The sequence below is a fragment of the Poecilia mexicana genome, unplaced genomic scaffold (assembly GCF_051168715.1).
Source record: "Poecilia mexicana isolate PSO_F unplaced genomic scaffold, ASM5116871v1 scaffold_6, whole genome shotgun sequence".
Classification (NCBI taxonomy): domain Eukaryota; kingdom Metazoa; phylum Chordata; class Actinopteri; order Cyprinodontiformes; family Poeciliidae; genus Poecilia; species Poecilia mexicana.
The window spans coordinates 16,554,235-17,100,089 of NW_028263375.1; the positions used below are offsets into that span (position 1 = coordinate 16,554,235).

At 39.9% G+C, this 545,855-nt stretch overlaps 27 protein-coding genes across 46 annotated transcripts; 13 read left to right on the forward strand and 14 right to left on the reverse strand.

The window, feature by feature from the left end:
- Positions 1-291: 291 nt before the first annotated feature.
- LOC106926352 (muscarinic acetylcholine receptor M2-like) lies at positions 292-5,197 on the forward strand. The gene is made up of 5 exons (XM_015001204.2): positions 292-476; positions 1,768-1,867; positions 2,653-2,879; positions 3,092-3,826; positions 4,801-5,197. Exons 3-5 carry the CDS (start codon positions 2,709-2,711, stop codon positions 5,131-5,133), a joined length of 1,239 nt encoding a protein of 412 aa, XP_014856690.2. The 5' UTR covers positions 292-476; positions 1,768-1,867; positions 2,653-2,708; the 3' UTR covers positions 5,134-5,197.
- A 1,309-nt stretch (positions 5,198-6,506) lies between these two features.
- LOC106926351 (S-adenosylhomocysteine hydrolase-like protein 1) lies at positions 6,507-16,885 on the forward strand. Of its 3 annotated transcripts, none has more exons than XM_015001199.2 (17): positions 6,509-7,045; positions 10,386-10,497; positions 10,790-10,927; positions 11,038-11,138; positions 11,376-11,478; positions 11,570-11,664; positions 12,931-13,037; positions 13,114-13,230; positions 13,304-13,367; positions 13,449-13,537; positions 13,642-13,712; positions 14,619-14,713; positions 14,794-14,892; positions 16,124-16,192; positions 16,286-16,364; positions 16,460-16,580; positions 16,654-16,885. In XM_015001199.2, the coding sequence occupies exons 1-17, from the start codon at positions 6,776-6,778 to the stop codon at positions 16,658-16,660; spliced, it is 1,737 nt and encodes a 578-aa protein (XP_014856685.2). In that variant the 5' UTR covers positions 6,509-6,775; the 3' UTR covers positions 16,661-16,885. The 3 variants fall into 3 exon arrangements, with proteins under 3 accessions (XP_014856687.2, XP_014856685.2, XP_014856688.2); XM_015001202.2 differs by lacking the exon at positions 6,509-7,045 and adding an exon at positions 8,524-8,646; XM_015001201.2 differs by lacking the exon at positions 16,654-16,885 and having other exon boundaries at positions 6,507-7,045; positions 16,460-16,584.
- Positions 16,886-29,762: 12,877 nt separating this feature from the next.
- Positions 29,763-40,761, reverse strand: LOC106926350 (ubiquitin-conjugating enzyme E2 H-like). The gene is made up of 7 exons (XM_015001198.2): positions 40,420-40,761; positions 36,240-36,316; positions 35,493-35,567; positions 35,304-35,343; positions 35,159-35,211; positions 32,529-32,657; positions 29,763-31,635 (listed from the first exon to the last, which is right to left on the reverse strand). The coding sequence occupies exons 1-7, from the start codon at positions 40,470-40,472 to the stop codon at positions 31,511-31,513; spliced, it is 552 nt and encodes a 183-aa protein (XP_014856684.1). The 5' UTR covers positions 40,473-40,761; the 3' UTR covers positions 29,763-31,510.
- Positions 40,762-44,692: 3,931 nt separating this feature from the next.
- Positions 44,693-51,916, forward strand: LOC106926349 (kelch domain-containing protein 10-like). The gene is made up of 10 exons (XM_015001197.2): positions 44,693-44,939; positions 46,131-46,223; positions 46,328-46,549; positions 47,150-47,304; positions 47,391-47,539; positions 47,636-47,720; positions 48,327-48,393; positions 48,480-48,527; positions 48,616-48,755; positions 49,634-51,916. Exons 1-10 carry the CDS (start codon positions 44,855-44,857, stop codon positions 49,841-49,843), a joined length of 1,254 nt encoding a protein of 417 aa, XP_014856683.1. The 5' UTR covers positions 44,693-44,854; the 3' UTR covers positions 49,844-51,916.
- Positions 51,917-52,058: 142 nt separating this feature from the next.
- Positions 52,059-71,046, reverse strand: LOC106926348 (uncharacterized). Of its 4 annotated transcripts, XM_015001194.2 has the most exons (21): positions 70,967-71,046; positions 62,804-62,973; positions 61,906-62,037; positions 61,707-61,813; positions 61,508-61,622; positions 60,482-60,598; positions 60,346-60,407; positions 59,287-59,439; positions 58,139-58,330; positions 57,951-58,050; positions 57,732-57,873; positions 57,461-57,644; positions 56,797-56,896; positions 56,423-56,556; positions 56,296-56,327; positions 55,351-55,463; positions 54,408-54,553; positions 54,236-54,330; positions 53,811-53,889; positions 53,622-53,730; positions 52,059-52,538 (listed from the first exon to the last, which is right to left on the reverse strand). In XM_015001194.2, exons 2-21 carry the CDS (start codon positions 62,871-62,873, stop codon positions 52,465-52,467), a joined length of 2,256 nt encoding a protein of 751 aa, XP_014856680.2. In that variant the 5' UTR covers positions 62,874-62,973; positions 70,967-71,046; the 3' UTR covers positions 52,059-52,464. The 4 variants fall into 4 exon arrangements, 3 of the variants coding, with proteins under 3 accessions (XP_014856680.2, XP_087862451.1, XP_087862452.1); XR_015763051.1 differs by lacking the exon at positions 54,236-54,330 and having other exon boundaries at positions 52,506-52,538; XM_088006325.1 differs by lacking the exons at positions 53,811-53,889; positions 54,236-54,330.
- On the forward strand, positions 66,138-82,391 carry LOC106926346 (uncharacterized). 2 transcript variants are annotated; one of them, XM_088006323.1, is made up of 8 exons: positions 66,188-68,104; positions 68,264-68,448; positions 68,541-68,638; positions 68,710-68,873; positions 68,956-69,148; positions 81,662-81,809; positions 81,891-81,969; positions 82,054-82,391. In XM_088006323.1, the coding sequence occupies exons 1-8, from the start codon at positions 66,223-66,225 to the stop codon at positions 82,179-82,181; spliced, it is 2,877 nt and encodes a 958-aa protein (XP_087862449.1). In that variant the 5' UTR covers positions 66,188-66,222; the 3' UTR covers positions 82,182-82,391. The 2 variants fall into 2 exon arrangements, with proteins under 2 accessions (XP_087862450.1, XP_087862449.1); XM_088006324.1 differs by lacking the exons at positions 81,662-81,809; positions 81,891-81,969; positions 82,054-82,391 and having other exon boundaries at positions 66,138-68,104; positions 68,956-69,152.
- A 1,262-nt stretch (positions 82,392-83,653) lies between these two features.
- On the reverse strand, positions 83,654-90,700 carry tmem263 (transmembrane protein 263). Its single transcript, XM_014984090.2, has 3 exons — positions 90,514-90,700; positions 87,589-87,655; positions 83,654-85,431 (listed from the first exon to the last, which is right to left on the reverse strand). The coding sequence occupies exons 2-3, from the start codon at positions 87,653-87,655 to the stop codon at positions 85,145-85,147; spliced, it is 354 nt and encodes a 117-aa protein (XP_014839576.1). The 5' UTR covers positions 90,514-90,700; the 3' UTR covers positions 83,654-85,144.
- Positions 90,701-91,915: 1,215 nt separating this feature from the next.
- On the forward strand, positions 91,916-102,567 carry LOC106916066 (NAD-dependent protein deacetylase sirtuin-3). 2 transcript variants are annotated; one of them, XM_014984088.2, is made up of 8 exons: positions 91,916-92,227; positions 98,714-98,936; positions 99,100-99,321; positions 99,494-99,726; positions 100,487-100,587; positions 100,666-100,827; positions 100,906-101,118; positions 102,154-102,567. In XM_014984088.2, exons 2-8 carry the CDS (start codon positions 98,722-98,724, stop codon positions 102,304-102,306), a joined length of 1,299 nt encoding a protein of 432 aa, XP_014839574.2. In that variant the 5' UTR covers positions 91,916-92,227; positions 98,714-98,721; the 3' UTR covers positions 102,307-102,567. The 2 variants fall into 2 exon arrangements, with proteins under 2 accessions (XP_014839574.2, XP_014839575.2); XM_014984089.2 differs by having other exon boundaries at positions 91,916-92,223.
- Positions 102,568-102,569: 2 nt separating this feature from the next.
- ric8b (RIC8 guanine nucleotide exchange factor B) lies at positions 102,570-112,349 on the reverse strand. Its single transcript, XM_014984087.2, has 10 exons — positions 112,110-112,349; positions 111,151-111,198; positions 110,435-111,064; positions 110,055-110,149; positions 109,735-109,885; positions 108,978-109,073; positions 108,069-108,213; positions 107,819-107,963; positions 107,619-107,738; positions 102,570-104,819 (listed from the first exon to the last, which is right to left on the reverse strand). Exons 1-10 carry the CDS (start codon positions 112,191-112,193, stop codon positions 104,711-104,713), a joined length of 1,623 nt encoding a protein of 540 aa, XP_014839573.1. The 5' UTR covers positions 112,194-112,349; the 3' UTR covers positions 102,570-104,710.
- Positions 112,350-115,208: 2,859 nt separating this feature from the next.
- rfx4 (regulatory factor X, 4) lies at positions 115,209-137,865 on the reverse strand. The gene is made up of 18 exons (XM_014984083.2): positions 136,194-137,865; positions 134,641-134,727; positions 134,432-134,492; positions 131,044-131,167; positions 127,772-127,833; positions 127,392-127,605; positions 126,861-126,938; positions 126,617-126,780; positions 124,953-125,053; positions 124,808-124,866; positions 124,554-124,698; positions 124,202-124,296; positions 123,008-123,125; positions 121,281-121,400; positions 119,592-119,753; positions 119,336-119,501; positions 119,118-119,256; positions 115,209-116,354 (listed from the first exon to the last, which is right to left on the reverse strand). The coding sequence occupies exons 1-18, from the start codon at positions 136,234-136,236 to the stop codon at positions 116,082-116,084; spliced, it is 2,211 nt and encodes a 736-aa protein (XP_014839569.1). The 5' UTR covers positions 136,237-137,865; the 3' UTR covers positions 115,209-116,081.
- Positions 137,866-139,218: 1,353 nt separating this feature from the next.
- Positions 139,219-162,139, reverse strand: polr3b (polymerase (RNA) III (DNA directed) polypeptide B). Its single transcript, XM_014984082.2, has 28 exons — positions 161,952-162,139; positions 161,749-161,781; positions 161,230-161,286; positions 161,069-161,133; positions 160,903-160,978; positions 160,259-160,359; positions 160,088-160,179; positions 159,892-160,009; positions 158,962-159,070; positions 158,254-158,376; positions 156,014-156,130; positions 155,803-155,937; positions 154,578-154,739; positions 154,004-154,204; positions 153,425-153,587; positions 152,138-152,291; positions 151,952-152,026; positions 150,829-150,927; positions 150,593-150,720; positions 147,725-147,934; positions 147,375-147,533; positions 146,654-146,771; positions 146,424-146,566; positions 142,651-142,754; positions 141,469-141,635; positions 140,921-141,034; positions 140,129-140,302; positions 139,219-139,546 (listed from the first exon to the last, which is right to left on the reverse strand). The coding sequence occupies exons 1-28, from the start codon at positions 162,021-162,023 to the stop codon at positions 139,417-139,419; spliced, it is 3,399 nt and encodes a 1,132-aa protein (XP_014839568.2). The 5' UTR covers positions 162,024-162,139; the 3' UTR covers positions 139,219-139,416.
- A 1,040-nt stretch (positions 162,140-163,179) lies between these two features.
- endouc (endonuclease, polyU-specific C) lies at positions 163,180-166,658 on the reverse strand. The gene is made up of 8 exons (XM_014984081.2): positions 166,494-166,658; positions 166,340-166,393; positions 166,159-166,258; positions 165,974-166,085; positions 165,758-165,879; positions 164,739-164,851; positions 164,489-164,648; positions 163,180-164,422 (listed from the first exon to the last, which is right to left on the reverse strand). Exons 1-8 carry the CDS (start codon positions 166,502-166,504, stop codon positions 164,147-164,149), a joined length of 948 nt encoding a protein of 315 aa, XP_014839567.1. The 5' UTR covers positions 166,505-166,658; the 3' UTR covers positions 163,180-164,146.
- A 1,643-nt stretch (positions 166,659-168,301) lies between these two features.
- Positions 168,302-190,950, reverse strand: ppfibp1b (PPFIA binding protein 1b). Of its 6 annotated transcripts, XM_014984071.2 has the most exons (28): positions 190,734-190,950; positions 183,326-183,407; positions 182,696-182,901; positions 181,928-182,017; positions 179,855-179,968; positions 179,584-179,712; positions 178,581-178,673; positions 178,046-178,138; positions 177,309-177,426; positions 177,124-177,168; positions 175,768-175,829; positions 175,604-175,688; positions 175,189-175,328; positions 174,851-174,948; positions 174,130-174,190; positions 173,875-174,049; positions 173,482-173,514; positions 172,784-172,925; positions 172,575-172,706; positions 171,838-171,988; positions 171,609-171,720; positions 171,395-171,483; positions 170,824-170,946; positions 170,144-170,269; positions 169,870-170,058; positions 169,606-169,767; positions 169,331-169,396; positions 168,302-169,240 (listed from the first exon to the last, which is right to left on the reverse strand). In XM_014984071.2, exons 2-28 carry the CDS (start codon positions 183,387-183,389, stop codon positions 169,157-169,159), a joined length of 2,982 nt encoding a protein of 993 aa, XP_014839557.2. In that variant the 5' UTR covers positions 183,390-183,407; positions 190,734-190,950; the 3' UTR covers positions 168,302-169,156. The 6 variants fall into 6 exon arrangements, with proteins under 6 accessions (XP_014839557.2, XP_014839559.2, XP_014839560.2 ...); XM_014984073.2 differs by lacking the exon at positions 173,482-173,514 and having other exon boundaries at positions 190,734-190,949; XM_014984074.2 differs by lacking the exon at positions 177,124-177,168 and having other exon boundaries at positions 190,734-190,948.
- Positions 190,951-192,755: 1,805 nt separating this feature from the next.
- Positions 192,756-210,174, reverse strand: bmal2 (basic helix-loop-helix ARNT like 2). 2 transcript variants are annotated; one of them, XM_014984079.2, is made up of 17 exons: positions 209,893-210,174; positions 202,794-202,917; positions 202,655-202,708; positions 202,511-202,552; positions 202,239-202,396; positions 201,986-202,065; positions 201,671-201,763; positions 200,360-200,477; positions 200,125-200,274; positions 199,765-200,008; positions 199,233-199,339; positions 198,873-199,023; positions 198,701-198,771; positions 197,773-197,884; positions 196,907-196,997; positions 196,462-196,561; positions 192,756-195,985 (listed from the first exon to the last, which is right to left on the reverse strand). In XM_014984079.2, exons 1-17 carry the CDS (start codon positions 209,948-209,950, stop codon positions 195,828-195,830), a joined length of 1,911 nt encoding a protein of 636 aa, XP_014839565.1. In that variant the 5' UTR covers positions 209,951-210,174; the 3' UTR covers positions 192,756-195,827. The 2 variants fall into 2 exon arrangements, with proteins under 2 accessions (XP_014839565.1, XP_014839566.1); XM_014984080.2 differs by lacking the exon at positions 201,671-201,763.
- A 12,281-nt stretch (positions 210,175-222,455) lies between these two features.
- On the forward strand, positions 222,456-234,425 carry slc17a8 (solute carrier family 17 member 8). Its single transcript, XM_014984070.2, has 12 exons — positions 222,456-222,670; positions 224,095-224,350; positions 225,899-226,017; positions 227,770-227,884; positions 228,674-228,761; positions 229,411-229,497; positions 230,634-230,776; positions 230,848-230,997; positions 231,367-231,499; positions 231,767-231,877; positions 232,021-232,148; positions 232,892-234,425. Exons 1-12 carry the CDS (start codon positions 222,573-222,575, stop codon positions 233,219-233,221), a joined length of 1,758 nt encoding a protein of 585 aa, XP_014839556.2. The 5' UTR covers positions 222,456-222,572; the 3' UTR covers positions 233,222-234,425.
- Positions 234,426-235,644: 1,219 nt separating this feature from the next.
- Positions 235,645-252,639, forward strand: nr1h4 (nuclear receptor subfamily 1, group H, member 4). 3 transcript variants are annotated; one of them, XM_014984066.2, is made up of 11 exons: positions 235,645-236,562; positions 239,918-240,006; positions 240,105-240,268; positions 243,605-243,982; positions 246,904-247,044; positions 247,751-247,893; positions 247,968-248,066; positions 248,154-248,253; positions 248,658-248,804; positions 251,604-251,717; positions 251,843-252,639. In XM_014984066.2, the coding sequence occupies exons 3-11, from the start codon at positions 240,172-240,174 to the stop codon at positions 252,079-252,081; spliced, it is 1,458 nt and encodes a 485-aa protein (XP_014839552.2). In that variant the 5' UTR covers positions 235,645-236,562; positions 239,918-240,006; positions 240,105-240,171; the 3' UTR covers positions 252,082-252,639. The 3 variants fall into 3 exon arrangements, with proteins under 3 accessions (XP_014839552.2, XP_087862455.1, XP_014839554.2); XM_088006329.1 differs by lacking the exon at positions 235,645-236,562 and having other exon boundaries at positions 236,574-240,006; XM_014984068.2 differs by lacking the exons at positions 235,645-236,562; positions 239,918-240,006 and having other exon boundaries at positions 240,013-242,092.
- Positions 252,640-253,321: 682 nt separating this feature from the next.
- Positions 253,322-257,788, reverse strand: c1qtnf13 (C1q and TNF related 13). Its single transcript, XM_014984069.2, has 2 exons — positions 257,012-257,788; positions 253,322-254,599 (listed from the first exon to the last, which is right to left on the reverse strand). Exons 1-2 carry the CDS (start codon positions 257,040-257,042, stop codon positions 253,542-253,544), a joined length of 1,089 nt encoding a protein of 362 aa, XP_014839555.2. The 5' UTR covers positions 257,043-257,788; the 3' UTR covers positions 253,322-253,541.
- Positions 257,789-258,280: 492 nt separating this feature from the next.
- Positions 258,281-265,307, forward strand: ube2na (ubiquitin-conjugating enzyme E2Na). The gene is made up of 4 exons (XM_014984065.2): positions 258,281-258,520; positions 262,390-262,636; positions 262,908-263,048; positions 264,174-265,307. Exons 1-4 carry the CDS (start codon positions 258,491-258,493, stop codon positions 264,218-264,220), a joined length of 465 nt encoding a protein of 154 aa, XP_014839551.1. The 5' UTR covers positions 258,281-258,490; the 3' UTR covers positions 264,221-265,307.
- A 1,420-nt stretch (positions 265,308-266,727) lies between these two features.
- nudt4a (nudix (nucleoside diphosphate linked moiety X)-type motif 4a) lies at positions 266,728-280,239 on the forward strand. Of its 2 annotated transcripts, none has more exons than XM_014984064.2 (5): positions 266,728-267,213; positions 273,723-273,833; positions 275,603-275,647; positions 275,847-275,934; positions 278,159-280,239. In XM_014984064.2, the coding sequence occupies exons 1-5, from the start codon at positions 267,115-267,117 to the stop codon at positions 278,359-278,361; spliced, it is 546 nt and encodes a 181-aa protein (XP_014839550.1). In that variant the 5' UTR covers positions 266,728-267,114; the 3' UTR covers positions 278,362-280,239. The 2 variants fall into 2 exon arrangements, with proteins under 2 accessions (XP_014839550.1, XP_014839549.1); XM_014984063.2 differs by having other exon boundaries at positions 266,732-267,213; positions 275,844-275,934.
- Positions 280,240-280,778: 539 nt separating this feature from the next.
- eea1 (early endosome antigen 1) lies at positions 280,779-301,818 on the forward strand. The gene is made up of 29 exons (XM_014984059.2): positions 280,779-280,936; positions 285,164-285,241; positions 285,325-285,437; positions 286,193-286,247; positions 286,342-286,407; positions 286,513-286,543; positions 286,630-286,734; positions 287,211-287,332; positions 287,443-287,598; positions 288,655-288,771; positions 290,589-290,927; positions 291,224-291,373; positions 291,498-291,617; positions 292,194-292,397; positions 293,142-293,342; positions 293,446-293,559; positions 293,746-293,901; positions 293,973-294,112; positions 294,196-294,526; positions 294,616-294,717; positions 294,794-294,988; positions 295,077-295,259; positions 295,810-295,995; positions 296,072-296,203; positions 297,072-297,257; positions 297,345-297,583; positions 298,417-298,537; positions 298,624-298,722; positions 298,829-301,818. Exons 1-29 carry the CDS (start codon positions 280,913-280,915, stop codon positions 298,949-298,951), a joined length of 4,188 nt encoding a protein of 1,395 aa, XP_014839545.2. The 5' UTR covers positions 280,779-280,912; the 3' UTR covers positions 298,952-301,818.
- Positions 301,819-302,475: 657 nt separating this feature from the next.
- Positions 302,476-317,232, reverse strand: plekhg7 (pleckstrin homology domain containing, family G (with RhoGef domain) member 7). Of its 2 annotated transcripts, XM_014984062.2 has the most exons (18): positions 316,927-317,231; positions 315,908-315,993; positions 315,218-315,820; positions 314,567-314,589; positions 311,297-311,415; positions 310,072-310,112; positions 309,600-309,701; positions 309,050-309,199; positions 308,704-308,799; positions 307,318-307,416; positions 306,743-306,856; positions 306,205-306,379; positions 304,473-304,588; positions 304,202-304,289; positions 304,026-304,105; positions 303,763-303,916; positions 303,547-303,644; positions 302,476-302,752 (listed from the first exon to the last, which is right to left on the reverse strand). In XM_014984062.2, exons 3-18 carry the CDS (start codon positions 315,728-315,730, stop codon positions 302,642-302,644), a joined length of 2,079 nt encoding a protein of 692 aa, XP_014839548.2. In that variant the 5' UTR covers positions 315,731-315,820; positions 315,908-315,993; positions 316,927-317,231; the 3' UTR covers positions 302,476-302,641. The 2 variants fall into 2 exon arrangements, with proteins under 2 accessions (XP_014839548.2, XP_014839547.2); XM_014984061.2 differs by having other exon boundaries at positions 315,218-315,993; positions 316,927-317,232.
- Positions 317,233-320,267: 3,035 nt separating this feature from the next.
- itpr2 (inositol 1,4,5-trisphosphate receptor, type 2) lies at positions 320,268-383,811 on the forward strand. The gene is made up of 57 exons (XM_014984056.2): positions 320,268-321,001; positions 325,199-325,269; positions 325,448-325,566; positions 326,628-326,714; positions 327,801-327,959; positions 328,619-328,717; positions 328,808-328,891; positions 328,990-329,136; positions 329,957-330,052; positions 331,030-331,074; positions 332,686-332,837; positions 333,682-333,781; positions 333,870-334,030; positions 334,114-334,255; positions 334,377-334,535; positions 335,649-335,821; positions 335,996-336,115; positions 336,349-336,531; positions 337,637-337,888; positions 337,968-338,115; positions 339,602-339,749; positions 340,257-340,444; positions 340,554-340,677; positions 340,762-340,819; positions 340,915-341,080; positions 342,557-342,694; positions 343,110-343,196; positions 343,281-343,406; positions 343,508-343,630; positions 343,717-343,917; positions 345,667-345,918; positions 346,040-346,165; positions 347,142-347,264; positions 347,532-347,652; positions 348,512-348,693; positions 348,912-349,054; positions 349,687-349,795; positions 360,161-360,281; positions 360,672-360,856; positions 360,941-361,121; positions 362,004-362,251; positions 362,340-362,540; positions 363,491-363,601; positions 363,791-363,886; positions 363,972-364,091; positions 365,358-365,468; positions 365,562-365,754; positions 365,861-365,986; positions 367,192-367,367; positions 367,447-367,611; positions 367,687-367,867; positions 369,677-369,763; positions 371,449-371,570; positions 371,727-371,892; positions 371,984-372,144; positions 379,560-379,721; positions 382,674-383,811. The coding sequence occupies exons 1-57, from the start codon at positions 320,910-320,912 to the stop codon at positions 382,755-382,757; spliced, it is 8,001 nt and encodes a 2,666-aa protein (XP_014839542.2). The 5' UTR covers positions 320,268-320,909; the 3' UTR covers positions 382,758-383,811.
- Positions 383,812-387,079: 3,268 nt separating this feature from the next.
- On the reverse strand, positions 387,080-397,008 carry sspn (sarcospan (Kras oncogene-associated gene)). The gene is made up of 3 exons (XM_014984054.2): positions 396,294-397,008; positions 394,196-394,282; positions 387,080-390,183 (listed from the first exon to the last, which is right to left on the reverse strand). Exons 1-3 carry the CDS (start codon positions 396,519-396,521, stop codon positions 389,824-389,826), a joined length of 675 nt encoding a protein of 224 aa, XP_014839540.2. The 5' UTR covers positions 396,522-397,008; the 3' UTR covers positions 387,080-389,823.
- A 2,621-nt stretch (positions 397,009-399,629) lies between these two features.
- bhlhe41 (basic helix-loop-helix family, member e41) lies at positions 399,630-404,830 on the forward strand. The gene is made up of 5 exons (XM_014984053.2): positions 399,630-400,156; positions 400,251-400,317; positions 400,445-400,552; positions 400,659-400,770; positions 400,959-404,830. Exons 1-5 carry the CDS (start codon positions 400,095-400,097, stop codon positions 401,873-401,875), a joined length of 1,266 nt encoding a protein of 421 aa, XP_014839539.1. The 5' UTR covers positions 399,630-400,094; the 3' UTR covers positions 401,876-404,830.
- Positions 404,831-407,282: 2,452 nt separating this feature from the next.
- On the reverse strand, positions 407,283-426,818 carry rassf8a (Ras association domain family member 8a). 2 transcript variants are annotated; one of them, XM_088006330.1, is made up of 6 exons: positions 426,627-426,818; positions 417,022-417,225; positions 412,801-413,600; positions 412,489-412,686; positions 411,089-411,233; positions 407,283-409,038 (listed from the first exon to the last, which is right to left on the reverse strand). In XM_088006330.1, exons 2-6 carry the CDS (start codon positions 417,122-417,124, stop codon positions 408,917-408,919), a joined length of 1,368 nt encoding a protein of 455 aa, XP_087862456.1. In that variant the 5' UTR covers positions 417,125-417,225; positions 426,627-426,818; the 3' UTR covers positions 407,283-408,916. The 2 variants fall into 2 exon arrangements, with proteins under 2 accessions (XP_087862456.1, XP_014839537.2); XM_014984051.2 differs by having other exon boundaries at positions 426,432-426,818.
- Positions 426,819-432,061: 5,243 nt separating this feature from the next.
- On the forward strand, positions 432,062-445,491 carry kras (KRas proto-oncogene, GTPase). Of its 2 annotated transcripts, XM_014984049.2 has the most exons (6): positions 432,062-432,356; positions 435,931-436,048; positions 436,732-436,910; positions 437,983-438,142; positions 440,556-440,680; positions 443,394-445,491. In XM_014984049.2, exons 2-5 carry the CDS (start codon positions 435,938-435,940, stop codon positions 440,673-440,675), a joined length of 570 nt encoding a protein of 189 aa, XP_014839535.1. In that variant the 5' UTR covers positions 432,062-432,356; positions 435,931-435,937; the 3' UTR covers positions 440,676-440,680; positions 443,394-445,491. The 2 variants fall into 2 exon arrangements, with proteins under 2 accessions (XP_014839535.1, XP_014839536.1); XM_014984050.2 differs by lacking the exon at positions 440,556-440,680 and having other exon boundaries at positions 432,064-432,356.
- A 23,175-nt stretch (positions 445,492-468,666) lies between these two features.
- On the reverse strand, positions 468,667-521,990 carry znf469 (zinc finger protein 469). The gene is made up of 2 exons (XM_014984047.2): positions 520,863-521,990; positions 468,667-481,304 (listed from the first exon to the last, which is right to left on the reverse strand). The coding sequence occupies exon 2, from the start codon at positions 481,113-481,115 to the stop codon at positions 469,764-469,766; it is 11,352 nt and encodes a 3,783-aa protein (XP_014839533.2). The 5' UTR covers positions 481,116-481,304; positions 520,863-521,990; the 3' UTR covers positions 468,667-469,763.
- Between the last annotated feature and the right edge of the window lie 23,865 nt (positions 521,991-545,855).

Here is a 545,855-nt window from a genome sequence, read left to right on the forward strand (position 1 = left end):
AGAGACATCTTAGCTTTAATACACGATACCACAACGACACATGGACATTATCTGACGTCTCTGATCTCTAACCTGTCATAATATAACAGGTTGAAATAGATAAGGAATAAAACTTGTCCATCTTTATAAGCTGTGTGATGTTTTGCGACTCCAGATTATTTTTCTTTGGATGAAGAAGGGTTAAACTGGCTCTTATTATAGTGAAGGTTTCAGACCCTTGCCCTTTACTCCTTGGGCACTTCTGATAGCTCCCGAGAATTGAAATTAACTAGCCAATCACGCGTAGTTGCTACGAGAAATTAGTAAATATTTGGCCAATCAGCATCGCTGAATTTAATGACTTTGGGACACTCAGAATTTTGCCACAGTTTTAGGTAGCTATGGTGATAAAGTTGATAGGGACTACGACAGAGAAGACGAAACGTGACTGAATTTTCCATCTTGCATGACATTGCAGATGATTTTACAGATGACGGGTGAGCTACAGCTTCTGTTTTATTAGTTTGAAATTCCATGTTGTTCTATTTTGTTGTTTACTTTTTCTGTTCATTAGTTGCCACCAGTTATTTTGTTTTACGTCATGCTTATTTACGGTAGCTCTGGTTAGCATTGTGCTAATGGTGCTCTGGATAAATGTATATTCTTAATTGTTAATAATAATGTTGCGCTTGTAATGCTGGACAACATGGCTGAAAAAAGTGTCAAGATATAATCGTTTCATATCAGTCGACATTAATAATTATTGATTCGTTTTTTTCTGTTTCAAATATCTGAAATATTGACAAATTAATGGCGTGACTTTCCGATTCTGTCCACAGTTTTCACTCCACCCAACAGTTTATTTTTAAGCAGCTTCTGCTCAAGTTACTCAACAGGTTGTTGCTAGGTAACCAAAGAGAGAGTGAGTAGTTTATGTCATAGACATACGTATTCATGTCTATGAGTTTATGTCACCAATTTTGCTTCGCTAGCCTTGAGAGGTTGAGCGCGGTTGAGCGGCTCAAGTCTTTCCTCTGCCTACATCCCCCAGAATGCTGTGCGGTTTGCTTAGCGCCGTGTGTTAGTTCTTTTAAGTAGGAATGCCTTTGCTGTCTGGTGTCAGAATTTAGCTTGTAGCTCCATGTTAACCGCCACACGAAAAAATACCATAACTTTATTATTTTCAAATTCTTTAAAATAGTGTTTATTCTTAAAAATCCCAAAATATCATTACAATTCACTTGATGTGCACCTATGAATTATATAAAGTACAATGTTTGCATAATATATATTCATTAAAATAAATATGTAGATGGTAAACTGACTTTACATCACTTGTGCACATGAAATTAATACATTTAAAAAAGCAAAAAAATAAATAATCGAGATTTTTTTTTCTAAGAGAAAATTAAAGATTATTTAGAACAAGTAGTGCTTTTGAAACTTTGTGTTTTTATAAATCGTACGTTATTCATAGCTTTTGCTTTTGTGCAAAAGAACTGCTAATTGTGCCTGCCAATGTGTGGGAGTCAATTACTCTGAATTGCCTTAATTCCCCAGATCTTTACCCTGCTATTATGGTTTGCCTTAATGTGACTATTTCACTCAGATAAATTGTAATGTCTGTTTGGTTTAGCTTTATTAGTTTTCAAACTTTATAACCAGCTTAGTGCATCCATAAGCAGATTATGTATGTACATGTAGAGTACAACTCTAGACTCCAAAGCACTAAATTCCCAAAACATTTCTCTGTCCTGTTATATAAACAACTAATTTTATCTGTGACAGAATCGTCCCAGAACCGATCTTTGATGAGTGAATGACGAAGTTAGAGATCCTGTAATGAAGTTTCATCTTGCTGTAAGAGCAGGAAGAAAACGTCTCTCAGGTACAGTACGATGTTCTCATGAGGCCTAATGGAGTCACTAACAGGGTTTTAGCAGCAAGCAACAACCTTGATTTTCTGATCAGCATACAAAACATAATCACATTGTTTATAGGTTGCATCTCTATTCCTGCTGCTTTTTCTAGCTCAACAACAGCTGTAGTGTTAGTTCACAGAGTAGAAGAGAGCTCATTATTTTTTGTTGATTTAAAACAGTTAAACCAGCCCTGTAGAAATGTATTAATGGAAGCGTCTCTATGTTTTATGCAGAAGCTTTTATGCATGTCATCAAACAACACCATGAGTGCCTTGATGTTACATGTGGGTCGCCCCAGTGGAAATATGTTTGTGTGCCGTATGACATAGTCTTTCATAATTCAATTAAAACAGCTTTTTTAATTATTAAAAATCTCAAAATATCATTACAATTCACTTGATGTGCACCTATGAATTATATAGGTGCACATCATATATATAGTATATAGTATATATATAGTATGCTGTTTTTTAATCCAGTATATATATAGTATGCTGTTTTTTAATCCAGTTTTATTTTGGTGTGCCTCATGTAAGTGCGGCCTAGTAAACACACCGGTTGCAGCCTTTATTCCTGTCACACCTGTGTGTTCTGCTTATGTGGGCCTTGCTTGTTGAAACACTCCCATAGCCTGCAGGTTGTTTATAACCCAAGTGCAACACATAATGATCTGTGAAAACAAACACGACAAAACATGAAGGAAAACCTAAACGCAATGATTTATTTTCCTTACAATCTCTGTCATTACCAGGGATTGTGCAGAAATGACTGAAGCCTGAAGTCTCTCTGAGCGCAACATCAGCCAGGATGGAGACTGCGAATGCGTCTTCCATCGTTAACATGATTGGTGACAGAGACACCGGCCTCTTTGCAAAGAGCCCATACAGTGTAGTGGAGATAGTGTTCATCCTGGTGGGAGCTTTACTTCTTAGTATTATCACTACCACCGGGAACCTCCTGATCATGCTCTCCATAAAGGTTGGGGTCTTCCTTTTTTAAATCTTTCATAATTAATGAGTCTGACTCAACCATTCATTCCTGCACACTTTGAAAACATAACCGGACTTAGAGATAAGAATACAGCGTGTGTTCTCCTGTGCAGGATAATCTAATAGGAACGAGAGAACATACATCATACTGCACAAAAAAGATTAGGATCTGACAGCTTGCTCCGTGTCATTGCTTTAAAGGTAAACAAGAACCTGAAGACCGTCGGCAACTACTTCCTGTTCAGTTTGGCCTGTACAGACCTCTTTACCGGGGTCTGCTCCATAAACGTTTATGCCACTTACCTTGCAATTGGCTACTGGCCTCTGGGAAAGTTGGCGTGTGACCTTTGGTTGACTGCTGATTATGCTGTCGGCCACGCCTCAATCCTGAACCTGCTCCTCATAAGCTTTGACCGGTACTTCTGTATAACCAAACCCATGACCTACCCAGCACATCGCAGCCCAAAGATGGCCAAGATGTTGATCTCTGCGGCCTGGATCCTGTCCTTCGTTCTCTGGACTCCCTTAATATTGTTCTGGGACTATGTAGGACCGAGATCTGTGCCCTCTACTCTATGTTACTGCGAGTTCATCTTCAACCCATGGGCGACGTTCGCGACTTCCATCTTATTTTTCTACCTGCCGTTGTGCATCATGGCCTACCTGTACTGGCGGATCGTGAAGACCAGCTATGATAGCTCGAGGAGGAACAGCAGGAGACCATCAGGTGGAAGTTTTTCAGATATTGTCTCCATCCCAGAGGAAGGGATCACAACCAAACAAGAGGAGGAGGATGGAGATGTGAAGGAGAAGGAAATGTTGCAGCAGCGCAGTGTAGTTTTCAGAGACTTGCAGGAAGACCAGATGGACTCTGAATCGAAGACTGTCAGTGCTTCGACTTCCAGAAGACCTAGCATATTAAGGAAGAGTTCAACTGTGAGTAAAAGTCCAACACAGACACCATCTTCACAGAATTCAGCTACTGATTTAGAGAAATCTGAGACAGGAGGTGTAGTTTAAGTGACCAACCTTAGAAGCAATCAGTTGTAATTGTAGCTAACTGAGTTCGTGAACCAGCAGAACTCAGACTCAATAATTAAATTCATAGCATCATATAGTAGCTGTCGTAACAAAACAGTCTAACTATGAAGATTGTTCTTTGCACCAGCTCCTTAAAATCTTAAACTTAAATGTTAAAACAATTTAAAATCCTTGAATTTATCTGCTGAAACCATTTAGTTGTTGTCATTCTGAATAAACAAATGTTACATTTCTAAATCAGTGCTCTGTTGTAATATTAGCATTTATGGGGCCCCTGAAGGCCAGGGGGGCCTTAAGGAGCTGCTGACTTAATTTGGATTTAACAGAAGTGCAAATAATTGATATTTTCTGATTTGTTGTTTTTAAGACTATTTTTGTGGGTTTAAATATTGTCGACAATGTCTTCTAGTAACATAACGACCCAGTAATATTTTTACATTTCCTGTCAACATCAACAAAAACACGGTGGTCTGTTGGTGGAACGCCTCGACAATCCCTGTAGCAGTACGACAACTTTATGTTAAAGTGGGTATTGAGAGTCAGACCCTAAAGAGTCTACTATAGTTGGTTTTGCTCAGTTTACACTGCCAAGTTATGACTATAAAATGATTTCTAAAATTGTAGTATGTGTTTACCTATTCAAGTTAAAATCTACAGTAAAAGAAATGAGTTAAAATCTCATACAGTAATTTACTACGTTTTGTCGTAGCCTTTAAACCTTTTTTAAACATTCTTCATTTGTAAATACTTGACATTTGTTTGTAGAGGAACAATTATTATTCATAATGCGGTAAACAAGAAACAAACACAACTTTGGAACTTAAAAATAGTCAACATGGAAACCTTCATCTTCTCCTCTCGTCCCTCAGGTTTCTTATCGTAATGTGAGCATACAAATTCTGGATAAGTGGAGAAGGAGGTACAGTACTACCAGGGAGAAAAAAGTGACCCGCACCATCATGGCCGTCATGATTGCTTTTATCGTCACATGGACGCCTTACAACGTGGTGGTCCTTGTCTTCACACTCTGCAACGCCTGCGTCCCAGATACACTGTGGGGCGCAACGTACTGGCTCTGCTACTTCAACAGCACCGTCAACCCCGCCTGCTACGCCCTCTGCAACGACACCTTCAAGATCACCTTCAAGCACCTGCTCCTGTGCCAGTACAAGAACATTCGGGGACAATGGTTGCCCGCCTAGAACTGAGCTGAAACTCACAGACTCCTTTAATGAAAATAAAGGCGAAAGCTGAAACAGCCAAAAATGGGTTCTGTTGGTTCCTGCGCACCTTCTTTTAAAGCATGGAAAATTGTTTGTGTACTTTATTATACTTTAACAAAGACCTGCTACTGTTTTTAATTCCCAAAAGATTTTTTTTAGCTCTGTGGAGTCTTATTGTGAGAGTCTTATTTTGTCCCGGTTCACCTCTGGAGTCCATTGATTGTAATGTTTAAATGTGTACACTAACTATATACATATGAGTCTTGTGACCTCTATTTTATTTAGAAATGAAAGTGAGCTGGTCTGGTTCAACATCATAAGCAGCTTCATAATCTTCCAAGTTTCAGCTCTGGAGGTAAACGGTGGAAAAAGAACTGTTGTGCCCTCTAGTGGATCTGAAGCTGCGTCATTGATACTTTTGCCCTCAGAAGCTAAATAATGGAGGCCTGAAAATTAAACTTTGGGCTGCTTTATCCTGTTGCAGCACTAAAAATAGGGGATATAAATTTGAATCAAAAAATTCCTCAACACAGATTTAGAGCTCAAGTGGAATTTGTGCTGACACAAGATCTATTAAAAAATGTGGACTTCATAGAGGAGTGGTGAGAAAAACAGCCAAAATTGAAAGAAAGTTGTTTTAGAAGTTTGTCACAAGCCACACAGGAAACACAGCAAACATCTGACTGGAGGAGCTCTGGTCAATGAAGCCACAGTTTAAATTTGTACATGCACACTTTTCACATGACGTTAATGACGTAATCCTGAAAGAAAACCTGTTAGAAGTTGGTGAAAACTTCAAACTTGGTTTATAAGATAAACAACAACCCAAAACATGCAACCGGAACCACTTCACAGATGAGCGCCACCTACTGTTGGTCAATCACCTTTCCAATAAAGCTCATGGTTGGATTAAGACTAATGTGAAGTTTAAGGGCTGTGGATACTTTTGCAAAGCTTTGCATGAGCTACAAGGCATACTTTTACTGACAAAAGCTCCGAAGTTTAATAATATCATATTAAATGTTATGTGTCAGCTTAAGGCTGCCATATTAATCAGTGCATGTTGAGCCAGCACCGTCTAATCTTCCCATCTTGGTGTGACAGTCGATCAACATGGGACCTCTATTGTTCTATTGATGCTTTTGGGGTTTATTGTAAGCAAAAGAGTCACCATACCTGTTTGTTTAAGATGCCTCCCTCTGTCCATGTGGCTCCAGTCTTAACACTCTTATTGTGTTTTGTGCCAATGTTATCAACATCAACACTGGAGCAAGAAGTAGCTCTGCAAGTCCAGAGAGAGCACAACCAAAGATCTGTCGGTTCAAATGTGAGCAGAACCATTAACGGTGGGCAGATCACTGCATATAACAGCTTAGTTTTGTTATGAGTAAGACACGATTATACTAATCAAAGTTATACTTTCCTGTAAGAGGACACAGATCAGTATTTACCCTGTACACACTGCATCAAGGACCAATTATCTGCTCTATAGTTTGTCAAAGTGACCAGACAGTGCTGCTGTTTGGAGTTAACACATGTCTCGCAGGGGGAAATATGATGTGGGTAAAGGACGGAGGGCGAGCAAACCGAAGTCACTTCATTCCAGCAGAGCACAGGGGTAATGGCGAAGGACAAGAACCAGATAGGCAGCTCCTGGGTGGACCTGGCATTACCCGAAGACTTTCCAGAACCGTACACAGAGGAGAGAGCTGAAGAGGAAGAGGAGGACACAGAAGAAGCTGCCAAAGACAGAGCAGTAAAATGCAGCCCAACTCTGCTGAGGATGCTGAAGGCAGCAGAGAGCAGGTGGACGCCTCATTTCAGAGACAAGGCAGAACCGTCCGAACTGTGGCTGAAAGCCACCGAGGCCGAGGCGCTGAAGACAAACATGGTGAGCAAAGAGCTTTTTTTAATTGCCTGCTTATAATACAGTAGCGTAGAACATAACGTGCTCCTGTAATCACACTCCGTGGATCTGCATCTACTCAGGCGGTTAATGATTTCAGACGCATGCTGCAGGCCTCTAGAATGTTTCACCACATGCGTCACTCGCTCTCTGATAAAACAGGACTCTCACTGGTGTTGAGAGTACAAATCAAATGAAAGAAATTATTTTTAATGCTTTTGTAGAAAAAAAAAGACAAAAGGGTTTGGATCTTGTCATGATGGGGCTACAGGAGTTCCTATGTTCCTATGCCAACAAAAAGATGCATAACCTTTCATTAATGTGTGATATTAAATCTGAATACTACATTCTGCAAATTTAGAGGTTTAGACACATTAAAAAAATTAGAAAATCCCAGATTATGTTGTTCTTGATCATGTCTGCTTCTTATAGATCAATTTACAATATTTTAATTGAATGGAGGTAATCCTGAGAATGTATTTTATGGCAACACCTTAAACTCAGCGCTTCCTTTTTGTATTATCATACTCAAGCGAAGTTTACGTATTACACAAACATGGGAAAATCTAACCATCGTGCAGTTCAGAAAGTAGAAGTGTTTTGTGAGCCAGAGATAAACATGATTTGGTGATTTTAAAAAAAAGCCATATAAACCCCAGAACAAAAAACAAGTGGCACATTAAAATTGCAATTTTATGTATATTCCCTTAGATTGCAATGAACAGCATGCCAGATTTTACATTAAGAAAGGCAGAAACACTATTATTTATCCCTCTGTGGGGTATTCAGACGAAACCAAATGTTTCAGACGTGATCTTCAGGAATAAGAGCGATTGTAGTCAAAGGAGAAAATGCATGTGAGCAAGATGGCCTACAAACCTGCTCTGTCAGGAGGAATGGAGCAAATCTCCATAAAATTATTGTGAGAGGCGTGTTGAAGGACATGCCTCTTACAAGAAAGGTCTTTAAAAAGTCATACAGTTTAAAGACCTTTCTGCTAAACAATAAGGAAATGAAAGTAAAATGACCTCAAAAATCTCAACAACAAAAATTCAAACCTACGTTCTTCATCAATACCATTTAAGATTCACAACAGCTTCAAACATGTGGTACAAAACAATTTAAGCTCTTCAGTCTCATTTAGAGTAAATAAATAAAGTAGCAGGTATTCTTCTCAATGCAACAACAGTTTGTAGTTTTGTTCTTCACTTTGTCCTGCTTCTCTCAGCCAGTAAGTCTGTCCACGTCCATCTCTGTCGTCTCTTTGTCCGCCGAGAGCAGAGTTCTCTCCAAGCAACATATTCTTATTCACCTTATTCACGCTAACGCTACCCCTCATCTTTTCCTGAGCCTCCTCTGCTTTGAGTCCACAAAGAGTTCATTATTTATTCCCTCTGTCACCTGTTGGGCGTGGGCGTGACGTAAAGTTTTGGCTCAGTGAAAAGTTTCACGGTGTCGGCTTGCAGCTCTGTGTGGCTGTTCAGTGTCACGGTGGGAGCGCTCGGCACAACATGAAGAAAGTGTACAACCTGGTGAACATTTCTAAAGCAAAGGAGCAGGAGACAGTGCATTCCATCTGTATCACGGTACCACAGCTTCTTCTTCTTCTTCTTCTTCTTCTTCTCATGGAGGGTCAAGGCTACAAATAGGACAGATTCATAAGCTGTTTGAGTGTTTGTTCATATAAAAACACCTCAGAGTTATTGTCTGAAATGAAATGGATTCATGTAAAATTATTGTTTCACTTTGGGTTAAATAATCTCCAGTTCTTTTACAGTAGCTGGCCTGGATTCAAGTCTTTCTTTATTTCTGGATCATTAAGTTAACTTTCAAGCTGCTCCAAGTCACAGCTTAATGTCTTTCTGTGCTAAAGATTAAGCGGTAGCTCATCAAGAGTCATCTTATTAATGGGGGAAATATTCAGGAGAACGTGTGTCTTCCTGCAGCATGTTTAAGCAACTCTCTTTAACTTTGATTTTAGCGCCGCAGCGAAGAAGTTTAATTCAGATTTTACATGCATGGGTGTGTTTTGTTTTGTTTTGTTTTTTATTTGAGGACAACATCAGAAGAGGGTAAACCATGGTTTTATATTTACAATAAATTTGACAGTGATTAAACATGTTTACAGCAGATCATCACCAGGCACATTTATTGGCAGCCCTGGTTCTTTTGCAGGGATGTTTTGGGAGTTAAAATCATCCAGTCTTGTCTGTCTTTTGCTTTGCTTCAATTGCAGACATGAGAAAATTTATTCAAACTTTGAACCATGTTTCCATGGTTTTGTCACTTCGCTATTTTAGGTTTAGATCTGATCCAAATATTTGGTGAAGCTTTTAGATGCTTCTCCAACTCTGTTTCCCAAACTGAGATGTCACAATGATAATTATTTAAAATTTAACGAGGTTTTCTCAAAAACTGACCTACCTGCAGGGCATGAAGTCAAAGATCTCAAATTTTATGAGCAGACACGGATTAATGCTCGGGGAGGAGTGTTAAGGTACAAGGAGGCAAGCTGAGAATAAAATACAGGGAAGCCAGATGATGAGATATCATAAAGAGGTTCTAAGAATCACAATTAACATACAGTAATTTGGAATAATGCAGAAGCTGGGAAGGGTTCACAAGTATCACAAAGAGAATGTGGGGGAAAAGCAAACAATACAGAGGAGTAAGAGGAGCGAGATCAGGAAAGACTTCAGACTGCACGAAACAAAACGTGAGGAAAACTCACATCATAGATTTGCACTGTAGCTGTTCAGGTCTTGTTTTTGAAGCAGGTTTTCTCTCTGCTTCAGTCTCCTCTTGGTACAGTGTGAATCCTTAACTCGTGTTACTTTCGAGTTGATTCTTTGAAGTCGAACACTGTTGTGTTTTTTTTTGTTTTTTTTTTACGTAATTTCTGACGTATTTCGCTTTGTCACCGAGAGAAAATGCAAATTCCTTCTGACTGCAGAGTTTCCAGCTGTAATCCTCTAAAACGTGACCCCGATTTAGTTTTTGAAGGTGGGTGTGTCTGTGATGAAGAGTGCATAAAAGTCTGCACAGTGAGGCGAGATGAATACTGGAACGAGGGGAAGTAAGTAGAGGAATAGTAAATGTTTGAGCTTCGGGATCAGGCAGAGAGAGGACATGGCCAGGTGGGATTCATGTGACAGCAGCTCAGCATTTGAGCATGCACAGCGGATGGTGAGCAGAAACAGCTAATGTTAATGAGGTTGTGCTAATTTACTGATTACAGTCCTTACGTGGCCTGTGGATGTTTTTATGTCTTTTTAAAGCCTAGAAATAATCTAGGGTTATTGTTGTTTGTTCTCTTGAATTGCAGAAAATTCAGTTCAATGACCAGCAAGAGGAATTCAACAAGCTTCCCACCAAGGCTGGACCTCGGCCTCTGTCTCACTCCGTCTCCCAGTCGTCTGCAGACACCTTCAGTTCAGGTCTGGCCCCACATCCTTTACTTGGAAACCAGTGCTCAGAGGATTAGCTTCTCCTTCTGATTAACTTTAAAAGAAAAGATCATTTGATAAAACGAATCCCTCCTGTTTGCCACTTATCACCGTTCTCAAACATGTCAGTCACTGCCAGGATTTGTATAGACTTCAAAGGCTTCAACAAGCTGAGGTCAGATTAAGAAGCTATAACCTAAGGGAAATCAAATCCTGAGTAAACCTTGTGTCTCGGTGTTGAGGTGACTCTCTTAGAGTGTTTTGTCTTATTTCTGCGATGCAGTGGGCAGCGTAAGCTCTGAGGATGAATCCCCTCCCCAAGAGAAGCCGCAGAAGACCTCAAAGGGCCTGACGGACTTCTGCATCAAAAACATCAAGCAGGCTCCTTTTGGGCGCAAAAAAATAGACATCGCTCAGCAAGGTGCCACAAATACATGTCATGCAGCCCTCATTCATCATTTCGGGAAAAGCTACTCAAATGGAAAGAGGGAACAGAGTTCTTTATGAGTATCTATGTGTCCCTAACTTCAGGAATGCCATCTCTGATGATCCTGAGGAAAAGAGCGGGTGGAGAGAAACCTCTGGCTGGAGCCAAAGTCGTGGGATGCACACACATCACTGCACAGACAGCGGTCAGTTCTGCACAAACTGCAACTGACTTAGTTGTTCAGCTGCGTTAGGAGATTTCATTTAGTCCAGTAAAACTTTTACATTTGCTCAGAAAATCCCACAGCAGGCTGAATTTGCAAGTATAAAAATGCCAGAGTTTATACTGACATTTTAAATTTAGGACATGTAGGGTTAAAAGAGGATTTAAATTATTGAATCCAGTAAATATGCAATAACCACGTCGGTGTGTCGTTGTGTAGGTGTTAATTGAGACTCTGGCAGCGTTGGGGGCTCAGTGTCGATGGGCCGCTTGCAACATCTTCTCCACTCAGAATGCGGTGGCTGCTGCTCTGGCTGAAGGAGGTGAACCCCAGCTGCATCAACCCCACACGGTCGTTTCCCTCTGTTTTGTCATTTCATCACCTCACCCTCTTTGTGGCTCGGTGTTCATCAGGAATCTCGGTGTTTGCCTGGAAAGGAGAATCGGAGGATGACTTCTGGTGGTGTATAGAGAGATGCGTGGCTGCTGACTCCTGGGAGCCTAACTTGGTATGTTGACTCACTGTGAAACATTTGAGCCTCATTTAGTTGAGTTTACTATCTTCTATTCTTTAAGTCAAATAAGTTTAATTTTTGAACCTAAATGTGTGAGTTTGTGAAAGATAAACGTACAGAAGTAAGTTGTGTTAACTTTTGATTAATTTTGTCAAACCTCCAAGAGTTGAATAAATGAGAGTTTTTAGGTTAACACTTAAGACAGAAGTGGGAACTGGTTCCCAGAGTGCTTAGGGGCATGTTTTGTATGTTACATTCTTTTGTATTATGAAGGCAAAAGTTTATTTTAATACAAATTTAATTTCAGATTTCAAAACTAAATGTTTTTGATCAGAATTCATTGTAATGTTTAATAAAATTCATTATCAGATCAGAAATTTTGATCATGCAACTTGAAACAAGATTTGCATTATTCTAAAGTAAAATAACTAGTTATTTTAACTTGATATTGTGAGTGGTGAGTGAAAGTAATAGAGAAATGTGTGCTCTTTAACGAGGTCAGAGCAGTATATATATATATATTTTTTGCATATTGTGAAATAATTATTTGATTTAAATCACAGCAGTAAGTTAAAACTCACAATTTAAGATTAATGAACTTATAAAACAATGTTTAGACAACTTGTCTCTTGTTGTTAAATTAACTACCTAAGCTTTAATTTCCAAAACCAAAATAATTTTCTTGTTGATTTAAATTGCATTTTTAAGGCAGCAGGTGGACTTTCATTTTCAATTTGAACCACCTTGAAATGTTTTACAGTGCTGTTGAAAATGCTTAATGGGGTTAATTTGACATTTCTGATTTTAATGAATCATACATCTTAATATTAATTGTTAAAAGAGAATATCCCGTTCATCAGTTTGTGACCTCATGGTCAACACAACCAGGTCTTTTTCTTCATAGCTCTGAAACGTACTCAAAAACTGCTGTTTGTATTTTGATCAGATCATTAGCTAGTTTGAGACATTAGAGTGTTTTCCACTATGCCAGGATGAAAAGCTCACATTCAACAGGAAATACTGGCCGAGTGCCTTGAGGTGTCATATTGTAACTCACTAAACAGACAACAATACAGAGTAATTGTCAGATCACTTAGTAGGACGTTATGATGATGTGGCAACAACTTCAGGAAATGGTTGAACTCTTCCCTCGCTTCTTTAGCGTTGAGCTTTGAACAGTCAGACTTCCCTGCATTATTATTTTTGTGGTCTTTATTAATATTTCTCCAGGCTGATAATTTTGAAAGTTTTTCCTTCCAGATTCTGGACGATGGTGGTGATTTGACCCAGTGGATCTACAAGAAGCATCCGAGCTTGTTCAAAAAGCTCAAAGGCATCGTGGAGGAGAGCGTGATGGGCATCTATCGGTTAGTTTCTCCACACACCGCAGATCAGCTAATCTGAACTCCAGTCCAGAAGCAGATGTTTCTGTGGGTGTTTCAGGTTGTACCAGCTGTCCAAAGCCGGCAAACTGTGCGTCCCTGCCATGAACGTGAACGACTCCGTGACCAAGCAGAAGTTTGACAACCTCTACTGCTGCAAGGAGTCCATACTGGACGGGTAAGGAGTTGTGTTGTGACCACAAACAGGTGGGGCGACTTGAACCGCAATGACCCCAGCTGAACTCTTCCAGGTTGAAGCGAACGATTGATGTCATGTTTGGAGGAAAGCAGGTGGTGGTGTGTGGATACGGCGAGGTCAGTGCTGGATTTTTGGATAAAAACTCGAAATCTTTCAACTGCTCAGCCAACCTCTTTTGTTGGTCTGTTTCCTCGCAGGTCGGCAAAGGCTGCTGCGCCGCTCTGAAAGGCCTGGGCGCCGTCATTTACGTGACAGAAGTGGATCCTATTTGTGCCCTTCAGGCCTGGTATGACAAGAGGAAGTTTTTATGAGCCAGGACGGGAAATCTCCCGCCCGCTTAAACGAAATGAACGAGTGTTTAAAGCGAACCTGTCGTCCTCCTCTTCCCAGCATGGATGGCCTCAGAGTGATTACACTGAGTGAAGGGATCAAACATGCAGACATGGTGATCACCTGCACAGGTATTGCTGACCTCTTAATATTTTAATGTAAAAATGGCATTAGGAGTTCATAAATGAGCATTTCCTCATTCTCGTAGGGCTGGGGTGTCGAACTCAATTTAATTTTGAGCCAAATCAAGATCATGAGTGTTCTTAAAGGGCCGGTTGTGCCAGAATCTATTGCTAAAACCCAGTTAACGAACTGTTGAAATCTTAATAAATTCTTAAAATTAAATAATATTGAACATCTTTTCAGTCACTCCAGGATTTTTCTAATTGTTTTGGGGATTTTTTATTTTTTTTTCAATAAAGTCAAGGTGTTTGTGGTACTCATTTTGAAATATTTGTACTTTTGTATGATGGAAAATAGGACTTTTTATTACTCTCTGTATCGTTATGGATTATAAATCATGTAAAGGTCAGGCAGATGTTTTACATCCAAGTTGCAGTGAACAATCACTTGGATCCAACATTTTTCACAATTTTTGCCAAAAATCCGCAATAAACTCACAGCCATGTTTTAGTGCGAAAAAATGCAGGGATTTGTTGATTTTACGTGAATTTTCCACGATAATTCACAGAAAAGTGGAGGGACTGATTGATGTAATTTTGCAGTAAACAGATAAAAACTGCTTTGATTTGACTGATAAAATAATGTTTATGCACACCTTTATCTTTTTGATGGTAATAACAAAAAAGCTTTGGCGGTTCAGATTTGGGTTTGCCTTGAGTTTGACACCTGTGTCATAGGGCTTAAATCCTGGGGATTATTTTTTATGGAGGTTGCATGTTGCCTCCAGGTACTTTCACAGTCCAAAAACATACCTGTAATACCTAATAAAATACACAAAAATGTGTGTCCGATATGAAAAAGTTAAGAAATATAAATACTTTTGCAAGACAGTGCGTCTTTCCGTTTCCTTCAAGGCAACAAGAACGTGGTAACTCGGGAACACTTTGACAGAATGAGGAGTGGCTGCATCGTCTGCAACATGGGACACTCAAACACTGAGATAGATTTGGTAAAAACTCTCTGAGTCTAAATCATGTTTGTGTTTGTGAGCATTCGAGTGTGTTTGAATGTGAGTTTTCCTCTTCTCAGACAAGTCTGCGGACCTCAGAGCTGAAGTGGCATCGAGTCAGGCCTCAAGTGGACCACATCATTTGGCCTGACGGCAAGCGGGTCGTCCTCCTGGCTGAGGTGACGAAGCTGTTTTTACCCCCCGATGACGACGATTATTCACCGCTAGCGCAGCCTGTCTGCGTGCGGTGATGGGTCTCGTATTTCTGAGTTTGACAGAGGCCCTGTTGAGCATGCGGAGACAGCTAGCCGTTTTGAATCAGGAGGGAGGAACCTGCAGTAATGAGACGGCAACCAGAGATGCTGCCCATGCGGCTGGACTCTGGTTTCATCACAGGTTCAGACAAGGATTCACCTCTGACCCCACAGTGGGAAATAGAGCTGAAGGAAATGTTGTACCTTCCATTTTCTGAGGACAGGATTTTGATAACTTGTAAACATTAACTATGGAGAATTACAGTTTTCTTTATCCATAGAGTTTATGGTACCATAAACCGTTAAACTTTAACGATGTGATCAGAAAGATGTGTTCCTTAACCCTGAAGTTCAGCTTAAACATTTTGAATGGTTTTGTTGCTGGATTTCTTCTATCAAGGAAGGTTGTCGGCTGCAATCGCAGTGAAGGAGCATGAACATGAAACAGACTGTAACCTTTACTTACGATGGATGTCGAGAATCTCCTCCCTCAGATCTTCAGATTTGTTTTTGGGGGGTTTTTTGGTCCATGTTCAGTGTTTTTTATTTTTTCTTTACATGAGAGCCACAGTCATCCATGCAAACATATACAGCTCTGAAAAATTGAAGAGCCCACTGCACTGAACCCCATTGAAAACCTCCTGGTTATTCCACCAAAAATTAATTTCTGAACTCTTCATGAGTTAGATTAGGATTGTTGTTTCTAAATGAACATGAAATTGTTTTCTTTGCATTATTTGACGTCTGAAAGCACTGCGTCTTCTTCGTTATTTTGACCATTTCTCATTTTCTGCAAATAAATACTAAATTTCTGCTTGGAATTTGGGAGACACGTTGTCAGTAGTTAATAGAATAAAAGAGCAATGTTAATTTTACTCAAACATATACAGATGAAAAGTAAAATGAGAGAAACTGATCATTTTAAGTGGTTTTTAAAAAATTTTTTCCAGAGCTGTATATAGATAAGATGACGAAAAGCTTGAAGGCACAAGACGTGGAAACACTTCTGCATAGCACTGTGTATTCAGATTTGCTTCACTTTTTTATTGTTGTTGTTGTTGTTATCATTATAACTATTATTGTTAGCATCTGACATGTTTTCTATTTCATATTTCTAATTTTTTGTGATCATTTTATTCTTTTGTTTTTCCCTCAGGGCCGACTGCTGAACCTGAGCTGCTCCACTGTGCCGTCTTTTGTCCTCTCCGTCACAGCTGCAACTCAGGTATATAACCTGCTGTTTTAATTTTAATTGTTTTTTTTTTACCTTAAGTTATTTGCCTAACTTTGCCTTCATCTTCCCGCTGGTGTGTTTCAGGCTTTGGCTCTAATAGAGCTGTACAACGCACCAGCAGGACGGTACAAACAGGACGTTTACCTGCTGCCAAAGAAGATGGGCAAGTTTTATCTTTCATGATGGACCTACATATGTCAGGTCTGCTCAACATTTAATCTGAGATCTAAATGCCAACATGGTCGTTTGTACTTCCAGATGAATATGTAGCCAGTCTGCACCTGCCGATGTTTGACGCTCATGTAACAGAGCTGACCGAGGAGCAGGCCCAGTACCTCGGCATCAGCAAACACGGACCCTTCAAACCCAATTATTACAGGTAATATTCACCCTCACACTCTGAAAATAGAAAACATAAGGTAATGTTTGACTTAGATTTTTCTTCCCAATAGATATTAATCACAGAGGAGATGATTTGGCTTGAAAACCCACTCAACACCTTCTACCGTGAGGCACTGGCGCCCCCTGCAGTCACATGCGCTGTACTGCTGTTATGGCGAGACATTTATATTTGATCTTATTTTTTAGTTTTTGTTGGGGGGGGGGGGGGGTTTAGTCACATTTCTGTGTCATTATCCACTAAATTTTGAATTAATTATTAAAATAAATAGACATTTGTTCAAACTTTTTCAAAAAGACTGGACTGTTTTCATCAACTTTTGGCCACTAGGAGGCGACAAAGTGTTGTTTTTAGTGAAATCAAAGATGCACTTCTTCATAAGATGTTTCATTGCGTTTATGTCTGTCATAATCTGCTTTTGTTGCTCACTTTCTGAAAATGTCAACTATATAAACATATATGAAAACTCTGGAGACATGAGTTGAATTTCAAGACAAAAAATCTCCTTAATATAATGTTCTAACAACCAAATAAACCAGTATAATCACCTCTAAAGTGATGGGAACCTACCTGTGTGGAGAGAGCGGGTCAGTTTGACTGATCTGCGGAGATGCAGCTTGAATACTGAGCTATGATTTATATTTTCAATTGATGAAGCACATATGAAAACAACTGACAACTGAACAAAACATAATGATAAAAACAGCAAAGATGAGAAAAATAAGAATGAATAAAGTGGAGGAATGAATAAAAAACTCCTGGCTCACTGAGCAGAGATGTAAATAAATGTAACTTAAATATGAGTGTCTGCATTACATTTGTTTTGCATCCTAAATGAATGTAAAAATCCATGTTATCCTACCACATTTATGTTCATATTAAGATCCATCCTGTCTTTTGTTTCAAAGTAAAACGAAAAGTTCAGACGATGCGTTTCGGTTTCTGGGTCATGTATTTATTTTCTCTACACCTTCACAATAAAATACAGTCAACCAGACTTTTTACATGAATATTTTGGTCCACCTTCCAACAAAACAACCTCTAATTTAGTGAGAAAAATCACTGGAAGACTGTAAGTCTCGTTAAACCCCTCTTCTTGAATTCAATAAATACTAAACAGCAGAAGTGGCTTAACATTTTCTTGAAACTCTTTGGCAGAAACATGCACACCTAAATTAAAAATTGTGAAACCATTGCAACAATCAAACATGTTTAAGTTTTTAAGCTCATGTTTATCAATTTAAAAGCTGAAATTACCAAAAAATGTGCATGATGCAACAATACCAGCAGATCTGCTCAGTTTGAATAAATTACAGTGCATGAAATATTAACACTTTTCAAATACTGTGTTCCTGCTAAATGCTGGATTTCATTCACTTCCTGCTGTTCAACAAAATGTCTGACTTTCTATTTTACAAACTCATCCTGCCCTTTAAGTGACTAAAATTTGATTTGTCTTGCTTACATCTCCCTTCCTGTGCTCTGTTTTATTTAAATCGTAGTTTTAGTAAAAGTTTTTATTTTGTTTTTAGCGCTGGAAAAAACTTTGTCAGAAGTTCTTCCTCCACAAAATGAACACTACAATCCATGCAAGAGACACAGCAAAGGTGTGAAGGCGAGATGATCTGGTCTGATGTGGAGAATGAATGAGTGCACATAGTGAAAAACACAGTGGTGGCAGTATTATACTGCGGGTATGGAGTGGGGAGGCTTTTCTGCTGCCACTGCTTGAAATGCTGCACCTTTAACTGGAGCTGAATACAAATTCAACCCAAAAGGAGGAAATTAAAACCAAATATTTACCACTTCACATGTCAGAGTTATCCCATAATTTGTTAGCATTAGCAGACATTAAAGTGTGTGGGTGTAAATGCCAATCAAATCGACTTTATGTTTACATTTATTCCCACTTTAAGGTTCTTAGAAAACAAAAAAAAGACCAGCATTTCTACAACACCTGCTTCTGATTAAAGAAACCACAGCATGACATCATTTTTTACATAAACTTTGATATATTTTTTACCCAAAATTAAATTATTTGTGCTCCAGTTGAGCCTAATATTTCTTTATCTTCATTTCCCCCCCCCTGTAACCTGTGTAAACTGAATCAGTAATTTCACTAAAAGGTTACTAATGAATTTCCAGATTTAGATGTGTTTGGAAATGCATAACAACAGATATAAGTTGGATTTGTAGCCCAGTGACTCAGATTGGGTTTCCCGTGAACTCCCAGATATTTAATCTGCCTTTGCGTCCAGAACCGGCTCTCTGCATCAGTTTGGACTCCTGCAGGTCGCAACATAATTAACTGTATTCCTGGAAAATCCAGCTGGTCATCTGACAGCTATCTGTTTTCCTTGATAGTCTGCCTCTGCTCATGAAGTCCTAAAAATACCCCCTGGATTACTGTAATCCAGGGACGGGATACGTGCGTTGGTGTGTGTGTAAACACACTGAAGCACCACCTCTAATTTGGGTGAGTTGGTTAATTTTTGGCCACAGCAAGGGTAGAGAAATAACGCATCTGCAAAAAAGCCCTTTTTGTCTTATATTTTTTCTGTCCTTTTTTGCTTTCTGATAATCCTAAAAAAAAAGGAAATCTCCAGAATCTCATCTTTCTGACTGATGCTGACAAATTGACAGCTCCGCCTTCAAACGCTTCTCCTTTATCACCTTCTTCTGCTGATTTAAAACCTATGAAACATCTGATACTTACCGTCAAGCTGAAATTAGCGTAATTGCCCTGTAATGTGACAGATACAATGCCATACAAGCCAGGAGAACGGCAGAGACAACAGCAATTAGTGTGTGAGATTAATGAGGAGCTCCATTAACCTCCACACCCAGACTAATCTAATGAAACTCCAGTGTTACCCGCATCTCGGAGAGAAAAAGCGTGATAGTGTCGGCTACTGGTAATCCGCAGGCTGGTGATGAGTCTGAGGAAGACAGATGGTCTGCGCTGTGCAGCCTGAAACGCGGCTGCACCAGTGAGCCCGGTTTGTGGGCATTTTCAGCAACCAGGAAGTATCGGGATTTGGTCGATGTCGCGTGTGTCCTTGCTTCCTCCTGTTTAGGGGGATTCTCCCTAAAGAGCTTTGATGCCTCTCCTGCATCACGGCAGGGTCTAATCACCCGTACCAGCTGTCGGCGAACAGGCCTCACCTCCTCCTTCACTCTGCTTGCCACCACTTAACCCCACATCCTCTGCAGGCGGACGTAATGGACTCTCTGAGTGTCTGCAGTGAAACATGATGAAGAGACATCAGCTGCTGGAAACCTGCATGGGGCAATAAGCTTTTGTTTCCTTTAATTTGATATCTGAATGTTTTTATTTGAAAAATGTTCTGATCAAAGGAGCTGGAGAGTCCTTTAAGTAGCAAAAATCATTTTAGGAGGGTCTTTGAGCAGAATTATTATTCCTCTTCTTAGTAGTACTTTATATTCCTTTCATCTGTTATTACTTTTCCTTACATGTATTTCTTTATTTAGTATAAATGTATTTAAGGTCCAATATTACAGGTTTCCCAAGTGGTGTTTTCTTTATATGTTTCGTTTTCGTTATCTGTGTGTCTGGTTTCATGTTATGATTGCTGTCAAGACTCTTGGAGTTGACCTGCGATAATAATTTGAGTGATCTAAGTCTCTTGTTCTAACATCCGTCTCTCAGTTGCTTTGTTTTATTTCTCTAATCAGAAATAAAATTCTCACTTTTAGCACAGCCGTTTGAAATCTACAGTGGAGTCACACTTTGCTTTAGTGAAACAAATGAGAAGAAGACACTGAATGTTTTTCACATTTTTACTGCATATGTCATTTGCTCTCAACGCTGAGCAAAGGCAACATCCAAACTTACAGTTTTTCTCCGTCACTTCAGTGCATTTTGATGTGAAATTTACAAATTAAAGATTTAATTAAAGTGTTTTCAATGTTTCTTGTGATTCTCGAGAGCTTAAATCTTTGCAGCGTTGCTTTCTTTAGACACGGGACAAAACTTTGTGTGCTACAATAAACTGTCAGCTTCACCTGAAACACTAGAGGAAGGTGTGCGAACTTCAGCTTAGAGATTGATAACTTTGAAATAATTTATCTTCTGCTCAGACCATTTTTGGCTAGAAAACAGATCAAGTTTCGCCGTTGGCCGAGCTCCTCTTGAACATTACTGATTTATTGATCAGAGAAGCGTGTGCCTAATGGCCTCTGCATGTTTTCATGTCTTATGGTTCAATAATCAAAGTCTGCCTCAGTTCATACCTCCAGTGTTTTAGGTCTAGGATTACATAAGAGCCTTGATGTCACAACCAGCAAACCGTGGCGAAGACAAACCCCCGAGGGTCGCCACACATCTTGTGAGGGGAGGAAAGCAACCCTGAGCAGCAGAATCACTGGACCGGTGATGGATTCCCATGTTTGGCTTCTTCTCCTCCACCAAACGGATCTCTGAGGTGTTCTGAGACTGCAAGAACGCTCAGGGGGGGATGGTGAGTCTGAACCCCACGCTGCTCCGCCTGCAGCCTCTCACACATGACCAGCTTCAGAGACCGCTCCCTCGTAAGCGACGACAGCAGCCGCGGTCGTGGCTTAGAACATTTATGAAATTGCTAAAGTATTTATATGTTTTTTAATTGGGATTTTATGTGATGGACAAACACAAAGTAGTGTGTAAACGTAAGCAGGAAGGAAAACAATACATTGTTAAGACATGTTTTTTCCAAATAAAAGCCTGTGGAGTGATGTGCATTTGCAGTGAGCCCAATTCACTCTGATACCCCAAAATAAAACCCAGTGCAACCTTCAGATGTTACTCTATTGGTTACCTGTGTTTAATTTAATCTCAATATTAATACAGTTGTTCTCAGAGAATTGCCAAAGAGCATTAATGATCAAACAGCAGCATGACGATCGAGGAATAACGTCCCAAGCTTGAACATGGCACAAATTTGCTCTCATCTGTGCTCAGATAATAGCAAAATTAACCTTTTTGACATTTAAAAATCAAAACTAACACAAATCCTCCTTTAAAAAAATATATCCATCCATTATTTAATATGTGAAGGACAGCACAGAGACAAACAGGACAAACAACCTTTCACACACACACCCACACCTAACGGAAATGGTGACAGTCGTGTTTTTGGCCTGTGGGAGGAAGCCGGAGTGGAAAACCCATGAATGCACAGGGAGGACTCCATACAGAGAGACGCCAGGCTGGCACTCAAACCCACAAACCTAAAAAATATCTCAACAGTAAAGTGGTTGTAGCAGCATCATGCCGTCCTTCCTCAGGAACAATGACTTGCAGGGCAATCCAGGAAGAAAACCTATGGGAAGAAACCGTCACATCTCACTGAGCTTGAACTATTTTGCAAAGAGAGTATAGACACGAAAGAGCTGGTAAAAGACGAAGCTCTGATTGCAGCAAAACATGTTTTTATAAAGTACTGACTCGGTGGTGCAGTTGGTGGCATTGTTGCCCTGCATCAAGAAGGTCCCTAGTTTGAATCCCTGCCTGCCTGCATGGAGTTTGCATGTTTGCCCCATTCTCTAATTTCCTCCCACAGTCCAAAAACATGACTGTGGTATGAGTGTGTGTTTGTTCTGTGATGGACTGGTGACCCATAAGGGCGTAGAGACGCTCCAGCTCCTCTGTAACGGGACCAGCAGGTACAGATGGACTCAGGAGGGGCTGGATATAAATGCACAAGATTATTATTATTGTTTTTTTTTTTGTCCATTACATAAAATCCAACTAAACTACACTGAAACCTATGGCTGTAACATGAACCAACGTTTAAACCTCAGGAATCACGAGTGTCTGTGTAAGGCTCTGGTCTTCTGGTAGCTCCTGATGTGCTGGTGGAGATCAGCAGGTTCAAAGCTCTCAGTCAGTTGTTGGCAAGTCTAGAACCACCGGATCCTTCCAGCCCACCAGAGTGAGTTCTACCATTGCCAAACACTGTGGGAGAGAGTCGCCGCCACCTGATCTACGTGCCAACCAACGCTCGGGTTACACGGGGCCGCATCTCTGACACCATAGCAACCTGGGACATCTGATAGGATGCCTGCAATCGATGAGATCCATAGTTCGTCCTGTCCTTACGACGAAACAGAGGAGACGCTAACATCGTCCTGGTGGAAAACACGCAGCCGAGTCTTACTCTCAGCCCATATTGGCACTACACATGATTGCTCAAACAACAAGGAACAAAGCAAAAATGTGCTAGTGCCAAAACGGGCCAGGAGGATGGGGCGTGTTTGAGTAAAAGCAGCTGACATCTGAGCAGATCGAGGCCTGCATGGTTCTGTCTCTACTCTGTTTATGGCCCTATGGTAATTCACTGATTGTGTGCTCTGACAGTGAATTCTACCAGTGCCATACACAGAACAGGAGGAGATGGAGGCGCAGTCATCCGTCACACATCCAGAGGACTTTTCCCTCTGGTGTGAGACAAAAAGGTGAAAAACTGACAAAAATAACAAAATATGGCCACAATCAAATCACCAAACTAAGAAAGCAAACTCACATATTAACATAAAATGCATAACCAAAACGTAGAAGATGAGAAATGGAGGAAACGCGACTGTGTAGTTTAGTAAGAAAACACGAGACAATAAGATTTATAAAGACACAGTAGGAGAAATAAAAACACTCAAAACATCTTTTAATCTAAAAGTAAATAATTACGTACTATGGTTTGAAATACCTACAATAGGAATAAAATAATTTGACTAAACACGTAATAATAAAACTGCTAATGGCTAAAATAGAAATAAACTGATAAAAATAAATATGAGATTTGCTTGAAATACCTAAGGCTTAATTAGAAGTTATAAGAAGGAAGCTCTTTGCCATCCATGATTTTAAATCTAAAGTACAGTTTACATGGTGATCATTTACTTTTTGTCATTTGTTGCGTCCGAACGTATTTCCGTTTACTGTGGAAGTGATTTCTGCTTGGGCCAGGTGACTGAAATATGAAAGGTCATGACAATTAATCAGGCTGACTCCCTCTGAGGGACTTTCTGCAGCAGGTTTTATTAAATGAAGTCATAAAAGCACATTTCTCCACAGACTGGGAATAGATTATGGACAATGGATATAAATCTTTGATTGTTGTATCGGGTATGAAATGCCTCCCCAGCTGCTACAAGCTGACACACGCTCCGTTTCATTCCCAAAATCAATCCGGTACGAAATAATTAAAGCTTCAAAGACACAAAATGAGTCATTTTTGGGAAACTGGACTTTATCATCAGAAACCAGTAAATAAAATACAGAATATTCCAATATATATAGAAATGTAATGTTTCTTTTTATTTTATTTTTTGTGGTAGAAAAATCTAATTATCAGTAAATTAAATTTAACTTGATTTCATTTTCATGCTTATGTAAAATACAAATATCAAATCATCAGCATAAATACATTTTGGCCGCTTTTCTCATCTTTGGTGTTTTTAAATCCATAAAGGAGTATTTGACATTCAGTTGTGAATGTGTCACAAAAACGTTTTTAAATGTATTTAATCTTTGTATGTACCTGTTTATCTTTATTAAATAGTTAAAAAAAAACTGAGGGACAAGGTACAGATCAGGTGGAACGGCGCCTCCTATTGTCAAGGTGGATGAAGACTAAAAAAGAAGTTTTTTCATCACTGACCACAAAAAAATAAAAAAAATAAAAAAAAACAGGTGGGAGGAGGGGAGCACCTGTAAGCTAACTCTGATTACTCTGGCACTTTCTCTGATGTTTTACTGCAAAGACTTTGAATCGCTGGTATTTTATGATGGGCTCCATAGCTGTTTAAACCCTTTGTGCACCTTTGTACCAGGATCCGACCCTGCACAGCGGAGACGCTTGCTAACCCCTGATGACCTCTCTTGAGTTCAGCAAAGCTTGTGCCGGAGGTCTTTGCAAGATTATGCAGAGTGGAAAGATTGCTGTCCTTTCCTCATCTCTACCTTACGGGACGAGAATAAATCCACCTGTGCCATCTGCTGCAGCCTGAAAAGGCCTGCAGCTCCGCTTATCTTACTTCGACCAAAATACAGCTCTAAATGTTACCTACAGATTTTAGTATTTGGCATTTCTTTTCCCCCCAGCCTCCTCGAGAGAAGATCTCCAACTCGAATTGATTCTGGCTGTAGGGAATGATGTGCTAAGTGATTTTTGAGATGCCCCAAATGGGTCCCAAAGCAGGGCTCATCTTCCCCTTTTTCCGGGAAAGATCAATACAGCAAAAAGCATGCGTGTAGGTGTGTGTGCGTGTGTGTGTGTGTGTGTGTGTGTGTGTGTGTGTGTATATGCGTGTGTGTGTGTGTGTGTGTGTGTGTGTGTGTGTGTGTATGCGTGTGTGTGTGTGCATGAGAGAGAGAGAGAGAGAAAGAAAGAAGGTGAGCATCCATCAAAACCTCATGAAGGTGCTTCGTTGTAGCTGAGTGTTTTTAGTTGCTCCTCATGTCTGGGCTGCTCTTATTACTGATAATGGACACATAAGTGATGACTATTAGGCCCACATCTCCAGTAAAGCTGATGGAGAGTGGAAGTCATGAAAAAGAGGGTAAATTATAATCAGATCTGGCAGCAGCAGCAGATGAATTCATTGCTGACCATGTCGCTAGCATCTACTGAAAACAAGCAGATTGCAAAGACACATACATACACATAGATACATCCTTGTTGGAGGTTTGATATCAGAAACGACTAATTCTTAGTTTCCTTTTCTGTTTTTTTTTTTATTAAGTTATGCAGGGCCGTCACTTTCTGTAGATTAGAGCCTCCTACCTTGCAGAGATAATCCAACATCCCCCAGTCAACACTTTACACCAAAGGAGCTTCTTCCCACAGTCAAAAACAAAAGTATCCAGCAGCTATACAGCACAGCCGACCAGTCTTCAAAACACACAAACAATCAGAAAATAGATAGACTTTTGCATTTCCTCAGTCCAGAGCAAATCCTCCCTCCAGATCTCCAACTGTCCTTCCCTGCCTCCCCGGCTGCGTGGCGAGGGATTTTCATGGACAGGTAATTAGTTGGTAAGCATCTTAACCCACAGGCAGGATAGTAATCCACGCCGCCCTCCTCCCGCTCCTGCTGCCACCTCCATGAGCAGGCCTGGGTGGGACAGTACATTTCCGCTGCGCCTCTTTACGCACAGGGCACGCATTCCTGAGAGATGCTGGACAGGAACTGGGGCACATCCAGAAAGTGTTTTATGTGGCAGGCGCATGGGGAGAGCAACAACAGCAGCAATACAGTCGTTTTATTTAGGCATTTGGCTGCAGTCGACATTCAGCACCAATAAAACAATCTGGAGTCTTTTCATGATTTTTCTGAACAACTTGATTTGATAAGTTAGAGCTTGCGTTTTTAGCCCGCTAAAATGTTATGTCCATGATTCTAAGCCATGAAAGTCAAAATAAGGCATATTTTTAATAAATAGAGTTTGCTCCTTATTAAAATATATTCTTTCTTGTCTGAAATCTGCACAAACTAGTAGCTAGTTAGACCATTCCTTGCCTTCAGCTCCACATTTGGGGCTTCTTTTAGAGTGATATGTCACAAGTATGAATCCCAAACTGATTGTTTAAAAACGATTCTTCCTAAACTAAAATAGCATTTTGAGCCATGCCCTCCAGAACAAAAAGGCACTGCAATGCCATTCAGACATCTATCTCAATAATGAAAGACCAAATTTTTTTCTTGCCAAAAATACATTTTCAAAGGCAGCATGTAGCATAGATGTCCGGCTGCTCGTTGTTGGGACAGAGAAAAAGGACGGAGTGAGCGGTTTTCTTTGCAACTGAGCTCTATGGAAGTAAAAAATGTCTAGGATAGATTCATGTTCAGTCTCTGCTGGAACAACTGGAACCTCAGAGACACAAACTAAATGTGATGGATAAAGAAACTACACAGTTTATGCCACAAATAGACAGGTCAGGCAGAGAGTTGATAGTCAGACCATTGGGAAGGCGAAGGCTGTTGTTTGGGAGCATAAAGTTTATCGGGTAGGAAATGCTTTCTTTCGATAAGTACCTGACTGGACGAGCTTGAATTTTGAGCCAAATTAAGGAGAAAATGTTTGCCAGCAGATGGTGTTTGAGCATTTTAACACATGTAGCATTAGCTTCAATGAACTTTTTATGGCTGAAGGACATATTTATAGCAACAAACTCCTTAAGGACTTTTAATGTTTTTTGAAATACCTCACCACCAGCCATTTCCCATGGTGATGAATTTTCTACAGACAAAATAGAGTCGCTTTTAAATCCCCCCACAGAGTGCCGGTTTGCTAGTTGTCTGCTGAATCAGATAGCATTTATCCTGACTTCCTCCACTTCACGAGATTAGCTTAAATATAAATATTCACTTAATGAAGTCAGAGTCAGGCTGGAGACTTTGCATACTTTTATCTTGGTCGGACAGTTTATCATGCAGCGATGCCCGGATTCAGCATCCAAGACAAAATCAGTAATAAAAAGAGCAAAATATTGCTCTGTTTCTTTCTTTATGTATTTTTAATTTCTCCTTTTTGGTAATGGAAATTAACAAAACCTTCGTAAACTGCGAACCTGAACAGAAATTAAAAGAGAAGGCTGTAAAAATATATATATTATACTCTTTATTTTATCTCAGTCTTCAATAGATGTGAAAAGTGACCTAATCCGGAGAAATCGAGTAAATATACAATACAACAGACACTTTTCTTGTATTTTCCAATAAAGCTCTTCAGGCTGCAGGCAAAGAATTTGACTTACCAGCATTCAGGCTGCGCAGGACCTCCCCTCTCGCGTCGATGCGTGCGCAAAAGTTTCTCCAAGCGCAGGCCTCCAGTGCGCCGCGTTTTATACCAGCATCCAAAGCTCCGCGCACTGCTCATTTACCTGCTGTCGGTGATTATTAGACAGATTGCAGGTGGAAAAAGACGCATCATCCTTTCAGCTGATGCGGATCCGCTGTTGTCGGATAGTCCGGGCTTGGGTTACGGCTCTTTCAAAGTTAAGTTTGAAATCCAGCCGTGCTCCCTTTGTCCTCTCCATACATTATGGAGGAGGCGCAGCCGGCCAGCAGAGGCTCATCGCTCTCCGCGCCCTCCGCTGCTCCTCCAGCTTCTCGGGTTACTCCGGAAAAAAAAAAAAAACTTGACGTTTATACGATCTTTTTCTTATCCGAATAAAATATTTCCACAGTTCTTCACAAAAGGGGCAATTTTTTTCTCTTTCATTTGCACTGCGTAACGCAAATATTATAACCTTTTACGATTTTAAATCCAGACCTATGAATAAGTTCGCAAATTGAAAGAGCAATCCAGCCCTTTCATATTTGCTCTTAAAGTGCATTTTTTAATCTGCATAGAGAGAGGCTGAAATAATAAAACACTCGGGGATGAGCTCTAATTACTGAGAGTGGCTGTCTAGCCAAATTAAACACTGATGTTGCAACTGGAAACCAGAATATGCGCAGAAAGGGGCAGCGTGGCCACACAACCAATTAATATTTCATTAGATCATTATACTCATGGTCTGGACTTCATCACGGCATCATTCAGTATTGCAGTAGTCTATAATCACCCTCGGATGTGCAAAGCCAAGAATGAGTTTAATGAAAAGTAAACTAATGTTTTAATCTGTTCTTAACTTGTTTCTTTGTGAGATCTTTATTGCAAAGCTGAACAAAAACAGCTGCCGGAGAAAAACTGGAGCAAAAGAAAAATATTCTGTTTCCATGATTTTGCTCTCAGAACTAGATCTTTCTAGAACAAACATACAAATAACAATGGCCTTATAAAATTATTTACTGCACTTTAAGCCCCAACTGCATAAATTAATAGAAGTTTATCAAAAAAAATCTTATTTGTCTTATTTTGTGGGTTTTTTTATTGCATTAAATGATGGTTTGAGGAAATCTAAGTTAATGTGTGTGTGTTTGGTGTTAAAGGTTTTTGTTCATTAAAACGTTTTGGTTTTGATGAAGCAAATCAATATCATTCACTTAAGTTCTCAGTAGTCCTGATAAAAATGTATCTTCAAAAGATAAATATTGCATATTTAGGTTTTTATTTACGTTTACGCCATGTCATTTTACTCTATGAAGGTTAAAATAAGCTGTGACCCTTTCAAGCGTTGAATGTTATTTTATGGAAGTGTGTTGCTCCTTACACTGCCATCTAGCGGCCACTTCCTCAAAGTTCACACTTCATGCTTTGAACCACCTTGCAAAATGTTAATTTCCCTGCTTTAATCTGAGAGCATTTAAATTAAGAAATTATTTCTGAAAACATGGGTATGACATTAAGAACCGTTTGGTGCTTGTAGAACTCATTTGGACAGAACCGTGTCTTCTGAGGCTGAAGTATACAGAATGACATTTTTTTTAATATCATTTCTCTAGAAAATGTAGCTTTTTTTTCCTCCTCTGCTTTTCAATTCAAATTAAGCCTGGAAGAGAGTCGATTTTGTGTCTTGTGAACCAGTTTTATGTTGCTTTTTCCAAATAGTGTCATGTAAATTTTTAAGAATATACACATCCTGTCCCGAACGGCTGAGTGCTGAGACCCATTTTCTGTCTTCTGATCTTCAATTGAAATCTCCAGGTATTTCAGAATCCATCAAGTTCTTTTAAACAAGGTTTCTAGTTTTTGAAAGAGAACCAGGCCCACAGCATCACTGATCCTACACCATGCTGAGCAGTTGCCATTAGATGCTTTTCTGAAGTGTTTTTATTAGTTTTCAACCAAACTCACCAGATGAAGGTGCTGAAAAGCAAATCAGAATCCCAGTGGTGCTTCGTGGGCTACACTCATCAATGGTTGTCCTGTAGGACGGGAAATTATTTTTGCCGGTGTTACACCAAAGTCTGTCAGATATAATCATTACTATTGTTGACGTCTGATTGGATTTTATGCGTTTATGAAGTCAACATCTGAGAAGCTTAATAATTTAATGTTTCTCTTACTCCTCTGATAGAAAGCTGTAAGATAAAAAAAAAAATCTGAGGTAAAAAAAATAAAAACCCTAAGAAAAACATCCAAATACTGCCATCTAGTGGACAAAACAGGGACTGGCATCATTTTTCTAACCAACGTGAAGAAAGCAGCTTTAACCCCTCCAAATTAAGTGACAAATTAACTTCTTTCCACATTAAAAAAAAGATGTAACCATGTATGTTTTTGTTGTTTATTTCTTTCTTCAAGTTACAAGGGAAGCACATTTATTGACTCCTTTTTTTTTTGCCATTTAAAAATCGGGGGATATCTTGGCTTAAAAGTTCAAAATAAAAACATTCAGACAAATTAAAGGCGTCAAACATGTGTTGCATTAATAAAAAAAGGAGAAAAAAAAAAAAAGAAACACAGCGATGAATCCTGATGGCATCCAAAGAGGCTGGACAGTGGTTCTCCATTTTTTTTGTTACTGTTGCATTTGAAGACATCATGTCCTAAGACTAACACCAACATGCAGTCTATTTGGTACAAAGGCTAACCAGAGGACAGTTTAATGAGATCTGATTAAATCACCTTCAAACAACACGGAATGGCCCTTTTTTTTTTTTTTTTTTTCTGGATCTGGACTTTCAGTCCTGCTTTCCTGTCTGATCCGCAGTGCATTAAGAGCTCGGCACATTTAACAGCAACACCTTCACCGCTCTGTCGCCCACAGATGCATAAAGCTCAGCTGCACTAAACAAAGACCTTTTAAAGTTTTTATTTTTAGAGTTTGACCTTTTAGGGGAACGTTAGATAATTACATTTTTTGGTCCCGATATTTTTGGAAAAAACATGCTGCCGACGTCATGAGACGGTAAATGTGACCAATCTGAAACAAAGGGCGCTGCGACGGGACGCGTCTCCACGAGGGACGGGTGGGGGCAACGTCTCTTTGGAGGGGTTAATTCGGCAGATGAAGATGATTTAACGCTCCACAACTTTAACAGGAAAAGCATTTGTTTGTCATTATACAAGTATTAAACCATACATCATGATAGGATTCACCACCTGCAAAGAAACTAACTATCCCTACGCATGTCAGACACCTATGACAGTTCAACACAAGCAATAGGCAGAGTTAAGTTCAACAATAATCCCCACTGACCCCTTGACTGGTACTTCTGTGTCATGCCACAACACACACAGACACTCAGAATGGCAAACACTTTCCTAAAACGGAGAGGAGAAGAAGAAAGAGGAGAAGAAGAAGGCGGGTGCTAGAAAACAGAGGATATTGATTACGGAGCTCTCTCCCTGATTCCTGCTGAGTATCATCGGAGCAACACAACGCGTCAAAAGGATGAGATTCATGCACACGCTGATGCGCTTAGAAAGTGTGTGATGTGTCTGCATCTTTCTGCAGTCCTGGAACGACTGTCTGCAGCCTGCACACCGAAAACATGAGCCCACTGTGGCCAGCTGCTGCTTTTCAATCCTGTCGTAGCGGTGATTGTGATGATTGCAGCTCCTCGTAGGCGGCAGTGGGGGGAAAAAAAACAAGTTCTTATTTTTAAATCTCTTTTTTTTTTTTAAGTCATCCAGCTCTGCCTTAAAGAGGAAATGATGGCAAAAGTAAAAAGGTGATGAAGATGTGTTGACGAGTGCCGTCCTGCGTCGGTTTTATAGTGCAGCGTGAAAATCCTGGGGTTGAGATCAGGTGAAATAAAGCAACACTTCATTCTGATCTCTCCGGATGATGAGGAAGAGCGCGGAGCTGATGGTGATGATTTCCTAAACATGACATCGTTGTTTTGTTTTTTTTGTTTTGTTTTTGTTTTCCATACTGCAAAACCTTGTGTAGCAATAAAAATCCTTGTGTTACTGTAAAAAATTGTCCCGTTTGTTTAAATACGAATATAGTACTGAGTTTCTGCTCTTTAGGAAACGATAGTCCGTTGTGAGGCGAAGGACGGTTCTGCCTTCACTACAACTCCATGTCCTGAGCCTCGTCCTCGGAAAAGTCCGACATGGAGCTCTCGGAGGAGGAGTCGCCTCCGCCCTCCTCTTGTTCCTTTAGAGCCTCCTCTGTGGCGTACTTCTGGATGTATTCTGGAAGAGACGAGCAGACAAATGAGTCCAAACCGACGTCCACAGCAGCAGCTTCACGTCTATCAGAAACATAACGACCTGGTGCGCTTCGGGCGGGAGAACGTTACGCTGCCGTGACTCAAAGAAACTCTGCTTTGCAAAAAAAAAACTCTCGTTCAAAACTTTCTGCTACTTTGTTTTGGTCCACCAGGTGTGAAGCTTTTACAAACCAAAGGTGATTAAATAAAACTCATTTAAAGGCACTAATGTTACATCACCTTTCGTGGAAAGGCGTAAAAATATTAGGACATATGTTAACATTTTGAAAGAATTGCCATTTTATTTCTGTTTTTAGGTTTTTAAAAACCATGAAACAAAAAACAACAAAAAAGGATTAAGACATTTTCTTCAATGGGATGTTGATGTTTGTGGCAAATAATTTACACACAAAAAAAAACAGCTTAAACATAATGTTGACAAAAAATGTTCCTGATACGTTAATGCAAGGTCTATTCCATACAAAAAAACTAAAACAGAACTGCTAAATCTGCATTTGTTATATCTATATTAAAATATTTAAATGTGGTTCTGCCATTGCGGACGGACCAAAAAGACACTTGCTGCAGACTCCGAAAGCAGCCGACAAAACACGATAAACTTTATTGTTGGAGCGTTAGAAAATGTGGAAATATTCAAGAGATATGAATATGTGTGTAAAAGCGTTTAGCAGGCACAACAATACAAGTTACATCTAATCCAACAACAATTAAAATACGTGGCATCCTTTAACTGCGCAGACAAAGTCACCGTCTGCATCTCAGCGATCCAGTCCACACCATTCAGTTAAAATCAGATCAATAACTTTTGCTGTATGAAACTACAATTGCAGACATATTCGGGTATTGGTGTCGTACCTTTGATCTTGTGTTTGTAGTCCTCCGGCCGGTGCAGGTACATGGCGGCGGCGTCCCCGTTCAGGGGGTCGATGGGGTTGGGGTAGGCGAGCAGCTGAGGGAGGAAGGACTCGAAGATGTTGGTGAGATCTGAGAAAAGAGTGGAGAAACGTGTGAGAGCGGCATCAAAGTCAGGCACCAGGGGTCTCTCAGTTGCAACTAGGATATTCTGATTTTTTTTGGTTTTATTAAAAACACAATCGGTTCCTTTTCTGAGCTCATTTCTGGATGGTTCTCCACTGACTTGGCAGAAATCCTCTTTCTTTGACTGGTGTTTAAGGGAAATGTTGCAGTTTAGTTTTAGCGCTGCTGTCTGTTGTGCAACAGAGCTGAGGAACTGGGGGGAAAGACCAGACAGGAAGCTAACGAGACACGCAGGATTTGCTGCATCTTCTTCACAGCAGTCAGAGGCTTCATCACCCGCAGCTATAAGGAAACCAACCAGAAGGACAAATCTCATCCTGTTGGCATCATTAGACTCTCCAAGCTAACTACAAGATATTACCTTTCAACAATGAAGTTAAGACATAAAACGCTGTTTTTATGTTGTCAGTCCCGTGCTTATGGATATAAAACTCAAACATTTAATCCCTAATATATACTTTATTTATCTTTCAGGGCCAAAGCGCTCAGACGTATTGACACGTTTCAAAGTTTTGAACAGATCCCTGCTCGGCCATTACAAATAAACATGTGCGCTACAATAACTGTAAAATCATTTTTACCAATATAAGATCCATGTAACTTTCACTCGATGCAATGTAGAAACACAGCAGCAGCCAGTGTAATTATTAACACAGCTTCTCCTGACTCTGCTGCTGTCCTGTCCTTGGATAACATTACAGAGCAGCTCTGGTGCCGTCTTATTTGAACATCCAAAGATTAATTTCAGCAGACAAAAATCAATCAAACTTTCAAAAGTCACATTTTTTTCTTGTTTGAAGTACCTAAAGTCAATGGAACCAGTAAAAACTCTCCAGGAAAAGTGGACAGATTGCACATCTGACTATGGTGTCGCCACATCCCACTCTTCCCTGAATCTATATTGGAGATGCACAGCAGGAAAATATTTCCTCACTCTGTGGCTCTTCTCGTCTTTGCTTGCTGTGTTATTCTATTTAAAGTTGGTTTTTTTACACAACAGTTAATTAGTATGGCAGATCAGCATTTATGTAAGAACTTGATATAAAAAAAACCCCAGAGTTTATGTTGTTTATGTGAAACCATCTCAGTGTGTGAATCAAGGAGAAATGGAGATCTGTTTCTTGAACATGAACTTAGCTGTCAGCTGTAAACAAAACAAGCTCCATGCACAAATGGAAGATGTAAACATTCAATAGAAAAATCTACAGATTTTGTTATTCATAAGTAAAAACCTGAAGAATCAAAATACTTTTCCAATTCAAAGTGCTGCTGCTCTGATCTTATTACGGGAAACAAGGAGAACAATGAAACTGATCGGTAGCCATCGGCCGATTTCTGTGGCTGTTTCTGAACACAACGCTGAACTCATCGAGTTTGTCTTGAGTTTATTTAAACACAGGAGCACAGAAGAGTCCAACCGAATGGGAAACCCAGAGAAAAGTCTATGTGTCCACAACAGTCATCACCCAGTCATGCAGAAACTCCTACGCACAGTCTGCTTCTCCAGGTTAAACTGTCTAACAGAGCAGCCCAGTGAACTCCCACCTGTCTGAGTCGAGCTACAAGTTTATTATATTTTGTACTTTATAGCAAAGAAATTTAAGAAAATTACTTGTTTAGCTTATAACGGTGTAGCATATTTGTAGTTTCCAAGTTAAGCCAACTTAAATAAACATGTTTTTACTATGCAACATTCTTGTGGAAACAGCAAAAAAAAAAAACAACAACTTTGCTCTCTACATTTATCTAAAAGTATCTGATCGACGACTCCTGAAATTAAGTGCTACCATCAAAACGAACTGTGAAACGTTTAATTAAACACCGATATATTTGCTTGCTCTGCAGATTTTGTCTGTCTGCTGACAGGAGTGTGTGTTCATACACACACACACACACACACGAGCGTACCTGACTCAGCGTGCTTCAGCAACGATGACAGAGTCTGAAGTTTGTGTTTTTGTCTAGCTTTTGTCAAGCTAGCTTTTGGAAGTTAACAAAATGGATGACACTGACAGTGAACACATACAGTTGCTGCGTGCTGTGATGTCTTGAGGGGACAGGCGGTCTCACTGGCCCTCACCGAGTAGGGGAAACGATGGACCGTCCCCCTAGCGGGTTATGAACTGACTCACAGTCAACGCTGGACGTTTTGGGCCAGACTTTCTTTGACTAAAATCTACAAAGACACCAGACGGCAAAGAAACAAAATGACCTAAACCCAAACATGTCTTCCTCACTTGTTCAAGACTTTCTAATCTATCAGCTCTGAATGCTTGACCCGAATACAAGCAGCAGTTATCACTGCAGTGTAAGCTGATTAAATAGAGGCACAGCGTAAAGCTCTGCAGCAGAGGTCCGGTTTGAGCGCTTCACTCTGTGGTCGTTTTTAGGCCATGACCGTTAGTTTAGCCAAGTTTGGATCTTCAGCAGATGCCCCTGTGACCTACCGTAGAGAGCCGTCCACGTCTGGTTGATAACATCTAAACACACGGTTCCTGACCTGAGGAACACACACAGCAGCAGAGTAAGTGATGAAAAGTGAAATGATTGATCAAACATCTGTCACAACAAGTAGAAGCTAGCTCAACTTACGCTTCATCGATATTGGGATGAAAGATTTTGTTCATAAAACCTGAAAAAAAAGATTTTATTAAGATTCAAACAATCGCTCATTTATTCTCTCATTTTGTGTTTCCATCATATTACTATGATTTGATCATGACAAAATAAGAACTGTCTGGCCTACTTGTCACTAAGACGCGAAGTAAAACTTATCCGTACCTATTGACGGTGATTTGAACGGATATTTATCTGGCAGGTCCACCCGAACCTTCCACACGCCTCCTTCATACGGTGCTAAAAGATTAAATCAAATAAGTGTTCATTTTCAATAATTATGTCTTGAAAAACAATTCATAGCCCTTAAACTTTTTCACCTTTTGCTTCATTCAAACCAGAAACGTTTAAGTGTGGGATTATGGTATTTCATGCTGACCAACACATACATTATGAAGCACAAAGAAAACACCGCTAGACTGAGAGAAAGGAGAGCATTAATTAGTGAAGCAGCCAAGAGGAACATGCTAACTCCAGAGGAGCTGCAGAGGTAAATAATAATAATAATAATAATTATTATTATTATGTCCAACTATTGGTCAACCATTGGGGAGGGAAATCTGGTCAGACTAGACGGAGTTGGACACTGTTAGAGACTTAAGATTAGGGTGGAGGTTCGACCCAAAACACGCAGTCAGATCTGCAATAGAACAGCTTAAAGCAAAAGAATATTAATGTGTTAGAACGGCCTAGTCAAAGTCCAGAGATTTGTTGGATTGGTCTAACACATAAAAATACATAGAAATTTAAGGTTTTAATGTAACAACATGTGAAAAAGTGGTGTGAATTTTGTTTTTTGTGAGGCACAAAATGCTTACATAAAGTCTAAAAATGTCAAAGTTTACTAGGCTTTATGCAAATCTGGTAAAATACTGTGGTATGCTACTCAAGACAAACAGTATAGACTCTTACTTCCAGGGGGTCCGTGGAACTTGACCACAAACTCATTCAGTCCACTCAGGATAGTGACCTCGTGTTTACTCTCGATGCTGATTCCTGGTTAAAGAAAAACACGCCTCCGACATCCTACAGTGATCAAGAACCTCAGGAGGAAAGTTAAAACCCCGTCAAAGCTGCTTCATAACCGTCTCATAACCCCTCCACAAACCTGGCTGGGCAGAGGTCAAACGCTGGGTCAGTCTCATCAGCTGCAACAATGAGATCAATAATTCAGAGGCCTCAATCAGATAAACTCAACCGGCAAACACAAACCTCAACAACAAAACAATTCTCATGGAAGACAAAAATCTTCAGCTGCACAGTAAAAGCAAAAACACAAAGAGGCAATAATGAGTCATTTAAGTCGACGAAAACGTTGAACCTTCTGGATGGCTAATAGTCACAGGATGTGGTGATAGCAAGAAGCATGAGGGTGAGTCAGCTGTCGAACAACAACACAGCGAGGTGGAGGTATTTAATCTCAACGGCTGGTTTGACTCTGAAGTAAGCCTTTCACCTCATTTCATCACTCTGTCAGAAAACTTTCAGTCGTTTATATTCCAACAGTCTAATCGGATCGGCGCTGGCGTGGCAGCTACAGTCGTTCAGCTTCTGGAGAGCAAACAACTCAAACTTCATATGAGCACAAAGAACCAGAATGACAAAGGTTTAAAGAAAATGGCAGCAAACCACAGACAGGAAGACTAAATGTGATCTAAGGCAACGGATCCTATAAATAAAACCTGATAGAGATGTACAACTCGTACTCTTCGCCCCTGAGGGTTACCCGTAGAAACTCAGGCAGCGCTCTTTCAGTTGGAGATGCACAAGAGGAAACCTGCTGGGTTGAAAGCTCACACTGCTCTTTAAATCCGCAAGTTAGCTCATACAATAATCTCATGTTTTTCTACTAATTATAATGACACAAGTCTGTTTCATCAGTTATCCCATTTAAAAGAAAGAAAGCAATCAAGCAGGTAAAAGGTTGTAGTTTTAGGTCTGCCTTCTTTTGTGTTTTGGTTTCTGTCAAGTGTGGGAGCGATGATGTCTAAAATCCATCAGATACCGAGAGAAAGATTCCCCTTCAGCTTATATTGCTACATTTTACTAACATTATTTTTATGCATTTCTTTTTTATTTTTACTGACACTTGCAGTAGGTCAGATTCTTTATTTTCCTAAGCACCTTAAATAAATGCATAAATAAACCTGCCTTGCCTGCAAGATGGTGTCTGTAAAAAAAAAAAAAAAAAAAAAGACAGTGGTGTTAATCTCTGTACATGTAATAAAAAAATCCGTTATTACCACTTACTAAAAATAAAAATAATAAAAGGAAAAACGAAGAAGAGGACTGTCTGGTTGTGCAATTTAAAGCAGATTCTGATTTTTCTTTTCACAGAAACAAGCAGCAGCTTCTTTGAAAGAGGTAGTAGTTTAAAAAAAATAAAAATCTGTAATATATCAAAACCTCAAAATAAAGTGCATCAAAGTACTCAAATTGTTTGAGATCTAATGATTACTTTTATGAATGTGGTGGAAAAAATATATTTCAGTCTGTAAACACTGTTAAGGGAAATTTAGCAGAATCTATTTGTAGCATCCTTGTTGTTGCATCTTTAATTAAGGTATATATATATATATATATATATATATATATATATATATATATATATATATCAAATACCATCTAAGTTTTGAGTAGTTTGTAGAAAATTCTCTTATATTATAAATTTCTAAACAGTTACAAAATAAGATGGTACAAATGAACAGAAGCTATCCAAAATAGCAGAAAATAACATAGTGGTGATATTATTATTATTATTATTATTATTATTATTATTAAACATCACAATATTAGCTGAAATAAATCCACATTTTCCTCCTTGTGTGTCCTAACTCCCCCCCCCCCCCACCCCTCTCTAAAATGAATGTTTCAGCTTCATTTGAAAATCAATCGATTTTCATTGACAGAGGTATCTGGTCATCATCCAGAGTTTTAAAACAAAACTTGCTAAGCGCACTCATCCTGCCGAGTGTGTGCAGCCCCGTCCTGTCCCTGCCCTGGACGGATTCTCCCAGCCCCCATCCCCGCATGATGCGCCCCTACAGCACGCTTGTTGTTCCCCATCAGCTGTGCGCCGAAGGCCCGCCCTCTACCGGGTTCCGGATGGTAACAAGCTGGCCAGTCAGAGAGCAGCATGAAGCTGCAGGACAAAAACAAAACAATTCAGCACACGCTTTCACCAAACCTTTAAAAGAGGAACAAATCAACTTCAGCTGATCCCCCAGAATACGTGTTAGAATAAATAAATAAATAAAAATACTCAACAGCTTATTTACAAAACATGATTATAAAAGCTACAGGGGGTTGAGGGGGGGATACAAATATTCATATATTTATGAAAACGACAGTCGTGCTCATTTTTTTTGTCATTATTATACACACTTAAAATAAAACTTTGAAGATTTTGTTTTCCTTCACTTAATTATTTAAGGTAAACACGCCAACGCTCACTTATTTAAAAATATGAATTTCTGCTTTGTTTTTAATTAAAATCTACCATATGAATCCAATCACTTTTTTTTTTTGAAAAAAAGACACATTTCTAAAGCACTGGTCATTTGTTTCGAAAAGTCAATACAGGCCCTGCAGCTGCGTAAAGATTTTAATCAAAATCGACTCTTCATCGAGTTTGATTGTTCTTTTCTTATGGTAGCACGCTACAGCTAACTGCTGCGACATAAACGTTAAAAAAAATGACGATTTAACACCCGTGTCTTCCCAAAGAAGTGTCTCTAAAATGTAGAAAATCACTCGCTCGTACTTTATAACGTGTTGTCAGTTAGTGAGAACGAAAAGATGTTGGTTAAAATGTTAACATGACGCTTTAAAGCTGAGGCTAACAATGTTAAGAGCTAATACGGATGCTGAAGTTGGCCTGCGATTCAAGTCTTTCGATTCAGCAACACAGTAAAGGGCTATTTCACAGTTTTTAAGGAGATTGAACTACTTTTGATCTAATTCAAAATCCAAAAATATTTCGGATGATGAAATCCTGTCTGAATAATCTTATACAATCTACAGATTCAGTGGAGGTCATATTATGGTTGATGGACATTTTGTTTTCTGTAAAAATACAGATAAGAGTTTTTTTTGCATGGACAGCACCTCTGATGGGTCCTGCTTCAAAACTGCAGTTTTAAAACAAGTCAAACTTTGACTGAATTATTCTACACGGTCAAAATATTCTTTAAATAGTTTATGGACTGTTTTATAATATTAACCTAACAGTACACTTAAATGTGTTTGAAAACAGACATTCTTAAACAAGTAAAACCTGTGAATAGCACATCTACCCTTTAAAACGCCGTTTGGGATTTAAGAAAGCTCTATTCTGTGAGAGAAAACAAAAGAGGATTGTTTAAACCTTTTCCCATTTCAATATTTTAGTTTGAAACAAGACAGTCTTAAAATGGGTTCAACTTGAAAGAAAAAACACTTCTACAAGTCAAACTAGGACTGAAATGTTCGACTATACCTATATGTACTGTAAAACACATCATGTGATTTGCTAATCCTTTCTCCCATATATGAAAACACAAATACAGGTAGAAATAAGAGTGTAAAGCCCAGTGTTTATATATCATAATATGCTACCAAGGTAGAACAAATTAGTTCAACTTAGACTGATATAAGTAATTTAGATTTTGAGCCATATCTGATTAAAGTGAATCCAGGTTTCCTAAAACCAGTGACTGGCTCTTTACTGAAGTGCTGAATTAGAAGCTATAAATCGGATACTAACTTCAGCGTTGTAAGCTAACAGAGTTAACAGCCATCGTTGTATTGCGACAGTTTCCGTTGCTAATTCACTGTGGAAACAAGCAGAACGACTATAGCCAACATACCAATAACATATATTCCATTGTTTCAACAAACATTGGTCTAAATTAACAGCTTATTCACCTTCCGTGGTAGTTAGCTCATGTTAGACACAGACCCTTGCCAGGGACGTCAAAGTAAAACACTTAAAAACAGAACACATAGCTGCCATCCCGAGCAAACAAATGTAAATAATCGCCACCAAACAGCTGACAATTGTCACCAAGAGACGTGTCGGCTTCATTTGACCATATTCGGTTGAAAAGGATACAGTTTCACCACGTCGGTGTCCATTCGCCTCTTGCCCGGACTTGGAGACGACATTTTTGTGTACCTCAAAGAAGAGATCTAAAAATACTACTGCGGCTCCGAGACTACCTTAACCTTTCAGCTTGACAGCACCTACAAAGCCACCGGACTGTTATCAGCAGCCTGCCCGCAGCGTCCATAAACAGGATCCTAGCTGCAACATCGCCTACTTTTTTCTTTTTCCTCCTCCCTGGCCAGCTCTACCTAGTTGTGTCCTGTCCTGAAGACTCTCTGCCTGCGACATCAACCTCCAGCGGCCAAACCGACCAGAGGAGGGGCTCGAGCACAGAAATACACCCAGGGAGTGCACACACACTTTCGGCAAACTGCTGATCAACTACAGAAACAACGCTGGTGGCTTTTCTGAAGAGACCGGAAGCGATACTTAGGATTAAAAGTGGCTTTTCTTTATTTTTTATTGAAAGGTGGCTCAAGCCGAGGCTCAAACACAAAGTGCGTGCTGTTCTAGTACACCTAGATCTGCGCTCTAACTGCCTCATTGGGAGCTGTGAATAAGCACATTAGACACAAGTTGTGTCACGTGAACGACATGAATCATAAACATGATTAGATATTGAATAATTCAGGTGTTTACAGGTGGATCTTAATAAATTAGAAGATAATTGAAAAGTTAATTTAGTTTAAAAATTCAGTTTAAAAAGTGAAAGTCCAATAGACTTTCAAGAACTCATTTCTGATTATTTTAATAATTATGAATTAAAGTCAATAAAAATACCAATAGGAGTTATTTTAAATGCAGAAATGTTTTGGTACAGTCTCTACAATCATAAGAAAGACTGCTGACTCTGTAGAAGTACAAGCTGTTACCAACACCAACCACGATGGCGGTAAGCCACAAAGGTCATTGCTAAAGAAGCTGGCTGGTTCTCTGTTGAAACTTAATGGAAAGTTCAGTAGAAGAAAAAACTGACTGGAAAAGAAGGCGTAATAGCAAATCCCAGAGTCTGGAAAAAGAGCATAATATCTCATAAAGGCACACAGCCACACGTCAGTATACCAGGAGATTTAAGAGCTTCAACTGTCTTTCAGCTGAGAAGCTTTGTGAAGAGGTTGATTTCATTTTCCAGCAGTTGTTGTCGACTTTAAACATTGTCAAAAGTACAAAGGCCTGCTATAATCATCTAATGAGCATGTTTGGTTGGTCTGTGAACTTACCTGATATAAAATCTATGGAAGATTTGTGAAATTTGTGAGTGACAGCTGTCCAGAAAAGACTTACACTTCATTAGCTGGACAATATATTATTCTGTGTCAAATTAGTTATCTTTGGAAATATACTGCAGAAACATCATCATGTGAGGAGGTGATCAGTTTATTATCTACACTCTTTCTTGCATGTATAAAATCAGCTAATCATTATTTTTGCATGCTTACAAAAAAGTATACAAAATAAAATGTTTGGTTTGTTTTTACCTGTAATTAGAATTTGTAAGTTTGTTGTATTTAATAGTGACTGAATCTCAAAGTTCATCACAATAAAGAATGCAAACAACGAGGATGAGTAGTGTGAGAAGTATAACACATTTAATTTGATTCAGATATTACTTGAAATCATTTATTAGTAAAAAAAAAAAAAGGATAAATAAAAATGGTACTTAAGGTGTAGCAATGTTTAGGAGTGAGAGTCAAAGTTGATATAATTTTGCATTAATGAACATCTCTGACAATATGTTAAAATACAGACAGAAATGAGATTTTAAAAACATGTATTTAAACGTTTCAGCTGCCTCATTGTGAGCTGAATTGTCCTCACTGAAAAAGCAACTGAACCCTCATTTAGTGATTTATTTGCAGCTTGGATCTGGACATGATAACATGATAATATCTTCAAATGACAGGCAGGAGAGCCCATAAGCCAAAGGCATCATAAGTCAAGTGATGTGTTCAGGCAGTGTCCCACAGCATGTGACTGTCAGTCTAAGCAGTCAGTGAAGGTCAGAAAACACAGAGAAGGCTTTTTACATGAACTGAAAAGCATTTCCAGCACTTTGCAGAGTTTGTTAGGAGTTTTAGTTTGAGTTTGCAAGACACGGGATGGACATGTGTGCAACATGCAGAGCGCACTAATGCCAGAGTGATACAGGCAAATCAAAACAAGCAATTTCTGAAATAAAAAAAAAAAACATTGAAACGGGCTTGAAAAATAACTTCATATAGTCATGTTATGTATTGGTTTAAATACTTATTATTGATTAAAGATCATTTCAATCTGCATTGGCCACAGAGGTACGGATTTGTCCAGAGTAGCATTGACGCAGGAACAGTGTTGTCAGAACTGGTCAATGTTTGAAGCAGAGGCTTCTTGAGCGGACTGACAAACATCTTGTTTGGTATGGTACTGTAAAGAACCTGCTGTCCAGCTGGAGAATTCAATCTTACAGATACTGACGTCTCATCCTTGGCATCCTCTGTTTCTTCTTTCTGTTTCTTCATTCACTTTTTTGTCAGACTTTTGACTCTTCCGGGAACTGCCTGCAACTCACCGCTCCTCTTGTGATGCTGCCACTCATTTCTCTCCAGATGTGCCCATTGCTTATAAACTGAATCACATCTAAATCTAACCATTCCTCCTGGATGATGAAAATGGAGCTTGCATTTTGTTGCCAGTAAGTGTAATGTCACGTTGAATATTTTGTGTAAAACATCTAAAGTATTGTTTGTCAGAGACGAGGTGATAATGTGGGTCACACAAGTTTTATTTCCTCTGTTTTAGCAGACATCCTAACACATTTAGGTTCAAGAAAAATAAATGATTCAGAAATTCCTGCTTTTTTTTTTTCCAGAACTGTTCGTTTTCCCTGCTGAAATGGAAAACAGAGAAATTTTAAAACAGTACTGAAGAAAAGCTGAAACATGACTCCATGTAATTAAGATGTCTTTGGTGTATCTTCGGCTAAAAATATGACCTCATTTCACTCTGTTGCGTGCTGTCCTTTGTGCAGAGGCTTAGTGTGCCAATTTTGACATGCTAGGAGATCAGATTTCCTCTGTTAAAACTTTGATGCATTCAGTAAAGAGATGAGAGAAACCAGATTATCATTCTGTCTGGACCCCCTGATTCTTTACTGAGTGATTTTAATCTAATCAATAAATCAGAACAATGGTGTATTAAAGGATGTGTAAATTCCCACCCAAATAGGTGTCAACAGAGTAATTTATGTCACTGTTACATTTAGTAAACCCTGAGAGCGTCTTTAAGGTAAAAAGTCTTCAGAAAACCAAATGTTCTGTTGTACTTAACCATTCTATATCCTGATTTTCACACCTGATGTGAATCAGATACTAAACATTTTGCATGGGATTGAAATGCTTTTTTTGTTTTGTGTCTCCAACTCTACTTAACAAGGTCAAAATCCAGATTACTGCATGACAGCAGAGCAGCAGCACAGGATCTGGGGGACGATTGATGCTTGGTATGCATTATGAAAAGAAGTCACTAAAACCCACTCATTGCCTCAAACTACCTGTTTTAAAGGTGGTTCATCACATATTCTAGATGTCTTGGACAAAAGTGTTTATGATGTTTGACATTAGTGCAAAAGTTACAAACCACACTTAATGTCATGAAACAGAAGTTAAAAGGGTCCAAACGCAGGGGATGAGGCTGTAAACATACTGGTTTAAAGAATAAGGATGACTTTCTTTATAAAACACAAATATTAATGTGTAAGATGGATGTGACATTAGTGTAACTTAAAAAAAACAACTAAATCAACAATCAAAAGAAAAACGGTGAAAATTTCTCTTGTAAAATCCAAAACTGTCTCTGGGTGTCATATTGAGCAGAGTGTGTTTGATTTTAGAAGAGTTTTATTAATCCTATGTTTTTAGATGCATCCACACAGTCTAGTTACTGATCAGATTTTCTTTAACAGTCACCCGCAATTACACTTAGATTACGCATCAGGGTGATGAAGCACACCAGCAAACCCACCTCTGATTGAAATAAATATTAATAAAATGAGGGTTTTGGAAAGTCCCAGTTAAAATTTGAACAGGTTAAAATGTTGAAGCATAATCTTTAAAACACAATTCATGCTCAGAAGCACTCCAGCGTGGATGACTTCAACAATTCTACAATCAATACAACTGAAATCATTTATTTGTCAAAAATAAATTATTTCAATAAAGATTAATTGCTACTGCCAACAGCGTGTGCCGTGCGGCTCTTGAACGCAACACGAACGACTCTTCGCCCTCTGATTGGTCGGTTCACATCAGCTGGTTAGCTGTGAGCTGCGCCTGTCGGTTTTATTTTGTTGGGATGCTGGTGCTCGGCTCTTGCAGTCCGATGCCTGGACTTTAGTGAGAGGGAGTCCGGTTCCGATCCAGTTCTTGGTACTGTGAACCGTCTCTGTGTTTGTGTCTCCAGTGAAATGTCGTCACTTGAACCGAACGGAACCTCCAGCCACCTCAATGAGTTTGAGAAACTGTCGTGGCGGCCCTCTGTCCGCGATTCAGGTTTGTAAACAAAACCAGTTGCTAGCAACAGCATAGCCCGTAGCACATACAGCAAGCCAAAGGGAAGTTGTTTTGTTGATTGCGTCTTTGTATGTTGTGGTTATGCACATAAAGATGACACAATGGGAGCTTTCTTTGTTCCCAATTCTGTTAGCTTTAGCCACAGGCCGGAGTTAGCCACCGCTGCTACGGAAGCATCTCAAAAGGTTTTTATTAGCACTTTCATCTTTCATCAAACGTTCATGAGCATGTGACGGTGTAATGGGAAAACGCTGAAGGAACAGATCAGGACAACGCTGCAACCAATATCGCTAAATGGCACCCATTAATTGGAAGTAATCATATTTGTAAATATGTTGGTATTTACTGCTGCTGTTATGGACCGAGCAGTAAAAAAAAAACAGGAATAGAAACGATCCCAAAGACACTTTTTAGTTCTCTTTGTTTACGAAGCTCAACATGTAGAGTTTATTATTGTCTCAATGAACCAAAAACTCTTATAAAGATCGAAATGAAACTACAATAGCGATAAACGGTACAATAATTGGCCATATTTACTTCAAACCACCCAAGACATTGTGGTCCGCCGAAACTGACAGGCCAGGCAAGGAGAGCAAACCAAGAGACTGGCAGAGATCAACAGCTCAGCTGGGGTACAGTCTGCAAACATAGGGAAGTACAATATCCAAGTATGCTCAGACAAGACCCAAATGCAACTTTCTGGTCTATAGGCTTACCACTGTGTGGTGGAAAACTAAAACTGTGAGTCACCCTAAATACTCCATCCCCACAACAAATCTTCTTTAGCAGGAAAAGATCTGTAGAACAAAATGCCATCTGACTGAGCTTGAGATGTTTTCACAAAGAAAAATGGATGAGAAAACTCACAACTCTACATGTGTAATGCAGTGGTTGACACAACACACAAAGTCTGCTGCTGTGATTAAAACAAAAAGCAATTCTACAACATAGGGCCAAGTAAAAATTGTGAATAAAGAAAAAAAATGTGAACCAGTTTCCTTTCATTTCATAATTGTGTGCTACTTTGTTTCGCCCTATTTGAAGAGGAAAAACATTGATCTTGTTCATTATTATTATCCCAGTTATTAACTTGCATTGTAGTTCATGTAGCGCTTTGGTCAGCTGAAGGTCTTTTAAGTTTGACTCTTGACTTTGTTTCTTTATTTTCAGGCTCCAAGAAGCGAGCACGATGGCTTCAGGCTCGGCGCATCTTCTCCCCAAACGGCCTCAACCTCCGGATCCCCAACAGGTTCCTGAAAGAAGGTACTGAAACTCCAGGGGGAAAAGAGATGGATGACGGATAGAATCTGTTCCCTAAGAATCCAGAGAGAGTCTGCAGCTGGTTAAGATTAAAACTTTTCCCACAGGGCATTGCATACCCTCTGCCCGCAGTGGACACCGCTGTGTTGCAGACAGCTCCAACCTGTACGTGTTCGGAGGCTACAACCCCGACTTCGAGGAGGCGGGCGGGTCAGAGAATGAGGACTACCCTCTCTTCAGGGAACTCTGGCGGTTTCATTTCGCCACAGCCACCTGGCAGCAGATCCGCACAGAGGGCTACATGCCCACTGAGCTGGCGTCCATGTCAGGTAAGGACAGACGTGGAAACAAGAGCAGGCTAGTGTGGGCACACAAATATGCTGTAAATGAAAGTCAAGCTTCTTGTACTTTCAATTTGAGTATCTTAGAATATAGGTTTGTGTGATTAGTGAGTTTTTTGAACCTCTGATTAAAGACAGTCTTAAGTGAAAACTGCAGCTGGACGCCTCTTAAATTATATTTCCATCAATCATTGTCTCTTTATTGGACTAAGATGCTGGTTTGCATGATCTTGCTTTCTCAAATCAGATTTAATGTGGAACATCTAATAAATACCGCCTACATATTTTATGATGATGTTTGACTAAATAATGACATTTCTTCCTTAATTTTGTCTTTATTTAAAGTATTTTCTTTAAGTATGTGTCTCTTATTTCCTTTGTGCCTGCTGCTGAATATGTCAGGAGAGAGGAAATGTGTGTTACATTCTGGTAATTTCCAGACTTGCAGGTTCTGGTAGCCTGCTGGATTTAAATAACCAGGCAGGCGTGTATGAATATGCAAACTCTGAGATTGTTTTTGCCCTGTGGTTTTATTTTGCGACAGCTTTATTCTGAGAGTCGGCGTTAAATCACGTTTATGTCTCTCAGCTGTATTGCACGGCAACAACTTGCTTGTGTTTGGTGGCACCGGGATTCCCTTCGGTGAAAACAACAGCAACGACGTACACGTCTGCAACGTCCAGTACAGACGGTGGAACCTGCTGAACTGCAAGGGGAAGAAACCAAATAAGATATATGGACAGGTACCGTTTCTGTCCAGACCTCAACACTGTGATGAGTGTTGGCATTTTCTTTTACCAATCCATCATTGGGTGGGCTTTATTTCCAGGCGATGGTCATTATAAACGGCTACCTGTACGTGTTTGGAGGCACGACGGGCTACCTCTACAGCACCGACCTGCACCGGTTGGATCTGAGCACCAGGGAGTGGACCCACCTCAAGCCCAAAAACGCACCATTAGATCTACCCGACGAGAGGTCAGTGAATTCATCACACTCGCTCACTGGGTTTATTCTGACCGTCATGTCCAGAGTATTACGGCGGATAGAGACGGATTGAGTTCTGTTTTTCAGGTACAGACACGAGCTGGCTCAAGACGGACAGAGGATATACATTTTAGGAGGTGGAACCTCATGGATGTCATATCCGTTAGATAAAGTAAGAAGAACAAGAGTGAAAAGCTTGGCCTGAACTCCTCACTGTCTGACATTAAAACTAGATTAAATATTTTTTTGTTTTGTTTTTTTTTTGCTTTAGAGTCAGATAGGGGTAGCAGAGTTACTCTAGTTGCTAAATGTCAGAATAATAAAGTCTTTCTTTAGTTTTTGGTAGCATTGCCTTTCAAACTGTATGACTTGGGTCAAATGATTTTGGTTTCATGCTTTGAGTTTCTCTCAATAATCTGGATAATAATCTTTCCTTCGGGCAGAACTGATGTAACCGAGTCGGGTTTGTTAACTGCTCTACTCAAACACTCCTGTTTAGCTCTGCCTCCACCTCTTCCTTCTTTAAGCCTAAACTTTCTGACCGATATATTAAGTTGTCTTCATTTTTCCATTTCCATCTCCCCCTCACAATTCACAATTTAGTCACTTCATTGTAAGTATCCATCTTTTATAAGATCCTCTGCTCCTATTCTAGTATAGTTTAGTCTGGTTTAATGTCAGACAGGAAGGTAAACATTTTGCCTTTTTTATCTTTAATGAGTAAATATTTGGATTCGACTTAAGTGTGTATTTTCATAATTTCATTTCTGCTCACCAGATTCATGCATATAACCTGGAGACTAATTACTGGGAAGAAATTGTAACCAAACCCCATGAAAAAGCAGGTGCGTTCTCATTTTCCTTCCTCTGTTTTTTAAGCCAAATGTTGGTTTTATGACCTCTGATAAGATTTTAAATCTCGTCACTACAGGTTATCCTGCTGCTCGCAGGTGTCACAGTTGTGTTCAGGTCAAAGACGGTAAGCAGGCTTTCACACAACATTAGCACGACACACACGTCTGAAATGCTGGATTTAACCTTTTGTCTTGGCCTGTTTGTGCGTTCAGACGTGTTTATATGTGGAGGTTATAACGGCGAGCTCATCCTGTCAGACTTGTGGAAGATAAACCTTCAGACCTTTCAGTGGACGAAGCTGCCCGCCGTGATGCCGGAACCGGCCTACTTTCACTCCGCTGCTGTCACTCCGGTCAGTAACGTGGCTCTGAGAGTTTTCTACATCTGAACAATTAATTAATGGATTATAGTTTTGTCAGTCAGAATTCTTGATTGACTGATTTCTGAATTCTGTGGCTGATTTTCGGCCGTTGATTTATTATAGCAGATCTTTGTAAAGTTCAGTTGCCGCTCTGCAGTGGCGTCCTTGTAGAAATCAGCGCTGAGCTTTTACAGCTAAAGATGTCATCACCATTACAAAAACAGCATTGGTATATTCTCCACACTGAGGATTCTTAACTGTGCTCTAAATTTTCCAAAAAGGTTGGATTTCCAAATCCAGCAGTTCCAGGTCAGACAGAGGTTGTAAGTTTAAAATAATATAATGGGTCACCTTCGCTTTACTTAGCCTTCTTGTTATCTGCTGATCTAATTTATGACCCATTTTGATTGAAAAAAAGGGACACATTTGCATTAGTTTCATGATTTAAAAAAAAAAGTTGAGAAATGCCAAATTTACATTAATGAAAGAGCTTTAAAGTTCAGTCAAACCAGAAGTATATAAAAAGATATTTACATGTGAAATATATGGATTACTGAAGAAACGGTCAATTATAATGAAAACAGTATTTCATTATATGGAGTATCTGTTGAAAGTCAATGGATCTACTTCAGTTAATGATTGATTACTAAATTAATTGGCAATTATTTCAAATATTGATTCAACACAATTAATCAGATTAATTGTTTAAGCCCTAAAATGGAGGAAACTGGATAGCGTTGTAATTCTTCTCCAGAGTAGCAGCTGGTCAGCTAAACCTCTAACATGTGGTTTTCATGAGGTCAGTATCTGCAGAGCTTCTGTATTGTCCATCCACTGGTTTAATGTTTTTAATGTTGTTGCTGCTTCAGGCCGGCTGCATGTACATCCACGGCGGTGTTGTCAACATGTCTGGGAACCAAAGGACTGCCTCTCTGTATAAAGTGTGGCTGGTGGTGCCCAGTCTGCTGGAAATGACCTGGGAGAAGCTGTTGAAATTGTTCCCTCACCTAACCCAGCTGTCCGCCCTTCAGCTGCTGAGCCTGGGACTGACACATTCACTAATTCAGAGGCTCAAATAGGCTGAACACACAGACCAACCAACCGGGGCAGGACGGAGACTGACACTAAAGTTGGTTGTAAGTAGGTCAAAGACAGCTTGGTGACGTTAGCTGGGAAAATACTTTGTTTTTTGCCGTCGTTCTTTTCTGTTAGAAATTGAAATGTCCATCCAAGGCAGTGAAGTGGTGCACATGTAGAACTTGACTTGTAATTTAAAACCTCTGTGCACGTTCCTTTCTGTGTCCCAGAAATGTGTAAAATATTAAGGTAAATACAAAAAAAAAAAAAACAGTTCAGACAAACTAAATATGGCTGCAGGCAGTGTGAGTGAACATTTTGCCGTTTTCTGCACCCAGCTGCATTGCTAAATCTGATGAGATTCCTCACTGTGACCACATTTTCCAGCAGATCAAATCTGCATCTGGTTTATACGTGCTTGGTTAGGAACCAATTGTCAGTAAATAATTCTCCACTGAACACAAATCTGAGATGCCTTCAAAGACGTCGAACTGGGGCGGTTATTTAAGATGCTATGATGTGTTTTGCCATTGAGCATTTCAAACTGAAAAACGATCCGTTCATTCACAACGTTTTGCTCCTGTGATCAGAGGAAAACCCAGCAGCCTCTTTTTAAAAGGCTCACTGTGAAACTTCTGGTGCCTCTACAACCATTTCCTCTAGGTTCCTACGCAGCTTCCTGTACAAAAGTCCACACATTTCCAGACTCAAATTTCCAGATTTTTCTGCTGAATGTTTTTAATTACAAAGCAAAGCTTCAGTAGTGGAGTAAAGGGCTATTCCACCACTTTTAAAGCAACCAATTTGGGACTAAATGTAGTTCTTTAAAACACAATTTGTGAACTTTTACACTTCATTCTGTTATGCCTAAACCTGACCTACTTTAAGAGTTTGTTTACTTAAACCCACAAATGGAAAATCAAAATTTTTGAGTTGCTAACGATCATTCAATTAGTGATGGGGAAAATCTAAGACAAAATAAAGATTTCAAGAAATACCTTGGCTTTTTTTTTAAAAAAAATTGTATTTTCTGATATTTTAAAAACTAGTAAAAAAAAAGTCTGGAAACTTATTTTATTTTTTTTCTGTTAGTTTTCTGTTACATTTTTCAGATGTGGAAATGGGAACCCAGGATCTTGGTCGTGAATTTGCACATGATATCCACCACATTTCTCTGTTATTTTCCTTGATGCATTTGGTGCCTTTTCATCCCTCAAACTGCAGATCATTCAAACTTTACTTGTGTTTTCAGAAAGGATATGAATTTATTTTTGAACCAAGCCTTCAGATGCTGTTCCTGGTTCCTCAGGAGGAACTCCAGCATAAACTTTTTAATTATTTATTTTAAACACTGTGCTGCTCATTTCATCAACTGGTGACGACGTGTCCTGTATCGGTTGCCTATTTTTTTTTTTTTCCTGATCCCATTTCCAGTTTTAGCATTGCTGTACTTTTTATGTTCAGTCACTCGTTAGGTGGTGTTGGTATCTTAAGCTGCTGTGTAATTCTGCAGTCCTCGTCAGTGTGTGTGACGTACTCAGGATATTAAAAACTGTAACAAGTGTGAAGTGCTCTGCAAACCAAACATAGGAAAACTTTGAGTTAATTGGGCGATACTGTGTTGATGTTTCCAGACGGGCCTTTTATTTGTCACCAAAACTGTTACTGTTGATTTTTGAATCGTTAACTTCTTTCTTTTTTTTTTTCTTTTTTTTTTTTTGAGATTTTGTGGCCTTATTTATGCTTGAAGCTCAAATGCATCAGCCTGATTAAGTTTTAATTCTGTCTGTGAAAGTGAAATGTTCTGCTTGCATATGGTCTGCATGTCGCTTTGTACAGAATCCTCTGGGGAACAAGTGAATGTTTCCTCAGAGGAAAATATGGCTGCATCGTTTTGTAACTCTTGTTCTCCGGTCTGTGCAAACCGTAAAAACAGGCAGCTGTGTTTTTTTTTGTTTTTAAGAAACCTTGTGAAGATGTGTTTTATTTCTGCTCAAGCTCAAGCGGATTCCAGTAGTACGCAGGTTCATCCTCATCAACTGTGTAATAAAACTTATTCAACTCAAATAGAAAAACTTATTCATCTTAACAATGAAAAGGAGATATTTCAAACAGTTTAAATTTGATTATTCAAAGCCCTTTTTTTGCAATTCCTGTTTTCTGGACACTTAAATTTTAACCAAATCATAAAATTTAACAAAAATAAATTGCTCTGTGTTATAATTATTGTAAATCACATAAATTAACTTTTATTGAGATTCACTTTTACAAACTTTCACAATCCTTTCTAGAAATGCTTTAAATATGTATTTTCTACCAGTTTGAAAATACTACTTCTTAGTCCTTCATATTTTTAAAAGGGAATATTTATTTAAAATAAATCAACTCAGTTAGCCTGTATATTACACATCTATCAATATTGTTCACAAGTTATAATTGTGCATTTAGTAGCACCTACCTGAGTTAATTTTGTTTGCATGGAGAAAATGCTTCAGATTTCCTTCAAGGTTTCACCCATCAACACTAAAAAACCCACAGAGATTCTGTGTAACTGATATTTGCTCATTTTGAGTCCTTCATATTTTAAAAAAAGTGCTAATTGAGATGAAACTCGGTTCTGTTCTCAGCAGCCAGACGGAGACGGAGCAAAGTAATACAAAGCCAGGAGGATGAGGTAGACGACCACCAGGGCAGTACCTGAAGAAACAAAAATGATCAGAAGTAAAAAAAATAAAAGTAACATATACTGTGAGATTTCAGAGACACAAAGGTTGCTTTCACAGTGGGAATAAACTAAAGCTGCTGAGACATTTCCTCTACAACATCGGTGTCAAACTCATTTTTGACTTGGGCCAAATCAAGAACCTGAATGCTCTTAAAGGGCCGGTTGTGCCAGAATGTCCTGATAAACACAAGCTGCTAAAATATCAACAAATTCTTAAAATTAGATACATTTTTGAAATGTTTTGAGAAAAATCTGCAATAAACTCAAAAGTGTGGGGCTTTGTTGATTTTGCGTGAATTTCCATGAAATTTCTCAAGAAACTGTAGGAAATGATTGGTATAATTTGGCAGTAAGCAGATAAAAACAGCTTTGATTTGATTAATAACAGGGCCACATAAAAACCTATGGCGGGCACGATTTGGCCCACGGGCCTTGAGTTTGATCTATAATAACTATATTATAAAGGTAATATAGTTGTATCAAAAATATCCGGTACAAACAAATGAATGCAGGATTGTTTTACACCCGAACACAGTCAGAATGTCTAAGTGTCAAGCTAACTTTAAAAAGCAATGATAAAAATGAAACTTGAGAAGCTCAATTGGGAACATTAAAGTTCTTCATGCAGCTGCAGCGCAGAACCAGATCCCCAGGTCAGAGCAACCGGCTAACTCTGAGCCCAAACTACCAACTACCAAACTACTGCATCTCACATTTGCATCTCAAATATGAGATGCAATGTGAGATGTTGCACCTCATATTTGCAACATGTGAGATGCAAATCTAAGGAATCGGTGATGATGAGGGGGGATTTTCTAACACCTGCACATGCTGCATTCAGGTACAACATCAGGCAGTGGGAATATCAAAACAACTCTAAAGTGATTTTAACATGTTTTATCTTCATATGATCTCCTGTCCTGTTTATGTAACATTTGTACTGAACCTGCAGTTTTAACACTTAAAGGCTGGAATCAGCAATCATTCAGAATAACTACCAACACCTCTCATCTGTGTTGTTTCATTTTGTAAGCATCCAGTTGGTCAGGACTCACCCTGGAAATAATCCGACTTGCCATCCATGAAGATGTAGTTGACCAGAATGACACTGAAAATGCTGGCCCACAAGTGCTGATCGCTGAAGAGCAGCACGAAGCCCACGTCCTATTGAGAAACAAAGCAAACAGGTTATCAGTTTAAATTTTTATTAACCAATTATAAGAAGAGGGAGGAATGTGACGTACACAGAAGGCATTAAAAAAGACCAGTATTGGAATCTGCAGCATGCAGACCTGCACAGCTATGCAGCTTCCAACCTCCAAACTGGGGAGGAAACACAGCAAATGTAAGGAATGGAAACCAGTTTGTAGCTTTCCATCTCTATCAATCAATCAATCAAATTTTATTTGTATAGCACATTTCAGCAGCAAGGCATTTCAAAGTGCTTCACATAATTAAAATAAAAACAGCATGAGACATTGAAAAAAACAGTGAGAAAGACATTTTGAAAAAGATTTTTAAAAAAGATAAAAACATTAAAACCCACACTCCTTTTAGGACTTCAGTTAAATATCGTTTAACTGGGGCTCTAACGCTCTGGGACTTTAGTCAAAAACACCGTTTGACAAGGACCCCAACCTCTAAGTTTTTCTAGTACAACTCAAGCGACCTTAAGCTGATGTTGTTCTGGAGTGCGAACTGGATCCCGTTAACAATCTCTGGGATCTCGGGGATCATAGCGAGAACCGTCACGCCGATGAAGTACTGCGGGAGGAAAGATGTAGGGAGGGTGAGCACAGTCAGGAGAGAGTCTGAGCATGCTCAGATGGCGGGAGGCCGACCTGAGAGACGTGGGGCTGGTTGAGAATGGGCTGGATGTGCTCGGTGGCGAGGTCGGCGCAGGCGGACGTGAGAACGGTGGCCGCGATGAGGATGAGCAGAGACCTCCAGCGGGACCAGTGGACCACCGTCCCCTGATGACCGGTCTCTGATCAGACACAAATTCTAGTGTGAAAATCAGGGTTTAGTGTAAACCGGACTGGATTTGACGTTGATTTGGGGCTTTATTTATTTTCTAGTTCTTCCCTGTGAGTTTGACCTCAGCGTTGTTAAAGTCAGGACCTTCCAGAAGCTTATCGTTAGGTTTTTGTTGTTTTTTTTTTATCCATTCCAAACCATTTTTGGGGGGAAGCTTGAGAACATCCACCTGTATCAAAGTTTCAACCATCTTATCAAAACCTGCCATCACTGACGAACAAGGAAAATGTACGAATCGCCAGAGATCAAGCCCATCTTAGTCCAAAACACACCTGAACACCAGACTGAAGAAGAAGCTTTTGCGTCAAAACTAACATTTTCCCACTGCCTACATGGACAAACCAAGCTTATTCTGGAAAAAGGTTTTAACCTCAAACGAGACAGTGACTGAACTATTTGGTCTCAATGACACAAAGTATGTCTTTCCAAACTGTCGAGCACAGAGGTGGGAGGATCATGCTGTGGGGCTGTTTTGCTCCCAGAGGTACAAACAGGAAGGGATATTAAGTAAGAAGGATGACATCCAAATTTTTCAATCTCTAAACGAGGACACAGATGAGTTTCCCTGCACGATCCCCAACAGACAGCAGAACTTTTTGTCTGGCTAACATTAAGCTTCTTTGATAGTCGGTCTAAATCCATACAAACAATTGATCAACAGTACGTCTCAAACACATTATTCAAAGCTACGCGTGTGTGTAAAGCTCTGCCCTGAACTGTAACGATGAAGTCGTGTGCGAGTCTCACCTTGCCCTTCTCCAACATGGATGTTGTAAATGTGCGAATGCGTCTTCAGAGTGAATATCAGTCCGATGATGTAGGCGGCGGGCAGGAGGGCGGACACGGTGTACACCAGAGGCCTAACAGGAACACAGCCAAACACAGAGGCTTATTTTTAACCCTGAACTCTGAGCTGGGCTCCTGTTGAATCTGGAAGAAGAGCATGAACATTTTTTCCAAACTTTGTCACCTTTTTCTATCGTCTACAAGTTATGTCTTTCTGTCAAACCTTCTTTTTCTCCTTTCTCGTCCCCTTATTCCCACCCTCCATCACTCCAAATTTCATTTCCTGTGTTCTTTTTCACTTCCTCGTGTCCTTCCTGGTTTTCTAGTGCCAATCCTTCTTTCCTTATGTTCTTACATTCCTTGTATTTTTTCTTTTCTCCTACCTTTTTTGCATCCTTTTACATCTACCTTGTGCCCTTTCTGTCTTTCTCTTCTTTCTTGTGACTTTCTGTCGTTCTTTCCTCCCTTCCTTGTGTGAATCTTCCCCTTTTCCAGTTTTTTCCAGGTTCCACGTATTTAGCCAACCATTATAGAAATAGGTGGCATAAACTCACACTGATCTTTAGTGTTTTACATTTAAAATTAACACAGAGAACTGAAAACTTTTCCTTTAGTTCATCCTCCTTTCCTCCCCCATGTCCTTCCTTATTTTTTGTGACGTTACCATTTTACGTCCTTGTCTCTTTTCTTTCTTTCTCCTGTTCCTCTTCCCTCTTCTTTCATTCAGCTTGGTGTCTTTCCACATTTTTAGCCCACCAACTATAGAATTATCTGCCACAAACTCACAGTGATCCTTACTCTTTTATATTTTATAAAGAAAATACAAAACTGAGAACTCTGGAAAGTTGAGTCTGGAAAAGTCTGAGATTTGATCACAAAAAGCCATAAGAATAAAGCAGAACTCACTGGATGTGGTCGCGAAACAGAGTGCCATTTTTCTGAGAAAACAAGACAAAAATCATTCTTAAAGGCAGCTGTGAATATAAGTGACCATGTTCGAGCAGCGGTCTGTGAGCTCCGGATGTCTGCTGACCAGATCGTAGTGACAGTTGTGGCACACAAACGGCCCGCTGGCGTTGCTCGAGCCGTTTCCTCCCGTGGCGTTGGTGCAGGCGTCACACACCAGGTTCCCGTACGCCTTGGAGAAAAGCGTGGGGGCAAAGACACCTGCAAGACACAGAAAAAAGAAGCTTATTCGACTAATTTAGACGAAAAAACAAAAATATCCAAACCCATTGCTGATCACCTACTACTTTGTTACTACATTGGAGTGAAATACAGACAATCTCAAGCTTTTCTCTGTCTTCTTTAATCTATTTACTGTTCACCTTAAGATAGCATCCAGATTTGTTGGAATGCGTCCCAAACAAAACAAAACTCGCTGCTACTTAAGTAATAAATACTCGCCTCCCACAGAGATGAAGAGCAATGCAGAGCTCACTCCCGCAGATCGGCTGTTGAATCTTTGCTCGCTGTGTTTGAGGCCCCCGATTATCATGCAGATGCCCTAAAAATCAAAACACGTTTCATTCAAGAAACACTGGAAATGTTTTAATACATTTTTATTTATCATTATTAAATTTAAGAAACATCTTTGGTTATTTCATGTTAGCTAAAACAAGCAAAAATAATTAACATATTTATTCATTTGCACAAGTTTAACACCTAACTATAAGTGCATCGCAATAAATTAGAAAATGATGGGAAAAGCTTATTTATTTGTGTCAAAGAGTCAAAAAGTTTCCAATAAATAGAGTTTCTTGTGCGCCCTTTTCTATCACATTTTTTTCCTTTCACTCAACTTTCCATCATTACGCCTGGCTACAGCACCCAGTGAACAACAGTGACTGAAAATAAAAGCTGGAAATATGTCCCTCTGTGTATTGATTGTTTCATTTTAAATAAATTAACTTTGATAATATTGTGATTTAAGGAGATGTTATGCATGTAACTGTTTCTGCAAAAGCCTGCAGGATTGTAATGAGGGATTATTTTCACATAAATACAGTTTAAAAGAGAATCTGTACATTTTCTTGCTTATTAGCTATAATTCAGGATGTTATATGCTCACAGGGATGAAGAGGATGCATCCCAGCAGCGTCCCAGTCAGCGCCGCCTTTACGACCTCCTGCAGACAGGGATTGGCCGCCCGGTGGCCTCTGAGCAGGGCGGTGATGTAAAAGGTCAGCTCTGTGATGGAGCCGAAGGTGGCGTTCACCACGGCGCCGACAGCGAAGTTACTCTGGGCGGCGATACTGCAGAAATGGAGAATGTCACCATCAGATTTGCTTTGACAGAAAACCTTTTTTTTCCCGCTGTGCAGAGGATCGTGGTCATTTTACCTTGCGATGCCCATGCCGATGTAGTAAGACAGGGGTATGATGGAGCTGATCGCTGTGGCAAACTTGACATCTGAACTGGCAAACTGGTTTTCTCTGTCAATATACCCGATTACCAGGGCAACAATAACTAGGGGGAGGAGGTCTGAGGGGTGAGTCAAAGATCTTTACAAGTTTTGCCATGACACACAAACACACAGAGAGAGAAATGCTGAAGGATACTGACAGCAAACACATTGATCCCATCAACTGTGTATTTGTAGTAGTACCAGTTTGCAGCATGGTAGCAGCACAGCAGAGCTCTGGTCTCATAGCCTTGATGCTGCAGGTCAGGTTAAAAGCACAAAGACAGAGATGCTTCTCAACACAACCTGATGTGGTCGATAATAAACGCCTCATCAGCCTTTTACCTTCCTGTGAGAGCTGGAGGACAGCAGGACGTCCTCAGGAGGCAGGAGCAGAATGACGCCCACGGTCTGAGCGCTCATCTTGGCGACCGGGATGGTGAAGACCAGGATCCAGGAGACGAAGCAGACCAGAGAATGGACGACAGCCAGGGGAGGAAAACCCAGCAGCAGCCAGATGTAGGTGGAGAGACGATGCTTGACGACAAGGAGAGCACTTTGTGTAAACAAACAGGGTCTTTAAAAAGCTCAGTGTGTGCAGGAAGTCCAACCCGTTCCAGCCTGCTGGGTAATATTTAAAGTCTCTGACAAGCAGCTCCTCTGTTCCTGCTAAAGAAAACATCCACACAGCATGATCCTGCCACCACCGACTCTGACTGTGAGGATGCCATGTTTAGGGTTCAGTGTAGTATCATGTTTCCACCACACATGGTATTTTACACCAAAGTCCACTGCATGACCCTTGAACTTCTCCACCTACAAAATACAATATATTTTATTGGGAGTTTATGTGATAAACCAAAACAAAGCAAGCCATGATTTTACAGTGGCAAAAAAAAAAAGGAGAAAAAAAATATATTCAGCTCCTTGACTTAAAAATTGTAGAACTGCAAAAGCAAAATCTTACCAAGGATTTTTGATCTATTTCCTAGTGCAAATATATTAGTACACTTGAAATAAAACGGAAATAACTTGCAAGTAACTTTTCAGCAAGCTTGTTTTAAATCAATAATTTGATTATATTGATAAAAAAAACTCTGGCAGAGTATGTAATTTATAACATTTCTCCCATGTCACAAATCATTTCCCTTGCACTTCACATCTGTGCACTACTTTGCGTTGGTTTGTCACAAAAAATCCAAATAAAACTCCATAAGGTTTGGTTTGTACGTGACAAGATAAGAAGTGCTCAAAGGAGTAGGAATACTTCTGCGAGGCCATGTAACTTAAAACGACATTATAAGAGGTTAATAATTTGTTCAGCTGCAAAATTCCAACTAAATTTCAATCACATTTTACAAAGCAATTTCAAAAACCTGAACAACTTGCACAGCAAATGACACCATCAATCTTCAGAGTAATAACAAACACTCAAAGCTATCTGCATATTTTTCTGTGCATGTTCTAAAGCCTGTGTGATTGTAAACATTTACCCAGTAAGGAGCGCGAGGAGGTCGTTCTGGCACCTCTGGAGCCACTCCCTCTGTGGCCGAAGGCAGCAGAACCGAGGAGCTGTCCTCCACCGTCTCCAGGCTGCACTCGCAGTCTGGTGCCTCCTCACAACATCTCCGCAAAGTGGTTCCTATCTGGACAACCAACCATAGGGAGGAGTTATTTCTCTGTTACTACTCATCTATAATGCACATCTGGAAACACAAACTTAAGATCTCATTTTAAAGAGTTGTTAAAACAACATGAAAGATTTCGGTAACAAAGTTGCATTAAAACTTGCATTAAAAGTCCATCAAAATTGTCAGCTTTGCATTAAAAGTGTCATTATTTACCGAATGACACTTCATGACAACAGTCGTAAACGTTCATGAAAAATCCTTCATCTTCATGACAGGTGTTACGTCATGTTTATGACAGTGTCATGTCAGTCTTATGCAGTTTGCAAAATCACACACACAAAAGATCCTTGTAAAAGCGCACACAGGGTCAGTACGATCCTGCTGGACCGCGAACAGAGTAAAAAACTTGAAGCGTCTAAATGACACCGTCTCAAATGTTGATGAACCCTAGGTGATACTGTAAATTAATATTTTCATGTTAAATCCGAGTTGAAATAAAAAAAAGCACAGAAAATTGAATAAGAGAAATAAAAGGATTTTATACAAATGCTACTTAAAAATCCAATAATGAATGAAATAATAATGAAAAAGATGAATATATCCACAGAGATCTCAAATTATTTATGAATTGATACAATGATTTTTCAAGTAAATATGCAATGCAAGAAAAGAAGCAGAAACAATTGAGCAAATACTAGATAATTTATCATTTCTTTTCTTTGAAACTCAAAGGAAGCGAAGTTTACACAACATCCGCAGTGTTGCAAAAATTATCTGCTGCAATTTTCAAAATGTGCGGTTTTAGTCAGGAAACAATTATTTCTGCTTTCAAAACTAAGCAATAATGCCGAAACAAGATTCAGCAGGACTCAGTCTTAAAACAGCAAGCAGAACAGAAAAGAGGCTGAGCAGAAGCAATACCTCATGGATCGTGTTTCCAAAGGGCCACAGGAAGTAGCAACACAACTTCCAGCAAAGCTTCCCTGAAGTCACAGAAAACGAAAATAAAAAATAAGGATGAGGCAGAGATCTTACATTTAACACATGTCCCACCTACCGTAGGGTAAGCCGATAACAGTGATGAACATCAGAATACCGACCAAAAAATACGCCAGAGAAATCCACCAACCAAACAGGAGAACATACGCAAGATTTCCACACGTGATGAAGTGACCTGAAAACAGAGCCACACAAAAACAAGGCTCAAAAACCTTTTAGCAGACTTAAAAATGTTCCCTCTTTCAGTGAGACTACCAGTTACATTTTAAAATAAATATTTGTCAGAACAATATTTCAATCAAGACCAAAACTAGGCCTGTCACGGTAACAAATTTCGCCGGATTAACAATAAACAATAATATTGTTGTTTTGAGATCATTTTAAAGAAATAAAACAGTAATGGCAAAAAGATAATACAAGAACATATTATGAAAGATCAACAAACTTTAAATTCTAATGGACATTTAATACTTGGGAGTGGAAGACATTTTAAATATCCAAGATAAATAAACAAAACAACAAATAAAATTAATGTTGAAGTCCTTCTAAACAAAACTGTCTTTCAAAAAAATGACTATTTGAGACCAAAGCACCAAACTGAAAACTTTTATCATCCCGTTTATGGTAGAAAGAGAGAGGAAAAAAGAAAAACAATAAATTATGCCTGTGGAAATGATTGAGTTTATTTTAAATTATCATGCGATTATTTGATTTATTGATTATTGTGACAGGCCTAACCAAAACATCTTAATAGAGATTTCACATCCTCATCGATATATTGTGATATTCCTTCTCTGTGTCATATTGGTGCAACTCAGTAAAGTAGTCTATAATCAACAAGACTCTTCATTCTAATTTCACAGAAAATTAGAACGCAACCATAAAAATGACCATAAACATAAAAATCTCTCTCTTTGGGTTCTGAATCTATATAATGATGAGTTTCCCTATTTGAACTGAATGATTAAAGTAAATTTACTTTTTGATAACTTTATAATTTAGCCATGTGCACCTGAAGACGTACAAGAGCAGAAATAACAACCAGCACAGCTTTAGGCAGCAGTTAAAACCAGATGATCTGTACCTGGACCTGAGTGTGGTTTGATGACGTTGAGTTCAGAGTAAAGCTCCTTCACAACATCTGACCGTTCTTCAAACGGCCGCGCCGTGACGTGGCTCTTCCACTTTCTGAAACCAAACTGATTCACAGACCACATTATATATTTCCCAGCCCTTTACACTCTGGTAGCTCTAACCTGCAAGAAAACCCCTCGCTGTCTCACCCTGTAGTTGTTGACCAGCTTGTTAGCCTCCACTTCATTCTCCACTCTGATGGTTCTCTTGCTTTGTATCTCCTCCCAGCTCTCTTCACAGACATGCCGGCTTGCACCTGCAGCAACAAGCATGACGCTGACTGGTTAACACTTGTTAACCTGCTGGGAAACGCTGCTCATGTGCAACGTTCTGGTACGCAACACTTACAAGCTGCTGCAGGACACAAGGAGTGATGTGGAGACGGAGTGTGTGAGGCATCAGGTTGTTGGGTTTCCTGCGATCCGTCATGGATCTCCTCATGATTGTAACTTGTATGAGGATCAAGAACACATGAAGGATCTGTAACAGCGAAGACCAAACAGGAGGCTCTTTTATTTTTTTCCCCATTTGTACAGAGTCAGAATGTCACTCTGACGACATTACTAGATTAGAACAAAAATCTTGACTTCCCCTTTTCTCAGGATATCACTGCTCACCATTTTAACTTAGAGCCTAGTTTTGGTTCCTATTTTTGTGTTGTTGTCTGGGCTTCAGGTGGATGAGAAAATGTGACAGCATGTTGATGATTTTAGTCAGTCAAAATGACAGTTTGAGGGTTACATCTAAAACCCTCCTTGTAATGATTTCAATTCTGTAACATATAAAAAAAAATGATAAAGGTGTGTTTTTACTTGAATCTCCTTGATAATCACTTTAACTAAGCAAATTCAAAAATATACTTTTTAATTTAACTTGCTGTTGTGATTTTTTCATTATTATTATTTTATTGTTTTTGCAATATTCGTTTTGGAAGATTTGTTTTCCCTTCACTAGCATAAGAAATGGTAATATTGAATAGTTAAGTCGGTAATTTGTCCAGCTATTTGTGTTTAATACCAACCAACGCACACAAACAGCCACACTGGGGAAAACCTACCAATTAATACAGTGTGACTGTCTGTATTAGTGCTCTGCTTCCGCAAAGTGGTAAATAACGACTGAAAAATAAGCAGTACAATGAAGATGGAGAATGCTGAAGACACCTACTGTCATTAGTGATTAAATCTGCAGATTATAATAAAGTTTTACGTTGAAGGAAGCCAAACAAGGAACATGATCCGCTCACCCTGCGACTGTTCTGCGGTCTTTCTCCTCCGGCTGGTCGAGTCTGAGCTGCGTGTGGACGACAGAGACATTTCTCCCAGTAATACCAGTCACCGTCACCACTGACCCACTCACTCTCCGCGAGCACAAGCCTTCATATTCTCTGGATCAGACGCCGCTGTCGCTCCGCTTCTGCGAAGACAGACAGGCTTATGCCGCTTAGAATTGTGGGGGATGTAGGCCAGTCGTAGTGGTCACTTCTTAAAGAAAAAGTACACAATTCAGGAGAGCTTTTGATTATGTAAATATGAAGAATATGACTTCAAATGTAACTTGTTGTAGTTCAAAGGTAACTTGTCATAGTTATGTTTTATGTTGAAGTTTGGAATTCATTCTGATTACAAAAGGCATAAGATCCGAGAAAACCGAAGGTCTGCAGAATTTAGTTTGGATCACTTCACTATGCAAACACTCTATCTGGACTGATGAAGATGTATGCTTGTAGATGACGGAATGACTCCTGGGCTAATACTCATCTGACCACTTGGGGGCGCTCGATGAACACTGAAAGGTAACACCAGCGCTCAGTGGATTGTTGAAAAACTAAGAGGCTGATTTAAGAAAAAAGTGTCAAATCGGTCCTGATTCGGTTTAACACCTTGATCCCAATTTATGCATATAGTAATAATAATAATAATAATAATAATAATAATAATAATAATAATAATTATTATTATTATTATTATTATTATTATTATTATTTATAGGTTCCAAAAATAAAAACTCAAAGCAATGTATGTTAATTGTGTAGCTGATTTCATTAGTCTATTTTAACTAATGAAAATAAATGATACACAGCGCCACTGTCTGATCAAATGGCAGTATGCAAGGTATTCTATGAGTCATGCAAAATACTGAGAAATGTTGAATAAAAATGAATAATAACCAAGGAAAGAGGTTAATTGTTAAATATTGAATATTAGTAAAGATGAGAATTAACGTGAAGTACAGTGGTGGACAGTAATGGGCTATATTTACTTGAGTACTGTATTTAAGTACCTTTTGCAATTTAATTACTGAAAAAAGCAAAAAAGTGGAAAAAAAAACAAGAAAAACATGCTAATTTAACTTATCAAGATGCACTTCCACATTTCTATGTGTCATTTTAACACCATGCCCTGCAGTTATCAACATTTGTTTATAGTAGGGAAACATCTTAGTTAAGATGCTGTGAAATATTGAAAGCAAGCCACATTTTTTTTACATCTGTATTTGTATGTTCACTATGAGAGGTTCCATCTTTTGGTTATTCCTCTCTGTATATACAGAGTGTGTTCATTTCAATTTATTGTCCTAAAATATTACTAGAATAACATTTAAGAACTTTGTTCAGGGAGTTTAGAAAAACCACATCATACAATAAGTAAAATCCAGTGCTTTCTGATTTTAGTTCATTAAAATAAAGTTTGTAAAGTTTGCACATTTGTTTTTCAAATGTGTGCAAAGTTGAAATGTCTTCCATCCTGTTTGTTTTGCTTTTTATTTTGTTCAGAACAATGCTATTTTTTTATTTTCATTTATTTATTTGTCAATTGTGGACCTTAATGTGTGGAATGCTTATGTACCCTAATTTTCACTGTGTAGTACAATTTCACTGCAAAAAATACAATGATTTAAAAAAAAAAAACAGCACAACTACACAAATACTTTCAATGGGGATCTACCTGCCTTTTCCTGAAATAACATTACAACATAATCATAATAGATGTCCTATAGAATGGCAGAAAGTGTGAGAGGTATGTGAAATATATTAGGTCAATTTGAAGATTGACTTTCATTAGGTTTTAGAAACTCAAATTCTCATTGTGTCACTGAAAATTAAATTTTCTATTGTTGCATATTTTTAACGCACTCACCAATAGTATCCAGAATAAAGGTGTGTTTAATTCTGTAGTAACAAGCTAGAAATTAGACTGAGATTTAATAAAATGTTAAAGAGCATTGCTTAAGTGGAAAATAACAGATTATTCTGATTTAGATAATACGTTGAACCCACTGCGCAACAAAAAGCTGCCTCACAATCCACAAAAAGTGGTCAGCAACACTAGTGACCTCAGTCTAATTGCCCCTTATTTAAGAGCTCTGTTTTATAAACAGGATTAGAAAAACATTAGTGGTAAATGAGTCAAGCAGACATTTAACTGGGCCAATGTGGTCATAGCATGTGCGCTAATAGCAAGTAAACATGTAATTTCAAAAATAAAAAGTCACCTTGCAAATAATACTTTTATGTCAAGCAGTCATTTAGCACCCTGTCATTTTACCCTTTTTCCTTCCAGTGTTGACTCTTAGGTTATTTTTATAAAAATCTCAGATGATGTGAAAGGCTACAGTAGCTCAAAAACATTTGTCAAAGCTATCTCTGAATGGGTTATACCTTAAACTTTGAAAATGGGCTTTAGCAGCAGAAGATCTCACCAGATAATTTTCATGTAATATGAGAAGGAAGCAGAGGCTACATGCCTAACAGTCTCACCAGAATTGGAAAATTACTGATTGGAAAAATGTCTGTGTAGGGGATATTTTCCTGATATACTTTGGGCACCAAAGCATCAATGGAGCATTATTTAAATGCTGTGACCAATCTGAGTATTGGTTATGAACAAGCCAATCCATTATTGAACAGTGTCCGTATGGTTACTTACCATGATAACTTTCCATTTCACAAAATTTAAAATCATTTTAAAACTTTGTGTGTGCTTAAGTTTTTATTTACAGTAGTCCAATGGACTCTGGAGTACCAAGATAACAATCCAATAACACCTTAACACCAGTGATTTGCACTGACTGTGTAATGCTATAATTAAATATAACAATGGTTACATATATTTAATGTTCAAAACTCACTTTTTAAAATTAACCTCAAACCATAATCCTGGTCACAAATACAAAGCAAGGCAAAGAAAATATGTAAAACCTCTACATTTAATTTCTGAGGCAATTCTATGCTAAATGTTCTTTTCTACTGGGTTTTTGACATTGTTTGTACTTATAATACAAATATAAATAATAGAAGATCTAGTAAATGTGAGAATGAAAACAACATTAGCTGAGGTACAGCTCAAATGAAGCTGGAAGTCCAGAGAAAAGATCGATGTGTTTGTGATCATGTGATAATAAAACAAACATTTGCTAAAGATAAATTTTGGGGTGCATAGACCACATAAAAGTTATTGTGACCCGTAACATAATGTCATACTGTTATCTAACTCACTGACCTGATCTGATAAGACAGAATTGCCCCCTTTTGTATGAATGTTGGAAATGATTATTTCCCCAAGGGGTGGAGTCTGTAAAGCATTATGCCTGGGAAGACATAAATGAAACAGCAGACAGAAAGTGGAGACTTGGGGAGTAACGAGACCAGACAGATGTGAGGTCATGGCAAGTCACTGGAGTGTCACTTGTTTGGCAGCACTAGCTCTGCTATGCCGCTTGGCTAGCAAGGAAGCAGAGGCACAGAAGTACCCTCAAATGCCCCAGTATCCCCAGAAACCTGAGTACCATCAGACGCCTCAGAACCCTCTGCAACCCCAGAACCCTCAGCAACCTCATAATCCTCACCCTCAGCAACCTCATAATCCTCACCCTCAGCAACCTCAGAACCCTCAGCAACCTCAGCAACCCCAGAACCCTCAGCAACCTCAGAATCCTCACCCTCAGCAACCTCAGAACCCTCAGCAACCTCAGAACCCTCAGCAACCCCAGAACCCTCAGCAACCTCATAATCCTCACCCTCAGCAACCTCAGAACCCTCAGCAACCTCAGAATCCTTACCCTCAGCAACCTCAGAATCCTTACCCTCAGCAACCTCAGAATACTTACCCTCAGCAACCTCAGAACCTCCTGCAACGTCGACTTCAGAACCCTCAGCAACCTCAGATACCTTACCCTCAGCAACCTCTGATCCCTTACCTTCAGCAACCTCAGAATCCTCACCTTCAGAAACCTCAGAACCCTCAGCAACCTCAGAATCCTCATCCTCAGCAACCTCAGAACCCTCAGCAACCTCAGAATCCTTACCCTCAGCAACCTCAGAACCTCCTGCAACGTCAACTTCAGAACCGCCACCAACCTCAGATCCCTTACCCTCAGCAACCTCAGATCCATTACCCTCAGCAACCTCAGATCCCCCAGGAACGTCAACTTCAGAGCCCCCAGCAACCTCAGATACCTTACCCTCAGCAACCTCAGAATCATTACCTTCAGCAACCTCAGATCCCTTACCCTCAGCAACCTCAGATCCCCCAGGAACGTCAACTAAAGAACCCCCAGCAACCTCAGATCCCTTACCCTCAGCAACCTCAGAACCCCCAGGAACGTCAACTTCAGAGCCCCCAGCAACCTCAGAGCCCCCAGGAACGTCAACTTCAGAGGCCCCCCCAGCAACCTCAGATCCCTTACCCTCAGCAACCTCAGAATCTTTACCGTCAGCAACCTCAGATCCCTTACCCTCAGCAACCTCAGATTCCCCAGGAACGTCAACTTCAGAGCTCCCAGCAACCTCAGATCCCTTTCCCTCTGCAACCTCAGATCCCTTTCCCTCTGCAACCTCAGATTCCTTACCCTCAGCAACTTCAGAATCTTTACCGTCAGCAACCTCAGATCCCTTACCCTCAGCAACCTCAGATTCCCCAGGAACGTCAACTTCAGAGCCCCCAGCAACCTCAGATCCCTTTCCCTCTGAAACCTCAGATCCCTTTCCCTCTGAAACCTCAGATCCCTTTCCCTCTGCAACCTCAGATCCCTTACCCTCAGAAACCTCAGAACCCTTACACTCAGCAACCACTGATCCCCCAGGATCGTCAACTTAAGAGCCCCCAGCAACCTCAGATCCCCCAGGAACGTCAACTTCAGAGCCCCCAGCAACCTCAGATCCCTTACCCTCAGCAACCTCAGAATCCTTACCCTCAGCAACCTCAGATCGCTTACCCTCAGCGACCTCAGAACCCCCAGCAACGTCGACTTCAGAACCCCCTGCTATTGCCATATGATGCTTCACAGCCTCAGTACCCTTCATACCCTAAGCCCCAAATACCTACAAAAAATCAGTATCCTCAGCCACAGACACCTGTTAAACCTCAGTATCCTGAGAGTCCACAAGACCCTGTGATTCCCAGCACTAAAGGTTGTGATGTGCCACCAGCTTCAAGAGTACCATGTGGAGCTCCAGACATCACTGCCACTGAATGTGAGGCCAGAGATTGTTGCTTTCAACAATCTCTGGCCTTTCAAGGACAGTCTTGCTACTTTGGAAAAGGAGGTTAGTATTGAACTGGCTGCTCTTGTGAGACGAAAACTGAAATACCTTAGCCTGTAAAACATTTCATTCAAAACAAAAGTGACTAATCGGAAGTTCTTACAAGTGGAATTTGGTGTGTATAGTTTAACTTACCATATCCTGTCTTTTTTTTTCCATTAGTGACAGTCCAGTGTACCAAGGATGGCCAATTTATTGTTGTTGTAGCCAAAGACGTCACCCTGCCCCACATTGACCTTGAAACAATCTCACTGTGGGGAGGAGGTCCAGGCTGCACACACGTTGACTCTAATTCCATTTTTGCTATCTATTTCTTTCCTGTTACTGCCTGTGGCACTGTTGTCATGGTAAAATCAAAATTAAAAAAACAGCTTTCATTTAGGCAATAATCCGGTTATTTTTCAATAATTAACCTTTTTGCCATTTTAACACATTGTAGGAGGAGCCTGGAGTTATAATCTATGAGAACAGTATGACATCTTCCTATGAAGTGGGTGTTGGACCTCTTGGAGCCATTACCAGGGACAGCAGCTATGAGTAGGTGAACATTAGAAAAGTATCATATTAATAAATATATAAGCCAGTTCAACACCCATTCTCTTTTCCAGATTACTCTTCCAGTGTAGGTACATTGGCACCTCAGTTGAAACTCTGGTGGTCGAAGTTCTGCTGTTGGATAATCCTCCTCTGCCAATTGCTGTTGGTCTTGGACCCATCAGAGTGGGTCTGAAGTTGGGCAATGGCCAGTGCATTACAAAGGGTTGCAACGAAGGTCAGTATATGCTGCCTGCAAAGCGATGCAGATCATTTTTCAAACTTGGCTGTCGTAATGACTTGTGCATTTGGTCTCCCAGTGGATGCGGCCTACACCTCTTACTATCAGGACTCAGACTATCCTGTTGGCAAAGTACTGAGGGATCCAGTATATGTGGAAGTTCAGCTGCTTAACAAGACAGATCCCACACTGGTTCTGACTCTTGGACGCTGTTGGGCAACTACTGGCCCCAACCCTCATAGCCTGCCCCAGTGGGACATTCTGATTAATGGGTAACTAAAACACTTTTTTCTGCTATATTAGTAATAACAAGCTGGTTCTTTACATCTATGTCAATTATGTAGAAAGATTTCTTAATGCTATTTGGATCTGACTGCGATGAGTGTTAAATTTTATTATGAACAGTGCTTAAAATTGAGGGAAAATTACCAATGATATTATAATAGACAAGTTTATCTGCAAAATAGAAGTACAAATTAACTTAAAATACATTTAAATCTCACAAAAGCAAGTACTGTGCAGAAGTCAGCAAGATGATAAGGGAATATGCTGTTGTGTAGTGAACAAATGACCTTGTAATGATGCAAGTGACATTTCTACATTTCAGCAAGAAGCTATTCATAGCCATTGCAATTTTAGGTTTGAAGCAATTTTTTTTATTTTATCAACATGTCTGACTGGGAGTATTTTCAGTAAATTGAAGTCCTAGTCTAAGTCTTCACTTGAATTTGTTAGAGAACCTGTGGAGGGCGCTAAAAATAAGGGTGATGGCATGAAGGATTTCCAACCTTCATGACTGGTGATGATGATGACTTATCATCACTGAAGATAAGTCATCAAAAATATCGGTTGAAGAAAAGGCTCAGCAATTATGGGAAGGGCTTGATTATTGAAATCGTATGACAGGGTAATCTCAGGCTCCCAGCCATTCATTTTCATCTTTTTCTCAAAAATTTCAGAGCTCAGCGCACACCATCTCTCTCTCATCGCTGCTATTACTATGAGAGAGCTAGAGATGTGAATCGTGGTACTATCGGAGACGAGAAATAGCCCTCTCATAGGCTTCAAACGTTTTTCGAATACATCTCACGGTTCCTGAACGGGAAGGAGTTGTTCGGACTGCTTTTTTCAGAAAAGCTAACTGGGTATATCAGCCTAAATGCCACGGACTTACGCTTTAGCACTTCCGCGTTTTTTTATTTATTTTTTTTGGCCACATAGACCACTTCCTGGAGCAGGCAACAGTATGTTAACAATAGCTCCACAGTCGCTGCAGGACTGTTAATGATGCTTATAGAATTATTCAGAAGTCCTGAAGCGCTCCAACAACGACAAAGGATTTAATCTGGATGTGTCAAACTTCACAATAAATTAAAAGGTAAGTTAATAAATCGTTTGTATTCACCATAATGCCTTATGTAGCTAACAGGGACAAGCTTACAAAGACGCTATGTAAACGTTAAGTGTTTTGATTTTCTGTGCGATGGTGCTATCTATCTATCTATCTATCTATCTATCTATCTATCTATCTATCTATCTATCTATCTAGATAGATATATAGCCATATATCTATGTAGTGCCCAACTAGTAGCTATCAGTCGAAGCTGAAGTTAGCTTCCGAATGTAGCTTCTAATTCGGATAATAGCTAAACGATTACACTTTTTTACTATCTTGAGCATTTTTAATGTGTTGTATTATAAAACCTACAATACCCAGACATTTCAAACCTAACTGGATTATTCTGCAGAATAAACATTTGTGAAACTTTCTAATTGATTTGTGAAATTTGTAAAATATCAATAAATTTCAGAACGTTTTTTTGCATCTGGAACGCATTAAATCTGAATTAACAAATTGGCATTTGTTATTTTTAACTTCCTGTTTTCTTTCTTTTTTATATCTTTATTATAGCTGGAGTTGGACAGGAGTTTTGTTTTGTGACTTCCTTGAGGGAGGGATCGGCTGAGCTAATGCTACCAACAGCTTTGCGGCTACTGCTATTAACTTTTTTGATTTTCTTTATATAGAAATTATTCCTACCCGTAGCTCTGTTTCCATTTTGTATATTTTCTCTATTTTTTATTTTTACCTTAATGCTTCCCTGGTCAATCGAAGTGGCAATGTACATCCTCTTGATTACCTCGCTGCAGCAAACAGAAAGGGGCGGGGACGGATCACTGGTAGCCTCATACCTTATTTGGAAATAGGACCATTGCACTCCGGAAGTGAAGGGGGCGCTATTTCCTATATTATCCGCGATTTCCCGTTTTTATTTTCTTTTGATATTTGTGATATATTTTCACCTTTAGAAAGGAGTTGTACTCTCGGCATGTAGCCTATATAACTTGTCTCTTTTATTTAATTTTGCTCAGCTCACAATTTTTTTTAAACAAATTCTGTAGTTTTCTGTGTACTTCTAAATCTCTTCTTAGTCGCATCTTTTCGGGCCTGCTACCGTCTCTAGTGGCGTGGAGGTGGTAACACAACTAATATAATTACATTAATCAGAATAGCACAAAGTCTTTATTATTTATTCATTTTTCATTTTCTTAAGGATGTAGAGCTAATTAAATGACCTAAACAAGACATCAAAGTGGTTCCAGTTTCTCTCAATGGCCAGCCTGTTGAAACTGAGGCAAATATTAAATACTTTGGGTCATTCCTGGATAGTCAGCTCAACTTTGCTAAAAACACTGACTATATATTTAAGAAATGTTTTCAGACTCAGAGACTTTATCTTTTAAGGAGACCCAGTGATCTTGGGGTCACCCAACTAGAGCTCCTGTAGAAGACAATGTTGAGTGTTTTAACTTTTCATCCCCTCGGCTGGTTTAGTCACATGAGCTGCACAATAACAGTCAAACTTTTAGGAATACTTTGAATGGCAGGTAAAACAACTCTGTCTCAACTGTTTGCTGAAAGAACATGGAAGACGGCAAAAAATTTCAGCAGAGAACATCCATCCTCTTTATTCATCAGTTTGAGCCTCTGAGCTCATGAAAGCTCAGAGGTTTCCCTCTGGTATCTAAGAACATTGATTACAAGTCATTTATTGACAGTGCAATAATCATTTTTAACCAAACTAAATGATAATATTTACCTGTTGCATGCTTAGTGTTTTACTCGATGCACAAATTGTTGATATGGTGTGTTTTATTTAACAGTTTTAGAGTCTAAGGAAAATTTCCACCTCAATAGACTAAATAGTTTCATCTTGTTTTTTCTTCTATATAAGACTCTACCAATAAAAAATCTCTCTAAATAATACATATAGCACCACATAAACAAAAATCAGAATCCGTATCTGTTTAAACAATCCTAGTTGTTACAACCAGATTTGTCATTCTTTTATTAACCTTATTCATTTGTTTGTTATTGACTTTTGCTCAATTAAGTTTCTTATGTATACATTGTAAATGGTATTTTTATCATAGTTGATCATGTTGATTTTCATGTCTCCTTATTTAATTTATTACTCCTATAACTGATGGAGATATATAGATATTATTTATAATATATAAAGATCTTGTTTATGTCATTTAATTAGCGCTACATCCTTAAGAAAATGAACAAATATGTTGTTTTATAATTTATCTTTTACGGTGCCAGTGTTGTGTGTATGTTGTGTGTGGGTGAGTAAGATGTGTGGCAGCCGTCCTCCAGCACGCACGCTCCCAAAGCATGCGTGCTGAAACCGGCATGCTTTGGGAGCGAGTGAGAGACGATATGTGTAGCAGAGTGTGTGGACCATAGACATGACATAATATATACATAGATAATATATATGACCTTATATTATGTCTATGGAGTGGACCATAGACATGAATACGGTGTGGACGACGACCGGAGCAGCGGCTACTAAAAAAAAGGTCTGTGCAGCCTTCACCTGTTCGCCGGAGCTATTAAGGTTAACCTCTAACCACCTGCGTGCCACCGCGTGGTTTATGAACAGGGCGAGTGAGGCTGTTAACCCCGAAGTCGAGGCTTCAGCCATGGAGGAAGCTTTCCCCTGTGTTTTCTGACCATCGTCCAAGGACTGAGCAGGAACGGTTAACACCAGGAATGGCGGAATTAATAGCAAATAATAAATACTTTGTGGTATTCTGATTTAGTAATGTAATTATATTAGTTGGGTTACCACCTCCACCCCAGTAGTAGTAGTAAAAAGATGCAACGAGAGAGCAAATTTAGAAGTATACAGAAAGCTACAGAATTTGTTTAAAAAAAACTGTGAGCTGCGCTGAATTAAATTAAAGAGACAAGTTATACCGAGAGTACAACTCCTTCCTAAATGTGAAGATATATCACAAATAAAGAAAATATAAACGGGAGATCGCGGATAATATAGGAAATAGCGCCCCCTTCACTTCCGGGAAGTTAGGACAATTTCAAGGGCCCCTGACCAACAGGGGGCCCTCCCACAATTTTTTTTCTTATGGACATAGAGAAAAAGATGGGGACCCTGATTATTACGAAATTAATCAAATATTGTTTTTAAAATTGTTTTAGTAGTCAAAATTAAATGTTACCACTCCCAGATCAAAAAACGCACATTTATATTTGCCCTGAACACCCCCCTGGATCTGCATGAAATGGTTCGTTCCTGCTCAGCGTGCTTGACTGTGACGGTGTTCAGCAGCAGTCAGTAGAAGACAAGATCGTGGCAGTTACTATGCTGCCAAGAAAAATAATAAAGTTAGGGTTTCAAAAAGAAAGAGAAAAAAGACAAGAGCCCAGTTTTTCTCCAAGAGAGGTGGGTAGACTGTGCAAGATTGTCAACCATTTAGCTTAGCTATAGCTATATACAGACTACTGTTTGCCTCCATTTCACTAACATTTAATGAAAGAAGGGAAGAATTTAATAACACATTCATATATTTAACTTTCCCCTGTACCTCTTACCACGCTTAACAACAGATGAGTCGGTCAGCAGCAGCTCTAACCCGGATACCAGTATAACCTTTAACTGTCCCAGTGAAAAGGTGAGCAATCTGTGTGGATTTTTCCTGTCTCTATACTCTTTTTACAGTTACACAACAAAAACAATGTATTTATTACTCACAGAAATTCAAATAATCTTTACAAAATTTTCCATAAGCACACTAAGCAGTGAGTGAATGAGGTTGATTGACAGCACTGAGACTGTCCTGGTTCTGATTGGTTGTGTTTGGTCAGAACCGTGCATTTCTTTAGACTGCAATAGCAACTCAAAGAGGAAGTGGAGGAGATTGATCTTTTCACAAATTATATGGTTTCATAGCAAACTGTCACGACATGGTGAGCTTTAACAAATGTAGAAAAAACATTTTTTATTAACAAAATACAACAACGTAGCATTTTCTGAGAAGTCTGTATTGCTTCATGTATATTTTGTGAATGTTGCTGGAGGGGAGAGGCATTTCATTGAGCTAAAACTAATAAAAAAATTAAGCAACCTATTATTAGCATGCAGTCTGTGGACTGTTGCATGTAAAATTCACTAGCAGTGAAATGTTCGCTGGAGATAGGCACCAGCACTCCTCATGACCCCACAAGGGTGTACATAAAAAATCCATCCATCCATCCATCCATCCATCCATCCATACATACATACATACATACATACATACATACATACATTTCCCTTATACAACATACATACATACTTTTCCCTTATACAACTGCCAAAAGCGATTATTGAAATAAAGGCACTTTTTGCGATTTTATTTTAAGTATAAACAGGATAACAAAATAAACAGCAGTTACTCAGACATCAGCCTTGTTTGCCTTTACTGGTGATGAAAACACGTCACTCTAGAGGAGAGGGGAAGATCTGCTCAGCTCAGTCCAGGATCACTGCAGTGTCAAGGTAGCTAATAAAGTCTGCAGGTAGATTTTTGCATATCTGGTCCTCCAGTTTCCAGATCCTAATTTAACCAAGTACTGTAAATAAAAAGTTCGTCCATGCTGTGATGATCCAGCTGTGGACTGATGGACACCATACCAGTCATCAGGTCCAAGTGCTTGGATCCAAGGGGAAGGTAATTGATAGAGCGGCTCAATCATGGCTCAGAAACGCATCACGAGGTGTAACGATGCAAACCTGAAAAATTAAAAACAAAAACAAAAAAAAACTAATATGTTCATATTTAGCCACACAACATAATCAAAACTAATAAACCCTAAGCTCTTTTTGAGAGTTTTGCTTGAAAATAAATTGACAATATCTCAGAAAATGTTTGAGTGAAACAGTTCTGGTATCACAATTAAAGAAACTGCAAAAAATATTTCAGAGATGTAACATCACTGAAGTTACTGAGTAAGAGTGAACTGAAATATTTACTACTTAGAAAGTGCATGTTAAAATCTGAATATTCTTTTGAAAGTGTGTAGCTGAAAATTAATTTAAACTACTAGAAGACGCAGTCCAGGATTTCCCTATTATATGTACCAACAGTAATATAAAAAAATTATGCATAGAAGAGGTGTTAGTTTATAAAAGTCCATGCAAACCTAAATTTACCATTTTAATAATAAAAAGCAGCGGGAGGATGTAACTTCATAGCTTCATTTTTGTAAGCAGAATCTCGGAGAGAGAAAAAAGCGAAAAAAGAGGAATTACGTCTGTGTAACGCAAGAACAGATTATAACAAACAAGTGGAAAAATTCACACTAATGTGGATTATAATTATGAAACAAACAGCAAAGGTACGATGTCATATTTTTGGGATTCGTGAAATAAGCCCTTCCTAACTGTTCGTAGGCAGATTTGTTCTGTGGGTTTTTTATGTGGAGAGGTGACACTTATACGGCTAGAAAGGGAAGGTTTGGGACTTTAATTTGACCGGCTACCTGTGTGGTTTGGATTGTGTTGCTTGGTGTTGGTAGAACAGAAAGACGGAATAATTTTCAGGCTGAAGCGTTGCTGCCCTCGGCTGTTCTTAAATTGCCGTGCTCTCCGACTGCATGTTAAGTGTATTTTATATTAATTGTCATATAAACAAAAACGAAGGAGTTGCCTAAAAATAATTTCATACTCTGTAATACACAAACGCATATCAACACACACATATTGACTGACCTTGTGTTCTCAGCCTGTTCCCAGCAGTGGATTTCCTCCCGCATTATTTTCCTCCAACAAATTCTTCCACTGAAAGAAGCGCGTACAGCTCCCTTTCAACTTCTGTCTTCCCATTTCTGACGCTGGATCTTAAATATCCTCAAGTTTGAAATACCAGGCAGCTACAAACCATGTGTTAGCTTTAGTGGCTAAATGAAAAAACTAAGCACTGGACTGTACCAGCTAATTACTGGACACAACGGCACACAACAAGTAAGATATTTTAACTTTTGCGTCTTGTTCATGGTACAGCTCTTGCAGAGACGGCTAAAAACAGTAGGAGCAAGCGATACCCGGAAACGATCTATGTGGCGAAAATGTAAACGGAAGTACGTCACCACTATTCGTGGCATATAGGCTATTGTTTGCCATCCAGAAGAAGAAAAGCCACGTTTCTCTGTTGCAGCACCCTATCCATGTCTCTGATCTTGCCTTAACAGATTTAGGCACACTGCCAAAGACTTCCTGTTTTTATGTTTGCTTTTTTCTGTCAAGTTTTCCAGGAATAGGTCACTGAGGTAAATTCTGCAGTTTTCAGTGCAAATAACTTAATTTGATGTGCATTACTTAATATTTATTTCATAAAGTGAACTGAACCAAACTGAATGTAATATAATTTAAAATGTTTGTACTTATTTAAAATTCAAAATGAAGCCATTCTTATGGGTCTAGATTGTAAATCATGTGCATGTGTTTATTAAAAGACAAATTCATAATCTGGAAAAGTGTTCAAGAAGTTTATTTTTAATATTTCTCTGCTATTTTTTTTTAAATAGATAATAATTGGTCAAGTCTCTCCTTGCTCTCCTGTACGGTGGCCGACAGGTGCAAATGCGCAGCAAAAGAGAAAACATGCAAACAAAAGAAAAGACACCCCCCCGAATCAAATGCAGCAAACAAAAAGAACACGAATTAGAAAACACCCCCGAATTAGAAAACACCCCCGAATTAGAAAACACCCCCGAATGAAATGCAGCAAACAAAAAAGAAAACACCCCCGAATTAGAAAACACCCCCGAATTAGAAAACACCCCCGAATTAGAAAACACCCCCGAATGAAATGCAGCAAACAAAAAAGAAAACACCCCCGAATTAGAAAACACCCCCGAATTAGAAAACACCCCCGAATTAGAAAACACCCCCGAATTAAATGCAGCAAACAAAAAAGAAAACACCCCCGAATTAGAAAACACCCCCGAATTAGAAAACACCCCCGAAGCAGCAATGGCGACAAAATAATTTTTGCTGTATTACACTTAAAATTACACAAATTTATTTTTTACAATGTTTTTAGGCGAGAATGTAGATGTGTAGATCTGAAATATCTGCTCGGTTCATTAATAAATCACCTACTTCCAATATTGCTCCGACGTTTTCGGAGATGTCTTCTCCCGCTGCATTAACAGCCAGCTTCACTCGCAAGCTGTCAGCTGGCCGGGCGCTCCATGTAGATATTAAGTTAGGTAGTAGTAAAATCTTTTGGTTAAGTATTTAATTTATTCCTGAGCAAATGGGTTTGACTGATTAAAGTTAAGCCTTCAAACATAGTTTATTTAACTGTAATGTCTTACTACCTGAGATCTGGAGAGTATTTGAAAATGAATAATATCCCTTGTATACATTAAACATTTTAGAATCAGACAGATTTTCTTTTTACTATGGAACAACTTTTATTACAAAAGGTGAAGAATAATACAGAAATAAAGAGTAAAAAACAACTGAGTCCGTTTTTTTTACTTCGTTGCTCTGTGCTTCACGTTGTCACGGTTGCTAAGCAACATAACGCCGAGATGGAGGCTAGGCAGCTAGCCGGAGGCTACAGCTTCTCTCTTCTGGTCGTCCATATTCGTGGCCTTCGAAGGACCCGTCTTCTGTAGATCGGGCCGTTTCTCACATAGACATAATAAAAGGACAGACGCCTAATGAACCGCTCTCGTCTTATCAATACATACTTATATAAGTATACAAACATAAATAAATAATCATTAATACTGAATAATATACATTAGGCCAGTGTTTTTCAACCTCTTTTGAGCCAAGGTACACTTTTTTAATTGAAAAAATCTCGAGGCACACCACCAACCAAAAATGTAAACAAAGATACTCTGTAGTCGCCTATGTTACATATATAGTCATTCTTATCAAAGTGTCTTGAACAGGAATCAAATAAACACAAAAATGTATTTTTATCACATTTTACATTTCTTATTTCAAATTGCAGGTAACATGTCCACTTCAAAAATACACCTGAACACCTGAACAGCCACAACACTGTGGTGTTAAATTTAAAGAAGTTGTAGAAAACTTCAAAGTGTTTTACAAACTAATCCACAAGCATTATTTTAGCCAGAATACAGAAAATAATTCTTATTCTGAAAGAAGCAATAATATTTGGGAAAGATTTCACTGTTACAATATGAAGATTTGCATACAAAATGTTAATATCTGTATATTTTACCCATCTAGTGTGAAACCTGTGCAGGTTTGGATGAAAACAGCTGATTTCCTGGCAGAAATTGAAGAAAGACAAAGCTCTTCCTCAACAGCTCTCAGTCTCTCTCTGGTTTCAGTTTTTATAGTATCCAGGCTTGAGAAGCTCACTTCACACAGACATGTTGTGGGAAATGGACCCATGTTCTTTCCAACTACTGCTGAGCTTCACTGTCTTTTCATCACTGTTGTCACAGCTAGATACGATGCTCTCACCGCTACCTGTAACATTCATGCATCACTAATTCTCTTGTTTTAATGTAAAATGCTCTGTACCTACTGCCATCTAGTGGTAAGAAAATTACATGATTACCCCGCTAGTCACTACTACAGCAGACACTCGAAGATGGCATTATTTGCAGATAATTCATTTTCAAAAAATCTTTTAAAACCAATTACTGTATTTTTCGGACAGTAATTGTCCGAAAAATACAGTAATTTTTCGATTTTTTTGGGGAAAAAAAAAACTGTAAGCTGCTCTCAGTTTTCCGTAAGGACCCAGCAGAGAGCTGCGTCCTATGAAATCTGCTGGATATATTAACTACGCAGCACTACGTCTCCAAAGTCGAACCACGGTTTTTATACCGAGCTGAAGTGCAGCGGCTTTATTTCCCTCTGTAGTGGCAGATCGACAGCCCTAACTTAAAAGCTGCATCATATGAGTTTGAAAACATTTCTCCGTCGTGCCTGCTGCTAGCATGTAGCTAATGAAAATTAGCGCGATCTTCTTTGATTTACAATTTTGACTTCTTATGATTCACTTCCTGCTAGAGAGCCCCCTGGTGGTTGAAGAAAAATACACAGGAAAGCCGTATCGGGCTACAATCCGCATGGTTCAAATCTTAGGAAAAAAGTAGCGTTGTATAGACCGGAAAATACGGTACCGTAGTTGAAATTGAATAATTTCCACGGCACACCTGACGATCACTCACGGCACACTAGTGTGCCGCGGAACAGTGGTTGAAAAACACTGCATTAGGCTATGCATGATTATGCACGCGCACACACACACACACACACACACACACATATATATATATATATATATATATATATATATATATATATATATATATATATATATATATATATATATATATATATATATATATATATATAATGTTTTCCAGCCTACGAGTTCTGGTTTAAGAGTGATTCAGCAGCTGAGATTGGGTCCAAAATCCGATACGAGATTCATCCGTGCTGTGCAGTGAATCTGTCTCTCCCTTCTTCCTCACGTCGTAGGAAACCTTCAAAACAAAAACGGGACATTTTCGAGTTATCTTACGTTGACTGAGTTAAATAATTAAATAATAGCCATTGTCATCTGTGTAAACTTTGCTGGTGAATGTTATGATTTTTATAATATTGTTTCATTTCTATAGTAGGCTCTTGTATCAGATAATCTAAATGTTGGAGAATGACTGAAACATTTTAAGATTTACGGAATCTCGGTTAGCTGTCAGAGCGGGGGCTGAACACCAAGCACTATAGCTAGCATTAGCTGGTATTTCGCCAGTGGACATAAATACAGTATAGTAATATTCTAATCACAAAAATACACAGTAATATGTCCATCTTACTTGCGAAAAGTCTGTCGAGCCCTCACGTCAGTAGTCCGTCGATCCGATCAACAATATTCCGCAGTGCTGAAGGCATCTTCTGCTGTTTTGGTTGAGCTAAGCAAAGTGTATTTGCGCCAGCAGCCAATCGTGGGGGGGAGGGTGTACTCTTTTATTATGTCTATGCTTCGAAGGATCAGTTTCTCAGGGCCCTTGAAAGGATGCAGAGCCTGAATTCGGACACAGCTATTTTTTGTTATAGACTCCCCATAGTGGTCTGGAGCACTTCCGTTTTCAACACTTTTTGTTTGCTGCATTTAATTCGGGGGGTGTTTTCTAATTCGGGGGTGTTTTCTTTTTTGTTTGCTGCATTTAATTCGGGGGTGTTTTCTAATTCGGGGGTGTTTTCTAATTCGGGGGTGTTTTCGAATTCGGGGGTGTTTTCTAATTCGGGGGTGTTTTCTAATTCGGGGGTGTTTTCTAATTCGGGGGTGTTTTCTCTTTTGGTGCGCATTTGCACCTGTCGGCCACCGTACTCCTGAGCCCTTCTGTCTTCTGCTTCTCTTTGTAATCGCATATCTTCTTTTATCAGTTCAAGAAGCTCCAAGCTTTCGCTTCGCCTCTTCTGGCCTCTTTTAATAACACCACCTTCCTCTTCCTCTTGAATTTTTGGCCCCTGTGAACAAGTGGCTGTTTTGGTCCCTGAGGGAGATGAAATTTCCCGTCTGCTCCTTGGTCCCTAAAACAAATGGGCAAATTAGGGTAAAGTGACATGTCTTGATTAACATTGATACTGTCAAGTATGTTTCTTGGCTACCAGGTTTATGTGTAGATAAGTTTATATATTTCTGTGAAAATACCAAGATATCACAAGTGTTTTGTTTTATACTGAGATTTACTTACATTTCAACGTTAACTTTTTATTGTGTTCGGTAGAGAAAGCTGTTCAAAAATAATAATAATAAATAGATATACAATATTATAAGTTGAAGGACAGTTCTACAACAAAGAATAAAGGAGGAGATTTATTCATTATCAAATACGATCTTCAGCTCTCATTAAAGACATTACAGTTATATCTTAACTAAAAATATAACGAACACGCTTTTACGGCAGTTAAGGACTTTGACATGTCAACCAAAATGATTTCGTGAGGAATAAAATCTTTCAATACAACATACATTAACCGCGCTTAATTGTATTTGTGTTTGTCTTGCATTCATCAGTGAAAAGCCAATTGGATTTTCAAAACAATGTGTCGTGAGCCATGTGTTTCCTCAATCGCGATGCCAGCTGATAACTGTCAAGCTGAGTTGGATAATAATGTAACGGTAACAGAGAGGTTAGGCTAGCATTAGCATTTTGGCAAATTTTAGCTTATACACCAGTTTTAACCTACTAAATGGATTAAGTCCATGTTAGTCAACATGCTTGAGATTCTCCACATGCCATTAATATTATCTTAGCTAAGTTTAGCATTGATGCAAATGTTCAGCATCAGAACACTGGGTTCCAATGGACGGGCACACTTTGGCAGTCCCCAGTTAAATTTCTTCTGAAATTTTCTAGTTATGCTGTGCTGTTTGTCTTAACACACCCACGTTGACCCCAGTATTACTCCGTCTCCATCCAGATGTCCATATGCGGACGATCGCTACCTCTCCACACTGGTTCCAGTGGGTCCTTCATCTGGTCTGGAATTTCCAACTCACTACCGACGTTTCATTTTCAAAAAGTTTACCTTTGTGGACACCAATTCAATGGAACCCCTAAGAGAATACGTAAGGAATCCAGCACTCTGACAAAAAAAAAAAACACTGTTATTACATATTGTTATTTCTAATAATGTTTTTCTTCTTCAGGTGTACATTCACTGTAGCACAGCTGTGTGCGTTCCAGAACATGGTGTAAGCTGTGAACCATTATGTCACACTATAGGAAGTAAGTGATTCATTTAAAAACCTACAAAAATATAATGATCAACAGACACCCAGATGTGACCACAGTTCTCATGTCGTTGTGCAGAGAGAGACACCGAGGCTGCAGAGAAGAGGAAGGTTGGCCCGAAGGTTGTGGTTTCATCTGGACAAGTGATTATGACTGCCCCTCGGGTGAGCAGAGGCAACCTCAGCAATTCAACCGGGAACATTTAGAAAAAAACACTTTAAAAATTAACGCAGTTGTTGAACAGTAAAAAAAAAAAAAAAAGTAACTGTGTATTTCTAAGTAAATGATCGCACAATATATAACCAGCAGTTGATTAAGTTTTGAAGATAGGATGATTGGTCCATGTTAGTCCATCATATAAAAGTTGTTAACTTGACAACTGTGATGTTTGCACGCTAATAAAGAAATACACTGGATTGGAGTCGATGTCGCTTTACTAGTCGAGTCATACGAAATGCTTCTCATACAGCAATACATGGTTACAATCCGTCTATGGATGTTATCCGTTCTCTACGACACACGTGTGCACTTGAATATCAGTCTTTTCTCTGGTGCGTTCACTGACAGTCTGTAACATAAATGTATAAGCACCGCTGTATACATTACAACATCTTTAAAATTGTATTTAATGGTTTCATTGTACGAATTTGAATTGTTGTATGAATTCTCCAAATATGTCAAGCATGGAAAAAGCAAACTGCATCGCAGGAGCACCCCAAGTTTAAAAAGTAATAGTTTAAAACTTTTGTTGACAAACTGCATGAATTAAAATGTAAAACAAATAAAAAAAATCACAAGCTTGTAATATTGATGAATAAAAACAGGTTAATGATATTTATGCTAAAATGTGCCTTGATAAAGATATGATTTCTATCTATCTATATGCAAAACATAATTTGTGTGTTATGGGAATCTAGATCACAAATATGTTTATGAGCTCACATGTACGACATCCAGTCATAACAAACCTGAGACTTTCACAGAAAGTTGGATTTACAGAGTTTAAATTACACACGGGTGGACTCTATTTACGGATTATGTGACTTCTAAAAGAAATGAATTGCACTGGGTTTTATTTTTGAGTATACAGTTAATCAACATGAGCCCCACACTTTTCAGACTTTAATTTGAAAACCACTCTTTTTCTTTCACTTCACAATCATGCACTACTTTGAGGTGGTCCACCCCTTAAAATCTCTGCATAATAAATCAAATTGATAAATCCAATAAAACAAAATGTAACAAAAGTTGAAGACAGAAGAATTGCTACAAAATGTTTTATATATACATTGAAAAAAACTATTTCACACATAAGTTAGAGGCAGGGGGATCAATATTCTTGCTACTGTGACTGAACAAAATAAACATTTAGGAGCAAACAAAACCCGCGGATCTGACTTTTAAAAGGTTACTGTGACCCAAAGAGTCAACAGAAGACACTGGGACAGATCAAGGACAGTCAGAGGTGGCTTTCTGCCCAGGTCAGAGGGCGCCACAAAGAGAAATAATAAATGTAACTGTTGTATACTGAAGGATTTTCAGGAACTTAATTGTATATCAAGTTAACTGAGAAGACTAATGGGTTGTTTCTGCTTCTTACAGATTTCATTTGACCCTTTTTGGTTTATAATCTTACATTTAACCTTTCAGTGCGCTGAACAAACTCTTTTAAACCCAGTTTGAGATTCAAAGAAACATTTATTTCATTTAGGAAAACATACAAAACAGCATTTCCAAAGTAATTTGGCTTGAGAACCATCTTGGGCTAAAACAGAAGTGAAAAGCACAATATACAGACCGGTCAAACAAGAGCGTAAGTGATCTACGATGATTTGGACACTTCAAATTTTCATCCACATACCCTATCCTAATTATTATCAGATTAGTTCTAAATATTTCTGAATAATTACAAATTATTATTTTTTTTTGATAGAATTGGCTACATTGGCTGGTGGTATGCATTTGATTGTGTGGTGAAGGACAACATGGCAAAGAAAGAGGAAGAAGGGTGGCGCGTGTGGTTCGTATGCAGGAGCATTAACTTTATTTTCTGCTGTTATTATCAAACTGTAAGCCTGGTAAGTGAATGGTTTTTAGCAAGCAGAAACCGAAAATGTTTTATTGTGCTGCAGGAATTTTTTTTATTTTTTATGTATTGTTAGTGTATTGTTTTTGAGGGCTTCAAAAATAGTTTATAAAAACGTACTTTCTGTATAAACATTCATTTAAAAAAATAATTCACAGTTAACCAATTCTTATGCACTAACTACCAGTGAATTGCTATAATTAATCAGCATAATGCTACCAGAGTACCAGTTTACTGCAACTAATACATGAGTTCTGAATTACTGAAGAAATTAAATCTCATTCCAAATATTAAAACATACAATTTTTCAGTGAAACTTCAATCATTTGAATTATGTTTTTTTTTTATACCTAAAATAAAGAAAATTACCTCCATAATTTAATTTGAAAAACTTTGAAGCTTTATTTTACAAGAACAAAAGGAAAGCATACAAATAAGAAAAGATGTAATTACAAAAAGTCCTTTGCACAGTAATAAAATGCATCTATTGTAATAATAATAATAAAAATAAAATGTCTAAAACAACAATCTTCTACGAAGGTGAGAAGATTACCACAAGAAAGCCATACATCTGAGAAGCATGCACATTGAAATGGAAGACACCAAAATGTTCAGGTTAAACACAATAAACCAACCCATAAAAATCTATATTAAAAAACTGGACTTTATCTACCATGTCCTTGATCAGATTTATCTGATCATTTGTCAGTACGTGTGTTTATCTGAAGAGGAATAATCAGAAAATCAGACTCGGAGTGTTTCTAATATTTACCAGCTGAAAGTGAATTATTTCCAGATGAAAGTAAAGAACTCCTTATAAGGCACAGATCATCATTGATTGTCTTGAATCAGAAGGAATGAGAACAGGTGTGCTGTATTGCTTTCTTTTTATGTACAAAATTTGAAAACATAATTAAACATTTGTGGAATTTTATCTCTAGTTACATAAAAATAACACAAAAACAACAACAACATAACTTGCAAACTGCAGCTCTAAGTCCTTAGTTGCTTTTTTCTCCCGCTTACAAATGTTAAAACATCAACAGGAGTGTGAGCTGTGTGTCCAGTCTCCTCTGCTCCATGTCAGTCTGACTTATCTTTCTTTTTGCTGCCTCCTAGAGGAACTTTGTTGACTACTGCAGACCCGACCGCGGTCACGCCGCCAGCCACGGCACACACTCCCCCCTTCACCAGCCCCACTCCCATTACAGGCACGGCAGCTACAGTGCAGACAGCTGTCTTGGTGAGGTCCAGGCTCTTTCCTCCTATCCAAGTCACGCCACCCACTGTAGCTTTGGTGGCTCCATATAACCCCCCCGCCAACCTGCCGAACATCCCCGGCTGTGTCTGTGGGTGGTCCTTGTTGGCATCTGATTTAAAACAACAAAACCAGCATATTGTGAATTGGTTTAATCAGCGACAAAAAGTTATAAATACTATTACTTTTACTTTAATGATCAATTTGTTTTTGAAAGACGGATAGTTTACTCTGTGACTACGAGAGCATCTCCGTAAATAAAAATATCAATGAATAGTTTAGTGATTTATTCAAAAGCATAAACACAGTGAAATGCTTCAAGTGTTTGCATCATTAATTTTCAAGCTAGCTAATTAAAAACTTTAAATTCTGTTTGTTAAAAAAATAAGAATAGTAGATAAATAAAATCATTATTTTTTTTAAACACAAATGTGCCTCCACAAACATATGGAAGACTGCTAATGTGTCAGTTGTCCAGCAGGCAGCCAATAATACTATGTACTATATATAAAGAAGGTGAGCCACAAACAGACTTTGGTGATTAGGCTGGCTGTTCACAAGAATAGAAGATGAGTGGAATAAAGAAGGATAGTGGAGAAAGACACAGAAGCAAAAGGGATCATTTCAGCCTTGAGACAAATGTGAATCAAAGCCCATTCAAGAGTTTGGGGAATATTCACCAAACCTGGATTGAGTCTGGAGTCAGTGCTTCAAAAGCTACCGCACAGGTACAGGGTGAAGTTCTCACAGACAACAATCATTTAGGACACCATGCCATCTGCTGGCGTTGGTGAGGTTTTTCCTCTAAACATTTAAACAGTCTGGGAAAGACCAGTTAAAGAGTTTGTGGTTTTTTTTTTGTTTTGTTTTTTTTTTTAGTTTTTGATAACTTACTTTACGACATTTTAGCAAATTGGAGGCATTTTTTGTGGCATACTTTAGAGCAACACCTCAAACTGCTTTCTTGTGTTACATCTTGTTTAAAAAAAAAAAAGCAAAATAAATCAGCAAAGGTATTAGGAAGAGAAGCGTGAACCTCCACAAGTCTGATTCATCCTTGGATACATATTCCAGACGCCTGACAGTGCCACGTTCTTCTGTTTAAACATTTATATGGATGTATAAACACCAGGGAAATATTCAGCCATTGTACCATTCAGGAAGGACGAATGTGCTTTGGTGCCAAATGTACATATCCACCCAAAGGACAAACGCAAACAACCTTTTCAGGAGGCTGAAGCTGCTGAGAGTGTCAGTATCCACAATGAAACAAGCAATTCACCAACACGGCCTGAAACGCCTGTCAGAAAAATGGCTTTTGGTCTAAAAGCAGCAGCAACAACTAAATAAGATTACAGTTTGCAAATGCCTTCAGGGTTGAAGACATGCACTGCATTTCTACTCTGTTCTACTCTCGTCCATGGGTGTCCAGTTCCTTTACTCAAGGCCTGGTATCCTGAAAGTTTAGATGAGCCTCTGATCCAACTACCTCAACACGATGTCAAAGTTCTGGAGAGGCTCGCAAATTAACCATTATTTGATCCAGGTGTGTTGAACCAAAGAAAAAAAATTCAAACTGATTTTGAACACCTCTGCTATTACATTTGAGGGAAAGAGAGGGAAACTTGCAAACCCTGCTGTGAAGTATTTTGTTGTGAAGTGCAATGAATGAACGTTCTAGCAAACTACTGGTGACGCTTGTACAAGGAAATCCTGGACAACTGACCAAAAACACACTTAAAATGCACTGGTAAAAAATATTTCACTGTATGCTAAATTCTGGCTTGGAGGAGTATTGTTCATGAAAAACGTTTCTCTCGCATTATTTTAGAAAAGATAAATAATTTTGCTCATTCAAACTGAATCAAAGCAGAAAAGTTTAGTTTTATTTCATGCCTGACACGGTAAAGGAACACAGTTTCTGAAACATGATGGAGCTTTTACTTGGAGAACAGCGATAGAAAGTATGTTTCCATAACAGAAACAAGTCCTGTAGCGTTTGCATATTTTTTCAATGCTATTCATGCCTCTCCGTATATGACTCCTTACATATGTCAGAGAAGTTCATTAGGTTTAGGTGATTCTCAAGGCTGCATTCCTGCATTGTAATTTAGACTCAGCATGCCTTCACATTAATTTAACCAAATCCAGCCTGATTATTTTTTCCTTCATTAAATATTAAAAAAGTCAGTTTAAGTCAAAACTTCAACCGTGTTCTTGCCCTTGAGTGTCTTATGAGATGACAAAGGAGATTTAGAGCTCAGCTTACCTGTAGCTTCTGGCTCATCTGTGTGGCATGCAGGCATGTCCTCAGGCACCTGCTCGGCCTGACTCATCTGAGAACAAAAATAACAAAATTACCAAGGTGACTCAAGTAGTTACACGTATGCAGTGACGATTACAGCTGGAGGGATTTTTTTTATCTTCTTCAATATACAGGTTTTACTTTAAAAATGGGACTTTGTCAGAGTGCTGATTAAAGTCATGGTATAAAATAATTCAAGTGTTTTACATATTTACCCGTAAAACAAGCAAATACAACTTATTCCTCAAAAACCTTAGAGGTAAAACATTTGGAACGGGCTATAAGGTCATTAGAAAACAAATTATGTTTATCCATTTAAAGAAAAGTGATTTTATGTTTTTTATTTTTTTTTTTTACAATTAGGAGCTTTCAGACTTTTCCAGGAGTTAACATCCCACTATAATCCCCCCCAAAGATTAGACAATGTTCACAGAAATTTCATAAAAACAGACGTTAGTATTTTGACTTTGATTTTGCTCAATAAAGTAATCAAAGTTAATAATTTAAGTATTGTCTATTCTGAGTTTGTGCTAATTATGTCAGGTTTTTACAATAACATAAAACATTAAGAGTTTGAAGAGGTTGTTCTTTCATGACTATATGCAGTCAAAAGCCTTCACCAGAACAGACTAAATGTCCAATGTGACACCCGTATATAAGTATATAAAATAAAGTGAAGCTGAATGTCAGCACTACACAACAGGCTGCTTTGAGCACACAATGTGTCAGAAAATAAAGGAGTGTGTTTTGGGTGTGCTACTAATACCAAAAACAAGGCCGACCTGTTTATAGTCTGGAACTAAGCTGAACAACATGTTCAAATGGGATGATTAAAATCAAACAGACCAAAAGCTCCTTTTGGGGGTCATTTTGCTGGGATAAAATAAATTTACTAATTAATTATGGATTTTGAAAGATGCCCAAGTTTCACTTTAGCATGATTCTATTTTTTTTTATTGAAAAGTTAGGCACTGAGAAATTCAGTTTTCATTTGTGAATCTCAACAGGATTATAAACGTCTAACAATGTGCAAGTTATTTTTGTACTACTACTCAATTACTACAGTTTACGTAGAAGAAATTGACACAATGTCAGTCTTTCACAGCATATTAATGGCAACAAAATGAATGGACATAATGATAATAAAATATTTAATATATTTAGACAATATCCATCCATCATCTTACATGCGTATCCCTATTAAGATTGTGAGGGGTATCTCTAGTGGTCAACGGGCGAGAGGCGTGGTTCACCCTGGACAGGTCACCAGTCCATTGCAGTATTTAGACTATATCTAAATATGTATTTTATCTTGACATAAACAAAAGCACATTTTTGATATATGGCTCTACTAGAATACATTCAGCCAATGTTTGATGGTAAACATTCAGTAGTTATTAAGGAAGCCCAGGTTGCTTTAACATCAGCCTTTCTGTTTAGTTGGGTCAAGTGTTGCTCATTTTCGTCCTCACAACACCACACCACAAATTCTTTATGGGTTTAGATCAGGTGAGTTTGTTGGTCAATCAAGCACGTCAAGAATGTCATACTCTAAAATTCCTGATAGGCAGCGGACATTGGACTTCATATAACAATACACTAACATTAGAGGACGAAATTGTTCCTCAATTCATCATAATCTGTGGAAGCACACTATATCACAAAGCAAGTTAGGTTTTGTGCTTTTTCACTCTTCCTGAAATGAAAAGTAAACATGGTGATTATATGCAGAGAGGATTTTGGATGACTGAACAACATTGCAGTCTACATTTTCCTGAGGCCAGGTAAGATGCTTCTGAAATGTGGCCTTATAACACCACAGGTTGGTCATCTTCGTGCTGCACTGAAGCAGTATTCCCAGATTGAGAACTGATTGCATGTAGTGTACACTACATGGACATGCTTCTCAGTAGACTGACATTTCTGTAAATTATTATTCTTTTGTAATAATATGTTTCTCTTACAAACTGAATTTCAGGTTTCCACTAACCTTCAGCCATATATATTACAAATGATCATATATTCTTCTTTGTGTAATGAATCCTTACATACTGGTGTGGCTTTATGGACTAAATAGACAGAAAAAGTCTGACAACCCTTCTGGCATTAATAACAGATAATGAAAGGAACTGCAATAATCATGCAATCTGTCTCATTAAGAGATGACATATTTTGCAAACCTGGACATATAACTTCAGGTATATGAAATCTGAAGGCAAAAATTAGCATTTTAAGAGGCTGCTCTAAATAACTGCCGCCGTATTTAAGCCCAGGTCAAAATAACACGTCCATCTAAAATCTCATAACACAACCTAAAGAGATGATTGTTGTAAAAGATGACCACAAAAGGAAACTTACTCAGGAAGTTGCGTCGTGAATTAACTGATGGGGTAATTGTACGAGTTTACCCCTCCAAATAAAGTACCAAACCCAGTCAAAACAATTTATGCTAGCTCCCTGCAACATTTTACGAACGTCAACTTCTACACATATTCTCGTAGAGTAGGATATGCGTTGTTTGACGGCTTTTAACGCAATTAATCCCATATTATAGGACTTTAAAGACACGTTATCGCTCTGCGTGTGGACGACGCCTTCAACCACTGTAATTGCTCGCGCTTTAACGTAAATGTGTAGAATCTTCTAGCTCGTACGTCACGTCGCTCGAGGATTTTTCAACGGTTTTACACGATAACGTTCGACATCCAAACCTCCGTTTACGCTGTTGAAACTGAAATAAACGTCCGAGTTCGCCCTGAATCTGTGGTTATAACGTCATGGCTCTTAGTTTTTCGAAAAAGAAAAAAAAAAAACACTGGTTGTTGTCAAGTTTTCATGGCTGACTCTCGTTAACAAAACTGATCCCTAACGGTCCAAAATAACACTTACCTTGCTGTAATGGTGGCCAGTCGAAAAAAGAAATCCAATGAGTTATAGGATGATTGTGAGACTAAGTAAATAAAATGATAAATACAAAAAAATATGTTGTAGTCCCAAATTTAGAAATAACAAAGGTGCTGCAGGGAGTGAAGCTGGCTGGTGTTGACTGTTTTTAGGAGGTTCTCAATCTCCACCCACAAAGCACACACGCAGAGGTACAGTCTGCAAACTGGATCTCTGAATCTGCTGAACTTCACAAGCATGAAATGATGACATAGATGATCATAAATGCCTTTTTAAAGTGTATTAATAAAAGTGCATTCCTTTTTATTTAACTAATGATTCTGAACACATACTGAGGGATGTTTGGGGGTTGCAAATGAGGAGATTAAATGTTTATAATCTGTAAAGACCACCCCCCGACCCTCACCCAAACTGTCACTCAATGTTGGCGGGAGGCTACAAAATAAACCATTCAAATGAACTGAATCATTCATGCGTTACCAAACTGATCAAAATACAGCAGCCCCGCCTCTTCCTCAGGGAGGAAGTGACGATTAAGGTGTTTTTGCGGCCTTCAAGTCAAGATCGTCTCTTACAAGGAGATGAGTCTCTACCATCCCTCGGTAACAATGTTTCTATGATAGGTTATTGGAACCATAGACATGAATGCTATGGTTGGCACAATGTGATCGGGTTCATTAATAATCCCCAAACGAGATATAAAATACTTTTAAATTGCCCATTAGATGTTTATTTAATTATAGGAATATAGTAAAATTATGTCTTCTAAGGTATCTAAATGATGGTAGATTATTGAAGGACTCTATATTCCTTGGACAAACCAAGGTTTTTAGATGAATCTACTTTCTTGCTATGTTTTTTTCTGTTCTTTAGTAGATCTGAATCTGAAGTTTATGTATCACATTATGTGTCTTATAAATATGTCAGTCTCATAAGATACAGAAATCACCAGTAGCAAGGTTTCCCATTGTCTTCAGAAACACTTTATGACCTTTAGCAAGCTCTACATGTCAAATTCATCTTCAAGAATGTCACATCTGGATAACCAGATGTGACATGTCCTGAATTTGTACGGGACAATGAAGGATAATTCTGTTCTATTCTATTCCAAACCAAAGTGTACACGATTATTAGGATGTTTTACATTTACATCTACCACAAAATGCATCTATTATGTATAGAAACTTAGCTTACAACATGCTGGAATTAAAAGGCAATCATTGTTTATTTATTTATTTATTAAAGATCAACAGATTAACAAAAGATTCAACAGCAGTTTATCATCAAATTAGAATGACATGCATGAACAAGTATATCCACTCTTTTAGATTTGAATAACGCAGGGAAATTGGTGTTAAAAGCGGAAACACTGCGTCATGTGACACCATTCTCGTTTCCCGCCTGTATTAGTTCTTGATGACTTATTTAGTCCACGGAATAAAACGCGGAGTGAGACCTCTGCTCCCTAAAACTTAGACTCCATGCAGATTTCCTTTTCTGCGTGTGGCTGAGAGGAAGACAGACTAATTTAAAATAAGTAAACCCGATTCTGCTGACCCGACCGCCACAGGTGACGGAGTTCCACTGTGGATTTTAGCGTCACAGCCGCTGAGCCAGCTTCCGTTTGGTTGTTAAAGCATTCAGGCTGAAGCAGCTCAGTCTGCCTGCATCTCTCGTCGAGCAATCTGGAGACAGGCAGGTAACTCCTTGTAACACCGCAGTGGGGAAAAAAACAAACAAAAAAAAACAAGCTATGATTGGTCTAGGTTTCAATCCCTGTTTACCTTTTTAAAGTATTTCAGCACCATCTTACCGAAGAATGGTGAAATATTGTATTCAATAGGATTTTTCTCCAGTTCCTTATTGTCGTTTTTTTAAGCATTAACTTAAATATACTTATTGTTTATCTGTACTGCAGTTCATAGGGGCGACCAAAAACATTTTGCTGTTACAGTTATACCCTTACAGCTAAAAGTGTTTGCTGAATCGTCAATAAATCTGTGATGTGCTCTGTGGACAGGACACGACATGTTTTTGTATAATTTAAAGTGACTCAAAGCACAGAAGGTCTGAACTGCAGCTTTCAAAAGTACTTCATTTGAAAAAAGGGTAATTATCAAACAAACTGTATGTCTCTGCACAGACAGACAAATATAAATTAATTTGTGGGGCAGGTTTATCAGAGTAGTTTGGAAAAGAATTGAAATTCCCCCCAAAATATGGAGAAAACAAAAGTATGGAAAAATATTAGTGTTTTCTCGATTTTTTTCCCCCCAATGTTTTTCTTTTGTCCTTCCTTGTATTCTTTTTTTCTCTTCCTCATGTCCTTGCTTTATGTTGGCTTACTTTCATTGTCTCTTGCCCTCTGTTTTACTATCTTTGTTGGATGCATGTTTTCTTTCTCCCTCCTATATTTTTTCTTGTGCCTGTATTCATTCACTTTTTGTCTTCTATCTTTCCTTTGTACTTCCTCTTCCTTCCTTGTGTTTACTTCCTTTTGCCTCTTCTGCCCTTTTTGTGTCTTTTCCACCCTTGCTTCCTTATATCCTTCCTTCTTGCCCCCAGCCGTCTCCACCTACAATGACCCACCGAAGAAATTTAAATAATTCAAGGCACTACAACGATAACGCTCTCTTTGGGATTAATAAAATATTTTTAAATTTAATGGTGAACATCGACCAGAATTTATCATTAGAGATGGCAAGTTAACTGATAGTTAGCAGTAAACTCACTTATGGCTAACAATCTAATACAAGCCGGCCATTGTGTGGTCAGTAAATTAATTTATGTTGTTGTTAGTTTTATTTATGTATTTGAATAAATGTTCTTCGTTTTTTTTTTTTCATGTTAGGCTTCCTCAGAATTGAACAGTTTTTATGTAATGACCTTAAACTACCAGCAGGTGTCAGTGTGGGCTTACACTGCAGACACTCGGCATGTTTTTGTTTTGGATCTAGAAAAGTTTTACACATTTATAATATTGAGACATGGTTGAATATTTGAATTGGTAATAACTCATGTACTGCTTGTTTACATTTTATTTCTAAAAAAAAAACAAAACCTCATGTTAGTTGCAGAAATGCAGCATTTTAATTCTCCAAGTGAAGATTTTTCCCTTCACATACGTTTGTAGGTAAACAGGAAAAGTGTGTAGTTTTTTTTTAAAAGAATATCATCATAAACATCACTTCTACTCTTTATCTTCTGCAACAAGATCGACTGGATAATTACTGGTCAAACGTACTTAAAGTTGGAATTTGCTAAAAAAAAAAAAAAAAAAAAAAAAAGTTTATTCTCTTGTCTTATACCTTCAGAGAATTGACATTGATTTCTGATATGTTATTAATTAAGTGCCAGTGTGTCTTTTGAGGGGCAACAAGACAAGTCATTACTTAGCCATCGACCCACTGGGCCAGTTTAACCCCGCCGCCACCCACCATCCTCTGTGTGTGAGCAAACAACATCCTAACACAAATTAGGACTCAGCGCTTTGTGTCAATAGAGAGGCCAACAAAGATGCTACACAGAGTGATATGTCATTAGTGAGCAGGTGGGGAGGGAGAACACGGAGCCGTTGCCTCTTCAGCAAAGTAATGAAGAGCTTTCCATGGCGACCAGGCTGCCGGTCGTTGTCCCCCGGGCTGGGGGTACGGGGGAGATCAAAGTTGGCCGTCCTCGACTCCTCTGTGAGTGGAGGGTTAAATGCTGGGGTTGCAGCAGAAAAGCACCTCATTAAACTTAGCCAAACCTGCTTTAAGATGCAGCTGAGCTGGGCTCACAGACTCCAGCTCCACATTTTAGCTGTTTATCTCTTTTAAACTTTCTGCAACAAGTTGCAGAAAGTGGAATCTGAGTAAAGTTACACTAAAATCATCCTTGTAATGACCTTACAAGGATGATTTTTTTTCCCCATCAAAATAATGAGGGTTCATCTGAAAATATTGAATGAGTTTATGGGGTCGGAGTTCATAAGTTTCTTTCTTCTTCCTACTCCTTTTTGAGCAAGTTAAGAGTATTGTACAAAAATATGTCTTTTGCTTTCCTTGTTCATGTGTGTAATTTTATACTTCTGTCATGTTCGAAATAAATAAATAAAAATAATCCTTAAAAAATGACATGAATGTTCAGCGCTTTACAAAGTGAAGGCCACCAGCGACGTTCTGCCAAACATACAACAGAAAGTTTAAAAAAAAAAAACAGTTGTCAAACCAGTCTTGACCATCCATCCATCATTTGCTTGCATTTACCAAAACTGAAAACAATTTTTTGTAGGTATCAACAAATGACGTATTCTTTAAATTTTGTTTTGAGTTTAATAAAAATCAGATAGCATTGAGGGATAATGGAAATTATCTTGTGATTCTTTAATTTCTGTTAAAAACTGTGGGGTTTTTCAAAGGGAAAAGAAAACGAACGGTTTAATGGCCACTAAAAGTCTGACTTGTTCATCTCCTAAATTTCATCTGCATAAAAAGATGGTATGATAAAATCAGTTGTGATGAATTGATTTATTAAAAGGATTAATCAATTTAGTAGTTGATTAATCCTTAACTGGAGGACACATACTCTAAAATGTGCCATTTCTTGAAAGAACAACACAGAGCAGGGATTTAAGTCAAACCTGTTCAAAAATATATATATTTTGCATTTAAGATAAGTCTGTAAATCTGTTCCACCCATAACTTCTCACTTGCCTAGTTTTAGCTTCATCTGCGTCAAATTCTGCAATAAAATGTTTATTTTCTCAATAGGAATTGAATTATTAGTTTTTTGCATCTTTTAATGTTTTTCTACTATTTTAATAAAAAGGTCTTAAGTGGATAAATGAAAAATCTGCAGGATGTGAAAATTTTCTCCTTTTTTCTTACCACTTCATCGTCAGAATAATAGCTAATAGTAATCAATTGGTAAAATAATTGTTTTTTCCTCTGCATGCAGTGTTAATAATTATACTACTGAATGTCTTTTAGGCAAACACATCAGTATTTGCTCATAGTGTTCTCCGGTTTCACCCTGTTAGCTGTGTCTTTGTTGCTTTAGCACCAACTTGTTGCCCACTTTTCTTGCCGGCTTCTAGCCTTTGGTCTGAGCCTCCAGCATTTTGAAAGGATTATCAGACAGCATGACGTTTTAGTGGAGGAGATGGGGTGGGGCAGTTTTGAAGGTGATCACTGAGGTGTTCCCAGTGTTGTGAGGCGCTCTTAATTAGATAACTGTATCCCCTCGTATGAGCAGCCGCTATCCTGGTGGTCCTGTTATGGGACACGCAGATTTTCGATCTGGGAGATCTGCGAGAGCAAGTAGTGTGAAAGGGCAAGCAAGGAGGGGGCGGGGGGCTTCTAAATCCGCATAATGCCCTTTGTCATTTATACAAGGATTTATTTGTCATTAAAGAATAATAACAGCGTCTACAGACATTTAGAGATTTATCTAATAAAATGGAAGCATTTCAGAGATTCTGAACAATTATATTTACAAAAAAAAATAAAAAATTACTTTTGTGCTCGTGCAAACTAAAAGAAATTCAACTTACCCAACTGCGACCATACTTGGAAAGGGTATTTGTCCTGTTAAGATGCTGTGTGATGCTAGCTCTCACCATCTGTGAGAAACCTTAATAACTGGGCCTGTGATTTATTGCCTGTACTCAGCAGTGTCTTTTTGAGAGCAGACCAGACAAAAGCAGAGACCCTCACCCTCCTACTGTTTTTAATAGTTCTGTAGGATGTGAAGGGGCTGGAGGGGGCTCTAGTAACGCAGGGGCTTCAGTCTTAAAGGAGGAAAAAGATTGAGGACCTTAAATGAAAGTAGGGAATTGGGATGGTTGTCTCTTCTATTTCTTAAACATGAGATTTATCTGTTTTAAGCTCAATAAATAACTTTCTAAAAACTGAGCTTGATATAATTAAATTAGGGTTTTCTAGTATTGAGGCTTTTATCTAGTAGACTTTTCACATCCCTTAACTTGGTCTAGATTTTCTATTCTAAAATGGCTTTATCGGCGTTGGGTTAAAATGTTAAAGCGTCTTTGGGAGCAATTCCAACCTCGAGTCTTCTTGGGTTTGTCTCTACAAGCTTTGCAAACCTGTAGATCTTCTTAAGCTGTCAGGCTAAATGGGAACAGTCAGTAGACGGCCATTTTAGCTCTTTCCAGAGAATTGTATTCAAGTCCAGGCTCTGACTGGCCCACACAACTCAAATATGTCCAGTCTGCTTTGTCACCTTTGCTCTGTGCTTGAGGTCATTATCATAACAGAAGATTAATCATCGCCTTAGTTTTCTTGACAAATCTCTGTCGTTAGCCGCTAATCACCAAAACTAATCACCAAACTCTTGGGCTGGCCGATGTTGCTGATAATCGTATCATGATATATGGTACTAGTACTAGACAGTGACTATTGTTCTCCATACATGACACCTTTTTTAGTTCATCACATCAGACAAATTTGACTTTTTAGGGTCCTTCCATTTCTATGGTGTTTAGCGACATTTCAGACAAAATATTAGTATCGGCTAAAATCAGAATCTGCTGCTCAGGCTTTTTTTAAGATTGGTAATCTGGGATCGGCCAAAAAAACCACGATCGGTACACCCCTACTCTTAATCTTTTCTGATCTTTTATGGCTTGTCTCCTTTAAGGTGGATGTAGAAGGAAGTTTGTTTCATGAAAGCTTAATTTGTTGAAACCCTTTTGGCCACTTCTTTGTCGTCTCTGCCGGATTGCTCAGCCTTTCCGACTTTCTTTAAAAGCATGGAATAGTTTTAGGTGACCCTTCTCCCTCCTCCTTGGGCTCTGTCCTTATTGAAGCTTGCCTATGTATCATTTATCTCCTCTGTCCCCGCCACCCTCAGCTGGTTTTCTCAACGTGATTGTGGGGCCGTAAGGGCGCCTTTTCCCCGCTCACCCAGCTGGGTTTGTTGACTTTTATCAACTTCTCTCTTTTTCCTCATCCCACCCCTGTTTTTAACTCTCATCCCTCCCCTTCACCTCTCGGCGCTACGCTCCGCTTTCCCTGAACAGTAAAGCTGCCACAGCTGTGGACTGTATTAGCATAGCAGCTATGGAGATAATGGGGAGCTGAGGGGGCTAAATATATTGCAGCCATTAGCTTTTGTTCGGCTGTTGACAGTTTTAAAACATTTCAGCTTCCCCTCTGTGTAAAGAGACTCGGGAGAAAAGGATGTCGGGATGATTTCAGTGTAACAGCTTTTTAAATACAAGACGAGGAAGAGGAGGGAGAGGAGGAATGGCAACTGAAAAATAAATGACTGAAAACATCTTGTATCTAATAAGCCTGTTACGTTATTAAAGTGAGTCAAAAAACCTTTTTAATTCAAGTTCGTTTGGGAAATAAAATGTCAAGTGTAATCTTTGAGTCTTGCTTTGCCTTCTGGATCAGAACTTGTGTGTTTAGCCGCATTTCTTTCCAAGACAAAAACATTGAAGTAAATTGTCCTGCCATTTTGTTTGTGTGTGCTATTGGTTTTTACTTTCCATAGAAAGTACTACTGACCTGGTGCTTATGTGTTAAGCTGCAGCAGAGCTATTGTTGCTATAAATTTGCACTTTTTTTTTTCTTGGAGGAGACTTTTTGGGGTTTTTCTCATAGAAAGCACACTTGCTTTTTGTGTTGCTTTGTCTCCTTGGTGAGATCAAGTTTATTTGTGTAGCACATTGGAGAACAGCTGTGGTTGGACAAAGTTCTTCACCCAAAAAGCAACAAATAATAATAATTCTAACATAAAACCAAATACTCAGAAAGAAGTCCAACAAATTATTCTCTGAAGAAGAACGACTCTCAGAGATATTGCTTGGATTAAATGTGTGTGATTTTGAACATTTTTTATTTATTTTTTCCTTTCATCTGAGATATATCAAGCCAACTCTTTTGTGTGAAGTTGTTTTTCTCTTCTGGACAAATCAACCAAGAGAGCTTTTGATGCCATCATTAAGTTGTACTCGTTTTCTACTAGCGCAGTGCTAATTTCTTCAGCTGGGTCTCTTTCCTGAATAAACTGTAGACTCAGATCTGAACTGGATTGAGTTCAGATTAACTGAATATTAATTGGGAATTGGGTTTCTTAAAAGTGAAAGTAGCTAGACGTAACATTGGTTGTGAATCTGTAATGTATAAAGGAACTGAATGGAAACTAGAACTGCCTGTTGTTCTTACGGTTTTACCAGGTGTTGGAATGAACAGGTCCAGGTCCAGTAGGGATAGAAAAGTTCCCCAGCCTCCGGGCACCAGGTCAACCCGCAGCTCCAGCTCCCAGGCCAGGCATCCAGGACCTGCAGAACCCCAGGACTCGTGGCAGGGTCCGTATGGAAAGCAACGAAGGAAGCAGCCTGACTCGGCTCTGGCTCAGGACCTCAGCCTGATGAGTGTGAGCAGACCGGACTCTGCAAGGTGAAAACATGCTACCTGCAGCCACATGCTTTGAAAGTAGAACTAACAGAACAGGAGTAATACTGGATTTATTCCCCTTAATTTTTGTCGTGGTACTAAAATAAGAATAAGGCCTGTCAGTGTTTTTGTAAACTACACCTGGACCTTTTTGTTTTTCCAACAGTAAAGGAACGATGTCCGCAGCTGGCAGTGTTCCCATGCAGGTCTGTCCGTCCTCTGAGTCCACATCTGACCAGATCGTTCCATCTTCATTCCCGGTGAAGTCCACTTCTTCCCGGAGCGGCCTGTTGTCGGTGGCTCGGCTTGTGAAACTGGGCCGCTGTAAAAACATACTGGTGGTTGTAGGAGCAGGAATCAGCACGCCCAGTGGCATCCCAGACTTCCGGTCCGTATCTGTCTTTTATTTTCTGTTTCTGATTAATGACTTCACTCCTCGTCAGTGTGGTCTCACTCGCTGTGGAGTTTTTTTTTTTTTTAATCTTGTTTTTTTATTTGTACTTTGTTTCTTTGGATTACTGCCATGATGTGTCTTAACGAGAGCTCTACGTTGTCTCCAGGACTCCAGGAACGGGTCTCTATGCCAACCTGGAGAAGTACAACATCCCTTACCCTGAGGCCATTTTCAACATCGACTACTTCTCCAACGACCCCCAGCCTTTCTTCTCCTTGGCCAAGGCTCTGTATCCCGGCTGCCACCGTCCCAACTACATCCACTACTTCATCCGCATGCTCCACCACAAAGGTCTGCTGCTCCGGCTGTACACCCAGAACATCGATGGGCTGGAGAAAGGCGAGTTAGGACACAGACAGACATCCAAATGTCTACCGCAGCGTTCCAACGCCGTCTCAGACTTCATTTATGCTTTTGTTGTCCATCCCACCTTCCATTCTTCTTTCCATCTTTCCTCTTTTCAATTTATTTTCACAATTGTCCTTTTGTGCTTTTATTCTTCCTTCCTTTCTACCTCATACAGTCTGTGGTTTTCCCTAATTCTATATTTCAAGCCAAAACATTTCATAACCTCATGTACCTAAACTTTAACTAGGACCTTCATCACTTCAGTAAATATATTTAATAAGGTACATAAAAATGAAAAATAACTTTAAGAAATACATAATTTACATAATGAATAAATTCCTTTTAGGTATTCAATGTTTTTATGTTTGGCATCATTTAAATATATTGAATTAATAAATGTACAACATTATTAAAGAGGTTTTTTGTTTAAAAGCTAAAATGTATACTATTAGTTTCACATTTTCTTAATCATTTCAAGTTTAAGTTGTAATTTGTCATGAATTTAATAGAAACTGTCATTAGAGACTCAGAGATCTCAGATATGGAGGTTCAGACACTGCTTTGACTTTATAAACATGGACATTTACGGAAGAAGTAGTTTTTTGAAACTACTAAGATTCGTTTATAAAACAATAACTCAGTAAAGGTGATTTAAAAAAAACAACGTATTAATTTGAACTGCTTTCTCCTGTCTCTTGACTTGATTTTCTGCCTTGGTCTCAGTAATTTAAAGTGCCGTTCCTCTCCTCAGTGTGCGGCATCCCTGAAGACAAACTCGTGGAGGCCCACGGTAGTTTTACCACAGCTTCCTGCCACCTGTGCTACACGCCGTATCCTGCCGAGGAGGCTAAAGTACGTCGAGTCCACAACCTGCCAAATGCTGTCCGCTGATTTATTCGGCCTTGTGATGTTTTCTTTTGTGTTTCGCAGGTTGCTATAATGACTGACAACATCCCCACCTGCTCCTTCTGCGCCGCTACTGTCAAACCTGACGTTGTGTTTTTTGGAGAAGACCTCCCAGAGAAATATTTTCTCCACACGAAAGACTTCCCCAAAGCAGACCTGCTCATCATTATGGGGACTTCTTTAAAGGTGAGCTTCAACTTGATTCGTAAAATCAGACTCGCATCCCTGTAGCGTCTGATCTTTAATAAAGTGTTTTGTTTTCAGATCGAGCCTTTTGCTAGCCTAGTGAATACGGTGCGCTCCACTGTGCCTCGTCTGCTCCTGAACCGGCATGCTGTGGGCCCCTTCGAGAGGGTCCCGCTGCGGAGAGGGGACCACATGGAGCTGGGGGATCTGGCAGACTCGGTCAGGAGGTTCGCAGAGATCCTTGGCTGGAGCGGTGAAATCGAAGAAATGATGAGGACTCAGGAAAAGTCGGTGAGTTGGTCAGGACACACAGCATCAGCAAAAAGTTGATTTATTTCATTAAATGAATTCAAAAGTCTTTTAAATAGATTGATTACACAGTCAGATAGACATCAAGTTTTATTTCTGTTAACTTAGATTATTATGGCCAATGAAAAACCTGGAATTCAGTTTCTAAGAAATAAGCAATGCTGAATTAAATGTCTGCTCACAGAACTCATATATGTGTTTCAATACAGCTATTTAAATGCAATGCTGATTTAAACCCTACTTCCAACCCCTCTTGGCTTTGTAAATCTTTGTTTACAAAGTCTTTGGCTGGTAGTTTGGATATTGACTGAAGGTCAATATCCAAACTCTTCTACAGTTTTTTTCTATTTGCGTTTTGCAGGATTTTGCTTTATTCTGTTGCTTCAGTTGACTTCAAACGCTTCTGCAGTTTTCACCTAAACATTCACACTGCATTTTTCTCAAGCTCTAAAGCATGCTGGACAGCGGGACCAGGTTTCAAAACCGTTGTCATAGAAAGTCTTAAGTCGTGAAGTTGAACAGCTAAAAGCCTCCCTCTGCCTACATATCCCAGAATGCTGTGCGGCTCAGCGAATACTTTACCTTCCTAAAATAATGGCCTAAAGCATCTTTTGGCAATTAAATGAGGTGATTTTTTTTTCTTTCTTCTGGTCAAAGTCACATTTGACTAAAATTGACATAACCCTTATTTTAGGAAGGTGATGATTTTGAATATTGACAATTCTGAGACATTATCTATTGATATTATTGATTTATCGTTCAGCTCCGATGCCCAACAATAAAGACCAACCAAAGGCTTAAATTAAAGCAACCTGTGTTTCCTCAAAGCAGCACCAGAGCCACTCTAATGCAAAAATTAATGGAAAATGCCAACAATTTTTTTTTTATTAGAAACCCCTTAATGATGGGCCTTTATTGTAACAAATAAATGTTATCCATAATTAATATAATTATGGATATAAGTTTCACTTTTTAATATAGTTTACGTGATTATTTGAGATGAAGTCCTTCTTGCAGGGCATCCCTCCTGTGGTAACCAATGGATCATCATCATCATCAGAGACTGAAGACATGCAGACATCCAGACCAGGCGCTGAAGGAAGCTGCAGCGAGGACACCGACTCAGAAACGGACAGCAAAAGCTCTGCGTCTTCCAGAGCAAGCAAATAACTCCTCAGCCTGTAATACGACAGTTCAGGAGAAATTCATTTCGGCTGCTCTGTAAATATGCAGGTTGTTTTGCTTCACATCTGTCATAGTCAATGTGAAGTGTTTTTGTTTATATGTAGATATAAGGTGGTTAATCTAGTTTCCATCCAGAACACTAGTAAATATTCCCCAAAGTGATTTTATATGTCCGAGGCTAATAAAGTTGTTTTATCTCAATCATGCACTGTTCAATATTTAATAAATGCTTCTCTTTGCAAAGGAGACAGTGTTGTTCTTCACTTTTATTAACTTTTCAGTGGAAAAGCCTCACAAAATAAGTAGTGCTGCCTATAGTACACACACACAAAAAAGTGCAAACAAGATATTCTTCCCACGTTCATGCAAATTTATAAAGGATCCCAGGATTTATGTGTTGGAAAAATAACATAGCATAACTTACAAGCACAAAGGAAAGTCTGAACAGTTTAAATACAAAAACATAACGGTAAGAAAATACAACAAAAATCTGACGAGGCTTAAAAGCATTTCAGTTACAGTAAAATCTTTAGGAACTGGACTTGTTGCTGTACCAACAGTTTACTATAAATTCATAAGAGCAGTCGGCCTTACACACAAAGATTTGTATAAAATTCTATATTTTCCATCAGGGGCAAAAATAACATTTGATTTATCATCATGCAGATTTGGCAAAAAAAAAAAAGTAAATAGATTAAAAACAATCATTGTAGTTTCCATATTTCATGGTCTTAAAATCCACACGAGGTGTTTCAGCAACTACATATCAAGTTGCTTTTTCTGTTCCTCTAAGCTTCTTAAAAAAAATGAATGTCTGTTGGCTAACAAGCCTGAATTTAAAAAGTTTCAGTGGTCACAACGTGCCTGTGGACAGGCGGCGACATTTCAAACCAAAGGAGGGGTTTAACTGTCCAGTGTTTAATTAAAAATGTACCAGAACATAAATGTGAGGAACCAAACAAAAGGAATGATTTTATTTTTAAGACTTTAAACCTTGGCATCTGTGTTCACTATAAAAAAAAAAAAAAAGATCCAGCAAGAATTTAAGTTTCATAACTTAAGGATGCAACAGGTAACCATAAAGGCCTCAAATGAACTCTGAGTAACAGCAGGAGCCTTCAGGACCAACTCTTCCTACTTCCATCCGTCCAACGCCTGTGTCTGCTAACGGTGAAGGCAACGGTGCATTTCACATTATAGTTAAATACTTTAATTATAATGCTCGTTTATTGTATCTTTTCTGAAAAGCCTTGATTGAATTCCAATAGTTAAAAACCTAATGTCATTTCAGGACAAGAAGAATCTGGAAAATAAGCTTAATTTGTAGTCGTGGCAGAGAAGGTCTGAAATGGAGGAGGAGGCTAAAATCTGATCTTCTCTGCAAACTTTCAGTCCCTGTCAAGTCATTCATTTAAAAGATATCACTTTAGATGTATTCCATTGAGTTTGTATCAAAGTAGACACCAATACAACACAATGTGCCTCGCAAAAGTATTTAGACCCTTGAAAGTCTATTTTTTTGTTACATCACAACACAAAATAGTGCATAACTGAGGTTTAGGGAAAAGGGTACTTTCTTTTATAAATACAAATCTGATTAAAGTGGCACTCTGCCTCCATCATTTGGAAACCCTAAGAGTTTAACATTCCCCAAACCCCAAAGAAGTGGCGATTTCATGCTGTGCAGATGCTATTCTGTTCAGTCAGAGCTGACGGTAAATCCTGTTTGAAGGCGACCAGAACTTCCCCCTCAAAGTTAGACGTCGACCCTAAACATACAGATGATGGTCAAAGCTGGTAAATACACCACAAGACTTCACAACTGTAAGTGAAGCAAAAAAAAAAGTTTTAGAAAGTATTAACCAGTTGGGGTTTGACACAAAACCACTTCAGATTTTAAGTTGCATTTTTAAATCCCATCTTTGCTTCAACTTTGGAGTTGTGCTCTACTTTGTGTCGGTCTATCACGTAAAATAGATTTAAGTTCTGACAAAAGAACAGACTTTAAGGGGTGCGAGTACTTTTGCAAGAAATCAATAACCGTGTAAGAAGCAGAAAAATGACGCCTGACAGACTTAAAGGCGTACTCCATGTTTTCCATCGTTAACATGCCTAACTATGTGCCAGAGGTTCAGTATCTTACACTTAAACTCATCACAGTCACTCTCCCAGCTCAATCCACAATGAACTACTTCCTCCTCTCTTATCACAAACATTGGTGACAAGCTGGACTTTATGGGTCATCACTGGAGGCCAGGATGTTTTTTTTTTTACATCATATCATGTACATGTAATGTGAAATGTGTAAGTGCAGCATGTCACAGTTCAGTTTCACTAGCTCTACGATTGGGACGCAGATCTGGAAACCGCGGCCCAGACGTGCGGCGCACTAGTCAGAGTCTGTATCAGAGTTTTCTTCTGGTCGACAGATGAGCGTCTCTTCCAGAGGCGCCAACGTCCCGTCCGGCCTGACGCCCATCGGCCGGATCACGTTCTGCCTGTGGAGAGGAAGAAACGAGAAGAATCAGAGGACTGAGAAATCTGAAACTCCGCTCAGGCTTCTTTGTGTCTCTGGACAGACTTAACGAGGGCCTTGAATTTGTCCTTATTCATACACAAACTGGAGGACCCTCATCCAAACCCCCTCTCCTCACCCGCTCAACGACAATCGGCCCAGTCTGACCGTCGTTCTCTCCCTCCTCCTCTTCCTCTCCCTTCCTGTGGCAGTTTAATTACAGGATCAGTGCTCAAACTAATCTCCTCAAAGCCAACACTGGCCCTTTATCCTAATCCAATTATACCTGCACTGTGTGTGTGTGTGTGTGTGTGTGTGTGTGTGCGTCACTGCTTCGTCCAAGATGATCCATCAACAGTTTAAAAAAGGATCCTCAAACGTTAATTTGACAGATTTATACACAAAAGACAGATTCCTGAAAGTAAATTTGATTTAGTGTGGGAAACACATGAGGATAGGGTCGTAAAATTAAAAATAACTAAATAAATCACCTCCAGCCTTAATAAAAACAAACATTTAACATCATTGCTCCTAATTAGACCCAAAAATATCTCCTCTCCCTCCTTCTCGGAAGTGATGGAGGGCCCGGCAGGTGTAAACGGGTCGGGGTGTGTGTCCTAATTAGACGCTGTCAGTAGAGCACATTCCTGCCGGCCGCTGAGCAATCTCCTTAGCACCTGTGCTGATGGAAGAGCACCTCTCTCTTTCCTCGGAAGGAGAAGAAAGACGATGCGGCCTCAGAGGAGGAATCTTCTCATTCTGGCTGCACGTGTCTCATTATGGCCCCGCGGCCAACAATGACGAGGTCGCCTCCCTTATGTCGCCGTTTTTATTCAGCCGTGTCTCTTCCTCTTCATCCACGTTCCACCCAAATTGCTTCGTCTAGTTTACGCCTGTGTGCCGGTTCGCTCCTCATCTGGCCAGCGCCTCCAACACGAGTTGGGACGCGTGGTAAAAAATAAAAAAAAACTACTTCAATGAGGAACATAAAGGAAGCGGAGCCAACAAGCCGACTGCGTTTGCCAATTAGGTGATAATTAATGTGGAGGTAATGATGCTGCAGCGACGCGCGGCTCCAGCTCCTATTTTCTGCCGCTGAATGTGACGGCTGCCAGTCAGAGGCTAATTGAAGACTCGCGTGGCGGAGGGAGATTCTTCCCGTGATGAACTGGTTGGCTGGGAGAAAGCTCACAGTCACCTTTTAGCAGGTAACATTAGCCTCCGCTCGCTAATGAAAAGGTCAACTCAAACGCAGCAGAAGCCTGGAGCTTTTCAAACAACTCCTCCAAAACAGACTCAGCCGATCAGCCGAGAGGAGGAACATCGGTCGTCCCTCCTCATGCGTCTCTCTCTCTCTCTCCTTTGTGTCGAAATGTTCTTTTGAATTTCAGTAGTTTAAATGTGGTTTCTGCAGAAAATGTTTACATGGAGGCTAAATTTCCCCAATTAAAAACTTGTTTTTTTTTTTCATATTTACTCAAACTATAGGCCATCGAGCAAACTGGTTAAAACTTACAGCTATTTTCATCAGAAATGAAGCTTGTTTAGGCATGAAGATGTTGAATGTTGGCACCAACATTTAACACAGGAGCACTTAGAAATCGACTGGTGATCCTCAGCACATCACGATCCTACTTGACTTCTATTGTTTCACCTCTCCTTCACAACGCTTCAGAGGTGAAACATTTTCAAGAGACAAGAGAAGAAGTCCAGCTGCCTTCACTTCAGCACCACGAATCAACCGGTGAACTGAAGTTGTTGATTTTATTTCAAAATCATGTGAACTACCTGAGCACTACCAGCTCCTGCCGACAAAACCTGAATGAACTATGTTACAGAGCTCAGGTGTAGCCATTTATAGCATTAATAATTTACGTCAGAGGAAGCAGAGGCATGAGGGAAGCTGTGCTTTGTGTGGCATGTTGAGAATGTTAAAGGTCATGGAAGAGAAACGGAGAGCAAGAGATTTAGCAGATAACAGGAAGGCCGAACATGGCACAACCTTTTAGCTTTTGCTTTTTGTCTGCTGTTTTATTAATGAGCTAATTGCTCATTTGAGCTCTTAAAGACGGTTTAAAATATCTGTATAACAGATTTGGAGCCGCTGCTCTCTCACAGCAGCATTCCTCACCTCTTCTACAGATTTAAATAACTACTGTAGTTATTTATGCTAGATTTATTATGTTTCAATTGAAGGCTTTCTGTCTTCTCATATTTAAGGGAATCCGAACGGGCTAAAATCAAAATCAGCAGGTCAAATATTTACAAAAATTATCAATATTAATTAGCATTTATGGGAAGCTTCTATTCATGGGAAAGGAGAATTTTACCTGATTACATCAGCTTACTTACTAAGCTGAAGCACTGCAAGAGAAAAATATCTCATCTAATATTGCATCTAATTCTGCTGACTCGTTTTCTCCACAGACAATGCAGGAGCTAAAGAGTTAAACTGAGTCAAACTGGTGGGAGGAGAAACAAAAACAATATTTTCTGATGTCCTGAACAATAACTGGCTCTCCAGGTAAAATATATAAAAAGCCTTAAAGTAACATAAGTTCACAATAAAAACATTTTTGAAGTAATTCTTAACATCCTGGTGCAACTTTTCATCAGTACTATGGCCTCCAGAGCTCACTAGGTCTCCATAGCAACTCTACATTTTAGGGACTTTGTACATATCTCCATCAGCCATCTGTCGTATCTTTAAAATCAAACCTTTCCTGTTTTTTAAACGAAGCTTTTAGCAGCGCTAAATCCCCGTTTTGCTTCAGAGTCTCACCTTGACAGCTTGTCAAACATGTTGGCCAGTTTCTCAGCTTCATACTCCTTCTGCTCCTCCGTCATCTCCTCGATGGGGTTCGGCATCGGCTCCTCCACATGACCAGTAATGGGGTTAATGCTGGAAATATAAACATTAAAAAGGCCTAATCTACATCTGCAAACTACTTTCTCGGTATGACGCGAGCCCGAGAAACTCACAAAGGTTTGGCGGATTTATACTCATCCGTGTCCGAGTCTTCATCTTCAGAGTACTCCGTCTCTCCTCTCCCGCCGGCCAGAAGCCCCCGAGCCACCAGGAGTCCGGCTGCGTTTCCGTATCCCGTGTACTTCAAAAGATTGTCCACTGAAAGGCGACGTCACACATACGAACTGATTAATATTTCAAAAACTGAAACCAGGCATAAATGTCACAGCCGCAGCCCGACGCATCTCGCTCGTCTTCACTCACCGCTTTCTTTGCAGAGGACAAACAGGAACTCTGCGGCCGTCTGCTTCACGCCCATGTCCACGTGCGTCATGAGGCGAACCAGCTTGTTCCTGATGGTGGTGCCCACCTCGGGCCTGTTCTTCACGTCCTTCAGCGGAGGAAGTACCTACAACACACAACAGTTTGTACGTAACATTGCCAAAGAATCCTCAGCAGATATAAAGGTCAACACTGGCTGCTTCTGATTGGTTTGCAGTAAGAGGGAAGCAATGAATTAGATTGATTATGATTAACTGATTATCGAAATAACCGTCAACTGATTTAGTTATCAAAAAAATTGTTAAATGAGCATATAGACTCTTAAAATGAAGGGCATTTTCTTAAAGAACTACACAATCAGAGCAATAATTAAGCAAAAACTGTACAAAAATATATAGATGTTGCATTTAAGATGAAAAACCATCTTTCTACCCAAAACTTCTCCAGTGGCTTAGTTTTAGCTTCACCTCCTTTAAATTTAACACAAAATAAACTCCGTTAAGCATCGTTTTCTATCCAAGTTTTAATTGGTCACTCAAAAGCATAATCATCAGATGAGCCGTAAGTTCAGCAGAAAGGGCCGAGCTTTTCACATGTTGATGTTAGAAGTATTTTTTAGCTGCAGACGGTACAAATGATCAAGTGTTCACCAAAGTAATACTATGTTATTGTATTGTAGGCAATAAAATGTTTATTTTCTTATTTAAAAAATGAACTGAAGTGTTTATTTGCATTTTATATGCGTTTTTAATATTGTATAAAATAAGTTTAAGTAATGAAAAATCTGCAGCATAAGGCCAATTTTTAAAAAATCTAATTAATTGATTGTAATCAACAGAACATTCAACTACTAGGATAATGGTTAGCTGCAGCCCCTGTTTGCAGCATTACCTGAGTTTTGATGTATCTGCGGATCTCTCTGTGGCACCTGGATCCCTCGGTTAACAGGCTGAGCACTGGAGTCAGACCCTCTTTGTAGTTGGAGCCCTTTGTGAAGCGACACGAGACGGCAAACGAGTCACATCACAGACTGAAAGAAACTGCGTGTCTTACTATCGTAACACACACAAAATAATTGAAATTTATTTTTGCCAACTGTTATAGAAACTACAGCTGGGATCATTGCAACTTTGCTGACCAAGAGATCAAATAAATGTTTTTGAACAATGTTCTTTTAATTTAAAAGTTTGGACCCTAATCCTAATCCTGCTTACTTTAGATGGAACTAAAGTTACAAAACCAGAGAGCTGTGCAGCCGTTAGCGGTCAAAGAGCAACATAATGGACGCAACCACAACAGGCTTATGAAGCAATTTAATGCAGTTAGCTGGAAATGTCTAATGTCCTCAACAAACTGCATCTGGTCAACAAGCAGCCAGATCAGAGGAATATTACTGTGTGCAGGAATAACTTCATATCTGTGTGTTTCTTTGCAGGAAGCAATTATGATTAAATATGTAACAGAATCAATGTTTTGTCACAGCTGGGAACGATTAAACAATTAACAATGCTCTGTTAATTGCACATCCAACTTACCATCTTAGATCTCATTGCAAAAAGTTAATATTAGTGAGTTTTTCAGACATATAAACTGTAAAAATGACCCTCACCAGAGCCCTCCTCTCGTTGCTCCTAAAGACCATCTTTACCTTGTCGATTCTCCTCTCCATGAAGTCCAGCAACACCTGAACTGCTTCCATGTTTTTCCCTCCGTACTCCTCCACGCCTCCCTGGACCGGCACATCGATCAGCACATCCAGGCAGGAAGCAGTCAGGTTGTTCAGCAGGTTGATGGTGTGGCTGAAGCAGGAACACGCAGCAGCATTTTTACAGCAAGATTATAAAAGTAAAATCAGACAATTATTAAGTGAATAATCTTTTCTTTTTTCTTTTTTTTTAATAAGATGATGGTGTGGGTTGGGTTTGTCCTGTTCTTAGCAGCCGTTTGGTCCATTTCACAGATTCCTACCTGTGAACTTCTTCTGTTTTCTCCTCTGTCTCTGTTTTCAGCATCAACAGATGACGCAGGATAGCAGCTAGGAGTCGGAACTGGTGGTTGTCCTCCTGTGAAAACGCAAAAAAAAAATTATTGCATAATTAAAACCTAAAAAAACTGATAATAATAAGAAGAATGTAAAAGATTCTTATTGGAAACTGAAACAAGATGCAACAAGTGGTATCAAGAAATGTTAAAATTAAAATTGGCTTCATTAAAAATGTTCTTGCCAAAACGCCACAAAAGTGAGAAATTGGAAAATGTATCTGTAGCTTTTAGTGTAGCGATTTGAACAGAAACCCAGATGTTGACCCCTGTACCGTAACTGCGAATCAAAGTCATGGCATGCTCACCTCGTTCCGACTTTCTGAGAGAGTGAGGTTGAACAAGGCTTTAAGGGCTTCCATGGCTCGCTCGTTGTTCTCTGTGGGCAGGGGCAGAGCCTGCGGGTCTGGTCGAGCCGCCTCATAGGTGCCGACCCAGCGAACGTCCAGAGTATGCTCCAGAACCTCCGACAGCAGTCTCACAGCGTGACAGTCTTTCCTGAGTATTCCCCTCAGATCAGGGCGCAGGGCGGACAGCAGGAAGAAGAGGCGCAGGACAAACAGGCCCACCTCGTGTTGCCACGTACGGGCGAAGCGCAGGCTGGCACAGAGGCCGTGAACCAGCTGGATGTCCACACACACCTGCTGAGCCGCAGCACTGTTGTACACAACGTTGCAAAGGCACTTCAGGGCCTCCACCACCACCCCCTTCTCCTCCTCAGACTGTAAAGCATCCTGAGTGGTTTCCTGTTTATCCTCGCCTTCCTGTCCGGTACGCAGCATCGCTAACCCCGTCAGAACCAGCATGCCCTCCCTGGTGGCTACAGGCCCCAGCACACACTTGTCTCTGGACAGGATGCGGAGTGTTTCCAGACACGTCTTCTGGCAGCTGGGCCGCACCTGTCTCCCAAGAACCGTCAGCACACTCTGACAGAGTTTCTGAATTACAAGATAGACAGGGAGGAAGAATGTCACCGCTGTACAAGATTATCGAGTAATAACATGCGCCGGCGGGATCTACTCACACTCCGCAGGGCTTCTTCTTTTTGGTTAAACGTGAAGGTCTGAGTGTTCTGAAATTAAAAAAGGTTTTATTTCTCTTCACTTATATTTGAGAATTCAATGACTCTGCAATATATCATCATTGCTTCTTAATTTCCCCTTTACTGTCTGTCCAAAATGCTGCTGCCGGAGTCCAGACCAAAACCAGGAAAATGGATCAAATCCCTGCTCTGGCTGCCTGATCATACCCTGATCATGCACAAATGGCATTAATTGAAGTCTTCTTGGTCTTGGGATTAAACGTATTTCTGAGTTCAGATGTGTGTTCTCAATGTTGGCACCAAAAATAAACAAGGAGTCAGACTTTGGTTTCCATCTTTTTTCAGCTCTGGATCAAACTCCCTAAAAACCTGAGCTAAGCAGAAACTGTTGGCTCCTATAAATAAAGACTGAACACTGTATTGACGACAGCAGCTTTTCCACCAAGGTTACAAAATGCTGTAAGTTTATTTCTAACCATGACTTAACTTTTTTTTTTTTTTTTTAGCTTTTTTTAGTTAGCTTTTTAGCATTTTCTTTGAATATGTCGTTTCAGTTTTTACTGTTGTTGTTGTTTTGATCTGTTACCTCTGTTGCCTTGTTATTTATGAGCTGTATTGAACGTAAACAGTACTCCTGACAGAGATTTGCATTAGAAACATAAAGTCGCTCATCTTGTCGGCGGGCAGCATATCGACTACAACTGGGTTGTTGTTGTCGTTGTTTTTTTTTTGTTTCTTCTTAGCATTTTTCTGTTCATTTTGTTCGTTCCCAAACACGATGCGGTCTGAGTAAAGATTAAAAGTCATTTGACAGACCACACGTCACATCTCTGCTCAGCTAGCAACTCAACATGTAAAGCTAACTCAAAGCTAGCTCGCCAACTAGCTTTAGCTGCTTGTTTGCTTTGGTTGAATAACATCTGACCAAGCCGCTGGCTCACCTCTTCACTGTACCGACGTAAAAGCTTCTCCGTGTCCTCTTCGTTAGCACTTTCAAGCTGGGACAGGATGCCGTTAAGATCCATGATGTGGAGACTGTGTGAAACACGGACAGCTAGCTAGGTTGGGACGTTGCCAGTGCTAGCTGTCAGGCTAAGGTGGTGTCATAGAGCCGCTGAGAGCAGGGAGACTCCCCTGACTGCCTCCACCTGCAGCCTCAGTCACACTGCTGCAAGAAACTGCACGCTGTTAAACAGTCTGCTAACTGATTTAATATTAATTTATATTTTAAAAAATGTGTATTTTTTTAAAAATTATTTTTATACATATTTTAGATTTTATTGATTTCAACGCCTTTGAGCTTTCTGGTAGTTTTTTAATGTAATTTTGAAGCTTTTGAGATACTAACCAGGTTCTCCTAGTTGTAGAAATAACACCTTGTTGCCATTGTTATGTATCATATCAACTGTCAGAAAGTGAAGAGCAAAAAACTTTGCTGCCATAAGCAACGCAATGATAGAATGGTACTTGAATATCAAGAGCAAAGTGTGAGGTGAAACACACAGGTTAATAAGACAATGGTAAATGGAAAAACTAGAGTTTTGACAATAATACAAGTCACGACTTTTGCAGATATGAAAAATAGTACATTTAAAAAAATACAAGTATTAAGAGATGAGTGTAACTGTTGTTGAAAAATAGGTAATTTACAATAAACAATATAAAATAAGCAGGAATGCTAAACTTTATGTGCTTTGATGGGAGCTGAGATAATGTTCCTTTAATGTAACAGCTCTGAAGTCACACAAATGAATGAAATAGGTGAAGATCGTCTTTCATTCTAGAAACTTTTAAGAAGTGATTGTTTATGGAAGCTACATTTTAATGTGTTTCAGTTGTTTTTACTGCACTATAATTTATTACGTTTAAAAGAAATGTTCATGTTTATTCTTTATTTTTCCCTCTGGGTGGATGATGTCATCAGCTACATCCTGCACTGGGAATTTCTGGATGCACCTTGAGAATCAGGTTCCTAGATTTCCTTATTTTTATGTCACTTCCAAGACTTTGCCTTTGGTGACAGCGTGGTTCTCACAGCTGCCAGACGAGATGGCGTAAAGATCTCAGCAGAACACGGCGGATATTGCTGTTGACATTAAGGTCAGGTGATTATATTACAATGAAGGGCCAACATCTTTATTTTCATCTTTGCAGCAAACAAGTCGTCTCGGCAGTGAGTCCTACAGGATTTCAGAGATGTAGCACAGAGGATTCACTCTGATGTATAAAGAAACGCAGTCAGGGGTAAGAGGTTAAAGGTTGTGGGACTAAGATGCAATGACCTCAGCACAGCAGGACACTTGCTCAATTGAAATGGACTTTATTCAGCAGTGTGGCTCTTCTTGCTCAGACCCATCCCCCTTTTAAGGTTCCCACTGAGTTTATGAAGATGGAAAAAATAGATTAGCTAAAATGATTCCAGAAAAAAAAAATCTACTCATTGATCCATGTCTGCTTAAGATGATGCCACTTTTTAAAAAATGTTGGTAATGTTGCTTTTACAGTTTTCTTAAGTGCTTAAAAGCTGTTTTAACAAGTATCAGACCATTTTAAACAAACAAAAAGAAGCATTAATAAGAGTGGAATAAAATGAAGTTAAATCCATTTTGCATTAGTTGGACTGATAAAAGAAGTTACAGCAAAAATGTAAACAAAATGGCACACTGTGAGATTGTTCTTATGGTTTATAATCTGTAATTTTCAGAGTTCATAGGTGGTCAAACATCTTGTTCACCGACAGAAAACTGTTTTTAGTATTTAATGATAAAGTATCAAGGACACAAGGTTCAACATTGGAACGTAGCTTCTTCATTTCTTTAATAACAGGATTTGCAAAGTATGTAGTAACTACAAAGTCTTAAAAACGAACGAATAATGGTAGGTAAAATTGTTCAGGTCAAGAAGTGATAAGCATTTGTGATAACTGGTGAGTATTTTTCTATTGCTGCAGAGGAATCTGCCCTACTCTTCTTTGCAGAATTGTTTCACATTTAATCACATTAGAAGGTTTTCCATAATGTTTCTGGTGATGCCACAGGATCTAAATCTGATTTACAGATAAAGTTTTGGGGTGCTTTGGATGATTGTCCTGCTACATAACTCTAATGAGCTTAAGGTCACAAACTTTTTCAAGATTTACTAGTTATAAAAGCGTAAATCATGGTTCCATCATGATGCTGTCCAGGATCCGGAAGCAACAAATCAGCCCCAGAAAATCACACCAGCACAACTCTGTTTAACTGATGGTGTGATATTTTTTCTGAAATCATGTTAGTTTCACATTAGGTGTAATAAGATGCACACTTTACAAAAACAAAAAAACAAAAAAAAAATAAAACACTGTTTTCTCACCAGTCCACATAATATTTTACCAAAAGTGTTGAGGATAATCAAGATGTTTCTTGGAAGGATTTTGTATGATCACTGTAACACGGATGCAGTTTCTGCCCAGTTTCTCTTTTTTACCATTTAATCATAGACGCTGCTCTTAACTGAGAAGAGTGAAGCCAGTTTTGCTTCACATATCATTTTGGGTTATTTGTGACCTTCTTGGTTTAGTTGCCAATGGACTCTTGGAGTAATTTTGCTTAGTTGGTGACTGTCCCACATTTTCTTTATTTGTGATTTCACATTGTCAGACAGGTTTTGTTTAAGTAATTTCTTATCTCTACAACTCTGACAACAATGAGGCTCTAGGTGTGGCGACTGAAATAATAATAAAAAAAAAAAATTAAACAATTTTCCAAAAGAAATGCAGTCACAGTTTTTCGTGGATTTAACAAGGGCACCATTTTGGTTTGGATTTGGCCTATTCCCTTAACAAATGCAATTATTTACTTTGGCTACACTGGTCTGATCCTAAACTTGTTTGCATCGTTTGCAGCACTTAGGTGTGGCCAAAGCCAGAACAAAACTCTGTGAAGGCCAAATACGTTATTATGTTACGTATATCTGAACAAAAAGTGGCTGTGTGTTGGGTTTTCTCAACACAAAACTCATGAAAACAATAGAGAGAGAGAGAAAAAAAAAATGACTCGCCGTTTTGAATTGTTGAATTATTTATGGGGGCAGAATATTTCCAACATAATTTAACCGTCACCACAGATGCTCTCCAGTGCTTTTTATTTACAGAAAAGTGACTTCATGTTACTGTACACTTTGATATTTCCCTTTTTAATAAATACCCATAGGGTAATAGGTCCTCTGTAGCTTTGAGTGCATTATAAAACACACAACCCTAAGTTAATGCATCCTTTACTAACCATACAAAACAGAGACAACATAGAAAATATAGCATTACACCATGTTACAAAGTTACAGAAAATACTTGTATATATATATATATATATATATATATATATATATATATATATATATTTATATATATATATATATCTTTATAGATATATAGTCACAGAAAAACAGCAGAAAAAGCTTGCGACAGGATACATTTGTTGTGTTTAAGTTAACTATCTGAGATGGAAACACGCGATGGTTGTCAGCTCATAGTCACAGACCTGGAGTCCCAGGAGGTGGTTAAGGCGGCGCAGCTCATCGCGACGAGATGCTGCAACAGTGCTGAGCAACGCCTGCAGGAAAACCCGCAGCTGCACCGGTATCCAAACACAGTGCTGAGAGCAGCAAGGGCAACTCTGGCTGAGGTGTACATTCCTTAAAACAAAGGCACAGCTTGGCAGCAGCATTGCACTCTTTATATGATTTTGCTGCAGGTTCAGACAATCAATATGATTTGTTTTCCTCCATCGAGTGTTTGATGGAGGAAATGATTAATTGGAGATCTGGTCAGGTGACGCCTCTTCAAACTTGTCTGTCCGGCCTCGATTTCTTTCACCTTACTCTTTGTCTTTGAGAGACTGCAGCTGCCGGTTTATCAGGTAAGGAGTAATCAAGCCCTATTTGGCCCAGCCTGTGGTGGCCTCTCCGTTGATGTAGGCGAAGCCTGGAAAATGCTGCGAGTGTTCGTACTCCGAGTTTCTGCGAGGGCCCAGAGGAGAGTACATGTCCCCAGAGGTGGCATAGCGAGAGGAATGCATAGGCGGGCTGGAGTAACAGCTGTTGGCAGGAGACACATCTGGCCAGCGGGGGGCGATGGGCGCAGGGTGCAACCGAGGAGTGCTGCCCATCAGGCACGGCTCCATGCGGGGCATCTGGCTGTTGAGCTGGTACTGACAGTAAGACAGTAAGGTTGATCAATGATTATTTTATAAGCAATTAAATAAGGTTTAGAACTGATCTTTGACATAAAATTAAATAAATGGGGAATTAAATTGGAATTTAAAGACTGAATTTTGTGCTCACTTGTGTTGTCCTGAAACGGTTAAGTGTGGAAAACATGCAAATAAACTGGAAATCGGGAAAGGGGGCAACAATGATCATCATAATAAAATAAAACAACAAGACCAAATATATATCTGAATCAATAACAATGGAAAAAAAAATATTCAAAATATATAAAAAAAAAACTAAATTGTTATGCGGAATACTTCTACCTGTGGTCCTTAAGTTTAGATTGATAATAAGCTTTTTTCTTACACATCAGTAAAACACCAATTGAAAACTTTAAAGGAAGCATGAAAAGCTTCCCTCCTTTCAGAGACGTCACCTCGGTGTCGTCTCATCTGTGAACCTGTTTATGTGAGCCGACCCCATCGATGGTAATTTCCTGTCGGGGGAAATTGTCTCACAAGTTGTGCCAAAAATGGTCAAAACAGAAAAATTAAGGCTCTCACAAAAAAAAAAAAAAAAAATTGTCCTTTCCTTAAAAAATGTCTTTTCTATTTGTTATTTGCGTTGCCTGTGGTGACGGCGCAACAAAGAACAATGAGTTAATCTGCCTGGCGATAAAAATACTCTGGGCAGATGTGGATCCGAATGAGGTTGCAGCTCCGTGCCCGACCTCTTGCTCTGACAAAGTGGAGTCATTGTGCTTCATTTAAGCTCAGACGGGTCTAAAAAAGAAAAGTGGAAGTAGGAGCCTTTTCCCTTTTTCTGGCTAAATATAAACACGACAGTCGATTCCATTATGAAGGATCGCGGCATGGAAAAAGATGGTCAGAGTAGAGCCGACGTCTCAGCTGCCTCTTGTTCACAGGCAAAGAAGGGGGTCGTTGCACAACAATATTTTAATAAACGCCCCTTCTGCCCCGCTCTGAGGCTGCTGGCTCAAACACATGAAGAGACCATTGAGAGCTGGAAGGAGGAGTAGCAGAGCGGGGCCCCTCTTGGCCCCTGGAAGAGCCACCTTTCACTGTCTGCTTCCGCCGAGCGGAGAGGGTTTGATTCAGAAACGTTTAGAAACACTGCGAGCTCTGAAGTCCGGCCGATTTACCACCCCCACCCACCACCACCATAAAAGCAGCGGAGGCTGGCGCTCCCTCGACAGGAAATTACCACCAAAAGAGCGAATTTACACCACAAGCTGCAAGAACGGCAACATCACGGACCAAAACCTCTTTTAAAAAAAAAAAAATTTAAATCTTTTGTTTAAAACAATAAAGATACCAAACCGATTTTGTTTATAGTTAATCAAGCTGTTGTAGATTTCAGATAAATTAACAATAAAACAGAGCAGATGGGAGATGTGTGCGTATTCACCCAGTGGACAATCCACCACCTTAGGAAAGTTTTAATATCACCTGAACCTCTGCACGTTTTATCACAAGACAACAACAAACTCCAAAGGATCTTAATGGGATTTTATGTGATAGACCAACACAAAGTAGTCCAGAATTATGAAATAAAGAACAAATGATTTCTTTTCCCCCCAGGCTCAGTCAGGCAGGATGGAGAGTGTGTTGACATCGATCCAGCCAAATTTGCAGTACCGTAAGTTCGCCACACTTTGCGCTATCTGAAAAATGCCAACGGTTTCTGAAAGGGGGGGAGACCTTGCGCTTTCCAGCCAATATCGAGTTATTACGATAATTTCACCACCGCCGTAGCAGGGAGTGAAATTATTCAGAGGCAATCTTTAAATAGATGGTAAATTGCAAAAATAACTTTATAGATACCGAAAGTTCCAGTTTTTATGGATAAACGGACAAATATATTTACTCACAAGGCATTTAAAGAACTGCATGCAGTTAAAATAAGGTGGAGATTTGAAACGTGAAACTAAAAGAGTTAAACACCAGTTGTCAAGTCTTGTCACAAATTCTCTGTTGGATTTAGACTTTAAGTGGTTCAGCCTGAACACCAGGCTTCTCACCTTTATTACCCTTTATTTAGCTCCATCCTTCTTCCCAGCCTCCCTGCCTGGGGTGAGGAGAAGGATCCCCACAGCATGATGCTGCCACCATCATGTTTCACAGTAAGGATTGTGTGTTCTAAACATTGTGCAATGTTAAGTTTTCTTCTGTACTTACCACTTTAACTTCAGGCAAAACAATTCAGATACAAGTCTTGTGACCAGAGCAGCTTGCAAACAAAAACAAGACGTTCTTGTCGCCACTTTTTCATGAACCCCATCTTTGTGAAGTGGGTTAGGATGACGGCTAGTAGTTGTCCTAAACGCTTTCCATTCTCAGAGAATTATGTGAGATGCTCACAGCTTGAGATTATGTTTTATAATCTAACCCTGCTTTAAATTTCTCTATAACTTTCTCCCTGGCCTTTCTTTTTGAAGCTGTTTGTTCTCTAATGGTGTCACATAACAGCTGGATTTAAGAAGATTACGTTAAACACTTCCTCAGGAAAGTGGTCGTTCTGGATTTTATTTAGGGGCAACAGACAAAAAGAGGGCTGAATAATGTATGCCACACTTTTCAGATTTCTCTTTAGATGAAAAGCTGTAAACATTTTCACAGTAATGCACCACTTTATGTTGGTCTGTTGCTGCAGCAACATAAAATGTGAAAAAGTGGAAATTATGTGAATAGATTTGGAAAATAAAGTAAATGTTGACCCGATCCTGCCTGTGCAGCACTGACCTGTGCAGAGGAGCGGTGGTAGGCGGAGTAGTGAAGTGGGGCGGGGATGGCCGGCTCGTGGGCCAGGCTCGGGTACTGGCTCTGGATGGAGTGGGGGTGCTGGTTGGTGTAGCTGCCATAGTTGTAGCTACCGCTGTATCTGAGACAAGACGTGCGTGATTAGCAGTGAAACCGGTTAAATCTCCTGTGGGTGCGTCTAACACCAGGGTGGTATTTACCCGTGCTCCTCCCTGTGGGCGTACACCGGCATCCTGTGTGCGGAGGACGGCGGCGGGACGGGAGCGCTGCTCCTCATGCAGGACAGCTGCTGCCCGGCCTCCGGAGCGGAGCCGCCCGCTGTGGTCACTGTGTATGTAAGGGACCAGGTATATGACTGAACAGCGCCTGGCAGACACAGAAACAAACGTTTCGGCGCGGAGTAGCTGAATAACGTGGTGGATTTCGAAAACCGCTTCGTTTTCTGTCCCGTCTCACCTGTGGAAGCGGTGACCCCTGTGTACTCTGGGGACAGGGCGGCGGTGGGGGAGCTGGCCGACGAGACGTCCACCGACTGGACGGAGCGGGCGGGAGAGTAGGACCCCGGAGACGGGGAGGTGGGGCTGGTTTCTGTCAGCGTGAATTCCTCCTCGTGCTCTGCTGGAAGAGTCAGGAGAGGACACATTCGTGGAATCGCGATTCGCTGGACGCCTCCGCGGTTTGCACACACAGAAACTCTGATTTTCCGTCATTTTTCTTTAAAAATTTGCTCAATTGCTGTCAGATTGGACAGAGAGCCTTTCTGAACATCAGCTTTCAAGTCCTGCCAATTATTCTCAATTGGATTTATTGGTAGACTTTGACTGGGCCATTCTGACACGATGATGTATTTCAACCAAAACCGCTGCAGTGGCTGCATGTTTAGGGTCATCGTGCTGCTGGAAGGAGAACCTCTGCTTTAGTCTTCAGTCCTTTGCAGCCTCTGACTGGTTTTCTTTCGGGACGGCACAAACTGCACAGCTGAACTGAAAAAAACAAAATCATCCCAACCAATCATGCTGCCACTACTGTGCTTTAACATAGGGGATGGTGTGTTCAGGGTGATGTAGCATGTTCATTTTTGCCACTCCTTCATGAAAGCTAGATTTATGGAAGCATTGAACACTTTAATTTTTAGAATATAAAATCTACATAATTATCCTCCAAGCTTCATCAGTAAGTTTTGATTCTGATGAGTGGTTTAAAATAAAACCTGGTCGATACAACATCCCAAAAGCACCTGATAAATCAAATAGAAAACAAACTCAAAAAGGTTTTTTTTAATCAAAATCAACTGTCTATTTTCATTAGATAAGCCATTAGACAAGCTATCTCACCAAAAACATTCAATATGGCCACTTAAGAATTATCTTTTTTTTGTATAAATTCCTGACCTTGCAGAGCCTGGCAGTAACAGCAGCAGCTGCTCAAAAAAAAAGATGAAGTCAGATATTTACTGTATAAAAGGTTAAGGTTAAAGCTAAGGTTTTCGCTTCCTGGCTGATATCTTGAGTTGCTGCTTCAATATTTTGGCATTATTTTCTTTCCTCTTGATGTGTCTCCAGTGCACCAGTCCCTTCTGCAGGAAAACCACCCACATCTCATATGGATATACTTCTGAGGCTTCCTCCATTTTCCTGTACGTAAAACTTCAAAATTTGGCTTCATGACTCCACAGGATACATCTTCAAAAATAAAGCCGCTTATCCCTGAGTGCATTTTCAAGCTTGAATCTTACTTTTCATATTGTTTTGACTTTGTAAGGACTTCTTTTTCTTGCCGTGGCCTTTCCACTCGTTTCGCTGTGGTTAACAGTGAGGAACAGATTCTGGTATCTAGTCTAATTTCTTCAGATTTTCCAAGATGTCACACAGGAAAGCAGCGTGTTTGAAATGTCGCCAAAATACAACAAGTTAGAGCTCTTCCTCTAATTTACTCAAATGATGTTAACCTAACCAATCCGAAGTCTACAAAGACATTACATCACCATCTGGGCATTGCCAAATAATTCAACAGCAAAATCATTTTGGTGAATGCATTCCTCTAAGTTTGAAGAAAGTAATACAGAAACAGTAAATAACATTTCTGACTCAAGCTGACTTTGTGTAGCTTTGCTCTTCACAGGTGGCTCAGCGTTTGAGGCCTCACCTGTGCTCCCCTCGCCTTTCATGGCCCTCATCAGGTCGTTGGCCCTCTCCTGGAAGTGGAGCGACTCCAGCAGGTAGAGGACGTAATCGTCAAACATGAGGTGGATCAGGTGGAAGGAACCTGCAGACACAAAAACACAACATGCTGAATCTTCCTGCTAAAACCGCGAAACGTTTTTTTACAGACGGGAAAATGAATGAAATAGACGACGACTGTCTGGGCGGTGATGACTTCACATCCTGACAGGAGAAAACGAACCAGCTCAGCCTCAGAAATATGTCGGCTGACCCCAGATGTCACAGGGAGCAGATGAGGCAGCAGCATCACAGACGTGTCATTGTGCCGCCGCCGTGCGCATAATAAAAACACTTGTGGTCGTTCAGGGGAGCGGGGCGCAATCCTGAACACTCGTAAAATGGGGGTAAAAAACAGGCAAACGCATCGGGAAAGGGGAGGGGTGGCCTTTGTTAATTAGCTGTTTGTGCACAGGGACCTGCTTTATCAAAACACCACTACCAGCTGTGTCTTTCGTATTCAAAGAAAGGGCGAGGAGAAGACGGAGAAGTCTTTTTTTTGTCCCTCTTTCACTTTTACTGCTGTGTTCCAACTTTGGCTTGTGCACGGCAGGTTGTAAAAAAAAAAAAAAAGGCAGCCATTCTTATTTCTCCAACTTTTTTTCTGAAGACTGCAGGCCTGAGCAGGAATTCAGTTTCTGATATGAGGGTAGAAACCAGCCGATTCATCTCCTTATATTTGACCAACATCTTTCTCCTGTTTGGATAAAACGTCAACATTTTGGAACGGCACAGCCAGAATCCCAAGTTAAATCTGATGCAGGATCTGGGAGGAAGCTAAAGATGAGGGTGATGGCAAGAAGGCTTTCCAACAGATTATCAGTAAAGATAAAAGTGAAAGTTAATAAGAATCATGATAAGAAGGAGTTGATTATGCCAGAAGAGATTGTTTCATTGACTATAGAGAACATCATGAACTTTAATTTTCAGTAAAATGTCAATAAAAACAGATTAAATGTTTTTTCCCAAGCTTTTATTGCCCGCCTCATTTCCTCCTAGAAACAAACTTCTCAATAAATTTACAAGGTAAACAGTAAACAGTTCAGGACCTCCATGTTCGGGTCCTATTTTCACTTAAAATGATAACACACCATGTTAATAAATGTACTGCTGTGGCTTTGCAAAGAACAAAATGCATAAAAATACATTATTATTAACTTATATTGCTAATAGCAGAGAGCCTGGTCAAAACGGTGAAGTTTGGTTTGATGTCGTTCCAAAGATTGGACAGCAGAGGTAAATAAAAGATGTTATAAGCAGAATCAGTGTCACCCTTTTTACTTGAAATAATTAATACCAAAATATTTCCTGAATCTCTCTAAAGTTGTAGCACAGTTGGAAAACCATCAGAAATCATTTCTGCTTTTCTATTTCAAATTAAACCAATTACGCTGAAGTAATGTGCTTTCCTTTTACATTTTTTTCTGCAGAGAAACAATCCTTCATACAGTGCGCGTCTCATTCTATGCCTAAAACTGACATGATGCCACTTCAACTGGGTTCCAGTGGCTTTGTAATGTTTCATAAACAGAATGGATTTTAACAGGTGGGTTTATCTGCAGAACTTTACCACAAAATCTCTAAAACTGCTCAGAATATTTGGTCTCAGACTGTGAACTTTGTTCATGTCGGCGTGAATCGCTCTGGGCTCACCAAAGCTGGGCGCGCTGTGCAGGGTCATATCCCGGATGACTCTGGTACCAAAACACGACCACATCAGCAGGAACTGTTGGGCCACCTTCTTCAGCGAGCCGGGCCTCTTCCCCGCCACCTAGAGAGAGAACATTTCCATGAGAAAAAGATGGAGGTGGGGGGGAGGGAGCGCCAGAATTAACCCCTGGGTCCATATTGGGGCTTAACCCTCAGGAACGAAAAACATGTCAACAAGTCAACTATTTAATTTGCCCCCGGGGACACGCCTTCCTATTGAACTATTGTCTGGGCGGTGGAGGACGTTGCCAGGGCGACCAAATTTTACAAGCCCATATCTGGCACATAATGGGTGCAAATGGGGAGCTTGAAGACATCATTAACTGGGAGGATTGGGAGCTAAGTGCCTCTGAGTGAGAAAGGCATGCAGAGGTGAGCGGATTTTAGGACTTTGCTGCACAAACAGGTTTATTAAACTGAACTGATCATAATTTTTACAGGTGCAGCTAGAAAAATGATTTCAGTTTGGTTTGTGTGTTTAAAATTTTATACATTTTTATTATTTATTTTGTTTTTTTATTCTTTATAGCAGCCAAACCTAAAGTAACAGTTCTGTTTTTTAAAATATATTTTTTCTAATTATTATCATTTTTAAATAAAAAAATGTTATTGCTTTCATTTATCATCAGTTTTTTTTTTTTTCAAAATTATTTTTTAGACTCTAAAACCAGAAACCAGATGATTATATTCTTGTGAAAACTCTGGCATATTGGTCATATTTTACAAAGGTTTTTTTTGTAAATTGTTTTTAAAATTTATTTAAAATTTCTGCTGTTTTGTCTGACCATTTAAAAAATATATAGTTTTGATACTCGGTTAATATTTAAATTTTTATTTTGCTGCAGCGGTATGTGAACTTGACCAAGCAGCAGTCACTGACCATGGAATGAAAATCTCACCAACATCCATAAATAAAACGACGATTTTATTCGTTAACTTCTTGATACTGAAGGACATATTCTAAAAGGCTTCTCGAATTAAATTTTATTTATTTTAGGTGCTATTTTTAGACCTTCTGTTAGGAGCAAAAAGCTTCAAAAGTGTGAAACAGATGCTCTGTTCTTGCCTTGCAGCTATTCACATGTCTGATGCTGAATCATTCATAAATCTTCGTTCATCTTCGTCGCCGTCTCTCACCTTGACGACGCAGCGGTCCACCATGGAGTCCAGCCACTCGATGTAGGCCTCGATCGGAGACTGCTCTTCCAACAGGCGGTCAAATTCCTGATACACTGAGACAGGAGAGGAAAAAAAAAACACAAAAAAAACTTGAACAACAGCCTCGTAACGCAGCATCGTCCACACATCAGCGACCTCTGCTCCTCTCAGGAGCTGAATGGCGGCGGCTCGGCTCGGCGGGGCGGATGAACTTGTTTAACCTTTTGCTCTCCGTCCTCGGTGCTTTGACTCCGCCGGTCGTGGGAACGATCGTCACTGAGTGTGTTGTTTACGCGGCGGCGAGAGATTGAGCTCTAAATGTGACACTTACAGTGCATAATAAGCTGCCTGTGCTCCTCCTGCGAGTCCTCCATGGTGTAAAGTGTCTGCTTGGTGATGCTGTTCAGGTCCACGTTCCTCCAGTCCTCCAGCATTTGGAAGGTGATGTCGGCGCTGTTTATCACAGTCCGAGACGCCTGGGGGCCGCATGGAACGACAACATGACGCCTGTGTGTCGCTTATCTGATTTGCTTCTTTGTTTTTCATATGGATTTTAATAAAAACATTCAGAAACACGACATTCACCTGACAGAGATGGTTTAATGACGTTTGCCGCTTCAAAATCTGGGAGAATCTCCTCGACACTGGAAATGAAATCATAGGAAAACGGTCAATATCGAGGACGGGGCTTGCCACATGAGAACATAGAAATCATTTGTGGTTGACTTGCGTTCAAATTTGATGTTCCTCAGGTTTTCAGGAAGGTCGTGAAGTGCTATTTTAAGCCACTCGTCAAGCTGTTTGGCAAATTTCCGAATAACCTGAGTCAAGCTGTGCAGAAGAGAGACAACAGAGTGGGTTTGCAAGAGCCGCAGCTAATGAGATTTTATCCTGAGGTTTCATCTGGAGGGCATCTCGTAAAAAACAATCCAAAGCTTAAGTTGGAGTAACATTCTCAAGAGGAAATGCTTTCAAAACATTAATCAAAACAACTCATTAAATCTTTTTCGCTGCTGTTTGCAAGGTAAGCTAAAGCCACAGATGCACTCTATATTTAGCAGCAAGTGAAGACTACTGTGGGCTATAATAAGACATTCTTAATAAGAAAAATGTCTATAATTGGTGACGGTAAAGGTTTAACTCGTCGATTGGCAGCGTTTGCATAAACAGCTCCAACTAGAGAGACATAGAGAAATCAGTTCTTAACAGGAATTGGATGATTTTCAGCTCTTTAATCCCCATTTATTATTTATGAATTAAAAAACAAATGTTTAAAACATGCTGTATTTGCATTTTGTAACTAAAACAAAGGTTGAGAGGCTAAACACCACCAGAAACTGTCCATTAAACACACCACAGTTAGGTGGTGCTTAAAGAGACAGAAGGTCAAATTAGGTACCGCAAAGTTGATATTTTTTTATTCTTATATTTCCACCTTTGTTGTTTGCAGAATATGCTGGATTTGGAGATGCTTGTAACATTTTGCAGGTCTTCAAGTTCAGGTAACATTCTCAATCGAACCATGTTAGTCTGTGATATAAGTTACTAAAAATAACAACTCTGAACATGAAACGACAACAACGACGACACACAGCAGGAAGATTAGGAAAAAATATCTTGAATTCAGCCTGTCGTCTAGGTAGAACCATCTTTTTGTAAACTACAGATCAAAAATTGGCTCCAAGAATGATCAACACATCTCTAAACTGACCCCACGCTCTCAAAGCTGAGGAGGTCGAAACATTTCTACAGCTGAACATAACGTTTTCCACACCACACAAACATTTTTCTTACTGTCTGACATTAAATCAGACGAATCTTTTTCTGTTTTAGGCGACTTAAGATTACCAAAATGTTTCCTAGATGCCAGAATGCTGAAAGGTCATTCAGGAAATGACCCCAAAATCAACGTACAGAAGGGAGATTATAGTTTTCTAATATACACAGCAACAACTTCACTAAATAGGTGAGGAAAAAATATTGAAGCAATATCTTCAAAATGAACAATGACTCTAAGCAAATTAGTTGACATGAAGACAATGAAGTCATTGTTGGGAGTGGGCATTATAAGGTCTGATCTCTGTCTGATCTCAGTCTTTTAGAAAATGTGTGTGGAGCGCTTATGAGCTGTGTGTGAGCGAGACATCAGGAGGAATGGGCCAAACCTCCAGCAAACTGCCGTGAGAAGCTTGTGGGAAGCAGTTCAACCACATACAGAGAAAACGGAGGCCAACTTCTGACTTTGAAGACAAACAGAAATCATTTTCCTAACGCAGCCAAACATGAGCCGCCGAGACTGATTTAGTCTCAGACGGTGAGAAATAAAGGGCTTGTGTCTGCGTGTGAGCATCCAGCTGTAATCCCATCAGACTGAAGGCGGAAACAGATGCTCACCTGTCAGGTAGTGCTTGCAGGACGGTGGGCATCAGCACCCCGGAGATGGCTTTGTAGAGGATGGAGTCACAAACGCCGACGATGTTGACCACGGTGGGGGAGCCGAGGACGGGCAGCATGTGGGGCGGCATGCCCTGCCAGAAGTGCAGCAGGAAGCTTTGGACCTGCAGGCGCCAAGCAGGCGACGTTACAAGAAGAGGTTTATGCTCATGTTTCATAAAGAGGGTGGAGTTCAAAACCTCACCTCGTCAAAATTGGCTCTGATAACCGTGTCCAGTATCCTCTGACAGTGCGTTCTGTACATCATGATGAACGTCGACACCTGAAAGCAACGACAGAGTATTAATCTGTTCGCAGCAGAAAGTTTTACAGCCTTTTTTTTCCCTTCCCCCCTCTTTTGAGGTGAAACTAAAAAAAAAAAAAAAAGCGTTGCAAAAACAAGAAAATAAATCTGCCTGTGAACCAATAAATACATGTTACAGGTCCAGGCTGGAGCAGAGCGATATAAAACGAGCTTTAGAGATCAGCAAAACACAAACCATTTAAAATCATGGCCCCCCTTTTAAGAGCCGGACAGCTAGTGCCCGTCTTTTGTCCACTGCTAGATCTTATTATCTGCCCCCCGAAGATTAAGAGTTAGTGAGGAGCCAGCACATAAATCCTTAAGGTCCCTCTCGCAACGCAAAGCCAGATAAAAGAGTCAAAGAGGGGGAGCAGAGATGGTGAGATGGGAGGGAGGGGAGCTGTAAGTAAGGACTTAAAAACCGTCGTTTACCCTCTCCTCTGGCAGGCTGGCAGGCAAATTTAGGTCTTTGACATTTGGAAACTCTGGCAGGAGCGTCCCCAGCTTGGAGCGCGGTGAATACGCCACTGTCTGCTTCGTGACCTCTTTCTTCCCCGTCTCGTTCACCCACGCCGCCCCCTTTTTGGAGTACATCACATCGTAGTACGGCGACGTCTCCTTCACCGCGATCCCGTAGTAGTGGTACCTGAGGAGGACAGGATGTCTTCTAAAATCATGATAATCTACCACTATGAACAGCTGCTGAGTGAATTTGCTACATTTTAAATGAAAAGGTTTCCGTTTTAAGTTCAGCGTGTCCATGTCTGCTTGTCGTTTGTGATGCGAACAGAAGGTCAAAAGTCCAAACTCACTTGGACTGTCCTCTTGTCCCCAGTCGTCTGGTTGTCAGTGCTGGGAACTGCTGCCTTATGATCTATTTACAGAAAGGAGATCAGAGCCGTCAGTGCAAACATGTTCAGTCATGAACGTTTATATGTCAGGAGAACTAAAGGTGCCCCATTTTGTATTTTATTCACTACTTCAACTAGATGGGGCCCTAAAAAGAGTGAGTTCAGGTGAAACATATAAATAAATCAATTTTCTTTCCTCCATTTATATAAATAACCTTGATATACGTCAGCATGGGATAGCTCTGGATCCAGCTGTGGCTCACCTCCGTGCAAAACGTGCAAATATTCAAATACTTGCAAAGTAGCAATAGATCCTTATTCATTTGGATACATTTTTTTTAAAGTTTAAAGTACTTAATGCCAAAAAAGCACCTAAATAATGTTTGTTTTTACATGTTGCAGGCCATTACTTCTTAATGTCAGACATTAGGTGGCACTTCATCACATAACCAAGTACCTTCATTGGAAGAAAGAATCTGTTCAACACTCATTTATTCTCAGTTTGTTCCAGGAAACAGTTTTCAATATTAGACAAAGTTAGCACAACTACACACAAAAAGCAGTTCTTAGCTTTTCAAACCAACCTGACTCTATTTTCATAAGTAAATGCCTCTCTTGTGAAATCATTCATTGGCCAGATGAGCCCAATTTTTCCACATCCAGGCCTAGAATCAAGAAATGACCCAACAGAACCTGTTTGACAGCAGGAAGTAGGATAAAAGTAAAAAAAACAAAAAAACTAACATATGGCATTTAAAAAGGACGGGGAAGTCATTTCTAAGGTATTGAGACTCTATTGATTAACAAATTGATGGGGAATCTTCCTACGACTGCTTCAATGACCCAAACAGGAGACGACAAAAAACCCAGAGCAGCATCTAAAGAACTGAATTCTTCACTTTCCTCAGTTACAGTCAGTGTTAAAGTCTCAACAATAAGAAATAATCTAAACTGGTGTTAAAGTGAGAGTTCAAATGAGAAAAGAACACAAAGGCTTTTCTCACATTTCTGGAAATGCGACTTCATGATAAATATGATTTCTCTGGCGATAAAAGTGCAACTTTCTGGACGGTTTGTGTCCCGTATCATCTTTTACAAAACTAACAACGCATCTCAGAAAAACGACATCACAGCAAAGGTAAGGCATGGTGGTAGCACTGCGACTTGATGGACCTGCAGATCCTGCAGGAGAACGTCGTCAGCTGTAACCTGGAGCTTATTTAAACTGTGCATCAAGACAACGACTTAAAGGAAACCTGCAAGGACCTAAATATGACTGAGATGCTCCAGTGTGAGCAGAGCGTCTTGTTTCATGTGTAAAAAGTATCGATCTCTGCAGCGTACTTGATGCGGATTCACTGTTCTCTTTTAGCAATTCTTAGTCATTTTAAAAGCAGCTTTCCTTCTAATTCTTGTAATTTGAATTTTAGGTAAGAGTATGGAATATTTATCATTTTTTAAATTTGTTTAACCCTTTCATACAAAGCAGTTACTGCACTGGACAGCTACCTAAAAGCCATTTTGTTGTGGATTTTTATGTTTTAAATGCATCATACAATACACTATTAACTACTGGCTATACACTGCAAACATTTTTGTTAAATCCAATTTGGCAGACAGGCAAAAAAGCAACTCATGAATATCCAGTCCCTCCTTCTACTGTAGACGACTCAAGTGATGTGACATCAAAAAATGCCTAAACACTAAAACTACTGGTGTATTTTCCAAATAACTTTGTATTTGGAGAAAATTACAACTGATCACCTAGAGAAAAAAATCCTAGAATGCCTTAAGAAAATTAAAAAAACACTTTAGAAATAAATCCTGACCTAAAGGATCATAGTTTGTGCATGAAAGGATGAAGTTGCTGTCATTTCTTTTATAGCATTGTTGATTTAATTAGGCTAGTGACTTTCCAAGTCTGCATTTCTGCATGAAACTCCCCTGCTGCTGAAGCGACTGCGTTTCAGCAAGACATTAAATACAAGTAAAATAAATTCTGTCACTTCTATGACGTCCAGTCATTTGACTCGTTCCTTTCTTCATCAGCCTCTCCGATCCTCGCTCCTTGTCCTTTTCATCTCCCCTCCTTCTTTCTTTCCTCTCTCTCTCTCTCTCTCTCTTTTTTTTGTCTGCAGAGATTGGCTCCTCGGTCCGGCTCCCGGTGCAGAAACTTTAGCAAACAGTGTAGCTCTCCATTGTGTGGGATGAAAAAAGGGGCCAAGCTGTGAAGTTTCTGTCAGGCCCCGCTTGATAAATGAGCAGACAGGGAGGCAGCCCGGGCCCTCTCTCGTTTTTTTGTCCCGAATCAATGAAGCCTTCCTAAAGGACACCCCACACTGCTCCAGCCACTGATCTAACATTCCGCAACATCTCACCCTTCCAAATTTCCTTTAATTACACATTAATCCAGGCCCCTTCTCTTTTTCAATATCTTCCGACAGGAGCTGGCGGAGGGGCGGGGCGGGGTGGGGGGGCCGGAGCCCGGGGTACAGGGGACGGCTGGGGGGCAGGAAGGCTGAGGAACTTGTTGGGGTTGTGGGAACAGACGAAAGCACATCTCCTTTGGCTCTAGATTAAATGTTCACACTGAGCTGCGGTCGACGCCGCTTCAGGAGCTGCAGCCCAAAACCGAACCGTGCAGGAAAAACTGCACTCAAGAAAGAGTAGCGCTACTTCAGCACATTTAGACTAAAAAGGCAACTCAAGTGCAGAGTAACTAATCAAAACATCAGTCATTAAATATTTAAAAATTACATCATCAGATGGACCGAAATGTGAAGTTATGTGGAAATGATTGTGATTTTTTTAATGACTGAATGAAAACAATTCATTTAAATAACATAACTGCAAAATAACAAATTCTTTCAATATTGTGTAAACTTTAACAAGTGATTTTTTGTTTGTTTGTTTAAAACAAGCTGGCTCTTCAGTCAGTGAAGTTACTCACAGAGGGAGAGCATCCAGAAATCTTACTTAAGAGTAGTAATACTTCATGATAAAACTACTGGGGTAAAAAGTAGAACTTAGTAAAAAATACTCCAACCAAAATGTTCAGTAAATGTAACTGAACAAATGTAACTCTGGACCGTGACTGAGATTACAGCCTTTATTTGACCTCACACACAATCTGTGAAACCACTTTAGGAGAATCGATTAAAATACCTGAGGACCATGAATTTAGCGCAGCATGATGGGAAGCACTGGGAATGATGGTGAAATCCAGAGCTCACCTTTCCAAAGCTCGCCGCGTTCACAGGCTGCGTGTCGTGCTTCTCGCTGAAGTCAAGGTAGTGCATGTAGAGCGCACTTCTGGGGATGCACACACCTTCTGCTATTTCGTAGTTTTCCTCTAACCTGTGGCACAACACATGTGAGGGGGCTGCAACCTCTGAACGAGCTTTAAGCAACAATGTCAGGCAAAATACGCGCTGGAGATTTTTTACTGAAATGTGTGAGATTCGACACTGGAAAATTATGTGGGGAGAAAATGTCAATAAGAGTAACCTAATAGTGGAGGATTTGGTTTAAAAGTATTTTTATCGGCTTGCAGCTGCTTCATCACGACAGCAGTTTTACTCATTCAGACCAAACAGTGAAAGTTTTCAATCACATACAGCAAACAGTGAAAGTTGCTCAGTCAGCATGTTGTGGTACCATTCACAACGAGGAGCCCTGACGCTATAAAGTAAAATAATGGATTTGAAGCAGCAGCTGCATGTTTTTGCTAACTTTTGTCAACATTCAGAAGAATCTTCGCTATTATTACTATTATTTTCAGAGTTTTGTCTGCATTAAGCCGTTCAGAACCACAGTAAATTGTTTGGATGTACATTATTTTATAGCTCATCAAAAACTTTGTGCAAAGCAAATTAAAACACCCTTTCAAAATAAAATGCTTATTATGATTATATAGGATGGCTAGTTAAAATTCCACCTGCTTGATTTTAGGACAGTTGTGGATGTAACTGTAATTTGTGGTTTATTTTTGTTGCTATGACTACAATCACTGCCATTAAGCATAATTTTCCTTCTCTCCTCATTATTCTTGGTCTGATTTAAGCCAAATTAATCTAAATCAGGTGTGCAGTGAGAATCCATCTAAATATATTTGACATGCGGAGCAGCAATTGGTGTCAAAGGAAATAAACAGTGCCTACCAAACATTAGTTCCCAGCACTGGGTTGCAGTTTTGATATTTCAAATGTTGATGAAAGTTTGTAACTTGTTAAATTGTACAGAGATACTGTGCAAAGCTTCGATTATCTGCTTAAATGCAAAGCAAGTTTTTTTCCCCTCCTCCTAAATTGTCGTAGCTCTCTTGATTACAAAAAGAAGAAAAGAAAAATGTATCCAATACTGAACCCTGAGGAACACCATGTGCACAGCCGTCTAAGAATTTAATAGTAAAAATAAAAAATAAAATAAGCAGAGACTTTTCTTGACATGAACAGTTTCTATATTTTTGTAGGTGGAGGATGTATTTGTTAAAATTAATATTTTATGAATAAACACTTTACATTTCTATTAACATTGCACAATGTCTGCAATTTTGCTTGCTAACATTTCTGTGATCATCTTAACGGATCATGTTGAGTCATTGTGAAAAGAAAGTAGAAGCGTTTTCGTCAACTTTTATTTAAATGCTTAAAACTAAATCCATGTGATCTGTAGTGTGTTGTTTTATACAGGAAGTTTAAGATTTTAGTCATTTCAGAACCAGATCGCTAATTTGCTAAAAGTAAAACCCATCACTGCCACGACTGTGAAAGTACAGGATCCCTCCAGTATTTTTATGTGAACATTTTATAAACTTGTTAAATGTTAAAGACTTTTATTCATCGTTTAATTTCCACTTAGTGTTAACACAAATTCTGGACAGACCCACTGTGATTAATCTTTTTTATTCACACAACAAAAATGAACTAAACTGAAAGCTAAATAAGAGTCAACAGGAAATGATTTGGTCTAAAACTGAAAAGTGACAGATGATAACCAGCTGGTTCCCTTGAAATGCATCTCCAGTTTTTATTTACAGTAAGCTCGGTGCTTTCATTTGTTTTGTACTTTTTGCTTTTGTTGGCTAGAAAAATAGATGAGTTTCACAAAAGAATAACTTTCTTTTGTGTTTGATGTCTTTAATCAGGACATCTACCCATAAAATAATTGTTTTTTTTTTTCTGACCATTGTAGAAGTTGATACAAACCCACTGCAGATTTAGCTTTACGTTTATTTTTATTCAACCAAGTAGGAATTAAGATAGGCACTTTTTACAAGATAATAAAATATATTATATTATTCTTATTGTTTATCTAACATTTTTTTACATATTGCTTTTGACACTTAAAGAACTTTTTGTGTTAACCTTTATATTTGTTGCTGCTGATAATAAAGGCTGTTTCTATTTGTACTTTTATTTCTAAGTCAATATAAGGTGACTATCAATTTTGCTTTATATTAAGATTGTATAAGGAGAATTGCATGTTGAGAATTATTCCTAGCTTTATAATAAATGCAAGAAATCAGACCTCTTTTATCTTTTTTGAAATTGCTGATCAGTTTTTTAAATGTTTTCACTGGTTTGTTGATAATTTATCTTTGGAGCTGGAAGTGTTGGAGGGCCTCCTTGACATCACCCTAATTTTAACCCCCTTCATAGATTTCCTACAAGATTCATATCAAATAATAAGATTCATATTATTTGAAATAATATTTTGGTAAAACAAAATATAATTTCAAACCGGCCTGGGGTTCGAATAAATTAGCGCTTCCGGCTGTCACCAGTTTCCAGTGAACGAAAAAAAGAAGTGGTGACAGGAAAGCAGAGGTTCCCAATCACTTTCTGACTCTTACTGTCTAAATAAATCTAAATAAAAGGGAACTATGGCTGTTAGAGCAATTTCTGCTTAGAAATGAATAAGTTGGATATTAGGAATAAAGTCTGTAAACACAAACACTTTCATCTACTCCCCCCCCCAATACTTATCCAGCAGCTGACAAAACTAATTTCATATGTTTTCATATTTACAGGACATTGGAAAAAGCCTGCATAAATTAAAACTAGTTCACAGCTACGTACTTTATACTAATTGGTCAAAAAGACGAGCAACGACAACAGTAGTGGCACAACTTTTGGTACAATTTTTTTTTTTTACCAAAGGAAAACCAACAAACATGCAGAAAACCCAACTTTTCAAAAATAAGAAACTGTCATGTAAAGATAAAACTGAAGAGCTACGAGAAGAAAAAATACATTCAAACTCAGCAAGACTGAAAGATAAAATCAGGTCTTGTTTTTGTTTAGACATAAAAGTTTAAGATCTGATGGAAATTGAGAAAACAACGTGATAATCTGAGTGAGTTTTTAATGTACAGCAACTAAAATTCACACACATCTGATTTAAGACTGATACGAAGGGAATCTGACAGGTTGAAAAAATATGAGGGTTAAAAATGTTTTATTCTTTAAGAATTAAAAAGGACAAAACTTTATATTCCACACAGACATCCTGTGCTTGCATATTAATTGTTCCTCCCTATTATTTTTATTATATTATGATTTTTACATGCTCTTCTTCCTTTGTTATTATTATTATTATTATTATTTTGTTTTAACTCACCATTCCAGAGTAGCTGGTGTCGAATGTGGTTTAGTCGCTCTGTTATTCTCCTTTTCCTCATCTGCAGCAGTCAACAAGCATCAGAGTAAATCATGTTATTACAGGGGCAGAAAACACCCTGGTTCTGTGCAGGTAATGTGACCAAACAGCAGCAGGTGAAGGAGTCTGAAACAAACAAACAAACAAACGTCTGGAGGTTCGCTGCTTACGTTCGTCGTTGGACATGTTCCCCAGAGACGTGTGGCTGGAGTATCGCTTGCTCTCGCTCTCATTGAGGCACCTTTCGATCCAGCTCTCTATGAAGATTTAAAAAACAAACAAACAATATTTATTCTCTAAAAGTTCTTTTATTTCTTTAAGACAAGATGTAGGTAAGCTAAAGGGCTAGTTTGTTTTATTTCTCTAGACCTTCTCGGCATTGAAGGAGCATCGTCCGGCAGCAGAACAGAGCAAAAGCTGTATTTACATAAACACGGTGCAGGACACTTAAAAACGTCACTAATGTGACAAGGCCGAGGCCACAACAAGCGATTGTGTGGGGCGGCAGCGCAGCCGTGGGTCCCGTTTGAGATGTTTTCAGCAAGACGGCAGGAATCCAGCATTGTTCTCCAGAGACGACGAGATGAACACACAGAAGCTTAAAAAAAAAGAAAAGAAAGAAAGAAAAAGAAAAAGAGCCTGGGCGCATTTTCTGAAGCGGTCTGCTGGAATAGAGGCCATTGTGCTCATTTGATTTCTGCTTAGAAAAAGCCCGACTGGTGTGCTTTCTGAGAGCGAGCAGCAGCAAAAACAACAATGCTTTCATGTGGGAGCTGCATGATAAAGTGAAAATCCTTTTTAAAAAACACGGGAAAAAGTGAGTCAGCGGTCAGGAAGGAAGGAAAATGAGATTGGTTGATAATCATCTTCTCTTTCATTTTTATCAGAGTATTTTTTTATGCGTTATTAACTTTTTTTTATAGTGTAGCTGCCTTTAGAGAGGATCCAGGTCACAGCAGATAATAAAAGTTTTTAGAAAATAGCATTAAAATTTACTGAAGGTGCTTTTCAAAAGGACACGTCAAAAAGTTCTTTTTAACGCTACTGCATACGACTTGTACCGAGTATGTCTGAAATAGTTTGAGCTACATCAAGTTTCAATTATTGTCATTGTTCCCATTTATTTTGCTTTTCTTTAATCGAAGCCTCGCAGTTTGCCCAAACTGCCAGTTTGTCCTTCTTTTCACATTGAAAAGACAGAAAAGAAGCAGCTTGGAGATGCATAAGTGAATCCACTGAAGTGAAGCTAATTCTCCACAGAGACTCGGAGCTCAGGCTTCATTTGCCACAAGAACAGATAAGTTGGGGGGATCCAAATAATTGGATTAAATCCGATCAACAACCGAGATGGACGTTGGCCCGTTTATCAGCAGGAACAAGCGACACTTTCCTGCGAAAGCTGCCAAACCTCTACAAATGAAAAAAAGAAAGGAGAGTATCGACGTTTTATCCTTTGTATTTTGAACTACTAATTGTTTTAAAAATAGCCATTTTTCATAGTTTTTTTTTTTGTTTTATACTCAAAACTTTGGGAGCAGGTGCGCCTCTCTGACCGCCTTTTCTGAACAGATCCTGATGGAAAAAAAAAAAAAAATCTGATTCCCATTTACCCATAAACGAGACCAAAATGCTCCAGAGCCGGTCCAGAGAAAGTTTGAGACAAAACAAAAAAAACAGGCGCAGCTAAGAAGCGGAAGTTTGGGTCCAGTTTACCAGGACTGACCTGTGGAATCCATGTCCGGCTCCTCCAGCAGCCCGCAGTGCATCCTCTTCCCATCAACGACGCCGGCTCCTCCGAGTAAAATGGCTCAGTGCACGCTCGCTGTCCCCCTCCTCCGATGGTCTCCTCTCGGCTCGTCCTGAGGCTCCCTGACCACTGCCCGTCACGGGAGATGTTGAGGCTCTGGGGTTCGCCCGGAGAAGGGCGGTGTTGGTGGAGGAGGGAGGGAAAGAGAGAGAGAGAGAAACAGAGAGAGAGAGGGGATGGAGAGGGGGGTGGTGGGTGTAAAGAAGGGAGCAGGAGACTCCAGAAATCCAGCGGGGGGAAAGCCAGACCCGTCAAAATGTTTGCTGATGTTTCATGGGAAAGGGGCTGATTTTATAGGAGCCCTGATGGGGACATGTCATTGATAGGCTTGGAAGGCTGATGAATGGCCCCAAGTCAGATGGGGATGTGGCAGAGCTCACTGGAAGTCTTTTGTGGGGCTGTTTTGAATAAGAAAAGCTCCCTCCAAACCAGGAAAAAAAGAGGCTTAGATCTACATCCTAACACTGTGGCCTCCCCGCTCTCAGTTATGGCATTTCATACATTTTGTACACCCTGAAGCTCCAAATGAACTCACTACTCAACTTTAGTTTTTTTTTTGTTGTTTTTTTTTTGTTAAATCTGTTCTCTCCTCCATGCACACATCCCACAGCCACCTGTTGCCTCACTTGAGTCGCTCCTTCAGTAAAGCTGCTTCTCGATGTTCCTCTCCTTCCAAACATTTTGAAACTTTACAGAGGCATGTTCAAAGTTAAAGTCTTCGTCGTTCTTTTTTTTTTTTTGCTCGCTCTTTTGCCTTATTTTCTCTTTTGGTGTGCCTCTGAGAAGAGGGAACGGCCACAAAAGAAGACGGGTGGGGGGTGCGGGGGTGTTTGGAAGTAAAAGTGCAAAGCCCGAGGCTGGGAGGGCTCTGATGGAGTGCCTGAGAGCTGGAGAAGGGAAAGCTGTGATTAGAATATGAATGGAACGGCAGGAGAGGGGGGGAGAGGAGACGGGCCAAGGAGAAAGGCGGATTATGGCTGAATTACTCACCACACCACGGTAGGCGAAGGAGGACTTTCTCTTTCTCGGCTCGCAGGCTGATACTTCATGCTGCTGCAGACACCTGATGCACGGCAGGGCGACGAGGCGCGGCTGCACCGACGGACTCTTGCTCTGCGTCGCTCTCAGGCGGTAACAGGTGCAAAGCAAACAAGATCTGATTCATTTCAATCATTAAATGATGTGCATTCTTATTTCCTCGTTACCATCTAGTGGAGCAGAACAGGTGCAGCCTCTTATTTGGACACTCTCTCTTACAAACGCATACATCCTTGCTTTTGTTGCGTGTAAAAAAAAAAAAAAAAAGGCCCCAGATGAGCTGCGCAACTGTGTGTATGTGTGTGTGTGTGTGTGTGTGTGTGTGTGTGTGCACGCAAGTTCAGTGGGGTGTGGTTACGCTGCAAGCGACGTTGTTGGTGGCTACAGTTTAAAGAGGAAACCATACGACTCAAAGCAGCTTTCTCTCCCCGCTGACATCAACACGACTTCGGCGCTGGCGCTCAATGTCCGAGTGATGTCAGCGAGCGCCGCGGCGACCCGAATCCAGCTGTCTGCTCGTCACGTGGCCTTCAAAATGAGAGATGTCAGCCCTGGCTGAGGCGCTGTGATTGCCTCAGATTGTAAACAGATTGAAAACAAAATCGAAACAAAATGAGAGGGTTTCATGAGAAGCCAGTCGGTTTCTTTAAGGGAATATACCAACGTTTAAATTATATCAAAAATGTTATAATTTAGGAAACAAGTTAAAAGTGGAAAAAGAAAATTCATTAAAAACTATTTTTATTAAGTGTTTCCTGCATATGAATACTTTATGCCCTACTTACATAGTTATTTCTGTCATTATCAACTAGCAAGTATTGGGATTTAATGATTTATCTGGACTGTGTTCAATACCAATATTGAATAATTTAGCACACAGGTTTGAATTTGCTGTGAATTACATGAACTAATCTATTAAAAGCACCAAATTGAAGAAAAAAATAGAAATAGAAATATTTTTTGCAGCCATCAATTCAAAGCCTGGAATAAATCTACCTGGATATTTAATTGCTCTTCCTGGAGGTGTTGGTGAATCTCGATGTTTGGTTGAAGCTTCAACTGGCTTGTGTGATAGAAATAAAGTGTAAGAAATAATTCACCACATTGTTTCAACATTATAAATATATTCATTTGAGTTAATTCTTGGTAAATATCTTTGGAGCAAACGTCTTCAGATGGTGGTGAGATTTTAGATATTCTTAATCATTTTATCCCCCAGTTTCTTTCATCTGGACAGTTTTTAGACTTGGTTGTCTAATTAAACATGGAAAATTATTGCCACTCCTTGACATTTACTTTTACATTTTGTCACATTACAGTCACAGACTTCAGGTTAATCACAAATGTTTCCTGAATTCACCATGATGCACTACTTAGTTTCAGTCTATGGCCTAAAATTTCATCCTAATATATTGTTGTACGTTTATGTTTATCTGAGAAAATGTAAAAAAAAAAATAGTGGTACAAAGAGCAGACACACGTTTCTCTTAACTACACAGTGGTTTGAAAAATTTTTGACAATCGTTAAGGGTTAGAAAGGTTCCACATTTAATCAGAAATCCACTTTCTGAATGAATGTTGGGTCTTTCTGGTCTATAACAGTTTCAATCATCTGAAGAGCAAAGAAACACTTTGTCATCTCTAAGACAACAGCCTAAGAAATAACTTTGGGCAAAGAAAAAAAAACATTACATAGGTCATTATTTTAGGAAGGGGACAGCATTTAACAATTTAAATACTTTCAAAAATCTCTGACGTTTGAATATTAGGCGATATTATTGATTAGAAATGGCATTTACCCATTAATAGAGAGACAGGAGAAACATAAGGGATCCAGTTTATGGTGGAGTCTTAGTATTTGTAAAGAAATGCAGATTAAGTAAATTAAGCAACACACACAAGATGACTGAGAAACATTTGTTTTTGCATTTATTATGTACACAAACAACGCAGATACCGATGAGGCAATAACATAACTGAAAACGTCCAAACTGTGCATTTGAACTTCATAAACTTCAACGTCTCTTTCTCCCCTCATCAAATCTACTCCAGCGTCTGCAGCTTTCACTCACTCTGCCTGCGTTTCTGTCCCTGCCTCCGCTCACTCGTTGTAGCGCGACAGCTTGAGGCGAGGGATGATGTTCATGGACTGCAGCTCCTGGAACAGCAGCTTGCAGGCGTACGGGATCCTCAGCGACGAAACGTGGCAGGAAGACTTACAGTAGTGACACCTGGAGACCAGAAACAGACGCAGAAAAAAAAATGTTTTCACCATAAATGTCAGAATCTGCACAGAAACAAAGATAGAACCCCAATAATTAATCTAGACACTTTAATAGGAAAGAATAGTTCATTTAGGGTTTATTTCCACTTTAAGCTTCTACTGGAGGTTTATGGGTAAATCTTTCTTCTTCTGTTGCTGATTTTAGTGTAAATATTTGCTGCAGTGCGTTAGGACCCTTAATAAAGAGTCATTTTCCAAAAGCTAACTCAATGAATCTGACAGGGTGGTAGCAGATCTTAACCAGACTGACCTTTGGATAAAACTGTTTCCTGATGTCTGTCAGGATTGACCTCTGCTCGTCTGTGTCTGATCATTTTATCATCTGCAGTTTGGTCGCTGTAGCCAAGCTGGTTGCCACTGCATTTTTTTTTTCTAATGTGAACAACGTAAACACCCCTATCAGCTCAAACTCAGTCTTGTTCACACACAGCCTTCCTTGAGATCTGCCCCGAACTTCATCTCTGAAACCTTCACGAAACGACTCGCGTTTTAAGCTGTTGAAGCGCCGAGATCTGTGGCCACGACTCACCATCCAGAGTATCCCAGCAGGCCACACTGTCCGCACACGTCCACCTCGAAGGCGTCGCTGGAGATCATCAGACGCTCCAGCAGCAACATGCTCGCTCCGTAGCCAATCAAGCAATCGCGCTCCATCTCTCCCAGTCGCAGACCTCCGTCCCTGGACCGACCCTCGGTCGGCTGCCTGTTGGTGGGAGAGAAGAGATTAAAGCAAACGTGTTCAGCGAAAGATCATTCATGCAATCCTGACCAACCCTTTGTCGTCCGCTTTAGTCGAACTCTAGTTCGTTTGCCTAGAAGGTGTGAACACGCAATCGAAGTCTGGTGAAGACTAAAAAAAAAAAGAAGCAAACTCTGGTCCACCTAAAAGTCAATCTCTCGGTTCTGTTGAAGTGAACTCAAGCGGGGTTTGTGTCCGTATGGAGACTGGAGATCACTCTGAGAACAGGAAGCGAAGAATTGCGCAGGGCATTCTGGGTAAGTGCAGCCAAAACAAATGTGAGAGTCTAATGCTGGCAGGTGAAAGACGAGAGAGAGAGATCCTACAACCATAAAAAGGTGACACTACTCCGCTTTTGTTTACATTTTGTTAAGAAGGAAGTTGCGCTCCTGTCTTCTTCTAAGGTTTTCGTGTCGTTTCCTTCATGGGGGGAAAAATTAGTTTGGTTTGTTCGACACAGTGCTTTGTGAAAACAAACCGCACCAGCTGAAAATGTAACAAATATTGCAAATTTCTTCCTTACACTCGTGCATCCTTGGTATGTTATCTCAGAGATTTTAGTTTTTTTTCCCCTGTTTTCACCTGGTGAGAACAGCTCTGGGCCCTCGAGCTCTGGCGTGCATCTTGTCCAGAACCATGTGCTTCAGCTTCTGGTAGTAGACCGGTCCGAAGTAGATGTACGCCTCCAGAGGTTCTCTGAGGACAAAAGGCAGAAACACATGATTGGAGCCAAGACAGAAAAGTTTAATAGCATAAAAATATTTCTTTAGAGTGAGTCAAAAAAATTTAGATTTGTGAGTCCGTTCATGCAGCTGAATTCTTTAATAAGTAAATACATTTTTTTCAAATAATCAGAAACCTGATGATCCAATTTTGCTGGGGTGAAATTTCATCAAATATTAATGGGGGTGTTTGTATATATTTGACCCTGTGTGGTTAAGAGAAATTCTTCAACACATTCAAACTTGTGCAGTTAATTTTAGTTTTTTTATTCACTGAAGTTATGTTTTAGAGTCGTTCCACTAGAAAAGTTTAAATGACCCAAAGTAGCGATCATGAAGGGGGAACGTAAACGTCTCAGTGTTTTGTCCTGAGCAGCTTTAACGTTTGCATAAACCTCTTTAAGTTACCCGGTGATTCCTGAGGTGACGTAGTCCTTGCCCTGGTAGTTGTATCCGTATCGGATCAGATCCTCGCACACATCCTTCACTTTGCTGCCTCCGAAGGCCGTCCCGTAGTGAAACCGTCCGTCCAGGACCCCCGCCTTCCCAGCAAGCAGCTCGATCAACTTTCCAACCTGATCAAACACGGAGAGGACACAAAACTCTGATCAGAAGTTGGATATTTTTGAGGATTTATCAGCCTCTGACACAAAGTGTTGATTATTGTGGGTGAAATTAGATTACACATGTCGCCACCCCCCTCTCCGCTCAGGGAGAGGACATCCGTCCAAGGATGACCGACTCCAACAATTCCTGTGAGGCTGCACCCCGAAGACCCCTGACCCCGCCACATAAAGGCAAACACCTACCCTCGTATCACTCTCAGGCCACAGAAACATCCTCCGGAGCCAAACATTACTGAGCCTTCTCCGAGGCAACGACACCCAGCAAACACACACACACACGCGCACACACATGCAAACACACACACACAACTTCAGCAGTAAAGATCCATCGGGCTTTTACAGCAGCCAGAGAAGAGGACAAGACAAGTCTTCACGTTGTCCACAGTCTGTCCTGCTCTTCAGTTCTGATGTGCTGGGCGTGTTTGATTAAAAAAAAACTAAACAAAAACAACTTCCACACGCTGCCAGAGGCGGCGGCGTCGCTGGCACCGTTTCCGCAGCAACAAATATCTGTTTGTAAAGAGCGAGATTGCTGCTTAACGCCGTGAATGGACGTGTGCTCTGGAAGCCAACGATAAACCGGAGAGCAGAGGAGCCCAGATAATGAGGGCTTTGTCTCAGGAGAGGCAACACAGAGGTTTAAACTTCCAGGTCCGAACTACAAAAAAAATATCAACCGCGGGTCAGGAGTCAGCTGTCGAACAAACACGTTTAGTTTAACATGAGAAAGAAAACCAGCAAAAAAAAAAAAAAAAAAAAAAAAATTATTTGAGTCATTGTTTTAGAAAAAAACAATCCACTTAAAAATGCACATTAAGCATGAATCTATGCGTTAGGGATGAACCCGTTTTACTCACTGTAAAGAAAGAAAATAATCAAAATAAATGAATCCCATTGTTAAATATCAAACTAAAATAAAAACATGGAACAAAGCACACAGGTCCAGCAGCAGCAGGCGTCGTACCGTCATTCTGGACGGATATCCGTGGGGATTCATGATGATGTCCGGACAGATCCCAGTGTCACAGAACGGCATGTCCTCCTGAGGGACGATGAGGCCACACACACCTGAAACACACGCAGAGGCCGATCAACCAGCGCCAAGAAAGACAGGAAGACTCCGACTCAAACGCACTTTGAGAGGCTCTGAATTAATACTTTTGTTCAGTTTATTTTGAGTTGGCAGACAAAAATGAGCTCCTTGCTTTTATGAAGGTTTTATTTTTTCTACAATAACTTTCCACTTTTAGTTTTATGAAACTTTTAAAACTTTTTTTTTTTGAGTCAGTGATAAATTCTTATTGTTAATGTTTGTTCAGACATTCTTTTTAACTAATTTATCTATAATTGTATGTAGATGAACACATATAAAGAACAGACATAAGTCGAAGCCTTGTTTTTGGATCCCCATCCCTTCCCAAAAAAACAGTTTGTCAAAAATTATCAGTCTTTTAATCGTACTTTTTTCCCCCCATCAATCTGGATTTTATGTTTGCTTTGTTTACAATCAATAGTCTGTGTGTTGAGTTTTCATATTTTTAATAAAATAGAACAAAAATATCTAGTAGAAAGCATCTGCCAAACTTTCTGGCTGTTTTTTTTATTTAATTTTTTAGGCATTTTAACAGATCAGATCTGAATTAAAACTAATCACATTTAGCCCCGTCCTTCAGGACTAGATCATAAAAGCCTAAATGTAAATCCCCACAGTGCAGTTTGTAAGTTTGAGACCACTATTTAGTTTTTCTATCGCTGTAAGACATCATAGCGAATCTGAATAAAACTGATTTATTTTCAAGGTAAAGCCAAACTGGTTGGACATTTTATCCGCAAACTTCGATATTTTACAGAGAAAACAGTTCGGTTTGGTAAATTCGCTGCGAGGAACCCCAGCAGAGACTGACATTTCCATAGTCATGTGGACAGACAAGGTCTTCTTTTGACTCGCCTGATGTGGGGACGAGCTCCCTGGTCTCCAGGGGTTTAAGTGCAAGGGCAAATGTTTGCTGAGGGGGCCGAAGCACTCTTCCCCGGCCAGGGCAAACAGATTGTTGCCCCATTTGCAAATGAAAAACCAAAAAAAAAGAGAGATGGAGAAAGAGAAGCTGAGGCAGGAAGTGGAGAAAGGTGCTTAGCTGGACGGCGAGAGCAGGATTACACATCCATGACTTTCAGTTTAACTGGGAGGAAGTGGAGGGGATCAACTGGAGAGCAGAAACTGAGGCGATGCACGTGGGAAAAATGTGTTATTAACCGGAGCGAGTCGACTGACTGCTGATGCTGGGCAGGATGTGGCAACAGGATGTGGAGCGGGAACAAGTGCGGCAAGCTGGTGGAAAGTCGTCCAACAGCAGGAAGACGGTGAAAAGAGAGAAAATCAAAAGGAAGAAAGAAAAAAGGGACCAGGAGCAAAATAAAAAAAATAGAAAAATCAGGATCAGTGAGGAAAGATGTGAAAAAGTCTCTCACACACGGACTGGTTATAATGGCAGACATCTTTGGTGTTGTTTGTTTTGTGTGAAAGTGAATGATAAAGGAGGCATGAAATCAGTAGAGAAAAGGAAGACAACAGCAAGAGCCCGGGACCCTCCATCACGGCTCATACAGCTCCGCACTGACGCCTCGCACAATGGGCCCCCAATACCGACAACCCTGCACCTCCTCCACAGTGTCTGTGTGTGTGTGTGTGTGTGTGTGTGTGTGTGTGTGTGTGTGTGTGTGTGTGTGTGTGTGTGTGAGAGAGACTGGTAAATAATTAACCTCTTCTGCTGACCGGGATGTAGGAGTAGCAAACACTGAAAACTAAATTCACTTCCAATTAAATTAGTCTCAGAGTTTATTTAAAATCTCCTAAAAGGTTCTATTAAAATAATCGATGCACTGATCAGGGGCCGATACCAATTTTCCATTTTATTTGAGGTCTGACCTGCTCAGTTTATCTCCAATCTGACGACTGGAACAAGGAGAGAAAAATAAGTTTGCTTTAATAATTTTGAGTCAAACAGCGAATGAAGAAATTATCCCAATTTATCCATCAAGTCATATGTGTCTTTAATCAGTCGGCTGGTTTTTATTAAACTCTGCTGTTCGTTGATGCATTCAGAGATCAGTTCATTAATTTTATAATCAGGGATTTTTATTTATTTTTTAAAATAGTATTTCACCATTTGAGCTGCAATTAAAAGAAATCAGAGCAGATCCAAGGAAAAACTGTCCAGCAGATGAACTTGTGCATCTCTGGTTAAACAGTCTGTCACCTTAAAGGACCAAGACATTTAGATTTAAAAAGCTTTTTGCTCTGTAACGCAAATAAAAACAAGCTAAACCCCAGACATAAAGATGTTTTGAGGCTAAAAAGAGCTGAACATTTATTTTTCTTAAATTTTTGCCCATTTATGTTTAACTTATTAAACTATAAACATGTTAAACCTCTAGCAAATCAAAGACAAAAGCATGTAATGTAAGTAAATATCCCTCCATTTTCATTAAATACAGTTTGATAACTTAAAGTATTTTCTTTCAGACAGCCTTTTCCACTCTGGCATCCTTGATCTGTAGACAATGATCCCCTTTTACGCAACAAAACAAATACTTTTAACCTTTATTTCTATATTTTAAGCTCAAAAAGTGCACCAAAGTACAAGATTTATTGGGTTTAATTGTTATTTATGGTGCATCCGTTACACTGGGAACCATTTTTCCAGTCATTAGCGGATCGGTCGGAGCATCTCTGACCCATCGGTGTTGATATTTAGTCCAGCTGTTGGTTCACGTCAGACTCCAAAGCAGATAACGGATCTGAGTGGAGCCGCAAGTGAAGCCCAGCTGTTCGCGGTTACACATCTGGACGTTTCACCCCATTCCTCCTGCAGCTAACCCCACGGCGACCCCTGTCTTCGTCATTATGAGGGACGGAGGACATTGTCCCGCCCCGAGCTGACCGCCCAGCGCCCACCGCACTAATGAAGAGAGTAAATTATGCATGGCGCCAGTTAGCTTTCTGATTAAAACATCATACAGGCCCTCTATAGGGTAGGTGCTGCAAAACAATGACGGTTGTAAACACTCCCCCCCCCTCAAAACCAGAATACTGCAGGGTGTAATAAATTTGCATAGTCTGGCACAGGACAAAGAGCCAATTAATTGAAAAGAGCTCTTGAAAGATGAGGACGGGGGAAGTGACGGAAACGGCCACTGGGAGTTGACTCAACAAGCTCTCCTCGGCAGAGATGACCTGCAGCTTTTCTTCACCCATAAAAACATTTTTCTTAAACATTTATTACATTCATGCTCATGTCAACTGCTGAATTTATTTTTGTTTATTTTTTAAGTTTGCCAGTCTCCTAAATCTGAGTGTTCTAGATCCAGGGTTCCCAACTCCAGTCCGTGCAAGTTTGTCATGTCTGGATTCTCTAACACACGTGAATCAAACGGCTCGTCAGGATCTTCCATTCATTGGGTTCAGGTGTACAGAAGCAGGGATGCATCTAAAAACTGCAGGACATTAGATAGGCAGATTCATTGAGATTTCAGAGCATTTTTGTCTTTGTACAGCTGAACTGAAACGCCTTCCACATTTTAGTTAGAAAAACAAAGCAAAACAAAACAAAATAATGTTCTGACTTTACAGCTCAGTTGATCAATTCATGTTTCCAGATGGATGGACCCAATAATCGCTCCTGAGGAGGACGACCAACATTTGTTCTCGTCCAGGACTGAAATGTGCCGTGCGTTAACCTTTCTGCCCGTGTCGACTGCTGAATTTGTCTCCTATCTCTGGTCTCCTCGTCTGCCTCAGGAGGATCTTGATGAGGAAGGCGTCTTCGGCGTTGGACGAGATCATGACCTTCTCGATGTACGAGTCTGTTGAGCCCTTGTAGCTGCAGGCAGGCAGACAGAAGCGCCATGATTCTTCTGCTTCTCGCAGAAGCTGAACTGAAGGGCAGAAGAGCCTTGCGGGGCCTCACCTGATGGGAACGTCTCGGTACTGTGGCTGACCCGGCTGGGCGCTGCCCTCCAGTGGCGTCTGGGTGACGGTCGGCATTGATTTGTTCACCAGCACCTGCTTGTTCTCCACCTTCTCACCTGAGCGTCACAGAATAAATCAGCATCAGGTCAGCGTCCTAAGGCTGCAACAATTATTAATTACTTGTGCTAAAATATTGGCAACGATTTTGTTATCTTGAACGGTTAGTTTGATTTGTTGCACAGACACATAGCCGATGTTATGAGTCGTTACACAAAGTGTACCAACTGTATATTAATACTTAAAAACACTAAATTGACTATTTAATTATTCAAAACTGAACAGAATTGATAGAAATTTTATGTCAGTAATAACTGCATGTAAACTTCTGGACCCGTGGTTTGAGGCACTTATTTAAATAACTCAACCTTAACAGCAATTGAGTTCAGCATACAACTTTTTTATTGAATATATTTCTCTATTTAACTCAAATACATTCAAGTGGTGCTCCATACAGTGTAATTAATCTAAATTGAATTACACAAAGCCTAATTAATTTTCATTTCTTCCTCCAACGTCTCCTAAACTCTTTAAAGAAAAAATTAATTAAAACTATCATCATCTCTGCATTTCAAAGATTTGTACGTCTCTATCGTGTTGCACCATTAACTATATTTGCATAAGTAATACTGAGATACTGAGAAGAAGCGGCGGGTCCTCACCGGGGGAACAGATGCCGTCGGCGTCCAAGATGTTGTGCTTCCATATTGGTTTGCGGGTAGCAGCGTCCAGCATGGGCCCCATCACCTTGTCAAAGGTCTGGTTGGTGTAACGCCTCAGAATGCACTTTGTGTTTTTGTAGACAAGGCAGCGACCAAATCCTGAGAGGAGAAATATATATATATATATATATATATATATATATATATATATATATATATATATATATATATATATATATATATATATATATATATATATATAGTCTAAAATGTTGAGTTAACCTCAGATTGAGGAAAAGCTCTTGGACATTTGTGGATTACAAGGCAGATCAAGAGCAGCAGAGTCTCACCTCTGTCCAGCGAGGCTTTGTTGAGGACCAGAGCGTCCTCGATGTCATAGCCGCTGTAACTCATCACGGCCACGGTGGCGTTCTGACCCGCCGGCAGCTTCTCAAAGTCGATCAGCTCGATGGTTTTGGTTTTGACCATCGGCCTCTGAGGATAGGCCAGCAGGTACATCAGAGTGTCGATGCGGTTCCTCTGGTTGTAGCCAATAGTTCCTGACAGGAGGCGACAGCAGAAAACCAGATTAGAAAGCTGAATATTTACTCCAGGATCATTTAGTGCATCGTGTCTTCATGGCTGCAGAGGAGTGAGATCATTTTCGTAGCTTAATGTAATCTTCATCAGCAGTTCAGGGTTCCTGCACAGTCCTGCTTGTGTCGTCCTGAGAGGCACACGGATGTGCAACTTTCTATTGATTATCCACATAATTAGTTGATTAATCAGATAAACACATTGGAACATTTTTTATTTAAACCACATAAACCTTTTTTATGCAATATTAGAAAGACATTATAAGATGCAAGTAAACAATAATTTTTTTTTTAAAATAAAGAACCTAAACATTTCATTCAACAAAAAGCAAAAGCATAGTATTCCTTTAGTAAATTTGAACCAAGCGATGCTAAAACTAAACAACTTAATGAGTATTTACAGACAAATATTTTTGTCTTAAAATAACTTTTATACAGTTTTGGCTTTATGATTGCTTTGAATATGATGTTTTATTCAACAAATTACCATTTTAGAGTCCGTATACTCCAGTTAACGATTAATCATTTACTAAATTAGTTGATGATTATGTCAATAATTGATTAATCCAATTGTTTCAGCAGTAGTCACGTGGACAGATGCATGCACGGATGGATGAAGACATGGGTGCATAAATTAACAGCTGAACAGACGGACAGATAGACCAGGGAACGGGTGGATGGACTGATACAATGGCAGACGGATGCAGAGATGAACGTAGGAATAAATGAATGGATGCACGGACTTCCAGGTGGACGAAGAGATGGTTTGATTCCTGCCTTGAAAGACTGATGCATCGACAGGAGGATGGCTAAATGGATGGAAGTCAGGACCGATGGATGGATGGATTTGGACGAATGGATAGATGGATGTTTCCAACTTTTAGACAATGGTGTTTGCAAACATGATTATTTTTCCATCCTTAATCAGAGCTGGAAAATATCTAATTTAAAATACACATTTTTCTAGAAACAAATCTTCAAATAGCCTGAGAAATCTTAATTTGGCTCCTCGGAGTATAAAGAGGTGCAGGTATAACGCGTTTCCACAGAGTGGCGGCCCTTCGGTCCTCCTGCCTCACTCTGCGTCCAAAGAGCTCACAGGGAGAGTTATGGCGTAAAGCCTGGCCTCCCTGGAAGCCTTGACATTTGTCAGATGCTATTACTGCACAATCAGCCTACAAGCACAGAGTCTGTGATAATAGGCTCAGGCCACACAACCAGATTTGCACATGTAAAGGGCTGTCCATACAAAACAGACAACACAGAGGATATTGGGCCAAATATAGTTCCAGTCAGTGTTTTTGTAAGGATAGGGGGAAGGGCAGGGATGGATGAACGGAGGTGGAGCAGCGAGGAAGAGGAGGGATGTGACTCCGGCTCTGACGGACGCTAGCCGACCCGTTCGGGGAAGTTCTGGTTACCAAGGAGCTTTGGGTGCGCACTCTGTGGGCCTTTGCAGCTGAGCACACTGACCCCCCGAGCTCAGACTGAGCAGACACAATGAATTGCTAATGACACTCTGGGTGACTGGCAGGGAAAGGGCCTCCACACACACAGCACAATGGAGAACCTACGCAAGCGCCCCCTGTTTGATGTCCGCGTGCATACACACTCTGACCGACACACACGCGCACACATTCGACAAACACTCAATCACACATACAAATGTATTCTGACAAGAAGTGCTGCAGGAGACGAGTTTTGGGGGAGAAGAACCAGCGGGCTGCTTGTATCCACACTGCTTGTTATTCTAATGTCCTTTTTGTGCGTTTTATTTTCAACTCAGGCAAACAAAACCTAAAAATTTTCAGACGTAAGGGAATAACGTTCATGGAAAATTTAAATAACGTCATCGAGAGTCTCTGCAGCCGAACGAGACCAGCGGGGATCTTAAACATTTCTAGGTAGAAGATCCAGACGTTCCCGACCGAAACCGAGTTACAAAAGGAAGGAAAAGAAACAAGGAAGGGAGGAAAGTAGAATAGAAGGAAAGAAGGCAGGAAGGAAGGAAAGAGAGAAAGGCTGACAGAAAAATGGCAGAATGAAGAAGGGAAGGAAGCAAGGAAGGAAAGAAGGAAGAAACGACTAATGGGAGGAAGTAGAGAACACAAGGAAGGTGTAGAAAGACAGGACAAGAAAGAAAACACAACGAGGAAAAGAAGGAAAGAAAGATGGACATGTAGGCAAAAAGAGTAAGGAAGGAAGGAAAAAGAAAAGGTTGATGGATGCATGACAGAATGAATGAAGCAAGGAAGGCAGAGAAAAAGGATGGAGGGATTAGTGAGGAAGAACACGAGGAAGAAGGGAGGAATAAAATAAGGGACGTAAGAGGATAGAAGGAAAAAAGGAAATAAATTAAGGCAGCAAAGACTAAGGGATGAAGGAAGATTAAAGGAGTGAAGGACATGATGAAGGAAGGACATGATGAAGGAAGGAAGGAAGGAAGGAAGGAAGTACAGAACACAAGGAAAAAGGAATGACACAAGGAAACAAATCTATACGAGTAGGAAACGATTTTTTATGCTCTTGTTTTTTTCTCCATACTTCTCCACACCTGCAAAAAGGCTTAAATGAAATGAGGAACTTTTCTAGGCAGCCAGGTCAGCAGAGGCGTCTTCTTACCCATGGCCTGCTTGCCCATAGCGCACTGGTATGTGTTCCTGGGCGACTGGTTGTGGTGGGGGTAGGGAATGAGGCCCGCACACACTCCGAGCAACGTGAAGGGCTCGATCTCCAAGTGTGTCGTCTCTCTAGAGAGAGGAAATAAACACATGCAGCAGCGACTGATGCAACTCAGGATGGGAGTTTTGTTTTGTTTTTCTTTTTTTTAAACATTTTATCCGTTGTGTTCCACGTACTTGCTGATCATGTGCTCGTAAAGGGAGATCTGACAGTCGTTCTCCTCGTTCACGTCCAGGTACTCCACAAGGCCTTCGTGCAGAAAGTCCTCAAACGTTCTGGGTTAAAAGGTTTCAGGACTCATCAGATCAGATAAACCACTAATGTGTCAGGTTACAGCTTCATGCAGAACTGGAAAAACTTTAAAAATAAATATTAAAATGACCCGTTTTTACTCCCAGAAAGAAGAGAAGAGGAACCTGGACTGAAAAGTTCAAAACTGCAGAGAAAAAAGTCTGGAGATTAGAAGCAAAATACAACAAAATGACTGAATACTTCTAGATGAAGGCTTGAAGAAGATGTAGAGGTCAAAGAAGCAGCCCTACTACCATAACAGATAAAAAAATATATAAATAAAATATGCCAGACTGCAAAGCCATACCCATCTATAGACTTGGATATGGGACATCACAGAGTCTAGTGCTTAGACCAATTTGTGTTTTTTATAATTTCTACTTGTTGGTAAAAAAAATAAAAAAACATCAATAAAGTAAAAAAAACAAAACAAAAACATAACATTTCAGACAGCAGTGTTTTGAGCCATTCTCACAGAGTCCTGACCAAAGCTGAAACTGTAAATGTTATTTTTTCATATATAGAACAAGAAGAAATAAACAAGAAAAAAAAATTCTAACTTTCAACTAAACGTCCCCTGAAACCGAAGAACAAACTACTACATTTATTCAAAATGAGCTCTGCATACATTGTTAAAGTCGCTGCCACGTGCAGCTCTGGAAGAGAAAGAGAGCCCACTTAAAATGATCAGTTTCTTTTGTTTTACTTTTTATAAGTATATGTTTTTTGTAAAATGAACGTTGTTCTTTTATTGTATGAACTACTGACATGTTTCTGAAAAAAACAAACAAAAATGTTGTATTTATTAGCAGAAAATGAGAAATGGTCAAAATAACAAAAAAGATGCAGTGCTTTCAAACCTCAAATAACACAAAGAAGACAAGTTCATGTTCATTTAGAAACAATAGTAATGTTTTAACTTGGGAAGAGTTCAGAAATCGATATTTGGAGGAATAATCATCAGGTTTTCAAAGGGGTTCAGTGCAGCGGTCTTAATCTTTGACTCACCTGTAGCCCTGAGACAGATCCTCAATGTGTTTGTTATTTACCATCGGCTGTCCCTTCTTCACAATGATGTACGGCCTGCGGCGAGAATAAACACAACATTCACTCCTGATGTACTGTTTTATGGAAAAAAGACAACAAAACAAACTTCACAGATATACAGTTCTGATTTTTCAACAGCGCCCGCACCTGCAGAGTCGTCCTCCGTCAGACGAGATGTAGACGCAGCGGTCGGTCATGTTGGTGGAGATGGACACGAATTCATTGATGAAACCCGCCCTCCGCATCAGTCTGAAGGTGTTGACCAGTTTCCGATGGTCTCTGATGACGCCCAGGATGTTACCTGTGGAGGAAACGCGGAAAGATGAACGGACGGCAGATCTGATACTTTATGGATAAACTGATGTATTTAGCCAAGTGTCCTGCTGAATCTTCCCAACCTTCATGAATCTTAAATCCCAGTTCCTTTTCTTTGGTTTTGCAGAAATCATCCAAAATGAACTAAATATGCAGTTTGACCGGAAGACAGAACATTGTGTCTTCAGGTTTTACAACTGATTTGAGGTAATTGTCTGAGCAGCAACAGTCTCAGTCAAGTGAAAGTTCTGGAAGCTGGTGAAAGTTTAGTTTTATAGCTGTGTAATCTGACAAAATAAGTTCAGGTTGTCTTATCAGAAGCAGAGCTGCTCAATTATGGAAAAAAAAACCAAAACAATTTTGGTCAAGATTAGCAGCTTCTAACAATTATTTAGTATGTAAACAAATTACATTTATTGCATGAACTTGAACGAAATGAATTTACTGTCCTGCAACAAAACAAAGCGCTTTAATGTCTCGACTCGACAGTTTTTGCCGGGCGGTAAAACGCCACAGGAAAACAAAAAAAAAAAAAACAAAAAAAAAAAAAAAAGAAGTCAGCTTTCCTTAAAAGCAAAGCAGAAAGAAAAGAGATGACTTTCACTCAAAAACTTTAGCTGTAGAGGAAAAGTAGGAGCTTTATGGCCACATACTCCGAGGAAGCAGAGCTCTGGTCGCCTGCTGAGGTTGCTTCATATCAGTTCTGACAGACAAACGAGTGGCGAACAGAGGAGGGACTGTGCTCTGCCTCTGTGAGGAAACACAATCCGAAGGGCTTTGACACCTGCTGCTACTAACTAATTAAACAGTACGGCAGCTAATATAAGTTATCAGAGCGGAGACAAACAAATACAGTAATTAAAGGGCCAAGTTTTGACACAAGAATAACACCTACTGCTGCCGTGAAATTAAAGACTTATCAGGGTCCCTGCAAAATACAAAATTACATCCTCTGACTAAACAGGAAGGAATTCACTTAATTCATTTTAAAGGCAATGCATTTAAAACCAGCTGGATTAGAGCTTCTTTCAAAGGATCTAAAGCAGCAGCAGCAGCAGCAGCTGGAGTTTATTCAGAACCTGCTCACTGGTCCTGCAAGTTTCTCAGCAGAAGTTTTACCGTTGAGGAAAACGAGGAAGACGCTCGGGTAGGAGAGCTCCTCTCCGCACAGCAAGTTGACGTCCTCCACGCCGAGGTTGAAGGCCAGTTTGATGATGGGCCCGTCCTCCATGTCTGTGGTGATGTGCGTCATCAGAGCCAGGTTCTTCACCAGACCGCAGGCCTGCCGAGCCACAGGTCAAAGCAAGACGGAGAGAAATGAAAATTTCCAAAATGATCACCCAGAGAACAACCTAAAATGTGTGCCTGAGCTCATCTTTACAAGTCTACCTGATAACACCACCGTTTACGTGTTTGTTTACGATAGCAGGGAGAGCAGGAAGTGGTTTAGACTACGCCTCTACCACCTTTAGACATCTGAAGACTGAAATTCATTGTAGATGCCCACTTATTCTTGCAGGATCACGGGGAAAGTTATGCCTGCAGCAACATGTTTTATGCTAGAACACCCAGAGACATCCTGGGCTACAAACTAGCCGTGCTAACAATCGGTGATTAGCATTATATGTACTCCGACGAGAAAGGGGTCAGAGGTTAAGGTATGTCTGGGTTGTTTTCAGATGGATTTTTTTTTCTCACCTCTCCCTCAGGAGTGTCGGACGGACACAGCATTCCCCACTGGGACGGCTGCAGGGAACGAGGCCCGCTGACCTTCCTGGTCTTCTCGAACTGGGAGGAGATCCTGGTCATCATCCCCAGAGCCGAAATGTAGGAGAGACGGGACAGAACCTGGGTGACGCCCTGACGGTCCATCTTGAACCTCTTCAGAGACCAGTTCCCCTGATGACGAGAAACGACCACGACTCAGAGAAACCAGCTGATGAGCAGAATAAGTCGATTTTTAGCTCTGAAAAAAGCAAAATTGATTATTTTCCAATAAGAGGGAACACAGTACGAGGTGCCACCAGGTTGCACTCTTCAGTGTGGATGCTGTTACTGAGTGAATAATATGTGAAGTTAACCGTGTTCAGTAGCAGTAAGGACTTAAAAAGACAGTCACTCTTCTCACACAGAGCAACTATGAAACAAAAACAAACAGGATTTTCAGCATCGTCTAACTCATAGGAAATGTTGCTGTTCTTTGAAAATGTGAAGAAAGATCTCAGAGAATGAAACACTTTTGCCCATCCCCTCCGTTTTTGTCCAAACTCACTGTGGAGATGGCGTTGACCATGCCGTTGGTGATCTGATCCTGCCTCATGTGTTTGACCACGTCGAACTGGGCGGCTCGCTGCTTGGGGATGATCTGGTCGGCGATCTTCTTCAGTTCGGCGTTAAACTTTTTAAACAGATCCTCAAACAGCAGAGACAGCAGCTGGAGGAAGAGGAAGGGGGGAGTCGTCTTATTTGGCGTTACGGTCTTGGAACCGTTTGCAAAAATCGCTATCAGCAGTAAAAAACAATCACTTCAGACAAGCAGAGTCATTCTATCACATCAGCATCGAGGTTCCCGTCAGATTTAATAACCAGGTGTGCCGGCTGAGAAATGACCCCGACCTGGCCTCCGTCCCAGGTCCTCGTCTTCCTCCGCCAGGCGGAGGCAGCGTCTCGCCACGACCCCCCGCTCCCCCAACCACATCCTTTGCATTAGCATATATCAAAACAAACAGGCTGCTTGAAATTAATAAAGAAATTAAGCTTCCATTGCGCAGCCGGGCCAATTAGTTGAATGTCAGGGAACCATAATTGGAGAGCGAGGAGATTGCAGGCGTCGTTGATGTGTAAGCCTCCTTTTGAAAGAGGGCCCTGCCTCCTCCTCCCATCTCTGCTCCTTACACAGAGCAGGTTGGGAGAGGGGGGTGAAATTAAAGGCCTAAAGACAGCAGTAATTACATTATCAGAGCCCAGGCCGCGGATTAGCTCAATCGCTCCAGTCAAGGCAGCGGTTCTATTGTCGCGGTGCTGAAAAATCCCCATGCTTCCACAGCGTTGGGATTTCGGTGCCACTGCATATCTCCCTCCTGACAAAGCCAGGCAGAAACAAAAGGGGAGGGAGGTGCGAAAACAAAACGGGGAGAAAAACAGAGCTGAGGAAACGTAATGAAAGGCTTATTAAAGGAAGGTGGCGGGAACAAAGATGCAGGTGAAAGATCAGAGCCGGCGCGGCCCTGTGATCCATTCACACCGAAGCACAGACGCAAATCAATTACTAATAAGAGCGTTTTGTTTTCCCGGAAATCGAAAGGAACAAACACCTTTCATTTAAGAAGCGCGTAAACAACAGGGTCAACAGGGAGTCGCTGTTGTCCAAACGGAGCTGGAGAACCTTCCGGAGCTGAAGGTTTTGTCTCCGAGCATAAAACCTGGCGACCCAAACGGAGGCTTTAATGAAGCGTAATGAAACCACCTGCAGAACAGGTTTCACAGCGAGGTCTCACCTGTCCAGCCAACTCCAGACGCTTGTTCCCGTAATAATCTCTGTCGTCCACTTTGTTGTCGCCTTGAGCCAGGATCACCCTCCGGACCATCACAGCCAGGTAAATGCATTTAGCCCGAAAGTTAAACTCTTTCACCTGAAAACGAGACGCACAAAAGTTAACTTGGTCAAAACGACACGAATAACCCGACATTTTGGTCCCGTTTACATACAGGAACATGAGTGAGGATGAGAGAGGCGAGGAGCTCTCTGGCCTCCTCCATCTTGGTCTTCTTGGGGCCTCCCCACATCCGTTGCCGCCGGACTTTATTCCCAAGAAACCTCAGAGCCTGAAGCACAAAGAGGAGAAAGAGGAGCTGTCGGCTATCATATGAGGACTTTTTTTTTTATTTTTTTTATAAAGAATCAAAAACTTATTCCTCTTTTCTGAAGCCATAACTGCCACCTTGTTCTTCAGGACCCCTTGCTGGTCCCAGCAGACGGCTGCTCATACTGACCCAGATTGTGTTGAAGGTTATTCCTGATAAAAGGTGGTAGTTTCCCCCCACCGTCACCACATGTCTGCTCTACATGAGGGACGACTGCAAAATGAATGACTCAATGCAAACGGCTGCACTTCCTCTCCTAAAATACCGGTAACTAAAATCTGACTGTAATGGATTATTTTGACTGAAATTGAAAGTATTTGGATTAGGGTGGTATTTTATTAGGTGAAAATCTCGATTTTCAGTTTGGAGATAAAACACTGTCGTTTTTCCGTCCTTTACAAATTTTACTAAATGAGCCTTTGAGCTCACTGCTAATGATATTGGTCTTAATCGTCCTTTTGCACACATTAAAAAAAAATGGCAGTAATCAGGCCTGGACGTGGCGAGTCAAGTGTGGTTAGTCACAGTTAATCAGGAGTCAACTGGGGCAGATTTTTCTTTAAAAAAAAATTATTTCAAAAGAATAAAACTTGATAAATGATCTGAAACACATAAATGTGATATATATATATATATATATATATATATACTGATTTTGATTACTGTCACATCTGTAAAAAATAAATAAAAGAAAAAGTTTATATTACACTTGAATGAGTGTAAAATAAGCCTGGAATAAGCTAAAACCAAAAGAAAGTTTTTTTTCTTTTTTAGCATTTGAGTTATGCATTTTTTCCAAAGGTGAGCAGCCCTGGTTTGATCCAAAATGATGTTTTTAATTGGTTTTATTATTACTTTTTTCTTTATTAAACATTAAAAAGTGGAAAAGATGAAGGGAGACATGCAACAAATGCTCGAAGTCAGAGTGAAGTCTGCAAAGTTTGGTCTTAAATCTTGAACTCTGGAACGTGGCGGATCTGCTCACTTTAGCTCTACAGGCCTCATTAGCAGATAAATTATCTGTATGCAAATCTGACTATATTTTCTAGAAAAGATAATTGAGAATTATAAAATACATTTATCTACTCCTAGTAGAGAAAAATAAATCAAAGAATTCACAGATTTACTCACCTGAGTTACTCTCAGGAGGTTAATGAAGGCCAGAGGTCAGTAAATCCAATGCTTCTCAACTCAGTATATAATAAGTGACTTATTAAAACAAAATTCACTGTCTAATTAGAGAAATCAAACACGATGTGATAAAATCTGCTGCCCATTTTCCAGAATCTGATCTCTCAAAACAAAAACAAAAAAAAACAGATTACAGTCACATTTAGTTTAGGCAGATTACCTATAATCTGATAACGCTGTTCCTTCAGCCTTATCTGCCTTTAATTATATAGATTTAGGTCTCATTGTGCACAATACAAAGAGCCAATGAATGCCCTGAAAAGACGTGACAGAGGCTGGCAGGCACAGAAGCATGAGGGCTGAGGCGAAGGGGTTGCTAGGATCCAAACATGCCCTCATCAATGCATCTGAGGAACCGCTAACAACATAATCTTTATGAAAAACAAATTGGCCGATTGCATTCATCTCTAGCTGTTAAAGAAAAACACGTGGGGCTTCTGAAAGGATCTGAAAAGTGTTACTTAACTGGGTGAGGGGGGAGGGAAAAAGCTTTCATCAAATGAAAAACTGAATATCTTCTTTTAGCAGACAGCAGGTGTTTGTGTTTCAGAGGGAAAATATTTGGATCTTCAGATCAGGCTAATGAGAGGAACTCAGGAGTCAAAATGGATGTTTTATCGACTTAACAACAATGTTCCTCAAGTTGTGAAAAACATTTCGCCACTTTCATCAAAAATGCAATGTTTGCTCTGTTGTTGACTGTATGATGTTTTCTTTAAGACTCTGTAATTTTGTATTTTTATTATGTGAAGCACCTTGTCACTTAAATTTGCTCCACAAATACACTTGACTGAGATACAACTATGCAACATTATACTGTAAAAAAAAAAGTAAAATGGCTGCTGCACGAATGTGGGCGTGAATGCATTTGCAGGGGACCGTAGAGGAATCACCTGAGTCTGTGTGAAGATCTGAGCTTTCTGACACTCCTCCAGGCTCGGAGCGAAGCTGGCCATGACGTGCTCCTCCGTGCCGATCATCTGAACGATCTCCTGGTCGCTCTCTACGCCCATGCCCTGCAGGGAGCGCGTGCAAAGCAGGCAGGAAAGCAAGAGGGGAGAACGGTATGTGCTGATGAAGGATTTAAAAATGTAGAGTTTTACGTTTCCTCAGAAGAGAAAGACCTTGTTAATTTGAATAACATCTGAAACAAGGAGCCAGAAGGAAAGCTTTGAGAGGTGAAACTGGGGAGTCAGGAGTTTGTGTGACATTTGCTTATGGAAATGTGAGGCTGTGGGAACCGGTCCGCCTGAACCCACGGCGGACACGAGACGGAGAGCTGGAGGAAAGAGTCGCACAGGATAAACGAGCGATTCGGCAAGAGTGTGGAACGTGTCACAAGGTGACATGTTTGAGGAGGTTTTTCCCGAAGGCGGCTGGAGATCACGACACCAGCTGTCCATTGACATTTTCACAGTCAACACAAAGCCTGGAGGCTGTTTAACTACAGACTAATAACGCCAAAGGCTCGTTTGAAGCATAAAAACAACATGCTTGAAAGATAACTTGAAGTGACAACCACAGTTTGTTCAAGAAATGATTAGGCTTTATTGTAGCACCCTCTACTGGACAAGCGGTGTCATTAAAACCCTGATTTTTACCTTGAATATTATGGCGATGGGAGCGTCTTCAGACAGCGTGTTGTGTCTCAGGTAGAAGCGGCCTTGCTTCACGATCATGTTGGTTCTGCTTTTCTTCTCATGAGTGGAGCTGGAATAAAATAAAAATAAAAAATAAAAATTAGGCTTTAGAGCATTGGCGGCGCTTTTATGAATCATGCTCTCAAAGTTAAATTAATCAGACGTTCAAAAATACAGAAATTTCAAATACGCCTACGCTGTCCAAATCTCAAACTCTTAAGCAACCTTAAATGTAAAATTCCTATCACATATACACCGAATTATAACAATGTTTTCATTTTATTACCCAATACATTAAAGTGGGATTACGAATGAGGAATTTAGCTTTGAATAAATGAAAAAAACAACAAAAAAAAAACAATAACCAGAACCTCAGGACAAGGAATGATACAACTTCTACATTTAGCTTCTTCCTTTCATATCTCCAGACCTGCAGAGATGTGAAAAGACGTTGCTGACATCTTTTGTCAAAGAAGAGTAAATACAAAAGGCACCGTGAAGATTTCTTAATTTATTAGAAGAAATAAAGCTTCCCAAACCAACTTTACCCCATGTGAAAAGTAATCCCCTCTAAACCTAATAAAGTTCTTTTATTACTGAATGTGAGAAATTGTGGCCAACTCCGTTTGGCAGCTTTACTTTATTTCAACCACAGTGAAGGTTTTATTGGATTTGTGTTATATTTATTATATTTTCTGAAAATAAATACCTTTAAGGCATAATCAACCAAATTTATAGAAATAAACACTTGAAATATATCACTGTGTGTGTAATGAGATTCACTTTTCAATGATATTCAACTTTGTATTCAGACCCAGTTTTAGTTTTATTTGAATCCAAGTACTGATCTGAGGTTTTTGTTTAGCAAGATGGCACAGGTATATTTTTAACCTGGTGACTGAGGCTCCAACTGCTCCCTTCCTGTCCTGCTCCACGATGATCCGATTCTTGGACAGCTGCTCCTGGATCAAGATGACTTTCTCCTGGCCTTTTACGATGAAATAACCTCCTGCGAGGCAAAGGGAGCAAACCTACGGTCAGTTCTGTTCAGCTCGGTTCCCACCACACGGCCGCGCCGACGCCGCACCTGGATCCAAAGGACACTCGTTGAGCTTGGAGAACTCCATGGGCGTCTTTCCCGTGAGAACGCAGTTGGAGCTTCGCAGCATGATCGGCATCCTGACGAGAGCAGAATCCAACACGTCCGTGAAAACATTTCAACATGCCGAATCCGCGACAGAAAAGAGAGAGCCCACACCTCCCAATCGGAAGAGCGTTTCGGATGATCCTCTGGCTGCCGCGGGTGTACTCGATGTCCACCGTGATCGGCGCCGAGTAGGTCATGTCTCTGAGGCGACACTGACCAAACACATGGGATACGGTTTACCAGCAAGAGTTCCTTCAAACTGTTCAGCACTTTTTGTAACAATCTCACAACAGCTGCTGTTTTGGAGAAATAGTTATTACAATCTGACTCCTCTCAAACTCACTCAGCTTCTTCTGGCTTTCTCCTGCTTCCATCACATCCACTTTTACAACAAAACGCTCATCAGCTGCTTAATTTATCCCAAACACTAACAGGGACAATGACGAGGAAACAGTCAGGGTTACTGATCTCACCTGTCGGTGGTTGTATTGTTCTGCCTGATCGCTATCTCTCAATCAATTAAACATATTTTGTGGTTTATTACCATAAATCAACTCTTCAAGTGTCATTGGCAGCTTCTAAAATCCTTTTGTATTTCACACAAATTAAAGCACACCAAGATTATGACATGTCAACTTTTTAAAGATAAAACTCCACAAAAAAAAAAAAAAAAAAAAAAGGAAAAATGTTTTAAATATATCTTTATCCTACTAAAGAATTTGTCAACAAACTAGTAATTTAAATATTGTGCTAACCTCATGAGGAGAAACCGGTCTGGTTACGTTGAAGCTCTCCTCGACATCAGGCATCCCAACATAGATGTTCAGGTACCTGAGCAGAAATTATTTAGTTTAAAAATCAGATCTGAAGCTAAAAGTCGCAGCGGTTGAATCAGGAATCGTGTGGATGGACCCGGCTTACTTCAGGTACCACATTGGATCAGCATCGCTGGTTATTTTCTCATTCGCTTTCATGATTTTCTTAATCTGGAAAAGCAATACAGTCAAATTAAGCTCAGAGTGGGATAAACACAGCTGTCAATAAAATAAATACACACATAAACATTTTGTGTTTAATTTTACCTCAACATTGATGAAGTAGTTGAATGAGTCGATGTGTTGCTTCACCAAACCTTTCACCTGCAGAACAAATGGGATGATGGAGACGAGCAGAAAAATAAATCTGGTCCATTACCAATAATAAAGTATAACATAGTCAATTACTGTAAGAGGAGAAGAAAAACACAAAATGACTGATTTGACTAATTTGAGACTTTTATAATGTACTAACATTTAAACTGAATAGATCTAAGGTCATTAAGTAATGGGATAGAGAACAGGGTGCGTGTTTTTCAAGAAAAAAAGCTCAAGAAAAAACGTGTAGTACATCACAAACTGGACACTTAATTTACATTCATGTAATGGACAAATATCAAACATTATATGAAATGTAATTAAAGAAAAAAGATTCAAACTTTTATGTAGATAATAGCCTGTGTAAATATGAAGATAAATTAAATAATTAAATATTAAAATATTTAAAACGGCTGCAGATAGTCATTGCTTCCAAGTCGTATTAATACAGTTGTTGTGGTGATTTACCTTCAGGAAGGCTGGTAGCAATTTCCACTTTTCCTGTCAAATAAACCAGAAATATTAGAAAAGTATTTTCTTCAACTTCATCATGTATATTTGATTGACACCGTGTTCAGATGTGAACTAATTTGACTTCTTTCTGCCAGTAACATCACACACTCCTGCTGCTCGTGGTGGAAACCCATCTCTCCCACTGTCCTCAAACTCACCGCCACGGTGTTGACAGGAGCCGCCAGCTCCTGAGGAGTCATGTCTCCAAACTCTCCTCCCAGCAGCTCCATGAGTACCGCTGCTCTTCACCAGTAAGCACATAAAACTGGAAATAAATGCGAGCTGGAGCAAAGAATCGGAAGTCTCTGCAACATGCGTCCCGACTGTGTTACTTCTTAAAACTTCCCTTCCGAGGTGGGCGGAACTAAAGACTGCGTTCCGCTTCGAATGAACTCTTCTTCTACGTTTTAATTCCACCGGTTTTATCCTTTTATCATATTGCAATGTGCAGCCCCCCGTTGTTGCAAAAACGCAAATTCTGCCACGAGTTGTTTGAAACACGTTTCGGCAATTAGTTTCAACAATCACCGCAAAAAAGTATTTTGAGTTTACATGATTATGCATTATATCATAAAAAACACACATAGACAAACATAGACAACCATCATAGACAAAACCATAAAATACAACAACGCCTTTTCCAACTATGCCCTTTTTCTTGATAAAATAAAATAAAACCATCCACAATCACATTTTCCAAAGGAAACGCAGTGGTTTCTGTGCTTATTTACCCAGTCTGAGAAATTTTATTTAGGGGCAATCTTAATAGCAGCTCTCAAATCAAATTAGTTAAAAAAGAAAATTGAAGCAAAGAAGGATGTGTATGCAAGAGTAAAAACTGAAAACAACACGCTTTAAATTATGAGATGAGCAGCAAAAGAAAAAAAATCTGAAGATATAGACCACTGTTTAAAAACAGAAAGGTAAGAAGAGGCATTTTATTTAGAAACAAACCAACTATATACAGTGATCTAAAGCGACTGATGATAAAAGTAGTTGGATCACAAATCTACAGTCAGCAAGAGTTCAGACTTTCTGTTTATTGTAGACCCAGTAAAACATAATGATGACTGACTGAAGAAAGACGAACATTTTTACTTTCACCATCGAAAGTTGCGTTTCAGGAAAGAAAAAGGAAGAGCGCAATGAATATGTCTCAGTTGACATCACAGGAACTTATTTTATCTTTAGCCTAATGCCATTTGAATGATAGGACGGTGCAGCAGATTGTTAAAGTGAGAAGTATTAATACATTTAATCTAGAAATAAGTTCACCGCACCTTCCAGTCACCAGTGGTAAAAAAAAAAAAAAAAAGCCTTGAAATGAAAACCCCTTTCATTGCAAACGCATGAGCTCACACTGGAAAATAATTGAAAAATCCAACATTTAATTTGAATGCATTTATTTACTTTGAAACAAATCCACATTTAGAAGTAAATGTTTTCTAAAGGGGAAAAAAGAATGAAAAGATCACAATTATTTCACATAAAACAATTAACACAAAATAAATGAGCAGATATGTTTAGGTTTTAGCTCTAATGTTTATTCCTGCTTCTCTGGGCTAAGAAAAATTTCCTCTAATCCTCTTCAAAATGGGAAAGACAAGACAACATGTCATCCAAGTAAGGCAGACGTGACTTGATATTTAAAAGTTAGAAATGAAAAGTTGAACATGTGATCAGTTTAAAATATGCTCAACTTTGACTAAAAAGTTGAATGAGTTCCCAGTTTTTTTTTGTTTTTGTTTTTTTTTTACACAAAAGTGATCAGATGTAAAATAAATCACCTTGTTTAATGAGCATCTGAGTGCTTTGATTGTTGTACAGAAAGGGATAATAAATGTATTTATTTTGTTTGAAAAATCATGCTACATGATGCTACAGTACGGTAGATGACCTATGACTCTGTGGGCCGGCTTCTCTTCCAAACGTCATGGGAACTTTGTTAGGAAGGCAAAACAGAACATTTCAAATAATAAAATCTGATTGCTTCTACCAAAAAACTTCAACAGGGTGATCAAATGTCCTTAAGTACAAAGACAATAATGATTTAACACTCTTTAAAAGAACATTTTATACAGTTAACGCGTTTCTTTTTATACGAACTAATATTTTTGGATCACTACAACACTGACGATTACTTTTATTCATGGCGATGATTAATATAAGGTTCTTATATAGCTTAACACTTTACACTTTTTCAAATAAATCCTGTTCCGCCATTCACACCATTAGAATTGTTTCATTAAAAGCCTTAGATACATGTTAGAATCAGAACAGACTATGATTCTCCTGCTGGACGTAGATTTCACCACCTGTCTTTGGGTAAAGACCGCTTGAGCCGCAGCTGGAGTCAGTGCGCGTGCTGGCTGACGTGTCTGCTGTTGCTGCTGAGCAGATTGGGGTACGCCGTCCCCAGGCAGCGGCCCTTTCTGACGACCACCAGCTCCATCTGACACTGGTCGATGTTGACCAGCACCGTGGTGCTTCGCTCTGTGTTCATGAGGAAGACGACGGTGAAAATGGCCATCTCAAACTCGGGGCTGGTGCCGATGAAGGCGCTGCCGACGGGCTTCACCACACCGTGCCAGCTGAACTGGAGCTTCAGGACGTGGTCGTCCTGGTCAGGCTGTGGAGGGAGCGACAGGTCACAGCGGGCCAGACACACATTGTCTCCCACATGCAGTGAACTTACCAAGTCCTGGTCTCTGGCCGTGTAGCCCTGGTAGCCCTTGTAGTCCAAATGGCTGTTTTTCTCCTGCAGGAAGAACTGGACCCAGTTGTGAAAGCCGATTACTTCTGTTCCAGATTTGGTTTCTCCAACAAAGACGTGTTCAAATCCACAAGAGTCAGGGCTGCCGTGAAAGACAAGGAGCATTTCCAGACCGGTCTCACAGACTGAGATAAAAAATAGACTCATCTGTTGACGTTCTCTGGACCCTCACCCTGTGTTTCTCTGCCGGTGGTAAAGATGGAACCAGATCAAGTTGAGCTGATTCTTAAACTGCCTGGAGTCGGAGCTGGACTTTCCTTTGCTCACCAGGTACTGGTGAGCACGCTGTGGAGAAATCACATTCGTTAATGCAAAAGGAGGCCGTGCAGGATCCTAAAACTTCATCTGTTTGTGAGACCATAAGCATCTGACAGGTAAAAACCAACAGACCTTCATCAATATCTTATTTTCTAATGTTGTATTTGTTTTGTGACGATCAGAACTGAGACTTTTACTGACTTATTGGGGAAAACGCTGAGGGGATTCTTAATTAAATCAACTCCCCAAAAAATACGCACAGCCCTTGAACTTTTTCAGACTCTTCTTTACAGCATAGCTGAAGGTCAGAGGTGATGGGAAGATGGCTGGTGGCTGCGAAATATTTGAGACAGGGTGAAAGTTCAATGATCCTAAAGATATCGCTTAGATAAAATCTTATTTGTGTCTTATGATGGCCCAGTCAAAGTCCAGATCTAAATATAGCTGCTTGGTTTTGTTGTGTACCATTAGCTGTAAACTGACAGTGATTTGGTTCTATATTTTCTCACCCCAAATGTTTCATTTTATCAAAACATGACCATAATTGCAAACACCACATTCTTCTCTCTCTTATAGAGAAAGGGGAATCTAAACTCTCGTCAGAGCCAAAAGTTTTGCAGATTAAGTACTGAATGTCCAAATATTTCCAGCAATCCTCTTTGGGGACAGCATGGAGGCAAGTTTGCATTCCGCAGCCGCACACAGATGTTTCAGCTGTTTGTTATTTTTCACTCTAACACCATGAAGTTCAGCGTTTCGCTCCTGCAGGGACAGGAAGAGACAGCTGCAGCCTCAAACCACAAAACAGCAAAACACACAAAGAGGTTTTCTTCAATCTGTGGGAAACTTTAGGCATCTGGAAAACACAACAAACATGTACCTGTTGTAACTAATAACTTGGACGGGCTGTTAAATCCAGCTGGCTGAACACACCTTCATGACTTGTGTCTCCAAAACAGCATCCAGGAACAGATTAATCTCCGTCAGCTCCTCCGGAGTGACTCGCTCTGTGATGCCTGTCGAACGCTCATAGTTGTCCAGGAGTTTCATGAAGACTGCAAGGGCACAGAAATGTAATTCATTAAAGCAAAATGTGCTGGATCTTCACATCAGCTCAGAGATGCAGAGGGCTCTGCATGGGACACTCACGAGAGAAAGTGGTTATGTTCCTCAGTTTGTTCTCGTTAACGTTGGAGAACAGAGGCAGTGAGGCGTGATCCAGGACAACATGGCTGCCCTGGTTCACATATCCCGCTCTGCCCTGCAGGGGTGAGACACAGAGAGTTTCAAAGACAACCAGGAAAGCTTTGTGATCGTAGGAAGAAGCTCCTCACCTGAACAGAGATGGTGTAGTCTATCCCAGGTTTCATGCGGTTCACATCCAGCCTCCAGAGCTCGTTGAAAAGGTTGGATAACTCCTGGTTTACAGCTGGCCTGTCACAGAAATACATAAAAATCTGAGTCAAACTAAAACAAATGCACGAGAAATGTGCTCATGCTTTCATTGATTTTTACCTTGATGCATGAAGTCCACTGACAAGAACCGCAAGCAGGAGGAATCCACAAAGCCTGCATTTCACACAGCTTCAGTCAACACTCTTGGTTTAAAACTTAATATTTTTTGCAGCAATGAAGTTTAAAAGGAGGGAAAATACATATTTATACAGACCTTACAGCCATGGTGCCAGAAACTCTTCACTACTACAGTTCACACTACAGCAGAGCGTTCACTAATGTTTGACTGAGTCCAGCTTCCTCCCAGTATCTAACACTCCACAGGGGTTTAGAGAGGAATCTGGACGTGAACGTTATTTTTTTTCAGAGGGGTGTAATGTGTAACCACCAGGGGGCACTCAGCTTCAGGATATGGGTTTCTCTCTCTCTCTGTCTCTAAGGTTTTATTTCCACTTTCACATGAGATTGTTGGCCTACATCAGATATTATATACTCTTTTACCAAAACAGTGCCTTTGGGTCTTAATGGGACACGCTCAGATCAAATTATAACAGAACTAAACTACAACTACAACCGATCCCAGTGGTACCAGTAAGAGGGAGAGGGCTGGAGTACAAAACCCTCCCCCATCTAAGAGACAAAAGGACAAGCTTTAATGACTTGAGGCTTCATTTACACCAGCATGACTATTTTTCTGTCCTTTTAAGTGTGAATCTTCTGACCCTGTTCCTCAAATGATACGTATCAGAAAGCTGCAGCATTCTACTTCTATTTTAATCGGACCTACATTTCCAGTAGTACTACCTAAATACATCTCCTGCGGCTTCTGGTGGTTGTGTCCTCTCAGTGTGAGGCGGTGCATGTGTTTAGTTTCACAGTTTACAATGTCTATGTTGTCATGCATGCATCACGTTGGATTCCATCAATCAATTTATGTTGCGTTTTACCAAATTGGAACTAAGAATTTACACTTACAAGACAATTAAATAAACTGCATCATAGATGGCTATGAATCACCAAGGTACATTTAAAACGATTCTTAGTTTTGTTTTGTAACGTGATAGCTTATTTATGCCTTCAAATTATCCAGCAGGATTAGTTTTTGTGCCGTTTACAGCTTGGTCCCACACTACAAAAGGGAGGAATTCAACAAGATCTGCAGTTTGACCTCCACAGCTGGGCTGAGAGAACAGCTTTTAGAGCCGAGGCCAACGATTCCTCCAGCCAGCAGAGTAGACGGAGCCTGGATCTGAAACCAAAGTCGGTTCCCAGAACGTAAACAGTCAGCTGATCCAATAGTAGCAGCTATTTCTGTTCTGTCTGTCTGTAGCAGTTCTGGTTAGATTCTGACTGGTCAAAGGTGGATCGCCTTCATTTTTTTCCCCTCTTGACCCAAATTTGTCTCAGAGCTAATTCAGATATTTAAAAACTCCAGGCCATCAATAAAAACTTTAATTTCCAGAAAACAACTGATAAAACATCAAACACTTTGTTCAGCTAATAATTCTCTAAATGTCAATTTTTCTGAATTTCTATAAGTAGTTAGTTTCATGCTCTTTATGTAACATGCCGTTTTTGCATAATTTAATATCAATTAGTATAATTACCAACTGGCTCTTTCTTATTTCTGTTAGTGAACAGCTTCGGCAATTTTTAGTTTTCATGTCAGTTTTGTGATAAAAGTCTCATTTACTTCCCATTTGAGATGTGCTACAGGATAATTCCATGATTAGAAGAATTTCCTCAGATTGTTTTTGATAAACCAATCTCTGGATTCCAGAGATACTTAAATATACTAGTATCTGACAATTCGCTACACATTTTCTCTGCATCCATTTACTTATTTGCACTAGTCTGAGTGAAGAGCCCAGATAAGCATGCCTTTCTGTAGTTCACTGCTTTACAATGACAGCAAATTGATATAAATCACATTCTACAACTTGAAAGCCTTTAAAAAGTTTTTAAGATTAAAAAAAAAAAATGTAATTCGATATTTTGGTTGTCAGGAAAAATAAGCAACACTTTCAGTTTTTGGTAGTTTATTTTGTCCCTTGGAACAAAACGTAGGTCGACTTAAATTAGTTTATTGAGCTCAATAACTGAGTTTAGAAATGTATATCTTATGATATAATAAAGAATCAAATTACAATATTTAAACAGAAAAATGATATTTTCTCAGAGTACATGGTCGCAGGAACAACCCAACAAGTTTCCAAAATCCTTCCAGGATGAAGAGTAAAATACAAACGTGTTGAATTCAGACATCATGCATCATAATATGATCTTCAGACTGGGTAATTCGAATGTAATGTATGTGCAAATGCATGAGCATACAAATCTTCATAAAATAGTTAAAATACAAGACCATTATCGTTTAATCAGCAAGGTTTAGCTGTGTAGAAAAAAAAAACAAACATACATAGCAGCTGCAGTTATTGTTTTAGACCCATGTTCAGTATTACTTCTTCGGTTCAGCAAAGCCCACGTCTTTCTTTCAATTTTTAAAGTCAGAAGGCAACTAAAAGTCATATATTAAAATATATAAAATCATATTTTCATGGCCTTTTCTTGCTGGTTGACGCTCTCAGAATCAAAACAGCGTTTCTATATCAGAGTACAAAATATTTCCAGAAACCAGCTGGCAGGAAAACAGTGGTATCATCCTATGTGTTCCCTTGGACATCAGTAATTGTGACGAATGGACTGAAAGGCTCTCGCCATGACGCTCCGTATAACCGAGGAAGCTGCAACACTTTTGGCTCTTTAACACTAAAAGGAAATGTGGGTCATTAGCTGGGTTTACTGGTGCAGCGTGCAGGAGAGGAGGGTTGGCCCAGAGTTTCATTTACAGCAGGACCAGGTCTGACCCAGGCGCTCTCACGCGTTGGATTCCTCATCCGTTACGCTGGGGTTCGGAGAGTTCGACATCTCTTTAAAGAATTCATCATCTTTCAGCATGCTCTGGAAAAACACAGGGCAGATGGAGACATCACACCAGAAGCTCCTTAATGAAGGATCACTTTTGATTCCTGTGGATGTTCCTGGACTTACCGTCAGGTTCTGGATTCCCTCAGAGAAGGCCCCGATTTGTCTCACCGTCCCCTCAGAGTCCTCCATCTGCACACAGAGACGTTCAACTTACATTGAGGGAACTAAACACAGCCTGACCAAATCCCATGACATGAATACAGCGTCTTGTTTATGATGAGTCTGAGAACAGCCGTTGTTCTCAGACAGATGTTCACTTGTCTTAAATCAACTTTGAATTTAAAATTCAATTTAAAAAAAAAAAATGAAACAGAAAATCTTAAGTGTCAGGAGCTCACCTGCTCCAGCCTGTCCAGGTCGTCCTCATAGATCTGGAGCTCAAAGCCTTTCTGGAAGCTTCGACCTTTTGGCATCTCCACGTCCATTGGGCACACATACTCCTCATTTTCCTCCTGCTTCTTCTTCCTCATCCCAAAGTTACCAAATGACAGCTTCCTTGGCTGGGATGAAACAAAAATAATAAAACTGAGCAAAGTTTGAACTTATTCCAGCTCTACAAACAGAACCACGTGAACAAAACAAAAGAGGAAATATTAGTTTACCTTGACTTTAGTGGTGGCAGTGAGCAAAGTGTAGTCTGGGTTCTCCAGACACTCCTGTTTGAGCTGCTGGGCCTCTGAGCCAATCAGCAGACTGAAGTGTGTGGCCAGGTGGCGACGCAGCAGAGTCTTATTAGGGGGGATGTTCAGCAGCAGAGCCATGGTCTCCACATTGAACCGGGGCTCCAGAACCTGAACAGATGAACAGGTGTTGGGAGTGGACAGGTCAGAGGTCATTTCCTGCATCGCGCAGCGAAGGGAAGTCAGAGTTCCTCACCATCAGGCCTCCGTGGACACCGCTGCCTCTGAGGTTGGGAGCGTACTCGGCGAGGTCGACGGATCGAAGCCACTCCATCACCCTGTGGTTGGTCCACTGGGAGATCTCTGCAGGTGAAATGTTGTTCTGCAACCCACATGCAGAGACAACATAAATAAACTAGAAACCAACATAGATGTTCATTTACAGATGTGCATGAGAAGAAAAAACTCAGGAGAGAGACGACATGGAAACTGACCCAGACATTGCACAAAAAAAACAAAAAAACAAAGAATGTTGATTGCATAAATATTGCTTCAAATTCCCTTGTGCAATGTTGTACAATTTTGCACCATTTAAATATTTTTATATTTATTTTCATACATTTTATATCAAATATTCCAAATAAAAGTCCAACTCGTATCTATTGCTTTTAAATAGCAGGCAATCTCACTGCTTCAACTCTGAACACAATCATAACAATATTATACAGAAGTGATAATGTTGATGTATTTTTCAAATTAATATCAAAAACAGTTTATTCAAAACAAAAAAAGCCTATTGTTGTTTAGATGCTTCACTGCATTCTCTTTATCTTTTTCTTTTCTTTTAGTCAGAAAAGAAAAGATTCTTTTCTGACTAAAAAGAGTTTATTCAGCCCGTCTCCTCATTTATAGGTAACGTTAACCTGCGACGTGTACCTCATCTGACGGCCTGCGGCGCAAACAGTTGGGCTCGTAGTTGTTGAGTCGAAGAACCTGAATTGCTCTCTTGATGCTGAGGTGATGCAGGACGCTTCCCACCTTCAGGGAGAGCAGGTCGTCCTAACGGACAAAGAAACCAACGGATCAGTACGGTTTATAAACCTATTAGTTTGTAAGTTTGAGCTTTCAGATAAAACAACATGGAAATGCAACACCAGCTACAGAAGAATTCAACAGCAGCAGCCTCTATAAAATGTCAGGCTCTTGTAGCTGTTGCAAAATCAAATTCAAACACTCTTCATGTGTTACAAATCTACTCCCTAGATAATAAAATCGTTATGTCACTCATGCACAAAAGCACGGAAACATCAAGGCATATCAATATGACACAGCAGGAGCGCCATCTGTGGTGCATTCTTGAAATTACAGCTTTGTCTGCTGTAATTTAATCGGGTCGAATAAATTTTTTGCCACAGTTTTGATCCAGTGGAACAAATCCTCCACTGAGAGAGTTGGAGTCCTCAAAGTCCCTCATTTCAGCAAAGTAAAATCTGTCACATAAACTCACCACCGTCATGTAGTGAAGCATTCGACCATCAACTCTGGCTTCATCAAACTGGCTTTTATACTGAGGAAGACCGATGTCGTCCAACCACCCTGACAGGAAACAGACAATAAATACATTATTTATGCAACCACAGCATATAATAGAGTAAAACTTGAATGTAAAGAAGACATTTTTAAAATAAAAACCTACAATAAAAACACATAACTTGACTTACTAGTCACCCAGTTGTAGTCCAGCTTTCCCTTATTGTCCTCCTCCTCTGAGCCGAGGGCCTGCAGAGCGAGCTGCAGCTTCTTTCTGTGCAGCGGCTGTTTGATGCCCAGCTCCTAAACATCCATGAGATCACAAATGAGGAGCCGGCATCCTTGGATTTACTACAAACCAAGTTCTGTCAGATCAACATTTGATCTGACAACTCATCAAACTATTCTGCCACGTCTCACCCTCTCCAGGTCTTGCTGCGACGCCTGCAGCAGAGTCTGGCCCGAGTGGATCCACACACGGGCCATGTTGACGTAAAGGCCCAGGCCCTGCTCCTGCAGCCAGTCACAGACCTGATCCTTTGACCAGCGTGCAAACGGAGCGTCCACTTCACTACGAAGGAGGTGCAACAGATCAAACTGTGTGGGGTCTGTCAGTTCAGCAGCACTCAGAAGCTACAAGAATTTATTTTCATTTGAATACAAAATGCTTTACGTCTCTATTAAGTCAGTTACTGTACTTAATAGCTAGATTTTTATATTCTTTTCAAATTACTAATTTTTTTTTGTAATAGTCATTTATTACAAAATGGCACCAATAATACTCTGCTCAACCTGTAAGAGAGAGTTTGTGCAAGAGCCTTAGTCACAATAAGTGTGGTTTTCATAGAGGCCGAATAGTAGAACAAGTCATTATTTGTAGAAACCAGTTTATTATTCTGGGTTCACTTGGATAAAATCCAGCTGAAATGAGCAGGAGAGCAAAGACTCTTCCTGAGTGAACCATAAAACCTACGGGACATTCGTTCACTAGGAAAAGATAATGAATGAGCATCATTCCCATTGTGAAACAGGCTGCACTTATTTTCATGCCTTTGTTATTCTTCAATTCATTATGTCTGCAAGTCATCATACAATAGAGTGAAAACAAGGAAGCCACAATCTGGCTTTCTTTCTTTACGCTGAATGCACTGACTCACTTGTTGACTCGCTGGAAATCACGAGACCAACCCAGTCTGGGTCCCGCTGTGGCTCGAACTCCGCCCCGCTTGAACTCTCCCTCTGGGAGGTTGTCATCCAGGTTAAATGTGGTCGACTGACTCCGCTTAAGCCTGCAGATTATAAATTTTGTGTCTAAATACCAAAACAAAATATCAACAATGCAAGATTTTGTTCTTTTCCCACTCACTTCCCAAAGAGTTTCTTTATGCCTTTAGATTTCTTCCTGCTTTCCGGGGTTGTAGGAAGTGTGTGTGTGCTGTCGCTGTTGGATGACCTCTGTGGCACGCCGGCGAGGTCCAGATGGTCGGTGCCCTGGCGCTCCGTTTCAGCTGCACAAACAAATGCCCACACAACGCCATCGTAAGCATGTGAGAGGCACACATTGATAAAGGGGGAAATGCAGCTGTTGCACAGAGGCCGGACAGCGCCATGGAAACGGCACGATGACTCCAAGACGTGGATAAACTGAGGGGCCATGACAGGGGGCAGTAAAGATAGAGGCTCTCTAGCAGGCATGCATCAGGCATGATGATGTCCGACTGTTAACTGGAATAAAAGCTCAAGTCATTAATTGTTTCAAATTATAAGAGGGAGCACTTTTATCCAAATGAGTGTTTTTCTTTGACAAGTTTCTGGTGTTTTTGATAAAAATGAGCACTCTACTTCATGCAGACACAGAGGAGCTCAACATACACAGAGTGCATGGACTGGTTTGTGCAACGAAGGAGAAGGCTTTGGATGTTAAAACGATCAGGTGCTGGAGCATGAAAAGGTACACAATGAAGAGAAGCAAGCAGACAAAGAATGAAGGGGATGTTTCGTAGTTTCCTTAGGTTTTCTGCCAGAGAACTACCACCCTACAGGGACATGTAGACTTTACTGTACCTAGCATAGGCGCACTTGCACTCCTGCTGCGGTCTTCATGTGTTACAAAGAGCAGACGACACAGGACAGCGTCCAACAAAAAAAAAAAAAAAACACAAGACAAGAGGGCAGAAATTACGATTGGAATAATAACAGGACGGGGAGGTGGGACAAAGACACAAAACATAAAGGGACACAGACAGGACAAATGGCAAACTGTGCCAAGGAAACTGACTTCCATATTTAAATGAGGACCACAGTTGGTGTAGGCAGCAAATTATGGTCTTGGTTCATGTAATGCACTCCCAGCCAGGGTGTGGCTTTGGAAAAAGAAAATCTCACCCTGCAGTGAATATTTTCAGGTCACACATGACAACAGGACTTATATTTAGACAAAGTGGAGATTTCTCCCACCGAGGTTAGGGCTGCTGGATGTTTTCTTCCCTCCGCGGATCTTGAAGAAACCTTTCCCAAAAGACGAGCGAGCCTTTCTGGAGCCAAAGCTGTCGTCTACGACGGAGGCAGGCAAGGTGGCAGAGGGATTCATGGGCGGCTTTTCGCTCATTTTGCTGTTTTCTTCACTTGTAGACTGGGGAATAATTATATACACAAACTCATAATCAGAATTCTCCTCCATTTATAATCCATTAATAATCTCCCTTTCCTTACCATTTCATTGTTGCCGTCCTCTGACTGGACCTGGCCATCATTTTTGCTCAGTTCTTGATTACTGGAATCAACACAAAAGGGACATTTTTACTTGTTTTACTGGTAGTTGTTCTATATTTTCTTTCATACATCCAATGAAGATTGCAAAGAAAAAAGGCTGCAACTAGAACTTCATTTTAACATTTCAACTTTATACAAGTAATGAATAGTATTAAGTTTACATATTAATATGCATTAATGCATATTTAATAACATTAGATTATTAAATATGCATTTAGTTTGCTGTGATATCAAAATAAGATTTTTGTTTTGTTTTGCGTTTCCCTTCTTGTAATGAAAAAGTTTCTTTCAAAACCAAAGTGGTTTTTAGTGACGAGACTCTCTGCCACAAGTACTCAGATTTCCTCTCACTTGAGCAACTAACACAACGCCTTGCACTGATGAAAGCACCATTGTGTCCGCAGAGAACTGGAGTGTGACAGGAAACATTGTCAGAAGACAATGACTTTCTTAAATCAAACGTGTGATAACGTCACAATTTAGTGCACTGAATGTGCCAGCCAGTGTCATCAACAAGACCGGAAACATATAGAGCTTCCAGTGTTGCATTTAGTAGGTAGATGTGTGGCAATCCTACATAAACTACTAAGTATCTCCACTGAAACAACAGGACTAACTTGTGGTAGGAACACATATGAGAAGCAATCTTTAACTATTTGACCTTTGGCCTTCTGTTTGTGCGTGCTCTGATAGTCGAACCGGATCCGCTGGGCTGGGAGAGGGCGACGAGTCTTCACTCAGTCCACTGAGTCTTTCCGGCTGATTGTGAATTAAACAGAGAAAAAAAGGCAAACGTAAAAGAGACATGGTTATAACATTAGATTATTACTGAGATTTGTTTTGAATTTATTTAAATTCACAGTTGGGAAAAATAAAAAGGTGAAAGCACGCTAAACAATTTGATCTTCCCAACTAATAACACCGAGTTTCTCAAAATACACCCAGTCTTTATCCGAACAAACCAAAACACAAACGTACATTGTATTTTCTTCGACAAACCTCATCTGGCTTCTTTGTTTGCAGCTGTTCAACATCTGTAAAGTCTTGTTTTTCAGATTCCACAGAACCAGAGCTGCCAGACAAGAGCAGACAGGATCCATCGCCGGGACTCTCAAGCTGCTCGGTATCTTTTGTTTTCTCTGAAGTGAGCGACACATAGCTTCACTTAGTACGACGTATAACAAGAGAAACGTGATTAATGTTGTCAGTTACCAATCGTAACCCTCTGCCAGAACAATCGCATATTAAGAATTATTGAATAAATGAAACAAAAATGCTGCATCTGAAAAACAGAATTACATAATCCAAGAAATTGAGGGGAAAAAAAGAACCTAGCAGTCATCAAAACTGTACAATTTGGGTGAAAGGATATTTTAATTTGCTAGAACGTTCATCTGTAGGTGCAAAGTCTAACCTTTCTTCCCTTGTACCGACATCACCATGTCTTGAACTTTCTTGTACCGCAAAAGCGACTGTTTGAGCTCCTCTATCTTACGATCCTGCACAGGAAAATGCAACACTGAGAATTAAAAACAATTCTTTTTCATCAGAAGATTAGAAAATTGTTGCCAAACAGACCTTTTCTTCATTTGCTGCCATTAGTGATTCAACCGCCTTTTTCATTCTTTGCACTTCCACATCTGGTGAAGACAAGAATGATTTAAAGCGCTGCACAAGAGAGCTCTGACAAAGACACATTTTTGGGATGCATAAAAAGCCTGAAAGTAGAAAGAAGCTGGGATAACAAACACAATGAGCCCACTCAGGCTGCACAATTATAGTCACTCCAGTGACAAATCATGATTGCAATGATTTAACTTTGTGAGAACATTTCCATTTGTCAGAACACACACTCCAACACGCGGTTCTATAAGATATTTGTGATCAGCATCACCGATAATCACTATTTATCATTTTAGGCTTATTTTCAGCAAATGGGGGGAAAAAAAAAAAAAAAAAAAAAAAAGGTAATTAAAATAAAATTATCTAAAGGCAAGAAAACATCTAATAAACCTTTTGTAATTACTACCAAAACTTAAAACCCAGTTTAGATCTTAAAGGAGTAAGAGGAAGGCAACGCTGGCTGATGATAAAAACATGTTTTAAAAAGCTGATCTGGATCAAAGGCTGGCAAATCTGCACGCCAGGTGACCATAGAAGAGTCAGATTTGCTCTATACGTGCTTTGCTTGTACTTGATCTGATCTTTAGATCCACTGTGTTTTCCAAGTGTAGAACTGCTAAAAAAAATTCCTGATCTTCTATCAACAAGGCAGATTGTTTAAGGTTTGTGTATTCCTCTTCTGCATCGTGTTATTATATAAACTGTAGTATGTTTAGTGTCAGGGACTAATATCTCCCAGTTCCAGTACATTTTACGTTGATTTGTAGAGCTTTCCATAGGGAGTGTGTCTGCTGAGGAAAATGAAATTGTTCTATGCAATTTATATATTTTCTAAAACTAAATATGACTGAGAGGAACAGGAACAGATGTGACAAAGATACAGGCAGACAACATGAGATATGATAACAGAGGTTAGCAGGAGAAACATCAGCTGCTGGTGTGAGCAAGGAAGGCTTAAAAGGATTTTGAGGAGAGGCATGATGGGTAAATGGGGTGATTTTTGTTGGAGAACATAAGAGGGATGAATGTACAGCTTGAATGGTTATAACAGCACTGAATTCCTCATTCCTGGTGAAAACACAGAGCCAACCGTTCTTGCTGCTTTTTTTAGGTTGAACATTAAAAACACAGCGAGAGAGATGACGAAAACTTCAGTTTATTTAGGACACGGTGCAGCGTGGAGAGCTATTTGCACTTCAATGAGTTATAATGGACAAGCAGAGTTCAGATGGCTCATGCTCGTTCATGCAACAGGGACTGGGGTGGGTGCAGTACTGAAGTGTGGCAATAAAAAGGATGAGACCCCCTTACGCTTTTCTTTCAGCCTCTTTCTAAGCGTTTCATCTGGATGAGACACTACACAGGATGGGGGGAAAAAAATATTACAAGAACTGCGTAGAATTTAGCGCTAAATATCACCGATATCGGATATGAGAGATCTGAACTTGAAGCATGCTCAGCTTTCAGCGAGGCTCGTGATTGGTCATGTTCCCCACCTCTTTCTAGGCCATCCGGGCTACTTGTGGCAACAGGTTTGAAGACCGTGTCATCCTGTAGTCGCCTCATTTCACCATCTTTGCCCTCCAGCTGCCTCCTCAAAGACAACAACTCCTCCTGTCCAAAAGAGGACAAGAGTGAGAGTAGGTCCCCTTCCCCAACCCAACAAGACCAACAAACAACAACACAAAGGTACACAGATGCCGACGTGGCACAGGGGCACGCAAGCCACACCTGCTCAGAGGGTGATGTGTGTGTGAGGTGGGCAGCATGCACAGATATCTTGAAGAACCAAAGCACAAGATAAAACTAAAACAATGATGAAGGGAAAATCAAGCACAGAATAAATAAACCAAATTGTAAGTAACGGCCTTTCTCCTTCTACAGACAAGTGTAGAAGGAGAAAAAGAAACACTACAAAAACTTAACATTAACAGCATACCTGTGGTTTGAACAAATGTTTGCTGACACGACTGCTCTGCAGACTAGAGGAAGCTGTATTTATAGATGCACTTAACTTTCTAGGTTATTTTTATTGCACTGTTAAAGAGAATGTGTGGCACAAAAGATTAACATCATGTTACCAAAAAAAACTGAAAAAAACAGAAACCTAAAGAACTTAGGATGTTTATTTTTGCTGCTGTTAAAAAGAAAGAAAGAAAAAAAAGAGCCAAAGGGAGAGGTCAAAAACCATAATCATACAGCAAGCACCACATTCAGCCTGAGAAAAGCCAACCTTCAGAGATTGGAGTTTGTGCTCCTTCCTCTGTTTCTCATACTGCATCTGGCCCATTTTGATTTTCATGCTAGAAAGCTTAGCCATAAGGGACTAGTAGTAGAAAGACAAGTGGAACAAAGAAAAAAAAAAAAAACAGAAAAGTACAGAAACGATCAAGACAGCAGAGAAAACGAGAAAAAATAAGCACAGATATTCTAAGTACTACAGTTTCATCATCAGGATCACAGCTAACGTGGTAAGACAAGTTAAAGCCCACAAAGTAAGTCCATGACAACAGACTGGCACTGCCATGTTCTAGCTGAAAGGCTTTGACATGCGTCAAACACTAAAGAGCTGTGGCTGTAAAACGTATCGTAGGATAGTGGGTTTTGCAACGTTATGACGGATTTTAGACGATTAAACACTTCTATAGATTTGACTTAAGAGGTTATTTAAATCTGGTTGAACAAAGTTGTGGTTTTTCAAATTCATCTCAGTTTTATTTCAAAAATGATGTCGCTGATTAAAACACCAGAGTCTGACATCAACTCACCTTTGTGGACTTAAGTTTCTTTTCGTACTGCAGTTTTTCACTGTCCAGCTCCGTCAGTCTGTACCGAAGTTCATTAATTTCAAGAATTAAATCCTGCAGAGGTCAAACAATATTACGCATTAATATCTTAATAGTTTTATTTATTTTTTATTTTTTTACATACATCTTGTGCACTTGCTCAACCACAGCTGAAAATTGAGTATGCTACAAAAAAAACAAAACACAGTGATTAGACTAAAAACATCATTAGATACAAAAGAGTGAGTTTGGTCTGTTTGCTTGTTGACTTTATTTTTCATAATAAAACAAACAAAAAAAAACTTACAAAATAACGGTCAAAATAACAGCTGTAAGCTAGTACAATCTTATTATTCCTTATAAAAACTTTGAGTGAAACGATGAATTAAAAAAATAGAGCATTGTGTTTATGAGTTATCTCGCAAGTAGGAAAATTATAGAAAAAGAACCAAGCGCAATATTTGTATAATAAAGTCGAAACAAATTCTGCAAGCGACTGCAGATGCGTTTGGAAGAAATTCCTCATAGTGAAGAGTCCAAAACAGCAGCAGAGATAAACTCACAGGAAGCTGTGATTTATGAGCGGTGAGGCGGAAAACTGTCAGCAGCTTTTTGTTCCACAGTGGGGTGGAAGAGACAACCGCGATGAAACAACAACATCATGACGGGTTTGAAAGCTATCCAAGCCTTCTGCAAATTTGATCTGTTAGCAGGGATCTCCCGATCTCCAATAAACATATTTTAAATGTTTACAGAGCCGTTAGTCAAAAGGCAATAAATCCAAAAACTTAAATTTGACAGTCTCCACCATTATGCTCTGTGCAAGACTCAGTGTCACTGTAAGTATTTCTAGAATAAGATAGTAATAAAAATGCATAATGACCCCGTGAAGGTCATTATACAAAGCAAGGCAAAAATAAAAATAAAAAATGGCTTAGATTCAGAGCTAAAATCCATATTTCATCTTTAAATGTAGCTCACTAACCTCACTGTCCCTAAATCGGTCAAAGTCCAGTCTGTCCTTGTCCAAAGAGTTGAGCTTCAACTTGAGGTTGGACACTTCAGACATCAGCTCGAGTTTCTGCGTCTCCAGAGCCGTTCTGCACAGGAGCTCCTGCAATGATAAATACAGGAAAAATTCTGATTCAAAACAACATGCCTGTGCTGCACATATAAATTCAGTTCTGTTTGGTTTTTCTGTGGTTAGTTTGAGTCTGGGTTTCATTACATGGTGAAAAATAAACACAGACACACACCTGCTGCAGCATCTCCTCTGTGGCATTGAGTTTCTCCCTGTGCTCATCCAAGCAGACGTCCAGATCACGAATCTTCTCTCCCTGCGCCTCCACCTGGTCAGTCAGCACACTCACCTGCATGAAGCCAACAGAGGACTGCTTTGATGGAATATTTGACGTCCTATAAAATTTCAAGTGCAACGCAGTCCGACTTTGACCCCTAATAACACATTTGCCCAGTTTGAAGGGTTAAAAGAGAGAACCCTTCAGTTCTCTTCAGCACTGTGATTTTAATCTAACGTGAGCTTTTCAACATTTAAAAATCAAGTTCGATGTTTTCGTATTACTGGGTAAAAGTTATCGATCCTGCTCAGTACAGCACAAAGCCAGTTTAGAATAAGACTCATAAAACATGCTAAACACTGACACACTTTGCTACAACAATTAAACTCAGCTGATGCTTTTGCAAACTATGTTGTTGATTTCAAAGCACAAACTTGCAGCCAGCAATTTAACGGTTCTGATTATTTAGAAATGAATTGATAAATATGACACATTAAATGTCTCTGCATCCCTAGAAACAGAACCAAACATGGAGAAGCAGCATTCAGCTTCCACACAGCACAAATCCAGAACAAACTTCCAGAAAACTGCAAGACAGCTGAAACACTGAGCTCCTTTAAGTCTAGACTAAGCCCCCATCTGTTTAGTGTTGCTTTTGAACCACAGTAAATGGGACACTGACCAACATATTTGATGTGTGTTGATGATTTTGATGATGAGACGCGACAAACTGTAATGTTTGTTACTGGTTTCTCAATTCTTGACTCTGTTCTAGGGCTGAAATGATTCGAGTACCTCGATTACTAAAATTCCTCGAGGAAAATTTACCTGCCTCGAAGCTTCGTTAATTTATGTTTTATTAGTTAGCGCACCGTGTTCCGGCCGGGACTTCATTTGCGTTGCGCGGAGCTCTCACTTCCGCCTCTGAGTTGTTGACAAAAGCTAAGTCTCAGCGGCATAAAGTCCAATCTTCAAGATTGGCCCGTGGGGATTTTATTGATTGATGATAATGCCCGACTTTTTATCGTTTTTGGGGAACCAATAAGCATCCTTAAAATGACTGGGGGAATGCCTGGAGTACGGCAGCATTTCTCCTCCGGGGCTGCTGGTTGAAAGCGAACGGCGGGAAGAGCGCTGAGGTGAGCGGATAGACTGAACAGGGCGGGCGGCTGAGTAGCTGATGCTTACCGTGTAAATGTAGCTTTACCGACGAACCGCACAATAAATTTCATATCCCGGTCTGAAGAAACGGGTGGCGGAGCGCATCGTACATGGCTGGTAGATGAGTTTCTGAGTGTGACCAGTGAAGGTGTCGTAAATATCCCGTATTGCTTTCCCCCGTGTTCGTCCCCCGGTCTAACGGTTCGTCAGTCCGCTGGTCTATTTCCTCCCCTCCATCCATCTTACGTTCGTTCATTCGCCCTCTCCTCCCACTCCAGGCGGCATTTCCCGTATTTTCAAACCCAAAGCGTGACAGGTTAGGTGGCAAGGTGAGTTTAATTAATCTATTAAACTCACTGAAGATGAATACATAAACTAAAAGCTGGATTGTAGACATTTTTTATAAGCACATTTGTGAGCCTGCCTCTTTGTTATTAAATTCAATATAATTTCAGATTTTTCTATAACTTTTCTTCTGGTTAACTTAGAAAGTGAGCTATTATTGTTACAGGTTAGTTTTCTAAACTACAAAAAAGCAACTGTTAGGGATGCTCAAATATGAAAAATTGGACTGATATTGATATCTGATAGTAACAACGGTATTATGCCAGATTTACCAATATTTCATTTTATTTATTTTTTTTATCCGATTACTCGATTAATCGTAAGAATAATCGATAGATTACTCAATTACTAAAATATTCGTTTACAACAGCCCTACTCTGTTCTGTATTTTTTATGTTTGTGTTTTAAAGATATAGAGCACTTTGAACTGCCTTGTTGCTAAAATGTGCTATGCAGATACATTTGATTGATTCATTCATTAATATCTACATTTTGCTGATGTATGATGTGTTGTTGAAAAGATACCTGAAGCACCAGAGACTCCTTGTCGCCTTCTAATCTTGACAGCCTTTCTTGGTAGTGGTCACCCCCACCCAGAGAGATGTGCCCGTTGGACTGGAAGGGATAAGAAAAAACACACATTAGACACAAAACTCATAAACATTACCAAACCTATCAAAATAATGACCACCTGTGGTTTAAATTGTCTAAACGTTTCTGCAGACTTTTCCCCCCTAATCAAACCAGGGCTGCCTTCAAAGTCTCACCCTGCACAAACAAAACCTTACAAGGCTAAAATAAAGGAATGCACTGAGCTGTATAGTTAGTGTTACAGCATAACAGAAAAACTCCACATGGCATTTAGCCCATCACTCTTACAAACACTGCTCTGATTCCCAAGAGGTCAGCATGTTTCTTCCTGCACTCTGGCTGCGACATTAACACTACCAGCAGTAAACCATTTCCCCCCCCAAGAAAGTCAGCAAAGCTAGACAACCATGTTTGCGCCAAGCAAACAAATCACTTGTTCACAAATGAAGGCAGAAGATTTCGCTTACAACTGTTGGGCATTCGTTGGACTTCTTTAGAGCAGAATTTATTTTTATTTTGTATTAAAAAGAAAAGCAGAAAAAAAATGAGGCTTTCAAATTATTCTGTAGAAAGATCAATTAAGTGACTGTAGCAAACAAGCTTCTAGTATCTGGTATATCATCTTTAGAAATTAATAATATGAGTTCAGAGGTCTGAGTCTAAAGCAACATATACAGTCTGTCCATCATAAAAGGCTCTCACCAGGTTGCCATGAAGCCACTCGACCAGACTGTCAGCGGTGGAGTCGGGGATCTGGCAGCGGAGACTTTCCCTTTCCTCTGTGTCCATTAACTCAATCACACTCCGCAGGTCCTCCAATAGGTGGAGCGCCCGCAGGCTTCCCATGAACGGAGAGGTAGGAGACTGACAGTCAAACAGACCGTTGGAGTAGTCCAAGGCCTTCGAGCCTGAGGCAAAGAAGCACAAAGAGCACAAAACCTAATTATGCAGGCGGAGCAGACAACCAAACTTTTCTGTGGCTCATTTCTATGTAAATATTGAACAGTAGTTCACTATGACATCTTCTTCATTTGCTTAAAGTTACTCTGCTGTCACAAACTACTGTTTTATTGATATTAATGAGAAAATGCATACACAGTAAAGATGACGCTTACAAAGTGCGTGGCTTAAAACCACACAGCGAAAGCAAGCAGAGCGTAACAGCTTAAAACCACCTCACAAATAAGGAGCTTCAGACATCATATGATATCTGTGTAAAGGTCAGCTGTGCAAAAACCGTGAAGACACAGCAGAAAGTCTTTTGAAGTAGGAACAGACAATTTGCTGCTGTTATGTTCAAAAATTGCTGAAAGAGGCGCTAGTCATTTTTACCTGCTATTATCCCATCCATCTGCTCTAAGGCAGCCGCCAACATGTCGCTGGCGTCAGACATCATCTTCAGTTACTGGGGAACCTTGAAAGTACAATAATAACCGTAAGAGTGGGAAACATTAAACATCACAAATTTTGTTAAAACGACAAAGACAGCATTTATAATGCTTTGGAAGAACATTTCTAATCAAAAACATCATGGTAAACAATAATCTTAAAACTGGGGAAAAAGAGACAAGTATTCACACAGAAATGCTGCTGGATCATAATCCAGAAAGACACGGGCTCCTGTCAGCATCAGGAAGGGCTTTAATCTGCCTGTGACTTTATTGATTGGAGGAGATCAAAACTAAATTCTGCTCTACTTTTTAATCCTAAACTCTTCAAGATCTTTTAGGTGATTCACCTTACTGCATCCATCGTTGATGGTGAAGGCACCCTGAGCGGCCTTGTTTGTGCATCTAAGTAATACTGTCCCATTCAGAGAATCATTGGCTAATATATTATGCATTTTACAGGCTGATGTCACATTTATCCAGTTGAACAGTCTAACGGCAGCCGATGCTCATACTGGAAACAAACATTATGCAAATTGCTAAAAATTCATGAGGGGTGAAAACAGACGAGAGGAAATAAGGAAACAGGCACATTCCATAATAGTTAGTTATATTATTGTCATTGGGAGATTTTCTAATATTGTAAAGCAAAATCCATCAGGACAATAACCTCTAACTTACAGCCAGGACCACAATTTAATGTTTTAGAATAAAAGAACGTTCATCTGTAAGAATGGCCCAGTTAAAGTTCAGACTTGATCCCAATGATACTGTGTGGCACAACTCTCCATCCAATTTGACTAAGCTTCAGCAATTTTTGGAAAAATAAAAATGTAGTCTCTAAATTTACAGAGCTGATAGAAATGGGTAAAAAAGATGACAGCTGTTATTTAAGAAAAATGATTTGAAATTGGCTTTTGAAAACCATTCACCCTTTTACTATTACATATTACTTTGATAGTCTATCACTTACAAATCACAATAGAAAAAGCACTAACATTTACGTTTGTAATGTAAGGAAAACATCACAACAGTGGAGGAGTGTATATATATATATATATATATATATATATATATATATATATATATACATACACACTATATACATGTATATATATAAATAAACACCAAAACAAGAGCTTTTACAACTTTGTTACAATTTCCAACATAATTTTTGTTGTCATTTTTGCCAAGAAAGGCTCAACTTCTTAAAACGTACAAACATTTTTCAGGTAGAGTGATGAATAATGCATAAATCAGGCCATTTACCTAAAATTTTGGTACACAGAATGTTCAGCCAGTAAGACAGTGGACACTTTGTTTAGAGCAGCATGAAGACACATTTTACTGTCTCGGTCTTGGACATCTGCCCTGAGAACACAGCAGGCCCTTTATCTCTGGATGTGAAATCACACCACTCTCCTGCATTTTCATGCACACATAAGAAGTCCTCTTCCTTTCATCGCCGGCCTCCAAACCTGGGAGTGCCCCACCATTTTAAAACTTTATGGAAACCACCCACCGAGCAAGTGCTGTTATTTTAGCATTTCGGAGGGCACACTTTCCATTATGTGTAAAACAGGAACGCAAAGAGACGCAAGGCTCGTCACAAAACGCTGCAGGGTGGGAGGAGACGAGGGGAGCCAGCACGCCACCGGAAAACACCAAGCACTTTCCACCAAAAATGCTTCATCCAGGGCGCCTGCAGTAAAGGCTTACCCCACATTCTGGGAAAAATACGCAGACATGACATTTAAAAAAAAAAAAAAAAAAAGTCCATGCAGAAAGAAACCAAAATGTTGAAGCCTTAAAGCATGCTGCTGTGCTAGTTGTGTGATGTATTTAGAAATTATGGGAGAGACAAAAAAATCTGAATATGTTAAAAACAATAAAACTACGATTTCAAAACTGCTGCACTTTATTTCCTCGGATCCTAAGGTTTAGAGTTCTTTCAACGAGATGCCAGAGAAGATGAGAGCAACAGAGCTGCTGCACACTGCCAATCAGCAGGCTGAAGGTTAAAAGACTACCACACTTTTTCCCAAAAAATATCTCGAGCCACGAAAACAGACAATTACAGGGCATCTCGTGGCGTAGTGGGTAGACCGCGGTTGTCTCGGGTTCGACTCCCGACCTCGGTACCTTTGCCACATGTCTTTCTCCTTCTCTTTACTCCTTTTCCTGTCTATGTACTGTCGGAAAAATGGAAACAAAATGTCACTAGAACCATCCAAAAACTGAATAAAACAAAACAAACAAAAACAAAAAAACACAGTCAGTTATGCCATGGATGTTTATAAATGGATGTTTTAAAACTGGAGTTAGCTAGCTATAAGCAGCATGTGCTTTAAAGTTGTCCAGTGGAGCAAAGAGCCCAACTAATGAATCAGCTAATATCTGCTTGCTGCACTTGTGTTGGGCTATAAAAAGAACAAATAAAGGTAACAGACGTAGGAATTTGTGATTATTAATTTGTTCAGATGGAACAAAATCTTGTCATACGATATTAGATATTGCAATATTTCTTGTTGAGGTGACTGCAATCTAGGCAACTGCAGTCAACATGGCTTCGCCTGATGAAGTTGGAATAGAAGATGCTCCAACTAGTCTAAATCATTTCTTTGGCAGCATTTTGGGTTTCCAGTAGGAACGTTTGATGGCCAGAGAGCGAAAGACAAGACATAAACAACAAGCAGTGCAAGTTATTCAGATGCTGAAGGAGGCAGAAGGCATCACTATGACAACCGATGACTGGACATCTAGGGATGCGTTGAGCTGCATCACAATCACAACTCGTGCTTTCAATAGCAACTGAGGAATGATAAATGTCCTACGGTCTGAAGAAATTCAAGAAGTCATAAAAAGAAAGACATCAGTTTGTTGAGGTTGGATCCTCAAAACTGATAAAAATGCATAATTTTGGTCTTTGAAGAAATATTAAAATCTTGACCTGTCGTGTTTTGTGAGCTCAAGATCGTGTCTCGTCTTGTGGATTTAATGTACAAAATTAAATAAAAAATTAACAAAAAGGGGCAAAAATAAATGCACCTGTAAATTTATATGGCAGTGTTTGATCCAGAATATCGGGATGGCTAATGAAACAGAGTTGTTCATATATTAATTCAGCATTTAGATTCTCTAAGCTAAGCTCTTAAAGCTTACTTTATAAACAACATGAATGATGGAACTATGGCAGCATTGTTATGAGCATAGTACTTTCTTAACTGGCCATGATGCAATTAAAGTCACAGTGAAACCACAAAAGTCTAAAGCCACGATTACAATCCTGTCAGGAAACTATACCACAAAGACCAAGATAAGACTTTCATTATTTTGAAATCTTAGAAAACCTCTAGACATTCTCCTCTATCAAGCCTGCACAAAAAGACAAATCACTGTCGCTCACTGCGTTATTGCGACAGAACATGATCGAGCCAACAGAGCTGGAATGGTGGCCTGCAGGGCATACCCTTTAAATACCTGAACCAGTCAGTCTCTTCTTTGTCTTCCTCAGAGGAAGAGCAAATGTGGGTGAAGGGAACACATGGCTTTCAGCAAACACACTTCAAACGCAGCAGACCAGGTCCAGACATGCTGCTTTGGAACCTGCTGTCCATGTGCCGGGCAGCCCTGAACAAATGCAAAATACCTGTCTGAACACTTGCACACTTACATCCTCCTGGATGCATGCAGAACTAAACAACTCAGACATACGTAATTGCCTAGAGAAACACTTGTCGTTAGTCATCTAGCCTGAGTCACGTTGCAAGCAGACATGGCAACTTTACATGCATTGTCAACTGATAAGTCATCACATCTGAGCGATAACATTTGGATTTGATCTTTATCTTATCTAAAGCACATCAAGGAGGGAGCAGGTTCAGATATAAAATTTGTTGTTACACTTTAAACTGTATTTTGTCTGTGTGGTTTTGCCATCTAAGGAGACATCTCAAAAATCCCAGCACCTTTCATGTAAGCAACGCCTTACCGTCTACATTTCTCCAAGCATAACTGGAGGGAAGGGAACTCCATTATTCATCATTCCGGGTTATTTTGACTGGAAGGCTTGCAACGCTACAGTGCACAGGACGCTTACAACACAGCCTGCCTCTACACTCTATTTCTTGAACATAAAAGACCCTTAAAGCTAAACTGTAGAGACATAAAAAGCGCCACTATCAGAAAGTAGTCCTACCCTTTTGGTAAGACCAGCCTGATAACCCACAGCGACATCCAGAAGATAATGAATACAAGGGGAAGAGTGGACCATAGTAATTGCTTTGAAATCCTTCAACACTTGTCCCTTCAGGCAGAGAATACCATTACAGTCCATCCTCACTGGACAATCTTCAGAGTTCTCAAAAAAATTCCTGGTATTAAAGATAAAAGAAAAAAAAATCTCCCACAATCCCTTGTAAGCTTGGCATCTGCACATGAACAGGAAACAAGAATAGCAGCCTTGGGGTCTCATGTCTCTAAAGGGAGAAAGAGTTGGGTGAAAAATGTAACCGACTTCAACAGCCTGTCCTGCGACTGGTGGTGAAAAAGCTTGAAAGAGAGGAATTTACAAACCCGGCATAAATCGTACACTTTTTTTCCTTTTCTATTTTTACTTTGGTAGCGTAATGATTTCCAGGGACATGGCAGAGTGGATCCAAGCCTCTCCACATAATGACACCATGTTTCGACTCGTGGCTCATTTTCACCTTCATAGAAATTCCACAGGAAAATTAAAAAAAAAAAAAAAAAAAAACTCCAGCTAGGACACCTCGTCCTGCTTTACATCAGAAAACAGCCAGTCGATTCAACACAGTGTATGTTCAGAAAACACACACACACACACACACACACACACACACACACACACACACACACACACACACACACACACACACACACACAATGCTAAATGATGTGTATATATGAATGGCTCCACATAATGTCTAAGGTTTAATGTAGCAGTACAGTAAGAATGTGTCTCAGATATTTCAGCCTGTGTAAACAGGGTTAGGGCCTGCAGAACGCCGCTCCAGAATAACCTACAGCTATTTTCAAACTCTGTGTGCAGGCAGAACACATCATCACTAATTTTGTAACAGCTAATAAAGGCCTGTGTGGAAAGGTGATAAAAATGCAAAGTTAGGGCAAGACTTTAGCTTAAAAGGTGATCCAAAGTGAGCACAGGATGGAAATTAAATGTTTAAAATAATTAAGGCCTCCAGTGATAAAATCTCCAAGAATTTCCTGCCTGTGTATGCACAAGCTCTTATAAGACATCCATTTATGTTGGACAGCGGGACACATTCTTTTCACGTTACTCACAGATTGTGCCTTAACTTGATTAAAAAACGCATTCTGACCTTATTCTAAATTGTGCAAACGTGTTGCAAACTCCAGGCCTTCCATTAGGTGTTCCACTATCAGCAGGCCATCGGCTACAATTTGATTATTTTATGGTTTTTGGCGCTGCTGGTTGTGTAATCCCTTGTAAACTGTTCTTTCATTTGCTACTAAAGACTGCAGTTTTAAAATGTCAAAAATAAAAACATTTCCATGAAAACAATACCATGCTTAATTCAAACTAAATATTTCATTTAGGTGAGTTAGTATTACAAAGATTTTAATTTACTAAATGTCAGAATGTTTATTATTAATTATTATTATTATTTACTTCCATTAAGCTATGCATTTAAACCATTTGAGAGAGCACAGATGATTATTTCATAGTTTTCGAAGGTTCTGATGGGTTAATTCAGGGCACACATGTGTATTTTAAGGCAGAACTTTAAACACACTGGTTCCTTGAACCAGTGTGTTTAAAGATAGAAAAAAATAATCAAGCCAGGCAAGCAATCAGTAAGACAATTGGGGACCTTAACAACTTTAGCTCATCCTTCGCTACAGTTTTCTAATGCCTAAATGTAATCTGAACTTAACATTTTGACCTGTTTAAAGAATTATATGCCAGCATCAACACCGTGTTCAGGAAGAATACACGTTCTGCTTCACAGAGATGAACAATTTTGTGAAGATGCCAGCTTACGCTGACAAGAGAATGTCATTATCCATAGTAAACATAGTCTGAACAGAAACTCAAAGAAGAAATTGTTACTCCAAAAGGAACATAAAATGTATCTTGCAAAGGTTCTCAGGAAAAAGGATATTAATATCTGAAGACATGCCTTTGTGATCTAACAAAACTAAAATAGAAGTGTCAAAATTAGCCATTGTTGCATTTGGAGAAAGTGGGGGACAACTTAGAAACTGGAGAACACTATTCCAACAGTGAAGTACAGGGGTGGCAGCATCATGGTTTATTTTTGCTGGAGTCCAGACTTTTGCATGTCACAAACAGTTCATCAGTAGATTTTGATCGCAGTCCCATGCAAAAGTTGTGTTTAAGCAATGTGGCCTACAATCCTGACTCAATTGCACAAGCTCTTGTCAGGAGGAAATTAGATTAGAAATTTTGTTGTAATTCTAACTAATCTGAAGCAGAAAATGTTTGGTCTGATTTAAGGTCATAGTTTTAACAGCTCTTAAAACACTATAATGCAAAAATAAAATAAAAATAAAAAATCCTAGTTCCTTTCTCATTTCTGTTGTGAGATTAGCCTACAAATAATCCTGCTGTTTTGAGAAAATATAAAACAAGAACCAACGAGTTTGAAGGGTCGACTTGAGGGCAATACAACATCTGATCAGGTTTCATTGGTCTGGAAAAACAACATCCTCCGAGGTCAAACTTTTTAAGGAAACATAAAACTGCTTTGTTTGGAAAGAAATATATCCCGAGGCCAAGTGGAAATGAGTGAATTCCTCCTGGCTGTAGAGGGCAGCTTTAAATTATTTTTTGCATTATCCCATCTTACTCTATAAATCGTGAGAAATTTAGGTTTAGAAAAATGCTTGATTATATTTAGCTAGTTCATGTGTATACAATAAAATTACTTATTTATCACTTTACCATTTTTTAGCCCCGCATAATTTTGCCTGTTATCTAAAAATAACCCTATTTTCTAACCTTGAAAGTTTAGCCTACGCTCTTTCAAATGTACTAATTTGTTTTTACTTAAAGCTCACTAAAACATAATAATTAAACTTTTGTTCACCAAAAACACACCAAACAGCAGCGAAAGTTGTTGACTGTCAACAGACTTCCTGCGGCACATCACCGAGCCCCTCTTAGGTCGTTTAAATAACCGTTGAAACGGCTAAAAGTCCAACAAAATTAGCCGTTAAGCTACGAAGGACCAACATAAGGCGCGCGGGACGCCGCCGTTGAACGAAGTTTATTATGAAAGAAGAAGCAAACAAATCACAGCCAAAAGAACAACACTTCCTCTTACCTCCACTCTGGTCGAAGGAATTGGCTTTTCCGTTGATTTGATTTCCTTATGATAAAGTTAAACTCCACAGTTTCTGAACTTCTCCGTACCCACCAGAGAAACCCCCAGTTCCTCCGCATCGCTACGCCATGATGTCGATGTGACACGGCAGTGGGGGGAAAGTTGATGACGCCACAGTTGGAAAAAAGGGGGAAAAAAAATCCCTCCCAGCTCCAACCTGGATTGGTCCGGGAGCAGGGATTTTTGGGTGCGCACCATTTCTCATCCAGTGAGGCAAACGGCACACAGATCCACAGCGAACGCGCGACGGACTCCCACTTCCAGAGTGACTGATATAAATAAAATAGAGTTGCTTGGTTGCCAAGATAACGACATTGTTATAAATAATACATGTATGATTCTGCATTATGTATCCGGTGCCACCAACTCCTCTGTCAGGAAAGTATTGACTATATAAGTTGCAACTAGTATAAGTTGCTAGAAGTCTCTTAAGTGAGTCAACAAATTAGCAAAATTCATTCTGTATGCTAATGGGCACACAAGTCGTAGCAAAAGATGGACACTAAAATATTATAATTTTGGATGTTTTGTGCACTGATTTTCTAAATGTGCAATTCGTTTGTAGTCTTGATACAGAAGGGAATGACATTTTTTGCGGACTGCAGTAGGGAGATATTGCTGCATGAGGTTGCCTATGAATGTTTTGGGATGAGGCATGGACCCAAAGCAGAATGTTCTTCTTGTTAAAAAAAAAAATTAAGAACTGTTAATAATGACATAATAAACTCAGATAAGTCTAACTTGATGTCTGATCTCGATCCCCTGGGAAAAATGTATTGTCCCCTCATTTAAAAGAAAAACTCTTCTTGACGTCCACCACTTCTATCCGAGTTGTTTCCCGGCGGACTGTTAGGGAATGCGCCCTTTTTACAAGCCAGGAAGCCTGGGGCGTTCACTGTAGCATAACAGGAGCAAATGTGTGTTAGATCTCTCTGTTAGTCTGTCACTTGAACCCTGAAAACTTGCATATTTTAATTGATTTATTTGGCACAGATGATAGTAGTCAAAAACTACAGCGGTTAATAATATGACATTAATTAAAGTAGTTATTCATGTAATTTTGTGTTGGATCATTAAAGGATATTTTCTTCAAGTTTGAGAAGTGATAGTCAAAGGTTTACCACAGGCGAACTTAACTGGGAAGTATTAGTGATTTTTTTAAAAATAAGCTATGTGAAACATTAGTTTTACAAAAATAAATCATAGAATTATAACTATTGTGATTGTAAACAAAGTTCAGAATTACCCTTTAAAGCTACTAGCTACTTTTTTGCTAAGTCAATCACCAGCGCCCTCTACTGGAGATTATGAGTTACTGCAAAGTTTTATCATAAACTTCAGAGCCATTAGCCCTTCGCCATATCGCAATATGTATGCAAGTAAAATGAGTAATAGACTAATTTAATTTCACAACATTCTAGGCAACATTTGCTACAGTATTTTACTTTAGTTTTCCAATTAAAATTTATTTATTTAGATTTTTTTTTTGTAAAGCAAGCATTATCCATAAGTACTTTAGTCAAGGGCTTATTAGCCTCGTCTTTTATAGAAATGAAAAACAAATATGGAGAAAATCATTAAAAATTAGCCATTACTGAAGAGTTAAACATATGTAGTCTTTACTTAAAAATAAATTCAGCAAGATAAAAATACATAGAATAAAAAAAAGCATTGCTTCTTTCACTATTTCATTGAACTATTGTAACCTCTTATTGTGCATTTATATCGCTTTATTATTTAAAATTATGCACAAATTATTTTGCTTGTGTAGTGTTTTCATGGTCTTGTTTCATGCTCTTTGAAGCCATCACAGAAAATATTTTGTTTTCCAACTTGGTCCTGGAAAGATACAACCTTCCAACTTTTCATGCAGTGAGTCATATATCCCTGGTTAAAATAAACTATCTCTGGCACTGATTGGCTTTAGAAACCAATATCTGGACACACAAAAAGACAGATTGCTTGCTTACAAAAACTACATTTTATTTCAAATGGAGTCGAAGCAAAACTCTGTGAAAAGGTCAATCACTCTGTCACAGCAAAACAGGCTGACATGAGAGCAATATATTATCTTTCTGTGGAAACGACGACCACAACAGAGGAACAATGGAGGAAGCTGCACAGTAACAATACCAAACAGCCTCAGAAAAAGAAAAAAAAAGGACCTGCATCCATGGCATGACTCCTTAGCGCTGTGTGTTTGGTTAGGTAGTGAGTTCTGAAGCCAACATGTGCAGCTGCTGCTTCCATCTCTGCACAGGTTTCCACATCATCCATTGATGGGCACAGCATGCCATGGATGGCGCTTCAAGTTAATCCAAAGATATGCAGTTTAGCCCTCCGTTCAGTCCACAGAGGCGCCTCCAAGTAAAACAGAAAAAAAAAAAACACCACCACAGGTTTCATTATGTGTCCGAGCAGAAATGTCCAAAGGCACTTCGGACACAGGCATGGTTGGGGGGCGGGGGGGGGGTCCCTGTGAATTCAGCTGCTCTGTCGACTGGCTCCTCATAATTCAAGCTTAATAAGACAAGACAGTATTCTTCATAATTCACAACCCTTTCCATCCATGAAACAAGAGTTCTTATTGGGGATAAAAACTTAACAGTCCTCAAGAAATCATTAAATCGTGGCCCAAGATACCAAACAAGACAAACAATTCCATCTAACGCTTAGGTGCCAGTATATTAGATATTATTTATATAGGGTAAAATAGACATACACAAATTTCTGACAAAAATATTGAAAAATTGTACAATTTTCTTTCCAATGTTCAACACTTAGAATAGAAAATGTTATATCTGTGGCTATAACTTGTAAAATGAAAGTGTTAATGGCTAATGATACTTCACAGCATCTTAGACAGCATCTATAGTTTGGCATTTAATATTTCAAGAAAATGTTTTTATACAATAAAACAACCAATAAATTAGCTTTCTTTCAACGAGTTTACATATAGATACATAAATTCAGCAATATTAGCATAAAATGTGTTAATTTTGAGGGAATTTTGGTGATTACATAATAAAACTCAAACCCAATGGGACAATACAGTGTATCACCAACAAAACAGATTATCACCATTGTTATGGTGATAGCCATAACAATGTCTATCACTTTTCTCCCTAAGAGATAAAATGTGCAATTCTAGGCAACAGAAAGACAAAATTCTACATGAGGTAAATGGCAACAGGATTCAGCAAAGTTCAGGGACTCAAAAGTTGCATGCACAAACCACTATGTAGAGAGAAAACAACACGGGACAAATTTAAATGTAGAAACGTGAGGAATGATAGTTCTGCATAGCACAATCCCTTAAAGAAAGCAGTGTTCTGGTCAAAAGTTTACATACACACATCATAGAATTCATGTCGTTGATGACACATTTGAACCCTTCTTTAAGCAGGGTGAGAAGATGTTGGAACACACTACTTCAATTAGTTTTAAAGACAAGATAAAGTTCTTTCTAATTCATACAGGCTCCAATATGCAAAAACACCCTCATTGTTTTTTGGCTTAGTGTTGCTTCACAACTTGCCCCTGAACCACCAAGTATTGCTAGCAAGCAACAAGATTCTGGTCTAATATTCTTGCACTCTCCTTGCCAAAATTTGTAGGGTTCAGTAATTGTCACTTGTTTCCCAGCACAGATCTGGCTTTTTAAAAACAGACTAGAAATATTTTACGAGTTGAGGTCAGGGTGGGAATTCAGTGGTCGCAATAAATGTACAACTTGTGAACCCAATCCTCGTTACAAAAAAATCACTGAAATTGTATATTGTTTAATTATTCAACCCTGGGGGGGGGCGGGGGGGGGGAAGGAAGAACGGTTTAAGCTTTGAAACTTCAAATAATACGACATTCATGCAGACAAAGAATGTATGTAAACTTCTGACCGGAGCTTTATGAGACAACCCAACGTGCAGCCAGTAAGCACGAAAAACATTAAAACGTCTTCGGAAACAGGTCAGTGCATAAATGTACATTTAAAAAAATAAAATATTAAGAAACACGCCTAAAGCTAACCTGCAAAACTATGAAGCTGATGTTGCATAAGAACACACAGGTGAACTGGTGCAGTCAGAGAAAGGAGGGGAGTCTGGAAGTCCTTCAACTGGATAACTCCCTGAATTATCTCCTGTATCATCCCTCTGATTCAACTTTAACACAGACTGACCAAATTTAAAGTGAGTTGCTACCAAACCTCTTAGACACCACTTTTGAAATGTTTTATTTTTGTTTGGTTTTGCTTAGAACGAAGTTGATCTACTCTACTATTGTTCTAAATGTATGAGGACAAATATATAGAACCTGCTCCATGTCTGATGCTGATGTTATTAAACTGGGGCCTTCTTTGCAAACTGTCCCTTTAAGACACATGTGGTCTGAAAATGTGGTGTGTGCCCTCATTAACCCCACAAAATACAGCATTTATAGGTCAGTGTAGAAGAGAAGAGCTTTACTATGGCTGCTTTTTTTGAAATATGTTCTGATACTGACAAGATAAAACCCTCCAAGCATCCACATAAGAGTTGACTCTCAAAAGGTAGATGTTACAGAGGTTGGCCTGCCATGGTGCGCTCCAACGGTTTGGATCCTGAGGCTTTACAGAGGGACCAGGCTGTCTTCCTCATGTCCTTTTTTTTTAGTATTCAAACAGTAGCAACCTATCAGTTCATTGTGTTTCTTTTTCTTTTTTGCATTTTCATACCTAAATCTTTTTCAAACTGGGATGGAGGAATAAAAAGTTGGGAATTCAACTTTTTGTCTCAACTTGTTAAAAATTTTATCTAGTGAGAAACTGCATCCTCCGTCTGAGGAGGGAAAGTGTCCCATACGGACACCACTCCTGATCTTGGGAGAGCGGTCGTCAAGAAACTATAAAGCTTATGATGAAAGGGGTTAACTAATAATTTAAAGTCTTTACATAAAAATAAAAAAAAAAATCATAAATGCTGCTTTTTGGAGTTAGCATTCCTGTCACAAAGGAACGGATCACTCAAATGTTTCCCCACAGCAGCTGTTATACGGGTTTTATAAAGACCAGTGCATCTCTTCGAAGTCTACGGCTTCTCCCAAGTTTGTGTCGGTCTCCAGCAGGCTCATGATCACCGCCATGGCCGCTTCGTCGGTGCTGAAACTGTTCAGGCTGGGTCCAACAACACTGTCCAAATCCAGCTGGGAATTCTCCCCTGAAGGAAAGGGAAAAAAAAATATGAACACATGTTTGGGCTGAGTCACCTTGCACTCCTCTCCTCTTTCTGCCCTTAAGCCTAAGTTTTTAAGGGGATCCCAATTGTTTCTGAGAAGTACTTGGCTAACTAAGAGATTATGAATCTTAGGAAGGGAAACTTGTCAGAGGCTCACTCACTCAGAAACAGCACGATAAGTCCAATATTTCATAAGATATTATGTCTCAAGTACCAAGCAAGCACATGTTGTCTGCCAATAAAGTTTTGGAGAGCAAAGATAAACTTCTACTGCCATCTATGCTCCTACTTTATGTATGCTTAAGCTCACAGAGAAGAGTGGGACCATTGTGATTGTGGAAAAGGCAAACGAGTTTGGAAAATGTTGGTTAATTGAAATCAACATAGTTATCACAATATTCAGCAATAGTTTTATTACATGCTTTTAATAGGCTTATTAAGAGGTTCAGATAGCGTACCCATCAGTGAGTCTCCCCCTGGGAATGAAGCCCCTGGAGGTTCACCCTCTGAGCTCGACTTTCCTGGGATCTCCATGTCAGAAGTTTCTCCGTTTGGCACCTGGAGAGAAAAAGACAAGCAGATTAGAGGCAGTATGCAGGACGTTTAAAAAGAAGCAGAAGAAGAAGGGACAAAGATCAATTCTTTTGAGGTGATTTTAAAACTGAATGAATATTTTAAACAATAATGACAACATGTTAGTATTTTAAACCAAAAAGAGCTGTAAGAAATGGACCAATTGCACTTAAAACACCAACACGAAAGTAATTTGTTTTTCTCCTGTATTGGGAAACATCTTTGTTATGTAAACGGTTCATAGAAAGATTTGTAAAGCCCATCTCTACATATGAAACAATTTAAAAGCTGTTTTCTGGATAAGACAGGATTTATTGAACAGACACTTACACTGTTGGTGATCTGATTGAGTGTTTGGGGAGATTTATCCTGTGTCAGACTGAATGGACTGACGTTCCCACTGGAAGGTGATGAATTCAGCCTGAGCAGAACAACACAGACAATCAATAATGTATCAAACAGCATAGCAGGAAAAACAGAGCTGCTCAAGGAGATGGATGAAAAGAAAGATTTAGGTTATAATCAAGCTATGAGGGAAAATTAGGACATCCCATTAAATATTCAGTTCTTTTATAAGAAAAAGTTTTACATAACAAATTTCTAGTCCTTTTTTGAAATTCCCTCGTTTTAAGTCTGATGTTTATTTGAGAGAGCAAATGTTTCCTGCTTGAACACAGAGCACAAAAGTTAAGCTTTTGTGCTCTGTTTCTTCGAGTTTCTTCCTGATTGTGGAGAGTTACTTCCTCTTACTCTTACTTCCACTGCAGTAAGAGCCTGCTGCAGGCGCCAACGGGACATTTTAGGATTTTTGGAGCCTTCTTGTGGCATCCTAGAGTCTGCTTTCACGTTACAGTCATTTGCATGGCCAAAGCTGAGCATGTTGGCAGCGGTTTCTAAGGTTCTCCATTTGTAGATTAGTTTCCATAAAATCCATAATGAATTTTTGAGACCACTTTTCCAGAGGCCTCAGATCAGATCAATACGGAATATTGTCCATATCTGATTGGATTTTTTTTTTTTAAACAGTGGAAATATCTGACTCATTTTAAATTAAATATTTTAAAATATTCAGTTATATATCAACCCGATTTGAAAATTTACATAAGATATCCTTACGTCTGAACATGTTTTATAGCATAAGGTGTCTAATTTTTCCTCATCATCCTAAAAGTTAAACACTTGTTTTGATGCCGTACTTGTTGAAATCCAGCAGCTCATTAGCAATCTGCGTCCCAATGCTTCCGGCGTATATCATAGTTCCAGATGCAGAGGAGATGCCTGGTATAGCTGGAAGGGACTTCTTGCAGTCTGTAAGAATATAAGTAAGATTAGGATTCAAAAATGAGTATTTTTTTTTAATATGCAAACGCCTTTTCAGGCCAGGTTTATTTTAATAATTCTGTTTAAAGCAACAACATTTAATTTGTCAGACAAACAAATGTTTCTAACACATTATGTGTACAGACCAAACAGTTAGTAAATGGCCCTTTTGTTAAATTGTCAATGTGTGCCTCCAGTCACATTGTAGAAAAATCCTGAAAATACTAAAAGGTGAAGGGTTAAATCAACACATTATGTGGAAACTCAAATGTCAACTTCAATGTAAGAAGAAACAAAGTCTAAAATAATCTCTTTGCTTTGCTTTTTTCCTTTTGGCTTTTAGTTACGATAAAAACCAAATCCGTACTTTGTCACAACAACTGCAGTATATAGAAAAATGTGTGTGGTTTTCAGCACATCCAGCTGCAGCTACACTCCTTGAAAGACTTTGGTCTGCAGGAGCCTTTTTCTAGAAATTAACTCGAGTATTATGACAAAACTCTCAAGCACAACATATAATGCAGTTGGACCGTTAATTAATTAATAAGCAACCTTGTTTAGATTTCCACTTAAAAACTAACTAATTGAGCCCATCATTCAGTGCGCACCAGTTTCTGAAACAACACACTCAAAGTGACCTACAAACGTTTCTAGGCCAGACTTAGTTTACTGACTTCAACGGAAAAACACACGTCATTCACACAAAACAGCAGCATGCTCAGCTGCAAGGAAAATCACAGAAGATGCTGCATGCAAGTATGAAAGCTGCACACACATGCAAATCAGAGATTGTTATGCTCTGACCTTCTGAAGCCTTGGAATTGCCCGACTGTTCAGACTTGTGTCCAGACCGCGCCGTTCGACTGTTGTCGTACCTTATCAGAGGAGAGGAGAGAACAGGAAGCAGACGGTTTTCTGAGCAGCCGTGTGCAGATATGGTCAGATAAAGCACCAAATGCTGCAGGCATATACTTACGATATTACTGTGTTGGTTGACACTATGTATTCGACTTCTTTGTTCCAAGGATTGACAAAACTAAACCACTGACTTTGCAGAGTGACAAAAGAACCGTATTTTGTTTTGAATTTATAGCAGTTTGTCTCTATTTTCTCTCGACTTCGCAGGACTGTAAAGAGGTGACAAGAAGGAAAACAAAAAAAAGCAAATTAAACAATATAGTAGACAAAACATACTGTGTGCAAAATTACCAGTTTGGAACAACAAGAAATTTTGCAGCTCGATATGCATCGCAGCAATGTTGAAGCTGGCGCATTTTATGCAGCAGAGACCTTAAAATTGCTTTAAGAAGAAAACTATCCGAGACACGTAAGTTACCTTTTCGATGTCGATCAGCTAAATGTAGTAAGTCATCTTGATGGAAGTACTCGTAGCACGACGTTCCAAGCAATTCTTGGGGAAGATAACCCAGAATGGTTGTTGCTCTGTTGGAGGAAAAAAGTTCAGAGAAGCTGCAGAGTGTGTTCATAGAAATGAAAACAAATACACAACTTTTCAGTTTTTTTCTCTTTTTTTTGTCCAAACCTTTAAGTGTAATTTATAATGTTTTAAGACACAAATCCTCCATTCATGTTTCAAGTTACACATTTTTCAACCATTTTATAAACACCATGATGTTAAACAGTGCAGGTTCGTTTCGATTATTTATGAAAATTAAGTAATAAAATGTACTTGTTTCAGTAGCTTGGAATCACACAGTTCCTAATTAACTGTATAAAGCATCTCATTTAAAGAATGGTTAAAATATCTGGAATGATTTTCAAAATGTAGCCAGCTGTGGTCCTTCTTTAGACTAGCTACATCATCTTCTAGGCCACCTTACCCTCCTGTAACAGGAAATTAAATTTACCTTTGATCAACAAAGGTGAATTTTCCATCCATGGCGTAGCGTGTAACAAACTCAGTGGGTTTAACTCGGACTTCTCCGTTAACTTGCGGAGCCGAGTGTGAATGGACGCGTCCCACCGCCACCAGGCAGCTAAAGTAGGAGCTGTCCTGCTTGTCCCCCTCTCCTTCCCCCTCTGCTCCCATCTGACTGGTTGGCCAACTGCGCATGTAGCCGGTGCAGTGGACTGTGCAGTATTTCTGTGACTCTTAAAAAAATAAAAAATAAAATAAAAAGTTGCATTAAATGTCATAAACAATATGCACAAAATAAAATCCACCTCTGGGGGTCATTTGTGGAAACTGCCAAGCAATTTGGGGTCACCTTTCTTTTTAGAGATGTTTGCCTGCGTTTCCTTTTCTTCGATTTTCACAGGTATTTTGTTGTACTTCATGCGACAAAAGAAGGAGCGCCGAGCGCCTGAGCACAACCGTGACGCACCGATGGGAAGGTCAGCCTGAACCTGCAGACCAGCTGCAGATACCCAGAGTGTTAAACGCACTGCAGTAAAATTAAGTCTTTTGACCTCACACACACAGACAAAAATAAAACGCTTTACTTTTAGCATCTATTAGCCGCTCACGAGGGTGCAATTCAGAAGCAGACAGTTGCTCCTTCACTTTTCCCATGTCCTTGGGATGTATATAGTCAAACAGGCTCTGTCCAATCAGCTCCGTCTAAAGTAAAAAACACAGAACACCACATACTTAAACAAGGCTTCCATGTGGATGAAACAACCAACAAAAATACCTAATTTAAACAGAGCTAACAACTATTTTCGAAGGGTATTTTTACTGAGGACTTCTGTCCCAGGAGCACACCAGACAGGGTGTAAAGATGGAAATGAGTCAGATTCGAATCTTAAAGACACGCTATTAATGTTAAAGTAGTCATAATTCTTGAACTTTTAACATTTTGTCATATTACAATCACAAAGTCTAGTATTTTTGAATGGGATTTTATGGTAACACAAAAGTAGAGCACAATCGCAAATCGAGTAAAAGGAAGGTCGTACAAGTCTGAAAACTGAGACTGGCATCTTTATTTAAATAAATTTAAAAACCAATAAATATGGACAATTTAGTAAACAAAATCTACCTGTGTGCAATTTAAATTCATCTCTATAGGAATCAAAATACACAACCACAAAGACCAAGGGACACAGACACTCTCTGAAGATGTGGAAGAACCAAAGTGAAACTTTACAATCTCAATGCAAAAATACTACATGTGGTAGAAAACCTACATAGAAAATCCTGAAATATGAGTAGTGTAACATGGAAGAGGCAGCATAAATATTAGGGTTGCTTTCTTCTGCATGGAATGAAAGGCTGGTCGGAGTTAAAGACCTGAAATATGGGGCAAAACATGCAACAGAGGCTGCGGCTGTTCGACTTGCAGCTGTAACCGCATACCAGGGTGTTGCATTTACCTGTTACCTGATTTTTATTTCCATCTTCGCAATTATGCACCACTTTGTGTTGGTCGACCACATAAAACCCATTCACGTTTGTGGTTGTAACAGGATAAAATAGGGAAAAGTTCAGTTGGTATGAAAACACAAGATACAGCAAGTTAGCAAAAACTATGGCAGATTAAGATCTTAATATGGCCAAACGCCAAACAGAAATGTCCATTTTTAAAAGCAGTACAAACGTAACTATTAAGCACATATGTAATGAATGAATGTTTTAGTTTTAACTAGCAGTTCTACAGCAGGGAGCATGCTCTCTTTTAAAGTCACCAGCACCTCATAGATTCCCATCTATCCACTATGCAGACATCATAACAAAAACCCATCTAGCGGGTCTGGTGTTTTTACATAAAGCCACAAAAACAGCAGATTATGCGACAAATGTAAAAGTGTTACCCGACTATAATTTAATATCTTTGTGACGGACTCTGAGACAAAAACTATTTTCCCGCGATCACAGCCCACTACAAACAGGAACCCATCTGCAGCCTGTACAACAGAGACAAGGAAAGAGCGACAGTCAGGACCTGCTCAAGACAAAAAGCACAAAGCCATCAGGCTTAAGTAAAATGCTACACATTGTAAAATAAAAATAAAGAAAAGCTAATCTAGTCTACTTTATTGCTTTGTAATTGATGGAAAATTCTAATATCCTTGAAATTTTGATCATAAGGTAACACATGCAAACATGTTTTACTGTCTCATGTTTACCTTGAGGACAAGGTGTTTAAGCTCTTCATCAGGAAGAAATGACGGTTTGTAGCTCGCTTCAGAGAAGGAGCTCGCTGATCCTGAAGTTACAGACAGTTTTACCATGTAGAAGGCTTAAGATTTTAGCATAAAACAAAAATAAGTTAACGAGACGTAGGTTGTCTCTGTCAGTTAAATGTAATTTCAAAATAATTTAAACTTAACTGAGAAAAGTAGGGCTTTGATTACCACAGGCTATGGATGTAATTTGTACCTTTGAGGGATTTGAGGTGCTGCACTGCCATTCTGAGCACCGTGAGTTTGTCCAGTTTACGGGACATGGGGTTACACGTGGGGATCATGGCTGAAAGCTTGTCAATGAGATTGTTCATTTTGTCTCGTCTCCTCTTCTCAATTTGGCTGTGTGGTTCCCTGCAGAGACATTTAAAAAAACATGTCACTGACCTCTGAAAAGCAGCACGCTCTGGATTATTGAACTATAACAGACATTTGTTTAATCAGAGGTTTATTATAAGGTTTTTCTACCTGAAGCATTTAATTTTGACATGTTGGTCCTCTCCGTCCGACCTGTGGAGAGAAAAATCACCAAATTCACATGGAAAGATTACATTTATTCTAGCGAAAATTTGCACAAAAACATTTGTTTCCCTTTAAAAATGAGCAAAGCACCTGTTTTGGTCATCTTCCATATCTGCATCGTCAATCATAGCCAATTTTGAATCCCTGAGAGGAGAATAAAAACATAATTTACAAGTTTGTTTTTTTTTCGGTGTATTTTAATCAGGTCAAATGTATGAGGAGTACTAACTGGTTGTCTGTGCTTCCCTTGCGCTTCCTTGGCATGTCCATACTCGAGGACATACCAGATGTTATGGATGGGGTCATCAAGCTGGGCAGAGAATTGCTCTGTTCTTCCTCAACCAGCACGTCATCTGGAACACAGACATCGAATGCTCTGAAACAAATCCTAAAAGCTAGGATCATCATTTGTCTGCAGCAAGACATGGGCAGTTTATGGTTATTGAGGTTTGATTAAAAAAAATTCCCCCAAAAGTTTATGGTCCTTTTATTCAAAAAGCAGAGAAGGCAGCTGAGTTTTCTCAGGCTGTGAGGAACATAAACTAACTCCCTAAATAGTTGCTGCACACTGCCGGTTAGCTCCTCACACCCTGGTCACAATTTGTTCCAACTGCTGTCAGACGGCCACTGCACTTTCCTACAAGGAAGACCAGAAGCCTCCTATTCAGTGAGGTAAATGCTCAAACATTACTGCTAACATTTCTATTGGGAGCTTTAACAAATTTCTTCAAGCAAAACCAGGTGGTGACTTCGGTTTTTATTATTCCAACAAGAAATGACAAAACCAGGCTGTTCAAAAGTGGAACGAACCATCACTGATATTGGGATTTTATGGAGTTTTACAGCAGGGAAGTTTTTCCTACATCTACATTGCTGTAAAAAAAAATCTATTTTTATTATAATTAAACATTTTGGATAAAAAAAAGATTTCAGGCAAATATAACCAGACTAATTACAATGAGCTGTTTTAAAACAGTGATCAAAATTTGTAGGAGAATAAGCTTTCCAAACCAATCTGGCCCTTTATGAAAATGTGCATTTCCATAAACCTCACAACCTGTGCCAACCTTGGCAGCAACGACTGCCATCAAGTGATTGCAATAGCAAAACATTTATCTTTTACGTTGCTGCAGAGAAATTTTGGCCTAATTTTCTTTGCAGAATTATTTTAGCTCCGGGACATTGGAAGGTTATTTATAGGAGAGTAGTATAGTGGCAGGATATTTTCCTTCAAATGTTTCTTATAGAAAGCATTTTTATTCCTCGTTCCCACAGTCTGGCACGTGTCGGTGTGGTTTGGTACGCTATTTAATGGTCTGGTGTGTTCAGGATAAGGTTTCCACCTAATGTGGCATTTATATTAATGCAGCAACAAACATGTTGCACTAAGGTCTCAGGTTTGTCGCAAGAAGTGACGTTTTTTTGTCCCCAATCAAAATACTGTGTTGTATGAGGCCAGTGGCTGCATTGTGACTGTACCGTACTTTTATCCAAAGGCCTACAGCTGAGAGAAGCCCAGAAATGGGGCAGTATGGGTTGTTCAAAGCGACCATGTGTAATGAAGCATTTAAATCCCAAACTGCTGACAGTGGCTCTCAGAAATAACCTCTATTCGTCATATTTCCACATCTGTTCTGGTGTGCCACAAGCTGTAAGGCTTCTGAAAAAATATGTGGGAGAAAACCTCAGGAGAATGACTGGAAACAGACTGGTTTTTATTGATTACACCTATTTTTAACTGTGAGCCACAAACCCTGTGACCCAAATAGCCTTTAACAGATCAGCAGTGACCCAACTTCTAATCCTCCTCACTCTGCCAACTTCTGCCAGATTACAAGTTTACAATGAAGGCGAGAAGCTAAATGAAGATCAGACTGTACACACATTCTTCCAATAAATCCTACAACCTTTCTCTGAGGCTCAAGTGTTTACTTATAAGCTCATTCGATAAATGTCTGACTTGAGTACTGGCTGCACCTATACGACCCCACAGCACGACGAAATGCTGCCTGATGAAAGTCTGATTTCATCATCTAATTTAAAGCAGCAGACTCTACATTTAAATCTTCAGAGTGTCAAGATGCTTGTACATTAATATTAATATTTCAAAAACAAAAATGCAAATAAATGGGAAAAAAACAAACATTGACTGCAAATTATTATGACTGAATTTAAATAACTGCAGAAAAGAAGTTCTTAGATGCAGAACTAAAATGGCATTCTGCAGTCTTTTCTCCCCATAGAGTTTTATCCATCCCTCTTCTCAGCATCTATTATTCAGCTTAAGGCTCCACAACTCAGAAATATTTTATTTTGATTGCCTCAAATAGACCGATTGTGCCAAAGGTGGCGTGCCCGAAGGACAATCCCAATGTTTGAAAGGCTCCATGAAACAAATGCAAAGCACCCTATTCACTTGAGGACACACCTTTTTATTCATTTTGAGCAAACAGACAAGGCCAAACCTCTAACTGCTCGCTCGAGCCTTTTCATTCAGATCAATTCACACATGCCAGGACATGTGAATGCATGGCAGCTCCTCAGTGAGCTTTCTTGGGTTAAGCTAACGCTAATGTATTTGTGTCACTGTGATTTTATTCATCTGTGTGAAGCAAACCAACATTTTGCTTACTCCTGTCTTCCTGTCATGCTTGCTTTCAACAATATCTGTGACTTTTAGCATTATGGGATCTGTGTTAATGTGGGCCTCTTCTGCAAAAAGACTATCCAACAGGATAAATGTCATATTGGCATGTTAAACATGTAGACATGAAACTTGGAATATATTTGTGATAGATTACTCGATTTATATATATATATTTATATATGATGCATTGTGCAGCCATCCTGAATAGGTGCATGTCATTTCACCACTTTGCATGTCTTATACTTCTACAGTATTTTTTTGTTCAGTTTTTACATGACATTTTATAAATTTTGTTTTATAAGAGACATATTTGTACCTCTGGAGGTTTGACTGCGGTTATGGACATCCTTAGCAATAATGTTTATTGCTGGAAAAAAAAAGATCCCAATGGCTTGCTAAGTACTTTTAGTCACTTGTATTAATATTGCTATAAATACAAATTATCATAAGCTATAAAGTTTACATCATCTGCCTCTAAAATACAAAAGAAATTATTCTACTTGAGAGATAAAAATAGATTTGGTAGTTTTATGACAGTCCATGAACATAACTGTTTTATGACAGTCCATGACCAATAGAAAAATTGGTCTTACCTAAATCCTCCTGTCCCTCAAAAAAAACACACACACGCACGCACGCACGCGCACACACACACACACACACACACACACACACACACACACACACACAAAACCTCCTCTTGTTTACATACAGTGATATGATAAAGCATTGTGTGGGTTTGAAAAAATGGGTCAACTGACCCAAAGTCAACAATCTGATCTTTAAATATCATGAGAGCAGTTTTTATTTTTTTGATCTTTTAGCGATGGGTAAACAATGGCTTCTTTCAAGTATTTTTTTGGTTTACTGTTTTATTGCTTTACAGTAAAAAGCTTCTATTTTAGAGATGCACAAACTGGGCTTTTTTTCTAGTTGAGACTGATTTCTGTTTTTCTTTGGAGGTCTCCTCTGCCAGTTCTGATGCACAACAAATGAGTGTAAATGTAAAACAGGAATATTGAGGAAAATGTGTTGCAGGTTCCTTTAGTAACTCCTTTCTGTTGAAATGTGTCACTAACCTTTACTTGGTTTTCACTCAACTAAAACAAAAGTGCATCATGGAAATGCTTGATGACATTTTGGGAATTTTTTGGTTCTGATGCAGCAAAAGCAATCGTAAAATGTCCATGTTTTGCTACTTTAGGTGTTTCCACTCCAGCACAGCTGTCTCAAATGTCTGAATTATTAAAATTGAAATAAGCAATTAATATCCTAACTTGTTGCAGCATAAAAAAAAGCAAAAAATTCTGCAGATGTTTTCATTTAGTTTAAATCCAGGTCAGCTGGTCCTGATGGCTCAAACTAATGACTGGTGCAAGAGCAACCTTGACCAAAGACGAAAACAAGTCCATTCTCAAAAATGTAATTGCGGTTTTTTGTAAGGACTACTTTTTAAAATTTTAATTATGCCTTACTTTTATGTCAAACAGTTGCTCTCTAGACAGTTTTACACAGATCATTCTATGAATTATTTTACACCAGTTGCCTACATATATTATCACTGGCTTTCATGTAAATAACCTCCCAAAGCAACAAGGTCATAAAATAGCTTTTTGGATAAACATGTACAAAGTTTGTCAGTGAGTGAGCTTTAGTCTCACACACAATGTAGTCATGAGTTTCAGCCTCCAGGACCAGAACAAAATAAAAGCCTCACATCTTCAGAAATAAGATTTTTTGTTGTTGTTGTTCTCTTTTTATGTAAAAAATATAAAACAAGTTTTTTTAATGTAAAAAAATGTAAAGCATTTTTATACATGTATATATGCTCAGTTTTACAATAGATTGAAATAAATTTAAATATCATGAAATGTTAAAGTTTACTATATTTGAAAAACCAACACACCAGCACGTTTGCCGGCATAACACCGGCTCCTGCCTGTCTCGCTCTGCCATTTCAAGGTGTGCTGAGGGAAAACAAAGAGCTGATTATTATTCCAGGCTTTACTGGCTATTCACACGCTTTTATTTTGGTTTTGGACAATAAGTTACAAGTTTGAAGTAAACACATGACTCATTAACATCTTGAACATATCACTCAACCACTGCTGGTAGGAGAGCGTTAGGAAAAAAAAAAACAATACATCTTAAAGATATTAATGAACATGTCAGGACTTAATATAATAAATACTGTATAATATGTTGAATTTATTATTTTTTCAGCTTATTTGAAGAAATCTCAAGCTGATAAACCATTAGACGTGCATTTAGGCGTTTTTAATTCTACATGAACAAATCGTTTTTATCTTTCATTGCATCTATTTATTTATACAGAGTAAAATAACAATCCTAACTAAGTAGGATTTGGGGGGCTAAAACATCATTATAAATGTTAAAGAATTATATTTTTTGCTACAGAAAAGCTTCCAGTTAGCATATTCTCAACACTATAATACTACCAATCCCTAGTAGTGATAATTGTAACAACAGTGATAATAATCACATTAATAATAGGACTACACGGCGGTTCGGTTGGTAGCACTCTTGCCTTTCAGCAAGAAGGTTCTGGGCTCAAATCCCAGCCTGGGGTCTAATTGCATGGAGTTTGCATGTTCTCTCTGTGTAACCCTGGCTTCTCTCTGGGTACTCCAGCTCCCTCCAACAGTCCAAAAACATGACTCTTAGGTTAACTGCTCCATCTAAATTGCCCCCAAGCAATTTAGATGGAGCAGTTGCAGAGTCGCTTGTCCTTGTGATCCTGCAAGGACAAGCAGGTGCAGACAATAGATGGATAACAATAGTTATTGCAAACTAAACATGCATCAGTTTGTTCTAAATTTTATTTGAGGTTTCTAATAATGTACTGTTTGCGTTTGTTGAATTTCAGTTTTAGTTAGCAAAAACTTTAGCATCGAGGGCTAAGGCCTCAATACGTGGATCGTGCTTTGCCCCTGCGCCACCACAGAACCCCATGGGTTGATATTTCTAACTAATTGTTTTGGCAAGTACAACATTATCACTGATGTAAATATTGCTTGATTAGACTGTATCAGATTGACCTTTGAATTTTAAGGTTGTAAAGCTTTCTATAATCTCAATGGCATTTAAGCACAGAGCAACACAACTGACTGATGTATCCATCTTATGTCTTCATTTTTTTTCTTTCATTCGTTTACTTAGTTTGATCACTTCTGGTAAATGTCTCCATTGCTTTTTTTAAAATGTATTTTTAATTTCTGTAAAGTGCTCTGTGTTCCAGTTGACTAAATTAAAAGCACTACACTTGCTAACATTACATAACTTACTGGTCATTACAGTTACAATGACTTCATCCTAAGTGCTTATTGCAAGGAAATTATATAATTTTGCTATTCTTCTCTTCATTTAGTAACTTGTAAATAGCTGATATAAGCTGGGTAATTAGTCTAACTGGGAAAGAGGCCCTGCTATTTGTAGCTTTCCAACTACAGTTAGCAGGTAGTTTAGTTGTAACACCATCACTGTGTCATGTGAAACATTTTACGCAGCCAAATTTCTCTCTCTCTCGTAAGCATTGGAAAATTACACTACATTATATTAGGCTTTGTATTCAGCCAGTTGATAGGCAGTGTGCAGCACCAACAGGGAGCCATTCATCTCGTCCTCCAGCGTCTACTTAAAACAACTTTATATTGTAGAAATGATGTGGTGAGAAATTGTAGCAGTTTTAAAACCACAACTTCTTAAAACTGCGGTACACCTTGATATTAATAACCAGCCCGAGCCTGTTACACAGTAATAAATAAAAAGGACATTTAAAACCTTACATTTGAGACTGTCGTGCAACGGTTTGTCTGGGTGCTCACATACATTTTAGTTAATATGTTACCTAAAATAAACATGTTGCTTTTTAGACATTTTTTAAGCCTAATCAAAAAAAATCTGTTCATTTATTTTCAGTCATCTGTGTTTGTATTTTTTCTTCCTCAGTCTGAACTGACCCTAAAGCCGGTTCCAACAGTCCAGTACATCTAGTCCTGAACAGAACTGATTTATGTGACACTAAAGGAGGACTGGCTTCTACAGACAGAGAGGCTCACTGTGGCAACCTTAAAGCTTAACACAAATAACCGATTCGGCTCCTCCTCTTGTAGATAGAAGCTGTTGTAAATATAAAACGCGTAACTACACTTTGTATTAATTAAAACTGATCATATTTGAAAACGAAGTGCTAAATAAATCTACTGTAACGTAATGTAACACGCTGTTCTCAAGAATACCACCTTAAATAAACGCATCCTTCGCTAGAGAGCGATAAACAGGCCCCGCTGCCGCTGCTAAGCTAGCTTTTGTTGTGGTTTACATGTACAGGTTATCATTAATAGGAGCGAATAATTATATTTAACAGACAATAGGTTTTTAATATTTGACCCGTTTAGGTTGCGAAACGGTGGTGGTGTGACAAACAAGGTCGTACAGCGGTTACATAAATGGCGTAGCGTTAGAGGGCGAGCTTGCTCTACTGATCTACTGACCTAGTTTCGGAATAGCGCAAACTCCTCGGTTGAGCGGAGCAACAACCTGACAATAAACAGCCCTGAACCTCAGCTTGTCAGCCTAAACCTCGATGGAAGAAACCCCCTACTGCCAGCATATGCAAGCATTACCGACGGTGACAGCAATAATGTTGTGTTTCATTTACCTGCCGGTTCGCTTCCCGCTCTGTCACCGCCACCAGCCGCTGCGTTCTGTGCCGACATGGCTGAAGCCGGAGCCGGTGCGCTGGGGCCCAGGACTCCAATACATGGATGAGCCAGTCGACAACCCCCCTTTGTGTAGGACAGGGTTGTGTGGGTTCCGCTAAATGTTGTAAAGCCGTTTTAATAAACTCGCAACAGGTAGAACTAAAAAGGGAATAAATAAGGATGAAGGGTTGGAAACGTGACCAAAATTACCGGCGTGCTGTGCAATGAGAGAAGTGAGAGGGAAACGCGGAAGCAAGAGGACAGTCTCCGCCTACCGGTTCACCGCTGCTGATCCGGTTCCCTTCATGACAGTCCAGAGCTACCCCTTCTGGACTTTGATAACAGCACGTTAATTAATTAATTAGTTATGCTTGTATGTCTCTGTAAGTTGGAATAACATTCCAATTTGAATATCATTGAAATAAATAAATATGGGTGTGTAAACCTATTGCAGCGTTTGTTTATTATGTTAATATTGATAGTTATGGTGTACGTTTATTAAAAACGCTAGAATGTTGAAAAAAACATTAAAAACATATTTAGACAAAAAATGTATCATATACAGTACATACTTGGTTGGGGCCAACCAATAATTTGCTTCCAAACCCAATTGCAGTAAAAGCACAAGACATTTATTCAGCTGTAGCTTCAGGTTGCTGTCTTGTTGCTTCAGTATTTCATAGTATTCTTTCCTCAAGTACTATCAATCCTCAAGATCTATCTATCTATCTATCTATCTATCTATCTATCTATCTATCTATCTATCTATCTATCTATCTATCTATCTATCTATCTATCTATCTATCTATCTATCTATCTATCTATCTATCTATCTATCTATCTATCTATCTATCTATCTATCTACTGCAGATTTCTTTGACAACTCAATGGCGTGACGCAAACGATGTGGGCGGGTAGAGAACTGACTGCGTCATCATTTTACTAGAATATGCAAATATTTTCTTTTATGACATAATAGAGGTTCAACCCTGGACCATGACGTCTGTTTTTACTTGTATTCTACCTGTGATAAGACACAGTCCAGTTTTCCGGATTTTGGAGAGCGAACAGAGCTGTTAGATATTTGAAATTATTTTGCAAAGTAAAACTATAAGAATCATTCATCTTTTGAACAACTTTTCTTGTCTGCCAGGATTTACCCAGACATTGTAATGTCAAGAAATTTTAACATGTCTCTGTGTGCTGCAGAGAAAGAGGAAGAATCATCCAGACTGTACGTGTCGGAGCATGAAGTGTTCGAGCCATTTACCTTGGAACAGAGACCTTGTGATCATGAGAAAGAGTCTTTGACAGAAAAAGCCCAAAGTGACCATTTCAGAAACCAGTACCTTCAACCACTGGTTGAACTTTCGAAGGTGAACTCCAAGTATAAGAGCAGTATCAACACTAAAGAAAGCTCTTTTGAATTTCAAAATCTACTTACAAGTATCAATTCTAGCGGTCTTCAGACAGAATTGTTTAGAGAGACATTGGCGAAGGAACATTGGAAAAATCTATACTTTCAATCCCAAACTTGGTTGTTGAAAGTGTATTCATTGTGGAAAAGTTTAAGGAAGCAGCTTCAGGAAAACATAGATTACCTTGCAGTGGACAGCGCCTTTGATAATGACAGCAACATTGATATAAAGAGAGAGATTAATTTTCTATCTTTGGTTTTGGATGAACTTCACGTTCAAGCGGAGTTTTTGCAACAACAAGAAAACCAGGCACAAAATCAACTGAATCCAATAGATGTTTTGTCTGTTGAGCTAGAGCAAGATGGAGACAATCATTACATGTTGTCAGAGGGTGAATCTGATGATAATTATATGGCCAAAGTACAGAAACCTTCTGTCTCTTTTGAAATCAATTCTTCAGGGTCTAAGCAAAAGGGGATCTATGCTGGAAAGGCTCAAACAAGCAAGGACACAGACTATGGAGCTGCGGATAGTGAATCTGGGTCGAGTTCTCTTTCTGTGAAAGAAAGGTTTGATGAAACTTTGGAGTCTGAAGATTCAGACTATGACCGTAGGCAGATAATATCTTGGGAGCAAAACCACAACAGGCAGCAAACCTTGGACTCACAAAGATTTTTTGTACCAGAAGAAGAAGAAAAAAATCAGGCATTTCTCCTGTTGGAAAGACATTGTGATCACAGGTCGGGGTTAATAAAAGAAACAGCCAAAAAGGATTATTACAAAAGGCAATACATTAAATCACAAGGTGAGCTTTATAAGATGTTTTCAAAGTTGGAGAAATTCAATATCTGTTTTGAAAAAAACATAACTGAGTTTGAAAATGTGAGTTTAGCTTGCCTTAACCTTCAGAAGGAGATATGTAAAGTGAAGTCAGAAAAGGAGCATTATAAGAACAAACTCATTCAGTTCCATGATGAACTCTTGAGAGTGCATTCGATGTGGCAGGACTTAAAGATAGCGCTTGAAAACAAGATGTTTGAGTTTGAAAGCACAAGTCCATCTTGCAGTGCCAACAGATATTTAGGTAGCGATATTGACAGACTAAGTTCAGCCTTAGATGAGCTTCTGATTCAACTGGAAGCATCTAGGCAGAACATCGACCAGTCACAATATTCAGCAATGGCAAACAAAAAGGCAAAAGGAACATTTTCTGCTGAGTTTGAACAAAGTGAACACATGAATCGCAAATTTGTGGATTCTGAAGATAACCAATATGACGACTCTGAGGAACAGGACCTTAGTATCTCTTTCAGAAGGACTGCTTCAGATTCAGGAGTGGACAGGTTTTCAGTACAGGAGGATGTCAGTCAGAATTTTGAAGAAAACATGACTAAAAGTTCAAGTTCATCTGGAGAAGATAGCTTTGAAAAGGCAGATGAAAACATCAAATTTGTACGTAAATCTGAAGAGAAACTTCATAAGTTAGTGGTCCCAAAAGACAGGTTTTTTGAAGAGACTGACTACGAGAAGCGGAGTCTCTATTTGATTTGGGAGGACGAATATGAAGTCTCTGACACTACAGAAAGTGAGCCAGAACACATTTCTGCTTTGGAAGTTGAACTTGGTTACACTCAACGAAGCCAGGGATCTGAAATGCTGTGTGTTCCAGATGAAGTTCTCATCAATCCACTTTTGGAGAAGCAGAAAGTTTATCATCTTGAGGCAGAATTATCAAATGAAAGGAAGGAAAAGGACCATTACAAGAAGCTATACAATGAATCACAAGATGTGGCCTTGCAATTGCGAGCAGCGTTGGATAAATGCAATCTGCAGTATAAAGACAAGTCAGCAGTACCTGAAAGTTCAAGTTCATCTAGAAATGATGATGATGATGATTATGAGGATGATAATGATGATGATGATGATGACGATGATGATGATGATGAAAATGCAGAAGATAGCATAAAAGGTGTGTGGAAATCTGTAGATAAACTTAACTTTCAAGTTCAAACGATCAAACAGTTAGTTCAAAAATTTAAGAGCTTACCAGATTCAAAAGAAGTTCTTAGCATGAATTACAGTTCTTTAGAGACTGGCCTTAGAGACACATTTGATGCTTCACAACCTGCACAAGTGGAGACAACAGCTCCTGAAAGAGACCAAGAACTGACGACCAAGTTAATTTTTCTTCAACAGAGAATTTGTGATCTTGAGGCAGAGTTATCTAAAGAAAAGGATCAAAGAAATCATTACAACAAACTATACAATGAGTTGGAAGCTGAGCTCCTGAAATTGCACACAACACTGGATAAAATGAATTACAAAGAAGATAAGACAGCTGTATCTGACACTGCAAGTTCATTTGGAACTTATGGGAGTGATTTTGAGGATAAAAATGTCAAACCTGCACGGAAATCTGAATGTGCTGACAACACTGAGAAATTAGCAAAACCAAACCAAACAAATATGAAGGACACATTTCCTTTAGAGTCTGATCAGACTGTGTACAGCTCTACATTTTTGGATGCTAATCGAGGGGAACTTGATTTGCCTAACTTGCAGCACCCTAGTGACACCATGGAAGTCACGGTTCCTGAATCTGTGCCACAGGACATGACTTTTGGAACACAGAAAGAACTTGAGGATACTAACTCTGAGGACTTGACTGTGTCTGAGGACCATGGCCATCATGTGTGTGCAACAAAAGCAGAATTAACTCTTCTACTTTCCCTTCAACAAAGAAATGATAGTCTTGAGGAGGAGTTGCTTAAGGAAAAGGATGAAAAGGACTATTTCCAAAAACTATATGATGAAGCACTATCTGAGCTGTTGGAGTTGCGTGCAATGCGGGACAACTTCCTTTTGAAATCTGAAGAGACGGCAAAAACAGCCAATACATGCATGATTGTAGAAGAGCCCAAAGAAACAATTTCAAATGAAACAATTTCTTCCAAGACTGAGCACAAAGAGAACACATCTTACATGTTTATAGATCCTGACAACAATGAGCTGGTTGTGCCTACTTTACATGATTCTAGTGTTTTAGTGGAACCTGCACAACTGAAGACCTCTTCTTCTACAACTGAGGGATCTAGAGACACACGTTATATGAGCTTGGATACTCATTCTCAGCACTCTGGCACATCTTTGGACATCACATCTCTTGAATGTGATCAAGAACAGACATCCACTTCGGGCGGTGGCCTTCTGAAAGGAATGCAAGATGCAGAACGAAGCAAAGAATCTCAAATTTTGTGTCAACTAGAAGCAGAAAAAAACAAGGTACTTTCTCTCCATCAGAGAGTTTCCGCTCTTGAGACAGAGTTATCTGAAGAAAAGGACCAAAAGTACCACTACAGCAATCTATCGAATGAATTCCGTGATGAGCTCCTGAAACTGCGTGCAATACTAGAGAACAATAATCAGACATCTAAGTACAAGACAGCTGTACCTTATACTTCAAGTTCATCTGAAAGTGATGACAATGATTATGAAGACGAAAATATCAAAGAAGCGCGGAGATTTGCAGATGAACTTGAAAGTGAGGTTCAAAGCCTTTCAGAACTCAGTGAAAAAATTAAGAAATTAGCAGAACCATGTGAAGCAAATCCGAAGGGCACATTTTCTTTAGAGACGGACCAAAATCTGCGGATCTCCACAGTATTGGATGCTGAGCATGAGAACCAGGATGTGTGTACAACAGAAGCAGAAATAACTGAATTACTTTCCATTATACAACAAAATGATGATCTTGAGGAGGAGTTGCTTAAGGAGAAGGATGAAAAGGACTACTACAAAAAACTGTATGACAAAGAACATCATGAGCTGTTGGAGTTGCGTGCAATGTGGGACAACTTCCTTTTGAAATCTGAAGACATGGCAAAAACAGCCGATACGTGCATGATTGTAGAAGAGCCCAAAGAAACAATTTCAATTGAAACAATTTCTTCCGTCGTTGAGCACAAAGAGAACACATCTTACACATTTTTAGTCTCTGAAAATGATGATGTGTATTCTAGTGTTGCAGTGGAAACTCATGGTCCACAGCATGTACAACTGGAGATCTCTGCTGCTACGACTGAGGAGCCTAGAGGCACACGTTACATAAGCTTGTATCCTAATTTTCAGAACTCTGGGACATCTTTGGACATCACAGCTCCTGAATGTGATCAAGAACAGACATCCACTTTGTGCGGTGGCCCTCTGAAAGGAACACAAGATACAGAACAAAGCAAAGAATCTCAAAGTTTGTGTCGACCACCAGCTGAAGTAAGCACGGCATTTTCCCTTCACCAGATAATTTCCGAACTTAATACAGAGGTATCTAGAGAAAGGGAACAAAAGGACCACTACCACAGACTATACAATGAATCGCAAGAAGAACTCCTGAAATTGCGTGCAATACTAGACAAGACAGCTGTGCCTGACACTTCAAGTTCATCTGGAAATTATGACAGTGATTATGCAGATGAAAATATCATGGCTGCGCGGAGATTTGCAGATGAACTTGAATGTGAGGTTCAAAGCCTTTCAGAACTCACTGAAAAAATTAATAAATTAGCAGAACCATGTGAAGCAAATCTGAAGGGCACATTTTCTTTAGAGACATACCAGAGTGCACACAGCTCTACATTTTTGGATGCTAAACAAGATGATCGTGATGTACTTAATCTACAGCACCCTGATGACTCTGTGGAGACAACGGTTCCAGAGTCTGTGCCAGAGGACACCTTTTTTGCAACACCAAAGAAATTTGAGGATACTAAATCTGAGGAGTTTACTATGTACGAGGAAGAGAAATCTATAATATCTTGGGATGTTGAAGCTCCAGAATCTGACCAAGAACAGATTTCTACTTCAGAGGTTGATGTCATCCAGCAAAGACAAGATATGGAGGAAAGAATGTTTCAACATTCAACATCAGATGTAATTCAGCTTCAAATTGATTTGTCTGAACAATCTGACACAATACCATATCAAGTAATTACAACAGAAGTAATTTCTAGTGCTACACTGGTAATAAGCACTCAAGACTTTGCAGATTCTGACTTGAGTACAGCAAGTAAAAATCAAACTAAGCCTCTGGAAAAGGAAGTCTCATTTGAAATGACAACTCTAGAATGTGAGCAGGTTGAAGTGTTTATTCCTGTCAGGGAGCAACACGAGCAAAATCAAGACACAAGTTTTACAACATACAGAGATGCTGCTGTGGAAACAATAATTCTAGAAGAAGAGACAATTATCATTGAGACTGAGAATCATGATATAATAGAGTCTTCGACCTCATCTGCACAACCTGAGAACTGGGCTGAAACTGGTGAGTTAACAGAGAGTATATCGTTGGAAATCTCATTCTCAGAAACTGAGGACAACCTGTTTAACCGATTTGAGCTACACCATCGCACCTCTTCTCACTCTGATTGTTCGATTTCAGTGTGTGAGAGTGCACGTTCTTCAGACGAATTAGGACAAGATGATGAAGTTCAGGTGAACATGCAGGTCAGGCGGTGGAACACACCAGTACATCTTGGAGGTCACCAAGATGGAGGGACCGACCCTGATGAGGGTGCAGTGTCTTCTGCTGCTAGGCCTCACCTTCCAAATGTTTGGAGATCTTCAGCCTGTTTCCTGAAAAATATTTTACTGACACTTGTCTTCTCCTTTTTGGGTGCATATATATTCTATGAATATATACATGTGAGTCCCTACTTTGATGTGAGCTACAATGTCTTCTCAATATTGGAACCCTTCTGCACCTTTGAAAATGTATTACCAGTTCCTTTCTAATTTAGCCTACAAGAAAGCCAATGCATTTTACTTGGATAAACTTACAAAAGACCCCAAAGAAACTGATTTTAGACAATTACTATTCCCCAAAGAGAGACCGGGGGTCAGCCTTGCAGCCTAAGGGACGTACCAGGAGGTTTTGGAGGTCACCCAGCTGGAGAGACCCCCCAGGAGGATCTGGAGGTCATCTGGAAGGCCAGATCCAGGGTCCTGTGTTGTAAAGGTTTTTCTCCATTAGACCTCCGGGTCCTCCTGGTGGTTTTTCTCCATTAGGTAAAGTTAATTTGTCATGTCAAATGTGTATATCTGTCACAAAAGTGAGACAGATATACCCTTAAGTGCTTCATCAAAAGGGCTAATGTTCTGTACTGACTTGAATGTAGCACAGCTTGAAGGTGTCTGGTTCTGGACGGGACCTTTACTTATTAAATTGGCAAGAACCGGTTTTTCTCCAGGCACTCTGGTTTTTTCCCAAAAATCGTTCACTTTGGTTAAGTTATCCGGCCAATGTAAAATTGCCATTACTTAGGTTTAGGGTTAGGGTTTTGGGTGAAAACATAGTTGGGTTTTTCAGGATTTTCATTTTTGATGACTTTCTTTTTTATTTGTTCTCAGTTTTAGATATTTTCTATTTCTCTTGCTGCCATACTTGCTTTTCTTTAGATCAATTTTCCTTTAGCTGCTGCTTATTTAATTGTGTTTAAATCTCTCAAATGTCTTATATTTTATTTATTTTATTCAGATTCATATTGTCTGTTCTTAGTGTTTTTGATTACACTTTATTTGAAGGTGTTCATAAGACTGACAACACTGTCAAAAACATGACATAACATCTGTCATGAACATGAAGGAGTCTTTATCAATGTTTATGACAGTTGTCATGGAGTGTCATTCAGTAAATAATGAAAAAGTGACAACTTTGCCTTAAATTGTCATTATTTACAAAATCATGCAAGGTTGGCACTTTTAATGGACGTTTAATGCAACTTTTAGAGCAACTTTGCATTAAAAGTGTCATTATTTACTGAATGACACTTCATCACAACTGTCATAAAAATTCATAAAGACTCCTTCATGTTCATGACAGGTGTTATGTCATGTTTATGACAGTGTCATGTCAGTCTTATGCACAACCCTTCAAATAAAGTGTTACCGTGTTTTTTTTATCCTCCTCATGTGCTTGCTTACTTACTTACTTACTTACTTACTTAGTTCGAAAGTAACTTTACTTACTTTCTATAAGTAAAGTTTTTCACAGACATATAATCACAAAGCACTGTACAATAAAAATCAACCTTAAAACTACACAAAGCAAAAACAAACACAAGAAACACAATAAAATCATGATGTAAAAAAGCCTGAGAAAATTAAAAAACTTTTACTTGCTTTTGAAAAACCTCCACAGAGTCAGCTCCAGACAAGATGACACAAAAGCATGAACAATTTTCTCTAGGTCAATTCTGGAGACCATCCATCCATCCATCCATCCATCCATCCATCCATCCATCCATCCATCCATCCATCCATCCATCCATCCATCCATCCATCCATCCATCCATCCATCCATCCATCCATCCATCCATCCATCCATCCATCCATTTTCTTCCGCTTCATCCGGGTTTGGGTCACGGGGGCAGCAGCTTCAGAAGGGAGGCCCAGACTTCCCTCTCCCCAGCCACTTGTTCCAGCTCCTCTGTGGGAACCCCAAGGTGTTCCCAGGCCAGTTGAGAGACATATTCCCTCCAGCGTGTCCTGAGTCTTCCCTGGGGCCTCCTCCCGGTGGGATGTGCCCAGAACACCTCACCAGGGAGGCGTCCAGGAGGCATCCTGACCAGATGCCCGAGCCACCTCAACTGGCTCCTCTCGATCTGGAGGAGCAGCTGCTCTACTCTGAGTCCCTCCCGGATGACTGAGCTTCTCACCCTATCTCTAAGGGAGAGCCTAGTCACCCTGCGGAGGAAACCCATTTCGGCCGCTTGTATCTGCAATCTTGTTCTTTCGGTCATGACCCAAAGGTCAGGACCATAGATTAGGGTGGGAACGTAGATCGACCGGTAAATCGAGAGCTTCGTTTTTTGGCTCAGCTCTCTCTTCACCACGACAGACAGGTATAGCGCCCGTTTCACTTCAGATGCTGCACCAATCTGCTTGTCAATCTACCTCTCCTTTCTTCCCTCATTCGTGAACAAGATCCCGAGATATTTAAACTCCTCCACTTGGGGCAGGACAACCCCCCTGACCTGGAGAAGGCACTCTACCCTTTTCGGCTCATGATCCTCATCCCAGCCGCTTCATACTCAGCTGCGAACCGCTCCAGTGAGAGCTGTAGATCACGACCTGATGAAGCCAATAGGACCACATTATCCGCAAAAAGCAGAGATGCAATCCTAAGGCCACCAAATGGGATTCCTTCATCACCTTGGCGGAGTCCAACTCTCACCGGAAACAAGCCCAACTTACTGCCGGCAATGCGGACCAGACTCTGACACCGGTCATACAGGGCCCTGAAAGCCCGTATCAAAGGGCCCGGTACCCCGAGGGACATGGTCAAGCGCCTTCTCCAAGTCCACAAAACACATATAGACTTGTTGGGCGAACTCCCATGCCCCCTCCAGGACCCTGCTGAGGGTGTAGAGCTGGTCCAGTGTTCCACGACCAGGATGAAAACCACACTGCTCTTCCTGAATCCGAGATTCGACTATCCGACGGATCCTCCTCTCCAGGACCTGAATAGACCTTACGAGGGATGCTTAAGAGTGTGACCCCTCTGTAATTGGAGCACACCCTCTGGTCCCCCATTTTGAACAGGGGGACCACCACCCCAGTCTGCCAATCCAAGGGAACTGCCCCCGATGTCCATGCGATATTGCAGAGTCGCAACAAAACCCTGCAACATCCAGAGCCTTTAGGAACTCTGGGCGAATCTCATCCACCCCCGGGGCCCTGCCACCGAGGAGCATTTAAACCACCTCGGCAACTTCGTCCCCTGAGATTGGAGAGCCCAACCCAGAGTCCCCAGGCTCAGCTTCCTCAATGGAAGGCATGTTGGTGGGATTGAGGAGGACTTTGAAGTATTCCACCCACCAGCGCACAACGTCCCGAGTTGAGGTCAGCAGCACACCATCCCTAATATAAACAGTGTTGATGCTGCACTGCTTCCCCCTCCTGAGACGTCGGATGGTGGACCAGAATCGCCTCAAAGGCGTGGGGTAAATCTTCCTCCACGGCCTCTCCAAACTCCTCCCACGCCCGAGTTTTTGCCTCAGCGACCACCCGAGCTGCATGCCGGTTCGCCTGCCGGTAACCATCAGCTGCTTCTGGACAAAAAGGCCCGTGGGACTCCAGGCTCTGGAGACCAAATGTGTTATTTTAGCAATGTTTTTTAGGTAACACCTTATTTGAAAGGGTGTGCATAAGCAACTTTTTGTCAAAAGAGTCATTATTTACAAAAAACAGTCATAAACATTCATAAAGACTTCTCCATGTTCATAAAAAGTGCTATGTCGTATTTATGACAGTGTCATGTCAGTCTTATGCACACCACTTTAAGTAAAGTATTACCGTTTCTTAAATGAAAGAAACAAGAACGGGAAACAGTCTTAATGTGTGACTTGAAGCCAAATGATGAGCCACATGTGACAGATGTTTTTTTCGCCTTTGATTTAGCTACCGGCCAGAAGGATGCAATTATCTGGCTGATATTTTGATGCAAGTGACTCAGAGCAATAATCGTAGTTGCTGTCTTACTGGTGTTTAGAACCACAAAGTTACTGGAGAGCCAGTCACTGACACAGGACAAACAATATTTTCCTGTTATTTTCCCCAACTTCCTGTCATCCACATCAGCTCTTATTGTTATTTTGCCTTGTGCCTTTTTGTAAGTTGTATCCTTTTATTTAAGATACCATTATTATTTAATTTCGCCTGTGACATTTTGCATATTTGTTCCTTCTGCAAACATTACACCCTTGGAGGGTCACCAATTCATCATAAGGCAACAGAGACACACAGGACAAACAAAGCGCGCCAAGAATTTCCACTTCAACCACTTCTTCTTTCCAACCGCTAGAGGGCAGACACGTCGAGGTGTTTCTCTTTCAGTCCTATTGATAAACTATTTTCTGTTTGCCAAACCTAAACTATGATTGCAAATGCAGAATATAAAATAATCTCTTCTGTAAAAAGAAGAGGTTATCTAAAATCAATAATTTTAGATTATTTAATTAATAATTTAAAGATATTTATGATACAAGTGTGTTTGTGTAAAACCTTGAACATTAAATTTAAAAAGGCAGATGAAAAATATCAAATTGGTTCATGAATTATCAGAAAGAACTATTATGCTTCAGAAAAAAAGCCTTTTTTTGTATAAAGTGCTCAGTTTCCTGTTATCCAGTGGAGAAGATTACCAGCTGCACATTCAACGATTACTATGATAGATCCCACCTTTTAATGCTCAAAGCACATCATCCAGTCTGCTAATTCAATTTTAAAATTATATTTTTTGATTTTTAAAGGCTTTTTATTGAACAATCTGCAATTAAGAATATTTTTGAAGCAGGGATGGTTTTGACGTCTTTTAGTGCCCATCAGTCTAAGATGTGTTTGTGTAATATTCACAGCTTCATGTCCACTCTAATGGACTCTGTCATCTCATCATTATCAGAAAATGTGTGTGTTGAAACATTTGAAACATAAACACATTTTCATCATAAGCATTTTATAACTATTAAAAGACGGCACACACAGAGGGGTTGTCCTGGATTTTGAAGGCTCTGTCTTTGGTTCCACGCTCACCCGTTCTGCTTCACAGCAGTCCTCTCCTCTGCATGTCAGGCTTATGCATATTTCATTTGCCCGTCTTCGGGGCAGCTATCAAATGAATCAAGCTGGATGGATAGAGGTGGAGCTGCGTAGCTGATGAAGAGGATGATGTGTGAAAGCGAGGGGCTGGGTTTGGGGATAACCACTAACACCTGCCCCCTCCTCTCCAGGAATGAATGGGTTATGAGATGAGAGGAGATCTGGACGATTTATTCTCTTCAGCTGCGGAGAAGAACGGGGCCACAATGTCTCGGGACTAAAACCTGGATTCCACGCCTCTAGTTTGCTGCTCCTTTGTTCAAAATCACTCCTCAATGGATCTTTTAAGGACGCATACATTTCTGATTCTGTTGCGTTTAGGACATTGAGGCACACTTTTGACATCACACCCGTCCACTTTCCTCTTCTGCACGGATCCAAAAGTTGGAAAAGTCCTCATCATCACTTTGGGACCCTTTAGCACCACAGGTGTCAATCCCAAGTGGTACACGGTGGAGGAGGATGACAAGTGGCATCTAGTGGATACTTTTTTCTCGTTTTCTTTATAAGAACTTCTGAGCGACTAGGATTTTGTTTTCTGATAAAAGGAAAAAAACATAACAGGAAAAATGCCTTTTGATTTTGCAGGTTTGAAAAATCAGGTGCTAAAACCTGGGAAGGAGGAGGTCAAGAATACTGTGGGGGATTCTTTAGGAAAGCTGCAGAGGTGAGAGGGTTAATTTGTATGGAAACTTGCAGAAATGAAGCCTTGTGGCTGCAGAAATGGTGCTGATGAGGATCAACCTCGAGGGTGAACACGTAACATCTTCTGCTATAAGAAATCCTGGTGATAAAGAAATATCTGATTCTATTCTTTGCTGAGTGATGCCAGTGATGTAATCACAGGTTTTATTTTTAGGCAAGTAATGCATATTTTACATCTAATACATTTTTAACAGAAGAATGTGTCAGCGGCGGAGAAGCTTAGAAACATATTCAGACGACTGTCATTACTTTAAGAGATAAAGTGGAGGGTTATAAAGACAACAGAAATAGAACTACCAGAAGCACAGATACCGGAAAGAAAATAAAGGCAACATCATTATGAAAATAGAAGACATTTATGAACAATGTGATGACAGACATGTTTAGTGTGGGTGTTGGCTTAGCATTTATTCAAGACATAATTATAATAATATCGTCATAAGAAGATAATGGAAAAAAAAGAGAGGTAAAACCTAACAGAATTACTACCAACACTTATATTTCCACTACCACAATTAATAATAATACTAATAACAGTAGCAATATTTATTTATTTGTTCTCAGTTTATGATGATTATTATAATTATTAAGATTATTTTGTCATTTTTACTATACTTCTCCTAATTTCTGACTGAAATATCAGATCCTGGACCTGGAGGGAGTGACTTAATTTCAGCAAAAATGGGCACAATAAAGGCAAACCCCCCCAACAACGACAAGAAAACAGTAATTCAGATAAATAAATAGAATAGAGTAGAAATATCCTTTGTTGTCCCAGAATGTGAAAAGAAATTCTGTGCAACAGCAGCAAAGTAACAGGCAAAAAAAGCAGACAGACTAACACAAAGATATAACATACAAAATATAAAACAGAATAAAGAATATAATACTTTACACTAAGGGCAAAATTTCAACATACAGTGTAGTTATAAAAAAAAGTGAAATGGAGATGATTAATTTAAAATTATTTTTACAAAATGCGCATGTCTCTTTGAGCATTGAAGAGACAGACTATCTACAATTAATGCCAATAAAAAAAACAAACTCTGCAGCAAGAAAATTGAAGATGTGAAAAGAAATGTTACAATTCATCAAAGCTTATTCTTCCCTCTCTTAAATTTGTGCAGGAGAAAAATTGTGCAAATTTCAGGAGCCCTTTGCACAGTGGTGGTGCCTCTGGTCGCTTGGTAATATGAGAGGCAGGTTGATTCAGGTGGCGGAATAGATGCAAAGAATGAGAAACCTTACAGAAATCTGATGACAGCAGATCACTGATCTTTATCCTTGTCTTTGCTGCTGATTTTTGCTAACACACTACTATATAAATAACAGTGTGAAATGAAATGGAGCAAGCTGAACAGATTGCCATTCCCTTTTGCTCTTTAGGAAAATGGACGGTAGTAATGTTGAGGATGAGGAAAACATTGAACTGACAGAGGATGGACGGCCAGTGGCGTCTGCGCCACTTCCTGCCCCCCTGCTGGACTGCAGCTGCGGCGGTCTGCCCAAGCGCTACATCATCGCCATCCTCAGCGGCCTGGGCTTCTGCATCTCCTTTGGCATCCGATGCAACCTGGGTGTGGCCATTGTAGAGATGGTGAACAACAACACAATCTATGTCAACGGGACACGAGTGATTCAGGTAGATTGAGACCTAACAAGCTAAGTGAATACTGTTCTGTTTTTACTCTTTGGCATTAAAGGTTTTAAGATATACAAGTCTCAGTGAATTGCATCTTGAAAAAGATTATTTACTTTTGAAATTCATTTAAAAATAAATAAATAAATAAATAAACTTATGAGTATGTCCATTTCAATAAATTAGATTATCACCAAAGAATTTATTTATTACATTAATTCAATTCCAAACACGAAACCTGTATATTTAGTGACTCCCTGGATTAGGGCGTGCTTTTGCTGCTGCTGCTGCAAAGCTAATTAAAAAGCAGAAAGCCAAATGAGATAAAATGGACGACATTTCTGCATTAAACATGTACGGCAGTGTGCAGTGGCTCCAACGCCTTATTCATCACATGCAGAAAATCAAGAAAACTCTTGCTGGTGTTGGTGTACGTGAAACCAACATCTTCACTATTGCTAGACAACAAATCTAATATTTGTTGTCTAGAAACCTAAAATTAAGAAATCTAAAATTTCTCCGTCTGCAGTTAAGTTGAGTTTGGACTTAATAAAAGACAGCAGACAAACACCAGCAGATCACAGATTTTGTAAACTTCACACCAGACCTGAAGTCTCCCCACTCTTCCTTACAGACCATGGGACCTTGATTTCCAAATAAAATGCCAAAATCATTTGTGACATCTGAAAGCAGGACTTTGGAACACTGGATAACTTCCCGGTCCTTTTTGGTAACGACCTTGCACGAGGAATGTGTCAGTGGCATCCCACGACCGTATCTTGGTGTAATGGCTCTGCAATCTCTTACTCCAGCTGGAAACTCTTGGTTGGACTTTACTTCACAATTATCACACAAGCTTATGTTTATCATAGGTGCTGGTGACCCCTCTCCCCCCCTTTTCTTTTTTACCACACTTTTGTCCTTCAACTTTACTTTCCATTATGCTTGCACACAGCCAGTTTCTTTTACAAAGACATTATGTAACTTTCCCTCTTTGTGGATGGTCGTAATGACAATCTACTATGTACAGTATAACCTTAAATGGTCTTAACATAATTATTTGTGGAGAAAGCAAATTTTATGTTTTCATTAGCTGTAAGGCCTAATCATCAAGATTAACAAAAAATAATAATAACAATGATTCAATATATTCCGTAAAATTTTAGTAATTTCAAGTCAGACATTCACTTCCCACAAAGCATATTTTCAAATAAAAAGGAAATGTAATTTTTTTTTTTTTTTTTTGTTAGAAAATGTATTATTGAGTGTTCTTTTGTGCCTTGCATGGAGTCATATTAAATTCACATACAATTCATTATAAAAACAAGGGTTTTTAAATCTTATTTTGGACTACGAAATATTGCTTTTGTTTCAGGCACAGTCGTAACACACTTATAGTCAATGTTCACTTATTTTCATCATACATTCTGAAAGGAATTCAGATTAGTTACCAACATGCGATAATCAAGGGAAGGACTCTGTATTTTATTTTATTTTATTCCCCAGAATATTAACATTTTCATCTAATTTAATTTATTAATTCCATTTCAGAAAGCTCAGTTTAACTGGGACCCAGAGACCGTGGGGCTGATCCACGGATCCTTCTTTTGGGGCTACATCGTCACTCAGATCCCAGGCGGATTCATCTCCAACAAGCTGTCTGCCAACAGGTTGGGGTGCTGTCAGTGTAGCTGGTGTTACTGGAAACCCAGCGTTAGCAGTAGAGATGCACTTTTTCTCAAGGATAAACTGAGTGTCACCCTGATTATTATCAAATAAGAAGCATTAAGTAAATAAGTAAGAGAATTAGAATTAGGGAGCGCTCTTCTTCTGCTCATGCGGTTTAAAGGGTTAAAACTGTTTGGCGCGGTGAGCATCACCGATGGAGCAGATAACAATCCTGTAATAAAAGCTTCACAGGAAAAAAGGACACGCCACTGACAGAGTTAATAATGAAAGATCCTGCTTCTGATTTCCTTCTGAAACAGCAGCAGCTGGAATATTACAAGTGTCACTTACATGCTGCTTTGGAAAAAAAAAAACAAAAAGAAAAAAACAAAAAACAGAGGAAGGGGATTTTGGGTATGAGGGTGCATGGCAGCACTGTGGAAGTGAAGCAGAAACTTGTGGGCTGAATGGGATGTCTTTTTATCTCATTCAGTGAATGACAGAGGCGTCAGATATGTCAGGCTGTAAGGTTGACGGAGACACTTTGACAGACAGATTCAGAGATGTGGTGCTTTATTAGTCTACTGCAACTTACAGACACACACACACACACACACGCACACGCACACACACACACACACACACACACACACGCACACACACACACACGCACACACACACACACACATACACACTCACACACAGTGTTTGTCAAGCTTTCACCAGCTGCCTAAAGATTTGGTCAAAATTACAAATATAGGTACAGCTGAATAAATTAGAAAATTATTTAAACAATCATTTATTCCAGTAATAAAATTCCAAATATCCATCATGTGCAGCATATTAAATTTTGAGTGTCTTTTTCTAGCTGATTGTAGCTAGTTGAAACATATATGTTTCTATTTATGCTACGTTGGAGCAACAGAAAAGGATTTTTGATACAGAAATGTTATAGCAACATTATATCCTGCACAATCCTAGGGACAACATCTGACTTGCTGACAAGTCACATGTCGAACAAAGGGAATCTGAAGAAAAGATAGCTAAAGCCAATCTCCTGGAAATACCTCTGGATTCTGGCATGACTTTTAATGTTATATATATATACAACCTTTATTTAACCAGAAATGTCTCATTGAGACTAAAAATCTCTTTTTGAAAGGAAGAAAAAATATTTAAAAAAAAAACAAATACAGACATAAAAGTAGAAATAAGTCTAATATAAAGCTTGATATTAATCAAAACATTTACAAAAAACCTTATTTACTAACTGATTAAGAGTGGCCTTAAATACATTAAAGGAGACAATTTCTTTCAGCTTTCAGTCTTTCTGCAATTGACTCCTGTCTGAGGGAGCAGCAAACTGGAAAGCATTTTTTTTTTTTTGCAAAGATCAGTACAAACCGAACAATTAATAAAATGAAATCACATGAGCGCAGAAAATGAACACCTGCAAGTATTCTAAGGGACAAGAGATGCAGTCCCAAAGCAGTCCAACAGAGGCACTAAATCTGCGATGAAGTGATAAAATCTTGATTAACAAGATTTAATTTTGAAATAAGAACTTAGCTTCAGCTTCATCTTTTTTACAAGCTGTTGAAGGTTGAGAACAAAGCCCGGAGAATAATCAATTATGAAACCTAAATATTAAAAAAAAAAAAGGCTCAGTGAAGGTTTATTTCTCCATGAATTTTCATTGAAACATTTCAATGGAGTCTGTACCGATTCATTGACGACCCTTGTTTTCTTCACAGGGTGTTTGGGGCTGCCATTTTTCTAACATCGGCGCTTAACATGTTCATCCCATCAGCTGCCAGGGTGCACTACGGCTGCGTCATGTTTGTACGCATCTTGCAGGGGTTAGTGGAGGTAAGGAAGGAAAATTGTCAGCTCATAGAAAATTAGCAAATTAATTTAGGTTCCTAGAGGAAGAGAGAGAGATGAATGATAAGGCAGGTCACCCTCTACCATGCACTGATTAAGCGTGAACCTGGAAAAATAATCCTAGATTTGTGTTCGAGTGACACATCGTCTTTCCTTGTACGCCTTAGTGATGGGTGTTTTCATTTTCTAGTTTTGCTCTAAGTATACTATACTTTCGCGGACCACATCTATCGCCGCATAGCTGTTTCTGTGGTCCCTCTGAGGTTTACAGAACCACAGAAGTAGAATTTCAAGATAACATTTGTGTGCCTAAAGATTATTTTATCAGTCAAATCAAAACAGTTTTTATTTAGGGCCAAATTACATCAACATGACAAGATGTACAAGTAAAAACTACCTCTGTAAATTGTTTTATCTATACTTTCTGCCATAACCAGGCCTTCGAGGTCATTTATGATCTGTGAAAATGTGTTGGATACAATCGGCTCTAGGGCGTTGGAGTGGAATCATCTGATTGTCAAATGTTGGAGTCATTAAGAGCAACGTGACAGAAAAATGCCAGAAAAGTTGGTATTTTTTTAGTTGGTGTTAATTCCTTGGTTTCCAAAGTAGGAGAGCTAGATGTTTTACATCATCCTCAACTTTTATATCCAATTTTTGTCTTTAGCTACACCTTTTCTGAAAGAATGATCATCTACGAATAGTTGTGCTTCCCCCCAAAAATCAGTCTAACTCTAGAATGATCTTTGTCATTCTGCACCCTGCTCCCTTTAGGGGGTCACCTACCCAGCATGTCACGGGATGTGGTCCAAGTGGGCTCCGCCTCTCGAACGTAGTCGACTGGCGACCACATCATTCTGCGGTGAGTCACGTCTCTCCTTTCTTTAATCTGACAAACGCGCTGAGCTTTTTTACCTTTCCAAACATCTTTGATGCAACCTCCTCGCAAGTCACAGGGAGAACGGCAAGTAAATAGATATGAGTGAGCTTGCTTTGCTTTGCAGATGCTGACCCGTGCTGCCTCTGTTGAAATTTGAATAACAGTGTCGCACTTTAAATTGGTACCATGACAACCCGTGCATCAAAACCCTCTTGACATTGTCTGTAAATGAACACAGCTCACCTGTGTAAACTGAAGGAGCTTCCCTGTCCATTCACCTAAATGAAGTGTCACACTGCTTAATGTCCAAAAACCCTCTCAGCGTTGCTGCTCTATAGAAATCAGCCGTGCTCACGAAGGCGTCCGACTGCAGAAAACAGGCTGAAACACCCTCTCAGTAAGGGCAGCACTAATGGCTCGTTTTGACGGTGTTTGCTCAATGACTCTAATGCATGTCTTTGATTTGACTATGGTCATTAAGACACATTTGAACTCCCCAGTGTTGGTGTCTTGTATAGTAATCCTGCAAAAAAAAAAAACAACAACAAAAAAACCATAACCAAGATAAAACATGTTTTATGATGACTATCGCTAAGATGTGATGACTGACAGTGACGTTTGATGTCATCAGGTTCCTACGCCGGAGCGGTAATCGCCATGCCTTTAGCTGGAGTTCTGGTGCAGTATGTCGGCTGGTCTTCAGTCTTCTACCTTTACGGTGAGGAACAACATAACAGACACAAAATTCCCACAACCTACTTCATTTACACGTTTTAAGTCGTAGTAAAACAAGTAAAACAAAAATTTCGGTCTAATATTATTGGCACATTTTCAGTTCAGAAACATTTTCCGTGAACAGTATGTGTGGTGGGAGACCAACACAGCACACCATGCTAACCACCCTATCCAATGGTCTTACATGGTGGCGGCAGTATCATGCTTTGGGTTTTCTTCAGCAAGTCCCTCTAGGGATAAGCATGTTGGATAATGGATGGATGGATATTAACACTTGATTGTTATGGACTTCTGTTGTAGCCCAGTAAAAGTATTAATTAGATGCAAAGCATTGATTTGAAACAAAAGTATCAAGGCAGTTTGCAAAACAAACAAATCCAGTTTATGCAAATTCAGTCCAGAATTCAGATTCAAAGTCATTTACATACACATGTGGATCCTATTTATAACACAATGCCATTAAGTTTGGATTATTTTACCAATTCTTGAAAAGTCTTTACCAATAAAACTTCAAGTCATTGACTTTGCAGCAGTCTCTCATTTAAAGCAAAGCATGTAGTGTCACTGGAGAGCAGAGCGATGCCAAGAAAAAACAAACAAAACACAAAGCTGTCTCATTATTAGGCTGGGGTAATGTTTGGTTTATAAGTTTAATAGCCTCGCTAGAAAATACACAAGGCCTGTTTAGCAGAAGGAAAATATACGGCTTAATTTCACGTAAGGTCCTTTTCATAATCTGTGTGCGACACGTTGCTCCCTGCTAGTTGTACTCTGTCTGGTTTTTGCACCTGTGCTTTTATCTAAAACGCTTCGAGGTTTGATTAAAATGATTAACACTCACACGAAAGCCGTACCTTCGCCAGCGTATTTTAATAAAAAGCCACTCTGATTTCACCGCGATACGATCTCATGATTTATTGATGTAAATTAGCATTTTCCTGTCCTACCCCTGTGACTCATGCTGGGACTATTTTTAATAACGGAAATTCCTGTGATCCAGAGAGGGCGTGTGCTGGGGTTTAATTAATTTGTCCTACGCTCACTCATTCATGCTTTTATAAAGAAAAGCTCCACAGATAACCACAGCGTGGATGTAATCTGCTCTTGTCTCGTTTGAAGGGGTGTTTGGGATCCTGTGGTATATCCTGTGGCTCCTCCTGGCTTATGGGAGTCCCGCTCAACATCCCACGATCACACAGGAGGAGAAGATGTACATCGAGGCTGCCATCGGCGAAACAGCCAACCAACTGAGCGCTGCAGAGGTGTGCATACTTAATAAACTCTGGATTTCAGGCTTTGTTTTAAACCTACTCACACGTTTGACCTTCGACAGAAATTCAAGACCCCGTGGCGTCGTTTCTTTACCTCCATGCCGGTCTATGCTATCATTGTGGCAAACTTCTGCCGCAGCTGGACCTTCTACCTGCTCCTTATCAGCCAGCCAGCATACTTTGAGGAAGTGTTCGGCTTCCCCATCAGCAAGGTTAGCCTCATGGACAGAGTTGTCAGTTTTAAGAGTAAAAACTGATCCTGTAGTGGCATCAAGAAGTACTCAAATCCTTCTGAAAATTAGGTTACATGTCATTTGTCAACAAATCTGACCAAATGTTTCCCGTTTTAGTTCAAATAACCAAAATTATTTCTCTATGGTTTTCTTCAATGTCCTCTTTCCTAACTGTTTGACAAAATGTTGCTGCCCTCCTTTTTCGAATGAACATTTCTTGCTTTTGGGATGCAAGAAATGTATCAGAATCAGCACTCAGTATCACCTAAATAAACATAATTGATTTATGTATGTATGGGTGTTTTTAATCTGTTATTTAATGTGTTACTTCTTATTTTATGTGTACAGGTGGGGATCTTGTCTGCCGTCCCCCACATGGTGATGACAATCATCGTCCCTATCGGAGGGCAATTGGCGGATTTCTTACGAAGTAAAAAAATTATGTCAACAACAAATGTGAGGAAGCTCATGAACTGTGGAGGTACGCTGATGCAACCATTCCTCAAATATTATTGATTTAATACGAACCACTTATTTGGAAATTAAACGTACCTTTAAAGAATCCCTTCCAAATGATTCACATTCTCTGGTCAGAGAAAGTTCATTAATTCATTTCTCTGATTAAGCTGGATAATAATAATAATAATAATAATAATAATAATAATAATAATAATAATAATAATAATAATAATAATAATAATAATAATCCCTTTACATTGGCTAATTTTTGTTTGTTTTTTTGTTTCAGGTTTTGGTATGGAGGCCACACTTCTGCTGGTGGTTGGATTTTCTCACACGCGAGGAGTCGCCATTTCCTTCCTCGTGCTGGCTGTAGGCTTCAGCGGATTTGCCATTTCAGGTTCTTAAGACCTCAGATTTGACTTTATTCAAAAACTGGAACAGGGCGAAAATGCGCAGTGAACAGGATTTGCACGAGAACCTTTGGAATTTTCTTGTGTTTGTGTTAATTTCACTTAAAATGTATTTATGCTGTGTTCTCAGGTTTTAATGTCAACCATTTGGATATTGCTCCTCGTTATGCAAGCATCTTGATGGGCATTTCCAATGGAGTTGGAACGCTGTCTGGGATGGTGTGCCCCCTTATTGTTGGAGCTTTGACTAAAAACAAGGTAAAAAAAAAATCTCTAGATAATGCAGTGCTGTAAGAAAGTATTCAGTCTCTTACACATGACTTTTGTTTTTGTGTTTTTGTCACACTTAAATCTTTTACATTATTTAAAAGTTAATATCAGACAAAAATAAATTGAGTTTTCAAAAACAGTTTTCAAATTATTGTTATGAAAAAAAAATCTACTTCATTTTGGTTATTTGGAGCCATGCTGGTATACTTTATGGGAAAATCCAAGTGCGTTTGTATTGTGTAAAAGTTAAGAATCTATAATAATTAAAAATAATTAAAAACGATTAAAATTGCTGACTCTTTCTATTGTGGGAAGTTAGCAAGTCTGTCAAATAAGAGGGCAGTAGAAACTGCAAAAGGAAAATGAAAGTTTTAAAAAGATAATTTTATAAACTGTTCAATGTTTTTTTTCTTCAGAGATCAAATTTGGCAACATGTTTTGTGGTTTTAAAGTAATATACATTATTGCTTGAGCCCCATGTAAGTTTTATATTATGAAACAGCCACAAAATGTCCCAGAAATTGATGTTTGTGGATTTGTTTTGTAACATTTATTTGATCAATCCCTATATTATCTCTGTGTAACCTCGCAGCTATCCTAAGCTTTTATCTTTAATTTAACTTACTGTTACGTTTGTTACAATTGTTACGTGCAATTTGTGAATTTATAGCCTAATCTCAGTATTTCCTCTGTGAGAGATCAGTGAACCTTCCTCTTCCGTCTTTCCACAGACTCGTTTGGAGTGGCAGCATGTCTTCATCATCGCCTCCATGGTGCATTACACAGGAGTCATCTTCTATGCTATCTTTGCATCAGGGGAGCAGCAGGACTGGGCCAACCCCGAGAGCCTGAGCGAGGATAAATGCGGCATTATCGATGAGGACGAGCTGGCGGAGGAGTCGGAACTTGCCAACGACGGCGGCCTGACTTTCAAAAAGAGCTACGGAACGACAGACAATTCATACGGTCAAAAACAGGGATGGAAAAAGAAGAGAGGGGTCACCATGGAGGGGGAGGAGGAACACTATGGTAACGGGGACTACCAGGATGGGTACCAGTGAGACAGCATGCGGATTACAATTAAAGGACTTCCAGAACCCTCGGATGAAACTGAAGGTCTGATTTCACACCGGAGGACGAGTTCAAGGGAAACAACAGGAGCTGCAGCATCAAAAGCAGCCGAAGGCAGACTTTTTCAGCTTTCAGTGAAGAATGTGCAATAGTGTCAGACCTCCTGTAATTTCTGAATATTTTGTTTCCAGAAAGCCAGACAATATGTTAGCTGACAACAACCACAGAACAAGAGATTGTCACTTGTTGATTTATACTAACATTCACAGTCTGGCTCCTTGGAAGCAAAATATAAAGAAATGAGGGTTGACTTATGTTTTGCACAGTACTTTGGTTACCTGATATGTACTAAAATGTAAAAGCAAATATTTGACATTATTTTAAATTAGAGAGCCACTGGAAAAACAGAATGTGTCTATGACAAAAAAAAAAAAAATGCAACTAAGTTACATATTTAACATCTGTTTTGTACAATCCAGCACCATAGTGAAGACACATGAGCAACACATATCAACTTCCAAACCAATCTTTTGTTTTCCAAACCAATCTTTTGTTTTCCTGTAGGTGACGCTGATTGCAGTTTATGTTAGTCCATGTGGACAGTCCATGAGGTGTTTTGTGTCAGCTATGCAACCTGAAAAAAAAACCTGAAGGAATGTAAAGATTAGACCTCAGCCGTTATGGTGTCAGTCCTATTAGGGTTTCCAGTGTATATCTGCTGTTGGTGAATGGTTGCACTGTGTTACTGCTTTGCTTCTTTGAGCAGGTTTTAGTTCACCATATGCTCGGAAATCATCTTTAAATCAGAGTTATTATTTACGGAGCTTTAGGCTCCATATTTTAATTGGACAAAATGAATGTTGAATGTTTGTTTTTTTTCTCCCCCTTTTCGTCTACATGGAGATCCGGTTAGAAACAGTAACAGAATATTTTTGCTATAATCACAGAAGAATGTGTAAAATACTCAACAAAGAAAATGTGCTGTAAGTTTTAACTTTATAGGCCTGATTTGCACACAAACACGTCTGGTGTAAAAACAAATAACTGCATTATTGAAGATTATTGAGATGGTTTATGGATTACACCATGGAAGGCTTTAAGGTTCTGGATTAAGAGATCATGTTTATGTGAATGATGAACATTTTTTTGTTCCTTTGTGAAATCATGAAACTTAAAAAAGACTTTATAAAATGACTAATTGCTTGGTTATTGAAATGGAAACTGAATCGAAAGTTTACCTATTAATCAATATCTTCAGTTATAATTCATTGCGCTGAATTTAAGGATGGCATTCACTGCCCTTTGCATATTGTTCTCCACCTCCAAACAGGACTCTTAGAATAAAAGCCTTAAAAGTAGCAAGCTCTTGCTACTGTTATTATTAAAGTGCCTATCTGTGCAATCATAAAGAGGCTGCACAAGTGTATTTTTCATGGGATGTGTGCAAGGAGACAATCTTTAGTCTCTAAGAAAACAGCAAAGGCAGGCTGAGGTTTTCCAGAGTGAAGGCAGAAAAGAAGCAAGATTTCATGAGTGATGTTTTTTCTCTAAAAAACAGAAGAAAAAGTAAAGGCTGAAGTGGGATGAAACTGCAACATGACAAAAAAATCAAAACAAAACATGACAATAAGTCCACCAAGGATTAAAAAACGGAAAGTCCTGGGGAGAGTTAAAGAGCAGATCCTAAAATCTGTGAGATCTTGTGTGAGACGTTGAATCAGCCTGAGAGAAACTGAAACATCTTACAGCTGAAAACAAAGAGTTGAGTAAAAATACCTCAGACTGAAGTCAGAAACTCTTACAACAAGCATCTTACTAAAGTTATTTTGGACAAAAAAAGGAAAGGTTGGCTATTAGTCAGTTGTTCCTTAGTTTTAAAAACACCATTTTGATTTCGTAAAACAAAGTTGTTTTTTTTTGTTTTTACTTATAATTATCCACTTTCTTCTCCAAAGAGAGAGAAAAAAAATTAGGCACTAAATTGTGAAAAGTTTCTAGTAAATATTTGATAATTTAATTGGCATGAAGTTTGGATCTAATGATAAACATTTGGATACAACAAATCTCTGAACAGAAGCAAATGTTAAAATGAAATAGAACAACTCATGACTGGTGTTTCTTTAAATTATTAAGACGTGCTCGTAATAATGATTGTTTATGTAAAGATGGTAAAAAAATTTTCGAACACATCTGTTTCCAGTCACACTATAAACATCCTCAGTGTTATCTGTCCTTGTGCGCCTGCTTCATAATTACTAGACAGATTCTTGATTTCTACTTTTAGCTTCTTCTTTTCAAGACATTTCAGCCTGTAAAACTCTTTAAATAAGCTTTGTGTGATTTGGCTTTGGAAAACCTGATGATTATACCCTTTCACTTTGTGATAAGAAATTTCAAGGTTATGGACTTTGCTGCCTGTTGTCCTTGTAGTGCTGCTGCGTTGCACTCAGCGTGGGATCAGAGAGACAACCAGTCAGAGGGAGAAAAAGCAACTAAAATCTGAAGGTTTCCTCGAACTCAACCGTTTAAACGTGAATTAAACATGGGCTTGTTTGCGTTGTGGTATTTCATTCCTTACATGCTCTTAAATCCAGAGCAGATAGTCCACAAACAGCAGCCAATGGCAAAGGTTCTGTTTATTTCAGGGAGACCGTCTGTTGACTCAGAAGGGCCTCTTCAGATGGAGCAACAGACCATCAATGATTAAGCCGTCCAGTTTTAGGAAAAAAAAAAAGGAATTAAAAGTCAAAAGGGAATTTATTTACAGGTTTATTTCTTATTAAAATGTAAAAAGAGAGAAAAAAAGGGGCAGAGATCCATAATTCCTGACAGTGTCAAAAATCCCAAACCAATTGATTGACAGTCACTTTGCATGATGAAACGGCTTGGATCAGTTCAAGGACGCACTCAGCTTCGGAGATTTTCCATGACAAGACCAATTTTAAAAACCCCAAATATAAATGAAAAAAGGCAGGAATATCCCCTTTTTGTTTCATTTTATTGAAAATATTCCAGACTGCACATCCTAGTGATCACAGCAGTAGTTTGAGTCGTGCTAATGATGTGTATGATGTTTGTGTGTGAGAGTGGGAATTCAAGAGGAGGCCTGTTGACGTGTTCTGATAAAAAGCACTGGGGGAGTGGGATGACATGGACAGCAACAGACAGTTTAATTAATAACCACCACCCGTTTCTCTCTCTCTGACCTCAACTGGTCGCACATCCTGTCGCTGGAGTCGGACACATGCGGCTTAACGTTTGAATATCGATGGAGCTGTAAGCGCACGCAAAGACGGAAGGAAAGTTTTCCACCTCAGTTGAGCAGGAGAAGGTAAGAACTGTCAGACGAAGGACGAGCGAAGGTTTGAGAGTGTGTGTACTGTTGTGGAAAGGAGACAATACTGTACAACTGTACCGACAGTCACAGGAAAGACTAAATACAACCTATAATTCAACAGTTTTTATCACCTGAATAACTTTAGGTTGTTTTTTTGTGACGTTACAAATTTCTGACATCGCAAAGAGATTTGCTTCTCTTTTGTTTACAACATTAAGTTTCTTATCGCAATAATTATTAAGTAGACTTGATTGAAGTCACTGCACATTATTATAGTTTGAGATCTGGGCTTTGGATGGACCATCGCAACACATTGTTATCTTTTCTTAAGCCATTGGCTTGTGGATTTGCTGGAATGTTTGAGATCATTGTATTTAAACCACTTTGAGACAAACTCTAGATATTGAAAAGAAAGACATCAAACTTACATCAGATACATTTTGACCTCCACTGAATGAGTACAAGCTGTCAGGCTGCCAAACAAGCCCAAATCACCACCCCTCCACCACCATGCTTGACAATGGATTTAAGATTTTTGTTGCTCTTCTGGAACGGCTTCTGATCACTAAGGAGGAAGTTGACAGATTTAGCTAAATGGTTTGAAATAAATAACTCAAGACTAAATATGATGAATGATTTTTAAAATGAGATACTGCTTATGACCAGATTTCAGAGCTCAATAGATGATTTGTTAATTTGGAAGTTTTACATATACAATGCAAAAAATAAAACAACTGCAATATTATGTAAAACTGTTGTAGTTCATTAAAACATATACAATCTTAGAAATTGTAAATTTAATTTGAAACATATTGTGATAATTAGCAAAACATTGCATCCAGAAAGAAATATAAATTAAACTTTTTTGTCCCAATTGCCTTGCTCTATTTTCAAGTAAAACAAACTCTGAACTTAGAAAGTATAGCTCAAGGAAGTAATGCTATATAAGCAAATGTGTGGACTAGATAATGTGAAATGAAGAAAGTATAGCCAGCTGGTAAACAAATATAAATGATCTATAATGATCAGACTATAAGACTGATCATTATAGTCTTTGAATAAGTTGTCCCAATTTTGTTTATTTTTTTAGTATTATATCTGTGAAGATTTTTCTTCTTTTCAACTGTTTTGCTTTTGTTTGAAAAAACAAAAAGAAAAATAGTTTTGAAAGAAAAATGAAAAATATACATCTCTGTCAGTGATTGAAAACAAATGTAGGTGTAATGAGCTTCTGCCTGGACTTTTCAGTAAATAACAGTCACAATGAGCAATAATTTCTGCTTGTTTGTTTGTTTGTTTGTTTTTTGCACAAAAACAAAAAAAAGAAATACCATGCACTGTACCATATATCATTCAGCTTAAACATCTCTTTTTTGCTCATCTATCCATTCTGATGCAACTTTGCAAATAAAGATGATGCTGCAATATTTCTTTAAATACAGTCATCATTCTCCTGACAACTAAAACAAACTGTTCTTGTTCAATCACTTCTTAATTGTTCGGTACAGAGTCTGAGGTGTTTTTTTTTTTTTGTTTTTTTGCAAATTCTCTGTCCTGACATTGTAGTCTTGAATGTTTTCCACTTATGAATGATCTATCTCACTGTTGAATAATAGATAGGAAGAAATCACATAAAGCTTTGCAGACTGTTGAGAACCAACACGTGATTAAATTGTTATTTGTGTCCCTGAATCCGTTGCACCGGTTTGCTCCAGTACAGCAAAAACAAAACTCGTGGCACTCGTGACATTTGTTGGTGATCAATTACTGTAGTGTATTTAGTTGACAGCACCTAGAGGGGTACCTCAGGGCCCCGTTCATGGAGCTCCTCTTTTTCCTTTGTACTTGCTGCTACCTATTTGCTGCTGATATTTTCTGAAAACGTCACACTTTGTTTCATTTCCAGGTAGAGGACTGACATGTTTATCTTTTAAAATGTGTCAGTTACAAGGAGAGGCTTTCTCCAGCATCTCCTTGATTCTCTGGTTTAAATCAGCAGACAGATAAAAAATTTTTTTTAGAATTTTAATGAGATCAACATTGTTTAAGTGGACTTAAACACCCTGCCATCATTGATATCATGTTAGTTGATGTGTTAGTTGATTGTCAATTTTAAAATGAATCGCATCCAATTTTCTCGTTAGTCCACTGAATATTTTCCCCAAAGTTTTTTTTTGTGTGTTTCTTTTTGATCAGCAGTGATTTTTGCCTTGAAACCTGCAATGGATATTATTATTATTAGAATAACTTTGGTGTGAAGACTCTTCATTTAATTGCTCCAGGTTTTCTCCTTTTGTGCACAATCGCTTTCACTGTAATTTGGTAGAGTCCCTGAATTTACCAATTTCCTTTCTGGTAAACGTTGAGGACTTTGTTTCCCATCCAGACTTGAATTTCTGTTGATTTGGCTAGGAGATGTTATTTTTTGATATCTTTAAGTCTAAATCAGGGGTCATCAACTCCAGTCCTCAAGGGCTACCATCCTGCAACTTTTAGATTCACCTCTGCTCCAAAATGTCTGAATTCCCTCACCAGCATTCATTCCTCTCTGCAATAGGCTGGAAACGAGCAGTTTATTTGATCCAGGTGTGTTTGAGCAGAGACGCATCTAAAAGTTACAGGATGGTAGCCCTCGAGGACTGGAGTTGGTGACCCCTGGTCTAAATCATGCAGACAAGTTGTTTTTATGTGAATGATTGTTTCTATTTCGGGATTAAATGTGGATGATGAACTCGATCATCACAGCTAATTTCCAGTTTAACAAAGTCGTAATTTCCTACATGGCCAAGTTGATGTGAATAGTGTTTTACCTTACATGCTCTATGTTTGGAAACATTTAAGCTGAACAAAGAGCACAAAAATAAAACTGTGATAGTGTTGCACTGTATTTGTTTTTTGTGCCTGTTACTATGTAGCAATGCCTGTATCTCAATTGTTTGGTTTCATTGTGCAGTATTTCTTATTTTTCGAAAGGCATCAGCATGGTATTCTCCTGCTTAAATCTTATCAGTGTAGTACTGATTTTTCCCATGACTACGTTAACTGTGGCTGCACGTTTAGCCTTCATGTGGGACGGAGGTCATTGAATCCAGGTGGGCTGCTTTTTCATCTCGAGGGAAATTACATTGACTTAATTAAAGCAATGTGGCAGAGCCGTCGATAGTGTCCAAAGCGACCATTTTGTGACTTTGCATGAAGAATAAATTGAAGAACATCTTAATTCTCTTACAATTCTTCTCAGTTTCACTTAATTTATGCAAAGCTTTAAAAATGCATCATGAAAACAGTTTGTGCAATAAGTGAAAAGACAGAAATAATTATCTCATTTGCATGACTGGCTCTTCTCAAGGCTTTGTAGTGACCTGACCTTCACCCTCGTTCCTCCTGTTCAGAGCTGCTAAACATCTCGTCCCTAATCATCTCATCCTGACCTGTCAGGTGTGTTGATGATTTATTACACTGTAAAAATGTCCGGGATCCAAATGGTTCACTGAATGTTGTTTAAAAATGCTTCAGCATTTTAAATCTTTGTGCAGGAGCAAACAGAGACATATTCCAACCCTTGTCTGGGATTTTGAAGTCGACCACTGAAAACCTTCCTGAATGAATGAGTGGGAGGGCCCCGAGATCAATATGGTGGGACCGCTGCAAATCCCACCCAGCGATGAGTTCTCCATCTCTGAGAGCGCCCACTTCTTTGGTAAGTGTAGATGGCAGGAACCACACAGATAAAAAAAACAAAAAACTCACTCAGTAGAAAACTGAGAGTCAATTTAAGGGAAATTGGAAGTGACAGCAGGGTGAGAGTTTGGTATGATGCAAGAGCAAGGGTAGGTGTGCTCACACTTCCTATCATGAAACATAAAATCTCCTGCAACACAGACTAATGTCAAGAAGAAAATTCTCTAACTGACAGCGGCTCTCAAAAGTTAACACATCTTTGTTAACCGTTTCATGCATAGTGGTCACTACAGTGGACAGCTGTCTAAAAGCCACTTTCTTGTGCTTCTTGTGGATTTTTATGTTATTAATGTACACAGACTACAGACGTGGACACTAATGCATCATAAAATACACTATCAACTGCTGATCACCAGCTGCAAATGCAAAAAATTATTTTTGTTAAATCCAATATGGCCGACAGACCAAAAAGCATGCCAACCGACCCGGTCCCTCCTTCTACTGTAGAAGGTAAAAAAATATTGTGACATCAGATAACCCTTAAAGAACAACACTACTGATGGATTTTTCACCTACCTTTTTTATGCCTTAAGAAAATAAAAAATAATTTGGAAAAAAATCCTGACACAAAGGATCCTAATTCATGCATGAAAGGGTTAAAATATCAGGGTTTGGTGATGAGAAAATATTAATATTCGGCCAATCTACCTGATTTCCCTACATTTGATGAATGATGGGTTTATTGGCGACTGAACGCTGAAAGAAAATCAAAAGATCCTTCAACAAGGTTTTAGCTTAAAGGTGTGCAAATTTATGCCGCCATGTTATCACAGCTTTTGCCTTTATTTCTTCTCCTCCTAATAGATCTAACAGGCAATGACATTCCATGTAAAAGTGTTTTCTTTTAACAGTAGCACTGAATTGAAATCTTGAATAAATCTCAGCTTTTAAATTCTGAACAGATTTACCAACAACACACCTATTTATTCCCGTCTATATTGTTAAATTGTTTAAGGCTAAGCTAATGGATACGAACAGTGTAACCATTACCTCCTGATCCAAAGACATTTAGCTCAGGTCATATCCATAAACAAATCAAAACCATCCCAGCTTAAATTCCTCTAAGACAATCAGAAAGTTCATTCGTGGTATCAGTTGTAGGCAAATCTAAGTATTATCTACACAACTGTGAACAGAGGGTAGTATTTATTCCAGGAAAAGCCGCGTTACACAAACTCCTGAGCACACCCTTTACACAATAAACCATCAGAGCGCCTTGAGTCTAAAACCTAAAGGTGCTGAAGGGCGATCCTGCCTACAGCAATTACAGTATATGACTTTATGTACAAGGACGGGTCAGTACGCAGAAATTGACAATCTTCCCATCTTCTTTTGTTCTTATTTAGTCAAATTCAGCAGATCTGACAAATCGTTTTTCACACGACACAGCAACAAGCACATATTTTGGGATCCTTCACCTGTCCAATTGTATAAGTGACCCTGCAGATCTACAGCCATCATACAGTAGCAGTGAGTTTGTACCCAAACTCCTCAATCAACCAGCTACCTGTTATGATGTAAAGACATCTTAACTCGGTGGTTAATGAGTAGCTCCAGCAACCTTTGCTCCCCTTCAGCATTTCTCAACCGGGCAGCAAGATGTTTTCACACCTTTAGCAAGTTGTCAGATTGACAAGCATGAGTAGGAGATGATTTTTCTGTTAAAACACAAGAAAAAGGCCGAACTACAAACCAGCACTGGGGAGGTGGGACAGTAGAGACTCAGAATAGTCTGCGTCTGGTCACATGGAGACGACCATGGTCCAGACCCAGACATCCACAGGTTTGTGATTCTTCCTTCTCAACAAATATCCTGTGAGGAAATGTCTTTGTTTTGCTGATTTTCTGAAGCAGTTTCTCTGTGTTGAATAGGTTTTCCTGCACGTTAATTCGTTATGAATTAATATCCTTGTGAGCAAATTAGTGTCAGCTTGTTTGGTGTAATGCTACTGTTATTGCCTGTCTGAAAGACACAGTGTACTCGGAGCGGGTTGTTAATCATTTATGGCTTTATGGTATTTTGTGTGTCGCCTGGACAGCAAGTCTGACGGTTTTCACTGGAAAGAGGTTCTTCAGGTTGTGACATCGTCAGCTGCAATTAGACTGTAATTATAGGGAACTACTTAAGCTGTTAGCTTTAGCATTCCCTGTTTCATTGTCAGAATACGTTGGATTATTCTGAGTTGCATAATTTTCTGCTTAAAACGTTGATTTTTGTTATTTGACTCTAGCTTTTGAGGGCCCCGTGTTCTGCCATCTAATTGTTATGCACAAATCCCCGTGGTCAGATAAGGATTTATCAGATACTCATGTTTTATTGCCGTCTGTCTGAAGTAGTTTTGTTTTTGTACATTTGGTTGTATGTTTTTATCACAGAGAATTATTGTCTAAACTGACTATAAGCTGTTCATTGTTTATGTCCCAGCATTCAACTTCCATTGACACTTAAACTCCACATTTATATTCAATGTTATGGTTTCTACCACTAAAGCTGCTGTAAAAATTTATCTCTGTAACTGGCCCAAGGATTACATTTGATTCATGCACTGATGATTTACCATCTGAAACTCCTCATAGTCACGTGGAACACTTTACTGTCTCGTTTGGCTGTTTTGGTTTTATACCTTTTGATTTAGTAGTATAATTTTTTAACCACTGTAGGACACCTTCTCATCTACAAATTTGATTTTGATAAGCAGCATTAGTTGTATGCTTCTCTGAATCATAAATTCAACAAGAATAATTTATGAATTTATGAAGCAATAATAGGGCTTGACACAAGTACAAAAGTAGCCCAGCTGGGAAAGAGCTGGACTGTAAGCTGAGAAAAAAGATATTTTAAAACCCTGTTTTTGACATTCAGACTATCAACTGTCTTTTTAACATTGACCAACAAAAAAATAAATAAAATGCTTCCAAGCCCAGGATGAAATGTCAAGGTGTTTTTTGTTTTTTTTTTCATTTTGTGGTATAATGCTAAATGATAAATTATGCGGAAATAAAAGCATGCATAATAATTAACTAAAACACATAGATATTAATGAATGATATAAGTTGTTGCCAGCCTTTGTCAGATTTGAAAAATGTTGGTAGTTTGATCTCAGTTAATTCATGTGTCAATATTTTGCGGGGGGGAAAGAAATTGTAATAAAACGGGTCATATCGATAATAAGAATGACCAAGTGAAGATGTTGATGCAAAACCGAGCAGAGTGATTAATTTATTGTTGTTCTGGACCACAACATGTAATCGCCACTGAGCGTTTCTCTAAAACCTCTCTTCTTTTATTCATCAGACATACTGGCAGATCAAGGCAGTCCTCTTCTGCAGGACCCTGACATCTTACCATTCACCTCTTACCCCAGTATGCAGTATCCACCCCTGGAGCCAAACATGTCCGCCACTCCGTACTACTCCTCTCAGAACTATTACCCTCCATTCAGTGGAGACGAGTGGTACTCACACATGGGCTTATACGAACTGAGGAAAGGACCGCTGGAGGGCAGCTATGGGACTGAAATGGATGAGGCCTCTTCTGTTGTGCCGGCTGTTTGCAAGAGGAACCGGCATCTGAACCAACCTGGGAGGATCAAGGGAGAGGAACTGTGTGTGGTCTGCGGAGACAAGGCCTCTGGATACCACTACAACGCTCTCACCTGTGAAGGATGTAAAGGTGTGTGGAGTTTCCACAGGAGATACAGCACTGTGGGAAAGTCTTGTGTTATCCTTTATCTCTGTGTGGTGTAACCAGAGGTTCTCGTTTTGTTTTAAAGGCTGAGGCAGAAAGATGTTTAAACATTATTCTTTGAATTATTTAAGATTGGCTGAAGAGGGTGAGTGAACAACAAATTTAAAGTCTCGCCACAGATTCTCAGTTGGGTTTAGAGCTGAACTTTAACCTTTCTAAGATGTGAATATGCTTCAGGCAATACATTTCCCCCCAAGTACCATAAAACACTATTTTATAAAGAGTACAAAATTCACATAGATCTCAACTGCATTAGTGTCTCCACAGTAATGGCTGTCTCCATGGCAACTTACCATATGCCAGATTCGCAGAGTCCTTGGATTGAAGTTGTTCTGTCCACCTGAGCTCTGAATCTGTACAGCTCCTCCAGAGCTAACTTGAGCCTCTTGGCTGCTTGTCTTATTAATGCTCTACTGGTCCAGCCTGTCAGATTAGGCGAGGTAGATCATATTTATATCTCACCATTTCGGTTTCTGAACCCAAGCTCTGTGAGATTTACAAAGATTTCTGAAAATCTCTTTTAGACTTCTCCACAACTTTCTCCCTGATTTCTCTGCTGTGTTTCCTGGCCTTTGTGATGCTGTTTGTTCCCTAACAAACCTCTGAGATCATCACAGAGAAAATTTCATCGGTAAAAACATTGAAACACTAAAATAATTTCCCACCCGTTTTCTCAGTGATTTGCCACTTTTTGTTTTTCTATTGCCTAAAATCCAAATGAAATATTTAATATTTTGTGATTTTAAATGTTGAATAACTTCAAAAATGAGGATCTTGTCAACGCTCTGTATTACCATGTGAAGTTTGTTTAAAACTCAGTTGCATGCTCGACGACATTTGCCCTATATTGGAAATGTCCGTTCTTTGTATCTTTGACCTTTAGAGCCTATTCATGACAGCAGTGTTTTTTCTACAGTCCAAACATCTGGGTAAGAATCATATGTGTGCATGAGGCAAGAGTCGCCAGTATTACACAATATTTAGAAATCTTTGATTAAATGTCCCACCTGAAAGGACTTTTCTTTTCCCCAAAGAAAATCAGTTTAGCTTTATAAAAATGCTGCGCCCATTTCCTCAGGTGACTGCTTTTCAAGATTTTGAAACAGCACTTTAAAAGTGTTTGTATAACAAGCACTAAATGCTGTTGAGTGAATGTTTAATTACCTGCCAAGGACAGGAAATAAATCCATTCAGCCTGCGACATTGGTCAGGTTTTGGCCGACTGATGCTGATTTTATGAGGATAAAGCAACTAAATGACTGTACGGAACAGTGGGAGTGAGCACTTTACGAGTTTTCCCTCAGTTTACAAATTATTAACTGGGTGAACGCGACCTTCAGCGGCCCCTCCCTGTGTTTTTATTGCATTGTGAGTTCAGTGGGATTCCTGTCGAACGGCGGGCTGAAGGGATATGAGTGTAATTCCACACGGCCGTCCTGGACAATGCCAGGCGTGTGCTAGCTGACCTGTGCTGCCGTTTCACCGAGAATAAACTCAAGTCTTCTCGGTAATGGTGCCCCAATTGGATTCCTTCTCACCTTTCTCCTACACAATGCACGAGCAACCTGAGCTTAGTCTCATCACTGCGTGTCATTGTGCTTAATGACGTCAGAATGTCTGGTCACTGTCCTGAAGTTAATGAGTCAAAGTGTTAGTTTGTGCTGCTATATTTGATGGGTCTAACTACCGTTAAAACAAGTATTAAGGTCAGAGGTGAGGATGAGTTCAGACTGAAGAGTTGCTAAAAAAATAGCAAGGCAATGCTAGCCTTGCTAAGGATTGGTAAGCAAGGCTAAGCAGTGCTAGCCTTGCTTATTTATTTACATTTTCTTTAATGTTTGCATTTTTTAAGACTTTATAGTTGGTGTTCAGATATTAATCTTCTAATCTTCCATTAACACATAATTATCAAGTGATATTTTCAAATTTCCTGTCAACTTTAAGCATGTTTTAAGTCAAAAACACGACAAGCCGCTGAGCGCCCAACCACCGGGCTTAGCAAGTTTTCTGGGGGAAACCTTGAGGTGAAAATAAACTATTACTCAAAAAAGGAAATTTCAAAATCTTTCAAAAACAAAAGTCCAGGTGGAATCCGAAATAATAAATTACAAAATAAACACGATTGAAATAGGCTGGTAAAGAGCAAGTGAGATATTCAAGCTGGAGAGTTAATTTCTGAACAAGGAATAGGTGGTTGATTAGAAACTGGATGCAGCTGTGAGGGAAGGGAAGAAAATGGGGAAAATGACTGAATATACAGCTAAGTATGTACAAAAAATACTAAAGGACAGAGCAAAAGCACAATATAAATTAAAATTAAGAAATAAGCTGAATATAAAACTCAAATGGTGACAAACACTAAAGAAAAGCAAAACAGAAAGCCAAAGATTATGACAAATTGGCTGTCAGACATTGTGCAGTGTCTGTAAAATCTTCAGAATTAGAATTAAAGAAATGCTGAATTAAGTTTTTTTTAATTGACCGTGACTGTAATTACTTAATTTTGAAAAGCAAAGATAGACAGTGTGCAGGAGTGTAACTAAGAGTTACTTGATCCGCAACAAATGTTTTATTCAGCATTGTTCATACACTGCAAAAATTAACACATGGCCCTTTAAATAATGAGGTGATAGCAATCAGACTGCTGACTTGTAACAACTGCTCTAATAAATAAATGTAAGTATGATTATATCCCCAATGAATAATAATAATAAAAAAAAAATTGCATTGTTTTTGCAAATATAAAAAACAACACCCAGGAAACGGTGGATATCCAAACTGTTTTGAACTCAGATCAGTGCAATGCATCATGTGATGTTTTATCGTCCTCCTCTGCTTATGTTTAGGGTTCTTCAGACGAAGCATAACAAAGAACGCCGTGTACAAGTGCAAGAGTGGCGGAAACTGTGAGATGGACATGTACATGCGCAGGAAATGCCAGGAGTGCAGGCTGAGAAAATGCAAGGAGATGGGCATGCTGGCTGAGTGTGAGTACGGCTGCAGGTTTGGAGAGGCGACAGGTCTACTTTTAATTTAAATCATCAGAGAACAAATATGATACTGGAAGAGGTGAATCCTCATTCTCCATTCTGACATGGTCTACTTAGTTATCCTGGGATATAAGGTGTCGTTTATGACATATGACACAGCTTTTGTTTGGTTTTCTGGAATGAAAGCAGTCAAGCAAAAAGTTCTCCCTAGAAAAGATTGTTAATCAGCAAGTGGACACTGAAAGAGTTGCTTTAGCTTTCTGCCCGGTAACGTTAGTTTCAGAAACTAGTTGTGAGTTCTGTTAATAGTTGGCAGTACAAAAGCACTGCAGGATAAACTGGACTCCTGTTGCTCATAAATACTTCAGTGCAGCTGTGATCAATATTGCAGCATGGAAGGCCTTCATGATACTATCTGTCCCCGCGGTAAGAGCTTAACTAATTATGCAGGGAAAAAATGAAGAGGTGAATGTTTTTCTCTCTCATTACTGAACTCTTTAAAATTCCCTTTCCATATTTGAGTGTGTAAAAAAGAGTATGTGCTCACTATATAATAACTGGGATCTTGAATGAATTCATGGGTTTTGATAGATATTAGTAAGGGATCTTTAAGTGATTTTTTGTAGGTTTTTTTTAAGCTGCTCTGGACACAAATCTGTGAGGTATTTAACTCAGAAAGTGAAGCCTTCATTGATGCCTACAGGCCTGCTGACAGAGATCCAGTGTAAATCCAAAAGGCTTCGCAAGAACACCAAGACCTCCCCAGGGCGGTCAACAGGAGACGAGACAGAGGGGGCGGACAGCGCGGACAACAAGCAGGTCACCTCAACCACCAAGCTGTCAAAGGTAAACACACATCTGATCGAGTCCCGGAGAAATGTAGACGAGGCAAAATGAAATGTTTTTCTTTTCAAATTTAGGAAAAGGTGGCAATTACTAAAGAGCAAGACGCACTCATGAAGCTCATCGTGGAAGCTTACAACAAACATCAAATCCCCCAGGATGTTGCCAAAAAGCTGGTATTTGTTCAGCCTAATGTTGAATTATTCACATTATGAGGAATAACTGAGAATAAATGATCAGTTTATTCTTGCTTTTCCTTCCAGCTACAAGAACAGTACAGCACAGAGGAGAACTTTCTCCTCTTGACCGAAATCGCAACAAGTCAAGTTCAGGTGTTGGTGGAGTTTACAAAGAATATTCCAGGTAAATCAGAGAATTTTGGCGAAACACAAAAGGCCTTTGTCTTAGAAATTGTTTTGTATTCCAGCCTTGTATTTACTTATTGAGTTTCTTTGAATCTCGACGAGCTGCATTTTGGGATCTTTTTTTACCTACTTCATGTTGCTAAGCAGGTCCTTTGTAGGTGATCTCTTGACTCTACAGATCTGACAGTAACTAGGCTTAAGTACGCCTTATGAAATTTAACTCAGCAGTCCAAATACTGGGCTTAATCTAATTTATTCATGACTTAATTAGGAGAGGGCATTTACTTTTTCATTATTGGGTGAGGATTGTTTTGTATCTAATATAAAAGTGCTGAAATGTTACTAACAAAACAGCAAAACCAGATGAAATCAGTAAGGGGGCAAATACTTTGTCTTCGTTAGGGTTTCTGTCTCTGGATCATGAGGATCAGATCGCTCTGCTGAAGGGTTCGGCTGTGGAGGCCATGTTTCTGCGTTCAGCTCAAGTTTTCAGCAGGAAGATGCCAGAAGGACACAGTGAGGTTTTAGAAGAGAGGATACGGAAAAGTGGTGAGTTTACCCACTATACACAGCATTGGTGAAGTCAGATTTTATCTGGAGAAATAACTAAAACCTTCTGGATGCAACAAAGGGGGAGTTTCCAACTCGACCATGAAAAATCTTTGAAAGCACTTAATTGAAATGAAGCATTCTCCCGATCGTGATAAATTTTGAAAATTTGAATTCAATTCTAGCTTCTATGTTGAAATTTAAATTAAATGGATCAAAACAATTATAGCTGGCTAGTTCTGTTTTCCCGCTGATTATTCAGTTGTAGTCGGGAGATTCCAGGTTCTCATTACGAGCTTTAACATCTTGATTGTTTTTACATTTGAATTATTTATTTGAATCACACACATTTCGGCTTTCGTTCATTTCAATCACATCAACTGAGTGAAAATTTGAATTTCATGTGAAAAATATACATGCAGGCCAATAGATACACACACACCACCGCAATATGTTGTTGGTTGTCTTTTAGGAGGCTGCAGTTTGCAGAGAATAACATCTAAAGCTTGATCTGTTCTTGAAAGTCACCATATTTACTCTGACTCTGTTCTACCAAAACGTTTGGTCAACTATCCGGTCATAATCATATGAAAGGTCTGTTGATAGCTACAATAAGCATGTTGTCATAGTAAGGCACATGTGACAAAATATTAATCTTGCCCAATACCACAAAAATGGAAAATTGTTTGGCATATGCAATTATTCAATCATTTTGAAAACAATGCTGAAGTCCAGAATTACTTTGATATTACTTTGATATTCATGCTCATGATGGGAATATGTAAAGTTCAGGGCAAAACTGTACATCAAAGATCATCTATGAGTACAGGGTCAATCAAGCTATTTAACTGGTTGATAACTAGACAATAAACCTATTCGGGAGTTGAAGAAAATTATTGTGTCAAATAATTATACTAATTATAAAGTTATTTGCAGATAATTTGTACATTTGAACAAGCACAGTTTTAATTTAAGCTTAAAAACAAGTTCACTCAGCTGAAAAGGTTGTTTCTGATAACAAACAGAAGACTGAAAGACAATAAACCAAAGGGAAAGATGTTTCAGTCGTGACAAAAAATACAATCAGGCAGGTCATTGATTATTTTTACCCTTTGTGCCCTTTAGCAATGAACAAGTCTTTGAGGTCAGAAGGCCTCCTTACCGTCTACAGAATTAAATTCTGGCTAGGAAACTCTAAAACTTTAATATTACTTCCAGTTAGAAGGGAAATGTTAAATGACTACCTTCAGCCTAAATCTGCCAGGTTATAAATTATTGTAGGCCTAAATAAAACGTCGGTAATTGAGAAATGAGTGGGAATCTTGGTGGTAGTAACTTCTGCTGGATGTCAGCCGTCCCTCCGTCTTTTGGTCTGTCAGGTTGAGTCTGGCCAAATCTGGTCGGATCCTCGTTTAATATTTGATCTGCGTGATGCAGCGGAGAGATGCGCACCGACCTACTGATCCCGGGCTGGGTGTCGGTTGCACACGCACACGTACCCTGCGTGGGTTCAGTTTCACTCCGTTCAGGTGTGCCTGCGTCGCTCCAGGTGAAGAACAGCAAACCCGACCTCTTTCGAGCCAACAGGCTTTAGGTTATTAAAACGCACATACTGCCTCTCTGCTTACATAAATATCCCCTGGGCTGAGTCGTTTACTGACCTGCTGCTTTTAAGAATCATTGATATGCATGTGAGGTGTCATTATGTCAACCAGGCTGGACAGTTAGACAGCAGTGATGATGGCAGATGTGTGTGTGTGTGTGTGTGTGCGTGTGTGTGTGTGTGTCAGTGAGTCCCTGAGCGCTGCTCCTGGGTGAATGGTGAGGATAAGAGATAGTCACACTAAAGGCCAGTCAGGGAGAAAAAGGCAGCAAAGCTGTCTGAAGAGAGCTTTGTTTCTTATCACGACATCAAGCGTGCCAGCGTGCCATTGTGCACTTCTTTCCCTCCGAGGCCCCCTGGCATTTCTGAAAGCTCCATGATGATGATGAGGACGATGATGATGATAATGATGTCTCCGGGTGGACAGACGCCCCCGGCTAGATCGATGAGCCTCTAGAGCTCCCAAACGTTAAGCAGGAACCTGACTGAAGGACTTTGCACACTTTTTTGTTGTTGTCACAATTAAATCTTTCATTATTAACAAGTTTTAATAATGGACAAAGATACAGAACATAAAGCATTTTTCTAAAGTTTTTCTATAGTTTTTCTTTTGTTTGTTAAGATAAAGTGTGATCCAAGTTGGTTAAATTTGAGTCTAAACTTTGACTAGGCCTTTGTGTTTCTGAGCCTGTCAGTGGTGAACGTCTTGATGTGCTTCGGATCATTGTTCTCCTCTGTCACCTAACAATTCTTGAGTTTAAGGCCATGAACTGTAGGCTCAGAAGAATTTTTTTGTGTCAGAAACTGAGTTTTAAAATGGCTTGTCTGCTTTGAAAACCAGTGGAAATTCTGACGCTGATGTATTTTTAGAGTTTACTGCCCAAAAAAGTATATTTAATGCTACAATCAGCTTGTTTAAATTTGTTGTGATTTAACGATTTCAAATTAAATGCGATTCAAAATTAGGTGACATTTTACAACAGCAACAAAGAAGTAAGCGTTCAATTTACTTAATCAAAATTATGACACTTGAGTGTTTTTGGAGATCTTTTTAAAAAAATAATTTTAACAGGTTTTAGCTCACAAAATAAAAACTGGTCCTTGTTCCTCGTCACACCTCTAAAGCATGTGAATCAATCAAAACCTTCACTTGCGCTTAGCAAGCTTTATAATACAAACTGTATCTGTTTCTGCAGGTATATCAGAAGAATTCATCACGCCCTTGTTCAATTTTTACAAAAGTGTTGGTGAGCTGCACATGGTGCTGGAAGAACAGGCTCTCCTCACCGCAATAACCATCCTGACACCAGGTGAGCCATCTTTTGCCTTTATTCAGTGCTCTTCATGGCAACTATTGTTCTACGTGTTTCCATATCGATACTCATACTCCTTCAAAGCTAACAGTATAATTAGAGTGCGTCGTATTCCTCCCTAGACCGGCCTTATGTGAAGGACCAGCCGGCTGTGGAGCGACTGCAGGAGCCGATGGTGGAGCTGCTGAAGAAGCTGTGCGTTCTGCAGCATCCGCAGGAGCCGCAGTACTTTGCTCGCCTCCTGGGCCGCCTGACGGAGCTGAGGACGCTCAACCACTATCACGCAGAGATGCTCACATCATGGAGAGTGAACGACCACAAATTCACCCCGCTGCTCTGTGAGATCTGGGATGTGCAGTGACACACGGTGAGCAGTGAAGGAGCCCGGGAAGAAGAGACGGACATTCCAGCTAAAAGGCTCCAGGAGTGGAACCGAGTTCATAATGGCAGACGAACAACCAGTCTGCTTTGGTTCTGCCTGACTTTATAAATAGGTAATATTAGTGTATTATAGCAGCTTCTTCCATGTTCAAGTTTTATCATCAATATTTGGCTTAAAAAGCTGAAATTTAAAATGGATGAGTCAAAGAAGTACAAACACTGGAATTTTGTACAAAGCCAAGAAGGTGGTTGTAAGAGATTTAGATTAGTGTTTTACGATGGCCTCGTTTTTATTTTGTGCACAGAAATGTCTGTTTTATGTGTTTGCCTTGATAATTGACATTTCCAGGGAAGCATTTTCATACAACAGAGGATACATTAATTACAGCAAATATAGAAAAATGTACCACATTTCTTCTAGTGAGTGTGGAACTGTCTAAATGTTTTTGGGTGGCTGAAAAAAATGTTTTCAAATATTATTCAAGTGCCAAATTATTTATTTCTTTTATGAAATAAATTCATTATTTAATCTCACAAAGCATATTCTTTCTTATTTATGACTTCAGTTAGTCTTCTAACATCAGGAACACTTATTAAAAAGAACAATAACAAAAAATATAGCAATATAGCAAAATTATTTACCTATTCTGGATCTCTTTGGATATTTATTTTGTCAGTTTTTGCCCCTTTTTCCTTCTTACTCATATTATAATAGGCTAAGAGTTAGCAGATTGCTTTCACTATCAGTGAGGTACTTAGAAAAAAAGCTGGGCAGAGCACAGAGGTGTAGGAAACGACTCCATGCAGGTAGTGGTGTTAGCTGAGTGGCTTTGTTTCTACATTTATCAAGTATTCGGGATGCTCTGGGAAGAGAAGGAGCAAATCTAATGATTTCGTCCACTTTTATTTGAGACTTTCAGAGATTTGAAACCACCTGTCATTCTATTTCTTCTCCATGAGCGCTGGCGTGCATCTCTACACTGTCCTATCTCACATACAGGTGTCCCAGTCCTTGTTCATTTAGGATTTATTTGCACAAAACCCTGAAAAAAACCCCCAATGTGGTATGTTGTGTTTTTAAGTAAGCAGTTTTATTAAAATATAAATCATTTACATTTATATTCTGACCACACAACAATCACTTTTCTATGAATAGAAAGCACTGTTTTATTGCTTCTAAATGCAAAGGACCGAAGTAGCAAATGTTGGAAAAAAAAAAAGATTTTATTTTAAAGACTGGAGAAAATTGCATTTTCAAGTGACAGAATCTGCTGGGCAGTGTCCACGATTCTGTCTCATAGCACCATCTGGTGGATTAATCCAGAAGAAAATGCAACATGTGCAACCAAAGCAAACTCTACAAACCCAAGTTATGTTAAATTACTTCCTCTACCTACAGAACCAGCGATGTACTACAGACAGCACTAAAAGCAGAGCTGTTTATAGGCCGGTTCTGCCTGCCGTCGTTTCTGCAGACGGATAGACCAGAAAGCCGGAGAAGGTGGTGTACCTCCCTTGGTTGCTGTAAACGGCGTAGCGCTTGTCCTGCTGGCTGTACAGCCACACCGTTTCCCCCCTGTTGAGCTGCAGCATTAAGCTCTGACTCTGCATCTCTCTCCTTTTGGACGTGTCCTCGTCGAACACCATGGCCTGCACCTGCCCGCTCCCGGTCATCAGCTTCACAGAGACGGCCTTGCGAGGGTGCTTCCCCACTGTGAAAGCAAAGAAGTACACCCCGGGGAAGTGGCAGGTGAACAGGCCTGAGGTTTTGTTGAAGTGGCCCCCAATGTCGACGTACTCCACGTCAAAGGTCAGGGGAGGCTTGTTGTGGTGCCTGTCGCTCTGACCCATGAACGTGGACGTCCGAGCCACTGAGAAGGCTGACTGCGGCTGCTCTGCCACTTGACCTGCGCTCTGGGGTTCAGCCTGAGGTGGGCAATCAGGATAATACAGAGCTGGCAAGGAGAGGTGGTTGCTCAGGTAACTGGTTGGCTGGGGCTTCGGGTAGACCAGATAGCCAGAGAAGGTGATGTAAGGGCCAGCATTGCTGTACACAGCATACTGGGGATTCTGCTGCAAAAGCAGCCACACAGTGTCCATTTCCTTCAAACTGATCATCACACTCTGGCTTTGCACTTTCCTGCCTATCCTGCGGTAGTCATCATAAGCGATGGCTTGCACCTCCTCCCCATTCTTCACCAGGATGACCGAGAGCAGCTTACTGGGGAACTTCCCCACGGAAAAGGAGAAATAATAAGCCCCGGGGATGCGGCAGCGGAAGTGCCCGGTGTCTGGATTAAAGTCCCTTCCGGTGTTGACCATGAGCTTGTTGAAAGTCACTGCTTTCTGCTTGCCTCCCACCACGCTGCTGGTCTGCGCGGCAGAGAAAGCAGAACCGAGGCCCGTCGCCACAGAAGGCCCATAAAGGGATGAAACTCCTCCAGAGTACAGGATAATGATGAAAAAACATGCCAAGGGTGAATGAGACCTGCAGGAAGCTAAAAACAAAAGAAATAGCAGATAATATTGTAAAATGACACATCTGGGGACACAAGGATGTCTGAGAGGAACATTTGCATTGTCCCTGAATAAAGGAATAATCCGATTTTATGTGAACATATTTTCTAGGGAGATCATTGATTTCTATTTTGTCAGGAAAACTAATCAAGGAAAAAAGTCATGTTTATCTTTGTCTTCAGAGCCGTCCAAAATGTGGTCATCACAAGAATTTTATGTGGTTCAAAATTGGCTCAAATTTGGTCTGTCAGCATAGGTGGAGAAAAATAATACTTTCTCAGAAAAAAACTTTGGCTGCTCTCTTTCTATATTTTCTGTGAAGTACCTGACAATTTACATAGGTACATTTTTTGCCTGTTTGTTAAGCCACTTATTAAACATTAAATGATTAATAGGTCAAAGGCTCATAAAGTGAAAATTGGGCGGCTGCTCTACCGCTATGCCGTGTGTCGGTTCCTGATCCTTGTCACAAGGCAAGGGGTTCAACTCTCAACCTCTGGAGATTTACTGTCTGTCTATAAGTATGCAGATGATGCACAGCTCTACATTACAATGACAATGAGTCCATTCAAGTGCTGAGTAGATGAGGGGTGTCCAAAGTCAGTCCTCAAGGGCAGGTAGCCTCAGTCAGTATTTTGCATGTTTTATTGCTCTCCCTGGCTCAACACCCTGGTAGTAACTAACTACCTCCTGAGCATGTCAAAGTTCTGCAGAGGCCTGGTAACAAGCCGTCATTGGATTCAGGTGTGGTCAGAAAGCATGACGACTACTTTAGAAGATTACAAGAAGGAACGACTTCAAACTTTTTCAGAGTACTACCATTTTAGCACATTGGAACATCAGGAGAAGCTTCAGTTTATCTGTCAGTTATTTGTTATCAGCTAAATATTTATCTTCAACCCTTTACCCTTTTCTTCTTCCTTTGTTCTCCACTTATCCATTTTTCCTTCTTTATTTTTTTTTACCATAGTGCACAATGCTGTCATAATCAGGTACTGGACAGAAACAGTGAAAAAGTAGCCAAAAGCCCAAAAGCCCTTTAGAAAAATAGAAAAACTATCTAAAAAAATCTTTAGAAAGACTGCAAGAAAGTCAGACTGCTTAAAATTACCAGCAGTTTAGTGACAATTTAAAGTTTTTCACACTACATAAAATCTTGTTTGTTTATTCTTTACAAAACAAGCACACAGACAAGTTGCGTCTCTCTTTTTGTTGTACTATTAAGATGTTACAAGTTCATATTTTAGTTCAGCATCTGACTCTAAAGTTAAATTTTGTGACGTAAGATGTGTGATTGTGAGTGCAGAAGAAGAAGTCTACAAGAGAACTTTTTATGCTACAGCTCAAGTAGCTGCCCAGGACAAGTTTTGTCTTTCACCATGTACCATTCACTCTGATCTTATCCTGTATTTGAATTAAAAGATGATAAGGAAGTCTGGCCACATTGTTGACACAAATTCAGAGCGCTCTTTGTGATCAGCAGTGCCAGTAATGCGACTGATGTTTCTGTTCTCCTTGTGCACTGGAAAAAAAAAAGGCCTGCATTAGGCCCTGGTTCATGTGTGCCGAACAATGGAAAATTTCAAAGACTTCACTAAGTTAGGGCAGAAAATGAAAACATGAGTATTACTTTGATGTGTGAGTATGTGGTAGGTGAAAGTCATTTTTTAATCAGTGAGTGGAGAATATTTTTCTTTTTTACATTTTGAACACTAAGTTGGTTTAAATTTATTTTACTTTTCAAAATATTTGTTCAGCAATACATTTCTTTTTCTGTATTTACTTCTCTGTGTCCTTACATTTACTAAAAATATTAAATTAAAGTTGACAGTAACCCCACCAACAATTGTTAGACAATTTGAAGGTATTTAGGTCAAACTAAAGAGATTAATTACTAAAAGTTAAGATTAGTATTTTAGTAAAGACCTGAACCTGAGACCAGACCAAGACCAGACAAAACCAAAACTAAGATCAATCTTGAGTACTACAATTCTAGCTCATATGTGCATTGTGCTCTGTACTATGCATTTTAAGTGACTAGTAATGCTGTACTGGAAAATGCAAGGCAAATGTGCAAAAAAAAAACAAACAAAAAAAAAACAAGCAAAAAATAAATAAAAAATTCCTCGCCTAACAGCAAACATCTTAGGATACTCTATGGAGACTTGATTTAAATTTACATCTATGAAACAGTATTGTAAAATACAGTGCAAACACAGTCAGATGACAGAAACATGTTTGCATAACAAGACATCAATATAAGGAAACATACTGTACACTTTTTAAAACTTCTTTTTCACAGAATTGCAATCATAAATAGCAAAAAAAAAACAAAAAAAAAAAATTGTAAACGTATCACCATCTGAAGATTAAACCAAAAATAATAAACCTACCTGCTGAGGTAAATTGGCACAGAAATTGCATGCTGGACTTCGTCTTAGTCGGGTCTGTTGAAATTACTGTGCGTTTGTTGGTCTGTTAATGTAACTGACACCCAGTGGAACAAAGTTTTTGTTCAGGCAGAAATTGTGGAAGGAGGAGCTTCGATCCTCCCTCTGATCTATCGCCACTATGAAGTCTGTATATGTAAAAAAAAAAAAAAAGCAGCTGAACTCTGGATACTTGTTTGCTTCCAGAGTTGTTAAGTCTAAGTCATCATTGTTTGGTCTTCCACATGTAGAACTAATGCTAGACTCCAACTCTTATGACTTCTAGAAAAAAAAGCCATGGGTAGAATCTGCAAATAGAAAATGAATGAAAGTGCCAATATATCAGTGAAAGAATGTAGTGTTCTGTCATTGGAATGCAAAGAAAAAGTTCTTATGATGTGCTGCAATAATATTTAATAATAATAACCTTTGTGATGTATTTGCGAAAGTTTGCCTCAAAAAGCTAAAGCACTTGGACAAAAACACAAAATGAAATACGAGTTAGTAGATTATAGCAGGATGAATAACAGGAGCATTCAATGCTGCTAGAAAGTATTTGTCCCGCAAATGTCTTCTGTTTTTGCTTTTCATACGATCAAGTTTGTTTTATTTTATTTATTCAGACAAAGATAAACTGAGCAAATACAGAATGCACATTTCAACTGATGCACTGTGTTATTAAGGAAAAAAGGCTATACCACACCTCAGTGGTCCCTTAAACCTTTAACTATTGTGTCACGGTTGGAGGTAGAGCTGCCATCAAGGATTTGAAATATTTGTTTTTCTCTTTGCAGAACTGCTTTTAGTCTACATTTAGTCCACACTGTTGGGTCTAAAGCACAAACACACAGCCTACTGTCCCTATAAAAAGCATACATCACTTGGATATTGTACCCTTTTGTTGCTTTTACAAATCAGTTATGATACATAAAATTTGGTATTTTGACTAAATATTACAAAAATATCCTATAATATAAAAGTGAAAAAATATTTATACAAATTTATCAACAAATGAAGGGAAAATTAATTGAACAGGAGGTCAAGCACTACTTATTTTTAAGTAAAATAAAAGCTTTAATGTTACACATTTAGTATTTTAACAATATTGGCATTTAATATTTATTTGTTTGAATTTTTCTCCCTTACTTATCTTTCTGTTAATTCGTATTTTTCTTATATTTATAGTGAAATGTTTTAGTTCTATGGTAGCTACAGTTGTACTCCAAAAAAAGTAAAAACATACAAAAATAAATAAATAAATAAATAAATAAATACAAATTTTTAAAAAATCAGCACCTCTCCAGGCCACGCCATATTGACGCAACCAGGAGCCCTTTTGCTTATGCCGTCATCACGCAGGAACCCGGAAGTGGTCTGTTTGCTGTCAATGCCAGCTACAGAGAGAAGGAGGCACTGAGAGCTAGAAGCCCGCATTTAAGAAAAATGGCAGGACTGCCCCGCAGGATTATTAAGGTACCTATTTCTAACAGAAGATTGTTTTATTCTGTGATTAAAAATTAGAATTTATAATTTAAACTAGTTTTTCTTTGTCCGTTGCACATAATGGTGTTCCAGCGTTAGCATCGATTAAGCTAGTGTCGGTTTGAGAAAGTAACTTCCGCTTCTTTAATGTGCCCAGAAACAGCGATTTTCAGAGGCTAAGAATACAAAATTAGTAGTGGCAATTAGCCGCTTGGCTTGGCTCAAATTTTTAATTGCAATTTGTATAACTAGGTGTGGTTTCTAGTTTTCTTATTGCGCTTGCAGGATTGCTGAGCAAGCCGGCTAGCTAACTATGTTAGCTTCTTAGCGATCACTTTTAAATGATCCATGTTCATTAAACTGATTCCAGTTTATAACCGAGATAGATGTATAAACAAGCTATTACTGTAAATAAGAAATTAATTCAGTGGTATCGTGTAAATCTACTATTTGTCGTGTAGTAATTCAAATGATTTTTCATTCCCTGCTGCTGGAAGTTAATAACGCAATGAGTGCGTTTCTGTCAGATGGAAGCTTAATCATGCAATTAATAATTTCAAAATAATGAATTATCTGCTGCTCAAAACTGACCGAAGTGATAGGCATAATTTATTTGCAGACATCGCAAAATACAGAGTTTTATCATTGTCCTGGTCTGGATAATTTTGGAAAAACATTTGTATTTTCAGACTTTATCCTCTACCAGGTTTTCTCAAGTTATTTCTGCTGGAGTTTGTTTTGTTTTTGTTTTGTCTTTTTACATAGATCAGCGTTCATGAGTTTACTTACACCTTGTTAAAGTGCATTTTAACACTTTTCTTTATCTGCACTGATAAGCAGTTGGATGATGGTTCCTTCTGTCTTATTTTCTTAAATTAACTTTCAGTCTACGAATTCCGCATGATTTTACATATTTCAGGTCATGTGTACTAATAATAATAATAATGCCAAAATCCACTTTAAATGCAGACTTAACTTTAAAAATATTTTCACAATAGTCTACGAAATTTCATTGTGAAAGACTTATCTTTTTATACAAAGAATGTGTTTTTTGTTCCCAATAATACAGCGCACATGATGTTATTTACAGCCAGATTACAAACTGTGCTGTAGTGAAACTTGCATCTAAAACATTCTCACCATACATACCGCAGAGCATCACCCAGAGGTCACTAACGTTACCAAGGGTGAGATGCTGCTTCCATATAAAATCTACTTATCTGTTCCCAGTCATTAAAGACGTGGATTCAAAAATACATATTTTTGCTTGCCAGCTATTTTATTGAAATTATTACAGGTTTTGATCTTGAGTAATTAAATGTTCATAATCGGATTTTGATCTAGTTTTGACCATCCAACATCGGAGAAAAACTCTTAAAGAACTACCGAGTCCAGCCCTTTAGGAGTTTACTGAGGTCAGTCAACTCCTAAATATATTGACTGACATCAATAGATATCAATGATAATTGAATAAGTTTTGTTTTAAATATCTGAAATACTGCTAAACTGGTGACGTGACCATTCCTGTTTTATCCACAATTTCCTCTCAAGCCTGTTGTACTCATTTTCTCCTTTTTCTCTGTGCCATAATTTTTTTAATATTTAAGCATTTATGAAGCTTGGTGGTGAAACAAACTGCTGCTGCACAAACTACTCAACAGATTGTTGCTAGGTAACCAGAGTGAGTAGTTGATACCATCACCAACCTTACTTAGCTGACCCTTTAGAGGTTGAGTGGCCAAAGTCTTTCCTCTGCCTACATCCCCCAGAATGCTGTGCAGTTCTGGATCGGAGTTCAGGAAAATTATTGAGCATTTATGTTTTTTTTAAAAATTATTTATTGTTGGTTTATTGCCCAGCCCTGTCTCTCCCCCCCCTTTATTTGATTTCTTTTATTTTTTGTTTTTAAACATAAATAATTGACCTTTTTTTTAAGACTGGTTATTTTATTAATATGTCAGGCAATTGGTCTGGTATATCCAACATGCTAAAAAGCTGTTTTGAATGCAAGAATTCAGTTCAAAGTATCAATATATTGTATTTTGCATCCCGTTTTGGATTCAGCCTAACAGCAGTAAATTAACACACGACAAAGATTCAGATCCCAAGATGCCTAAAGGACACAGAGAGCGTTGGAAGCACAGAGCACAAAGGAACATTTTGATTTATTGTAACACATATAAATGACTTGACAGTATTAATCTATAAACTATAAAATAATGCTAAAATGAGGAAACACACTGGTAACCTTTGACTATGCAGCTCTTTTACAGAGTTATTTATGTTTGACACATTTATAGTATTTGTTTGTTCTCTAATACTACACTTGTTCCCACAGATAAAATGTCATATTTTATTAGTTTAGATTGATTTTAAACTAAAGAAAGCACACAGCTCTTATTCAGTGTGTTTGTTTAAATATCTCTCTGTGTTTCCAGCTATAATATGGCATTAAAAGACGTGAGTTTTATCAAAACTATCAGTCTCTGTTTTTCCAGTAGTAATTTGTACTCTTTGTAGTTTTTCAAATAAAGTTATTTTAGAAGAAGGAATGTTTCTGTGAATAGCAAAAGATTGAGATGTGTGTAAAGGAGTGCACCGACTGCCTACAGTTGGTGGGAAAAGATGGGAGGGCTGGGAACAGTACTTACTGGGCCGAGCCCTTGAGCCCCCTGAGCGTGTGACTGGGACAGGGAGCCCCTCTTCTGTCTGTGTTTTCACTGCATGGTTTTGTCTGTGGGTTATCTGAAACATTTCAGGAATCTCACTCACAGTTACACAGAGGGAAAAAGATGGCAAAAACTGCTGTAGCAAGTGTTAGCTGTGACTTTATTGGTCCATATTTCCGTAGATAATTTTTTACTCTTCCTTTGTAGTTAAACGTGTTCCATCCGGCATATAGCAAATATGCCGGATGCTTTTGTACAGTAACAGACTGGAAGTTTTATTAAGGAAGAATAAATGAACGCTTTGATGTCCCCTGCAAATCATGTTGAAAATAATTCTGATTTTGCTGCAAATATGCCTCTGAAAAGTGGAAGTACACAGCAGGTTAACCAAGAAGGGCATCTATAATAATAATAAAGAAAGTTGAAAAATGGGACTGCAGATTGGTGGTTGATGCTGCCTGATCGTTTTACAGCGTGGCGTGACAGTGGATCTGATCAAAACTTATTTTAAAACATCTATTCTCAGTTTTTATAGACTTGCTCAGTCTTAACTCGTTGGTGATCTGACCAAAGAAAAGCAATTCTATCAATTCACAAAGAAGCAGAAAGCAAGCAGGAAGTTTCTCAGATTTAGTCCCAACTTGGACTTTTATGCGAGTAATTTCAGGTTTCTCTGTAATGCATTTCTATGCTATGCAGGCTTTCTTTATTAGTCCACAAATATGCATTTAAGTTCATTCACTTTAGGGGGGATCTGAATGTAGGGATTGTCCCGTCTTTTACAGTTTTGGTTTGATGATTGCATGTCAGACATCTGAATGAACAGTTTGTTCTTCACTTCTTTAAATATGCACAATCCCATCTCTTTAAAGTTTTTCACTGCTCAATCTGTACCACATCTTAGAAATGTAGAGCTGCATAAAAATCTCAGTTGAAATGGCAGTTTGAATGTGTGCAATATTTCAGTCTCAAAGGATTACTGAGACTTTTAGTAGGCTGTAATATTTCAAGTCCCATGCATCAAAAAAACTGCTTTCCAATTATATATATTGACAGATGAATTTACTTATTTTTGACTGTTTTTTGGGGGGGGGGAAGGGTGGGTCATAACCGATGTAGGTCTTAGTCACCAAGATCAGCAGCTCAAGTATGTTAATGTGTGGTTTATTTTTTATCTTTTATCTTATCCAGGAAACCCAGCGCTTGCTTGCAGAGCCTGTGCCAGGCATCAAAGCAGAGCCAGACGAAGGCAATGCGCGCTACTTTCACGTTGTCATCGCTGGACCTCAGGACTCGCCGTTTGAGGGAGGCACATTTAAACTTGAACTCTTTTTACCAGAGGAATATCCCATGGCAGCTCCTAAAGTACGGTTCATGACCAAAATATATCATCCCAATGTGGACAAGCTGGGAAGGATATGTCTGGACATTTTGAAAGGTAGGCCAGATCTTTTTCTCTAATTTGGTACTTGCAGTTTTTTTTTGTTTTTTTTTAATACACTTTTTAAAGTCGTGCACCTTCTTGAACCTACATAAATCAATTATTTTTAAATAAAGTATTCACTAAATGATTCCTTTCTTCCCAGCAAAACATTTTAAGTAACTCAAGTTTGATCCCACCAGTACAGAGCATTACCAGTTCATCCACTGCTCCATTGCTATGTTAAGTATCTTAAATTCGTTTGTTTCACTGTTCTCTGACATTTCAGATAAATGGTCACCAGCTCTGCAGATTCGAACAGTGCTGCTATCTATCCAGGCTTTGCTAAGCGCACCCAATCCTGACGATCCCTTAGCAAATGATGTTGCAGAGAAGTGGAAGTCCAATGAAGCTGAAGCCATAGAAACAGGTGAGGCTATGAAAAAAATCAAAGCTAGACCCTGAACAAATATTGATTTCATTCATCTTAAATGTTTCTTTTCTTGCTCAGCTACAAATTGTGATTTCCAAGTCTACATCATGAATTTTGTTCACCGAGTTGTAAAATATGATGGAATAATGTTGTGTTATAGTTACAGACAGAGAGTAAAAGAAACTTATATCAGTTTACCATCTTTATCCAATTTTGACACTAGAATGTGAACAACATTTTTGGAAAAGAGATGTTTCCTCAAGCGTAAAGGTTAGACCGGTCAACAATTCTGCAATCTGGCCACTAAGAGGCGCTCTTCTTTAAGCTGCTTCTACAAACCAGGATTCAGAGCAGATCACATATGTTGTGTTCTTACATAATCAAGACTGATTGGCAGATTGGTTTTAATGCAGCGCTGCTCACCACTTCACACCTACTTGAAAACTCATGTCTGTCTAATTTTAAAGAGCTATTATAAATTCCAGAGATTTCAAATCATGCTAGTTTTACTCCTACTGGGTTTGAATTTGCTGATAATGAACACTTTGTTATAAAAGAACATGATAATAAGTGGAAAAATTAGACAAATTGGACGGATAGAGCAAACATTTTACTCACTGACTTGGTTGCTTTAAATCTCAAATTCCATAACTGCCGGGATGATTTTGTTTTTTATTTTAGCTTTTCCAAGGAAAAGGTGGAAACTTCATACCAAGCCCTTAAAAAAGAAAGGTGACAATCAAAATGAGTTTAACACAAAGATCAGATCAGTTCTCACCATCAGTCTGAGGTGCAGTTAGAGCTGCAGGTGTGCAAAGACGACACAAATCGATGTCTGGGCGATGCTTCAAACACTCTTGTCGCTGTGTGTTTGGCCTTTTACACTTAAACTTGACTTAATGCTTCTTAGGTTTCATAGTGTCTTCCAAAAGTATTCATACCTATTGAACTTTTCTCAAGTTACGACTCTGTTCAGTCTACTTTATTGGGACTTTATGTGATAGATAAGCAAAAGGTCTGAATTATATTTTGTTTATTTAATCCTATTCAACGTGTTTGGGGACAGTTTAAGGAATAATGTTGCTGAATTATAATCCAACCTTCACATTTTCCTCTCTACAGCCAAGACATGGACCAGGCTTTATGCTGGAAACAAAAATGAAGTGTAAAGCATCCTCACAGGTGGAAACACAAGTGAAAGTCAAGTGAACACAACTCATGTGCTGCCAAGACCTCCTCCTGGCTTCATTTGCATTTAAAGGACACAGTCTTTTATTTTTTATATATAAATATATATGTGAAAACAACTGCTGATATTCTGTGATTTCAATGCACACTAGTACTGAATGACTCGTCTATGTCCTAACTCACTACTACTATTCAAATGCATGGGCAGAGGTTTTAGATCTACTCACCTGGCTTTCTTTGTCCAATTGGGAGGAGAGGATTGTCTGAACGTCCCGCATATCTGGGGGAACGTGGCTTTAGTGGACTGAGTGGGGATGAGAGGTTGGCTAGATGTGAAAGTTGATGTACCTTCTTTATGTTTCTTTTAATTTAATTTTATTGTGTCGCAGTTTAATAGAAGCGTCTAACTACAACTACTAGCCCACTGTATACACTCGCGTAGAGGACTTTATCCTGTGTAGATCTCTGCTTTAGGTGCCATCTGGTTTCATTAGCTGCACTGTACTAGGACTAAAAACCAAACTGAGCCTGCCACTGACCTTTCAACCTCTCCGTGTTAACTTGGATGCCCTGTAAGCCTCTGGATGGTAAAACTGTGAGTGATGGAGATTGTGGACCTTTCTTTATTTTTCATACATACAGTGTGTTATTACAGTACTCAGATTTTTTTTTATGTTTTCTGCTCTTCCTCGACTAACTACTTTTTACTTTTTCTTCCTTTATGGGTCAACAAGGCTCAGTTGTTTCCCTGCTCCCATTAATATTTATTTCACAAAGGAGTGGTTACGCTCGAGTCATGAGATGCCTTGTGTTGTGATGGGAACAGGTGTTGGGATAGGAGCTTCCTGGGTGGCGCTGAGGCGGCGGCCTGTCCACGGATCAAACTCAAAACACATGAGTGACGGCTCTGACTCCAAACTGTTGTGATTGGTCTCTGTTCAGTTCATTGTGTAAAATAATTATAAGTCTGAAGAGGAGCGGGTTTGCTGCTCAAAATGCTATGAAACTGTTCACCTGCATACTTTTATGTTCTGTAAATAAACTGTTGATTAATAAAAATAAAAAAAAGTATGTGATTCTTAAAGGGCGATAATGTCGGATTAGTAAGTGAAATGCTGGAATTTAAACAAATGAGTGAAATTTCCATTTTGAAAACCTGAGGAGTCTTTCTAAGCTTTTATTTTTGAAAGGTATGAAAAATTATTTAACAATTTTAACATGTTTTAGTTAAAAATCAGCACTGGGTTCATTGTTAAACCGGGTGTGTAAACACTGTAATCCACCACTAGAGTGAGTCACTGAACTGTGGATCCACAAGTCTGGAACAAAGAAAGAAGCCATGGCTTTAACTAAACATGAAGAGATGCCAGCTCCTTCTCTCTGGAAGAATACAGAAATAAATAAAAATGTATTTATTTCTGTATAAATAAATAAATTAATTAATTTATTTATACATTTATTTATTTATTTATGTATATATATATACATATATATATATATATATATATATATATATATAAATAAAGAGCTTTTTAAAAAAAAAAGAAGAAGAAAGATGTCCTGTGACTACAGATGTATGAAATCTATAAAAAACAACTAAAATGCAGTTTTTCAGAAAATTACAATATCGCAAAAGGACAACGTATTTTCTATATGGGAATAATATGGCTTACACAAATGGGAATGCTGCTGAAATGATAGTTGTAAGTCACAAAAGTGCATAGCTAAAGCTTTACAGAAAGTTGTGTGGAAGGGGAAAAGTGTCAAAGTATCAAAATAAATCCCATTAAAAACAGTTTGTAGGGCATTCAAAAGGCATGGACTGAGCCACCACATGCAGTACCACCCAGAATACAGTTGATTTCCCTGTGTCATCTGAAAAATTTAGAGGCATTTTTCCTAGGTTAAGAAAAAAGTCTGAACTGTTGCTCAGTGGTCTGAAGTTCCCATTTAAGATGAAAGTAAATTTTGCACTGTGGGGTACAGAGTCCAAATTGCCTCAGGACCAGTGTAGCAAATATGTTATTGCCTTGAGAGAGGCCAATAACTCGGCTAACAATCCTGAACCAGAACTTTCAATAGGACATTTAAAACGTGATCCATGAAGTTAAAAGCAGTGAAATCAATGAGCATTTTGGATATCGTAGTTGTGCAAACTAACCAATCAGATGTTAGGGTTTATTTTACGTGCAATGGTGACAGCTTTAATGGTGGACTGTGTAAATATTCAATAATTAAATACTGAAAATATTGCTTACAGTTTCACCACATAATACAAATTTAAATACTGATTTTCATTTCCTGTATTCTTTGCACAATTTTTTCGTTTTTGCAATCAAATTGGCTGTATAAATGAATATTTTCTAAATTATTTGTTTGCTTCATTGTGACACTTAATTTGCTTCTGTAGTCCCAAGAAGTGAAGTCATAGATTAATAAATAAATAAGCCCAGATTGTATCGCTGTATCTATTTGTGGGGGCAAAAAGTGTCATCACCTTTAATCCTAACATAGGCTACTTGGTAAGGGTTAATCTTGTGGAAGACCAACATGGAGGTCCGGTGGTAGGAGGCAGCTTGTCGCTCTGTCGGGTCAGCTGGTACAGCAGCAGCAGCAGCTTCTCTCTGACAGATGTGAGCCACTTTGTTGAACCATGCGTGTTGACAGCGGCTGTAAACCCACAGAGCAGATGCAGACTGACTTCAGCCTCAGCGCAGAAATGAATGATCCGACAGTCCTGTTCGGAACTGGGACGATTTGAAGAGGAAGAACTGTTGCATCTTCGGAGTAACAATCGAGGTTTTTTTTTTTTCTCTTCCCCCAACCCCACGCTCTCTGTTATTTGTTAAAATATTGCCTGAAGAATAGAGCATATATGATGAAATGCAAGGCCAACCAGACCAGGACGTACGACGGAGATGGCTTCAAGCGAAGAGCGGCGTGTTTGTGTTTGAGAAACGAGAAGGAGGACGAGGTAAGCTGCGTGGGTTTTCCACGGCCGAATTTAGTAGTTCTCAGTGTTTACAGAGGGGGAGGGCACTTTTTGCTCTAATCTGAACTCAAACCAAACACTGGCTTTCTTTATCAACGCGCAGCCCAGTCAGCTCGGTCTGCGTGCAGAGCAGAGGTGAGCTTTAATTGGTTGAGGGGTCAAATATTTGACCTATTAAACTACATGGAGTCCGGACAACCCCAGCAGTGAAACATTATTGAGGAAATCCATGCAGCTTGTGTTTCAAAAAGACAACACATCTTCAGCCTGTTGTCGGTGTCACTCAGGCATTTATTCAATGACATTTTTATTTAACTGCTGGCAGATGCATTTCACAACCAGGCTCCACCTAATACAGTTTTGAGTTTATCTTTATTCACAGGGACTGGAGATAGATGTTGCTCTTACTCTGTAAACTGTAAAATTGACTTTTTCCTCACTGCCTCAAACTAAAGTTTTCCTTCTTTACGTAGTTTAGAATTACCAAAAATATTTATGAATGCTAATTACTAGCTAGAATATTCAGGGGTTTATTTTATTTAATTTTTCTCACTTTACAAATTGAAAAGTTAAAAACTGTGTGTATTCGGCAGAATTTGGTAGAACTGCCTCTTTATGTTTACGGTGATACATTAAGTGTCCTTCCACAAGCTTTGCAATAGTTTGCTTGAATTTTCTGTTGACTCCACGAGAACAGCAATGAATATCAATATCTTTAAAATAAAGCTAATTGTTTTGTTTGATATATTGTCTTATGTTTTCAACAGCAGTTCTTGTGTTTCTTAGGTTTTGACTGCAGTGATTTGCAGGGAAAGCCATCAATTATGTTCATCACTTTTATCGTTACCCCGAAAATGTCGTGGTCAGTTGTGAACATAGCCCATCTAGTGCAAGTCATTAACTTTTCTGTTCTTAAACAATCTAAATTGGACGCATGTGTAGGGTCATCGGCCATTTGGAAGATCTATTTCTGCCCAGGCTTCAACTTCCTGTCTTATATCTTAATATTTTTCTTCAATATTCACATAATCTTCTGTCCTCATGATGCCATCTGTTTTGTGACGTGCACCAGTCCCTCATATCGTATGAGCAGCAATATCATATGATAGGATGCTCATATCATCTGTGAATTCACAGATGGAATAGTGCAAATGCCCCCATGCCCCTCTCTTTCCTAGCCGTCACAAAAGGTCCTTATGTCCAAACATTAACGTCTCAGTTTCATCAGACCACAGAAGATGTCCTCAAGAACTGAGACTTTTGTCCCTGAGGGCTTTGGCAGACTATTATTTGGGTTTTTGGAGTAATGGGTTGTTGTTGACAGAGGACTTGTTGTAGTGTGGTTAATGACACTCGTAGAGTGAAGCCCAGTCGACGACATCGTCCTCTAGGCTTCCCCAAATAAATAGAGAGAAATTCTTGATATTAGCATGTGTAAGAAATGCATTGAAACAATTTGAAGTTATCTTCCGCTTGGTCAAAGTATGTATTATTATTTCAGTATTTTCTTTTTTCATATTTTCTGTGGAATAAATTATGAAAATATTTAAATGGCTCAGGAAGAGCAGAAAGAAAGGTATGTGTTACCTCACATAAATAGTAGCATTCAGTTAGTTAACCTGCACAGTAAATCCTCTTCAGACCAGCAGACTAGAGCAGCGGTAGACCTGTCCGCTGATGAGGAAGGCTTACTGATAAACTGAGAGTATGATGTGTTAAATCACATAAATACTGCATAATTTGATTATTATCTAAACAGTTACTCATCCTTTTTTTCTAACTAAAAACTATTTTAACAGCATTTTTGATTATTCCTTTAATATATCGTGAGTGTATTAATTATTTTGTTTGCTACTCAACTGTAGTGCTTTGTGACCTTCATAGTTGTAGCATCATTTGGTGCTAAGAGCTTGTTCTGCCACGAGGCAAAAGCCACAAACAAATAATGACGCCAAAGAAAAACGATAACACCAAATTTACTTGGTTTTATTTTATCTAAAATTAGAATTTCCACTAAATATTCCTCTAAATCCGTCATATTGGTGTAGATGTCAGCAAAGGGCTGTAAAAATCTGCATCTTAAATGCTAGGAGCAGACTTTGTAGAGTCTAGGTTAATTTGGCAATGGCTCCTGGTTATGTAATCCTGCAGTTCTGTTTTTTTTTTTTTTTTTTTTTTTTTCTGTTCAAACTCTTAAAACCTTTCCAGTTAACACATGGAGGGTGTCAGTCAGCCTGGTGACGGCAGCAGTTTAAGGAGCACATGTGATAGGCAGAGTTCGGAGCCGAGTGCCTGTTAGAGTGTGCTCAACACCAAGTGACCCCTTAGGTGCAATTTATAGAAACAAGGTGCAGGCACTGACTGTACAGACAGATCTGCCAGCTCCTTGTGCTCATACCCCCTTTTCCACTGTCTGTACTGCTTTTCATCAAGGTCTCCACTTCTCTTCTTCGACGATTTGCCGCCATAAAGCTGTCAGCAGCCTTTGGTGCTGTTCAACGTAGTGTGTTACTATTAAAACTTGGAACAGGTTGTTGGTATTAAAGACAGCACTCTGAATTGTCCATCCTGTTTGTTTTGCTTATCTGGGATTGGCTTGTGGAGGAAAGTGGTCAGTCAGACATCGCTCTCCATAGAAACACTCGCTTGGCTCAATTTAGGGAACGTAAATCCAAAGCTTTGCATTTGGGCTCTTCTCTATTATTGACCTTATTACTGCAGACGAGGCTCCTATCCATCTCTCCATTGCCTGCTTCATACTATCTGCCACTCTCAAATGACACTTTGAGATACTTGAATTCATCTTCTTTGCATGTAATTCTTTGTAATCACATTATTTAACAAGAATAGGTTTTTGTTCTCTTCCTCAGGGATGTGCTACAATTGTGGGACATAGTAATAACTAATTATGAGTCATAAAAAATATGCTTCATAAGTAGGGGAAAAAAGTCAATTGGAACATTGTTCTCCCTTTTATTATCATATTGCTGCAGTGTGTTAATGTGTCAATAGGAACACATTTGCTTTTATTGCTTCACAGATGACATTCAGGTCGAACGACGTATTAAATTTACTGGCAATATTCTGTCGTAACCTTTTATGATTACTAGGTAATAATAAAACCTGAATTAAGGTGAACTTTCTTAATGTTAAACATAAGACACATCTCCAGTCATCTTCTGCAACAATCATTCTCTTGTCATTATCTTCCTGTAAGATGGAGTATTATCTCTCTTTTGAAGATCTAGAAAGTGATTCGTTCTTTTTCATATCACATTTAGACACTTAGCAATCACCTTTATATTGGTTTACATCTTTTTTTTCCTATCCCCATTCTTTATGTAAAAGTCCTCCACAACGCTACAGCTCTTCTGTTAACTATTACACAAAAAGCAGGAACAAATACTGTCAAATAAATAAACAACATTTGCTTCTCGACAGATTGATTTCTCTCTTCTTTCTTTTTTTTTTCTTCCCTGTTGCATGTTTAAGGAATCAAATGTGTTAGATCAGGAAAAGGTGGTTTCAGATTTTATTTCATTTATTAGTGAATTAAATTTATTTAATGCTGAATCCAAACTAATGGAAAAAAGTTAAGTGCCCCCTTAACCTCGCAACTGAATGTGCAACAACAACGGCCTTAAGGTGTTTGTGAAAACGGGAAATTAATCTTTTATATTACTATGGAGGAACTTAGCCCACTGGTCAGCCTCGCTGGATGGTTTTTGAGCATTAACAGCCTTTTTATGGTCATGCCAGCACACCTTATTTGGTGAAAGCCTATAGATTGACTTGACCTCACCAAAAATCCAGTCTTATGTCTTTCTGAGCCATTCAGAGGTGGACTGAGGCAAGTCAGACCTGCAGTGGTTTAGATTCAAAAACCCACCAGATCAGAAGTTGTTTTTGGATATGTAGACTGTTGCTTTGACTGATGAAGTTCAGGTGAGGAACTATTATTTTCTAGCCACTTTCTGACACTTTTTCACTGATTTGAATAGCAAATGTTCCGTTGCATTTCCCATTTGGAAGACTGGCCGAGGGACACGGGCCTCTGTGTTGCTTCATGTCAATACGACACTGAAACAGGAAGTTGTGAGTTAATCATTAACATTTTTCTTGACACTCTTATCAACTTTAAAAAGTAAATATTGTCACCTTCCTAAAATAACGGTGTATATGTTTTTTTTTTTTTTTTTTGCCTAAAACTTGTTTTGGAAAGAAAGAGGTGGTGATTTTATTTTATTTTTTGCCAAAATCACTTTTTTGCAAAACATGACTTAGGCCAGTATTACAATAAATACTTTTTACACTTTTATGAAGGGAAACTGATGAATAAGTAGAATGCTCTGCATTTCTGGGCCTATAATGGAAATATTATCCATATTAATATTATCTGAAACTTTAAAACCTTCCCAAATTTTCCGCTGGTGCCGTACTGTAGCTCCCTGAGCTGCCAGTGATGTGTGCTGTGCCTGCTGGGGTCATTAACCTCATCTGCTAAGCTTCTTGTTGTTTTCATACCAAAAGGCAACTGCTGATCCGGTGGGTTTTTGAAAAGCCTTGTCGCCGCGTACGTGCGAGTGCCTACGTGTTCTGCATGGTGTTTCTGTGAGACTGCTTTTGAGGGTTACGTGTTTGTGTTGGAGAGCGAGCCGCTGCTGTTTCTACTGTCCCCAGAGAAGGGCTTTAATGGACTCTGGGATTCAGAGGAGAACCACCACCGCTCTCATCCTCTGCTCCGTTTAATTACCTGCAACACCACATAAACGCTGCAAACAGCACGGCTCGGGAGCTTTCAGGAAATTGGTGGAGTAAAGAACTGCTGTTTCTCTTTGATGTCTGTTGGCCTGACTGCTTCATTTTTTTAACAAGTACTACATCTGTCAGGGTTTTCATAAACGCAACGAATCACAATGGAAGACATTCCTATTGATTCTTAATCACATGAGCTAGCTTAATTAATTCATCGTAAAGGAGAACAAGTGAAAGAATAATTTCCTTAGGATTGTCAAACATGTTATATACTTTGCCTGACAAAATATGCTGTAAGTCACCTTGAAAACATCACCCCCACTGTAAAACATGAGGGAGAGCTTTACAGAGAAGGGAAGGGACAGGGAAGCCGATCAAAGTTGATTGGAAGAAAGTTCAGAGCATTGTTAAAAGAAGAGGCTGTAAAACACTGGAGAGAATGGGACGGAGGCCCGTCTGTCTGTCTTTGGGGTGTACCTATTTTTCAAGCCACAGAACTTTGCATTCAGTCTATCCTTTGTTCGTTCATCACGCTGTAGTTTGGCTCACCCACAATAGTCAAAACAGATAATCCTGTAACAAACAATGAGGTCTGCAGAGAGGATCATCAGGGCTGACCCTCTGGTGTCAGGAAGAGAGCAGCAGAGCCGACACATCCTCAGTACAAACTGTTTGGACTTTTAACCAGACGTTGAGTCTATAAAGCGCTATTTGTAAAAACCAACAGAGACGGTTTCTTTTCCCAGGCTGTCCCTCCGATGAACAATGAACAGTCAGAGTCCTCATATAGTGCCCAGCAGGTGAATTAGTAACACAATTAGATATGCAAGCACAGACTTTGTTGGAAGATGAACCTCCATCATCTGTTAAAACTAATGTTTTATTGAGTTAAAAACTTAATTCGGTGCATTAATAGAAAGCAAAACATTTTCACTTTGTACGTTTTGTTGAAGGTACACCGCAAAATCAGGTCAGCAAATCATATAAAATGATACGAACCCTAAGAAAAGCAGTGCTAGTAGTTAGATTAACAAAACAATTTCTAAATAAAGTTCTGCAACTTTTTTCTTCCTGGAGTTTTATTCCACAGTTATTTGCCATAGTATCTGATCTCAACATGATCGCAAACACCCCTGAGCAGTTTGAAACCTCACCTTGGACAGCTGAGTTTTACTGGGTGTTAAAGGGCTACTTTTTCAGAGCTGGTGTGAAGTCAGTCCCCGCCATCAAGGGAAGCTGTGCATGTTGTACGCTGGTGGCGGAGGACTTGACCGTGTACGTTTGGTTAGCTGAAGCCGGGATTACTCTTATGTGAACATTGTGTGGGTCAGTTTGATGTCGGGTACAGCTAAAGGTGGGGTGACTTATCTGTCTTAAATCAGCTGAAAATAGTTTATGTAGATGCTACGTTGATACTTTTGACTTAACCTTTCAGTGTCTTATTTTGCCAGTTGAATATAAGTTTGATTTACATTTTCAGTCATGATGAATCTGTGAGTAACTGGACCTGAAATCATGGATGCTTCAATGCAGAAATAACCAATAAACTCTGATGGGACACTACAGCAAACACAATTATTGGTTTTTAGATTCAGATTCCTCTTCATGTTAATTAAAATAATCACATAACCAGTATAAGCTGCTGGGGAAAGTCTTTCATTATGTGGCAGACTCTGGACTTGAGTGTGCTGCGTCTGGGTTGTTGTAGGCCTGATGGAGCTCCCTCTCCTCTGCAGGTGCTGCTGGTGAGCAGCAGTCGACATCCAGACCAATGGATTGTTCCTGGAGGAGGGATGGAGCCTGACGAGGAGCCCGGTGTTGCTGCCGTCAGGGAGGTGTACGAAGAGGTGAGTTTGCAACACAACAAACACTTCTCTCGTTTTTCTGGATCGTGTTGGCGCTAAACGGTTGGCCGGCTGGGGTCCATAATGATGTCTTTCTGTGCGTTTCCATAGATTTAATGGTCAGACTCTTGATTGGGACAATTGTTAGTTCTGTTGACTTGGAGGTTCTGGGTTCGAACCCTGCCTCTTTCCCAATAATATGCGCCAGCCTTTGTGAACCCTCACAGATAAGCAGGAATAGCAAATAGATAATTGTAAGAAATAAAATTTACACTTTAAATTGGTGCTAAAAAGGACTGGGAACTTTTTAGCACTTGTATTTAAATACTTCTGTATTTAAATACAGAAGTATTTAAATTTTGACAAGAGAAACGAGTGGGAACTCTGGACGTGGATACAAGTTCAAGTGGTTGATTTCTTTTTCTAGATTTATTCTGATACGGTTTTGCAGTATCAGTGATTTATTTGAATAATAGAAAAGTCAAATAAAGTTTGATGACGTCCAGCAGGAAGCCTTTTTAAACCACACTGCAATGAGTGACAGTAACTTTAATTAAAAGCGATAAACCACTGGTATGATGCTGTAACATTCCACAAAGCCAGTAAAATTAAGTACTTATTATTTTAATTTCATCAATGTCGTCATTTCTCATAGTCCGATATGGTCATATGATGACAGGAAACCCAGATGAGGGGAAGAAATATTTGACAGTGTTGTGTAAATATCCCATTAATGAGGTCTGTGGTCCACTACAGTGGAGCGCTGGTCGTTTTCCAACATGTTTCGCAGCAGAGCGAGCCGTGAACTTCTGCTGCGGCTCAGATGGTGTGCTGACAGCCTTGAAAGATGGCTGTGACATTTGGGTAGAGTTTCCAGTTACCCCAGTTACCCAGACGTTACAGATATGACGTGCGCACGGATATAGACGAGCTGCACGGTCACTGCAAGGGGAGATTTTCTTTAAAAATATTTTTTCAAGCTTATATTTAATGTTTATACTAACATTACACACATACTTAAGAGACTCTTTGAGCACAGTAGAGTAAAAAAAAAAAAAATCTAATTATTAACTGTCCTTTAAGCTTTTATTGTTCTCTGTGGAGCTACTCAATAACGACAATAATGATAATCGCAAGTATGTTGGTAAATATGTACAGGAAATCTATTCCCTGTTTATTTGAGGGGAAACTGTTCTCAATCATTTATAATCACTGAATCCTAGCAGGATTACATTCACCACTTTATTTGAGCATTGAAAACCTTACATCGTTCCGGTCCTAGCATACATTTAATTATTCAAAATATAAAGTGGCTTTCATTCAGCGTTTCCTTTTAAAACAATACATGACATATTTCTTTAGATAGCAATGAATTGTTGTATAAAGATCTGCTTATTCTGTGACGACAGAGCCATTCTTCGTCGTCGGCAAAATTATCTGTTTTTGCAATAGTGATCTCCTCAGTTATTCCAGCTGTTCTAAACACGAGAGATCTGTGCTGCTATAAGCAAACAAAATACTGGCCAGGAGCTCCTGGAGAGCATTTTTTTCTTAGTTACAAAAAGACAAATGTGTACAGTTTATACAACGTTTGAGATGAAGCAGGTGAATTTATGGCTCTTCTTCTGTGGTTGTGCTGTTCTCACTGAAACGCCTCAGTTTCTTTGTTTCTCAGATTATGGGGATGTAAATATGATTTCTACTACTGAATATTGAAAAATTTTCCCAACCTTTAATGCACTTTCTTTCCTTTTTTTTTTTTTTCATTTCAGGCTGGTGTGAAGGGAAAACTTGGCAGACTTCTTGGCATATTTGAGGTAAGGCTGTCAACTGGCTTGCATTGTTACTATAACTTTAGATTCCAACAAATCACGCTGCAGGAAATCCTGCAAAATGCCCTGTCATCATGTCTAGAAGAGAACACAAGGTAAAATGTTTCAGATAAAATCATTCACAGGTTGTGTTCACAGAGTTCCTATAAAAGCTGATAATTTATTTTCTCTTCCTATTCAGCAGCACAATCAAGACAGAAAGCACAGGACGTACGTCTACGCTCTTATTGTGACAGAAACACTGGAGGACTGGGAGGACTCTGTTAACATTGGTATACTTCAGTTTTAATTCCCTGTTTGTCACATCATGGAATACATTATAATAAAAAAAAGATTACTGACTGAACTTCTTTTTTGCATAACATTTTATAAAGTCAGGTTTCCTGTCAACTAACTATCAAATAAAGGCCACTAGAGCTGATAAAACCTTAAAAAAATAAAAATAAAAAAATTCAGTGTAAGTTCAATTTGCTCCAGAATTACTTGCAGATTTTGGGTAATTTTGCAGAGTAACAGCCAAGGACTTATTCTGAAGCTAATATTTGGAAATTATGCAGCTGCATGTTGCTTGGCTAGGCTTTGCCAAAGAAAACATCCTGACACTTGTAAAGGGATATGTAAACACTCTGATGTTGTAACAATGAGGATTAAGATTGTTTTGGGGAGTCCGGCAGGGTTTCATGTGGCATTTGCAAAAAGGAGTAGAGACAGAGAAGCATGTATGCTGACTTCTTGCTATGGCTGATATTTATATCTGCTGCCAAATTTATTTTATATCCTCTTCCAGAAAAAGAAGCATGTATTGTACATATCTCATTTATAGCAGATTGTTGCTATTGAAATTGTGGTCAGTGTTTATTGCAAAACCTTCATCAGACCAAGAACTTGTAATAATGTTTTCATTGTCAATAGAAAAAGGCTGCAAGTGTGAAAAATATTCAGATGTAAATATTGGAAATATGGTTAACGTAAGCACTAGTTTCGTTTTTAACCACGTACGTTTGGTGACAACCTGTAAAATGTGATAATTGATCTGGACAAAGACTCTGCATTATGAATATTTTTATTTTACTTTAGTCAAAGCAAATCTGACCACAAGAGATGTGGATATTAACTGGTTCACCCCATCACATTATTGCATATCTGTCACAAAAGATGACATTCACTGGTACAGAAACTGTACCTTAGTGCTCCCTTGGACCAATGTTATGTTTTTACCTTCACAGTTTTACTATAACAATGACTTAAAATTAAGGTATTGTGTTTTTAGCTGCAGGCATATTAAGATAGGATCACAGTTTTTAATCAGGTTGATCAGGGGTCTTGATACCTGCAGTTCTAGAGCAAGAAGTGTTTCTGTGGCTCTGATAATGTTTTAACTATGAGATATTTAACTCTAATACATAACTGTTTTCGTTTTACGTTCTCTGATGTTATTCTTTTATACTGTGGCCCCACGAATAAACTCTGGACCAACCCCGGCCCCTCTGGTAAAGTTGGTCTAGACCCGCCACTGACTCAGCTTATAATTATGTAACCTCTTGGTTGCATAAACTGTGTATAGATCAGCAAATGTTTAGTCCAGGATGGTCAGGAGATTATAAAGTTTGGAAAAAAATAAGGTGGCACACTCACTAGAAAAAGTAGTCGATTTTACAACATTTATCCCATTTTACGCAATATAACGCAGTAGATAGTAAAACATTTTTGGGTTGACACATTTTATTTGGTTTATTCCAAATTGCTTTGGAAACTTTCTCTTTTGTTTGGTTTTGATGAACTTTTGCTCTCTTTGGCCAAGCAAAAGTGAGCAATTTTCTCCTCTCACCACACTGTATAATTAAGGTCTCCGCCTTCTGCGTCAAATAAAATGAAAGGACCTTTTGTGTTTATTTTCTCCCACGCAGTGTTTTCTGTTTACATTCACTGTGTTTTATGCTCACCGAGCTCTAAAAACTGTAGTTGAAATATACTTTAGTCATTTTTCAAAAAGCAAAATCAGAAGTTGCGGAACTTCTGAAGGATTCACGCAGTCAGCAGAACCTGTTACAATTAGGGAACGGTGTAGAAAGGCTGGACTTACAACGCTCCACAATATCTATACGTTGAAGTTCAGCAGCTGCAGGAAGGAAAAGTTAGAGCAGCTAAACTCCGTCTGCTTTGGTTACAGTTCTCATGCAGGAGAATAGAGCCGGCTGCGGTGAGTGATAACTGGAAAACAACTGGGCACCTCAAACATTCCTGCCCCCCCATCGCTCCCTGTTAACAGGCTGAATCTATTTCTGTGGATGAATGGAGTAAACAATCACAGGCACTTTTAACAGGAGCAGTTAGAAATGATTGTTATGAGCTACTCTACTGTCGAGAGACGGGATACATTTCAAATATCAAACACCTTTAAAATAACTGCGGGTCACGGTTTTATGTAATTCACATTACAAAGTCACACTCAAACTTTTTACTCTGCTTGTTTCTCCTTCCTCTTGATTTCCACAGGTAGGAAGAGGAAGTGGTTCAAGGTGGAGGATGCCATCAGGGTGCTGCAGAGGCACAAACCTGTCCACGCAGAGTACCTCTGCAGACTCGCGGACACCTGCAGCCCCCCTTACGGGCCTGTGTGTTGCCCCCGAACGATGGACAGCAAGGCCCCTCACTATGTTGTTTGCTCAGCGCAGGACTCAGAGCTCTTCAACAGATAGGCCTTACAGCTGAGAGTTCCTCCACCGATGGACTATACTGGAGCATTGGTTGCTTTATGAACACAGGTTTTTCACTTGAACAATATTAATTTTGCAGGAAGTTAAAACAAAAACAAACAAAAAAAAAACGTAGTAGCCCTTAAAAAGTGCTGTGATGCTTTCTAGGTGTATTTTTGGATCATTAAAGCAACAGTTAGCAGCTGACAGATCAAATGCATCCCACGTTTAGGGGTTCGGTTACTGTGAAGTAAAGTTCTTACCGGGGTCTTACATGTTTGACCTCAGTGTTCCCAGTGTGTTGGTGGTTTCCAGAAGACTGAAACTGGGAAATGTTGGCCTTAAGAGGAAGCTCTGTTCCCACTCTGACTCACTGCCAAATAATTTCCTGTTGCAAGAAGAGGTAGCAGCCACAAGTGTGTGAATGTTTTAGAACAATTTTATGCATTTTCTTTCCCCTCATGACACTCTAGATTGAGTTTTCTTCTTATATGAGTTGGTTTAAAGTTAGCTTTGTTGCAATAAATGAGTCAATTGTTGCAACAAGCAGGGTTGTTACTACTCTGTTTAAAACCTGAGAGGTTGCCTTAAATAGTATTGAGATATTATTTATGTATACACACATAAATATTGTTAAAATGAGCTACTTGTGGTAAAGATGAATACAAATCCTTAAAATAATTAATCTTTTATTCTATAATAACAAAACTAAGAAAACTGACAGATTCTAGCATTTATCTTTAGATCGTTTGCTCCCTGGATAAAGTAATGTTAAGTATCACATTGCCTTAGCAAGGATCCCCAGAAGGAAAACAGGCCCACGACATTGCAGATCCCCCAATGCCTTAAGATGTTTTTCCACACATTCAACCATTGTTTTACATCATTAACTTGTGGCCAAAAATATCAATCTTACTCTAATCTGACCAAAGCACACAGATCAGGTTAAAGTCCCTGTAGCACATGGCAACCTCTGCATGTGTGATGGTAAGACGGAAAAGGCTTTTATGGCATGCTTCCCAAACACTCAGTTGCCATGTCTAAAGCATCTAATTGTTGTTATGAAGGCCGTGGTGACACCAAGATGCCATTGTTTTCTGCAGGTCTCTAACATTAAGCCTCAAATTTTTGTTTCTCCCTTACTGTACTGCTTACAGTTCATTTGTCAAAATAAATTATTATCCTTTTCCAGCCTTGTTTATTATAGTTTTAGTTGTTTAAAGCATTTTAATCATAACTCTTAACTTTGCATATCAAATATTTTCTTGTGTCTATAACATGACTTAGTAAGATCAACACACATCTGACCTGGCATGATGGCATTGTTTGTTTTCCCTATTTTGAAGGGTGTCTTAGAGAAACTGCGCTCTAGGGGAACAGAGAGTTTTGGATTAAAATTCTCTAAAATTTGATCAATGTAAAAAAAAATAAATATAAGTAAAGCATATGTTTGAGAAAACCTTCTGGTGACATTAATTTTATAGGAATTGCCTAACTGTATGCCACTGGTAGTTTTGTTAAAAACAACACTTGCTTAATATCATTACTCCCACCACCCATTTTGAGGAAATTATGCAACTACAATACACTTTTATTTTTAAACAAGGATTTATTAACATTTGACAACTGAGCCACACAGCAGTTTTATTTTTGATACCCTTGAGCTACACAAATATGTGAAATATATTTCACATATTTGTGAAATATGTGAAATATTTCCTCAAAATTTCCCATTTTGAGGAAATTATGCAACTACAATACACTTTTATTTTTAAACAAGGATTTATTAACATTTGACAACTGAGCCACACAGCAGTTTTATTTTTGATACCCTTGAGCTACACAAATATGTGAAATAAAGTCTCATAGATTTCTTTTCCACTTTGTCGTGGCCTTAATTATTTGTGCTAAAAGTGAAAATACTGTTATTGTAATAGTTGTATTGGAGCTTGGGGTTGGCCTTATGTAAACCACTGCTGATCGTGAGCATTTAGATTACACCATTACATCAACAGAACCATATTTTAATTAAAATAATCCGTTTCTTGTGTCTGAGCTCATATTTCATAATTGTGATGATGGGTTTAGCTGGTAGTGGGACTCCCAAATGGAATAAATGGAACAAACATTTCTGCTTAGGGCCTCATAAAACCTTGAGTTGCTTTGTTGTTACTATTAGCTGTATCTGTAATGAGACTAACCAGGACAGAAATTCTTTAAGCTTTTCTTATAAGGAGCGCTTAACGTGTGTTGAACATTTCTTGGCTCTTGTGTTTAAGTTTTAAAAAATGCGTATGAGTTGAATATTTATAAATACGATATGTTTGATAATTTATATTTACAGTCTTGTCAATGAACCAGAACATGACAGCTCTGTGTTGACAGTAATTATATGAGCAGCCATGGTGAATGCAGCCGCTCAACCATCCCCTTCACGACCCGCCCATCCGCCGCTTCTCCCACAGCCTGGTCAGGTGTTCGCTTGTTTCCACACGTAAACTTTGCATTTTGGTAACTGATCAGCTTCTGTGTCGTGACAAACCCAATCGAGGACATGTTCAGACGGATACTTCAAATGGTAAGTCTTTGTGAGGTTAATCAATCGGGATCGCTTTTGTTTTGAGCATAGCGGCTCGTTTTCCCTGGAAGACGCAGGCCCATCTGTGTCTGGTTTCTTGACGGGTGCGCGTGTTTAGTTAAATGACGTACCGCTGACGGGCGGGGCTTGTGTGTGTTTGTGGTTCGTGGATTCCTTGTCCGGAGTGCTTCTCCGTCTCGTCACGTTGGGGTGGAAACATCAAGCGCTCCTTTCTTTTGGATGACACAGCTAGCCATTAGCGCATGCTAACTTGATGTAGTTGAATGATTGTACTGTTGACAGTAATGAAAATAGGTTCTCCGAACAAAATACAGATTTATCTGGCTCTGCTACAGACAGTAGAAACCAGTAATATGAAAAAAGAACGGTTAATGCCAATACTAAGGCTTAGTTAGCGGTGGTTTAATTCATCAGATGCTAACGCTATCGTTAGCTACAGGCGTTAAAGAAATGCTCTATGAGCATGTAAACAGGCGTTTTAGGTAACTAGGCTTATAAATATATGCATGAACAAACTATATGGTTGGCAGTAGAGTAAGTTGCTGGACTAACGTACTAAATTGAGCTGAAAAGCTTTCGCATTGGACCACATTAACCACAATGCATTGCTACCCGCATTGTGTACACTTGGAGCACATGACTCACCGACCTAAACTGTTCAGCCATAACTTTATAACCAGTGACAGGTAAAGCGAAAAGCAGAGTATGTTATAGTGACACCCGTTAGATTGATATATGGGGCATAAATATGGCTTAATCTGTTCTCTTCGACACGGAAGTTATATTTCCTGAAGGCTCTGGCATTGTTCTGCAGGAAAATAAAACCTCTCGCTAAGCACACAAACCAGTTGGAGACTGTTTTAGTATTAGAATGTGTTTAAATAACACGTTAAAACAATGTAAACAACAAAAAAACACATAACATGCTCATTTTATTTTTATATATATAAAAAAGAAAACTGAATACTCCTGCTGCTAAAAAAGTAATAAATCATAAAGCTATACAGTTATATAAGGTTGACATTTACTCATTTGTTTTTGATGGGTACACTTAAGCTAAAACTTTGAGTAAACTAGCTGAAATTAGGTTTGCTTTTCAAGTAAGCCTGCAGAAAGTTACATGTTTTTGCCATTCTGGGTCTAATGGAGTAACACTGAGAATCTAACAAGTTTTAAACAGATTTTGCTCAAGTTCCAGCTGACCAGCAGTCTGCAGGAACAGATTTTGGAGGGAGGTTGTGTTAGATGTATCTCCACTTCAACACACCTGAGTGAGAACTTGACTGCACTTAGGAGGTGATTCAGCTGTTGGATTCAAGTGTGTTGGACCAGGGATTCAAGTGTGTTGGACCAGGGAGACATCTAAGAGTTGCAGGACACCAGCCCTCGAGGACCAGGCTTGCCCACCCCTGCTTTAGATTGTTGCTGGTAACTGGCTTGTTCCTATCCGACACTCAGACAAATCTCAGGCTTGGTTTAAAAACCATAAACACAGGTTTAAAGTATACACCTGACCTTTAAATTCTCCAGATTACATTCCAGACCAGCTTAAATAGCACGCAAGTGGGATGTGATGTGATTAAGAAGTGAATCCGGTCCATTGAGACCTAACAATGTAATTTCCTTGAATCAAGGCATCTGCTGCTGATGGCTGGGTGTCTCAGGTCATTTAGCGTTAAAGTACAGCTCTGTTTTAAAGAAGTAAGAAACTCAACATTAGGTTGTATTTTTGAGGCTGGTTGATGCGTTCTCATCATTTAGAAACAAAGTCTTCACTCCCTTGAGAAATTATTCATACCTATGTCATGTCACATGTTCATATGTAATTTTTTACCCTTCTTCAGCCCAAGTAAAATCCTCTGAGTCTGCAACAAATGTTTCATTCAGCCAGAGAAAACTAATTACTCCACCAGAAGTAATCTTAACTACAGTTTTGAAAGTCTTTTACAGCAACTCTAAACACACAACCATTGCTAAAGTTTTATGGTTTAGATCAAAGCACATCCTCTGAAAGAACGGCACAGTCAAAGGCCAGATCAAGGTCGAACTGAAAATCTGTGGCAAGACTAGAAACATTGTTGGTGAATAATAATGATCTAAATATGACTAACCTGTGTTTCCTGTTGTTTAGGATGCTGTCTGTTTTCTAAACCTCTGAGGCTATACAAGCACAGCTGGATTAATACTAAGATTAAATTACAGAAGGCACTAGTGGTGTTCTCTTAGTGAAATGATTTTTTTTTTAATATTCCCTCACTATTTCTAAACCAGTTACTTTGAACTTTTTAACTGGAACCCAACATGTCAGAACAATAATGTCTACTCAGTCTGGCAATGTCAAGTCAATTTGTCAGGCGACTAAACGATACTGCAGTTTCATTGCTGTCTCACGTCACTGCTTTCTGACCTTTGGTCACTACTTCCACCACCTATAAGTGATATTGCTCCATGTTAAATGTTTTAAGGGTGTATTAGGCTAAAAATGTTCATCAATAAATCCCAGAATCAAATTTCATTTTTTGACATTGAATTAACGGTAGATAAGCCTCAAATTTATGATAAGCAGTGTTTTTGATTTGCTGATGACGATGTCGTGAGGGTATAAACTTGCTGTTTGTTTGATCTGGATCAAAGGTTGTTCCATGACGCAAACCTTCAATCTGCCTTCAGACAAATTGCTTATTGTTTCTTCAGTCGGCTTCGAACAACGGGGCTTAAAGTGTACAATGTATATCACACAGACCTCATTCATTAATGTATTCATTTACCCAAAAAATTCTATTTTAGTACTGAAACTCAGATAGAAAATGACAATGGTCTCAAATGACCCTGATTAAAAATGCATAGTTTAATTGGAATATCTCTCACTTTTGGATTAAACTCAGTAGCATAACTTTGAATGCTTAATTTTCTTCCAAATGACCAGAAGAAATATAAATCTACTAAAATGATAAAAATGTTGTCGTCGTTTGTGGAGTTGGAAATTATCATCTTCTTGCTGAGTCCACAGTTTGTGGTTTGGACCCAAAAAACTGCTGCTGCTCTTCTTTTGCAACACTGCGAGCTGACAATGTTTGAGCAGAAATGCAGCATCAGAAAGCATTGTCCGTATTTACAGACCTCATTGTAAAAATACCTAAAGCAGACCATTGTTGCACAATAGCATTAAAAAGAGAAAATCCCATTTAAAATATTTCCTGGATCCAACATTTTACTCAGTGAAATTCCTCAAAAATTAAAATAGAAATAAAATCAAAGCAGTAGGTCTTACATGGAAGGGGTGGAGATGCCAGCTCCACTCTTATTGGTCCCTCTGGTAAAAACGTGTAAAAGCTTGAGATTTTTCAACTTTATTATCAAATCTCTCAACATGCGAGGCGACAAAATAAACTCAAGTCTCCGCCCAGCACTGTTCATCAAAGTTCCTTTTGCCTTTAAATCTCTTTAATTATGTTCTCTTGTGTTTCCTGTTTTGGGATGACTGTGGGATGAAGGGAACAATTGTCTTGCAATCAAAAAGTGGTGAGTTTGAATCCGGCTGAGCTGCTACTTGTCAAGAGACTCTTAACCTGGAGTTGCCGAGCGATCTGTGTGTCTGTGTAAGACCACTTTGACGGGTCGGTGTGAACAGAAAAAGCCTCTGACTAAATTTATCTAGCAGCATTCAATACATTTGTGTTACTTCAATGAGGCGTTCCCTTGTCTTTCCCATTTTTGAAGCAATTCGAAAGACAAATATCTTTCTGAGTCGTATCATATTTATACCCTAGAGATATGGATTACTAATTAAAAGTACTCAGGAATTCAGTTCAGTGAGAGAAGGTAAATGATTAACTATAAAAATGGCTGCTGTGAATTTATTTTAAATAAACTGCTAAGGGGTGGAGGGTCAACATTTTGGCAGCAGTGATTTTGTTGAAAACAATATATATTTTTTTAATTTGGGATGTATTTTCTGTGTAAATTATGCTACTCTAATTAAAAACAGAAAAATAACTATAGTCATTGCAGCAATAAAATACACAATGTACCCTACGGGAGATCTTTCCTGCCCACAGCTATCACCATTTACAATAAAATTTAAATTATGTGGAGCTTTATATAGAGCCTACAGACACTGCAGTGCTTCTCTGTGTCAGTCAGGTGATTAAACAAGTAGCATTTATATTTATTCACTCCAGTCAAAGTGTGTGTTGTCGTCTGCAGACTCCTGGGAAGGGAGGCTCCCAGAATGCAGAGTCGGAGAAGCCCACCACTGACCTGAACCACGACCAGACGTCCGAGGTAACGATTTCCTAACGTAACGCTGGATCTGAAACGCTCCAATGTGACGTTTTTAGCATGTGATGACGCGTTTCTGTCTCCAGGGCTTCATCTGTCCTCAGTGCATGAAGTCTCACAACTCTGCAGACGAACTCTTCAAACACTATGAGCTGTTCCACGACACTGGAGACCTCCCCGCTCATGTGGCTCCCACGCGGTGAGGCTAGTTTTAATATCTACAGTGACTTGCAAAAGTATTCATGTTTTCACTTTTGTTCCTTCTCAAAACATGTTTTATTTTGTTGGTATTTTATGTGATAGCTCAACACAAAGTAGTTTAGAAGTATGAAATGTAGGGGAAAAAAACGCAGGGTTTTTATGAAAAGTATGGCATACTTTTATTTACTCTGGTACCTCTAAATTAAAGCCAGTGCAACCAGTTCTCTTAGCACGTAATTTAATTGGTAAATTGACTTAAGATGCATATAATTTAATCTCTCTATATATGAGGGAAGCCATGTACAGTACTGTGTGTAGTATTCACACCCCTTGGACTATTTCAGATTGTCACAGAGCAGCAGCCATAGTTTTTATTCAGTGATTGAACCAAAGATGGGCACAATTGTGAAATGGAAGAAGAATTGATTCATGTTTTCCAAAATCTTTTACTTTTAAAAATGTGTGGCAGTAAATGAATACTGCACATCACTCAGAAAGTCTCCACTGTGAAACGCAGCGGTGGCATCATCATGCTGTGGGTAGCCAGTGCTACACTGGAACGGTTTGAATCAGCGCTCAGTTTTCATTCATCTCTCACATAAAATACATTCAAAGTTCGTGGACGTTATGTGACAAAATGTGGAAAAGGTCAAGAGGTCTGAACGCTTTTGCATGACACTGTAAGGTCGCGCCTGAGCAGCTGACCTCACCGTGGCAGAACATTGTGCTGATCTATCTCTTTCCTCCCTTCAGTGAAGACCTCACCATGTTGCGGCAGGAGGTCCAGGATCTCCACGCTTCTCTCAAGGTGAGGTTGAAGTTTCAAAGCTGTGAGTGTCAGAGCTGTGACAACATCTGCTGTAAGATCTGCTTTTGTCCTCTTTTTTTTTTTTTATGATCAGGAGGAGCGATGGTTCTCTGGAGAACTAAAGAAAGAATTGGACAAAGTTCAAGGACAACTGAAGCAAGTAAATCCTTTAAGATATTTAGCATAATACAGTAAAGCACCGGCCTTCTGAATATGCAACTGTGTGATCAGTAAAGATGCTTTGCTTTGTCTTTCTGCTCCACAGAACGATGAACCAATAAGCGCTGAGGACTCAGGTGGCGAAGCGTTGCGTTCAAAGAACACGTTGAGATGGAGTCTTCGGTCACTTGTCGCTAACATGCTGGGTGTTTTTCTTCCTCAGCCCTCGAAAGAAAGTTGGTGGAAGCAGAGACGGAGAAGTTCAACATTAAGCAGATGAAAGACCTGTTTGAGCAGAAGGCAGCGCAGCTGGCCACAGAGATAGTAGGTCAGTGTGGGACTGGGAGACTGTGAGGTCAGAGGCTGGGGGTCAGCTAACAAGCTGAAGTTCTGTTTTTCTCAACTGCTGTCAACCTCAAAGCTGCCTTTGTGTCGTATCCACATTTTCTTGAAAGTTGTGTGGACATTTTGCTTCTTTTAAAAAAAAAAAAAAAAAAAAAAAAAAATCTCTCTATTGAGTTTTCTTGAACACACACAAAATACAAGTCCAAGTCATACAAATAAATAAATTGAAGCATTTCCTAAAAAATAATGGTAATAAAATGTGTGGATGCAACCACTCATCTTGTTGAAATAGTCTACGAAAGATTGCCGTATCACATTTGTCTCTTTTTGTCTTTCATATCCAGTTCTACCTTTTCTACCTGTGTTTCATTGTATGCTCTAGACAGATTTTCCTACTTTTTAAAAGTTTCTTTAAGGCATTTTAATCGTTTGATTTCTGGAAAACATCGAATCCGTCAGACCTGAAGTCTCGCTACGACGAGGAGAAAAGCCTGAGGGAGGCTGCCGATCAGAGGGTTTCCAGTTTGAGCGAACAGCTGCAGAGGGAGAAGCAGGAGAATGAGACACTTCAAACAGAACTGGTAAACACACAAAACTCCTTCTTTTCAAGCTTCTGCTCCCAGCCCAGCAGCTCTGATATTCCTCTCTGTCGGCCTCCCGAGTGACCCGGTGTCTCCGCTCTGCCCCCTAGCTGCAGCGGCCGGGAGTGGAGGACGTGGAGGTTCTGCAGAAGGAGCTGGTCCAGGTGCAGACACTCATGGACCAGATGACCCGTGAGCGGGAGGAAGAGTCCGAGCGCCTCAAAAGCCACTACACAGAGCTGCAGGCTAACTACACTACCTCAGAGGTTTGGGCGCTAAAACACCACCGCTCACTGAATCTTCACTTTTCCAGGGAGAGCTTCACATTTCTATTCAGGAAGAGCTGTGAAGTTATTACATTGTATACCGCTGCCCTGCACATTTTGCAGCTCTTAATTACCGCCTTGTGAATAATTCAGGGATATTTTTCTTCTCCCCCAGCATTCTGGAGCAGAGGAATATTTATAGCTCCATCGTGGAGCTTCAGGCTCTGAATCCTTTCTTTTCTCAACTATCAGTTCTATTTTTACCCAAGAAGCATATTCTGAATAGATTTTCTCTCTGTCGTGATTAACATCACAGTCATGTTAATGGCTGCATATGGAGCCTGTTTTTAGCAGCGACTGTTGAGCACATCGAGCTGAGAAATGGCAAACGATACTTTTTACGATGCAAGATTAACAAATTGTGTCCTGTTCCTATGATGAGTTTACATACACTCACTGGCATCAATTTTAGGCTTTTATGGATGCATTCAAACAGCTAAATAACAAGTAATCTCAATGAATTTTTAAAACAAAAGGATATGAACGGTTTAATGTTAAAGAGGAATTTGTGTTTCGCATGAATCATTAAAAAGGCAAAGACAAACACACTAAACCCCTTTTGTTTCAAATACTCCCTTATTCCCATCAGTTTACAAACTGTTTGTCCTCCTGAAACTGAAGCTTGCCGTTGATGCTTTTTTCTGACTTACCTTCTGTCCTCGTGTCTCCTTCCCCTCCCTCCTGTGCCTCTCACTCACTGTATCCCTTCGATACACAAGATTCAAAAACTGGAGGTAAAACCGTTCGATTCAAGTCGGTCACCAATTTAATTGAACCTTTGGGAGTTTTCCTTTTCGAATGCAGATTTTTCTGTTGTCCAAGCAGTGTGAAACTTCTTTTCAAGCATTTTTTTTTGTGTGTGTGTGTGTGTGTGCAACCATTTGCTTTTAATTGCTTTGCATTTAATTTTTTCCATCCCTTCTTCGCTGTAGTTTATTAAATATACACGCTTAAGGGTTTTTGGCAAGACTCTAACACAGGTCTGCTGATGTACAGATGACCATATCCCAACTAAAAGCCGAGCTGGAGAAGGGCCCGCAGGAAGCCGCTGTCTACACGCAACAAATCCACGAGCTGCAGGGGAATCTCAATAATTTGCAGCAACAATGTCAGGTAATATTTACACAGCAGCGGAAGGAAACATCCATTACAGCCACGTGATCCTGAACAAATAGCCGCGGCTGGAAAATGTGTGGGATTTAACTTTTTTTTTTTTATCAGCGGCCATCTTGTTGTCTGTGAGCCTCCCTTTCTGCAACTCAATGTCGCGATGCCGCTTTTAGCAACAGACGCTTGCTGACAAATATCACGGTGAGCACTATTATCAAGCCGGCAGGGGGTGATAGTTGGTTGCCATCCTTGTCAGTCAGGGAGAAATTTAACCTCTTCCAGGTAATGTGACTGGTGCAACGGGAGGAGAAGAATGTGGCGCGGAGATTAAAGTGTCGCTCATCAGGCTCAGATGTGGCCCCACGGCAGGCGGAGGAGGTGTTTGTTTACAGATAGCAGAGCGATTACAGTGGTGGACCCTGCAGTCTGATGCCCTGTTTCTTCTGACCGTACATTGGTTTATTAGAGGCCAGTTGAGCAACCATCAGGAGGTTAATCGGTCTCTAAATCTAACATTGAGAAAAGGAGACGCACCAAAGTAGACTTTGGTGCAAGACTTCTCCGTGACTCTGTTATCGAGCTTGCTGCCAGAACCCGGGCCGTGAAAAGAGCTCTCCTCTCCGTGCAGAGGCGACGTGCCGCACTTCAGTCCGGCCTCTTGACTGTTCCTTTCCGTCGCTCCTATCGCACAGGCCGTGGGAGTTCACGAGGCGCTACATCAAACTGTTTTAGCTTGTTTGTGTAAGTATGGGGGGAAAAAAAATAGAAATGCCGTTTTTTTTTATAAATGTCCCCGTTTCATTCTTCCAAAAATATTCAAATCTGCCCTCCTCCGTTTAATGCTGCAGTGTTATCTTGTTCAGGTGTTTGTTAGTTTGTAGGTTTTTGTTTTTCATGTCGCTGTATGTGTTTGTGTGTAAAAATGTCAGAGGTTGACAAATGGGCGATGTTATCTCAGGATGCTGAAGCAAGCGAAAGCATCTCATTATCTCAGCATGTAGTGAGACACTGAAACTGTTCTCACTAAATCAAGCTCTTGTTATCCCGACATGTCAAACTCAACATCCCATTATCTTTACATAAGATGATATTTAGATAGATGGATAACTATATTCCCCGAAAAAGAGAAAACAAGCTCAGGGTCTCATTACTTTTCTGTAGTCGTTTGTTGAACTTATTTTGACAAGATGAGAGCTCATGGTTTTGTCAGTGTGATATAATAACAATTAACTGACTGTAGCAACAAGCTCATGGTCTTGTTTTCTTTATATAACAAGGTTGTGTTCAAAAAAAAAAATCAAGGTTGAGATTTAATAATGAGATAAGTGTGATGAAGTGAGCTCAAGGTCTCATTTCCCAATGTATTTGAAATTGTTTCCAGGACATCAGAGGCACGAAATTTCTTCATCCTGATGTGAAGCTATCATAAAACTCAACAAAACAAGCTCGAGATTTTGTCATCCCCTCATAAGGAGATAAATAATCTGTATAAAGACAACATAATAAGAACAAGATGAATGAAATGTTGGTTTCTGAGTTGCATTCTGAATCTTTTAATGCTTATAGAAACAATAACACTAAAAAGATTCATGATAAATACCTTTTGTTCTTACATGTCAGAAACTGGCTGACTATTGTATGAAATAGTTAAGATTTGTTGGAAAACAGGAAAATTGTAGGAATAAAAGACAAAGGTGCTGCGACATCATTCCTGTCAGGCCAACCACAAGAAACCCAGTCTTACTTATGTTTCTCCTCAGGCTCATAACAACATATTCTGTTTTTGTTGTTGTTGTTGTCGTCCCCCCTCCCCCCCCCAGAGTCTCTCTGAGAAACTCGCGCGTAAGGAGAAGGAGCTTCATGAAGTGGAGGACACTCTGGGAGCCGAGAAAGCCGCCAAGAAGGGCGTCCAGGACAGCCTGAGGGAGCGGGACTCGGAGGTGCAGGAGCTCCAGGCTCGAGCCGCGGCGGCCGAAGCGTCCCTTCAGAAGGCCCAGGCCGAGCTGGCGGAGAGGGCCGAGGAGGCGGCCAAGCTGAGGAGCGAGGTAGCAGAGCTGGAGGTGAAACACGCAGAGCTGAAGGTGGAGAGGAAGCAGCTGGAGCATCAGAGGGAGGAAAAAGAAAGCCAAGGTGCCCAGCAGCAGACGGAGATCAGTCAGGTGAGATCAGCAGCGTGCAGAACAAAAGCTGTGTGCAGACAGATTTAAAGAAACAAAACAAAAACAATAGTCATTCAGATCAAAGCTCAGCTCACACAGCACTCCTTAATCGTCATGTCCTGTATGTTGAGACAGAGTCCCCTGTATCGACTCGGACTGCATTATTGTACAAGCTCAGCGTTTGAGTCGCAGTTATGCAGAACGAAAAGGCTCAGGTTCTGGAGGTGCTAGCAAGTTCTTCTCTCCATTTCTAATCTTTCCGTCTCGTGTTTTCACACTTCCTGGCGCTCCTGCAGCTGCATGCCAAACTGCTGGAGGCCGAGCGGCAGGTAGGCGAGCTGCAGGGCCGTCTGAAGGAGCAGAGGCAGCTTTCTGGAGAGAAACTGAAGGACAGAGAGCAGCAAGCGGCCGACCTCCAGTTCAAACTCTCCCGAACTGAAGAACAGGTGGGAATGTGAAACTTTCCCGCAAGGTTTATTCTTGTTAGTAGATCAGGGGAAGACAAGTTGAACTTAAAATGGCATATTTTGGGGAGAAAAATGAACAAACATTCACTGTGTTTTACTTCAGCTAAAGGAGAGCTGCAGTAAGAACTCGGACCTGCAGCACCAGCTGGAGAAAGCCAAGCAGCAGCACCAGGAGCTGCAGGCGCTGCAGCAAAACACCAACGGCAAACTGCGGGAGGCGCAGGTACTGCACAACAACACACACTCTCATCTGAGACTGGAAGGCCAAGAGAGAACAGATTTTTATTCACAGTGCCAAAGTAATAACATAAGTTGCTCTTGTTCACATGTTGTCACTATATGAACATTATTTGGGGTTTTATGGTCGACCAACACTCTACGGTGCTTACTTTTAAAGTGGAAAGAAAAAGATGCAATGACAGGAGTGGCATCCGTTTTGTTTTTAGCCCCTTTGATTTGAAACTTTTAAAACGGCAACATGTAGAGCCTGACATTTTTACCCATTCTTCTTCGCATTTTATCCTGAGCTCAGTCTGACTGAAAATCTCTGGACATATTTGAAAAATTGTCTTCAGGGAGGCTTTCTGTCAAGTTGGATTTAGGTCTGGACTTTCATTAGGCCATTCTAATACATGAACACGCATGATATAAGAGTTTAGCTCCTGCTCTGTTTTGTGTCGCACAAAACAGAGCAGGAGGAAACTTAAACCTGTGCCTCAGGTTCAACTCTCAAATCCCCACAGCATGACACTGCAGCAGCAGAACTAAATACAAAATGTTTCCTTGCGTCGTTCTGCAGAATGACTTGGAGCAGGTGCTGCGTCAGATCGGGGACAAAGACCAGAAGATCCAGAACCTGGAGGCTCTGCTTCAGAAGAGTAAAGACACTGTGACCCAGCTGGAGGCGGAGAGAGAGGACCTGTGTGCCAAAATCCAGGCTGGGGAGGGAGAGACGGCGGTCCTCAACCAGCTGAAAGAGAAGAACCACGCACTGCATGAACAGGTGGAGACCCGCACACTCTGCACTCCTCTGTGGTCTTCGTCCTTTCCACGATTGCATCACGATGTTCTAAATGTTTCTGTGCTCATTTCATACGCGCTACATTATGTTAATGTCTGTAAATCAAAATCTTTGATTTCTAGGGCTGTAATTAATTATTTTAGTACTGTAATCGATTTATTCCATCAATTTTTCTGATGATTTGATCGGATAGAAAATTGGTAAATTATGTCGATTTTTCTTTTAACCCCTTCAAATAAAAAAAATACAAATTGTAAAATGCAACAACGTAGCAATCCTTTAGTGTACACTTGATCATTTGCAGCAAACGATGCATCTGCAGCTAAAGAAAAAAAATCCTTCTAACATCATCATGTGAAAAGCTCAACCCGTTCTGTTTGACCTAACATTGTTAGGCTGATCATTTGTTTTTGGATGAACCAATAAAACGGTACTTAAGAGATTTTTTTGACACAATTTGAACCAGATGAAGCTTAAATTGTTTCCTGTGGAGTTCTGGGTACAACATATTTATTTATTTTTTTATGTTAAATGCAAAATGTGTATATATATATTTTTTTTTGTACAGATTTGGCTTCATTACTACTCAGGGGTGTTCTTATCGCTAACTCCAGTTAACGATTAATCGATAATTAAGTCTGTTGACGATTACTTCAGTGATCTACTCATCACGATTGATCCGATCAATCGCTTCGGCCCTAATTCTTTCGTACGGGACTTTTAAAGGTTGCGCAGTTGACGGACAAGCTGAAGAACCAGTCGGAGAGCAACAAGCAGGCCCAGGACAACCTCCACAAGCAGGTCCAGGAGCAGAAGACTCAGCTGCGTTCGGCCCAGGACCGAGCGCAGACCCTGGAGACGTCCGTCACCGAGCTCACCGCCCAGCTCACTGACAGCAAGGAGAAAGTATCCCAGTTGGACGCTCAGGTGCACCTGTCACTCGAACGCGGGTGACTTTTAACTCAAAACGTCCATCGGTCCGCTGTCCCGTTGGACTAATGAGTTTTTCCATTTGTCTGTTTTCCTTTAGCTGAAGGCCAAAACAGAGTTGCTCCTGTCTGCAGAGGCGGCCAAGGCCGCGCAGAAGGCCGACCTGGAGAACAGCCTGGAGGCGTCTCAGCACGCTCTGCAGGACAAACAGCAGGCGGGTTTTTTCTTTGTGCTGATTATTTATTTATTTATTTATTTTTATTTCTATGCTAAAATCCAACTGCTTTACCCCCTTTTGTTTCCTGAAACAGTGGCCTCTTAAGTTTTCTGCGGTGTCTCCTGTCTTTCCGCTCTGGATTTCCGTATAGCCGCCTTCTAATGTCCTTGATGTGTCGTGCAGGAGCTGAGCGAAGCGCAGAAGAGGCTGGAGGATCAGGCCCAGAGGCTCAGAGACAGACAGGAGCAGAGTGCCCAGCTGGAGAGCAGCCTGAAGGAATGTAAAGACAAACTGCTGGCCTCAGAGCAGCGGGTGGAGCAGCTGGAAGGGCTCAGCAAGGTTTGTGTTAGAAACACGATCGCAACCATTGGCGGCGTGCGCTTTAAAAACCAACCATTTGATTCGAACAGAAACTGGAGTCTCAGGCGGCGGAGGTGCAGACCGCGAGAGATCAGCTGCAGCTGGAGGTGCAGAAACTGCAGAAGGAAAGTTCAGAGGTGAAACAGAAAGCAAAGGAGCTGCAGCGCTCCCTGGAAACGGAAAAGGAAGGGTGAGCTCAGAAGAAACGCATTAAATCTTCACACCTGAACGTTTGGCTTTTTTAACATCTCTGATGTGTTTTTCTACACTTAGAACGAAGAGTCTGCATGAGGAGCTGCAGAAAAAGGCTGCGGCTGCGAGTGGCGTGCAGCAGCAGCTGGAGCGCTGTGAGCAGGAAATGGCGGCTCTGAAGGTGAACCTGGACAAGGTGACCCAGGAGGGACAGAGTCAGCAAGCGGAGCTGAGCAAGAAGGCTCAGAGTCTGGCTGCAGAGCTGCAGAAGGCCCAGCAGGAGAAGGAGGCGCAGAGGAAGGAGCTCGGAGCGACTCAGGAGAGCCTGCAGAAGGCCAACAAGGCTCTGAAGGAGAGTCAGAATCAGCTGGAGGCCGACAGGAAGAACCATAAATCAGCCATGGAGGACAAGGTGGGTTCGACCTTCAACCCAGATCAAATAAATAACCAAAAAAAAAGACAAAACAGGAACTGAAAGCAGTGTTCTGCTCTAATCTTCAGGATAAGTCTATCGAAAAGACAAGAAAGGAGCTTTTGAAAACTAACGAGGCCATCACTAAGAAAATGAACGAATCGAAGGAGCAGCTGGAGCAAACGAGAGAGGTAACGCTCTGAAAAAGCAGTCAGTCGAGCTTCACCGTTTCAGGTTTTACTCATAAGGTGATTCCTCAAATGCCAGGCGGAGAAAACGTTGAAGGCGCGGCTCACGTCATTTGAGCAGCAGCACTCAAAGACTCAGGGGACGCTGAAGGCAAAGGAGGAAGAGTTGAAGAAGTTGCAGGACCAGCTGAAGACGGTTCGGGGATCCATGGAGGAGGAGGCGAAGAGGCTGAGCGGCCAAGTGGCCGACCTGCAGGAAGCGGCTGTCAAGAAGGTGAGGATCTTCTGTAATGTTGACAAGCAGCTTTGAAACGACGCACAGGGAGGATCCGAGCATACGTTTGTTTGATTCTCCTCTCCAGGCAGAGGAGGAGAGGAAACTGGCGGCTCGGGTGTCGGAGCTCGGCCAGGACCTGACCGCTGAGAGGAGCCGGGCGGCGGAGCTGCAGCAGTCCCTGCAGCAAAGCCAGGAAAACCTCTCAAAGCTTCAGTCCGACTTTTACGGCAAAGACTCTGAGGTTTCCTCTCTGCGTCAAGACCTAAAGGTGCAACAATCACCACATGCAAAACCAGGTTCACAGTGCCCAGCAGAAAAAGGAGTCCTTTTAACATTTTCAGCTATTTCTTTTTTTGTATTTCATAGGAATTTTATATGCTCAGCTAGTTTTACCACCGTACAATTGCGCTGTACAATGGCTGCTGCAAAACCCAAGTGTTTCGTTGACTTGACATCCAGTAACCATTTGTTGCATTTGCGTTGGTAGTGCGGGAGGCTCCACTTCTGCTTTTCAAACATGTACAGTTGCATAAATGCACATCTGTTTAAGTTGGGGGCGTGGCCAAGGGGAGCTTATTTGGACTGAAAGTGACAGGAGGCCCTAAAACAGTTGGTTCTGTAAGGAGCTCAAAACATGTAGAACTGAGCAGATTCTGCTATGAATGATTTTGTGATTAGACTTATCTTAAACTATTCAAGAAGGCATGATAGGTCACCTTTGAAAAGAAAAATACATTTAAGGTCCTCGTTGTGACGTGACAAAGTGTGCATACTTTTCTGAGGTCTTGCACAAACTGAGAGATGTTCTGTGTCTCCAGAGCTCAGAGGAGAAGCTGAGCATGGCTCAGGAGGAGCTGGCCGCCAATCGGACGCATCAGTCGGCTTTGGAGGCTCAGATCCAGGAGCTGAAGGCGGCCCGGTCCGCACTGGAGCAAGAACTCTCCAAACGGCACCAGACGCTCCAGCAGCAGGAACAAGCCCTGAAGGAGCTGCAAAAGCAAGAGGTCGGTCGAAGGGTTTGAACAGCAATGCTCACGATTGTGTTGTCATAATTTGCTAAGCGTGTGAGAACTGACGCAGGGCCAAGTTAAGGAGGAACTGCAGAAGGAGAGAAGCAAGGCGGAGGAGCTGAACAAAGCCAAGAGCGCGCTGGAAAAGAACAGCAGCAAACTGACCTCTGACCTGAAAACGCTGGCGGAGAAAAGTGAGAAGGTGGGTCAGCTCTTCATGACGTCAGCGACGTTTTAAACTCATCATCAGTTCAACTCAGCAGTCAGTGGGTTCAACTGGGTCTGGATTTCTTTGTTGTTGTTTTTTTTTACCAGTACACTTTTTGTGTTTCCATGCAGAGTGATGTCAGCCCACCCAGGCGGCCATTTTGCTTGACATGCATGTTTTATCACTTTGATTTCAGGTCAACGCTATGACGAAATACTTGGGCTAGTCTAAGTTCTTTTTTCTTTTTTTTTTATGACCAGAACAACAACAATAGAGTCGAAATAATACCAGAATAAAGCCATAATATTAGGAAAAGAAGGAGCAATCTCATGAGAACTTTTACACAAAAAGTAGAAAGTTAAAATAAGAAATGTCGAGCATCTTGTGACGTTATACTTTGGTGTACGTTTTACAGTTAAGGAAATGCGTCATCTTTTACCACATCAGTATCAAATCATTATCAGTAACAGGACTTTGAAATGACCATGCAAACAAATCAGTATTTTGAAGAAGGAACCACACGGACTGAGCTGCTCACACCAGACTGCGATAACTCTAAAATGACGTCTTCACTCAGCTAGTAATGATCGTGTTCTTGTAATTACCGTAAAGAAAAATTATCGTCCCTGAAGGGATGATTGAAATCAGTCACTTTTTAAAAATATTTTTGGTCTTTTGTAATGGTGTTTTTTTTTTTTAGAAAAAAATGATTAAAATCGGATATGTTATGAAAAAAAAATTACTAGTGGAAAGCCGTTTGAGTATTGATTGGGGAAACACTTTATAAATTCATTTATTGTCATAAACACATGGTGATCCTTTGTTGAAAGCACCTGAGCCTTTGTTAACAATTCCTCCTTAGGAACTAAGAGAGTTGCAGGAAGCCAAGCAGCTGCTGATCCAGCAGAAACTGGAGCTGCAGGGTCAAGTGGAGGCCGCGCAGGGGGCGCTCAAGGAGGAGCAGAAGGAGCACCAGGTCACCAAGGACAACAGGAGCAAGCGAGAGGAGCAGCTCCTCGCCCAGACAAAGGAAGTCCAGGACCAACTCGTAAGTCCCCCCGCCCCACGTGAAACTCAAGTGGAGGAAACGGATCGCGTCTTCTAGCGATCCGTTTCCTCTGCTCTCCTTCTGCAGGCGGCGGAGAGGAGAGCCAGAGAGGAGCAGGTGAAGCGCGGGGAGGAGGCTGAGGCTAAGCTGAGCGTGCAGGTCACGGCCCTGAATGAAAACGTGGCCACGCTGAAGAGGGAGTGGCAGAGCAGCCAGCGGAGAGTTGGCGAGCTGGAGAAGCAGACGGACGAGCTGAGAGGGGAGATCGCTGTGCTGGAGGCCACGGTCCAGAACAACCAGGACGAGCGGCGGGCTCTTCTGGAGAGGTCAGGGCACACATGGAGAGGAAGTTTTCAGTTCTATCTACGTGTGCCCTTTCACAGATGTAAAAATGATGAGGTGTTTCACAAAGGCTACTTTTTAAATGAGTCCAGAAGACGAGGTGGGAACAGCAGAATCGTTCCACAGAACAAGACAGAACGATTCCCTCCTGTCTTAAAGCCGCTCCTTTATTCCATCCATTCTGTTCTTTGTTTCATCCTTGTCTTCACTCTGTCCTCCTTTTTTGTTTTTTATCACTGCTCTGTGTCCATCCTACTCTTAGTTCATCTGCCCTTTCTTTCTTGTTCCTCACTCCCTTCCTTTGTTGAGTCCTTCTTTTCTTTGTTCCCTTGCCTTTCTTTCCTTCCTTCCTCTTCCCTCCGTGTTCTACTTTGCCGTCTTTCCGTCTCGTTGTCTCCTTTCTTTTTGGTGTCTACCTTCACTTGCATTCCTGTGTCCTACCTTTCCTCCTTCATTGTCTCTTTTCTTTCCCTTCTTTTGTTCAACATTTACAAGTTTGAAGGACGATCATAATTGGGACAAAATGACAAAAAGTGCAGGGTATAAACAAAGAGAAAATATTAGCCCTGATCTTATTTTTACTCTTGGACAAAGAAAGTTGTTCCAGTCAGACTTTGACAAACATGAGGGACGATCTGACTTTTGGTAAACGGCTCTGCAGAGACAACTAGTTCCACAGCACAGTCAGGTTTAAAGTCTTCATAAAAAGTGGATTTAAATCTGTCCAAATCAGGAGGAGAAATCAAAAAACAAAAAACCTCTCATCGCTCCAAGTAGCATTTACGCCCATTAGTGATCCGCGCCGTTTGCCCTGCAGGTGCGTCGCGGGTGAAGGCGAGATCGAGAAGCTCCAGGCCAAAGTGGTGGAGCTCCGGAGGAAGCTGGACGACACCACGGCGGCCATGCAGGAGCTCGGCAGAGAGAACCAGTCGCTCCAGGTGAGCCGGCCGCGCTGCGCTTGCAGCTCACAGGCGGGTTGATGGCGTTGCTCCCCGAGTCTGACTGCTGCTGTCGACGCCCACAGATCAAACAGTCGCAGAGTCTGACCAGAAAGTGGGCGGAGGACCACGAAGTCCAGAACTGCATGGCCTGTGGGAAGGGCTTCACCGTCACGGTCAGGAAGGTGAGAAACCCCCTCGTTGTTCCCGGCGAGAGACGCGTTCTGCTTCCTGTTTGTCTTTACTGAGTGCCCGTCGTCTGCCTCCCTCCCTCCTTCTCTGCGTCCGCAGCACCACTGTCGACACTGCGGGAACATCTTCTGCGGCGAGTGCTCGGCGAGGAGCGCCCTCACGCCGTCCTCCAAGAAGCCCGTCCGGGTTTGCGAGATGTGCTTTGAGGAGCTCCAGGGCTGATCCTCGGTGTTCTCCTGCCCCTCAACTCCCTCCCTTTAACCCTTTATATTCCAGCGGGCAGAAGAAGGCTCGTCTTTGTCATTTTTTAAAATGTGCACTAATGAGAGACCGCCCCAGCGCAAAAAAAAAAAAAAAAAAAAAAAAGACTCCCATTTGCATAGGCCGTCCGGCCGCGGTGCAGAGGAGACGCGGCGGAGATGCAGTGGGATCAGCTGGGACCGTCCGTATCTGTTTTTGTGCCTTTTGCTCCTCCTGTGGACTGCCAGAGAGCGGAGGCGGGGTGGATCCGCGCTCACCTCCTTTAAGTTCGTATTCAGGCCTCCATCGGTGTTCGGCATCGTCGGCAGTTGTGAGGTGGCTGCTTTGATCTTTGCTCGTGTCACGCTGCTCCGGGGCGTGAACCGACTCAGCTCAGTGCAGCCCTGCCATACAAAGATAAATGCAAGTAACTTATTATTTGCTTGTAATTATACAAGTCTATTATAGAACTCTTGAATTCATGCATTCGAGGTAAGAAAGAACTACCTATAAAAGTATCATTTAGGAAAAAAAAAAAAAAAATCCTGTTAAGCATATTTAGGTTCCGAAAACTGCAGAAAAAGCTGGACTGGTCTGTCTTTTCTAGGCCAATAACTATCTCCCACTTCTGATAGTGACATTTTTTTCCCATAAGGACAAATAATAATAGAAGAAAAGTATCCTGCAGGTACTTTGGTATCAGTAGAGGCAATTAATCCTATGGAAAGTGAAGAAATTCCAAAAATAATGGAGCAGTGCAAATGTCCCAAACTTCTGTTTGGTGCAGAAAAGCACATTGATGCATTTATTGACCAAAAATAGTGTTAGTTTTTAGTAGAATAAGAAGTTTCTGTTTTCTGGTTTTATCTGCAGATCACACCTGTCTCATTAAATAATTACAGCATATAAATTGTCACCTTAAAGTCATAAAGCTACATCTGAAGTATTATAATTTCCTCAGTGTTTTCACTGAACTAAAAATCAATTTTGGGTTCTAAAAATTGCATTTTATTTTCAGCTTATTCTATTAACTACAGTTTTGATCTATTCCATTTTTTATTTTGTTTCTAAAGATTATAACGCATAAAAAAACTGAAAATGTTCCGGATTTCCTCACAGCCGGTGCAGGAGATGATCTCTAAAACACATTTTGGTCCACTTTGTTGATGCACTTATGAACTGAAAGTGGAGAGAGTTATTAATTTTGGTGAATTCAACGGACAACAAAAGAAATAATCTGATTTCTTTGTGTTTGACTTTCTATGTTGGGAAAATTGGCTGAGTCTCATCCCTGGCCAACGGATTGGTGCATCTCTGCTTAGATGGTAAAAGCAGAAATAACTAAGCATGTCTTGGTGTCAGCTGAAGTGTTTATTTTCTATATGTAAATTTTATGAAATAAACACTCAAATTAGGCCTTTTTAAATTGTCAAACATTTACAGTGTTTATCTTTTCCAGTCATCTTGTCCAGAACCTCTCATGTCAGTTACTTCCTGTTCTCTTTGTATGGCAGCATGTTTCCTAATCTGCAGAAATGTATGTACTGAGTTCATTTCATGACCAAAGAATGTCTGCAGCAGAGTTTGTAATGTGTCAGTATTTGCCTGAAAGCGTTTGAGTTGTGACATTTTTATCGTGAGTCTTTTTTGTTGCTTTGTCACTTGATTGCGTGTGTGTTTATTATCTTCAGGTTGTGGTAATGCAGTAACTGAAGGTGCCTCCATGTTTTAATTTGGTCTGCAGTCCAACAGCACTGATTGTGTTTGAGTGTGTGTTCTCTGCTTTGAAGCAATAACTGTAGTGGTGTGTGCGTGCGTGCGTGCGTGTGTGTGTGTGTGTGTGTGCGCGGTCATGCCTGCTGCATGAATCCTGGCTGCTCAGAAGCTCGGCATCTCTCTGACTCGAGGTTCAGGAACTGCTGCCTTCAGGTACAGCAGTGACCGTCGGTTCTCTGTCCAGCTGAGAACACTGTAAAGCTAAATTCCTGCTATTTTAATTTATAATTGCTTGCGAGTTCTGATGGGATCTATTGTACTTTTTGGTTTTCTTTTTTGACTGGAGCAAGTGGAAACACTGTAAAACCGATTATGCACAGTATTCTGCAGCAAGCGGTGTGTCTCAGATTTACCAAATTAGCTCTTTTTGCTTGAATGATCATCAGACACGAATGTCCATTTCACCTTCTGAAAAATCTTTTTTTTTTTCCTTTTATGTTAAATTGGTTTCATGCCTACCTCAGTTCGACTGAGAAAAAGCACTATTTCTAGACGATGGACGTCACAAAGGTATCACTACTTGCATCCGATTCAGGATCTAGGACTGGTGAGAGGTTTTGCACCTTACCCTACCTACTCCAGGCCCGTCTTTGCGAGGCTGCAAACATAGGACAACCAACTTTATACAGGCTTCAGCATTTCCTGCTTATTTACTAATGCCGTCTTAGTTATCTTTGTAAATGTTCGTAACGAGAGAGGTTAATCGTTTCCGTGTGGCCGTAGAGATGTGCAGTGAAACAGTGTTTGGATTCATCAGTGTCTCACTCATATATTTACAAAGCGATACCACAGACTTGCTTCAGACACAGACTTTTGTGGCTTCATGCGTCGCTGTCGGTTGTCGTGCATGACGGCTTTACTTTTCACTTTGGTGGACGTACCTGGTGGTTGCTAAGGTGTGCCTGAGGCCAGGTTCCTCTGCTGCTTGCTGAGATCTTGTACAGTCTGGGCGGCTTCGTTTGACCTGCATGGAGGGATGAGGTGGTGTACTCTGTGTTCACATGCGCCATGTTGATTTTCTTTTTCATTGTCATGACAAGTGTAAATAAAAAAACCTGCAGTATGTTTCTAAAGGTCTGCGATGCGCGTTTTTCTTTAGGTTCTTCTCTGAAAATTGTGCACTTGTCTATTTTAGGTGTGTCCAGGAAATGACAAATAGTGAGCTGCTCATTGTCCACAGCATGATGCTGCCACCGCCATGTTTTTACAGTGGGGGATGTTGAATTTTTCAGCATGTTTCCCATCAGCCGAGTTCTGCTCAACACTTCGTCTCCTTCGGATTTTTCTTTCGTGAACTCGTTCATGTACTTTGGATTCCTAAATTCTGTCTGCAAATGTTTACACCTGAGCTGCTAATCTCTGCAACTCCTCCAAAGTCAATATCGGTCTTTTAATTATTTAAAGGGTTAAACGGTATTCACGGATCTTCAAATCCTTAAATATTTCATAACCTAACCTTGTAATCATTTTGATATTCAACAAATGTTATTTTGGTTTGCTTGCAAACATTTTAGTTGATCTGGAAAAAATGTCAACTTTTTTCTTCCATCATAGTCTGATTATGTATTGATGCTTCTATATCAAACTTTCATAAATTTAGTATTTGAATTTTTATTTTAAAAAGCTTCCCTTGAGTCAAATTTGGCAACAAGAAATCTAAGAAAAAACATGTAGGGAAATACAATCTGAAAATCCTCCAGCAGAAGTGAGACAAAAAAAAATGAACCAAATAAATCATAAGAATTTATTGTACACTAACGCATTAGCTGCCTTGAAAGGCACACAGAATTTACAAAATAATCCTAATGTTGGAGCAGTCATTGTGACGGACTCCTAGGGACAGTGAAGTGCACATTGATCATCGTTTCCAGTGGCTTGAAGTGCTGCTGGATGGGATCAGATCTGGGAGGACTCCAGCCACAGGGAGGAGCTCTTGACTCGCGGCTGCTGAGAGTCCAGCTTCAGCAGCGCCGCCACAGCGCCCTCTAACTTCGTCATCCATTCCCTCTGGAAAAGTTGCACAAGAAGGAGGTCAGGAGCAGAAATAACAGCAGCTATGTGTAAGAATTGAGCACAAACTCTTTGTATTATTGCTTCTGTGTGAACAAAAGGCAAAACTAAAAAAGGAAGATGCATAATTATTAAGTTACTGGTAATCAAGAATGTAAACAATTTACATTTTACAGACAAATGTAAATTCTTTTTAGATTTTTCATAGTAACACAAGGAACTACATAACTGTAAAAATAAAAATCTGAAAAGTGTGGCATGCATTTGTATCCAGCCCAAAAAATGTTCATAAAAAGGTCCATGAAGCTAATTCCACTTGCTCTGGTCGAGTGAGAGCAAAATATACGGTTGCACAGTGAGCCCGTTGTCAAAAAGAAGACCTGTGGTTTGAATCATCACTCTCCATCCAATCTGAATGAGCTCAGGCTGGATGAAAAGCTGGCAGAACCGGGATCTAACCACTGACTCCTAGACCGGTACCAGAAATGTGTAGTTACTTAAGCAGTGCAGACAAATGAATGTGTGAGTGGTTTTATTTTGAAAAACCCAGAAACATCCACGTGCTTCTTTTGATGTGCTTGAGAAACATTAGGATATGGACATTAGGATAAAACGACATAAAACCTTTTACTTCACAATTATGGATTACTTTGTCTAGGTCTGTTTTGTGGTTTTCTCAGTTTTCACATTTTGTTTGCGTAACATTGCCAAAACTATTGACATTTTCCTTCCAGTCTTTTACGTGCATGCCGTTTGAAACTTGTCATAAGTTCAGGCTTGAACTCATCTACCTTGGCAGACTCTGACGCAGCTTGAAGGATGAACGCACCGATACACTGTTGGTACCGGTTGTGGTGCATTATGATGAAAGAATGTGGCAGCCCTGATGCTGTGAACAAAGCAGAAAGTTCTGTCATCAGATACAGAAAGTAAGAGCGTGTGATGTTTTAATTGTTCAATCTTCTCTGCTAAAACATGTAGAAAAACTCTGCATCAGGTGTAGTTACTGGAGGCATTTAGCTGATCAATGTTCCTGAGCTGCAGTCGATCCAGAGAGATGGGCTGATCGAGAACCGTGAAGGTGCATCCCTCCTTCAGCAGCTGGTCCAGCTCCAGGTTCTGCTGCAGCCTCAGGTGGTTCTGCTCAGAACTGACAGACCTCTGTGCGCAAAGTCAGAGCAAAAAAATAACCGGGTACAAAGTTCAGATACATGACACTCTCCACAGAGCATCTCCCACTGGCCCAGAACAGAACAAGGTGGGTGCATACCTTCTTGCTTCTCTTTATCTTTGTGATCAGCAGGAATTCATCAAACAGGAACAGATAAACATCGATGAGCTTTGTATTCTCTAGTGATGAACCAAAGAGAGACATTCTAAGTTTCTGTACAATTTTTTTTTAAAAAAGGACATGAACAGTGTTGGGTTTGGGCCAACGGTAGACACCTGTAAGCACCAGCTTCCCTTCGTGCAGCAGACTTCTGTGGGAGATCAGATTGTCCAGAGTGACGGCCTTCAGGAGATGTTTCAGACTCTGGAAAAGAAGCAGATCACATCAGACCTGAGCTCCTGACAGGATCAGCAAAGCTAAAAGATAAACAACTTCAAACGTGGAATCAGATATTACTTATCACATTTTACACATAAGTGATGTTTGTGACAATCATGTGTGATGATCAAACATTAAGATGTTAAAATATAAGCCGATCAGACGAACCTCTGGGATGAAGGCACGTTTGTCTCTTTCCCAAACCGGCAGCCACACCAGCGCATCTCTCAGCTGTTTCACCTTCTGGTAATTATCCAGCCACTTGACCTTCCCTTCCAAATCACCTGGAAACAGAAGAGCCACAACTTAACATCTAACAAGGACGAAGATTACATTTTCAGTAAAAACAATGCTCCTTTAACAAGACTGAAATAATGTGAAATGAACCGTTTGAATGAATACCAAGAAGCACCATCCAACGTTAATGCAGCATACGAGGAGCAAAACTTCCATAACCAATAAACTTAGTTCATTCCTTAATTTAAAATAACCACAGAAACAAAACATTATGAATTTTTAAGCAAACCTCTCAATCCATTTGATTTAAGGGCAAAAGTATGCTTCAATTTGTAAAGTTTAAAATAAATTAAGGGGGAATATGGCTATAAAAGAAAGGATGCATCATCCTGAATAAATGCAACATATTAAAAACAAAAGAATCCATTGTACACATATAAGATAAATAAAAATGCTGTCTCTTAAATAATTTTGCAAAACAAGGTCGTATAAAACTGTAAATCACAAACTTGCAGAAATGTTGATGAGCCTGCAAGTCACAAATACACATCAGAACCCATGAATGAGATTGGAGAATCTAAATCTAAATCTGCTGATTTAGATTTACTGCAAAAGATAATATATAAACCAAAACTGGATTGTCTTATTTCTGGTAAGTTAAAACTAATTTTGCACATTTTTTTTTTGTGAATTTAATGTATAAAAGTTTAGTTCAGTCACTCATTGTCAACAAATTCACACCAATATAAATAAAAAAAATATTTCTGTCAGAGCTACAATAACTGCTATAACTGCTCTAAACTCTTAAATGTTTACAGGGTGTCAAATTTTTTTGTAAATATGTTTGCACTGTTTAGAGTGAATTAAAGGATTTTACAAAAACTTGGATGGCATCGCCATTTTTACCCACACTGACAAGGAAATGCAGCATCTTTTTAATCATACCTAAGGCTCATCACTGAGACAAGATTGCTAATAAATCTTATCCAACTGTACTCATTTGTGCATGGTGATGCCAAACACGGGTGTGGCTGAATTTCGTGAGAGATTACAGATTTTATGGTAAACATTCCCCACGCCCAGAGAGGACATTGGCCGACATATTTCACCCATGACCGCAAAACTCCCATCAGCTGTTCCTTTTCGTCACAGCCATTACAAAAGGTGTGCTTGCAGGAGCATGCGTCTCAGAAAAGAGGCAGTAAGCAACTCGGTATTAAGTCCATGTGGGTTTTCTGTACAAAAGAACCAAATGACATCAAAGTGAACGGCTGCTGCACATTTTCCTGTCCTGGTTGCAGAGAGAAGTGCCACAACAGGTCCGTTGGCTGCTGTCCAACACAGCTGAGTAACCTGCTCTTAAAGAAAACTGGTCTGTAACCATTCTGACACCTGCCACACATGCCATTTGTGTTCAAATAGAATTGAAAACACCTGCACAGATATGCTGATGAAACCCAAGTGAGCAACAACACTTTGATGTCTGGCGACTGAAGATGTGGCAAAAAAAGAGAAAAGATCTGATTGTTTTCTAGCAATCTAATGTACAAATCCTACAAGTGAAACAGTTTTTTTTTCAGCCAGAGACAAAGTCAAACGCTCAGAAAGGTTGATGCATATTAAAGATGAAGACATTCAGAGGAAAGGTGTACGTGCTGCTCACATATAGATGTGTCCACTTTGTCAGCTATAACCTGCAGCTCCCTGCTTTCCTCCAACACCTGACATCTCTTTGCGATGTTCCTCAGCAGCAGCGGGTATCGGGTTAGCCGCTGCAGAGGCGCCACCAGCAGGTCGCGTAGCTGCAGCCTCCGGCACTGTTCGCTCCTTTCACACCACTAAGCAGAAAGCAAGGAGACAAAGAAAGGATTCATGAGAAGAAGACGGCAGAGTGGAGACAAAGATCTCGTAGTAAATGAACCACTGTTTGGAACAATAGTGCAGAGAGCTAACTTTTAAGGAGGGAGATCCCTCTAGGAAGCACATTTCAACAATCAGGAAGGATAACAAGCTGCAAAAGGATGACATTCCTCATTGGTAGGACTGTGAAACACCGAACTAATTGTTTAAACGAAGCGTTGCTGGGTGTCCTCGCTCATACTTGGCACACACTACCTACAGTCAAAGGTACACTGCGTTCTGGCATTTGCTGACTAACACAAACAAATCAGCTTCTGCCTGAACTCAGCCGACTCCTGTACCTTTACGTATGACCCGAAGTCCTCCCTGGGCATCAGGTTGTGCAGATAAAGCAGCGCTGCTGAGTAGTTGAGGCAGTACTTCTCCAGGCAGTGACATATGCTCTCCTCAAAAACCTGTCAGCAGATTGAGAAGTTATACTCAATCTGATGTATGATGGGTGATCAGACTCCATGTAATTCATGGGCTTCACTGTTTATGTATTTAGTTATTGTTTTTAAAGATATTCAGAGGCACTTGCAGTTCACATCTTTCTTAGAGCATTTTTGAAAAACAGCAGTGAGTAAAAAATTGTTTCAGGATTGCACATAGCACCAACCTGAATTTTAGAGTAAGACAAACTAAAGCAGCTGCATTGAAATGCAGCAGGATGTGCAAAGCCATCAGTTCTACATCTTCACACACAAACAGTGCGTGTAAAAGTCTGCTGTCACAGTGTACACACACACACACACACACACACACACACACACACACACACACACACACACACACACACACACACACACACACACACACACACACACACACACACACACACACACACACACACACACACACACACACACACACTCGCCTTGCTCAGCAGCTCCAGCAGGGTCGGCCCGTCCCCTAGGGTAATACTCAACAAGTTCTTGATGACACGCAAGAGTTTGTTCAGGAAACTAAAGCTGATCTGCACAGGAAAAAGAAACGGCAAGTCAGGTGTCACTGAAAGGCCAAGAGGCTAAGTTTTCAGTCTAACATGACTGGCATTTCTGGACACATTTTTAATATGATTGTTATTTTTTGGTTTGACCTTGGTCAAAGTTCAAATCAAGTACAGGAGCGAACAGACTAATCACATTTTCTAAAATGAAAACATGCACCAACCTGACAAAAATTATAACCGCTTTTTACTTACTTACTGTTTTAATTCGACATGAAGAATCTAAATGAGAGGATCTAATCTGTTTCTGTCTGCCACATAAATATCTGATGTATACAAGTTTGAAAAACAAATATATATATATATTGCTATAAATTTGACTTCGTTATTCAGTTATTTTTTCCCACATTGTTTTTCTACATACTTTTTTGATAATTATCTAACAGAGAAATCTGGACCTTAAATCCCATTTTATGATGTTATACCACCACCACCCCCCACCCCCCTTTTGGGGTGCATTTCATGTCTCTTTGTGGATGTGGTCGTGTTATTTGGTGGGTTCAGATGGGAGGCGAAGTGCTGGACCTTCTGGTGAAACATAATGTGGAACTTGAGTTTAATATAAGAATTACAATTTAGTAAAATTACCAATAAAATTGCTGGCAAAAGGAATGCTATCAACAATAATAATTATAGTTTTAATTGCGTTTTTATTTAGCCCTTCCAACACTAAAAGGACAAAAATAGTTGTACTTTTAAATTATTTTTATTTTATGAATTATTTTTATGCATTCTTGACTATAAAATATGTACAAACAGCTTTTTTTAAAGGTTCTTTTGAAGGGATCTGCAGTGTGAAGCAAGAGACAAGGTAGAGGGATCTTTACACAACACAAAGCCATTAAAATACTTTAGCCTGAAGGGTAGGTATGCAGAAAATGATTTTAAAGCTTTTGAAAACTTTTAAAACTCTCATTACACCTTGACACAGGTAACCCAAACTCAACAATAGTGGACAACCTGAAGAAGCGCCAAACGATATTCTTATTAAGGCTGCTTATTTTTTTGGTACAGTGATCAATATTTAACACTTAAAGTAAAACAAAAAGGTTTATGAGGTAAAAACTAGGATCCAATTGTAATCCTACAGGTACTGTATCTTAAGATTTGAGATAGTCTTAAGTCTACAGTCTTAAGATTTTTTCTTTCGCAGCTTTACTAAGCTACCTCTAACAATGCTCTTTTTTTCAAAATAGTTTACATTAGAAATATAATCCAACAAGACTAATACGGCTTATTTGCATCATGTCTCACCAGGCAAAGTTCATTCAGGTTTGCAAACAGGCTCCATGAGTCAACATCCATGAGGCAGTTGTTCTGCTGCAGGTTCATGAGTGTGGCTGAAAACACCTGAAAGGAACAAAACAGGCACAAACAGAAAGAGCTAAGTGTCAAAATGTGGTTTTAAATTTCAAATCCACTATTCTGTGGGAAGGACAACCCAACAGAGGTTTCTACGTGAACCAAACACAAGAATTCAGGGAGATAATAAATAAAACACAAAGCAGCAGGAGTTGGGTTTCGTTTGGGTTTGGTCGATTTGTTTGTGGTTCTGTGTGTTTGCGTGGAGCATTGTGAGGCTTTGAATGGACAAGGTCACCTCTTTGAGAACCATGAGCTGATCCAGGAAGTAAACGCACTCGCTGGTGAAGAGTTCCCAGATGGCCTCTTGTCTCTTTCGACCCTGAGGGTCAGAGGTGACGCCCACCTGCGAGGACTGATCCTGGAGGAACTCAGCCAGAGAAAAGTCCTGAACAGACAAACGACGACAGTGAGAAACGAGGAAGCTGCGTCTCCCTCAGAGCACGTTGGCACAGAAAAAAAAGCTGCATTTTCTTTGTAAGTTTCCTGCCACCATGGTGAATCAGATGCGGGTCAGTGTTTGTTTATAGACTTTTGTAGAAAGGATCTAACTGGTTGCCGCCTAGAAATTCTGGTTCTTACACAAGCTGTGTCATTTTAACTCTGCAGGATATTCCCGCTAACTGTTGTTTGGTCATTTCTAAATCATTTAGTAAACAGTGAGTTGTGCTTAAATTAGAAATCTGAAGGTCTCTGTAGCTCAAACATGTCCTGGATGAGTGCACATACTAAACCAATCTGACGATTAACATACAAAGCAAAGAAGCTTTGCTGCTGGTGGTCCTCACCTTATACTTCTGAAAGTCAGTGTTTCTCCAGTCTTGAATCTGCACCGTTGAAAGGTATTTTTCAATATCTGATACTGTGCCCACCTGCAATTTCCCTTTAGTCTGGAAGACGGAAAACAAAACTCAGACACCAAACAGACTGTATTGGAAAACAAGAGATCATTTCTTTATTTTCTGTTTAGCTCTGGTCATTATGAGCAAAAATAACACCTTCAGAAGTGAATTAAAAAGTCTGGCTCAAGTTCTACATTTCAACCCCCTGCAAAAACTGTGTGACCTAAAGGGGATAAAAGGAAACGCACTAATCTGCTTTGAGAAGTGGGTCAGAGAACAATGTCCAAACCAACTGACCAGTTTTGTAACAAAGTACATCCAAACAAACCACAGACCACATCACTGGCAACACACACACGCGCACACGCACACACACACACACACACACACACACACACCAGACAAACGGCACACCTACCGTACTGCGCCTCAAAAAGGGCCACTTTGATTTCTTTGCATCTACAGAAATCAAACACAGAAACAAAGTGTGATTGTGTTGTGTGGCAACAGCCTGGACGCAGACATTAAAGACCTTCTGACAAAGCTTGCTCTGATTTGAGGACAACAGTTTAAAACAAAATACGAACTGTGACTCTGAATCCCCAGTGCCAATTTACAGCCCCTCATTTCATAACAACACAAAGTCCTTGTGCCATTTTATACTCCTAAAGAATCAGTTTTGTTCCCATGCACACAAACCATGATCGATGTATTTAGGCATAGCCATGAAATATGAAGATTTTTTTTTCAGTGGATTTATGAAGTTTCCAGTGTCAGTAATGGTTTGGGGTATTCTGGGGAGAACTTCCACTGAAGTTCACAGCCATCTACCAGGAAGTTTTGGAGCACTTCATGTGTCCTTCTGCTGACAAGCAATATGGTGATGGTGATTTAATTGTCTCGGTACCTTCCCACGTTGAAGATGAGAGACGCCAGACCCAACAAATATGGATGAGCAGAAAGATGGAATCAAAGCAACCTGGACTTCCATCACAACTCAGGAGAGTCACAGGCTGATTGTCTCCGTGCCATGTTGCATTGATGCAGTAATTCATGGAGAAAAAGCCCCAACCAGGAACTGACCTTTCCAAAGCCTGACACTTCTGTTTGGAATATTTTCATTGACCATTTGTAAAATGCTAATTTTCTAGAACAGTGAATTTTGCGTTCAAAATTTAAATAAAAATTTAAAAGTGAAATCTGTAAAATATACAAATTTCACTTTTTGAAATGAGAGACAAAAACACTAGAATGTTTTTCATGATATTAAATTTTTTTAACTATACTTTCGAGATGTAATATAATTTGGCATTTGGTCATAGAGAAGTAAAGTGCTTTAAAACTAATAACACAGCAAATATGTATAGCACAGATTGCTTTTAATGAGCTCTTTGTAACCTCTTTTGCCAAAGACAAAACCCAGCCAAACAAAAAATCTTAAGTCACTTGCCTCACATTAACAGTAAACATGGGTGGGTTATGGTCAAACCTTTTGGCATCAAGAAGCAATCTGTTAAAACACTGACTCATAACAGTACAAATTTAATCAGAGGGCAGATCACTTGGCTAAGGATCATATTGCAATCAAACAGAAAAAAAAAGACATAAAACTGACATATAAATGAGAGAACGTGGAATTTTACCAGCGAGATTTGAATCATTGATCATGTCCGCCGCTCCGTTGGACACAAACAGGTCTCCTGGTGAGACATCGAGTCCAGGTAAACTGACCACCACCGAGCTCCGCCTCCTCTCCTGAAGCCTGAAGCAGAAACACGAGGAACTTTAGACGCTGAACAGTTTTATCCAACATCATAAGATAAAAATGAACAGTCACTGTACTAATTTGCAGTACAGTAAAGTAGTACAGTACAGGGAAACGGCTGACTCAATATCTGAGAATCTCTTCCAACAAATCTAGTCTATGTGAAACGTAAGTAGAGTCAGACTATCCAAGCTGGAGGAGAGGGGGGATAAAATTCCCTTTGTCATTTTGTGTAGCAGAAATGCCACTGAAATACCATCCGCTTTGTGTGGAAAACCAGTCATTAATGTGAGTAGCAGATATTATGAAGGGTAAGTGTTATGCGTCTGGCTCATGCACAGACAGCTGCCGATTAATGGATCACCCTGTTTGCGTGGAAGGAGACAAGCTGTCAATGTGTGCCAGTTCTAATCCTCCCAGTTTTCTTTTCATAGTTGGTAACTGAGGCATGGCTTTGGATGGAAAAACACAGGCCTGCCTTTTAGCCTGGGGACAAAGCTCACACAGCCGCTGTTCTCAAATGTTATGGCTTATCCTCCGTCACTAAACATTTGGGATTACTGTTCAGGGCGAAAATGAACTTTCACGAGCTAAAATTAGCAGCTGACAAATGTGATTGTGTGGCGAAGGCAACATTAAAGATGGCAATGAAATGACTGTAGAGGTTAAGGGTGTGGGGTGACTCATCTGTCATAAAGGATTAAATGAGGTACACCTTGAAAAACTTGATCGGTGACAATGTCAAATGACAATCACAATCAAATCATGCCTACGCCAAGGAAACGAGAAATTACTGAATGTGGCTGCTGTCGGTTAGCAACTAGATAGGCTGGTTTTTCCTCAAAGTACAGCTAGATGTGATGGTTTCACATAACCAGGTAGACCACGCTACACTAAAGAAGTTACTTTTTTCTCTGGCTGTATGGAGAACAGAGTAACTTAGTCCCTGTCCCACCTGTTGCTGCACACTACTGGTCAGCTGACCAGAAAAAAAGAAACAAAATACACCAAACATTTTTTCTCACAAAACACTAAAAATAAAATTGCCTGTTTTTCCAGCCAAACAATTTTAGAGTGAAAACTAAAGAGCAGCACCCCTCAATCAGTGTACAGACACATGATATGTATAAGGAGTAATATTTCTCATAATAATAACTTATGTTACATTAAGAATTGTATTCCAAATTATGCTTAGCTTTAAGCATAAAGATAACAAAACAATAATGTTTTATTTTATGATTTGAAATTGACACAGCTGATGTACATTTCCCTTAATGCAGTTATAATAATCCAAATATTACACACTATTTAGCAGCAGCAGAAATATTCATTACTTTACTTGTTTAAATAAAAGTTGTTGCATCATGTTAAACATTTTGGTTTGAAAATGTTTATGCAAATACTATGAAGAAATAGGCTATTGTACCACACTGAAGTTTTACTTTTAATCCTAAAAAGCCAAGACTATTTACGATATGCATTTCAATACTTCCATCAATAACCTGATGTATTGCATAAATGTCAGTAAATGCATTTTGCACATTATAAAAATTATTTGATATCTACACGACTGCAAAGCCCTAACGATGATACAAAATGCAAAAATGAAAAAAGTAGCAAATGTTTTGAAAGCATTTGTTAAAAGAAACTAAATTAGGATTTTTTTAATATATATTTCAGTTTTGTTTCTTGCTACCTTCAATTCTTGTATCAGACTGTAGGGTTTAAATATTTAACGCTCACAGGGGGAAACAAAACCTCAACAGTAGAACAAAAGTCCAGTTTAACTAGAAAAATATTGCGGCAGAAGCAGAGTGCCCATTGTTCACCAAAAGCACATCCTCATTTCCAACTGTGTTTAATGGCATTTACTGACAAACCATTTTCAAACAATTAGCAGAAGTAGAAGTACCAACAACAGTCTTACTTCACCTTTTGTTAATGTCACCTGTTATATTCAAAAACAAACCACCAACTTGTTCCCTTTTGCAGTGCAGAGCACCAGTATTTAGTACAGTGACTGCACTTTTTCTAACTGTACATGTGTAGTTGTACAAGCAGCTTGGGACACTGAGAACAGCTATAAGCTGCATGGCTGCAGGGCCAACATGTACGCTTTACAGGATAAGCTAGTGTGCAGCTCAACTGAAAACGGGAGTAACCTGGTACGTTATTCCTTCAGCATGCTTTTGTTAGAATGTGAAAGCCTCAACTGTTCCTTCCTTTCACTGCCCTTCCTGCTAAACTATTAAACACGACCCCACCAATCCCCAACTCCAGCTAAGTGCACGTACATCACAACAGATGGCATCAGCAGCTGAACGTGGCATGGGCTGGCTGATGGGGCGCTAAGAAATAGCCGACTGCACGTCTAAACCAGGTCAATGCTTCATCGTGATTCATTCCGTGGCATCGTCACAATGAGCCCCTGTTGCCTTGTGATCATGGAGAAAGCCTCCTCTGTACCAGCCTCTCTGCCAGCAGAGAGCACTTGCTTGTTTTGTCTCTCATATTAACGAGAGAAAATAATGATGTTCCAAAACAAAACTGCCCGAACAGACTGCGAGCAGAGCCCGGACACTGTCCCAGGCACAGTTCCAGGGTGCAATTAATGGGACAAAAGCTACCTAATTATCCAGTGTGAGGAAGAGCCTCGCCGCCCATGAGGAGGGGCGTGGGTGGTGGTAAGGGAAAACAGCTTTAATGAGGGTTTGTCTAGCCCAAATGTAACCATGGGACTCTCAAAACTTAACCTACCGTGCTTATGAAGCATTAACAAAGACGTGAAGGACAATGAATGCACAAAAGGGCTCCGGAAGCTAATGGTCCAATCGGCATCCAGAGATCAGGCCCAAAGCACTTTGATGTGATGGAGCTCGACTTTCTACTTTTTTTTCCCCTTCTTGCAAATCAATTATTTGCCACGAAGCAGCGCAGCTTTACCATTTGAACACCTGACAGCTGATAGAGACAACTACAAAACAAATGTGCACTCTGTAAAAGAGTCCAAATATTTTACTACATTCCTGATAAGCAAATATGTTCCCACACATTTGAGCCTGAATATTTTTATGCTACAGTGCTCACAGTCCCAACAGACAACATGCAAACAATGATATTCACAGCATCAAAGGTACAGTGCGCCTACCTTCGATGGCACCGTTCCCTCTCCTGTAGGAAAACAGAGAAACTTTATTAGAACTGTAGGCTTTCAAAAACAGTAAACGTACAATTTCCATGCTGCACGGACACCGTAAAGACCGAGCATGCAAAGACCTCCTACTGCCAACGGCACCACTAGATCACTTTCAAAGACACCGTAATCTGAATCAGTGTTTTAAGTGGTCGCTTGGATTCAAAAGCCCTTGATATTGTGGGAGAATGTCGACACTATTGAGAATGTGCCTGCCTGGAAACCACGAGCTGATGAATAGAGCTGCCCATTATCTTTTTCCAATCGCTCACTGACCCCTCCATTATTGGGTGACTGCTGACTGTGGTGAATGGGGGCCCCGAGGAGAGCACTTCCCAGGGCCCTCCAGGCTGTGGGCTTGGTCAGAGCTGTCAATGTGTGTAACTGCTGATTCATTTGCTGTCAAAAGCTTGCATTGTGAGTGACCGCTCCAGGAGGGCTTCTGCAAGTGAGGAATGTCTACCTATTTAATTTATTAAAGGCCATGCATGGAAATACACAGGAGAAAAGGTCTTGAGGTGTTGGACTGAGGTCTGAGGCTGGCGGAGGAAATATTACCATTTATGTTTCAGTTCAATTGAAATGGAAATCAACAAAAACACTTACCTGCACTTCTACATCAGAAAACGGAGACTCTTTCATTAGAGCAGGATGAGCACTGTTGCATTCCCAGTTTGGGGAATTGACACCGTTTTCAAAAGTCTTTGATCTACGCGATCTGGTTCTCTGTCGACCAGAGGGTGAAACGGACTGAGGTTCCTGACAGTTCTCTCCATCAGAGGAGGTGGTTGTTGCTAAAGGTGATTTGACTCTCTGCACAGGGGACAGTGGGCTTGCAGGGCACGGCTCCTCCTGAGTGCTCTCCATGCGGCCCGATTCTCGAGTGTCAATCATAGGACGTCTGGTGCTCCTCATCCTCCTCAAGGTGGGAGACGTAGAGATGCGTCCAGGAGCCTGGCGGTCGAACTGGAACAAAGGTGCCAACTGTCCCTCAGTGTCCACTAGCGACAGGTGTCTCAGCTTGGAGTGCGTCCGTGTGAGATCTATGTGCATTATGACCGGGCTGCAGGTCTGACACTCCTTGTGCTCGAAAGACCCCGAGTCCGTTTGTGTCTCCATGTCCGACGATCCTGTTGTGACGACTTCATTCTCGGCCCATTCGTTGATGTAACTCCAGTCCAGTTTCTTCTCATTGTCCTGGTCTTTGTCCTGCAGAATAACGTGCTTCAGCGTAGACATTGTAACCTCAAAGGCATTATTACAGTGCAGCAGACATCTGAGAACGTGTAATCTTACAGCCTGATCGCTTCGGGTTCCTTTAAGGTGACGTCAGATGATAATCCTGTTGTACTCCACTTTCACACCATTTACTTCTCAGATTGCTGGAGGAAAAGCAGGATATTTCAAGTTATGTTCATTCAATCAAGACGTTTCCTGGTGATCAGAAATGGTAGATGTATCTCTCAAAAGATAAGACAATGTAATTTCGAAGAAAAATGTTCTGCCTTTGTTTACATTAGAAAGTTGAAATGTATTTATACATTTCTCAATAATAAATAAAAGAAAATCAACCCTTCTTATAGATGCTGATCAGCTTTTTGCGCATTTACACTTATATTTTTGATCATTTTTCTTATGTAATGAGTTTAAACAGATATTTTCCTCAAACATCTTCACTGTCAGACTCAAGTCAGGACTCTTGTTGAACCACTCTAATGCATAAATATTACTTCTACTCATAAAAAAAAACAAACATTTTTTCTCAAATTAAAAGACTACTTTGGCTCTAAATTTGCCAACCAAATAAATAATTTTGGGTTTAACATTACATTTATTTAAAATGGCAGTTTATTGAGAATTAGCAGAGAGAAAAAACTAAAAAATTTAAATATCTTCTCAATAATAAACGGGATATCTGGATCGAAAAGGCAGGTGTTGGGTTCAATGATGCTCCAGCAACGCACCTGTTACTAGAATAAATATTATTGCGTTCATTTAGTATTTAACATAATAAGAAAACAGTCTTTGTCTTCAAAGACTACTACCACTTTGTTGGTCTCACAGATATGAGCCATTTCTAAACTAAAATGTTTTTGTCGCACGTCAGGTGCATTTCATTGACAAGTCAAGCTCTTAGCTCGACAATGTCCATTTGGGAACAAAAGACAGCGTTCAGAGAGCGCAAACAAGTCACAAGTTCACAGCTTTTAAGCTGCAGACAGCCGCTCTTTTACATATTACTTCTGTGAAAGTGAAACCCGCACCTGTTTCGGAAAGAGGGTAAAAAAATTAATCAACAGCTCTAGTTTACTTACATCCCTACAGCTGCCGCACCTCGACTCCGCCGCCGTGTTGACGTGTGGCCGCAGAGAGCAGCATGTGGGCCGGGTGAACGTCTGGAAAAAGTCTCGAAGATGTTTAATTCCCAGGAGAAACTAAACAATGCAAAGAACCGTCCAGTGAAAAGGTGGGAAAGGTGCGTCTGCTGCGCCCTGCTTGCCTGGGAACATCAACTCTCTAACCCGGGCGTCCCTCCCTCCTTCCTCCGACACAAAGCAACGTCACAGGCTGCCTGGAACAATGAGGCTGGGCTGAATAACATGCAGTCACTTACTGCCGCTCCACTCGTGTCATGTGAGAGGAAAATTAAACACCACATGCGGCTGCGTTCTGAATAATGACAGACTATATAGATGTAATTTAGATTGCTGACAGTTTACAGTTATATCAGGGCAACAAAATCCTGAAAGTAGAGGTTTTTTTTTAAGAGCAACTTTCACATTTTAATTAGTCTATTCAACGTGAAACTCTATCTCCATATTCTGGGATAGAGTTGAGTGCACTGTTCTTACTCACGGTGAAATATGGTGACTTCTTCCTCATCAGGCTGGGATTACTTTTCAGATGAAGCAAGACACTTCTCAATACTAATAAACATGTAAACAGATCGAAACACCAGTCAGTTTTGACCCAAAGCCTACTGGTAGCTCCTAGAAAACTAAAGACGGAGGCAGATTTTGCATTTCAACATTGCAGTGACTCCAAGCATCTGCCAAAATCAATAACAGAATGTCTTTGTGAGGAGGAAATTAAAGGAAAATTGTAGAGTCACTTGTAGTTGACACATATTATCAATCTCAAATGTGGGATTCTGATAAACTCCAACCAAAGAAAAGCAAATGATTAAAAAGGTACATCAATAAAGTTGGATTAAGGAAGTGCACAATGATGCAGGTTATGTGTGTTTTTATTTTTATTTTACTTTTTTTTTCCTCTATGAGAGGGGAAAGTGTAAAAGCCACATTGTTTGTCACACTATTTTTCGAAGACATTTTGAAATTACTTATAAAGGTATCATTCTGCAAATTTAAGTCCATAAGTATATAAAAAATATTATAATGCATTTAATTTGTGTTTTACATTTTAAAAATACACAAGAGGATGTATTTAAACAGAATTTAGTGGGTGTGGTGCTACAGTGTGCTACAGTTTTTACTCAAAGTAGAATTTAATTACTTCAGTGGTGACTAATAATCTTTATCCTACATCTGTAATCTATAAAATTGCAGCAGTTGAACACCAATAAAATAGAAGAGTGATAGGGAAGCACTGCACTTTGTACTTCAGCTTCATTTTGAACATGAGGAGCTGTAAAGATGGCACTTACAGGAAGATGTAATCTGATCTGTGTCTCAACATTAAATCAGTTGTTATCTCTTATATGTGTTGTAAAACAATCACTTAAGTCAGTTTCCCACAAGCAGCTCTCGGAAATTAGGGAATGCTGTTTCTTTTTCTAGTTTCACATGGAAAAAATAACTGGTTTATTTTCCACATTCCTTTTTGTACATACAGACATACATGAGACAGTGGTTCACTGACAGTCCAGCTCATTGGAAACGGTGTAAAAATGTCAGTATGAGTTGTGTTTGTATTCAACACAGAGAAGCTGAAGAACTTGTTAGTGAACGCTACGGGGCGACACAGATTGTGTGTGAATGTGAACATTTTAAGGATTGGTCGGAAGCGCCCCCTGCTGGATTTAGAGGTGCGGTACACTGGAAATGACAGCTACGTGATCCATTTGTTATTTTACATCACTGTCATGAAGCAATGGGTCTTCTATTAAAATAAATTAGATCTATAAGGCTAATTTTTGTTCTTTGGAATTTTTTTTTACCTGAAAGAAGATTAACCAGGTGTACCTTACGTGTTAAAGATAGATGTAGTGTATTCACTTTGCAAACATGTATTTGGGTCTGTTGTTTAAATACTGGCAGGGCTTCCAGGTTCAGTCAGCAAATTTAGGAACTTAAATATATATATATATATATATATATACATAGTTAAGTTCTTTAAAAAAAAGAAGAAATACATTTTAATGATTAAATTAAACAATAGAAACCCATAAAATATTTGCATCCATAACAGTTATTTCTTTTATTTAGACTATTTTAATGAAGCTTAAAAAAAACAACAGCCGACTAAAAGAACGCCAATATGGGAACTTTATGCTCTGTCAGGATGAATTTCGGCTGTGTGCCATGGAGGTGATAATGGTACAGCTCTGATGAGATGTTCAGGAAGCTCCGGTGGCTTTAATAATGCCCTTCAGCATGTCTGCTTTGTGTCATCTTCCTCCTGACAATGATCCATTGATGATCTGTGGGAATTAGGTCAGAAGAATGTGTTGTTCAGTTAAGAACAGTAACACCATAGCTATTAACCCAAGTATTGGTAATGTGGTTCAGTGGGTTGGTGACCAGTTGATGACATGGTGACCTGTCCAGAATTTATATCCCCACTCCTTGCCTAATAATCTCTTGAGATAGAAAAAAAGCCCTCCTGCTGCCCTGAAAGTGGCTACAGAGAATGGATGGATAGGTCTCCACAAAACTCATCAGAAAATGTAAACATTCGGTGTTGTAGCATTTTCTGATGGATTCTTATTGTTTGACTTGATAAAACTATGACCAGCAGATGGCATGGCTGCCCAAATCATCACTGACTGCAGAAACTTCACACTAAATCTCAAGCTAATTGGTTTCTTTGCTCATCCTGAAGACATTTTCCAATTAAGAAAGCATGGATTTATTCAATCAGTGCAACATGCGTAGCCCTGATCTGTGTACACTGAGTCTTTAAATCCTCTTTTAGATGCTCTCAAGACATGAGTTATTTCTATTGTTTGTGCACCTTTATATAACATACCTTTTCCTTCCACTTAACTTTCCAATAGTTTACATGCATACCGCCGTGTGTTAGCTTCATTAGCAGTGATCTGTTGTGGCTTGCACAATGACAGGTCTGCTGGTCAGCTCACAAGTCTGCAGTTCTCCCTATTATCATATAACATTTCTAAATCAAAAATCCCTTTTTTTTAATTTAGGAGTTTCCTTAAAACTCATGTAACTGACAGAGTTTTCCTGTAAAAACACCTCTTTGTTTTTACAACATATAAACCATATTGAGCCTAAATAACAGAAGTAAACATTTGAAATAAACTACAAATGTATTTCTGTTTAATGTGTGTCATTTTTCTTACTTGAATAAGTACAATAAAGGACCTATTTTGCTATATTCTAATTTACTGAGATGCACCTCATTCCACATCTTGCTGGGGTTATGAAGCTGCTGCACACTCACAGGATCATCCTCTAGCCACATGTTGACAAACTTCTGCAATGATCTTATCACAGTCAATGTTTTAAATGTTGTAAGACCATAGTTTTTTTTTTTACTTCCCTGTGATGTCATATTGTTCTGTTTGAACATGTTTCCAACTTTCCCACTTAATTAGGGCAAAGCCAATACCTGTAGTCTACATTTAACTCAGGAATATTGCAGCACTCGCATTTCTCCTCCTCTAAAATGACACACTGTTGCAGTTACATTCATCAGGAAGTCTCCTCTGACTCAAAGACAAATAAAAAGATGTGAAACCGAAGGGAATCGGGCCCACAGCTCTGACAGCAGAAGTCTCCTCCCCCCTGAAGTAGATGTGAAGAAGAGCGTCCTGCAGGGTGAAATATACAGGAAGAAGTGGAGCAAGTCTCTTTTTAATTTACACAAGAACAGCGCGTCGTGTCGCTCGGCGGCTGTTCCTGTGCACTTTTCGCACTTTCCAAGTCGCCTCGGAGGGAAATAACTGGAGTTATGATGTTGAAAGTGGATGAAGGGGAGTGCTGTTGAACTGACGGCGGTGTAACGTGTGGGTTTCCTCAGCCGAGGAGAGCAGAGGAGTGCCTTTTGGGTCATAAATGGAAAAGCAGAGCGGAGCGGCAGCAGAGCAGTGAGAATGTCGGAGCACAAATCCAGTTTTCTTCACATCGGAGACATTGTGTCTCTGTACGCGGAAGGCTCGGTGAATGGCTTCATCAGTACTCTGGGGTATGTATGTGTCCCTCAGACGCCAGTCCTCTCTCTCTGAGGCTGTCTTCATGTGCGTTTCCCTCTTAACCTCTGACACAAGCCGCCTCTTTCTTCGCCTCACTCTGTTCGCTCTAAAGTCAAAGTTTCATGTGCGACTTGCGGTGGAGGCCTGGCAGCGCGCAAACCGCTACATCTCAGGAAATACTTAACGCGAAATGCAACAGGAATGCAAAACGGCTTGATCCCCAGGTGCACACGTGCGGAGGGTGGGTTATTTTTCTTGGCTGTAGACACCAGGGTCCAAAGAGCTACGAAAAGGAGTTTACGTGTGTTATCCGCGACAGGAGGAAGGAGAGAAACGCTTGATTTAATCGGTAATCGAAGAAGAGTTGACTATGTCAATATTCTATCTTCAAGCATCTCTATGCACTCATGTCTCACACTTTCTAGATTACAGATGCACCAATCAGTCAGGTAGAGATTGGAATAGGCCGATTTTTTCCCTTGGTTGAGTGTGATCAGAAAATGCAAACCAAGCAGAAGTTTTGTTCTTTGTTTTATTAAATGCATTCAAACTAAGAACTCCCAGTCTTTTCAGTCTACCAACACAAAAGCACAGCCTGCACTGAAATGCACTGCTGTGATTTTAATAAAAAGCTGTAATAAATCATGTGGTCCGTTTATTTTCAGTTGGACTCTATCAAGGCATATAATAATCCTTCGTGTGGAAAAAAAATCATTATGAGCAAATATTAGAACCCACAGGTCAAACCACTCACCTGTTTCACTAAGCAACAGCTCACAAAAGAGAAACTGCATTTGCAATTTACACTGGTATTGTGGGAGGTTTTGGTGACCCAATTGGAGTCTATGTTGTTGTTCACCACATTTGTGTAAAAACGATGTGTTTTTAAGTGATTCAGCTCACTTTATAGTCTCCCCATTTTGTGTAAAATCACCACATCTGGATTAGAATTAATATTTTACCTGGAGCTGAAAGATGAAATGAAGGTCAAACTCTAATGATTTAGTCTATCATCTAAAGCAATTTTCACAGCTTTTGGAGACCTGTAATGAATAATAAAATAAATCTGTAATGACATAAGTTGTAGAGAGAGCAAAAACTAATAAGGGTCCTATTTGCAGTCATTCTGGTATTTACCCACCAGTAAATCTGCCAGAGATCAAATTAAGCAAATTTCCCCTTAAATGGGGATCTAAGTGTATCCAAGTGAGACCAAGAGTAAAGGAACCTGGATTCTTCAACAAGCTTCAGATTTCATGTTCATGTGCATTTCAAGATTGTGTAGTTGTTTGGAAATAGTGCCAATATACTCAAGATCGACTTTTTGGAAAAATGAAACGGCTGCCAATATGACAGTAATAACACAGAAGCTCGTTCTCTAAGCATTGTGGTCTGTTGTGAAAAAGTGAATATTTAATATCAGTTTATACATCACAGTTTCTCAGTAGTATAAAAAATATTCAGTTTAAGTTGTTTTTAAATTCCTAAAATCAGCAAAAATGATCACCACAAATTTCTGTGTATTTTATTGAGATTTTTTTGTGGTGGACCTAAACAAGCCAATGCATGATTGTAAAGTTGAAAGCAAATGATACATAGGCTTGAAGATTTTGTTTACAAATCTCCAATCCTTCAATCCTACAAACCTTCAAAATCTTGCAGAAGATTGTTGTTGGGGTGTGGCGTGCATTTGTATGCAGCACAGCTGGTTCAATGTGAATACTTTATAGACCTGCAGCTCCAGGTTTTTTTTTAAAGCTATTTATTTATCATCTTAGCACATCATAACTCACCTTTTTTTGTTTTTGCATTCATGCCAATAAGGTAAAATCTGGTCTAGCCCAGCCTAGAGGCCCTTCTTCACAGTTCCTCTTTTTTCAATTAAGGTATAATTTCTCACACACGCAACAACACAAGAGTCATAAACTTAAACTAATGTGTTTTTGGTTTGCCAAACTTCCTCATGAGTTCAATACGTCAGTGTAAGGTGAAAAGCTGCGGTGCCGTCAGGTGCTCTGAGCCTCTCGGTCTGCAGAATGGTTGTGAGAGGCAGACTGTGAGGATCCAGTCTCTTCTCCCACAAACCCTGTTGGTAAATCTTTCTTCTGTATTCCTAAAATTCCTCCGGGGTGTAATGTCGCCCCAAAGCCAGTTTGTCCACATCTTCATTCACAGCTCACTTCTGCGAATGACAAGCAGATTATGCTGGTGTGGTCAGAGGAAAACATTTTGCTGAGAAGCTCCCTTATTTGCAAAGGCTTGTGATAATGCAAATTTAAGCTGGTGCAGCATTCTCCAGGGCTGTCAAATTGCACAGCTGTGATTTTTTTTTTTTCCACCTCCTGTTGTTGTTAAGGTGCAGATGGGGGGTAAAAACTTGGGAATTTCTCATCAGAATTCCCTTAAATCTTAAGGTCTTGGCAGTTGTACTTGGTATTTCATTAACAGTAGAAATATCTGGCGCACGGAGCACATGAGAGCCTCTCTGAGCTGCTGCCCCCAGGAACATGATGCAACCTTCAGCTGTACAAGGCTGCCCATGCTCTTATTTGCTCAAGATCACATTAAACCTTTTGGTTTCTCACAGATAAGAACAACTTATGTGACGAAAAGCAGTCGGATAAACCTTGAGTCTATAATGCGTGGATCAGCAAATGCTTAAGTGTACACTTAACAGCTCTTCTTTTTTAGTTTTATTAATCGTTTAGAGTGAAAGTGAAATAGGCAGAATTGCTCGTTGTGTGCGAGTTGATTGCATTGCTAGGCCGACTTTATCAGCAAGCTCTAACATGCTGTACCAGTCGCTGCAATCTTTCTCGCATTTCCAGCAGTTTGGTCATTCCCCAAACGTTTTCTTGTGGTTCTGTTGAGAACATTTCAGACGAGAAACGACGTCAGGCCTGCTCACTCGCTGCGTCATCCTGGATATTTTCTGTTTTGTGGCATTGCTTCTTTGACATTAGCTATTATTAGCTCGTGTGTGTCCAGCCTGGTAGTCTTATCAGTAGTTCATGTTTAACTTGATTACAGAGTGTTACAGCCTGTCAAAGCCCCTCCACAGAGTTACAGTTACTTGTTTATGAGCTCAAGAACTCTTTTCCTGAAGTCCTTCCTTTTTTAGGCACTTAGCACTTTGATAATGCTTCCTGTTAGCCTCTATTGTCTCTCATATAGATGTGAAGCTGATACGCAGCTAAAGGAAATATAATAAAGTCTGAGGACTGACGCTGATCGAGCGTCCTGACACTGAAACGGAAATGGCTCAGCTCATTTAGAGAGGGCTGCCGACTTTGAATTAGAGGAATTGTGGACTGCATTGTGTTTGTCCTGTGTAGTCTGAATGAATGGATGTGCCTGTTCGACTCAAGCTGCTTTGCACAGACGTGGTGATTAAGTACGAAGTTGTGGAGACTTTTGTGTTGGAAAATAACACAAAATATGCTCTAAAATATTTTTAGGACTACTTGCAGGCGTTCTTTGATTGCATATTGGACACTGATATTTTATCTTGAGAATGTCAGTCAGTCATTAATTGAATATTAATTGACACTTTGATGTTAATTTACACTGTAAATTTTACAACATATAAAATAGGGGCACATCATAAATGACATAAATGCAATAGGACATTACATTTCACACTCACAAAAAAAGTGTTTTTAAATCAGATTTTAGTTATGCATTTGTTTGTTTTTATTTATCTCCAGTGTACAATATTTGAAAGTTGAAACACCTTCTGCGTTTCAGTGATTTGCCCTTAAACAAACTTGCAGTAGGAGTGCGTGAAGTCAGGCTGCAGAGCACAGATCAAAGCTAAAGTGGCATCAGCTCCACCCAGAGACGTTCAAAATCGCTTCGGGTTCTGGAAAAGCCGCGGGCAAATGGATGTGACGGTGAACAGAGCCATCCACGCTCTTTTGTGGTTCCTGCGTTGCTTTTCAGCCTGCAGGTGGCCGCTATAGATGCCAATGAATGTCCCATTCAAATGAGTGGTTTTCAAGTAGCTTGCGATTCCACGGCATGTATTTGCATTTAACTGTGATGCCTCACTACAGTTTGCAGAGTGCAAATCTGTGTTTTCAAAGTGAGCGTACTGGCAGTTGGCAGGATGACGCAGAAGTAGCCACGTGAAAGACGCATTTAGAAATAATTGTCATGTTTCGATTCTCCGTTTTCCCTCTTCGCTGCAGGCTCGTCGATGACAGGTGCGTGGTCCAGCCCGACGCAGGAGACCTCGCCAATCCACCCAAGAAATTCAGAGGTATGTTTAGACACTGCACACAAATATGAGTTCATAGTATGTTAGTATGTGATTTAAGTATTTTAAGGATCTTTTCAGTGTCGATATGTGGTTTGAGCACATTTCTGCCTTTGAGTGCAACGTTACCAAGTGAAACCACACAAGTGTGGCGCCTCTGAATTCATCTCTACCTCTGCAGATTGCCTCTTCAAGGTGTGTCCCATGAACAGGTATTCGGCTCAGAAGCAGTTCTGGAAAGCAAAACAAGGAAAACAAGGGAACAACAACACTCAAGCTGAGCTTTTTAAAAAGCTGCAGGTATAAAGTTTTTGTTTTAAGACGCAAGCAACTTTCAGATCATGTTGTCAATCCACAATCTACACCTGTGATGTAGCATGGGTAGTTTAGTTACCAAAAATTGTTTCTGCTTGAAAATATTATTTATCAAGTAGAAACAAAATGTAGACTTCAAAGAATTACTGAAATGAGAGCGGAGTATTTGGTGGAAAATACTCCACTCTCGATGTGTTCTTTTGTTTTAGTGCGAATGATGGAGTCAAATAAAAATCTAGATTAACTGTAAATGCCATGCATTTGTTTTGTTATTGATTAAGTTCAAAGAACCCTAAAATGCTTCGCATTGTTATATAAAACAATCTTTGCATAAAAACAAAATAAGGCACAGAAAACAAATTTCTAAATCACACATTTTCCCATTTCAAAGCTTTTAAAACCAAAACCAATGGCTGGGAAATAAACTGATTTTATTGATTTAATCAAATTTTTTGTTTTTTGAGGATTCAGTTTTTGCAAAGTCTGGATTTTTTTTTTCTTCCACCAATGAACTCCTTGGATTTCCATAGTTCAGAGTCATGTCGGCACACCTACATTAACAATTCAAAATATGGTGAAAGCTTCTTCATTACTCGCGTTAAGGGGTGTTGTTGGCTAGTCTGCAGCTTTCATTTGCCAACTCTTCCTGTCTCACTTGAAAACAAGAGTCTCAAACTTAAAAAGGTGTTAAAAAGTATTTGCCCCATTCCAGATTTTTTGTTTTCCTCTTTAAATCATGCCTGAATGATCTTTTGTTTAGAAACAAATTATCCGAGCTAAAAGTAAAATGGATGCCTTTGTAACATCTAAATAAGCTAATAAATATTTAGCCACTTGCTGACAACGACTCTGCACAGAGCATTAGACTTTTACAATACGTTACAGATGAACAATATCACGCTTAACCACATCCATTCAGACATGACAGAGCTTGATATATGAAATGTGATTTGCTCACACTTGGACTCATTAGGCACGGTAGGAAAAACTGTGACGGCAGCTTTAACCTTCTTTAACTTTAAACTTGTGATTTTTTTATCTCTCAGCACGCTGCAGAACTGGAGCAGAAGCAGAACGAGACGGAGAACAAGAAACTCCTCGGCGATATTGTCAAGTACAGTAGTGTCATCCAGGTAGAGCCGATCTCTTCAGCACATGGCTTTGTTTGTCTTCTTTGTTTACTGAGGATTTTGCTGCCGTCAATCATGCGTTGAAACCTCAGACAGGTTGTAAATACAAGTGCTATTGCTTTCTTTGACAGATTGTTAACCATGGAAGTGTAAAGCCGCAATTTGTTGAGGAAATATTTGAACAGAATTTTTCAGCTGTTGACTGAACCGTATTTAGATTGCTGGAAAGGTTTGAGCTCTTTTTAATATTTGAAAACCATCTTTATCAAATTACAGTATAAATTAAGAAACTTTTTTTTTTGAAGCAAAGATGAGGAAAATATTTCAAAAGCTAAATCTGTCCACTGAACTTATTTAGTGATGATTCAGGAATGTCTAAATGCCAAGATTTGTGAAATGGTTTAAGAAATGTACGTGAAAAAGTCTTTTATAAATTCTCAAGTTTAACTCAAAAATATACATTGTAGACTATTAAAGCACTAATATTAATGTGATAAGAATATTAATCTAAATAAGCATATATATATATATATATATATATATATATATATATATATATACACAAATAAATTAGTTGTATACTAAACTATATTTATATATAAATTGGGAGATTATTACATAATTCATAGGATTAGGAATCAATTATGTTCAACAACATAATGAAATGTGATCTAATTTATGTTGTCAAGAATTACATAGCTTGTTATATCAAACTCAGTTCTATTTATTAATAATTGAATCAAGGTAAAGAGATGCTACTAATTCTCCCTGATGAATTATTGGGTATAAATTAATGGGGGCAGTGGATGCAAATGTTTCCCAACAGAACATCCAAGTTCTCGTCTGCGGTTCTGTTTCATTAACCTTACACTGAATTAGTTTATTCAGTAAACTAATTAAACACCCATTTGAACAAAATTTGAACAAGAAAATTTAAACCATTTTGATCAAAACTGGTTTACTGCTATAAAACTAGTTGCAAAATTTAGAAGCGTCTAAATGTGAAACAAATCCAATTTGGAGGAGTCGGTTTAAATAATTACTATGCTTTCCTTGAAGGTTCTAACCAGAGTAAATGTTTTGTTCCAGCTCCTCCACATCAAAAGTAATAAGTACCTGACGGTGAACAAACGCCTGCCCGCGCTGCTTGAGAAAAACGCCATGCGGGTTTCTTTGGACCCAGCTGGAAACGAGGGCTCCTGGTTCTACATCCAGCCCTTCTGGAAGCTTCGCAGCGAAGGAGACAATGTAGGTTTCTCTGGTTTTTGCTCACCTCATGGTGGTTCTGTAACCAAAAGAAAAAAAACAACAACAACTTATCATTTCTCTCTGTCGTCAGTGGACTGTCAGTTCGTTGTGCGTCTCCAGTAACATTTCTGAATTTTATTCTTCCCTTCTGGCTTTTAGCATCCTATGATTGAAGGTATTGCCCCTGCTTTTGCATGGTTTTTGAGCATTAATCACAGAGTAAAATGGGAAAGCATGGATGAAGAAACAATGAGACTTTCTCCTGCATTGCACAGAAAAGTTTCGGCTACTGTTTCCAGCAGCCGCAGGTTGCCTGTGTGTTTCTGTAAAAGTGTCTGACCTTAAGGTTGCAACTTGTGCTGAGTCACAGAGCATGTTATCTGGAAATAATGATGCAGTTGCATACCATTTTTCTCTTTAGAAGATAGATCCATATCTTGGCCACTGTTATGAATGCAGTTTTTTTTTCTCTGAGCATCCCAGCCACTCATCCACATGAAGCCGAGCATGTTGTGTTAGCACCCCTATAGGGAAAGAAAAAAAAACAAATGTTTGCATGGGTCCACTCTTCTTTTCTGTTTGTTTTTATCTGAGAACTCCTTAAAAAGTCCAGATCCATGTCTCTTGCCTGCATTTGACTGTGTCCAATTTGTATTGAGGTGGTGGTTGGAGACAAGGTGGTGCTGATGCCAGTGAATGCTGGACAGCCGCTTCATGCCAGCAACATCGAGCTTTTAGACAATCGTGGCTGCAAAGAGGTGGGACTGAATCACCTGCAAGAGAATCATACCAGGTTGTTGCATTTATTATTTCAATCCATCTTCAATGCTTATTTTTCACTGCTGCAGGTGAATGCCCTCAACTGTAACACCAGCTGGAAAGTGACCTTGTTCATGAAGTTCAGTGACTACAGGGAAGACGTTTTGAAGGGGGTATGTTGACTTGTCGCTGTTTGAATTTCACCGCGTTTTGACCGAAATGCAGTGCTGCTTTGTGGGCGGTGGTCTCAGCATTTGCTATCTTGCAACAGGGAGATGTGGTGAGGCTTTTCCATGCTGAGCAGGAGAAGTTCCTGACTGGGGATGAGTACAAGAAGCAGCAGCATGTCTTTCTCAGGACCACCCTGCGGCAGTCGGCCACCTCGGCCACCAGCTCCAAGGCTCTCTGGGAGATTGAGGTAAAGCACAAAATGGCACAATAGTCTTATTTTGATAGTTTAAAGGTGGAAAACAACTGAAACTGTTACAAAATAAGAAGGACACCAAAGTATATTTCATCAACACACACACACACACACACACACACACACACACTGAGTGATACAAATGAGGTTTTAAAAATATAATACTTCTTATTCTGATGCTATTGCAATTAAAAATGCTTCACTTTTTCTCACATTTGAAACAGGTTGTCGGTGTTGTTACTTTGTTAATGTTGCTTCCTGTAATGTTTTTGTTATCTCTCTAGGTAAGGATCACAGCAACCAGATGAAAAACTGAAAACATATTTTTATTACAAGCACCAGCAGAATGACCGTGTTTGGATAAATTTAACTTTAGCCTGAAATTGTCCCTTTCATGCCTTAACTCTACAGCTCCTTTACTATGTGCTGTTTTTTTTTTTTTTTTTTTTTTACTGGGTTCCATGTTTCACTTTATCAGTAGGCACATATTTGAAGTTCCTGTTATTGCACCACTGTTTGTACCAGGATGTACTTAAGTTACCATATCAGTGGCTGAAATGCCATCGTGCAGAACAATGACAGAGCCACATTTCTGTCCCACAGTGATAGGTGAAGTGACGTTTACCAAGCGCTTGAAAATAAAAAAAAAAAAGACCTTTTGTTTTTCTTATGGATTCAATTATAGTTTAACATGAAGCACTTCATTCAGCAGAATTTTGCAAAAAAAAAAAAAAGATATACCTCCCTGAAGGGTTTCTGTAAAAATGATGACTCCACACACTTAATTTTTCCCTGTTTGGTGTGTTTGTGGTAGGTTGTGCACTATGACCCCTGTAGGGGTGGAGCGGGTCAGTGGAACAGTCTCTTCCGCTTCAAACACCTGGCCACTGGGAATTACCTGGCTGCAGAGGTGAGTCCGAATCAGTTTCTGTTTTCACCTGAAAATTTCATCACGCTGAGCAAATTACAAAAAGCAGGGTATTTTTTACAAAAAGGTTTATTTACATAAGAGGTTCTATTTAAAAAGTCAAACTCCTGTTACAGATTTATTGATCAGTGATTATAGTTCAAGCATTTACTTCTGTTATTTTTGATGAGTATGGCTTGAGCTGTTGCTTGGTGATCTACTGTTTTCTTTTTGGATGTATGCATATTTTGCTTACAGTTCCAGCAGATTATCACTGGTGATTTTGAAAAAAAAATCCCCTGACTTGAAACCTATAAAAACTCTGTAATCCATCAACAAGATGAGAGACATCAGCAAACCACAGGCTGATTTCCTACACGCCATGCTACAGCGTGGCGTGCAGCATCACTGCATTAACACGCAAAATGTCTTTATACTCTTAATTTTGTAAGAAATTAAAGTTTGGGTTTTCTTAACCCCTAGAACCCGACAGACCCACCGGTGGGTCCAGCTGCCACATGACCTCGGCTTGCTCTGTAAACAAAGGCTCCACGTGCCTTTAAATTTGTTTTTATTTTTTATTATCCGCTAAAAGAGGCTTTAATCTTTCAAAAACTATTCCGCATAAAGGTTTTGCCCAAAATGTTAAGATTTAAATTTATTTATACCCCCTGAGGGTGTAAGAGGTTAAGCTGTAAGCCATAATCATCAAAATGATCCTTTTGTGTTTAATAAACCTGTTTTGCAGAAACTTCACCTTTTAACTGAATAACTGCAATAAATGAACTTTTTGATATTTTAAATTCCTTTTGTTGCAAGGATATACACTTGACTTGGTTAAAAGATGTTGGGTAACATGCTGTAGGTGGCAGTATTCCCATTGTTTTCTCTGATATCATCTGTACCTAGGTGCTGTTTTTTTTATGAAAGTAAGGTTGTTGCCAGAACTATCTGACTCTGATTGCTTAATTTCTCTGTAGATGAACCCTGAATTCAAAAACGGTACGGCAGAATCCCAAAGAGAGGTGAGTCGCTAACATAAACAGGTTTCAAAGCATGTGACCTTACAGGCATCTTATTATGAATCACTTGTAGATAATCCACCCTTATATGCACATTTTTATGGTTGGTGATATTAACTGTCCCTAATTTCCCAGTGTGTCTGAAGCTGAACGCTGATGTAAGTATTAGATTTCCAGTTCTGGTAACAATTACCACAGCAGCTTCAGAAGTCAAGGCGGCTCTCCGTCTCCTGTTATTATGCAATATCACTTGTTAAGTTCTCACTCGGCTCACCCTGCAGATTTCTACACACACACACACAAACATGCGCACACGCACTCAGAAACAAACTCTGCCGAACTCTGGATCTGCATCCAGACATTTCTCTCGGCTCGTAGCAGCTTGCCACATTTGTATTCTGCCGAGGTAAAAACGCACACAAACACAAACCCTCAGCCCTCGCACACTTTCTTATGCACATGCTGAATTTCAAACTCACAGGGGGCTTCTTACATAACGTCTGGGTTGTGGGGGTGCCCAGCAAGCAGAGAGGATGGGAGTGGGGGGGAGAAGGCAGACGTGCTGTCTGCTCTGCTTCACTCGCTTGTGCTAAACTGGTTGGGTGAGTCACCAGCAGAGGGAGGGGGTGGGAGGACAGAGAAGCCGAGGCGTGGAGCCAGCTCTGGGGAGCTTCCCATTGACATGCAGAGAACAGTGGGAGAAGTTAACCCTTACCGTCGTCTGCTGCATCTGAAGCCGCCCAGGAAAGTCGTGGCTGTGTGTCTGCTCGACTGTGTGATTCGATGCATCATTAGTGTGGGATTCAGCCAACTGTACTATGGCTCGTGTCCATCTGTTTTCAGTCAGTCAGCGGTAATTATCGGTATTTGTCAACATTTGAGCTGATTTGTCAAAATTTAAACCTGGAGAGGGAAGCCAGGTTGATGAGGGAATCTGTGCTCGGCTTTAAACAAATTTATTACTCAGTTTTTTTTTTTTAAGGTGGACTAAATTTTTGATGAGTAAATTAAATAAAACCGGTGTCCTTGAAGGTTTTTGAATCATACGCGATTCTAACTATACAATCATAAAAACACTGGAGCATTGTTTACCTTTACCTCTGAATCTGTTTTCTGCTTTAGTCTAATTTGCAGAGGTAGAAGAGTTTAATGTGGAGGATTTTTGGTCAGCTTTTTAAAAATGTTAATAGCCCTGGAAAACATTTGAATTACCATCATTGATATTTACTATCTGAATCCATCCATCTGTTCATCTTCTGATTATTCCATCCCATTCCACCTTTATTTATCAAGCACTTGAAAAACAACCCAGTAGGCAAAAGTGCTACTTTGCCTGGGGAGGAGAAAGCAGATTCCTCTGTCCTTATATAAAGTAGGAATGTCTGACCAATCCTACCGTCGCAACAAGATGTCCAAAATCCTCTGCCTAAGGCGGAGAGTAACGTCAAACCAGCAGAATCCACCTTTAATGCCTTAAATGTTGGACAGTTAAAACAAGTCATTAATATCCCAGCTGTTGTCCTAAAATGAGCTCAGTGAATTGCAGTTTGGTATCATGAGATGAAGGTAGAGATGATAAATAGTGATCATTTCAACCTTTTGCGTTTAATGCAGAATGAGACGGACGCCGGCTTCTCCAAGAGGAAGAACCAAGCCTCAGAGAGGATCGCCTTCACTCTGGTTTCTGTTCCCCATGGGAACGACATTGCATCTCTGTTTGAGCTGGATGCCACCACCCTGCAGCGGGCGGACTGCCTGGTGCCCAGGTCAGTCTCTCACCAGTTATCCACACTCTGTAGCCTGTTCATTTTCACAGACAAGTGACCTGGAGTGATGCACGTCTGCAGGTGTTAATGTTGTGGGTTGACTCATCATTTCCAGGTGTTTCAATCCTGAAACTGCTGAATTATGCAGTTATCTAAGTTTGTCATAACTGATTGAATCCAAGATCCTGTTTTTAATTCTAACTATTTTAAAAATGAAATTTGACCCATTTCACTTTAAGGCTCCAGTGGAATATTGAAAAGTCTGGAAATTAATTTGATAATTTGCACTGTTTTTTTTAAAACTACGTTTTAAAAAAACGTAGTTTTTTTTAAAACTACGTTTTAAAAAAACGTAGTTTAAAACAGGAGTTTTAAACTTCTGTTTAAAACAGAAGTTTTAAAACACTTCTGTTTTAAAAACATAAATAAATCTATAAATCTGTTTTTCTATACTGCACTAATATAATGAATATATCCTGTTTCTTCATTTATATTCAATACACAAGCACATTATGCACATTTTTAAAAAGTTATCCTACTCCTTTGCATATCCTTTGAATTGTGGAGGAAAAAAAAGAGTATGGTCTTTTTTTTTTTTTTTGGTATTTAATATATTTGCAACTTTTATCTTCAACAATAAGTCAAAGCTTGAATGTCTTTGTCCAAACCCAACCGTAGCATCACATTTCATAATTTATATAACAAACTATCTTCTTTCTTAATTGCTTGTGTCTCTAACAGTTTGGAGTTTTCAGAAGGAGAAAGCATAAAAATCCTGTTTATTTGTTCAGATGTGCGGTTTTTAATACATAGTGACATCAGATCTGTGTTAAACTTTCACCAGAAACTCCTATGTGAGACTTCGGCACCTGTGCACAAACACCTGGGTGACGAGTACAAATATCGCCATAGATACAGAGGAGGAGCGTCCGGTTATGCTCAAGGTTTGCATAATACTGCTGCACACACAGACCTACATACGAGTCAAATATAGAGTATTTTACATGTTTTTTTTTGTTTTTTTTTTGGTAGATTGGTACCTGTTCCACGAAGGAGGACAAAGAGGCGTTTGCCATTGTATCCGTTCCTTTATCTGAGGTCAGAGATTTGGACTTTGCAAACGATGCCAACCAGGTCCTGGAGTCCACTGTGAGGAAGCTTAAGTTTGCCAACATTACTCAGAACGAGAGGAGGTACAGACAGCGAAATGAAGTGATGCGGCTTACAACCGGAGGTGCTGGTTCATTTTGAACTTTAAGCTGGACTTTTCCTTCAGGTTTGTGACGACGCTTCTGGAGGACCTGATTTTCTTTGTGTGCGTGGTGCCAAACAACGGGCAGGATGTTCTCTCTGTGGTCACCTCCACGCCCAACCGCGAGAGGCAAAAACTCATGAGGGAGCAGAACATTCTTTCCCAGGTCAGCACAAATGCACTGATTGAATGAGTTTTGTGTGTAAATGTATTAGTAAATTATTACATTTGGGCCTCAAGATGTTAAAATGGGAATAAATTTTGTCCTTGATGTTTTTTTCCGGCAGATTTTTGGCATTCTGACAGCTCCGTTCAAAGACAATGGCGACGGTCCAATGTTGAGGTTGGAGGAACTGGGAGATCAGCGCTACTCTCCCTTCAAATATATGTTTAGACTCTGCTACAGAGTGCTGCGACACTCGCAGCAGGACTATCGTAAGAATCAGGTATAAAATGAGCCTTGGTATATGGTTGTAGTACGAACTCGTGTAATTATATGAGATGGTTGAAAAATGAAGTGTGTTACTGTAGAAAATAAGTATGCAGAAAGCAAGCTTTTTACTACCCAACATACACTATGCAGCAGTATTATTTTTTTTTAAGTTGTTTTAGTTTAGTTTAAATCTGTATTTAGTTTGTTTGTTTTTGTTGTGAAATTATATACCTAGCTGTAGAGGAGTGTGTTCCTCATGGGATTTAGAGCCACTTTATCACTGGACGGGTAAAAGAAATTTAACCCCCCCCTTTCTGTTTGTCCTTTAAATTTTCAATCACATAACATTCAATATGTACTGAGCAGTAAGGCAGGAGTATATTTGACTTTAATGCCACTGTTGAAAATTGTAATATTCATTATTCTTCTCATTTTTGCATTTACATTTTAAATGCTACAACCTTTGCTCATCATTGTTCAAAATCTTCATCTTTCTCTCTTTAAATTGTTAAAACAGTGCCAAAACAGTGCATGTATTTACATACATATTTAACTTTTCTCCTGTGTGTCACATTGCAACATTATGCTCTATTGTGAGGTGGCCTTTTAGCATGTAACTCTGTCAGCTTTCCTGCTTAAACTGAAATTTTAAGCAGCAAAATTTTACTTTTTGCTTAGTCAGATTGGATAGAGATCATGGGGCAGAATACATATCTTTGCCACATTTTTCTGATTTTATTTGTTTGCTATGCAAAATGGAAAAGCATAAATGCTTTATTTACTAATTTGTTTTGGTTTATCATGTCAAATCCCAGAGAAATGCATTGCAATGTGATAAATGTTCAAATCCACGTGGCCTATGAATTTTTTCAGTCGTTCTTGGCATCATTCCTGACATTTTACAAGGTACATTATTAATCAGTTATTTCCAGAAGTAGCCATTTAATGAACTTTTCATCATGATGAGAACAACCTCCCACTGTTGCCTTCACATTTCTCAAACTCTTTTATAAATTAAGGTGGCTGAAGTGGTTTTTAGTCGAGCTGCATTGCTTTTTTGCACCTATAAAATGATGTACCATACATAAGAATTGATTCTTAATGTGTAATTTCTTCTACCTCGCAGGAATATATAGCCACAAAGTTTCCCATCATGCAGTCTCAGATGGGGTATGAGATCCTGGCTGAGGACACAATCACTGCGCTGCTGCACAACAACCGCAAGTTGTTGGAAAAACACATCACAGCCAGAGAGATCGAGACCTTTGTCAGCCTGCTGCGGCGAAATCGAGAGCCGAGGTGAGACACGGACACCTCTCACAAAGCAAGTGGTCCAGTTTCAACAAGATTCAGAAATTTGGTGTAGTAGCGCCTAGACGATGCATACTGTGTCTTGGTTAACTTCCTGTCATCTAGTTGGTCCGTATCTGTTATTCTGGTTGATATTATCCATTCTTTGATCTACTCTGTCAGGTTCCTGGATTATCTGTCTGATCTCTGTGCGTCCAACAAGACGGCCATCCCCGTCACGCAGGAACTTATCATAAAATTTATGATAAATCCCGCCAACGCAGACATCCTTATTCAGACCAAGTGAGTCGAACCCTCAGATGCCTGTTTTAACTATCTTGCCTTATTTCACATATTACATTTTTGAACATATTTAAACATGCGCACAGTCTCCTCAGTCTGTGTGAACTTTCTTGCAGTGCTATGTCTGCTTTGAAATGAAGATTTTTTCCTGCAGCAGTCCTATATAAGTACTGCTACGTTTGTCCAGTGCTTCATTTTACATGTGCTTTCCTTCTACCCCCACTCTCCACTAGGCTAATCTCAAACTCGGAAAACTCCATGGACTCCTCCTTGTCCCCAGATGATGGGGACGAAGAGGAGGTTTGGCTCTACTGGATCGACATCCACAAAGAGCCTCATGGCAAATCCATCCGCCACCTGGCCCAGGATGCTAAGAACAACCATAAAATCGATGCAGACCTCCTTACCTACTACAGGTAATGGGTGTAATTCAGTGACTCTCAAAAAAAAGTGAGGCATGTCCTGAGGGGGCACATTCACATTTCCAGCCGATCAGTTGGTTGTTATACCGAATATTAAATAAGCCGGTCACATGGTGACAGCTAAATCCATTTAAGCATCTTAGAGAATGTGATGAAAACTTTCCGACGTTCAAATCGAGCCCCAGAATGGGGAAGAAAAGAGATGCAAGTGACGTTGAGATTGTAAAGGTTGTCTGTGTCAGAGTGGTTGGTCTGAATACTCCAGAAACTCCTGCACTCCTGGGATTTTCTCTCATAATCATCTTAAAGGTTTACAGAGGGTGCTAACAGTTGTGTGGACAAGTATCGCCGAAGTTGGATTATAACAGATTGGAAATACTTTACCTGTTTTGATTAGTCTAAATTTTCAGCTGCTGCAGAGGGTCAGACTTTTTCCCTAAACGCCATGGAAGCTGGCATAACACTACCTGGTAGCTGGTGGTGTTATAATGACCCCCTTTAATAATATTAATCAATTTAAACGTTTAATGCCCTACATATGACCAATTGAAACCAAACGCGTACATTCACACGCTACTGGATTGTAGCAGCAGCTGACCTGGGTCAGGCTGACAGAAGCGAGGCTGCAGGTTCCTCTGACCAACGCCAGCAGGCAATACAAGTGAAGTCTCTTACCCAGGGACAAAAACGACAGGGATAGCGCACAGGGAATTGAACCAGCGGTCCTTTGGAACCAACTGAGCGTTGATTGAACCCCACAGGCTACCTGAGTAATGTTTCTGATCATGTTTGTGTCACTGCAGTGTAAGACGCAAAGCCCACACTTTGAGTCATGCAGAGTTCAAAAGGGGTTCATCACAATATTAACAAGATTTGATTTGCTTCCACACTAAACACTTAGCGTGTTGGCGCTTCCACAACAGCAGCACAAGGTGCAACAGGGCACAAAAGTTTAAACGTATCAACTTTAATAAATATAGATGTATTTAAATTTGATCCCAAAAAAGTGTAAGAGCCACCGACTAAATCCTGCACTGACACTGAAATCAACACTTGAACGTTAAAATGTTTCCCCCGTCTCCCCTCTCGTCCTCTGCAGGTGTCAGCTGAACTTGTTTGCCAAAATGTGCCTGGATCGCCAGTATTTGGCCATCAACCAGATCAACGACAAACTACCTGTGGATCTGATCCTGCGCTGCATGTTTGACGACTGCCTGCCCTACAACCTCAGAGCGTCCTTCTGTCGCCTGATGCTGCACATGCATGTGGACTGCGAACCACAGGAGGCTGTGGTTCCGGTGCGCTATGCCCGTCTCTGGACGGAAATCCCTTCCAAGATCTCCATCAAAGAGTGAGCATCTGCACTTTGGCCGACTCGTCTTATTTTTTTTTAGGCGAATTCTCACCTGTTTGATTTATTTGTTGCACAGGTTCAAGTATGAGTCAACAGTCGACTCAAGGGAGGAGATGAAGAAGAAATTTAAAAGCACCATGGAATTTGTTGATGATTATCTTAAAGATGTGTTCAACCAGCGTTACCCGTTTGGGGACAAAGAAAAGAATGAACTCACACTAGAGGTAAATGTACTTTCTAGGCCTGTTAGTCTACGTCAGAGGTTCCCATACTGTGGGGCGGGAAGCCGTCTGGATGAAAAAAACAAAACAAAACATGAACACTGTATGCGCTGGGTTTTTACCTTAGAATGGCCAACTCTCTGTTATTCCTATGTCAATTTGATACAGTAGAGGCTTCCACACTTCCCATATCTGTGTCCTCTGTCACTTTTATCAGCAGTTAAAACTGTTTAATCCGTTGTTAACATGTTGTAACCTGTTTTTCCGAGCCGCCTTTAAACGCAACATGAGCGCTATGGGTTTACACCTGTGAAGGAGACCTGCTGCTGCTGTGCGGAGCTACGTAGGTTTGTGTTAGGATCACGGGAGCAAACCAGCAAAACGCAAAGAACTTTTCACAGTTTTTCCCTCCAAACTAACCGACTGAGTTGAGTAAAGCTGTTGGATGCAGGAAATGTTAGCTAAAAGATGACTAGCTAATATCAATACAGAACCTTAAGCTTAACAAGCACCTTGTAGGCTACCGATGTTGGTGTCTATTTTCAGCTACGTACATTCATTTTGCCCCCGAAAAAGTCGATGTCCCCCGCCCCATCACACGCGTCGTTTCAACCAGACAGCCATTTGTAATCCATAGGGAGGGCGCAGAAAATGTTTGGAAACCATTGGGGGGGCGCAGAAGAAAAAGTTTGGGAACCACTGGTTTAGGTCATGTGACATTCAGCTGATCATTAAGATTTGTACTGAAGCTAAATATGTTTTAATCTATCAATCCTGTCAAAATACGGCTCAATGAAACTAACAAAAATTACTCGTTTTAATTCTTCTTGCTTTTCTCTGAGTTGTCTTGAAAGAACAACTACAAATGACTCTCTTTAAAATTCAACCCTGCATTTTATTCAACAAGTACAGTTTAAGTAAATGCAGGTATTTCCTTGCTTTATCATAGCAGGTAGAATTAAAAATTGTATCCAAAAGGATTTCAACTTTTCCTATAAAGACAGGAAAAGATTAACGGTATTTTTATTTCCTGGCATGCTCGTTAATTTGGTTCAGTTTGACAAAATAAGCAAACATTCCCAAAACTCAAACGAGAAGGAAAGCTTTTTCAACAACCTGATTCTCAAAATCCAACAGGGCTGCCACGTGTTTTGCACCTCGAGAAGCCTGCAGTTAAAATTTATTTTCTCATTGGTTGCAATTCATTAAATCTTTCACACACGTACAACCTGTTTGAGTGATGAGGACGTAGTTTTTCATCAAGCCCCAAATCCAAAATGACACCTGTACGTTTAACTCGTAGTTAGCTGCAATAATAAACTAATTATTTGCATTTTTGTTGGATTGTATTGTATTAAATTCCTCAAATGTATGTTATTGTTTCAGCTATTTTTGTGAAAAAGTCAGTGTAGTTCTTGAATACATGAAGTGCAAACATTTCTATGGCTTTCTTTCACCATCCTGATTATGATTGTGTCCCCTCTGTTAGGTGGTCAATCTGGCTCGACACTTGGTGTACTTTGGTTTCTACAACTTCAGTGAGCTGCTGCGCCTCACACGCATTTTGCTGGCCATCCTGGACATTGTTCAGCAACCTTTCAGCTTGCTTAGCAACCTTGGGAAGACTCCAGAGGCCGGTCAGTGCACTGAAACCTCAACTATTAGGATCATTTTTGTGCCTAAATATGTACATGTGTGCCTTTAAGTAAGGTTACTTAAGAATTAAACTGACACTGGTTCATGTGTAGCAAAATAATGGGAGGTAAAAGCTAATTGTCTGGTTTTATTTCATAAATTTAGACATAACAGATCAGTGTATGCAAAACCAGAGCAGTTTATAAACGAATTAAGATTGAAATCATCGCTAAAATGTTTTATTGTGACTTTTGTAATAACAGTTATGAAGTGAGACCAAAGAATATAGTACGACAAATTTGAAAGGCTGAGATAATGTTGCCGAGTTGTTTTTGTTTATCTGTATAAGGTGTCAAGAATTAGACGTTTTCTGTTTTACTTTGTATGTCATAAACCTTTTTTTTTTTTGTATTGTTTCACCAACTGTAATCATTTAAATGTTGATGTTCCTCACACAAACGGACTAAACAAAAACAAAACAAAACAAAAAAAACACCTCTCCCTTTTAGGAAACAATGTTCTGCGCACAATCCACGGCGTTGGAGAATTGATGACTCAGATGGTAATGAGTCGAGGCGTGCCGCACAGTTTGCCCGACATGCCACCTTCCCTGCGCTACACTGTAGGACAGTTCCTCCCGGACAACGAGGACGTCGTGGTGATGGACACCAAGCTGAAGATCATTGAGATCTTGCAAGTATGAACTGCTGCTGATTATTTTATTATCCATCTCAGTTTTTTTTTCTTTTGCCCATTTCAATTTGCATGCTTTATTAATCCTTGTTTACATTTTGTGCTCATTTAAGTTCATCCTAAGTGTGAGGTTGGACTACAGGATCACCTACCTACTGTCCATTTACAAGAAGGAGTTTGGAGAAAGTACAATGCCTGAGAGCTGTTCCTCAATGGCTGACTACCCTCCGATTACATGTGAGATTTGTCTCTTGTTGTTCACATCCCCAAAGGTTTATAATATTGGATGTTAACGCTTGCCATATTTTAACCATCTGTTAGCTTCTGAGCCCAACATGGATGAGATTGCAGCGAAAGCAGAGAGCATGTTTGTAGGAAGGTTGGCGAAGCTACATTCTGATGTTATTTTCTAAAATCTTTTTTTCCCCCATACGCTGTCAAACATTCATGCAAGTCTCCTTTTGTGTTCTGTAGCTCTGCATTAAGCGTGTTGGAGCTTGATGATGAAGGTGGCCGCACATTTTTGAGGGTCCTCATTCATCTCATCATGCAAGATTATCCGCCTCTGGTCTCCGGATCGCTGCAGCTCATCTTCAAACACTTCAGTCAGAGAGCTGAGATGCTGCAGGCCTTTAAACAGGTACAACTTCTCAGCGTGTGACATTCCCAACTTGTGCTATTACGCTGTTTACAGAGTGATTATTCTTCAGTTTGATACTGAATTTGGTGCACAGCATCAGTCAAAAACAGTCTAGGCATAATCCACACATGTCAGCACAATTACCTCACTTAATAATAATCGACAGGGAATAAAACTGTTGCAACAATTGGCAAAATGTGTCAAACAGGATGCGCCGTTGAATGCCAGTTATTTTTCTTGACGTTTTTAACTAGATTGAACAGACGGTTCTTATTTTTCAAGAGCAAGTTGTCAAAGAAAGCTGTAAAACCAAAGGTTAAAACAGACTCAAAAAACAATCTTTAAATTTTTTTTTTCTTGTAAACTGCTGCAGTTTATTGGTTAAACTAGAGAGAAGTGCCTGCAATAGTTCCCAGGTACTTGTAGCTGTACACAGTCAGCTCTAGAGATCCATTGATTACAGCAAGTTGGTGAGTTTTCCCGTCTTCTGTGACCAAGTCTTTGGTTTTGCTGATATTTAACTTCAGGTAATGTTTATCACACGGCTTCATCAAGTAATCAACAGGTTTCCATCTTGCTGACAATAAAAGTGTCATTTACGTACTTGAGGATGAGGTTGTTTTCAGACGCATTTGTGTTTAAAATACACAAAAAGAGGAGAAGACGCACGCCTCAGGTGTCCGTCACCAAACTGTGGGGTTGAATTATAGTAAAAACTGATGTAAATACTGGGCCCTCAAGATGCTTGAGCAGACACTTAAACAGTGACAGTTGTGCCCCCTGCTCCTCTGTGAGCCTGGTAAGAAAACTGCAATAGGTCAAGCTGGCCATGTACTCAAAGCTTTTCATAGCAATAGAAGTCAAAACCATCAGTTCAAGATAATTGGGCCCTCTTGGAGATTAAGCTTTTTTTTTTTTTTTTCTTTTTTTTTTTGCCATGGGTACAATTATAGATTCTCTACAGAGCTTGGGAACCTTCTGCTGAATAAAAGACGGGTTAATCGGTTCTGTAAAATGTCACAGTTGTTCTGCACAGACTTTAAGGATTCTGCTGTGATCCTGTCGTGCCCTGGACTTTTCCTGATGCGACATTGGTGGAATACAGACCCGACTGAACATTGATGCCAAGACCAGAGCAGATGAAGCAATTGTTCCATGCTCTAAAAATATAATTATGCATGTTTATAAGATTCCACTCATCAATGAAACGCAGATAAAACACCTGCATAGCTTTTGCAAGCTGCACCTGATCCTTATAATCCCCCACCTGTTCCCGTCTGCCTTTTTTCATTGTTCAGTCCAATCATGGTTTCTATGGCGACCCGTACACGTTTAATTGTTGGATTTGTGAAGGGACTTCTTCTCATCTCGAATGAAAACTGGTTTTGTTTCAACCACGATGGTACTTCAATAGGGATGCATATAAACATTTTGTCTCTGATTTTCCTTTTTTTTTTTTTTCCCCTGTAATTTCAGGTTCAGCTCCTTGTTTCAGAGCAGGACGTACTCAACTACACACAGATCAAGGAAGACCTGGACAGGCTGCGTCTCACTGTAGAGAAGTCGGAGCTGTGGGTGGAGAAAAGTGGAATCTACGGCAATGACGAGCTGGGGGTGAGGCAGAGTGAAGAGCCCACCGGATAGATGCTTACCTGCTGTCCAAAAAATCACCACGTCAAATGCAAACAACAGTTTTCAAATTATGATGTAATTTATCAGGAAAAAAAAGCTGTTATGTCCTTTACAATTATGAATAAAATTAATTATCAAATAATTCAAAGATTGAGATGGAAACATAGTTACCATCTCAATTATTTAATCATAATATCATAATTATGATTAATTACAAATATTAAGAAAGCACTCACACTATGCTAAGTTTTTAAGTATTTTTTTTACAGTCTAGTTTTTATTTTTCCATACTATTTTCTAACAGTTGGCTACAGACAGTATGCGACTATATTGTCTGTATTCATTTTGGCTTAGTTGGAAAATGATCAAGCTCACAGTGTCCGCCTTCCTCATCCAGGATGCTGTTCTGAGTCCGGTGCAAGATGGGGAAAGCAAACCTCAGATGGACAGTAACCAAGAAAACAACTACGAAGTACTGAAATGTGTGAGTTTCGTGTCTTCGTTTTGCCATCCTGACTGCCCAGTTTTCGGTATTTTTCTGGAAAAGATTTCCGTCTCCCGTCATTAGATCCTGGAGCGCTTCAGTCGGCTGTGTTGCGTGAGCAAAAAGAACCGTTTGCAGCTGCAGAGGCTGCTGAAGAACATGGGAGCCCACACTGTGGTGCTGGAGCTGCTGCAGATCCCCTACGAAAAGGCGAGGACCGACACCAACGTCTCCATCAACGCGCAGTTATTCTCGGTGTTTCTGTTTGGCCCTCCAAATGTCTTTAACTTTATCTGTTTGGCTTCTTTCAGAATGACGAGAAGATGAATGAGATCATGAAGCTGGCTCACAGCTTTTTGCAAAACTTTTGCAAGGGAAATCCGGAAAATCAAGTTCTGCTGCACAAACACCTGAACCTCTTCCTCACTCCTGGGGTTTGTTCACTTCACTTTTTGCTTCACTAAGTATAAACAGTTTGAAATCACTTCTTCTTAAAGCCGTTATGTCTGCTTTTTGCTAGCTACTGGAAGCCGAGACGATGCGTCACATCTTCATGAACAACAATCAGCTGTGCAATGAGATCAGCGACCGCGTCGTCCACCATTTCGTCCACTGCATCGAGACCCACGGACGTCACGTTCAGTACCTCAAGTTTTTGCAGACGATCGTGAAGTGTGACGGGAAGTACATGAAGAAATGTCAGGACAAAGTCATGACTGAGGTAGGAATTTAAATGCGGCATGTCACATGCTCGCAAGGTGATTTGGAGCCAGTATTTATGCATGCAGAATGTTGCGAGGGTCCCACGCTTTTTTAAAAAGGTGTTAAATTTGATCAAGATATTTTCAGAATAAGCGTACAACAGGGAGTGAAGTCTGGAAATACAAACCATGACAATGTCCTTGTTGTCTCCATGAGAAATCTGTGGAGATACAAATATGGACATGGAAACAATGCAATAGAATTAAGAGTACTTCTCCTATGAGAATCTATTAGTAAAAGCTACATCACACGGACACACACACACACACACACACTACTATGTACCAGGCACACACCAATTGATCAGGAACCAAGTAAGATGAGCTGCAACAACAAAAACAAGAAGAAATCAGACAGAAAAGTCAAATTATTCTGACATGAATGAGGCAGCAAACGTTTACAGTCATATTGCATCATAACTATATAATGCCGCTGTCGCATATGGAGTCTCACTGCAGTGAGTAAGAAACTGTTATTGAACTGTGAAGTTATAGATCTGCAATATCTGCCAGAGGGTAACAGTTCAAACAGACGGTAAGACAGGTGGGAATAGTCCTTTAAGATGTTGTTGGCTCTAGAGAGAGAATGTCTGCTAGCGATGTCTTTAATGGAGGGGAGAGAACATCCAGTGGGTTTTTTTGTGGAGGCCCCCCCACCCCCGCAGCAGTGTTGGCTTACTAAATAGTGATTCAGTTTGATAAAATGTTCTCCATGGTAGCTCTGAAAAAGACACCAGCAGCAGATCATCACTCGGTTGTTTTTTTTTTTTTTTTTTTTTGAGGATTCTCAGGAAGTGCAGGTGCTGTTGAAGTCTCTGTAGGTTTTATTGCAAATTCCCAGGAATTACTCTACTCTCTTCACTGTAGAGATTGAGATAAGAGAGGTTACAGGTTCGTACTGTGTCCTGAATTTATGTATAACTTTGCAACTTTCATTTTTGTGGCGGTTAGTAAGAGATTGTTTAGCGAACACCACTCAGTCAGACTGTGCACTTTGTTTCTGTAGGCAGTCTCATCTTCTTACCAAATCAGTCCCACCACAGCCATAGCAAACTTTATAATATAATTTTCTGAAAATGCTGGAGTACAGTTGTGTATGAGCAGTGCAGGGGGCTCAGCACTCAGCCCTGTGAGACACTAATAAAGATGTGGAGGAGAAATGGGAATGGATCCTGGCAGATTGTGGTTGACCTGTCTGCCATCTGGAGGTGGGTGAGGGTAACCCCAGGGCCAGCATTGTTTTGTATTTTTTTTATTTGGTTTTCAGGGAGGATAGTATTGAAATCAGAGCTGAAATCCACAAACAACATCCTGAAATGACCGTTTCTGATTCCAGATGGCTTACAGATGTTTGAAAAGTGACGAAAATGCAATCTTCCATATATCTGTTGGACCTGCATGCATGTTGGTGCAGGTCAAAGGAGGAAGGAAGGCTTAGGCTGATGTGTATTAACACCAGTTTTTCTTAAAAAAGTTGTTGAGCTCTTCATCCAGTGAGATGCTGTCCTAGTTGTAGCACCAGTTTGTCCATCCAATATTTCACCCAGACCAGATACTGATGGCTGCACCGCTACATAATTCATTGTAAGCTTCAAGCTTTTCAAACAGTTTTGAATTGATATAGGTGGACCTATAGTTGGAAAGTTTGTAAATATGAAATGTAAAGCTCTGCGTCTTGCTTCTTGCTCTTTTTCTGTTTGTTCAACCAGTTGGTGACTGCAGGTGAGGACGTGCTGGTCTTCTACAACGACCGCTCGTCGTTCTCGGTGCTGCTGCAGATGATGGCCTCTGAGCAGGAGCGTGCAGACGAGAACGGGCCCCTGGCGTACCACAACACGCTCGTGGACCTGCTGGCCGCCTGCACCGAGGGGAAGAACGTCTACACTGAGCTGAAGTGCAACTCGCTGTTGCCACTGGATGACATTGTTAAAGTGGTCACTGATGTGAACTGTGTGCCAGAGGTAAAGGTTCATCATTGTGATTTTCTTTTCTTTGTAGATTAAGCTTTGAAACATTTTGGTCTCTTGTTTTTTTTTTTTTTTTTTTTAATCTGGAAACGCCTTAATTCTGTGTTCTCCAAAGGTTAAAACTTCATATGTGAATTTTGTGAATCACTGCTATGTGGACACTGAAGTGGAAATGAAGGAAATCTACACGTCTTCTCACATCTGGAGGCTATTTGAAAACTTCCTGGTCGACATGGCCACTGTAAGAAAACTCACACAGAAAGGTCACGCTATTTAGTTTTTCCTAATGAGGCAGTAAACATTTCTACATTTGTCAATGTTTCTTCTGCTGACGTACAGTGCCTATTCTATAAACTTTTTTTTTTTAGCATTACAACCACAAGCGTTGTAATGCTATGCTTATTATTGAAGCAGAAGGAAAATAATAGATGTTTTTTATTTTTGCACATGAAAATTTAAAAGTTTAGCCTTTAAGTAGGCCTAAACAATTATTAAGAAAACATGTGCTATACAATAATATTTCCAAATTTTGAGATAACAATATGACTTAAAGATACATACAATAACGTCTTTCTGGCTTGAGAAAAAGCAACGACTCCATATTTCCATCTCGGTAACAAAAGTTTTATTGAAAATGTTGCGTCTGTTTAACATCTGAATGCCTGCTGCTTCAAGAAGTGGCTAGCATGGGACAGTTGTCTTGCAATATCCATATTGCTTACAGTAACAGTGCACTAATGATCCATAGTAACATATTGTGTAATCATCTAATTATGCAAATCCATAATTGAATAAAGTTTAAAGTAGGATTAGTTTCTAAAACCAGTCTCCTAAGTTCTGAACATCTTGCAGAGCTCTCTTAATTTCCATCATAAAATGTAAATGGCATTAATCAGAGAAGCAGCCAAAAAACCCAGAGTAACTGTGGAGAAATTGCAAAGATCCATAGCTGATGATGAGGAATTTGTTGACAGGACAACTATTAGTTGTACCCCAAACCCTGGCCATTATTGCACAGTGGCAAGATGGAAACCATAGACGAAAGAAAGTCATTAGAGGTCCTGCTTGCAGTTTACCACAATTCTTTTTCTTCCATTGCAAAATTATGCGCAAGATCAAATGATGAGAATGCTTCTGCACAGGACTTTCCGAGAAGTGAAACATGTCTGGAAGGTGAAGATCAGACTGGTTCATATCTTTTTGCTTTTGTGTTAAAGATGTGCAACACTACGGAACGTAACCGCCCAGATCCTCTGGACAAGTACGTGACAGAGACGGTGATGGCCATCATCAGGAGTTTCTTTGAGTCGCCGTTCTCTGTGAACTACTCCATGCTGCAGGTACTCTGTTCATGTCAAACATGCCGCAGCTTTTTGCTTCTCCATGGTAGCAGTATTTCAGCCACAGGCTTCTTTTGTCCCTGCACGTTCACCTGGGATTTTCCTAGCAGAGATTTTGAATTTGGAGCACTTACTGCAGTTGTTTCATACAGTCTGTACAGATTAGTCCTGTCAATGCCAATGTTGGTGTGTTCCTGATATTCTTTTATACAGATTTGTCTGCACTTTGTAAAAGAATAGCATCTTGTGTTCTTTTGTTTTTTGCAGAATAACCAGTCTACTTTCATCAAGCTGCTTCAGTCAGCTTTCAGAATCTACAACCTTAAGGGGATTAATTCAGCTCAGAAGAGCAGCATTGAGACCTGTATCAAGGCACTGGCTGATGTCGGTGAGTCTTGATGGAGAAAAAGTTGACAAATACACTTAAGTGTCCATCAGCATCTGTCCGCCTCCTGGCCTTTCCAGGACAGATCGGATATATAGCTCCTCCAGCAAGTTCTGGGTCTTCCCTAGGGTCTGGAAACGCCTGGAAAACGTCCAAAGGGAGCCGGACTTTGGGCATCTTGATCAGATGGCTGAGCCTCCTCAATTGGTGGTTTGGGGGAGGGTTCAGACTTCAAGCAATTAAGTGATCCTGATGATATTGATGACCACATTGGGAGTTAAAGTTTTGCTTAAAAAGAGACCTCAGTAGGTCCAATGGAGCCATTGGAAAAGCATAGACTAATGTTAAACTGCAAATTTAAATTTACATTTAAAGCTTAATTTTCAGTTTAAATCCAATTTTCAGTGTCATCGATGAAGTGGTGTAAACAAAAGACATAATTTATAGGAACCAGTGGTTTTTGCACATCTTATGTTTTCAGTGAGTTCGTTCCACCACCGAGAAGCAAAGACGCTAAGTGCTGCATCACTTCATTTAGTTCTGGTTCTGGAAACAACACCAGATCTCTCATGAGCTGATGGGCAGTCTACATGGTTCATATGCGTGTGTTGGGTGAGGGTGTAACTTGTCCACTCTGTGCAGATCGAGAAAATTCACAGTGAATTTAAACCTGAGAACCCAGTTTTTATCATTTGTTGCGCTATCATTCAGCTCTGAAAACAAAAAAAAAAACTCATACGTATCATAAAATGGCCCCAAATTAACGTCACCTTCTTGCCCACGGTCTGTGAGTAAACTTCAGATGAAAAATGACCATGTGTGTCTCTTTATCTCGTTTATCTCCGTTTTGCTCTGTCCTCAGCTAAGGCCCGCTCCATACCCATCCCGGTCGATCTGGACAGTCAGGTCAACGCTCTGTCCCTTAATGTCCACACCAATGCGGTGCAGCGAGCAGCAAAAGACTGGAGGACCTCTGCCCGTTCACGACCTCGCAAAGAGCCTCTGGGCAGCCCCGACTACAAGAACATCATTGAGAAACTACAGGTGTGGTGGCTTATTTGAACTAGAAGTCTTAACACATTGGACGATGAGATCATCTATTGAGGTTGCTAAGCTTTAGCCCTCAGTTTTCAATTTTCTAACATGTTCATCAAGTTTTGAGAGTTGATTAGATGTTTGACTCGTATAAAGACTTCGTACATGTTCGCCGGCTCAGTCCAGCTGCATCTTTCTATGTCTCTGCCTCTTTTTTTTTTTTTAAGGGGGTTGTGTCGTACTTGGAGGATCAGTTCTGTCCGAGGGTTCAAGCTGAATTTTCTGTTCTGGTGGATGTTCTGCAAAGTCCTGAGCTGCTGTTTCCAGAGGCTGCTCGGTCACGCTGCGAGAGCGGAGCCTTTATGTCCAAGTAAGTAGCTGTCCAAAATAATAAATAAAACTGTCCAAAAATAATACACCTCACCTTGCTGAAAAAAATAAAAAAATAAAAAAAATACACAAACTGTTTTGAAAGACTGGTTCAATTGCTTGCAGAGGTGAGATTTCACATAATGGGATGTATAACTGTGAAAATCTAAATGAAAGCCTGGAAAGTCTGACCTGGATTTGTATTGATCCCCTTTTACTCTGATACCCAATGGTAATGTGTGATATGCACAGTACACGGTAGAAACGATAGACATTTGGCCTGTGATGGAGATCTAACCGCAGTAATGCTTGTTGATGATGTAATGTTGTTGGAAGTGTCACCTTTCAATATTTATTTGTAAGAAATATTAAAAACCTTGTATCTTTCCCTACTGCTCCACTATTAAACCCTACTTTGTGCTGAATTTCAATTTTTTTTTAAGTGAAAATGTAAATGCGCAAACTGTTTTTGCATTATTACGCGAGGATTCTCTTAACATGCTATAAAACGATCACAAATTTAAAACATGCCATCTGTGGTGATCAGGAATTGGTTTGTCTTATGGGATTTCTGCTGCACTTGTAGGAATCAATTCTAAACAAAACAACATTTCCCTGATCTCTCTTTGCCAGACTAATCAAACACACCAAGCAGCTTATGGAACAAGAGGAAAAGCTGTGTATAAAGATCCTGGAGACCATCAGAGAGATGATGGAGAAGAAGGAAAGTTTTCAGGAATCTGTAAGTGCTTCACCTGCTTGGTCTTGGTCTTTTTTTTGCAGTTTGTTCTTCCATCCTTTCAAAATGCATTAATTATCTTAAGTTCTTAAAATTTAGCCATAGGTGTGTCTTTATGTGCCAATAACGCAGTCGGTAGTGCAACGGAGTCCTTGTTTTCTCCCCCGGTTGTTTCGGCCGGGAGCCTCGATTCTCCTCATCAGTATGCTGCGGGTTTACCCGCGTTACATAAGCCAGGGAGGCACTTGAGGACACGCTCACACTGAGAAGGAGAAGAAGGAAAAGGGGGAAGCGATGGGAGGAGGACAAGGTGGGGGGGCAAGCACTGAACAAACAAATCAATACTGCAGCGAGAGGAGGGAGGACAGGACCCCGTGTCCTGCTGAACCTCCCGTTGGCCTGAGGAGTGAGCGGCGAGAGTTGGTAAACAGGGTTTAAAGAAGTGCATGGGTATGCTTCTGTGCACTCTGGTGACTATTGAAGGCTATTGAAGGCTTGTGTAATAACTCTGCATTTTGGAAAAGTGTAGAATTCAAGCAATTTTCTCATCTGGCTTATATATTACAATGCGGCTATGAATGTCTATTTATTTATCCATCGGTCTTAGGTTTTCATTCTGTCTGTACATACATCCATTCCTTCATCCATCCATCTGCCCATCCATGCATTTGTCTCTCCTTACTTGAAGGTTTTGTACTTAAAACTGAAGACTTTAAGGATATCTTCAGTAAATTAATAGTAAACTTTAATCAACTTTAATAAATATGAAGTGAAAGCTGCTCATCTAGGTTTGAAAAGTATGAACTGAGGTCATTAACACTGTATGAGAACCCTGAGAGACACTGGAGTTTTTAATTCGCAAGTCAGATTATTGTCTTAAAAACTGGGATTATTGAATTAGATGACAAAAGAATGCATTCCTGCCAGTATTGACTTTCCTTTCTCGGTTTGTGCTCTCAGTGAAGTTTTTTCCCCCAAAGCAGGCTTAGCAGTTGTGTAAAAAACAAACAAAAAAGATCAGAAGGATTCAAGATGGAAAAGGGAGTCGCTTTTTAAAAGCGGCGCGGCTCGTCTTAGACACCAGACGGTGCAGTAACAATCTGTGAAATGTCACTTTGTGTAGGTGTTCACGAGTGCGTTTGTAGCCTCTCTTTGTCGTTTCCCTTCAGCCCTGAGTGTGGAGCTGCTGCTTCACAGCACGAGAGGCTGAGAAGGAGGGAGAGGACGGCGGCTGATAGAAATAATGAGAGAGGGAGCGGCAGACAGACGAAAAAAAAAAAAAAAACAGAAGCAGAGAGACACAGAGTGACAGCTTAGGCAGCTGAGGCTGGTGGCTCCCCTGGGGTACAATGAGTGGGTGGAGAAGCGAGTGAGAGAGAGAGAGAAAGGAGAGGAGCCATGTGAGGAGCCATGTGAGAGGGAGGAGGGGGGGAGAAAGCGGGCAGCGTCTGCCGGGTGAGGCATAGGAGAGAGTCTGCTCAGTCCATGAGGAGACAGGGCAGGGGGTGCGGTTACGTAACAGCCTGCAGTGGCTGAGCCAGAATCACGTGGAGCCTCACGTTCTCCCTCTCTGCGCACTCTCTCGCTCCTCTGTTTGCTCTCTCTCTCCCCCCTCCTCCTCGTTTGATGCTTAGTCTCGGTTAGTCGCATTCTGTCCTCGCGTTCAGCTTACTCTCTCCATCTCGCTGCCGTGTCGTCCCACCCACACCGTGACCTGCGTTTGCCCAGATCGTGGCTGGGTGGACAACATGAGGGGGAACGCGGGCAGTCGCCCGGCGCGGTGCTTGTTTGAGCCGTCAGATAAGGGGTGCTGTGTAAATGTTTGTGCTCCAACTCGCCCTGAAGATATCCAGGGTGCAGGAGATTTTATTTCGGAGAAAATGTTTAAAAGAATGTTTGATAAAGTGCGCTGATGCTGGACCTGAGAAATTTCACAGCATTGGGTTAAATAAAATAGTCTTTATTCAGGTTTCTTTAAAGGATTACACTATGCTTTAGATTTGCGTCAGTCATTTGGCCGGATTAGTGAATTGGGAAGTTTCTTTTTGTTTTTTTTCTTAATCGGCTGTGATTGTTAATGCACATTTAAAAAAATATATATATATTTTTTTAATTTTCATTAAATGCACCAAATCTAGGCTCTTCTAACATTTTCACTCTATCAACACATTAACCGGTTGCATGTAGAATAAATACATTAATATTCTTTTAGATTAATACTATATCAGATTTTTTTTTCATAAATCCCTTACAGGTGCTGGTCATAAAATTAGAATATTGTGATAAAGTTCATTATTTTCCATAATGTCATGATAAAAATTAAATTGTCATATATTTTAGATTCATTGCACACCAACTGAAATATTTCAGGTCTTTTATTGTTTTAATTTTGATGATTTTGGCAAACAGCTCATGAAAACCCAAAATCCCTGTCTCAAAAAATTAGAATATTATGAAAAGGTTCTCTGAACGAGCAATAAAAATAATCATCTGAATCAACAAAGTAACTCTAAACACCTGAAAAAGATTCCTGAGGCCTTTAAAAACTCCCAGCCGGGTTCATTACTCAAAACCGCAATCATGGGTCAGACTGCTGACCTGACTGCTGTCCAGAAGGCCATCACTGACATCCTCAAGCAAGAGGGTGAGAAACGGAAAGACATTTCTGAACGAATCGGCTGTTTGCAGAGTGTTATATCAAGGCACCTCAGTGGGAAGTCAGTAGGAAGGAAAAAGTGTGGCAGAAAACGCTGCACAACGAGAAGAGGTGACCGGACCCTGAGGAAGATTGTGGAGAAGGGCCGATTCCAGACCTTGGGGGAAGCAGTGGACTGAGTCTGGAGTAGAAACATCCAGAGCCACCGTGCACAGGCGTGTGCAGGAAATGGGCTACAGGTGCCGCATTCCCCAGGTCAAAGGTCAAGCCACTTTTGAACCAGAAACAGCGGCAGAAGCGCCTGACCTGGGCTACAGAGAAGCAGCACTTTGGACCACTGTTGTTCAGTGGTCCAAAGTACTTTTTTCGGATGAAAGCAAACTTTGCATGTCATTCGGAAATCAAAGTGCCAGACTCTGGAGGAAGACTGGGGAGAAGGAAATGCCAAAATGCCAGAAGTCCAGTGTCAAGTACCCACAGTCAGTGATGGTCTGGGTGCCATGTCAGCTGCTGGTGTTGGTCCACTGGGTTTTATCAAGGGCAGGATCAATGCAGCAGCTATCAGAAGATTTTGGAGCACTTCATGCTTCCATCTGCTGAAAAGTTTTATGGAGATGAAAATTTAATTTGGTCTGGAATCGGCCCTTCTCCACAATCTTCCTCAGGGTCCGGTCACCTCTTCTCATTGTGTAGCGTTTTCTGCCACACTTTTTCCTTCCTACTGACTTCCCACTGAGGTGCCTTGATATAACACTCTGCAAACAGCCGATTCGTTCAGAAATTTCTTTCTGTTTCTCACCCTCTTGCTTGAGGATGTCAGTGATGGCCTTCTGGACAGCAGTCAGGTCAGCAGTCTGACCCATGACTGCGGTTTTGAGTAATGAACCAGGCTGGGAGTTTTTAAAGGCCTCAGGAATCTTTTTCAGGTGTTTAGAGTTACTTTGTTGATTCAGATGATTATTTTTATTGCTCGTTCAGAGAACCTTTTCATAATATTCTAATTTTTTGAGACAGGGATTTTGGGTTTTCATGAGCTGTTTGCCAAAATCATCAAAATTAAAACAATAAAAGACCTGAAATATTTCAGTTGGTGTGCAATGAATCTAAAATATATGACAATTTAATTTTTATCATGACATTATGGAAAATAATGAACTTTATCACAATATTCTAATTTTATGACCAGCACCTGTATTTACGTCAATATTTGTTAGATTCAGAACTACTACATTCATCAAAGGATGTACTCTGCGTATGATGGTGTATTGCTGAAGTGGTCTAACAATAATATTTTGAGCAATACTCAAAAAAGTTAGCGTTGACTTTGAAGAGCACATTGTGCAGCATATTATTCCAGTTTACTGTTCTGTTCTCAAAAGAGCGACACTTATTCGTTGATGTGTTTGTTCTGGTTGCTAGCCTGCAGCCAGTAGCTTAACATGAATCCTGTAACTCCTTACTCCGTACCAGACTGGTTTTATGCAAAACCAGGTGGAGGAAGGCCGTATTAAACCTTTGGGATGACGTGACCATTTTCCCCCCCATTTTGAAACAATTTTTTCCTAAAACTTTGTAATTTCTTGATACAGGCACCAGCCTCATGCTTTGGTACCAGTCGCACTAAGCTGGCTCATTTCAGATCCAGGAAGCTTTACAAAGCATTAGCTTAGCAGTTAGCCACAAGCTTTCAGAAGCAGGCAATAGACTAAAATGACTTAATCTGAAAAAGTGTCATAAACCTTGAAATTTTACTGTTTCAATGGTTTTTGTTTCTTTACACATTAATGTAAGTCAAGTTAATTTTACTAATTGTGTTTTATGTGTCCAGCTTTACATACAGCTGTGGCACGTGTTGTCTTGTGTACAGTACACATCTTCTTGTTTACAGTAGACCGAAAAAGCTGCTTATATAATATAAATCACTCTCTCAGGATTTCTTGTCCCGCCTATCTCACACTCTCCCTCCTGTCATTCACACGCTGTCCGTCTCTTTGTGTGTGCATCTGTCCCACCTCTGTGCTTGCCAGGTTTCACACCAACTCACTCAACGGCAAAGCAGATTTACAGATTACCACTGTCTTGATGCTAAGTGCATTACATGCATGCATGTAGAGGTAAAGCCTTGCTCAAGCACATGCGATCCCTGCAATGCTGGCTGCCTCGGTGTGAACTCATCCTGCAGGATTTTCCCCCTTTTGGCTGTCATGTAACGAGACGGGATGGGAGTCTCTGTGCGCTGTAGCTTGTTTTTCCAGACGGGTGTAGTAAATCAGACTGCTATACAGTTCAACCTTCACATGTATTTAGGCTGACGAAGCGTGCTGGGTTAAAATCAGAAAAAGTTTAAACTGGGACACGTCTGGGCTAAATATGGAGCCGTTATGTTGTTGAAGCCTACGAACCAGAAAGTACTCAAAAGTTGTTTAAAAATCTATTTGCTGTTAATGGCAAGATTTACTGCCTCCGTTTGATCTGAAGAGGCGATCTCCTTTCTGTCTTCATTTCCCTCAATCTATTAGTCAGGTGTCTGTTAGGCGAGGTTTATACATTGGTCTCCATGGTGATGAGGGATTAGCACATGTTGGTTGTCTGGCCTGGACGTGACTTTGCAAAAGAAGTCTACATATTGAATGTGGAAATGCTCAAAGAGCACCGAGTCTGCTTAAGCTCCTGAAACTCCTTCACAATCAGTCTGTTTAAATTAGCTAAAAATAAGTGTGAAGTTTGCCCACTATGAAGAATTAATAACTTAGTAATAAGATGTAAATACAACTTGCAACATCTGCTCTTGTCCTTTTAATCCACCTTCTTTCTATTTAACGGGTAAAAAAAATGTACTTCTCATTAACTAAACTATAAGAACTGCTTTGACACATGCCTGCCAGTTTAATTATTGTTTGTTTTTTATTAAAAGATGTTTTGTTCCATTTTGTTAGCCTGTTAAAGTCTTGGTATTTCAGATGAAAACATTATGCATCCTAGGGATTCTATGAATGAGATTAATTGTGACTGTTGAACAATGTTTGGACTCAGTTCATGGTCTGTTATTTGAATCTGATTACATGTGAGTTAGGCCAGTTGTGCTCAAAGAGGCACATGACTGACAACAGGATGGATGACATGCAGGTTTAGGTCATGTTCTTACTGGTTGGTTGTTTCAATTTTGCTAATGCGGCTTGAAGACATGAAAACACAAACACCTTTGAGTCTAACAGGTCTCTGTGGATGCTGATCTGGAAGATCCTCGGCAGGTCACGTCACATCACAAGATGATATGCTTGTGAAATTATTCAAAAAAAAAAAAATAATAATTCAAACCAACACCTACATTGTGCAAGACTTAATGAAGTCCAGAAAACACAAGTTAGCTTTAAGCAAGATCTTTTAGTTTAGAGCTGCCAGAATATTTTTGCTTTGGACGTTGTCTGCTTTTTTCCCCCCCAGACAATTTGTTGTACTCGACCGTGATAATACATCGCTCCATGTGCTCTTAAAAAAATAAAAAAATGAAAGGAGCAGACGAGTGGTGGACAAAAGAAAAAGTTTTGTCTTTGCCAATAAAAATTACCCACCAATCCCCCCCGTCCGTTGTCTAACTAGTCCATCCAACCATTAACCAACCCATTCAACCGTTTGCTCAGTCATTCACCCACCAACTCATTCCCCCCGTTGCCCAACCATTCAGAGGTCGTCCTCTTCACTTATCCATTCATTTGACTATCAAACCGCCACTTAAAACTTAAACCAACCTATCCATATATCCACCAGTCTGTCCACCCAATGACCCACCCCTTCATTTTTCACCCGTCTGCCATCAACCCACAAATGCCTATTGACTTTCCCATCCAAAGCCCTGCCCACCCATTCTTCTGCCTATTGAGCCCAGCTACTCTCCATCCCATGCTCTGATCGACCCACCAACCCAATCCACCACTTCTCTGCTCACTGACCCATCAGGTCAAGTCATGCAGCCATTGACCAACTGAGCCACAAAAAAACATTCATCTGAGGTAAAACAATACAGGTTTCAGAGGTAAACAAACTTCTTTACTTTGTCTAAATGTTTATAACGTTTAATCGAAGCACCAAGCAGCCAAACAAACTATCTTCATAATTTTCTTTCCGCTGATAAAGTCAGAACCTAACATTGTTAGAGAATAACAATTTAGCAGATGCTCAGTGGTTAACCTTGTGCTAAATACTTGTTTATGCTGTTGGTCCTGCATTTCCCTGAATCACCAATTGCTTTCACATGTGGGCTTAATTTGTTTTGCTGATGTGCTTGTTTGTTGTGTAAAATCATTTCATGTGCCGAGGGACGGCAGCTTTAAAAAGTTGTAAAACTGCAGCTCGTGATGTTTGTTTCTCTTGCAGGATTTTATCAGATGCACATTCAGTTTGTCCTTTTTGGCCATATGCACATGCAAGCAGAGCTCAATGATGGTGTCTGTAAAGTTAAAAGAAACCTTAACGAATATATTGGATGCAGAATTAATGTTGTGCTGTGTTTTAATGGATTAACATATCCGTTAGACAGAGTTTAAATTCTTCTTCTTATGCACCGAGTCATTATAGCACTGCAAGAAGGTCATAGGTCAACCAGTTGGAAAACAATGCTGTTGCTTCATTGATCTTTAAACAGCTTAGTCACTGGTAAGTATATTTCTTACATGTTTCATACTGTGTTATTCTTAAGGAGACCTTTATTAACCTTGATCTGCACCAAAACATAAATTTGGGCCCTCGTTGATATCCGATATTATTATTGCTGATAACTGACATTTACCGATTTCAGATGCACTTCCCTGCCCTTTTGACACCGTGGAAAAAAAAACCCAAAACAACCACATCACTGACGTTGTTTTTCTGCTTTAAACACTCCACAGTCCTACATTGCGTCATTGTACCACAACGTCAAGCGCCTCCCTTCCTGCTCCTGATACACATACCAAAAATGCAACAAGACGGAAATAAACGTCGGTAGTTTTCAGTCCATTTTTATGTATCTCGGCAGTATTGACCATAGTATTAGCCATCGGTGGTTCAGTGTTGGAAAGTTTATCTTGCAGAAAGTGTGGGATGCTGTTTACTGATGCTGAAATAGTTGGACTCCTATAGCTTGTTTAAAAAAAATGTCTGTATTGAAGTCCACTTAATCCCAAGACAAACACAGAGATATCGCTTCTGACAGAACCCATCACAAAAAAAAACACATTCCCCCTGGCCCTTTTCTAAATTCCTTAACCTGCTTGGAGGTTAAGGATTTTTTTTTTTCCTTCGGCTTAACTATGTAATCTCATTTGAACTGAGCGACTCTGGTACTACTGGTGCTGCCCTCTGCTACCTGCATGAGTTTCCAGACCACCCAAAGAAGTACTTATTTAATTCAGTCTTCTCTCCTGTGTGGAGAAGACTCTCAGAGCTCTGCAAGAGGAAGGAGGGAGGGGGAAACGGACTGTTGAGATGCCGACTGAAAGGAATCGGCAGCTCATCCCCAGCCTGGACAGCAGAACCGCAGTGTGGCGTGCCAGTGCACATTTTAAAACATCACGACAGTCTGCTTCCTTGCTCCGTTGTGTTTGCCCTCCCTCCAGCCTGCCTGACTTCTGTCGGCACTTTTACCTCTAACTCCGTCTTTCGCTCTCGTGGCTCTTACATCATCTGACTTGAGTTTTTCTCGTCAGTGCAGCAGCAAGCAGATGAGTCAGGCTGGACTGACTCCCCTCCGTTGTCTCTATCGTGTCTTCCCCTTTCTCTTCTCTCGTCTCTTCCTGCGGTCGTAGCCAGCAGACTGCATCGCCCAGAGGGAAGGCGAGCGAGAGAGAAATCACGCCCCCCCCCCTCTTCCCCCTTCCTCCTTTCAACTATATCCTGTTGGACCTTCGCGTCCCTGCCGAGTGCCAGCATGGACTCAGTCAGAAAGGGGGAGAAATCAAGTCCAAATATTCCTTAATTTGAAATCAATCATGTGCTATATTGTGATTCTTGAAATTGTGTTTGTAGTGCAGTGTGGAAATGAGAAACTGGCTCAATGGCTCATCCTCAACTATTCTTGCGGCTGTGTGCGTTTGTGAAGCTGCTCAGCCAGACAGTGCAGGCAGACAAGTGTCTGTGCTGACTGCAGATGAGATTGAGTGTTTACTGACACGGAGAGCATCAGCTACACAAGCTCTTCCTTATGCCCGCTCTCATTTTGTGGAAGTTTAGCTGATCTGCTTTTCTGGCTCAACTTCCTTTGTGCCTAAAACTGACAAAATACTGATGACGAAAGCTTTTTTTTTTTTTTTTTTTTCTATAGCACTCAATTATTTTAGCAGAAACTTAATGTTGTAGTTGAGCTACTTGCAACCTTTCTGGAAGTCTCTTCCATAGACTGGCTGTCATACCTGGTATTATATTAAAATTATTGCAAAGTGTAAAATCTGTTACACATCACAAACTGCAGTCTACAAGAGCTTTTCCTTAACATCTCTCTTTAACATGTTACGACGGAAACACTTGGAGGCTTCATCTTGTTCCACTTCTGTTTTTTTTTATCTGTCTATCTTCTATGTTGGTATGCCTGTGTCGATACCTGTTGCCACAGAAACCGTTATTAATCCCCCTGCAACCTCTATAGTTTGTCCTGCACAATAATTATATACGTTTACTAATTGTTTCCATAGTAGTCCGTCCAGCTTTCAGTCTCCCTCCCTCTTATCACTCAGCCACCACTGAGAGATTATCTCTATGCACAGTTTCCATCCTGTTTCTGCTCATCAGCCATAAATGTCACACGAGACAGACAGAGAAGATAACTGCAGATTGTAGGACAAAAAATGGCCTCTTGAAGCAAACCTGCTGCTTCTATGCAAGAAAATGAACAATGTGCAGTACATTGTTTCCCACACATACATCAAGTAGCCTTTATTCGTACAGATGCAATCAGAATATGACCGTATGTAGATGTGGTTGGCCTGCATTTTAGGTTTTTCACAACTTTAGTCTTTATATTAAATATTTTGTGAAGTGACATTGACAAAAGGATTTTTTAGAAGATGTGCATCTTATCATATCTGGCAACAGAAAAAGAAAATCTTACCAACAGTCGGGCATGGTAGTAGTGGTATGATTATCTGGGCCTGGTTTGCTGATTCAGGATCCGGATGACCCGCCATATGCCAGAAAATTCAGAAGGAGTATGTAAAGGCACGAGTTGCACGCTTGGATTTATGCAGACGGAGGAAGTCCACCTCTAAAACCAAAAAATGTTTCGGGGTGAGAAATATTTCAGCGTAAAGGCTGCAACAGAAGAAATTTATACGTGGGCAAACATCCTTCTTATTTCTTCTCAGACGTTGCAGACTGTTTTAGAAATGTCCCATTATTGAAACATACAGTTACCGCTGTGCTATCTCAATCTTTGATTTATTTGTTGAGAATACAGCATTGCCATGCAGCGTGACAGCATTCCCATTACAAGAGAAATGTATCGTGCAATAATTGCGATGGTTCCCAGTAGGTGGATTGGGATAAAATGTACTCGGCAATCTCAGAGATAATTGATCAGATTTCCCCCGTTGTTCTTGCTTCTTACATTAGGATTTGTTACCTTGTATTATTTTTTTTATGTTTTTGTTCAGCAACTCAAATGGCATCACTGTTACTAATATGTGAAAATGGTCCGATTCTAGTTTGAATATATGTTAATCTGACGGTTTCTGTCTCCACAGGGAAATGAGCTGAGAAAGATTCTCCTCACTCGCTACTTTGGAACTCAAAAGCTGTACTCCAAGTCGGAGGGTGGGAGTGGAAACAGTTCTTCAGGAGGCTTTGTCAAGCAGTCATCGGGAGGTACTGAAAAACCCCAAATAAACTCGGCAGACACTGAAATAACTGCTCTCTGCAGGGGGAGCAAATGCAGCTAACATGACAGCAGAGATGTGCAGTTTAGGAAATGTTGGCAGATTTTTTTTTTTTTTTTTACCAATTTAAAGTAATTTCTGAAGTATTGTATACAGTAAATTTACCTACTGTGCAAGTATGTATCATCCCTTTTATGTATGAAAATCACTTTTTCATACAGGCTTATGTAGGTTTGGATATTTCTTTTTCTCCCTTAAAGCTGAAGTTAGTAACTGTTTTTATTTTTAATAGCCCTCTTGTTAAAATTGCCACTGTGTCCCGACTGGACTGAGACAGATAACCTCTGAAAATATTTAATTCATTTATTGTCTATTGAAGGTCCTGCCTCACTGGACTCAGACAAGCCATGCAGCAGCATGGTGGAAATTCAGTGTCTCCTGGATAAGGTCGGGGCTACAGAGCTGGTGATCGACCTCATAGTCAGCACCAAGAACGACCGAGTGTTCGAACAGAGCATTTTGCTGGGCATCGCTCTTCTGAAGGGAGGAAACACTCAGATTCAGGTGGACTCCACAGATATTCCTGCCCGTTGTTCTCCATCTCTGCATTTGGATTGTGTCTTTATTATCACTCTGACTCCCACCCAGAACTCCTTCTACAACCAGTTGTTCAAGCAGAAGAACTCTGAGAAGTTCTTCAAGGTTTTCTACGACCGCCTGCGCATGGCCCAGCAGGAGATCCGGTCCACCGTGTCTGTCAACATGTTCGATTTCAGCAGCAGGAAAAGGGAAGATGACAACAGTTTTTGCAGTCCCAGGATTTGGAACGGTAAACCGAGTAATTATGCATCAAAGTATTTCATTCATTTATTTACTGAAGACTGACACTGTGAACATTTATGAACATTTTGAACAACTCAAATGTAAACGCAGCCGAGGCTTATTTCCTCTGTTTGTTCCCCTGTTTGGTTGAACAGAGGCTGAATAAAGTTAGAAAGAAAAGATTTGAGGTGAAGATGGCTGCAACAAGACAAAACTACTAGGAGGCCAACAAAATGCATTGATGTTCGTTGTTGATGCTTTACAAAATACCAACAAGTACAAGCTGTACGAAGACTTTTTCAACACTTTCATCCATCTTGTATCCCAATAAAGATGTTTGTTTTGTTGTCTTGAATAAAACTACTTTACCACCAGTCATTATCCCCAAATGTTCAAATGGATGTTAGCTACACATATTTACATGAAAAACTGAGTCACTTAAGGGTGCTACCTGAGATCAGACAGGCATTGCCATAGAAACAATTATTCTTTAGCACCGTGTGAGGTCCTGAGGTTCAGCTCGGCCTTAATTTTTTTTTCTTTTTCTTTTTTAAATAAATCAGTGTTGGATAAATCCAGAGCGATTTTGGTTGCTCTGCTGACATGCTGTTGTTCCCATTTCATGCAGTCACATGTCAAAAGCCCGTGTGACACCCTACATCACAAGATTTACAAAAGCTCATTGTATCGGGATTTGGTGGTTTCAAGCTGCCGAACCCCACTTAATTATGCCTCGTTTGTCAAAAGGATGCCTCTATATTTCTTATTTTATTATTACTGTTTCAAGGCCTAAAAGGATAAACGTTTGCTGCTCAGCTGCATCAATTTACAAAAGGTCATTTGCTCTTAAATGCTGCTAATGCCGTCCACCTTTATTATTGCTTTGCAGACTCGAGCATGTATATGAGGGAAGAGATGCGAGGACAGCTGAAGGAGGCCTCGTCGGCCACGTCGAAGGCCATCTCCTCCTACAGGAACGAACTGGATCCCGATCTTGAGTTACTTGGCCAGAACAGCGATGCAGGTGGAGCCGACGAGGTTGAAGAGGAACCCGAGATGAGCTGGTCCATCGCCATCATGAAACCTGTGCTGCGATATCTCCAGCTGCTCTGTGAAAACCACAACTCAGACCTGCAGGTGCTGAAATCCATCTGGAACAATTGACGTCCTTGTTGTTGTTAAAACAACCGATGATCTAAACTGTGACGTTTGTCTCGGACTTCAGAACTTCCTCCGCTATCAGCACAATAAGACCAACTACAATCTGGTGTGTGAGACGCTTCAGTTTCTGGACTGCATTTGCGGAAGCACCACCGGAGGCCTGGGGCTGCTGGGACTTTATATCAACGAGAACAACGTGGATCTGGTGCGCCAAACGCTAGAAACCATCACAGAGTACTGCCAGGGTCCCTGCCATGAAAACCAGGTAGGACCTTATGCCATTTGTGTTGAAAAATGGAAACTTGTTTACAATATAACATAATACAGTGATAATGTTAGTCTGCATTATGCCACATCCATACTGTGTGCAATTGAATTGAACCCAGGGGCTAATTTCATGTATGTATTCCCCTCTGCTACTGCAGTCACAACATTCACACTACATATCCCATAATACTATGCAACAGCCTGACTCCCTGCATCGTTTCCCATCTTCACCCCTGAAATGATGCCCAAACTTTGCCTCCAAGCTGCTCAAATGTGCTTTGTTGTTGGTCGCACGTAGTCCGGAGAGTTTCCACAGCACAGAATACAACAACCAAGATTGGTGAATGTGTTGCAAAGACATGAGGTCAAGCATCTCAAAGACAAAATGACTCAAAGAGCAGAGGAAACAAAACATCTTTGAAAATACATTCTTTGCACCTGTTCCAATTGAAATTTCATATTAGGCCAGGATTGTTTTACTCCAACATATAAAAATGTATTCCATTTTCCTCTGGAAGTGTAATATGTTCAGGTTTTGGCTCTCTTGGCAGCTGCAAACTTTAGCAGCTAAGATTTCTACGGAAAATGCAAAAACTATTTAACATACAAAGACTGTGGCTCATTGAACGGATGAGCCACAGTCCGTTTTTTATTTTTTCTTCTTCCACATCCAGGTAAGACATTTCAGATGTTGTATTAGATTTAGTAAGTATTTAACTCAAGGAATGCATCAGCTTTAAATAAGCATTGACATCTGTCGAGTCAACCGACTTTCCTACAACCACGTTGCCAAATAAAGACAACAATATTTCAATGATGAGAATATTTTTGTTGAGATTCACTTCAGTGCTCTTTGTGTGCTCAGTTTGTGCTCAGTTCAAATGAATGTTCTATGATAAGTTCTAGTTTGTTTTGACTGCATTAACTCCTCTTGTTCCTCTCCTGCAGACATGCATAGCAAAACATGAGTCCAATGGCATCGACATTATCATAGCGCTGATTGTGAACTCCATTAACCCCCTGGGGGAGAATCGACTGGACCTGGTGCTGGTCCTCAAGGTGAGAAGCAGATCATGAAGAGGACTCCTTCTATAAGCCACAGCTGCAAAGTGTTTGTTCTGGTTTTTAACAGAGGTTTTATTAAATTAGTAATCCGACAAAACTTCAGGCGTTCATGTCAGCAGCTTTAATCACTTAAAAGATGTATATTGGGGCCTTTTTTTTTACTTTTTTTTTTTTTTTTTCCAGAACAATGCTTCCAAGCTGCTGCTGGCCATCATGGAGAGTCGCCATGACAGTGAGAATGCAGAGAAGATTCTCTACAAGATGAGACCCACCGAGTTGGTGGGTGTTTGTTTTTGTCTGCACAAGTTAACAGTAACGTCCGCTGCGTTGCCAACAAACTTGTCCGAACTTGCCTGGTTTTTAGGTGGACGTAATGAAGGAAGCCTACACTCAGGGTTACAATGTTGAGGAGGACATGGACACCGCTGGTGAGCGGATCAAACCCAGAGACGTTGGACACAACATTTACATCCTGGCCCATCAGGTTATTAAAAAAGCAACGGCTGTTGTTTGTCTGTGACGTATCCATTGGCCTTTTTGTTTTGTTTGTTTGTTTCTGTCTGACCCTCTGCTGACCTCAGGGCTGTGCGCTCCAGCGCTTTATTAATGATTGAAGACTGCTCCACTGTGAATGAACTCTTCCGACACTAAAATTAGTTTTCATGATGTGACGCTGCGTTATGTCAATGTAAAAGGGCAGAGCAAGTCTAGCAGGTCCTTCGCTCTGCCTGTGTCCGTTTGAGTGCCAGAGGATTTAGTTTTATTAATGAAACAGCTGGTTGCCATTTACTTTAAATATTCATGCAACTTTTACTTCTTTTGTGGTCCATTTGATTTGCACTTGGATGTCAGGATTTCTGAGATGCAAGACAGAAAAATCAAACGGATGTCTAAGTTGGAAATCCCAGAGCCAGCAAGAGTTATTGAAGATGGAGAAACTGTCTTGTGCACTTTCCAGTAAAAGAAAATGTGGCACATAGAGTCCATCTTCATAAAATAAATCTTGTGGACACAAATCTCCTAAAACTTATTTTATTTTAAACACTGAGCGTTTTAAATAAGATTAACTGATTGTTAACCTTAACATTTTTAACTGCTTTGTTATTGAAATACATTTATTTATGTATTTAAGGGTAACAAGCTTTCCATTTGCTATAAGATGTTACCACTGGACTGATCAATATTACGTAATATTTAAGTTTATATATTTGTTTTCTTATTACATTCTAAACAGCTTTGACGAAGGTAGAACCTGAAAATCAATGAAAATTTTATTTTCCACTTTTCCAGTCAAATTCTTAATTTTTATGGATGGTTATGTAAACAACTATTCAAACCTCAGCAGACAAATTATTTCCAAGGGTGGTGTGGGAAGTTATTAGCTTTTAATAAGCAATTAGCTTCTTCACATTGGGTGGGGTTGGTTTAAATAGCCTCTTTTTATTTTATTTTTTTTTTAAAGGAGATTAGGAAACGAAGGGAAAGCTTTAAGCTTTATATATACATATTAAGTGATTAACTTCTAAAAACAAGGTCATACAACACACTTTTGTGTTAGTTTATTTCTTTTTTTAACGAATTTTAAAATAAGGTTACATTTTTTTTCAATAATTATGAGAAGGCAAAGTTTTCTAGTTGGTATGAATTTCTATAGCTGTTTTCTTTTTTCACACAAACCCCCTTTTTTTTAAAGGATAAGAATTTATACATTAGACATGTCTAATGTTGTTGGGTCTTTTATTTCATTTAGTTGGCCAGACACAATAAGATCTTGCAGCAGAGCTTGAGGCCTAGTCTGGGGCTGGATAACGACAAGGACGAAGCTCTTCGTTACTACGCGAAGCACACGGCACAGATAGAGGCAAGCGTTGACTTTACTCCGCCAGATTTCTGATGATGTGGAATTTATTTATTTTATTTTATTTTTTTAAAGCAAATCGGTTTCGCTTTTCAGATCGTGCGCCACGATCGCAGCATGGAGCAGATTGTGTTTCCCGTCCCAAACATCTGCGAGTACCTCACCGAGGAATCCAAGAACCGCGTGTTCACCACCACCGAGAGAGACGACCAGGGCAGCAAGGTGAACGACTTCTTCCAGCAGTTCGACAACCTCTACAACGAGATGAGGTGGCAGAAGAAGATCCGCAGTAAGTGGCTCTAAGCAGTGACTGCGGCTCCAGAATCTCTTCATGGATACTATCCATTATGTGTGAAGGAACAAGCTAAGCTTTCTTTCCGTTCTCCTTTGCACAGGAAACAAGGCTCTGTTTTGGTTCTCCCGGCACTTCTCTCTTTGGGGAAGCATCTCTTTCTACCTGGCCTGTGTGCTCAACCTCACCGTCGGGGCTTTTTACCCATTTGGAGATGATGGAGATGAGGGTAATTAAGCTGCCAGTCTGAAATTTATGTCCTCTAATCGCTGCCAGGAATGTCATTAAAGTTGTTCTTTTAATGATCCCTGTGAAGTTTTGTTTTTCCAAGGTGGAATGATCATACAACAAATATCTGCACCGATTTAAAAAAAAACAAAAAAAAAAAAACAAAAAAGAATAATTTGGTGCATCAGTTAAACTTTATTACAGACTTTCTGTAATCAAAAGGTCATTGTTAATACTCTACATATGTTTGCATATACATCACTCAGCACATGTAGTGAACACCCAGATAAGCAGCTGAATTTCTACTGATATTTCACCACTTTTTGGTAATCAGAAATGGTAGCATCCGTTTAAAATTTGTTGGTTTCCGGGCACAAAGCTAATTTTTTTAGGTATGTTGATTACATTTCCAGTAGAGTTAAAGTGGATTTCATCCCAAGTTTACAAAAATGAATCTTAATAAAAAACATGCATTATTCCTCCACACTATTAAATATATATATATTTTTTTACCTCTGTGTTCACACCTAATAAAACTTCTGCACATGAATAGGTAGTTGTGTACAGAACGTGCTCAGAGATCCTTTTACCATTTAATTGCACCTTCTGATGCAAGACAACCTGGACTTACTGACTTTATTGGCTGAGGGCTTTGTGTTACAGCATCTCTGCTCAGCTCTATTCTGAAATGTAATTAGTACTAAAAGAAAACGGCAGAGTGGAAATCCAACGGCAATTCTGCATGCGAGTGTGTGTGTGTGTGTGTACATATAGCTTTAGAAAAACCAAAGAAGGACTAGACGAAGATGTGTGAGACGACTCCACACTTACACTTCATAACCAGCTGTTCCAGCACCATTTGTGAAAAACATTTAGTCCATCGACAACACCACCACATTTACATCAAGCTGGTTTTGTGCAGTTGATCGAACAAAGCTACTTCTTTAGTGTCACTGTTCTGCGTTACTCATCCCTGCTTTGTAGTTTCCTAGAGAACCCCGAGCTTCAGTGGTTTGTTTACCCTGTAATCTGTTGTTTTGAGCAGTAATTTCCCCCCGGACTGTTGTTTGACATGTCTAAGTGTTGCTTTCACCACAGTGCGCCGAGTTAAGCTCTAAACTCTGGTGAATAATTTATCAACAAGCCGCCACGTCTCGAAGCATTGTTGATCTTTTATGTTTTATTTATTTATATTTTGTCGTCCAGGCACCTTGTCCCCGTTCTGGAATATCTTCCTGTGGGTGGCATTGGGCGTCTCCACCGCCCTGCTTCCTGTCCTGCCCAAGCAGTGGGGCATCGTGTCCTTCCTCGTCTCCCTCATTCTACGTGCCATTTACACGATGGGCCTCACACCTGCTCTGTTTCTGCTGGGCTCTATAAACGTAAGTAAGGAAAGCTTTTTGTATTGAGGCAGTGAAGTATTATGTCTTCTATTAAGTCATATTTTCCTTTCCTTCTCAGCTTTTCAACAAGTTGGTGTTCCTTGTAAGTTTTGTGGGCAACAAGGGAACATTTGCTCGAGGCTACAAAGCAGTTGTGATGGACTTGCTCTTCATCTACCATTTGGGTTATGCTTTAATCTGTGTCTTGGGCCTCTTTGTGCACGAGTTCTTCTACAGCTTTTTGGTAAGGAATTTTTTTTTTCTTTTTCCATTTTTAAAATAACCGTTATCATTCTCACTGATGTGAAGTTTCCTTTAGCTGTTTGACCTGGTGTTTCGAGAGGAGACGCTGCTGAACGTGATCAAAAGTGTGACGAGAAATGGCCGCTCCATCATCTTGACGGCAATCCTCGCTCTCTTCCTGGTCTACTTTTTCTCCATCATCGGTTACATCTTCTTTAAGAATGACTTCCGGATGGAAGTGGACCACCTGCATGCAAGTAGGTACCTTTAGTCCTCAGGTTCATGTGTTACGTTTTGTTTTTCTACCTCATTTCATGTAAATTAGAAAGATGCATTTTCAGTCCTGACTTGTATCCCAGTACTTGATCTGCACCATCTCTGATTGTGGCTTTTTTCCCTAACTGGACGGACTTGCTATAGTTTGATTGTCTTACTAACTAATGAGACAAAGCTACAGAAGGCCACACAATGTAATAATAAAGATAAAAATGTTTTACTAATGTGGTTCCATAAGTGTATCCCAGTTAAGTTTTTTTTTTCTGACATTTGCACAATTGGCATCTTTTAGCAAAGCTACAGTTTTCAAATTGCACAATATTATCCTTCTGATCCTTTTGCAGTGTTTTATTTTCTCTGTATTTATTTCTATAGAGTAGGGGTGCCAGACAGAATCCTTTTCATCAGTGCCTGTCTAAATTCAGCTGAATGAGTTAATATCTAAAACCAAACGAAAATATTTTGCCCACAATACTTAAATGTGTTTGTTTTTTTTATGTTTTCTTTTTACACATAAACAACAACAAACTGGAATACATGGTAGGAGCTAAGTTATGCTATGGAGTTATTATTCTTCACTTGAAAAAGTTTTTGTATCAAAATGGAAGAAATCATCTAAAATTTCAGTCAACAGAAAAATTAAAGCTTTGGGAGGAAAAGTTAGAAATACTTTGAATTAATCTGAAATGGGCTGCATTAAGGAGAAGTCCTCCCAGTCGCATAGATTTAATAAACCTTTGGCAGGAACTGTCTGAAAACTACTGATAGGCTTCTACTAAACCTGACTCCAAAGGTGTTTCAACAAGGCATTAGTGTAAACATGTGCAGCTACAGCTTTTTTACTCGATTTATTTTCCACCCAACATATTTTTTTTCTCTCTTAATAGTAAAGGAAGAAAACATTTGAGGAAAAAAAAAGTCATCGCATCATTTTTACGTCCCTAAAAAAACCTGGCATTTTAACGGTACTTGTGAGCTTTTTAGATTAACTTTAAATAAAACACACATGGAAATGAGTTTCATAATCGCATGCATGGCTTAACTTTCGCAATTCGCAACTTCTCAAGAGAAAGCTTCCTTTGCAAACATGTAAGCTACACCGAATATGTACAGTATGCTGTATAAAATATCCGGCGCCACATGTTTTGATAACACCGGGGATTGTGTGGGCGTGTTAATGAGCTGACGAACAGGAAGACATCCTGCTCGCACATGTGCACCTGTTGCATAACCTGGTGGCCGTGCCATCCTGTGTTTTGCTGAGCAGAGCAGACGCGGCAGAGCAGCGCTGGCTTATGTAACTCGCTGGGCTCACGCCTGTCTGTATGCTAGCTGAGGACTGAGTGGGGGAAGCAGCCAGAGAAGCTGAGGAGCGCTCCATCCCCCGTGGAGCTCTGACCCTTACAGCGGTCTCCTATCTTACTGTCCAGCCGCCTCTTCCTCCTCTGTTTTATTGTCAGGGAAAGTAGAGAGAAGGTTTTACATCAGACACCCTGGCTGAGGCGTCTCTCTCGGTCTGCCTGAGCCGATTTTCATCTCAGCCGTACACCTTTTCTGGATTCCTGATCAGGGCTCTGCACGTTAAAGCGATTTTGTTCAGGGTTTTGTTTTTTTTTGCAGCTCTTCGCCACCCACCTAACAGCTGCTGCCTCAGTTTACATAATGTCTGGCTAGATCTTTTCTTGCTGGTTTTAATGACTAGAACAAACTGCGTGTTGTCTTGATGAAACTTCTCTGGACTGTCTTAGTGGAACAGCAGAATCTAAAAATGGTTTCCTAATGGTTTTCAGAGAGGCCAGATATGTTGTGTGATGTCGAATCCGCAGATTCAACTACGAAGAACAGCTGCCCTGCGTCGCCTTCCAAATCACGTCCTGGTAAATAAAAACAATTTTTACTGTCAGGTCATTTTATTTATTTGATTTTTTTTTTCACTTCACATATTGGGAAAGTCACAGTTGACTGGCTTGTGGGTTGACATTTCCAGCCACAGAAAGGTTACTCGCATAAACACACAGTGACTCTCAGACTCACACCAAGGTCTGCACACAAAGAAACTTGATGAGGCAGTGGGGGTGACTCACACTTCTTGGATCCGTGGATCACCTGTGCTGCAGGGGCACACACGTGATCTTATCCACATCCTTCTCCATCCTGTGCTTGGCTTCACCCGTATGCAACGTCTTTGTACATTTCACACCTCATAAAAATGGCAAAATAGATTTCTTCATCATCGTTTAGTGGCAGCCGACTGGAGGGGTTAGTTGTAAGGTTGTGGTGAATGAATAGTGGTCTGTTTTTTTTATAATGTAACATAATTAGAAGCTGGGTGTATACAAATACAGTTTCTTTTGTTGATAATTAGCTGAATAAAATATAGAGTGGTTACAAGGTCTCGCTAAATTAATTATACGTCTTTAAGTTTTTATCATTTTGGCCGTTTGTGACCACAAAACTTGAGTGTTTATTACTAATATTTAACATAACAGAGGAACAGTGCACTCAAAATGAGATGGAAAATGGTTTTCTAGATTACCTACCAGAAACTGATCGAAGCCATTTTGTTATAGCTCTGGGTGTATTTTCAGAGTTGTTGGCCTGCTGGACGGGGCTTTTGGCAGAGAGATGCCCCCAGCATGTTTCACTATGAGGATGATGTATTCAGTGTTTGCCACACAAAAACATTTTGAAGGTAGACTGGTTCAGCATCTCCACTTTGGTCTCATGTGAGCGCCTTCTTCCACATGTTTGTTGTGTATTCTACATCCTGGTTCCCAAATTTCGGCATTGTAGCCCAAATAATAACAGTGGAAAAGACTTGTGACGCTGATCATTTATCATTAAGACAGGTATACAGATGGGCAGCTAATGCTTATGTATAATTGTTTTCTCAACTGCTTTTCAGCATAAATATGCTTTACTTTTATAATTTTTGTTACTTGGACTTAGATTTCTGAACAGCATCACAAAACCCTGGACTTGTTGAATTGCGACCACCAATGGGTTTCAGCTCCCAGCTTTGGGAAACGCCGCATAGCTGGTCACAAAATCATTATTTTCTTTCAGCTATTGGCTTTTTTTCCTCTCACCACTCTGACAAAGACCAGGTTCTCTGAGTGCACAAGTAATAAAGTCGACACGCCAACAAGTTCTTCCACTTGAACTGCGATTCTCTGCAGCTCCTCCAGAGTTACCGTTAGCAACATGGCTGCTTCTGTGGTTAATGACCAGCCTGTCAGTTTAGATGAAGGATGACATTTTCTTTACTGTCCTCTAACAATATGTTAGACCTCTACACAATGAATTTCTACTGAGATTGAGTTGCACACATTTTAAGAATTTTTGTCAATTTAAATCCACTGCTTTTTCTTTCACTTCACAATAATGATCTAATTTGTGTGAGACTGTCACATAAAATCCCAATAAAATATAATAGGCTGGCTGTTTTATTAAAAAGAAATGTGAAAATCACAGAGGGCCAAATTATTTTAAGTTCTGCATCATATTTCTGAATTATATTCCAGAGTCTCATTGTTTTGTTTTTAATATGTTGCTGTTGTAGATGAAGATGATGAAGTGGAGCGCGTGTGTGACACGCTGCGCATGTGCATAATCACTGTGTTGAACCAAGGATTACGCAACGGGGGAGGTGTGGGCGATATTCTCAGGAGACCATCCAAAGAGGTCAGACCATCCTAAAATTATTTTTCTCCTCTTTGTGTCCATTTGTGCCGAAATAGTCCAAACATTTCTATTTATTTTTGGTTTGATTGCTTCGGTAAACTGATGTGTTGTCTCCATTTTTTTTATTTATTATTTTTTTTACCCCTAACCTTCCAGGAGCCTCTGTTTGCCGCTCGAGTCATTTATGACCTTCTCTTCTTCTTCATCGTCATCATTATTGTGCTTAATCTGATATTTGGCGTGATCATTGACACCTTTGCCGACTTGAGGAGTGAGAAGCAGAGGAAGGAGGAGATTCTCAAAACGTCCTGTTTCATTTGTGGTAAGTGCTGCCAACTGGACGCAAAGGCTGCGTTGTAGAAAATGGCATGTTTTAGAAGAACACTTGTTGATGAGTTATTGACGTCACACAGGATTGGAAAGAGACAAATTTGACAACAAGACGGTATCGTTTGAGGAGCACATCAAATCAGAACACAACATGTGGCACTACCTTTACTTCCTGGTTCTGGTGAGGGTGAAGGATCCGACAGAGTACACCGGCCCAGAGAGCTACGTGGCCCAGATGATTGCAGTGAGTCTGAACACACGCTTTTAATGCCGATGGATGTTTTTAGTGCAATTTCATATACTGTGAAAGTTGCACCTTCGATATGTTGACACATAGATGGTACTTATTTAGATGTTGGACACTAGTTGTAGCTTTGCAAGGAAGTACAATGCAGTCTTTATCATTCCTGAGGAAAATAGCCTGATTTCCATTTTGCTGCTGAGCTTTACCAGCTTTAGAAGCACATGAGAATACAGATTTGAGTTCTACAGTCTGAAAGTTGCACCACTTTCCTGAGTCAGACCGTTTGGAGATTCTGCTACAGAACCAACTGATGAGTGTTGGTGAAAACAAGTTTGAGCCCCCAGGCCAGTGCCAGCCATCCCAATTTATTCTCCTTCACTCCTACTGCTGGAGGGAGACGGATCTCAGTGCCCAGGTACTCTTCAACTGAGGCGAGCTCCTAACCTGCTGGGACACAGTGCAGTTAAATGGTAATTAAACCTGCTCCAGCACTATTATTATCAGCGTAATAAGTAACTGCATTGAGACACGGACAACAAGCTGAAGGATGTAGGGGCAGCAAGAAGGGCTTCTCCTAATGGAGTCAGATAAAGCCGAGCTGCATAATGGCACATTTTGTGATTAACATTCGTCTGTGATGGGCATAAGAATAGCGGAGTTATAAGGAACAATTTGCATTACAAACAGGTGACAGACATTGAATTAATATGCACCGGTGGGTCTTCCAACAGGTCTGTTCTCTGATGCCTGGCCAGGGTATTTCTGGGAGGTGAGGTAATGATGAGTCAGGAATTTAAATTAACACCGTCTAACAGGCTGCAAAGCAGGAAAACACATGGGAGAGTAAAATATGGCACTAGTTTTTTTTTTGTTTTTTTTCACCATTTACTGTTTGACTTCATAAAACATTATCTTTGCAATAATATTTTAACTAGGGCAGCACAACATATTGCATACTTACTGTCATCACACAAGCAATGTGTGGAATATTCCTATCCCAAAGAGTTGTGTGAAGTAACAGCAGATAAATAAATATGTAACTCTTGTAATTTTATATTTAGCCAGTCGGAGTCTCAAAGCAGCACATGCTCACACCAGACAAAACTAGATTTCCCAAAATGCTAAAGATCACACTGGTGGAGGCATAAATGAGAGAGAGGAAAGAAGAATATCCCCACCGATACTGAAGCCTTCTGGGAGTTTTAGTCCTCTTCAGGGAAATGTACGACTCCTAAAAAAAAAATCTATATTCTTGTACTTAATATGTTGCAAAAACAGACCAAACAGCCATTTGGTTTGGCCTGGAAATCAGTGTGGATTACTGCATGGAAACATTGCTCCTTCTATACATCTTTAAAAAGAGTGATGCCGTTATGATCACTTCTGAAAAAATGCATCCCAAACACAAAATGATGGGCAGGATTCAAGTTACTGTTTTTGTAATTTTTGCTCCAGTTCTGACCAGCATTGTTACTCTGATTTGTGTCAAAGGTTTGTGATGCTCGCCTCCTTCTATACATCCTACCTGACTTTATTGCCTTAATGCTGTGAAATGTTATTATATGTGAACACCTAATGACAATAAAGAATTCTTGATTCTTAGAACGACCCACATCATTTCCCTCCCTCAAAACTCAATTCAGAGAAAGCTAGTCAACGTTATTTTTGCAACAATATTTTTAACCTCAATTGTGTTGCTGTGCACTAGAGAGTTGGAATGAGACTGTGAAGTTCTTCTAAAGTCACACAAGTAAATATCAGCACATTCCTCTCGTTTCAGCCTTGTTCTACTTGTTGCTTGCACATTTGAGCATTTGTTTTAAAATCCTTATTTGTTTTTAAAGCCACATCCTACCTCTCTGAGCTGTTCCCATCTTAAACATCCTCCTTTCCCTCAGGTCAGCTGATCAGCCGCTCCTCAGTGCGTCAAAGACGAAGCGTAGCATTTTCCCACCACTGCAAATTAGAGAGACCTCATCTTTCTCTCTAGTTCAGTGATTTCTTAAACCTTATTTACTTTGGGTTTTTGCTATATTTTGTTTTCTGCCATTTTTCTGTTTTTATTTTCTTGTCCCTGTTAATTCATCCTGGTAGCTTTTTAACATGTGTGCCACTTTAGTCCTATATGGTGTTCTTAAAGTGCTTTACTGCTAAAGCCGGATTGGAAACTGGAAAAAATAACTTTCCAGAGTGGAAACCTGATGACCTAAAACACACACAGAGAGGAGGAGCACATACTCCTGACTCAGGTTGATTGCATCTGCTTCGCAGCATAAAGTGATGCGGTGCCAAGCCGGAGAGTCGGCTCATGTTACTCAAAGTGTCTGTTCTGTCGGTGTGTTTGGATTTGAATTGGTGAGTCAGTGAGAGTGTGCGGGTGTTTGTGTGTAAAATTATGACAGCGACTACAGGCCTAGCAGGTACTGCAGCAGCAGCAGCCGTCACAACGCCGTTACATAACCCATCTCAAGTGGCCTGCTAATAGCTCAGCCCTGCAGAGCACGTGCTCTCCTGTCCTTCTCTCTTTCATCCTCCGTCTGTCTTTCTTTTTCTTACATACACGCAGACACATCGTCAGTTCATGGACTCCTCTTTTACCATGCGGCACACACTAGACACAATAGCTGTTGCAAAAGCAGAAACAAAAGTGATTGGAGGTCTAATTTTTGTAAAGGTAAATTAAGGAAGCTAAAAAATTGTCTGCTGCTATTACATTTTTATTTTATTTCTTTTAATATATAAAATGTACCTAGAGTGGCTCTACCCAGCCACAAAATCACTTGTTAGCAGTGTAACAAACTACTGTGTCACGAATAGTAACTTGATTATTTTACGATTAGACACGATGTTTCACCGCAGGTGTAAGAGACATGAACAGAAAAGATGCAATACAGAAAACGTTTTGCTTAAAAATGTTAATGAAACCATAATGCAGAACATGAACAATGTTGCCGTTTTTATTAGCAGATAGCATTGTTAGCATAGTTTACCTTGCCAACTGTTGCAATTTTTTAATTTTCTTTTTTAGATTATAAATAGTTCTACTTTGCATAAAAACTTCCAGCAAGTTGCAAATGTTTTATCCTTAATCCAGTTAACGTTTGTTAAGCAATTTTTTGCTATTCAAGTGTCATTGCAAGGAGATCTATCTTCAGTTATTACTTAAAAAAACAACAACAATATTTAACTCTGCTAATATTTTTACTAAACATATAAACCATCAAAAGCTATTGCTCAGCAGGTGCCACACAGGCCTCCTGAGCCAATGAAGAATTAGATTATTTAGAAATATTTGGTTGGATCTATCAAAACCCTTCTAAATAAAAATGCTAAAAGTAAAACTCCCTGCAGAACTACATGGCTAACTCTTGTATGTACATATAGGAAATATTTGGAAAAAATTAACCTTTTCAGTGTATAAAACGGTATTGTCAGTGATTCTGTCAAAAGAAGCTCTATATATATAGCAGAAGTCTTTTGTCAAAGAGCACAAGAAGAATATTCCTGCTTTTCACATGATTTCTGAGTAAATGATCAGATTTTTTTTAAGGATTTTCAAACTATTGTAAAAAGTAGATGTGACAGATATTAACTGTCAAAGACTCTTGGATCAAGAACATTTATTTAAAAAAAAAGTTTATTTATACGAACCTGAAGCAAACCAGTTGTTGTATACAAATGGATCAGATCCTGGAGGTGTTATTTGTGTTTTAAATGATTTCTTTTTTTACAGTTGAAAATAGAAAAACAAAGTAAACATCTGCGAGGTTGTGCCCAAGAGTGTGTTTAAAGTGATCTGCGAAAACACAATAAAGCCGTACTGTACAGCACAAACTGAATGGATGTACAGTCCAACGTTGAGCAGCAAGACATTGGTTTAAAATGTCATGTTCTGCACGGTCCCAGTCCGACTGCATTTCCTGATTTAGGCAGTGACTCCTGAACCAGCAGGAGTGATTTCATGCAAAAAGACTATTCTTGGCGTTTAAAATTATAATCCCATCAGTAATGGGTCATTTAAATCAAGCATAAGATGGCCCTCGGCTGCAGGGATGTTTCTGAGTCCACAGAGCCATCGTTGTCCTTTGGAAATTGTAAAAAAAAAAAAAAAAACTATTCTTGTTTTTAGTTCCCCTTGATGCCCAAGGCTCCAATTAGCCGAAAACATTTTAGGACAAGCTTTTTTAGACTCAATGGATTCATATTGTGGAGCCAAAAGTATATATAAAAAAAAAAAACAGGCAAGGAGAAATTTAATTAGTGAAGAACCTGTTGTTCTTTAGAAATCTGGCAGAGATACTGTACATGTCTTTATTACAAATGAAAGCTGTAAAAGGAAAAATCCTTGAATCAGTGTGAATGGGTGAATGCAACTGGACTTGTAAAAAGCGTACTATTTACTAATCTTCTGTTTGGGCTTTTTTCTTTCAAAGCGCTTTTTTTGTTTTTTTTTTGAAAGAATAATTTTATTTATTTCAAGCTAAAAGGCTATTATCCAAACCTGCCTTGCTCTGTGTGAAAATGTAATAACCCTGTTTGTTAAATCACTAATTAACTGTCATTAAGCTCAGCTTTGCAGAGCTGAGTTCAGTTTCGCCACCCACATCCAGCCCTAATTACTGTCTGACACGTAGAAACAAGAAGTCACTTGAATACAGCAGCATGGTGTGACACAGTCTTTAAAGAGTTTCAAAACCCTCTCTTAAGGTCCTTTTACTCCATAGAACCACAGAGAGAGTCTTTACCCACAATAAATCAACAGAGGGGTACTTGTTGGTTTGGTGGCCAAAGTTACTCCAGGAGCACATCAGCAGCTCACTCAGGAGGCTGCAAACGAATCCAGGACAGCATCTAAATAACAACAAGCCCCATTCAGCTCAGCTAACGTCATTCCTCAGGATTCAATAAGGAGGAGGAAAAAAAGACAAAACCCTTTTCTGACCAAAAAGAAAAATTATAACAAAGATTTTTAAGTGACTGGACGACATGATTGTCGTGACGTCGCCTGAAACTATCCAATCACGCTCAAAACCTTCCGATAGCGCTCCATTAAGATAGTTCTGCTGTGAACAGCGGGCGTTTGTTGCCCCAGGTAGCAGCAGCAGCAGCAGTTATTGGGTTAAGAGATTTATTTTTACATGAATAAAATCATTATTAGAAAACTAGTTTTGGTTTTTACTCAAGTTCCCTTGGCTAAAAACATTTTTTAAAAAAACATTAAAAAAAAGAGGATAATTGTGTCCAAATATCTCAGGGAAAACTATGTAATGTAGTACATTTCTTTAATAATTGTTCCAAATGCTCACTTCTATTGCTTGTGCATAATGTTTTTTTTTCTTAGATTATTTTTGTTCTGTTTGTAGAAATTTTGTTTAGCCCCTCTCAAAGCTTACTTTAGTCAATGACATATTTATGAGAAAAAAAGACCTTTTGCAGGGTTTTATGACTCAACAAGTAGCTTTTGGGTCAGTGTATCAAAAAGCTGCATCATCTAAGAAAAAAAGAGATGCAAGTAAAAAAACTAAATCGCATATTAAGTCATTTACATTCTGAAATGATTTTGTTTGTCCCCGTTTTTTCTTATTGTATCTTTCGTTTAATGTCATGCAATGTGGCGCACTGATTGTAACCTTTTTAAATGAACCGAACTTTCAGCTCCTTTAATACAGCAGAATAAGAATATAAGTTCTAGGAATCTTCTTTCTGCACTGATTGCTTCTAATGTTTCTAGGGCATTTTTCATGCTAATGACGAGAATCTAAAAGACATCTAACTTTCAATAAATATTTAAATAACTGCACTTTTAATAAGCTTCACATTTAAATCCTGCCACCATAGAATTTGCATGGTTTAATTAACTGTTTTCAGTTTTCTCAGCCTTGTCATTGATACTTCTTTCTATTTTGCAGTATTTATATAATTATTTCATTAAATGTTTATTCATATAGCTTTGTATATAAGTCAATAAAAATGAATGTTTTTTTTTTCAATGGAGTTTAGCGCCAATTAAAACCTCCCACTCTTAACTAAAGGTCTGCAGCCGCTGCTGAACTTTTTTCATGTCCAATCCTGACGACTTCATCTGCTACCAAAAGTTTCTAGAAACCCGGTGCTCTATTTTTCATGAGAACTTCTTTCTCCATCTTTGCTTGAGTATATTTTTCCACCATGTGGTTGTGACATGATGTTTTTAATTTATTTTAAAGCAGAAATGTTTAAACTAAACTCTGGCTCTCCTCAGCCGTCCCAATGATCACGTTAAGTTGCTCAGATTCAGGCTTCCATCAAATTATTCACTGTTTTAGTCGTTGTTCTTAGGGCAGAACTATCATTGCATCTCCATCATAAGTGAGATAAAGTTGTTAACAAGGAAAACAAATAGCCACCACATCTCCATCCACCCTCTACCTAAACTCCCCTCATGTCCTCCCTCAGCGGTTCACACCCTCATCCTTCCATCTCGGCCTGCAGTCTGTTCTTATATAAGAGGAGGTGGGAGCATACCTCACTCACTGCTCCCAGTGGACTCATTGTGGTGCCAGTCAAATCCGGCTATCGGCGCCTTGTAAACGATTTTTATCAGCCGAACCGACGGGAGAATATTGCATAACTGTCAGCTGATGGCATCTGTATCTGTGACACCTATCTCACTTTGCACAAGAGCACGCATGTCGTTAAACACATTCCTGCTCACAGTCCGCCAGGTCCGTTTCCAGCTCTGCACACACCCACACAAACACAGGCGCGTTACATAATTCTATAGGTGTATTTTACCCTCGGTCGTCCAGAAGCTTTGCTGCAGCCGGTTTGGTCTGCGCAGCACTTTTAACGGATCTAAAACATTCTGCATACGAGCGTCCAAACACACACACACACACGCACACACACACGGCATTTCTTTCTGTGCTCATTCACCTCGATCCTTATGCGAAACAGCAGTTCTTCTTATGGGGCCCATGCTGTGGGTCCTCTAAATGAACTATTTGTTAGAAAAATGGGCCCTACAAGGTGAGAAATGCTGAAACACACACACACACACACACTCTCTCCTATAAGTTGCACCGTGCTTCATGTCCTGCTGTTGATGGACGACAGTGACTCATCCCCACATCCGTGGTGTGTTTGTGGTGTGGGTGAGAATTGAAATGCCAGTTACTCTTCATTTAGTGTGTTACTGCTGTGTGCAGTAACCTGGAGACGGCAGAGCTGCTTTAAATATTCCACGCGGAGCCTCTTCCATTCTGATGAGATGATTAATGTTAAACCCTCTAACCACCACTTCTCTATTTACTTTGCTCCTGCAGGACGGCTGTGACCCTGAGACGCTCCCTGTGTAAATGCAAATCGGTTGCATCAATGCTCTTATTGTCTGGGTTTTTGTTCACCTTCGTCACGCCGGCGTTTACTTTCTGCAGGAGAAGAACTTGGATTGGTTCCCTCGCATGAGAGCCATGTCTCTGGTGAGCAACGAGGGAGACAATGAGCAGAACGAGATCCGATCCCTGCAGGAGAAACTGGAGAACACCGTCTGTCTGGTGTCGCAGCTCTCGAGCCAGCTGTACGAGCTCAAAGAACAGGTAGAGTGTCACTTCAGATTGATTCTTAGAGCCGGACCAAGTCATAAGCAAAGAAAGACACTTGTTGCAACCCTCAGGCCAGCAGGGGCCCTCGAGTTGAGAGCCCTCGAGTTCTCAACCACATTCTACTTCAACTTATTGAAAAGCCTAAAAACTCAAATAATTTGGTTTAAAAAGCGAAACTCGTGTATGCTAAATGGTTTTTACACACAGAGTGTAATGTTACGCAACGTCATTATTATAAGCGACTTTTAGTCCTTCTCAAAGGGGCTACAAGTTTGCATTACACAATCATTGGTACAACTGCTGACTTGTATGCCTTAAAATATTGTTGCTGGAAAGGCGCTGCATCCAGACATTTTGATGTAAAGTTTAGCGGAAGGAAAAAGTGTAGAAAAGGACTGTGATACAAAGTTCATTAAAGAGATATTCATGGTATTGAGTGTAGAGATGGGCATTTATCGTATGGGCTTATCATCATTATTTTCTTTACTTGATTAGGATCTGGATTTATCCTGATAACAATAAAATCTAATTAATGATGGTATTCTCGATGTGATTAATCATAAGGGTTCCAAGAGAGTATTAACAAATATCAATAAAAGGTGATATTTGCAGAGAAATAAAAAATAAAAAAAAGTAACACTGCTTTCAAACTAATTTTTCAAAGTTGCACATTTAAAACTTTGAGACCTAACAAATCTACTACTTAATCATACAACGGAAAGTTTATTTCAAACTTAGTAAAATGTAAATCCTATTTAATTCAGTAACTCTTCACTTGGTGTCTCAGCAGCGGTTACATTTTATCCATACTGTAACTGGAAATAAATTGTAATGTAAAACAGATAATTCCCCGTACTTCCCAGTCAGCTCAGGCAATTACATCTAGTCTTTGACTTTATTAAAGTCCTGCACAAAGAAGCCTGGCTTCAAAGTTTCAATGTTGCATCATGACCTGGTGAACAGATGAACTAATTCCTCCTGTTTGCTGTTTGATCATTTGTGCGGCAGCTTGTTTTGCCGCGTTCTCCCCGAATGTTACTCTTTTTTTTTTAACCTTGAAACGCCGGCAGAGGAGAAGGTCAACGTCATGTCGTCATAAATCTGCTCTGAGCCAAGTAAGGTCGACGATTCCCATCAGCCTCCGCCGGACGGAGCGTGACGAGTGACGATCATTTCGACTGCAAACACAGTCGCCAGCGAGCCTCTGGCTATTTGGATGACTAGCTGCGCTGCTGCAGTGTGACCGATCACTCCCATCACCTGCCTACCCTGCATGTGATCGCAGGCACAGGCCCGTCCTTGTTCCCCCTTCTGCCAGATGTGCAAAAACAGCTCCTGCTGTGGGAGGATCACACTCCAGCAAACAAAACAACAACCTCCGCTGACCTCGGCGGCCTGTAGAGCTGGCAGCAGCTTCCTGCCGCCCGCTGGCCCCTCGTGTAACAATAAAGTTTCTGTGCTGCCAGAGCCCCCTTGGGCAAAGACACAAATGCTTCATCTTTAAATCTTTTCTGAGGCCAGTACAGATAGTCCAATTTAAATCTAGCTGTCATGCACTCCTGACTGCTGTACTTCCAACATATATTGTCCTTCGCTGAGCACCAGGGATGAATCTATACATGTGAAAACGGGTGAGACTTTACTGTCAGATTTCTTAATGAACCTTAAAAGAAATTGGGACTTATAGCAGTAATCGTGATTTATTTATGCTAACACATTGCTATCTCCTTTTACTCTACTTATGAGAATATTCCATATTTGCCAATTCAGACATTTAGATGCACTGATTGTCGTATTAATTTAGTCTTTTCATTGAATCTGAAGCATTTTGTTCCCCCAGAGTGGGATGATCATGTAACATAAAGCCTCTGTGCTTATTTGTTTGTTTTTTTCTAAACAAAAACTGGATTAAAACAAGGTCCAGGTATATATTTGGTCACTCTTCTACACACAGTTGGTCATATTGACCTACTTTTACCATTTCAACCAATTGTGATTGGTGTTCTGAACAACTGTGGTGGTGGAACACCCAAGTGTATCCAAACTCCAATGATCTGACACAAACTGTACAAGAAGATAGCTGAACTATTTATTGTGATTCCAATAGTAAAGTTCATTAAACTGCAATCATAAAGCATTCTTTTGATGCCATAATTTATTACCTAATTTGCTGGCATGCATTCATACTCTGCATGCCAGCCGTATACTAAGTATATGGCCAGTTAGATGGAGTTGTAAAGGAGTATTCAGTTTAGTGACACAGATGTTAAATCTCACAGATAGTAGTGTGGATGTCAGGATGATATTAATTGCAACCAATATTATCATTGCAATATCTAACAGTCATATAATCATTTCACGCCTTCCTAGTCAGGATGTTACAAGTTAATTCAGGAAGCCCAAAGGCTCAACGCTGCCATAAACTAGAATATTCTGGAACACCAGCAGCAGTGTCCAAAGTGAAGCAAATTAGACATCAACACAGACCGAGAGATTACCGACGAATGAAAGTAGCTCCTTCTTCAAAAATGACTGAAATTCTCATCTTCCTACGTTGACAAGTTTACTGCCTTCTGGAGGAAAAGATCAGACGGGACAAATGTTCAGCTGCTTTGCCTTGAATGTTTGGAGAAGTCGATGTGAGGCTGTTAATCCTGAGAGCTCCCTGGTAGTGGCAATATCATGCAAAAAAAAAGTTTGACATTCTTCCTGATGATCAGTGAACGCGAGTTTCTCTTTAACTTTCCGATCGTAGCGCCGATAAATGAACAAACATCCCTCTGGAAGGTGCTAACTACACGTGAGCCGATGGGATTATTTTGTTTTGTGCATTCAAGTGGGCACTAGAACAACTACAGAGCAAACACAGGTTTGCATGTAATGTGTTTGCTCCGTGCAGAATTAAAAGCCACTCCAGCTTAATTGTGTTGTCTGTCTGCTCCACAGATGACGGAGCAGCGGAAGAACAAGCAAAGGCTCGGATTCCTGGGTCCTTCGCAGCACAACCACCATCACATCCCGACACACTAAGGAGGCGGGGCAGCCGCTCAACTGTTGCCCGTGAAATCAGATGGAGCTGCACCGACGTTAGCCTTAAGAACAAGCTGCACCTTTAGACGTGTCCACGCAACCACCAGAGTCGAACTGCAAGCAGGCAGCAGGAAGGTTTGGGCTTGATGCCTTGGTTGTGACACAAACTCTGCCTTTTTAGATACTCTTTGTGCCTTTTGTGCCCAGTCAGCTCTAAGACAGAGTCCAGATCTCCCACTATGATGCTCGTATGCCATGTAAGAGGTCTAAGGAAACCTTAGAATGAGGTCAAAGTGTCGGTGAGTGGATTTATTGGTGCACCAATCTGCACCGATATCTTACTTTCTCAGATTTTGGTGAGAGGAAGGAGCACACTCTGTTAAAGTATTCTCCTCTTTACCCTTTAGGTTCCTTTTAGTATTTACGGGAACATTTTCCGTTTGTAACTGGAATGTTATTTTTATTTTCTGAGAAGAAATCACGCTGCCATACTGTTTTTTTGTTTTTGTTTTGTTTTGTTCTTTTAATAAACCGCACACTGCAACGGCTGTAAGTGCACTTTTAAAAAAAAAAAAAAAAAGGGAAAATGTTATACTGGATGTATTGGTTTGCTCGGGATGTCACGTTTGATCGTTGCGTTCAGATATGCATTCACTGTGCCTCTTCAGTTGCTTTTTACAGATTTCTATGGTATGTAAATGTGAATAAAAATAATGATAACCTGTGGAAAACTTACTTGAATTTTCCTGAAAATCTAATTCCTGGTAAAAGATGTAGTGAGGGAGGATGAAAGCCTCATTTTTCTTTGTTACATCTCTGTCTCTATAAATATTTCATCTTTTACCAAATTTACCCGTCGTTCATTTGTGTTCTTTTGTTGTAAAAGCGTTGCCACTATTGCAGCCGATTCCTAAATCAGAACTTGTTTTAGTCTCGCACAAACTAACGGCACGACTGCATAGGTTTAATTGCGAATGTCCTGTGACACTTTCTGCTCAGTGTAGAGAAAATCTATTTTATCTGCTCAGATAGTCTAATAAATTTGTAACAGTCATGTGTAGATGCCTCTTCTCTTTTCTCATGTTTGTAGCAGGTTTGGCTTTTTTTTTTTTTCCCCAGACCACCTCTGAGTTCACTTTCTCTCATTTGCACCAAATTACCAGTGAAATAAATGTCCTCATTCACACAAATAGTGCATTTCAGCTCGTGCAGTATGTGTACTCCTCTAGTAATTGAATTATACATGCTTATGTTGTAATTGCAGTTTTGCCTCTTGCCACATCACTCTTTACAAATGTAATCGTATTACACGACAAATACACATGTATTTAACACCTGGTTAAAACACATTTATTACAGCACCATCCTCCTGACTGGATTTTTTTTTAAATCATTAATTTAAGAAAATGTAGAGTAATGTGGGGGAAAAAAAATATGTTATGAAATAAATTCATCAAAATTAGCTCAGACACAGATATTGGTACTCTTTTTTTTTTTTTTTTTTCCAAGCTGACTGTGCAGGGATATTTAGTAATCTATGACTTTCTCTCTTCCCTGACACAAAAGGTCAGCTCAGTAATTTAGAACATCAAAACTACGTTTACTTATGTAAAAAAAAAAAAAAAAAAAAGTAAAGCTAAAATAGATGCAAAACCCTATAGAAGGTTGGAAGAAAACATGATCAGATATTTCTGAGTTCTTGGAAGTAAATATTTTAAGAAAGCAAAGAATGACTCAAAGCCTTAGTTATGTAATGTGAAAAAAAAGAAGTATTTAAACTGCTGTGCACATTCACCTTGCAGCAACACGTATAATAGAGTTACAAATTTTGTTTATGAAACATATCGGGTTGGAGCTCAGCAGAAAGAGCTGAATTGCTTTGCGAGTGCCTACAGCAGGAGTTCTGGAGAGGCTTCGTCCACAGTGGAAATTCAGCTCACAAGTGGATATCTCATAACCGGGGCTGGCTGATCATCTGTATGCCTGTACTTCTGTTCCCTGTTTGAAGTGATAAACGAAGCATAGGGAGCAAACTAGTGTTTCATCCCGTCCCGTCGTTTACCCTCCGCTGAGAGGACCATCCGTCTTTGGCTCCGGGTTTGTTGTTTACGCTGGCAGGCCCGCGCTCACTCCTGCGTTCACTCCTGCTGCCGGTGACAGCCATTAAAATTAGTTCACGCAGTGCCATAATGGTGAGCAGCTGTCACTGCGTAGACATGAGGGGTAAAGTGCAGCATTACTGGAATGTGTTGCAGTTAGGGAGGGAGAGAGCGCGGGTAATATCAGGGCCGTCATTACTGCCTGGCAGAAGGATTATATTTGCCGTAGTGAGATACTACTGTCGATCTGAGAGGCTTCCCAAACAACCCGGCTCAATTTCACTGGATTTATTAATTTATTTTTAAACGTTTTTCACGTTCTCGGTGTGGACCAAGCAAACCTCAGGATTGTTTTTGAACATCTTTCTAGTCAAACCGCAGTGAGAAGTCACATGCTTGGCCTTTGTGTATTCAGTGGCGAGAGAGAGGGAAAACGGGGTGAACAAACACAAGATAACACAAACACCTCGGTGGCTGCAGGCAGTTTGACTGAGTCAGGCCTTTCACCAACAACACTCAGGTCTCCTGCACCATTCTGCAAGAATATTTATTTTATGTAAAGATCTAAAGCCATAAACACAAATTAATCAGGACGTTTTTTTGGCAGCTGTGTGACGGCCCTTCCCGTCTGCTTTGGTCAGCAGTAGTTTTGGTCTGGATACCATTTTTATCCAGCCTCTTTCCTATTGTTTGAGCACAGAGACCTGCCAGTGAAGCACTAGGCTTTTGACGTTTTAGGATCTCCTGGATGAGTCACTGATGCCGTTTTGAAATAATATTGTTAGGGTCAGCCACTCCTGAGAAAGTTCATCACTGTTCCATGTTTTCCACATTTGTGGATAATGGCTCTCACTGTGGTTTACTGATGCCCCAAATCCCTAGAAATGATGTCATAAACATTTCCGGACTAATGTCTATATCTCACTGACTTTTTTTCTTTCTCTCTTTTTGAAACTTTCTTTAGATCAAGGCATGATCTAAAATTTTGTAACCTACTTAATGTCGTCAGCCAGGTGCTATTCAAGGGACTTCTTGATTCTGATGCTGAAATTTTGAAATTCAAATCCAGGTATCTAAAATGTGCTTAAGGGCGACATTGAACAAGAGCAAAGGGCATCTGGGGGTCAAACAGGGCAAATACTTTTTGCCAGTATTGTAAATATTTACCCCTTCATCGTGTTATTGTTCTCTTTCTTCTTAGAACTCACCACGCCTAAAACTCATACTCATACAGACGTATGTATGGCTGACAGTCACTCCTCAGCTGTCAGGTTTATAAATAAACTTGCCCCCATGATGACTGGCATGTGACTTGCAGCGTCTGGCTGTAAACTTTGAGCCTTTATGGTCACATGACGCTTCGACATCACAGTGCAAAACAAGCATGTGAAACAAAGTGCTGCAAAACAGTCCGCCCTCAGTCAGGCTCTTTCTGATGGGGCAGCCTGAGCTCAGGCTGCAAAAATGCATAATAATTAAAATCACCAGGAAATCATCCTTGCTGTGAATAGGTTGGAATCATGTTTGTTTCATCGTTAGATATGCATTTAATTCTCCTGGACATGTAAAACGAGTTGGTCTCGTTTTACATGTTCATTATATGCGTTATCGCAGTTTAACACATTCCTAGAAAGCCAAATGTTGTACTTACGTTCTTATTTTTAAATATAAAAATAAAAACACAGGAGGGGAACAACATTCCCCTCCTGTGTTTAGAAATACTGAACTTTCAACCACTGTTTAAACTGATGTAACTGAAAATGTCCCATTTAGTCCAAAAGTTCAGTTTTGGTTTCATCTGACCTGCAGCCCCTACAAAGCTAAAGTGCACAATTTAAAATTGACCTCTAATGGCTTTGCTAGAACAATGACTTTCTTCTTGTCACTCTTGCATTAAGACGAGATTTGTGGAGCCCACAACTAATGGTTGTCCTGCCAACAGATTATCCCATTTAGAAAGTTATTTTCTATTTTCCCTGGAAAGACATGAAACATCCCACGGGTTTCGGTGCTGCATGCTTCATCAGATTAGCTACAAAAGAAGCAGCATGACGTTTACCATTCACAGCCCTGCATGTATGGACTCTGCTGTTTCTGAGAGATATAGTGAATGTCAGCTAATATATACTGCTCAAAAATATAAAGGGAACATTTCACTTTAATTTTGTGTGTGGCTCCAAATCCAGGCCTCCATTGGTTAATAAATTTGATTTCCATTGATGATTTTTCTGTGATTTTGTTGTCAGCACATTCAACTTTGTACAGAACAAAGTATTCAATGAGAATATTTCATTCATTCAGATCTAGGATGTGTTATTTGAGTGTTCCCTTTATTTTTTTGAGCAGCGTATTTTCTTTTGAATCGCCCTGCGTAAATGAACATAGATGTATTAAAAGAAAGGAAACTTAAGAAGTTAAGTCACTCCAGCTGCCTGTCTGAGTCTCCCTTTCCTCCCCCCAACGTGCGCCGCCCCCCTCCCTCTGCGGCTGCAGCAGTTTGCCTCCTACAGGCGGACTGAGTCACACTGGCTACTGGCTTGGCATCCACCTTCGCAAGTGAGAGAGCTCTGTTTGGCTCTGCTTCCAGTCTCATGAAGGGTTGTCTGCCCAGATTGTGTTGCTGGAGTCATGATAAGCTTTTATTGCCACAAACCATGCAAAATTGAGAGAAGTACATGCAGCGCTTCCTAAAAGGAATTTGCCCTCCTTTTGGTTTTTGATTTGTCTTGAAATCGTCGAACATTTTTTTTTGTTTAAATGACACAACAATAACCTAACTGAATAGAAAAGACAGTTCTCAAATGATGCTTTTATTATTAGTGGAAACACGCTATCCAAACTGACCTGGCTCTAAATGACCCCCGTGTTAAATCATTATTTAACTGGATGAGTACCAAAGTTAAAACCACAACAAAAAGTTTTGATTATCTACAAAAATGTTCTTTGGACTGACCGGGCAAAAGGGGAACATTTTGGAAGGCGCTCTCCAGCAGCCGATCCTGACGGAGAATATTCAGCCACCAAGTCATGACCTTAAGCTCTAGAACACCTAGATTACAGACGACGACAAGAATACAAGTCCACCACTGGACTGCTCACAAAAATGAATAGAATGAATATTTTGGATTGGCAAAGTCAAAGTCTCAGCTTAGCTCAACTGAGATGCTGTAGTAAGACTTTAAAGAGGGTAAAATTTCTTCACTCATTACCAGTTATTGCAAGTATTGTTGGCAGTCACTGCATTCAAATGGATTCTGTTTAGTTATTAGGTCTGGGATGCTTTTCACACAGGGCCAGGTTGGTTTGGGTAGCTTTTTCCTTTAATAATAGAATTATCATTTATAAAACAGGTTCTATATTTTCTATTTAACCAGATAATCTCAGTCTGATTAGACTGAAGGTTGATGATCTGAAACTTTGATGATCTGTGCTAAAAAGACAACAACAGAAGGGAACAGATACTTTTCCATTGTTCTGTACTTGTTGTTTACCACTGAAGGCTTCAATGCAGAAGGAGTCAGGAAACCTGAGTCCATGTTATGTTAATACCACGACCACAACCATTTTATTCTGTGAAAACTTTATGCAACTTTTGCAAACCCTAAACTGAGGACATAACGCATGGTGTCACCTGCGTTAGTTATGCAAATAAAAACTTGAGCGCAGATCAAAGGGACACTGGAAGCAACCAGTCCTGATCAGTAAACCCCATTTGGAGAGAAACCAAAGAAATCCTGCACAATGCCGGCGCTTTGAGCTACAAAACAAATACTGATTGTGGTGATGTGTCTGGGATTGCAGTTTGTGTACACAACAGTGGATGTTGTGTACACATTTTCTGTTATTTCGAAACAAAGCAAAACTTATGTCAAAGATTTTAGAAAAAAGAAAAAAATGTTTTCTTTCTGGGGCATAAAATCTTCATTTGGCAACACTTGGAAACTACGAGTACAAAGTTGTGTGCAAAAACGCTATAATTATAAAATCACCACAATTTTTGCAACTACAGCAGGATGACAAATTAAAGGAAGATATTACATTGAGAGAGTCTGAAGATGGGTCAGAACAAAACTGACGCTGATGTAATGCTCTGACAAAAAGAGAGACACGTCTTCCAGAAGGAATGCCTCCCCCCGTTTAAGTAAAAAGGTGGAACCAATTGATCGGGTGAACATGATAAGAGTCATATTTATAAAGTTTTTTTTTGTTTTTACTTACAGTTTAAATCAGTTATCTCAATTATTGAGATAAGAAAGGATTAAATAAAATAATGTGCTTTGTGGAAGCTGCGGTCTTTCCAGCAGAGACTTTTTCCAGGAATCAAAAAGGAGAACCCAGCCCTGCTAAGGAGGAAGTTTTCTCTACAGACTATCCTGACCTTTTTGGGTTGATACTTTCTGATTGGTCAAATACTCCATGCGTTTTAATTTGGCCTTTCTGTTTGTCATCTCATCTTATTTTCCATCACAACTTCTGCTAACGTCCGGTTGCACTGGGGGAATACTGATTGCAAACAACACTGAAACTCAGTGAATCATGCAGCTTCAATCAGCTGAGGTCACATTGCATCCCCGGTTTCCTAGAAATACGAAGGAAACAGCTCGATGTTGATGGATTTTGTAGCAGCATTGTACGGTGGCTGTATAAAAACTGCCTGGTTTTGTTACTTTTAAGCTGCCGAAAAGAAGCAGCTGCAACACTTCACCAGCACACTGTTGAAGAGGAGTAGCACATGTCAGCAGACTTGTTCATTTCTTATCTACCCTGTATCTCGGTGAAAAGTTGAAAGTTCCTGATCGTTGTTAAAAAAGTATCTCAAACTGTACTTTTTTCCTGTAATTTGTCACCTGTCTGCAATTGACAGGAAGAGAAAACACATGAAGGCACACACCCAAAAGTCCTTGAGCGCTAAGTCACAAGGGAAAAAAATATGACCTCCACTGGACTCTGACTGAGCGCCCGACACGTTAAACTTTCTGCCACTGCTGGGTGGAGGGAGATCTGATCTGTGTCCCTGCGAAGAAGACCTGGTAGCGATCCTTCCACATGATGAAGGCCCCAGCGGCACAGACCAGAGCCTGGGCAAGGTTCAGCAGGATCTGGAGCAGGAAGTAAAAGACGAGCGTGCCAGTTATCGTCTCGCAGTCGCTAACCCCCTTGTAGTCAAAGGTGCGGGCAATCGGGTCACTCCGATCCAGCACACACACGCAGTCGTCTCCTTCCTGCTGGCAGATGAAGCTGCTGGCCTGAGCGTGGTGATGTCCAGCAAACGCCACGACCAGCAGTGAGATGACCAGGCCAGTGGTGCACAGGATAAAGTACAGGAGCTGGAAGGAGGGAGGATAGAAATACTGTGAGAAAAAAAGTGTCACCCAAAGAAGTGGCTGTGGTCGTACAAAGAGTTTGGGACTGAAATTTTTGATGATATAAACTTTGCAGCCAGTTGTGAAGCAGCTTGTGAAACGGGTCCCCCTTTAATTAAACATTAATGACCGGGTTCAATCATGATTTTATTGAATCAGTTTGGTCTTTTCCTGTAGTTTGATGGTTTGGTCATTTTTCTCTGAAAGAAAGAAATTCCTTAAATCGCAAAGTTAAAAGGTTTTTAGAGCGAGAACCTCTTCTGTATCCAGCATCCATTTACTGCACATTTAATGGGTAAAATGTCATGTTGTAAAGTCTGAAAACCTGAAAACCTCAGAAATAAAACCTGCGACATCGCTGCTGTCACAGACTAAAACAGGAAAAACGCTACCATACATGGATAATGTGTTAGCGCCAATTACAGTACGGTGTATCTCTCGCTATTATCGCAGAAGGTCACAAATGACCATTTAATGGGAGTGTGTCTAATGAGGATGTGTTCGCTTATTGGTGACAGAAAAAAAAACATAGCCCATACTGTTACAAACATCATTTATGCAGGAAAGGTGGGAGAAATCTGTAGAAGCAAACGGGGAGGGCTGGTTTCTTTTAACCTAACAGTGTATAGGAAACCCTTTAACCAGAGGATAATAAAACACATTCAATCTTAGATTTAAGGAACGCACCAAACCTGAGGGATGAAGGTACAACAGAGTTTATGCCTCCACTGGGACATATTATTCAGGCAGGGAGTGAACAGCCAGACCATTGAGAATGACAAAGTTAATCAAGTAAGAAAACAGCTCTTACTTTATACAGCATGTGTCCTGTATTAGTACAACCCATCTGCAGATTTCCAGGATGACATTAAAGAAGCATAAACATTCTCTCTAAATCAATTTCCCTTTGTATTTAGCCACAATAATTAATTCCCGCTGTTTGTTTCTCTGTGTCTGGGCCAGTAAAGGGAGACAGAGTTTGACGGCAGCTGCAGTATGACACTATATCAGTATTTCAACTCGTTTGCATTCACCGCATCTGTAGAATCAGTTGGAAGTAGCTTTTTAGGGACAAACTATATGTATGTTCCAGTGGGAAAACCACCTGTGGATGGGTTTGAGTGACATGAGAGCCGACATCCCGGGAATAACATTTTAAGAGCTGTAGTGCTGTTAAACTCTCATGAGTAAAACAGATTATGTGGAGAACATTCAAACATAAAAGATGACTGCATTGCTCGCTATGATAAAGTAAAAAAAAAAAAAAATTTACACAACTACCAGGAGAAACAAGCCGGTCAGAACTGAAGCAGAAATGACGACTATCTGAATGCAGCCAGAGTATTGTTTCATTAATTTTTTTTTTTTTTTTTTTACATTTTGCCTTTAATATTTCCTCCTTTGGGTAAATTAAACATTCACTTTATGTATTTAAGTACAAGTTGGTGGCTTTGTTGCTACTACGTCGATTTTGGCTTTCCAGAGGGAATACCATCAGTGGAAACTTTCAGTAGCACTGTCAGCTATTGTCTTGTTCAAAACTGTTACACTTTTTAGAGCAATTTTCTCTCTCCTCTTTTTTTTTTCTTTTTACAACTACAACATAATTATGCCTATTAGTCAAGTGTAATGACTGCTGGGTTCATTTTGCAAAATGGCTCTTTTGCAGGCAGAGTGTCATTCTCCTCATTCCAAGGATAATTTTTCTAGTCTCCAAGTTAAGAATGGTACAACAAACAAGCTTTGTGCTGCTGTGAATGAGTGAAACTGCAGCAGGTTTTACAAATGGTGATGCCCTAATCATAATTCATCAATTTTAACAGCTGTAAATACTATAAACATCTGTTTGGCCAACATATTTTCTCTTGATATTCCAGGTAGCTTGTTATTAACATGTGCATTGTGTTCAGTTTAGTGTTTTTTTTTTTAATTTTTTATGTTTGATTGTTTCAGGATTAGAAATAAAGCAACCTGAACCTGAACCAGTGTGTTTTTATATGGTGCGCATATAATCTGCCTTTTGCTCAAGCTTGTTGTCTCATGATCACCCCAGAGTGCCAAAACCGTGGCTTAGAAACAGATTCTGGCTCAGCGCCTGCTGAAAAATTCAGTTCAAAGAGATTACCCACAATACTGCAGGGCGAGGTCTGACCCTCAGCCCAGCTTTTAGCACAGAGGAGTCGCTACAGAACGCCAGCCACCGTTAATGGATGTCCTGTGTCGGTATTCTGACCTGCAGAGATTGTCTAAAAATACATCTGTAAAATGTGACCGAGGCTTTGCTCGATCTCAATAACACTAAACCTTTCGTCTTAATCCGTCACTTATATAACAGGAGCCCTCACTCCCCAGCACGTTTCAGCCTCTGTTGGGGAATTATGCAAGTGATGAGTAAAGATTTGCTTGTAAAGGTGTTTATGTTAATTTTCCAATAGCACATACAGGTTTGAGTGGACAAGCTGCATGAATGTGACACTGTGTGAATAAGCGTTCACATCCCTTAATCCTCCTGTTATGTTGCGCGTCAAATTGACCCGTTTTAAAGTTTAAAATTTTTTTCTAAATAGTTGGAAGTATTTTTTTTTGCTTGAAACTTTTTCTACTTGTCTTCATAGGTGCACTCTACATATAAATTGAAAATTTATTCATTTTACACATTTGTAACCCCCCCTGCGTCCACTTGTTACATCGATACTGTCCGGGTCAATTTGACCCGGCAGTCAGGTTAAAGTGCAAAAGAAGATTGCCATTTACATTATTAAACACAGTGGAGACACTATCATGCTGTGTAGATGCTTTTCTCCTCGTTGGACAGGTAAGCTGGTCTTATCAGGTTCTTATTTGTCAAAGTATTTAAATACAGATACTATTTCTCCCTGCTTTTCAATGACGCATTTCTTCATGTCTTTCTATCACACTAAATCCTGTTAATATGTTGCAGTTTTTGTTTGCAATCTGAAAAAACGTGAAAGGAGGCCATGAATACTTTTGCGAGGCAGTGCAAGCATTAATGTTTTTAAACGGAGCATCAACAAGCTCTGTGTGTAACTTCATCAAATGAACATGAACTGAAACCAGAAAACAGGGACGGTGCACACTGAGTCCTTTGTTGGATCGACTCATTTCTGTGTGTTTGACAACTGAAGTGAATAAGCAAGCTGCTTGAAAAGCTATAAATTCTTAAGCAAGAATGAAGATGATGAAGCTGCCGGAGTAAACAGCATCAGTAAATTACAGCACATTTGTTTCAAAGGCCGGAGAAAGCTGCTCTGGTGTTCACATGATTACCAGTGGAGCGTTTTGTTGAGGGTACAACATCGGTTCTGGACAATAAATAGCGACAAGAGACACATTCATGTCCTGCAGAAGTATTTTGTTTGTCTGGATCCTGATGGGTAGATCTCTCATTGCAGGACCTTCCTGCTTGCCACTCTCTGCTTTACAAGATGTATAAAGAATGCAAATTAGGTTTGATCCTCACGCTTTTAGTGATTAAGGCCAAATTTGTACATTTGTGCTGAAGAGCTTTGCATCATCTTTACATCCTTGCAGTATTTACATATTTCAGCATGTTGTACGCCAGGGACACCGGCAGACACAGAAAAATTAAAGCGATCCCACTTCTTTGGAAAAACAACAGTGGACTGATTTTAATTGCTTGGAAATTCCAGCTGCATGCATTGCGTGGCTAATTAAGCTGTACAATCAAGTCAAATTAACCAAAGTGCTCCTCTACTCATGAGGGGTCCATGTGGAGCACTTTCATATAGGAATGCAGTTACAATCTTTTCTCTCTAGCAGCCTGTGTGAGCGGGTAAAAAAAAAAAAGTTCTCTGCACAGATCAGCCGCCTCAAATAACAAAGAAAACACCTGATCGGACCCTTTTTTTTTTTTCTGAATCTGACATCAACCAAAGCTGCTCCTTTTGTTGTTGCAAATTTTACTGCAATTCTAATAGGTGGACTGAAAACTCACCTTAACAATAAACTGTGTAGAAGATCTCTCATCTGGCTGGTAGGTGATGCAGTAGAGGAAGAACCCAACAAAAGAAACCAAACAAAGCTGAAACGATAAGGACATTATTTAAAATCTATTAATCAGATTCAGAAAACATCAAGAAAATACTTGCTTAGGAGCAATAAAATGGGTGTGGTTAACCCATTTCGACAATGTTACAACCTTTAATATGTTACTTTACTTGCCATTATATATTGCACTGTAGGCGCAGAAAAGAAAAACAAAAATTTGGTCTTATTTGTCTCTAAATATTGTATGATTCAGCAGTAACCAGCTCTCTGATTTCATTACTTTGCTTTTCTCCTTTCCTCTCTCTGAGACACACACGCACATGCACATGCACATACACACATGAGCACATGCATACAGACTCACACTCTATCTCCTAAGCGCAATTGGAGTCTTGTGACCAACGTGCAGCATCTTATTTGAATGTTTTTCCCAGGTTCTTAAGCACCCAGGATACTCTGGAAAGTTCTTGATGACCTCAATGTTTTTCACTCGGCTGAATCTCGTGAGGATCTAACTCGGGATGTTGGTGTCGAGGGATGTTTTCCAGAGCCGATGGCATCTGTGATAGGCTGAATTACAGGACCAAACAGGAAAAACATGTTTGTGTGACCTGAGGCCTTATGTATCTATTAAAACACTTTGAACTTTTTCACATTTTGTCACAGTACATCTGCAGACTTTAATGTGTTTCATGGGATCTTATATAATAAATCCAAACAAAGCAGCACCATAACATAAAACAATAAAATAAAAATCCTACTGCAGAACACACCGGGAGTAAGGTTGAAATGCAAAAAGAAGAACTTGGACGATTTTTGGCTTGAGTTTGGGTTACTTCCCAAGCTGAGTCTCAACTCTCCCAGCTGAAGAGGGAGAAACTGTGAATATAAATTTTCTCTCATATATTTTCAAGTGGATTTAAGCCTGGACATTGACCATTGACTGGCCATTGTAACACATCTATATCTAGATCATTGCATTGCAGCTATGCGTATGGCTGTTCTGCTGAAAGGTGAACCTTCAACCCAGTCTCAAGTCTTTTACATTATCTTCCCATCGACTTTGAGCAGCTACCCAGTCTATATTGAAGAAAACCCTCTCAGATTCTTTCACCTGAGTTGTGGCTATCTGCAGCTCCTTCAGAATCAGAATTACCTTTGACCTCCTGGTTGCTTCTCTGATTAATTTACTCATGATGGACTGAGCTGAGCTGAGCTATGTTCAAAGTTTGAACCATTGTTTTATAACCAAACTCTGCGTCAAGCTTCTCCACAGCTTCATCTTTGATGCTGTCTGTTCGCTGATGTCCTTTGACAAAGCTCTTAGGTAGCTTTTCAACGCCTTTGGTTGCAATTCATTAAGTGGTATCTGAGTGAAGGGGTCTGAAGACAAGATACATGCAACACTTTTCGGATTTTCTCATTTTATGCACAAACAATTTTTGAAAACTGTGTGTTGTTTTCCTTCCATGTCCCTCTTGTGCTATTCACACACACAAAAATGCCGATTTTAATGCTCTTAACTCTAAGAATTTATTTTTAATCATAAAATGAATCACTAAATCTAAAAAGAGATACTTGGCTCAAGGTGTTTTAGAAATGATACAAACACACTTCTGCGTGGCGTAACGGAAATGCATGATGTGTATTCATGTCCGAGTTTGCGATAAGCCAAACGAAGGGATGGAGATGTATGCACATCAAATAACTGCAGGGTTTCTGTTGCTGCTAATGTGTTCATGAGGTGAACTGGAAGACAGCACGCTGGGACTGGATGTTTTGGCGTGTCTTCCAAGACTCTTAAAGCGTCTTGAATTTCTCACTCAGACAGTAGAACATGCAGAATCATGCAACTGAGATGGATCGTGAGGCTCATATTCATTCAGAGGGACGTTTATTTGAATGCAAGCATATATGTGATCGCTGTGCCTGTGTTGGGAGACGCTGTTGTCATGCACTGTGGGTCATGCAGCAATATAAGTTATGGGAGATTCAAATTCCATGCAAACAAGTAGCTGATGGAAGAGGGGGTAGTCGGAGCTTACAATGATCCCAGCCCAGTGTGGAGTCTCCCGGGCCATGAGTGACGGGCTGATGGCCAGCATGAGGAAGGCCATGGCTGTGACAGCCACCCCTAGCAGCAGCTGCAGCAGGGCGACGAGCAGAGGGAAACGACACACTCTGCACTTATTGCCATTCTCTGGTGCTGGGCTGTCGTCTCTATTCTTCTGTCTCTGCTTCTTGTCTGAGGAACCTTTCCGGCCCTGTCCCATTTTTCCTCGTGCCTTCGCACTCCTTGCGTGTTTGTCTTCGAGACTTTTTTCAGTTCGTTTTCTTTGGGGTGGACGTGTCTCTCTGTTGCCTCCCTGTTCCCTCCCCCATCCCGTCCCCTCCCTGCCCTGGCTTTACCAAGCCCAGCTCAGCTGCTATTTGAAAACAGAGAAAAGCTCTGAACTAATATGGAAAACATTTGGACTGGATTCCTCACAGCAGCTCCGATGCCACATATAGAGCAAGCAACATGCCGAGGAGAGAAGGAAGAGGAGGAAAGGGGGAGGCAGCGAGACACAAAGGGAGCTCCCAACATACGACACAGAGGGGGTTTCTCAGGGTAACACAGGGAAAGTACAGAGGGAAATCAGTAGGTATGAGTTAATAAAAAGCCAATGGGGGGCTGGGGGGAGAGGAGGTCACACTTGGTTAGAGCAGGAGTGACTGTATCACTCTTTGTGTCAGCACTGTTACACAAGAGCCATATGCTGCCAGCCAGAAAACTGTCACATGACTAACAGGAAGAAGTAATGTGATCACCAGGCATGTGAGGGCATTACAAGGGCTCAGAAACGAGAATCTAAATGTGCAAAACAGCAGCAAGAGTCACTGGTGTGAGAGCTCCGCAGGTCAGAGTTTAAATTCCTGCCATTTAGCTCAAAATGTTTGATTTTGACGGTGTGACAAACAAGCGACTGAGAGATTAATAGAGAAGCACAAAGCGAAGCACGTGTTTGTGCACACAGCTGGGCCGCTGCCATGGTTACTGACAACGCAGCTCAGGAGAGGACAACCCTGCAGCTGCATACAGTAACAAGCTGCACACACTCCACTCTCCATTTAGAGCTCTCTGCGAATACACAGAGCAGGCATAACATTATGACCACCGACAGCTGAAGTGTGTAAAGTTTATTATTTTGTCATCATGACACCTGATAGCGGATGGGACATCTTAGGAACCAAGTAAATATTTGGTTTCAAAGTTAATGTGTGAAAAGCAAGACAAACAGGGCAAACGTAGGCATTTGATCCAGTTTGACAGGAGTGTGTTCTCTTGTAGGGTGTTCCCAGACTGGAATGATCAGTCTCTATGAAAAGTGATCCTAGTAAGGGGGAATTGTGAACTGGAGACAGGGTCATCGGCAACCATGGTGCAAATGGGAAGTAAAGTCTGGCCCGCAGGCTCCAATCCAACAGACGGGCTACTGTCTCTGGTCACACTGTGGAATAACTCAAAGCTTTGTTCTGAATGAAAGTCACAGCAAACAGTGCAACAAATAAATTATCCAATTATTAAAAAAAAAAAAATTTGGAATAGCTTTGGGAAGTTCATTTATTTTAGTCATTGAATTTCAAAAGTGAATCAAACATATTATGTGCACACAGAGAGACAAATGTCAAGCTCTTACTTCTGATTTTTCCTATTATGACTTGCAGCAAATGAAAACTGAAAATTCAGTTTCTCGCAAAATTTAAATATTATAGATTTAAATGTGAATCAATCGTTCTGCCTGGAGGGACACAGATGTTGCTTGGCTGAACAAAACAGAAGCAAAGGATCATAACTTCATAGAAGGTTTTGACTCACCCTGAGTTAGTACCCGGGTTACCCGCTTGTCAAACTAATCCTTTAACACCTCACCACACCACTCTGATGCAGTCATTCATACAAAAGAGGTCTTAAATAAGTATTTTGTACAAATGCTAGATGTACTAGTAGGCTAGCATTTCTTCTAAGAAAAAGCATTGGGGTTGGGGTGATGTTGGTGGTAGGAGATGGTCCTGTAATTATTTGGTTACTGGTTCAAATCCCCTCTCTGACTGTTTCATTTCTTGTGGCATTTCTCTCAAGGCATTTCACCCACCATGCCTGCTGGTAGTGGAGCCTCACCTCTGTTAGATCGGGGCAGCTTTAGTTACAATCCGGTAGTTCACCACCATCAGTATGTGAATACGTGAATTACTGAATGTGGTGTGAAACACTTTTTTGGTCCTCTGGACTTGATAGAGAGCTATTCAAGTTCAGGCCATTTCCCACTTTAATTGGATGGAGGCCTCAATCATCAAAATTTCATACTTGAAAACCATGTGTAATAAATCTCTCTGCAAAGAGTTATGATTTTAATTTTCTGCTTTGAATAACTGAAATGAGTTAACTTTTCAATAATATTCTAGTTTATAAAGAATCAGATATAAGAACATTTGGATATGCCAAAACGACACTGCATGAGTACAGACGATTCAGTGTCCCCATTCTGGTCATAATGTTTTGTCTGTTCAACTTTGTTGAACTTTCTATATTTTATCTTTGTTGTCCTGAAGCCGCTTCGCTCATTTTCTCCTAATATAAGGAGCTTATTTCTGTGTGAACTATAATCTGTCTTTCTATGTTATTCTTGGAGTAAAAACTTCTTCCATGCTGAGTGGCTTTAAAGTCTGTGCTGGTAAAAAAAAAAATCAAACAGTTTCACTATGTTAGCAGCATTTTTACCATGCTTTCTGCTTTTCTTCTGGGGTTATCTATGGGTGTGAACTCACACCCATAGATGTTCTGGAACACAGACCCGATCTCCTCCCAGAACATCATGGAAGCTGGATATTTACAAGCTGTTTATGCTGCTTATAATTGCTTGAAACAGATACATGTGGCCCCTTCTGAAAATTGTTAACTAAATTGATAAACTAAACTGAGAGGACCACAATTCTCTTTCTGGTTTCTGAGGTGTTGACTTACAACACATAGCTGCGCCTCCATTTAACTCAAATACTGAGATGCCTATAAAGTCATCAGACACTAACATCTGTACTTTCCCATACTCTTTAAAGACAATGTGTTTGTAATAGTTTGACTTTTATGGATATCGTGAATTAGTATATACTTATCAATGTAATTATTTAACAATATTGATATTTTCTGGGTACTACTTGTTTAATTCGGGCTTTCAAAGCAAGTTCTCAAACTAAAACATCCAAATAATCAGTTCATAAATCAGCACAGTATAAACGCGAGCTGTAAAGTTGTAGCAGACGACAGTGCTGAGCGCGAAACAAGAAAGAAAGAAAGAAACACTTGATCCACATCCAAACGCTCCCGCTCTCACCTGCATTCATGCATTTTGCGCATGAATCACGTTTCAGGAGCCAGGTCGAAGCGGCGCGCACTGAATCGCTGCAGGAAGAGCGACACAATTATCTGTTGTTGCAGTCCTCACACACGCACACACACGCACACGCACGCAGGCACGCATACACACACGCGCGCGTAGTAATTACTGGACTTTGCGCTGGTGCAGCCTACACGTGAGACGGAAGCTGTTCCCAGCCAGCGGCGCGCGTGCGCCCTGACAGCAGAGCGGAGAGGTTTTTTTTTTTTTTTTTTGCAAAGTGGCAGCTCCGGCTTCTCTCTCCAGACATCAGTCTGAAACGCAGCTCCACTGGAGGACACACTCTGCGCACCGTCTCCTTCAGCTATCCGGGTTTGAGCCGCCGAGCAACAAAACATCTCTCCCCCCCCTCCCTCCCTTCAAAACTAGAAAAGAGAAGCTCAGTGCTAGTTCAGAGGCTACGGAGAAGTGATGGATGAAAGAATACCGCACTTACAGGACAGGCAGTTCATGGAGCACGCAGATTTCCTGGGGTAAGAAAAGCTTTTGGAAAACTCAAAGTTGTTAAAAAAAAAAATAAAAATCGGTGCAACCTGTTTAATTGCTGTACTTTTCTTTATACTTCAGGATGGATTTCCCTCCGCTTTACATGTGCAAATCTAAACGAGGCATAAAGCGAGAGGACAGTGGGAAGGTGCGCGCTGTTTCATTACACCAATCATGATTCTGAAGTTACATTAAAACCCTTCGTTAATAATTAAACTTATTATGACCTAAGGAAAACTGTTACATTTTAACTTCATCGCTATGTCTGTCAGCAGGATGCGTACAAGTTACCGCACCGGCTCATAGAGAAGAAGAGGAGAGACAGAATTAACGAATGTATTGGGCAGCTGAAGGATCTACTACCCGAACATCTGAAGCTCTCGGTGAGATCCGGACACTGTATTGGAAAAAAAAAAAAAAAAAAAGAAAGAAAAGTTTTGACGCGCTCTGGAATTTGCGGACTCCACTAAAATTCTTTGTTTCTAACAGACGCTCGGTCATTTGGAGAAAGCGGTGGTGCTGGAGTTAACGCTGAAGCATCTGAACGCACTGACTGCTGTCACCGAGCAGCAGCACCAGAAGATCATCGCCTTGCAGAATGGTAAGAGACGCATGCCACTGGTTAGGTTGTAAACATTTAAAGATAAGCTAGATATTTTTGGAAAAACAATGTGCTTAATCATCCCCTTGGAGGAACTTCCCTAAGAAATTAGAAGAAAACTTCCTAAATGAAGTGACACTCTTTCAACTTGTTTCTTTCTTCTTTTTTTTTTATTTCCCCCCCCGCAGGAGACCGCTCATTGAAACCTCCCATCCACACTGATCTGGATGCGTTCCACTCAGGTTTCCAGACCTGCGCCAAAGAGGTCCTGCAGTACCTGAGCCAAGCGGAGAACTGGACCGCCAGAGAACAGAGATGCGCGCAGCTCATCAACCACCTCCACAAGGTCCTGGCGCAGTTTCAGCCGGACGCACCGCCGCTCCAGCATCAGCTGCCCGCCGGGGACGCGCAGGACGCACAGAAGTCCGACTGTCAAACCAACTGCGTCCCGGTCATCCAGAGGACCCAGGGCGGGGAGCTTAACGAGAACGACACAGACACGGACAGTGGATATGGCGGGGAGGCGGAAAAGAGTGACGGCAAAGACAAAGAGTGTGAGCGCAACAAAGCGGTGAAGATCAAGCAGGAGTTTGGAGATGACAGAGCGGCTAAAAAAACTAAAATGTGCTGGTCTGGGAACGCGGACCCGACCAGACCAGATGTGGCGTTCATGAATTCTCTGATGGGATTAAGCGGTGTGGGACAGCAGACACCGATTTGCATGCCTTTCTACTTCATCAACCCGTCAGCCGCGGCGCCCTATATGCCTTTTTTCGACAAAAGCAACATTGAAAAGTACATGTACCCCGCAGCGGCAGCCCTAGCGTCCCCGTTTCCCTGGCTGTACCCTGCACACGCGTCAGCAGCGGCGGCCGCGGCAGCAGCGGCCGCGTTCCCCGGCCTGTCTGCGCACCTCGGAGCCGCCGCTCAGCCCAAAGACTCCCAGCTTCAAGATGACAGCGGATCACGCGAGGCCGAGGCGAGCTCACCTGAGGAGCACGAGGAAACTCCCGCGAGTGACGACGGAGAGGGTGACGTAGATGACACGTCCCCCGACAGCAAGACTAGCCCACAGGAGCAGCTTTCTGCCTGTCAGACGAGCTAATAAGTCTGTGTACCTCTCTGAGTTTCTGTATTTACATTTTTTTAAAACTATTATTTAGGCTAGTTTTAAAACGGGGAAGTTCTCATGTATACAATATCTTGGGGCAGCAGGGGACATTAGTGTGGAAGCTCATCTCTGCCATTTGACAGTATGAAATGGAACACGGTATACCATAAATATGAGTTGAAACTTTATATTTATTAGATACAATATCATAAGTGGCTCTTGGTAGCGCTGCTGTCTTGCAGCAACCCGGGTTCAAATCCCAGTTTCTGCTGTTTTTGCACGGAGTTTGCATGTTCTCCCCATGGATGGGTTGGTTCTCTCTGGGTACTCCAGCTTCCCCCAGCAGCCCCAAAACATAATTGTGAAGTTTGTTGACTACTCTAACTTGCTCTTAGATATTGTCGTGATGAACTGGAGACCATGCAAGGACAGGCTTTATAATTCCAAGATTCATTATCACACACATATATATCTCCAAATTAAAGTCATTTATGAAAGAATAACATACATTTTTGACTTAATGTTAGAACTATGAAACTTAAAGTTCCGACTTTCAGTCACAAGTTTCACTTCCAAAGTTAAAATTATAAGAATAAAGTAAACAAAGCTTTGTGGGCTTTCAATATAATCTAATACAAAGTCATAATTGTAACCTGAAGTCATAATTTTAATTTGGAAGTCCTGATTTTGAGATTTCAAGTCTTAATTCTTTCATTTGAAGTTAGTATTTTGACTTTGTGTGTTATAAAGAATGAAATGCAAGTTTATTATTTCACTTTTAAATTAAACACACGAGACATAAAGTCATAATTTGGACTTTCAAAGTAAAAGTCATGACTTTTAACGTTAAAAATATGAAAGAAAGTCACAATCTGGTCTTTCAAAATTGAAATTGTGAGTTCAAGCTTTGACTTTGGAAGTCCTAATTACAAAATTTGAAATTCAAAGCTATGACAGTGTATAATTTTATTCTAAAATCTTGCCAAATAAAATATTTAAAGGCAGAATTTTAACTCTCTTAAGTCCTAATTTTTGTCAAACAATTACAACAATGTCATTTAAATCTTGATTTTGACACATTCTGGGTTTAAGTCATATTTCTTTTCCTCCCAAAAACATAGGCATGCAGTTTTACATCATACAAATGTATTCTGGAACCCATAAATATGACAATTGAGTTTTATAATTGTGACATTAAAAATTGAAATTATGACTTTGATAGTAAAGTTATGACTTGCATAGTAAAAACCGTGCCTGAAACTCACAGTTATGACATACCATATCCTATTTTTTTTTCTGAAAGTGGTGGGACTGGGCTTCCATACGGTTGTAATTTTGTGTGCCTTTTGCACTTCTGCTTGTTTCAAACAATCTGAATGACTATCGACAATGATTGACACTTCACGGCTGTGTTGTGATGCAGTTACTTTTTTCTTTCTTTTTTTTTTTTTTTTTAATCCTCTTTGACAAAATATTTTGACAGGCAGTATTGGTGTCAAAAATGTAAGTCACCAACACGCTATGTCCCAACCAATGATACTCCTCATATGTGCATGGGTGCCTCTAGAAAGTTTTGAAATGGGATGGGAGAGTGGGGTGGGGGGCTCTAATAAACTTGTGTTCACACACTAAAACCAAAAGAGAGGCTTCATAACAGCACACAAATAAAGCTGTTTGGCTTGCAAATTTGTAGCCATTACCTTTGCCTTCCCAGGGCCCCCATGGTGGCACCCCTTGCAGATGTGGGAGCTGAAACTTACCTCGGCTTATAAATAAAAAAAAGAAAAAAAAATCAGGCGAACTCTGGTTGTAAATATTAGCCTGACATGTAAATGTGAGCTACAGGGATCTGGAGAAGATGCATAGTCCTCATTACCTCACTCCAATTTTGCATGGGGCTAGTTGAGAGGAAAATTAACTGGCTCATCTTGAAAATATCTGAGTGGGTCCCAACATGCACACCATGACATATGCTACAGATCAGTTTGAATATTCAACTTTTGTTTTGGGAACAGGGCAGCAAGATGAGCCTGGTTTGCTGAACCTCATCTTAAATGTTTCTTTTGAATGCCAGTGCTGTTGGGGGACAAAAAAAGTTCACAAATCTGTCAGAATAATTGGAAGGCGAGACTCTCAAGGGTATTCTTGACCAGAATATTGTAGTAACCTCCTGTACCTCCAGGAAACATTGTAGGATAGCACCTTATAGATCTTTGATATTGAATGTACCTGTATTTTTCCCAATATTCCATGTAGGATGAGACGTTAAGTGCACTTTTTTCAGCTTTTAATCCCTTCAGTCACCTTGTCATTCAGAAAGTCGATCACTGTAGTTCTTTGTTGTGTTTAGGTTTCTCTTTCAAAAAGACCCAGGTTAGTTTGTATTCATTTCATGCTGTAAAGTGCTGGCTGATTATTTTCCCTAGTTTTTATTTCAAGCTACTTCATGGGAAAATGAAATTTGGAAAACCTGCTCTACGCTTCAGGCAATCATTACGTGAATCTGGGAGAAAAACTGTGGTCATTGCCATGTTAAGAACTTTTTCAGCTCCTCTTTTCTATTTTTACCAATTCCTGCAAGTGTAATATTGTTCTGTTTTTTTAAAAAATAAATAAATAAATAAAGGTTTCACACGTGACTGAAGAGGCACAAACCTCACTGTGCTTCACAAACATTTCAATGCTTTTGTAGGTTTTGCTTAGTTGGTTTTGCCTCAAAGCTCTTATCAACCTTACAAGTGGCATGTGTATTTGTTGTACATAGTTTTTTGCAATATACCATTAAGTATACATGTTTTGTCAATGTTGTAGAAGTCTAGATTTCTTCTTCTTCTTTTTTTTTAAAGATTTCCCTGAGCAACTGTTGCACTTTTCGTTGGCGCTTTACACGTATGCTGTTCTAAATTATTGCTGATGAGTTGTAAAATAAATATCAAAAATGAAACTTTATCAGGGTCATCTTTTTCTTGTCCTCGGACTCTTCATGGTCTTACAGGTAAAACGAGGTTGTACCAATGAACACTGAGCAGTTTTATGTTCTGTGTCGCTAATCTGCCCAAAACCAAGGACAATACTGAAAGTTCAGCAGACAAAGTGGGTTTGAACAATCATCTCCCCAATGTACAGTAAACCAAAGCTTTAAACAAAAATCATGTGATGAAAGGCTGATGAAAAAAAATCACAGTCAGTCTGTGCAGTCTGGTGGAAAAACAAGAAGCCTCCTCCCAGCTTTTCAGAATCTTCAAGCAAGGTCAAAGACCGTTCTTTAGCTCTCTCCAGTAATGAGCTCATAGTTATTCTTTTCAAAACATTTTAAGCGCTTACCTGAACCCATTTCTCATCTTCTATTTTTCCCCCAAATAAGTCAGATACAATTCATATAGTACATTTTAAATTTTCAATCTTATTGCCTTAAGGCCTTTTTTTGAGTAAATCCTTCAAGATTCCCTAAAGTTTACTTTCATTCTCCAACCCACAGTTCTCACTAAATTCCCACAAACATCAAGTTGGTGGATTTTCATTTTGTTTGGCCTTTGGTGATGTTTCCCTACATATTTCTTCGAAGTTATAAAAACTACATAAAATATAGTTTATGTAGTCTTGCGTTTCTTCAAGAAGTATCAAAACGCAGCTACAGCAAAAATACATTAACTTTGTGCACATTAATTGCAAACTTCAATGTATTTGTGCAGGATTTATATATGATAGACTAATACAAAGTAGTGGAGGAAATGACAATAAAAGCACAGGAATGGGTTTAGCAATTTCTTTTCAAATAAAAATCTGGAAAGTGTGATGAGTGTATTTTGTAGAGCCCTGCTGAGTAAAATTAAAAATTTTTGTCAGATATGGGTCCACAGGTCATGCAGCGATCTAACCTAATTAGAGCATTTTCCCACATGTTTACTGTTGATAGTTTAACCGTTGAAATGACGTAACTAAGGAAATGGTCATTCATATACTTGGCTTAGAACCAGTTCAGGTGAGATTTTTGTTTAATCACATCCTTGGAGTTGGTTCAGATGAATGACAGGAAAAAACAGAAAGGACTCATCAGTTGTTACTCAGGCAAAACAAGCCGCTATTTACAACAAAACAGTAAAGTATGGTGCTGCTACCAATAGATAAGATTTCTGATTATTTCCATTGTTATGTATTATACTTTTGAGCTTTGTATTTACTTGTATTACTTTTAGACAAATATGGTTCTTATAATTATCAAAACTTTAGACATTTATTCTGGATAGCCTCCTTTTGGTTTAATAACTGCAAACTATTATTCCTGTGGAAATGTCTCCCTCTGCTGGTGTAAAGCTTGAACTCTTGCTCTGGTCGATCAGTGAAGTAGGGAAAAGAAAGTAGATCACCTCTCATTTCTCAGGCCTCTGGTGTCTACCAGTTTCTAAAATAATTTAAACAGACAATAGATCCCATACTGTTGTTCTTCTTTTTCTAAAATATTTAAATGAAAATGGGAAAGTTATGCATGAAGATTGAAGTTCATTGTTCAAAAGTTCAAAGAACCACTTTGTACAGCAAAACATTGAAGTACCTCAGTAGTGTGGTAACCACACCCACTTCAGGTTTCTGACCAATCACGCAATAGTTATTGATCTAGAGCTAATTGTTTTGTTCTTGTAGAGGATTTATGGCATTTCAGTCAGTTTGAGGTCTAGACTTTAACTTGTCGAGGTAAACCAGTGAAAATCATCATCCTGCCACCGCCAAAATTGACAGTCAGTACGAGGTATTTGTGCTGATATGTTGCTTAGTTCCAGTCAAGGTGGTTCTGTGCATTTGAGTGAAAACCTCTCCACTGTGGTCTGAACAACTTAAAGGACATTATTCGAAAAGTATAGAGGCTCTTTCAGGTGCAACTTTTCGAACTCCAGTCTCACTCCAATGTTCTTTTTAAGAAATAATGAATTTTCTTCCTCAACTGCTTCAAGCAAGTAGTCCCTTTTCAGTGTCTTTCTCAATGGTTTTACAATTTAGTATACTATACAAGGCTTATAGAGCTTGAGATATGATTTTAGTACATTTCTATGAGCACTGTATTGTCCATCACCATATCAGCTGATATGATATATGGATTTCATTTGAGAATATTTTCCCCTTCTTTACAATGCTATACAATTGTTTGGAAAAGTCCCCATAACCCATAACCTTTCCTAGATCCACTTGGTTAGAAGTCTGGGTGGTTTAATATCTGTCACCATAGTGCTACTTTCCTTCTTAAATAATAATAAAAAAAACAGTATGTACTTCATATTACCAACACAGCTTTCCCCCTATTGGAATTCTAGTTTAATTAATAACTGTGTGGCGTCTGTGGTCGGACCACTGTTTATTATGTCCTCAGTCATAGATAGTTCCAGCAAGCACCAGTCACACAACGTGATTTTATTCAGATGGTTTATTGAACCATGCAATCCATGTCATATCTGCATTCTGTTACAGCCATACACAACTGGCCACAATCTGCAGTAGATTAAGGCAAGAAAAACGAAACAAAAGTTATTTAAAGTTGACATCTTATTAGAGCTCAAGAAGATATGAAGTTGTAAACAGTGACCACAACAATGTGAAAGTTCTGATCCAAATTACAGTACACGTGTTCCAAGTAAAAAAAAAAACAAACAAACAAAGGAAAAACGATTAGAAACTTAACTGTTGCATGTAGTATTACGGTAACGATACAGTGACAAAGTACAGATCCTTCTTATTTAATTTGACATTCCTACAAAACACTGAAAGAAAGGTTGTAGTTTCTTCTGCTCATGTTGCATACAAGCACTGAATTCTACAGTTGTCTTGATCTCAACTAATGATTTTTCCCCAACAACGCCCTCCGTAACACCTCCTCTATGCTGTATCTGGAAAACACCATTAACAATATGAGGATAAGGCACTTTGATGTGTTTAGCAGCTTATCTACAACCTAAGTGAAGCTTCATAACTTGGCTTTTCTGCACTCACACACAGGCAAATTTCTTGAATCGCTGTCACATATGCAGACAAACATTCACTTTTCGTGATTTAACAAGTGCTTCAAACCTTCAAAGTCCCACACCACGTGTGCGCGCATGCAGACAAATGCACACAAGCCATTTCAATTACATACTCACACTCTTACTTCACGTCGTAGCTGCAACTGTCCACTTTATGACTACCACTGCCAGGTCGACCGATTGGCTTTGAGAACTCTCTGCACATTCAAAGATGGCTGCCAGCACAATCATGCAACAAGCTCAATCTTTGGCCACACACAATCCATAAGATAAACAAGCATAAAATACATTCAGAAAATATATATATAAGTATATATATATATATACTTTGTTGTTGTTGAACAACAACAAAAAAATACAGCTAAAAAGGAGAATTAACACTGGTTTAATATGCAGCCTTTACTGCAGGAATGCACAACTTCAGAATAAAATGCACTCACTGAATAAAGCTAAAGAGTACAAACATCTACAGTAAGCCTTCATTTTGGTAAGTACACACAAAAACATTCAGTAACAAAAATATGAACCATTTGTGCATAGTTTTAACTTGAACCAACGGAGCACAAGGAGGGATTGTTCACAGTTCTACTACAAACAAGTGGATCCTTCACTTCAACGAGAACCAGACATTTTGCTGGAGAGAGAAACATACACGTACAAAGATTCTCATGGCCGCTTTCTAAAAGGCAAAAAGATGAATATAAATCATTCAGCAGGTAGTAAAGTGAAAGTACAATAAGTGGATATGCTGATGGAGGAGGTCCACAACAGCCAGACGTTTCAGAGCGAAATGGAAAACATGGATGCACCAGTCGGTAGGGTGCAGTGTTTTTCTTTTTTTTTTTCCTGACCATACCTGCCAACTGGCGTTTTCTTCCATTAAGTGCTCGATTATTTCCATTCAGAGATTGTATGTTTACCATATCTTTACACCTCTCACTATCGGATACCTTCATAGGTTTAAAAACAAAGAATGCATAGTCTTGAGCTGCAGAGATGTCCTGCTTGGGGTCAGACCTGGGGGTCAGACGTAGATCCCCTCTGGGTTCAGGCCAGAGCTAAGAGGGTTGGCGAGGACGCGGAGGTGGCTGGACACGGGCTGGGTGGACACAGGACGCTTCAGCGAGCCAGTCAGCGCCGCCAAATCTGACCAGGAAACAAGCAATAGAGAAAATAAGACTGCACTTCAGCTTTTAACTGAGCAGGACATTTTTTTATTCAGCAGCGAGATGGTGCACGTCAAAATTTAGCAAACGTTCACGCTACGACACACGGAAATGCATTAGAGAACTCTTAAAAGCGACAAATATTCCACTTGACAATCACAAGGTTGACAATTTGACTAGTTTGTTTTTTTAACCGCCTAACATTTCTAAACAGTTTCCTTTAAAATACACATTATCAATGCCTTATAAATTTGTCAGAAAATTTGAAAGAAGAAAATAAAAAATAAAAACACACAATGTTATGCACTTCTTTGGAGCCACCAGGGGGCAGGGCTGAGCTTTGCAAAAAGAGTGGAGTCAATTTTATGGCACAAAGAAAATTCATCATGCTCACTCTTCTGTGCAAGGTTATTAGAGGATAATCAAGCACAAATTAATTTACATGACGGAAACCATAACAGTGGGCGTGTCGTGTAGAATCCCACAGCAACAGTTTTATAAAAGTGGCAGAAAAAAAAAAATCCTGGTCCAGATTATTTTAACAGTTTTGATTTAAAGGCATCCAAAAAAGTAATGGAAACTTGTAAATCTATAAACCGATTAGACATTTACTTACTTTCTCTGTGCACTCTTACCCATTTGAAAAAAAAAAACAGTGCATCATATTCAATATAATGAATTCACCTCTATAAATGTTCACAATAAAAGTGCTATCTTTCGTAATTGCCTTTAACATGCCTGAGAATAAGTTAAGCGCATGTAAGGAACACAGTAATGATCCAAGGTGCGTTTAGAAATAAAAAGCTTAACTCGGTGTGTTTGTATGTACCGAGGAACTTATTGCTCACAAAAGCCAGTCTAGGATTTAACGAGGCATCAAGCAGGCATCCACCACAGCGCCACTCACTTTCCTTTTTTGTTGGCCAACCCCGATCATATGTGGACTGTTTACTGTTAACTGGTAAGTAGACAATTAATATATAGTTTTTCTCATTTTAAAGATTTAATTAGTGGCCTTTGTTAACCGCTACAATACAGGAAGTGGTCAGAGGAAAGGGGTGAGGAGAAGACATGCAGCAAAGGTCTCAAGGTAGGCGATCAATCCCAGGACGCTCACATCAAGGACTAAAGCCTCTACTTCTTTAAATTTAATTTCAGCTGTGATTTTACTCAGCCTTTCTGATCTATAAAAATAAACAAAAATGAGCTTAAAACAGAATGAGAATAATATGACTGGTTCAATTCACAGCCTCTTCTTCTCAGCTCAGATGGAAGCAGCAGAAACTGTTGAGTTAGCTCAGAAGGTTTTATGCAGTATGAGTATAATTAGTGCATTAGCCAATCTGGCCTGTGAGGAACATGAAACATTAGGTCTAACAAACCAGCAGGGGGCCCTAAAAAAAAACAAAAACAAAAAAAAACCACAAAGTTTGTTTCTCTACCAGGGTCGATCCTTCTCCTTGCACAAACTTTTTAAAAGCACATTTTAGCTTTTCTGCCAAGAAAGTATGATTTTCTTCAGCTTAGACGTTAAAAAAAAAAAAAAAAAAAAAAATCACAAATTACCGAGTCATGGTATGGTTTTTAAGAACCAGCCTTCGCTTCCCTCTCATGGTGCATCGCTCTCATGAGGATCATCTGCTCTCTGCAGAGCCGCTGCAGCCTTCCAGAACCACCACTTACACGGCAACAAAGAGCCGTACTGCATGTACTTTTCTTTACAGCTATTTTCTCCTTCCGCATACTGACGCACGGAGATGCAAGACGGAACCGAGTCATTTTCTCTCAGCAGGCTGTCAAGAACTGCGGCCACAGAACAAAGTGCACCTTGACGGAGGAAACGATTTTCCAACGCTCCCGCTGAACCTTGTCGTCATTTTCACATGCGACACGCATGATGTCTTTTTAAATCAAAGAGCACCGTTATTCTAAAACAAACTGCGTCAGGTCAGATCACACTGCATCTCACTGAGCGCTTCATAATTTCCTGAAAGAGGTTTTAACTAACACTTGAAGACACGTTTCATTACCTGAGCCAGAGCTGCTGTTTGCACAGTCCTCCTCCGTCGGTTCAGCGGGCAGCACTGTGACCTTGGTTCCAGTCTGCTGGATGAACTGCTGCAGGTTCACCTGCCGCAGCTCCTTGGTCAGCTGCTCCAGCTCCTGCTGCATGTCCTGAAACAGCAGCAAGGAAAATGACAACTCGCACTGCAGAGAACCGAAGACAATTTGAATCTGAGACTTCAACCCATAACTGCAAGCTCAATATCCGTGTCACTGATTCCGAATGATTTTCGCAGAATGTTTATAGCGCGTTTATTGTTCGATAGTGGTATTTAATTACCAGAAGCATATTTCATTAGCTCGAGTGCCAGAGATTTCAATTCTCTTTAAACCGATTGCATCAAGTTGTGTTTTTTTTTTTTTTTTTTTCAGCAATCCCTCCTTCGAAGCAAGCGAGTTTCAGCAGTGGAGAAGAACCCGGCTCAGTGTGAGCCATCAGGGGTTAGAGTGGTCAGAGCAGAGAAACAAAACACAGCAGCAGTGGGCCAGAGGTATTTTCTAGCTTGAAGAAAATTTTTGGAATGTCAACTTAGCAACTTGGGTAAGTAATAAAACAAAAACAAAATGAAAACTTTGTGTTTATCTTTGAGTTTTCTTTTTTTGGCTCTGGCCATATACGTTTTCAGTTGCCAAAATTTAAATCTGTTCAAGCTCAGTCTGTCTAAATGTCCACTTTCCAAGATGAAACTAATTAAACTGAAAAAGAAATGAAAAATAAAATCTATGAAAGCAGCAAAAGGGTGCAGAAATTTAAGATGTTGCAAGACGGAACTCAAGAAAAGCCTTTTGAAGGCTTCAAGAACTTAAATTGAGATAAATAAATTAAAGATTTACAACCCTTGAATGAGGAACAGGTAACTAGGATATTCTGTGGTCATTTGGAGTGACAACCTGTGGTCCTGTTTACCCAAGTCCTGAGTGATTTCACAGCCGGTGGTCTGTCTCGCCTCATCTCTCTCTTCTTGGAGTCCAGCTCCGATAATGAAAGCATTAAAACCGGTAACTTGATTTCTCTTCTCTGTTGAGCTGATATCTCTGCCGGACCTTTCTGGAATGATTCTGCTGCTCCCAAGTTTTTATATTCTTGAGCTCTCGCAGTGTGACTTACTGGAGTCCGGCAAGATTTCTGGACTAGTGCAGCATGTGTCGTGCTGAAGGGGGCTAAATGCTCATTTTAAATGTAGACGTGTTAATCAGTCAGGTTTTATGCTTTTAGTTTTCACTGGCAAAGATGCATTTCATGTTATGAAGCAAAGGAATGATTAATAGAGAGAGAAAGGGACAAAAAGATGGATGATATGAGTGAACATTTAGCAGCATTTAAAAAAACCCCACCCTAACTGGTTACTGAATTAGAAAAACTCACCTGCAGTTTCTTACTGCTTTGTCCAAGTGATCTGTCCACAGCCCTGCAGCTGCTCTCCAGCTGGATGGCCTGTCTCTCTTGGGCTTTCAGCTCCGCCTTGACCCGGAGGACCTGAGCCCGCGCCTCGGCTTCACTGACCCACTGGGTCTCCTGGCGCTCTCTCTGCAGCTTCTCCTCCTCAAGACCTGCTTCTACCCCCTGACAAGCAAAAGACACGGCAATGCAGAAAATAAAAACAAACCCACATCTGCTCTTAGACCACAATCTATTTTCTTCAAATGCACAGAGAAAATCTCCCAATAGATAATATACCTTTAACATTGTGAGCTTTTCTTTGATTTCCATTTCGCAGCCCTGCAGTCGTCCGCGCAGCTCCTGCAGTCGTTCCTCCAGCTGCCTCTCGCTCTCCATCTCAATCTGCAGCTCGGTGGCCCAAAACTCTTCCTCTTCCATTTCCACCTCATTCTTCCTGAGGTGCTTCTCAAGCCTCAGGATCTCCTCCAACAGCCCTCCACCTCTACCCAGATCTGCAGCGCACCCGGCCCCTCGCCCCCCTCGGCCCTCGGACCAGGCCTGGAGCTCGGCCTCGTACGCCTCCAGCTTCTTCTCCAGCACGTTCAGAGTCTCTCTTTGCAGACTGACCAGTCTGACCAAATCTTCCATGTGACAGGTCCAGAGGCCCGGGGGAGCCGTGCCAAAGGCCGGCCCCGCGTGGTGGTGAATCCCCACGCTTCCCAGGAGGAGCCTCCGCTTCCCCTCGGCATCCCCGATCCGGCCTCCGCTCAGGATCTCCCTCAGGCTCCGAGGCGCACCGGTGAAGGTCAGAGACTTCCGGCGCGGTTCACGGCGGTGAAGAGAGCCGTCGTTGGGGTGACGGAGCTTTGCAAGAGGAGGCAGGCTCTGACGATGGAGGCCGCGTTCAGGACCCCTGAGCGGGGGGCCCTCTGACGGGGGGCGTTCGGTGAGCGAGGGCCCCGTGCGATGAAGGATTAGCTGAACGTCGCCAGCGTACTGACCCCAGGTGTTCAGAGAGGCCACTGGGCTCTCATGAGGGGCTAAGTGGCGCTCTGTGTCCCGCCATTTCTCAACTAAAGTGTACCTCCCGGTGCGACCTGAAAACAACAAGCACATTAAAATAACGCACCGTTAAGAGACGACATCACAGTGCATTGAACACAAAGCTGAGCAGGAACGATAAAAACTGCCTTGATGAAAATGGAGAGAATAACTTCAAAACAAACACCACATATTAAAGGGGAAGGATTTTCACTCAGAAACAAACTGCTTTTTAGAAGCACTTCTGTTGCAAAAAAGCTGAGATTTAAATTCTCACCCAGTTTTTTTTTTTTGTGCTTGTGTTTCTTAAACAAAATGTACAAGAAATTAAAACCACGTTTCAAAGACACCAAAAGCAAAATGCAGAACTTGGGGAGTTTTATGTGAAAAAAACACAGTAAAATAAAACAGAGGAGGGGTGGAGTACACTGAACATGTAACATAACTGAGAATTAGAAAGCAAATTATTTACTTTTTTTTAAAAAATTTCACAAATGAAAATCGGAAAAGTGTGGTGTGCATTTCTTGTTTAGATCTCTTTTAATTTCTTACATACAAATGAAATCCAGTGCAACTCATTGCTTTCAGAAGAAAGTATGTTTTAATTTAAATCACAGCACACATACAGCTGCCGTGTGAAGACTTCAGAGAGTTACCAGAGAACAAACAGAATCATAATGACCAGAGAATACAGAACTCAATCATTCATTTGTAAACAGAGAAAGTACAGCACAACAGCAATCCCAACAACACATGGGTGTTCTAAGCCAAAAAGGGAGCAACAGTCAGAGAACTACTTCTAGATATATTGCTTGATATATGCATTCTTGGGCTGCATTGTTGCTTTACTTGGCATATTTTTATTTATTTACATATTACTGGATGCCTGTGGTGCACATTGTCCTACACGACGTGTACATTGTTCATAGCTGAAGTCTATTGACGGCCCTGACTGAAACCCCACGGCACGCCACTGAGAAGAAGTTATAGATCCACTGCATAGATCCACCTGTCAGGCGGAAGAATCAGTTGAAAGGAGCCCCGTCCCAATACTTGCACCACATCCTACGCTCCTCTATGAAGTGCGTACTCAAAGTGTACATGAGGTTGGAAATGTGCAAAAATTGGAGAATTGGGGCTGTACGGGTTACGTCAACGACCTGCACCCTCTGCGTTGTAATGGTGACATCCAAAATGGCGGAACTGGTCACTGTTTTGACATTTGTGGTGATAAAAGTGATAGTACCACTGCAACCGTACAATTTTAAATGTACAGTTTTAAATGTACAGTATTAGGGATTTTTGGGCCAATGTTGTTGATATTTGATGTGAGGTTCATCTTCCAGAAACACTGGAAGATGCAGCCAGAGTGACAACTGAATGCACTATATCACAGCACATTAATGTGTTAAAACAGATTAATCTGGTTTAGGATCTAATCCAAATAAAATCTGCAATAAAGTTGCTTTTTACAGACCCTCATCCAATCTGAAATAAAGCTTTGCAGATTTTACTTGGAAATTTTATTTTGAAAACGATGCATTAACTTCTTTCCACTTTGCCACTCTGCTCTAAGTGAAGTATGCATGACTTATTTTGAAGTTTGTGGCTTAATGGGGGTATGAATACTTTTTAAAAGTATTGCATTCAATAGAAAATTTTAAAAAATCTGTAGAGTAAAAGGGTTTCTGCAGTTTCAGCACTTCAACTGGTTTTCCCATTTGGTTCATTGATTATAACATAATCAAATCTGATTTCATAACAAATCTGATTTCTTTTCAGATTTGACAACAAAAATTACACAGAAACGCTCAATAAACGTCAACGTGCAAGATCAATATTTGCGTTTGATCCGTTAGCGTGGTGTATGCGTGGGGAACATAGAAAGGCAGAGGAGGAGGCTCAGAGAGAAGTGCTGCTTTCACAGTTTGGCAGGATACGAAGGGGATGAGTCAGACTTTCCTTCCTCCTCCTGCGCTTAGTGGGAAGTGATGTCAATACATTCTGCTCAAGTGCCCCCATTTTTGCAGCAGCCATATGGGAAAGTGGGGTGCGTAAAGCCAAGAAAGCACCAATATAGCCCCTGATTATGGCCCACCATTTCTCAGCAGGAGCCTAAAACGAAGGCTTGAGAGATGACAGCTGCTTACATCATCAGGGCCTCTTTCTCTGTCTAAAAAGCAACAGTTTGGCATTTTAGAGGAACTTACTATGATTATTGGAGAATGTTTATCAATGCAAAGAAGCACAATCGCACGAGTCGTGTGAGTGTGCACAATTCGCACACTCGACTATTACGGTCAGGGTTTTTCTGACCTCGATAGCTTTTCTTAGACAATAATGCAAATCGATTAAATTTGTGGGTTGAAAGGATCAGCAAAATGTATATGAAAGCTGGCGAATATCATGATTGAAACGCAATTTTAACGCAATTATCTCAAGATTTGTCACATTGTCTCAAAACAACAAAGGTTTTAATCTTGGATGTAATAGGAATTTATTGTTATTTTTAAATCTTATTATTTTGTGCAATAACTCAAAATTATTTTTGAAATTTCAAAAGAAATATTCTTCCTCATCAGAAATAAGTTCACTTTTTGGTGATTTCAGAATCAGGTCACATTATTCAATAAACAAGCATACTGACATTTCACAGGAAATCCTAATTTTCAACCACTAAACAAATATTTACTCATTTCAGAACTGACCCTAAATGCACCACCAGTATGTTGCTGAATCTTTGCTGACTTAAACAACAGATTGTAACGTTAACCTCGTAAACGTTAGGTGGACAGAAAATGAGACCGAATGTGCAACAAAGGTTTAGTGGTAATTAGAACGAGTTTGAAAATGTGACTATAACCAAAATTGTGCTTGGAATGTGAAGCAAAATAAGAGTTTAAAGGTCTGAAAACGAGAATTAAAGTGCAAGTGCATAAATCATGGTACAGATGCTGCTAATAAAAAGGCCGTATTGGCTGTTGCTATCCCTTGATCCTCTGTGTTTTGTGACCTGCTCTGCACACTGCCCTGAAAAACACCCTGCAGGCCAAAAAATTAGAACCGCGGGGTTCCAACATGAATGTTTGCGGAGCCTGAAATCCCATTTCGGGAATTGCAACATGATTAACAAATTGAGCTGGATCGAGTTAAGTCCTTGACAATCACAATGCCGACATGGACAGTGTACAGAAATGTGTAATGGAATAGAAATTTCTTCATTCTCCCACAACTGGGGAAATAAAAAACTTCTCTACTGATTTTAATTTCTTATTTTATAAATTATTCTAACTGCAGATCTTTCATAAGACCTCGTAAAATTCTGAAACTCAACAAAATAAAATAAACCCTCTAAGTAACTACGTAAATAGGTAAGGGAGAAAAAAGAGAAACCAATCCTCCTTCTAAGGCTGAAGAACAGATTATACCCCTGCTGAGCTTTTTGTAAAAAACAAAAAAAAAAACAGGAATATTTACCTATAGCCTGGGCCAGAGCAATCACCACTTCCTGGCAGGTGGTTGCTTCTGTGACCCCGCACACAACCCTCTGGACGCCATCCACCCAGACCTTCAGCTCCATTTTGGGGTCAGAAGTGAGCGGGGCCGTTATGGTGTGTGGCCCCCAACATTATTCAAGGCTGGAATGATGGCAGTTCGCAGGAAATCCCTCTTTCTAATGTACTGTGTAGGAAACAAAGGGGGAAAACAGGAAGCGGTGAGTCACGATGCAGTCGTACGGCCAACGTTGCAGAGCTTGTGACTGGGCCACCCGTTTGTAGCATAGCAGCAAAAGTTTTACATCAACAAAGAACACAACAGGAGAAAATTATGACATGCAAGAGAGTCCAAGCGGAGAACGGACTCCAGGCATGCCTGGCCACCTGGATTAACAGTGTTGTTTTGTTCCTTTCTATGAATAGGTACATGACTGTTGGGGGTGCAGGAAGAATCTGCCAGCAGACATTCCCAAGGCCAGTTCCTGCTTTTGTACTGGGTATTAGATTGAGGCAGGGATGACAGAAACATTACCTCAGAAGGGACAGAATGTGACGGGGATTAAAATGTGGGAAGGGTCTAAATAGAAAATCAAGACCAAAATTAAAAAAAAAAAAGAATTAAAGAATCTTTTAGCATAATCACTGCTGTTTAAATTGTTCTTCATGGATTCACAAAGCGGGTATCAAGATGTGGATAATTACTGACAGGAATTCTTCAACATGCTCTTCAAGGACAGTACGTCGGGTCAGAATGAACAGCCCATCTGTATCCCTCTCTATGAATCTAACCTACACAGCTGTGTGAAAAGGACCCTTTGTCCACCAGCCCCCCACAATTACACCTCCCCCAGCTCAGGTATTCCCTGTCCACATTCACAAAGTCATTCACTCCAGTCGGTCTGTCCTTAACCAAATGCTTTTCTACATGTATTCCAAACCCCATGCAGCCCTTCAAGGCAGCGTGAGTCTGCAGTTGGGCTAATTAGCTGAAGTCTACTTTTTGAAAAACAATGAAAATGCATCCAAAAAAAACAAAACAAAAGTCTCCAGGAAGGAAAAAACGCTTGCCTGATTGTTTGACAAATCAAAACTAAATTGTGTTTTTGTTCAGAGAATCTCATTTTTGTACAAAAACATCAAAACTCTGCTTCGTATTTGCAGGTACTGGAGTGTCGCCTGCTCGCTCTACTCTTGGCACACACACGCACACACGCGCACACACACACACACACACACCCCCCCCCACACACACACACACACACACACACACACAGCTGGTCAGAAAGGGCTTTTGTCCTTCTTTTCAGACGGCCCTTAAATGGTACTGAAGCACTGAAGGATGAGAAGGAGCTGGAAAACACTCGCAGTCAAGCAAACAGGGAAATCTTTATGTTCTGTGAATCAAACCTATTTCCGCCCCCTCTTTTTTTAAAAGCAATTTCAAAATCAGTAATAGTACTGGCTCTGAGGAAAAGAGGGCACTACAGCTCAGCTGATGAGGAGGGTATCAAAATACTAAAAGTGAGAAAACACCAAAGGTTGTTTTTTTTTTTTAATAATATGTCGGGATTTTAGGTGATACACCAACATAATTAGTAGCTCTGACCAACTTTCCTTTGCTTCAACAGATTCTCAGTTGAATTTAGGTCTGGACTTTGACTAGGCCATCTTAATGCATGTATATTTTTTTCAATCTTATCCATCTCATTTTAGGTGTGAGTGTATCTAGCTACATCCATTGTTCCCATAAGCTCTGATTGGTTTTTTTTTTTGCCCCTCTTGAGGAAAAGCATTCCCACAGCATAATGCTGTCAACTCATGTTTCACTGTGTGGTTGGTGCAATTAGGGTGATGTGCAGACTTAATTTTCTGCCACAAATAAGTCCAAAAGTTCTGTTTTGGTGTCATCTAACCAGATCACCGTCCTCTGCATGTTTGCTATGACCTCCATATGCATGTTCAACTGGGACTTCCTGTGGGGTTTTTTTTTTATTACCAAAATAACAGATTTTATCCATTGTGAGGCCAGATTTTTGGAGTATATGACTAACAGTTTACTTCTCAAAGGAATCTCCCTCCTCCTGTGGATCTCTGCAGCTTCTCCTGAGCATATAGGCTGTTTCTCAGTTTGATGTTTTTCTTGCCCAATCTGTCAGTTCAGGTGGACAGTCATGGCTTGGTTTGCATTTGTCATAGTTTTTCCATTTTAAGATGATGGATTGCACAGTTCTCAGTCAGATGTACAAAGCATAAAATATTGTTTTAGAACCTAATCCTGCCCTAAACTTCTCAACAACTTTCAGACCCATCTGATCTTTTTCTTGGTCTCCATGATGCTGTTAGTTGACTAATGTTTTCCGACAAACATCTAAGGCATTCATAGTACAGCTGGATTTAATCTAAGATAAAATTACACAAAGATGGACTTTATTCTGAAATCCGGTTCTGAAGGAACAGGTATTTATTTAGAGGCATCAGAGTAAAGTTTTGAAAGACGTGAAATAGCATCATTGTTCTTCCACTTCACAATTGTTCTGCTACTCTGGGTTGATTTATCATAAAATGTACACTGATATTTGTGGTTGCAACATGACAAAATGACAACCCTCCCACACCAAAAAAAAAAAAAAAAAAAAAAAAGACACTACATTTTGAGTTGCATAAATTAAAAAGCTGCAGTTCAGACTCAGAGCTCCCTTCGTTCATGTTGTATTTCTTGACATTAGCTCAGAAAACCCAACTAATGATACAGGCACTGCGGTGCAGGGCACAGAGCCATCCTGGGCTTTGCGAGCTCTATTCTGTTGGCCCGTCAGAGCCCCAGCCTGGGGGGATGCCCACCTCCTGATTTGTGCAGTCTGCATTTTGCCAGAAAAGCATTCCACAAGGCAGATGAGCTCTCGGATTTCTATTAAAGCTCAGCTGAGATGATAAACTTCTGCAAAACCTCAAATCCAGATGACTCGAGTGTCTGTTCTCATTTGTTACAGTCTGGTGTTGAGTAATAATGATTGGACCTGCATTCCTCACTGAGAAGAAAAGTGTGTGAGCAGCACCAAAGCAGCCTGCGTCCCCGGCTGCTGATGACAACTCTCCAGACCTGCAGGAGCATACCAGGCTGGCAGAGAAAAGGCTTCAGCTGGCTGCTGGTGTAAACATTCTACCATATGCTCCTGTGGGTGCTTCAACGCAATTAATATACCCTCGGTCACACACACACATACACAAAAAGGGAAAAAGTCTAGTTATGTAGCGCTACAGTGCATTTACTGAATTTACAAGCAGTCTAGCGTCACAGCTTCCCTGCATTGTGCAGGTTAGGACTTTGCTCTGGGTTCTTACACACAATATCAGTCCTTTTTACACTTTTTCTTTTTGCACAAACACAAAACTTTGCTATGTATTTATGGCAGATATTGTACAGTGGTCAGGTTTTAAATATTGAATCTAGAGATACCATAGAGTGGACACATGGAGGGGTGGATGGTTAGACATACAGATGAATGGAGGTACAGATGGATAACAAGATGGACGAAGAGACGACTGGATGGGTCAAGGGAATAATGGGCATGGACGAATGAATGGAGGGACTAATGGAAAGAGGGAAGGACAGATGGATGGGTGGACAGAGTTACAAATAAATGGAAGGATGGCTCTTTTGGCAGAATAAACTCGAGAAATACAAATATTCAGATTCTGAAAATGTGTTTGAAACCCGTTTGCCGGGAGTCGGCGTGTTGGACGAAAACAAAACGAGCATTCATTCGTTACATCGAATAAAATTAAAAAAAAGTCTTGAGCAAAACGATCTCACAGGAAACCACCAGCCTTCTAACACTTGCTGCCTCACAAATGCATTCTGTTCCACTTCCTGTCCACATTCGCTGACCATTGTTCCCCCAAAACAGAGGACAATACAGCCGTACAGTGTTGAAAACACTCGGTGTTGAAAATTCTTCCCTGTAATTAACTGGAACACCAAGTAGCACAGTCAGACTAATTCAGAACAAAAGGTTCCCGATTCCTAAAAGTCCCCAACACTGCTGTTAATTAGAGACAGAAGGATATTTCTCACAAACTTGAGCAACATCACAATAATGCCCGAGCCCCTCCTCTCTGTTGGTTACCAAACTTTAAGTCAAACTGTGCACCGAGTACAGCAACATGTAATTACAAGCAATTTTTACTGGGCTGTAATTGGCAGCAGCTCTGTTGTGAAATGGATCTCTGCGAGCAATCAGAGCCAGACGGCGGTTTTATTGTTTAGGCACCGGTGGCAGAAAGCTCTTCCGCTCTTCCAAATATCCAACATGTGCTGAGACTACACAAATATGTCTAATTTATGGGATTAAAAATTAAGACCAAATATTGCATAGTGTCCTGCAAATGTTTCCACACTCCTAGAACTTTTTGTAGGGGTTTTCACGAATACGACAGCCACAAACTTTATTGCACCATCACTGTCCGACTAAATCACCTGGATTTAAGAAACCAAATTGTTCATAGCCTTCTACTGGTTAATTATTGACTGATCATTATATTTCAGATGGCAGCAAGTTGCTTAAACCAAACTGATGCAGGGATTAGCATCTCAATTCTTAAACAATTACGGCAAAGAAAATATGTTGATCTGTTTCAGAAGGGTTAAATTATTGACATGCATTAAAACAAAAAATAACAATTGAGATTTATCAAGCTGCTAAAAATAGGTTAAGAACTGTCTAACCCATCATAAAAAAAGTTGTGAAATTATTAGGGAGCTAACATCTTTGCAGAAGAAATGTGGTTGGAGAAAAAAAAAAACAAACACATTTGAATGCTAGTTATTGGCGATCACTTAAAAATTTGGTCACAGAAATGATAGCAGTCAGGGCTGTGTTCAAGAATGAAAGTAAGAGCATTTCAATGTGAAGGAACCTGAAAGGATAGGGACTAAACTGCTGTGTGGCCTTTAGAAAACCACTGATCAGTGAGGATATTGTGGGGAAAGAAAAGTCTTCAGTTTGGCACATAGCTTAAAGATTGGACTCTGAAGCAAAAGAAGAAGATCATTTGGTCTCATGAGTCCAGGTTTACCTTCCTCCAGAGAGATTGGCGTATCAGGGTAAGAAGAGAAGTGCGTAAAATTATGCACAGGCCAACCTTACAAGCCATTGGGGGCGCTACTGTGAATTGGTGAGGAGGATGAGGTCAGCTGAATATACTAACCAGGTTATTCCATCAGTGTATTTCTTTTTCCCTGATGATGCATTGTGCAAGAGGAACATGAGTTATCATTTTCACAATGATTGGGCACCACAATGTCTACACCTTAGACCCACAGAGACTTTTGGAGGTGTGCTAGAAAAGAAATAGTGTGTTACCAACTCTTTCATCACACTAGAAAAAATGAACTCTGGACGGAAAAACATGTTATGACGCTGGAGAGGCTTATTGCAGTTATGCCACAGCAAAAGCCTGCGGTACTAAAAGCTGAAGGCGGGCCAAGATATTATTAGAATACTTCACTCTTTTTTTGAAGGGCAGCTTATTTTGAAGGTCTCGTGGAAGTAGTAGAGAAGATGGCTCAAATAACAAAAGTACAATCCAAGATAGTTAGGTTTTATCTTAATCGTCGTGAATTATAATCCAAATAATTGTTTCCTTAATGATGACAAACAATACGGTAATGACCCTAGTTCAAGCCTCTTTAAACTGGCACCCCCAAATAAAACCCCGTGCAACTAATTACATTCCAAAGTCGCCAAATTCGTGAACAAAATCCACCTGTGTGTAATTAAACCACCGTTTAAACATAGTTGTTAAGTACGTTATAAAGACTTCACAGGTTTGTTAGAGAACATTAGCAAACAAACAGCATCGCCACCAGAGATCACGGCAGATAGATCAGTGAGAAATTTTAAATCAGGGTTGTGCTTTAAAAAAAAACAATTTCCCAACCTCTGAACATCTAACAGCGTTGTTCCATCCATCAGCTCACAACTGAAGGAGTTTGGCACAACTGAAGACCTGAGAAAACTGAACGCAAAGGCCAGGCAGGGAGGGGATTAAACAAAGCTCAGGTAGGAGTCAAGACTCCTTGACAGGACAACTATTAGATATTAGATATCAGAACAAATCTGGCCTTTATTGACAAAGCCATTGTTGAAAGAAAGCCATAAGGAGGTTGGTGTAAAGTCTGTGACATGTCATGTATGAGCCACACTATAAGGAGGAATGTACTCTGATTACAAGAGACTAAGAGACTCTACTTGCAAATTGATATGCAAGGCAAAAATATAAACAATGAACATCACGCTGAATGTAGCATCTCTACAGTGGAACAAAGTGGTGGCAGCATCATCCTGTGTGAAGCTTTTCTTTTGTAGTGACAAGGAACTTGATCAGGGTTCATGAGAAGGTGGATTTAGTTAAACATAATGTAAATAAAACCTTAGAAAAACATCTTGGGTCAGTGCATATTTGCACGCAAGAATAGACCAAACCTAAATCCAATGCGTCTCCAGAGATATTTTCTATGTTGATGTATTTTGAAAAGAAAGAAGAGCAAAAATGTCATCGCAGAGATATCAGAAAAGATTTGCAGTTGTAATTGCATAGAAAAGCAGGTGCTGTCTGCATTACTGTGGATTTCTATTTTCCTTTGTACTTTGTGCAAAGGAAAACAGACGAAATGTTTTGGTTGCGACAAAATGTGAGCCAAAAGAATGAAGACTTTTGTCAAAACCGTGCGACACTCTGACATGGTGAAAGTTAAGCATCAAGATTCTTCCAGTTGTGACTTTGGTCAAGACGTTTCTCTCTGCAAACTATGCCAGCTTAGTGTGTGTACAATGAAACAGACAGAGCATGGTAGAGACCAGAGGAAGGCCTTGATCCTGGAGGGTGGGAACTGATAACAAACAGAGGATACATTCCTGAACTGTCAGAAGGCAACCAGCCATGACAACAAGATAAGAACGTTATGGGTTCCTTTCTGCCAACGGATCCTTAACGTTCACAAGCAATGGCAGAAATCTGTCTCGACTTTCAAGTGCTTTATTTTGAAAAATTATGAAAGATTCCTTTCGTATTTACTTGCAATGCTCTTTTATGCGAGTTGCTAAACTGCAAGATGAAACACTGAATAAAACTTTTACTCAATTATTCAGCAGAACTGACTTGCATGCAACATGTTTTTTTTTCTTGCCAAAAACTTTAAAAAGTGTTTCCAACTGAGCAATCTGCAGAACCAAAGCTACACTGAAGAAAAAAAAAAAATATATATATATATATATAAAATAAAACTAAAGGGAATAAGTAATGCCCAGCACTAGCTCAGAACTATTTAGCTCTACTTTAAAGACTGAGGAGTTTTGGGATTAAACCCACATCCAGTCACGCTACACACAACACCCACAGCTCCTCTGAGCTCTTCAACACCCCCCGCCCCACCCCCCACCCTGGAGCTGCAGACTCCTCTCTCTGCGTCCGCCTGGTTGATATTAAACTAATACGAGCTCAAGTACCCCCTCCTCCCCATTTTGGGAGGTCAGTCCTGGCAGGATCTCCAACATCTGGACGGCACGTTCAGCCAGCTATAATGCCGCCTTTGTTCCCCTGCCATATCCACTGCTCACTAGGCAGCTTTGAGGGAGCAGCAGGGGCGGGCAGGAGGCTCATGCAGCGGGGCAGAGGAGCAGCAGCAACACAGCAGGGCTGCGGGAGGCATCTGGCCAGTTTATACAAGTTACTGAGGTTCGTAAAACATCATCTGGAGCCGACTTCTTTGCGCCGCGTATTCAGAGTTAAACGGGCAGAGATGAGCAGCTGGGACGGCTGCATTTATTTACTTTTTAGTGGTTGTCACTAAAATAAGAAAAAAAAAAAACAACAACCCTGAAATCTGATCTGACCACAGACTGATTTTGTTGCAGTGTATGTATTTGTAGATTAGTAAGATAAACAATATGGAATGAACTACAGTACACTGAAAAACTGTTTCAGACTTTAAGATAAATAAAAAAATCTAAAGTGTGGTGCTCATTTGCAATCATCACCTTTTATTCCAACACCCCTAAATAGTGCAGTGAAACCCAAAAAACAAAACAAAAAAACATTATAATGTACATTTTGTTAAAGTACAAGAATCAACAAGAACAATGATCAATTTTGGCCAGAAGGAGAAGATATTCTAACCAAGAGTAATTAAGAGTGAACTTGATTTGCATCATTCCATTTCTATGTTTGTATTAAAACATGTATGCGCTTTTTAACAGTTCTGCAAATGGGTTATGTAGATTCATTCTTGCTAGTTGAGGAACTGTGTTTTCTTTTTACAAGTTTCCTTATAATTCATAATATAACACACTTAAAACAATTGTATTGGATATGTTAGTTATTGATAAGGGATCAAGTTGTGAAGAAGTCTAAAGCAGGGCTGAAAGACTGGACAAGGAGAGCGTTAAGCAGATGGCAAGGAGGAAGCCATAATTGAAATAACACCGTAAGAAGTCCTACTTAAAGCCTGGAAAGAGTAGGGGTAGCTCAGCTCGATAGTGAACTGAAAACAAACACGGCAAATCACCTGTAGCACACAAAGACCACAGTGACACATGTTGGTGGCAGCATCATGCTGTGGCCCACTGAGGCTTTTCCTCAGTGGGTTTAGGAAACTGATTTATGTTGATGGAAGCTGTTAGAGTTTGGGGCTGATGTTCACTTTCTAGCCGCACAACAGACCTAACCGATAAAATGCACTGAATCAAGGAGTTAGGATGGTCCAGTCAAAGTCTAGTTACAAAGGCACGCAAAAAAAAAAAAAAATTATTTCCCCCCAAAATTATTGTAATTATTTACAACATTTGTATTGATCTAATTATATCAAAATATGTTAAAATATGTTAAAATACATTGAAATTGTTGGTTCTAAAAAGGGACGTGAATACCTTAGCAAATAATTGTATTTACCACGCGAGCTCTTTGTCTGACTCCGTCACTATCAAAGACGGAAAAGTTCATAACATTTCCAGATGATGCTGAAAGGACTGAGAACGAGGCGTAGTGGAAAAGAGAAAAATCTTTTTAGGAGAATCTTTTGCAAAAACATTTGGCCTGTCGAGCAACAATCCAGGAGAACAAAACTCTGCATCACCTCAGATCACACATTAAGATCTTAAGTTGTACCAGTCCTGAAAGCTAAACACAAGGACAGACGAAATGCAAAGAGTATTGACTGTAGTTATGCGAAGGCTGGAGGAGCCTCTAATGGCGTTAACGGGCTGTAGTTGGATCAGAGTAGCAGAAGTATCCCACTATGGAAATGTTTCCGCTATTTTAGCCATACACTACAACAAACTGGCTCAGCTGCGGTAACAGTCTGCAGCAATCACCCCACACTAAATATCCTACCTTCAAGATACAAAAGCAGCTCCAGCTCAGTTCTCCCTCTCCGGGGGGAAGTTTGAGGAGAAAACACAGGTAAAAGAGCGGATTCCGCAAAATGTGTCCCGTTTCACCATTGCCCAATAAATCACTTCCAAGGAAATGCGACAAAATAGGAAGGGGGTGGTGAGGGGGGGGGAATAAAAATCACGTTTTACAAACAGAAGAAGGCCGTGGATGAATCCAGATGAAAACCGAGATCTGACGTTCCAGACCGCTGTCTGAAAGTTTGTGTTTGTCCTCTGCGGTCTCGGTGCTCAGCTGCGGAAAACGCTCCTCTCTCTCCTGCCTCTCCTCTCCCTGTTTCATTACTCCTGCTGGTAAAGAGCTACACCGCCTTGGAAGAACTGGGACACCGCAAGGCATTGTGGACCCTTTAAAGCTGCAATAACACGCCGACTGGGAGGATGCCTTCAACTTTTACACATACCGGACATCTAAACAGAACATTTTCTCCTGGTAAAACTCTCAGGAATCCGTAGCTCAAATATTTAGATAAGAGATTCTTCACCGAGCCTGACTACGTACAAACTGGCTTCATTTTTTTTATCAGAGTAATTTCAGAATCCGAAGAAATGAGTGCTTATTTAGCACAACGTATAAAACAGGTAACAATTTATGATTGCATTTTATTTTCAATTAATGTTCATTGAATGGGGACACTGCCACTTTAAGATCAAGGGTGATGTTCTACGTCATTATTTTTACCACCACAAAGTAAATTAAAATGGACAAAAGAATAAAAAGTTAATTTATATGTAAAAAAAAATTATGAATTTGCACGAGGATTAGATTTTTTTTTTGTTACATTGTGAAGATCTACAAAAACCCATCATTACCATATTTGGAAAGTGACGTCATGTTAGGGTCCCCTTAGGTCTCCAAGTAGAGAGAGAGAGAGAGAAAAAAACCTCCTCTTCAGCTTCCAACATAAATATGGGGGAACAATCTGTTGAGTCACATCTGCTTTTATAATCAGTTCTTTCATTATACAAGACGTTATTAACATTTCTTGGCCAAACACAATATTTTACAATAATCAAGCAGTGCAATTATCCTTGAATTGACTGCGGGTCAAATCCCCCTGTTGCCTAATCGTACCCCTTAGTCGTGCAATGATCTCTACATCTGCTCGACATGGGAGCAAGAAATACTTCAAGCCTCTATAATTGAATAAAGACTGTATACTGCCAACCTGACAAGCAACTCTTAACATTGGAAAGGTCACAGAAATTCATGTTACAAAAGGAATTAAACACATTTTCATAAGCAAGTCCTTATTTTCAGTGTTTCAAAGAGTTGCAACAGACTTGCTGACTTGACATCCATGATATAAACCATCCCTTCCACCACGTCCCAAAGAGGCTCTTTCAGACTGAGGTCTGGAGACTGTTTTGGAGTGCAGTGAGTGCATTGTCATGTTCAAGAAACCAGGTTTGAGATGATTTGGGCTTTGCGACATGCTTCATCCTCCTGCTTGATGTTGCCATTAGAAGACAGATTCACTGCAGTCATAAAGAGATGAACATGGGCAGCAGCAGCAGCACTCGGGCAGGCTAAGGTAACGTTACCTTATAATTTGGGATCAGGAAGAATGGCTCCATCCTTTCGGGCTGTTTATGGCAAATTCTGACCCTACCATCTGAATATTGGAGGTGAAATTGAGATTAATTGGAGCAGGCAACAATTTTCAAGTCTGTTAATGTTCTGTTGAGCCTGTGAAAATTATAGCCTTAGTTTCTTTGTCCTAAACGGACAGCAGTGGCACTCAGTGTGGTCTGCTTCTGCTGTGGCCCATCTGCTTCTATGTTCGACATGTTGTGCATTCAGAGATGGCACTCCCCTTGCCTTGGTTAAAACAAGTGGCTCTTTGATCTACCGTTATCTCTCCATCACCTCATATCAGTTTGCTCATTTATTCTTCTCTGACATCAATAAGGCATTTTCATCCACACAACTGCTGAAAAGTGATTAGTTTCTTTTTTTTTTTTTGATCATTCACTGTAAACTTTGGTGATGGTAACTTGTGTCTGCCTGAAAATCCCAGTGGAGCACCAGTTTCTAAAACAGTCAGATCTGCATGTCTGGCACCAAGAGTGCTACATTTAAATTCCCTTTATTTTGTGTTTTGATGTTTGTTTTGAACTTCAGCAAGTCTTGCTCTCCAAGTTTAGATAAAAAAATGCATTAAGGTGGCTGTGATGTGATTGGTTGTTGTGCTATTTGTTTGAATAGGCCAGGGGTCACCAACTCCAGTCCTCAAGGGCTACCATCCTGCAACTTTTAGATTCACCTCTGCTCCAAAATGTCTGAATTCCCTCACCAGCATTCATTTCTCTCTGCAATAAGCTGGAAACGAGCAGTTTATTTGATCCAGGTGTTTTTGAGCAGAGACGCATCTAAAAGTTACAGGATGGTAGCCCTCGAGGACTGGAGTTGGTGACCCCTGGAATAGGCCATTGAACAGGTGCACCTTATGAAGTGACACGTGGGAGTTTACATATAAAACCATAATAAATGAAACCATGCACCAACGCTTATAAGTTGTTTTTCTTTGTTGTTTCCTATTTCCATTAATTATGGGGATTCATCTTTTTTGGAGAGTTGATTCAACTGTTGATTTGCATATTTTGACCATAGTGGTCGGACCAAGATTTTGGTTTTTAATTAGTAATTTGTACCTAGAGCTGCTGCCACTTTACAATCTTCCCTTTACAGAGGATCTATAGCTAAAGCTGAGTTGCTATATTATTTATGATGCAAAACAAATAAAAATGGTCAAAGTTATCAAACATCAATAAAAATATAAAATGTCTATGAGCTTGGATTAAATCTTTTAATCACCAAGAGGCCGGGGAGGTTAGCTCTGAAATGGTTTTAGTAACCCCAAATAATCAGTTCTTCTCTCTCTTTTCTTAGATAAACCTGTAAAGGAAACAATTCATCTCTTTAAAAGTGTCTTTGAAAAGAAATTGAATATGTCATTTGATATGTTTTGAGGTATGAAAGAAGATAGCTTTAAATGTAAAAGAAAAATATAAAGGCTAAAGCTTTATTTAGACCTTTGTTTCAACTTTTAATTTCATACCGAACATTTCAGTCATAAATATAAATTGACAATTAGAAGTCCCATACTCATTGGATGTATTTGAAATGTAATAAAATCTCTTGCAAAAAAATAAATAAATAAAAAATACATTTTGTTCCTTATATTCAAGGTTCTTCAAAGACTTGTAGAAGCTGATGACAGGAAAGTCCTCCAGTAGTGGTCTGCCTAACAAACAGCAACTTACTGCCATCTTGTGACAGAAAATATTTTATCTTGTAATAAATGTAAAAAAAAAAAAAAAAAAAAAAAAAAGGCACTATTTGGGGTGTACAAAATCCAACGAGTGTTCTTACCTGGTAAGCCTCACATAATTGGAAACACTTTTTCACATGTCACTTACACAGTAAAGCTTCAAGGTTCCTTTTATTTTATCTTCTTGCATAAAGTGAGGCAATTACTATAATAACCACCATTTCTCATGACTCAGAAAACCTCCATGAAAGAAAACAATTTACTTTTTTCCATATCTGAGGTGCACAATGGCAAGTAATAATGTTAATGATGCCTTTTTCAATTACAGTGCTTTAGTGGTGAGTCACTCTAAGTGAAACATGGAGCCATTGTTAATGCGAGCAGGTTCACTGTAGTTTTCCCGCCATGAGGTGTGCAGGCACTGAGCTTAGAAGAGGTCTGCTTTTTAAAAATCAGTTCATCATCATTTTCTTGTCAAATTTGGAATCTGTCTGTAGGAAATATTTTTTTTGTCTGGGGGAGAGAGGCTGGATTTGAGGTTTAATACTGGTTGTATACAACCATGTTTTTATTGGTATTGATTTTAATTGTATCCGGTTTATCCCTTTTATGTTGTGACCACATCTAATAAAAATGCTGAATGATGTAGACCAATAAATATAAAATCCCAATATGTCATTTAAACATCCAGTGCCTCTTGTCTGCTGTAAGGAAGTCACATAAAGTCTCTATGTAATTGTTTTAAGCTTTGGTAGGGCTGCATGATGGAGCAATTGCACTGTTGCCTTGCAGCAAGAAGGTCCTGTGTTTAAATCCCAGTCCTGGGTCTTTCTGGGTGAAGTTTGCATATGTTAGGCTAACTGGTCTCTCTAAATTGCCCCCTAGCTGTGGATGTGTTTGTGCTGTGTGTCCAGTTTACCCCACCTCCTGCCAAATGACCACTAGAGATAAGCACCAGTCCCGTCATGATCCTGCAAATATAAGCCGGTATAGATGATGGATAGGTCTAGTTTTTACTGACTCAGTCCTCACAGCCCTTTTCGGCTTGTTCAGATTGACACTGAACATCTTCTCTTTGAAACAATGCTAATGCTATGGGGATGTCTTTCCTCAGCAAGTACAGGGAAACTGGTCAGAATGGTGTGAGACTGTGATGGAAGAAATAAACTGCCTCTTAACTGCCTATTTCTGATGGATGGTTCTAATTAATGTATTTAGCATGTTTATATTGGCAGGTTTTGTCTCTGGTGTTATTGCCGCTACTGATTTATTGTGGACCGAAATTCTGAGATTGATAAATACCGCCCACTAGTGGTCAGAAACCGTTAGTGTAGCAAATTGGGCACATTGGGAAGGATATTAGTAAGTGTTTAATAATTGGCTTTCAGTCCTCAAGTCTTCTGCACTCTGTTGTTAGGAGGAATCCGAAAATAACATTTTATATGTATTTTATATTTTAATCCGATTTGTATATTCTGTGTGTGTTTGTGTGTGTGTGTGTGTGTGTGTTTTTTTTTTTTTTTACAATTACGGTACTAAGGCTGTTAATAAAGTTTTGATTGATAGTACTTTTTGCAAGCTATACACGCATATTTTAAGATGAGTCCTTAAGGATGGGAGAAACAAATGTCATAAAAACATAAAAATCAACAATTTCAAAAATTATTTAGCGCGATGTCATTCCCGTCCTTTTTTTTTTTTTTTTTTTTTTTTTTTTACGTTTACAAACATCACTAAAGCGTAGATTAGTTGTCCGGGCTTTGTCACAAGCCTCGCATTTAGTTATGCATAAGTATTGCGCAGCAGCAGCTCCAGTGAATACGTAGGGAAACTGACAAGGAATTGGCAAATCACTTCCTTGCTTGGGAATGACGTTCCTCCAGCACATTCCAGTTATATTTAGAACCTATATATACTGGAGTCGCCCCCTAGGCTTTGTTGACGCTGCAGCAGCAGCAGGAGCAGCAGCAGTGAGAGTGCTAGAGGGCATGAAACTACAGCAGACTGCTCTATATATTTACATTATTCTATGTGGGTATTAAAATACAAAAGTGAAAACTGCAATTGGTTTTGATTTTATTGTTATAAGGAAAAAAACTGGTAACATTAAGCACAATTTGTTTAAATAAAAATACAGTAGCACATTTGTTGAGATTTTGACAGCAGTGTACATACAAAGGTGACAAAGCACAATATGTGGGTCACACATTGTTACAGAGACGGTTGACCGATTTGTCCCAGACCGGTTAAAAATCTCCCTGCTATGATTTCTGGGTAAAGTGCGCCCTGCTTGGTATCCGCCCATATTCTCGTAACTCGGGCCAGCCTGAGCAGCAGCAGCAGCTAGGCCGAAGGGACGCTGGATCAGATGGAAAGTTCAATCGATTGATTCCCCCACTCTTTCTTTTTTTTTTTAATTGTTTTTGGTCTGCATGGTCCCGCTTGCTTCCGATACGACGTTGAACCGACTGGAATGCGGGGGTTTTGGTGAGAAGCAGAAGTAGGAAATGCGGAGATCGAGTGAAACGGGAGGATTATCTGCTTGACTTCTTTGGTCTCTACTTCAGACGCGGAACTCCACTCGCTAAAAGGTAACAAACGGAGAAGATAGTTTCGTGTAGAGGCATTTTTATTGTTTGTTTTATTATTTTTTTCACAAATATGTGTAGGGTGGTGTACGTGTCATTAAAACAGCCAGTTGCGACGTTGTAGTAAAACTATTTTAATTTTTAGCCCAAACTACGCCCAATTGTTAACCTATCGCTTGGCCCTGCATTGCAGACCTAGCTAGCCTCTCAATGGCGGCTTTCTTTCCTTTTTGAATGAATGATATATACTGTGTCCGGCCACATTAAACAGGCAAAAGCCTTTAACGACTTTCTTTCCCAAAACACACCAGGATAATGTACATAAGCCGGGGTTAGCTAACTTTCAAGTGTTTAAGCGAGCTCCTGTGCTAGGCTAACTAGTAGGCAGGCAGTCACCGCAGGATTTAAATCAAATTCCCGTCGACTTTTAAACCCTGTAAAAGGTCTCAAAGTCTACCTGGACCCCACACAGGGCTTTTACTGAAAAATTCTGGCCCCATATTTAACAGCTCGTCTTAAAACAAGATAATGTTTATTCGGATGCTAATCAATAAGCCCTCTGATCAGGCTGTGTGAGTATTTTTCCTGTGTTTTGGGCGAGCAACTGCTGCATTATATGTATGGGCTCTGTATGAGAGTCCCACAATGTTATAACTTAGTAAAATGCTTCTGTGCAAAGACTTGAAAAGCTATAACATTGTCCAGTTGGTGAATTTTTCAATCGGCAAAACTATAATTATTCACAATGCTGCTAAGGTAACATGATTGCTGCCATAACATTTATGTATTGTTTGTGATACATAGACTTAAACGACAAATTTGGTATAAATACTGCCAGATTTATCAGTAGTTTGTGTATCTAGCATACACAAACTACTGGTCACTAGGTTCAGGTAGCCAGTTTGCTGTCAGCTGCCTATAACAGACATGTTAATAATTTGCTAGCTGTATTTTTTAAAACAGCATAAGCTTAATGATAATGATGTCTAGAGCTTCTTTTGTTTCCATACCATTACTAACCCTGTTTCTGATGACTCTTTAAATATTTGTCCTTTTTTTTTTTTTTTTTTTAAAGAGAGCAACAAATGCACTAGCTTTCAGCCAACTGTCTGGCTGTGCGGAACAACAGGTTGGGGAGGGGCAGTGTGATCTCAGTCAGTAGGTCAGTTTAAGTCCAGACTGCAGATATTGGCACATAATTTAGTTGGGAGGTCACTGCAGCTGAAATAAAGTGTCTCTTAGTTTTATTCATATTATTTTTTTGGTATTTTCTGCCAATGTTATAATAGTCTTTATTTTTTACTAAACTCAAGTTTTATTTTTTGTTTTATCATTTATCTATTTGTGATGTGATTGTTGTGAAGCACTTTTGGTCAGCTGAGGTTGTTGTAAATGTGCTATATAAATAAACTTTAACTTGGTCTTACATTCATGCACTATTTAGCTAGACACAACTGTGGTTATACTTTGGCATGTTCTCACATCTCATTTAAAGGACTTTAAATCTTAAGACTGACATGACAGAATGGGTCTGCAGCTACTTTGTAATGTCACACCCCTAATTAGCGGTCTTCAGAAACTTGCTTTCCATTTTAAATTAACTCCTAATCAATTCTTCTGTTGTTTCAGGCAGACAAATATGTAGCACAGTGGGTAACCATACTGTACTACCATTACTCTCCTTACTGAGTCTGGGTCAGTTTGTTTGCCAAATTTGTGTACTATTGTTTCAGTTTATTTCTTTTTTTTAAATCCTTGTAATGTCAATATATGTGTTGTGGTGGTTTAATTCCATTTTTTTTCTAATGCTTCCTTGTTAAAATGGTATTGCCACTTTAAGGTATGACCCTTAAATGTTTTTCACAATTACAGGTGATAACTCTTTTTTTTTTTTTATTTTTTTTTTTAGCTACAGCAAATGTAAAGCAGAAAATTGTGACAATCAGAGCAGTGCACATGTAGAATATAATTTAAAAAGCAAACTTTTTTGTATTGCATCATGAGCCCTCTCAACACACTTTTTCATTTTTTTTTTGGACCTGTTGACCTCTGGTCAAACCCGCATTGCGCCAAGTGACATCCTGCTAGTAGATGTCACTGTTGGTTCACGATGACCTGATCATTACAAGAGTCTGCCAACGGTTCCTTTTTGCACCAAAAAAAGTGAACCAAAAAAAAAAAACTCCAAATATTTAAATGGGTTGAATGACCGTCACCCTTTTTGGCCTTTTACATTCATTGGTTGTTGAATTGATGCCTCTGCTCTCTGCCTTTTACTCTCCACTTTGATCAGGTGCAAAGATGAAAGGTGATGGTGTTCATGAAGTCATACCAAGCGTGTGTCAGATGTATATCCTTGCAGTGTTTTGTCGCATTGCCAACAGTGCATTCTGAATTGTCCAAGATAAGCTTGTGCCTTATGTCATTAATCATAAGTATAAATGTCAAACATGATGCTGATAGCTTTAGAGAAAAAATATGCATATCACACATCTACCAAACTGTTTAGTGTTTTTTTTTCTTTAACGTTTGCCTGTTTAATCAGGGCTTTAACATTTAGCTGAGTTCAATCCTGTCTGCAGGCTGTCGGCTTTCTGCAGTTTACACTGTAACTTCTGTAAAGGCCATCTGCCTCTATTGATGGATGTTGCTCCACAAAGCAGCCAGACAGCAGAGTTTCCCAGTCGCTTGTCAATTTTAGAGCTTCAGTGTAATGTCATAGATTTCTGCCTGGGGTTAGTCTCTGCTTTTGGGCCTTTGTGGTCTTAAAAGCCCGACTGAATTAGCTGCTGGATTAGGATTTGAAAGCATGTGCAAGCGATGTATGTTAATTATATTTTTGAACTGAAGTCTTCATATTTTTTCTCTGGAAGTTTTTGTTTGCTATAATCTGAGTTTTCTTTTAAACCGCTGCTTATTCTCTTAATTTTTTTGTTTTGTTTTTTTGTTTTATTTATTTTTTTAGTTATGTACAAATAAAATAAAAAAACTACTTTAATCTCAAATGTCCTGATTTTAAACTAGACCCAGTTTACTTCATCTAGCTTCAGTTGAAGATTTTCAGTTTTTTGTTTAGTGAAATGAAAGAATTGCTTATCAAAACTTTTGGTGTTTTAAAAAAAAAATTCTGTGATATTAGGTTATTCAGCTCTGAGTTTCTCCTGATGTAAAAAAAAAATAGTGAAATAGCCTTTTATTGCTCTGTTGAAATGGAAGACCTGCCTCAGCATTTTTTGTTTCATGGTTTGTGAAAAACATTCACATGTCTTCAGTGTTCTTAAAAACGCATTAAATTATCTGGAAAATGTAGTTTGTAGAAGTGTAATTTAAAAATGTTCCTTAGTTTTGTTCTTAAATACTAAAATAAGGATTCAAAACGTAGTGAAGTGGAATCTTAATTTTCCAGTGATTCAGCAATGTTTTTCCCCTTTTTCTCTCCACTCATGCCTGCAGTCTCGACCTCACAGGCGTAACACACACTTAGACAAAAACAGCAAATTGCAACGGAATGAGAGTATGTTCCTGTCTGTCTTTGTGTAAATATGATTAAGTAAATGCATTTTGTTTTTCTTCCCAGGTAAATCATGACAGAATATAAGCTGGTTGTGGTGGGAGCTGGTGGCGTCGGCAAGAGCGCGCTCACGATCCAGCTCATCCAGAATCATTTTGTGGATGAATATGACCCGACGATTGAGGTAAAGTACAAAAACCAAAGTTGTATTTAAATTTATTTTTTATTTTTTGCAAAAGCACATTTAGTCAAGTTCCTAACTATCCAAGTGGCTTTGCATACATGTCGGGAATAGACGGGTGCAAAACAAGGAGAAACCCAAAGAAAACCAGGAGTCCGCAACAGGCTCAACAGGTTTTCAGCTCTGAAAGGTCACTAAACAGGTTTATAATGACTTTCCATGTCTGGCTGCCTGCCCAGTTTTTCCGAGTGCCAGCCTTTCTTGTGCGAACTCTCCTGTCATGCTTTCAGTTAATTATTGATGTGTCGTGGCAGGTTGGAGCGCGCCTATAGATTACTTAGATACAAGATAGCATCTGAGGGTATTGCTTGTCACGGGAGCAAGTTGGTAATTATTTCTGGTGCTACCGTCTGAATGTGGCCGTCGGTGCGATGAACAACGGGAGTACTGTGACGCTGCCTGGGACGTTATTGTAATTTGAGCTCTTCCAGAAAATACGGTGCAGTAATGCAGCTAGAGATGGGCCTTTGCAAAAGAAGAAATGGATTAGAAACTGTCACCAGTCATTAATATAGTTTTCCAAGGACAATCTTTGTTTTTTATTGTAAAGTCACACCTGCCTAATGCTGCTGTCTCACCGGAGTTCTGATCCGTTTCTGGGTTTTTCGTACTTGTTCGACTTTCAGGACTCCTACAGAAAGCAGGTTGTTATCGATGGAGAGACGTGTCTGCTGGACATCCTGGACACTGCAGGTCAGGAGGAGTACAGCGCCATGAGGGATCAGTACATGAGGACAGGGGAGGGATTCCTCTGTGTCTTTGCCATCAACAACACCAAGTCCTTCGAAGACATTCACCACTATAGGTGAGTTGGGAGACCAGATGGGCTGCGGACTCTGGACGTGGTGTGGAATCACTGCTGGGTGATGAAACTCAGCCAGAGTATTAGAAATTCAAGCAAATCTTTATGTCCTGTGGAAGCTTTTGGATAAAATGATGATGAAAGTTGTGGAAAAGACAAAGAATCAACAATCTGCTGTCAGGAATGCCTGAGAGAGTCCGTCCTCTTTTAACAGACTCCATCAGTTCTTTGTCTCTGTTGAAAATTGTAAATTAATAATTTCCCCAGTCAAAGAGAAGATGCTGTTGATGTAGTAAATATTATATTGCACCATGGCTTATTAATTCTTGTAATGCTTTATAAATTCATCCACGTAGCTGACACTCCATGTGACCGATCAGAATGAATTGCAAGTTTTTGAGTCTAAAAACACAGTAAAATATACTGTAACATATGTTAACTATGAACACTTTTAACTGACACTTTTAAGGCCAGAACGTGGTCAGCCTGCCACATGTAGTCTCACTGCAGTAAATAGGCAGCCTGGCAAAAGTGACGGTGTCCAACATGAAAGTCACAGAGTTGGAAGCAACATAATGAAAGGGAGGTGTGCTTGGAAGGCGTGGATTTATTTCAACTGATGTCATCGTCCAATAAACAGTCACCTGATTCATCTAATGAAACGGTTTCATTTTGAGCACAAGCTTACTTTAATTTGAAAAAGCAGAGCTGCAAAATGTATAAAATTGCAATTACCACTGCAGTATCAATGAGTGCAATATTGCAATTTGGTGGATGCAATTTTTTTTTACGATACTCACAGTTGAGGTGTCTTGTGTTTCACCTCTGCTTAAGAAAGATGCTAAAATTAGTGGTGGTGATGCTAAAATCACCACCACTAATTTTAGCATCTTTCTTGGTGGTGGTGATGCTATTAGTGGCGGTGACACATTTTCTTCTCGCTAAAGAAGAAAATGTGTCACATTTTCTAAATCCATTTAGAAAATGTGACACATTTTGACACATTTTCTGCTTTTGCCAGTGTATTATTTCATAAGCCCTAAAACTTAAAATTGTTTGCTGTGTGTTTGTCCAGAGAACAGATCAAGCGGGTGAAGGACTCTGAGGACGTCCCCATGGTGCTGGTGGGCAACAAGTGTGACCTCCCTTCCCGAACGGTGGATACGAAGCAGGCTCAGGACTTAGCACGCAGCTACGGCATTCCCTTTATCGAGACCTCAGCCAAAACACGGCAGGTAAGTGTCCCTCCCAGGGCTTCTGTAGGATTGACTTTGATGTAAAATTTAATAAATGATCAGAATCTTATCAGATGTCCTTTTAAAATGTTTGATAACTTTGGAGGGAAATGCGACTGTGGTGGTGTGGATCTGTGTCACTTCCTCTGTCTCTAATGGTCTTTTTGTAATAATGTTGCTGGGAAATTTACCAGTTAATGTTTCGAGCCTCATTAAATCCTTTTTGGTTAATTGAATTTTTTTTTATTTTTATTTATGGGTAATAATGTGATTATTGCATGCCACTTTGTCATGGATATGCTAATTATATTGTCGTTAGGACCACCTGCAAAGGGCCCCCAGTAATAATTAATCAGCAAATCAGTTAATTTGTGTCAGGGTGTCTGCATGAAAGGACAAACTGTCAGTAATTACGTGGCGGGTTAATGATTCTGCTTACTGGTCACTGTGACTGGGTGTTGGAAGATTTGCTGTCCAGGCGGTGTGTGCTGTGAGCATGGCCTTAGGAAACTGACTGGCTGATGGAGTGATCTGTAAACACATTTTTCTTGGTCTCTCATCCGACCTGAATCACGGTTCCTTCTGGTGGGGGGAAATGAATGTCGCAGTGAATAATTCCTTGCAGCTTTGGTCACCTATCTCTGCCTATATGTGTCGGTAATTTCTGTCCACATGGTGTTGTTTCTGCCTGACCAGCTACTGTCCCTTTCTCAAGGAATTTGTGAGGTTTCAGATGATGTCATTTAATTTTTCTGGATAAAATGTCATGCTTTGCACAAAAGGGAATAAGCTGCTAATGCATTCACACATTTTATGAGACTAAAAGAGATTCCAGTGCCAAACTAGGACTGCTGCTACAGACGGCTCTTGATCGGTTTCGTGAAAAACTTCCAAAAAGCATTTTTCAATTCCGTAACCAGCAATTAGACCCTCTCTCCCTTTAAATGCTCCATCCTCCTCCTGCAGTCTTGGTTTCTGTAAAAGAGGGACAATATTTAAGGCATTTCTGCAGGGTCTTAAAACATCCAAAGTTTAATCACCTCAATTTTAGGCTTTATCTATTTTTGATGAGAATTTCAAATGTCGTTTCATTGAGAGAAAATTATTCAAAAATGTCTTCAGGAAGAAATTTGCCAGGCATTTTTGCCTCTCTGTAAATAAGTGAAATAATTCTGCTCCTAAAGAGAATTAGTGATAGTTTAAGGTAATTAAATTCAAAATAAAAACAAGCCTTTTCATCATTATTAGATTACAAAGTTTTAGGTTGTGTAAGTAAGTTATTGGGTGACAAACATATTTATGTATTAACTTTAATAACAATCAGAAATGTTTTTAAATCATTCTGATCCTCCAAACAGATGTCTAACATCTCTAAAGCCTGCTTTTGCAACTCTGTGTTTGATGGCTCTTTACAATGCGGCTGGAAGCCGCTCTCTAATTGTTGCGTAGTTGTTTCTTTTCCTGTGGAATTTCTCTGAAAAGCAAACGTACTGGTTTTGCACTGGAATCATTATTTCTGCTACTACAGGCTTGGAAAGTGGAAAAACTTCATAAAAATTTAATGCACATTTAAATTGTCCAGAGTAGACTGTGATCTGTAGACCACTTAACAGGACTATAAAGAAGGGATGCACTGATTGCTCAGATGAAAGGGCTAGTTTCAGCTTGACTGGTGAGTGGTAAGATGCTTTTTTTTTTTTTTTCTTTAATTTTTGACTCCAGTTATGCATATATTTTTTTCTATTCCTACAATCATGGCCTTTTTTGTTTACTTGGGTAAGCTGTAAATTAAAGTTTTTTTGTTTTTCAACTGGACTGTGAAAAAAACCTTCCATTTGCAACATCTTAAAAATAGATGGATGGATCACCAGGGTTGATAAGAGGCTGAATCTGAAGGAAGGAATCTGTTCTCTGTTTAGCCCTGCTGCTCTCTTTATAAACAATTACTAGCTATGATTTAACAGAAAACTGTAAGTGAATATTCAAAAGTTGAAACGGTAATCTACAATGTCTTTTATTTCTTCAAAGTGTATATTTCAGTTTAAAGTTATTTGAAATATTTAAGTTATGTAATGTTTTTTTTGCATTACATAACCACAATCAGTGAATCTCTTCTTTTAAGAAGCCAGAATCATAAAGCGGAATCAGTGTTTGTTTGAGTCTAATCAGAATATAAGTGTTTTGAATAAAAATATAATTTTGCTTGAAATAATCACTGCCGTCCGAGCCTGCAGAGAGCAAATTATTCATAATCAAAGAGTGATCGACAAAACAAACGATTCCACACGCCCGACACGAAGCAGACCAAAATGTTTTTCACTCCTTTGTGTCTGTAGTCTGTAACACGTGCATCCATACAGTATTGTTGCCCTGCCTTCCTCTGCATTGAGGAAAGTTGTGTCTTGTACTGCAGAGAGTGGAAGATGCCTTTTACACTCTGGTACGGGAGATCAGGCAGTACCGCTTCAATAAGATCAGCAAGGAAGAAAAGACTCCGAAGTGTGTCAAGCTTAAAAAGTGTGTTGTGATGTGAGAGGGGTAAGTGTACGCAGCCGCGCACGAACCAGCTTTGTCTGTGTTAGTGGGGGGGACCCACGGAGGAGTCGGTGGACGGTGACGCTTCATGTGTTCTCAAAGCTTGAGCTGCTGGTTTCTGTAAGGGTTGTGGTGACGCTCTAACAGGAGGCTGAAGCGGCTGATTTCCTCTTACTTTAGTGTCTGTTTGCATTGTAGGTGATTATTATCCAAGGACATTTTCACACTGAGTTCATTTATTAAGTCTGTGCAGCTTTGAATCCACTCCAGCTGCGCTGCTTTTCAAACTAGGGACGCACCAGTATGGAAAATTTGGTCTGGTGTGGCCGCGATCAATGTCTCTTTCTCTCTCTGTGGAAAAAGTGTAGTTGTTTTTCCTACCCTTTCAACATCATGAAGCAATCACACAGCTGAGATTAATTCAGAGAGACGTCCTACATTCCTGCATCACCTCCACATGGCCAGCTCGCGTCCCTCCTGAAACACCAATGGGTAATGTACTGGAAATAAATATTGCTGTTTAAAAGTGACAAACATCGTCCGGTACCGATATCAAAGCAGATATATCATGCATCCCAAATTAAAGTAGTCTACCAGTTTAATCTTGCATCTTCCCTTCCTCATGAAGCTTCATTTGTAAAATTCTGTTCCATAATCAAGTCAAATTGACAACAGTTTGTGTGAAAAAGCCTTCAGTAAATGGTCAGGGTGAACATCCAGTGTGAAAGTGTCCAAATAGGGATGAGCAAAGTGGTTTGGGCTGGTTGGTAACGACGTTATTGTCAATGTGGGTCTAAATCATGCTGAAATGCTTGATGTGACGCAATAAACTGTCAGATCTGTTATCACCAAAGAATGTGTTTCTCACAGATAAGAGCCCCCCTTTTTTATTTTAATAGGTTTGTAATTGTCCTGGTGTTTTTTTTTTTTTTTTTTTTTTTTTTAAAGCTCTTCACTTTTCTTTTCTTTTTTTTTTTGCTGGTGATGGTCACATTTAGTGCACCATCTGTTCTGTACTTGCGGTACTATGGCATCAGCAGACACTAGCTGCATTAACAAAAGCCCACTTTTACCTCTATAATTGAGAAGGAAAGCTGAGAACTGAACTCCTTGGGTTAAACCTACTCGCCCCCATTAAGTTCAGACATGAGGGGCTTAAAGTTGATGAGCTGTTTCAACTGTTACCAAATTAAACACCAACTGGTCTGATGGAAGCTAGAAAGATTATTTGTAATGTAGAAAGAAAAACGTCTTCCATCGAATTATTAAGCTAATCACTTGACGGAGGAAAATTAGCTTGTGTGACTGCAGCTACTGTTTGTGCTGCTGACGGTGCCACCAGAGATGGTTGTATTTCAGCCCCTTTTTTTTTTTGCAACATTTGCATTGCCTAGCAGATGTATTCATATCCTCTTAAATCTTTTCACATGTTGGCCAAATTACAACAACAACCTCAAATGTATTTTAAGTTATTGACCAAAACAAATCCACATATTTGTTAAACCTGGTTACCCAGCCCAGCTGACGGGTCACGGAGAGCATTAAGGCTGTTCCACACTTCATCCGAAGCTGAACATTCAACACGCAGTCACATGTTTTTGGGATGTTCATATTCACACACACACACACACAGTGCAGACCATTTGGGGGACACCCTTCAGTACACATCGCACCCCTAATCCCCACAAAATGTCAACGCTGCTGTCCGAGCTCACTTCTGACCAATCGCACACTTCACACAAAATGGTTGTGTGAAGTGTGGTTCAAATGGTTTGAACCAGGTCTTTGTTGAGAAGGGGAGGCGAATGACTCTCTAACAAACTTTTGTCACGCGACTACGTCAATGAGAGCCAATTTTGACAGTTCTGATGAAGTATGAGAGCCCATGGTAACTCTGGAGGAGCTGCAAAGATCCTTAGTTCAGGTGGGAGGATCTGCTGACATGACAACTATCGTTTGTCCACTTTACAAATCATTTAGTCACTGAACAGTGGCAAGAAGAAAGCCAAGACTTTTGTTTGCAGTTTCCCACACTCCATGTAATGGGGGTACAGGAAACCTGTGGAACAAATACTAACTTCTAATAATAACTGGAAGAAAGTCGTGGAGAAGTTAAGAGTTGGGTTACAAAGCAATGTCCAAAGCTTTAAACATCTCTCAGAACAATGTTCAATCCATGAGAAAACGGAGAAGTAGTTATGAGATAAGGGCAGAGGTTCACCTTCCAGCAGGATGACGCTTGAAGGATGATGTTCGACTTTAGATCATGGCATATTTTTCTGCCAGAATGGCCCAATCAAAGTCCAGCCATGAATCCAATTGAGAATCTGTGACAAGATGCTGCAGATGTTCTTGGTGTCCTCAGTCTACTTGACTGAGCTTGACCTGTTTTACAAATAAGACGGGAGACTAGATAAGCAAAGCTGCTAGATAAATGATCTAAACAACCTGCAGCTTCAACAGCAGCCAAAGCTCAATCTGCAAGAAACTTTCAACAAGTTATTTGTTGAAAAAAAAAAAAAGTAAACATCATTTGTCATTTACTTTCCACTCGACATATTTGTTCCGTCTTCTGGTGTTTCAATAAACCTAAGTTTGTGGTTGTTGTGCAAACATGTGAAAAAGCTTAAGGGATGTGCACACATTTGCAAGGTTCAGTATCTCACTCTTCATTTTTTCTAAGTGTGATCAATTGTTTTGTTCTTTTTCCTTCCAGGGCGTCGATGATGCCTTTTACACATTAGTCCGAGAAATCCGAAAGCATAAGGAGAAGATGAGCAAGGAGGGCAAAAAGAAGAAAAAGAAGTCCAAGACAAAGTGTATACTCATGTGAATAACCACCATCCCTTTTTCAAGACAGACTAAAACAAAAACAAACACAAAAAAAACAAAACAACAACGTTGAACAGCTCAAAGTAATAACATTTTGTACATTACACTAAATTATTAGCCCTTTTTTGTTCGAACCTTCCTTAATAAATACTAACCCCTACTCGATTCTTCCATTCGGACATCAATAAGCTTCATTTCCAGTGTAGTGCCAGATGCTGACCTGTAAGAACCAGATGAGCCAGATTTATCTCTCTCTCTCTTTTTTTTTTTTTAAATATAGCAATTATGTTGGATTTTTCACATTGTTACCCAAACATGAGAAAACTGTATTACCAATTATATTTGACAAATTATCTATTATGACTCGGTTATTTTTTTACTGAAATGCCACCACCTTTGGTTATATGGGATGCCAAAGAATGAGAATTCATCCCGTTTTGTGTAGATAAACTGGATCGGAGGAAAGACCAGTACTGAGCCCAGTAAGGTCCAAATGTCCCAGCCACTGTGGAAATTCCCCATCTCTTACCTGTTCCTACCCCTTAGTTTTGTCACTGATAAGTATGCATGCAGACTTCTAATCTTTTTTGTTTCCCTCCCCCCCAAGTCTCTAATATCCTAGTTAGCCATTAATGAATTAATTTGAAAATTGTCATTGCTTTGTATTGTGTGGGGAGTGATTTCATGCCTAAACGAGAAAATGTGGTGTTTTTTTTTCCCTTGCATGCTTTGTGTCCTTAATGACACGGGGATTACAAACTGCCTCTGGTTGATGCATTGAGGAACTCAGACTCTAATTTTCAGGTTTTTAATAAAGAGCGTTCAGTAATTTCTTTTGTCAGAATATTTTTTTTTTTTTAAATGAAAGATTTAAAAGATGGATTTTGATTTTTACCCAATGCTGTGTTTTATGTTGCAGAGTTTAATGCCTTGTCTAATAAGATCCTTTCAGAAAAAAAAGAAAAAAAATTATTTCATTTCTACTTGTAAACCGTCTTCATGCGCCCAGCTGATGATTTTACATTTTAACTGTTTGCTCAGATGTAAAAAAAAAGTAATTTGTTTTGTAGCAGAATAGAAACTTTTTTTTTGAAAGCTGCAAGGAAAATTTGACTCTGTTCGGAGTCCCGAAGGTTGTTAACACTTTGAGGAGTAACGTGCGGAGGTGTTTGAAATTGGCCACCTCTCTATAATTGGAATGGATGTTTTTAAAATGAGGCACAAATTGCCATGAAATAGGTTTTTAGACATAAATGTCGGAGTTAATCCAAACAATTAATCCTAGTTTCTCTCAGGTCAGCCCGTGTCACCGTTGTCATCGTATCTACAGACTGAGTGTTTTGATTTGCCTTTTATCATTACCTTAGGTGCTACGTTTAGACACTTATTTTGTCCTGAGTTGTACCTAAGAAATGCACAAATTAGTTTTAGGGGTGAAATGCTTATGTCACAGAAAATTGGGATTTTTGCATTTGGGATTAATGAATTTTGACCCTGCTATATATTATTACCTCCTGTTTTTTTTTGTTTTTGTTTTCTGATGCAATTTTAACGAGATCCTCCTAATAAAAAGGATACGTTTTAAATTTAGTTTTACTGTAATGTTTAAGATGATCCTCCTTTTATTGTGTGCCAACAGCTGATTTCTGAAATGTATCATTTATATCTGGATCGTATTTTAATATCCTTTGTATAGTTGTGATACCGACAAGGTTTCATGTTTTGTAAATTGTGCTTCGTTTCGTTTGGTGTGTCTTTAATGAATGTTGCTTTAATGGAGTTGTGCTCCGCTCTGTGTTTGTGACTGGAGAGTGTGTCTGGGTCCAGGTCTGCAGAGGGGAATGAATGACCACTTTACTGTCTACCTGTTGTGGGGTGACGTAGAGTGGTGATCTGATCTCAAAAAGGTCTCTCTTTTTTTTTTTTGCCATGAATCTTACCACTCCTATTTAATGTGTAATAAAGAACAAAGTAAACAGAAACCAAGCTGCTTTGTCTGTTTTGTTTAAAAAAACCAAACTTTGATTTTGTTCACAGTTACCATCGGGGCAAAATGGCTGCCTATGTGTTCTGTGTCTTTTTTTGTGCTTCCTTCCTTCCCTCTGTTTTTCTCTGCTCTTTTCACTGCTTGCATTCTTCCATCTTCTCAATCTTTAGTTTTTCCAGACTTCATAGTTAAATCCTGCCCACTGTAGAAACATCCATTTAGTATTTATTTTAAAATTAACATAAAAGACTTAGAACTCTGGAAAGCTAATGCTGGAATAGTTAGTTGGAATAAATGTTAGAAATCTGCTCATTCACAACATGCAATTGTCACAGATTAAAATATTTTTCCCTTTAACAGAATGGATTTTTTAAAAATTTTATTTTAGCATTTTAAGTGAGTGTCACTGTTTTCATACCAATTTCAATTAGACATTTTTAGTACATATCTTTTGTAAAGAGTCAGAAAACAGACACCTCTCACTGGTCAAAGGTGATCACACTTGTTTGGAGGTTGTTAAATGCTTACCAGATGACATGATGCTATATATTTATATTAATATTTTCATATAATTCTTTTAAAACAAAAAAAAAAGAAATGCATTCATCCAGAACAAGCCCAGACTGTGGGGAAATTACATCCAAAGTTTTCTTTAGCAGCTAAACTGGTTAGACAAGCTAACAAAAATCAATCAAAATGGACATAGATGGCCAGTGTAGAGGTCAGAGGTTTAATTGCTCATTTGTTGTTGCCTTTTCTGTCAAACACAAATGGCAAAAGATTTTTTATCAGGTTGAGGTATGCTCTTAATTTCTTCCTAGGTTTCCCAGCAGGTGGTGCTGTTTAACTATAAGTTACCATTTAGAGCTACCATTCAAAGTCAGCTAGTTTTCACTTTTTGAAGTTTACATTTTCTTCACCCCGTGCTAAATATGTTTGTTGGGTGAACTTGCCATAGCACAGGAACTATGCTAAAGATTTAGTTTTTTTTTTCCCCCTCTTCCTCATTTTGTATTCTAAAGTGAAAATAGTTGCATGAAGTTCCAGGGTTAAAATCCCAGCCCTTCTGCATATATTCTCCCAATAAATGCCTTTATTTTCCTCGACACATATCCCACAGTCCAAAGCCATGTACACGTGTTTGGTTTGACCCTTCCAAACTGTCGTTGCTATCAACATGTTCATGCACGAGTGTCACACGGTAACGTGGTCTCTGATAGATTGGTGACCTGTCCGATGCCCTCGCCATTTGACCCCTGAGTTAAACCCCCAGTGCCCTGCAAGGTTTAAGCATGTATAGAAAGAGTGGGTTTTGGTAGAAATAATCTTTAGAAACTTCAAGTTGCTTAGAAGTTTCTACTGCATTTGAATGTGTTAAATTAAAAATAACAACAAAGATAATTTTATATATATATATATATATATATATATATATATATATAATTTTTTTTTTTTTTTTTTTTTTTTTGTCAAAGTCATTAAGAGTCATCACAGGGTGGCTGCAGAGACACAGGTTGAACTCTTTAGGGGAACACAGTGCTTCACTCCTCTGTCTACTTTTCTAAATCCTCTTTCGATTTATAGTTTATATGGTCTCGTTGTTCCTATCTGAAGTTTTCAGCAGGTTTTCCTCCCGTAATACCATGGATATTTTTACACCAGAGGTGCTGAAAATGCCAGTATGACACGATGGCAGCATAAATTGCAGTAAATTAATTATTTTGATATTTATAAACACAGTTTGCACAGCAAGAAACAAACATCACCGACTGTCGGGTTTGGTTCTAAAGCTCTCTACTAAAGTTTTCATGTTCTTTGAAATATTTAAAACTTTGTCACATTACAAATGTATTTTACTGGGATTTTGTGTGGCAGGCCAACCCAAAGTACCACGGGTATTTGTGAAGTGAAAAAGTTGGAATCCAGCGTCATGCTGTGGCAATGCTGTGTTCGTCAGAGACAGACACGCCAATCAAACTGGATGGGAAATTGGATACAGGGAAATCCTTGAAGGAAAACCTTTCAGAGACTACACTGACTGAGGCTAATCCACCATCAGGTCATCCATTCAGCTTCACTGAAATGCTTCTTTGTGTCAAATCCCAATAAAATACACTGAAGAGTGTGGCTGTAATGTGTCAAAATGTTCAAGGTGTATGAAAACTTTTGATATGCACTGAGACTAATTAGGCTTCCTTTCATTACATGAAACAAACTGAGTTCTCGCTCTAAACTCTGATAAGATGAAAAACATCCACACTTAGGGGGGACATGTTCGTCAAATGTTATCCCTATTAAAAGCAAAGTGTGATTTTACAATTTGCAGAAACGTTTATTTTTTTATTTTATTTTTTTTTTATACGCTGATGGCCAAGAAATCATCAAAGACAGCAGATATAGTGTTTGAAGACCCTTTTAAAAAGATTGTTTCTTTGGATTTTTTTTTTATCAGGCACATCAAAGGGCTACTCAGGGTCATCATTAAAACGTCTGATTTGGAACGACTTTAAATCAAGTATGCAAAACTTCCCAAGTTCATTTATTCATGTTTAGTTTTAAATCAATGCAATAAACAACTCTGAATATATTTAATTCAGCTGGCATGGTTAACTCATGACGTTTGCTTCCTATTGGATCAGAATGCTAATGCAAGACAGTAAACTTGAAAGAAATTCAGTTGGTTCTTAAATTAATGTGTAAATCCTTGCTTCTGCTTTTTGCATATCTGTAGGAGTTTCCCTAAGGCCTGTTTGGTTCACATAGCATTTTTTTTCCCCTTATAAAAGAAAATTAAGTTTACGCATTGTGAGCTCTCTGTCAGTGAAAACAGAACTGATCAACAAGGTTATTCCTAAGAAGCATTTATAAAAATCGAATGAGCATTGTAGAGAAAACTATCTGAACCGAAGCACAGATAAGAAAGTTTTTTTTGCCCCCTTTCCTTTTCAGTCATAGCATTTGTGTCTCATGTTGAAAATCCACCCAACAAAAATGTTTGTGGAAGAAAAACATCACAACTTGGCAGCATGCTTTTGGACATACCAAAGCCTTTAGATGCAGGGTGTAATAGAGGTCAACATGACACTGTGCAGGCATATTTTCTTAAAAAGTCTTATCCTTATTTACCACCACAGTGACAGGATTTGCCCTCCGGCTTCAACCTGCAGGATTGTATGCAGAGGGATGTGCTTGTTTAGTCATATTTTGTAAAGGGAGATGTCATGTAGCGTCAGAGAGGAGATGTTTTCCACAGCAGACTCTCAAGAAGTAAAATGCCAGCCAGATCATGACAATAGACAGCATACAAGCTTCAAAAGGACAGCAGGCACTGCTGCAGTAATTAGCTTCAAAACAGTGTTCTGAGGAGGCAGCCTCTGTTGCCACAATGTCTACGAAAAGTTTACATTGGGATTGAATCTCAAATTAAATTTGGACTTTTAATGACACATTTGCTGGTGGAATGACGGACTCAGTGGTTCCTGGCATGTTATTCAGCAATTGTGTTTCATGCGAGATTGACAGTTTGGGTTATAGGTGTTTGAAACTTTGGCAAGGATCCAGGCCTGTCACAATAAAAATGACAAATTTTGCTGGACGATAAATTGTCCCAGAAGTTATCGCGATAAACAATAATATTGTTCTCTTGAGTCAATTTTCAAGTAACATAATGGTAATAATTGCATAATTATGGCATAATAATACAAGTACTCATTCTCAAAGACCAATACACAGTAAATTCTAATGAACATTTAACACTGGAACTGGAAGACTCTTTAAATATCTAAAATAAATAAACAAAACCTGAACTGAAGCTTTTTCATGCTGCCAAAAAGCGTTTGGGTATCTGTACAACTTTTAGAGAAACATTTAAAACACATATTAGCTGATTATCAATGTCACATGCTGTTTTTATTTTAATCATGTGAAGCACTTTGAAATGCCTTGCTGCTGAAATGTGCTATACAAATAAAATTTGATTGATAGATTGATTGATTATCATTTCTATATTTCGGCCTGTATTTATAGTTTTGACTTAGCCAAACCAACCCCTTGTGCTATGCCTTTTACGGGGGCCCACTGGTTGTCAGCTATTGAAGGTTTAAATTTTACCCAATCACTAACATTTGCCCATGACATCTGTAATGCACCAGTTTCATTCTATAAAGCTTATGGAAATTGTCTGTGCTGTAAAAAAAAAAAAAAAAACATCCATCCCCCACTGCAAAAAGAGAAGTGCCAAGCCAAATGACATGGCTGCTAATGTTAATTCAATATCTGGAATCGTGAGCAACACAGGAGGCAATCCAAGTGAATAGGAGAAAGCCCAGACTATGAAGCGAGGTTTGAATTGAGCAGAAAACCACAGGAAAGCAACATGGTTAGTTTTAACCATGTGTGGATTCAAACTTGTTTCCCTAATTCTTGACATTGAATTCGTTAAAGCTGATTCTTCTCCCCTGGGAAAAACAAAAAACTGTTTCAAATGCCTCATTAAAGGCCTGAAGGTAACATGACAGTCATGCTCATGGTGAGTGCATGTAAACTTTATTTTCAGATTTTTATGAGCAATGTTTGTCGCCTTCGCTGCTCAAATCATCCTTAATGAATCCTTTTCATCTAAATAAATACATTTTTTAAGAAGCAAGCGTTTTAAGCTGCTTTGTTTCAATAGGCCATTTGTGCAGCTTGTTTTATTGGCAGTTAATTTGTTTCCAAACTGTTGCTGTGAACAATAAACTACGTTAACGCATTGTGACAAGCTCCATTACTCTGTCTTTCAAAACAATGGAGCTCCGGTGCCTGCCACACAGCAGCCAAGAGTGAAAAAGAGAGGAGATCTAATGAATTATGCAGAGAGAGCTTTCTCTCAGCCTGACAGTCTGAAACCTGCCTGGAGAAAATTGTAAGAGAAGTACGAGTCAGTGCAGCCATCACAAATCCCCCTCCCATTCCCCCAAGGGACCGTCAGGGCCAAGGCCTGTCAGTCAAGTACCCTCTTCCTAAACTGTAATCTGGGGACAGCACTTAGAAGCCTGCAGGTCCGATAAAGCAACCGAAAAGATGCTCAAGAAACTGCTGGAGCTGTGGTGGGCAGCTGACGAGGGGAAAGTTGGTGGTGGGGAAGACACGAAGCAAGTGTTACCCAAATCTGGTTGGAAGAGGAGCAGCCTTGTCCAAAACCGGGCGAAGACAGCTCGTTCATCATCACTAATTCGAAGCATGTGCAGAAGAGCCAGCTCACAATTATCAGACCGCCTCACCTCTGCCTTGTTAGTGTACTGAACAAGAGAATTTCCTTTTTACTTTAATGAAGTGTGGCTTCCCTCCCTGGCAGGCAGCTGAGCGTGGGGCAGCAAGAGCGCAGTCTGGTAATGAGAGGCCAGAAGGTTTAGGTGTCTTCAAAACCGCAACACATTGAAGGGACTTAATACAGACTTGTTTTCGCTTGCCCCTGGAGGAAAACAGAGAGCCGGATGAATATTCATGGGGCGGTGATGAATTGTGTTGCCTACAGCTTCGTGCCACTCTGAAAGCCCTCATGCTGCTTCTTTTTATCACAGGAGGTCCTTTGAGCTGAACCTCGCGGGCCGCAATGCAGCGCCTCGGCATCCAGCTACCAATTATCATCCGAGATCATTAACTTGTTATGTTGACACAAACACTGCAATTTCAGATGCCCCTCTTTATTTAAATGACCCTATTCATGAGGAGTATCTGGTTGAGTTGATTGGATTTTTCCCCCCCTCATCCTTATTCCTCTGTGTGGCTCACAATCACTCAACAAGTTATGTTTGGATACAAAATTAATGAACCGTGTGCAATACTTTGAACTGCGTGCATGTTGTATTTGAGGATGGCTAAGCAGGTCTTATGATATCGTTCAAAGGGTGCATCAGCAAAAATTGATACAGTAATGGCATGACGATCACTACCACTCTGTCCAAATCTTCACACTGCCGGAGCTTTTCCACATTTTGTCATGTCACAACAACCAACTTCAACTTTTTCTGTGTCTTTTGATGCAATTCGTGTATGAGTATGCTGCTCTGGGCAAGTGCCCTTTTGTGCTGATATTAACCACTGCTACCTGAACCGTTTTTATTATGCCTCAAACCTTTTGTTATATGTGTTCATCATCAAAAGACTGAGAATTTTGTCTTGAAGTTTTCAGCTCAAGTTCAGTCAAACTTGATGATGAGCATGTGAACATCAAAATTCAAGATCTGGCCTTTGACTGGGCCGCTCTAACACATGAACATTTTTTTGATCTCAACAACTTCATTGTGGCTCTTGCTGCATGTTTATAGTCGTTGTCCTGTCGATAAGCTACAGATATTGCTTTTAATCAGTTCAATCACCTAAAGTCATATTAATGCACAAAACAATTGTAACATGGAAAACTGGCTGAATAATTTAACAAGACGCTGTGCATTCAGGTAGAATTTTCTTCATAATGGTGGCACGGCACTGGACACAGAGATAAAAGGAACCAGGGACAGAGGATGAGTTGGGTGGCTGGGTGGATGGCCTAGGGATCGAGCAGCGTCACGTTCCCCCAGCCCCAGACGGGTGATTCATACTAGCTTCATCACTGGCAACAGACAGGACATCCAGGCCTTTATTACCTCCATCCATCACCATCACTTCATCAATCTGAGCTGCTGTGAGCTTGCTCCTCAAGCAGTCCCCAAACACCCATCGAAACATGCTGCTGGACAGAGATTTACACCCACCCACTAACATCCTCTGCCTCCGCCGCTCGCTTTAGCACACACAAAACAAGAGAGATGAGCTTATGTGTCAACTTTGGACACGCACACATTCGGGCAGAGTGAGACAGAAAGGAGAGGAGCGTGTGTGCGCGTGCGTGCGTGTGTGTGTGTGTGTGTGTAAAGGCCATTCTGCATGGTGTGAAGTTGCTCCCCTAAGGGCGTCTGGCTGACAGGCTATCCTGCATTGTGAAAGCCACTTACACTCCAGCCACATCACACCACCTGCTGCTGCTGACCACTGTGTCAGAGAGGCGAATCATGATGGATACACTAAACTGTGGGAGAATTCATTAAATCACTCCCACTGCTTGCACCATTAAAAAAAAAAATCTCTAGCACACACGCATAACACAAGACTTAATTTTCCTTTTAGCGGGACACTTTTACTGTCTAATGCGATCAATACTCGAGTCCCACAATAAATGCTTCCTTGGTGCTGTCGGAGAGGCGTTGTGGGGAAAACACTGTGCTTTGTATGTGAACAGACAACGCTGGCCTCATTCTGCATTTATTGTTTCTAAAGGGCGACACACTAATGCCCGCTTTGAAATTTTAATTTAAAGCCTCAATCTTTTATCCTGTTACACACATGTTAAAAACTTAGTAAGCGGTCTTTTAGTGATGGTAATGCAAACTTAAACATTGATTCAGTTAAATAAAATGCTTAGTGTAATTGCTGATATCCCTTAATTAATTTTACTGATTTCCACACTTCATATTGGGAGCTTTTACTTTAATGTGAGTTTGTGTTAAATTAATTTATATAGCAGTACTCTAATATGTGTGTGTGTGTGTGTGTGTGTGTGTGTGTGTGTGTGTGCGCGTGGGTGTGTGTGCGTGAGTGTGTGTGTGTGTGTGAGTGTGTCCTTTTGTTGTGAGTGGCCAGTGAATGACTCATCTGAAATCTGGTCAGATGAATTCAAACGTTACTCCAGCTTACTTTCACAGTCCCACAACAAACACATTAGGTTTAATTGTCTTGAATGTAGTAGAGAATGTGTGAATACATGGTTGTCTGTGATTTGTGTCTCTTTAATGTCTGGCAACCTATCCAGGATGTGCCTCTCACCAAATTACCGAAGACAACTCCTGATCCCCAAAGGACTCGATCGAGGCTGTTGCTTCTACCAGTTGCTTTGTATCTAAATCAAATTTCAATTTTTTTTATTCACAGTACTGTAATTGTCTCAAAATCACCGCCCCACATAGAGGGAAACAAAGAGATTAACTCATTTGAATTAAAGATGAATTGAAGCTGCAGGAAAAAAAGGAAAATGCTCTGTATCACAAGTGAAAACAGAATTAATTGCACTCGTAGGAATTTAAAAACCAGAGCTCAGTTCATTTAAGATTGGAAAAAGAAAACAATCAGCTGAACTTAAAAGCTAGAGAAACAACAGCAGGGTCAAGTGTTTTGGATATCTAGAACGTCATTAGGAAACACACAGACCCACACACATTTCCCAACTGTGATGACACTGCATATTATATCGTATTTTTACTGAATATCTCATCCGTTGCAGTTTATTTTGTTGCTGTTGTTCAGAGCTATTGACTGAACACTCTTCTGCTTATATCATCGAATGGGCTTGCACAAAATAAAACCCATTTGTTTATTCCCAGATAACCGCCTTGTCTGTCCTCCTGGCATTCTCGGCCAAACAATCATCATTAAACTTTGGGTGATGAAAACAGTAGTCCCTGAAGCCACGTTTTGGTTGAGAAGGGGATGTAAAGGACAATCACTTCTGGACGTTGTGTCATATTGATTTATGGTTGCTATTACACACTCCTACACCTGCTCCGTACACTTTCATGCGCAGACCTTTGTCATACTGTAAGATGTGACACGGAGGGCATCATTGGAGAGTATGAATATGGCTGACTTGGGAGAGATAAATAAATGTTCATGGGAACCATTTTACTCTTAACCTTGTTGAGTTATTGATTCATGCTGCACACGGCGCTCCACCACAGGGTGTGTCTTAGTCTCTTTCACAAGACGCAGTTGTAGTTTACAGAACACCTTAGAATCGACTCATTGATAATAACAGCTTTTCCACAGATGAGTTATAATGTCTTCCTGTGCCCTTTAGATCTAGTCACAACAACGTCTCACCCCCACGTATTATGAGAGTTCTTCTGGATAACTACACAGATTTATTTTATTCACTTTATTTACATTCTTCCAATAGATAGCAAATGTCAGCTCAAGGTATTTTACAAGACAAACACATAAAAGTGTTTGGCTATGATAAGTATAACCAAACACTGAAAATGAGATTAGAAGCGGAAAAGTAAAAGCCATTATGCTTTCATGACAAACCTGCATCCCACTCGAGTGAAGGTACGGATGAATACGGCTCAGCATCATCAGCAGGACAACAGAAGATTTATATAACGAGAACTAGCCCAAGTGCTTTGGTACTCCAAATATAAATCTGATGAAGATTTACCATCACATTGAACAAACTGGAATCTGTTAAAAACTGCTCCTTTATAAGAGAACAACCCCAGATATCAATGTTCTGTGTTTATAATTGACAATTTTTGCAAAAATTATAAACTCAAGCAGGTTGGAGCTAATCTATAATTAGTTAATGGTAAATATTGATTAATGTGATAAACCCCGGATGTTTTCAGATTCAACAGAATGATTTAACATTTGAAAAAGTAGAAGTTTATTTGTTTTTTTTTTGTCTCTCTTCTTAATAGAATCAAATTTTCTCGGCTATGTCACGTAATATTCTCCTTATGGTTTTGACGTTTGCCTCTCATTGATTGATCAGCCCATCAGAACAATTTCTGTAACCTCACAAGCTGCCTTTGCTCAACAGAGTTAGAGCCAGGTTTGATGCCCATGTATAGATTAAAAATCCTTTTTTGGTCAGTGGCTCCCCCATTTAGTCACACCTGTAGAGTTTGACTTTGCATATTTGCTTTTGGTTTGTGTGTCACTAAGCGGATCTTTGTATGGTCAACACTGACTGTCATTGTTTTTTGGGAACATTTCTTGAAATAGTTCCATTTTAGTTGATCCTAAATGCATCTTGAAATCACTTAATTGGATAAGTAATTCATCTTTGTGACTGAATTTTAATAGTCTATGAGCCTGATTATGAGCTTGATTTATATATATCCATTGGTTTAATTCAACACAGCTAGATAATGTTAGGAAAAATAGAGGGGAAAAAAAAACACACAGACTGTGGGAGAAACAGTCCTCCTTAGAGATGTTTACCTGCTTGGCCACAGGATGATAAGTGATGACAGAGAAGGGAGATGAAAGCGACAGGGGAAGTGGGGGGTTTAACCGAGGGAGAGAAGGGAAGACACTTAATATAAGTGTCCATCAGCGTGAGAATGTTTGGGCAGTGGTGGTTTCCTTGGTGACAAAGCGAACAGCAAATACAGCAAGAGACTAAGATGTTTTATGCTTTTTGGGGCAGAAGTTGGGAATCCGGCTCAACAAACATCACTTTGAACATTTTATATAGAAACATCCACGGTGATTTGTTCACAGTTTTAGCATGCATGCATGCGTGCGTTTGTGTGTGTGTGTGTGTGTGTGTGTCTGAAAATGTGCATTAGATCTCCCCCGTGTGCCTGTGTGTGGGTTTATGTGCACCAGGATGTAGGATATTAAATTCACACCCTCACAGGCGGATATAAATAGGCACGCCGGAATAACGGGGGAAACTGGAAAATAATTTGTTTCGCTGGCAGCTATTCAAACTTACAGTCTGTCAAACTAGTGTTATGCAGAGCAAGCAGAACACACAATCTCAGGGTAGATGAGTGGTTTGCGGTGCAATAAATCACATCTTCAGCGCACCGTTTGCTCATGCAGAAGAGATTTATTGTAGAACTGATTGGAGATCATGACACAAATCATCAAATTTTATCTGGCATCTGTTTTGTCTTTGGGATGGGTACCTGTTCTAGGGATTGCATTTACTCACTCATTTGTCACAGAAAATGAGTGAGTGTGGGTAATTTTGGTGCTGCCTTGCTTATCTGTGTCACTCTTACAGTGAATGTGTGTGTACGGGTGTACGCGTGTACGTGCATGTGTGTGTGTGTGGTAGTGCCATCTTCTTCTTCATTCAAGTCATGTCACAGGCCAGACACTTCATTGTCAGGAGAGGCTTTCATCGGCTGACTTCAGATGTGCCCGTCATCCAGTCCAATTATACAGAGAGAAATAGGTATTGTTACACTCTAGGGATTGATTCAAGACAAAATAGAAAAGTGGAAAGAAGACTACAGAGCCGTCTACAGTTATGCACCACTTGCTTGAAGTCACTTGCACACACATACACACGCACGCACGCACACACACACACACACGCACACCCTTCTTCAGAAATCACATGGCCGAGCAACTTCAATATCTCAGAGATAACAAATCCTTACAAGGTAACGCGGCCCCACTTGTGCCTGCAGTGGAAGGTGTCTGGCAGGTGGGTTACAGTAATTTGAAATGGTGAAGGATGGAGCGCGGCACCTCCGTTTCAGCCTCCCCGTCGGGGTGATAGAAGTTCTTTTTATGGAGATAACTGTGGGTTGATGGAGCAGCTGAGCAATACCGGGCTTAACGATGACTTCAAGCTGCTGTCGAGAGCGGCTCAGAGCCACTCGAGAATCAGTCAACGCCGCTGACGCCAACAGTCTTTCTTCTTCAGCACTCGCTGCCTTCTCCTTTTCTGCTTGTTTGAGTCTCCGCACCCCTCTCACACCAAATCCAGAGCGGGTGTCAAGGACCGGCACTTACCTCCAGCCGCTCACGGGGAACGGTTCCAGTTTATCTAATGCCATTCTTGGCTTCACACTCGCAGGATGCCGAGCTGCCCTGTTAATCATCATTAAAGATTCAGAAAGTGTAGGGAGAAAATAAGTAGCTGTGGAAAAAATGGGTCCTTACCCTTCTCAGGTACTCTTCTATGCCTTCCTTTTGCTGCACCAACAAAATCGTTTCACTGCAAATTTGTTCGCACTCAGTCTTTAAGCATATTTCACGAGATATCAAACACAAATAAAAGCCCGTTGGTACTGTGGAAGGAAAATACTTTTTTAATTGTACTTTTTATGTTTTACAAAGGAAACCCAGCATGCATTTATGTTCAGTTTCTCTGACTCTTTACTTTGTAAAACCACCTTTTGCTGCAGCTGCTGCTGCACGTCTTTCGCGATGTCTATACCTGCTTTGCATGTTTGAAGACAGATGGTTGAACAATCTTCCCTACGAAACAGCTACAGTTCAGTTATTCTGGATGGAGAGAATCTCTGACCATCAGCTTTCAATTCTTTGAATTTTTTTTTGAACTCGGGTCTGAACTGGACCTTTCTCACACATTGATCCATGATGTTGGCCCTCCAACAGAATGTTGGGCCTCTGCTATGGGCCTTTCAGCTGCTTCCCTGATTGATGCTCTCCTTGGCTGCGCTGTCAGTTGGGGTGGATGGCCATGACTTGGTGGCTTTACTGCTTTCTTTCCATTATCAGATGATGGATTAAATGGTGCTCTGTGAAATAATCAAAGCATGGGATACTGTTTTATAACCTAACACTGCATTCCACCTTATAGCTTTATCCTGGACCTCTTGTGCAGTTTTCATGATTTGTGTGAGACTTATCCTGAACAGCTCTATTTAAACTTCTGTTTATAAGTTGTTTAATGTCTGAATCGCTCACAGTCGGTTCGGTTAAAGGAGATTAGATTAGTGAAGGTTGAATGCAAAAGCACGCCAAACATTTCAGACATTCATTCTTAAGCCATCAGTCTGTTTTTCTTTCTTTTTACAGTTGTGCAACTTTGTGTTGGTCTATTACACAAAATCTTAAAAAGAAAAATGCATCAAAGTTTGTGATGGTAGCTTACCAAAAACGTGAATAACTTCGAGGGTTTTAAATCGTTTTTCAGGGAACTGTAAAACCTCTGTAAAATTCAACAGTGAGCAAGCCTGAAAGACAGTATTTCCTCTTCTGTTATTTAATTAAGGTTTCTCTGACATATCTTTGTTTATGCGCAAGAATTGTGACAGCTCAACATGGCAGACGTCTCAGTTTAGACAATCCCCTTATGTGTAGTCAACCCTGCGTCTCGGCAGAGCCTGCAGTGTCCTCACTCGTGAATCAGATTCACTGATGTGGAACTCAGCTGGCTGAGATGCTGGAGGGCATGGGGAGAAGGGATTTGCTCCTCGGCTTAGTCGTTTCTCTGTGCAGATTCCTACTGGGCCCAGAAAGGAGATTTAAACTTATATGCTCTTTCAAATGGGGGCGCGCACGCTTACACTCACGCACAGCTCTTCTTCTTCTTTTTGGAGGATTTACAGTGAAGCAATTCTTTCTCCAGGCCTTAGTCCTCCTCTCATACCTGGCATTATAAAATGATTTAAAAAAAAAACTGTGCAGCAAAAGCACAGCAACAACTGTTTCTCTCTGTGCTACTCTATTAAAAAATATATAATTATATGTATATTCATAGATATAATGCTTTATAATTACCCTTTACACAGACAAATTCATTGTACCTCAATACAATTATTAGAAGAAGATGCAAACTATACAAATACAAATGATCTTAGTTGTATCGGTGGATGGGAGCACAAAAATAAACTGAATTAAAAACCTTTTTTTACTCTTCTGTTAAATTCCCATCACCCACTTCAAGGTATTGTACTGGAGTTTTACAAACCAATGGAAAGAACGACTTAATTGTGAAATGCAGGACAAACATTTCAAGGCTTTAATTTCTTTTTATCATTAAAAGTCAGAAAAGTGTGCCGTTCACTGGTATTTAGTCTCCTAGTGACACAGCTTAAAAATCCTTCATACCTTCTCTGTCACAGATAATCTTTTCTTCCAAAGTACCTAAAATGCTGCCCCACAGTGACTGAGCAGAAGCAGTGTCCTTTCAATCCTTTTGTGAATAACTGACACAAAACGTACTTTCTTGTTTGCTTCAACATAGAGACGGGTTGCAAAACTTAAGTCACTCACCTTTAACATCCAGAGCCCATGATGACAAGAGGTGGAAGTTTCTTCATGAGACACACATGACTTTTGACGGGTAACGTAGTATGTTTCTTTATCCTCAGTAAGCATACCAGCAAAGGCTCTAATGAAGTAAAAAAAAAAAAAAAAACAGATATGCATACACCGCCACAACCAGGCTAAATGTGTAAAATGCGTATTTGAATTTAATCTCACCTCACACAGTCTATCTGGGATCCACAGAATCAAACCCAGAAAGAATTTCTGCACTCAAGTGAACAACTGGTCCTCACAAAGTTGGTTTGTAAGACAGAAAAGGTCCCAATAAGAGAACAAAAAAGGTGCAGAAGCACACAACACACACATCTGTTTCCCTGTCATCAATCTCCCAACTCCACCTAGGTTGTTTTGAAAGTGATAAATTCAGCCATTTAATGTCCATAATTAATAATTTATTACGCGCAGTGCACTGCAGATTAGGTAGTATTTTATCTGGTTGATAGTTGAACCCTCCAAGGTCATTCCCAATGTTTTTCATTATCAAATCCCGATGCAGCTGCTCACTGACTAACCTCTCATTAGACTGAATGACGGCGCTGGGAGGGAATAAGATATAACCTCCTGAGCAAAGCTCTGTGATGCTTGTTTACTATGTTTTTTGTCTAATTATGTCATGTGTGAGGACCGCCATATGGTTTCAGACAGAATATGTTCCCACGGTTGGTGAAGATCCAGATCCCAGAGAGGCGAAGAATCTATTTAAAATGTGTGAAAAGGTGCAGTCCCTCGTCACAAAGAGAACAGACAGAAATGAGCTCCAGCTGAATCTTTGTTCTCGAAATAAAAAGTAAAAAAAACAAAAACAACAACAAAAAAAAAAAACAAGAGCAGAAAACTGCCCGCCTCCGCAGTTGACACGTAACTGAATATGTAAATGATTAAAAGTATATATTTGGAGAAATTAGCACTTGCTATTTTTAGTGTTGCAAGCTGTTGCAAAGCCACTCAACAAAAAGTTAAGCAACTTAGTGATGATTTCTACTGAAAATAGACAGTAAAGGCTTCCCTCGGCGTAGGAAACTGACTTATGTGGACTTATTTTCCCTTTTTCTCATTTTTAGTGAATAAATGTAAGTGAACCAAGTTATCTTGCTGTCATCCCCCCACTCTTCTTTTCCTCCCCACGCCTGTCTTTTTTTTTCTCTCTCTCTCTCTGTGTGTCTCTGAAATACACACAGACTCTCTCGCACAAAGGAGGAAAAGTGTCACTATGGAAACAAGGAGGCGAGAATCTAAAAGCTACCTCTTGAGACGAGAGTTAAGACAACAAAAGGAGTCCACTGTGTGAGTGGCAGAAAAGCGGCAATGTACACAGCATCTATACTTCTCCCTCCTGTTCGGATGCTGGGTGTACCATCATCAGGCTGCCTTGTTGGCCGTTTTGCCACCAATCCAGCTGGTTTTAGCCTTTACCAGACTGAGCGTGTTCTCCTGCATTACAGTTTTATTTTCTCCCCCTGCAGCTGAATGCGTGTCGCTCTGTGGGGGGCTCTCTCTGTTTGCGTGTGTGTGTGGTTTAGGTTGGGTTGAGTGTAATATGCACCACACATTTCTTTAATAGGGCTAATCCATTTTAATCCCACCTGCCACAGTTACCTTACAATGATGAATGTAAGCCTAAATGAGTTGAGACACAGAGAAATGCCCGTGGGAGCCAGAGGAGGAGGCTGGGAGGTAGATTTGAGTCTCTATATGTGTGTGTGGTTTTTTGTCTTCAGAACGTGTGTGTGAAGTTGTGTTTTCTGTCCCCCCCACTTCCCCCTCTTACCTCCCTCCTCCTTCCCTACTCTGTTGAAGGCTATTTTCTCTGGGTCTGCAGGGTCACTGCTGTCTTTAGTGATGTCTCCTTCAGCTGTAATCAGCACCACGGACAGCAACACCAATCTCCACAGATGCAGGCATCACAGCAGGCATCCATCTCAATACACTTAAAAGTGGCTCCTTCTTCTTTTCTTTTTTTTTCTCCTTCCTACTGATCTAAAAGAATTGGATAGGTGAAAGTGGACTGCCCATTAGGCTCTGATCGGAGATGCAGAGAGGAAGTGGAGAGCAGTAATAGAAAAAACAAAAAAAAAACTCGGTGTAAAACTTCTGACAGGTATGTTTCTTCTGTAGGGCTTTATTACAAGCAGTAAAAAAGAAGAAGAAATTCAGCTGTAATTAATAGTGTAGCCCCCGTGAGACTCTTGTTACTTTGCATAAAGCCAGAGTTTTAGTGTGGGGTCATTCACCTGTGGTGGCTTTGAAAAATAGCAGCAATAATACAACCCAAAAAAAAAAAAAAAAGAAAAAAAAAAAGATAAAATAGTGGAGAAAGGGAGGGAGAGATGGGAGGAGTATAGTACTGTACGGAGTGTGAGGGTGGGAGAGATGGGGAGAGTGAAACACACACACACACACACACACACACTCACACGCACAAACACACAGAGAGGGTGCAGATAGCGGGAGGGGAAAACCTCCTCTCTGAAAGGGATGATGTCAGTCTCTGCAGCTGAGCCCCAGTTCCCGACTCTCTCTGCCTCCTGAAAACACACTGGCAGGCTGATCCACAAAGAGGGGAGGAAGGGGAAACTTCGAGGGGGAGAGCCCCAGCGACAGAAACCCCCGCAGGTACGTATGGCACATTATCACCCGCCAGTTAGTGCGGTCATTCACTGTTATTTTGTCTCCTGCTGTTATGCTTTTAACTGCTGCGAGTGGCTCACCTCTTCAGGGTGCTATCTCTGCTTTCACAATGTGTCACAGCAAACCTCCAAACAGGGGTGCGCTGAATGTAGACTTCTGCGTGTCAGTGAATGTTTGTGCCGGTTTCTGTTTGTCGGCGTGTGAATATAAAAGGGAGATGGATGGAAAGTTTTCTTTCTTTCTTTTTTTTTTACTGAAAGGAAAGGAAAACACTGGTTAAAAAAAATCAGATCCAGTCGGATTAGAAGATGAGGATTTATTGTGCACAAACAAAGCAACAAAACTGTCCATAGGGTGTTTGTTATAGAGCTTTTCCTCTGTTTTAATTACGGATTTGTTTGGTTAAAATAATGCCTTTTGAGACATCGGTGGTCCGACAGGTGACATAGCTGTGGTGAGTCATCCCATAACATCTGCCACTGACACCTCTGCTTCCCAGTTTACTTATGGGATGATGTTATAGTGTAATCTGGTAATTAAAATATCCAATCACACACTCTCAGGCAGTCCAAAGTGTGTGTTGTTTGTTGCAACAGGAAAATTGATTTCCTGTTCCTGGGATTAGTTTATGAATGTCACCATCAAGCCAGACAACAACGTCTGCCGGGTCACATTGAATGCACAGAACAACAGCAAGAGATGACATTGACAAAAAGGTGTGCATTGTTCCTTCGCTCCATCTGATGATTGCCCTTTTGGCCATCAGATTAAGAAAAAGCAGGTCCAAGCAGCCATCTATTTACACACTCGGGCTGTTGGCACGTCACTCAATTAGTCACAGTGTGGATTACACTCCACGAGGGGGGCTTGAGGAGAAAATCACAGTGGAAATCCAATTTTGTGCCACATCAAATGTCAGGTTAGCCACCTCGGATCCTCTGTGATGGATACAGACGAGTGTGGGAGAAGACGAGGCAGTGCGTCTCATGGGAGGGAGATGGGGATGAAGGTTATAGTGGGAAACCAAATCAGACTGGTGTCTGAAGAGAGTGGTCCAATGCAGATCAGTGTCCCGGGTGCCTTCCAGGACAGTGAGAAAAAAAACACACAAAAAAACATTACGTCAGCTGCCATCTCAAATTTGGTGTTGCTCAGTTGATCATCAAATCAACTGGAAGTTGGGACCGCTGTGTTGCAGCCGATGTAACTACATGTGTCCTTGCATGCTGGTTCTCTAATAACTGGAAGGTGGATCCAAAGCTAATCCATTGGTGTGTTTCAGTTGTGTTTTAAAGAAATCTGAATTGCCTTTGACTGTCTGCACAGGTAGATATCTGAAAGGCTCTGACAGTTGAATCTTTTCACAGTTAAAACAAGTTCTTGAAAACACTATTTTTTTGGTATGCGGAAACGTGAACAATGAAGACTTTCTCAAAATATTATCAAATTTGTCCTATTTTCTTTATTAGATAAAGAAATTGTTGAGGATATTTCAATTTTTTTCTTTTTTATTTCTCAATCAGTTCCAAATAGATAATTAAAAACACTATAAGAAGAGAAAGTGTGCCAGGTCCAGATCAGTGAGATCATCTTCACAGAAATAAAATAGTAAAATTAGAAATATCAAGAAGGAAAAGCTTTCTATTTATATTTGCACATAGAATCTTTTGTACTTTTAAAATACTAAAAAAAAAACAAATCATAGTAAAACAGACTAAAATGTTTGCAAATACAGCTTGTGGAAAATAAAGATATCTGCGTGGTGCAAACTTTTTCCTTCTAAAATAGTAGCATGTCCTCTGTGATGCCAGCAGCTCTCTACACACCTGCTGCTGTTTGCTGTGTTGCACTCGCACTAAAAGCCTTTCATTTGTTTGCGCAGCCCTTTGCAAAAACCACACCATTTATTTCTGTAAACCTGGAACATCGACACAGGTACTTTTAGCCATTGTGTGCAGCCTGTTCGCTCCCCTGGTGCTGACTGAAATGACAAATGGTCGAGTTGATAAAGGCTCTGTTGGCAGGAAGAGACCACGACTTCCTGGAGAGAGGCCATTCATTCGAGAATCCAGGGCCAGCTTTAGCATTACTTTAAATGTATTTTCCGAGTACTGGCATGGGGCGCCTCCAGAAAGTTTTGTATGGGGATGCCATATCAGGAGGGTGGAGGTACATTGATCGGTCTTGAAATTGAGTTCCAATCGAAAAAAGTAAAAAAAAATCCCTCTTGTTTTCAACTACCTTTTTGTCAAAAATAAACCGATTTGATGTAATTGAAGACGCATGTTTAACCTCTAATAGATTCTGCCTCTTTAATTTTAAAATACTTTATCTCTCTTCATTTTTTTTTACATGAATATGTGGAATATGATCTTTAAAGTGCCAGAGGCTCAATAGAAAACAAAAAAGGAAGTTATATAAATGCTGCTTCTTATTGAAGCCATTCGGTTTATCTCAACATTTTATGCATCAAAAAAAAAAAATTGTATGGATATAACAAGACTGTCTGGTTTGTCCTCCATGGTGGCACCCATGCTTAGAAGTCCATTTTTGTTCTTGCTATTCACACTTGTTGACTTGAATTACAATGTAAGTCCAGGGGATGTGAGAGTGTTTTAACAAAATGGCAATAGAGATCGAATAGAGATCGTAGACTAAAGCCTCCAAAAGAAACATTCACATCTTAACCAAACTTTCTGTTGCTGTTGCACATGACCACATATCTGTGGGTTGCATGTTTCAGTACATATTTCAAAGAACCTACATCCCTCCCAATAAATAGGAAAAGGTGCTGCTCCCACCCTATGTTTTCCTGATTAATTACTCATCAACATCCTTGTGCTAAGCATAAATGATTACAGACATCAATATCCGCATTTGTTGCGACTGACCTCCCTCGCCCATATGTGTGGAAAACTGGATGCTCACTCGTCCCTCCTGTTTTGGTGCAACAAATTCTTCCCCATCTTTCTATCTGGTTATCTCCCCCTGCGATTGCTAAAGCCTCAAATCCCCAGGAGAGGCGACCCGAGTGGCCTCTCAGCCCACGTGTCATTACCGCTGACCAGCAGCCCATCTCTATCTGCCCCTGATCTCGTGACCTCCCTGAGAGGCAGCCAGCAGCACGAGACAGGGGGATACAAAGTGAGGGAATGGAGATGGATGCAGAGAAATAGGCGGATGTCTGGAAAAAGAAGTGAAACACTGAAAAAAAAAAAAAAGCAGTTTCAGTGAGATAAAGGGAGGCAGAAGATAATGGGGAGAGGCACGGGGAAAAACGGGAAGAGGGAATGAGATACAGAAATGGAAATTGATGGTGAGGAGGCAAGAAAAGCGAGGGAGAAGGGAAGAGCGGGAAAATGAGGGTGGCGGCTGAGGAAAATAGATGCGGAGAGAAACGGCAGAGAGGGAGGGAGAGAGATGAGATGCTATTTCAAGACCATACTTACTGATAATGTCACTCTACTTCAAAGTGCAAAGCGCTCCTGTCATGCTCCTGCATAACTGTGCCTCTGGAGAATTTCCCTCATATATCAGATGATAAAAAGACGCCTGACAGTGGGGTGTGTGGGGCTCCCACTCACTCTGTGGGGCACATTCTGGGCTAAACTTTGACAAAACACACTGAAGTCTCTGCTTTAATTCTCTCTTCATCAACCACAGCTCCTGACCAGACGGACCGCGGTGGGCGGGGGGGATTTTCACCAGCGCACAAAGAAGAAGCAGGGGGACGAGGTTCAGGTAAAAAAAAAAAAAAAAAAAAAAAAAAAAAAACAGGTGCAGACGCAACGAATATCTATGAAAGCATAAAGGCTTTCATCTTTCTTTAATCAATAATAGAGTATGATCATTGGGAAGGTAGATGGAAAAGGTAAAAGCAACGTTTCCTTTCAGTTTCACACAGTTGACATGTTAATCACAGGCGTTCGGCTTGCACTTCCTGATGGCTGTGACGTCACTGAACTCATCAATCATGCAGCCTTCCGGGCATCGTGCTCACAAATGAGTCCTTGACTTGCCAAGATTCCTGTGCTGTGATGTATTTTAATCCCAGCCGCCGAAAAAAAAAAAAATGAACCGTGGATTCTCTGAAGAAGCAGCGAAACGTAACTTTTTTTTTTTTTTATTCAGGCGACAGGGCATACTTCTTTCTGCATATTTTTGGTCACATTTCTACCACACAGAACATGTTGATCAAGCTGTTCAGAGCACACTCATATTGATCAGGAGATCAAGCTGCTTGTGTATTTAAACGCTTTATTTGTGTAATTACGCTAAATCTAATTATAATCCACGGCTAGTTATTTATTTTCTAATTATGGTGTAAAACTGCATTCAGATGATTCACAGCAGTAGTACCAACAGACGGCTATTCATGCTTTCCCTCCATTTTCCTTCCATTCAATATTGTCAGGGATTCAAAAAGCGGTTGTACCCAAGACAGGGATTGAGAACTAAACCACTCAACATTTGATGCTTTTGTTGCAAAGCGCAGCAGTTGTCTTTCAACGCATCAGCAGATTTGCAGCAACATGTCGACTGATATCAACTGAAAGTCACTAAGGTATGTCAAAGTAATCAGGAAAGGCTCCATAAAAAGCCATTTTCAATTAGTACAGTGCCAGTCAAAGCTTGAGCGCCCAATTAGACGCATGCAGGCAGCCAGTTTTTGTCTGTGAAAAAGCAGAATAGTAATTCCCTGATTCATTACTGATTATGATATTTTTAGGCTGCAGAATGAAACGGGGCACTGTGCCTCATTTCAGGAAAAAAAAAATCCTCCTAAGACTTCTTTGGGAATTATACAGATTCTACAAGAAAAAAAAAAGTAATTATCCCTTTGTCTCTAGATTTACAGACAGCTGGGCTGAGCTTTTCCAAAAAATGCTCAAAAACAGATAATGAATCAAACTATCGCTGGCCACATTTGTTGAGAAAAAAAAACATAAAAAAAACATTATATATATATATATATATATATATATATATATATATATATATATATATATATATTAGTAGTGTTTTAGAGTTGTGTGGTGAGCATAAATGGTTGGTTTTGATTTGATCAATGACCACTAATGTTATCTTTTTGTTTTTTTAGATGAGTAAAGTTATCTTTTACATGATTGCTTTCTTGCAGACCCTGTGCGATTTCACCTCTGATGGAAATAACGGATATCAGCAGAAATTTGCCAAGAACCAAAAACCAAATATTGGAAATATTCTGATCAAATACACATAAAAAAGGATACATGCAACATTTCCATATTTAATTTAAAGAAGGTGTTAAAATCATGTGATTTCTGTGTGAGTCCTTATCTCTGAAAAAAAAAAAACCCAAAAAAACATCCTGACAGCTGCCTGAGAAGAGCGGGAGTTAATTTATATCCTTAGTATGCTGTTCATGACTTTTACTGGACCGTAGCAAAAGGTCAAAATGTAACATACCTGCCCACCGTCTGTTGAGAATTTCAATGTAACCATCCTGGAGAGACTTTGATAACATGTATAACTCTGTAGAGGAGCAGGCAGGAACCACGGCATAGGCTTGTTTTATTACCTGCTGTCACATGACCTTTGTGGCTTCTGCCAAACTGCTATTTCCACTAAAATTAATTAAAGAGTAATTTGAGCAACACTGTGTTTTCCTCACACTGACTTTGCATCAAGACTCAGATGGATGCATTAGCAGAAAACAGCAGAGTGGTAATAATGCAAATGAGATCACCAATTGGAAACGATAGCAATTACATCATTTTTTTGTATTAATGTATTTTGGTGAGTGTGACAATGGTTCTTGCACTTGCACATGTCATGTAATGCAGAACTCAATTTCTTATTAAAGCATGATTCAAAATTTGTTATCCAAAACTGAAAGTTCAATGTGAGGTCCTTATTTTAGAACTTCAACAATTTAATATGAATCTTAAAAAATATATTTTTAAAATAAGGATAAAAACTAAACAAGTAAATAAATAATTTTTTTGAGAAAGAAATGCTAAATGAAATAAAACCGAAAAACTTTCTTTTATAATTATAAAATGTAGCAATTCATTTATGAAAGTTATTTGTTAGATAAAACATAGCAAATTTGTTCATTAGTACTTTTTGTTTTTCAAAATAAACATGTTCTATACTTTTACAAGCATTAAATGACAACTTCTTTTTTATATCGTTTCTTCTTTCTTCTATTCTCCTCAGGTCTCGTGACAATTCAGGAATAGGAAGATGTGAGACTCTCCTCCTCCATGTTTGCAGTCTTTGAGTTCTACATGCAAGCCACGGTGTAATATGGCTTTTTATTCCTATGTGAGGATGAAAAATATTCATGTAGGAATAGAAGCTGTTTTACATGTGGTGAGAGAGCAGCGCGACACAAGTGAGAGCCGCTGGCCGCTCACGGAGACAGATGCACGACTGGATAAATGTATCTGTCTTCTATTAAATGCTTCCCTGTAGTAAAAAAAAAAAGGTACATTTTTGCTCATTTTTCAAATGACGAGTTAACTCATTGATGTGCTCATCTGAGAGAGGGAGAAAGAAAAAAAAATCAAGTCAGACTTTGTTTTGTGTGCACCTGTTTTTTTGCCTCCAGGCACAAGCAGCTTCCACTGCTTCGGCTGTTTGATGCATTTGGTGACAGATGCCGTCCGCGGGGAAGCAGGAAACATTTGCAAAACATTTCAAGAACAAAGGAGGAGAAGAGCGATAAGAGACCAATACAGATCTTTAATAACAAACTGTAAAACAGGCACTTAGTGAACCACTTTACAACCTGCAAGAGACGCGCAGTTTCCCTTTCTTTTCAATGTCATTCATTTTGCACATTATTAAAATAAAACTTTGTCATGAAGCATTACATCAAACAATATTCTACCTACAATACTATACAATGAAGGTACATACAGTATAAACAAGATAAAGCACCTTTGTTGTCCAAGTAAATACTATTAATAATTAAACATTTGGAGTTACGGACACAGATAAATGAGTTTGTCATTTGTGTGTGGTATTATCAGTGCATGGAAAGAACTCCAAATACAGGTCCAGGGACTGCGATGTCCTCATCAGCACCTGAGTTTACGTGTACACCAGAAGCTGTTGTAAGTTTTGAGTTTTTTCTGCCTACATATGAATGATTTGGTTTATACAGTATGTTCAATAAAGTAGAAAAAAAAAAAACAGTTGGCTGTATATGTTGTAATTACTACAGATCTCCCTTCTGAGGACATGGACGTTCACATTACATTTAAACAACATGTAGCACCAAGGTGTTTATACAAAAGCCTTATAATAATGAATGTCAACTTAGTACAGTAAAGTGTAAAAACAATACAAAATGAAAAGGTTGGAAGCATGTACTCAAGGTGCACAAATGTCCAAGTAAGGTACGGCACAATTTGGTCCTTTAGCAAAAAAAAAAAAAAAAAAAAAAAAAAAAAAGACTAAAAGAATAATGTAACTTCTGTAAAAACGGAGATGCGTTACTTAAAAAAAACATTATTTTACTTTCTTTTCAAGTATACTTTTTATTTATTTATTTTTTTTAAAGTCTCCTTTATGCAAGTGATGTTAAAGTCCCCAATGAAATATTTAGTTTCTACCTGTCATTTGTCCTCACATTTGTGTAATAAAAAAAAAACAAAAACATGTACATAAGAAGACGTAAAGTGACTACGGAAGTAATTAACGGTAGTATTTCACATAAAACAGCTGTGCAATTTCATTCACCATAATGACTTGTCTTAAACAATTATAACTGCAAAAATTTACAGACTCTTATTCACAGATCCCCATCCCGCCCCCTCAGTTTATAGATTCGGATGTGTCCTTCCTCAAAGGAATCTTAAAGCTGGTGAGTTTTTGACCAAACAGCTGACTCAAAATGTGGTTCTGCGACTCTGCTGTCCGGTAAGAATTACTCTCCACTGTCCTGACCCCCATCTTTGGCCTTGGCTTGTTTAAAGAATTGTTCATTGGAACTGAAGGCACTTTAGACACAGGAGAATGCACAGATCTCCCAAGAGGTCCCCTTTTGGCTTTGTTCTCCGCGTTTTGAGGTGTAACGGTGTCAGGCTTCTTTGGCGTGCAGCTTTCAAGCAAACCTCTTTTTGCCTGTAAGCTCAAGTTTACATTCTTGCACTTGGAAATTATTTTGTTGCTAACAACATCGTCCCGTACAGAGGAGAGCACGGGATACTCGTTGGCTCCGTCCAGCTTCCTCTGCAGCGAGGGATTTGCAGACTTGCTCTGACGAAATTTCTTCTTGGGTTTAGAGTCAACACCAAAGTTCTCTTGTGTGAAAGGCGAGGACACCCTCTGCATGTTGTTTGTGGATTTCATGTCCTTCCTTCTCTTCTGTGGTTTCACCAAGTCCTTGTCGTCGGTCGCAGCCGATGCTAGAAGGGAAACCTTGGATTGAGGGGCCACCGTTGCTTCCGTCGTCTTTGCACATCCAGCTCCAGTGCTGGTTTTAGTGTTTTCTGGCGTTGGCGCTGGAGTGGCATTATTTTTCATCTGACTGCTACTTTCTTGCTCAGCACCATGAGATAATGCCTGCTGTTTAGTGTCATTACAAGACAATGTGCAATGCCTCTGCTCATCATCCCCCTGCTGATTTAACTCATCAACAGCTAATTCTGCAGACTCAGGTGTCTGCAGAAAAATTTGATTTTCTGTTGAGCAGACAGAAGAGTTCTCAAAAACTGCTGGAGGCAAATCTGTTTTATCTATAACTACCTCCTTCTCCCCTGCCATGCTACTTTCTTTAGATGCTGCCCATGAAGTTCCTTCTGCTCTTATACAAACGGATTCATCCTCTTCTTTCACATCACACGTTTTAGTAATCGATTTCCTGTCATCCTCCTTCTCCAGGTTAGGTAGCAGAGTCACATCAAGTTCCTCTTTCTTTGGTGTCGCGGACCTGGATGGGCTCAGATGAACGCAGTTCTCCAAGTCTTCAAGCAACTGAGAGCAGTCTGCAGTAATATCCTCCGTTTTCACATTCGCGTTGCTTGAATCGTCGTGGTATTCATTCGGGACGGTCTGAGTGGAGTCATCAGTTGTGGGTGCGCAGGGCTTTGAACACTGCGTGTCAGCGTTCTGGTTTAAGTGTAGTGAGCTCAAACTAGCGATGCCGCTGTCTGAGCTGTTTTCTTGCAGACTGTCAGAGAGAAGCCTCTTCTTCTTACTGGCTGGTGAGTCGCACTCGTTTTCTTTGGAGGCGGACGCTTTGACGGGTCTGAGGACGGCTCTGAATTTGAAAACTTTATTCCCCCCCGACAGGTGCTTCTCCATGTGACGGTCAAATTGCTCTTTTTTTGAGAATGTGTAGTTGCAAGTGCTGCAAATGAACGACTTTTTAATCACATGCATGACGTCTGCACAGAGCTCACAAGTGTAAAGAGTCGTGTGCTTCGAATCCAGGTCGTCCACCTCCTCATGAGCTCTCCTCAGATGCTCTTTGAGCTCCTGGGCCTCCTGGTAAGAAACGGGGCACTTGTGGCACAGGAAGATCCTTTCCAGGTTGTGCACCACCAAATGCCTCTGGAGTTTGAAGGGTTTGGGGAACTGTTTTCCACAGTGGTGGCAGTCTCTTGAAGGATCTTTGCAGTTGGGATGCATCTCCACACTTTTCGGCGTCTCTGTTTTGTGGAGTACCTCGATTGGGGTTAAAGTGCTTTGTTTTCCGCCTCCTCCACTGCTTTTAGTTTTGTGTGCCCTAGTCTCAGCCCCCTCCAAGGTTTTTCCTTCTCCTGCCGCTGCTTTTTCCTGTTCTTTAGTGGCTTTGCTTGACTCTCTGTTGGCTTTGCTGGGTCGCTGCTGCATGATCGAGGATATAAAGTTCTTCACAGCCGTTTCCTGCATGAAGCATCCAGAAATACCAAGCATGGAGCCTTGAGACTGTCCTCTCCTGGCAAACTGAGTGGCGTGTTCTCTTAAGTGTTCATTGTACATCCAGACATCTGAAATCTCCTTCAAACACATTCCGCAGGTCCAGATTCCTGTCTTATTTTTAGCGTGCTTTTCCCTCAGGTGGTCTCTCAGCTGCTCTCTGGAGCTGAACTTGCGCTGCACGCACATGTAACAGGTGGGGGGAGGGGATGGGTTGTGGGACAGCTTATGAAAGTTTAGCTCTCCGAGAGTGAGGAACCAGGTAAAACACACTTTGCATTTGTACTGCTTGTCTTTGACTTTAATCCCTCCGTCTTGTCGCTTCCTGCCTCGCCGCTCTGTCGCTTTCCTGGATTTTTCATCCTCTTTTCCATCTGCATCTGCAGTCTCAGAAAAAGGAGCCACTTGGGCATCTTTTTCCGAGTCCAGATACTGTATCTCTGGTAGCTGAAATGTTGTTTTGATGTTTTGTGCGCCGATGGCTTGGAAGGACTGAGCACCCTCCGCAACATGCGGCTCTATCGTGCAGGGAGTTGCTGGCAGAGGCTCTTCATGTTTGCAATCGCTAGGTTCAGAGGTCACTACTGGGCAAGATTCAAAGCCAGTGAAGTCACTGGATGAGCTCCATTCTGGTGTAGATTTACTGACAGTGCTTTCAATTAGATTCAAATGATTATTTCCAACCTCACAAACATCCTGCTGATTGTTCTGATTGACATCTGGCACTGGATTGTCGTCGGCCTTTATAGTGCTGTTGTGACACATGTTCAGCATGATGGCATCGTCAATGGAAATAGTCTCATATTCGCAGCGCTTACTTTGATGGTCAGTGACGGTCTGGATGCTGTGGGGTTCCATGTATTGGTCTTTATTTTGTATGAAAGTTTCAGCAGGAAGGTAATCTGCAGCCGCGTCTGAAGGGATTGATAATTTCTGTCTCTTGTTTCTTTTGCCATACACTCTGGGACACTTTTTCCTCTTAGTTTCCTCGTCTCTGGGAAATAGCTGTGAGAATGTGGTGTCGTCGTCGAGTATGGCCCTTAAGTCTGAGCTGATGCCGGGCGGACTGGGAGGGGAGGAATTCAGACAGGAGGTGGGATTTAGATTGTTGGTAGGGCATTTCATGTCTGTTGAAACATTTCTAAGAATCTCCAAGCCAAGGCTGTCCTCGGTTCCTTTTGATTCTGTCTCATTGGAATCTCCAGTGATCTCCTTCTCTACAGATGCACTTTCCACATTACTTTCTGCATACGTCTCTATATATGCCATTTCTGTCACCTTCGTTTCTTCAAGCTGATTGTGCGCCACAGTTTCATTCATCTCATTTGGCTCTTTAGGTGGAGTTTGGTTTGTGTTGTTATAAGTGTCTGCAGCGGCATGGTGAAAGAACTCTTCGCCAAGAGCGTCTGGGGTTGCTCTTTCACCGACTTTCACCTCAGGGCATTTGCTTTGCTCCTGCAGAGCACTGCTTTTAAATTCGGGAGTTATGGCTTGAAGTATGTCTGTTTTTAATATTTTCAGGAGCTCGTCAGAGAAGGGGTCAGAATTCAGCTCACTGCTCTTGTTCTTTCTTCCTTTGTTGCTCTTCTTTGCCTTTGCCTGCAGTGGAGGGTTTTGATGGCTTATCTCATCCACTGCCACGCTGCTCATCTCAGTTGCTATTTCCTCCAGGACTGATTCAATCTCCGCCGTTTTAGAGATGAGAGAGCCGCTTAGCTCAGGCAGCCCATCTATTTTGGTTGTTGGGAAACACCTCTGTGAATCATCTTTTTGCTTTTTCACCGGCGCTTCATAAATAAGCGCAGTCCCCTGATGGCTCGGTGTCGTGCCCTGTGTGCATTTCTCAGCTCTGGCTACATGCTTCATGGCCTTGTGTCTCTTCAGACCAGGAACAGTTCGGAAACACATGAAGCAAATCTCACAGAGCACTTTGCCCTGCGGATCGCTGCCCTGTGACTTCTTGTGTGTCGTCTCTTTGTGTGTTTGCTGACCTGCTGAACACGGGGCTCTCTCTGCTGTCAGCTGCTTCTCTGGTGGGAGGGGAATTTTCTCATTTTCACAGATAACGAGCGGTTCAGCTTTTTTGGGAAGAGCGGCATCTTCGAAAGGAGCCTTGTGAGAATCTGGATTGACTGCTGCAGCTTTTGTCAGAAGATCAGCTTGGATTTGCAAATCCTCAACAGGCTGAAGTGGATCATGAAATACTGGCAGGCTTGTCTTTGTGTTACCACATGAGGACTCAGTCTTTTGGATGACAGGTGTGAGACCCAGTGAAAAACAATTGAATTTCATACTCTGCTGTAGGACTAGGGGCTCATCAGATGACTGCAGTTTAGCCTCGTGATCTGAGCCAAGTGGCATCGTTGCTTCTGTCTCAGTTTGTTTGAAAATCATTGTGGGATTAACGATCAGGTCACATGACTCACAGCTTTCTGCGGGTCTCTGCTTGGTGTCGAAATCTTCCTCCGGTTTACTGGCAGGTGATATCGGTATGTAGTCGTACTGATTCAGCTGTGGAGGCTCGTCTGAGAGGTCGTTGTAGTTCAGGGGGCTGAGCTTTAAATCATACATCAGATCACCTTTTTCAACTTCGTCTTTCACCTCTGGCGGTCTGAAAGTGACAGGAGAGGACCTGACCGTTTCAGGTGTTGGAATCATTCCGAGGTCCAGCTGAGGTGTGCTTATCAGAGAGCAGTCCATGTCAGCCGCTCTGCTTATTGAATCGCCTTTTGCTGCCCCTCCGTCGTCCGTGACGATGGGAGATTTTGCATTTTGAGAGCGTCTGCCAATAAATTCGCTGCTGCATTCATTCTTTGCATTTAAATCCCCTTTCGAGTCAAATATCTGTGTGGGTGTTTGGTGAGACATTAATAAAAGAGCACTGGCCGGCGAGGCAGATTCCAAAAAGACGCGGCTTTCTTCTGATGCCTCTCTGCATGGCGAGTTCTGCCGGCTTGCCATGAAATCAACAGGGAGATACTCTTTGATGTCCTGAACATTCAGAATCTCCTCTTGCTCGGCGAAGATGAGGCCCGCGTCAGTTTTTAACGGCTCATTAAACGGAGTCACTTTGCAGGAATCGCCGTTAATGATGCCGTCAGGCTGTGACAGGATCAACAGATTGCTTTGTCCCTCTGCAGATGGGGTGTCGCGGAGGTGTGAGCAGCACCTTTCTGGATTGGTTTTAACCAGCTCAGGACTGCAGGGCTTATCTTTGCTAACCATCTCCAGTGACATATTCGATTTACTGTATGCATTTGAAGGGCTGTGGTTTTCAGACGCAGAGATTGCTATCAAATTGTCTTGCTTTGAAGTCTCAATTACTTTGCCCACTTTCAACTCTGCAGCTTGTGGTGAGCTGAAGTCTTCAGGATTCTTGTTGTCGTTAGTGTATTGTTGCTCCAGTGCTGATTTAATCATGCCTGCCATTTTCTCGCCAATCCGCTGCGTAAGGTCAGCTGGGGCCGGTGATGAAGGATGACCCTCAGGCTGATGAGTGATTTCCTCTGCTGCCTCTGGGTTATCGTGGCCTTCTCTGCAATCACCGTTGCTTTTAATCAGCGGATTTAAATCATCTGCCTCGCTGTCGGCTGAACAGTGAGCAGACATGACATCTGGTTCAACCTTGTTTACTGCGTCGCGATCCTCATCTTGTCTGGCTTTGGGTTCACACCAGGAAACGGACCGCTTACCTCCAAGCGAAGGGTCAGAGTCCTCGTGGACAGATGACTGCGACTCGTTGTGATTGATTTTAGTTTCATCCTTCTGCTCACTGATATTTGAAAGCAGTGAAATACACTCCTTTGAGGTAATTACCTCCTTTTCGCAGCAATCTTCTCTCTCGGCTGCATCAGGGGCCTGACATTCAGCTTCTTCATGTTGTTGACTGGTGGGAGAGTTGACATTTGGCTCCTTATGTTTCGATATAATAGGTACTTTTTGGAAGATAGAGTCTGAAATTACCTCCAAGCTTTTCATGAGGTTTTCAGCATATCTTCTTTGCTCTGAAATATCGTCTTTTGTTTCTCCAGGAGTGTCGTTTTCCACTCTGTTGGTCCCCAGATTTACGTCGGGACGGAGGTGCTCATGCTTAAGTGCTGCTGCTTCACTGTGAATCTCAGGGTGGGGGCCGTGATTTTCACCCACCAGGTCAAACTGAAAGGTACCGGGCCACGGGAGTTCTGGGTTTGTGAAAGTCTCGGAGTGATGGTTTGTTTGATCTGAGCATTTGATGTTCAACCGATTGTGTTGAAGCTCAGAGTCGTCGGCAATTCGCAGTGGTGAAAATTTGCTCATTTGCAGCTGTTTCTGATCCTCATGGATCAGGAGCGGTGGGCTTTCCAGCTTAGTCGTCTGAAGCTGATTTTCAAGCTCATTTACTATTCTCTTGATCTCCAGCTCGTCCTCTGATGCACAGCTGCTGAGATTTGCGCTGTAGTCAATTATTTTCTCCGGGAGAGACAATGGGATGTGACTGTAATCGGACTTTTTCTCGTTTGATTTCTCGGAAATTCCTTTGTACTGGGATATCTCGTCCCGTAGCACAGGGTTGACCATGAGATTCCAGTCTCTTTGTTCCATGAAAGGAGAATAAGATGAGACAAATGCCTCCTTTTTGTCAGCTGTGCTCTCCACTGAATGGAAACTGTCTTTCTGAATGGGGATCTCTGAGTAAAGGCCACTGTCGAACGCTGTGAGGTCCCCGAACATGGAGGAGGTGTCGAAGGAAAGCGGGGATTTGATGAGGCCTTGCTCCTGGTCCATGGGGTAGGGCATGAGGTGGAGTGCATCTTTCTGTATCAGTGGGCTCTGGCTTCCAGTCGGGGACAGGCACACCTCATCCATCAAAGATGTGCAAAGAGATGGGGGTCTGTGTGCGTCTAGGTCATTGACCAAAATAATTGCCTCTTTCACCATGCAGACACTCTCACTCTGTTTCTCCAATGTGGCAGCGCCTGATAGCCCGGGCTGTGCAGTTTTTGGCCCCTCGCCTGTTTTGTCCTTTGTGTTTCTGTCGACATTAAAATCAGCTTCTCCTGTGATAACGGGAGGCGGTGACTTAACCTCCAGAGTTTTTTTATCTGTGCTTTTGCACTGTGTTGGTCCGTCTTTGCTGCTTGAACTGTCTGTTCTCTGCAGGGTGTCGGCAACTGAGCCGTTGTCACTTTTCTGAGGCACAACTTTGTCTCTTGATTTGGCCTGAGAGCTTCCTCTTTTTTCAGAGTTCTTGTCTGCCTCTTTTGCCTTTTGTGTAGGTGGGAGCAGATCAGGAAATTCTTGATTTGAATATTTCTCCGGGTCCTCTGCAATTCCCTTTTTGTCAGAACATTTTGTCTTGTCGATGTTGTATTTCTTGACAGATTTAGTGAATGTCAGTGCAAGTGTACTGGACTCTTTAAAAAGCTTCTGCGGGTTGGATCTGTCATGGTGTTTCTGCTCTGGAGAGTCTTTCTTTCTCTCACTGTCTGAGTCAGTGCGGTCAGTGCTTTTGGGGCTTACAGATGTGCTGAGGTCGCTGCTCGTGGACGACCGGCTGCCTCGCCTCCTGAGCCTTTGGTGTTTTTCCGGTGTTAGAGACAGCTCCTCACTTTTCTTCATCTCAAAGCACTCTTTGGACTCATGTCTCCACGCCGCCTTCTCTCTCTCACTTCTCGCTCGCCATTTACACTGCTTGGTGTATGTGTATTTGCAGCGGCTGCTTTGATTCAGCCGGCCTTGGCTCGCTATCTTCACAGGCTTGCACTCATCATCCGAATCGGATACGTAATCATATTCTCCAAAAGCGGGATTCTGCACTGTTGGAGTGAGCCGCTCCATCACCAGGGAAAACTGGAGATTTTTGGTGCCTTTAACGTGCAGCTTGTGGAGTTTATTTTTTTGCTGCACTATTTTGTGGATGAGTTCTTTGCTCCAGGTTCCCCCTCCAGTGCTTTTCCTTTTGCTTTCTTTAGCTGCTGCTCTCGAGGTTGGAGACGTGGAGGCCTGCAACGCTGCTGACCCCCGAAGTGCAGAGCTGTCCTGAAAGCTTTTTAAGCCACAATGCTCGGAAAACTTGCCGGATAGGAGAAACCTTTGTGAGCTCAAGTTTTTGTCCTCGCTTTTACACAGCTTTCTCGTCTCTTTCGCTTTGCTTTCTTGTTCTGATGCCTTATCCATGAAGTCGATTTCTGAATTTTTATGAGATCCATCTTTTTTAATGTTAACTTTTTCATCCTCCTGCAAGCTCGCAGCCATTTTCCCTTTGCTCTCAACATGAGAGTTGTAACACTTTTCCTGTGCGAAGGATCTTTCATCGGCCGCTTGTTTAATTTTGTTCTCGGGGAGTGCAGATTCTTTAGTTTTCAAACATATTTTGTTTGAGGATGTTTTGACTGTGGTGAGGTCATCATCAACAAATGCATCAATAAAACTGCTGTCTATCTCTGCATTGTCTGACTGATATCCGAGTCCATTGAGAGCTTCTGTTATTAGGCTGTCTAACTTAGCATCCTCCATCTCCAGCTCTGGCAGCGAGACATGAAGGTTACCGGGACCAGAGAACAAACCCAGCTTTAATGGGTCATCTTTGGCGTCTCCTTTTGTTTCACTGTCAGAAATCAGTTCTCCATTTTTGTTGAGGCCCAGCAATGACAGGTGAAGGTCGGATGGACACCTTGAGAGAGAAGTACTCGACACGGCTAATGCTGCTTTAACCGGTTCTGCTTGGAACTTCCTGTTGTCCTCCAACTTTGATAAATCTTTGAGCTCGTTTTGCGCAAGCGTGTTCTGAGCGCAGTACTGCTTGTGGCCTAAAAACGAAGCCAGGTTGCTGAAATTCTGATCGCACTGTTTGCACGTCAGGAGAACGTCCAGCTGATCCAGATTTGCAGTGGCCAGTGAGCTGGCTAGGAGCTGGTGTGCAGAATACGGAGGAGGAGGCTGGTGGTGCTCCACGCCGAAACTATTCACGTAGCCTTTACTGCTGTCCATTGCTGTTTTTGTATGTGTGGTGTTTTGCAGAAAGTTCATCGTTTCATCTTTGGCTCTGTCTGGCACATAGGAAAGGCTTCGTGGAGCGTCAGAATGAAACTGGTGGGAATGTGTGCTCATGTGATCTGACTGCAACTGAGTTTTGCCTTGTGGAGGTTGGTAGAACAGGTGTTGTGGGGCTGACTTTGTCATCTGACTGTCGTCTGAGCCAATATTGACGGGGCTGGTGGATGCTGGAGAGAGGGAGGAGCAGGTGCTGCTTGATGCAGGGTTATGGACTGGAGATGGCAAAGGAGACTCATATGGTGACACCTTTAAAAGCCCCAAGGGCGGGACCTGCAGTGGTGGGTAGCTGTAGTTTCTCGATGGACCTGTCGGAAGGGTCTGATTGAGTCCAAAGTACCCTGACTTATTCTTGGCCTCGCATAACTGCGTGTGGTTCATTTCCAGTTTAAAAGCTGAGACAGTGGTACTGTTGTGTTTTACACTTTCGTGTCTCTGGTTTGAAAGAACGTCGCCACTTCTGCTGCTCTGGAATGAGTTATGCTTGTGCACTTTACTCTCATCCTGCCAGTCAGACGGCGAGACCATGTAGGCGATTTTCTGATTGCTTATTTGCCTCGATGATTCTATCCTGTTGAGGTTCGGCATGGCAGAGTTTGGCCGTATCTGCTGCCAGGGCATTCTGTTGCTTTTAGATGAGTTTAGCCTGTGGTCTATCGTTGTCTGGTTCTGGAACTGGAACTTCTCGTTCATGACAGAGTACTGAATGGTGTTTTGATCTGCTGTTGAATATGTCTTATTAGGTCCCTCCCATGAGTGCGACAGCCTGTTCACGACCTTACTGCTGATGGATTTATCGAAAGGTGAGGAACCCGTGTGAATGCTGCTGGGTGCAGGGTTGTTGAACGTTCTGTTAGGAAAGTGCATCGGGGAATCTGGACTCTGTGAAATATTTCTTGCATGCACACCAGCCTGCATGAGTGTTCTCTGGCTGGCAGCTGCATCTTTGGGGTGACAGTTTCTCTTACTCCCTGATGTGAAGGCTGCATCCTGACAATCTGCCTGAGAACTCATGTCTGAGCTCTCAGGTAGAGCGGTCTTCCCCTGTTCTGACTGCTGTGAGCTGGAACCTGAGCTGTCACTGCTGGGTGAGTCTTCACTCTGAGTTCTGGAACACTGGATGGATGATGCCACCCCCTGAATAAATTGGGGCTGCTGCGGGTTGGGATAAGAGCTTCTATCTGGCTGATGGTCGGTACTGAACTGAGAGCTGTTCTGGGAAGTGCTTTGCCCATTTCCAGGTGAGAAGGAAAAAGAGTTGTGGCTGATATGTGGCTGGGGGTTCTGTTCACAGGGAAAAGATTCAGAGTTTGATTGCTCCAGTAAGTGATATCCTCCATACTGAAACTGAGCAGGCACAAATGCACTCGCCTTACTGGTTTCTGAGAGCGCAGTGGATTTTTGTGATGAAACCCCATAATTAGCACCATTATAGGTCCGTTCAGGCGACTGCCATACATTTGAGCCACTAAGTGGACACTCAGTCATCATCAGCTGACTACCAGCCTGCGTGCTGTTAGTCTCCATCGATGCCTGCTGCTGTTGCTGTGGCAGAGGTGGGTGTGAGTGTGATGATGCTCCACTTGAGGAACCCAGTGCCTGTGAGGTATAGCTTGGGGAGGTAATATTAGAGGGATTCTCCTGGAAGTAGCGGCTGTAGCTGAGCTCCTGCTGCTGCAGCTCGGCCTCTCTCTCTGGCATGGTGGGAATGTTGAATCTGTAGCTGCCTGAGACTGGGCCACGGCTGGGTTCCAGCTTCTTGGGTGGCAGAACCTTCTGTTGTGGGTAGGCTATGCCAACGGTGCGTGGATTTGCAATGCTTAGTCTGTACAGCTGCTGCGGGTTGCCACGCTCTGTCTTCCCTGACCGCTTCCCCTTCTCTCGGCTACGACCCTTTCCACTTGGTGACTGGGGACTTCCTTTCCCGGTCGACCAAGTTCTGTCAGTGACAAATTTTGATCTGTTCTGCAGTGAACTGAAGTCAATCTTCCCTGTCTGCTGTGGCCGTATAACAGCTTCACGCTGCTGAGGACAGTTCCTTTCTTTCTCTAGTTTTTTAGTCTTGGCCCCTCCGGTGCTGAGCCCGACCTCAGTGCCTGTGCTTGAAAAGTGCTCTGAAGACGCCTTTGTGGTTTTATCGCTCTGCTTTTCCAGCGCCGTCCCCTCATCCTGCTGTTTGGACTCAGCATCCAGCTCTTTGACTGTATGCATTTGCTGAGTCTCTCCTGCCATGATGCACAGTCAGTGCTGTGAAGGCCTTGTCCTCAGAATTGCTATCTGGGAGACAGGGACATCATCTTCTGGGTAATGGGATTCAGCAAATGTCCAGTGGCAGGAACTGCAGGGACAGGGCTGCTCTCTGCAAGCTCATCTCTTCACCCTCATGGTGGACTATGGATCTGGCACTGAAGCAAAGCAGACCTGGAGGTAAAAGAAAAGAGGAAAAGATTGATATCTTTCACTTCATAATGTCTTTTTTTTGTGGGTCTTTATTTTTTTTATTTAGACATTCAAACTGAAGACAAAGCAATGAATCTCTTGGCAAAACAAATACATTTGAAGAGTTAGGGTTCAACACAGGTATAGAAAAAAGCTTCTTTATTCAGATTTTGATGAGGACGACTGTGCCAAAACTGAACAAAACTAGGGAATAATCTTATAGTGAGGTATAATAATAATAATAATAATAATAATAATAATAATAATAATAATAATAGCTGTTACTTTCTTGTGAAATATTCTTCATTGTGTTTTCTATTTTTGCCAGCAGAGAGCACTATTGCATCATTACACTGCAATGTGGTTGATGCACAGGATTGAGTGTAATTACGGGGATTTTAAATAATCACCATACTCCTATTTCCACTCATACTGCTCCTATAGAACCTATTATTAAATTACCCACTTCTGAAGAAAAGAACACATTCACGAAAAAAGAAAAAAACACAGAGTAACATTACTGTTCTTTCAAAAAAGCAGAGACTGGATGGTACATCAGAGTCTGGATCCTCAATGCACACGGTCACAAAAGACTGTTTGCATTTCCTAAAAATATGAAATGCACTAGAGTACTGAATATAAGAAAATATGGTGTGCAGATCCAAAAGGTTTTGCCAGTAAATGAATCACAGGTTCCTTAAAAGCAGGGACACAATGCCACAGTGTTCTGCTGCTACAGAAGGCTTCAGGTTTAGATCATGGAGGAATATCATGGATTAGTCAGCCAGCCCTTAGAAAGTGAGAATTGTGGGCATGCTGACGTTTGTTGCCTTTCCTCAGGCATCCCAGACACAACTTCTCAGGTCTGGATTTACTTTGGCCTTATGATTCTTTTGAGGTCTGACCAGATGAAACTTGGACGTAGCACCAAAATGGGATTTCTAGGTCTGGTAATGGAACTTCCATCCAATGTTCTTGTCTGTGTCCCCTGGCCGTCAGCAATGCCGGGGGAGGCCTGCGGTCAGAGAAGCTACAACTCATCTCTGTGTCAGCTACTATCCACTCTACTGAAGAGTCAATGAACACTCATGTAGCTTTACTTTAAAAGAGTCTTCATCTGTGAGAGGGAGCGCTAATTCTAGACCGACTGTATAAAAAGATTGGCATCGGTTGCACGGAGCCTCTCACTTCAGTAATGACTATTCTGAAGACTGTCAAACACACCTACTGTGAGATGCGTTTTTTCCCCCTCCATCTACCATAAATTTTCCAACCATCTGAGGACTGGTCAAATGTGCAAAGATGAAAAGATACCATAAATACATCCATCCTCATAAATCTCTCTGGAGATTGTGTTTTTGAAGCACTCAGGGTCATTTTGGGCTCAACACCTGATTTTGTTTCCTACCTGAAAGGCTTTTTATCAGTATAGGGTCTTAGCCACTATCCTGTGTTAAAGCGGTAACTACATTACATGAACTGTTCTGAGTTCTCATGTATTTCCCCTTTAAAAGTAAGAACACTAAAAAGTTTAAAAACGTATTAAACATCCCCTTTCTCATGGAGACACTTAGGTTTACTGACTTACCTCTGTATAAAGTTCCATGCATACAATCTATTGAAAAACGTTATTCTTATTCTTGACATATTTGTTTTGCAAAAAGATATTTATGATATGTACCTAGATAAAGTAGTACATAATTTTGTAGCAGAAAGAATAGGATCCTCTGTCAGCCCATCTTTTGTAAATCACCTTTCAGCAAAGTTATTGTTGTAAGTCTGTGTGTGTTCCAGATTTAAACTATTTTTCACAAATTCCTCTTTGGTAAACCAGTCGACTGTAGCTCTTGCTCTATGTTTAGGATAACAGTTCCACGAAAAAGGGAACCTCTGTTCAAGTCTCAAGTGTCTTCTTCCTTTCAACGCTGACCAATGCTAAAAAAAGCTCCCCTCAGCATGATGAAGTTCAAAAAGTTCAATCTTGATCTCATTGGACCAGAACTTCTTCTTTCATGTGTTGGCAAAGGCCCCTTTCAAGGCTTGTGGAAAAATTCAAATTGGAACTTTTCTAGTGCTCTTTCAACAATGGCTTTCTGCTAAACACTCGTCTATAAAGTTCAAACTGCGAAAACTCATCGGTGCCCAGTCAAAAGATTCTTTCACTTGAGCTATGGATCTCTGCATTTCCTCCAGAGTTACTATGGGACTTATGAAAATCAGAATTTATCTTAACACTAAATTACACCTACGTGGAGTCTTCTGAAAGAAGACCAATAATAAGACTTCTGAAAGTAAACAGCCACACTGGATTTTACTTAGGAGTGTCTCAATAAAGGGGGCAGACAATAAATGCATGCCAAGCTTTTCAGATTTTACAGAAAACCATGTGTTATTTTCCTTCCTCTTCACATTTATGAAGTGCCCTTTGTTGGTCTAACACAAAGTGTTAGTCTAAGCCAGGGGTGTCCAAAGTCGGTCATCGAGGGCCGGCATCCTGCATGTTTTAGTTCTCTCCCTGGTTTTACACACCTGCATCAAATGATGGCTCGTTAGAAGGCCTAAGGAGAACACTGACTTGCTGAGGAAATTGTTACTATCACTAGGGAGAGAACTAAAACATGCAGAGTGCCGGCCCTCGAGGACCGACTTTGGACACCCTTGGTCTAAGCCCAATAAAATATGCATAAAGTATCTGGGATCATGTGCCAAAATGGAAAAAGGTTCAAGGGTAATGCATGCTTTTGCAGGCGCTGTAGCAATTCATAATTTGACTAATTATGTTACATGAAAAGCAAAAATTTAGTGTGATGAATCTTTTTTGTTAAAACTGTATGAAGTCAGCCACTTTCAAATTTACAATGACAAAGACAAAGTAAAGAGTTGCAGCACCCAGACAAGATAAAACCAGTAACAAGTGTTCAGATCCCACCCAGCAATACATGTGATTAACTTTTCTTCGTCTGATGTTTTTCACCCTGTCTTCTAGAGGTATTTAGGTATTTAACAGGTTATAAGGGAACCTTTAGACTGAGACCTAGTTGGGTTTTGGTCTGGTTGTGAAAAATCACATCCCCTTTACACCTCTCCACAATGTGAATGCTAGTGTCTGCTACCAACTCTACCACAGGTTGGAGAAACTGGGGTTAATGGCCCTGCCAGCATTTCCAGCGGGTAACGCTTGATCCATTACCGCAAAGTCAACAGTGCTCATAAATCACAGCTCCAATTGTGTTTGCCTAGACTGGCTGTTGCGGTTTTGGCCTTTGAATGAATGCCTCCAACAACAAAAAGAGCAGTATGAGCATCACAAGGACTTTAGAGAAGTAGCACCAAAGCCTGAGCTGTCAGCTTGCAAAGAGTGAGAGGTCATTTATTTCCTTTCAGAAACCTTGTCGACTTCCCCTGCCGCCCTGTGCGGCTTGATAAATCTTCCCTTGCACTAGCCTCCTTCGTATAAGTCAGAGTTACTTCATACAGACAGTTTTAGCTTATTAATCTGCCGCCTTCATGGCGTCTTTGGTATGGCTTATTCAGTTTTATCTTAAAAAGCATAAATTGCTCTTGGACTGTGTATAAAGAAATTGTGGTGATGACAGAATTGCAAGCTGGGCACAACCTGATGTCAAATCCTCAGCGACTAGTCTGAAATTTGTTCTATAAAATTGTGTTTTAGTGGAGTTTTTACAAGTCAATTAAGATGCATGTGCGTATGTGTGTTCTTTAGGCCTCCTGTCAGATCCCACAGTTTCTGTGGCGCCCCATATGGCTTGACCACAACACCACCCCGATGCGTGAGACTGCTGAATGCATAAGAACTGGTGTATTTGTGGTATCAGCCCATCTGTGTTTTGTGTGTGGGCAAGCAACTAACCAGACTAAAAGTGGATAAACTTCCCTTTTTTTCCCCTTTTCTTCATTACTCTCACAGGGTTGTGTGTTGATTTCTTGCAGGAATGAGGGAGTGGGTGAAAGGTGCTTGAATGAAAAGTCAATTTCCTGAGTCTTTTTCCTGTCATTTTTGTGGGGGATGCATGTGGTGTTGGCTTGGGTGAATAAATGGAGGTAGCACTGTGAAAATCTCTGTCCATTCATCACATCAGTCCCTTATGTAATTGCTTCGGGAGTTTTTAAGGCGTAAAACGTCCAATTGAACATTATTTTTCTTTGCATTCCGGGTGCTTTTGAACTTATTTTTCACAAGTGGGTGACTAGAAACAAACTCTCAGGCCTATAAATATACATCCACAGTATCTGAATGTCATTTGTGTCAGAAACTTGTACAGTAAAGACCTAACACGGGAAACTGGAAACCTGGAAGACACCCACCTGTATGACTCATACTTCAAATCTTAAGCACAGATTTTTTGTACTTAAAAAAGAAAAGATTCCCTGACAAAGTGATAAACATGCATACTTATGGCTGCTGCTAAGGATGATATATAACCAGGAGCAAAATAACATTTTGTCTTTGAAGTTGGTCTTTTAGAAGAAGGACAAAGAAAAGAATCAGCGAACTCATTAGGGAGATATTACCAAGGATATCATTGTGATGGCAAGGTGACTGGATCAGAGAAGTTCCAATCCTGCAGCTCTCATCACGTCTCCCCAGTCAAGAGGAATCTGAATGACCCAAGGAAGGAACAGTGGCGAACCACTAACAGTGCTAAATAGTGCTGAAATAATCTGGAAGTGACAGCTAGCCTGTGTCATACAATCCAGTCGTAGAGCTGCTGCAACTCAGATTGATTATATTTATAATAAAGAGGTGGCAGAATACACAGCCCTGAGCCTAAGTAGATTTCAGCTGTTTTATATGCTATTACATGGAATAATATATTTCCATACCCATTAACCCATTACTTGCATTAACCAAGACATACATAGTCACTATCTGCTAAATAGTCTAACACCTCCAGACTCCATTTTTCTAGAGGTAAATATTACTTCTTAAGTTCCTTCAGCTATGTTCAATTATCCCACCGGCAACAATTGTTGCCAGATATTTTTTCTAACTTCTGAACCTCTAAAAGAATTATTTTGACTTTTAGCAACTAATTGAAGTTTTTAAGTCAAATAATGGAGTATCTACTCTAAGCAATATCAATTTCATATATCTAGTGTGAACATCAACATCATAGTGCCAGATAAAACAGAACACCTCCAGGGGTTTATTGGAGACCCCGCCTCAACAGATCCCAATGGTTTTAAAAGCAAAAGGTTATGGCCAAAAATTTCAGCATGCGTTAAAAATAAGTGGAAAGAAGCAGCCCATTCCTATTTTACAGAATTAGATCTTCAGCAACAGCAGCCAGTTACGATGTGCAGTAATATTTTCTTACTGTGTGGACAGCGCATGCTGGCCACACCCATTTGACTAGACATGGTAAGAAGTGATATAAAAGTAATTCTGGTTCACACTGAGAATTTTTAGTTGTTTTTTTTTTTATCTACGCTGGGCCTCAACAGAATTGTGCCCTGAATGGAAATCACATCACCCACATCAAGACTTAAGAAATGTGTCACACTTTTGTTGACCAACTGCTGTCAGGGAATCAACTTAGTAATCTTTAACAAACAAACAAACAAATCAGCACTCTTCTGCAAATGGTCAATTACTCAACTGAAAATAATAGCAGCCTACGTCTGAACTACTTCTACTTCTGGATGGTCTTCAGAAAGACTAAAGAAAATAGTTTAAGACGACTTGTAAAAGTAAAGATTTGAGAGATGACTTAAGACTTTTTCTTCAAAGCTGTATGTATGACAAAAAGTTGTGGAAACAGCAACACTCCAAAAGGCACAAAGCTCTTGCAGAGCCAATAGAAAAGCAAGAGCAGGGTGAACAATCCACTCTCACAATGACTTCTTTTATAATAATGTAAACCAATAACTGGCACAAACAGAAATTTCTCAGCGTGCTCATCTTTTCCAGATGCTTGCACACTGAAATATCATCACAAAGTGGTCTCAGAGATCAGAGAGAAGGCAAAGACAGATGAAGATGAGAGATGATGAGGTTGGAGTCAATGGAGAGTAAAGGTAATGTATTACCAGGATTGCAGGGAATGCCATTAAAGAATGGGAAAATGGTACAAAGTGGTGAGTGTTAGAAACCAAACAGAGAAGGTGGGGGTAGGGGAGGCAGGCTTTCTGCGTGCGTAGTTTGGTAGGCTGTGAAATGGAAGTGATGGAGAGGGGGGCTGCATCAGGTGGCAGAATAATAAGCGTCTGACTGCTCCCCTCACACCTCATCCAGCACACGTGGTCCAGCGTTCAGGGAATGCACAGTGAGAACGGCTGGCCTAGGGCCCGTGCCGGGGCGTGCCGCCAAACCTCGGTCAGCTTGCCTGCCTACTCCTCTGTATTTTTGGAAACATCTATTATGCAAGCATTTTCGGCTTTAAGATCTCAGCATTTTTGTCTGTTTGAAAGGAGGAGAAGAGGAGGGGAGATATGCCGGAGAGTTCAAGTGGCTGTCACAACTCGACGACCACACACTTATTAAAACAGAAGCGCTTGATGTGGATGCGCCAACACTTGCTTCCTCTCAGAAGTTTGCGACTTCAATTCCTCAGTTTCTGATTAAGACAGCATAATTAATGAGTCATCTGCCAGAGGGCTGGTGACGTACTGTCAGAATCCCTCGGAGCATTTGAAAGATAGCAGCGTCTCTGCACTTCAAATGAAACAGTGAGCACAGTTATCCTTGTGCCATCAACCCAAACCCCACCCTTTGCACAATGCGGTTAGCTGCTCAGTGGGGAAGATACAGGCAGCTCTACTGTGTCTGTGCACATCTGAGTGTGTGTCTAATGGGTTTTGGCGTGTAATTCCAGAGGCTCCCCCTCACTCTCCCCTCACAAGATTTTCCTGCTTCTCAGACAAACTTTTTCTTTTCTTTTCTAACCACTGGATTCTGGACTCAGTCTGTTTCCATATTACAAACCGCAACATTCCACAAACATGATGGAATCTTTGTTTTAGAGCAGTAAAGGTTATTTTTTCCCCCCGTTATTTGACCCAATTTTCCGGATTTGCGCATGTTTATGGAATATTACGTGTGCGGCTGGAAAAGAAATAGCTTCTATGCGATAGAATGAAGAACATGACAAAGTAGATAAGGATATTAGCAAAGGGTGGCCCAGACAAAATTTCCTGGCTGAGACGCATAGTAACAGTAATTTCATCCTTAATGGACAAAATCCGGATTTCAGGTGTTATCCTTATTTAATCTGTCAATATTTGCTTGTCCTTTCTGGGCTGGAGTATTTGGTTACGTCTTTAAATTGTTACAGTTTTATTAAATGGAAAGAAACTGAGAGAAAATGAGAAGAGATTTCATTAACATGAGCTATGCAACCTCCAAAGTAACTGCCACACTCACGTCTGGGGTTGCACTGGTGCACATTCAGGGTGATTTTAATCAGAGTACAGTTAATATCATACCACACACCAAGTCGCAGGAGAAAAACATCTTAACTTGTAAAGCCTGCAAAAATACTAATTAGTAAAGGTCGACTAAATCAATACTTTATGCAGACATATTGAAAAAACAGAGACGATTAAAGATCATCTGGTTAAAATTTCCTAATTTATGCACACATTAGTGTGTCTGTATTTCCGCAGCAGACACACCTTTCACCCTCAGTGGGATGATGATTCAGAAGCAAGGGCTCGACACAGGCAGAGGTTATTGTCATATTAAACGTGAAAATAACTATCTTCCAGAACCTCTGGAGGGAGGTCCCTATCTCATCAGCAGTAGACAACGCTCTTTGCATCTTTATTTGGTGTAAATCCAGATTAATGTCTCCAAAGGCTGAAGGTAATTGGTTGTGTGAGAGTAACACTTAGAATCCTCTGTTCACACAGGAAAATCAGTTGTGGCACACTGCCAATTACCTCCGTGAAATAAATATCAGCTTATGTGTAAATGACATCCAAATGAAAATGTAGTAATATTAAACTTAATAAAAAATAAAAAATCGCACATGAACCGATATTGGATTTTTGAGACCAGAGTTTTGTTTTAAAGGGGCTGTGTTGTGTATTTTGCACATCTTGGATTAGCTATTAGCTTCAGTCTCTGGGACTAACTAATGCTCATGATTTTCTGTAATGTAAATGAAGGCCTCTATTACAGATGTTATATTTATGATCTATGTTAATGTGATAACATGACACTACAACTGACTGAAGTTCAAGATAATTATGCATAAACACTCAAGTACTCAGATTTACCTTGCTTTAGAATACACAGATAGTCAAATTTGTTCTTTACTGAGGAAATGTTGCACTAAAGTAATGCTGTGGAAAGATATATTCCAATAAAGAAACAATGTCCACCTTTTATGATCTTTTCTATTTGGAAAAAAGCACTTTTAGCTAATCTTAGTAAGAACACCATATTATCCCACCAGTCACAATTGTGACCGATCATAAAACACACTTTTTCATATATTTTTCTACAATTTTTTAAAGTATTTCCCCTTCATTAGTTCAAAGGGCTATACATGATATCTGATTTTAATATTTTCATGTCTGGGAAAAATTTGGGACTAAATGGGTTAAGCAGATAATGACTGTACCTAATACTGGGATGGTATTTGTTGTAATTTGGAACTGTGTGAGTAAAAGTGAGTTGAATCAAAAAAAGTAAAGGGTTTCATATAATCTATGTCCTATCTAAGTAAAGGCTAGTTATTTTTACATAAATAAAATCTTTCTGACGTTTATTTCTAAAAATCTTATGAAAGTTCAATGAATTTCTCGATACGAAGGATAAGATCACATAAAATGACGATTTAAAGGCACAGTGTTAATTTAAAGCACTTATCATTGCCAGCAATGGAGTTGCAGTGGATGGACCCCCCACATGTAAAAGAGAACTAAAAGGAATGAAATATGGCTACCTCGTCTACAGGCTCACACAACAAGGAAATAATAAATCAGTCGTTTTAACTCTCCTTCAAACTGCTGCAGAGAACTCAACCATCAAATAACAATAAAGATGGTAAAACTCTATTTTACATTTCTAGATTTGATTTTGAGTTATGCCAGAAAAAAAAAGTAAACTGTTTTTTATTTTAACTACTGTGTTTAACATTGTGGATTTTTTATCTGAAGGTGATGCAATATTATTGGAACGCTTGATCTGCCTGTTTATTATTACCTTTTCAGCTCTACGTGCAAACACCTTAAAGAGCTCTGGCTTTCTGTACAGTAGTAAGAACACGGTGTTTATCTATTATCTAATGCAAACATTTTTACAGTTTCATGATCGTTCAGTAATTTCTGTAAGCACACTTTAACAGTCTCCCATTGATGATTGCTGCTTCAGAAGTGCATCATGGAGGAAGCTTTTCATTTATGAAGGGAACTGCATGTTTTGCTTCATAACTTCCTGGAAGCCAGAGTTGGTAAGTGATGTGTGGGGCCACCGCTGCATAGGTGAAAGTCCAGAGATGAGACTGGGCTTGCACAGTTACAGCCCGAGTGTCAGTGGCCTCTGGGGACTTAAGCTTCTCTTACTGACCCGTCACCCTGCTGCCCATGAATCACTGAACAAACGCACCAGGGGAAAGCATGCACAGACAGGCAGGACTGGGTGTCCTCGTGCCACTGCATTTCATCCTGACGTATAATGCAGGCACTGCAAGACAATCCTCAAGCCATGCACGCTTTATTTGTACAGCGTCACAAAAGTTCAATGATGATTTTCACAGATGGCGTATCTGTGGTGCTTCACAGTAGGGGTCTGACATTTTGAGTAGTTTGGACACTTTAAATTCTTCAACCAAAAAAAACTGAACAAAACCCTCAAATAACTTCAGTGTAAAACTAAGTTCCATATACTAATTTCTTTTTTTTATTTTTTTTTTAAAGCAACTCAGCAGTGTTTCATTCTTTGATGCTTCACTTTTTCAAAATGGGTTTTATTAAAAACTTGCACTCCTGCGTGTTTGGCACTGGTGGGTACTCAATGAGAGATATAAGGAGAAAGTTTATTAACATGGATCGTCCCTCCGGGCAACAGTAGTAACCTCTAACCTTGAGCTAAGAGTTTTGCTTGTAAGACAAAGCTTTCTTCGAATTTAACAAGAGGATAGACAGTCGAGTCCCAACATGTGACAGTGGAATGGGTTTTCCCTTATACCTTGAGAGGATGGGCTATTATGAATCTACCAATGCCAAATAAAAAAGGGTTAAACTTAGTAAATTATGATCTTTCTTGTTCCACTGCAAATCTAACAGATGTACACATGAGTCTTTTGTAAATTAATCTTTGGTGTAAGTACATGAGAAGTACACGAGAGATTAGAAGACTTTGGGTTCTGTGCAACCTCAGAGTGCGTGCAACTGCTATGCCATTAAATTGTGCATAAATGGTGAAGTATGCAATTGCTTTCGCGTATAATTTAACTGTTCGTTCGGTGACTGCATTTTGCTTTAGGAGGGTTTTTTTTCCAAAGAGTTGTTTCATGTACCATTATTACCCAGCAGGTGAAGCCAAGTGTTTACATCTAAATATGGGGCAGCAGATTGGTGCATATTTTACCTTAACTTTCTCAGAATACAATCACAAAGGTCAATGTGTCTTAAAGGGATTTGATGTGATCGACAAACACAGTATTACATCTTAGGTATGTACAGAAAGGACAATAATTAACAGCTTTTAATTTATTTTATCAATAAAAGTTGCATAAATGTGAAGTCCATTGGTATTCAGACTCCATTATTAATTTCACATAAATTTTACATCCCCCCTCCCTCGCCTTTTAATGACTTGGCTATTCAGAATGAAGGCTGAGAAAAAAAAAGGAGATGAGATGAAAGATGAGAATTTACGCAATTTTTGGAAGTCCAAAAATTGCGTAAAAAGTAGCCTGAATAAACTTCCACCAAAACATCTCCATGCTTCTGCTTTTTCCTTTTGTTTTCCTTCCTGCTCGTCTTTAGTCTTTTCTGCTTTCTTCAACTGACACGAACATGAAAGAACATTTTTTCTGCGCTTGGCGTTAGGCCATGGAAACTCAAGGGCAGGTGGGGGTTGGTGCTGGGAGGAAACAAAAACATTTATAGAAGATTTAGGATGAAGTTAGTGGAGCAGGCAAATGACTGGCAGTCATGGCTTAATGCTAGAGGCAACAAAGCTAACGCAAAGTATAAGGCCATGAGCCGAGGTTATTTCGAGTTAAGTGCTGTGGGGGCGAACCTGAGAAGTTTTTCTCCACAGCTTAATTCTGGATCTTATAATAAGAAATGGGGGGAAAGGCCACATTAATATCTTTTTGGTATTTTCTTTTTTTTTTTTTTTTTTTCATTTCAGTCGACTTGACTTCTGTGCCAAAATCAGTAAAGCCACAGTCCAATGGTAAAGAATTCAAGGCAGTTTGTTTGAGTCAGAAGCATTTTCCAAATTCACTCTGCCTGCCTCTCTTTAAATAGCCCAAGGAAATGTCCAAATGACCTAATTACGACTCAGGCTTTCCTAAGTAGACTCTGTCGACGCATGACACGATTTTCAAAAATATACACAGTTGAAAAACAGCAGGATTCTGCTGGTGGATTGCTCTTTTTCTGCTGGGTTTTATTGGTGGGACAGCGAGCTGGATTATGTCAGCTTTTCATGCTTCTTTCTTTAAATCATAACTTTCAAGGCCGTCCCTGTTCAGGGGTAGACCATCAAAGGGTTGTTGGACTTAAGCGATCTGCCAGAGACATGCACTGTGGTAGATTTGACCAGACCACTTCATCATTGCGTGTGCAATACTTCACAAGCTCTGTTTCAGTGAATCTCCAAAGAGCACTCAAAGCACTACTGATCTGTGACATTGATTGGCATTTGTACTAAAAAGCTGCATTGCCTGAACAAACACTATTAAAAAGTTCTTACTATTTTGGCATCTAGATACTTTAGTCCTTTTGTTTAAAAAAAAAAAAGCATTTGGAAACAATAACAATGAATCGCTTTTGAACAAAAGCCTTATTCACATCAAGTAGAATCAGAGCTGTGCAGTGATTTAGTGGACACAGTGAAGAAGTCTAACTTTATGTTTTTACTTCAATTGCTTGTTGTTCAATATGTTGCAGATCCTGTTAAAGGATCTCACTGTTAATGTTTGTACAAGCCATGGCTGTGAAATACAAATAAAGCTGGTTTGCTGAACATAGAAAAACATGTTAATAGGTTTCATTAATCAGTCCCACCATTTCATATTTTTGGGACGAGAACATTTCGTCCACAAAGCAAAGAAAACACAAGCAGGGAAAATGGGCCAGCATAAGAATCAATTATAAATATGGCCAAGACTGCGAGGACTAGACCGTGGGGTCAGAGCATCTCCAAATCCGCAGCTGTCGTGTGGTTCCCAGTATGCAGTGTACAGTATCTGATTAAAGCAGTGCAGAGAAGAACCACACGTGAACCTGAGACAGAGTCATTGAGACACATGAGAGACAAAAGGCCTGGCCCAACAGATGAGTTACTGCAGTTCAAACTGGTGAAGAAATGTCAGTTCTGTTAGAAAGGTGTCATAATACACATGGTATAGCAGTTTATTGGGTCTGATCCGTCCATCCATCCTCTTCCACACCTGATATCAGGTCGTGGAGGTAATGAGTCCAGAAGGAAAACTTTAAGCCTGTTCTGATGAGGTTTGCCAGCCCTGCCGTTTCTTCACCACGACAGGCCATATCAGCAGCCACATTACAATAGACACGGCTTCAATCTATACAACCATTAGTAAACAAAAAACAAACAAACAAAAAAACATGGATATCTGACTTCCTCTGCTTGAGTCAGAAAGCAGTCCACATTTTTTTTGTAATTGAACTGTAGACTTCTGTATTTCTCCTTTTATAATAATACAGTCTGAGGAAAAAAAAAACAGAAATCACAATGGAGAGGATAGAGAGAGAATATGAGTGAGGAAGAAGAGAGGAAGTCAAGCAGAGAGGAGACAGATTCCCAGTCCCAGAGCTCTGAGTTCAGACTGCCAATCGTCCTGCGATCCAGGATGAGATGATACAGTAGCTTTTCTTCACCAGACAGATGTATTTTAACAGGATGCTCCTCAGTTGGAGTATGGAAAATAAATATGGCTTCCTCCTGAGAGTTAAACTCTACTTCTAACATTAACTACATTAGTGTTCCTTGCACTACAATGGACATTTTATCCAGTCTAGCTTAATCTCACCAGGATTCTGGCAAACGGCTTTTCTTATCTGAGCTTGAGAGGGTCTGTGTGGTCTCACTTAAATATTATGGGCTTCAGCATCATTTTCAAATACTTCTACCATTATTTGACTTTATTTTCAATCCTTTGCGCTCATCCTACTCTCAACATTCTTTCAGCATCCGTGTCGTATGGATGTGAACTGAGGTTTGATGGGGCTGCAGCAGGAGGACTACCTGGTGTGTCGCTGTGTTGAATATGACCAAGGGGTCCGCTGTTGAAAAGGGGCTCTATGCTGCATCTACAGGATCACCTTACAAGACCACTTCCTGCTTCCGACCCTGCTCCTCACAGGCAAGCCCTGTATGCCAGTGCCGAAAAAAGCTCACACAGAGGGGTTCAGTGCACCCAGGGGCTGAGTACAGGACCCTATTCATCCTCTTCCTGAACCTCCTCCCAGGTACTCGCTGACTAGTCTCAGGAAAGCCCTATTTTAACATTTTTACGAGTATTCCTCTGTTGAGGCCCTAAGATAAACCAACTGGCTTGTCTTTTCTTTTCACCTGACCTCAGGGGACAAAATGTGTCAACTTTTCCATAAAATCTGGCCTAACCCTACCAAGCCAGTGTCTTGTATTGCACAATCCATCTGCCTGTCTGGGTTATGTACGATTTGATGAGAAGTGAAAGAGGTGAGCATGAGGTCAAAGATACGGGACTCCATAGAGAAACAGTTGTAGGAGATGAGCCGTCCAGCTCAATGCAAAAGTGTGATCTTTATTTATTTATTTTTTTTTTTACATTTTGCCAAGATATTACAGCAAATTTCAATATATTTTAATGACAGTGATAGTGATAGTGAATACATGTATAGTGGGGGGATAATTATGAATTATTTTAAAATGTTCTATGTTAAAAATAAGATGGCTCAGAATTAACTGAGACACCTCAATTAATTATCTGTAGTACTCAGTTTTACTGTAGTAACAGCTGCAATCCTTATGGTATATAGTTTGCCAACTTAAAGCATATCCCATATTTGCAAGAGAGCTCAGGATGTGCCCGTGAAATTAAGTCATGGACTAGCCCATTTTAGCTCATGAATATGTTACCCTTGTCTGGGTAACATCAGTTTCAAGTCTCAAGTCTTTTGCAGCCTCAGATATTTTCTTCCAGGACTGCCCTTTATTTAGTTCTGACCAGCCTTACATGCTGATAAAAACACCCCATCAGCATGATGCTGCCACTACCATGTTTCACATAGGGCTTGGTGATAGTAGGGTGTAATGCAGAAACCATCTTCTTCAAGTGCTCTTGGGAGCAAAAATGGGAGTACATGGTGTTATTCTCGACTTACTGTTAAATTGTTTTTTCGCTTTATTTATTTATTTTTCTTCATGTTTGAATTCCTTTTAAGCTCACAAATGAACCTTGTGTTGGTCTGTCAAATAAAATCTAAATAAAATACACAGTTGTTTGTTTTTGTACCATTAAAAAACATGAAAACCTGAAGCGGTAGGAGCACTTTGCAAGGTACCGTATCCATGTGTGAGGGGGATGGAAGCAGGTGGAAGCTGGAGTAATGCTGCTATTCCTGGAATGCTCACTTAATCTAACCTAAACCTGGCAGCGGGGGGGAAGGACGGTGGGCTCCACCTGAGTTGGAATATTTTCACAAGAACCCTACGAAGGCCAAGGGAGCAGGGGCATGTAAGATTCTTGGGGAAATGGTAAAGTGGGCAAGTAACTCCAAAGATAAACAAAACTGAGGCATTAATGATGAGTGTCTCACTGTAGTGGATGGTTTTGCTTCCCCCTCGGCCCAATAGGAGGGCCTCAGTGAACTTGATTTCACTACTGTCCTTGTCATCTCACCTTAGCTGCTGGACACCGACTTGTTTTTCTACTTTAAATGCATTAAAACAGCACATGATATATCCATTCCTACCAGGGGGATAGAAAAACATTTAGCTTGCAGACTCCCTGGGCTTCCCCCTCGAGTGTCAGCCCTCAGATGAGGCGTGAGAAGAATAAGGCTCTGTATGGCCGCTGCAAGAAGCCATTCATTGGAGGAGCTGCTCAAACGGCAGAGCGCGCAGGACATACCCATCGTGGCTGAAACAGAACCAGTACTGATCCATTGCCCCTGCTGTCCTAGTGTCGCACAACATCGGTATTGATCTAGTCCGTTCTGAACAAGCGTAGCTCCTGTCAGGCTTCATGATCAGAGACTGAGCAGGATCACTGCTGGGTTTTAGCAGGGTGGACAATCCCACCTCTCATTCAGCCAGAAGGATGTGATGGCTGCAGGACCAAGCTCATTTTCTGAGGACTTGCATGGTTCAACAAAAACACGAAGATGCCCAATTGCCCCCTTGTGTATCCTGGTGTCAGTACTATCACTGAGAGCAGAGCCGGACACTGAAAACCTGTGTGACACGACCAATATTGGCCGACCGACAAACTCAGTCAACCCAGACTTCTGTCCATTCTCTTAAGCCCCCTCCATTGCTGAACAGGAGCCCTTATTATTTGTTGGGGACTAACTGGACACTTTGGAACAAACCAGAGTCCCTGGCAGAGCTCATGTTGTTTCCCTCAGAGCGGCTCAGGCTCACTGGAGACCGGTGCTGGAGGCTGGGGGAGAGAAAGTAGCTTCTGTGCATCTGCAATGCCCCCGCCTGGCTGCCTTCTCATGCTTGTGTGAGAAGTTGGCAGCTGGGCCAAGCCAAAGATTCACCAAAGTGAGCAGTGTGTATTTAAGACTTTTTCTTTTTTTTTTTTTTTTAAATTAAGTCCTATGAAAAACATACTGGTCAATGACCATTTAATTAAAAAATGAGTTTATGTAAAGCCGACGAAGGTAACATGGTATTTTCCTGCTTTGACGGGATGAATGAACAGGTGGTATTTTTAAGTTCTTGACTTGATCCTGAGCTACTGACCCTATAGGGCAAAAATATGTGGACTTTATGGAAGAACTGCAAGAAAAGAGCTGTTGATTAAATCATATCAAGTCCTACTTGAAGTTTTCCTCAAACCGTGCAAGAGTCAGAGCAAATATGTAGAAGGAGGCCCTCTGTTCAGAATGTACCAAAATTCCCCAAAAAGTGGAAGAAAACTATCATTGCAGATCCCCGTTAATGTCTTATCCTCACAGGAAAACATGGTAGTGGTAACATCATCCTCAGAGGGGAGGTTCACCTACTAGCAGGAAAACAACCCTACACACACGGCCAGCGGTAGAGCGGAATCAAACTCCAGACCCAAATACAACTATGAATCTTTGGCATGATGGAAAAAAATGCTGTTTACAGAAACTGTCCATCCAATCTGACTGCAACTGAGCAATTTTGTATCTGAGAATGTTCAACAATGTCAGTGTTTTCATTCGCAAATCTGTTAGAGACGTACACAAAAAAGTCTTGCAGCTGCTGTATAAGTGGTTCCACGAAGTATCAATGACTCAATATAAATATATGCCAAAACTTAAATGTAAAAAACAGTGAAAACCATACAGCATTTTGGTCTTGTTTACATTCATGAACCGCTGTGTGCTTATCATATAACCACCCCCCCTCCCACGCCCAAAAAAATGCACTAAAGGTCGTTTTAAAGTGAAAAATACCTGACAAAGTTCAATGGGTATGAATACTTTTGTGAGATAATATGCACACACTTTGCTTAACGTCTTACTATAAATGTTACTTTTTATTATCGTAGAAACTAACAATGTCAAGGTGAAGTGTAAACACTGCAAAGGAAAGTTTAGAAGAGGATACAAACATGAGATAAGATAGCACCAACTAGAAAATATCATTGTAAATAGATAACTACAGTTAAAACCAGTCCATTAATCACTATCCGCAGAAAATGTGCAAAGTTTGAACTTTGATATGCTACATCACAGTTATATATATATATAAACTACCAGGCAGTTGAGGAAGCTTCAGACCCCTTCCTATCGAATTGCACATAGAGGGACAAAGGAGTAGGATGGATGCTACATAATAGTGTTTTCAATGTGGAGTAATGTCCCCTATCTCATGAATCATACTTTCCTTCTCCTTCATATTTTTACAGCTGTGAACAACTAGATCTGCTCAAATGCTTTAATCCTTGTTGACAGGAGAGGAGGCAAGATATCCAGAAGCTCGGTTTCTCACAGTAACCCAACCAACCGGTGATTCCCTCTTGACCCTAAATACACATCAGCATTCATGTTCATGTAATGTACTGTATGTATGTGTGTTACTACTACGTATGTGAGGATAAGCAATGGCTTTTTTTTTGTCCAGACCTTTGATAAGGCTATTTTGTTTTAGAACAGAGGACAGAAAGCTACCGTGATGCATCAGACTGTCTGAACATTAACATTTGGACAGAATTAAGTGATTCACTGAAGACAAAAAATACTGTCTAGACCAGAAGTGATAATGACTAAGTTTATCTTTTCTGAGTTTATAAAGCTTATTTAAACCATTAAGACCACAGATCACAACTTTAGTCTGTTTTACAACCTAGAATCAATAACTCAAATGAAATGACTACTGCGTTGCAACACTTCTGGCTACTTTTTCTTATTGGCTTACAAGACTCATCAGATGGGAACATTTCCACTCGCACAAACCAAATCTAGGATAGCAAACTATAATTTATGTGTCAAACTGTATGCCTGAAATGTGCTAGTGTTGCACCCTGAGCAGCTCTGATGAATAAACCATTTGGCCAGGCTACCGGGATCGGAAGCCCTGTCACAGTCCATTAAAAAGGCTGAGGCAGAGCAAGGCATTAACGTCTGGATACCTGCTCCGGTGTTGCCGTCTTGATAAAGCTCCACTAGCAAATCTGTTGCTGTGGGCTTTGAACTGGCCTCTGCTCTCTGCTTTTCTGTCCCTGTCTCTGTCTGTCATCCCCAGTATCGCGTGCCCAACCATTTGTGTTGGCACAACCTCCATCTCTCTGTTCAAGGAAAGACATTAATCTTGGGCAGTCTAGACTTCAGAGGCCGCGTGAGGACTACTGGTCACTAAAACACGTCTGTCTGCTCAAACGCTTAGTCACAAGTCGAAACAATGAGTTGGCAAATATTTAGAAATTTCAATTTATATAGACATGAAATAAAAACTAAATTCAGTGTGTTTTAAAATTATAAAAAGCAGGATAATTAATTTTAAGGCAATTTCCATTTTTATTGACATTCATCACCAACCAAATCCACAGAAAAATAGCATAGAGAGAAAAAAACGGTTGCACACAAACTTGAGCTACACCTCTGTTGAAGGACATGTGTATATAGCCACATATTTCAGTATCCATACAGTACCTATAATAGTAGGCATCTGTAAGAGTGTCGCATCTCTAACAATGGCCTGCTCTACTTTGCAACAGTTCTGGAGATCCATCAGTCTGTAATGTCTGGACTCAGGTTAATAACTTTAAATGCTTTCCTGTGACGTCAGTTTTATTGATCTGAACGGACAAATAATTGTTACTGTGATGTTGAAGCATCCAATCTGTTCATTTTCAGCTGTCTGACACCTGAAGGTTTTGGGATAAAACTCGTTGATATCCAAAACTGTTTATATATCTGGAGCCGAGAAATCATGCCAACTTTCAATGTGGCAATGGTTTTCTTTTTCTGATGTCCGATTCTGTTTTTGAGCTAGACATACCTTTGTGGCCCAAAAGCTTAAGCCTGGTTAGGGGAATATTAGCTAAGCCTGCATGTTTTCTTTGAATTGTAATGCTTCTGTTTTGCAAATCAACTCCTTAGTCCAGACTTAAGGAGGATACAGGAAGCTGTCGTCATAAGAACTTTCTGGAAATTCCTGCAGCTCCTTCAGTCTTGCTGTTGCCCCTTTTTCTGGCCTCCATAAGACGTTTACATCTGTTTGTCAATTTTGGAGAAACATTTAGCTTTTCTGATGTCACTGTAGTAACATATTTTCTTCACTTTGAAATGCCTGTCTTCAGTGTCCGATGTTATAGCAATAAGATACAGATTATTTTGACCCTTCTACTAACTGGCAATTGTTTTTTTTTTATTTTTTACAGAGGTATCTTTTTGATCTTTTGTAACCTGTCTGCAAACTGACTTTAGCTAAAAGAGGCATTTTCTATGCACAGAGGTGATTTTAAACATGCTTCAATTAATTTACTGTAGCTGATGCCAAATGTGAAGTCAAGAAGACTCAAGTTGGTTCTATTCCACAGCTTATATGTCAAAGTAAGTTTAAAAAGTTGTTTGTTGACTTATTATGGTTTAATTGTTTTGTAACACCAAACACATTGAGGGTTAACCACATCTTATAATTTTTCTGTACATAGCATCACATTTTTTTATAGTAGAAATCATACATTTCTTTAGCTTTTATAGAAAGAAACAGTCAGCACTTATATAGTTAAAACTGTCTCTTGAAACAGTTCTAAGACAGATTAAAACTAAACATAACCTTATCTGTCCAGGCTACGTTCTAGAGACAGTATCCAGCAAGCATTCCTTCAAGAAGTCAAAGGAGCAAAAGGCTATTAAATTGTAATCTGAGATGTTAAACTTTAAAGACAATCTGAATCGGGCCTCGGATAACCTTCAGAGGCCTATTTGTGTTGTGGTGAATAAAAAAGATAAATAAAAACTACATTTACAGATCTGCCTTTGCTGTAAATCTGTCCAAGCGCATGTTGTTATTTCATACTGGCATACCTTTCTTTCTATGGTGAGGAAGTCGGCCGCCATTTCTTCGGCACAGCAACGAGAGGAATTACAGAGTCAGACACGTCACCAGGTTTCATACGCTTGGCAGCAATCTAGGAGGAATTTATGAATGGCTTTTGGTTTGTCTGGTCATTGGGCTCAGCTATTTCCCTCAGACTGCTGCTGCTTCAACAGTTGAATAATCTTAGTGATGTAATCTCACCACAGATGTTGAGCTGATGTTCCACTGTTAAAGAAAGCAAAAAGTAAAAAAAAAAAAAAAAAACAGAGGTCGGGTGAGGGGGTCAGTGATTTTCCTGCTGTAAGTTGGAAAATGACATCACAGTGTTACCAGAGGCACAGCTGATAAGACCTTTAACAATAGGTTCCTTATGTGGTCTTGTTATGAACTTAAGGGATCTGTATGTTGTTTATCAGGTATAGTTGTGTAGTTGCATTATTGGAATTGAGCTGCTAGTAGCCAGAACTTTACATCATCTGAATGTCTGGGATGAAACTGAAGCTTGAGAAAGAACAACAGAATGTTTTTACAAGTCCTTGTTAAAACTGGAATGTTGAAATCAACCTAGATTAGAGTCTGGTCCTCACTGAGGGTAACACACACACTCACATACATACATATATATATATATATATATATATATATATATATATATATATATATATATATATATACACATATATATATATATATATATATATAATGCTTTGAGCAGATATTTTGAATTTTATCACTTGGACCCTTGAGAAATTGGGTCTCCTCTGAAATGGGGTCCAGTGAATAAACCTTATCACATATTTAACCCTTGTGTTTACAAATGGGGTCCAACCGACCCCACACCCGTAAAACTTGTATCATTTGCCACAGTCCTCCACGTTTGCCTCAGTCCTTGAACCTAAACATGTAAAACTCATCAATGCATGTCCGGGTCCTGATCCAGAGTCTCCAGTGCTCCTCACCTGTGCACGACTAAGTCCAAACAATCCATGAGGGAAGCTCAATCAGTCACTTGTACCCAAAACCTAAGTAGGCAAAATACTTGAACTCCTCCACTTGATGCAAGAACCGATCCTCAACCTTAAAGGGGAAATCCACCATGATCTCAGACTGAGCTGGCTCTCATCATTGTTGCTTTTAATACGATGTTTCTAAAACATGGCAGTATTCCAAGAACCTACAATACAATACAGAAAACAAAATAAAACACTAAATTGAGTCTATCCTCTCTACAGTGGTTACTTTGCAGAGATTTTCCACATTCCATTTGTCCCACTTTTCCTTGACTCTGTTCCAACTTAACTTAAAATGTTAAGCAGGCAGTGGCAAAAAAATTATAGAGCATAAAAAAACCAAAGAAAAACCCAAATAAAGAACAACAAAGAAAACCCATGAGTTACAATTGTTTTGGGACAATCTCTAGAGTATGGTTGCTGTAGCAATGCTCAAGATATACTTTTGTATTATGACGTTGTCAATGCCAACACTGTTCCCACCTAACAGATGCAAGAAAACATTGCAACAGTGTCTGATCAAAATCCATTTCGTTTAACTGGTTTTTGAAAAAAATCTAAAAATAATATTTTACTATTAGCACTATCGTTTCTCTTTCATTTTTGTGACAACTGTAAGGACCTGGACCTGAAGAGAGTGATGATAGTTTGATGACAGTTTGATGTTTTCCGTTGTTGTCTTAATGTAATGGGATACATTGAGCATAAAGAAACAAACTTGGGTGTGTTGAACAAGGATCTAGGAACCGGCAGCAAAATAAAGTATTCAAGAAAGACAAGTCTCCAGTTGAGATGAATGTTAAGGTGAGCGTGTTTGTTTCTGAGGGAATGTCTGAAAATTTCAAACAGGGGTTATGTCTACTATTTCTGGATGTGCTCTCAGTCTTTGTTAAAAGCTCTTTAGTGTCTGGTCCAAATCACCAAATCCTCCCCAAAACAAACACTGTCTCGTTCCTATGATTTTCCTGTTAGTCAGTGGGGAAACAGAAACAGAACATTAACAGTTGAGAATGAGACACCAGGGTGGGTGTCTGCACTGACACAAAGGCAAGCTATGAGCTACCTGCCCCGGGACTAGAAATCGGCAATGCTTGTGAGAAATGGCTGTTTGGTATGTGAGTGAATCAGTGCATGTGGTGACCTTGTTGGAAAAGGGCCACACCAGCAGCTCTTTACAGGTTCCTCAGTTGTTCCATACTTCCAGGCATTAGGTGGTTTTATAGCTCCATCAGCACTCAAAAAAAGCCTGAGGGCCAGATGCCGGTTATGCATAATAGGACCAAACTTGTACATGCTGCCTGGATGGTGTGGTGAAAGGAAATATGTGGCACAGTACTAGACCCACCCACTCAAGATCCTCTTGGGCTTCACAAACTTATTGTCAATTTCTTGAAGAATGATCTTTTCCCAGCATTCTCCCTCCTTTGCATGTGTTGCAATTACTCAGTATGTGCCCTCCCACAAGTGCATGATTTTACATTTCAATCCCTCCCTATTGCCTTGACCCTTCTTTTTGTTTGGTCCTCAGCAGCTCTTTTGCTGCTCCCTCTTCAGAGACAGACTCTTTAACAAGCCTGCCCTGCCTGGGCAGCAGACAGAATGGGGAGGTTATTTTTAGATTACCCACAGATTAAAAGTGGAAAGTTTTTTTCTTCTTCCTTGTAAAAATAGTTCTCTTCCTCCACTTTATGATAGAGTTTAGCTTCTCTGCTGGGGATCTCTTGTTACCTCCCCCATTACAAACTCTTCCCAGACTCATCTAGCCCCCCTGAAACCCCTGCCAATTCCAAGGCCCCCCAGCCCCCAATCGCACTCATCCTCTCCAAACACTGACATCATTTGACAGACTGCACTCTTTCCTCTGTATGTGGGGGCTGCTCTTTTCCGTCTGCACACCATGAAATGGGTGAGGATAAACTCTTGACACAAATCAAGCAACAGAAGAAAAAAATAAGCTGTCAGAAAACACACATCTGCTGCAAGAAAGCATGCCTGGTGCATCATTACATCCTTAGTACAGTTCTCCTCGCATGACCTTCTTCCAGCTGCTTTAGACTCATAGCTTGCCTTTGCTAACTCCTGCATATGTGCAGGTACACACAAACACACACTGTCAAAAGAATGCTAAACGTATGAATCAGGCAGTAATTAGGTCTTTTTGTTTTTTTTAGGTCATTATATGTGGAAGTCTGGCAGGTGACGGGCGGGCTTAACTTCGACATTTACTTTTCTTGAACCCAAACCCGAGGCTGACTCTGCAAATACAAACACACATACCTAAGTTTCTCCCACCATGTGGATCACATCATCTCTGGCCTGAAATGGTAAAGTTAAAAAAAAAAAAGAGGGAGGGTGGGGGGCACGGTTCTATGGATTTTACTAGTCTTACTCTCCATGACCCATACCGAGGGTCTAAAGTAGGACATAGCTCCTGGTAGTTTCCTTGAAAATGGGCCTGTTTCTTAAAAAAAAAAAAAAAAAGTTCTGTTTTTAGACTCGCAGCTTTTCCCTCACATTTAATTTGAAGGAGTGACTTCTTAAGCAGCGGGAGATATTGCGTGGTAGTCGGCCTGGCAGGAACCGAGCAGGAAATCTTTCATTAAATCTCACTCACGGTCCGTCTGTCCTGACTTAAAGCTGTGTGTTAGATTTCAACTATAAGAGGCCCAGAACAGTTCAGATGAAGACAGTGGTGATTCCTGGATAAATGCCACCCTGGGTGAGCCCTTCCCCTTTATTTAATCAATCGTATTTTGCAGTATTTTTCACTGCTGTCTCGATATGCGGTAGTTCTAGATCAAGACGATTGTGATCACACGTCTTTAAGCTTAAAGATTTAGAATATAATTATTGTATATATATATAATTTTTTCCTCTCTTTGGGTTGTCTCTGTGCCGCCCTCTGACAGGATGGTGCGGTGGGCAGTGAGCCACATTGGCCTTTTTAAAAGCTGCCATTGGCTGAAGGGTTAGAGTCAGTTCTGCATCACAGTCTTGGTGGGAAACAACCATTATTGTAAAGTCATGCATCAAACTTTGGGATTTGAACTTTTGGATGAACAGCTGTGTTTGTGTGCATGATCAAAGACTCTCTTTTCTAATGAACTTTCAGGATATACTCACAAAACCGTCTCCTCAAAGAGCAAAGTCAAAGAGCCAGCTGTTGTAAAAGAAAAAAAGAAACTTGAGAAGAGAAAGTTATAAAGATAAACCAAAGGAGAATATAAAGTCTAATAACAGGACGCTGGTAAGTTACAGTACATCAAACCACTTTAAATTGCTCCTTCTCAAGCCTGTTTTACTGAAGCATTGGGAGCCGTAGTCAGAAAACAAGGAACACATTTGGGTTAATTGACAATTACATGTAAAAATATCTATGCTGGTTATGTTACTTTATCCAAAACATATGCTGCAAATGGGAGAAGCAGTCCTGCATCCGAAATTCTCTGCCACTCCCGCTCTCTCTCTATCTTTCATCTCACTCACTCAGAAAAACTATGGAAAACTAAATGTCAGCAATAATATTTTTTTTCTTTGATGCAGCCAAGTAGTTGAGCTCCAAGAAGATTTCCCTAAAGCCGAATGCTCACCAGTACTTTTGGAATTATGAAAGCCGCAGTTGGCAGTTCTTCGGTTCTGAGTGTGCCATTCTTGTTTTACCGGGGCGATTAGACTACAGTGTCAGTGTAGAGTTTCACAGAGACATGAGGATTTATAAGGAGCACAATAAGGTGAATCAACAGGTAACTTTCCCCTACATGGAGGGAAGCAAAGACTGGGGTGTTTATGTGTTGGGGCAAGAAAGAGGGTGCACCTTAGGTAGAAAACAGAAAGGGACTTGTTCAGAAAGAAGGGACTAAGAAGGAGGCAACATTTGTGCTCATTGTTGATAGTGAGCATAGGGGATTCCCTTACATCCACTCAGGTGTACATCTTTGGTTTATTCTTTTCATATAGAAGCGAGAAAACAAGTCTTTCTTGGTGTTGGTTTGCTCATTAAGTATTTTGCAACACAAAGAAATCTGATCGGCTTCCTCTTTTTCCGAACTATAACAGGAAAAAAAGTTTCCACCTGAGGCAATGCAGCATTTATGTTAACAGCTTGGCCTTCTGTAGGAAGTTCCTTATGCGGCTCACAGTAAATGCAAATAACATCTCCAATCTGGACATAATATTCTTACGTCATAGTATGTTTTTTTTTTTTAGAGTACATTCTTCTTTCAGCCCCAGAACAGTCTGTGGATCAGCTACAGAAAGGGACTAAGAAGGAAATAACATTAATGCTCAGCACTGCTCTAAAGGATTTTTTTTGGCTTAGCAGTAGTGGTAGTAACTGCTAAATTTTTTACTACAGATGGTTCCACAGCATAATTAGTTTCCTATGCTAAATATTAGGGTCTGTTCGAATCACAAGTTTCAGAGTTCCAAGCCAGAACATCAACTTAGATTCAAATTCAACACCAGCCAACGTCGTAATTCTGACTTGGAAAGTTTCATATCCCAGAGTCATCTCAAGTTCAACATCCACATGGCTGCCACACAAAAAAACATAATCAAACTTGCAGAAATTTCCATTTCTGTGTATTTGTATTTGGGCACACGCATACTGTAGACTGTTCATGTTTGACACTTTAGTACTTTCTTAGTTCAATATTTTTTTTTGAAAACAAAGTATTCTGTTTTTTTTTTCTTTACCAAAAAATAAAAGTTTCATAAACCACAAATACTGTCATCTCTAACCAGTACAGGAGAATCCAGTCCATGTTCACCTGTCCATGTTTTATATTATATCATTAACTCCAAAATGCAACTTCAAACTACTCCTTTTTGTGTCATTAAGAATATTAAAAGATTTCATAAATCCTAACCCTTGTTTTGTTCAATATCTGCTCAAATTGGAATCATCCAGTTTGGGTTTAATCAGCTTTGACAAGTATTTTAGATTCTGATTTAAAGATGATCAGAAGTCATTAAAACTTATGAAATATTCATTTAGTTAGCGCTAACAGGAAGCTAGCAAATGACCCAGATGCTGGGTGTGTCTAAATTCAGGGGGCTACATCCTTTGAAAACCACATTTGAAGTTTGAATAAGTCACAGTGTTGCTAAGAAGCCTGTCCAAACCCTGTCCAAACATGAAGGTCTCCTCCAAATGCAGCCCACAAATGTGTCCTGTTGATGTATGATCTGGTGTATCGTTTGCAGCCCACCCTATCTAAAGATTCACTGTGGGCTGAAAGGAAATTTCTTTGTTTTTGTAGCAATGCTGGATGATGTGGGAAGTAGAGTGGGAGACGAGTGCAGTTTAAAAAAAATAAGAATTTTAAAATTTGGTGCTACAAAAAATAAAAGCTTAAAGCGGTTGTGGTGCTAGGCTTTTATCATTTGCAGAGGCATGGTATTACAAAATATTTTGGAAGAGAAGAAATTAATTAAAGCTCCATTTTCTAAAGCTCCATTTTTTCCCAGCTTGTGTTTAGCACTGTCACTGTTGATAGGCATAATAAAGCATTAAATAAGTCCTTTATCTATCATGCAGATGACAATTACACTATCAGAGCTTTTAAAATAAAAAAATAGCCAGTATACCTTCATTTATCCTTAACATTATTATTACTATAGCAAAAAGAATGTGCAACATACTCTTATTTGTGCTAAATATGGTGCTATTACTCATAAAAGTAACAAGTTACTTCATCAATGTTATCAGCATAATCACACTTGTGTTGCTAATAGGAGGTAAAAATCAGGCTTGTGAGAATTGCTCACAAGCCTGTCCACGGTGGTTAGTCACTGGTTGTTGGTCACTGTTGATGGTGGTTAGTCACTGGTTGTTGGTCAATGTCCACAGTGGTTAGTCACTGGTATTTGGTCAAACATAAAACTTTTAGACAGAATTAACCAAAGCACACCAAGTCAAAACCATCATTTTCCCATGCAAGAAATGGAAAACAACTTAGTTGAAGATAGAAATTATGAAAAAAATGTGTTTTGTGTGTTATTCTTTAATAAATCAGTCTATATGCAAAAAAAAAAAAAAAAGAAAAAGAAAAAATAGTAGAATGACACAAATAATGCTCATACACTTGTTAAATAAAAAAAAAAATCACATCTCTTAGCCTCAAGAAGAACCTGTGGAGAATATTAATAGTGAAACAATCTAGCTAAGCATCAGAAGTCCTTCTCTTCTTCTACAGCTATCAAGGAGCTGTTAACATCTCACAGACTGTCAGTCTAATGTCTAACATTTAAGAGAAGCTGATAGAGATTGGCAGATGAAGCCACACTCTTTGACCTGCTTGCTGCTTTAACATTTCCCATCTGCACCAGCGCCCACATATGGTTCACATAGAAAAACCTCTTATTCATTCTCCCTGGCAGTTAAAGGCAACATGCAAACACGGAAATGAGATATACACTACTGTGCTGGGACCCGTTCTTGAGAGGTGGCATTGGCTTTAAGCTGCAGAAATAAAACCAATAGATAGTCATGAGAAACCACAAAGCACCATTTAAATAACAGCACATGGAAGCCAGCATGAACATAGCCGCGCACACATATGGAAACAGAGATAAGCCCCCAAACATTTCTCTGAAATGGGAACATTCTTAAATATTAAAGTAAATGGTGATCATTTAGGGGTGTGATTTTATCTGGACCGGATGAGCCCTCAATGTGCAAACACCGATCTTGTCAAGGGATAAAGAGAGGCAACATGGGAAACAGCCAGGTAGTGCGGTTGACTACATTAACAGTTTAAACTTTATGTATGTAACTTTTATAAATGGCATGTTTCTTTTTTTTAATACATTTTGTTAAAACTGTCCCTATGTCATGACAACATAACATGAGACAGATACTCTGTGAAAAAAATCAAGCTCCTCCATCTCCACCCAGTGCTTCTACTTACATCTGCAGAAATACACTGTTCCTGGTCATAAACAACCAGAGCCAGGAGGTTTTAGCAAATACTTTAACAACGTATTGTTTATAAAATAGCATACTGCAGTTTCAAATGACGTTTTCAAATCTAAATGTATTTTTTAATGGGTAATATTATTGTTCTTGGAGGCCAACTTCATTAAAAAAGTGGTGAGCTGAGACCCATGAATGCAACTTAAATCAATCTAATAAAACCACTCCAAACAAGTGCAATGTAAAACTAATCTAGACCTCTGCAGTCGAAAATAAACACACCGTCTGTAGTTTAAACTACCGAAGCTGGTAAAAGTCAAGTCTCTAAGGACCAAAACAAATGTCTAGTCTGCGTTTAACAGAGAATTACAAGATTATGAGATGAAAAATCATGTACTGTTTTATCCTTGTTAGAGTAGAACTCTAGACCCCGAGGCTTAGACAAGTTTGTAATCTCAGTATACAACTCAAAATCGGAACTTGAGATCCAGACAACAAATTTGAACATCAAAGCACAATCCTAAGCCAAGTCTGAATTCTGTTTTGTGATATAAGGTTGACATAAGTGACGGTCTTTGACTTAAGTATAAAAATCTACAGAGAGGAATCCATATGTAAAATCTAGCCCTCCAAACATGACATATAAGCACTCTGACTCCTTAATAAAGGTCAATCATTCAAGAAGTATCTTTAGCACAAAAAAATAAGTGACACAGTCAAAGTTCCTTGGAGAATTAAGCACATGATCTACAAGGTAATGTGAAGGCAGTGATGATTGGTTAAGAGGAGTCGGAGCAGCAATCCAATCAGCAGGGTGTCAAGTAGCAAGGAAGGTGACCCCAAACCAACAACCAATTGCAGTCTACAATGGAGGCAACAGGAAACCAGAGTCAGATAGGAATAGGGAAGTATGGTGGCAATAACTTGGGGTTATGACACTGGCATAGAAACAAAACAAAAGTATTTTTAAAGCACACAAGTAGAGGTAGTTTCTAAAAAAGTGGAACCCTCCCACCTCGAAATGACAATGTTTGACTCAAATTCCTTCTGGAGTTAGTTATTACTCCACCCTGTCACCTCATCAAGCCCTACCTTCAGTCTCTACAACCTTGTCACCTGTTTCATCATCAATAGGAAAGTGACTTCATTCCAGGCTGCACAACCCGTACACTTTAAATACGCTGATTATCTTCGTCAAAATTGTTTTGCGAAACAGAGGCTGTCTTTGATGGATTCAAAGAAAAGTTGCAAAATGATTGTGTCAGCTGTCACGTCAGTATCTAAATGTTTAAGTATGCGTGTGTATGTGTGTGTGAGTGTCAGAATATTAACAAGTTCACCAAGTTCAACAAGACACAGACACACACAGACAAGAAACACCTACACCACACATTTACACAGACATGCACATATTGTTTTTTGTGTTGCCATTACTCAAGAGCACATTGCATTGATTCATATGTTGGAGACTTAACCCTTACCCTAGCCCATAATCACTACCTGCCTAACTCCGACCTTAATGCTAAAGTTGGCTCAAGTCATTGCTCTGAAATGCCCCGATTTATTTTATGAGGACTGTCTGTCCACAAAAGGGAGGTGAGTCCCCAGAACAGAAGTGTGTGAATATACTGATCTCCGCATAATTCAGCATATACATAGATTCAGACGCGTACATGCACATACAAATTACTCAGTACTCCCTTTTTTCCCTGAAGCAGACTCTGCGAATGTTTGGCTGTGCCAGCTGTGTGAGCTTGAGGCAGGGTGTGGGGTATATACAACAGTCTGACAGACTGCATGATGTGTATACACACAGTCATAAACAGTATCTGGAGCGGAAGCACTGATCATCTAGATGTGCTTGACCCCGTGACCCCTGGGCTGAACTGTTATCTTTGCTCCGTCTGTAATATTCAGCCCCCAAGGCTGCAGGAAACACTGGCTGCTGCTCTGTACAATGTACTGACCGTGAGCGAGTGTGCAGGGCTTGAGAGCACACACTCACCAAACCTTGCCTGATTTCATCTCCATTGTTTACCTTAGTGTACAAAAGTAAATATAAATTATCCAAAAGTCTGTTTGCGTGTCTGTGCATGAAAATGTATAAACATGTCAGCGGCCAAGTCTTTGAAGTTGACCACAGTGGCACAGTGGTGCAGTGAACTTTGGAGCTGAGAAGGGGAGAGACCCACAGACACACATTTAGTGTGTCAAAAACATCTGGCCTTATTTATAACTCCTCTGGAAAAAAATTACAAGAATGGAACTAAATGAGCGTTTAAAAACTGGGAAGACTCAAAAAAGTGCTGCAGAGGAACTCCTTTAGTTTCTGGAATGTCACAGAAACAACCAAAAATGGCCAAACTGGGAGGGGTTTGGGGGCACATCTGAAATGTGAAACCTGTCATGCCATGCAGTAAAGCAAATGATGCTCTCAAAAACATTCAGTCAACGTTTTCATTGGATGACAGTTTTACCTTTTAACCCAACACATCTATATCTCTTAAGCGGAAAAGTGACTCAGCAATAACAGTGGCGTCTCAGAGATAAAATGACTAAACTCAACTTTCTCTGTATGTGTGTGAGCACCTGTGAGTGACTAAATGGAAAGATACCAATCATTTGCATGCATTGCATGTCATTCATTCCAGCTTTTTTGTTTTTTACTGCTGTAGGGCCAAGAAGTCACTGTGAACTCCTTCAGCAAACACTTAGAAGCAAGAAGAGGGAGCATTGAGGGATGAGGAACTGGCAAACATGCCTGTTTGACCCGGAAATATTCAGCAGGGTTAGAACTTTGAACTATTTGAAGCATGGACACTAGAGAAGGCCTGGCAAACATATGTGTTTGAAGACCAAACAGTGATGAAGGCAGAGCTCCCATGGGGAATCTGACAGTAGAGCCTGATAGTTATCTGCAGCTTACTCTCCATAATGTCGACAGTTTAAATGAGAAGCCACAATAAGCTCAGTTACCAAAGAGGAGATTGTCCATTCAAGTTTAAATACCATATTGATTTCCTGGTTCCCAAAGTTCTTTCTTCAGGAGAAACAGCGACACTGGTCAGAGTTGATGATAAGATGGATAAAGCTAACTATAGGGAACTACTTTAGGAAAAAAATGTAAGAGGCAGAAAATAAATTTAAGATCGGGGCAAAGCTTCACTCTCCAGCACGTACGCATTTGAAAACATACAGACCGACCCAGAGTGGACTGATTTAGATCAAATCTTATTCAGGTGTTAAAAGTGTCCAGTCAAAGTCCAGTCAGGAATCTATTGCAGTATTGCTGTCAACACAAACTTGCCATCCAATCTGACAGAGCTTGAGCGGCTGAGCATGCAAAGCTGATAAAGACATTCCACCAAAAACTACCAGGCTTCAACTGTAAATGAAAACCCCTCTTTTCAGATTTAATTTGTGAAGAGAAGAAAACTGTGCAGTCTTTTTCTTCCACTTTAAAATAATACAGTGCATTGTGTAGCTTGGTCATATGAAATTCTAATAAAGTACATAGAAGTCTGTGGTTGTAACTTCAAACAGTATGAATAAATTGGCAAGGCAAAGTTATTAGAGAGGAATGAAAATTAAGCAGCAAGCAGCTCACCTTACCCATATAAAAGCTGTCATGCTTCTTGATTCAGTTCAGGGCAATGTCTTCTTATCTGATTCTGTTTATGGTATCTGGTTTCTGTCCCTCATACCACCAACAGTTCTTGTTCGGACTATTGGTGGTATGACACCTAGCCTTGTATTTGTAGGAATTGCAGTTGTTACTTTTTGAAATTAAGCCTCACAGAGGTTAAATATCCAAAGCTGTAAAACTTAGGCCTCCCCCTTTTAACCTTCATAAAATGACTCGTCTGTCAGCACTTGAAATGAGTGTGGTCATCTGTCTATGACAGCCTGCTGAGCCACAGGTGACCGACATCAGTAGTCCAAGACAGGAGCTTTGAAGTCAAAGCCACACAGTGAACTCCTTTCCACGCAGTTCTCAGGGCTCTCCTTTAAATAGAGAATGACGTCAGACCCTGCTCAGGTCTACCGGCTCGAGCCCAAAATAAATGCATCCACAACAATACCACATCTGGAGAAAAGTGTTGAAGTGAAAAGGGGAAGAGGAGGAATGTTGGTGAAAGTGGGTCAAAAAGCTGTTTAGCTCTCAAACTCGGGCCTAAACATCTGGAGCTGCTTCAAACGGATTTTATTTGAGGCTGTCAAATACTTGCTAATCATTCCTCAGATGCTTCTGAACTGTAATTCGAAACTTGTTTAATCTCTAATTTGCAGCATAAATTTAGACAAGGCTGGAGCAGGAAGCAAAATCTTATTTCCTGGGATTTTCTCAGCAACGGCTCTGAAGAGGTTCGTGCAGAAGTTTTCTCAGGAAGCCTGTTCTTGTTGTTAGTGTCACAAGCAATTGGAACCTTCCTTCAGCAGAAGGAGCATAAACGCAAGGCAAGAAATTGAGACAATTTTCTGCCTGTTGGAGAAAGTGTCGTATAAACACACAATGAGTGATCCAGCAGTTATTTGTCAGCAGACACATGAGCGAACCGCCTCCAGTCTGACTCCGCAGATTGAACTCGCAGCCGTGGGTGCGTAAAAAAAAATATAATTGAATGCACACACATTCGTATATGTATGTGCATTCAAGGAAGTGAGGTTGCTGAAAGAAATAGAAAAGGCTGGAGAAGGATACCGATGAAATTATTTTTCTACAAAAGCAGATTCAGTGTCATAACACCAATTCCCAAAATCCCATTTACCACTCTAATGCTAAGAGTGAAAGGTTTGCTGGTAAAACAAAACCAACATGACTGGGTCAGAAGAGGGAGAGGAACATAAAGTAACAGATGACTCATCGTTACATCCTAAATATAAAAGATCTTGAGGCTGGAGCCAGCTAAGATAATTAAAGAGCAATAACAGACGGAAAACTGTGAGTTACTGAGCTGAGAAAAATTAGGTCAAGCAGTTCAGCTCAAGGACTGTAGATCCAGTAAAATGCCATCTGTGCTGTCAGTTTTTATACAGAAAAAGGAGATCCACTAAGGGAAGTTCTTCACTGCAACTACAAAAGGAAAAAAATAACAACCTAAGAAATTAATGTCACTGCGCATTTTTTCTAGATGCTCAAAAAACTGCCTGTACATAGACTGCATTTAGAAGAAAATAACACAAATATGATGGAATGATGCAACCCTGGGCATATATTTCCATACAAAAATACTGATGATTCTTTTGTTTTCACGTAGAGAGTTAAGGATTCCTGAAATACAAGCTGTGTTTTAAACGATCTGTAAACAGTATACAGTCATTTTGTCTGTTTGGTCAGTCTAGATCTTTCTTTTCCCTCCTAATTTCAACCTAATGTGGTCCTACATTGCTCAAAAACCAACCATTTCCTGATCAGGAAATGGTTGGTTTACAGGTCCAAAATGGAGATAGGAAGGGTCAAATGGTAGCATGAAGCTGCAAAATCAGGATACAAAAATCTACAGGGCTAAAATGCCCCAACACCCCCGTCAAGTTTAGTAACCATTCACACTTTGAGACATATGAACGAAACATCTCATATTCCGGCTTTATTAAGGAGTATCACAGAATGGATAGATGAGTTTGTGAGACCTTAATTTCCCAATTAGTGTGACTGTTTTAACAACGAGTCATGAGCATGGAACGCTTGACCCGTCAGAAATAAGAATATCCTTTGGATAATAATGGCTAAAGCAAGAAATGAAGTCCAGCTGTCACTTATCCACTTAAAATTAGAATTAGCTCTGTCCTATGAGCTATATTTCAAAATTGAAAGGAGATAATTATGTTACCAATATAATAAATAAACATGAGCACAAATATTTACACTAAAATTCAGTTGACAAACACACCAAATTTATATCTCTTCAATTACGCATTTAAATTTAGCAGGAAATTATAAGGACTCTGAAATTGAGGTTTGGCTTACTAATGGGTTGATTGAGGAAAAAAAAAAACATTGGAGGTTCTCAAAGTTTTAATCACTGGGAGCAAATCTCTGCAGCCTGTTATTTAAAATCTAAATCCGATAATTTATGATGCACCTCAGGTATAACCAAGGAAGAATGTAATCGTTCCTTCCCTTTTGCTTCCTGTGGTTGATTGGTGATGTACTTTTTCATAGCGTCATATACCATCTCTATGCTAATATTTAGGAGGCAGCAGTTTAAACTGGTCTTTTTCTAATTAAAAAGACGGCTAGAGTAGGATGGAGAGAGTGAATTCCCACAGGCCACATCATGTGACTTTAGGATTCTCGTCATGGTGATGCCACCTTTCCTTGCTATGCTTTATGGCACTTGTCAGTAAAATTTGAGGAAGAGCTCCGTGCTACAGCAGTTTTGTCACAGAAATTTATTGGATAATTTGATAGCAAGACCGAGAGTGAGCTAACGCTGTGATGTATATTTAACCAAAAAAGAAGACGACTACAAATCTGTCCTGAGAAAACACAACATTTTAGTTTCTGACAACATCAAAGGATAATGAACAAATTATAATTATAGGATTGATGTGAGAACTTTGAGTCTTTTCCTATATGTCAGCACGGCATTGTTGTTATTTAGAGCTTCACAATATACTGTCCTGCAAAGAACTCCTTGGATGTAGTGTTTGGAAGGTTTTATGTTTCATGTGCTGTGCATTCAAACTCTGCTTGCCAAAAATATGTTATGACAATTGGATGGACTTTTACTGGATTAAATCTTAGTGACTGAGATGCTAAAGCTTAGAGAGAGCAGCATCATGATGCTGGTAGAGAAAACCGGCAGTGAGGAAAAATGTTGATTAATCACCGCCGCAACACAATATTCAACAATTCTACAGCAATATTTTCCTACTATTACTTAACTCTGCTATGATTATAATGAGGTTGTATGAATAAGAGCTCAAGATACTGAGACATCATTCATTCATCCATCCATTGTCTATATCCTCTTGCGGGAAGTGGTGCCTTTCTCCAGTGGTCTGGGGGAGGTTGCATTCTGCACAGGCCACCAGTCTATCAAAGACGCACAGCTTGCACCGACACACTCTCGCCTAAATTTGAACCAAAGATCGTCTTGCTACAAGGCAACGGTGCTAACACCATTCAGTCCTCATACGAGACTTTAATCTCTTCATAATGTTGTAGCGTGGAAAATCAGTTTCACAGCTACACACAAACTGAGGAGGATGGCCTGAGGGACTCTGGGCTATAGCATTGGTGTTCACTCTAGCTTAGAGGCATTGAGTTTGAAATGGTAACAAGTTTCAAACTCTAGTCTAGTAGAACAAACAAGAATGAAATGAAATAAAATAAACGCAAGAATAACTGAGTTTTAGACATCTGCATAGATTAAAGAATAAAATACTATCAATTTAAGTTCTAACTTCAGTAAATGAACTGAAAAAGAGTGTGAGTGCTCCAATCCTAGAGAGAAATTAAGAGGTTTAACATAACAGCTGCGTCTCATATACAAACTGCTCAGTGCAATCCATTTTTTCTATGTACTCTGTTTTCAGATCTGGATTTCTACTCATGTGGGTGGAAATGATCTATAAAGCAATTTCGCCACGGTTCAAACCAATCTGTTTGCTAGCTAAGCCATTTCTCTTCATTCAGTGAACATCATGCTTCTGCAGCAAAAACTTTTGTACTTTGTTTCTTTCAATTTACACTGCAGACAAATAAGGTTTGCATCTTATTACAGTGCTTCACAAAAAATCACATTGAACCATTTCATCCTAAACCATGAACTGCAATGTGTTTCTTTGGGATTCCTTATACATGACCAACCGTGGATAGTTATGAAGTAAAAGAAAACCTTAATTTGGAAAAAAATTTCTGAAAGTTGCTGGTGTGTATGTGTTTAAATCCCTAGGCCACAGTGTTTTAGAGCTACTTTTTATTACCATTACAGCAACAAGTCTTTTGATTTTTTGCTGTTGACTTTGTACATCTAGAGACTAAAATGTTGGCCAATTCCTCTTTGCTAAACAGCTCAAGCTCAGTCAGATTAATTGATGCGTATCCTTTAAAAGTTATTTTCATGACTTAATGCAATTTAGATTAGATTAGAATTATGCTTTCAAAGTTACTAACTCTGACTGTTGGTATGTATGCTAAATGTTTTAGTCTCAAAACTTTTTCAATCAATTCTGGCCAGATTCCCTATCCCTGCAGTATTCCAAATCATGATGCGGCCATCACCATGGTGTTTCATGTGATGGTATGTTCAGAGTCATTTTCGGCACAGTCCTTTCGTTCACTCATTGGCCTGGTAGAAAATCTACTGGACACAATCCAAATTAAGGGGACAAAGCCCAAACTCTACTGGAAGCAACAATTTATTTTTTTTGAGCAAAAATGGCCAGGCTAGTATTTTGCATGTAGGCCAGAAAGCCCAATTTCAGAGCACCTTCTTCCGTGACAGGGAGTGATTAAGGGCCTACAGTTAAATTAACTTGTAGTGTCACAGGCATGAGGTGGTAATAGGGTCAGAGGTCACACTACCATGACAAACAAATGAACCACCCAGCGAGAAAGTCAACAAGAGATACTTTCCTACCAAGCCCTGGCAACAGCGACGGCTGGCAAACATGTGCGTGACAAACATGCCATCTTAACCAATGACAGAGTCTCTATCATCACCATATGGGGCTGCCACACAGGCATACCAGAGAGAGTGGGAGAGCCACAGCGGGAGGTGAGAAACAGCAGGCAAAGCAGGAAGGGTAGCACCAGACACTGTAAAAGATAACTAGGCTAATACTGATAAGACATTTTCAGAACTGTGTACATGGGTTATGGTCTTTCAGCTGCTCTGTTAGATCTGCACTGTAAGCTCTACATACTGCCTAAGTTTGTGTAAATGTTATGAGGACTCCCTGATGTGAAAATCATGGGAGAGATGCTGCTGTTAGCTAGTCTGCAATCAGGCAAAGTTTTACTGTAGGTTCTATTGTTTCTCTTCAGGGCTTTAAGACTGGTATACAGCACTCATGATGGCCCCTCTCTGCCATTATACCCCCCATAAATCCCATTTTATAAACTTTAACTGTCTTGAGAAAACACACAAAGCTAAACTCGGGGTCCTTATATAAAAGTGCTTCCTTTTCCTTCTGTGACTCGATCACAAGAAATCCGATGATTCAACTCCTTTGCCTCTAGATCCACTTTGTACCGCAGCAATGTTTTTGAGCATTCCTGTTGATTTTCCACACTTTCATTTCATAATTTTATTTGCCTCAGCTTTCTGTCCGTCCTCCATCTCTAACTCTGTTTGTATTTTTCTTTCTCCTCCTCTTCCCCTCACTAGTTCTGGAAAGTACATTCGCTCAGTTCAACAGAGTGACACAAGGACCGTCTCCTTCATGGCAGACTTGTGTTTTTTCAATTAAGCTTGGCTCCCGTACATTTGGGAAACCATAATTCTCAGGGTCCGGCAGAAAGCAGTGGAAAGTCACTTAGGTTTTTCTTTCTGGGAGAGGTATTGGAAAGATCCATTTCCTTGAAGCATGTTAAAGTAGGGAGGATGGAGAATAAAATTATAGGAAAACCATCAACAAGATTACAGGAGGTGTTGATAGAAATGGAAGGTCTCGCTGAGGCGATCGGGGTGCAACAACCCGTGGGGTGAATAGGATCAGGAAGGTGGTGAGGGAGAGAATGCACATGGATGGATTTCCCAGGGAATGTGGATGAAAGTAAGTGAGTCACAGGCCAGATCTGGATTGCCCAATGGGGAGGAGGTCAGATCCACTGAATTCACTTCAAAGCCTGTTGTCACTGGATTGCAGATGCCTCTTGTCAATTATATTTACAGAGATGAACCCCAGTAGGCTGTCTGATCCGTCTGTCCTAAGCAGCTTTCAGTAAGTAGTGCAAATAAACAAACAATAACCTCCCATATGCAGCTTAACAGCTCACGCAAAATTACAGTGTGGCTGAGTTTGATATTGGCACTTTTATCAATCATCAATTACATTGTATTTAACAAAGGTAACTTATGCAATATTAATGCTGGCCTGAAGGTGGAGCCACTCTTTATATAGAAAACAGATTTTTGAACACAAGACCTAAACAATCATGCCTTTAAAGCAGTCTTTGTTGAAATGTTACAGCCACACACTTTATGGAAGCACTTTCCCGGGGCATCAGATTTTAACCAACATTATACACATAGCTTGATTAAACAAATGAAAGGCAGGCAACTTTCAAGATAGGAATATAAATAATTAAATCACCTTAAAGCAGTTTTTAGACTCTGGGCCTTACATTGTAACGGTGTGGGAAGTTACACTGCCTTAGGTAAAAACATCTAATACTACCGCCTTTGCAGTTTCATCTAAAGTGAAACCGGACAGCCACAGATTTTTTGGGACTAAGATTTTGCAGCAGTGTCTCAATAAAAACAGTAGCTAATCTCATGCCATGCTATGCAGACACTACTTCCACACTGCTGAAGATCCACTAACTTCATAGGGCTTGAGGTGTCATCCTGACATATTTCCTTTTAATTTTTTACCACTGGAGAACTATCCGATGCTCTGTATCCAGCATAAGAACTACCATGTGGAGCTGTTCAGAAGTGGGAAAAAAAATGGTGATTTTCTAGCAAAAGTAGTGCACTGAGTCCTGATAAAATAGAAAACTATTAATACCACATCCTTTACACACACACATTACTCAAATGTGGGATGCATCAAAGATCTAGATATATATAATGGCTTATTTATCTATACGCCAGCATACACACAACAGTGCCAGAATTTGAAATGATGCTCTAATTCTTTGATTTTAAATCCAAGAGACAAAATCTAATAAATCAGTTCATACTGATCGGCATTTAGAACATGAAATAGATCTGCTTTTTGTTTAACAGCTTTCTGTTTAGCAGTAAAACCAGCATGACTGAAAGATCTATTCTAGATTATATAAATAATGCAATATCATCAGCTGACCTATTTTGTGCCAAAGGTCAGTTAGTCTGTGTCCACTAAATCTTGCTCTGGCCATATTCCCTCAGGTCAGCTGTGAACTCGCTGACCTAATTCAGCATCACAATCAATTTCAAAATCTTCTTAATGAAACATCCCATGTTGTCACCTCTGACCAGGACAATCTAAGAGAGATTCGCCACTTACTGTTATCTCTCTCACTGCTACCAAAAAAAAAAAAAATACATCTATATTTAGATAATTAAATGAAGTCTCCTTGTGTAAAAGAATAAGAATTCATCAGGATAATAAATATGTAGCACATATTGCTGGTTGAGTTTGTTTTTTTTCTGGAGCCTGATTTACATCACTAATCCAATTTACAGGAAACAAAAAATCCTAGACTAGACAACAAGTTGATTATATGCAGACATTTGCTAAAAAGGATAAAGTATGTTACTGGGGAATTACTTACTCAACCTTTAATTAGTACCAAAGTTCTCAGCATATTATCTCATCTTGACATCCCCTTTCAAGAATGTGACAGTTTCCTTCCTTCAAAGATGCAGTCAGTTCATATAGAGAGTAAATACACACAAACACATGCGTATTAAAAGTGGGAGTGACTTCTGATGTACAGCCCCCAATATACCACCACCCCTCCAGTGCCCCCCACTACAACAATCAGACTGGGCAGACAGCAACACAGTTCATAGCTATAGAGAATTGCAGGAGTAACAACTAAGGGTTTTTCTTACCTCAAGGGTTTTTCTGTAAAGCCAACACAAGCAAAAGACTCATGATTGTAGCGGTCTGTCTCAGTTTCGGCCTCTTTGTGTCATTTAGCTGCGGCAGACGGGAGCTGGGACGCATAAACGCTGCAGAGTGGAGACGCTTTCGGCACACTTCACAGACAGGGAGGGCTGTGGAGCAGCGCAGACCCCAGGCCCGTCCGCTCACACTCTGCCGTCTGAGGATGAAAAGAGAAGACTTCATTACCAACACAAGACACGCCTCCACCCCTCTGGTCTCCCTCCTCCTGAGCTACCCCTCCCCCCCGTCCCACCCCGTCTCTCCTCCTTGACTACCACCCGGTTTCCCTTCCACACTCCCAGGCAGTAGCACGCTCCAGGGCCTGCCCCAGCCAAAAAGAGGGGTAGCAGACTGCCAAAAAAAAGAAAAGAAAAACTCCCATCCCAAAGCGTACCAGTGCAAATACAGGAAAGGCAGACAAGGACAAGAAGAATCAGGACAGTGGAGTAACAGAGAGGAAGCATTTATCACTACATCAATCTTATCAAATCTTAATGTTTTACATCAATTGACCTGTCCCATATTTAGTTTTTATAGTTAAGATGAAATTGGTAGAATCACATTTAAGATGGAAAAAGTGGCTGCAGATGAGAATATAAAGCACAAATAAAGAAGGAAAACAGAATGGAGAGAACTGACTAACTTTTTTTGTGGAATAATTTGACATGACAGGCTAGACAGAAATAGAGACTCGGATCCACTCAGACCGAGACATAAGATCAGTTATGACATTTCAAGACATAAAGTTAATGGGGGAAACATGACAAATACAACCTGAGGTTGTTGTAAATGCTAATTAAGACTTTCTGTGAGAGAAATCACATCAAAAGAATGTTGCTCATGAGTGTATTTGTGTCTGTTTTAGGTTCACGGGGTGGGGATAATGTCTGTCTCTATGTACTTGTGCATCTATAAACCTAATTTTACTTTAGCTCTTTGCAAGCTGCTTCCATGGACAACACCCAGAATAAAGTTTCAAAATCTTTGTCCATTCTGTCCCCTCCTTCACATGGCAAATGAAGTCTCTCCACATTAGATGGAGAAAATAGACTTAAAAACATTAGCCTTTTACTGTCTGTAATTATGATGGGCTGGGTAGAGTCAGCTCAGACTAGTCTTGTGTTTTAACTGTGGATAGGAAGAAGCGATGCATTAGTTAAATGATGTTCCAACATTGCCTTTTCACAGATTCTCAATAATATTTATTCTCATGCGCTGTCATGCAGATTCTCTGTCTGTACTGATGAAGATTATCTTACTTCCATATAATGAATGCTGGCTTTATTCCAAATGACTGCAGCCCTACCTACTTTCTGACTGATTAAGAATAAAATAATTTATCCACTCGGATGTAAATAAAAAAAATAGTTTTAAATGATGATTTAAGCTATTCAAAGCCATCTGGTCTCATTCGAAATGGCTATTTCCCCTCTAATAACCTGTCCCACTGCCCACGTAGATAACAACGGCAATCAAGTATTAGATCAGATTTAATTCCAGAGTTTGTATGGCCACCCTAACGCTTCAGTTTTTTAGAACTTTTGTCGTTCAGAAGTGGACTCTTGGATTCATTCCATCACTCCAAAGTCTGGCACAGGACAGCCATAGGAGATCAAAAATTATCAAAAGCTTTTTGCTGCATCAAAGTATCTGGGTGTAGCCAAGCCTCAATTCTGAGAATTTGTCATAAACCATCAAGGTGAAAAACCTCCACAAGCAAGTGCCCGGTTGCATTATATTTTATGTGTGTCATAACAGACCAGACTCATAATATTCACATGGTCAATAGGTGACATAATCTTAGTTTGCAGGCATGACTGAATGGTAAATTTCAATCCCTCGTTGTTATGGTTGACTCTAAATGACAAATGCATCATCAAGTTTGCACCAAACTGGTTATGATTTGGAATTTTACTCCAGCTATAATTCCCTGATGCATCAATCTATCCGCAAAAGTTATTTTTTGTTCATCATGGCGAACTGCTACACATTTTGGTGTGATTGTTTGATCACTTAAGTCCCACCCACTCAGACAAGAAACTGGGGATTATTGAGTGACTCCTCCACTTCCCCCCATGTTTGACATACAATTAAAATTGTATTCAATAACCCTTGATAGCCATCCATGTTCAAAAGCCTGCAAGAATTCCTCAAAATTCATTCGCCACAAAACAGGAAGTGGCAGTAACTCCTCCTGTCTTAAAGGATTTTCAGCCAAACTTTTAAGACCTGCTGCTGGATGGTCAGTCGATCCTTAAAAATGTAAAATTGGATGCTGATGTCACAGTAAAAGTAACATACTCTGATTGAGGAGAACACAACTGCTAATCCATCATTGGATGGGGAAAATAGTCCTTAAAGCATTAGCTGTTTACTGCCTGTAATTATGAGGAGCCAGATAGAGTCAGCTCAGAAAACCTCTGCACCCTGCCCCCAGTGCCACCACACATAACATGCTTCTATCCCGGTTTGAAGTGGGTCATGAAACACAAAGTAGCTGTCGTAAGTGAACGAAAACAGGGACTTGGTTCAAATTTTTTTTTTAGTTAGATGATATTCTAAGGAGTTATTGGCAGGATATCTTTAAAGAATAAAAAGCCCAGAAGTTTACAGTAATTTACAGTCAAGGTTTACAAGTGCACTGCAGTTCACTGACTCGGACTGGCAAGCATTAAAGTTCAAAGTAGGGCTTTACCCAAAAATCTGGTGTATGCTCCAGATTAAACCCCAGTTTATGGCATGTGAGCTAATCCTTGATCCTGATGGAAAATGTCAAGAGACATCACCACATCACTAAATCCACCACAACTCCTAATTTAGTAAAGGAACACAGATACAGTTGTAGTTACTTAATTACTTCTTAGGAACAAGCAGAATAGTAGATGGGGGGAACCGGGGGACATTTAAAGTGTTTACAAAGAAGCTAGGAAAAAGTCAAAAGATCCAAAAGAAGCAGAGAGGGAAAAGAATGTCAGCATGAAGTAATAAAACAGCAACATTTTTCTGGGCAGTACTTAATAAAGTAAGCAGGGATTATACAGATCTCTGGCAGCCTCCCACACTAACATTAACACCTACAGAGACCTTCTCTGTGGCATAATGGTGTCAAATTTACACAGGTCCACTAAACAGTACTTAAGGTTGTGGACTGCCTTCTCTGTAGGCTGAAGGGTTGAGGTTTGAGACAGACAGCTGGAGCGGGCTGGTGGTGGAATGACAGCAAAAGAAGAGATAAACTAATTTTAGTTTGCTTTATTGCTAACATTACCGCTAATTCTCCAGAAACACAGACAACCCTCTTGTGGTGTCTTGTGTCTTTTAATCAAGGGTTTTTAGTGACAGAGAGCAGACTATTCAAACATCTGAAAGCAAGTCTTTGTTTAAGGTTTACAAGATTACCAAATATGTTAATTGCTGTAAGAACAGTAAATTATTAATTATGGCAGAAATTGACATTTAATGAGGACATTTGGAAACATAGGGATAGACCGTGAATTACATTTGGCTTCGGTGCACTGGGGATGATTCAACATCTAAATGGACTGAGATTTATGGTGGGATTTACTGAAATGAGTCAATACCACAATCGGCCACTAGGGGCTGAACAGTATAAGACATAATAGGTTACATTGAGCATCATGAAATCTGTTAATGGCATAAATATTTCTAACAAATTTAGTGCCAAACCAAATAACTTCAGAAAAACAAATAATAAACACATTTGGCAGCTTAGTAGTGTGCCATCAAATGTGCATGTAGTTGCTGTTTTAAGTATTTCATTTGAAAATAACAAAAGTAATAATTTTGTAATACATTTTTCCTCTATTTTCTAAATGGAAACCGATTCAATTTAGATGGAAAAAAGCGGGGACACAGAAGAGCTTTGTAGGAGCTATCGGTGTAAGGCTGATATTTGAGAACTGAAATTCATACTTGAAGAATGTGTAGATTACAACTACACATTAGTAGCTGTAATCTAGCAACACGAACTTGTTTAAGCAAGGTGAATTTGCTAATACAAGAGATGTGTTTTGTTCTTTTATTCCTCAAGATATGCGGACACCTTTTCAGATGCTGAATGTGCATAAATAGTCCTTCTATAACTCCAATTTGGTGAAAAATGAAGCAAAAACATCACTGCATTACCTGTAAAATCTTTTAATAGCTCTAGAATATCCCAGTGTTTCCTCAGGGACCAATAAGCTGGTAAAAAGAAAACTAATAAAACGTTGCAATTCTTGGAGTAAAATGCAGTCTGGTATTTACTGACACACTGAACTCTTACTGCATATATTTCTGTTTACTTTAGGACCTTTAGTGTCACATTCATGTGCCTTTATTGCACAGCTTTCAGGGGAAAAAAATGTAATCTATAGCAACACAGTGAGCTCAAGTCAAGTATCTTAAAACACGTTCTATGGAGCTCCTTAAAGCCACAGTAGAACTGTAGTACCTTAAGGTGTTTCATGGACAATGATAGATAACCGAATGCCTTTACTGCTAATAAAGAGATCAAGTTTCAGCTTTGTGTTTTATCCCTGTTACTGCAGCTTGGTATGCACACAGCCTTTAAGAAAAGTACAGTCTCAGCTCTGCCTTCCTTTCAAGTCATAAAATGATATCTTCAACCTGATTTTGCCACAGTTGCGGTGAGCGTTCAGAGTACCAGGGTAATTCCAGGTCAAGTTGGTGACACACCCAATACCCCAATGAAAGGCTTCTCCATCACAACCAACACAAGTGCCCCTGTAACTGTCAATTAAAACCGCTGAGTGTAGGCACTGACTACATGTGGTCACTCTATGACATGACTCATTGACTGCTAGATACCTGAAAAGGCCAATAAAACAGTTACATTAAGACTCAACAGCAGGAATAGATGGCATTTTTACTCACACAACGACTAGTTCAATGAGGGCACGACAAAAAAAGAAAAAAAAAAAAACGAGACTGCGGGTTTTAACCCAAACACAGGTGATGGTGGCAAACCAAACACATCCATTTCTTCCCTCTGTCTGTGCAGCTGTCGGCTTCTGGAGCTGCCGGGCTCGGCGGACTAACTGAGCACTGGGAATTTCACACTTTTGGCGACCCCAACCAGCAATAAGTAGAAACCATCACACCCTGGTGTTCCATTTCTGACCCAGAAAACATGCGCCTCTCCAGGGCAAACAGGGGACACCTCAACCAGTGAAGACTTAGCAGCTTGGCGATGTGTACTCGCCGTGTCATGTCGGCCAGGAGCGATTATGTTCCCAGGGTGACAACGTCTGGGCAATTTGGGTTATGAATTAGAATATTTTAGGTGAAACAAGAACTAAGAAAGGGGCTAGGGAGAGCAAACTCATGGTCTAATAATCCTTGGCTAGAGACACCTGAACAACCGTGGATATCTCAGATAGGTAGTTATTCCTTTGAGCATTTCTTGAGGACTGTTGGTAAAGTTGCATCGACAGACTGATATTCCTCTAATGTCATCAAGATAAATTCAGTTTTCCAGGGTATACACAGAAATTAAGTGTTGATACCTAAATAAGACGCCGACGTCTTCCCTGATGGCTGAGGACGGGCACCATTGCCGTGGCTGAAATACAAATATTTCTCATGCCATAATTTTTAATAATGCATTATATTTACTAACTTTTTTGTGTGATTTTAATTGCATTTCTTATTTAAGGGATGCAGTTATTGCAAAATTGTGTTTTTTTTTTGTTGGTTTTTTTGTACAGTAGCAGAATATCTAAAAAGTCTTTCCCATATTTAATACAAGCAGCTAATTTCTTATTTAAGTTTTGTGGTAAGTGTAATAATATCACAGTTATTAGGTGCAGTCATGGTGTTGTTAGGTATAGCAACTACTGGCCTCAGCTTGCAGGGCAATGTTAGAGGTTTCCAGTGATGTAGTCGTCATGGTAACATGAAACATGGAAATCGGTAATTGCTCACTGCAACGTCTTTGGATTTTTGACTAAAAGCTACTGGACTCCATATGAGACCTGATGGCATCATTCACCCCTCACCAGGACACATTTATTGTCTTTTTACAACATACATTTTTACTGTGCTTTTACCTCAGCTTACATCTTTTCATGTTCTGTATTAATTATTGCTTGAAAGTTTCTTGCTACGTAAATTTCTTCCTTTGTATTTAGCTTCTTATTTTATTCTCGCACTTTGTTCTTTGTGCATTTCTATTTTGTCTCCTCAGATTGGTGCCTTTCTTGGTTTATTGTTATGTCTCCTTTGGTTTCTTTCGTGTCATCAGTCTTTTATTCATCCTCACCAGTAATCTTCGCTCATGTCATTCACCTACCCTGCCTCATCAACCCCATGTGTTTCACCTGATCTGCCATTCATATAAGCTCTTGTTTTTTCATACCCCGATTCACATCTAATTATTTGAAACATCAATATTACTTCCAGTCCAAAGAAGGATGGATTTGTAGAAACTAAGCACAACAACTATTTGAAGAGAAGTGTATTGTATGGATCAGTTTTCAAACTATCACAGAATAATTTACACCCTGCTTGCTTGATGGCATAAGCTATGCCTATAACTGAAGGGATGCTGATAAAAAAAACAAAAAAACAACAACAACAACAAAAAATACCCATTACTATCAATAATTACAGGACTGACACTAAGTTCAATGATGCATAACTGTATTGGATTTTTGAGTCGTGCTGTCTTTCCAATATCAAACTGAAGTGTCCGGATGAAAATAGAGGAGGGTGGATAGAGCTCACATTCATCTGCAGCAGAGCCACAGCACTGCAAACACACAGATGCCCAGCCCTCATCTGCACAAATGGACCTTTCAATCCTTCGCTTCACTTTTGTCCCATCAATACCTTCTTCTTCAGTGAGACCAAAGCCACCAACTCCAACATTCCCTTTGCCCATTTCCAAACACACAGAGGGGTGAATAGAGTCTACTGTACCTTGTGCCACTCCCCTCTCTGTGGGGTAAAACACATCTTGACAGACCTGTATTTATGGCCAGCTGGATTCGTGTTGGAATGAATGATGAAAAAGACCAAAATCGTCACACAGGATGAACCATTTATATTAAACGTTGGTCAGCTGAGCGAGTCTGCTTGTGTGGCCTAAGCAGAAAGAATGCTGCGTGTGTGCGTGTTTGACATTAGGACAAGAGCATTAATGACAACTAAAGTGTGTTTTTTTTGCTAAGTGTTATCTCCATCTGTGTGGGTGAATTTGCCATTACTTTCTTTCTCAGCAATATTCAAAGGAAATCCTGATATATATCTTTATTTACCCCAACTGCAATTATATTGCAGTATGAGTTTCAGGACAGAAAAGTAAAATATATTGTATAGTTTCAAGTTTGTGCAAAACTTTTAGATTAAACAATAAATATAGTCTGAAAGAAGTAAATATATCCCTTATTTGAAGGAACTAGACACCTTATACAATGTTAAACTTATATTTAATGTCAAATAAATCCATAGTATTTGATGAAAATCCTTTCCTGAGAACAGAAATATCCCTGTTGCCCTAATAAAAAATTATATTGGAAGGAAAGACTTTGCAAAGGAAAGGACTTTGTTTTTCCTTCACACACACGTGTTGTGCATACTGTATCACTCCAGGAATCCTCCAGGACAGAAAGCCTCAGTGGGTCTGTGTTAACAATGGGAGCTGGGGTGAAGTAGGGCAAAGATCTTTAGTCCTTCCCCACATAAAACTTTTAATATGAGGCCTCCTTAGAACCGGTCGGCCATCTAAAAGCACTAAACCCTGTAATTGACCTTAAAAATACTTTCCGTGGAGGTCGCCAGTCATGTCATTGGCCTTCGGCCCAAGCGGCGGCCGCATCTCCTCAGCCCAGAAGGAGCCTGGGAAGGCCTCACAGGGTATATTTAGTGGCCCTGTCCTTTTGAGAGGAGCAGGAGATGTAGATAATGCCAGTCTGCATATAAAACCACTCCACCGCCCACGAGTGTGCCTCTGACAGCAACATTTCCCGCTCCCACGGGGACGTGTTTCCGGAGGTCACAGGTTAATTACATGAAAGTAGGACTGCAGGTGACATTTACACACATCAAATGGCAAGCTGTAGAAGAGACCAGGCACAAGACAGAAATATGTCGTTCTTCACTGCTTCTGCTGGCATTTGCCAGAAAGAGCCCAAACAAATAACTTTACTGCGGGAGCACGATCTCTAAATTAAAACAATGAGAAAAATATGAGCTTCAATGTGAGAACCAGTGGCAGGAATTAGGCCTAGCAATTTCTTTAAAACAAATGTAACTGTAGCATGTTTTGTTTTTACTTTGTTTTAGCTTATTTCATATGTATTTGTCTTTCTGTGATACACAGAGAGCAGGATGGTAAGAAAACAAAAATGGCAAATTGATATACTTGTTGGCCAAAGAAAAAATAATTAAAAAACACAATTTCTGTTTGATTTACAAACTCAATGATAAACTAAACATGCAGGTTTCTAAGGACAAAATGAAAATACTTAAATTTTGAAGAAAACAAATTTGTAAGTCATTGTAGATCGAAATCATCCTAAAGCCAAGTACTTTTTTCTTTGTTGAGGGTCAGTTATTTTATGTTTTTCTTGTCTGGATGTTTTATTTTAATAGGCCGGGTGAATCCAAGTTTGCTTTTGAGTAAAGCAAACTTTCAAAAACAAAAAAAATTATGTTACTGAAAGAGGGACACTTAGTGCTGTCCCTAACATTCTGTTTCATTTTAAAAATTTAACTGTATCTACATATTGTGTGAAAGAACTTGCATCAGTGAAAATTTGTTTTAAAAAATCTCCAAAAATACCACAAGCTGTCAACAGCGCCCTCTCCCCAATCTGCTTCTTTCCTCAAATCAATGATAAAAGATTTAAGTTATTTTTTAACTGGGAAATCAAAGGCAATAATATTTTTTTACTGCTTTGTTGTCATCTTTACTCGTGTCACCATTGGAGGATGTGTAAGTGTCCAAATATTTATGGTTGTCAGGGGAAAAAATTACATGTTTATAAGACTTAGGACTAATCGTGTTAAGGTTAAAGTCGAACTGATCATGTCAGCTGAAGTCCACATTTTCCCATCTGTTGATCCATTAAATGTGGCTGGCACAATATGTGCCGACAACAAAGAGAGGTGTAATTTCTTCCATCCATGTCAGCGCATGCCAAAGCATCCCTGTGCTTAAACTCCTTCACCTGTTGTCACTCACGTGCTATGCTGCCGATGGTTTCTCTTAAACACTTTAGTCTGACAAAACTCAAAGATAATCTTCTATATCTTCCGTGAAATATTAAAGCTGCACAGGAATCGCACTGTTTTCCGCTGTCTTGTAAATGCTTTAAAAGTGAAAACTGAAGATGATCAGAACAGACACAATCTGAACCGTCTTCTCGTGTTGACCCCTTCAGTCAGGCAGACACTCAATAAAAGGAAAATCTCCTGGCATCTCCACAAGCAAATACTGGGACACGGATGACGACAGCAGAGTGACGCTACAAAGAGGAAAACATCTGAGCATGGTTATAAAAAAACTCCATTAACGCCGACCAGCCATCGTGCCCAGCAGGTGATGTAATGAGCGCTCCTAGCAACAAGTACAGATTGACTCCTTGCAGCTGGCAGCTGATGTGTTGCAATCCTCACATCTGTCAGGGTCTTATCAATCTTACTTTGGAGAGAAATGAAAATGTTCTGTCTGTCTTGCGGGTGAGGAAAGGAGTAAACAGGATAGTATTCCTTCATGATATGTGAATCACACCTTTAATTTTTTTTTTTCCATAAGCGGCAAAAGGCTGAAGATCACTTGTTCCTGACTGTTCGTCAGCTCTGGAAACTACAAGCCTTGGCAAGCTTCAGCAAAACCCTCCTAACTATAGATTTCATGACCTCCAGCATCGTTGGTGTTTTACACAAACTTTTAGTCCTCCATAAAATTATTGACTGCTGTCAGAAAGTTTTTTTTAAACCAGATATGTCTTTTTCACCTTGGGATTATTTTTTGAAAGTCTTTCTGTCTCATAAAATAAGGCATTCAATCCACACATTAGAAGAAAAGAGCACAAAAAAAGAGAGAAAGAATCTTAAAACTTAAATTCAAGAGCCACAGTCCCCTGCACATTAAATTCTGGCCCAACAAAAACAAAGAAAGACTTTTGATCCGCTGTATGAAAGGACAACTACAGAGCTAGACAGGCCAGGGGTTCGTGTGCTTTCTGTGGTCATGGCCACAGATCTGCCGACCACTCCTTGCCCATCTGGGCTGCCGGTGGTGCTCTTCCTTTTCTGAGAGAACAGCGAGTTCAGAGCAGTAATTTAGTTCAGATGAGCTCAAGTAATATTTCCAGATTAATACGAGCCATATTCCTTCAGAACTGTCCTTTCTTTCTTCTTCGTCTGTATGTTTTTTCACATCTTACATGTCCAAGTCGTCTGGCTGAGGATGAAAGAACAAAGTAAAGGAAAGAAAAAAAAAAGAGAAAGGGAAGATGAATTCATTTTATGCTTAGTAAGAAAAAACAATTGCAGCATGGCAGCTTTAGCGTCTTCTGAAACCTTTGCTGCCACTGATTTCAGAAGATAGTTACTCATTCGTGCATACTTCTTAGGAACCATTTTTAGCTTATCTTATTGGTGATTATGGTTTATGATTTATAGCAAAAGAAAATCTGAAGTTCGCACAATCAGGGTGAAGACAGTAGTCCAGCAGACAGTTGAAGAACTTATCTGCTCCAGGAGGAGGATCTTCGCTAAAGCTGCAGGCTCCACACATAACGCTGTATCCAAGCATCCATTGTCTATATGCCCTTAACCTTATGGGATCATAGGGGGGCTGCTGCCCGTCTCTAGTCGCCATTGGGTGAGAGAGGCGGGTTATACTTTGGACAGGTCGTCTGTCCAGCACTGAGCAACACAGGGACATGCATTAAAAAGCTACCATGCACAAGATTCAAGAACCACAACGGACAGACATATCCAGAACACACAACTTTCACATTCCTTGAGTTAAGCTACCTTTGAACCAAAGTCGTTATAGAATCACTTTCCTACCAGGGCTAAGTGGAAAAAAATGACTGGACAAGAGGAAGACTGGAAAGGAACACAATCTCATTTGTGCAAAGTTTGCACCGTCATTAATGATTTGCAGTGCTATGTCATCAGCGGTTGTTGGTCCACAGTGTTTTATGAAGACCAACATTTCAGAGCTCTTTTGTCACACCTGGTAGTCCAGTAGACTCAGCTCGATGGGGAGCAAAATTGCAAAATTTGGTCCATTTTCAGCTGGTGTGGGTCACCTTCACACTGCACCGTGTCAAACAATCTAAACCATTTGAAAGACTTGTTCCCGCACCTCGCCTGTGGTGGCTCAGCACCAAGACCTCCTCAAAGAAGTGACCTGAAAACCTTCGGACACGACACAAATGCAACGTCCTCCATTGCAAAATATGAACCAAAATGGGCCAATATCAGATTTAGAGGTTGTGGGATTTCTCTTCTGTCGTTGGTAAAAGACCATGAGTCTTTTCTGCCACTAACGTTAGGCTCTCACGTTTTCTTGGTTGTTTTTACCCAGAATGCCCTGCACAATAGTCTGCTTCTTGCTTTTGGAGTGGTCTCCGGTCCGCTTGGCATACTCATATAAATTTGAACCACACCAGAGTTCATTTCAGCTGAGCCGAGACATAGTTTTGTAGTCGTACCAGAGATCGCATTTTTGGTTCACATCAAAGTTCGATTGCACATTCACACCTCCCCAAACAAACCAGACTTTCAAGGCAAACGACATAAACAGGACTTGTGTGCACCCTTAATGATGTCCTCTGTGGAGAAGTTTTATAGAGATGGTAAATTCATTTTCCAGCAAGACTTGGCACCTGCCCACACGGCAAGAAAGTACCAATATTTACTTTAATGAGCATGAAATCAAGACGCTTGATTGACTAGCAAACTACACTGACCTTACCCCCACAGAGAATCTATGGAGTGTTATCAAGAGGAACAAAAGTGAACTGCAGAGCCAACAATACAGATGAGCTGTGGGTCACAGCAATCTGGGCTTCCATGATCCTGCAGTAAATAACAGGCTGATCGGCTTCATACCGCACAGAACTGATGCAATAATTCAAACTAAAGTGTAATATTCTTCCTTTCTGTATAAATGATGCTTGACATGTATAGCTATATAACTAATTTGGGTTGCAGAAATTTTACTTACTGAAACCAAGTAACTAATAGAAATGAAATTTTCAACAATACTCAGATTTATTCAGATGCAGCTGTAGGTGTTAGGTGATTTTTGTACATGGAAAGGAATCCAAATGCACAAACGTGTTTTCATGGGTTTGATTCCAATCTCATGTCTATTAGTTAGAGACGTTTCTCTACATGCTATAAAGTTGTGCTTAACTAATACCACTACCCTTATCTTTATTTCTAAAATTATAGGAAAACAAGCATGCAAGCAAACTAATGACATTTGTACCGAAATGCTAAATGGCTAAAGACTTTTAGTCAGGATCTAAAAAGCAGCTCTGTTCTGAGTACTCATGATCATTACCCTTGTTTGTAAATACTTTAAATAAATCCCTCTTCACTGACGCACCGAGTTAGCTTGTGGTTCTGCATGTGGGTCAGAAAAATTGAACCCACTATTACAGTTTTGCTGATCATGTTTTGTTCCAGAATAAAATCCAAAGTTTAACTTGGTTTGTTGCTCCTCTGTTTCAAAATTACTTGTTTTTCTGGAGCTTTTCCCTCCATCTTTCATCCATCTGCTGTTCTGCATGCGTATGATGTCAGGACTGGGCAATCTTTTTGACTGCGTTCTCATCAGCCAGAGTTTCTGAACATTAGAATTGAACAGCGGCTTTTAAAGAAAACATGAAATTAGTGGTCACTCATCTCTGCCCGCAGTGCTATTAAATCATTTATTTACCAGAAATAATTTCAATCAATTTAAAATTCCATGAAGTCAGAACAAAAAAAAAAGATCTCAAAAATGTGAATGCGCCACAGATATGTTTTTTTTTATTTTTATTTACATTCTGCATGTCTTGTAACACAATAAAAAGACAGTGCTAAAAATATCACTTAATATTAAAGTAACAAGTTAGTAACTTTTTTTTTCTATGGAAAGCCTGTTTTGTCCTCAAGTCAATTTGTGTTCTGGTACAGCAGCTGTCATAATGAGGTGTCATGTGAGACATGACAAGGAAATGTCACAGCTACTGAGAAAGTGCAGAATAATGTGGAACTTTTGAGGTTTAACATCTGAATTTTGTTAGCTATGTGGAGAAGAATCAAATATCTTTGGAAGGGAGAACCCTTACAAGTCATTGGAGATGTGATTTTGGCCACAAGTATGCGGTGCTTACTTACAGAAGGATGAACCTAAAAGTCAAAGATGTAGATTTATCCCAACAACACACACAAGAAGAGAAACCTAAACTTTTACACTTTGAGCTACGTTATTCAATTTTAACTTCATTCATCTTCTGAAACATCTTCAATAAACGACTTTGTCTTCCAAATGTCGGGCAGCCGTTGCGGAGTCCTCTCAACATCACCGCATAGCAACCGTCGTCGCCTAACAAGGATGGTGGGAAGAATCAACTTTGCAAGTGTTCAGCTCATCCGAATGGTAAAGTTAACACCCGGTTCCTCTGAACATTCCCAGGCTTGAGCTTGCCATTAACCCCGGTGACCTGTAACAGTGTGTGTTTGTGTGAGTGTGCTCTGTGTGTTTGCATATCAACTGCTCCTTATGTAGTGGAAGGCCAAAGGGACCACACCAGAAGAACAGAGGAGCTCTTCTATTATAAACAACTTTTAAATCAGACACTGAGGAGGAGCAGGGCTTTTTTTTTTTTTTTTTTTTTTCCCCAACAGATTTCCAGCCAGTGGTGAGGAGCTGTTATTCATTAATCTACAGTGAAAGAGAATCATGTGCAATCTCTTTTGATAAATCACACATTATTTTATATAAATGCTAGCAAGTTGTTAAATGCATTAATGTCACAATCCATAACTGCAAATAATAAATTTTCCCATTCGTCGCGGATTGATGCAGTGTCTTTGCATATCACAGTGTTTCATCTGAGCCCCCTTTGATCCCGCCTAATTCCTGTGTGACCTGGGCCTGAACGAGGCATGAGTTGCACATTTCTGTTGATGTATCCAGCCAGTGCACGTTCGGCCTGGTGGAATGCAGCTTTGCATTGCTGAGTGCAGTGCAGATTTATGTTAGTGCTGTGGGGTGTGCATGTGGCTAGCAGATGGTGGCACCCTGCATGTCTTTCCTGCATTGTCTCATAACTGCTTACGCAGTCCTCCAGGCCAATCCCTGCAGGGTCTTCAGACTTGACTACAGCACAGTAAAATAAGTGGGAGTTTTTAAATGCTTTATTGCTTCAAGTGTTTGCAGGACATTTAACATCAAAATCGGTGTTAATTCCATCCATCCCACTGTCGACGAAAACACTCATAAAAATATCTTCTAACAAATAAAACCCATTCTCATACTTAAATGACAGAATGGGTTGAATACCTAAATGATTTATGTGCCAGTATAAAGCAGAATAGAGATTTTCAGCCTAAATGTGTTTTGAAAATGCAGTGATTGTGACAATGTGGTTTACCACAAGATTCTCCCTTCAGGGCCTGAGACGTAGGTTCTGCAGTTATCAATTAGTCAAATGTTTTGTCATGTATTGACAGTTTGTTATCTCTAAGTTTCCAACACAAAAATTAAAGAATTAGACTTTTGTTTTTACAGGTTACTGTTCTGTTTAACTCAATGTGAAGACAGGCTTCGCTTCTCGCCCACTGTCACACTGATGGCACAGCTTGGCCATCCAAGCTGTGCGTGGAGTTAATCTGGCTTTAATTATCAGATACAAATTGAACTTTTCTACTTCTGTCTTCCTTTTGCGTAAAACCATGAGAAACAGGGGCATACAGTATTCCTCTCCGAGTTCAGGAAAACCAGATAAAGGCGGCTGAGCAGCTTTCACATATCCATCCCCACAAGATTTAAGAGCTGTGTCAGAGTTCCAGAACCAAAATGAAAGTCATGCTGCTTCTGTGAATCCGATGTTTGACACTGCTTAGACTCTTCTTTCTCGCATCCTGCCACTGACCCTACCAGGGAAGCTGAGAAATATTATATCAATTATTTCAAAATTCATCGTCGTCAGTTGACAAAGTTTAGGTAGTTGTTCAGTCAAGTCAAGAAAACATTTGAACACCAGCTGCAGGAAATGCGTGCATGTGCCATAATTGGAGTTTATGTATGACAATTCTGACATGAAAAGGTTAAGTGGATATTGCGTAAATTAATGGCAGACCAGTCTTTATTGGCTGACTCTGAAGGTAGAAGAAAATCCCTTTTTTAACTCTTTACTTAAAAGCTAGTCATTAAGTCCAGCCATTGTAGCAGACTTATATAGGAATACATATCAGCTAGCATTAGCATGTGGCACAAATTCATTTACGCAGCCTCAAGTGCTGACATATGGGTGCTTACCATTCACACAATCCCATAAAAACACAGTCAGAGCTGAGTGTTCCTTCCCACACACCTTGAAATAGCACGAGGTGCATGGATCGCATTTATTTGCAGACGCAGATAAACACACATATGCAATCAGACAAATACACAGCCCCCCCCAGCCCCTCTTTTGCCTACATTTTCCAAGTGTTCCACTTTGCAAATCGGATCCCACTCTCAGAGTCTGGGAATGTGCAACACTGTGGTTTTGTGTCACACTTTGTGCTGCGACTTTGGGAATCACCTCGAGGTGCTCTGATTCATCTCTGTTCGAGTGGGCGTGTGTGTTGTTGTATGTGTGCGTGTATGCAATGTTTGAATGCACCAAGTAAATGAGACCACAGGGCTCATACCAGTGGGAAGTTGAGGACTCTAAGTGCTGTGACAAAGTGCATGTATGCAGGCGCACATGTCCAACCACAAATCCGCACATGTAGGCATTCACATGCAATTTGACACACAGATCATGACAAAAGCAATATTTATCACTGAAGAAAAGGTTGACACATCACTGCATGCTGCTTGTGAGTCTTCTTAATTACTTTTAGAAAAGGAGAGTTCTCCTTTCACTGAGCTCTCAGTAAGAGACTTTATCTGGAGAACCTCAGAATATAGCAAGGCAATGAAATTAGGAAGTTTTCTCCCCATTCATCATCTCTGCTTAGTAAGTATGCTTCCAGTTTGACTAAAGTGATAGGAAGTATTTTCGGCCCACTTCAAAAAAAAAAAAAAATAATTATATATATATATATATATATATATATATATATATATATATATATATATATATATATATATATATATATTTTTTTTTTTTTTTTTTTTTTTTTTAATTACAGATCAAAAATGGGGAGTGGGAAAGAGTCACAGAAACTCGAGAAAAAAACCAAAACCAACTTTTTGATCTTATACATTTGTTACTTAGTAATGATTTTGAAATAGAAGTAAATGCAACTTTAGTAATCTTGACATTTGTTATGAACATGTTTTCAGAGGTTGCAGGCGTATTTTAACAAGAAACTGACAGTCTGAGCTCCTACTACTCCTATTTACAATTCGGAATGTCCTAAAGCAAAACACACCAATTCATACATTCTCTCTGATGTGTCTGTGTAGGAAAAAATGTGTCTCACTTTTGGCAAAAAATCTGTCAGGATCAGAGGGGTAGCAGCTTCTTTTGTTTATGATTCATACCTAGATATTAAAAGTATAAAATCCAAAACTGTGTTTATGTTTCATCTTCTGCCCAACCTGTGGAAGAACATCCAAGCCTTGCTGCTTCTGAGGACACAGGTGGTAGGGGTTTATGTCTCAGTCAATATCTTCATTTAGAAAATTGTTGTTTGACCTATGCAGTAAATACTAGTGTTGTGAGTATTCTGACTAGTTCAACATCGTCTCGACCTCCTTGTGTAATCTCTCGGTTGCTATTATTTACAATCTCAGTGACATCAAAAGTTTGTTGGTGTGGCAGATAGTACAGCCCCAGTCTGCAAAGACTGAAAGCTTCAAACAGGAAATGTGTTCAGGTAGGTGTCAGAGAACAATTATCTCCACGACCATGCCTGTGTATTCATGTGTAATAATGGCCCAGTCAAAGTTTACACCTAAATTCAATTAGGAAGACTTGATAAGCAGCTGTTCACAAAGAGTTTCCACCTTATCTGACTGAGTTTGAATTATTTTGCTAAGAAAACAATTAAATCAAAACACCATGTTTTAAAAGACGCTGTATGTTATGGGTTGTATTATTTGTCCAATTTTTAATCTAAATATGTTTCCGTTTATGCAAAATTACTTATTTCTGAATATATTTATAAATAAAAAAGATGATTATTAATTACTTTACGTTAAAACTGATATTTGATGAATACACAAAACTAACTTTGAAATCATTAATCTTCCCACAGAATTGTGACATTTTGTCTGAACCAAAGCAAAAGTGTGTTTAGTAATTTCAAACAAATTTTTGTTTGAATTTTATTTTGACAAGATATTTAGTCACTTACCGAAGACAAAAATCTCCTGGGTGAATGGGCAAAAGAAAAGAGTTCAGATATTGATTTAGCTTTAAGCTTTAGCTTTGGCTTTTTTAAAGCCAATTTATAACCTTTGCACTGATTAGTCATCTCCTCTCTCATTGGATCTTTTTTATGACTTACTAGAAAATAGTAAAAACTTGTACTTCCAGTGGTTGTACATTCTTCCAATGAAGAGTTTGTGCAGCTGAAAAACATAGGTCAGATGTTTTGATGAGTGGTTCTGTGACGTTATTCTCAGTAAAAGTAGAATGTTGTTGCTGTAAGTTTACAGAAAAGTGTTGGTAAAATGTTTTGTTTTTTTGTTGTTTTTTTTTAGCTAATTTTAGAATTTTACAGAAACTCAAATTAACTTGCTCATATGTATGGGCTCTAAATGGCATCCATCCATCCATCAATCCATCCAATGGGCTATTAAATCAACAGTTTTGACTTAGCAATGTGCACAAGACTGCTTCTCTTGTGGAAAAAACACGTTGAACTTCTCTGCTTTAAATAATAGCTGACCTCTGACCTGCACAGTGCAATTCAACAACTTCCAGCTGTTGTTCAACCCTGTAGTAGTTGATATGAACTGTATACATTTTTCAAGAGAATGTTGTGAAGTTTATGGCTGTTTTTTTTTTAAAACTACACAGCTAATTCGGAAGTGTCAAATTTCCAGTGCAAGTGTTGTTTGTTAAAAATACGGTGTTAATTCAACAACATGAGTGTTAGTGAGTGTTAGTAGCCGGATGTTTCTGTTCTTCTCTTGATTTGTTGTACTTAATGTCAGATGGACATCAAAATGACATAGTCGCTTTCTGTGGTGATGAAACATGTTAGCTCCGCTGTTGCGGGCATGTCCATGTTGTAAAGTTAAATTATCATGAGCTTTATTATTTGGGCCCGGTCATTAACCCCGCCCCCCGGCCGACGCCATCTTGTTCCGCTACTGCGTCACATGTTTGCCTGAGGAGCGGAGGCAGCAGTATGGCGTCTTGTCTGGAGCTTATTATAACAAGGTAAGTTCCATGTTAAAATTATCATGTTTTTGACTATTTTTTATGAAGGCATTATTTTTCCGTTTACACAAGAGTATCGATTCATATACATAGTTCGCTTAACATACGTTTATTTGTTTAGATATCATGGTATATATGACTATTTAGTATCTTAACCAAACATTAAAACTGTCAGGAAAATCCTGGAGGCCATTTGAGTTAACATTACTTAGCTGCGGAGGTCGTTTTCTTTAAGTTTTTGGCTGTAGACTGCAAAACGGGGGAGTGGCTGTGCTGGACCACTGGCTTGATCTATGCCACAGGTGTCAAACTCCAGTCCTGGAGGGCCACTGTCCTGCAACATTTAGATGTGCTGCTGCTGCTGCACCACACCTGAATACAATAATTAGGTGATTAGCATGACTCTGGAGAACATACACAGTGAGGAGGCAATTGAGCCATTTGACCTGTAGTGTAGTGTTTTGTACCTGTGGCACATCTAAAAACTGCCAAAATGTTTTTTCTTTGTTGGTGTGTCATGTTGGTGACTGAAGCCTGTTATGACTCCAACACATTTCTTCAGACAGGTTGGCACGACTTTTAATGCTATCCAAAAAATTTTCTATAAGCTGACTAATTTCTTTAGTAATTATTTCTGACTTTTTAATGCTTTATCCTGTAAACCAGGTGGGCAAAGTAATTTGAATGAATATGATGGTGACACACAGGGGTGAGTCTGATTAGTTTTGCTCACACTACTTTTTAAAATATTTATTTATTATCCTAATGTTTCTGCTATATTTCCTGTTTTTCCTTCCAGGCTGGAAGTTTTCCTCCTTCATGTTGGCGAAAACAAGAGCAGCACCAAAGACACTTCACCATCATTGATCACAAGACCATCCATGGCCGCTTCCATTGAACTTTCAAAGCACACTTCACCTTCAGTGCAAAGTACCATGATTGTATGACCTATGTTGTATATTGCTGTCAGTGCCGTTTGATGTTCTGAAATAAAAGTAGATTACGTACTGCAACTGGTGCTGGTGTTTTTGTAGCATCTAATGTGGCATCTAATGTCTTTTAAAATGAATTTGGGGATTATTGATGGCCAATAGTTTCTGGGGAAAAAAAAGGTTTTAATTGCTCTAGTGGCTTTTATTTGGTAGTAAATTGACAAAAAGTGAGTAATGAGAGAAGGGGAAGACCGGGAAGTAAACATACAACAGCTGCATTGAAAACTGCCAGCAGTATATCAAAACCCTGTTAATATATACTTTACACTGTTCTGTGTTAGATTAACACGTTCATAGTGTTAACTTTTGACAATATACACTAGTGTTGGATAGATTAACACTGAAGTGTGTTTGATTTCAACTACTGTGAGTGTTGATTAAACTCTATCACAAATAACACTTTCAAAAGTGTAACTTCTACACCATCCAGAGTGGACCAATATACACACTTTCAAAGTGTTGAATTTAACTCTGTAGGAGTTGATGGAACACTTCCAAATTTGCTGTGTAGCAAAGTCCCGTGTTATTGTGCAAAAGCTATACTGGCTGCCATTTTTAATCTGCTTCATTAGCCATGATTCTTTAGTTTTCTTTAAGTTTGCCAAAAGTGGATACAACTTTGAGGGTTTGTGATACTCAAAGTGTAACATCACCAGAAAGACACTTATCAAGAACTCATCACTGTTTGATAATCCCAAGGAACTTATCAGCTGGTAAGGGGTTTGATAAAACCAGCAACATCCAGCAAGAGACATTTGCATATAAAGACAGACATTGCTCACTTATGAATGTGTAATGTAAATTAGAATGATACATGCAAATGGCCTGTACTTGTATGGTGCTATATCCAGGCCAAAGACTTAAAACGCGCTTCCAAGAATATTACCACATATTTTCACTCAAAAGCAAATCAGTGGAATATCCTAATGTTTGCACTTGTACATGTATTGAGGAGCAAGTGAGAGCTTGCAAGAGTTTTTTTTTTTTTTTTTTTTTCAGAAACTGAGACTGTATTTTTCTTAGTGCATACATCTCTGCCTGAGCACACAGATGCAATAAGAGGCACTTGCCAAAATATTTTCCAAAACCAACTTGCCTTTCAAGTTAAAAAAAAACCTCTTAAAATGAGTAGTTTGAATTTTTTACAGTAAATTCTCACATATAGAAGGAAACAAAGTCTATATTGTACTGCGTGGTGTTGATTATTGCACTCTTTTACGAAGGCTGTCAAAGAGAAAATGTAACTAAAATACAGACCAAATTACGTAAAACGGAAGGAGACTTCAGCATAAAAATAAGAACGAAGATTGTTGTCAGAAATGGGCCCAACAATAACAGGTTAGACGATGTAATTGACCAATGAAATCAGTCCACCACTAGTCAACTCCAATCCTTGCCATAATGCAGAGATGTATCGGACAAAAAGAAGGAAGTGGGACAAGGGGAATAATGTGGCCTAAAAAGTCTACCGATATGGTTTTAATTGAGCAGCATTTACAGGATGACTAAATGACTCTTCACCAGGCCAAAATAGCTGTCAGAAAGCAGGACAAGGAACTCTTTCACTTCTTTGCACCACTGACACATCCTTTTTACTTGGCGAAAGTTTAATGCCTTTGGCTACAAATGACACTGATTAGCTTTTCTGTTTTAGACAGCCAGTGTTTTCAGTTTCTGTCAAACTCCACATGCACATTATACTGTTCCCGGAGGATTCTGGATCTGCATCTGTACATCTGCATTCCTGATGTCCTGTTGCATCCAATCTCATAAATCAATCAATTTGCTTTTAAAAGATTTTAAAGGAATACCGGGTTAGTCCCTCTGTATTGGAAACAAGATTTTAGTCGCTGGCTCCTGGAATTGTGTCTCCTCCTCCTCCTTCCTCGTCTATGTAATTGCGCTTCCATTGTCGTTTTCAGTTGCAATAGATGGACAATAATTGGCACCACTGTAGATAACCAAAGTTTATAGTATTACTACTGCAGAGTCTGACTCACAGCAAACCCACAGACTTCCTTTTCCACTCGGAGGTGGAACGTAGTGATCTGAGCTAATTATATTGAACACTTCAAGCATTTGGCAGAAAATTGTGTGATGTGCACATGTTACGCCAATAAAAAGATCATATCAGCACATGCCACTTCTCAGTTTATATTGTGCATTGATCTAACAAAGCTCTCCACAGGCCAGGACCCACACACACACACAGTGCAACATTCTTGTCTACTGCACTCAGACAAGCCGATGGCACACCTGGCAGAATACTTTTGCTTTTACACAGAGGGGAATGCCACATTTGGCAGGAGTAAGTACGATTTTCCACCTTTTAAATGAATGTTGTAGTTAGGCTGGCAAAGGCAGCAGACTGGCATGACAGGGCAGGCTCTGGGAGGGGAAGGAAATGTGAGGAAGACAGGTTGGTCGATGGGGGCATGTAAATTGGGGGGGCAAGGTAATTTCTCTGCAGAAGCAGTGAGCCTGACTGTCTGCTCTATATACGGTCGTGCACCACACCCTGGAAGCACTTTTCTCTTTAAGGTGTCAGCAGTGGGATGAAAGCTGCAAGGGCTACAATTGCCAGATAAATATGATGATGGAAACAAAGACATAAGGGGCATGTAGAAGCCAAATGTTAACAGTAACAACAGGTATAAGCAGAGTAAGTGCTGCAGCTATGTTATAATATTTGAACGCAGATTTTAAGACGGCATGCAAAAAGTCTCTGAATTAATCTTCTATGCTTGATTTCTACGTCTTGTCTTTTTTTCTAGATGGCAACAATCTTCCTGAGTGTGACAGCAAAGCTTGCAGGCAGCCCATATTGTGTCCAGATGAGGTCCTGACTCTAAGTGGTTTGTCTGTCCTTCAGTGTGTGTCCACTGCTAATACAGCCAAGCAATTCCTCACTGCTGGAGCTTTATCAAAAGTCGAAATGAGAGCTGAATTGAAATTAATCTAATAAATGTGCAAAACCGTTTCCACCCATGTTGATGGATGTTCACTGTGTGTGTTTTAGTCCCGCTCCACACAATAAGTCATGCAGACACCAAACTGTAAAAAGCAAAGCTGTCAAACACACGCCAACACTGATCACTGACACAAGGATGGTTTGCACTATGAAATATGAATAGCAAGCGTCACTGAGTTAAATTCAAAGGAAAAATCACAAATTTGGCCTCACAGTCACCCATGCACATACAAGCAGAAAGAAAATCTGTCAAAAAGTTGTTACCCTTTGCTTGTGCAGCACGGTGATTTCTTCAAACTCCAGCACATCAGGTGTGCGGCAGTCACTCCTCTCCTTCCTCTGCCTCCCTTTCCCTCACTCACTTCTCAACCTGTAGTTATCGTGTGGCACTAGTAGCACTCAGCTGTAGTGTGTGGAGAACTAAAACAGTGGGGAAAAGGAGGAGAGATGGGAGGGATAGAAGGACAAATGAGTCCTGCCCAGACTGATGATGGAGGCTTCCAAAAAAAACGCCCTCAGGAGAGAAAAGATTAGAACACTTCACTATGGTTGAAATTCAACTTTCTCATCACTTTGCTCTTTCCACTCGCTTCTTTTACCAGCCTCATTTCTCTTCTGTTCCTTTGTCCTAGCAAGTTTTCCTAAAACCAATTTTGCCCTCCTGATGTTCTGCCAATCCATAAACCACAATGTCTGCCTGCCTTCTTGTCTGCCTCTATAACTCAAAAATCTCTCTCTCTCTCTCTCTCTCTCTCTCTCTCTTTCTCTTCCTCTTGTTTTCATCTAAATTTACCTTAATTTCCTCACTTTTTCAAACCGGCTTTCCATTTTGCACTTGCATACTATGCTTATGCTATGCATCTTTTTGTCCCGATTACTTATCACTGCTCTAATAACCTGTTGTGCAGATGTACGATAAAAGACACACCTGCTGCAAGTAACAGGAAATTACAACTACTAACTTAACAGTGCTAATGCTAAATTGCATCTAACATTATGTGTGGTGTTCCACAAGGGCTTGTGCTCAGTCCAAAATATTTTGCATAAATGATAAAAGTAGTGTATCGAATAAACTATAATTCACTTTATTTTAGGATGATATTGCAGTATGGCTCGCAGAAAAAATTGGGATCAGCATTCAAGTGCAGTTACAAAAGGAAACTGTCAGTTTTGAAGAAATAGCATGACATAAACAAATCATTCAGATCTTGTAGCTAAATATAATTGTTTAGTGGACACTAAACACTGCATGTCACCCCAAACTCACCATCTCCACTGTTAAGCATGATGGTGGCAGTATCATGCTGTGGGGATTGATCTGAGGAGCAGGTCCTGGGAGGCTAGTGAAGATAAAAGATCAAATGAATGTGGCACAAGATGGGAAAATCCTGCAGGAGAATTTGTTTCCATCTGCAAGAAACAGCTGTAGTTGGAAGCAGAGTGGGTGTTCTGGAGTGGCCTATTCAAAGTCAAATTTTGTTGATCATGATTTCTTTGTCAAAGTAAATTTAGATTTAAAATATCTAAGAGAATATATAGCTTTAATAGGCACAGTCGTTCTACCTTCTTTTTGTCTATATTTTTTCTGTTCCTCAAACCTATTTTGAACTTGCTTACATTGCTTTCACAGAGGTTATTGCTAATCAATCAAATCTTACCGTCTTCAAGAAGAGTAAAAGTTCCAGTGTGATGCACACAAACACGCCATTAACTTTACATTTTAATATCCTTGACAGTTTTTTTTTGTCCAGAACGGTAAAAATTCAGCTTGTTTTTTGGGAGGAAAGTTCATATGTCAGAGCCAAACCTACTGGGAGTTTCAACTTGGACTCTGACCCTGTTGAACTGAAGAAAAATATGAGCAAAAACAGAAAATGTAATATAAATCTATGTTTTAGTTGTTCATTGAAAAAACATGATCTGCCACTTGTCCCAACTTTGCAATACTTAATATAAATGAAAGTTTTGGAGAAAAAAATAGCGACAGGAAAAGCCGGTTTCCACTCCAGCCGTTTAGTCATCTCCCAACTTGATGTAGAGATAAACCAGAACACTTTTGACGTCTTACAGATCGTGTTAACTCACATCAGGTGTTTTAAGAGATCACAGGCCAAACAGAACAGCACCGAGCAGGTTAAGATTCTGGGTCAACAATCTTGACCAGCTTTATCAGAACACGTGGGATATTTCCCTAATCACAATCAGTCACATCTCCTGTGTTCTTATCTTTGTTCTCATGCACTTTCCCTCAGACAGAGATAACTGGTGTATGATCGCTTGTCACATTCTCTCCCCCATGTTCCCAGGGAGTACTACAAGAATCAAAGTAGAGTGGATGAGAGCAGAAAGTGATTCAGTGCTCTAGTGATGAGAAAAATCTTGTTTACA

What these genes read in the sequence shown, in the direction of transcription:
- LOC106926352 (XM_015001204.2), top strand. Translation starts at nt 2,709, where the DNA reads ATGGAGACTGCGAATGCGTCTTCCATCGTTAACATGATTGGTGACAGA. An exon ending in TGATCATGCTCTCCATAAAG is followed by an intron (nt 2,880 to 3,091) that starts GTTGGGGTCTTC and finishes ATTGCTTTAAAG; the next exon opens with GTAAACAAGAACCTGAAGAC. An exon ending in TATTAAGGAAGAGTTCAACT is followed by an intron (nt 3,827 to 4,800) that starts GTGAGTAAAAGT and finishes CTCGTCCCTCAG; the next exon opens with GTTTCTTATCGTAATGTGAG.
- LOC106926351 (XM_015001199.2), top strand. Translation starts at nt 6,776, where the DNA reads ATGGCGAAGGACAAGAACCAGATAGGCAGCTCCTGGGTGGACCTGGCA. An exon ending in ACTCCTGGGAGCCTAACTTG is followed by an intron (nt 11,665 to 12,930) that starts GTATGTTGACTC and finishes TTTTCCTTCCAG; the next exon opens with ATTCTGGACGATGGTGGTGA. An exon ending in AAGGAGTCCATACTGGACGG is followed by an intron (nt 13,231 to 13,303) that starts GTAAGGAGTTGT and finishes GAACTCTTCCAG; the next exon opens with GTTGAAGCGAACGATTGATG.
- LOC106926350 (XM_015001198.2), bottom strand. Translation starts at nt 40,472, where the DNA reads ATGTCGTCTCCAAGTCCGGGCAAGAGGCGAATGGACACCGACGTGGTG. An exon ending in GTTCAAATCACCGTCAATAG is followed by an intron (nt 35,344 to 35,492) that starts GTACGGATAAGT and finishes CTTTTTTTTCAG; the next exon opens with GTTTTATGAACAAAATCTTT. An exon ending in CTACAAACACAAGATCAAAG is followed by an intron (nt 31,636 to 32,528) that starts GTACGACACCAA and finishes CGTCTCTTCCAG; the next exon opens with AATACATCCAGAAGTACGCC.
- LOC106926349 (XM_015001197.2), top strand. Translation starts at nt 44,855, where the DNA reads ATGTCGTCACTTGAACCGAACGGAACCTCCAGCCACCTCAATGAGTTT. An exon ending in GCCCTCTGTCCGCGATTCAG is followed by an intron (nt 44,940 to 46,130) that starts GTTTGTAAACAA and finishes CTTTATTTTCAG; the next exon opens with GCTCCAAGAAGCGAGCACGA. An exon ending in CAACAGGTTCCTGAAAGAAG is followed by an intron (nt 46,224 to 46,327) that starts GTACTGAAACTC and finishes CTTTTCCCACAG; the next exon opens with GGCATTGCATACCCTCTGCC.
- LOC106926348 (XM_015001194.2), bottom strand. Translation starts at nt 62,873, where the DNA reads ATGTCTCTGTCGTCCACACGCAGCTCAGACTCGACCAGCCGGAGGAGA. An exon ending in CAAACCACACTCAGGTCCAG is followed by an intron (nt 60,599 to 61,507) that starts GTACAGATCATC and finishes CTCTGTTTTCAG; the next exon opens with GTCACTTCATCACGTGTGGA. An exon ending in TTGGAAACACGATCCATGAG is followed by an intron (nt 59,440 to 60,345) that starts GTATTGCTTCTG and finishes TTGGTTGTCCAG; the next exon opens with ATAGGAACCACTTTGCGGAG.
- LOC106926346 (XM_088006323.1), top strand. Translation starts at nt 66,223, where the DNA reads ATGGCAAGTCACTGGAGTGTCACTTGTTTGGCAGCACTAGCTCTGCTA. An exon ending in TACAAAGGGTTGCAACGAAG is followed by an intron (nt 68,874 to 68,955) that starts GTCAGTATATGC and finishes TTGGTCTCCCAG; the next exon opens with TGGATGCGGCCTACACCTCT. An exon ending in TGGGACATTCTGATTAATGG is followed by an intron (nt 69,149 to 81,661) that starts GTAACTAAAACA and finishes GTCTCCATCCAG; the next exon opens with ATGTCCATATGCGGACGATC.
- tmem263 (XM_014984090.2), bottom strand. Translation starts at nt 87,655, where the DNA reads ATGAGTCAGGCCGAGCAGGTGCCTGAGGACATGCCTGCATGCCACACA. An exon ending in AGATGAGCCAGAAGCTACAG is followed by an intron (nt 85,432 to 87,588) that starts GTAAGCTGAGCT and finishes GTTTTAAATCAG; the next exon opens with ATGCCAACAAGGACCACCCA.
- LOC106916066 (XM_014984088.2), top strand. Translation starts at nt 98,722, where the DNA reads ATGAACAGGTCCAGGTCCAGTAGGGATAGAAAAGTTCCCCAGCCTCCG. An exon ending in CATCGATGGGCTGGAGAAAG is followed by an intron (nt 99,727 to 100,486) that starts GCGAGTTAGGAC and finishes TCCTCTCCTCAG; the next exon opens with TGTGCGGCATCCCTGAAGAC. An exon ending in ATCCTGCCGAGGAGGCTAAA is followed by an intron (nt 100,588 to 100,665) that starts GTACGTCGAGTC and finishes TGTGTTTCGCAG; the next exon opens with GTTGCTATAATGACTGACAA.
- ric8b (XM_014984087.2), bottom strand. Translation starts at nt 112,193, where the DNA reads ATGGATCTTAACGGCATCCTGTCCCAGCTTGAAAGTGCTAACGAAGAG. An exon ending in TCTCAGAAAGTCGGAACGAG is followed by an intron (nt 110,150 to 110,434) that starts GTGAGCATGCCA and finishes GCGTTTTCACAG; the next exon opens with GAGGACAACCACCAGTTCCG. An exon ending in AAAACAGAAGAAGTTCACAG is followed by an intron (nt 109,886 to 110,054) that starts GTAGGAATCTGT and finishes TTCCTGCTTCAG; the next exon opens with CCACACCATCAACCTGCTGA.
- rfx4 (XM_014984083.2), bottom strand. Translation starts at nt 136,236, where the DNA reads ATGCACTGCGGGCTGCTGGAGGAGCCGGACATGGATTCCACAG. An exon ending in CCAGCCTGCCAGAGGAGAGG is followed by an intron (nt 126,939 to 127,391) that starts GTAAACGACGGT and finishes CGTTGCTTTCAG; the next exon opens with GTGTCGACGTTCATCATGAT. An exon ending in CTGCAAGCACTACCTGACAG is followed by an intron (nt 125,054 to 126,616) that starts GTGAGCATCTGT and finishes TCTTCTGCACAG; the next exon opens with CTTGACTCAGGTTATTCGGA.
- polr3b (XM_014984082.2), bottom strand. Translation starts at nt 162,023, where the DNA reads ATGGAGCTGCTGGGAGGAGAGTTTGGAGACATGACTCCTCAGGAGCTG. An exon ending in TGGTCAACGCCATCTCCACA is followed by an intron (nt 154,205 to 154,577) that starts GTGAGTTTGGAC and finishes TCTCGTCATCAG; the next exon opens with GGGAACTGGTCTCTGAAGAG. An exon ending in GACGGAGGACGACTCTGCAG is followed by an intron (nt 152,027 to 152,137) that starts GTGCGGGCGCTG and finishes TTCTCGCCGCAG; the next exon opens with GCCGTACATCATTGTGAAGA.
- endouc (XM_014984081.2), bottom strand. An exon ending in AGTGGACTTCATGCATCAAG is followed by an intron (nt 166,259 to 166,339) that starts GTAAAAATCAAT and finishes TTTCTGTGACAG; the next exon opens with GCCAGCTGTAAACCAGGAGT. An exon ending in TGGAGACACAAGTCATGAAG is followed by an intron (nt 164,852 to 165,757) that starts GTGTGTTCAGCC and finishes ATTTCTCCACAG; the next exon opens with CGTGCTCACCAGTACCTGGT.
- ppfibp1b (XM_014984071.2), bottom strand. Translation starts at nt 183,389, where the DNA reads ATGATGTCTGACGCCAGCGACATGTTGGCGGCTGCCTTAGAGCAGATG. An exon ending in ATAAAGAAACTCTTTGGGAA is followed by an intron (nt 172,707 to 172,783) that starts GTGAGTGGGAAA and finishes TATAATCTGCAG; the next exon opens with GCTTAAGCGGAGTCAGTCGA. An exon ending in GTGTCCACGGAGGCCTGATG is followed by an intron (nt 170,059 to 170,143) that starts GTGAGGAACTCT and finishes TCATCTGTTCAG; the next exon opens with GTTCTGGAGCCCCGGTTCAA.
- bmal2 (XM_014984079.2), bottom strand. Translation starts at nt 209,950, where the DNA reads ATGTCGGCACAGAACGCAGCGGCTGGTGGCGGTGACAGAGCGGGAAGC. An exon ending in GCACCTCAAATCCCTCAAAG is followed by an intron (nt 202,066 to 202,238) that starts GTACAAATTACA and finishes CTGTAACTTCAG; the next exon opens with GATCAGCGAGCTCCTTCTCT. An exon ending in TCAATCAGATCACCAACAGT is followed by an intron (nt 196,562 to 196,906) that starts GTAAGTGTCTGT and finishes TTTTCTCTCCAG; the next exon opens with GTGCCAAACGGAGAAACTTC.
- slc17a8 (XM_014984070.2), top strand. Translation starts at nt 222,573, where the DNA reads ATGCCTTTTGATTTTGCAGGTTTGAAAAATCAGGTGCTAAAACCTGGG. An exon ending in ACCAACTGAGCGCTGCAGAG is followed by an intron (nt 230,777 to 230,847) that starts GTGTGCATACTT and finishes GACCTTCGACAG; the next exon opens with AAATTCAAGACCCCGTGGCG. An exon ending in TCGGCTTCCCCATCAGCAAG is followed by an intron (nt 230,998 to 231,366) that starts GTTAGCCTCATG and finishes TTATGTGTACAG; the next exon opens with GTGGGGATCTTGTCTGCCGT.
- nr1h4 (XM_014984066.2), top strand. Translation starts at nt 240,172, where the DNA reads ATGAATGAGTGGGAGGGCCCCGAGATCAATATGGTGGGACCGCTGCAA. An exon ending in GATGGGCATGCTGGCTGAGT is followed by an intron (nt 247,045 to 247,750) that starts GTGAGTACGGCT and finishes TGATGCCTACAG; the next exon opens with GCCTGCTGACAGAGATCCAG. An exon ending in GTTTACAAAGAATATTCCAG is followed by an intron (nt 248,254 to 248,657) that starts GTAAATCAGAGA and finishes TGTCTTCGTTAG; the next exon opens with GGTTTCTGTCTCTGGATCAT.
- c1qtnf13 (XM_014984069.2), bottom strand. Translation starts at nt 257,042, where the DNA reads ATGCAATTTCTGTGCCAATTTACCTCAGCAG. An exon ending in GTGCCAATTTACCTCAGCAG is followed by an intron (nt 254,600 to 257,011) that starts GTAGGTTTATTA and finishes TTTTGTTTTTAG; the next exon opens with CTTCCTGCAGGTCTCATTCA.
- ube2na (XM_014984065.2), top strand. Translation starts at nt 258,491, where the DNA reads ATGGCAGGACTGCCCCGCAGGATTATTAAG. An exon ending in TGCCCCGCAGGATTATTAAG is followed by an intron (nt 258,521 to 262,389) that starts GTACCTATTTCT and finishes TATCTTATCCAG; the next exon opens with GAAACCCAGCGCTTGCTTGC. An exon ending in AGCTGAAGCCATAGAAACAG is followed by an intron (nt 263,049 to 264,173) that starts GTGAGGCTATGA and finishes TCCTCTCTACAG; the next exon opens with CCAAGACATGGACCAGGCTT.
- nudt4a (XM_014984063.2), top strand. Translation starts at nt 267,115, where the DNA reads ATGATGAAATGCAAGGCCAACCAGACCAGGACGTACGACGGAGATGGC. An exon ending in GACTTCTTGGCATATTTGAG is followed by an intron (nt 275,648 to 275,843) that starts GTAAGGCTGTCA and finishes CTTCCTATTCAG; the next exon opens with CAGCACAATCAAGACAGAAA. An exon ending in GGAGGACTCTGTTAACATTG is followed by an intron (nt 275,935 to 278,158) that starts GTATACTTCAGT and finishes TGATTTCCACAG; the next exon opens with GTAGGAAGAGGAAGTGGTTC.
- eea1 (XM_014984059.2), top strand. Translation starts at nt 280,913, where the DNA reads ATGTTCAGACGGATACTTCAAATG. An exon ending in TTCAAGGACAACTGAAGCAA is followed by an intron (nt 286,408 to 286,512) that starts GTAAATCCTTTA and finishes TCTGCTCCACAG; the next exon opens with AACGATGAACCAATAAGCGC. An exon ending in AGCTGGAGCAAACGAGAGAG is followed by an intron (nt 294,718 to 294,793) that starts GTAACGCTCTGA and finishes CTCAAATGCCAG; the next exon opens with GCGGAGAAAACGTTGAAGGC.
- plekhg7 (XM_014984061.2), bottom strand. Translation starts at nt 315,850, where the DNA reads ATGTCTACGCTGAAGCACGTTATTCTGCAGGACAAAGACCAGGACAAT. An exon ending in ACCTGAATGAACTTTGCCTG is followed by an intron (nt 307,417 to 308,703) that starts GTGAGACATGAT and finishes TTTCCTGTGCAG; the next exon opens with ATCAGCTTTAGTTTCCTGAA. An exon ending in AGGGAAGCTGGTGCTTACAG is followed by an intron (nt 304,106 to 304,201) that starts GTGTCTACCGTT and finishes GTTCATCACTAG; the next exon opens with AGAATACAAAGCTCATCGAT.
- itpr2 (XM_014984056.2), top strand. Translation starts at nt 320,910, where the DNA reads ATGTCGGAGCACAAATCCAGTTTTCTTCACATCGGAGACATTGTGTCT. An exon ending in TGGGAAGACTCCAGAGGCCG is followed by an intron (nt 339,750 to 340,256) that starts GTCAGTGCACTG and finishes TCTCCCTTTTAG; the next exon opens with GAAACAATGTTCTGCGCACA. An exon ending in AACGTCCTGTTTCATTTGTG is followed by an intron (nt 371,893 to 371,983) that starts GTAAGTGCTGCC and finishes GACGTCACACAG; the next exon opens with GATTGGAAAGAGACAAATTT.
- sspn (XM_014984054.2), bottom strand. Translation starts at nt 396,521, where the DNA reads ATGGGACAGGGCCGGAAAGGTTCCTCAGACAAGAAGCAGAGACAGAAG. An exon ending in CACACTGGGCTGGGATCATT is followed by an intron (nt 394,283 to 396,293) that starts GTAAGCTCCGAC and finishes TTATCGTTTCAG; the next exon opens with CTTTGTTTGGTTTCTTTTGT. An exon ending in CTACACAGTTTATTGTTAAG is followed by an intron (nt 390,184 to 394,195) that starts GTGAGTTTTCAG and finishes CCCTCCTTCCAG; the next exon opens with CTCCTGTACTTTATCCTGTG.
- bhlhe41 (XM_014984053.2), top strand. Translation starts at nt 400,095, where the DNA reads ATGGATGAAAGAATACCGCACTTACAGGACAGGCAGTTCATGGAGCAC. An exon ending in CCGAACATCTGAAGCTCTCG is followed by an intron (nt 400,553 to 400,658) that starts GTGAGATCCGGA and finishes TGTTTCTAACAG; the next exon opens with ACGCTCGGTCATTTGGAGAA. An exon ending in GATCATCGCCTTGCAGAATG is followed by an intron (nt 400,771 to 400,958) that starts GTAAGAGACGCA and finishes CCCCCCCCGCAG; the next exon opens with GAGACCGCTCATTGAAACCT.
- rassf8a (XM_088006330.1), bottom strand. Translation starts at nt 417,124, where the DNA reads ATGGAGCTGAAGGTCTGGGTGGATGGCGTCCAGAGGGTTGTGTGCGGG. An exon ending in TGCTCTGGCCCAGGCTATAG is followed by an intron (nt 413,601 to 417,021) that starts GTAAATATTCCT and finishes TGTTGTTTTCAG; the next exon opens with GTCGCACCGGGAGGTACACT. An exon ending in AAACAGCAGCTCTGGCTCAG is followed by an intron (nt 409,039 to 411,088) that starts GTAATGAAACGT and finishes TTTCCTGGTCAG; the next exon opens with ATTTGGCGGCGCTGACTGGC.
- kras (XM_014984049.2), top strand. Translation starts at nt 435,938, where the DNA reads ATGACAGAATATAAGCTGGTTGTGGTGGGAGCTGGTGGCGTCGGCAAG. An exon ending in AATATGACCCGACGATTGAG is followed by an intron (nt 436,049 to 436,731) that starts GTAAAGTACAAA and finishes TTCGACTTTCAG; the next exon opens with GACTCCTACAGAAAGCAGGT. An exon ending in GAAGACATTCACCACTATAG is followed by an intron (nt 436,911 to 437,982) that starts GTGAGTTGGGAG and finishes GTGTTTGTCCAG; the next exon opens with AGAACAGATCAAGCGGGTGA.
- znf469 (XM_014984047.2), bottom strand. Translation starts at nt 481,115, where the DNA reads ATGGCAGGAGAGACTCAGCAAATGCATACAGTCAAAGAGCTGGATGCT.